Here is a 576,716-nt window from a genome sequence, read left to right as displayed (position 1 = left end):
GGAGAACCCAGCATGCACATTTCCAGGGTTTAGTAACCAAACATCTCTGTTCACCTTTCAGATTCTCCCACTCACCAGCTGCAAGTGCTTGGTCAAACTCTGTAAGCCACAATTTCCTTACTTGTAAATACTGGGAAGGATACCACCCATAGAGTTGTTATGTAAACTAAAGTTAGTAATAAATTATTTAATAATAAAGATACCTAATGGTCTTCTAGAATAGCATCTGACTCAAAGTAAATGCACAATGTCAGCAGTAATTGTAAACAGGTTTTTGTTTTTCTGAGGAGGGGCTGATGTTTTAGAACAAAAAGAGAACTCTCTAGGTGGGTGGACTAACCTGGGGGCCTCTGAGTTTTAAAGGTGGAGACCAAAGGAATTCAAGTCTAGGATTCCCTATGGGTATGAAGGTTGTGGGCTTGTGGGATTGAAAAAGGGAGTTGTTCAAACCATAGGACTGATTTTCTCCAAACTGGGAGGGGATAGGGCTAGGATCCCATGAAAAGCAAAGCCCTACGCCAGTTATACACCTGCCAGGGGCAGCTTTCAGACAAAGATGTTGAAACAGTTCTTCTGGAGACTACAGTAAACATATGGTTCGGGGTGTTCTGCAAAGACCCCCTTTCATGAGCTGGCCATAGGAGAAGCAGAGTGACTAATGAGCCTCCTTTCTGAGTGGCGTTAGGGGTCCAGGCCAGGTGTACGAACAGTGGCAACCAGAAAGGATGAGGACTAGAAGTCCTGCTCTCCTTCTGGGAAGTGAGGGGGTCCCAACAACAACTGAGATTGGATTTCCCACACAACCTAAGAAGTGAGAACCCTCACCATATTCAATTTGATTTAGAAAAATGACTTAGATCAGGCCTGTAACAGCTGAGCTAGGATGCAAATCCAAGTTTGATTCTAAAGCCCTCACTCCTGTTACCTACACTCTTTGTTCAAAGCATGAGTTTCACTGGTAGTGTCTTCCAAGGTGAAAATGAGTGTATAGTTTTCCAATTAAAAATATTTTTTAACTGGAAAACAACTTCTTTGGTAGGACTATTTGGATGGACTAGATCTATGAGGTTTGCATTGCTTCCCTCTGTAAAGAGGAAGGTTGGAAGAAAGAACACAGTATGCATAGAAAAATGTAGGCTTGGATTTTGGTACCTCCAAAGAAATGTCTAAGAAACAGAGGTCTGGAAGGGAGAAGAAATGGGTAGGAAATATCAGAAAGGGAGACAGAACATGAAGACTCCTAACTCTGGGTAACGAACTAGGGGTGGTGGAAGGGGAGGAGGGCGGGGCCGGTGGGGGTGAATGGGTGTCAGGCACTGAGGAGGGCACTTGACGGGATGAGCACTGGGTGTTATTCTGTATGTTGGCAAATTGAACACCAATAAAAAATAAATTTATTAGGAAGGAAGGAAGGAAGGAAGGAAGGAAGGAAGGAAGGAAGGAAGGAAGGAAGGGAAAAGAAAGAAAAGAAAGAAAGAAAAGAAAAGAAAAGAAAAGAAAAGAAAGAAAAGAAAAGAAAAGAAAGAAAGAAAAGAAAAGAAAAGAAAAGAAAAGGAAAGGAAAGAAAAGAAAGAAAGAAAAGAAAAGAAAAGAAAAGAGAAAGAAAGAAAAGAAAGAAAAGAAGGAAAAGAAAGAAGAAAGAAAGAAAGAAAGAAAGAAAGAAAGAAAGAAAGAAAGAAAGAAAGAAAAGAAAGAAAGAAAGAAAGAAAGAAAGAAAGAAAGAAAGAAAGAAAAGAAAAGAAAAGAAAAGAAAAGAAAAGAAAAGAAAAGAAAAGAAAAGAAAAGAAAAGAAAAACAGAGGTCTGGAGAAATGAAGGCACCGGAGTCAGGAATGATAGCCACACCTCTAGGTTCATTCACATGAAGTCTTGTGAGTGTTTGTGAATACATTTTGATCCCATTTTTATCAGCTGGCACTGGACAAAAGTTGGCAGACCAGAGTGCTTGGCCCTCTACATACCATGGCTTTAAAGAAGAATCTGATACAAGCGAGAAGTCTTGTTGATAGCCAGATACTACAGTTTTGATAAGTAATCTCTGAGGGACTAATCAATTTCAGTTAAAGAATTCTCTGTTTTTAAGTTATAGCCATTAACAAAGGCCAGATTTATACAAATGACTTAATGCCACAGACCAAAGGAAGTAAAACTGACCTTTGAACAATGTGGGGGTTAAGCATCCCCCACCTCGAACAGTCAAAAATCGAAAATCCGTATATAACTTCTGACTCTCCCAAAACTTAACTACTAATAGGCTACTACTGACTGGAAGCCTTACCGATAACATAAACATGGATCAATTAACACATATTTTGTAGGTTAGATGTATTACATACTATATTCTTACCACAGAGCTAGCTACAGAAAAGAAAATGTTATTAAGGGATCCCTGGGTGGCGCAGCGGTTTGGCGCCTGCCTTTGGCCCAGGGCGCGATCCTGGAGACCCGGGATCGAATCCCACATCAGGCTCCCAGTGCATGGAACCTGCTTCTCCCTCTGTCTGTGTCTCTGCCTCTCTCTCTCTCTCTCTCTCTGTGACTATCATAAATAAATAAAAAATAAAATAAAAAAAAAAAAAAAAAAAAACCTGAGAAAATGTTATTAAGAAAGTCATAAGGAAGATTGGGCACCTAGTTGGCTCAGTTGGAAGAGTACACAACTCTTGGGGCCATGAGTTCAAGCCCCATGTTGGATGTGTTGGATGTAGAGATTACTTAAAAATAAAATTGTTTTTTAAAAAAGAAAAAATTTTAAGAGCAAGGAAATACTTTACAGGACTGTACTGTATTTTTTTTTTTTAATCCATGTATAAGTGGGTCTACAAAGTTCAAACCCGTGTTGTTCCAGAGTCAACTGTAATTTTAAATTAATACCTATTTCCTGGTTGTGAAATACATGGCTTGTGTATGTGTGAAAAGATGCTAGAAGGACTTCTATTTGTCCTGCTGGAGGTCAATAACAGAAGTAAAAAGTCACATAGTATCCTATGTAGGAATTAAGTGGTATACACTTCAGAGGCTTGGCCAGGATAGAACCTCAGAACGTCAGGTCTACTAAAGCCTTATTGGCAGACCAGCACTATTGAATCACCTGGAAGCTCATCAGAAATAAACACCCCAGGGGATCCCTGGGTGGCGCAGCGGTTTAGCGCCTGCCTTTGGCCCAGGGCGCGATCCTGGAGACCCAGGATCGAGTCCCACGTCGGGCTCCCGGTGCATGGACCCTGCTTCTCCCTCTGCCTGTGTCTCTGCCTCTCTCTCTCTCTCTCTCTCTGTGTGACTATCATAAAAAAAAAAAAAAAAAGAAAGAAAGAAACACCCCAGAGCAACCGAAGCAGAATCTATTTTAATAAGCTCCCCAAGATTTGCATGCACATGGAAGTTTGAGATGTACCATACTTAAGTACCTTACTTTCAGAAATACTATCGTTCAGTACAATCAGCTTTCCAGATCTTTCTCATAATCTGTCAGGTCTTTCTCATAAATTAAAATGTCCCTCAGGGCAGCCCGGGTGGCTCAGCGGTTTAGCACCTGCCTTCGCCCCAGGGCATGATCCTGGAGTCCCAGGATCGAGTCCCACATCAGGCTTCCTGGATGGAGCCTGCTTCTCCCTCTGCCTGTGTGTGTCTCTGCCTCTTTCTGTGTCTCTCCTGAATAAGTAAATAAAATATCAAAAAAAAAAAAAAAATGTCCCTCAGATGAGCGCCCAGGTGGTACAGTCAGTTGAGCGTCTGACTCTTGGTTTCAGCTCAGGTCACAATCTCAGGGTTCTAAGGCTGAACCCTCTGCACTGGGCATGGAGCCTGCTGAAGAGAGAATCTGAGGGAGACTCCCCACTGAGCACAGAGCCCACTGCGGGACTTCTATCTCACAACCCAGAGATCTTTCAATTCATCAGTTGTTTAGTTTAGATTTCTAAATCTGAGCTTCCTTAGAGCAAAGGACAAACTTCATTCTCACTGATGTCACATACCCAGAGTGGCTATAAGTAAAAGGGAAGACACCTACAGTTCACCATTTGGGTAAAACTTATAGACAATTTGCAAAAAAATAATCATATTCCTTATGCAAATAAAAGCAAAAAAATAAGAATTACAGGAAAACTTCCATACTTTCAAATTTTAAATAAATTTTAAGTTATGTTTTGGTATGTGTGTCGATGGGGGGGAACCACAAAAAATACCTGAGTTGTCAAAAGAAAAATATATAAAAAAGTAAATAAGCAAAGATTAAAAAGAGAGGATCATCTGAATACAAATTAACCTTATAAAGAGATGTGTTGTGACTTATCCTGCACTGAAAACTTAAATCACTCATTTCATAAAAATATTAAGTCAGCTACACCTATATATTGGTGTAGCTGACTTAATTGGCATGTTATCTTAGTGACCCCCAATGAACCATGACTTCTGGTATTCATGTCCTGTGCTGCGCCTTCCCATATCAACTCTGGGCTGGACTCATGGGGGGTTAGCAAGTATGAGGCAAGCAGAAGCGTGGTAAGTATTTGCACAGTGGGCTTATCCTCTCAAACATCAATTGATATTCAGTTTATATATAATATATATATAGAAGACCAAGCAAGCCAGGTAGAAGAAAAGATCAAAACCTCCCAGATGACCCAACAAAGGTAATGGACATGAGTGAAGCTGTCTCGGATCTTCCAGCCCCAGCCACCATCTTGCTGCAACCATTCTAGATCATCAGAGAGACCAGCAGAAGAACCACCCAGCTGAACCCAGCCAACCCAGTCACGAGCAAAGAAAACAACTGTGTTTATCCACTAAGTTTTGGGATGGTTTATTATGTAATAACAGAGAACTCAAAAGAACTAGGAACTATATCTGGTTTAGAATGGAAGAGTCTCATGAGAGAAATCCAGGGTGATTTTTTTTCTTTCTGTTTCTGACTGATAAAAGATAAGCTCATACTTAGAGTATTTAGTAAGTTCAAATGGAGTAAGTAGCTGAAGGTGTCGCTTTCAAAGGATTATATAAAAGAAAACTAATCTTTTCTCTATAAATATAGACATGGGGTTGAAATATCACGAACACAAAAAGCAACCAGAGTAATATTGTGGAAATCAAAGACCCTAAAGTCAGTTTAAATACCAAAGCACTGGTAGAAGCTGGTAACACAGCACAATCTAGGAAATAAGACTAGGGTTGAACTAGAGGTTTGACAACTGTTTAAGCCCGGAAAATTGCACTCAAGTTTTTATTCTAAATCTCCTGCAACTAGAAAGAAGGAAGAGATGGGGAGGAAGGAGGAAGGGAGATACTGCAAGAAATTAAGACATGTTTATGGAAGAATACTAAAAGAGAGGAAATACAAATTAAGTGGTCTAGGCCGAGTGCTTATAATCTACTTGAAACAATAATGTTTTTTCACATTACTAAAGCACTTTTAAATCTATTATCTTTTACCAAATTCACAACAACTTCCAAGGCCGAGCTTCTGGGGGAAGAGGGTTCAAAGACTCCTCTGAGAATCCAAAAAAAAAAAAGGTAAAGGCCCCAGAAATATAGGACTGTATGTGTAGCTTTAAGAAGACCATCTATGGATTCCAGGTTACAAATCTATGTACTCTAGTGAAATAGGTATTATTAGTATAATTTCACTGATGAGTAAACACAAGTATTCCAAAACTGAGTTACCTGAGATCATACAGTAAGTGACTGAAGGGACCAGCAATATAACCCCAGAGCTTATGCCACTACATTCTTGCTTCTGACTTTGTTTTACAACCCAAACAGGACTGCTGAGCCTGAGGAAAAATAAATTCTTCCCAATTTATGATTTAAACAGTACAAGAAATGGAGAGGCATTTGAAGGTGGGGGAAAGAAGGTGAAGAGCCAAGAGAGACCAGCCCCTTCTTCCTAGCTATAGGATCAGTAACAGGGTCATTCCTGTAAGATACACCAGGCATCCGCCCCCCCCGCCCCCACCAAAGAAGTGCCCACCCTCAAAAGCAGTCTCTGCTCAACGTATTTCTACATAGCAACAGGTCATTGGTTGTCTAGCTCTAGAGTACATAGGGTTAGATCCTCTCTTGTGTCCCCACCATGAGCAGTTCAGGACCCTCTCAGGTCCTGCAGGTTCTTGGAACAAGAGCCCAGCTGACAATGAGGGAAGTAGAGGGCGAACAACTCAACTGTGCTCAGACCACTCCTGAAATTCTTCCGAGGAGACTTTGCAGTCACGGTACCCTTATGTAAGTACTCTAAAATACTACTGTTGGGGGTGGGGGGGTGGGGATTGGTGGCTATCTTCACTGTGAAGAGTTTCAACCACTGAGGGGAGCATATAAACCTCATTCCATTACTTAATGGGCTCAGCAGTCTGGGAAGTAGATCTCTGTGCCAACTGGGGACCACTGACATTACATTTATAGACCAGAGACCACAGCACACTAAAGTCTACACTTGAATTTGGGTGATACAATATCCAACATGGATAAAACATTTGATTTCTTGTTTGGATGGTCTAGTATTGCATGCTTCTTTTATCCCCTATCCACTTAAAAGCATTTAAGAAAAATCTGTACACAGGAAGGTCTGGGGAGCTATTTTGTATTGTGTCTGATTATGTCCCCGTTAAGCTGAAAAGCTTCATGCTGATGCATCTTTGAGGGCAGTCACCAAGTTAATTTTCGCCTTCTCCATACCCGCGGGAAATGCACCCAATACAGTGCTATCAACTTAGCATCCCAACTCAGTGTCCGGTGAGGTTGCTACCAAACTATCTTACCAATTCCAGCATGCCTGGTGGCAACTACTCTACTTGACCCCAAACAGTAGGCCATCCAAAAACAAATGCAGGATCTCAGGGAAAACTCCTGGCAGATCAGTCGTGTATTCATCTGCAATCTCAGTCTTTGACCACAAAATTCTACTATACAACAATAGTTTCTGAAAAGACAAATCTCTTAAAGTATTTGTCTGCCTTTCTAGCCTCCAGTTATACTGATCAAGTCCAACCTAAATTGCCACCTCTTGCATTAAAAAACTCTCCATAAACCAGATCCATTCTTTCTCTGAGAGAAAGACAGGGACTGGGGGCACCCAGGTGGCTCAGTGGTTGAGTGTCTGCCTTTGGCTCAGGTCGGGGTCCTGGGATCAAGTCCCATATCAGGTTCCCCACATGGAGCCTGCTTCTCTTTCTGCCCATGTCACTGCCTCTCTCTGTGTGTTTCTTATGAATAAATAAAATATTTTAAAAAGAAAAAGAAAAGAGGGGATCCCTGGGTGGCGCAGCGGTTTGGCGCCTGCCTTTGGCCCAGGGCGCGATCCTGGAGACCCGGGATCGAATCCCACGTCAGGCTCCCGGTGCATGGAGCCTGCTTCTCCCTCTGCCTATGTCTCTGCCTCTCTCTCTCTCTGTGTGACTATCATAAATAAATAAAAATTAAAAAAAAAATTTAAAAAAAAAAAGAAAAAGAAAAGAAAGATAAGAACCCCCATGGCACTCCATCTCTACTGCTCCGACAATACCATCATTCTCCACCTTGTATGGCTTTACTTCTTTAAGCAACATGAGCACGGGACCTGTGTGGTTTTGGGTTCGAATGCCTAGCATCTCCCATGCATACATATACCATGTGTGTGTCCGTGTGTCCTGGAAGGACATGGGGGTACACACTGAGATCACAGAGCACCTCCTGTGCCCCAAGCACTGTGTTTTGCATACACTGTTGCTTTTTATTTCTACAATATCTCCATCAAGTCGCCATTCTGCAGATAAGGAAACTGAAATGCGGAGAGGATAAGGCTTGGCCAAAATCACAAAACTAGTCAACAGCAGAGCTGAGTTTCAAACCCAGGTCTGATTCTAGAAGCCAATGCACTGAAAAAGTTAACATGCAATAAGTATTCAATAGGTCATTTAGTGGGCAGCATGTCTGCTTCTGGCATTTGTGCTGAGAACTACTGGGAGTCGAGATGCTTTCTCTCTCTCTCTCTCTCTTTTTTTTTTAAAGATTTTATTTATTTATTCATGAGAGACGCAGATTGAGAGAGAGAGGCAGAGACACAGGCAGAGGGAGAAGCAGGCTCCAAGCAGGAAGCCCGATGCGGGACTCCAGGACCACGCCCCGGGCTGAAGGCAGGCGCCAAACCGCTGAGCCACCCAGGGATCCCCAAGATGCTTTCAATTCAACAACTGTTTAAGTGCGCTACGAAGTAATAAGTAACAAGGCCAAAAAGGGGGTTTTGCACAAATGCTAATAAGGACGGTCAGAAGAGCACGGTCAGAGGAGCACAATGCCACTTTTTCTGGAGGTAGGTGGGAGGTGAAGGGGGTGGGAGTAGAATTAAGATTTTCATGAAGAGGGTGCTGTGTTGCAACCTGGCTTTACACAAGAAGATGAGTTAGGTGGTAATAAGACCTTAAAGATTAAAGGGGGCTCACTCTACTCTTTTTCCTAAAAGCAGGAGAGGGACAGTTACATTCGGTAAGATTGTATCCTTGGTAGTACAGACAATTTCATATACCTGCTCTTTATGCAGCAGCCATTCTGGAAACATTCAGTAAATGGATACAAACCGCAGAAAGGAGAACAGGGTAAAAGAAACATGGGGTTCACAGGCTTCCTTAGAAGATTCAATCAGCTCCCTCATGTGTTCCACATGCAGTTTGGTTTTCCGATGCATACTAATAAACCCCCTCCTGGTCTTTTGCAGCCTCTCATTCGGTTGTACGTCCTCTCCACCCAATCACTTCATCTTCCCAATGGCAGCCCCAATCAATGTCAGTTTTACTGAAGCTTTACTCCTCAAACTAAGTAATTTCATCTATTTCTCTGTACATCAAAGGGTTTTCCTTTGGAAAACACTTTGTATTTAAAAACAAGTAAAAATAATGAAAGGGGCACATCTATCTACCCAAGAGGGAAAAAGGCAAGCCATCTACATGCAAAACAACACGAGAGAAAAACAAAGGAAAACCTGTTACAATAAAATGTCAGATCCGCTTCTATAGGGAAATAAGTGCTCCTTGAATAAATAAACGAATAAATAAACATGTCAGCAGAAAAAATTCTCCAGCTGTATTATGCCCGAAGCCATGAAAACCTGTTTCCTCCTTTCCTTCTTGTCCTTTTGAAAAGACAGCATGTCACAGTCAGACTTCTTTTTTTTAATATAATAGCATTCATTCTTGTGACAAATGTTTGCTAAGATGGGGGGGGGGCTGATGGGGGAGGAGGAGGAGGATGGACAGAATAAAAAGGCGAAGTACACAGAAAAGAGAGAGGAAACCGTAAGACGCCATCTGCTGACAAAAAGGAGGAAAGAAAGGAAAATTTGCAAGCGCCGCTTCTCAACTAGTGCGCCTTTGAGGAAATGCAACGAATCAGCCCATCATTCATCTTTACGAAACGGAAAAGCTTACTAGGAAAGTATGTGAAATATACGTTTTCACTTTTGTATATTTTATGTCCTGAAAAGTACTATTACTACTGAATCAAATGATAAAAGCCACGACGATTCCCCAAGCACAGAGACAATTACACCTGAACTACCATAAGAAACATCAGAGTAGTTATCACACCGAATGCAACAGAGACATCCCATGCTATTTCAGCTCACCCAGTCAGAACAAGCTGAGGAATGATTTCTTTGGCTAAAAGAGGTCATCGAAGTTTTTAAACAAACCTGGGACAGAAGAAGACTATAGAATACTAAAGGAGACTCATTATTTATAAATAGGATGTTAGACATTACCACTGATTACAAGCTGGCCAAACAATGTATTCATCACTCATTCCATGCTACAAAAAGGCAGAAAAGCTTATCAGAAGTAAAAACTCTCAGTGACTGAATGAAATCAAATTCCATGATAAATCTCTGAGCTGAGGAGAAAGGGAAAAAAAAAGAAGGGTTTCCCCGCATGCACATCTTCAAAAAGTTGTAACACACTGGTTTTTTTCTCTTTTTTCCATCAACCCAACCATACCACACACACACACACACACACACACACACACACACACCTGTTTCCATTTCCAACACATCCATATTTTCACTTGAGTTCAGAGATCTCTACTTTACAGGCAGCTTCTTTCAATAACCCAATTTTCGGCATACGGCATTTCTCAGCATGTAAGAACCATTTGTGTACATAGCACCTGATGGCCAGCCACACACCATAGGATTCAAGTCACTAACAGACATCACTGTGGTTTTAGAACTGGAGCGTGTTGTATGGAAGTCTCCATTCCACAGCGCTTGGGGCTCATCAGTTCACAACGCTAAGAGCGGCATTTAACCTACACTTAAGGGATGCCTGGGTTGCTCAGCAGTTGAGCCTCTGCCTTTGGTTCAGGGCGTGATCCCAGGGCAGGGGTCGAGTCCCACATTGGGCTCCCTGTGGGGAGCCTGCTTCTCCCTCTGCCTCTCTCTCTGTGTCTCTCATGAGTAAATAAATAAACTCTTAAAAAAATAACCTAAAATACAATGTTTTCATTGATTTATTTATTCTGCCTATATACTATTTGATTGTTTTGCATTAAAATTTAAGAAAGGTTGGTATCTTGTTACTGAATTTTTTTGTTTTTTACTGTGGTCTTAGACTCTTGGTGTGCAGTAGCTACAAAAAGAGCTCAAGAAAAGTGGACAAAGCCATATTATAGAGAACACATAATGCCTTTTTAGGTCATGTTGTGGTAACTATGCTACTCCTTGAAGCAATTATGTCCATTTCTAACTGGACTTAATATTGTGTTCTTTACAAATGAATGTCAGCTTGAGGACTGAGAATCACTAACATTTTTCCTGTTGAAGTTATTGAATTATTGACAACTTTTAAGAATTTGTTCTATAAAGTTTTTCAGAACAAATAAGCCATATAAAGTTGGGGCTTATAAGGTTTTTATTCTTTAATCGGAAAGTTGTTTTTAATTAAAAAAAAAAAACGTGTAAAACATCTTAGGAGGGTGAAAAGAAATGTGGAATGTGGATAGACCCTAAATATATTTTCACACAAGAAAAATACACTCAGGGCTTGGTGATCTATATACTTGTTCTGCTTTAGAAACTTATACCTTAAAGCACCAGAGTCCACTGACATGCTCTAATGGAAACCCACAAAAGGAAAGGGGCAAGGAACTGGCTACACTAATTTACAGAAAAGATCCTTTATTAAGAGAGCACACATGGTGTGGCGCAGAGAGGCCTGCAACAGCAGTCAGAAAAGCCTGGCTCTCATTCCTAGGCCCACCACTAGCAAGCTATAATCTTCATCCCTGCATCTCTGCTTCATCATCCACAAAAGAAGAGACCTGATGTTCTCTCAGAGTTCTTCTTGCCCTGTGTTTCTACAGCCTCATTAGCTAAGAAAATATACACACAAACACCAACCTACTGAGAATAGGAATCTAGACAGTGTTCTTGGAACTACTGAATCATGCATTTACAAGGCAAAAATGGGCTCCACTCAAACCAGTATCCTGAATTTAGTGCTTAGCCATCTCATGGGATAACTTTATATTTTAATACTGATCTCTACATCAGTAAAAGTTAAAGAGTGGGTGGGGAAAAAAGTTAAAGAGTCGCATCTTCCTGAGCTTATCTCCACACACATGTTCCAGAGTTTCTCTAGGGTATATATCTGGAAGGAAAAACGCTAGATATAGGGTCTGCTCCCATTAAGCCCCTCAATATACCCTCAGTCCTAAGTTTTCACTCAAAATGGCTTCTTGCCTTGGAATATACTCTTAATTCCAATTCTTACTGGTTTCTAACCCACATGGAGTTTTGTCCTTCATAATTTACACTCAATCCAGCTTTTACCATATGACTTTGCCCCCCACCCTCACCCCTTTTGCTTAGGGATCAATAGGTACTATTTCAGCCATGCTACTTCAATCCAACTCAACCTCAGGACCCTTTTAGCTAGAAGCACACAGGCTGTGCATGGTATGTGAATGGCATTCCAACAATACCCATGCCTCTTAATTCCAAAGGCCACCAACTTGATACTCCAAAATCAACAAGCATTTATTGAGTCTTTGTTCTGTGTATTGCACAAAGACCTGGCATGTATTTGAATATCACTTGACTTCCCCTATACAGACTCACTGAGTGCTAACCATCAAACAACTTCAATTAATAGATTATGATTAACCAGCTGCCATGAGAAACCCCAATCTGAAGTATGATGACATTTCCAAGTAAGAGGATAAAGGAAACAGGCATGCGTGTGACAAGTAGACAACCTTCCTGCCCCTACCATCCACCATATTTCAAGTCATATGTTGGATGTGGGGAGGCAAAGAGATTTTCTCCATAGCAATAGGGATCTCGAACCTTGTTCCATCAGGTATCACCCTGCCTCCTTCTCACACTGAGGGGGCACTACTGATAAAGTTGGCTATTACCTGTTATGTCATGACCGTGGCAAATCATTTAATCTAAATCACTGAAAATCATTTAGAATCTTCAGTCTCTGAATCTCAGTTGCCTTATCTGTAAAAAGGAAGGTAAATGATACCTACCTGCCAGACTCATTATGTTGATTAAATGAGAATGTATAGGCGGTGGGGCTTTCTAACTTGCTCCTTGAATAGGGCTAAAGAACAAAAATCAGGAACAAGGCAAATGTCCACTCAACAGAAGAAGGAACTTATTAGAGCAATTTAAAGATAGGAGCAGTTTGGTACCAAAGTTCAAGCAGGGTTTGTAAGGCCTACTCACAGCCAAAATGATCTGGAGTGCCTGGGTGGCTCAGTAAGTTAAGCATCTGCCTTGGGCTTAGGTCATGATCTCAGGGTCCAGGGATTGACCCCTGCATCTGGCTCCCTGCTCAGTGGGGAGTTTGCTTCTCCCTCTCTGTCTGTCCCCTTCCCCCTACTCATGTGCTCTTTCTCTCAAATAAATAAAATCTCTAAGGAAAAAAAAAATCAAAATGATCTTTCATTAACCCTCTCTTTTCTTAAGTAAGAAATACTCTAGTTTGAATAGGAGAAACACTGTGGCTTAATTATTTTTCTCTAAATTTTAAGACTGTAGATATTATTTCATAAAACATAAGAATATTCAACATTGATGCCACAAAAATTTATGACGGGGAAATTATGACACTTAATAAAAAAAGAACCTCTCCTAAGAAGATAATCCAATTTCATATGGCAATTAATGAACAAGGGTCTACTAATTTCACCATGGAAGAAAGAAAAATCTAAATTAAAGCGAAATAATAATTTGGACTCTAATGATGTCAATGTTCTTGGGCTTCTAAAAAAACAATTTAAAAATCATTTCTTCCAAACCCTTGAAACCAGACGACTGCCATCTCTGGAAGTTAATGAGCACTGCCTGGTGGGCTCAAGGCAGCTGCCAATCTAGAAAGTATAGCAACAGCTATCTTCAGTTGTTAATTTCTTCATTGCTTAGGAGCCACCCAGAAGTAACTTAATTTCTGCATTCTCTTGCAAAGAGAGTTTATTTTAAGTCACTCTTAGTCACACAAAGAAAATTATTTTTCACAACAGTCCTATTTGGATTTTTGGGTTTCCCCCATAGCACTCTTTTTATTGAATAGCATCTATGCCTCCCTGGGCACCCCCTCTTCCGCCAATCCCAAACGCTGGCAGGAAATCAAACATCAGTTCTTTTGCTCTTATCCATCCTACTTGGGAGGAAGTACTAAAGAAAAGTCTTGAAAGTAAGGGACTAACTCAAGTAATTTCCACTAGGAACTGAGGAATGGTACATGAAGAGACCCTGGCCCCATGCTCACTTATGAGCTGTTTGGACTCTGGTGAATGACTTAACCTTTCTCAACCCTAGTTTCCTCAACCAGCAAACAAAGAGGCATGATTAAATGACCTAAATGGGTCATTCAAGCATTAAAGCTTCGCTGCTCTGAACTATACACAGAGATGCACTAAACTTAAGAGAATATGGCCAAGAAAATAGGAGCAAACAGGATGTCAAGAAAAGTCCTATGTTGTTAGATGCAAACCTTACATTTTCTCAGGAATCCAACCTACTCACAAAAGCAACTTCCAATACCATTATTAACTGCTTATTGAAAGAATCATGAAGTAGTTTCCAGAGCACAGTAAAATTTTTGAAAAACACAATTTCTATTTTCAAGTATGTTTCAGAAACTGGGTTAAACAAAGTGAAACAGAATTCTCACCTTAGACTTTTAAAATGCTAAAAAGTGCATTGTGAATTTCCAAGAGAGCTATGACAACACAGAATTTTTCCAAACCTGTCTGCCACAGAATTCTTTTTTTATACATCAAATCCTGCAGATCCAGTGCTCTCAGGAATACACTCAAGAGACTGCTGTTCTAACCAATTAAGTGTCCGCTGTGAGATTATAAAAATGAATGGACTTGAAGCATCGCCCAGGGCACCACCAGGAGCCCTGGCAGCAGGTCAAGATCCCCTACTCTACTGCGAGTTCTGCTGCCAACGAGTTGTTTGCACTGGACCCAGTTTACCAGCCTCCCCAGACCTGCTGGGTCCCACCTGTGCTCCGGGCATCAGCTGCCAGTGTGCCCACTCCACCCCAGCACCAAGCAACAGGGCACACAGCCACCTCATGTCTCTGTTTTCCTGTATAAATCTTGCAGAAATGCTGGCTCCGAAAGCTGCTCCTAAGTGACAATCCAAATAACTCAGACTCTTCATCCCATTCTAATTTCAACAGTATCATATATAGTAGGTGTGTGTGTGGGGGGAGGGGGTTGTTCTGGAGTTGTTGTATAGTAAGGAGAGTTCTAGAAAAATCCAAATTTTCTTGTAATATCCTTCAATGTAGATATAACTAAAGAAAATGAACCACACAGTCTCTCTTCGAACTAACCTCTTTTCATAGAAATGTCCTGATTAACAAATGACAATTAAGCAAACACTGGAAATTAGAGGAACAACACAGCTTTCTTTGAAATTTGAAAAAAAAGTTTTTCTGATTAAGTATTGACTGAAAAACAGTTAACATGTTTGTCACTTTCAAAAAGCCACAAATGAATTTCTCTGAAAAACCCAAAGTCTTTTTGAAAAAAATCCACAAAATTGGGGCTCTGCCAAAGCATGAATGTTACAAAACCATGTGCCACATGCCCTTTATGTTTCACGTTAATTACTGAAGCAAGGATTAAGCTCCTGGCGATTTGAAGTCAGAAAGATCAGACATAGATTCAAGTGCTGGCTCTGGTATTTGGGCAAGTTCTTTAATTTTCATTCAACCTCTGTCTCCTAACCCATTAAATCGGAACAAGAATACTTAGTTTACAGGAGGGTTAAGAGTTTAAATAAAATTGAATTTGCCTAACAGATTAGGGACCTGCAACAGTTAGAATTAGGTTTGGCTGAGAGGGTCTGCAAGCCCGAAGTATTTGTGGTTTAAACAAGAGAAGTTTATCAGGTAGTAGTCCAGGAAGGTATGTGTGGCACTCTACCACGAGTGACGCCAACTTCAAGATGGCAGAAGGGACATATGCTGTCCCTTAAAAGGAAGGTTCTAGAAACGACTACGTGATAATATGCCTCCCATTAACCAGAATTTAGTCATATGGCCATCAAGCTGCCAGCTATGAAGTAGGGCTGCAGTGACTCTATAGGGTCTTATGGACACTGAGGGGACGGCCCGAAGGCTTAGCCACAAAACCCAGTAACGGCTCACCTCTGGTCTCTAACAGCTTTGTTGTTCAGCAGGAGTGCCGTTCAGCCTGTACATACTGGTACAGCCCCAACACCAGTATGTGAGGCTGGCATCTACTCAGGTGTGTGAATTCCTCTGCTGTGCTGGTTGTTAAATATTCCGAAAATTATCCTTGCCTTTGGGAAGTCACTGCCTTCAACTTCCACAACAGACAAGATCTCCTTTGTAACACATGCAGTTTTGGACAAAATTTTTCCCTAACTGGTTTTCTCTTTGCTTTCTTTCCTGAAAAAGTACATATCACAGCACTTGCTTTAACAGAAAAAGATCAATTCTGAACTCCAGGGTTCTGTTTTCAAAACCTTACACTTCACTTTGGCTATCTGGACACTCCCATTTTTGATGTCATGGTCTCCTGGAAGCTGGAATACAGAGACGTGCTGGGGAAGAAAGCACCTTGGTCTCCACTGCCCGTGCCCCCCACTGCTGGACACTCTCCCACCTTTGGTCCCTGTTAGCGGCTGTAAGCAAAGGATGGGGGAGGAGACAGGGCAGTGCGGGCTACCAAGTCCATACTCAATGCCTGTGACCTTTCTGTGGGTGGTACGTGCCGAATAAGCTGTGGTACGTCACTATTCAAATTAAACTCAATTAACACCAGTATTCATCTTCTTGAAAGACTGGCGCTGAAGCAGGGTGCCTTAGACCTAGAACAATTTCCTTTCAACCCCGTCTTTCTGGGGTAATTATTTCCAAGAGTTTAAATCAGCATTTCCTAAACTGTTTCACAAGTGTTATGAAAGGTTGCATGGGAAAAAAAACTAAACTCAGTGCTAGGAAATTTTTTCTCCTAAAATGTATTAAGTTCTACGTACTAAACCAGTTGTAAATAGCTTTAATTACTGCAAAATAACCAGTCTGTAAGAAATGGTCTGGCAAGCCAGGAACCTGGCATGCCAGGAGGCCTCATGAGGTTTCATCTGATGGTCACATGAAACTTCAGACCAGCTCTCTGCTCCTACTGAACTATAGAATTCTTTGTCCTAAGTGACTCTTATCTCCTAAACCACCTATTCTGCATCCGACACATTTTAATGATGTTTTATTTTTTCCTTCTTTGTTTTACTAATTTTTATTTATTAAGTAATACAAGCACATAGTTACTAGGTACATAAAGAAAAGGGTGAAAAAATCATCCTGCTATACTACTCTGTCCCCCTTACAATATCTCCACTCCCAGAGGCAACTATTCTTCCTGCATCCTGTTAATCCATCCAGATTACATATTTTCTAACATAAATAAATGCATTTTTTTTACAAAAGGGTGCATTTCCAATATTCTTTACTCACCTTAAAAAGTTTAAACCTAATTTGTTGTCTGCACTTCCTGTAACTAATGTCTCTAAATACTTTCTATTCTTTTTTTTTAAGATTTATTTATTTATGATAGACAGAGAGAGAGAGAGAGAGAGAGAGAGAGAGGCGCTGAGACACAGGAGGAGGGAGAAGCAGGCCCCATGCTGGGAGCCCAATGCAGGACTTGATCCTGGGACTCCAGGATCGTGCCCTGGGCAAAAGGCAGGCGCCAAACCACTGAGCCACCCAGGGATCCCCTAAACACTTTCTATTCTAAACTGAACAGTGAAGTTAACTGTATATATAAGTACTATTTAATAGTGTATGTGCATTGCCAATTATCAAAACATCATTTTAACCTTGAAATGCTATTGATACCAATTTTCTGTCCCACAATTAACTTTCTATGGATCACTAACTCTCAACAGATAGTTGGAAGACATGCTCTTTCAAAGGTGAGATCAGAATCTTGAGTGGGAAGGGCATGGAAGTGCAAGCTCTCCACTCCCTCCCATAAAAATTCTGAGATATCCTCCTGGACAGAGTCCCTCATTCCCCAAATGTGGGGAAAAAAAAATCACTGCATTTAATGAGAAATGTATTTTAGAACGCTTTCAGCACAGTGTTGTCCAATAGAACCTTCTGCAAAATGGCAATGTTGCAGATTCATGCTGTCCACCAGCCACATAGGGCTAATGAACGCTCGAAATGTGACTTGCACAGCTGAGGAACTAGATGTTTAAATTAATTTAATTTCAATTTAAATAACCACATGTGCCTAGTGACTACCCGTCTGGACAGTGCTGGTCTATGGAATAGTGAGCATACTCAACAGGAGAAGATTACAATCCCTGTTACAAAACAGGAAGAGTGTGTGTGTGTGTGTGTGTGTGTGTCTGAGACTGTGTATATGGAGCATAGTGGATTGAACTCAAGCTACAGGTTCTGAGTCTTCTTTCTTTACATATCCAAGGCTGACTGGACTATTTCCAAAAAATAATTTATTTTGTTAAAGTTGGAACAAGCATTAAGGATGTGCTACAATTATCCCTAAAATCTGAAATTAAAATACTTTTAATTTACTACAACTCTATGTTTGATTATGCACTCTGTTTTAAAATTTTCCTGGCATGATGTTGCATGTGGATCACACCAAATTAACAGTTTCTCTGTTAGGTGGAAAAAACAAATTGCAGAAGAGTATGTACCATATTATACCAACTGTACGGATATATGTGTGTGCATATATTTATACATATACACATGCACATTTGTATATGAACAGAATTCATCTAGAATAGTGCTGCTCAAGACAGCACATTCTGGAAATGCTATCTAATCTGTCCAACACTGGGGCAGGTAGTCCTGGATGGCTACTAAACACATGAAATATGGCTGGTATGACTGACAAATTGAATGTTTCACTGTATTTAATTTTAATTAATTTAAATCTGAATAGCCACACATCACAAATGGCTACCTCCTTAGATGGCCCAGATCTAGTAGAATAAATCTCAAGCTATTCAAAGGGCTATCTCAGGGGTGCCTGGCAGTCTCAGTCAGTAAGTATCTGCTTTCAGCTCAGGTCATGATCTCAAGGGTCCTGAGATCAATCCCTACATTGAGCTCCCTGCTCAGTGAGGAGTCTGCTTCTCCCTCTCCCTCTGCCCCTCCCCCTGACTCATGGTGGTGCTATCTCCCTCTCTATCACAAATAAATAAAAAATCTAGGGATTCCTGGGTGGCTCAGCAGTTTGGCACCTGCCTTTGTCCCAGGGCACGATCCTGGAGTCCCAGGATCGAGTCCCGTGTCGGGCTCCCGGCATGGAGCCTGCTTCTCCCTCCTCCTGTGTCTCTGCCTCTCTCTCTCTGTCTCTCTCTCTGTGTGTCTATCATAAATAATAAATACATCTTTAAAAAAAATCTTTAAAAAACAAGACAACAAAAAACAAAGGGCTACCTTAAAGGGGTTACTATTAGAGGGAGAAAAGTAAACTGTTACTTAAATTTTACACACTGCTAATGGTGTTTGAATTTTATTATTTAGCTTTGTCCAACTGGCATGGATAACTAATTAAACAAACAAATAGGAAGGGAAGAGGGGATCCCTGGGTGGCTCAGTGGTTTAGCGCCTGCCTTCGGCCCAGGGTGTGATCCTGGAGTCCTGGGATCGAGTCCCGCATTGGGCTCCCTGCATGGAGCCTGCTTCTCCCTCTGCCTCCATCTCGTCTCTCTCTCTGCCTCATGAATAAATAAATAAATAAATCTTTAAAAGAAAATAGGAAGGGAAGATGTTTTAGCTTGGGTTGCTATAACAAAATACCACAGGCTGGGTGGCTCAAACAACAGAAATTTCTTTCTCACAGTTCTGGAGGCATCAAGTCCAAGATCGGGGTGCCTGTAGGGTGGGATTCTGTGAATGCACTCTTCCTGCTTACAGATGGTTGCCTTCTCGCTGTGTCCTTGCATGGACGGTGGTGGGGAGCAAGCTTTAGTCACTCTTCCTCTTCTTAGAAGGACACCAATCCCATCATGAGGACTCCACTCTTATGACCCTTAAATGTAAGCCTAATCCACCCCAGATGTCCACCTCCTAATACCATAACATTGGAGGTTAGATCACATCCCACAACTGAAGCATCAGCAAAAGGCACCAACTCTATCTTTGGTGTCCCTAATCCAATCACCTCTTAGAACTGCCATTACTACCAACCCAGTCTCACCTAGACCATACTACATTTCCACTCTTGGCCCCCACCCCCAACCCCACAGCATCCCAAGTAACCTTTTAAAATGAAAAGTCCTAGCACATCTTTCTCTGTTCAGAAAAGGCTCCCCATATGGGAATCAAATCCATGCTGCCCATCATTTAGGTCTTACATGGACCAGGCCCTGGTATCTCTCCAAGTTCATTTCCAAATATTCTTTCCTTCATTGCGCACTCTGCTCCAGCAAAAACACTGCAGCCAACAGAGCTGCTCCTCCACCATGTCTCATCTTAGATCTTTAAACTTGGAATTCCCAGTGTCTGGAAAGCTCTTCCTTACTTCACTCGTGCTAGAAGACTGAATGGCTTGTGTTCTCCCAGGACTTCTACCCTGAAACCGTACTTCCCAATGTGAGAGTATTTATAGGTGAGGTGATGAAGTCCTGAAGGTGGAGATTAGTGCTCTTCTAAGAGATGTGATCTCTCTCTCCTGCTGCCATAGAAGAACACATCAAGAAGGCAGTTCTTGGAGCCGGGAAGAGCAGGAACCCAACCCTGCTGGCACCCAGATCTCAGATTTCCAGACTAGAACTGTGAGAAATCACTGTTTGTTGTTAGGCCACGTGGTTTGCGCTATTTCGTGACAGCAGTCCAAACTAAGACACTTGGGTCCCTGGTTAAATATCGCCTCCTCGGAAAGACCTGATTTCTGAGCTAAATGGAATGGCAGCATGTCCCGCCACCCCCGTTTCTCCCCATCCCCATATTCGGCTTTACTCTTCTTCGCAGCACTTAGCAGCATCTGACATCGTATCACGCATTTATTGGCTCACGGGGTGCCTCCCACAGCAGAACAAAAGCTCAAAGTGGGCAGAGAGTGAGGGATGTCACCAAGATGGTGACACAGGCAGGTTGTGCCCTGACTTCACACCCCTTCCCAACAACAACTAGCATCAGTCCAGGAGCACAGGGGTGAGGCTGATGCACTCCTCTGCACCGGAGACCAACACAGACTGCATCAGAAAGAGACAAGAAGCCTGCGCGGCGCACGGAGAGGTCTCCCTTGGCCACCAGCTCTTCCAGCAGGAAGAGACAACCCGGGAGGGACAATCAGCAGCCAGCATCGTGGGTCACTCTGTAGGAGCCACCTACTCTAGCCTTCCACCAAGGAGACTGCAGAGGAACCGGGGCTCAATCACTGGGAATCTGACATGACCGATGACTGGGGTGGGCGAGGGCCCGGAGGGTCTGGGCAGATGGGCACCATTCCTGCGGTGCCCAACCAGTGGCTCTGCTCATCTGCACAATGGGATTGGGGATGCACCCTAACCCCGGAAACTAGGTGGGTACTCAGCAAGCATTTATTGAATAAATTAACTAAGTAGTTCTCACAGAGCCATCTCTGAAAATAATCTGTGAACTGGCTGGTTGGAGTGAAACAATAAAAACAAAAGGAGTCACAGTAGGGGAGAGGGTAGGAACTACTATGATCAGATCAGGAAACTGAAGCTGCTCCCCATGCCCACCCCCAAAAGACCCAAAGCCCCGCCCCCATCAGCACTCCAGGCCCAGGCTCAGGCCCAGTCCAAGACAGGAGCAGGTCTGGCTCCTCCGAGGGATGCATGGATGCTAGGGTGCTAGTTTCCAGCTAATTGGAATGGATAAATGTGGATCATTACTATTAACACTTCATCTTCAGTAATTCATAAAGTGGTTCCTTTATACCCTCTGTGACAAATAAACCCTATTTTTTTTTCTCTTTCAGCTGTCAGGCACTTAAAATTTTAAACCTAGACTGAAGAAGAAATTTGAATCCGGCTCTTAAGAAGGTAACAGATGGGCAAATAAGATATTTTTGTATAGAAGAGGTTACACATGAAAAGTTTCGTGATAACAAATTCTCTATTACCTGAATAGAGGTGATACAATTTTCCTGCAATTCCACAGAAACAACACAAAAATAGAAACACCGTAACAAATGACTTCCAGCTGGTTAGAGTTCTCCAGCTCCTCACTACTATTCAGTCTGTCAAGAGTCTATTATTAGATCCTACTGCTCAGGGTCAGCCCTCTGAAAGAGGCGATGTGGAAGAGAAGGAAAGCTGTTGAATACAGCAGTGAGGAGCATGAGCCTTGCAGCTCCAAAGTGGGGCTATATTTCCCACTGGGTGACCTGCTGTTTATGTGACTTTAGCCAAGTGACTTCACTTCTCAGAGCTTAGTGTTCTGCTCTGTAATATGAGGACCAAAAAAATCAGCAACCTTACAGGATTGTTTTCAAGATGATATGAAGTGATGGAAATAAAATGCTCAGCACAGACTTTAACAGTCTTTACTATAATATACTGGAATTATACACTTGGATGCTTCTCTCTTATGATCACCAGAAGGATAACTCCGTCCTCCTCTTGGTGTTTGCATCCTTCCTGGATGCCCAGTTCTGGAACTAAATAGTTAATGAATCAATGAATTGTGTCAACTAAATGTACGTTTTTTTTTTTTTTTTTTAAAATGTACGTATTTTTATGTGAAAGCCAACCAAAGATATATACAAAAAAAAGAAAAGTTGGGGGGGGTGTTACATGAAAGGAGTAAGGAGGCACACAGAGGCAGCAGGTGGGAGGGGCAGCTATTGCAAGGAGCAGCAGAGAAGTGGGCAGCAACCCCCCAGCGCAGGTCAGAGAATGCACACATGGAAGTGTAGAAAAGAAGATCTGAGCTTGACTGGCCAGAAGCAGGGACCAAAGGGCCACCTCACTGCACCTCAATAACCTACAAAGGCACTGTTGACCCACACCAAAGACAACACATGCAGAGCACTACGATAATAATAAAACTAATCTATATAGGAGATTCCTGCCTATTTCTAATCCGAAAGATGTAAATCTCAAGTTCCCTTGTGTGGATGCAGAATAAACACTATAGGACAATCTCTGCAGAGTGCAGATCCATTCATCAGCCAAGAGAGATGGTTACTATATGTAGCTAAACGCAGCAGCTAGCCACAGGGTGACATCCTATGGCCACACAAGCAGTTCCACACACATCATGAGAGCACCAGGAGCCTGCCACGCTACAACAAATCCCAGTTTTCTCCAGCAGAAGGCAAAGGACAGAAAGGCAAAAATGTTTTACTGTACTTGAAAGAGAAAACAGACATCTTGTACTTGCCTTCTGACAGAAGTCAGTTTGACAAGAGATGAAACAAGAAAGATGACTAAGACAGTATGGAAAGTAGAAGAAAAACCAGGTTGTCGTCAGCTCATGGGTACCAAGGGATAAGAGGAGGCTCAGTGGCAGGCAGGACTGCCCGGGGAATACAGGAGTGCATCATCTGACCAGAGAAGCAAGGAGGAGGAGCAGGTCTAAGGCTGAAGACAGTTTAATAAGAGTCACCATGGAGAATTGGGGTGGCAGACAGCTAGCCAGAAGAAGAAGAAACAAATGGTGCACAGCGCTGAGCAATTGCCTGATTTTATGTCAACAGGCCAGGCCCAATCTGCCCAGGTGCAGGCCTTTCTCCAGCACTGCTCAGGAGCCCAGGTGCAAGCAAGAGGACAAAATGGTCAGGACGTGTAGTAGAATTGATTTAATACTTGGATTATGGGTTCTCAGTTGAATCAGGACGAAAATAAAGATGGAAAGGTTCAGAGCAAAGGAGTCAGCAAACTAGAGGTCCCAGTGGGATCAAAAGAGAAGGTAGGGGACAAGGTGGATGGGCAGTGTAGTGTGGGGGAAGGGAGTGCATGGTCAAATAGAAAATATCAATCTGAGCCATGAGCAGACAAGGCCTAGAGAGGGGGAGATGGAGTAAGTTGGAGGGAAGATCACCAGTGATAGAAGCCCCCAAACCCTTGTACTCAGGAAAGTAGGTTGGTCATCCAATGAGCTGAGGCGGGGTGGAGAACAATGAAGCAGTCATGAGTGATGGTGGGATTAACGAGAGTGTCAGCAAGTCATGGTTACAAGGGGGACAAAAGATGGTTACCCATATGGCTTGATGCTTGTAAAAATCAGGAGTTGTTACCAGAAGGTAGAAAAGCAAAAATCTAGTCCCACCACACCAAGCACAGGGGCCACCAACCCCCACCTTCTGAGCAGTTTTGTCACTCTGCAATGATAAAACTAATCTACCTAGTTGGGTAGTTCCCGCCAGTTTTTATTCTGAAAGAAATCTATCTTTCCCCTGCATTTATTCAAAATAAATACTAGTCCATTATTTCTACGGGTTACTAGAGCTTTTCCTAAGAGAAAATCTTCAGTGGGGATGCCTGGGTGGCTCAGTTGGTTAAGCGTCTGCCTTTGGCTCAAGGTATGATCCCAGGGTCCTGGGATGGAGCCCCTGTGTCAGGCTCCCTGCACAATGGGGAGTCTGCCTCTCCCTCTCCTTCTGCCTCTCCCCTCTGGCTCAGGCTCTCTCTCGTGCTCTCTCTCAAATAAATGAGTAAAATCTTTTAAAAAAAAATGTTCAGTGATTGGGAAATTTATCTGAGAATGTTCAAAGGGGTCACACATTTACTCACGTTAGCAGTATAAGTAAATTAATACTTTCATTAGATTTTTAAAAAAGATTTTATTTATTCGTAAGATACAGAGCTAGAGAGGCAGAGACACAGAGGGAGAAGCAGGTTCCCTGTGGGGAGCCCGACGTGGGACTTAGTCCCCGAATCCCAGCATCACACCCTGAGCCGAAGGCAGGCACTCAACCACTAAGCACCCAGGCATCCCTCATTAGATTTTTTAAAAATGCCAAGTTTTTATCATATCTTACACTAACTGGAGGGCCTGCCTCAACATTGGAAATCTATTTCCTTGTCATTTATACTTAAGGTCACAGGGATCTGGTGTAGTTTTTACTCTCTCCCTGTCATCAATACTCTGTAATACTCTGTCACTGATTCAACCAATGGACACATTTATGATGCAGTATTTCATGTTACTGGAGAAGTATTTCAGGGTTCTTCCATTCTTCTGAATAGATCTGTACAGGAATTGTTTGCTTCAGGAAATTTTCATGGATACCCACATGTCTAGTCCCCATCTTTCCAACCAGATGCTACCCTGTTCTGCGAGGGGACTCCCTGAGCAGGTCTGTTAGTGCATTTAATACATCTGATTGTTAAATAAGCTTTATGACCAAGTACAAGTACAAGTACCTAACCTCTGAACTTATGTATGCATAAGAGAAAGAACTTCAGGGGGCTTTTGTATCAATGCAGGAGTTAAATGCCTAGAAAGCACTTACGAGGGTGCCTGCAATATGATAACTGCCACAGAAGTGTTTGCAATTCTTATAAGGATTTTTATTTGCATGTCTCTCTCTTTGTGGACTTTTCAGTACCTTTAAATAGAGACTAAGTCTTAATCGCTATTCCCAGTGCCTGGTACAGTGACTGGCAAATCAGAGATATTCAGTGGATGAATTCAGGGATCAACCAATATGTCAATTTTTATATCACAAAAAATGTGAAAATGTGGATATTTAGAAATAAATGAGGGATTACCTTATTTGTAACCTGCCTTGTTTAAAATTAATTTAAGGCAGCTCCTAAACTACAGCCCGACATTTCAAATTGGTAATTAAATGAAACAAGTTAAAATTAAGAACAGAGCTCCATTATCAATACCACTAAGAAGTCAGTGAACTTAAGAATTAAGTACACTTACATACATTTTGACTCTAAGAATCAGAAAATTTTCACTTTTGTGGTAGGAGGGGGAAAAAAGCCCAAGGCCTTGGCTCCAGACCAGGATGTGCAATCCTAATTTCTTCCACAGATCTAGAAACCAGGGAAGGGAAAAATAAACTGTAACAACAGCATTCCCCTATGTCCTCTGTCACATGTCTGCAATAGGAGAGTCTCAGAGCTGTTCTGATAGAAGGGAATCAATTGAGGCATCCAAAAGAAAAGGCATTTCTTTCCTTGAGGCATTCAAGTTATTATGACTAAAGGCTCAAAATGTTCATAAAGCCCACAGGTGCTCATAGTAGAGAAGTGGTTTCTCTCAGTCTAGGGCAGAAGACAGTCATTCTCTGTACTTCCATCTCGTTTGTAACATTTCTATAGAACACCTGATCTGGGATCACAACATAACCCAATTTAAAATTAGCACTGCTGATATTTTAATATTCTGGTTCTTTTCAGATGATTTCTAACACTGCTGAAAACGAGTCTGTCACAGAACTAGCAGGATTTTCCTCTTCCACTAGTGCATGAAAAACACCACCGTATTCATGAACAAAGAATTTAATGAAAGCCCACATTAAATAAGGTCTGGGAGCGTTTGTGTTTCACAGTGGAAGAGAAATGTTTATCTTATTCTCATGGTCATCCAAGAAGAAACCTCTGTAGGGAGGATGAAAGTGAGGAGTTAGAGGGAAATCTTTAGCAAGTGGAGCCTGTGTCTGCTTGCTGGAAGAGTCCCCCATTCCTGTTCTTGGATGGCCCCTCCACATTTGCCCTCACGCTGCAGAGCAGAATGCGCCAGCAGAATCTAAGGCAGACGGACGGATAAACACAAATTCAAGCATGAATACTCAAAGCAGCAGCAAATGATGAATCAACTTCTCTTCTCCACATGCTGGAAGTTCTCTTGATGACTGCAAACTCCGAAACAGGCACGTGAAAAGATCACCTGTTTTTTTTCAAATAACTTCCCGGCTACCCAAAATCAGTTTGAGCAGTAACTCCTCTCTTACTTTCCCAAGTAAGCCAGCATTCACACACACAAGCATTCCCACCATTGGAGCACTGTTCAAAAGGTAAGTATGAAGCACAACACAATTCAACACACACACACACACACACACACACACACACACGTCTTAGGGAGTTTTTCTTTAATTGTTAAGCTTTTTTCACTTACTTCTTTTTAACAAACAAAACACAAACGGAGGTCTTGATCTGACAGGGAATGCAACTGAAGATTAAAATTTCCAAGTGTGAATCTCTTCGTTCTGCATCCTTTCATGAGTGTATAAATGGTTGCCTGGGAAGCCTCTCAAAGAGGTTCTAATAAACTCTTTTCCAAGCCTGCAGGCATGACTCACTACTTTTGCGCCCACAAAGTAAGTCTTCCGGGGTTCTTGGAGGCAGGTATTTTTGCAATCTGGATAACATTAAAAAAAAAAAAAAGGAGAATAATTATATATTTTGAATATGGATTTCTAACAGGAATAAAAGCTAAAAACAGGTTGCTGGTCACATCAAGTTTAGAAGAAACTGTAGATTCGAATATGCCCATTCAATCCCAATTGGTTAATTGCAGAGCATTATTTTCATGGCAATGTGTTGACATGAGAACGATGAAATGTTACAACAAAAGAAAACAGAGAAGACGCAGGAACAGTTGAGGCCATGGACATGACAAAGGCGAGTAGTCAGTGGGGTGCGACTGCCCTCCCCTCCCCCTCCAAAACACCGCAGACCTACCCCAGGTCAGGTTCCCTGATATTTCTTGCAGCCTGTCTACACCTCTGCCCACAATGACACCACGACTTCATTAACAACACAGATTCCCCCCTCCGCCCCCCATGCCAGCAGATACGCAGCCTGGGGCGGGGGCACCTCTGAAGTTTCTACTTTAACCCCAGTAGATGCACAGAAGGAGGCTCTGCCTGCAGACTCCCATGGAAGGACATAATCTTATGTAATGAGAGCAAACTAGAGCAGGAATATCGATAACAGCCTCGAGGCCAAGGCCAGAAGACAGCATGGTTCCGAGGCCGCCTCTGGTGCCTCAGGACAGAGATGGGATCAGGCCCAGCAACGGAGAAGAGCAGGGAGATGGGGCTGGGGCTGGACACAGGGCAATTCCATCAGAAGGGCCTTGGACTCCTTTCTCTGAGCCCTTATCCCAGCCTGCCTGCTTCTTACAACACCTTCTCAGAATCCTCTTAACATTATCGTATTTTCTTTCACTGTGGTCAGAACAATCATCGTGTAAAACTGAGTAAGTTAAAACTAACTCTGCTGGAGGAAAAGCAACGGCAAACTTCCACCTCTACTCCCCAGCTACAAAGCTGTCTCAGCTTTTCCGGGCTGCGGGGTAGGAAGAGACACACCTAGAGTGGAAGCCCTCAACAGTGTTTCCCTAGAAAATGAGACTATTCTGCTAACACAGCAGCCTCACACCACGGCTCAACCATGCCCACCCTGATGGCTGGGGTTTAGACTTCACTCAGTGGCAATGGTCCCTTACTCCCCTCAGGATAAAAATCCAAACTCCCCTCAACTTAGGTTACCAAGCTCTTCATCAGCAGAACCCTTAAAAGTGGACTGCACTCTACTGTGACCTTGAACCTCTTAAGAAAAACTGCCCCAAACCAGGTTGCAACCGAAACCAGGTTGCCTACTATTTATTCACAACATCCTAGCAAGGAGAAACCAACCGCATTCCAGATACAATTCTTTTTCTTTCTGATGCAATTTTATATATATATACTTTTTAAAATATTTTATCTATTTATTCATGAGAAAGAGAGAGAGGCAGAGACACAGGCAGAGGGAAAAGCAGGCCCCATGCAGGGAGCCCGACGTGGGACTCCATCCCAGGTCTCCAGGATCAGGCCCTGGACTGAAGGCGGCACTAAACCGCTGAGCCACCCGGGCTGCCCTCTGATGCAATTTTAAAATGAACTTTAAAAAGATTAAGGCTTGTTCTGCAGAACTCATTACTATTCACCCAGATGACTATCAATTATCAACTAGACTACTTAGAGTCTAGAGATTTTTAACCATTCTTTTCAATGAGGATTCGTTCTTTCTTCCCTACCAAGAGTGAATCTTGGTACTGCAAGACTTCCCTTGCACTGCAAGGCTACAATAAAATGTTGGCATGTGTTCATAACGAAACTGTCTGAGATATTCTCTTCAATAAACCCTAACCTCGAACAGGTCCTAATGCCCTGCAGTTTCCAGCACGTTCCTTAGTCTTTAACCTTTGAATCCAGAGCAACCTCCCCTGAGAGCAACCCACAGAGCCTGACATTTCCCCTGGCTTTCTGTCTCCCCTCTGCTTATCACAATCCCCATGTTCTCTGTTTCCTTGTATCTATCCTCCCAGACCTGGGTCTTATGTCAGTTTCTCTAGAAGGCTGCCTTGAGTATCTGGACTGCAGGCCCTCCCTGGTGCTTCCACATCAGAGCTGCCACTACCCTGCCCTCCTTCACTAGACTGGAAGCTTACTGAAGACAGCATTGAGTCTTTTTATTTCCAGACCTTTACCTCATCACAGAGCCTGGCTCAAAATGAGCACGTTAATAAATAAATGTCTGTTGAATGAATGAATGCTAACAATAGCCCACAGGACAGGAGTCAACCTTCTGGGCACACGTGTTCCATCCCCCTATGCAACCTGCTTGTAGACGCTCTGATTTGGATCAAGTCAAAATCTGATGGATAATGCAACATTAAGAGTGATGTCTCTGCATCTCTGTGTTAAGGAGATAAAGTTGGAAAACCATGTAGTGCAAGAGGGAATCCAGGCACAGCTAGGAAACCATGCCCAAATGTACTCTGGCTCTGAAGACAGCCTGTCTCCCACCAAGGTGGAGCTGGGATCCATAAGACGGCCCACACAGCACCCCCCTGCAGCTCCGGCGCAGAGTGTCACTTCCTGATCCACTCAAATCCACCAAGAAGCACAGACGGCCCAACGAGGGCTGAGGGAAATGTACAATTTCCTCTACTTTAACAATGAGAGAAAAAAAAAAAGAGGACCTTAGAGGAGAGCACAATTTAAAAGGGGAAAATTAGAGATGAATTAACAAGTTTAAAGCATCCTGACAGATCTGAATCTTCTTGGCACCAGAACAAAAAAAATTTAGTTTTTGAGGCAGCCTGGGTGGCTCAGCAGTTTAGGGCCGCCTTCAGTCCAGGGCATGATCCCATCTGGGATCGAGTCCTACGTCAGGCTCCCTGCATGGAGCCTGCTTCTCCCTCTGGCTCTGGCTCTGGCTCTGGCGCTCTCTCTCTCTCTCTCTCTCTCTTTAAATCTTTAAAAAAAACTTTAGTTTAAAGGTCTGGAGATGAACCAGGGTAATTCAGGAGGAATTTTTTGTTTTTTTTTTTTTTGTTTTTTTTTGGGGTTTTTTTTGTTGTTTTTATTGGAAAGCCAACTGTTTGTTGGCTTTCCAATAGGGGCGAGAGGACTTTTCAATGCCTGGAGAAAAAGGTAGCTTCTGTTCCCCATGCACTTGCCCTCCTCTTTCTGAGGTCTGGAACAAACCCACTGAGGTCTGGGTAGGTGCTGCAGGACATAGCAGACCAGGCCCAGGGGCTGCCTTCTGTGCACAGATGTGTCTTCCTCTCACGCTAGAAAATGTGCACTTGGTTCTAAGACCTTCCAAGCGTGCCTGTAGAGCCGTAGGGTTGATGGTAGGCTCCCATCTACTGCTGACGGGTGGTTCACATGTTCCTGGGGGGCAAGGAGACTCAACAGACATGAGTGTCCATATAGAAGCCATGGCATCCCTTCACACAGGCTCAGGCAAGTGTCCAGGGCACAGCACAGTGGGTCCACACAGAACTTTCCTGATGGACTTCCTTGCAGTGTACCAGTTACACAGGACAGCGCATGACGCTTCAGCCAGTATATCCTCCCATCCAAAATGGCTCAATATTTATCTTCTTTTTAAAGATCACTTTAAGGCCTTAGGACAATGATTTGAAAAGCAACCTCAGGAAGCGTACCTGCCAGATATGAGCAGCAGAAATATGCCTGACTCTGAGCCCCCAGGAGGGGAGGGCCCGCAGCTCAGCAGCAAGACCACAGTGGGTGTGAGTATGGGCCAAGGGAGGGAAGGGAGCTCCCGGATGCAAAGCTCTGCACAGCTCTCCTTACTGACTATAAAAGAGCCAGCAGCTACCCAAAGATTGTCTACTTAACAATAGCTCTTTAACTGACCTGAGGACAAATTAATTCTTTGTACTCCACTTGAAACTGCTCAGCCTTTCTCACTCTTGCACACCTATACTTAGAAAAAAGAATGACTAATCTTAAAACAAAGGAACGGTACACTGAACAGCTCTCTTACAACTGAGACAGAAATGTATGCAATACTATTCTACATTCTACATATGTATAAGCACCTTAAAAGAGACTTAGAATAGAACAGGTGGGAATCCCCCACAGGAATTTAAGAACCTTTTGACGGACTGAAAGTAGCCTTAAGGGGCCAGGGAAAGGATTTCCCGTGTGGTTGATTCAAAGCGGTACTCTGATTCTGAGCTGTCACACCAAGTGGTCATGAAGTGAGCAAAAACTTATTTTTAAAATGTATTTTTTTTAACTTCTCCCCCTCGGACTGAACTCCAAGACTGGCTACAAGACAAAATATTCTAACATACTCAAAACGATTTCTTAAATACGCTCATGGTAAGAAGGAATGTGAAGTTTTTCATGTTCTGAAAATACGCTCTAACCAGTCCTGCTCTATGAAACACTCACATCTCTCTATGAAATTAAGTGTCTGCAGATGTGGATTTGCAGAATTGATATTTGGGGACATCATCAATTTCTCACGAGATTTTTTGAAACAGTTAAGCTCCCTAAGAACACATAAACTGTTGATTTAATGAACAAAAACCTAATTTACATATTATTTCAAGAACATTCCAATTAGATGCTAAAACAAAGATACATTATTCTTTTAAAATTCTTTCCCCCTTTTTAAATTTTTACTTAGAAACTGACTGGAGGTAGAAATGTAAATAAAGTCACTTGAGTGCAGGAGTAATCAGACAAAAAAAAAAATCAAAGTCATTGAGAAATTCACCCCACAAACAACATGACAACAAGCGATCTGTAATCTGAACTCCTAAAGTTCAGCTGCTTTCCAGGTGACAGGTGTGTGGCAGGCTCGCCTATTATGATATCAGGACAGGTGTCCAAGAGCATGAGAACTCATAAATCTTTAACATAATTTTATATACAAAAAAGATTTCCATCATATTACGCAGAATATATTGTGATGTTTACTAGATAAGCTTCAATATGGATAAACATGTTCTTATGCTGAACTTTTTTCCCCAACAACAAGAGAACTGAAGCTCCCTTGGGCTAGAAATACAAAGTACAAGCTGTACAGCCATCTGAGCAGAACAAAGCAGCCTGTATGGTACAAGAATGTAGTGTACAGGGCATAAAGATTTTTGTAATTTTTTAAAAGTAAGCTCTACACCCAATGTGGGGCTTGAACTCAATACCAGAGATCAAGAATTTCGTGCTCTACCGACAGAGCCACCCAGGTGCCTCCAGGGTATAAAAATTTTTAAATAAAACAAAAAAAAACCAAACATTAGAGGAATGGAATAAAGATTCAACATGGCTACGAACTACTTCAAATCTTTCTTAAGCCTAGACAACTTTTTTTATTCTTAGAGCTTGAAACACAAAATCTACGTATTTGGAATATAAAAAAATAACAGGCATGGGTTAAACATAACAGGACACACATAGAGGACACAACAAAATTCTTAAATTGAATCTACACTGTGCTTAGTGATTTGCTTCTGAAAAGCAGTGTGGAAGACAGTGGGGAATAAATTTACAGGGAGAAGCCTGCCAACACTACCCCTAGCCAGGTGATCAAGGTTAACATCATGGGGTAAGTCATGATGATGGCATGTTCCCTTCATACAGTGTGGTAGGAATATCACCTCACTTTTGTGGCTTTCCTCTCGAAAACCCATAAACCCCGGTGTAATCAGGGAAAACAGAAAAACCCAAACCGAGGGACATTCTACAAAACATCTGGCCAGTATTCCCCAAAATGACAATGTCATCAGAAACAAGCAAAGTCTAAGAAACTGCCAGAAGAAATTAAGGAGACAGGATGACAAAAATGTAACTTGATATCCTGGGTGGGTCCTAGAACAGGAAAAAGACATTAGGGAAGAACTAGTGAAATCTGAATAAAGTGTGGGTTTTAGTTAATAGTAATGTACCAATATTTGTTCTTTAATTGTGCCAAATGCAGCATGATAATGTAAGAGTCAGCAACGGGGGTAACTGGGTGAAGGACACATGGGAACTCTCTGTACTATATTTGTAACATTTCCGCACATCTAAAATCATTCTAAAGAATTTATTTAAACTCTTCAAAAATGGGTCCCACAGCCCCTATGTAGGAGACTTCAGGTGAGTGCTGCAGCGCCGGTTACAACAGCCGACACAGGCCAGGATCCCGACCATTTTGCACACTGACGAACACTTCGGCCAATTTGGGAACCTGTCTAAGATGCCAGGAGATCACAGATGGTGTGCACACGACAAGAACAAACATCTCTGGAGTGCCTAACACCCCCATTTGAAGTGAAAAATAGGCAGTTTTATGCAAGAAAAAAGACAAAGGCTAAACAAGTTGGCCTGGAGCCATCAGTGCTCTGTGAAAATATATGACAAACCAGCCTTCATCTTTCACTTAGCAAATACCACTGCCAGAATCCAAGCAGGTGTGAAAAAGAGTTATGCAGACTTCCCTCATGCCGGACAAGCTTTGAATCCTATTTCCTTACCATTAAAAAGGTATATCAGAGAAGTAAGGGCCCTGAATTCCTTTAAAGATTTGTGGAAGAAAGTAGGCTATGTTTAAAAAAAAAAAAAAAAAAAAAAACACTTATTTGACCAAATAGCACATAAATTATCATCTATTTTCAAGAATCTGTCTGGACAGGGAACATGTGGTACCATGCGAGCCATGTTTTGTGAGGAGGAGGCAAACCCTTTGAAGTGCTGCTCAATATAGAAAAACATTTTGTCTTTACAGAATAAACATGTGGCATGATTCTGTTTGCTGCAATGAATTTCTTTAATTGCCTTGAATTTTAATCGAAAAAGAAATCTGGGGATTTATCTTCTCTAACCAAAAAGTTCCAGAATTTGCAAACTAGATGAATATGCAGTACTTATTAGGCCAGAAAATTTAAATGTAAATGCCTTTAAATTTTCAAAAAACTAATATGCTGCCAATCAAAATCATAACAGTTTTAAAGGAAGAATGACGAACTTTTAAAGCTTACACAGGGGTGCCTGGGTGGTTCAGTGAGTTAACTGTCCAACTCTTGACATCTGCTCAGGTTATGATCTCAGGGTTGTGGCATCGAGCCTCAAGTCTGGAGTCCCGCTCAGCGGGGAGTCTGCTTGAGATTCTCCCTCTCCCTCTGCACACACACTCTCTCTCTAAAATAAATAATATCTTTAAAAAGTCTTAGAGTTCATGTGAAAGGAAAAGGATCCAGAAATCGCCCAGAAAAATCTGAAAAATAGTAATAATGATGATGATGATGATGATGATGAAGGGGGTCCTGTACTACCAGGTCTGATAATTCAAACTGTGGTATAGGCTTAGAATCAATAGATCAATGGAAAGGAGTAACACTTCTAAAACTAAAACAAATATTAAAAATTGGTCCACATATTCAAACATTTATTGAGTGCACTGTTGCTGGCTGCTGGATGGTGAATAAAACAGGCAAGGTCAGTCAAACCAAAAGGACAAAGTACGCAAAAACTGGTTAACCACATGGGAAGAAAATAAGTTAGATCTATATTTCTTATATCTTACATCTGAACATATCAACATCTCAGATATTTAATCATACAGAATATCCTAGCATTATGAGAATAAAACATAGCTGCATATATAATTTTGTGATAGGAAAGATGGGAGTTCCAGAATAATCACTGTGAAGTATGTTTATCTAAATGTCAATAGGAGCACCGTTAAGTAAGTGAGTTAAATAAGTGACTGTCGAGCCACGTAATGGATTGTTATGTTGTCATTAAATTGTTAGTAAAGATACTTATTAACATGAAAGTGTCAGTTTAGTAGAAAGGTAAAGTTATAAACGTTTTGTGTACAGTAAGAAGATCTACATACAGGTATTAAATAAGACATCAACAGAAAAACATCTAGTGTTCAATAAAGATATCAATTCTCCTCAAATTAATGTATAAATTTAATGCATGAACTCAATCAAAGGAAGGTTTTTCATGGAACATGACTCTAAAATGCATATGGGAGAGCAAAAGACAATAAGAAGGGACAATTTTTAAGTAGAGCAAGAAGGGAGGATTTGTTCCACCACACAAGACACAATAAAGAAAATAAAGTGTGAAATTGGAGCAGGAAAAGAGGTAGACCAGTGCAACAAAATAGCTCCCAGAAGATCTCCACAGATGGAAATATGACAGAAGGGCCATGAGGCTAAGATGCACCCCTCACAGTAAGGGCTGCAAGAAAACTGGCTTTCTGGAAGACAGTAGAATGAAGTTTCTACCTCTCACAATATACACACAACTCCCTTTGAGATAGATTACAGGGGAGACTGTGCAAAGCAAAACTTTAAAACTCTCCATAGAAAACGCAGAATATATGACCTACCCTGAAGAATTTGCACAATAAGACACAAAGAAACAAGGCCGGGCAGCCCTTGTGGCTCAGCTGTTTAGCATCGCCTTCAGCCCAGGTTGTGATCCCGGAGTGCTGGGATCCAGTCCCATGTTGGGCTCCCTGCATGGAGCCTGCTTCTCCCTCTGCCTGTGTCTCTGCCTCTCTCTCTCTGTGTCTCTCGTGAATAAATAAATAAAATATTTTTTTAAAAAAAGGAAAAAGGAAACCACACCAAAGAAAAAGGACTGATGAAATCTGACTGCATTAAAAGAAGAAGCTCCTATTCAGCAAAAGGTATTATTTAAAAGTGAACAATCAAGCCCTAAACCAGGAGAAGCTATTTGTACACATATATGGACAACAAGGAATAGGTAAGAAAAATATATAAAAACTGCCTAAGAATTAACGTAAATTAATCAAAGGAGGGGCACCTGGGTGGCTCAGTCGGTTAAAGCATCTGCCATCAGCTCAGGTCATGATCTTGGGGTCCTGGGATCAAGCCCTGCATCAGGCTTTCCGTTCAGTGGGGAGTCTGCTTCTCCCTTTCCCTCTCCCTGTGTTCTCTCTCTCAAACAAATAAAAAATGTTTAAAGAAAGAAAGAAACCAAAGGATAATGGGCACATAACTGGAATACACACTTCACAATAGAAACCCGAGGAGCCAGCAAACACATCAACTCTCAATCTCACTGGAATTCAACAAAATTCTAATTAAAACCTCAAAGAGATACCAATTCATACCCACGAACCGGGCAGAATCAGTCTGATGACAAGTGTGTTGGGGGTACACAGCAAGGTACAACCACTGCAGAGAGCAATATCATTACACCGTGGGTACTAAATTTGAAGTTGTCCATATCCTAAGACCCAGGAATTTTCTGGTTATACTGACCCAGATGAACTAAGTGCATGCACTAAGGAAATAATGCTCAGAGCCACATGTTTTCAATAGTGAAAAATTACAAAATTTCAACATCTGTCAATAGGGAAATGTAGGAGTGCCTCGGTGGCTCAGCGGTTGAGTGTCTGACTCTTAGTTTCAGCTTAAGTCATGATCTCAGGGTCATGAGATTGAGCCCCCAGTCAGGCTCTTTGCTCAGCTGGGAGTCTGCTTGAGATTCTCTCCTTCTCCCTCTGCAAACCCCCCCCGCCCCCCGCCACACACACACACACTTATGCTCACACACTCGTTCTCAAATAAATACATCTCTAAAATATTTGTGGTGGGGTTCCTGGGTGGCTCAGTCAATGAAGCGTCTGCCTTCAGCTCAGGTCATGTTCTGAGGGTCCTGGGATCAAGCCCCACTGGGCTCCCTGCTCCTCAGAGAGTCTGCTTCTCCCTCTTCCGCTCCTCCTTCCTTCACTCTGCATGTACTCTCTCTCAAATAAATAAATAAAACCTTTTTAAATTTTTTTTAAAAAATTAAAGACCATGTGAGGGATTTATAAAACTGAATACAGGAACGCCTGGGAGGCTCAGCAGTTGAGTGTCTGACTTCGGCTCAGGGTGTGATCCTGGAGTCCTGGGATCAAGTCCCGCAATGGGCTCCCTGCGAGGAGCCTGTCTCTCCCTTTGCCCGTGTCTCTGCCTCTCTCTCGCTCTCTCTCTGTGTTTCTCATGAATAAATAAGTAAAATCTTTAAAAACAAACAAACAATACAGCGAGGCAATAAAAATGAGTGGCTAGAGCCACAGATATTAATATAAATAAATCTCAAAAACATAACATTAGGCCAGAAAGGCAAGTACAGTAACATACGATATGCGCTGCAGTGAACGCTGTGATCTTTGTGCTGCGACGCCTCGGCTGCAGGGTCTCCTCCCCCAGCTACCAGGAGTGCTAAAGCCGACAGCTCTCAGGCGAAAAGGGTCGCCTCACCCAAGTTGTGCCCCTTCTCCAAGGGCAGCCTGCATCCAACTCCTGCTCCACGCATGGCCCCTCACCCCAACCTGGGATAATTCTGAAGGCCTATCCCTCCTTCCTCACTCCCCTTGGGATCCACTGAGGCCTTCCCTGTGACTGCACCGCAGCTGCCTCGTCTCTCTTTCTGCCCAGTTCTGCTTTCATAAGTGTTAATCCTAAAACTTCCTTACTAAACAGCCTGTGTGTTCATCTCCTTCTGCAGAGTCCACTTTCCTTGGAACTCTACTTGCTTTCAACAGATACAATTTATATCTTGTTTGAAAACATGTACTATGCAAATTTAGGAAGACAGAAATCATACCACGTGTATTTTCTGACCACAGTGGAATGAAATCAAAAGCAGAAGGAAATGGGAAAAGTCCACGAACATGTGAAAATTAAATACTGTGCTCTTGAACAAGCAACTGGTCATAGACGAAATGAAAAGGGAAATTAGAAAATATCTTGGGGGGAAAAAACAAAAATAAAAACACAACATCTTAAAACTTATGAGATGCAACAGAAGCAATGCTCTGAGGGAAGTTCATAGTGATGAACACCCACATTAAGAAAGAAGTAAGATCCCAACTAAATAAGCTAACTTTATACTTCAAGGAACTGGAAAAAGAGCAAACTAAGCCCCAAGCAAGCAGGAAGATGGAAACAATAAGGATTAGAGCAGAAGTAAACAAAATAGAGAGTAGACAAATAGGAAAAAAACACAACTAAGAGTTGGTTTTTTGAAAAGAGTAACAAAATTGACAAGCCTTCAGACTAAGAAAAAAAGAATATTCAAGTAAATAAAATCAGAAATGAAACTGAGGAGACATATAAAGGACATATAAAGACAATACCAAAAAATCATGAAAGACTGCTGTGAACTACACATCAACATACTGGACAACCCAGAAGAAATGGGGAAAATCCTAGAAATGCACAATCTACCAGGCCTGAATTAAAAGAAACAGAAAATGTGAACAGATCTGTAACTATTAAAAAGACTGAATTAGTAATCCAAAGCTTCCCAACAAAGAAAAGCACAGGACCAACAGCTTAGCTTCACTTGGTAAATTCTATCAAATATTTAAATAAGGAGTCAAGCGAATTCTTCTCAAACTGGTCCTGGCATTAAGACACACATGTAGGACAACGGAACAGGAGAGAGAGCCCAGAAATACACCCACACAGATTCACAATCAACTGATCTCCAGTGAGGGCACGAGGAGGGAAAGGACACAAAATGGGAAGGACGTGTTCAATAAATAACCTTGGGAAAACTAGATAGCCTCATTCAAAAGAATGAAACTGTAGTCTTATCTTCTATCACACACAAAAGTCAACTCGAAATGGATTAGAGGCAAACCTAAGGCTGGAAGCTGAGGACTCCTAGAAGAAAACTAGGAAGAGGATGCCAGGGAAAGAGCACCTCTGCGTATCTGTCCTGCATTGGTTCCTGCACTCCAAACCCACCCCGGGAGAAGTGAGATCTTCCTGCTGGGGACCCCTGATCTGGGCCAACGATGCATGCACCTCCCAACAATCTTAGCGCAAAGGTTCATCTCAAGCAACCCACTGACACAAGTCAATGGGCTGGGTCTGACCACTTGGGGCACGGACTTGCTATACCCCTCATCAGTGGGCTACCTGGCCACCACCCTCCTCCCCCCAAATAGTGTCAGGAGAGGACGACTTTTACCCAGGCTCAGCTCGATGTGTTTGAAGCCCTGTTTGCTAAGACCTGGAAGCCAGACATCATGCGGAAGGAGTAGTGTTGAAGTTCAATTTGCTCAGCTCCAGGGCACAGGTATAGTTTAAGTATCAAAGAGCTAAGTGCTACCATCAAGCAGCAGCAACAACAGAATGGAGGTCAAAACAAAGTCAGATCTGCCAAAAAGAAGACATCTCCAGCTCAGGAAGTGAGTTCACAGAGTAGAACCAATTCACTCCCTCCCCTAGCACCTCAGTCCCAGCTATTTCCGGCAGCAGTGCTCCTATGTCTATCTGGATCCCAAATTCTGTCTCCTGGCTTCCAGATCCCTTGTCCACCTCCTCTTCCTGCATACAGAGGCCCTACCCTGTGAGCCATACTCAGGCTTCAGGCTACAATCAAGAAATCGGCTGTTTAGCTTCCTACTTGGGAGAATGGACCATGGATCTGATTTGACCCACAGGCATTACCAGCTTCCTGGACCGTGGACCACACTCACACCCACGAGGACCAACACAGTCACCACCATCTCAACCAGCCCCTAGCTCTCTTTCTGCCCAGGGATGTGGAGCCTCAAGCTTGTGTTTTAACTCAATCCCTGACTGCTTGGATTAGAAGGACCAAACTGCTTCCTGGAAGCTTAACTTCAATTGTAAAGATCAGGCATCCTCATGGGAATTCCAGGTTTTGTGAAGACCAGTAGAACCTCTTGCTGTGGATGATTTTTAAATATACTGTATTGGACATTCCAGCTTTAGCCAGACATTGGTTCAAAGAGTTAGAGAAGATGATGCTCAGATTCACCTTCTTATTAATGTTCCAGGAGTCAGAGAAGAAAGAATGAAGGGCCTTAGAGGGGCCTACCTACCAGCAGCCTGAAATGAACAAACCAGTCTACTCAAGATCCTGCTATAATTTTAGGCCACTGGCTTTCCTCGTTTGCAAAGTGATCCAAAGCATTTCAGCCATGTACAACCAAACAACCCCAAACTAAACTGAGGAAAGGAGAAAGAGACATGGCCTTCTTAAGTAGAGGTGTTCCAAAGCTTTAGCCAATCTGTGGCTTAATCTTAGGAATGGACATTGCCTCAAGCTCACTCACATTTCATGACCAACGGTGGTTGGCACTGAAAAACTCAAGGCTGTGTGAACTGAGTGACTGATTGTCCTATATGCACTACTTTATTTAAAAACTAATGTTCTAAGGGCACCTGGTTGGCTCAGTGGTTGAGTATCTGCCTTCAGCTCAAGTTGTGATCCTGGGGTCCTGGGATCTTAAATAAATAATTTAAAAAATAATAATAAAAAATAATGTTCTAATGGAGTCAGTATGCAGTTTAAGAGATAATCAGTATGTCTTTTTTTTTTTTTTAAGATTTTATTTATTCATGAGAGACACATGAATACATGTGAGAGATACACATGAGAGAGAAAGAGGCAGAGACATAGGCAGAGGGAGAAGCAGGCTCCATGCAGGGAGCCTGATGTGGGACTTGATCCCGGGTCTTCAGGATCACACCCTGGGCTGAACAGGTGCTTAACCGCTGAGCCACCCAGCCATCCCATCAGTGTGTCTTATATAAATGCTGCACCTGTGGTTTTTAATCTGTGCTAGACTTTAAAACTGTGATGTCATTTTATGTAACCCTGAACTTCACTTCACATCTGCAAGGGTTCTTCTGTGATTAAATAGGTTATAATTCTAAGCAAAATTCAGAGCAACTGAATACTTATCTAAAAAGATTACCTTTGGCTAGAGATGAGAGCTGCAATGGAACTGCAGAGTCTCTGAACAAGGAGAATGAAAGAAGAGAAACAAAAGGACACTGATGCATCTTGTCATTTACTGCAGGTGAAGCCTAGCAGTAAAGAGACATTGGTCAATTGCTCTGACCCTGATGAATCTATAAACTGAGATCACTACTATGTATGCTTGCAGATGTTAACTGGAAAAATTATAGTTATATATGCATAAACCTTTTCTTCCTGGATTTGGCAGAAACATATAATTGTATTAAAAATGGTTCTAGAACCCTACCCAAAAAATAGAGGAAAAGTTTCATGACTTTGGTCTTGCAACAAAAGCAAAAACAGACAAGTGGGACTATATCAAACTAAAAAGATTTTGCACAGCAAAGGACACAATCCATACAGTGAATAGGAAACCTAGAGAATGGGAGAATGTGCAAACCACATATCTGGTAAGGAATTAATATCCATAATATATAAGGACCTCTAGAACTCAACAGAAAATATAGATGAAGATAGATAAATAAAATCTTAAAAAAATACTGTTTATTTATTCGAGAGAGAGAGAGAGGCAGAGGCAGAAGGAGAAGCAGGCTCCACACAGGGAGCCTGATGCGGAACTCGATCCCAGGACTCTAGGATCACGCCCTGGGCTGAAGGCAGGCGCTAAACCGCTGAGCCACTCTGGGATCCCAGATAAACACTATTAAAAATGCACAAAGGACATGAACAGACATTTCTCTAAAGAAGATATACAAATGGCCAACAGATATTATAAAAAGATGCTCAACATCACTAGTCATCAGGGAAATGCAAATTAAACCACAATGAGTTATCACCTCACACCTGTTAAAATGGCTAAAAAAATCCACTATCACCACCAACAGGGGCTCCTGGGTGGCTCAATCAGTACAGTATGTGACTGTTATCTGAGTGTTCAAGCTCCAGGTTCAAGCTCCATGCTGGGTGGAGGGATTACTTTAAAAAAATAAAATAATAGGGCAGCCTGGGTGGCTCAGCGGTTTAGCGCCACCCTCAACCCAAGGTGTGATCCTGGAGACCTGGGATTGAGTCCCAGGTCATGCTCCTTGCATGGAGTTGGCTTCTCCCTCTGCCTTGTGTCTCTGCTTCTCTTTCTCTGTGTGTATGTGTCTCTCATGAATAAATATAATAAAATCTTTAAAATAATAAAATAAAATAATAAAACAAAATCTTAAAAAAAATAAAACAAAAACAAGTGTTGGCGATGATGTAAAGAAAGAGGAACCCTTGTGCACTGTTGATGGGAATTTAAAATGGTTCAACTACTATAGAGATAAAAGTAGGTTCCTTAAATATTAAAAATAGAACTGTCATATGATCCAGCAATTCCACCTCTGGATATTTACCTAAAATATGTGATACCAGGATTTCAAAGAGATTTGCATTTCCATGTTTATTGCTGCATGATTCACAGTAGCAAAAAGGTGGAAACAATCTAAAAATCCATCACACAGACAAATGAATAAAGGAAATGTGATACATGCATAAAATGGAATATTGATCAGCCTTTAAAAAGGAGGAAAACCTGCCATGTGTGACAACACTGGAAGGACCCGGAGGACATTATGCTAAGTGAAAGCAGCCTGCCGCAAAGAGACAAATACTGCACAATTTCCATTTATACAAGGCATCCAAAGTAGACTCATACAAGCTCCAAGGAGAATGATGGTTGTTAGGGGAGATGAGGAGCTGAGGTTCACTATAAAGTTTCAGTGGTGCTAGATGAAAATTTCCAGAGTCACACTGTACCAACACCGTGCTTACAGTTAACAATAATATACTATATATTCAGGAATTGGTTAAGCGGGCAAAAAACACATACTACAGTTCTATTTATGTTTAGGAATACATGTGTATTTAGCAAAGTGTAAAAACATGCATGAGAATGATAAACCCCAAATTCAGGACATGACACCTGGCAGAGAGATGGTCAGGCTCGTGGAAAGAATGCACATCATGTTTTAATAACCATGTAACACTTTATGCTTTCTTTATATGCTTGAAATACTCTGTAGTTTTTTAAAATAACTTTAAAAGAAAAGGAACAGCTTGCCCCCCATCATCAACTACTCTCTACCTTCTTTCTACCAAAACAAGATGGAGAACATTCATATGAACAACAGATTACCATGGGTGTGCCTACATTTTGAAACAAGAACAAATTTTGAAGTAGGAGCAAAGAAAACAGAGCTACAGAGTCCTTTTTTTCTTTTATATTTTCTTTTTTTTGAATGTTGCAATCTCAAAAATATTTACAAGGCTGCAAGTCCTTAAAGTGTCCCAGCAACCATCATATTAAATTGGCTGCTATACAGATAAAATGGTGCATAACTTCTATGGTAATTCCACTGCTGTTTGTCCTGCTCAAGAAATTACCAGGTTTCAAGCAAGTGAAAATGAAATTATAGGGGTAACTCTGCTTTTGTAAAGTTTCAAACACAGTGGTGCCATAACTTGAACCAGGACAGTCTGACCCCAAACTTGGACAAGTTTTATTACTAGAAACAACCCCCAGAGAAATCTTCTAAAAGTAGGGTTCAGGGTAAAGAGATGCCTAGGATTGTTGTTTTTCTAAATTCAGAACACTTTCCAATACAAAAAAGCATTAACAGCGTAATTACTGTTACATAAAACATGATGTGCTCCTGATTTCTAATAAAGGGGTTACTTTTATTATAAAGGGATAATTTGAATAAAAAAACAACATTCACATGAAATATTCACAGAGCTGAGATAAAACTGAATGTTGCCCTGAATTTACTGGAACAATTCCACAATTGTCAACTTCGCTCTTTCTGGTTTGGCTTTGATCTTGGCTTCAAATTTTTAAATTTCACTGTAAAATGTAATTACTTCCATATCCCTAGGGTTCAGCCACAGAACAATGTTTTCCCTTGTCCACACCCAACCTTCTGAGCTATGTATGACAGCAAAACATCACATAAAAGAATTCAGAAGCATAAACAAAGGGGAAAAAATGTATGAAAAGAGAAAAGCAGGATAAAAAATTCAAATTTTTCTAGTTTACTCACTGAAGGTCAACAAATTGTGTACATATTCAATGCACGGAGAACAAACAATCAAATTTATCTTTAACCAATATTAATTATTCGGGACCACTACAGGTTCTTTGTCTGATACAAAAGGTTTACAGATACAGTTGCAATGAAGGAGGAAAACAAAACAAAAAAAATAAATCAAAATTCTCAGATATAGGCAAAGAAGGGTTGTTGACTAGGAATGGAAATCTGTAATGATGTATGTCAGCAAAAGCTCTCTTATCTTAAAATTCAATCCCTTCCTTTTCATCGTGTTTTGAGCATCTCCTTCCCATGGCACTGTCAAAACAATCTTTTCCTTTCACGTTTTCCCAGCAATCCACTCATTCCGAACTTTTCAACCAGATTTGAGAAAAGGATTTCAGAGCTCAGCTCAGGTTAGCGACAACACAGGAACTCCCTCTTGTGGTTACAAAAGGGAACTGCCTGAGTACTCAGGCATTTAAGCCGGTAAGTTATTTTTGTATCACTGGATAAGGTGTTTCATTGTCCTCATTTTACAGACAAGAGAACAGCTGAAGGTCTAGCAACTTCCCTCCCCAAGGGATTTCAAACAAGAATAATACATCTGAAGCAGGATCTGACCACGTATTACTAAAAGATAAGTCTAAAGTTATAGAACCTAATTTTAACTACGACTGTTTTGATGTGGTTTCAAAGCAACTGTTTACATAGTATCTTTGGCTTAATATATGCTCCTAGACATTTAAAAAACAAAACAAAACAAAAAAACAGAAAAGTAAGTAATGGGTAAAATTTTCATGAGAAAAGAGTTATTTCCCATATTATTCTTGAATCTTCTCAAAAAGTATAAAATAAGGTATTATTTTGTGAATCATGAATCTACTTGTTACCATAAGTACTTCTTTCAAAAGAAGGGCAAGGCAGAAATAAGCAATTTCTAAAATAATAAACTGTCATCCTGTTTACATGCTAAAGTCACTGGACCTGGACATGAATAAGAATTTATATTTTGTGTTAATGACACATCAAAAAAATGTAAAGCTGTTCATCTTTAAACCTCTTTACTCTGAATCTTTATCGTGAATTAACATGATTTAAAGTACCTCCTTTAAAAGGTTTTAAAAGTTCAACGAGGGCAGCCCCGGTGGCATAGCGGTTTAGCGCCGCCTGCAGCCCGCGGCGTGATCCTGGAGACCCGGGATCGAGTCCCATGTCGGGCTCCCTGCATGGAGCCTGCTTCTCCCTCTGCATGTGTCTCTGCCTCTCTCTCTCCCTCTCTCTGTGACTATCATAAATAAAAATAAAAAAGAATTTTAAAAAATAAAGTACTGAACAATCTTTTCTAAAATGTACCCATTTTCATTGTCTTTATATGAAATAAGTAAAAAGAATGTACTTTATAAATGATAAAAATACAGAGAAGAGAGGTCAAATAGAAAAGAGTAACCCAAAGGTACAACTGAATGCTTAAATGAAGTAATATCACCATAAGCAAGAATTTGTGCACTCTGTAATGACCTTGTTCTCGAGAATGATTTCACCTGTAAACATGAGCTAAGACTACAGCCAGTGATACTGCACACACAAACAGATGGCCAAGACTATGTCAATTTTCACTTTCCTCTCAAATGCTCCCTGTGTGTCCTGCCAAAGCTGGACACTGGGTCAGGGTATCATCTTTAAAGTCCAATCAAGTATGTGCAAATAATTGCATTCCTCTGATAAAACCTCCGAAGTGAATTGTTTCCCCAAATCAACAAGCAAAATAAACAGGACCCCTACGTGTCTTGCATTCCCACCTCGATGAATGGTATCACCACTTGCTGAAATGATAAAAACTGAACTAATCCTTGACTCCTTTTTTCTCCCATATCCTTCAAATTCTGCTAGTCACAAAGTTAAAAGTCAGGAACAATGCACGGAGTCACCGAATCTCTTCACTCTTCTCTCTTTCAAGTCAAAGCCATGGCTTTCAAGTCTCCAGCAAGCTTCCCCCTACCTGGATTACAGCGGAGTCCCATTTACCATTTGAAACTCAGCTCTCCACATTCCCTTCTCCAGAGCCTTCCCAACCTCTCTCGGTATAGGCCCCTAGTCCCTACTGAGGCAGATTAGGTAGGGATCAGCCCCCCATCCCCAACCCACCCCACCCCCATACTTCTGTTATCTTTGCAGGAATATTAAGTTCAGAGTGCCTAATAGGAGTGTCTTCTAGATCTTTGTTGAATAAAGGATATATTGGAGGGAGAGAAGAGGAGGAAAGTAGAATTTAGTTAAACAGCTGGTACTAAGGGTACCTGGCTGTCTTAGTCATTTAACGGCTGCCTTCAGCTCAGGATCTCTAGATCCTGGGATTAAGCCCCACATCAGGCTCCCTGCTTAGCGAGGAGTCTGCTTCTTCCTCCGTCTTTTTTTCTTAAGATTTTATTTATTCATATGAGAGAGAGAGAAGCAGAGGGAGAAGCAGGATCCATGCAGGGAGCCTGACGTGGGGACTCGATCCCAGGTCTCCAGGATCAGGCCCCGGGCTGAAGGCGGCGCCAAACCGCTGAGCCACCTGGGCTGCCCTCCCTCCCTGCCTCTTATTATGTAGGATGCTTGTGCTCTCTATGTCAAATAAATAAACAATATCTTAAAAAAAAAAAAAAAGCTGGTGCTGTATTTGGGGAAATGAATTAATGACTGTCAAAGAACTGATTGTTTCCAAAAGAAATTTTTTAATTTGCATAGAATGAGGCAGAACCATGAGTAAAATGTTCCAGTCGTTGATTTTTCATCAAAATTAACTTTCTACCAGAAAGAGACGTGCTTTTACATAAAGAAGTAATATTTAATTTCCTGTTTTGTATATGAAGATATGCAGAAGATAAAGGCATGAAGTCACTAGCCCCACAAGTCCTGATCCCCAGACTGGTGCAGAACATGGCCAGGCCCAGCTGGAAAAGTGCTCCGGAAGAGAAAGAACTTCTCTTGGTTATAATCTATAGCCCCATCACCCAAAGGAATTTAAGCCCAGATTACCTAGTATCTCCACATATATGGGATTGAGACAGGGTGTCTAGAAGGGTGTGCCTTTTTAAGATTTTATTTGTTTAATTTATTTATTTATGAGAGAGAGAGAGAGAGCGAGCGCATAAGCAGGCAGAGCAGCAAGCAGAGGGAGAGGGAGAAGCAGGTTCTCCACGGAGCAGAGCACCTGACGCAGAACTCAATCCCAGGACCCTGGGATCATGACCGGAGCGGAAGGCAGATGCTTATCCAACGTAGCTACCCAGGTGCCCCAAAGGATGTGCCTTTCTGCATCTAAAAAATGCAAAGGTGCTAGGCTGTCATCAATATCCTTCCTGATAACCTTCCTCCATACATTTGAACTACTTTACACGAATAGAATATTAATCTAAGAAACTACCATTTCTTCCAGTGGATGGGGGATGAATGTTAATAGTTCTTCATCACAAAACCAATGTTCAAGTGCTAGGGAAATATAGCTGTTACTCGTCAGTAAATTCAGTAAAAGACAATTGATGATTTCTGTTTTACAATTAGAATCCAAAAAGCACTTGACATAGAACATTAATTTAATAGGTCTCACAAAGTATTCCCAAGCAATATATTGCAATGAAATCAGCAATCTAGTCCAATTTCTTGAATGGTCATCTTAAAAAGAATTTGAAATTTTGAGTGGCTGCTCACTTTTTAATGGCTTTATTGATGTATGATCTACAGGCCATGGAAGTCATCCATTTTAAGTGTACATTTAGATATGCTTTGGTAAATTTATACAGGTGCGTAACTATCACCAAAAATAGTCCCATTATGCCAAGAGTTCCCTTGTACCTGTTTACAGCCAGTCTTCTGCTCCCACCTCTGGCCCTAGGCAACCACTAATCTGACCTGTGGTTTTGCCTTTTTAAAAATTTTCCTATAAATGGCATTATATAATATACAGTTCTTTGTTTCTGGTTTCTTTCAACTTGGACATGTTTTTGAGGTTTACCTATGCTGTAGCATGTATTAGTAGCATGAATTAGAGCTTCGTTCTTTTCCATGATTAAATAATACTCCGCTGTATGACCACAATACGTTTTGCTTATCTACTCACCAGGTGATGAACTGGATTGTTTCCAGTTTTTGTCTGTTGCAAATAATGCTGCTTTGAACATCTGTTTGGTTTTTGAATGGGCACAATTTTTATAACCTTATTAGTGTAGAATTTATATATAGTAAGTTGCACATATTTGAAATGCACAATTTGATGAATTCTGACACATGTATACACCCATGAAACTACTGTGCATAATCAAGATAATGAATCTATAATCACCCCTGATGTTTCATTGTGCCTTTCCCTTTAGAATCCTTTTCTCCTCCTCCTCTAAGCCATCCTCAGGCAACCAGTGATCTCTCTTTTATGATCAATTACTTTGCATTTTGTACAATTTCAACTAAATGGAATCAGACAGTATTGGTACTTGTGGGGGGAGGTGCCAGCTTTTTTCATGCAATATAATTACTCTGAGATTCATACATGATGTTTGTATATAACAACAGTCCATTCCTTTCCATTACTGAGTGCCATTCCATCATATGATTATGCCAATTTGCTTATTTATTCATCTGCTGATGGACACTTAACACAATTTCTAGTTTTTTACAATCACAGGTAAAGCTGTTATGAACATTTTATATAAGTTTTTGTCTAGACATACACTGTTACTTCTCCTGATGGCCTATCTGGGGATGGAACTGTCATATGTTAAGTGTATGCTGAACTTTTTAACAAACTTTTCCAATAATGGCTGAACTATTTTATATTTCCACCACCAATGTGTTAGCTTCCTGGGTTTTCGTGGGGTTTTTTACATCCTTGCCAACACATGGACTGTCAGTCTTTTTAATTTTAGCCATGAGAGTGGGTGTATAGCAGTATCTTACTTTGGCTCTAATTTGTACTTCCCTAATGATTAATGATGTTGAAATTTTTTTCATGTGTGCATTCACCATTCATGTCTTTGGTGAAGTGTCTACCCAAATCTTTTGCACATTTGAAAATCGCGATTAAATTATTAATCTTATGATTGAGTTTTAAGAAAGATCTTCATGTATTTTCAAGATACAAATCATCTATCAGACATAACTGTTTTCTCTCAATATGTGGCTTGACTTTTCGTTTTAACAGTATCTTCTGAAAAGTAAAACTTTAACACTTTGATGAAATCCAATGTATCCATTTTTTCTTTGTATAGTTCACACTTTTTATATCTTATTTACTAAGTCTTTGTCTAACCCAAGACACGAAAACTTCCTGCAATGTCTTCTGTTTCCTATGATCCACTTTAAGTTCATTTGTGTGTGTGTTGTAAGGTAAAGATCAGGGCACATTTTAGTTCACACGGGCATCCAACTGTGGCAGAACATTTGCTGAAAAAACTATGCTGTCCCTACTGAATTACATCAGCACCTCGTTGAACATAGTGAGGGGGCACCTGGATGGTTCAGTCAGTTAAGCTTCCAACTTTTGATTTTAGTTCAAGTCATGATCTCAGGGGTCCTGAGATGGAGCTCCATGGCAGGCTCCATGCTCAGCAGGGCATCTGCTAGAAGATTCTCCCCCTCTGCCCCTTCCCCCACTTGCTCTCTCTCAAACAAATGAATAAATCTTTTTTTTTTTTAAGATTTTATTTATTTATTTATTCATGAGAGACACAGAGAGAGGCAGAGACACAGGCAGAGGGAGAAACAGGCTCCATGCAGGGAACCCGATACAGGACTCGATCCCAGGACCCCATGACCCCATGATCATGACCTGAGCCAAAGGCAGATGCTCAACCACTGAGCCACTCAAGTACCCCACGAATAAATAAATCTTAAAGAAAAAAGTAAAAGAAAGAGAAAAAGAAAAGTAGTGGACCACAAAGGATATGTATCTGTTTCTGGATGTTCCATTCCACTGATCTCTATGTTCATCCCTATGTCAATACCACATTGTCTTTATCACTGCAGCTTTATGGTAAGTTTTGAAACCAGGTAGTGTTAAGTCCCCCAATTTATTTTATTTTTTTTTAAAGATTTATTTATTTATTTATTTATTCAGAGAGCACGAGAGAGAGGCAGAGACACAGGCAGAGCTCCATGCAGGAAGCCCGACGTGGGACTCGATCCCAGGTCTCCAGGATCACACCCCGGGCTGCAGGCAGCGCTAAATCGCTGCACCACCGGGGCTGCCTTTTTTTTTTTTTTTTTTTAAGATTTATCCCAATTTATTTTTAAGGTTATTTTGATTATTCTAGATTCTCTGCATTTCATATGAATTTTAGACTCAATTTTTTCTATAAATACTTTCCTAAAAATCCTTTCTGAAATTTTGACAATTTTGCTGTTATCTATCTGATTTGGGGGAAAGTGCCACATTAACTATATTGTCTTCCAACCTATAAACATGACATAAGACCAATGGTTATGTGCTAGAAAAATACAGCTATTACTGGTCACTAAATTCTGTGAAAGACAAGTAATAATGATATTCCTACTTATTTGGGTATTCTTTTTTTTTTAAGATTTTATTTATTCATTCATGGGAGACACACAGAGAGAGGCAGAGACACAGGCAGAGGGAGACGCAGGCTCCCTGCAGGAAGCCCGATGTGGGACTCGATCCCAGGACTCCGGGATCACGCCCTGAGTCAAAGGCAGATGCTGAACCACAGAGCCACCCAGGCGTCCCTTATTTGGGTATTCTTACTACCCTTCTCTTATTAAACTTCTCTCATTAAATATACTCCTATGTATTTTGGTCTTTTTGATGCTATTATGAATAGATTTGCCTATTCTTGACATCTCATATAAATGGAACTCTCTTGTTTCACTTAGCAGAATGTTAAGGTTCATCCATGTTAGAGCATGTGTCGGTACAACATTCCTTTTTACTGACAAACAATATTCCACTGTATGGATACCCCACATTTTAGTCATTCACTCATGTGCTGATTGACCTAAGTTTTCCAAGGCGTGATGGTTCTTTTAATAATTTGCTGTACTTTAACTGAACAATCTATCTCTTCCGTGAATGTAGCCTCTGGTAGATTTACTTGGGTTGTTTTTTTTTTTCCTAAAAATTTTTAAAATAATCTTTACACTCAATGTAGGGTTCAAACTCACAACACCGAGATCAACATTCGTAGACTCCACTGACTCAGCCAGCCAGGCGCCCCAACTTCATTTTTAAAATCCTCTGATCTGATTCCCTATGAGTTACCTCTGCATCTGCACAGTATACTGGTCAGCCATGGCAATTTGGTCAGAGGTTGTGCTCGAATATTTTGTAGCTTAAGGCTTCCACCCTCCACTGAGGAAGTCGTACGTGGGTTGAAAAGCATTCAGAGTTGTCCCCAGCTCTCAAGGAACTCTCTGACTTTCACATTTTGCTGCACTCTCTTGGGTTATCTATCCCCAAGGCATGCACAGTTAGCAGTCAGCCACAGCCATGTGGAGAGCTGATGTCAGCCCTTTCTACGGCTCTCATTTCCTGGATCTCCCTGTTAAATTTCTGGATGGTGGCCCCAAACCAGGACTGCCAAGTTGAGCAAAGCTGTAGGTTTTCCCCATCCATTATGAAGCGAGTATGCCATTTTTAGCCAGCAGAGCTGTGGGGTTTTACCATCAACCCCCACCGAATTGCATCTATCACTTCTGGTAAGAAGTAGAAGCTGGTAAAACTGTAGTTCTAAAAAAAAAACAAAAAAAACTGTAGTACTCACTAAGTGAGGTAACAGGCAGTAGAGAGGCCCAGGCAAGGAGGCCACAAACTCCCACTCTTAATACCCAAGGGTCCGGCATATTTATTGTCTGCCTTCCCAGTCTATTTCCAGTACCCAGAAATGATTGCTTTTGTCAATCCTGTCTAATTTTATCCTTGTTTTATTGAGAAAGAACCACCCATCCTCTTCACATCATCATTAATGGGAGTGACCTTGGCCATCCATTTTTAATTTCTCAACCTCCCATAACATAATCTCTTAAAAATAAAGTAGGACTATAATTCCACTTCAAGTATCAAATACAGAACTGCTTTCCAAGTCTGACATAAAATTTATCATCATAGCCTGAATATTTTCCATTAAGAGCCTTTCTACACACTGCCAGCAAACTAACATTATATTAAAAGTACCAAAACAGTCAGATGTTCAGTCATTTTGAGGTTCCTAGGGGATTAACTGAATGACTACTTGGATCTCAGCCGTGGCTCTTAACCACAAAAATCCTACATGGCTCAAAGACAATGGGTTCTGCGATACTATTAACAAAGCTTGACATAGGCAAACAGCAAACTCTTGCAGATTCCATTAGTATTATTGTATAAGTATTCTCAATCCAGATTTTGTAATCCAATTTTTCCTCCAATTATTCCAAATACTGTCACAAAACCCTCAATCCTAACTTGCCTTTGGCCCTGGGATATCGTATTATTATAATGCTTTGTAGTTGACAAAGCTTTCACGTCCTGTGTCATGTGATCCTCATGAAAACCTCCTGTAGTAGGTAGAGCACATATTATCTTCATTTTATACCTGTCGCAACTGAAATATACAAGGATTAAGTGTTCTACGTAGCTGGTAAAGCAGATTTAAGATCCAGTTATCTTGGCAACATTTCACCTTTTAATCTTGTACATGTCTTTGCTTCCATTTCTTCCAACATTTTGGTAACTTCCTTTAAGGTAAGGAAAAGAGACTGCCCCCCCAAGCAATAGCTTTCTCAACACTTTTGGTTGAGAACAGGCTTAACATTTATTTCTTTTAAAATTTTAATCAGGGGGATCCCTGGGTGGCTCAGTGGTTTAGCACCTGCCTTTGGCCCAGGGCGCGATCCTGGAGTCCCAGGATCGAGTCCCTCATTGGGCTCCCAGCATGAAGCCTGCTACTCCCTCTGCCTGTGTCTCTGCCTCGCTATCATGAATAAAATAAAAAAAATTTTTAAAAAAATTTTAATCATAGCAATGTGAATGCGTTCCCTGAGCAAGAAGAAATGAAGCCAGATTTTGTAGCAACTATACAAAAGCAACCTTCAACACAATGTCAACCTCTATACCCATGCGCACACACACTCCACAAAACACTATTGTAGGAAATCTTCCTGGGAGGGAAACACTAAACCTGGCCACTCACACATACACAAGGTGGTGGTCTTAAATGTCACAGACCTGGTGGGTCATTTCAGAAGACTATCTTGAAATATCTCTTAATACACACATTGGGAGAAATGTGGTCATTTCTCTCATCTAGAAAACAAAAACCAAACCTATCCTTGACCCCCTCTTGCCTCCACGGTTCCTTAGAAGAGGGTCTACACTCACCTTCTCCCAGGCATCTCCTCCAACTCTCCCATGAAACAATTTCATTCAGGCTTTTGTCTCCACCACTTCTCTAAAACCTTGTCAAGCTCACTAATAACCTCCTCATTGCTAAATTCAATGATCAATTTTTAGCTCATGTCTTACCTAACCCAACAGCAGCGCTGGACAAGACTGGTTACCCTTGCTTCTTTAAATGCTTTCTCCCCTTGATGACTAGAATATCCCAATGTCTATCTTCTCACCTGTTCCTCAGGCTCTCACGATGAGACTCCTAATGGCCAATTATTTCAGTGGTCCCTGGCTCAGGTCCTAGACCCTCTCCCTCCTTTCTTTCTTGCTTTTTTTTTTTTTTTTCAATTATTGAAACCGTGTGCAAAGATGTAGCTCTAGACCTGGCTCTGCTGCTACACAGGCATGTGACCTTGTGCAAGTCAATCTCCCCGAACTTCATTTTATTAATCTCCAGAGCAGAGGAGGCAGGCTGAGAGATTCTCCAACGTAAATTCCAGCCCTCAGACCCAACAGCCATATTTGAAAAGTACTAGTTTCCGAAGAACTAATTTGATTATTTATAACATTTCTCAAAGCTATCATGTTTCCCCTACTAGCTTGGACTTATTTTGTTTTCTATTCTTATTAAAGTCAAACATTTATGTTGTGTAATAAAGTCAAACACTCAGCAAGGCTTATGAAATACAGCAGTCCACCATCCTCACATTTTGTCCCTCCTCAGAGATGCTTTTAAAAAGACTTCAGGGCAGCCCGGGTGGCCCAGCGGTTTGGCGCCGCCTTCGGCCTAGGGCATGATCCTGTAGCCCCAGGATCGAGTCCCACATCGGGCTCCCTGAATGGAGCCTGCTTCTCCCTCTCTGCCTGTGTCTCTGCCTCTCTCCCTCTCTGTGCCTGTCATGAATAAATAAATAAAATCTTTTTTAAAAAATTTAAAAAATTAAAAATAAAAAGACTTCAAGCCTGCAGAAAAGTTTAAAGTATTCACGTATTCATGCCTGAATAGTCCTCATCTAAAGGTCTACTGCTGATGTTTTACCACACTCCTTCCAGCTTTTTCTATACTTCCTTTGTGCCAGACCATCCAAAAGGGGGAGACAAGGGGACATATTATGACACTTCACTCTTAAATACTTCAGTGTGCAAATTCTAAAGATAAGAGTATCTCCTATGTAGCTACAGCGTCATTGCCACACCAGGGAAAACAGACGCTAATTCAACAACATGGTCCAATGGGCATCTCTGAGTGTGGATGGTGCCCTTTCCTCTTTTCCATCTGTTCACACTCCCTTAGTGGCCTCGACTCTTCTTAGGGCTTTAAAGTAATGGTAATTGCTTATGATTTCAAAGTTGTCTCTTCAGCCCTCTCTTGACCTCTCACTCAACTCCAGACTCTCTGCTTGACCTCTCCACTTAGACATCTAGAGAGGCATCTCAAACTCAATATGTCCTAAACTGAGCAGCACCCTCCCTATCAATCTGTTTGTCCCAGTCTCAACAAAAGGCAACTCCATTCTTCGGCTGTTCTAGCTGCAAACGGGGGTGTCATCCTTGACACGTCTCTTTCTCTCTCATTCTACATCCAGTTCCATAGTTAATGGGTAACTAGAATTCCCTCACATCTCTTTCACCACTCTCCTCTCATTTATGGGCTCCCCACCACCATACTTCACCAGGGTCACTGCAGTAGTCTTGGGGCTACTGGGGCTCTCTGCTTCTCCCTTGCAAATGCTCCCCTCACCCCCAGAGTATTCTAGTCAAAACAGCTTCCATAGAAAGATCCAGTCACTTCTCAAAAACAACCAGGTGAGTTCCATCTTACTGGAAGCCAAAGTCCTTGCAGATGCTCACCTGCTGTGCCCATGATTACCTTTCCTCTCCTCTCCCCACTCGCTTACTCCACTCAAAACCATCACCACACCTCCTTCTACCATGCGAACAAACCGGGCACACTCCTGCTGCTAGGTGTTTGTTTCTATTCCCTGTGCCTGTAACACTCTTCCCCCAAATATCAACAGGGTCTTTCTTTCACCTTCCTCAAGTCTTTGCTCAAATATCACCTGTTCGGTGAGGCTTTCCTTGAACACCCTACATATACTGTTTCCAAAGCACTCATGGCTAATATATTGTACTTTTTTTCTTATTTGTTTTGAGTCTGTCCTTGTTTAGTCTCTACTAGAATGTTAACTCCACGAAAGCAGGACGTTTTATTTTTTTTAAGCAGGTTCCACATCCAGCATGGTGCCCAATGCTGGAGAGCTTGAACTCATGACACAAGATGAGACCTGAGCTGAGATCAAGAGTCAGACACTTTTAATGGAACAAGCCACCCAGGTACCCCAGGAGGTTTTATTTTGTTCCCTACAGTATGGCTAGTGCCTAGAATACTGTCTGGCACAAGGCAGGTACTAGTAAATATCTGATGAATCACATCCTAAAGAAAATAAAGAATCACATCCTAAAGATAATAAAGAATCACATCCTAAAAATAATACAGATTTATATTAATTGATCCATACACACACCAGAAGGCTACGGAATGCTGAATAATGGATAACTAAGAATGTTGATCATATAGGACTAAACAGGCTAGTTCTGCCCACTGGAAATAAAATGTAATCCACAAGTAATTTAGATTTTCTAGCAGTTACATAAAAAAGTAAAAGAAAGTCAGTGAAATTTTGTAGATGATTTATTTAACCTAATATATTCAAAATATTATTTCAACACGTGACTCATACATGTTAATATTAATAAATATTAACATACATAAATACATAAGATACATAATAATAAATATTATTTATAAATATTATAAATACTATAAATATAATAAATATAAATATAAATAAATATTATATATAATATATATTTATAAATGACATGAATCGCATGTTGAAATGATATTTTGAATATATATTATTATGTATAACATACATAAATACATAAAATACATAATAATAAATATTAACATACATGTTGATATTAATAAAATATTTCACAGGATTTCTTTTGACACTAAGTCTTTAAAACGTATTGTATGTTTTATGCACAATACATCCCAGTTGGGGCTAGCTACATTTCAAATGTCAGTAGTTACATATAGCCAGTGGCTACAATATGAGACAGCACAGATACAGGCCAAATTTAAGTAGCCCCATCATAGAGGGGATCATCTTGTAGATTTATTCATCATTTTTAACTTCACATTTCAAAACAAGACCCTGGTACAGCCTCATGGTTTCCTAGTTTTGTTAAAACAGTTTCAATCACTATCACAAGAGGAATAATAGCTTTCATTCTGAGAAACAATTTATATCAAGATTACTGTCTCAACTCTAAATTTCATTCAGATGTTTTGGTTAGAAACCATGTATACCCTTCTTTCTGTCTCCTCAAATAAAAAAGAAAGTTAAATCCAGAGAGATTCTCTGTTCTTATCTATATTAGCATGAAAAAAATCATTATTTTCAAATAGAGCTATTAAAATTCTACTTCCACAAAAACAAACCAGTATTCATTTCAATATAACCAAAATACGTTCTATGTTAAAAGACAGTTTCAATATAGATATAGTTGTGTTTTTAAAATTCATAAATTGCCTTACCAATAATTTTGCATTCCATAATATAAAAGTAAAATAAAGCACTAGGGAGAATGCTTTTACATTTTTAATATACGCATTTAGGTCTTCACTATGTTTCTTAAAAGCTCAAGTATTATGCAAGGAAAATGTTTTCACGAACTTTTTTTACCATCAGGGGATTAATTTCTTCTGGAATCCCATTACTTACAAATATTTTTTTGAAATTACAATAATTACCATCATTACTCAACAACAAAATTTAAAGAATCCAATTAAAATGCATAATACTTTGGGGATCCCTGGATGGCTCAGTGGTTTAGTGCCTGCCTTTGGCCCAGGGCAAGATCCTGGGGTCCCGGGATCAAGTCCCACACAGGGCTCCCTGCATGGAGCCTGCTTTTCTCCCTCTGCCTGTGTCTCTGCCTCTCTCTCTGAGTGTCTTTCATGAATAAATAAATAAAATCTTTATAAATAAATAAATAAATAAATAATAAATAAATAAATAAATAAATAAATCATAATACTTTAAACTTTTAAAGTTACAAAATTTTACTTTTTTTAAGCCATTAAACACAACACACAGCAGCATCTACTTACTTAGATGTTCTAGGTATTATTGATAATCTCCCCTAAACTGGCAGATTTGAGCTTAGATCATCAGCAAGTCAGAGAAACTCCAGAAAGTAAAATATCTTCAAATCTTCAAAAGCATTAATAAAATGCCTGCATGAAAAAACAAACAAACAAACAAAAAAAAAACGGGAGTTACAATCAAGAAAGAACTCTCTCAAGTGTATTGTCCACATAGGGGGTAACTTCTGTTTCTTCTTTTCTCAAGTGAGGGCTCAGAACACATTAATTCCTGGCCCTGGGGGTTGTGGGCGAGCTGAGTTGGCAATACTTGGTATTACAACTGCCCTCTGTTTTTAGAACTGTCTTTGGGGAGAAGCCCAACTTGGTTTAATAATACATGCATCCTGTACTATAACCTGATTCACCCTTTTACCAGTCTGATCCTTCAACCACTAGAGAGCCTCATTCTCTAACCATACAAACTAAGACTCTTTTGAAAGTGAAAAGAGGAACTTTGGAAATATTTATTAACTAATAAACTATCTTTATTATATTGCTTTATATTCTAAAAAATAAAAACAATGTACATCCCCTGCATTAAAGCAGAAGTTAAAGGTGTATTTACATTACATGAACACTTAAAATATCATAAGCAGATTAATTATTCTTGGTACATAGTCTAGTACTTCAATGTTTTCTTAATAGATTCCATCTGTAATACTGTGTCACTGGTACTGTCTCCGAGGGGGAAAAGGTTGACATGATCTTATTATTTTTAATTTTTCACAAAGTTGCCAAGTCTTTTTCAAAGTTTCATTTTATGTTAAATAATCTAAAATCACTGACATCATCTGGCTCTTCTGCGTTGATTTATTTTCAACAAGAAATGCGCTTTTCAAAGCTGCTGAGAAACCTGATGAGCTCAAAAAGAAAGGTCTGATAAAAAATATTCTCAATTCTACCTTTTCAAAATTGTTCTACCTTTAACAAAATTGTTAAGTATTTCAGTCTAAAAATTGTACAGATATTATCTTTTTGCTAAATTGGTGTTCGTTCTTCCATACTCACCCCCTCTGATCGGCTCACCATGATACACACTCCCACACAGTTTTCTTCCCCAATGCAAATCCCATCATGTCACTTCCCAACTTGCAAAATTCTCAGTAGCTTCTCATTGCTACTTGGATGCAATTCAAAATCTTAACAGGGCCTCTAAAGCTCGGGGAGACCTGGTCCCTCCCTGCCTCTCAACCTCTCAAAAGCAGCAGGTTCCCCGCCCCAAGGCCTCTTGTGCTCTGTTGCCTCTGCTTTCTCAGTCAGGCTTTCTCAGTCATCTGTGAGCCTCCTAACGCCCCCAATCTAAGTTACCCCATGGTATTCTCTCTCCCCAAAAGTACTCTGTTCTTTTCCTACAGAGCATTTATCAAAATCTGTACAGACTTGTGTCCTTTTAGAAAACTTATCTCCACCACACATTAAAAACTTCATGAGTGTAGAGATCAGTTCTGTTTGATTCACTTCTTAGTCATCGATCTTTATCCAGCACCTGGCACAGTCCTTACCACTTTGTGAACTTCAGTATTTGGGGAATGAATGAATGAATGAATGAATGAGAGTGAGAAAGAGAATATGAGGAGACAAAGGGCAACCTAGTTATTTCAGTCAAACTCGTGATCTAGGACCCGAACATCTCACAATCCTAAATCCAACTATTTCATCAATGGTCCCCTCTATACAGGACGATTCTCATCAGAATGCAAACGGTCTGTATTTTCTCCCAACCTGAAGGAAAGGGAGAGAAAAAGACCTCTCTCTTGACCCCACAATCCCATGAACTCCCCATTTCTCTAATTCAATTTTATAGGAATGCTCAAAAGAGCTTGACTCTATCTGCTGTCTCCAATTCTTTCCTCCCATCCTCACTTGAACCCATTCCAATCAGGCTTTTTATCCCCACTGCTGTCCCAAAACTGCTCTTGTTAAAGCCACCGTTGACTTTCATTTCATCTCCAACTATGCAGTCTTGGTATCTATCCAATTGTCCAATTAGGCAACCATCTTGAACTAGCCAGGTACCAAGATGGGCACTTAAAACAATTATTCTTTTATTTTTTTAAATATAAAAAAATTTATATATTTTAATATATAAATATAAATTTATTTATTTATTCATGATAGACATAGCGAGAGAGAGAGAGAGAGAGAGAGACAGACACAGGCAGAGGGAGAAGCAAGCTCCATGCAGGGAGCCCGACGTGGGACTCGATCCCGGGACTCCAGGATCGCACCCTGGGCCAAAGGCAGGTGCTAAACCACTGAGCCACCCAGGGATCCCCCAATTATTCTTTTAAACTTCATCATAACCACTCCCTGAGGCAGGCCAGCACTGTTACCTCCAGAGAGAGACTAATTTAATTCATTCGAGGCCACTCACTTGGTCAAAAAATAAAACAGGAGAGGCAATTTTTCTACATCTAATAGACAATTTTCATCTTAACTGGATCTCATCTTAAAGAACCTGTCTGGTCTCTCTCTGCCTGAGTCTCTGCCTCTCTCTCTCTGTCTGTGACTATAATAAATAAATAAATAAATAGATAGATAAATAAATAAATAAATATTTAAAAAAAAACGGGGGATCCCTGGGTGGCGCAGCAGTTTGGCGCCTGCCTTTGGCCCAGGGCGCGATCCTGGAGACCCAGGATAGAATCCCACATCGGGCTCCCGGTGCATGGAGCCTGCTTCTCTCTCTGCCTGTGTCTCTGCCTCTCTCTCTCTCTGTGACTAAAATAAATAAATAAATAAATAAATAAATAAATAAATAAATAAATAAGTAAATAAATAAGTAAATAAATAAATAAATAAATAAATAAATAAATAAATAAATAAATAATAAAATATTGAAAAAAAAAAAAGAACCTGTCTGGTATTTAATAGAGCTGATCACTCCCCTCTTTCCTTAAACTTTGTTTGGTTTCTTGGACACCGCACTCTTCCTGACACTCCCCCTCTCTCACTAGCCATTCCTTCTTAGACTTCTCATGACGCCACCTCTTACGTTTGAGTGACCCAGGGCTTTCAGTTCTCAAACTTCTATCTCTGCTCTGCTCTTGCTCACCTCAATGGGTCTCACACCACTTTAAATACCACTAGTAAGAGCCTGAACCTCTTCTCTCAACTCAAGGCTCATATTTTCAGTTCTCTACTTGAATCTCCTCTTGAAGGTCTAAGAGACATTTCATAATCTCACATCAAACTCCTGATGTTAAAAAAAAAAAAAAAAAAACTCCTGATGTTCCACTCCACTAAGACTGATAACTCCTATAGGATTCACCATCTCAGTAAATGATTATTCAATCTTCCAAGTCTTCCCTGACTTTTCCCTTTCCCTCACACCACATATCCACTCTATCAGCAAATCCTGTTGGCTCAATCTTAAAAATATATCTAAATTCTAAGTACTTCTGCTTACTTCCCAGCAGCACAACTGCTATCTGGACCTCCTTCAACCTCCATTTGGATTATTACAATAGCTTCCCAGCGGATTCTTTCCTTGCCCCACTGCACAGTTTCAAAACTAAAGGCCACGTCCCTGGTGGTCTAGTGGTGAGGATTCCACATACGCTCTCTCTTTCTCTCTCAAAACAGATAGTAGAGATAGCCAGAGTCATACTGATTTCATTTATTTTCAGAGTCATATGAATTTTAAAAAATCAGATCACGTCACTTCCGTGCTCAAAACCCACCGAAAGTTTCCCCTGTCATTCAAAGTAAAAGTCATCATAGTGGTCTTCAAGGTCCATAACTGGCCCCAAGAAACCTCTCTTACTTCATTGCTATCACTCTTTCCCTTGTTCACCTCTCTCTTGTCCTACTGCCTTCTTTGCTGCTCCTTGAGGATGTGAACACACTCATGCCAGGGTCTCTGCAGTACACTGCTGTTCCCTCTCTCCCAAATGTGTTCTTCAGAGACACTTGCATGGCACTCTCACTCACCTACTGCAGACCCTTACTCCGCATATCAACCCATCAGGGATGCATGATCTGGCTACTCTATTTCATGTAACACCTCATTACCACCATTACAACTTTCTATCCACCTACCTTGATTTATTTATATTTGTTTATATTCATTCATTCATTCATATCACCACCACTGGTTACCTCTCTCTCCTCTCTTCTTCTTTCTCTTCCCCTGTAGACTTTAAGCTTAAGGGAAGAAATTTTTGTTTTGTCCAATCCCGTATCCCTCCAATGGCAAGAAAATGCCTTGTCACCAATATATATTTACTGAATAAATAGTTGAAAATAAGATTATGGGTAGGCAATCAAACTAAATCTCCAGACCCTACTTTTCTTAACAGAAAGCTCTTGGAGAACAGGGACCATGCAGTTACAATTGAATTTTGCAGAGTAACACTTGCACACAGTCTTAATAACATTTCACCACTGATCATATTTTTCACTGAAATTTTCATTTTCCCACCTTACAAACACATGATATGTTACTAACTTTAAGAGGTTAAGTAAAACATTTTAAAATATGACATTTGGGTCTCAGTTATCAATACTAAATTCCCTCAACTTATACTATAACTATCTATCTGTGTCCTCCTCTGGGGAGGTATAAGTTTATTTAATAATGCCTTGCCTCTAAGCATTGTCTTTATGGGAATTCTCTTGAGCTCCCATTATTGTATTATTTGCTGCAGAACCTATAAGGAGACCTCGTAGCTTTGCAGATGCCTGAACTGGGTGATAAGAAGAACGATGACTATGAGGCTAGCTGTAGTGCTTTCCTTCACAAGGTGGTTCTTTAAACTTCTCTGGTATAGCTACTGATTGCTTTTACACCTCCATTGGCATCTCTCAGTCTATAACCAAATGGTTTCAAGATTCTTTTCATGAGTAAGCCTGTCTTCCAAAAGCCCCGTGATGACTTTTACTAGCTGCATCAGCCTTACACATTTACTTCTCTAATCCCTAGACCCCCAAGTCTCCACTTGGTGAAGCTCTTCATGGATGCCATATAAAGAGCATGATGAACTACGTTTCACAAACAAAACTGGAGGTTGGATTCTGATACTATTATTCTACTCTTGAACACTGTTCGACCTTGTCTCATAATCACCAAGAAATTCAAAACCATTTGCATTATCTCCTGAATCATCATCAACCTATAATTTAATGAGAAACTATACACTTCCAATATGTCATTACTGCTTTTCTTAACTGTCAATGTAAAACACTGCTAATGTCAGGATAGATCCCAACATGCCTAAAAATATGTATCTATGCCAATCTAGTATAAAAAAACTTTTATTTTTTAAAGACTTAATTTATTTATTCATGAGAGACACAGAGAGAGAGAGGCAGAAACATAAGCAGAGGGAAAAAGCAGGCTCCATGCAGGAAGCCCGATGTGGGACTTGATCCCAGGACCCCGGGATCACGCCCTGAGCCAAAGGCAGATGCTCATCTGCTGAGTCACACAGGTGTCCCATAAAAAAACTTTAGAAGAACTACAATACATGGCCATCAGCAATAATACAAGAGAATGAAGAGCTAGCATTTATTAAGTATCTACTGTATGCCAAGCATTTTATCCACATTATCACAAGTAATCCCTAGAATGGCCTTGTACAGGAGATACACAGCACCAGATTTCAAAACCCCTCAAAGTGCCTCCCTAAATCCCAGTGCCTCCCACATCCTCTTACCTACCTAGGTGTGACTAAGTCTTAAGAAGCAGAAACTACTAGTCAGATTTTATTAAAATGAGGAGCTAATAATTAACACTCATATTCAAACTATTTTATCTGGGGATCCCTGGGTGGCTCAGCGGTTTAGCCCCTGCCTTCAGCCCAGGGCGTGATCCTGGAGTCCCAGGATCAAGTCCCACATTGGGCTCCCCGCATGGAGCCTGCTTCTCCCTCTGCCTGTGTCTCTGCCTGTGTCTATGCCTCTCTCTCTCTCTTTCTCTTTCTCTCTCTCCCTGTGTCTCTCATGAATGAATAAATGAAATCTTTTAAAAAAAAAAAAAACTGTTTTATCTGGCAAACACATAAAGATCAATCTAAAACCTACAGACAGGCTAAAAGGTTTTAATTTTTTTTCAGTGAACTCACTCTGGTAGGCCTAAGGGATACAAGCCTTCTTAAACTGCATTATAAAGACCAAAAGGAGGTTTTTCATGGGAAAGATGGATAGCTGGTTGTATCTGACCCTCAAATATTTCAAGCAAAATTTGTTTCTTCTGTGTTACATGTAAGTTGTGAAGTCTTAAATAACTTCCTGTCATGGAAACATGTCAATGAACATAAGCTTCTTGGGTAAAAGAAGATTCCGCTGTTGTCCTTCACTTTGAAGCAAACCAGACTTTGGAGTGGGTGAAAAATACAGCCCCAGCTCTTAAAATTCCATGAAAAACGTTGTTTGCTTCCTTTAATGCTTAAAAGCTTCACATTAATCTACAAAATAAAATATCTCCAATGCAGGTATTTGTTAGAAGACTTGAAGCCAGAGAGAATAAAATCAGCACCTATACAAAGACCACACTGACAACACCTAATATTTTAAAGAAAAAAGCTGATGGCCCTACTGGCATTGTGATTTTCTTTTTTTTTTTTTTCATGATTTATTTATTAGAGAGAGAGAGAGCGTGCACGCGTGGCAAGACAGAGGGCAGAGAGAAAAATCTCAAGCAGATTCCCCTGAGTGCGGAGCCTAAAGCAGGGGGACTCGATCCCATGACTCTAAAATCATGTCCTGAGCTGAAATTAAGAGTCCGACACTCAGCCTACTAAGCCACCCAGGTGCTCTGCAATTGTGATTCTCTAAGCATCTTCCTTCAGCACTGTTTCCAAAGAGCAGAGGTGCTGGTCTCTGTGCTCCTGGAGCCCGCCACTCTGCACCCCCAGCCCTGCGCCAGCATACGCACCTCATAAGCCACAGCTGTGCAGCCTCCTTAGGCTTTGCCTTCTGGAACCTGATCCATGGGAACTGCACTCCTGGAACTTTTACGTAAATGTGGTTGAAGATATTTTTTACCAGGTTCTTTAAACAAAGATTCACGTGATAAATTTCTGTTCGTGTTTAGTTCCAGGAAATGTTTGGTTTCTGCAGATGTTTATATGCTTCCGGTTGTCAGTACATGACAATTATATAATTCTGTGTTTCTTTTTCTCACTTGAGCAAGTAGAAAATGTGAAATCAAATATATTGCCCAAATTTGTTCAACATGTACACATGGGAGTACTTAATCCTCAACTTCTTTATACTTAATCCTCAATTTCTTTAAGTTGAGGTTGGTTTTTTTTTTTTAAGAAGTTACTTTACCTTTTTGGCCTGAAATGTATAAGTTGCTTTAAGTGTTTTCAGACAGAAGCAAGAAAAGCTGCAAAATGTGGAACATAAACGTCATAATGTTGACCTGCTTATAAATTCCGGATTAAAATGGAAAAATTAGAAAAACACACTGTTTTTACACTGAGAAGGTATAAATGCCCAGAATAAAAACCCAGAATTAAATTCTCTGTTATCCAAAAGATACAAAAGATTCCAAAATAGATAAAACAGCATTCTACCGTCTTTGTTTAAATCCGGTTCATCGGTTTGTGAATAACCAAGTATGTCCTTGGTTGAATTTCCCTAGCAATACTAAAAAGCCTAAAATTTTCAAAGTTACTGTTGTAAAAGAGCTCTTCAAACATTATTTTGAAAATTAAAAATGTCTTAGAAAAGTGAATTAAATTGGTTTTATGACAGGTGTACATTCTAAGTCACTTCATTTGGAAAATAGATTACACAGATGGGTATTGTAATCGTAATCAGCCAAGAATTGTTTTTTGCTCCTTCACTCCTCAAAACTGATGTTCAGTAGTAAGTGGCTCCTAATTTATTATTGTATTTGTATTCCATCTCCTTTCACAACACACTAGACAGCCTATAAAAATGCAGCCATTGTGATAAAATTATATTTTATAAATATAAAAATTCAGATAAGAAAAAAAGGCCATACAATTCTGTAAGCCTGAAGGTTACTTAAATTAAGCCATAAATTCAGCCCTATACTGCCTGGTTGATAAAGCAAAAGGAAAAAAACCCATCAACTGTATAATTCAACTGGTCAAATGGAATGCTGTCTGGAGAAACAGAATTTGTCCTGCTATGCAAATCTGAGGAAATTTTCTCTGGTATATTATTACATAAATAATACACTGGAGTTTTCAATACTGTCCCTCATAGATACCCTGATTGGTTCATCCAGTAGTTTCATAGAGTATACAACATATACAATAAAAACATAAAGCTCTCAGATAATCTGGATATATTCAGAGGATAAAAAATAAAACCTAAAAAGTACATCCAACAGAACTTTCTGTGATGTCGAAAATGTTCTACACCTACACTGTCCAATATAGTAGCCCACTAGCTATATGTGAGCACCTGATATACAGCTACTGCAACCAAGAAACTAAATAAATTTTTTATTATATTTAATCTTATAAAAGCAAGTATCTACCCACTGGACTGCACAGGTCTAAAACATTAGTTATCAGACTTTTTTTAGTAGCAGAACAATTTTGGGGTTGGCAAACACAGATGGAATCTAACACATAAGAAAATAATTATGGAAAAAAAAAGAAAATAATTATGGTATATTATATATATTTATTTTTATAAGTTCAAATTTACAATATTAAGTTAGAGGCAATGTATGAGTTTCCTAATAGGCAAAGATTTAAAATTGAACGTTGTGAGAGTTCTAAACTTAGCCCCAGTAAACATTTTCTGTATTTTGTTTGAATGCACCGTGCAGTGCCCATGTGGGAAATCTAATTGCACATTCTGAGCTACCCAATTAGCAAAGGCCAAGCACACAGCAGCTATCCACTCAGAAAGCCTAAGAAGAAAACACAACATGCCCGCAGGGCAGCTTCAAGTATTTCTCCTTCATGGGAGGAGACTTCTCAGGAATCCACAAGGCCATCCCTGAGCTTTGGATTCAGATGACAGTTTAGGTGCAAGGAAAGGAGAATCAGAGTCATGGAGGCTCAGAAGCCTTTGTCACAAACAGAAACCAGTTTCTCATCTGATGGTCCCAGCCACAGCTTCTAGGGACCCCATGAAGTATATGGCCACGTCTGCACAAGTGCTCCCAGAGAAGCTCAAAACTACTGCTTCTAACCAAGAATTTAGAGTTCACGCATAGCTCCTCCCAGTTCAAATACATTTACCAAGTAAAGGTCACTTTTATCATAAGCAATGTTGCCTAGTAACACAGTTGACTTTCCATTTTTATCAGGATTCAGAGGAACTAAGTAGAAAGTTCATCCAAGGTCAGATCTGTCTTTAGAAAATGAGAAATGATTTTGTTAATTCTTTATCCACCTCCATGATTTAAAATCATGTATAGATATAGCCATACTTATATAGATATATATCTCCTAGTATATCAAGAATAGTAAAGAACTTACTTAACTTCATCAAAACCCTATAGCAAAATCATACTTAATGACTAAATACTTTTAAAGTATTTCCTTTAAAAGCCAGGAAATGAGACAAAGATGACTACAATCATTACTTCTATTCAATAGTGTAGAGGTCCTAGTCAATGTAATTAAAAACTAGAGGGGCACCTGGCTGGCTTAGTCAGTAGAGCATGTGACTCTTGATCTCAGGGTTGTGAGTTCAAACCCCATGTTAGGCATGGAGACCACTTCAAAAAAAAAAAAAAAGGAAAAAAACAGGAATGAGGTAAAAATTTATGTGATGTGGAAAAACTGTCCTTATCTCTGTATAGTAATTGTTTATATAGAGAATTATGAAGGAAACCTAGTAAAAAATAAGTTTATCAATGTTTCTGGATAGAAGAATCAATACACAAAAGTTAGTAAAATTCCTATAAGCCAAAAAACACCATTTTGTAATTTAAATAGAAAAAACCACCATTTAAAGCTATAAGCTTTCTAATAATAAATCTAACAAAAAAAAAAAACTTCAAGAGCTTTATGGAGATAATTATGGAGCTGAGTAAATGCAGAAATATCTGTGGGTGAAACCCTAATAAATATTTCTAAATTGAACTGGAATTCAATATAAGTTTAATAAAATTTCTCACAGGGTTTTTCATGGACCATGGTAAGTTGATCCTAAAATCCATATAGAAAAAAGAGCCAAGAACAGCTTCTGACAAATGAAGAAGAAAACAAGGTGGCAACTTGCCCTCCAAAATGTTAAGACTTACATTACACCCAACCACAGTAAATAAAATGGTAGAGGCAAATGAAAGGCAACAATGCACCTGGAAAAAGACTCCTATATGTTTAGAAATCTGATATATAATAGCAGTAGTACTTCAAATCATTGGGGCAAGGATGGACTATTGAACAATGGTGCTGAGACACAGGTCATCCGAAAGGAAATAAAATTAGATCCATGTTTCATATTACTAAGAAACATTTTCAGGATAATTAAAGCCTTAAATGTGAAAATAAAACTTTGATTAGGGATCCCTGGGTGGCTCAGCGGTTTAGCCCCTGCCTTCGGCCCAGGGCGTGATCCTGGGGTCCTGGGATCTAGTCCCACATCGGGCTCCCTGCATGGAGCCTGCTTCTTCCCTCTGCCTGTGTGTCTCTGCGCCTCTCTCTCTCACTCTCTCTGTATTTCTCATGAATAAATAAAATCGTAAAAAAAAAAGAAAACTTTGAAAACTTTTAGAATAAAAATATCCTGGAGTAATGCAGGATTTTAAAAATAAAATTAAAAAGTTGATAAATATCACTACATTAAGGTTTTTAAAAATTCTAAACAAACAAACAAAAATTCTAAACAACAAAAGACTCTTAAAATAAAATGAAAATCCAAGCCATGGACTAGAAGATATTGATAACCTGCCAAGTGTTAATCTGCAGAATACATGAAGAACTCTTAAAAACCAATAAGCAAACCCAAACAATTGAATTGAAAAAAAAAAAAATGTGGACAGCCAATTAACAGAATAGAAAATCTGAGTAGAACATACACGTAAGATATCCAAACTCAGTACAATGCAATTTAACACTACAATAAGATACCATTTCACACCAGACTGGCAAAATAGGATACAATAATGAAAGAAAATTGAACTGTTTCAACCACTTTGGAGAGCAATTTGGCAAGAATAAAGGTGAAGATGCTCATGCCTACAAACAAGCAATTCCCCTCCTGAATGTGTTCAGTAGAGTAACTGGACACATGTACATCAGGAAGCATATATAAATATGCTCATTAGTATTGCTGGTAATGGCAAAAAATTGGAAACAATTCAAATATGAAGTAGAGGGAGAAGGAATAAGCGTATGGTGGTATCGTCTTTCAACGAAATACTACATGTATCTAAAAGAATCAAAGACAGCCACATTATCAAAGATGGATAAATGTTTTTTAAAAAACCATTAGCTTCTGCAAAGCAAAAGAATAATCAACAGAGTGAAAGGCAACTCAAAGTATGGGAGAAAATATTTGCAAATATACATCTGATAAGGGGTTAGCATCCAAAATAAATAAAGAACTTCCACAGCTCAACAGCAACATTATCAAGTAACACTTAATTGAAAAAATGGGCAAAGGACTTGAATAGACTTTTCCCCCAAAGACGACCTACAAATGGCCAACAGGTATACATAAACAGATGCTCAACATCATTAATCATGAGGGATATGTCAAGGCCACAATAAGGTACTACCTCACACTTGTTAGGACAGCCATTAACAAAGCAACAGAAAGCTGGCTGTTCCAAGTGCTGGCGAGCATGTGGAGAAACTGGAACCCTCGTGCACTGCCAGTGGGAATGGAAGACAGTATGGCAGCTCCTCTAAATATTATAAATACAACTAACTACCACACGATATAGCAGTCCACCTCTGGATATTTGTTCCTAAGAATTCAAATGAGAATTCAAATGAGAATTGGCAAAGACATCTGGACTCCTGGGTCCACAGAAGCATTATTCACAGTAGCCAAGAGGTGGAAACAACAACCTACATGTCGTCGTCCATCAGTGGATACATGGATAAAGAAAACGGGGTCTATACCCACAATGGAATATTATTCGGCCACAAAAAGGGAATCCTGTCATACATGGCATGGACAAACCTTGAGGACATCCTGCTAATGAGTGAAACAAGCCAATGGCAGAGGACAAATACCACACAACACCTCTTACATCAAAGTAGTCAAACTCACAGAAGCAGAGAGGAGAAGGATGATTGCTGGGGTTGGGGGGTGGGGAGAAAAGGGGAGTTGCTGCTGTTCAGTGAGTACAGATTGAGTCACACAAGTGGAAGTTGTTCTAGAGACGCACTGCACAGCACTGTGCTTATTAACAGTTAACAATCACATACTGTGCACTTAGAGATTTGTTTAGAGAGAAGAGCTCCTGTTCTGTGATGTTTACCACAGTAATAAAAAAAAAGCTAGAGAAAAAAAGCCACAGAAGACTACATTGTTTGAAATAATATAATGTTATACATATATATAATGTCACAGATACATACAAAGATAGTGAAAGTATAAAATATGTGTTGAAATGTTGAACACTAAACTCAGAATGGTGGTTTCTATTAAGGACAAAAAGAAGAGAACAAGACCAAAAAAATGTTGAACAGAAAACTATCTTGTCTATGATATTTTATTACTTAGAAAAAAAAAAAACTAAAGCAAATTATTGCAAACCTGATGGTGATCGTTTAGTCTATTTTTCTATGTGCTAGAAATATTTTATTATAGAAAGAGTCTTTTTAAGAACCTGATACTAAAACATTTTCTTCCTTTCTAAGAAATGAATATGTTTCTTCCCTGATAACAAAACGCTTCATAAACCCTCGGCGGGGGGGGAGCGAATGGGCCCCAAATTACAGCAAAATTGTGTTTGTGGGTGTTCAACTTTTCTCAGAAAAGGATCCAAAGATTTCATCAGAAGGGTCTCTGACTTAAACGAAAAGGTGAAGAATCATAAACACAACTGATGATTTACCATTTTGTACCAGACAACAAACAAAAAACCAAATCTGAATTAAAATAATTGTCAACATATTAATAACCTTTCTCTTAACTACTGATTTTCTGTTGATGCTCTTTCATTTTATCTATTTTTGCCATGGAGTTGCCTCAACTCTCTCTTTAAAAAGGCAAAAAAAAAAAAAAAAAAAAAAAGAAAGAAACCTCCTTTAACAGATCCCACCAAATCCATGTAAATAAGCACAAAATAGAAGAATCAGTAGGAATGGATGTCAACAATGACACAGCAGCTTTGGGATGAGATGTTAAGACAAAATGTCAAGACAAAAGTTAGTCAAGACTAACTTTAACAGGAAAGGCTACAGAAGCAATTCAAAACACAGGGCGGGGCTCTCACCTTTTGGCCCACAAAAAAACCAAACCCCCTAAGGAACAGGACTGTAATAGGAGCAGGTCAGAATGGAAGGGTAGGAACCATATTATTTATTTTAGAAATTCCCCCAGGTTATTCTGATTAACACTTCCCCTCCCATCCTTCCATCAAAGCCCCCAATCCCTACCCCGCTGAGATTACTCGGTTGGATGTACTCTTTCAATTTGTTCAACATTTAATAAATAGTGTACTGAGCATCTACTGGTGTCACCATCAGGAAGTGAGTATTTGTATACATTTGCAGACTTAGAGCTTACCGGGCAAATTTCACTGAGACCTGGATTAAGGGTCAAGTCTCAAAGCTTAAAGCCTAAAGGATGACTGAACAGACAGTACGGGATGTATTTCCCTTGAGGTGTGTGCTCACACTCCAGAGGTGATGAAACCGGGACTGTAGAGATATTCCAAGGGTTATGAACTAAGTAAGTCGGTCTCCTGTCCTACATTATTGCTGTTATGTAACGATAGGTCCCAGTCCCCTGTGTTGTCTACTTTCAGGATAATACGAATAAATACTGACACTAAAAACTATCAGGCCCCAGGCACTGGGCTACTTCCTAAGGACACCGCTGTGAACCAGAGCACGGAGCCTGCAGTTGAGCGTGACACTGACACGAGAGTAATGTACCACGTGATATGGCAAGTCTGTGCCAGATACAGCCGTCGTGAGAGGTTAGACAAGGAGTCAGCCAGACGTCTTTGTCGGAAAGGGAGAGGAAATCCCAAACCAACTTTCACGTAACAAGAATCCCCAAGGAAGGAAGGCTCAAGCATGCCAGCCAGGGCACAGGTTCCTTTGTCTTTACCTCTTCATCCTTCATAGAACCACTGGTGCTCACTTGGGGGGCCCGTAAGATGGTTGGAGCATGGCCCACAGTGGGCAAGATCTTCTCAGAGAGGAAACCCTTTCCCAAAGCTCTAGTGGGCCAGAACCACATAACAGAATCATGGGTTCTGGGGTACCTGGGTGGCTCAGTGGTTGAGTGTCTGCCTTCGGCTCAGGGCGTGATCCCAGGGTCCCGGGATCAAATCCTACACCAGGCCCCCTACAGGGAGCATTCTCCCTAGCCCTAATCAATGGGCAAGAATGGAAGCTTCCCAATGGCCAGAGGCTGGGGCCCAAGACCACCTTCCCCAGAGCACACAGACATGCAAAGATTTTTGAACAAAGTCAAGGTTCCATTAGAAAAGAATAGAAGAGGAAAGCAATCAGTAAGATGTGCTATAGTCATTAACATAATATTTCCCTTCTTTAGAATATTATATTCACACTAACAGGAACTATAAAAATATAAAAGACTGCCTGTTCTTAAGCAACCACATATACATATTTAAATATTTTAATTTTAATGCACAAAAAACCTAGAAATAAATGCAATTAGTGTAGAATGAACTAAGTACCACCAGGGCTGGGTGATCAGAGCAATGGAGAGAGATCAGGTTTTGAATATGCAGAAGCAGTCCTGAAAGAAGAGAATTATGAGATGACACAGAGGTTGATTTGTGCTTTAAAGCACAAAGGTTGGGACGACTGGGTGGCTCGGCAGTTGAGTGCCTGCATTGATCCTGGGGTCCCGGGATTGGGTCCCACGAAAGGCTCCCTGTATGAGGCCTGCTTCTACCTCTACCTGTCTCTGCTTCTCTCTGTCTCTCGTGAATAAATAAAATCTTTTTTAAAAAAAGCACAAAGGTAAAAATTTAGGAGAGAAAAGGTATCTTTGTTTAGCTGTAAGAGAGATTCTGCAACACAGAAAATGTGTAGACTAGGGTGGCCTGTTTAGCGCCGCCTTCAGCCCAGGGCATGATCCTGGAGACCCAGGATCAAGTCCCACATCGGGCTCCCTGTGTGGAGCCTGCTTCTCCCTCTGCCTGTGTCTCTGCCTCTGTGTCTCTCATTAATAAATAAATAAACTCTTTAAAAAAAACAAAGAAAGAAAATGCGTAGTCAAACACAAAGCCCATGAAGACAGAACCCCTGTGGGTCTGTCTTGTAACAAAGATACTCATACATGTTTGCTGAAGAAATGAATGAACACAAAGGCTTGGTTGGATTTGTGTGTGGCCTTGAACTACCAAAGGTTTTTTGGTTTTGTTTTTAGATTTTATTTATTTATTCATGAGAGACACAGAGAAGAGAAGCAGAGACACAGACAGAGGGAGAAGCAGGCTCCCCACAGGCAACCCGATGTGGAACTCATCCCAGGACGCCGGGATCTCGATGGGAGACAAAGGCAGACAGAGATGCTCAACCACTGAGCCACCCAGGCACTTCCCCCTCAAAGGTTTCTCACCAGAGAACACAAGGGACCCAAACTCTTGTTTTCAATGAACAAAATGAACTGGAGGAAAATGAAACCAAAAGTGTGATCAATTAGGAAGCTAGTGAACTAATACAGACATAAGGTAATTGGGGGCCAAGATCCCGAAGTTTAAGAACTAAAAATCAGAAGTATAGTTTTTAAAAGTGGTGGTTATGCGTGGTGAACGTACTTTATTCATTTACAAATCGTGTCACAAGCACATAAAGAAGCAGTGTTGCATACGTTAGATTAATTACTGCATTATGAAAAATAGGATTATGAATTTTTAATCTAGTTTATCTGATCCTGAATTTTAAGTTTTTACAACATTTCAAGAGGGTTTTTTACACCGTTTCTTTTTCAACTCCCGACAGGAAAGATGCATGACTAAAGTGCATCCATCAGAATCAAAGCCTCTGTGGCCTCCTAGTGCTAGCTGTCTAGAATGACAACTTCTATGGCAAACTATTCGTTAAAATAGTATAAACTCATTCTCTCTAGTTTTTCTTCCATATTTACATATGGTAATAACGATTTCCCTCAAGATAATATCTCAACACTATCCACAACCATACCAAACAAGTTCGTGATGGCAGTGATCAAAATATCTATGTAGCTAAGAGTCATTAGATCGTTCATGCTTACAGTGTCCCACATCATTTTCTAGAAGAATTTATGAGAAGCTACACGGCCAGGGGTTCTCTGTTTCATTTTTGTTTGTTTCAAACAAGATTTGAATTGTTGTTTGCTCATATCTTATGTGCCATTTAGTCTATTTCACTCCTGGGAACCTTGTGTACCCACTCTGCTTCTCCACGACTATTCACTGTTAAAAAAAATAACCAGTGCTTCCACCCTATTCACTGTTAAAAAAATAACCAGTGCTTCCACCCCCCGGCCAGAAGACTCACGCACATCTCCCTAATCAAAGAATCTCTGATCTTCTAACTGGAATGAGGATATTTCTAAGCTTATAATGCATACTTGAGAAGCTCTTGCCGATAAGCAGTCTTGGTCACCCAGAAATGTGCACTCCACTTCCAGCCAGAGTCCCAGGGTCCCCCTGGGAGGCAGCAGAGATGCTCCAGCTAATCTGAGAAAAGACCACTAGTCAGAGGGGAAGGCTCTGTGTTGGCTGGTAATGCTGCCCATTAATGATGTAATGGAAATAAAATCCCCACGTGTCTCTTTCATGGAACCAAAAACTTTTAGAGGTATGAGTAGTGTTAAGTCTTCATGTCATCTGGCCACTTCATTCTATGAATGACAAAGTATTTCATCAGAAGAGCTAAACAACTGGCTCAAGGTCACATACCCTAACTATATTTAGACACCTGGAGAAGAGTTCAGAAATGACTAAGTGATAAATACATAAAAGCTAAGCAAACGAACAACACCTTCCTCTTTAAAAAACACAATTATTAACACCACAGAAAACTTTCATGGATTGTATCGCTCAGCTGCAAATAATGTTTCCATAGTCATCATAATGTAAACACTGATTATCATTCAAAATTTAACTATATACTAAGAAGGGAGGAGGGGCTCTATACACAGGGTGACATGCAAAAAAAAAGATAAGTTTTCTTTTATCATGAGAAGTCAAAGTAATACCTAAAACTGAAAAAGAAAAAAAAAAAACTGGGAAGAAGCAATATGCATTTAGAGATTTGGAGGTAAAAAACAGGAGAATCAGGTCTGAGTTAATTCTCAAGAGCAGGGACCCGGCGGGGATTTTGTAACAAGCCTTGTATAACTCCTGGACTCAATTCCAGGCATGTAGAACTGAGATTAAAATTAAATTAGAAAGTGGCCAAGGAAACACTAGAACCTAGGGTTTCTTACTGTATAACACTTGTTCTAAAGTTGTATCTTTTTTCCATTTGAATAAAACATAGAGAAAACACTGATGTCTTATCTGAACAACTTAATTTCCTACTGTTTTCATTGTGGCTATTGCATTTTCACTCACAGAAGAAAAAAAATCAAATATTCACCCACTAAATTGGAGACGCTGAAACATGTTCTTGGGGCTGGGAAAACATACAGGGCTAAGTGCTTCCCTACAAAGGGTTACTGTGTACTAGAGAAACACACAAATAACCAAAATGCAATGAGTTAAGTAGCCTGAACTGAACTATGCTATGAGCCCAGTTTCCTCACTTGTGAAATACCTCCTCTGGTTTTTGTGACTATTCAGTAATCCAATACATAAAGTTATTAGCACACTGCCTGCCAGATCATAAGAAAGACAATACCAAGACAAACCCCCTGCCTGCCTGATTTTAAAACCCATGTTCATTCTGCTTCATCACATTTCTAAAATAACTCTATTCTTTTAATAAGCTAAAAATTAATTTTCCTTCTGGATCCAAACAGTAGCCAATAAATGAACAAACTATGTATATACATGCAGAATAAATTCTAAGGATAAAAAAATCTTTTCTAGATCTTTTTTCTAGTTCTTTTTAATGATTTAGAAATATTTGATTTACTTAAAACTACAGTATGTCTTATGAGTTAGGCGTAATTAAAAGTGAAGTTCTTGATGTATTAAGAAGTAAAGTGTGGTAGCAGACTTTTTTCAATAACCAGGAAGTAAGTTATTTATCACTAGATGGCACTGTATTGGATAATGCTTTAAAAAGTTGTTTACCATGAGATCAAGAATACTTTAATAAAGAAGATGAGATTATATTTTTTATATAATCTCTCTTATTTTTGGCTTTATTTTTTTTAAGATTTTATTTATTTATTTATTTATTTATTTATTTATTTATTTATGAGAGACACATGGAGAGGCACAGACCCAGGCAGAGGGAGAAGCAGGCTTACTGTAGGGAGCCTGATTTGGGACTCGATTCTGGGACCCCAGGACCCTGGAATCACAACCTAATCCAAAGGCAGATGCCCAACCACTGAGCCACCCAGGTGTCCCTCTTCATGGCTTTAAAAATACTCAGTTTAATGGAAAAGAAAACAATGATATGATCAAGGTAAATTTTAGTTTTTTAATCATTGTGTCATTTTTTTAAGAGATTTTATTTATTTATTCATGAGAGACACAGAGACAGAGAGAGGCCGAGACACAGGCAGAGGGAGAAGCAGGCTCCATGCAGGGAGCCCGACGTGGGACTAGATCCCGGGTCTCCAGGATCACGCCCTAGGCCAAAGGTTGCACTAAACTGCTGAGCCACCTGAGCTGCCAAATTATTGTGACATCTTAAATAACTATTCTGATATTTTCCAGGCAGGCATAATTGTGAATGTCTCTCTGGTCTACCATACATCAATAAGCACAGGAACACGTGGTGGTTTATGCTATAGCAGGTTAAGGTGGAACTACGTTTCTTGGGATCGCCTTCCATAAAGGTCACTAGGTCAGAAGTGGCCAAAAGGGGAATTTATTGAGATCTGGAAGGAAGAACTACCCAGCAGTCACTCTGAAATCCTGACTCTCTTCTTGGTTAGATACGGTAACAGACATGGACACTGGCTGGCTCCAATTTGGCCTCACACCCACTGGCTCGTGGTTCAATTCTTTTTTTTTTTTAAAGACTTATTTATTTTTTTATTTTATTTTATTTTTTATTTTTTTATTTTTTTTTATTTATGATAGACACAGAGAGACAGAGAGAGAGAGAGAGAGAGGCAGGGACACAGGCAGAGGGAAAAGCAGGCTCCATGCCGGGAGCCCGACGTGGGACTCGATCCCGGGTCTCCAGGATCGCGCCCTGGGCCAAAGGCAGGCGCCAAACCGCTGAGCCACCCAGGGATCCCCGGTTCAACTCTTTTTCCCAAATATTAGACCTATTGACCAACAAGGGCCTTGACCCCATATCAGACACCTGGCAGGAGACACAGAAGTGGTATTTAAGAAATATGTAATGACTAACCAATGTACCATCAGTAAGCTGGAACGGTGCAGTAAACAATTTAAGCTCCTCTTCACATAGTAGCATTGATAATGTTCCATTAACTTACAGAATTACATAACCTTTTACATGCACCGAGTATTACATGACTTTTTTTAAAAGAGTAAGGCATATCACAGGGCAATCAGTGACATTAAATATTCAGAGATATTAGCCTTAAGTTGAGACAATGTCTGAGCAAAATAAGTCAGCTAAGAAATCCAACTCCACTTCTTCTTTATTATTTAGTAGTTTCATTCATTTTGCCTGAAAACCCTCAAACATTTATAAATACCTATCTTTTTTTTTGTTTTAAGATTTCATCTATTTATTCATGAGCGACACAGCGAGAGAGAGGCAGAGACACAGGCAGAGGGAGAAGCAGGCTCCCTGCAGGGAACCGATGTGGGACTCAATCCCGGGACTCCAGGATCATGCTCTGAGCGTAGATGCTCACTGCTGAGCCACCCAGGTGTCCCTATAACCACCGATCTTGAATAGTCAGCCAAACTCCTGAGTATGAGAGCCACCCGCTAAGATGGCTCCTTAGTGGTTTTATTTTCAGTGCTGATAAACTAGATCTAGTGCTAGAATCCATGACAGGCACATGTAACAGGCTCCATAACTGTGTATTAAAAAAACTGAGAATTATCTTCATAGTGATAGTAGTCTGATTCAAGCCTTTATAACATCTGAGTTACCGCAAAGTAATACAAACAGAACATCAAAGAAAATAAGAAATAAAGCCAGCCCGCTTTTGCGGATAAAAACTAAGATTCTGTGTTCTGTCCCATCATTTCTTGTGTTGCCTCTGGCAACATCTTTCAGTGTCATACAGTCTTGGTGCCTGTTTCCATACTGTAACTTCCCAACTCGTATCTCTAACATTGAACTCCATCCAGCAAAGTCACCATGCCCTGGGCCCATCAGGCCCATCCTGTTGATGCGTGTGTGCTGCAATGTTTGCCGAGGACTAAATCCCATACAGCCATTATCTCTGTAGGCCTCCAGCACGCCTATAAAATGGGGACCATTACACAGATGCTGGAGTTGATAGTGTTGATATGTGCAAGTCGTTTAAGCCTGGAAGCCTTAGAGAAATTGCGTAGCTTTCTCCAAGATTATATCTCTAGTATGTGTCAGCACCAGGATCTGAACCTCTGCTGGGTCTGACTGTGGAACCCATCATTTATTTGTCATATTAGATCAGACAACTTGAGAAGAATGTCTGCCTCTAATGCATCTCAGTTTCTACCCAAAGTATGCAGTACACTTGTATTTAGTATGTGCCAACAGTAATCTGCTGACCAAGTATATTCTGAGTGAGAAAGTTAGCTGACATGTTTGCCCAGTATCAAAGAATAATTTTTGCTCCCATTTAAACTAGAAAACACTCTGTTTCATAAAATTTAACAACAGTGCAGACAGGAAAGAAAAAAACCAGAGGATAATTAAACTACAGCCATGTAACTAACCTCTATCCCTCAAACCTGTCCTGGTCCTTAGGATTCCAACTACACAATAAGGCAATCACATAAAATGTCATGGTAGGTCTAGAACATTAAAAGGACTCTCCTAGGGACACTGGGTGGCTCAGTGGTGGGAAAGCTGGGTGGCTCAGTGGTTGGGTGTCTGCCTTGGGCTCAGGGTGTGATCCTGGTCCAGGGGTGGAGTACCACATCGGGCTCCCTGTAGGGAGCCTGCTTCTCTCTCTGCCTAGGTCTCTGCTTCTCTTTCTGTGTCCCCATAAATAAATAAAATCTTTTAAAAAAGTACTCTCCTGGGGGCACCTGGGTGACTTAGTTAAGTGTCGATTCCTGGTTTTGGCTCAGGTCATGATGTCAGAGTTGCAAGATCAAGCCCTTCATCATGCTCTGCACATAGTGCAGAGTCTGCTTGTCCTCCTCTGCTCCTCCTCATGCCCCATCTGTCTCACAAATAAATTAAAAAAAAAAAAATCTTAAAAAAAAAAAAAGAAAGGACTCTCTTGGGCCTTCCATGACTTTATTTTCCCTCTGGCTAACAATTCCTTGGAGGCAGTCCTCTCCGTTAGGCCACTCTACTTCCATCCCACGGATAGGCTGAACTCATAAGTCCTGAGGTAAAGAGAGCATGTTCGGTAGCCTCTGGGCCCCAGATCTTGTCCTTTCACGTCAAAGCTTTCTCCTCAGCCATTGGACCCACTACCTCCCCACCTAGGTGTCCCCCTTCCAGAGACTTCCTTCTCCTTGAGCATATTCTTGGCCCCATGCCTGCTCTGTGTGGCATGGCTTCCCAGTTCTTGCTAGAAGTCAGTTTTCACTACAACTCTGTCCAACTATGACCCACTCACCTGACTCAGCAAGAGTAACACAAATTATATACTTTAAAAATACCTTTGCTATATATCTGGAGCATTGTTCCTTCCTTTACATCTCAATAAAATGACACAGCATGAACATTTATTTGATTATAGTCCAGTCCCTGACTTGAGGCAGGAAAATGCGCTTTGTCCATGACTTTTTTACGATGAGAAATGTTTCACTACAGACATTAGTCCCTTTAAGTTTTACACAGAGCCTTGATCTAACAGAAGACAGTCTGCATTTCCTAATCACCTGGATACAAAAACACTTAAAAATGTACCACTGTTGGGGGTTGTGAAATTTCTAATTCTATCAATCTTCAAGAAAAAATAAAAAACAAACAGGAGAGAAACAATGATCTCTCCTGATGATTTGGTTTTATTTGCGTGAAAGAAGAATTTAGGGTGTCTTACAATTCTTCCGATTTATTTGTTTTCATCATTACTTTGGAAGGTAGCATGATCTACTCTATTGGTCCCAGAGAACTACTTATCCTTTTCAAAGCTTCCACTGTAAGACTGAACCTGGCTCTTGATTCTCTTCCTTCTTTAAACTCATTCCAAAAAGAGGTTTCAGCAAATGACTTTGTAAAGTCAACACAAACCTCCGACTTTAAGCCTCTCTAACAATCAATTGGTCATGGAATGCAGAATAACCTCAAAAACTCAGTGGTGCTCCCAAAGCTTTCAAAGCAAAACACTGAACAAAGATGCAGAGATAAGCACAGCCTTCCAACAACACCAAAGCCCACTGGCTTACTTCCACGAAGGTTTCAAGTTCTGGAAATAACTGTTCTGTAAATGATTTTTTTTTAACTTTATCAGGATCATCCACTCCCAATAACCTTGATAAGTCACCATCTTTGCTTGGCTCTTTAAAGAAAAATGTCTTTCACTGGTGCATGATAGAAGATTCAAGGATTCCGAGAAACATTATTAGGTTAAAAAAAAAAAAAAAAAACAACCTTCAGCAAGTCAGGTATCAGATTGTGGCTTTTGGCTTTAGATACTGCAGTCCGATTACTTGAATAATATTTTGCATTGCAAGATCCTCAAAAATGAATAGTTACGTATTTTCCATTTTTAAATTTCTTTCCTCTCCTATTTGTGTTTAGGATTGAAATATAAATTCAGTCAGTACTTTCCTTCAGAAACCTATGCTATAAATTTATCAACTTAGTGCTATAAATTACCTCAGATAAATTCCAAGTGGGACAAATACGCTGACCCAATGTTAAGTAAGTCACTACATGAACTCAATTAATTACACAAGTAATTCTCCACTTTTGGCAAATGCTTGATTCTGTTCTCAAAAGCTTAAATACAAAATAGGAACACTTCAGTGTTCCTGAGGAGCTTAGTACATTTGCTGAACACCAGGAAAATCTTAAAAAGCACATCTCCATGAAGTTCAATGCAAAGAGACTGGATTCCTTCAGAATAGTGTAATTAGTTACAGTGCTACACAGAGCACTGAAGGGGCACAAGGAGAGCGTGGAGTCTGGTATTGGGATGAGCAGGATTTGAATTTTGGGTCAGTGACTTGCCTGCCAGCTGTGTGACCTTCCACAAGCTACTTCACGCTTTCTGAAATCCCACTCTTTCAGTTGCAGAAGGAAAGGAGAGGAACAGTCAGTCATACCCACCCCACAGAGCTATCTGAAGACTGAGTCCAACTGAGGCATTTGCCACCAATGCAGCACCTGACACCTGGTTGAATGGGACATAGGTAATAAACGTGAACTCCCTCCTTCATCCTCCCTTCCCCATGAAAAACTAATGTAGCCCAGCTTGAGACTTCACAGTGGTCAAGGAAGAGATGTGTTCTTGACAACGCAATGTGTTCAAATCATATTTTATGAACAGTGAAGGAAATTCTGACATAAGCTACAACAAAGATGAAGTTTGAAGACGTGACGCCAAGTGGATAAGCCAGTCACAAAAGGGTAAATATTATATGATTCCTCTTGTGCTAGGTTCCGAGAGTAGTCAAATACAAAGCCCAACACTTCCTTTCTACTCTCCTAGTCAATGGCTAGAGGATTAAGAAATCTACCACCTCTCCCTCTTCTTCCGTCAATAGGTCTGGCAAATCCCACCTCCCCACATCAGAGACCACACTTTCAATGTCTCCTCTCCACAAGCCCACTGCGAAGCCTTAATCCTGGCCCTTCGTCCCACACATCTGGACTGTTGCACCAGTTTCCTAACCAGTGTATTCACTTTAGTTCTTCCCCTCCAGTCTGATTTTTCACACTGTTGCCAAGCATTTTTCTAAAATGCAAATCTGGAGCCACCTGGGTGGCTCAGTTGATTAAGTGTCCAACTCTTGATGTCAGCTCAACTCTTGATGTCAGCTCAGGTCTCTATATCAGGCTCCTAAGTTCAAGCCCTACACTGGGCTCCATGCTAGGCATGGAGCCTACTTTAAAAAATAAAAATAAAATGTAAATCTGTGTTATTCTTCTGATTTTAAAATCTTCCCTGGTTTCCCACAGCCTCCAGGGTAAAGGTCAGCTACACCAGCATTACACATATGGTGCCTCCCGATCTCACTTTCTGTGCCTTTCCATTCCTCAACTCCCAGGAGCCTCAAGGTGCCTCCGAACTTCTCAGAAAACAATGCTCCTACCTCTCCAGCAGGGCACATGCTTCTCCTTTTCCACATGGTGAGCAACTATATAGTCTTACAGAACCTCCCCAGGCTGAATTAATTACACGCTTCCAGAAGAGCCAGCACAGGAGGCCTCTCCTGGGACACCCACCACACAGCATCGCATAATTTGTTTCCTGCTCCCAGTCATACCTAAAACCTTCTGGGTGGAGCCCCCTAAATCAGGAACTCCACCTTATTTATTTTTCAATCCACCCTGATTTGAGGCTTAGGTGGCTCCATCTCTATAGTCATGGATCTCCCAACCATCAAGGCTCAACGATGTCACCGCCACACGGATGGACTGTGGTTAAGTGTGTCTACTACAAAGAGTAGGAAAATCATTCATTTGTCCACTCAGCTAACATTTATCAGATGTAAAGCTATATAGGCGAGGAAGGCTTGACGCCTCCCACTAGGGAGGCTCACAGTCTAGTAAAGAAAACAAACACATAAACAGACATGCACAGAACATGCTGTATAAGCCCAGTGGTGGAGTGATTCTTAAGACATTCTAGAGACGGAGGGGCATGCAAGAAGTATGATTAGCTCTGCAAGTGTGGGGCACTGGGAATGGAAGCAGCCGCTAAAGGAACTTCTAGGGCAAATGGCCTCTGAAGTGATTCTCCGAGAAGAGAAGGCAAAGAGAAGATACGATGAGTGGGAGAAAAGAAAAGGAAACTAGGTCAATTAGTCACGTGAACTTTTTGACAACTGCCGAAGCACAAGTGGTAAAAGTCATAATATACTGCAAGTATATCCAGACCTTTAATTGTGAAGACAAACACCACAGTCTTTGATCTCTTGACACCCCCTTCTTACTTTGTTTCCGACCCTCTCTCTCACACCCACTGACACAGAGGAAAAGCTGAATAGGTGTAAGAAAAAAATTCACAAGGGGCACCTGGCTGGCTCAGTCAGTGGAGCGTGCAACTCTTGATCTCTCCAGGTTGTAAGTTCAAGCCCCATACTGGGTTAGAGACTCTGCTGTCCACACCAACGTCTCTCAGACTCCCCTCACTGCTGTGACTGGGGCTCACCATCCTCCACCCGCCTTCATCTCACCTTCTACGGATTCTGCAGAGCTAGGCTACGTCACTCAGTGCTGCCCTATTTATTCAAAGGTGAGGTGACTGAGAACAATCCTATTCTGTCTTGCTAAAAAGAACTTATCAATAATAGTTCCTTTTTCTGCAGCAAAAAGTCTACTCTTTAATTTGAAACGATAGTTATTCTTGCTATTCTGTTCACTTTCTTGAAATCTTTAGTGAAACCAAAGTTTTTCTTAAAAGAAAAATTATGCTATCAGAAAAGAAAAATGAAAATAAGCATCCTATCATGTAGCAAAGAAAACTCAGATTTACTTTTTCTGGCTTTGTCACTGTTTCACTACACGATTTCTTGGTCCATTTAATCTCAAATCCTTAGAAATCTTGAAATACACTATGCCACATAAAGTAACTGTAAGAATATTTTCATGTTATTGCTCCATGTTATTGACGATTATTTTACTAATCTGAAAACTCATCGTACACACGTACAGACCCATAACATCAAAGAGCACAGGATCCTTTTCATTTGTCAGTTACTAGTTGTCGTCATATCTACTGGGCATTAACTGCAATTTCAGTTAACAGGACATGAGTAGAATCACTCTTGAGGTTGGGTGGGGGTAAGAGAGAGGAAAAGTGGGTGTTCCCAAGTGTAGGCACTGATCTTGAAAGTCATACAAAACCAGGAAAGTTAAAGGAAGAACAAGGAAGGGAGGAGGGAGAAGAGACAGGTGAGAATGTTTAAAGTGGTACCTGAAGTAAAAGAATTAAAGTAAGTTGACTTCACTTACAATTAAAAGATTCTCTGAAAACAAGTGACGAGGTAAAATCCTACTTCATCCCTCAATCCAAGATCAAAGAATACCATTCCAGGGAGGAGGCTTGGTGGTGCTAAAAGGAGGCAAGGAAGAGGTAAGACCTCAAAATCTAAAGGCATGCCAGCCACTCATCCTCCCACCTCGAGCACTTTTTAAAAAGTTAATCATCGAATTAAATGTTATAATCCAATTTCCAAAATTGTTCTACTCCACTTAAACTGCTGTCACGTCTAATAATCTCACAGGCAAATGCGTTCATTTCAAACATCATTCTCTTCAGATTCTACAATATCTGAAGCTCTTGATTCTCCACTTTGGCCACTGCTGCCAGGAACACAGCTTAGCTCGCCTCTCTCTTTCATGCTGCAGATCTAGCTCCTCTTGCTGACCGTACCCTGAACCATGGTTTCCCCGGGGTTTGGTCTAGGTGCTCTGGACTCTGTGCACTCATCCCTTGAGAAATTTAACCATCACGTCTGGGGTGACACGTCTGGGTGACAGATACAAGCTCTCCCCCTTTGGCTGAACATTTCAACATGAGCCCTGCTTCTATCAACTCTCAACTACTTAGGAATTTCCCCTCAGGTGTCTAAAACCAAACAAGTACCCTAATCCCCTGAACACTGGCTTCTCTTTCCAGTTACTGCATCGATCTTTTCTTTAAGACTATTTATTTATTCATGAGAGACACCGAGATAGAGACAGAAACATAGACAGAGGGAGAAGCAGGCTTCCTGTCGGGTGCCTGATGTGAGACTCGATCCCAGGACCCCGGGATCACACCCTGAGCCAAAGGCAGATGCTCAACCACTGAGCCACCCATGCATCCCACTGCATCTGATTTTTATGCAGCTCTGAAAGCCTTGGGGCCATCTGAACTCCCATTTTCCTCTTCCTCAGCCTGCTGCATCCTTCAGATGTATCCTACACCTCTCCTTCCTCGTCAGTACCTTACTGCTGGATTACTTCACTCCAATCTACCTGCTTTTCCTCCCTTTCTCCATCTGTGACACTGCCACAAAATTAATCTTCCTCTAGATATCATGGTCTTATTCCTTTTCAAAATCGTACCACTCCCCTTCTTCTTCACGACACAGGCCGGGTAGCTTCAAAGCCTATTCCCAGATTCCCTGACACTCCTATCCTTAAAACATGGAACCTAGTCACCCTCTCCCGAACGTGGGCTGAATTTACTGGCCCACTTCTAAGGAGTGGAATGTGGCAAGAGGGCTTCCTGCTCCCAAATCCCAGATGCACAGAAATTGTTAGAGATAATAAATGTTTACTGGTGTCCTAAGCCTCTATGTTAGGGGTAATTTGTTACACAGCAGCAGATTACTAATTCAGGAGGCCACCACAACTGAGGAGGTCAAATCCAAGGCCTTCCACTGACTGCCTCCACTTTACTTCTGAATACAAACACGCAGCCTCATTCTGAGGCCGGTGATTTCACTGACCTCCCATGATATGGCAAGATCTTGCTCCTACTTTAGCCTGAACTATGCCCACTTGAAAGGTTCTCAATTCTCTCTCCTACACTAAATTCAACACTTTTTTTTAGGTTCAATTCAAAGTCCACTCCTCAAAGAAATGTCCTTTAACAATGGGTACATATATGATAAAAGTTTACTTGACTTTAAAAAGTGTCAAATAGTCTGAGAGGTTCATTTGTTAGAATGTATTACCAAAAAATTCTACATGGCTTATGAACAAGCAATCCCATTTCTAGGAATCTATTTTACAGATATAATAACACAGTGAGCAAAAAACAGAGGTGCAAGGATATTCTCCGTAGCATTGTTTATAATATGAAAAAATCAGAAGCAACATAAAATATATCAATAAAGGAAAAAATTAAGGTAAATTTAGGGTACAATACACTATCATGGATCCATTTTAAAAAACAAAATAGGGGATCCCTGGGTGGCACAGCAGTTTAGCGTCTGCCTTTGGCCCAGGGCGCGATCCTGGAGACCCAGGATCGAATCCCACATCAGGCTCCCGGTGCGTGGAGCCTGCTTCTCCCTCTGCCTGTGTCTCTGCCTCTCTCTCTCTCTCTCTCTCTCTTTCTGTGTGACTATCATAAATAAAAAATAAATAAATAAATAAATAAATAAATAAATAAATAAATAAATAAAATAAAAAAAAACAAAATAGGTCTACATGTACTGACATGACTGTTCAGGTCTTATGATACAATAAGTGGGGGGGAAAGGCAACTTTCACAGAGTAAATAAAATACTTAGGAATAAATTTAACAACAGAAATATAATCCCACCCATCCACCCCGGGAGGAAAACTTCAAAACATTCCAAAACACAGAAAGACATTTCTTATTTTGGCATTATGAAGTCAACATCAAAAATGTCAAGTTGCCATAGACTAATTTATAAATTTAATGCAATACCCACAAATATACCAACAATTCTTTTTAATGAAGCTAGTAATCGATACTGAACTTCCTATTAAAAAATACACATGCAGGAACAGTCAGGAAAACACCAAAATGCTAGAGGAGAGGACTAGTCCTTCCAGACATTAAATTATATTCTAAAGACTCTATGATGAAGTGTGTTGCTGGCCCAAGAGTAGACAGACAAATCAGTGTGGTAATACAGAAAGTCAAAAACAAGTATGGATGGAACTTTAGTATTGTATTTAAGAAGGGAGCATCTAAAAAATCAAAGGCAAAAACTGACTTTTAATAAATGGTTAAAACAATTGGTTAGCCATCTGGAAAAAGATAAAATTATATCCATACTTCATACCATACACAAGAATAGACTCCAAATGAATCAGGGCTCTAACTGTAAAACTATGAAGCCAAAGTACTACAAGAGAAAAAAATGGTGAATTTTCTCTAACTCTGATATAAGGAAAAGTACACAAAAAGACAGGTAATGTGATTACATAAAAATTTCTAAAAAGCTCTGCATGGCAAGAAAAAAACCATCATCAACCAAATGAGAGAAAATATCTGCATCATATCACAAATAAAGAGCTAATATTCCTAATGTATAAAGAATGCTTAAAATTAAAGAACTACTAGTAATATAGGACAGAAATGTGGGCAAACAACATGAATATACACATACACACGCCCCTTAAACATATGAAAAGATGTTCTATTTCACTAACAAATAGAAATTAAAACTACACGGAGTTGCTGTTTCTCACCCATCAGATTGGCAAAAATTAAACAGCTATAAAAAGTCACTCTTGGCCAGGATTTGGAAAAATAGGCATTCTCCTACAAGAAGAATGGAGACATGACTACTTCTAGTGCTCAAGCAGAGAAAGTGCACAAGGAGGACTCTTCTGTGCCACAAAGTAAGGATATGTCCAAAAAATGATGGGGACCTGTCAATAGGACACTGGAGCCAGCGCCAGGGGCTCCCACTGGCCAAATCCCAGACAACTTGGGCATCAAAATCAGTAATCATGATAAAATAAGAATCAAATAAAAATCGATGAATCAACACCAATATAAATAAATAAGAGCTAACAGAACTCGTTCTCCTTTGTGGGAGAAAAAACAATAAACACATGAAGAGGGAATGATGACATTTTAAATCGCCACCGGGCAAATTTCTTAAGAACAGCCTCACTCAGGCAAGCATCACCCAGGGAGATTCTAAAGCCTAGGATATAGGTTTGAGGAGTAATTAGGATGTGAATTAAAAACACCACTCCATAAGATAGTTATGGTCTGTAAAGCGGGAAAGAGTAATTTTACAGCGGGCAAACCTGGCCTACTGAACCTTAACCAAATGATCAAAATTAAGATCACTGGCTGCGGGACAAACCGATACCGTGTGACTCCAAATATGACGCGCTGAGAACACCACCAAGTCCCTCACGCTGCATTTCTGCCCAAAGTGCAAAACCTGAATCTAACTGTGAGGAAACTTCAAATAAACCAACACTGAAGGACAGTCTAGAAATAACCGGCTAATACCCTTCAAAAATGTTCGGGTCCTGAAACTCACTCAGACTGAGAAACTGTTCCAGATAAAATAAGATTTTATGCAACATACGACCCCGTATTTTCTTCCTCTAAAAGCATTTTGGGAATTACTGACAGAATCTAACAAAGCTTTGTACTTACGTAATATTATTATATGAGTGTTCATTTCCTGCTTTAAAAAGGAAGAAACTCATTAAGGAGGGGGAAAAGTGAGTGCTGGCCCAGTAAGCATAACCTGGGCTCTAAAGATGGGAAAACATCAGACAAACACGAAATGAGGAAATTTCATTAAAAAAAAAAAAAAAAAAAAAAAGGACAGGTATGATTATATTCTTCAAAATTGTCAATTTGATAAAAGCAAAGAAAAACTGTGAAAATATTCCAGATGAAAGGATATTAAACAGATAGGACAACTAAATAGGATAGATAACCCTTGAGTGGATCTCGTACCACAAGGGAAAAATTGTCACAAAAGACCTTAATAGAACAACTGATAAAATCACAATATGGGGATCCCTAGGTGGCGCAGCGGTTTGGCGCCTGCCTTCGGCCTAGGGCACGATCCTGGAGACCCGGGATCGAATCCCACATCGGGCTCCCAGTGCATGGAGCCTGCTTCTCCCTCTGCCTGTGTCTCTGCCTCTCTCTCTCTCTCTCTCTCTGTGACTATCATAAATAAAAAAAAAAAAAAAAAAAAAATTAAAATCACAATATGTATAGCAGATTAGATGATAATATTTTAATACAAATTTAGTAAGCAGTAACTGTATGTAAGCAAAAAAAAAATCTCTATTTTTAGGAAATACCCACTGAAATATGTAGAGATAAAGGGTGACGCAATTTCTAACACCCCAAATAACTCAGAAAAAACATATATGTATAACATACATACACTTACATAAGTATAGAGGGCAAGAAATGTGCACAAATGTAAACGGGGAAATGTTAATAGGTGAATCTAAAAATAGCTGTGATTTGCATTAGCTTTGGGGTTTTTTTTGCAACCTTTAAAATTTTTAATGGTCCATTCTCTAAATGAAACTACTCAAAATTATCATAAAGAGCAGTACTCTTCAAAAAAAAAAAAAAAAAAAACCTACCCTAAAAGTTAACGCTTAAATATTTTCACAGAAACTGTATTTCCCGGCAGCCCCAGTGGCGCAGCGGTTTAGCGCCGCCTGCAGACCAGGGCGTGATCCTAGAGACCTTGGATCGGGTCCCAAGTCAGGCTCTCTGCATGGAGCCTGCTTCTCCCTCTGCCTATGTCTCTGCCTCTCTCTCTCTCTCTCTCTCTCTCTATGAATAAATAAATAAAATCTTAAAAAAAAAAAAAAACTATTTCCTAAGTGTTCATTTGAGACATGAGAGATGCGGTGTCTCAAAATGACCACGTTATATCCTAAGGAAAACACAAATGGAAAGAAGCTGAAATGTGCAAAAGAAATTCTGTCATGTGTGGCTAAGATCATAAGCTTCTCTAGAGTCAGGCTCTAAGCCCTAAGCTTTCCTACACTTTGATTTTCTCATCTATAAAGTGCGAATAATAGTTCCTATGTCCAAGGGCTATTATGGGATTAATGAAATAACAGAAGAAAAACATCTTAGCAAAATGCCCAACACATGCTAAGCACTTATTATTATTACTATTAAGTCCCCACTGCATTGGAACATAAGGCATTGGGGTCTGTGGTAACTGGAGGAGGATTCCTCCCATTTATCCAGCACCACACTGTAATAAAAAAGTCCTCTGCCAAATTTCAAAGACTTGATGGAAGGATCAGTTGAAGATAGCCAAATGGTCCCCATTTTATTTCTGTGTCCACCAAGTTAAGTTATGAACCAAAGGTTATCCTTTCAAAAAGTCTACAGCTGGCCACAGCACATCTCCCACAGCAAATTAACACACAGGGCATTCAGTCTCCTGAAAGCTTGCTTAGCTTAGCTGGCTGGCTTCATTCAGTCTCACAGTCCCCACGGACTCTGAATGCACTGGTAAAATCAGATTTCTTCACCTGCAAAGTCACACCCTGGGTGCCTGATTGAACAGCGCGGAGTTCTTCTCCTCTGGAAAGCCTGTCCTGGCAATCAGCGGTTTCCCTTCCTGACAGGGATTTAACTACCACTGTTGAAATGTTAACTTTCCAGAAGCATCTATCAAGGGCAAGCTATCCGTCTCTATTAACCACAGGATGCCTAATGGACACTGGGAGCCATTCAACACTGATTAATAAACACTGGCCTTCAAAAGAAAAGGCACTAAGTATCAATCAATAACTTTGTGTTAATCATACAACAGAAAATAAACTGTGGCTGAGTTAACTCTGAAATTAATTTTCACCTTTCATGCAACTTAATTCAGAACACTGTGAAAAAGTTGTTTAAGGATAAATATCACACCAGTTCACTATATAATTATATAAAAACCATCACACAAAAAAATCAATTGCTATCAGGTGGAAATAATTTACTGGTAACATAGTTTTCTGGTATTTACTCAGTAAGGTTCTTTTAACCTTCTTATAATCTTCAAGAATCTGCCTTTAAAAACAAATAAAGAAAAAAGTCAGACATTCCTCCTAAATGCTCATTTTCTTTTAGCAGCTTTTTTTTTTAAAGATTTTATTTATTTATTCATGAGAAACACAGAAAGAAAGAGGCAGAGACACAGGCAGAGGGAAAAGCAGACTCCTTGCAGGGAGCCTGATGCGGGACTCGATCCCAGGACTCAAGGATTACTCAACCTGAGCCAAAGGCAGACACTCAACCACTAAGCCACCCAGGTGTCCCTATTAGCAGCTTACTTTTATTTTTATTTATTTATTTTTTAAGATTTTATTTATTTATTCATGAGAGACACAGGCAGAGGGAGAAACAGGCTCCATGCAGGGAGCCTGTCGTGTGACTCAATCCTGGGTCTCCAGGATCACATCCCAGACCAAAGGCGGTGCTAAACCGCTGGGCCACCAGGGCTGCCCTCTTAGCAGCTTTTTAAACACATTTATTTATTTTTTTTATCATCAAAGGTGGCATGTAAATATATATACTTGCAATGCAAATTGTACAAAATTCTCTTCTTATTCCTCATTCTTAGAGGAGGGAAATAGTATCCTTCACCCCAAGAGGGATATATAAACTCCTACTCTTTCTTTGTTTTCTCCTCTGTGCAATTCCCAGACTCCCTGGATATCAGACCCAACCCAAGTGCCTCTTCTCCCCACAGCAGCTCCTAAAAACAGGTCTTCTTGCATTATGAAACACCCTTTTCCATTAAGTGGCAGATTTCTCTTCAAAACGGGAAAAGACAAAAACTAGCCCCCATCCTCTTTGTTTCAGGTCTCACTCTCCAAATTTCTTCAGGACAGAAAGAGAAGCATTACCCTATACACACTACAAAGCTAATAGTAATATCAACAAGGAAGTCTAGCTTGCTTATCTTCCTACTTATTTTTGAATTTCACATAGTTCAAACTTCGAAAGTAAAAAAGGATATTGAGGGGAACATCTCGCTATCCTCCGGCTGCTTGCTTCCTTCTCTTTGAGGCATGAAATGTTATGGTCCATTTTATATCCTTTCAGAGATATTATATGTCTATATATATGCAACTATTTATAAATTCTCTTTTTTAAACTCCCTTATGCCTTGTTCTCAAGATTGTATCAAGAATATATTAAAGAATGTATTCAAGAATACAGTATATCAGAATATAATGAGCTTCCTCTATTTTTATGACTACATGTGACTTTTTATTTTTAAAGATCTTATTTATTTATTTAGAGAGAAACCTTGCACGTGAGCGGGAGGAGGGGCAGAGGGAGAGAGAATCTCAAACAGAGTCCCTGCTGAGCACAGAGCCTGACTCAAGGCTCCACCTCATGACCCTGAGATCCTGCCCTGAGCAGAAATCAAGGGTTGGACTCTTAACTGACTAAGCCACTCAGGCACCCCTCTATGTGACTTTTTTAATGTCTACAAACTAGTTTCTATGGCTCCAGTCTCTCGTTCCTTCAATTCATTCAATATACATTGTGCTAGACAGGTCTTCCTGATTTTAAAAACAAAAATAAACCCACATTCCATTCCCAAGTTCAAATATTTTCTATTTATTACACCATGTTATTATCTCAATGCTAAACTTTTTAGGTGTGGTAACTGTATCGTGGTTATAGAGAAAAAAAGTCCTCTTTCGCAGGTATTTGGAGGTGAAATGTCATGGTATCTGAAACTTGTATTCAAGAGTCAAGCAAAATATTATAAATATACCTACCACATGTGATTCAAAACACACATACACAGACCATGAAGGAAAGTACAGAAAAATGTTAACTGACCCATCTACAAGGATATAGGAGTGCTTATAGGATTGTTTTTCTAAAGATTTGAAGTTTTCAGCGTAAAAAGATGGGGTAAAAAGGCTCTGGCACTTTCACAGGTCCCCTCATTTGCCACTTTAAAACATGCAATGGTCATTTCCCAACTCCCAAGCCTCTGTCCTAACCTAGGCCAACAGCATTCCTGCACTCTCTGCCTTAACTCCTGTGGGGTCTTTCCCTACTTCTGCACTCCTCCTCCCCCCTCTCTCTCCTGCCTGGACCTACTCAGGCTACTTTGGGCTACTCAGACATTCACTCATTCATTTCATGGCTGATGCACTGGAGACCTAGCTAGAGGATAAACATCTAGAGGAAAAAGTTCTTACGGATAATTCTTCCATAATTCCCACAGCACCCAACTCAATGCAATGCACAGGAGAGGTGTTCTAAAGTGTTTAACTGAAAGAATGGGTTTCTTTAAAGCAAAGAAGGGCATGGTAACTACTGCTAAGCAATGCGGGAAGGGGCTCAGAGCTCACAATCACGCTCCTCTTACAAAAGCATCTCCAGTCTCATCTTTTTCTTCAATGCTTTAAGTGACTCTAATCTTTTCTATCCTTCCAGATTGTCACAACTTTCTTCTCTCTGACACAAACAATGCCAGATTATCTTACTAAAAATGGAAAAACCTGTTCCACAACCTCAAATAAAGCAACTCTAGAAATTAGAAGAGCAAAACTCTCCTAAATCTTATTTACATGATATTACTTTATTTTTTATTTGTTTGTTTGAGAGAGAAAGAGCGCAGGTCCGGGATTGGGGGGTAGGTGGGTAGAGGGAAGGAATCTCAAGTAGACCTCCCCCTGACCAGGGAGCCCCCTTCGGGGGGGTGCTCGATCTCACAACCCGGAGATCACGACCTGAGCCAAAATCATAATCAGACACTTACCTGAGTGAGCCACCCAGGTGTCCCTACGTGACATTACTTTCTAACACTGAAACAATTTGAATAAAGCACCTCTCTGTTCTCTAAGGAATATTCCGCACAGTACCCATCTAACAGTCTGAAACTAGGAAAGATTGCCTCTAAATGTGTGTTTACTTCAGTTAACCAAGATGAAGCTAGAGACACTTGAATACAGAAGCAAACCATCATGTCAATTAAGAAAACAATCTATCTAACAACAATATACTTTGGAAAAGTTGATTCAGCAACAGTAAAAATACACAAATGATACCTACTTAAAAAGAACAAGAAAGATGTCTACTCGACATACAAATTGAAATCGCAGAAATGTACAACAGGAAAAATCTAAACCTATTTCATTTTTCTCACCGGAGTACAAGTCACAGCCCTGGAAGGGACCTTAAAGTACAACCATCCATAAACTGGGATCCAGAGAGGTTAAGCACCTCCTCCAATATCTTGTGACTAATAAATTCAAGTCAACCAAGGTTTAGAATGCATACAGTCTTCTCAGAGCTTCTCTGCCCATTTTCCTTCGAAATTTCATGAATTGAACTTTCTGTCCAAAAAAAAAACAGAATGGATAGAGAAGTGGAAGACCTAACTGTGGTCAACTATGCCACTAACCAGACATGTAAAATTAAGTAAACTGTCTTATCTATAAAATAAGAGTCATTAAATTAGCTCTGATGCCCCTAGAGCTAGAATATATTCTGATCCTTGAGAATAGCATAAGTAATTGTTGCATGTTTAATATCCATTGCACTGTCACATTTTTACACCAAACTTTGTCACAGCCCGAACGATTTAAAATCAGACCCAAATATCATCACTGCTTATTAGAAATTTCATAAAATAGAAAAGAACCCTGAAATTCATTTTCTGTATGATTACCATTACCTAAATTTTGGCAGAATGTCCGGCACAAAATTTAAACATCTACGTGAAATATATTTCACATAATACTTCCCATTTAACATGGAATACGCTATGTAAGCAAATTAAACTCTTTAGAGATAGCTTGCACCAGCACAGAATCTTATCAGAGGAAAACTCGTATTTAGCTCCAAGCTGCCATTAGGCTAAAAAAAAGTGCTTGCAGTAACTTCAGGATGTTACCAGGCTATACATACCAGGTATGGCAAAGGAAAAAGACAAAGGTTGAACAGAAGAAAGAAAAAGGAACTCAGAAAGGAAAAAAGAAAAAGACAAAAAGGAAGAAGCAGAGAGAGTACAGAGTACAGAACACAGAAGGAAAAGAAAATGAGGAATGGCCAAAAATGGCTTGTTAGTGTCCCAGGGCCATGGTGTACAAGCACCACACAAGATTTGCAGATAGGTGTCAAACATCTTTAAGCGTTGTTTTCTTTGATTTAGTTCTGGACACAAAGTTTGCCCAAAGAGGACATATTGACTTGGGTCGGCTCCTGGAGTCTAGGTCCAGGATTAGGAGGACTTTAATGCATGGAAAGTGACACAGAAAGTACTGCGATCCAAAATACACTGGACTTTATGAGGACTGCACAGGACCTGACCTGTTCCTGATGAGTAAATCTTTCCAGAGCTTAGATCCCTTAACTCCAAAAGGGCACCATGATCCAAAACGATGTTTTAGCAAGTAATACGTATTTTATACAATTGCGATTCAGTGCTTTCAAATCACTGGTACTCTGCAAAAACAAGAACTATAGTAAGGAGGAGGGCATTTCCAGTCATTCTCAGCGTCTCACTGCCAACGTCTTCCAACAACACTAATGCCCTTCCTGGGTTAAGGGGCTGGGACCACCAGATACACAATGAGCCCGAGATAAGCCAGGATCTCATATCACCATCACCCTCTCTGACTCACACACACAGGAGCAAATGTTCTTCTGCTATACAGCATGATTCCTTACATGGATAAAATCTTTAAAAAGTAAATCTGTTGTTGGAATGTTTCTGTTGTTGACAATCTCGAATGATCTGCTGTTATTGAAAAATATTCTGTAGATGATATGAAATGACTAAGTAAGGTATTGACTCATTAAACATATGAAGTCCCAAACTGCTAGTTACGTAGTGACAAAGATAAACGGCAAAGAGCAAACATCTACGTACCTTTACAGAAGAATTATATTAGTAGCAGAAAAAAATCTTAATTTTGAACCTTTTAAAAATGGGAGAAAGGGGGATTTTAGTATCTTTTGTCTCGAAAAAAGGAGAAGCCTACAAACAGCAAGCACAATAACTGTTCACTAACTGGCATTAAACAGACCACAGATTTCAAAGATCAAACCCAAAGGCTATGAATGGCATTTTATTTAAAAATACTTATTCACTTGCTGCTATCAAATATCTGCATTTTCAGGCAATAATCCCAAAAAATCAAGAGTCATCACAAATTCTTTTGGGATAGAGCTTGTAAGAATTAGGTATTACACAATTTTGAAAGACTAAAAAAAAAAAAATTGTAAAAGCCGAAGGGTTATGAACAATACTAGGGACAAAACTGATTAAGTAAGTGTTCCTAGGATAGCCATGATTAATCTCTCTGGAAACATAAAGAAACAAAAAAGATAATCATAGATTTTTTTAGAAAATGGACAATATGTGCAATGAATGTATGAGGCATCAATGTAAAAGCAGAAAGCAAAACAATTGTCAGTGGCCTTGACAATGAACAGATATATAGCATGGCGTAGCTGTGAACAACACAACAAAGATTCAGCACTAACAAAAATTCCCTAGAAGTGGGAAACAAGCACTCAAGGTCACACACCATATACAACTTTGCAAGAGAAAGATCGGAGGCAGCACTTTTTTATGAACTGTTCAAGAATTAACAGAAGAATTAAGCAGGTTCCCAGAAACTCTTCTAGTGAACCGTCAAGGAAAGGATTTCTTTAAGGAGCCCAGTGCCTCCACCGTGGAAACAAAAAGCAGCAACGTCTTCCAAATTGGGGTCAACAAGCTTTCCAAACTGGAGTGTTCAGGTTCAATTTTCAGATCTTCCGATGCGGACGGCACAAGTGTGGAGAAGGATGCACTTGAGACTCATTCCTAAGCTTCTGAAGGAAAAAGAAGGCCAGCCACATTGTCAGTATAAAATAAGGAGTCCTGGATCTCCACATCCTGGGTCTGAGAAGCAACACCCCTACTCTGAGACCCCAATCTTGATGAACAGGTACTTTTCAAAAGAGTAAAGTACTCCTGCAAAGGTTTACGATCATGCCACGTGAATAAACTCAATCACAGCATTTTAGGGCCAGAAACACCTTACTCCACACCCAAGGCCTCGTCTTCCTGACAAGCATCCTATGACCTGAGGTTCTGTAGCTAGTAGGAACTAGCATCCAGTGGAAAGACTATGGAAGCACTTAGCATAGTATCCAAAGAGGCAGGTACACACTAATCATTATTAGAGTTAAGAACACCGTTCTACCTTAATATCCTTTCCACCATTAACTAAGTAAAATCAGCTATAGCACAAAACAAAAACTAATGGGACACAGAAGAAGAGAAAAATGTAGAAGCAGATCATGAAGAAAATCGGGGGGGCGGGGGGAAGCGCTTTGGCCAGCCAGAAGCTAGATGCTCGTCTGTGAAAGAAACAGAAATGACAAAGATGGAAGAAAGGAAACTCAAGAGATGTGGGAAGGACAAAGAAAGGTGTTGCCCAGTGTCAGTGTGATTAAATACAAGAAAAAGGTATTAAGTGTCTTAACTCCCTGAGGCACTTTTATTTTTTTTTTTAATTTTTTTTTATTTATTTATGATAGTCACAGAGAGAGAAAGAGAGGCAGAGAGAGAAGCAGGCTCCATGCACCGGGAGCCCGACGTGGGATTCGATCCCGGGTCTCCAGGATCGCGCCCTGGGCCAAAGGCAGGCGCCAAACCGCTGCGCCACCCAGGGATCCCCCTGAGGCACTTTTAAAAGAAGCTTTTAAAAAGTCCTGGGGGCAGGATCACACCCCCCACTTCCCACTGCTGCTTGGTAAAAACTGGCCCAAGGGCCATCCCCAAGCACTTCTGTCACATAGACTTGCCAAACCCAGCCTCGAACCAAGTCTAAATAATTCAAACCAGTTTCACACATTTAGTTACGAAGATTATGCCACAGATATTTGAGTCAAGAAATGACAAGCAGCAAATGACATGTACCCCTTTCAAAGAAATAAACTTAGTAGGTCAAAATCTAAGGTCCTTTCATGAAATACAGTCTACAATCAATTATACGGATGCTGACTCAACTTTAAGATTTAAGGTTGAATCATTTTATAAAAGTGGTTAGAAAACAAAGAATTTCATGATAAAATTAAAACTAGTAGACGTGGAAAGCTGTGAGATCTCATGGCCTCAGCCCAGATTTGTGGCCTGTGCTACACAAATGATTTGTTTCCTAATCCATAAAACACATCCAGTAATAAACACTGTGTGTGCCTTCCAGGAATTTGATTTAAACAAGATGACCATCATAAAGCAATCTAAGAAAGTAAGCACTGCATGCATCCTGGGCATAACTTTGGAAAGGCATGTGATGTAAGTCAAATAATAGCATCTGGTGATATTCTGAAGCATTTGCCGGAAATGAAAAGGAAAACTTGCTAATTTTATTTTCTAACAAAGAAGCTGTGCTTTTAACTAGTCAACATACACACAAGAAGTCTTAAAACATTTTAAAACCTTAAAACCTTTCATGTTTACCCTCCACTCCCTCACTCTCACCCATTTCTTCTTTTTTATGTCTTCTTGCTCTCAGGTTAAGATTTTTTTTCCCCAAAAAATCTTGCTATTCCTTCTTCTCCAATAAATTCACTCCCACTAAGATGTATTGTCAAGCCTCACTTCAACTCACCTCAGATCTGGAGTCCATCTGACTCTTGGCACCTGGGAGTCTAGTTTCAACTGGAATGCTTCCAGAGCACCACCTGTTGGACTGCCTTAGAATCTCTATCAACCCCCTCACCCCAACCACCAAAATAGACACACACTCTGGGTAAGAACAGTACACGTGCTCTGTAAGGGTTGCTTTAAGATATCTCCTACTATCTCCACAGACTTCCTACCAGATTCCAGCCCAAAAGGCCCTTCACTTACAAACTGCAGAGCCTCTACTCTTCCTCAACGTCCCGAAAACCGGGAATGGCCATGCCATGACAACTTACTCTCCATCCCCCTGATGGGCACCTTCTTTGGGCAACCGTGCCTCTTCTGGAAAGCAGTCAACTTCAGGGGGCATCCAGGTTCACACTATCGCTCTACATGAATTCAAGCCCACAGAGTTGTAATTAGGAAAGGAATTACATCTCATAAACGACATTTTATTTAATGAGCTCCCAACTACGTAATACACTACATCATACCCTGTAGCTATTAAATGGCACTTGGTTAGATATGATAGAACATTCGAGTTTAAGAAACAGTGTGTAGTTCTTTCCTTTAGTAACACAAGCAATATTTCAATATAATTTACCTGAAGACCTTGACTACTAGGTAGGGATAGCCAATCTGAGTTTTAACAGACCCAAAGGTTTTGCAAAATATGTGGAATTCTTAAGAAACTCTCAAAATAAAATTTAATCCATTTTAAACTTTTACCACTCAGTTCGTCATATGGCAATCTTTAATCAATAGGATGCTGCAGAAATCAAATGGAAGGTGCTGCCACTGCAAAAGGAACAAAACAGGCACAAAAACTTTGTAAAACTTTACAAGAGATGACATGATCGAGTGGTCCTCAAAATATGGTCCTCTGACCAGCATCAGCATCTCCTGGAAACTTGCAAAAAATACAGATCATTAACTAGCCCCAGACCTGCTGAGTCAGAAACTCCAGCAATCTGGGTTTAAGAAGCCCTTGGGTGCTAAAGTTTGGGAACCCCTGAGATCAGGGGATCCACCCATTCCACTGAGGAGAAAGAAACGAAGCCAGGAACTTCCCTCAATTCTGACACCAAGTTAGTGACCAAGGTCACCAGAGACAGTTCTCAATAAACCTAAAATAATTCTTTACCTATACATCTCAATCCAAGTGGTCCAGTCGGATCTTCCAGCCAAATACACCTTGATCTTCTGCAATATGAATTCTTACATTATTGTATATAGACAGACACATACAAATTCTTTTGCCTTGAGTAGATTATATTTAATATCTAAAACAGGGTTTTGGGTCAAGTCCCACATCAGATTCCTTGCAGGGAGCCTGCTTCTCCCTCTGCCTATCTCTCTGTGTCTCTCATGAATAAGTTTTTTTAAAAATCTTAAAAATAATAGTTAGTTTAAAGGAAACTAACTATTTAAACTAAAGTTTAAAATAGTTTAAAGGAAAGTTTCACATTACTGACGTCTGCACAACTCAAATCTCGCGGACTTTTTTATTTAATTAGTAGGTTTGGTTAACTTCTGTTGCCGATAGCAGAGGTGAGTTTTGTCCAGTTATGGTCATGTTTTGGTTTGGTTTTGAGGATCAGCAGCAGGATTTATGGAACATGTGGTTAATAGTTTTGGAGCTTCCTGCCACCAACATTACCATCAAAGAGGTTCACACCAAATGCATGTGAAGAGCAATCGTAAAGGACTAGGAGGCTAGAAACTGCTGAAAGAGAAAGTAACCTTCCCCATCAAAAAAGAAACTTCACATTTTATCTTGGAGTGTATCATATGATTTTTTTAAAAAAACAATAGGTTTACAGGGTGCCTGGATGGCTTAGTTAAGCGGTTGCCTTCAGCTCAGGTGATGGTCTCCAGGTCCTGGGATCCAGCCCCATATCCGAGTTCAGGGGGAAGTCTGCTTCTCCCTCTCTCTCTGCCTCTCCCCCTGTTCATATGCTCTTTCTCTCTCAAATAAATAAAAGCTTAAAAAAAAACACAGTAGATTTATATTTTCAATTATGTTTTAAATACACTAGTATAAAACCAGTTTTCATTTGTGGAAACATACGAGCAGAATGAGAGGAAGCTAGCCTGCGTCCTAGGCATGAGGACAGGCCTATAATCCAGCCACAAGTCATACCACACGGCAGGTGAGTCTGATGCAGAGCACCGAGAACAGCCTTGCCACCTTCTACAAGCACTTGACCACATATCAGGCTCTGTCATCAACCCACCAATACAGCCCCCACCGCATGAAGTGAAACCTACAATTTCTGGCCTTAAGGTTCTCATTCTGAACAGATGTTTGATGTCTATGGTACCTTTCTACATAAATATGTCAAAGTCTAGTAGAGGTTATCTGTACAAATCTAAACATCTGTTTCTATTTACATTTTTAAATATCCCCTTTGAGAAATTTATAACTTGGGTGTTAGGATTACCACAGACTGAGATTTAGAGATTTAAGAAATAAATGTTTCCGTTCCTGTTTCTCCTGTTGAAGCTCTTTTCTCAGTGTCATGCCATACTAGAGAGATTTTGACAACTCTTTTCAGACTCTATTAACATACATAATTACCTTCCATTTTACAAACCAAATTTTCTAACATCACTCAGTGTGTGATTTTAGTTCTCTGAAGAAGAATCCCGGATAAGTGCACAAGGTAATACACGTAACTCCTTCCATCTGATTGACACTTCCAACTCTCTGTGTGACCTGAGCCCCAAATCTTCTTTTGGCTTTATTTTTCTGTTATCAATAAAGGGTAAGAAGTCCTGCTACCTATCTTATGGGGAAGAAATCAAGTCACTGAAACAGAAGAACAGTAAATTCAGGGTAGTTACTGTTACTGGGCCCCACCTTCAGCTCTGCAATATACCTTCTGAAGCTAAACTAGAGGGGTTAAATCACTCATACATTCATTCAACAAATACTGATATGCACTTGCTATGTGTCAGGCACTGTACAAGGCACGGGGGCGGGGGGTAGAGGTGGGTAGTGATGGCCACTGAGACAAATGCAGAGCCTGCTCCTTCACAATACATCTTTGAGAAATACTGAATAAGCTAAAGGACTTTCATTTAAGTTTACAGGCTAAGGGCCCACTGGACTTACAGCTACTCCTAATTATAATTCATACATTCATAATCAATCTACTTCTTAAAATAAAAAAAAGGAAAACCACACAAATTACATGAAAAGTTCACAAAACACACAGACAAATGCTTCGTAATACAAAGGCCTCACATAGGTCAAAGGTATCACTCGATAAATACCTTGGAATCTATAAACCAGACGCACAGTGTCAGGCCCTAGAAAAGGAATCAAGATTTTTCTTTTAAAGGCAGAATAACCTTAGCCTAACCGTTCACCTGTCAAGTACCAGACTTAGCCATAAGGAAATCCTCCATAACTGTGCTGTCCAACAGTAGCCACTTGCCACGGGTGGCTATTTACACTGAAATCAATTAAAAACTCAGTTCCTATGTCACCCTAGCCACATTTAAACTGCCCAAGTGGAGCAGGGAGCCCCGGTAGCTCAGCCGTTTAGCGCCGCCTTCAGTCCAGAGCCTCATCTGGAGATGCAGGATCAAGCCCCACGTCAGGCTCCCTGCATGGAGCCTGCTTCTCCCTCTGTCTGTGTCTCTGCCCCTCTCTCTCATGAATAAATAAATAAAATATTTTTTAAAAAAATAAGTAAACTGCCCAAGTGGCTAGTGGCTATCACTTATAGTTCTTATAAATCATTTCTATCATTTCAGAAAGCTCCACAAGAAGTGTTGCTCTACCAATACCCTGTAATACCAAATCCAAAAATTGCAATGACACGAAATGTGATTAAACATCTGTACTCTGCTATGGTATGTAAAATATGTCCATCTGTAACGCAGTGCCACTTCCTCCTTCCTAAACAAGCTCAAAAGTGATAATGTAGAGCATCCGTCCCAGTGTACAGGAGTAACCATGAAAATTCACGCTGTCCAATTGGCCAGCTAAGAATGAAATTGGGAAACAAGTGAAAAAGCAATTACATTTTGCCCCTTCCACCCTATTCCTTTTATAATAACGCATCCAGAATATTCTGTATTCTCTGTTCAAGGATGTGTGCTTTGAGCCTAAATGCCAGTAGCAGAGGAGGAGAAGACAGTTAAAAATGAAGATGGGTGGGCAGCCCCGGTGGCTCAGCGGTTTAGTACCTGCCTTCGGCCCAGGGCGTGATCCTGGAGACCCGGGATCGAGTCCCACGTCGGGCTCCTTGCATGGAGCCTGCTTCTCCCTCTGCCTGTATACCTGCCTCTCTCTATCTGTTGCTCGAATAAACAAAATCTTTAAAAAAAAAAAAAAAGAAGATGAGTGACACAGGCAAACACCACATATAACACAATACAAATTCAATCCAGACCAAAGCAGTAAACTTAAATGCGTACCATGTCCCAGTGATATACAGACACGTAATCACTACTCCCATCTTTGACAAGCTGAGATTAGTAGGAGTGTCCAACGTGTAAACAAAAATGACAGGACATGTTGTAACAAGCGCAGCGACACAAGGAGAGTATTTATTTTAACCGTTTTCTGAGAAGAAACGGAGAAATTTCCTAAAGAACGTAGTATACTCAAGAAGCAGAGGAACGACCTATGCAGAGGTATGCAAAGGAGCCACATCTGGTTTAAGCAATGCTGGATAAAAGTGGCTCTGATGGTTAAGAAAGATGGGGATGACGGAAAAAGAGAGATTATTTCCACGCCAGACTTATAGCATTCATATTTGTATCAGCCTTGCCTCTGTGGATCTATGAACCTGCCTCAAACAAACTGCAAGGAATGTGAAAACCAAACCCTAAAGTTTGATAATATACCTCCGTCTGCTAGATAGCTAACAATACTAGACAAAACGGCCAGTAGGAACCTGAAGGACTTCTGTGGCTGCTCATGCAAATCCCTGGAAGATGCTGGCATCTTCTGGACATTTCACTTGACCCCTATCCCTGTGCTCGAGTCTTTAAAAACTTCCATAGAATCTGTTCTCTCCATATGACTAGGCTTCCCTCACCACCACCCCCTTCCACAATAAATGTCATGTAATAGCCTACAGGCCTAAACGAGTTCACTAAGTGATTCTCCTCCCTTCCATATAAGCAAAACTTTGCAGATAGAACTCCATACATAAATACATGCACGTAAACTCCAGAGCTAGTCAGCAAACATACGAGGGTTCCCATCCACACAAGCACGTGGCCCTTAAGTAAGGTGACAGGTCCAGTGCAGCATATGCCACGGTCCAAAGTATGAAGTCTGGAGTCAGCCTCCCTGGGTCCTAGTCAGGGATCGTCACTGACCAACTTTTATTTTTCTTCCTGAATTTCAATTTCCCAACCGTAAAATGGGGATGTCAATATTCCATCAAGCATCTGTAACTGCGTAGCCACGATGCCAACACACGATGACCCTTCTAGCGACAGAGGAGTGCGTGTTGACTATTTTCACTGCTTCATCCCTGACGAGGGATGGGTCCACAACCAAGTCTTTCATCAAGCTGCCTACCTCTGTAAATTCTCAATCCTGCGTGTGACCCTGTGTCAACAATACCAAGGGAGCTTTTCTCCTAAATACTCACTTAAGTCCCAGGCCCTATCTGGATTTAGGTCCAATTGTTCTGGGGCAGGGCCAGGCACCGGAGTTCCTTCTACAGCTCTCAAGTTGTTTATAATTTGCAGCCGGAGTTAAGAACCACACACAGACCTCCGTGCGCTCCCAGGAACGCCCAGGGCGGTGAGGTCTCTCTCGCTGGGTCTCTCGCCACCGCGGCGCGGGCTCCCCGCAGCGCGGACCAGGCCCGCCCGGAGGCTCTGACGACGAGCCCCAAGCGCGGGGGGATTCACACCCACGTCCGAACGCGGCGCACGCGGCAGCGGCTCCCACGAAGCCCACCAGACAGACGCGGCCCCGACGCCGGCACCACCGGGGTCCGCGCGGGGCAAACGCCCCCCGCCCCCGCCCCCGCCCCCGCCCCGCGGGCGACGAGCCCTCCGGACGCCTGCGTCACCGCGCCCTCGCCTCCGCGCCCCGGCCCCCTCCCGCCCACGGCACGTGACTCGACACGCGCCAGCTGCACGCGGGCTCCATCAAAACAAAAACAGAGGAGGCCGGGCGGCGGGGCGGCGGGGCGGCGGGGCGGCGGGGCGGGGGCGGGGGCGGCCGGCGGGGCGGGGGCGGGGGCGGGGGCGGGGGCGGCGGGGCGGGGGCGGCCGGGCGGCGGGCGCGCCCCCGCCGCCACTGCCCAGCGCCGCGCCCGCGCCTCCGCCGCTCCGGGCGCCGCCGGCCGCGCGCCCCGGCAGGCCGGGGGCGGGAGGGCAGAGGGCGCCACCCTGTTTACAGCCGCCGCTCGGGCCCGGGGACCCCGCCCGGAAACGGTGTCCCGGGAGAGGCCCGCGAAGTGCGCAGCCACCCGCGCCCGGGACGCCGGCTCGGCGGGGGAGGCGCCCGGCCCGGCCGCCGCTCGGAATAACCCCGTCGCCACGGCTCCGGTCGGGCGGCGCGAGCCTCCGCTCCTCCGCCGCCCGCCGCCCGCCGCCCGCCGCCCACGAGCTGCCGCGTCCGCCCCCGGCACGACTGCGCCACGCACTTGCCTCGCGTCTCCCGGCTGCGGCTCCCGCCGACCCCCCTCACGCGGCCGCCGCCTCCCGGCCAGGCGCTCCCCGCCGACGAGGGCTCGCACCCCGCGGGACGCCGCCGCTGCCGGGGCCGCCCGGGGCTGGGGCGGGGGGTGGCGGCCACGAGCTGTCGGAAGCCGCGTCTCCCAGGACGAGGCTCACCCGCACCCTCAAACATCCCCACTCACCCTGCAGCCTCGCCGCGAGCTGAATCGGTACACAAAACGGGAGGGGTGGGGCGTAACGTCTTGATCTTTCTCCCTATTTTGCAAAAAAAAAAAAAAAAAAAATTAAGACGCAGCTCTGCACGCACGTCGTCCCACCAGACCAAGACTCACAGAATAGAGATGCCCACCACACACCTGCTACGCCACCAGCCCTCGTCAACCTGAGACCCTCCCAGCAGCCGGCCCGCAGGAAGCCGCGCCGGGGCGGGGCGCTCGGGTCCCCAAGGCGGGGCGGGGCGGGGCGGGGCGGGGCGCGGCGAGGGGGCTCGCAGCCCGCGGCCCTCCCGGAGCGCCGGCCCCCGCCCCCGCCCCCGCCCCCGCCCCGCGGCCCCCGCCGCCCCCGCCGCATCCTGCGCCCCCCGCGAGGCGGCCGCCGCCGGAGGCCGGGGTGCCCAGGCGCTTTCCGCCTTCAGGACGCAGGCCCCGCGCCCCCCGTGCGGACCCTCCCCCGCCGCCCGGCTCCCGGCCGGCAGCAAAGCCGGGGCGGGTGGGAGAACCCGGCGAGCGCTCTCCGGCTTCGGGAGGTCGGTCTCCGCCGAGCGAAGAGGTGGGATCTCGAAATGGAAACAGTCTCCCCTCCCTCCCCCCTCCTCCTCCTCCTCTTCTGTTTACCTCAAGTTTGAATTTTATCTGCGCAACATTAGCTGGAATGCGGACATTGAAAACACTCTCTCTCTCTCTCTCTCTCAACCCGGCAGCAGCTCCGGAGGAGCCATGTGGCATCCAGCCACCTCAAAGGGGAAAAAAGTGCTCTTAGCAACACAAACATGGCGAGATGGCCTCGGCGTTCCCGGCCACCGCCACAAGCCCTACCTTCCTCCCTGCCCGGCTCGCGATCACCCCGGCCGAGACCCGCGGCCGCTTCCGGGGGAGGCCGGGGCCCGCGGAGCCCGAGGGTGGGACCGCCGGGCGTGCGGAGGGGAAATCGCCGAGTCCCCGGCGGCCGGGTCTCCGCGGGACCCCCGGCCCGGCCGCGCCGACCCGCCGACCTCGCCGACCCCGCCGACCCCGCCGACCCCGCCGGCCCCCGCCGGCCCCGCCGACCCCGCCGGCCCCCGCCGGCCCGGCCCTCCCCACCCTCCAGAACTTACCTGGGGGCGGAACGCACGCTGCCGCTCCCTTCCCCGTCTCCTGCCTCTTCCAGGGCGACACGCGAGGAGGAAAATGATGCGCATGTATGTCTGTGGAGCGTATTCTTCTAGAATTTCCCTCTGAGCGTCACGAGGAGCGATGGAGGCTCCGGAGACAGGTGCGGCGGTGGCCGAGGCTGCCGGCTGAAAGTTGTGCCCGCGGCGGCGGCGGCGGCGGCGGCGGCGGCGGGGTCCCCGGGGTCCCCGGGGCCGGCGCTGAGGACCCCGTCCCCCTGCCCCCGGCGTCGCCCGCTTCGGGCAGGCTCTGCTGCGCGCGGCTCGGCTGCAGGGGAGGTGGCGTAGTTTCTCTTCCTCCCACCTCTTCTCACTCACTTGTTTTTGTAGCCGTGGGCTCCCCGAATGCTTTCCTCTCCACAATGTTGTTTCATTATATCATGTCCATCATGTGACACCGGAGAGGCCTCTCTATGGAAACTTAAAGGGGCTCCCACGTGACTGCAGCAGCAACAACAGCAGCGGCGGCAGGAGTGGCGGCGGCGGCGGCGGCGGCCGCAGCGTTCCTGCCTCCACCCACCGGGAGCCCCTCGCAGCATCCCGAAGGGGCTTCTGGAGCTGCACAAGCCCAGATGCGGGAGCCACAGCACCCGCGAGCTGCGGCGTCTGTGCGTGCGCGTAGCCTTGCCTCGTTACATAGGAAACCGAACAGAAGGAGCGTCCTCAAATCCTTTCCTACAGTCGCAAAACCCACGCTCTGCTAAAATGACATTTCGTGGCTCCTACTTTATTTTCCCCAGGAGCAGTGAGTTTTCTACCGAGGCTGACTACATTTTTACAAAGTCAAAAAAGCAAAGCCGGATTCCTCTCTTCGAGTTTGGGCCAGCTCTCCGGTAGAAGAGAAATGACAAAAACAATAATAACAGAAATAGCATCAAGCATCTGACACATAATTACCATCACCACCAGCTTTAAAGCTCTCTGGAATTACATTCCTCCCGTAACCGTTGATGATGCTTGCAGGAGAGGCTAAATGCAATGCAGTTTTTCTCTTCTGCGGCTATATTAGGGCTTTGTTGCTGACAACAGTAAAAACTTGTTTGTGTCAGGAAGTGAGGTACGAAGATATGACCTGGAAGGTACAGACAAAACCAAAGTGGCAGTTTTTGCATTACTTCTCTGACCACATTCTTTCAAATGGTGAGACGCAGCTGGTTTGCTGTAAAATACGTAGCATGTGTTTTGGTGGGAAATAAAATAATCACAAAAACACATGTTTTCCCTAATCATACTGCACATGCTAGACACTAAAAACTAACTATATGTATCTACGCGTGTATGGGTGAGTATAAAGAGAAAGAAAAAAAGCAGGGGCATTTTTTTTTTTTTTAGGATAGTTTCAGCCAGTAATTTTGTCATCGTTTCCAGTGCGTTTAACTGAAACATTTAACAAACACTCTGAAAGACTTATTATTCATGTCCAGTGTTGTGTGGAAGCCCTAACTTCAGTTTTGGGTGCCCACAGTATTACTGAATCACAACCCCTGTATGTGCTTACGTCTTAAATCTCCAATCTCTGCCTCAAAGTTTTTGTGGACCATGGAGATTTTATGCTCTAAGGCTAAGCGAAGCAGCTATTTCTACGCTTTAGTTCATGCTTTTCCATTTATAAGGAAAACTCCCTGCGTGTACTGGCGAATTATGAAAAACTTCTCAGGAAACTAAAGGGTGGTATTAGAAGATCATCCTTTCCTCTGGCTTTGCCTCGACTCTGTCTCCTTCCACCTCATCAGCCATGATGAATGATTCTCCACTACATCTCTTCTAATGCCCCCAATTTTTACCTTCCTATCTAATGCCTAATTCTCCCATCCCTTTCCCTTCTTGGGTCCTTGCCTCCCAATTCAGCCCCCGTGTACTCCCAGTGCCGCCGGGGTACTTCGCTCAGGCCTCCCCCAGCACTCCCTTCCCAGTCCTCCTGGCCCTGAGGCTCCCCCCACCCCACCCCCTTCCCGGCTCCGGCTCCCTTCTCGGCAACTCTCCCTCCTTACCTCTCTTTGACCTCCTTTATTCTCCTTCACAGACTGGCCCTTGACTTCTCGGCCTCTTCTTTCCCTTCTTTTCCTGCAATGTCCTGCCCCTATTGGGGTCTCTCCTTCGCACCCTTCTCTCGGGGTCCCATCCCTTCTGACGCCAAACCCCAGCATTCCTCCACGGCTCGGCCTGGTCGGCTTTCGCCTGATTTGGTTCCCGTGCCCCTGGGCTGGGAAACAAGTGTGCGGTGCCGAGTGGGGGCAAGCACCCCCCGCGGCCGTGGCCCCTGCCTCGCCCCCCTCCGCCCCTCCCGAGTCCCGGTTGCGGCGCTTCCTGGGCGGATGGTTGGGACTCGCTGCCGCAGCTGCGGTTCTGCTGTGTCATGCAAGAAGAAGGAGGCGGCGGCGGCGGCCGGAGCTGGAGGGGGAGGAGGGGAGGAACCTGATCTCTCCGGTAGCGAAGGGCTGGAGGCAAACGCCGAGCTCCCCCAGAGCCGCCCGGGAGCAGGGAGGGCACTGCTACCCCGAGGGGCCCTCCCCGCGGGGCAGATGGTAAGTGGGGCGGCGCAGGTGGTCGCCTTGGGAAGGGAGCGCGCAGGGGGAAGGGGGGGGTAGATGGGGAGGCGGGGAGAACTAGGAGTCACCCGGCCAAACTGAAGGAGCCCAGTGTCTAGTCGAAAGGGACCCAGGCCATAGTAAGGATGACCAACCAAACGCAGCGATAATTACCATTCTAATAACGCCCCGCAGGTGACCCAGGCTACCAAGAAGAGTTGTGCATTCCGAGCCCAGGACAGAGTTAGAGCAATGATTCAGGGTTTGAGAACCGTCGTCCCATCAGCCTTGGCGCTTTAGGGTACAGCTGAGTAGCAAAAGTCAGCATACACCATATTCCTATAGACCGGCCGCGCTGTATGGGTTGTCTTGTTTAAATCTAAGGAAGGGGATGGAAACCTGCCCAACCTCACTTTAGCCACCAAAATAATGCTCTTGGCCAGTGGCCTCGGACAAACAGCCTCTGGTGCAATTAAACAATCAATAGGGAAAACAGCTTCATTCCCCCCCTTACCACCCTCCTTCCCCAAGCTCCTTCGACCAGAATAATTTATTCTGCGGAAAGAGGAAAGAAACCTGTGTGTTATATTCCCTCCCACCTTACCCCCCACCCCAGCCCCTGCCCCACACTAACTGCCCACCCCACTATTCAACCTACTTTCAGACTGTGATTGATGTTGCAGGAGGGGACTGCCCTAAACTCTCAACCATTCCCCTTCCATTCATTACCCTTTACCCACAGGGGATTCAGAAACAGAGAAGCCAGAGCAGTGAATGTGGGGAGACGGGTTGGACACATACGAACATGACTTCTTTTACCTGAGTACAATTCTCAGGACAACTTTTGTTTTTTCAGTTCCTTCCCATTTTGCTCCTGGAAATTTCAAAGCGCTTTCTGAAATATCATTTCTTTCTTCTTTTACTTTTTCTTTCTTTCCTTCTTTCTTTTTTCTATTTTTTTCTTTTTTTTATGCCAGTCATACATTTAGAAGTAAGGGGTTGGCGGGATTAGCTGAAAGGCTAATGACGGTCTCAAAAAGCACATGCTGTTGCTAGGGAACTCAAACTCATCCTGCTCCCTAACCACTAGCATGTTCAGTGGAAATCAAACTTCTGAGGGTGTTATTAAAATGAATGGCATTCGGCTAAAGGCATTCTTCCCTGCTTTGTAGCATCCTGGATTGTTATCGATTGCCTCACACCCACATATCTTGTTTTCCTAATTTGATTTCTGTATTTGCGTCACTGCCAGGGACACACAGACTAGACCAGTCAGGTTCACTTCCTGTTTCTCAGAACTGTTTTATATTTGGTCTCCGTGCACTAGCTGGTGAAACATTATCAAACTGATCCTCTTGGAAAGAAATCTGCGCTTTCCGTGAAAACAAATTATCCCAATTAAATTCTGATTCCCATGAAAAACGTCATCATTTGAGGGATAAATTAGACTGCCAGTCGCCATTTGAGAAAACCATTCTTGAAATGTAAAGGCTAGAAAAAAGCCATCATCTTTATTTCTTTTACCCAGGATCCTCATTCCTCAGCATTAGAACTAAAACAAACTCAAGTAGAGAGTAGATTTAAGTACGATATTTCTAAAAAATGAAGCTCAAAAAAATACACGTTGAAGCTGAGGAAATCATTTAGACTAAATAAAGCATGGAACTGAATGGAATCCAGGCCCCAGGAGCACAAATAAGCTTAGGTTAGCATTGAGGTGCTCAGAGAACAGAGCGTGATTACAGGGCTACCCTACAAATAGGAACCCATTACTTTATGTACTAATCATCTTTTTTTTTTTTTTTTTTTTACCAATTCCACCTGGACAAGACAGCCTTGCTTTCTTTTTAAGATCCTTTTTTTTTTTTTTATGACAAGAATACCACAAAGACAATATCATAAAAATAAGTGCTATGTAAATAGTTAGGTGGGTTCTGATGTAAATAATATGTTTAGATAGAAAATAAAAGGGTGCAGGGAGGAAAGATCAGGCGACTGAAAGGAAATTTGCTTCTACTTGTCCCGTCCACTGGATGACCTTGGGCAAGCCATTATAGGTCTCCTCGCCAGTTTCCTCAGAGAAGCTTAATGAGGGTGCTGGACTTAAAGATCTCTGAGCTTCCTTCCATTTATAAAGTTCTGTGATTACATTGAAAATACTACATAAAAAGTTCAATTTTAGCTGGATTTTTGCAATGTTAAATTTTAACACTGAAACTTGAACGCCTTACCTGTAGAGACCTTGCGGTAATGATAACGGGAAGCAATTTGCTGTTGATACATGATTTTTTAGTGCCAGTTGCCAGACCATCAAAATAAAATCAACCTTACTCCCAATGTACTTACTCTCTGCTTCCTTGGTGGTGGTGTAGAAGCAACAGGGTAAGAGGTAGAAAGGATATAAAAGTGTATAGAAAGATCTTTTGGTCATTTTAGATTTAGTTGACCCAAGAACTTTGATGAACAAAACTGTGGAATGATGAGGGAAGAGCTCTACAAGAAAAAAATAATCAATTGAATCCTTGTGGAGCTAATAATCAATTTGTCTATATATTAATTAGTGATAGGCAAACGTACATCTAGCACAGATTTGCAAATTTCACAGATTGAAGATGTTAAGAAGTAGCATGAAAAAATGTGAGATTTGTGCCACAGAGAAAAGAGCTGACTGTGAAACCCAACTCTAACACTTTATTCGTTTGTTAGTAGGTGCCTGCTATCTACCAGGCATGTGCTGGGTACTGGTAATATAAAGGTGAGTAAGACAACCTGCTATAAAGGACCTTATAGGATAACAAGGAGACAGATGAGTACGCGGTTGATCACACAAAAGTGAGATGATATCAATAGGGAGCTTATGAGAGGGGTACCTAACCCTGACTGAGTTTTAGTTAGAGACCCTCACCAGAGAAGATGAGCTTGAAAGTGAGTCTGGAAGGATAAGTAGAAGTAACCCAGACAAGTGGCCAAGTTAAAGAAAAATTTATTCCCAGCAAGGAAAGTCGTTTGTGTAAAGTCCTGGTAAAAAGTTGTGCCCAGAGAGCTGAAGGTGAAAGACGGTGCCCAGCAAGTAGGAGATTCTCAGTAAATGCATTGTATAAATGCATGGCAAAAGTTCTAAAGGACATACCCAGAAATATCAGCAAGATCTTGTATTGGGAAAGGTCTTTTATGCCTTCCTAAAAGGTTTCAACTTCTCCTAAGGCCAATGGAGAGCCACCGATGAATTTTAAGGAGCATCGTGAGGTGATCAAATGTCCATTTTTAGAAAGAGGTTCACTCCTGTTTAGAGAATTTATCAGTGTGATTAACACTGTGAGCAGGGATACTAGTTCGAAGGCTGTTTTAGTACTATCAGGAAAAAATTATGGATATCTAAATGTAGACAGCAAGAATGGAAATGGAGAAAAGGGAAGGATTCAAGAAATATTAAAGACAGACTCAACTGAATTTTATTATTGATTTTATCTGCAAGATAAAGGAAAAGAGATTTATGGCTTAGGTAGGTAAACAGGAGCATCGTGGTACCAGCTGCTAAGATTGGGACTTCAAGAAGAACAGTAGGTTGAGGAGGTAAGGTAAGTAGTTTGATTTTAATAGTGTTGAGTTTGGAAGGTCCATGAGGATATCCATGAGGATAAGTGAGGCTGTCTATAAGTAATTTAACAGGATGATCTAGAACTCGAGAGAGACATCTATGCTGAGGATATCAGAATAAGTGATGGCTCATGGAAGTAGATGGAATCCCCAAGAGAAAAGATATAGAGTAAAAGGAGAAGAGGACCTACTCTGGAACCTATTTAAATGCCAGTTTTTTAAAGTTGAGGCAAAGAAAAAGTGAGGACACAAGGCTACAAGGGGAGAATACCCATAGAGGTCAGGAGGACCAGAAACAAGTCATTTCAGAAAAGCCAAGAGAGGAAATGTCAACAGTATTAAATGCTAGAGAAAGGTCAAGAAAAATGAGGACTTGGATTTCAGAACAAGGAAGTCATTGTGTTTGGCAAGAAGGAGTTTATCAGGATAATGGGAATAGGAGCAGATTGCATTGGATTGAGGAGTGGATGGGAGTAGAGGAAGTAGACTGAAGTAATTGTTTTGGATAAGAAAGATGACGGGCAAGTAGGGAAGGAAAATTAAGGTATTAGGAAAAGAGTAAAATCGTGGTCTATGAAGTGAAGGCTGCATAAGGAAATAATACAGTAATATGCAATTCTTCATTCTTTCAGCCTTCTTCTTCAAACAAATGTCATCACTGTGCACCAGTTCCTCAAGCCAAAAAGCATGTAGCTATTCGTGGTTCTCTTTTCCTCCGTTCTCATGTGCAATCGTGAAGAATTCGGGTCAACTCTACCTCCAAATCATTTCCAAAATCTGTCTATCTCCACTGATACCACCTAATACAAATATCTCGTGGTCGCCAATAATAGTGTTCTAACTGGTTTTCCTGCTTCTAGTCTTATCCATATTCTTCACAGCTAATGTGACATAAGTCATATTATGTTGCTTCTCTTCTTAGAACCCTTCCATGTCTTCTGATTGTACTTGGAATAGAATCCAGATCCCTTAGCTGGCCTTGAAGCCATGTTGGCTTTACCTCTTCAATCTCATCTCCCACTGTTCTCCTCTGACTTCAGTCACAAGGACCTTTTGTCCACTGCTCAAGCGTATTGGGTTTGCTCTTTTTTTTTTTTTTTTTTATTGGAGTTCAATTTGCCAACATATAGCATATCATCCAATGTTGGGTTTGCTCTTATTTTAAAGTTCTCAGCTCACATATTTCCTTTTCCAGGAACACTCTTTTGGTCATTCCAATCTGTTTAAATGTCACCTCCTCAAAGAGGCCCTTCCTGACCACCCTGACCGCAGGGTCCTTCTCTGTCCACCTTCCCAATCACCCTATGTATTTTTTTCTTAGAAACAAAACTTTATTACTACTTAAGGTTTTTTTTTTTTTCTTTGCTTATGGCTGATAACCCCTTTGAAATGGAAAGCCCATGAGGATTCTTGGCATATCACAGACACTTAAAAATGTTCATTGGGTGTTTACAAAAAGAAAAAGAGAAGATCAATAATTATTAGAAATTAAAGGCATCAAGGATCAGAGGCTCATGTGATTGAGGAATGATCCACCAGTGATGATGGTTTACTATGCTTTTAAGATTCTAGAAGTGGACAACTTACTAGCCGTGTGACCCTGGACATTCACATTCTCTGAGCTTCACTGTGTGGTTTACAATAACACATGCTTCTCAGGGCTGTTAGTAAAATTAAAGGAAATAATACAGGTATACATACAAGACAGTCTTGTTAAGCTATTTTGAGGAAGTCAGACTTTCTGCAAATCAATTCATAATCTCTATATATGAGCTCTTCTTGTGGGTTCCCCTAATGGAGTTAATTCAGTGCTCACTTATTATTAGAAAAAATATTGGCTATGGGTGTCTGGTGCCTCATTTGGTTAAGCATCTAACTCTTGATTTCAGCTTAGGTCATGATCTCAGGGTTGTGAGATAGAGCCCCCAGTTGGGCTCTGCACTGGGCATGGAGCCTGCTTAAGATTCTCTGTCTCCTTCTCCCTCTGTCCACCCTCCTCCCTCACTTAAAAATAAAAATTGGCAGGATCCCTGGGTGGCTTGGTGGTTTGGCGCCTGCCTTTGGCCCAGGGCGTGACCCTGGAGTCCCGGGATCGAGTCCCACGTCGGGCTCCTTGCATGGAGCCTGCTTCTCCCTCTGCCTCTGTCTCTCTCTCTCTCATGAATAAATAAACAAAATCTTTTAAAAAATAATAAAAAATAAAAAAAATAAAATTGGTTAGAATGTGGCTTTTAAAAAATGCTAGGATACCTGAAAGAACGTGGAAATTAGATTATTTAAGAAGAAATCAAACCACTCCTATAAATCAATAAGAAAAATATCAAAACCCTTGGAAAATTGAGTAAAGGGATAACAAATACAGTACAGTCAAGGAATCTTTAAAATCTGTAAAAATGCTTTCCCTTTCCCTTAACAAGAGATATGCAAATTATATGTGCAATGAGGTGTATTTTTTACCATGTTGACACAAATCAAAAAGTTTAGTAGTACACTTGGACAGGCTGGGAAGCAGGCACTTTTTTACATTGTCGGTAGGAATAAAAGTTGGTACAACCTCTGTGGAAAGCAACCTGGCAATATTTATCCAATTTTTAAGTGTACAAAACCTTTGACCTACCAATTCCATTCTTCTATATTTGTCCAGTAGATTTATTCACACCTATCTTGAAGAATAACTCTTGTGGATCTTCACTGAAGTGTTAAATACAGTAGTTAAAGACTGAAAGCGGCTAAAATGTCCATCAATTAAGTGGTTAAATAAATCATGGTACATTATATGAGTAAGTGGTAGGCAGCTGTTAAAAATTGTGAGGTAGTTCTAGGTAGACTGATGTGAAAAGATCTTTATGATACATTATTAAATTAAAAAATCAAATTGAAGAACAACATCTATTTTGTTAGCATTGTGGGGGTTTTTTAGACTTTTTTTTTTGCCTGAAAGATGTTATCTATGAGAAGATAAAATAAAGCAGAGCAAGAGCAGATGTGGAGAGACCAGTTGGGAATATATATTATTTCAGATACATGTGAGATGATGGTTTCCTGGACTACAGTGGTAGCATGCAGAGGAGGAAAAGTGACCAGAGTCAAGAATTATTTTAAAGAACTTGATGATTGAATAGAAATGGTGGATTGTGGAGAAGGTAGTGTCATGATTGACTCAAGAGTCTTCGTAAGATCTGATGCATGAGCAGAGGTGTCAGTTACCAAGATGGAGAATCTTGGGATGGTAACAGAATTGTAGGGGAAAAAGAAAGTTCTGTGTGAGTAGAGATGTCTACTACAGACTTGTGATATGGGTCCAGAGCTCAGAAGAGTGCTGGGAATGGATTTATAAATTTGGGAGAAGATTGCTTAAGAATGGTAGATAGAATTAAAAAAAAAAAAAAAAGGCAGACTCAGAACTAAATTCTGATCATTTAGAGATTAATAGAAAGAAAGAGCTGGTAATAGAGATTGAGAATCAGAAATCAGAAAAATAAAGCCAGGAGATTATGGGACCAAAGAAACCAAAAGAAGAATATGTTAGGGAGAATCAATTCACATTAGATGCTGTTAAAAGGTCCAGGAAGATCACCATAACTTGTTTCTCTCATAAATCCTTGTCCTGTGCCTCATGCATAATAAATGATCAATAAACTTTTGTTAAATTGGAAAGAGAGGTGAAAAGACAGAGACAGGCAGAAAAAGAGGCAGAGGTACAGAGAGATAATAGAATGTATCCTTAGATCTCAAAAAAAAATAAAATAAAATAAAGGGGGATCCCTGGGTGGCGCAGCGGTTTGGCGCCTGCCTTTGGCCCAGAGCGCGATCCTGGAGACCCGGGATCGAATCCCATGTCGGGCTCCCAGTGCATGGAGCCTGCTTCTCCCTCTAACTATGTCTCTGCCTCTGTGTGTGTGTGTGTGTGTGTGTGTGTGTGTGACTATCATAAATAAATAAAAATTTAAAAAAAAGAAAAGAAAAGAAACCAAAGACATAGTTCCCTGAATTTTGTTGCAAACCAAACTTGATCTCAGGAAAAATAAGAAAGTTCTTCTCCCCTTGGTTTGGCTCTTAACCCATCACATTGATTGAGCTCTCACAGTACCATATTGTTGTGATGTTATGTGCTTCCCAAAAACTTTTTGATAGGTAATATTCACCTGTGTCTGGTCATTCTGAGTCATTTTTGTCTTTATTTAGGTCCTGGGTGATGACAAAAAGAGCAATTTGCTTTTCCTCGTCTATCTGACTCCATCTTACCACCTTGAATCAGTTGATGGAGTCTGGAGAATCCTTTTCGGTGCCACTTCTGTAATACACTGTAACCACTCACAAGGATGCCCAGCCCCAGTTTCCCACCAAAGAGAAAGATGACTTTTAGCAGGAAGAGCTGTATCACCTCTTCTAGAAACCACCAGCTTCTCAGTCTGTTATTGTTTCCACAGAAAGGTGCTACTGCTCTCAGGAGAGAATGTAGAGAATATTGAAGGAGAAAAGGTTTTGACTTTGTCCTGAAAACATGGAAACCTTCTACCTAGCAAAAAAGATGTCATGGCTTTTCAATTCTGTGTCCTGGAATTAAAAACTAAAGTAATAGATGCAGTTTAAACAATACTTAAAATGTTTTGACATCCTGTATTATTTAGTTAAACCAGAGTTTGGCAAACTTTTTCTGTAAAGGGCCAGATGGGAAATATTTTTAGGCCATACAGTCTCTTTCCCAACTACTCACCCCTGCCATTGTAGTGTAAAAGTTGTCATAGGTGATATGTAAATGAATGAGCATGGCTGGGTTTCAATTAAACTTTATTTATGAATCCTGAGGTTTGAATTTCATGTAATTTTCACATATTTTCAAAATGCCATTCTTTTTTTTTTATCTTTCTCAGCTACTTAAAAATGTGAAAACCATTCTTAGCTCACAGGCCATATAAAAACAAGGGATATGCTGGATTTGACTTATGGATAGTAGTTTAGCATCCTCTGATTAAGACAAATATGAAGATCATGTCATGAGAGAGATTTTCAGATTCGGACTTCTGAAGAAAATAATGTTTTATATGTACTCCTTTATTTTAACTACTCAAGTTTATTTGAACATACAAACACATTTGCCTACATCTGACTTATTTGGGAATAACATATGTCTTCTTAGTTCAGTATTGATTTAAGACTTTGCTGCTTCTCTTCCTTGTAATGAATGAATGTGCATGAATGCAGTATTTTTATGAAGCAAACTGAAGAATTCTTGTTACTTGACTATAAATACCCAAACCAAGAGAGGACACAGTAATTCTTTTTTTTTAATATTTTATTTATTTATTCATGAGAGAGATAGAGAGAGAGGCAGAGACACAGGCTGAGAGAGAAGAAGGCTCCATGCAAGGAGCCTGATGTGGGACTCGATCCCAGGACTTCAGGATCACGCCCCGGGCTGAAGGCAGGCGCTCAGCTGCTGAGCCACCCAGGCGTCCCCAGACACAGCAATTCTAATCACATTTTTAAACTGCATTAATTCATTCAGTAAGTACTTGCTAATGATCTGCTTCTTACATAGTGCAGTACTGAATGTTACAGAATTTGAGATAAAAGAAGATAGAAGATAGATGAATAGGTAGATACTTAGGTAGATGAAAAATCTAGTGGCTGATAGGTGTCGATGAAGGTTGTTTGGATGTATCACAATATAAATGAAGTCAATGTAGTCACTTTAGCAACACATTGACAGGTCATTAGACAAAACTAAGTTTAAATCCAAGCTCTTTTGTATCCAAGATGTGTGACCTTGGGCTGATTACATAAACCCTATAAGCCTCAGTTTCCTCTTTTTAAAATGGGGACAATAATACCTACCTCTCAAGGATGTTGTGAGAATTAAATAAGATAGTGTAAGGTAAATCAGCTAGTGTGGTATCTGGCACATGGTAAATAATCAGTAAGTGGTGGCTATGGCTGTATTATGCCAATATGAAGCTGTGTAATTTGTTCAAAAGAAGCACGCAATCAAAGGCAAAGCAGAGGAGCCTTGTGACTTAAGAACTTATGAGCACAAATAGAAACCCACAAACCCGAGGGTTAATGCCTGGTAGAGAAGATTTGGGTGAAAATAAAAGCAGAAGTGACATTGTCACTGGAGCATACAGGAAAGCAGCTGGCCAGTTGTCTTTGCCTTCCCTAGTGACCAGCTGCTGGATGGTCTAAGGAGCTGCACCTATCTGTCTAGCTCCATGACCTCTCCGACACTTAAACACCATTCTGACTGGGAACAGAGTGGATCGTCAGTATCAGCCCCTGCATCTTGCTTCCTTCCAGTCTGGTCAGCTGTGAGCCTCAGACGCCTATAGATCCCTCCCAATCACTCCTATGTTTGTTCATTTCTGGGCTTCCACCTTGACCTCCACACTTTTAGTCTCTGGTCATTCTGCCTTGCATCTCAGTCTTCCTATAGATTTGGGACCCCCTACTGAACCCTGATCTTCTTTACCATGACTCTGATATTTGTTTAGAGGATCTCTGACCAATCCTCTTCCCTAGAGGGCTGTATTCTGCTGCCCAACACCCCTGCTTGCAATCGCCTTAAACTATGGTACACATTGGCCTTACCCTTCATGCTGGACTGCCTAGTATTAATAGCTTCTTGAACTTTACCTTGGTAAGAGACACCAGCCTTGAAGAGCCTAGCTGCCCTAATGCAAGCCAGCTTCTGTATTCACAGCCCATACTCTAGGGAGGAGTACTCACCCCAGTCTTGGCGTATGCTCTCTCTCCACTGGCCATGTGTTGTCAGGCCTTGTGATCCTGTTATGGCAACATTAATAATGCTTTCCCAATACAAATGACACAATTATTGGCATAGGGGCATGATATAGGGGTAATGAAAAACTTCAACATCCCCTGACAAGCTCATTCTGCTGAAAAGAGCATCAAATAAAGTTGGCACAACTTAAATCCAAACGAATTGCTTATTGAAGAGGTACTATTCTATGCTTAATTCTCACCAGCTAAGAAGAATGTGTTGGTGAAGTAAAAGTGACATGCAACTGAAAATAAGTGGCCACAACATGTTTGAACTTATAATAGCCAGAGAAGGCAATTCTGCACTTGCTAACCTGACACAAAGAAGACTTGAGCAAGTTAAGAAAAAAGATGGACATGAGGCTCTGTCTGGCCAGGAACTGGGAAAGAAAGCGAAAGAGGAGTACAATGACTTAAAATTTAAATTTTTATAAAACCAGGGCACCTGGGTGGCTCAGTCAGTTGAGCATCTGACTCTTATTTACGGCTCAGGTCATGATCACAGGGTTGTGACATTGAGCCCTCTGTCTGGCTCTGTGCTCAGCTTGGAGTCTGCTCCAGATTCTCTCTCCCTCTGCCCCTCCCCCAGCTCCCACACACTCTCTCTCTCCCTTAATAAATAAATAAATAAAATCTTTGAATTTTTATAAAACCAATTATTTTGATGAAGAAGAGGGTGCATCTAAAAAAGATCAGGGTGGCTCCTCAAGAAGTATTCTGATAAGCTCATACTTTTAAGGAAATGTGCAAAAGGCAGGAGGAGGGCCTTGTTCATAGGAAGGGCTCAGGCCTGTGAAAATAATGCAAGAGGGCTAATGTCCAGAGACAATGAGGGGCTGCAAAAAGTACTGAAGATAATTAATGGGGTTTTGTTTGTTTTTTGCTTATGTTTATAGTAAGAACAACAATGAAGGTAGTGCTGCTGAACAGGGCAGACCATGTAATACAAATAGATTAAAAACACAATCATTCCACTACAGTATTTCCTAGATTATAAGGTACAAACCTTTTCCCCTCACATTTTTAATATTTCCAGAATCAGAATGTATCTTCACTATATATACTTAATGTGGTAATGTTTTGGAGGAGAGTCTAAAAACAGTAATTAAACAGCATCATACAATAAATTGATCTTAGGATAGATTTTTTTTATTTTTTAAAGATTTTTATTTATTTATTCATGAGAGACACAGAGACACAGGCAGAGGGAGAAGCAGACTCCATGCAGGGAGCCTGATGCGGTACTCAACCCCAGGACCCTGGGATCACGCCCCAAGCTAAAGGCAGATGCTTAACCGCTGAGCCACCCAGACGTCCCTATTTTTTCTTTTTTTTTTTTTTTTTTTTAAAGATTTTATTTATTTATTCATGATAGTCACACAGAGAGAGAGAGAGGCAGAGACACAGGCAGAGGGAGAAGCAGGCTCCATGCACCGGGAGCCCGACGTGGGATTCGATCCCGAGTCTCCAGGATCGCGCCCTGGGCCAAAGGCAGGCGCCAAACCGCTGCGCCACCCAGGGATCCCTCTTTTTAAATAAAGATTTAAAATCATGTGTGTGAGCAGGAGAGGGGTCCCAGGAGAGGGAGAGAATCTCAAGCACACTGCCCACTAAGCAGAAAGCCCAGCAGGAGGCTCGATCCCACAACCCGGAGATCATGACCTAAGCCAAAAGCAAGAGTTGGATGCTGAGCCACACAGGAACCCCTGTAAAAGAATTTTTTTTAATGGCATTTTATTCACTTAGCTCTGCTGGTATCAATCACACTCAGCAGATGAGGGGTCCACTTTGTGTCCTAGAAGGGGCAGTGCCAGTGGCCACCAAAGAGGTAGGAGAGATCAGAAAGCAGTTTGGAAGCCACATCCAGAAGTGGGAGGGGAGCAGAGGAGGAGAAGGGTTGATAAGCACTAATGAATAATAGAAGAGTCAAAAATATTAGAGATGGGACTGAGACAAGAGAGGGAAACTGTGGTCAAAACGTCTAAGAAGAAATAGAGACATTGCTGGCCCACAGAAGCTAAGTCACTGTACAAGCACATCACAAGAGGGAAAAGGGATGATGTCTTAGCTCGAGCTGCCATAATAAATACCATAGACTGGCTGACTTAAAAGGGACTTATTTTTCACAGTTCTGGAGGCTAAGAAGTCCAAGATCAAGGCACCAGCAGATCTGGTGTCTGGTGAGAGGCCATTCATTCCCTAGTTTACAGATAATCACCTTCTTGTGTACAGTAATCACTTTCTTGCTACACACAGAAAGAGAGATCATCTCTTTTGTGTCTTTTCTTATAAGACCACTAATCCCATTCATGAGGTCCAATGGATGATGGCTTGCCCTGGGCAGAACACTTTGAACTATGCCTGACTCATAATATATGGGCACTACTATGTCTTGCTGCTTCTGAATCACTACCGCGATCAACTTAAAGCCTGTGTGCTCCAGGGTCCAACTTAGAAGATGTTTAGATTAAAATATAGAGGGACACCTGGGTGGCTCAGCGGTTGAGCGTCTGTCTGCCTTCGGCTCAGGACGTGATCCCAGGATCTGGGATCGGGTCCCACATCGGGCTCCCTGCAGGGAGCCTGCTTCTCCCTCTGCCTATGTCTCTGTGTCTCTCATGAATAAATAAATAAATCTTTAAAAAAAATAAAATAAAATAAAGATCTGCACTCACGAACTAGGAAAAGACTTTGGAAAGTGATATAAGCAAAACCTTGAATTAAAAAAAAAAAAAGACAGATAAGGAATGGTCCAAATAAATAATCAGATAACAAAGTAGCCAAAAGACAGAGATTTTACCAGAATAATTTAAGGGGGAGTAGGGGATATTATCTATTTCCACTGGGTCTATGAACCCATATTAAGAAAGAATTTCAGAGAACCTATAGACCATTTGGTGGGAAGGAAATTTTTCCTACCATGTATGATTAGACCTTTAGAAACCATGATGCACCCAGAAGGTCCCTATGCAGCTTGAATGTAAAGAGTTTAGCACCTGGGCAAGGGATAATATCTTTTCATGATTTTTAACTCTTATTTCTACCATGTTAATAGTAGATAATATACATGAGTTTTTAAGTGGCAGAATTTCTCATTTCCTATTAAAAACAATCTTGATACTCAAAAATATAGTCCTTATCTTACTTGTCTTCTCAAATGCACCCCTCTTTCCCAGCTGCTGCTTCCTTTGGGATATCCATGTCGTCCCAGGAAAGTTGACTCCACCTTTATTTCCAGGAGATAGGACATGGGTTCCAGATTAAGCCAATCAATGAATTTCATTTTCTTTGTCCCAGTGACTACTTCAGGTAGGGGCATGTGAACTAAGTCAGTCCAATGAAAAAGAATATCAAGACTTTTGCTAGAAGTGCCAGAACAAAAGTAATTTGCTTCAGGAGGTAAACACAGGAGCTTTTAACCCTGGGAGGTCTTGGCCACAATCTTGGGACCACAAGAGGAGAGTCTATTAAGAATGGAGCTATCACCAGGGATTAAAGCAAACAAATGAAAATGGAACCTTCAGGTACTCTCTACATTGTGTTAGCCGCCTGGGAAACATGACCCTGAAGCCTTTGAACTTTTCACTTATGGGAGCCAATAAATCACATTTTTTGTTTAAACCAATTTGAGGGATCCCTGGGTGGCGCAGAGGTTTAGCGCCTGCCTTTGGCCCAGGGCGCGATTCTGGAGACCCGGGATCAAATCCCACATCGGGCTCCCAGTACATGGAGCCTGCTTCTCCCTCTGCCTATGTCTCTGCCTCTCTCTCTCTCTCTCTCTCTCTGTGTGTGTGTGTGTGACTATCATAAATAAATAAAAATTAAAAAAAATAAATAAATAAACCAATTTGAGTTAAATTTTCTATTTCTTGAAACCAAAGCATTCCTTTTGATTCAAAAGAATGAATACACATGGCTAAGACAGAATGGAATACATTTCAGATAGGTTAAAGAGTTAAATTTGAAAAATGGCTCACACAAGAAAAGTTATGTGTTGAAAAGATGAAAGTGGTGTAAACATTTTTTTAAAGATTGTATTTATTTATTTGAGATAGAAAGAAAGAGAGAAAGCATGAGTAGAGGGAGGGGCATAGGAAAAGAGAGAAGCAGGCTTCCTGCTGAGCAAGGAGCTCGGCTGAATTTCAATTCCAGGACCCTGGGATCAAGACCTGAGCCAAAGGCAGATGCTTAACCGACTGAGCCACCCAGGTGCCCCAAGCATTTCTTGACCTTTACATTGTAAAAGCCCTCATGAGAAAAGAAGTAAAAGATTTATAAAAGAAAACCATTTTCTAAACCATGGTTTATAAAAGAAAAACATTTATAGATTTGACTACTTAAAACTTCTTAATTTATGGAGATCAAACAGTACTACAAGCAAAATAGATAAATGAGAGATTCTAGAACTTTTGCAACTATATATAACAAAATATATAAATATATATGACAAAGAACAGTGTACTTATATAAAAACATCTCACAAACTTATAAGAATAAAACATCTCAAAAGAATAGGTAAAGAACATGAGAAGGCAGGAAAATAAAGGAATTCAATTGGTCAATTAAAATAAACTGATCAAGTCTTACAGATTAGGGACCCAGATCAAGGTAAGACCAAATGGTTTTGTGTCCAGCAAATTATCAAGAACTTTAAAATGATATCTTGGCTGGCTAAAGATGCAGAGAAATAAACAAAATCATCATACAATATTGGGCATGGAAATTGGTTCAAGCATTAGACAGCAATTTGGCATTGTGTATAAAAAACCCTAACGTATGCAAACAATTTAACACAGTCATTTCATTTCAGAATTTTAAATATTTAATACTTTCTTTACCTGGAGGTTCCTAAGTGGTAATAATAATGCTACCACTTAATATTTGCAAGATTCTATGCAAAAGTACTTTCCATCTATTATCTCAGTCCATCTTCTCCAACACCCAGAAACACAATCACTACTATCATCCCCATTTTACAGATAAGGAAACCAAGGCTCAATATGGTAAATGAATGTGCTTCTGATCAGATGACAAGTAAGTAGTGGAGCTGGGATTCGGTCATAGAACATCTGGTTGCAGAGCCCTCATGCTTCACAATTATACTAAAGTATTCTTTTGGCCCTTGGCTCATATTCTGCTCAACTTATTTTTTCTTTTAAAAGGAAGGTGTATTAATCTTGAGTCACTACTTAAAAGGCATCCTTCTGCTGAGAATACAAAGCTGAGAAAATGGAAGAGAAAGAAGGCAAGAAAGCCATAATTTATTGAGCCCTTATGATATATTAGGGACTGTGCTTGAAGCCACAGGACCACTTTGCTTGAAGCCACAGGACCACTTTGCAATGGAGTTATGATTAGCCCTATTTTCACTAATAAGTTGAGACAGAGAGATCATGACATTACCAAGGTCACTGAGCTATGTAGCAAAACCAGAATTCCAATTTACATCTGCCTGACTTCTAAGCCCTTGCTCTTTTTACAACTGGCTAATAAAAAACAAATGTAAAAACACAGTATTTAGTGGGGGGGGGGGAATAAACTTCTGCAATTGGCTTTAAAAAGTGAATTGTATAAGTAAGAATTGGGAGACCTATTTTATTAACATATCAGGTCCAAAAATATCTCAGTATTTGGGTTGATTGTGAAGTACCATGAGTGAGTAGTGGGACTACCAGAACACTCCTACCGTCTCAGAGAGCATGAACAGAAAAGCTATGTCCTGGAAAGGGGCAAGAATGTTCCAACTGGTTTGCACACTGCTTATACCAGATAAGGAAAGTTGAGATGAATTCTGAGTGCCACATTTTAAAAGGACAGACAGCAATGGATGTCCAGAGGAGAGCAGCTAGCTGGTAACAAAATATATACACACATCTATACAAGTAAACATATGTGAAGATTGGATTATTTCACAAAAGTTCAATGAGAAGATCCAAGAGGTAGCTGAAAACCACCCTCAATTAGCTAAAGGGCAGCTATATGGAAGAAATCCTTCTTAATATTGTTTATGACGCCAGAGGACAGGGAGCTGTGGTTGGAAGCAGGCAGACTTGGGCCAATTAATGAAGAATCAAAGCATGACCATATCTTGCCTATCTTTTTAGACACTATAATGCCAAGCTCAGTCCTTTAAACATAGCAGGCACTCTGCATATATGTGTTGAACTGAATTGAATGTTTGATTGCTGCTCAAGAAGTTTGTTTTGTGGGGGTTGTGATGTGTGAGCAAAAACTAGCTGGGAACCTGTTGTAATGAAAACTCCCATTTTGTAATAAAGAGAAATTCTTACACCTTGTCCCACTCTCACAGCCATTACCTGCTTCCCTCCCAGCAGGACTTCAAAGAGGAGTCTTCACTCCACCCACTCCAATCTGACTTCTAACTCTCTAGAATATGTGCTCATCAGATCTAATCATCAAACGTAATCCTTGCACTCATCCTATACCAGGTCATTTCCTCCCGGAAGGGCTCTTCTCCCTTTACTTTCAGATCTCTGCTGTGCATTCTCATGCTACCTTTCTGTTCCTCCTCTGCCTCCTCCCCTGGCTCTTCCTCCCCTGGCAACTGCCTGGACACTTTTTCTTTCAGCACTCTTCTCCCCGTGTTCTTTCCCAGGATATCCCATTCATTCTGAGGACATAGCTACCAGTGGGCACTGACTTCTGAACCTGTACACTCTGTCCAAACCTGTCTCCTGATCTGCAGCCCTGTCTCATTTGCCACTGGTATCCTACAATCACTGCAAACTTAATATGCTACTCATCATCCCCACCACACTGGCTCTCTTTTCCCCATTTAGCTTAATGTCATCACACATCAACCTTGGCCTCTCTCCCCTGCTCCCAAACTCCTATCTAATCAATAACCATGTCCTCAATGCTACTTCTAAATCTCCCTTGGATTTGTCACTACTTTTCATCCCACTGCTGCTATGGTGATTCAGACCTTAATCCCTTCCTTAGACTATTACAGGGGCCTTCTAATTGGCTTTCCAGGCACCAGGCTCCCCTTATTGTAGCGCAGCCTTCATCTTGCCAGCTAAAGTTTTATTTATTTTTTTAATATGAATCTCTCCCCTATTTAAGAGCCTCTGATAATTATTGTCTTTAGTATAAAGTCCAAATTCCCCACCTAAATCAAGGTTCTTTTTGATACGGCTACAACCCACCTTGCCATAGTCATTTTCAGCTCACACCAGACTTCCCTCTTTTTTCTGAACACAGTTTGCCTTTTCACAACTTTGTACCCCTTTTCATCCTATTCTCATTAGCAAAATGCCCCTCCTCTTTCCTTGGCCAAGCTATCTCCTCCTTCAGTGCCCAACCCAAACTTCAGCATCTCTAAAAAAACGATCCTTTTTAGTCTCTAAGGCAGACATCAGAGCAAGAGATATGGCATTTAAAGCAATGGTCTGGAGGTGCCTGGCTGGCTCACTTGGTGGAGCATGTGACTCTTGATCTTGGTGTTATGAGTTCAAGCCCCATGTTGGGTATGGAGATTACTTAAAAATAAAATCTTTTAAAAATAAATAAACAAAATAAAGCAATGGACTGGGTGGGTAATTGTAGAGAGGCAAGCCCAAGGGGGCTTCCAGCATTCAGAAATCAGGAAGGACCCAGCAAAAGAGAATGAGAAGGAGTACATGATGAAGTAGGAGGAAAGTCAGTATGGTATGATGGAAGCCAAGTAAAGAAAATGTTTCAACAAGAAGGGAGTGATCATCAGTGCCAAGAAGCTGCTGAGAGGACAGTAAGGTAGGATAATTGATCCTCAGATCAGGCATCCTAGAGGTCATTGTGATCCTCTTGTGTGTGTTTTCAGTGAAGTAATGGGGGAACAAAAGGCTGATTGAACTGGCTTCAAGAGATAGAAATGAGGAATTAGACGTTTGTTGAATGGATAAAGTATTGGATGAATGAAGAAATGATGTCTTAGAGAGGATTCCATAATTGGTCAGGAACCAAAATAGATGAGTTATTTTGAACTCTTAGAGTCTCTGAAAAGTTTCCAAATAGAAACAAGGATGCAATATCATGATGCAAAGCTTTTATTAAGTGACAAGGGAATTCAGAGTAGGATTAACCAAGGAGTATGGTTATTTAGGAAAGAACTCTATGTGAGTTCTGTAGTGATCCCATTTCATCTACTGCTGACCCAGTTCATAAAGATCTTCATGCAGGACTTCTCAGAGCCTTCCGAGAAGAGCTCTCCCTGCCAGCACTTGGGTATAGCATATTCAGAGACTTTCCAAACACCTCTTGCTAGTGTGTGGAGTTGCTATAAGAAGCCCACAAGGCCAGCTCTCATTCCTTAGGAGGCTGAGAAGTACCACATCTGAATGATTAGATAGAGGTGAAAAGGAAAAACCTGACCCATCCATCATAGTGCATTTGAAAATGCTATGTTTAGATATGTTTCTATATAAAATTTTTATATTGAAACAATAATGGAGATGGGTTAAGTGATCACCTATATTTGAGGAAGACTTAGGCTATTCTTACCTGCCACCCCCTGAAGTATAATAGTAATGAAATATGGAAAATACAGACTTTGGGTAGGCCAGACCCAAACTTTGATTTTGTGATGTTTCTCAAATAGTCAGTGTCTTAAAAGGCACTTTGGTACAGATCCCATGTAGAATGTGTTTTTACTTACATGACTGAGGGCAAATAACCCAGGGACCACCTATTTCCTTTTATGGAATTGTCCATGGTGAAGTCCAGGGCTTGGATTGTGGAATAGAACCTGCCATATAATATTCGAAGAAAAAAAAAAGAATATTCGAAGAACCTGCTGTCTTACCATGTTTCCCGTAGTTCTTCAAATGCATGCTCTTGTTTGTCTGTGTCTTTTCCCATTGCTGTGCTATGTGGAGTACCCCAATCCCTTTTTCCTGACATGCTAAGATCTGGGAGCACCTTTCTAGGAGGCCTTCCTCATCCTCTCAGACACAAACCAATTCCCTCTCTGTGCTCCCCAAACCATTTTCATGTGTCATTTCATCTCCACAGCTACTGCACTGAACTACAGTTGTTTACTCCTCTAGCTGTTTACCCTCACTGGGCTGTGAGTTTCCTGAAGTCAGTGATTTTGTCTCCTTCCTATTTTTATCCTTTGCATCTAGAATAGTGCTTGTACATTTTGGGCACACAGTCACTGTTTTGAATGGATGTATGAATGCTTGAGAGTATTTATGAATGAATGAGTGAATGAATACACGAAAAGAGCAGAAAAAATGTTATCCCCCCAAAAGGAAGCTAATAAAAGCATAAAAGTGCCAGTGTACTTTACATATATGCCCAATTTGGGCATGTAAGGGTACTTTTCAAGTCCGGCTGAGATGACAAGAACATTACAACATAATGCATATGAAGAAGAGATATTACAATTGACTAGTAATATGTGTAGCACAAGTTGATGAAAACTGTGCTGATTGAAAGCAGAGTTGTGAAGCAAAATTGATTGTTTTTGATCTAGTTTGAGAGAGATTTGATCTGTAGGACACACGAACATTTTAATGTTTGTTATTTCTTTTAAGCAAGATATTTTTCATCTTAAAACATAAGGGTAAGGTACACCTTAATAAACATGTTTATCTAAAGCATGGCTTTGTTGTAAAACAAGAAAGGAAAGAAAGGAGAGAGGGAGGGAGAGACAGAGGGGAGGAAGGAGGAAGAAAAGAAGGAAGGAAGGAAGGAAGGAAGGAAGGAAGGAAGGAAGGAAGGAAGGAAGGAAGGAAGGAAGGAAGGAAGGAAGGAAGGAAGGAAGGAAGGAAGGAAGGAAGGAAGGAAGGAAGGAAGGAAGGAAGAAAAAATAAACTTCTAAGATGAAAGCTACCTGTTACATTGAACTAGTCATTTTATCCCAACATGCCTTGGCTCCTTTCATGCATACTTTGTAAAATGATAATAACCCTTACTAGTATTTACATTATAGAAGTGTTGTTACTGTAAATTAGATAGTATAAAACGGGTTATGATGTCTTCTCTGAAAGACATGCACCCGTACACAAATGAGGTATTATTATTTAGTTCTTCCTTTTCAATCTCATTAAATGAGAATTAGATGAAAACTCAGCTTTAAGCAATATTCAGTGGGTAAATGATTATTGACTCAAGTGAAATGAAAAAAAAATCTTCAGCTGAAAACTCAGTGTAGCCAGTCTGTGCGCCAGGCAAAAATATCATATTTATCTGTGATGTTCATCACTGCTTTTTATCACCTCTCTGTGCTGTAATTACAAACTGAAGACAGTTAAGGCTTTCCAGTCAGTCATCATGAGCATTTTTGAGCCTATGGATGTCCTGGACTGATTACAATTTAGAAGCAATGCTTCAACTAATCAAGCCCTGGGGCTGGTTTTGTTATTGATGAGGGCTTGAGCAAATCTGGTCAGGCCTTTGCTTCCACTCCTGGTTCTTTGGTTCAGGGACAGCTATTAACCACAACATTTCAGATTAGTGACTGCTGACACTTCTGTGCGCCCCATCAGCACCGCCCAGGCCGGAGCCTTTCTAGCTTCCTCTTGCCATACAGGGTTACAATGGCAGGAGTGGGGTTGTGAAATAAGATTTAGGGAATTGCTGTGAATGTCCAGAACTTCAGTTCCTGGCGTGAAAAACTCAAAGAACACACTGGGAAAGTTAGGGATAATAGAGCCAGCGGGACAGACTTGCACAGCGTAACTGTGCCCAGGCTCTGTGTGTGGGTAAGAGCTTCAGCCCATCTCCAGGTCTTGGTCCTTGCTCCTGGACTGCCTCCTGCTCCTCCCCTCACGTCCAAACCCCTCACAGCGTTCATCCATTATGTATTGGCTCACCTTCACTCCCTCCGACCAACCTTCAGCATTGTTTACTAAGGTGGTCATCTGTTTTCCGCCTGACCCATTTATTCTGGCTTCTGGATTTTGTTCTCAGAGAGGCCCCCTGCTTAGATAGCTGTCTGGCCAGCTGTGGGGCCAGCTGCCTGCTCCAGACTCCAAGGTGACCAAAATTCTCTCCTCTCCTTCTAGCCGGTTTCAATACACAAGCATGGCAATGAGTGGATGATAATGGTAATGTGATAAGTGTACCTGACCAGATTTTTACCTATCTGGCTGCTCAGAGAGGCCAGTGACATCATGCACCACAGTGGGCCTGGAGTTTAGGAGGACAGTGCGGGCCCACAAGGCCTGGCAAAGGATCGGGCACAGAGGAAGAGCTGGGTGCAGAGCAGAGAAGGCAGGCTTGGTTTCCTCCAGAGTTTTAGGCACATCTGGCATGGGTGGTGGAACCACACACAGTCCCACACACAGGCCATGCCTATCAGCAAGAGTGTTGCTGTGTAGCCAGCTGAGCTCCAGGAGGCTCCAGGTGATGAGGAAGCCTTTGTGGTGGCCCTCTTTCCTTACTTATGGGAAGAAAATCGAGGGATTACATCTTCCATTTTTAAGGTAAACTTTCTGAAACTGTTGTGTAGACCCTGTGCACTGGCTCCATTTATTTCTCAATTCATGTGACCCGGCTTCTGCCTCCTGGCCAACTGCTCAAGTATCTCCTCGGCACTCACCCCATGGCTGCCTCGCAGCCTTTTTCGTGATCTCCTGACAGCATTTGCCTTTGTTAACTATGACCCACTTGTTGAAACATGTTTTTCCTTTGTCCTCTGTGATATCTCACATTCTTGTTTCCTGCCTCTCCCTCTGATTACACCTTCTTACTCTTTTTTATTTTCTTAAGGAAACTTTTTTCTGCCCATCCTTTAAGGTCAGTGTTTCTCTTGAGTGCTCTTGGGCCTTTTCTCTTCCCTGATGTCACACAGGGCATCTCGTTCATCAGTGAGGTTCATGTACTGTATCCTGAGACATCTAGCTCACACTACCTGCTGCTACCCTGCCACTGTTCTCCAGGCATCACAAACCAAACATGGTCTGGTCTGAACTCCCCCTTCTCCTCCCCAGCTCCTCTATTTTGCATTTCTATTTCACTGTCCTAGTGACTAACATCACCGTTCACCCAGGTGCTCAAGCCAAACATCTGAGCAGTGGTCTTGACTTCCCCTTCAAGACTCTTAGCATTCAAGCGATCACACATTTTAGTAGGTTCCACCTCCTCTATGACGGAGCTTATATGGCTCTGAATAATTTGGTCCCACTTACCTTTCCAGTCTTATCTCTGACTGCTCTGTGTCAGCTATGTTGAACAAATTTTTGGTGCTCAGACCCTCAGCATGCACAGTCATCTCTGTCACCTCCAAAATGTGCATCCATTGCACCCTCCACCTGAAACAGACTGGCCTCATTTCTTTCTCTCTCTCTCTCTCTCTTTTAAAGATTTTATTTATTAGAGAGAGAGAGAGAGCACATAAGTGAGGGGGAAGGGCAGAGGGAGAGGGAGAAGTAGACTCCCGTCGAAGCAGGGAGCCCGACATGGGGCTCAATTCCAGGACCCTGGGACATGACCGGAGCTGTAGGCAGATGCTTACCTGACTGAGCCACCAGCAAGGTACCACTCCATTCCTCTTTTTTCTATAATTATTATTTTTTAAGACTTTATTTATTTGACAGAGAGTGAAGAGAGCACAAGCAGGGGGAGCAGAAGAGGAAGAGGGAGAAGCAGGCTCCCATTGAGCAGGGAGCCTGATGCAGGGCTGGATTGCAGGACTCTGAGTTCATGACCTGAGACAAAGGAAGACACTTAAGCAACTGAGCCACCCAGGCACCCCTCCATGTCTTTTTTTTTTAATTTTTAAAAAAGATTTTATTTATTTATTCATGAGAGACACAGTGAGAGAGGCAGAGACACAGATAGAAGGAGAAGCAGGCTCCATGCAGGGAGCCCAATGCAGGACTCGATCCTGGGACCCCAGGACCATGCCCTGAGCCAAAGGCAGATGCTCAACTGCTGAGCCACCCAGGGATCCCACCGATAATATAAATTTTGACTCAGAAGATGCAATTAGGATTTTACTAAACAAGACATATCAAGTCCCTCTAATATCAAAAGGAATTGAAGATTATCTAAAACTCTTTAGAAGAATTTATCAACATTAGAATCATGAGCAGAGAGCAGTTAATAGACGTAGATTTCACATCTGTCCCTTGTGGGCTTCTTTTCCAGAAATCAGTATCCAGATTCTCTGAGCCATGTTTTGGGATCACCCAAGCATTCCATCCTCCTGAATTTTCATAAATTACTGGATTCCTGACACACTCCATACTTAAGAAGATGGGGATCAGAATAAGGTAAGTGTTAGCTTCTCTGTTTTTCAAATCCTTGATTCTCCTCTCTGGAGTCTTTGTCAAGATGTGTGACTGGCTTTCATTCTAGTCTCGATGGCCTAACAATGTTTGAATAGCCTATGCAGATGAAGAAATGTTGTGAAGTCTCTTGAGGAATTATGTCCTTTCAAATTTTCTTTTTTGTTTCAAGACTATTTACACTCATCATATTGTGCTATTAATTTTTTCTTAATGTGACTCCACATAGACCAAAGTCGGCCTTGAAAAATCAACCTGCTCCCTACTCTGGGGCATCTTTTGATCCGGATGCATACTGAGAATGCAGGACATGAGCAATGCAATTAAACTTCAAAAACAACAATATGGCTAACATAATTTGTTATGGATTACCCCCATTCCATCCTACTGTCAACCTTCCTTAGTCTCATACCTGCTTTAGTTTTTCATTAAAATAATTAGTATTATTTAGTGTTATTTATTTTCTTATTTATTATCTATCTCATCTATTAGAATGTAAGCTTGACGAGGGCAGGGATTTTGTTTTATTCATCACATATTGAGCACATGGAATAGTAACTGATACATGGTAGGCACTCAATGAATATGTGTTGATTGATTGAATGATGTCTTTTTAAAAAATTTCTTAAAAGGCTGATGCATACCCAGATCTCTAGAGATCTAATGCAGGTCTGGTTAGCAGCCCTGTCCCCCTTAACACTTTTATTGATGACTAAGATAATAACATTGATAGCATGATAAACAGTTTTACAGATGACACACCAACTAGAAAGGATAATAAATGAGCTGGATAATACAATCAGGATCTCCCCCTGCCCCCTGCCTGAATCCTAACAAAATGTAATAATGAATCACATCTAACAATATAAAGTTTAATAGGGATAGATGTAAAGTACTCAAAGATCCAAAATTCAATTGTACAAGTACAGATTGGGGGCGAGATGACTTACAATTGCTTACGTAGGAAGATTTAGCATCTCCTGTAGATTGTTAGTAGATGATGAGTCAACACAGTGTGATGTAACTTCAAAAAAAATCAATCTTTTTCTATATTAATAGAAATACAGTGTTTAAGTTGAGAAGTAGTTCTCTAGTACTCACTTGTGATCAGGCCACATTTCTTCCGTGTTATGAATCCTGATCTTCAGCCTGTAAGAAAGACATTGATAAATAGAAGATTATTCAAGAAGAGTAAAAAGAATAAGGGATCTTGGAAATAGTGTCATATAAAAAATGAAGAATTTAAGATTGTGTGGGGGTGATGATGGGGGTGATAACTAGCAAATGCAGCTAATTTCTAAAGTTAGAGGGCCTATCCTGCAGAGGAGAGATATTTCTCCTGAGTAATCCCAAATGGCAGATGGAGGACCCATGAGTGGATGATGTATGTAAGCATGTATATTTCAACCCACTAGAATTTATCAATAGTTAGACTTGCCCACCAACCAAGTAGATAACTGTTTGTAGTAAGTTCCCTGACCCTGTTGGTATTCAAGCAGAATCTAGGCATTTCTTCCCCATTTGCTGGATATACTTGTGATGGAAGTTCAAACACCAGGGTGAGGGATGGGGTTCATCACAAGAGCAAACACATATAGAATGCCTACTATATGACAGGTACCATAATATGTGATTAATGTGGATTGTTACGTTTAATACTCATATCAATCCTATTAGTTCCATCTTACAGGTGAGAAGAGTGAGGCTCACAGGGGTTAAGCAACTTGCCCAGGGTCTTATACCTTGTACAAAGCAGAGCAAGGATTTGAACTTAAGCAGTCGCATCTCTGACCCTAATTATTACTCTATAAAGGACTCCAACTTCTAGAAAACCATTCTTTCCCATCCTGACATTCTATCATTATAATAAAGTAACCAAACCAAGGAGGTTATTACCTCAAGTAGTAAATGATTCTCTAGTAAATAGTTTCTTTCAGTAGTATGCAGAAACTAAATTCTCCTGGGCATTTGCCACTTGTGGTGCACCATATGGAGCCCAGCATAGGACCTGGTGCACAAAAAGGTGCTCACTAATTATTTTTTAAGCAAAGAGAATGAGTGAATGCAACTACACAAGATTGGCTACATTTGAAATGACAAAATCTCAATATATTGTGCCCGAGGAGAAAGAAGAGAATTTCTGGGTGGTCGACTGAGGACACTTGGCAAAAAGTAGTAATCCATCATTTCTAGCAAAGGCCTTGAGAATTCCTGATCGGTTTGGACAATATTCATTTCAACAAATATTTATTGAGTGCCTGTCCTGTGCTAGGTGTGTCCAACATGCTGAGGGTCCAGAGGTGAATCAGAGGATGTACTGTTAGTGGGGGAAATGGACAGGTAAGCAACTTCTTACAATGCAATGTGACAAGTGCTGTCTCAGGAATATGTGTGTATGTGTGTTTCTTGACGATTACAGAGACACAGAACTAATTCTACTTGGTTGAAAGAGTTGCCGGATACTTGATACATCTTAAAAATGACTGCCACATACTTATAGGAGTTTATTTGGTCTTCATAAAGACCACGTGAGTCATGATCCCTTTACGTAGAGAAGATGAAATAAAGTTTCAAAGAGGTTAGGTGAGTTCCCCAAGGTCATGCAGCTCATAAGAATAATTGCTAGCATTTAGTGTGTGCTTAGGCTACCCGAGGCTCTGTTTTAGGGCTATTAAGACATTTTCTAAAAAAGATTTATTTACCTATTTTAAAGAGAGAGAATGTGTGGGGGAAGGGGCAAAGGAAGAAGGAGAGAGAGAATCTCAAGCAGACTCCATGCTGAGTGTAGAGCCTGATGCAGGGCTCATCTCATGCCCCTGATATCATGATCTTAGCCCGAACTCAGAGTTGGATGCTTAACCACCTGAGCCACCAGGCACCCCAGCCCTGTTAAGGCATTACTAAGGCTCTTACTGATATCACCATCATTTTGCAACTGAGAAAACCAAGGCACAAGATTTAAATGACTTGCCTGGAGTCACATAGCTAGAAAGTGGAAAAATGAAAATTTGCATCTCTGCATTCTGGCTTTGGCAGGCACGCACATACCCACTGAGCTAAATTACCTTTAACAGTCCCCCTAAAGAGCTGAAACTCACTTGGAGTCTGATTCCAAGTTCAGCTTTATTTCAAGTGACCTTGCCCTTTAGTGATATTGCATCCAAATGAAAAGAAATGGTGTGTGCCTGGACATAAGGAGGAGCCGTGTAGGTTGGGCATCCATGGAAGTGTTTTGGGAGTGGTGTGGCAAAATCTAGAACATACTTTAGTTGTGTACACAGAATTTTTCAGGGCAGCCAAAATTTGGCTTGTTGTTCTCCAGGTCAGCACTTTGAGCTCTAAGGACCATGATTTGTTACTCAAAGGAACTATCCACCAACACTTAGCCTGAGCCTTTTTAAAATTGAGTTTAATTTTTTTAAAAGAAGACAACAGGATGTAAAACATTAAGAATGAAGCAAGTTAAATTCAATACCTTATAAATAAGCAAGAGTGGAGTTACAGAAAAGAAGAAATGAAGCACATAATTGCTTAAATTGTCCAAGCCTTTTCTCTATAATAAAAATTCTTGGATTGAAAAATAGTTCAATCCAATATTATTGTGCTTTAATAATTAAGTTGAGTTGGCTCTGTGGCAAATCTGAGAAATAATTGGTTATTAAAATGAACAAAGTAAAAAAAAAAGTAAAAAAAAAAATGAACGAAGTAGATTACCCTCCCCTCAATAATTCCTACTTTAGCTAATGTGAATATGACCCGTACAACGGAATCGACTGCATTTTTTAAGACATGCATCTCCCCTAATTTTTGGAGATTTGACAATTTTAAAATTAGCTGCAGGCTGGGATTTCTGTGGTAAGCAAGGGGCAGAAAATGTCAATGTTCTTCAGCATTCATTCCTTCAAAACACATGGGATTTGGTTTTTTTGTTTTTGTTTTTGTTTTTAGTGTTTTGTTTTGTCCTTTATGGAGACCTAGTAGATTCACCGATGATCTTGGCCTTTGTGTTTATGGATTTCTATTTTCTTGGCGTCAGGTCCTTGGAAACATTTGTTTTGATGATGGCAGGAGAGTTAGTCATGTTTTATTTTTGTTGTTCCTATTTATTTTTAAGATCCTTTCGTTTCGTTCAAGGCAACTTACAAGGTATTATGTAACCTGCATTTATGTCTCCACAAATAAAATACTCTTCATAGTAACTTCTAGTACAGCGTTAGAGGGATAGTTAATAATTTGATGCCCATTGGAATGATTCTGTAGTATTAAGTAGCTAGAACAAGGGTATGCGTTGAAAAATAATGTTTGAAATTTATAATTGAATTCAGCATTTAAACTTGAAATCTCAAGTTTTGTAGATCAATTGATTTTGAGTTACCAAGCAGACAAATTCTTATAAACATATTTTCCTTTGCATTGCTGAGTCAATAAAAGCTGGAAAATTCTTTTTCTCACACATTCCATTTTTTAAATAAGCCTAAAGGTAAATTGCTTTTAAAAACCACATCCCAAACAAACAGTTTTTCATAAAGTTATGAGAAAATGACTAGAGTGGGCTCAACTGGCATTTGGGTTGTATGTCTAATTAGAACTCTCAGTATTTCAAACATATAATTTACTAAAGTTGAGGTTTTTAATTCTTAACTTTGAGTCCACTGGGATGAAACAAGTGACCCTTGTTGGAAAGGTGTCAAGAATCAACTCTCTCAGGTTGACCTTTAGTTTGTTGGTCACCAAATCAAAAACTGTTGGTTTCCCAGGCGTAAAGATGTCTGAACTTAAAGTTTGTTAAAAGATCAAGGCAGAAAACTAGCTCGGCTACGTGAAGAACAGATTGCCCTCTCCTCCTTGATGCTTGGTCGATTTCTCTATGAGAGGCGCTCCATCTCAACTGGCCCTAATCCTTGCTGTCATATGAAGCATGCCGCACCTCCTGCACATCTTCCATTGTGTGGGGGAGGCAGAGAATCCTGTTTTTATAATGAGACAGATGAATATCATCCTTTGAACTAACTTGACGTACTTTCTAGTACAAGGCTCCATAGTAGGCATTGAGGACTGCTACAGGAACGCCTGAGTGGATCAGCAGTTGAGGGTCTGCCTTCAGCCCAGGGAGTGATCCTGGAGTCCTAATTGAGTCCCACGTTGGGCTCCCTGCAAGGAGCCTGCTTCTCCCTCTGCCTATGTCTCTGCTTCTCTGTGTGTGTGTGTCTCTCATGAATAAATAAATAAAATCTTAAAAAAAAAAAGGACTGCTACAAATGCTCTCAATGACCCGTGTTCATAACCTAAAAGTGGTAACACAGGATTTACAATGCAATTAGTGTGTGACCTTGAGTGAGAAACTTAACCTCTTTCCAAAATAACTATTTCATAAGGTTATTGTAGTAAACAATTGAGATTATACATGAAAATACTTAGCACAAAGCCTGGCACATTGTTGCAAGTGTAGATTGAATTTATGTGAAGCACATAATCATCCATGGAACCTCAAATGGACAAATGGACCCAAATAGACATTATCTGCCCCTAGCCATTTGTTAAATCAGAAAATTTCACTTCCAAATGAAAACCACATCTACCAATGACTTTGCTTTAAGTCTACGTTTAGAACAAAATGGTACTCTAATGATACTCTGTTAATATATTTTATAAAGAAGCTGACTATGGTTTCTTTAGGAGAAAATCACATGCGAACAAAAGGAAGAAGGAATACTTGATAAATGAAACATCTTTATTTAAGAATAAATGAAGGATTGCTTATCTGATTACAGATCATTCAGATGATATAATAATTAGATGCCCATATGTAATTACAAAACATGTTTGTTGGTTTTAAACAATTTTACTAATTTTAAAGAACTAATTTCCTCACAATCGAATGGCAAACCTTTCAGTACAGTGTATCGACTATTAAAATGCTAAAATCACCCATTAACTATCTTTTTCTTTAATTGTATCTACTATCATGGCCCTACATTTATTTCAGTGATACGAAAGGAGTGATTTCAACTACTTGCTCTCTCTGCATCACTAGATTTCTCTCTTGCTCTCTCTACTTCACTAGAAAGTAGGAGAGAGAAGCATTCCTCCCACCCACTTACCTATGAAAAAGGACTCTGGGGCTGCCAGGAACTGACACGGTAGTAAAATTACAAGAAAATTTTGTTAAAAAACCTTTCCTCATCTGCAAGTTATTTGACTGAAACCAAACGTGCTAGATTTCAGACAAAGGTGACTTTGGAGGAGAAAGTTGGTGCCAAACTGGATCAGTTGCTTTTGTGTTATGTAAGGAGGAGAAAAACAAAAAAAATGAACCGTTTACTCCTAAGCCATAAATTTAAGATTATCCTATTATACCAAATGACAGAATTTCCAAACCTCAAAACTTAGTTATATTTTCATGAACTATTACTGTAGCCACTCAAAACTAAATATAATTAAATATTAAATAATTTCCTTTGCCCAGTTATGTTTAAAATATACAAAGTTATTTTATTCACTGTGTCAGCAGTGAATTCTAGTTGAACTGTAAAAATGGTATTCTTAAACAAAAGATTTTTCTTTTTAAATAGATTTTTCCTAATAAATAAATAAGTAAATAAATAAATAGGTTTTTCCTGATTATAAAGAATATATGTGTGGTAAAAAAATTATAGAACATACTCTAGAGTAAAAACAAGAAAATATAAATCAACAAATTACCTATAATTCTATTATCCAGAGATAATCACATTAATATTTTGCTGTATTTCCTTATAATGGATGCTTATACACACACACACACACCCCAAAATACCCATTATATATAAATACATATGAATGCTTTATTATTTAAAAGCATAAACAAAAGTAGATAGAAAACATAATGAACTCTATGTACCCATCAACCCACCAACACCCTCTTCCTCTTCCCTACTCATTTTATTTTAAAGCAAATTTCAGAGATTATACCATCTTTTTTGTTGGTTTCTGTTTTGTTAAAGATTTATTTATTTTGAAATTTTATTTACTTTATTATTTATTTTCAGATTATTTATTTTAGATTTATTTATTCATTTAAAGATTATTTATGTATTTATTTTAGTAGGGGAGGGATAAAAGGAGAGAGAGAATCTCAAGTAGTCTCTCAGAGGCTGAGCAAGGAGATCATGACCCTGAGCTCAAATCGAGAGTTGGACACTCAACTGATAAGCTGCTTAGATGGCTCTGTTTATGTTTTGGGGGTTGTGGGGGTGGTGGAGAAGGGCAGAGGGAGAGAGAGAATTTTAAGCAGACTCCATGCCCAGTACAGAGCCTGACATGGGGCTCTATCTCAAAACCCTGAGATCATGACTTGAGCTGAAATCAAAAGTATAGCACTTAACCGACCGAGCTACCCAGACACCCCCAAAATTGTATTGTCTTAACCATAAATAATCCAATTCGGATCTTTAAAAGATAAGGGCTTTTTTCTTAACATAACCATTATCACATCTATACTAAGTTAACAATATTTTTTTAATATTTTAATAATATGAAGTATTCAGTGTTCAAATTTCCAATTGTCTCATAAATATTATAATTAATTTTCATAGTTTGTTTGAAGCAGGATCCAAATAAGGTTCCCATACTGAGACTGGTTGTTATATCTGCTAAATTTCTTTAAATATGTATTGGTTTCCACTCTAATATTTTTTCCTTGCAATTTATTTGTTGAAGAAACTAAACTGTCTATAGAACTCCCCACACCTTGGGTTTTTCATAATGCATCCCCATAATATAGTTTAACATCTCCTCTGTCCTGTGTATTTCCTACAACCATCTCCAGGCTTTATCAGATTCAGTTTTTTGTTTTTGTGGTTTGGGGGTTTGTTTCCAAGACTGCTTCATAGGGAGTGGTGTATTTTGCCATTAGGAGGTGAATAATGTGCAATAATCTCTTCTTTTATATTACCTAAAATCATCAGTTTATTAAGAATTGCAAAATAGGGGGTGCCTGGGTGTCTCAGTCTGTTAAGCACCTGCCTTCGGCTCAAGTCATGATCCCTGTGTCCTGGGATTGAGCCCCATGTTAGGCTCCCTGCTCAGTGGGGAGCCTGCTTCTCCTTCTGCTCCCTGCTCATGCTCTCTGTCACTGTCTCTCTTTCAAATAAATAAAATCTTATAAACAAACAAATAAATAAATATTTTAAAATTTTAAAAAATTGCAAAATAGAACTCAATTTAAATAAAATAGAATTTGGGGCAGCCCGGGTGGCTCAGTGGTTTAGCGCCACCTTAAGCCCAGGGCATGATCCTGGGGTCTCAGGATCGAGTCCCACATCAGGCTCCCTGCATGGAGCCTTTTTCTCCCTCTACCTGCCTCTGCCTCTCTCTCTCTGTCTCTCTCTCTGTCTCTCATGAATAAATAAAATCTTTTTTAAAAAGTAAATAAATAAAATAAAAATATAAAATTGCAATAGTGGGATCCCTGGGTGGCGCAGCGGTTTGGCGCCTGCCTTTGGCCCAGGGCGCGATCCTGGAGACCCGGGATCGAGTCCCACGTCGGGCTCCCTGCATGGAGCCTGCTTCTCCCTCTGCCTGTGTCTCTGCCTCTCTCTCTTTCTCTCTCTGTGACTATCATAGATAAATAAAAATTAAAAAAAAATAAATATTAAAATTGCAATAGTAATATGTTAATACTATTATTAGTAATATGTTAATACTATTATTCCCTTTTTTTAAGATTTTATTTATTTATTCATGAGAGACACAAAGAGAGGGAGATACATAGGCAGAGGGAGAAGCAGGCTTCCCGCAGGAAGCCCGATGTGGGACTCAATTCCGGAACTCCAGGATTGCACCCTGAGCAGAAGGCAGAGGCTCACCACTGAGCCACCCAGGCATCCCCATCCTATTATTCCTTGAGTTGATTTTCTGGCATGTGCCAATGATGGTCAAATAAGTGTTTTGTTATTTTGCTTTTATTGCTGTTGTTTATTTTTTATTGCTGTTTTATTGATGTTTTCAATTATCATTTGAACTCATTAATTGAAACATGTTCAATGTGTTTCAATACATCTTATTTAATTATTCTTATTAATGCTTAAATTATCCCTATTTGGTGTGTAGTAGTGTCTTAAAATTAGCTATGACTTCTTTTGACATGACCCTAGTAGTCTTTGACAGTGTCTTTGTTATTTGGTATAAAGTGGTCTAGGCTCATCTTGTATAGTTCCACACAGTAAAAATCTATCTTTTTAAATATATATTTAAGACTTAAGTATGTACAAATATAATACCAAACCATAGGGCAGAAGCTATTTTTAATAACAAAGACTGGAAACAACCCAAATGTCCATTAATAGAGGACCAGTTGAACAAAGTATGATGCATCCACATAATGCAGCTATAAAATTGAATTAGGGATCTTCCCATATATTTATATGGGTTAGTCTCTAGGATACATTGTAAGTAGATACCAAGGGGGAGAAAAGTGAACCTACCATTTATATAAGAATGGATATAAATATATATTTGCATGCATAGATACACATATAAATGTGTATCTACATGTATATATGTGTGTATATTTGCTTGTATTAAAGAATAAACAGTGGAAGGATAAACATCATAAAATAATAGTTGCCTGTAAAAGGGGGAAAGGAATGAAGTAGAAGGGATGGTAATATAAACTATACTGGTTTACCTTATTTTGTAGACTTGACTTTGGAATCACATAAATACTTTACATAATCATAAAAATACTAATTTTTAAAAATCCAATTCCTAATTTTTTAAAAAGCCTAATTTTGTATCCAGTTGGTGGCACACAGAGAAATTATTTTGAATAATCTCAAAACACAGTAATCTGATACATATCCCTAATGGGATATTGCCTAAGGACAAAAAGAACTGCAAAAACATTTTTAAATCATTTTTAGTAATCATATGGTTGGTGGTAGTGTTGCTATCACTGTTCTGGGCATTATGGGATAAGCAAATACTAATTATGGGATCTTCTAATTCTATCATGTTCAGTGTCCTTGAGAATCAGGATTCACAGCACGGGAGGAAGAAAATCGAGATGTAAAAGAGAAGAGGTTAGGTAAAAACCTTGTAGTTCTGAATTTGAATTAGAAGTTTGATATAAGGGGCACCTGGCTGGGTCAGTCAGTAGAACATGTGGCTCTTGATCTTGAAGTTGTGAGTTCAAGCCCAACCTTGCATGTAGCAATTACTTAAAAAATAAATGAAAAAATAAAAGTTGGGCAGCCCAGGTGGCTCAGCGGTTTAGCGCCCCCTTCAGCCCAGGGCGTGATCCTGGAGACCCAGGATCGAGTTCCACGTCGGGCTCCCTGCATGGAGCCTGCTTCTCCCTCTGCCTGTGTCTCTGCCTCTCTCTCTCCTCTCTGTGTATTCTCATGAATAAATAAATAAAGTCTTTAAAAAATAATTTTTTAATTATAAAAAATTCTTTTCAATAGGTTCTTAATTATAACCCTACCTTTGCAGAACTCATTATATATGTGGAACTATTTCTCAGAGAGTTTACAAAGTTAACTAACTTTGCAAACGTTTCTTACATGTACTTTCTTTATGCAATTCCCTATGAATATCATGAGACAAAAAAAGTAGATTATGGATAAAAATCATAGACCATTAAAGCTAGAGGGCTTCCTGCCAGGAGCCCGACGTGGGACTTCATCCTGGGACTCTGGGATCATGACCTGAGCGTGAAGGTAGACACTCAACCGCTGAGCTACCCAGGCACCCCTGGTCTAGCTTCTTTATTTTATACTTTGAGAAACTAAAGCAGAGGGCAGTTACATAACCCCTCTGAGGTTATACAGCTAATTTGTGACAGTCTGAGATAAAAATCCCAGTCTGATTCAATATTGTGGCCTCTCCATGTAACTTAAACTTGAAGGCAATATGTAAACAATAAAAATAATTGTGTTAAGGAAATGAGATTTGGGGTGTTTTCCTTTGAAATTCTATTGTTGTGCTACCTTTTCAATAAAAAAAAAATCTATAGCAAATAGATTAGCTACACTATAAAATCAGGTAAAAGAGTACTTCTGTTATTTAAAAGCTAGAAATAGGGGTACCTGAGTAGCTCAGTTGGTTAAGCACCTACCTTCGGCTGAGGTCATGATTCCAGGGTCCTGGCATTGAGCTCTGAATCAGGGTCCCTTGTGTTCTCTCTCTCTCTCTTTGTCAAATAAATAAATAAAATATTTAAATAAATAAAAATAAAAGCTAGAAATAAATTATTCTAATAGAATAATTTAATATTTTATATTATATATATTATATTTTGATTTTTAGCAATCAAAATAAAATTCCAGCATTGGAATGTTATATATTCACACATGCATTATACATACACACACATACACTATTGCAAGCACTTTACTGACATTATCTCATTGAATTCTAGCAATAATCTTAAGCACAGAGAGGTTATGTGACTTACTGCAGGTAAGGTCATGGGTGTCAGTCAGGATTTGAACCTAGGCAGTCACAGACACAGTGGATTGTTCAAAATTCCAAACCTTAATGGTCAGTCTTATTGCTCTGGAGGATTGCTATGATTGTCTGACTCTCTTGAGCTCTCATCCCTCAGGGTCAAGGGTTCCACTTTAGAAATTCATTCATTTGAATAATTAATGATGGAATTCCTCAGAGCAAAAATTTTTAGAGACAATGCTTCTAAACCTCCCATCTGCCATTCGTTAACTATGTGACTTTTTTTTTTTTTACTTTTATTTATTTATGATAGTCACAGAGAGAGAGAGAGAGAGGCAGAGACACAGGCAGAGGGAGAAGCAGGCTCCATGCACCGGGAGCCCGACGTGGGATTCGATCCTGGGTCTCCAGGATCGCGCCCTGGACCAAAGGCAGGTGCCAAACCGCTGCACCACCCAGGGATCCCACTATGTGACTTTCCACTCCTTGTTGATAACATAGTTTTTTGGAGAATCAAATAAGTTAAACTGTATCCATTTTTTAGAATATCTGGCACACGATAAATATTCAATAAACAATTACTGCTATCATGAGCTATCATTGTCATCATCAATATTCTTAATATCTTTATCAACAGCATCACCATTATTATTTCTTTCCAACTAACCCCTTTTTAAATGCAAAAAAAAAAATTGTGGAAGGAGTAATACATTATCCAAGAGGCTAGGGACTCATTAGTTGTTTTTCTCCTGATAGGAGAGAACACAGACGTAGTAAAGCAGTGGAAAGGAAAGAGATTTTGAAGAGAGTGATGAGGGGATCCCAAAGGCAACTTAGAGCAGAGTTTTACCCCAATTGAGGTGTGATACGTTTACAGAGCAGTTCATTTGAAGTCCAGGGCTCTTACAAGGGATCCTTTAATTTTTATCGGGTCTCTAGAGGACCTATCAGGGAATGAGGAAGGACACTGTTCTCAGGCCATAGACACAGACCGTCTGTCTGTGCCCAGGAAATCCCATACACCACGGACACCTGCCTGTCCACACTGCAGTGGTGGAAGTGGCCAAACAACCCTCAGCAAATGCTCTGTTTACTGTGCCTGGAAACAGGTCTTTTGGCATGGAAAAATTTCTCATTGCACCCATAGGTACAGACACACATTGCACAATATGAATAATCTTATTAAGGTCTGTTGCTAACCTGTGTACATGTTGTGCTTTGAGACAGGGCTGAGTGCCATTTCTTGGCATCGTTCCACTTTTTTCTCCTGGACAATGTTGAAAGGGGGCCTGCAGGATCATCCTCTAGAATCCTCGTCTGGATGCCTGAAATCTTACTGCTCTATGCTCTTTTTTTTTTTTAATTTTTTTTTTAATTTATTCATGATAGGCACACAGTGAGAGAGAGAGAGGCAGAGACACAGGCAGAGGGAGAAGCAGGCTCCATGCACCGGGAGCCTGACGTAGGATTCGATCCCGGATCTCCAGGATCGCGCCCTGGGCCAAAGGCAGGCGCCAAACCGCTGCGCCACCCAGGGATCCCTCTATGCTCTTTTCTTCTCCCTCTGGTCCATGTACTCTTTAATTTCCAGTATTTTATTTGTCATTTTTTGGTGTTATGAAATGAACAGAAGTACATGGTAAAATATGAAATGGTGCAAAGGGGCATTCAGTGAAAGGTACAACTACTCCCATCCTGATCCCCAGGGCCTGTTTCCAGAAGTAACTACCATCTGTCCACTCATTCAGAAAACATGGTGGAGTACCTTCTCTGGGGCAGTCCCTGTGCTGGGCGCTTAGGCTGGATGGCAAACAGACAGATAAGATCTCTGCCTTCTGGTAGGAGTTGATGGCACAGAAAGAAGAGACATAAGCAAATTATCTTTTTGTATATCAGAACACAATAAATGTTACAGAGACAAGCAAGAGAGAGGGAGAGTGATCAGGACCACTGGGATGGTGCTTGAACACAGCACTGAAGGAAGATCTGGTAGGTGCTCTTTCCAGACAGAGAAAGTACATCTGGCCTGCTGTGGGGACAGGGTTTTATAGACATTTTACACTTTTTATTTATAAAACACTTATAAAGTATTGACCACAAGCCAGGCATTCTTCTGAGTACTTTATACATGATAACTCTCTTGATTCTTGCAACAAGCCTGGGCACCCTTACCATCCCATTGCAAAGGCAATTAGAAGCACAGAAGAGCTAGAGAAGATGCCCCAAATCATAGAGCAGTGAGTAGTCACACCAAGACTTCCACAGAGGCTGTGTGGTCCAGAGCCCATGCTCTACCACACAGTAGGGCAAGTGTCATTGGAGAGCTGTGGGGCCATCCTGAGGGCGAAAGGGGAGCTATGAGAGAGCCTCAAGCAGAGGGACGAGTACACTCTTCCAGAAAATTCTGGCAAATCTACATGCGGTTATGTTTATGTGTATGTGTACGTGTGTATATCCTTTATGTTCGTGTCCTCTTGGTTCACGTGCTTCATGGCAAAGCGTAAAACAATTTTAATTGATGAGAAGGAAAGAAAGATTTGATATCATGCAATGCTTTAGTTAAAGATGATATCCCATTAAATAATATTTTGGGTATGAGTGATCTCTTCTGATTTTGAAGTCTTACAAATACTTCTCTATTCCGAGGTTCTGGCATGCTTATCTGTTTGATCAATGCTTCCCTAGGACAACAAATCAACTTTTTTTTTTTTTTAACAATTCAGTGGTTTCTTACATATTCACAATGTTGTACGACCATTGCCAGTATCTACTTCTAGAACTTTCCCATCACTCCAGAAAGAAACTCCACAGCTATTAGCAATCACTCTCAATTCTCCCCTCCATGCAGCCCCTGAAAATGATGGATCTATTTTCTACCTCTATGCATTTTCCCACTAGGGGCATTTCAGATAAATGGAATCATGCAATATATGGCCCTCTTGTACTTAGCACAATGTTTTCAGGAACCATTCATGTGTGCAGTATGTATCAACCCTTCGTTTCTTTTTTATAGCTGAGTAATATTTCATTGTATGCATATACTACATTTTGTTTACTTATTCATCAGCTGATGGACATATGGGTTGTTTCTACTTGTTGGCCTTTTTGAATACTGCTGCTATGTACCTTTGTGTACAAGTTTTTGTGTGACTACATGTTTTACAATTCTCTTTGGGTATACCTAGTGGAATTGCTGGGTAATATGGTAACTGTGTTTAAGTTATCGAATCAGCTTTTGAACACAATTTATTGCATAGGACCTCAGTACTTGGAAAAAATATAACAGCAGATGGTTGCATTACCAAATGCCCTGTCCTGTCCTATTCGTATGAGAAGGTAGCAGGTGAGTGGTGGCACCTATTTCTTAGGATTTAATGTGTCAGTACCTGCAAGTCATTGGCATTCAGTGGATATATTCTCCATGCAGATCCCACTTACCATGGCCCCTTCATATAACAGGATAGAGAGTGACCATGAGGAAGTTACCCTTGAAGTAAATGGAAGGCTTAGGCTTGTACAACCCAGTCTCTCCAGGTACCCCTAACCATGGATGAGTCAGTCTGGGAAAGTGAAGGTTTTGGGAAGATTACACTGTTCTCTAAGAATAATATTAATGGTAAAAATGGAAGCCCCAAATTCTTAGCATTCACTGCATGCCTAGCACAATGCTAAATGCTTTATAGTCTTTTTCTAGACCTATAGTTTAGTGATAGCCTCTTGAAATGTGGCTAGTTTGCATTAATATAAACCATAGTGCAAAATACACATTAGATTTCAAAAACTTAAAAAAAAAAGATTTCAAAGACTTAGCACAAAAGAGAGAATATAGAATATCTTACTAATTGTTTTTAAAAGATTTATTTATTTATTTATTTATTTATTTATTTATTTATTCATGATAGACAGAGAGAGAGAGAGAGAGAGAGAGAGAGAGAGAGAGGCAGAGTCACAGGCAGAGGGAGAAGCAGGCTCCATGCCGGTAGCCCGACACGGGACTGGATCCCGGGACTCCAGGATCGCACCCTGGGCCAAAGGCAGGCGCCAAACCGCTGAACCACCCAGGGATCCCCCACCTTACTAATTTTTAACACGTTGAAATGATATTTTAGATTTGTTCAGTAAAATACATTACTAAAATTAATTTTACCTGTGTCTTTTTACTTCTCTTAATAGGGCTACTCGAAAATTTTAAATTACATATATAAGTCAAATTTGCAGAGTCAAATTCTATTTCTATTGGACAGCACTTGTTCTAGACTATTCTTCACAGTAATTTGATCGGCTGGATGGTATTATTGTCTTCACATTACAGGTGAGGAAATTGAGGTTCAGAGAGCTTAAGTAAATTGCCTGTGATCACACAGCTGTGGCTTCCGCACAACTCTGTCTCCCAGCCTGAATTCTTACCCATCGCTCTGTGCTGTGTCCCCATTGCCCAGAAATATAACCCCTGTGATACAGAAATGGTTATGATCAAACTGTCTTCACATCTCCTTGTCAAGTGTAAGAAAAAAAAACTGTCCATGTCATTCTGTTAGGTAGAATTCAGGTTATAGCGAGGGGAAATTGCTTACGGGAAAGTTTCTTAAATGCTAACTGTTTGTAGCGGTTTAGGGCTTACTCACCAAGGATCAGAGGTAGATGAAACTGTCAGAGGTTACTCTCATTTCTATGATCCTGTATTACAATTCTCATTAGATTCATGGATCAGTTGCTGCCGAAACACTCAGAACGAGCCAGAGTAGAGTGAGCTGAAATAGTGTTTCTGTTTCATCCTTTTTCCCCCTGTAAAATGTAAGGCTTTAATTTCATTCCATTTCATTTGAATTTGTGAAAACCTCAATGGGACATTTTTCACAGCAATGCTGACCTCTTCCATGTTGCAATGGAGAGAAGACAGCAAAACTATTTAGGAGAGAAAGAGTCATTCCATTTCCTTTTTTCCTCCCTACTACCTTAAACTATTCTCTAAAATATGTGTCTTAATTCAGTCAAGTCTGCTTTTCCCCAGGGTATCAGTGTTCCTCACTCAAAAAGAATTCTCATATGTGCATATTGATGTTAGATATTACTATATTTTAAATACTGTAACTTAATTTTGTGCTCATTTTACATATATTTATGTATAACACGTATGGGAGTATAATTTACTTACTTAACTTCAAATACCAAAGGGGAAGCCCAGTTGAGAACACTAGTTCCTTGAGCTATTTTTCCTTGATAGGAAGGATTGGGATAATTGGGAATCATACTTTGCCTCAGGGTCTCATCCCAAATGTCTCATGTTCATAAAGACTAGAAATGTTGCTTCTAGCTGTTAAACCAAATAACACTCACTTTAATTCTTTCTACCCCCAGACTACAAATTTAGAGCATACCAAGAAACATGGCAACTTGGCTCCTCAAAGATTAAGCACAGCTCAAAAATCAAATTCTAAGAAGCTAAAAAATTTCTAAACATATATGTGCCATGTTTTATAATTTTTATTTTTAAAGTCAAAGTCAATTTTTTAAAAAAGATTTTGTGTTTAAGTAATTTCTACACCCAACATGGGGCTCAAACTTACAACCCTGAGGTCAAGAGTTGCATGTTCTATGGACCAAGGCAGCCAGGTGCCCCCAGAATCAAATTTTTAATGCCCCTAAATTAGGTTCACTTTAACTTAAATAGCTGCATGGGAGGTAAACTCTACCATATGATTTTGTTTAGTCATCCTTCCTTAAAATTCCTTAGTGGTTTTAAATGTACTTCAGATGAGATGACGATGAACCACAGAGAAGAAAGCAGAAAGAATGGTATTGGGAACCGTATATGGAGCTGAGAATCAGATGACCTGAACCCTAGTTCTGTTTCAACAACAAATTAGCAATAAAGCCTCAGGGAACTTAAATTCCACAAACATTTATTGAGTACTTATTATCTTCAAGGCGTTGTAGTAAGTGCTCTAGGAGATACAAAGATAAACAAGATGTGGATCCTCAAGGAACTTATCACCAAGTAGGAAAGAAAGCATATTCACCAAACTCGAGTGTAATATGGTACAGAAGGTGTAGGTAATGAACTAGAGCTTATGGGAGCAAAGGAATAAAGAAGCATAATTCCAGCCAGGAATGATTTTGTGAAGAAGGTGATGTTTGAGGTGGTCCTTGAAGTTTGGGTAGGTCCTTGAAGTATGGGTAGGTAGGTTGGGCTGGAAGGGAAGGCGAGACAATGTAAGCAGAAGTCTATGGTAAGAAAGTGCACAGCTAGTTCAGGAAACTTGTTAGACCGGAAGGCACAGTGAATTCTAAATAATAATGGGAGATAAGTTTTGACTGCTCTATTAGAATCAGATTGGGGTAGTGCTTGAATTCCATTCTGACAAATTTGGACTTTATTGGGGGAGGGGACAGAAAAGATAAAGGGTGGACCCATGAATGATCAGCTTTGCTAGGATGATTGCTCTGACACCACCGAGCGGTAGAAGTGGTGAGCAGAAAGATAGAAAGTGAGGAGATGGGTTAGATCGTGGTAGGGTTTAGACAATGGGGATGGATAAGGAAGGCAAATGCAAGAGACATTTTGGAAAGAGAATTGACAGGGCTTGGTGACGATTGGTCTTGAGACGGAAAAGATGACTGAGGTTTTGGGCATTGATGAATCAGAGGGTAGAGATGCCGAGAATGTAGGAGGTTTGCTGGGAAAGAGGTTGAGTTTGGTTTTGAGCATCTTTCATCTATTCTAAACACATTGGCTAATCATATGGAATACAAGGCAATTCCTGACTCCCCTGTTTCCAAAACCCTTCAATGCCTCCCCTTCCCACTCAAAATAAAGTCCTTACAATGGCTGGTAAAGCCTTACATGTCCTGGCTGCCCACTTTCCCTTTGATCTCCTCTCTTCCTGCACAGCCCTCTTCTCAGCAGCGAGAGCCACACTGGCCCTCTTGCTGTTCCTCCAGGACTGCCCAACATATATCTGCCTTAGGGCCTCTCTTGGGGTCTTCTCTGCCTGAAAGCCCCTTTCTTATACCTTGCTCCCTCTCTTCCCTCAGCTCTCACTCAAATGCCATCTTTTCAAAAGGGACTTCCCTGATCATCCCATATAAAATAGTAACCATCAACCCTCCCTTGTCACTTTTCCTGTCTCTAATTTGCTGTTCTCCACAATGCTTATCACCATCTGACATACTATGTATTTACTTGTTTATTATCACACCCTGGAAATTGAAACTGCAAAAAAAAAAATTAATAATGTAATAGTCCAACGTTTTCAAGGGTACAATGAGGTTGGTTACTCTCGCACATCATTCTTAGGACTACACATTGATATAATCCCTTGGAAAAACAATTTGGCAGTATATATAAAGAGCCATAAAATGTTGATGTCCTGGAACATTTTATGTTTTGAAAATTCTGAAAATCAATTCTAAGAAAGTAATCTAAAATATGGAAGAGAAAATATACAGGGAAATGTGTATCAATGTGATATTTATAATAAAAAATTGGAAAGATTTTAAGCATCTAACAATATAAATTACTATTCATTTATTTCATAACATATTATTAATGTATTAAGTGGATAGTTATGAAAACCCGGTTAGCAACAAGGAAAATGCTTACAAGACAATGTTATATTTAAAAGCACAGAATCTACAATTGTATACAATATGGTTTCATTTATCTTTATGCATACGGAAAATCTAGGAGGAAATAAACTCAAATTCTGGTATTAAATGCATTAGCCTAATGGGATTCTAGGTGGCTTATTTTCTCTAAAGCTTGTAGATTTGCTATATTTGTTATATCCTTTCTGCAATGTGGTTATTTTATTTTTAAAGCGGTAAACTTTTTAATCATCAAAAGAAACTGCCAGGGGCATCTGACTCTTGATTTTGGCTCAGGTCATGATCTTAGGGTTGTGAGATTCTGAGCCCCACATTGGAATCCATGCTGGGCATTAATCCTGCTTAAGATTCTCTCTCTCCCTTTCTCTCTGGCCCTCCCCCACCACCCCCTTCTATCTGAGAAAGAAGAAAGAAAGAAAGAAAGAAAGAAAGAAAGAAAGAAAGAAAGAAAGAAAGAAAGAAAGAAAGAAGAAAGGGAGAGAGAGAGAGAGAGAGAGAAAGAAGAAAGAAAGAAAAAAGAAAGAAGAAAGAAAGAAAGAAAGAAAGAAAGAAAGAAAGAAAGAAAGAAAGAAAAACTTCTGCTACAGCTCAGCTCACACTCTAGACTGCATCATTGGGTACCAATTGGGAAGTGTGAGTTTCTAGGCCAGTGGATGCTGCCTTTTGGACTGAGGGCCACTGACACCAATGACTGGCCCTACAGCTCATTAATCCCCCAAGTCTTAGCTCACCCCACCCCCTCGTTCCTGACTTCTTCTCCACTTGCCTGCATAATTCTAGGCTGTGTTGTCCTGTTTGTGATGGTCACAAGCACAAAACAATGAAGGCTGAAAGAGCACAACTTGCCCGTGCATCTTGACAATATTTATATGCATGGACTGAGGCTAAGCTGCCTCATCCATGTCCCCTTTTACTTTTTCATTTTTTCTTATTTTAGCCACCTCTTCCCCAATTGACTGACATTCAGGGTTCCCACTTGCTCTTCTCCACAGTGCTTATCATCATCTGATATATTATATATTTACTTATTTATCATCACAGATCAGAAACTGAAGAGGTTAAAAAGGGAAGTTACCCAATGTCTACCTACTGTCCATTAAGTTCTTTCTATAAGCCACCTCACTTTATCCCCTCAAGCCAGCAAAACAAGTATTAGTCATATTTCAGGGATGAGGAAACGGGTTTCCAGAGGCTAGACAGTTGGCCCAAGTTCACTTACCTCGGAGGTTACCAAGTTGAAATCCTTCTCTTTTTGACTTACTCTCAATCGACTGGTATTGAGTGTCTTTGTGTCAGAAGTAACTGGCTCATTGCTTCAGATTTTTTCTGCATATGTCCACAGTATGGACTCAACAACAGGGTAGGTCTCAATAATGATTTGAGACTCTAAAACAGCAGTTTGAAGTATTCTAACTACGTTGATTATCTGCACTAATCTAACTATTTTGTTAATTAACTGAAATAATTTCATCTGTTTTGATTAATGACTTGAATTGAACGATTTAGAAGCCCTCCTTTGAAACCAACAGCAACTTTTTTTGATAAAACACATTAGTTATGTAATACTGTGTTAGATCCTTTCAATTGGTTATTTGGACTTAAGAATTGAAACTATTAATAGAAGACATATAAGATGTCAAAAGGAACGTAAGATCCAGTTATGACTAATACCATTTCAGAGGAAATTTCTAACAAAAAGAGATTTTTCCATTTAATAATCCATTTATTTCAAGCATCACTTTAATAAAGATTCTAAGCAAATCCGTTGTAATGAGACTAAAGGAATTGAATAGAATTTTCCAAGAAATATCGCTCATAATGTTCACCATTATAACAGCTCAACAGTGTTCTTTCTTGTCTGCCTCCTTTGGCTGAAGTCCCTTGTAGAAAAACCTTTCAGCTCCTGACACAGACGTGAGAAGCCATAACGCAATCATCCTCATCATAGCTAACATTTTTGAGTACTTACTGTGAGTCAGACTTTGGTACATACTGCACTTGATTATCTCGTTTGACTGCTCAGAAGTCAATAGGGTAGGTTCTATTGTTATATTCATTTTATAGGTAGATACAGAAACTGAGGCATAGAAGTATTTAGTGACTTATTCAATTAAGAGACAGCATTTAAAATGAAATACAAGATATGTTATACTGGTTGTTTTGCCTTCTCTATGATCTAAGAAAATATCATTTTTTGAAAGAAACAAGTTTGACTTTACAGCTTTTATGTTAAAAGGGAAAGCGAATGGCTTTTTGAATTGCTGTGGCTGTTATGCCAGTGATTAATTCTACTCGAGAAGTGGTTCCGTGAGAGCTGAAATTTTAGATCTAAAAGTCTAAGAATGCATTTTCCTTGGATTGTCTATGCTTTCTTCATGACCCTTTGCTCCATCAGCCTGTGCTGTAAACCTCCCCTCACTGTATGTTTTTATCTCTGAGGGTTTTTAACCAACGGAGCTGTCCTTGGTCTGAGAATCTCAGAAGAAAAGTTTTGCTTAGGGTCTCTGACCTGTCACAGAGTTGCTTCCCTTCTCAGCTGATGTGTGGAAATCTGCAGCCCATCACGTAAAATAGATAGGGAGAGGTCTTAGGAAAGGCCGTGGAAACTCTAAAGGACGTCATTACAGTACATCTGTGTTTCTCTCTATTTAAGCAGAGCTTTCCCGCCTTAGATTAGGAAATGGGGAATGTGGAGTTCACTTCCTCAGTAAGCTGGTTTTGAATACCTACTTTGTGTATAATACAGTTCTAGACACCACCAAAGATAAAGATAAGCTCCTGTCCTCAGAGACTTTACAATCTAGTGATAAGATTCTCACACATCAGTAAATTAAAGAATTCAACATCATAGAGATGGATCAGAGGCCAATAGAGTGCCATGGATATCAAGAGTGAGAGGTTCAAGGCAGAGTAATGAAGGCAGAGGAAGGATGCTAAAGCAGTGAGGGGTCCTCAGGAGAGAGAGGAAATTTAACAGAGGTCTTGAAGAGGAGGGGGCTAGCCACAGAACAGAGTGTATACTTCAACTCCACTTACTTAAAAAGGAAACAAGCAAAAAAAATGTATTTGTAATATTAAATGCAGAGAAAGAGTTGGAAGGATAGCTAGCAGATTGGGAGGAGAGGAGTGCCACTGGCAGATGGTAGGGAGTAGAGGAAAGAGCTAGAACAAATAGGGACTTTCAGTTTTTAGTGTATATATACTTCTATATTGTTTGAATAGTTTTCCAAAGAGAATATGGTCATGCATTACTTTATGTGACTAAAAAATACAAAATTTACAAAAAGAATGATTAAGAGTTGGATTTGTAGGGAAAAAAATAGAAGATATTCCAGGCAAGAAGAATAGCTTGAGTCAAAGCACAAGGGTAGAAATGTACAGGTTATGTTTGGAGAAGAGTGAGGACATGAGTGGGACCAGCACAGAAGGGATGTCATATGGGTACAGATGAGGGCCAGTGAAGAAAAGCTAGGAATGCAAGGCCTGGAAGTTTGAGCCTTTCACCCTTGGCCAGAAGCCATAAAGAGTCTTGGAAGGATTTGGTTCAGGGTTGATTAATCTAGCTGCACAAGGATTCATTTATTAGTGCTCACACTTGAAGATCCAGCAGTTAGATGATATGAATTGAAATTTCCCTATCTTGCGCACCATGAAAGGCCATGGACGTGTCTCCTGTACTCAGTGTAGCAAGAAAGGTTCTGATTTATGCAAAACTGTTGTTAGACTTTTCAGGAACCACCCAAAGATGGAAATGCTGTCAGATGCAATTGGGGAGCAGCCACATATACCTGATCCACAGTACTAATTTCACCATAAATCTTTGTGTAATATTTGACATCTATAATGAATAATTCAAATATATGAGAGAGATTTCGATCCCTAGCATATGAGAAAGGACAGAATCAAATTTGTAAAATTTGAGTAAAAATTACTTGATTTTAAAAGTGAAATCAGATGTATTCTGTAATATGATATTTGTTTTAATTTGTCTTTTCCTTGGGTCAATTGGTGAAATCAATATTTTCTTCAACATCGTGTTTATGATTGTAGCACTATTCAAACACTATATATGTACATATTATATTTGATTCACACACACACACACACACACATTCATACAACAGACACGACGTAACAAAAATCTATAGCTACCTGGGAGTGGAGAAGTAACACTCCTACAAGCCAATCTTGAAGGAACATTAAATCTAACATGAGGAAAAATACTGTAGCTAGTTGAATCTTGAGTCATGCATTGTGACTCATTGTAAATGATTGGATTCTGAGCGAAATATTGACCAGCTAGTGGAAGAGAGACACAGCCGAGTCCCTGAATGATGATGCCAGTTAGGTTTGTAAAAAAAAAAAAACAAAAAACAAAAAACAAAAACGTGGTAGCCGACTGCAAATTATCTTGTAACCAGAAGTCATGTTGGAAGAAGAAACTGACAATTAAATTTCACTTTCACTTTTCAGTTTTCTCCCTGTTCAAACTTTAAAGACTTTTAATCCCCATCTTCCTTCCCACAGCCCAGCCCCACTCGATCTGTCCTTTCCCAGAGGCAGATGGAGTTCTTAATAGGCATAACTGCCTCGTGAAGGGAAAACAACAGGGGACAAGACAGATTCAAAAGAGCTTTACAAATTACGTGGAAAGAAAGATTGCTGGTTTCATATGTTGCATTTTCCTCAGAGCCCCTTCTCTGGGCTTCTTAATCCTCTTTTTATCCTTTAAAATTACCTTGTGGCATGTCTTGCCATCACGAGGATGAGGGCAGCATGAGGCATCTGACCTCCGTGTGTTGGGAGAAGGCAGGAATGCAAGATGATCCTGTGCCTTACGTGATTAGATAGACTCATAAAAATTTCAGGAAGACAGTTTTGGGAATGATAAAAAACCAAATCCTTAAAAAAAATATCTAGACCAAAAAAAAAATTCCTCTAATCATTTTAATGTAGTTCTTAAGACTGATTTCATCAACTCAATCTGGTAAATATGTACTACTATCTGCCAAGTCGAATAAAAAACAGTTCGTGTAGTCCTGATAGCATTGTGCTAATCAGCGGGATTCCAGAAGTACAGAATCTCCACTTCTAGTACACTTTGGGCTGTCTGGTCTCTGCCTCTCTCCTCTCTGTCCCAGGCCCTCCGTCTTCCTCCCTGGTGAACAGGTACCCTGTGTGCATCTGCACCTGGGGGGCAGTGCATTGTTTGAATTGTATCTGAGTAACTCTGAAACCCCGTGTTTGGAGGAGACACTTCTTCCTGAGGTTGATGTTCTCAAATACACAGCAAGGAGATGGAGCTTCTGAATGACAACAGCTGACGTAGATGCTGGGAAGGGGCATTTATGGATGCGTGCAGTTAGCGAGAAGGTCATTTCTAAGCAGAAAATGGGAGCTGATTTTGTAGTCACACGAAACTTTTTAAAGAGAGAAATGAGTAGGTTTGGTGAAGCAATGATACACTAAGATAATGCTGAGAGAGGAGCACCTGGGGGGTCCAGCGGTTGAGCGTCCACCTTTGGCCGAGGGTGTGATCCTGGAGTCCCGGGATCATATCCCACATTGGGCTCCCTGCATGGAGCCTGCTTCTCCCTCTGCCTCTGTCTCTGCCTCTCTCTCTGGGTCTCTTATGAATAAATAAATAAATTTTTTAAAAAAGATAATGCTGAGAGAAATTAGGAACAGCTAGAGAATTAGAATATACTTTGGGCAAAAAAATAATAACCACACTGACTTTATACACTTGTACATTAAAATGTTTGAGATGAAACATATGAAACTATGCAAAAAGATAAATATCCCTCTGATGATATTGCAGACCCCCAAAGCAAAGGAACACACACTCCATTCATTCCCTGTTGATATCAGAGTTTATCAAAGTGTTGGTGACCTAAAATGAGTGGGAGAAACTTATCTTTAGTTCATTACTGCTTTCCCTCTAAGTTCAGGGGTAAAACATTTTTATAGCTCTAATATTTTATTACATTTAATTTTATTAAAAATATATAAACATTGGGATGCCTGGGTGGCTCAGCAATTTAGCACCTGCTTTCAGCTCAGGGCGTGATCCTGGAGACCCAGGATCGAGTCCCATGTCGGGCTCCCTGCAGGGAGCCTGCTTCTCCCTCTGCCTGTGTCTCTGCCTCTCTCTCTGTGTCTCTCATGAATAAGTAAATAAATCTTTATTTATATATATAAGTATATTATTATTATTTTATAAGTACATATAAGTAAGTATAAGTAATATAATACTTTTATAAGTATTATATATATACATATATATAAACATTGAACATTTAAAATTTATAACATAGCCTATGTGTGTATTTATAATTTACTTATGTGAAATAATATGTTTCTTTGAAAGAGAGGGAGAGAGGAGAATCTTGAGCAATCTTGAGCTCCAAGCCAGGACAGAGCCCCAATGCCGGGCTCAATTTCATGACCTGAGCTGAAACTGAGATGCTTAACTGACTGAGCCACCCAGGCACCCCCTGATATGAAATAATTATTAAAATGTAACAATCAGTAGTATCCTCAGAGTCCTATATTTTCATATATTAAAGTGCTTGCTCATGGAAATACTATCTTTTATGTTAAAATATTTTAAGTACATCAGTAGTCTGCTTTTGTGATATTAAGAAATGTTTTATTTTGTGGGTTTTTTAAAAAGACTTATATTAAGTTACATTTTTTTAAGATTTAAAAAATTTTTTTATTTATTTATGATAGTCACAGAGAGAGAGAGAGAGAGAGAGAGAGGCAGAGACATAGGCAGAGGGAGAAGCAGGCTCCATGCTCTGGGAGCCCGACGTGGGACTCGATCCCGGGTCTCCAGGATCGCGCCCTGGGCCAAAGGCAGGCGCTAAACCGCTGCGTCACCCAGGGATACCCCAAGTTACATTTTTAAATTATATTACAATACAGCTTTTTCTTTTTTCTAACCAACAGCTAAATTTAGAGGCTCCGTCTTATGTCACAGATGACCCTTGTTGGTACAAAAAAGTTTATATGTTGGGGGCCTATGGAGACTTCTTGGCCTTCAAACCTTATTTACAAAGTTTTTGTCAATTGTTTTTTAATGTCCCTCATATTAGCTTGCCAGCAATAAGCAAAAATAAGGCTGGGACCGTGTCAAAAAATTCACTGGCCCACAGTCATCCTTTTTTTCAGCAGAGTTTACTCAATAGTGTTTCCCATTCAGCTACTGTGCCAGCCAGCGGAAACAGCTAGTTGTTGTCTGAAACGAAGAATAATTGGAAACATGGTTCCTGTTTCTTTTCCTGCAAGTAACAATTCATCCATTTAACATTCTTTCGGTGCTCTTGAATTCTGTGCGAGACAGCGTTGTGTTCACTGTTCAGTTGAGGCCAATCTGAGAAATGTTAACCTTCTATTCCTGCCGCTGACCCTCCCACTGGGAAGTAGTGACGACCATCTGATGGCCTGGCGCCTCCACTTAGTCAGTGACATGCGGCGCCAGCAGCTTTGTGTAGGTAAATGGACATCATGCTGGAAAATGCCAGGCGGGGAGAGATAATAATAATTATAAAAGATAAAATTTCTAGCTATTATGATCCCAACTCTATAGATAAAGAAACAAAACCCAGAGAAGGTTAAGTAACTTGCCCAAGGTCACTCTGCCAGCAAACTGTAGAACAGAGCGTCTAGTTCCAGCACCTTTCTTCTGTACCCTGTACCACAAGAGCTTCCATCCTTTATGGCCAAGTACATTGTTGGTTTTGTAAATAATCCATATACCTATAAAAAGATTGCAGATCTCTTTTATGTAAAGTATAAAGTTTATACCATCTACGAATCACACACATAAATTCATATGTTCATGCATGTGTAATTAGCTTATATTATTATAGTCTTCTATATTCTTTTTTAAATTATTTTTTAAAGATTTAATTTATTTATTTGACAGAGAGGTAGCAAAAGAGCAAAAGCAGGGGGAGCAGCAGAGCAAGAGAGAGAAGCAGGATTCCCCCCCCCCCCCCCATGAGCAGGGAACCTAATGCAGGGCTCTATCCCAGGACCCTGGGATCATGATCTGAGCTGAAGGCAGATGTTTAATCGACTGAGCCACCCAGGCGCCCCTAAAGTTTCCTACATTCTTCCTTATTTTTTATTTCGTATTCTACCAAATTCTGAAAGAGGTGAATTAAAAGCTACTACTACAGTTGTCATTTCATCAAATTCTACATGTCTTTCTAGTGGGTTTTTTTTCCTTTTAAAACTCTCTAAAAAAACAAAAACAAAAACTCTCTAGTGGTTTTGACTTTTAAAATTTTTGTGCTATATTTTTTAGTGCATATCTGACAACTACTATGTTTTCTTCATATTTATATTTGCATCACAGGAAATTGAGCTGGCTGTGTATAAAATGATATCAAGACAATAGTGGCTTGGATAAATAGAAATGTATTTTTCTCAAATATAAAACATATCAGGTGGTAAAAACTGAGGGCTGGAATAGTGGCTCCATGGTCATCTGGAATGCAAGCTCCACTTGTCTTCCTGCTCTGCTACGTTTTGTGATAGTTATGAAAGAGGAAAAAAGAAAGCAGAAAGGAGTAGCTTCCTGCTTAATTAGATATCAGTGGGCCAACCCACTGACTTCTGCTTGCCACTTCTTGTCTACCCCTAATTGTACAAGAGGATGGGAAAATTAATTTGGTTTTATCTGTACACATTGCTGTACCAAATTAAATTGAGGTTTTGTTAGCAAGGGTGAAGAGGGATGGGCATGGACGGCATAGGCATCTAGCAATCTCTGCCAGTGTGCCCTGCATCATTCCAAACTCATGTTCCTATTCAACGTTTTTGGTCTTGAATTTAATATTAATATTATCACTCCTGGTTTTGGATTTGCCTGACATATATCTACTCGATCATTTATTTTCAGACTTTCTTTGTCACTTTATTTGAAGTGAATCTCTTGTACATGGCTTATTTTTGTTTTTCAACCCAGTCTGAAAGTCTGTCTTTTGAAAGGGAAATTCGACTCATGCAAGTTTTTACAGTAATGGATATATTTATTTTTATTCTTTTTCTTTTTATTACTTATAATGCTCCATTGTTTTTTCCTTTCTTCCCCCTTGCCTTAGTTTTCCTGACTTGATCATATTTTAAAAGTTTTTTCCCTTCCCTCTGTTAAGTTGAAAGTTTTCACCTGAAAGTGCTTAGTTCTCTTAAATACTTAAAACAATTTTTTTTTCTGACTGAATAACCATATCCCTGTATCTCAGATATTCATTGTGAATATACTGGAGAAGAAATGAATTTATTTCTTCAAAAGTAAAGTAAGATCATTGGCACCATGTAATAACTAAGGAAGTTTGTTTTCCTCACTCCAACATCACACGTAGATAGCAATGAATTCAAGCAGAGCTGGAAATGAGCCCTGTTTCAACTGAACGCCACTCCTGTGCGTAGCACTTTCCAGATTCCTTTCAGAGTCTAATTATTGAAGGAAAAAGGAAAGCTATTATCCAGGATTTTGAAAGTCCACAAGGGAATGAATTATGATAAGTATTCATCCTTACATTTCTCCAGTCTTTACTGAATGCAAAACAAGTTCTCGTGAGTGATAAAGCAAACAACAGTCAGGACTGCAATACACTCTGTGGCTTGCTATTCTCATTGCATTGGTTTTGATCTGGGTGTTATATTATATATTGGCAAATTGAATTTAAATAAAATATTTTATAAATAAATAAATAAAGTCTTAAATGGAAGGCTTGAGTTCTACAACGTTTGTTATTGTTCTATAAGGAACTTGCATATGAAATTTAGCTTTAGATTACGTGGTGAAATTATTAAGCCTTTTTTGATACTTTTACCATTTCATAAATATATTACCTCTAAAAGGTAAGGTTTTTTTCCTCTAGTCTGGCTTCAAATTGTACCTTCTGCTTCTTGCCACAGCACTATGCTTATTCCCAAGAGCAACCAAGGATCTTAAAATTCATCGAATGGTATGAGTGTTACCATCTCGGTGGGAATTTTACTGTTTTACCATGGAGAACAATGTAAAAGAAGAAACCAAAGTTTTGTTAAAGCTATATAACTTCTACCCAACTTCATCATTCTAACTTCCTTCTTTAAAAATTATTATTATTTTAGATTCCCTAGGGGTATGATTTGGCTACACCTTGGTATACATTTTGATGAAACTATACATTTGATTAGAACTATAATTCTATACAGCAAACTATCTGTACTCTGCAAACAATTGTACATATCTATCTAATAAATATTACATACAAGAAACTCTCAGCCTTGAAACATGTGGGTTATAATATTTGTCTTGAGGCTCTCTCTTTCTTTAGGACCAAGAATGGAATGACCCCTCATTCTGCCACTCGCTATTATATCATTGGGGCAAAGAGACAAAGACTCAGTTCTGTTATTAGAAGTGACTCTTTTCTCATTATCACTGTTTTTCTACAACATTTTAGTAAAAGGGAGCAAGGCACTATGTCATAGGTAGAGAATAATTAATAAATTAATTAATTTAAAATCTTCCACCTCCTTCTCTTCCTCTAGAATGGGCTATGTAAGAAGCTAGCCGCGCTTCAGCCTCAAGAGAAGAGAGAGAGATACGAGAATGAGAAAGAAAAGTGACAAAAACACAATTATTTTAGGAAACACATATAAATAAATATGTTATGCTATTTGAATGTTAAAATTTATCGGCACGTAGCATGTGTTTAATTTTACTGACTACTAATACTAATTAAAAATGAGGATTCACAAGATTGGCCATATATTGAAGTTGGATGACAGGTCCATAAGGATGGGTTCATTTTTACTCTTCTTCTACCTTTGGGTATGTTTGAAACTTTCCATAATAAGTTTTGAAAAGAAAAGAAATGAGTTTTTTGAAAACTGTTCTGGATCAATTAATTCTGAAAACCAGATTCCTCTTCTCATGCCCCATATAAAGGACATCATAAATATGTTCATTAATGGAGTTCACAGTTGGTTTGGCTGGATTCAGTATAGCAACAAAATGCTTCGACCCTGTGTATTCTTCCTGCAGTTGATACTCTGTGATCGAACTTGGAAAACAATAGGCTCATCCAGCTTTCAAGAGGAACTGAAAATACTGAAATCGAATATTTCAGTAATAGCTGACAATACTTCCCAGAAAGAAGCCATCAGTTCTGTAGTTACTTTTTCTTTCATGTTACATGAACGAAGAGTATTAGATGAGGAACGAGACATCTACATAAGCTAATCTCTAAAACATACAACTTTTTTTTTTTTTACAACTTTTTTTTAATCTCTTGGTAGCTTCATTTTTTTTTCTGAGTTAAGTGAGGGAAAAAAAAAAAAAACCTGTGACTAAATTTTATACCTTACAGAAGCATTTGAGGAATGACCATGTTTGAAAGAAGAGTTTTCTAATGGATTGGATAGAATTCTGTTACTACAGAGAGGCTGCCTTCTCTGCTAAGAACAAGTAGAAAATAATTGTAGAAGTAGAAACAAGTAGAAAATAATATTTATCGTCGAAAAGACGATAAATAAGTGAACTGTCCTAAAAGTCTGTTTCATAGTGTCATGCCTTTGTAAAATTTCTCATACAAGGTGCCACTTCTTCATTTTCTTCTTAGCTGGCCTGGGCTTAAGGCAGCGATCTGCCACTCTCACGTATTTAGTGTGTGCAAGAATATAGAAATATATATAATCCTTGCCTAAGGTACAGTCTGAGTGGGCATATGTGACACAAGAAAGGCTCTGGAACTCTGGTAAGTTACAAATGCATTGGTCTCCAGGAGGCCTGTGTGATAGATGTGACCATGGCATGCTTGGTGACTTTTTGTCTTGGTTTGCTTAGATTTCAACCAAACTTTAACTATAGGGTGTAATGCACTAGGGGACATTCTACATGGTATCAGGAAGATGTGGAGTGGCTTTGCCACTCAGATAAAATTAAATGCTGAGAAACAAAACCCCTAAAGAACTGGATATAGGGAAGAATGGAAGATGATATTCTATCATTACCAATCAATCAGATATTTACTAAATGCCTCTTTTGATATTTTTCACATTTTAGTAGCTAGCAAATCTTGGTTTACAAAATACTTTCACATACATTATCGTAGCTGATCCTTCCAATGAGTTGTTGAGGTAAGTGAGGCAATCTTAGGATGAAGAAATTTCATCTCAGAGATTTAAATGCTTCCTGAAGATCTGATACCAGCTAGATGGGGCAGGGGGCACAGAAATGACACAGGTCTCCAGACACTGCCCTGTGGTTATTCCCTGTTGACCGCCCAGTATTATGCTTCTCTATTCTGTGTTTGGTCCTGTGAGGGACTGAAAAGAAATAACACCCTGATCCTTGCCCTCACTGAGTTTATGATCTAGATGGGAAAACATAAGTTTTATAGAAGAAAGCAAGCAGAGAATTAAGCATTAAACTGTATGAAATGGGGATCCCTGGGTGGCGCAGCGGTTTGGCGCCTGCCTTTGGCCCGGGGCGTGATCCTGGAGACCCGGGATTGACTCCCACATCGGGCTCCCGGTGCATGGAGCCTGCTTCTCCCTCTGCCTGTGTCTCTGCCTCTCTCTCTCTCTCTCTGTGACTATCATGAATAAATAAATAAAATCTTTAAAAAAAATAAATAAACTGTATGAAATGGGCTATCAATACAATAACAGTTGGGTTGCTTTAATTGGAAAATAAGGTGAGATAAATTCTACCCAAGCACTGAAATATGCATTTTAGGTGCCCAAGAATACTGGTCAACGAAATGTTTCTCAAGTCTTCCAGCCAGGCAATACATGCTTTCCTGGAGGAGTCCCATGATTGATTCTTAACTGGGAGGAAAGCCTGTAGAGGAGAAAGGAGAAGACAATATCTTTTCATTTACTATCTTGTACTTGCAGGTACAATCTTGCACAGCTCTCCAGTGACACATGGTTGCTTGCGAGAGCCAATTTTTAAATTGTTGAATTCTTACTAGCCTCTGTTGAGCCTCCAACTGAAAACTAGAAGTTTGTGATAGCTAGTCCTGGCCCTGGCACATCTTTGTTAGATCCTCTAGGCCATCAGTGGAGGCTACGAAGCAAAGTGCCTCTTTGCCTCCTCCTATTCACCTAATTGCAAAGGGAGAAAAATGGAAGAGTCAAAAATTTTTAAGAAAACTGCCTGGAGGCAGAAGAATGGGCACATTTGTTCTACACTCAGAGGAACCATGGGCTTCAAAGGTCTGCGGGGACTCTGTGATCACTTTTATTTCCTGATGTTCCAATGCTCAAACCTAAAAATTTCCAAACCCATTTTTGTTTCAGAAGCAAAATTCTACTGGAAATATCTGTTCTTTCTTTTTCAGCAGAGCAAACCTGTCCTCAGAGACGGCTGCAGGCCAGTCACTGTCTCTCCCTGTCTGTGTCTCCCCCGCTGAGTAGCATATTACCTGGGTAACTCCATGGGGACTTCCAAAGCCATCAGTGAGTGACCAGTAGCAGTCCTTTAAAATAATGCACACGGTTATCCAGCCAGGCTTACCGGCATTATGGACATGTCTTTTTCAAAGTGCTAATTTGCTTAAGTATTGCGAATTATTCCTTTGGAGGAGGCCAGCATGGATAGATCTCCTAAACCATCCTGCTTGCCACAGGTGAAGAGTCAAAACAGCAGTCACATGGCAGAGCAGTGCTGGAGTCATTCCCCAAGCAGTGATGCATGCCCACCTGAGAGGAGGAGAGGGCATGGGAGAAATCAACTTCGAGTCGGAATACAACCGTAATGTGTGCACATGTGAGGGTATGCTTTGGGGGCACTATCAACATTTCCACCAACACTGAGCCCTTGAGAACAAATGTGAACACAATCTGCTTGACTCCTAAGCCCAAGCACATAACTGCTACCACTGGACCACCCATGCCTTCAAAGGTGCAGCCATTGCATTGTATTTTTCAGGAGTGGCATGGATTTATGCTGAGTCATTTAAGCTTTCATTTCACCAGTGGCTATGAAAATGGATTCTAGAACTAGCTCTGTCGCATACTAGCTATGTGACCTTACGGGCAAGTTAGTTAAAAAAAACTCTCTGTGCCTTCAAGTCCCCATGTTAGAGCATCACCCAGCACATAATATGCACTGTATATGTCTGCTATTTTCATTCATTTGGTCGTCTCATATTAACATAAAATCTCTGCTCTGGACACTGCTACATGTTGAGATATAAACACAAATATGATATGGTATGTGCCCTCAGTGGGCTTACACTCTATATTAGAGCCTTGGGTTTCATTTATCTTCTTTACCTAGCACAACAGAGGTACTCAATAAATGTTTTTGAATGTGTGATTGGATTGGGGAAATGGGCAAGGATACCAATCATTTCAGTTAAATGACTACTTCACAATGCCTGCCGCAAAGTAAGAGCCTGGCACCCTATAAGAATTATTAGCTATTTTAATTATTAATTTGGTGGAATAAATGCTGAGACTTTGTGTGTGGACTGAAGGGTGAGGGTGAGGAGGTGGAGGTGCACTCAGGGAAGTCTTCCAAGAGGCAGTATCACTGAGCTTCGTTTTGATCAGTGAGTGGGTGTTAGCCAGTAAGAGAGGAGGGCTAAGTGTGCTCTAGGCAGAAGGAACATTGTGTGCAGAACTAGAGAGCCGTGAAATAGCACAATACATTCAGGGAACTCCGAGTAGGCAAGTACGACCAGAGGCCCATCTTCTTTGTGACATACAGGGTGCGTTTGTTAAATGAGTATTTGAGATTAGAGGCTGGGAAATGAAACTAAACAAATGAGACATCGCTTGTGTCACCCTGGCCTTTAGCATTGACTAAATAACCAGTCACAGACTAAGTGGCTGGGGAATTTTGTGTTGTTCAGTGTAGTACTTGCCCTGGTACAAATGCTGTTCATCTCCATACAGCACTGCTCTGTAGTCAGCCCCTCTTGTCTTCTAATTGAGGAAGTAAATTGACTTAATTTATCTGTTTTTCAAAAATGATTGAGCTGAATTACAATAAAGTTGATGGGATCATAGTATAGATGAAGATGTTTTTGCATAGTAACATAGATTCTCTAGATCAAGGGTTAGCAAACTATGGCCTGAGGGCCAAATCCTATCCACTTGCTTGTTTTTGTAATTAAGTTTTTTTGGAACACAGCCATGCCCATTTGTTTACATGTAGTCTAGAGCCGATTTAGCACTATTTAACAGCAGCACTGTGACAGAAACTCTATGGCCTGCATGGCGTAAAATATTTACGAGCTGGCTCTTTACAGAAAACATTTGCCAATCTTGCTCTAGGGTCATCTCTTCGTATTTGATGTTAAGTAGAAATCACCTAATATGTAAGACAGAAGATTGAGTTGGTTTAGAACCAACATGGCAAACAATAGGTTATTAAATTTTTTAAATTCCCTGCCAAGAAGAGAGAGCATTACAAATATGTTAGCCATAAAGAGTTCAATAAATATGTATAAATGAATAAACACAGATTCTGTGATTAGCCTTCAGATTTGACTCTGAACTCCTGGCAACAGGAGGAGGAAATAAAAGAAAGGAATTGGTCACCCCTATCGGTTACCTATTGCTTCATAACAAACCACTTTGAAATGTAATGGTTTAAAACAACTACTATGTACCATTTCTTATGAGACCGTGAGTTGGTTGAGTGTTTTTACTAATCCAGGTTGGGGCCAGCTGATCTTGGTGGGCTTGCTCATGCTCTTGTGAGCTAACATTGTATGTTAGCCCTGGGATGGCTGGTCAGGGATGGCCTCAGCCAGGACGGTTCATCTCTACTCCACGTGATCGCTCATTCTCCAGCAGATTAGCTTGGGCTTAGGCAAGTAGCCATGGTGGGTTCTAAGAAAGTAGGTAGAAGAACACACTTGAGGCTTGGGCTTGGAACTGGTATACTGTTACTTCTGTTGCATTCTAGTGGCCAAAGCAAGTTACAGTCCAGCCTAAATTCAAGGAGCCAGGGAACAGACTCCAACCCTTAGTGTGAATTACTGAAAAGTCATGTTGCAAGGGGTAGAGAAACAGGAGGGAGAGAATTGGAGCCATGATTGAAGTCAATCAAACAGCATCTAGACCAGCATATACTCCAACCATATTTTTTTTTAAAGTCATCTCTGCAGTCTAAGGTGGAAAAGAATAGTCATTATACGTTTATTCAGCCCCACCCTCAGGTATGAATCATCAGTGTCTTCAACTAAGAGGACTGGTATCTTCTAGTTAGTGACAGATGCAGAGGAAGAGTGGAAAGAAGACTGTCAGAAATATGGTACATATCATATGAGACCCAGACCCATGTTATTATTTTTTTTATTTTAAGAAGATTTTATTTATTTATTTATTTATTTATTTATTTATTTATTTATTTATGAGAGACACAGAAAGAGTTAGAGGCAGAGACACAGACAGAGGGAGAAGCAGAAGAAGAGGGGGCAGCCCGGGTGGCGCAGTGGTTTGGCACCTGCCTTTGGCCCAGGGCGTGATCCTGGAGACCTGGGATTGAATCCCATGTCGGGCTGCCAGTGCATGGAGCCTGCTTCTCCCTCTGCCTATGTCTCTGCCTCTCTCTCTCTCTCTCTGTGACTATCATAAATAAATAAAAATTAAAAAAATAAAATCGGTCATTGTATTCAAAGATGGCATTGCTATCTATGGATATGGATCTGATCAAAACTACAGATAGGGAATAAATATTCTTTTTTAAGAACTCACCAGTCATATGTTGATAACTTTTTTTTTAATTGCTGGAATATCTTCATTACTACCAAACTTGCCTCAATAAATAATAAGTATAAATAGCAACAGTGGATGTCAGAAATCCTTAACTGTTCTTTTCCTGGTATCATGGGTTGTCAGTAAGAAGAGAGTAAACATAGGTAGCTCTTGCTCCTTATAGTCATGTAGAATCCCCTAAAAATCAAAACAAACAATTAAAGACAAAATCAAAATTGCCAAACCACCCAGACAAGCCCCACAACCTAGGTTTGAGAACATTCTTTCTGGTCTAGAGCCAGTCAGGGTGTTTAGCCTTGTTCTCAAGAAGCCAATGGCCTTGCATGTGATCTTCTGTTGACTTGCCATCATCAGACTTCTGTGGTAGCAGCAGTAGTGCATGGAGAGGAACATAGCAGGATTTAAGGAACTATTGGATGCCTGTTGATTCAGACATTGGGACCAGCTATGAATGGAAATGTATGTCAATTTAGATAGAGTGAAAAGGAACCAGAGTGCTATTACTGAAGAGGTGGAGAGGAGCCCTTCAGGATGCTTGCAAATGACTCGCTTTTGGGAGGGTTGAGGGGAGGTAGGGCTGTCTCAGGAAGAACAAATGAAGCTTCCAAAATTTGGGTTTGGGAAATCAGAAGTTAACCTTGGGCAGATCACATAAAGGTTAAGTGATATAACATATATAATATACCTGGCACAGTACTTAGGAAGGTAGACCTCAATAAACGTTGGTTTCTTTCCTCTCTTTGCATCTACAAACCCACCTTAGGGATTTCTTAAAAAACAAAAAACCTGCCAGCCAGTTGCCATTGGAAAGATGTCAAATATGATAAGCTGCTGATAGGTGGTAATGATCAACAAAATTCACACTCAGGTGGATGGAGCAGGGCATGTCACCTCTCCCGCCCCTCTCTTTATCACAGCTTGGAGGCAGCACAAAGACATTCCTTCCTTCCTGCAGAGGAAGTGTGTGTGTTCTCTCAGACCTACCTTGGCATTCCTTGATGTCTTGGAGAAGCAGATGACCCTGGCTGAGCAAGACAGTCAGCAGAACAGCAGCCCTTGATGCTGCAATTGGAAATTTCCATTCTTTGCTTGCAGCTCTGAAAAAAAAAAAAAAAATCTAAAGAGCCCAGTAGCTGGGAAATTTCCACGATGGAAAATTTTAACATATTCTTTAGCTCTAAACTATGCAGGTTTATGGAGACTATTTTTTTTTCTTTTGGTAATTTCCTTCTTTAACAATAATTTATGAACATGGTAACACTCCAGCTGTGGGAATAAAGAGGGCAAGATGACTTGCAGGAGAATGGGTATGGTTGGCTGGTTGTAGGCTGGGCTCTATACACATTTGACCACCCAAACCATTGAAATGCAGATCAGTACAAGACCCACTGGTTGGGAACATATCCAAAATAGAGATGGTTTGCTCTGGAGCACTGCAGAGAAATCTGTGTAGAGACTGAAAGTAGAAAATGGATAGATACAGCTTTGGAACAGGAGATGGTGAGTTGTATTGCTGCAAAAAGAATCTCAGGCGGATTCCTTAGACCATTGCTTCTTAAACATAAACATGCATATAAATCATCTGGGAATCTTGTTAAGATGCAGATTCTGATTGGTAGCTCTGGGGTGGGGCCTGAGACTCTGTTTCTAACTGGCTCCCAGGTGATGCTGAGGCTGCCCTTTTGAGGACCTGGCTGTGAGTAACCAGATGATAAACAACATAAACAAACCTCATCACTTGTGAGGTCAGCGTGCCTTCAACAGCAAAACACAGTCAAAGGGCAGCCAGAGGTGAGCTCCCTTGGGGTTGTTTTCTTAGGTTATGAAGCTAGGGTCTAAGAGTAGACCTAAATACCTTCTGGAAAGATGCTTCATGCAAGTCTGAATATAATGGGTCTTTTGAAATGTTGGGATTCAAGAAGTTACCAGAAGCCTGCCTTCTCAGCATGCTGGAGTTGATGGCTTCTAGAAGGCAACACCTTTCCAGAGAAGCCCCAATAACAAAGTGGTGAGGATGCCTATGCTGAACCTGTCTCCTGAGTGATTCCTAGCATTGTGGCATATAGTGGCATGGGTGAGACACCAGTGGACCAGCTCCAGTTATTGAGGGAAGACTGTTGGCCAGAATGGTGTAAAGGGGAAATGGAATCTGGAAAATAAATTACTTCCATCTCAGCCAGAATATCTGTGTCATGTTTACTGAAATAAAATAAAAAAGAAATTGGAAAAATTTCCATTTTCTTAACAGCTAGCTCACCTCTGTGCTACCTATTTTACTGAGAGAGAGATAGAGAGAGATAAAAATCTGTGGCATCTTTATTCCCAATGTTACCTCCAACTGATCTGTAATGTATCTGCTATGTGTATCTTCAAAGCAACGTTTGTCCTATTTTTTGTTTTCCATTCAATTGAGCTTTGGATAGGTTATTATTACGTTTCAAATTAAAGTATACAGAGGAACATACGGGAAAAAAGAAGGGAGATTTCCAGAATGAAAATGTGATGTTGAAATCAGAGTATAGTAAGTGTGGAATGAATTTGATAATATAAGTTTTAAATATATATTAAAAGTAACTATCCTGGGTATCTTGGCTATCCCGGCATCTACATAGTATTTAGAAATTCTAAGTGGCTTACATTTGGATGATTTAGGGATTTGGACTTCTAGAGATTGGTTGAAATGTTTTTCAAAGATCTTCACTGTGGGGTTAAGGCATGATTTGGCATTGAAATAAATTTCCTGATTCCTTAAATACAAGTCTCGATTAGCTGTTACTGCCCTGAGAACCATCTGACAATCTATAGCCAAATAGAATTTGATTGATTTACAGTCACATCTACTTAATAATAAACTAATAATTATAATAAAATTAAGCATAATTGAGTGCTTTCAACAGGTGAGACATTTCATCTTTACAACGAGCTTATCAGATAGGTACCACTATTATACAGATGAGAGAATAGGATATAGAGAGCTTAAGTGAACTGTATGGGACCTGTATATTATGGCCTCACAGGGAATAACCTCCTCTGGCCAGCCCCACTTACTCTAGTGCTTTCTCCAAGTACCACAGCTATATCTCAGCTTCAGTCCCCTTGTCACAGACAGATGGATCGACACTCCTCAAGTTTAACAACTTCACAGAGCTTGATTCAAATACTGAATGTGTTGTTAGTTGCTTACAGCTGCTATTTCTCTAGCCGTGCAGTAAGTCCAGGCAAACTCTTTTGAAGAGCTCATTAAAACTGCTAAAATAAAGTCTTAGAAGCAGGTGCATTCATTAGCTGAAATGCAGACGATTATGTTAATATCGCATTCAGGTGACAAATTTAAAGCCATCAAAATCATGGAGGATAAAAGGATTTTCAAAGCTAAAGTTAACTTCTTCCTTTGTAGGGCTCTTTGCTCCGTTAAGCATGTGACTGCCTTTGCAGCTGTCAACATGGGGACCTCCAGTGTTACCTCACAAAAATAAAGCCATGTTTGCAGTATCATAGTTCCTTTACAATTTCTTGCATCTCTATTCAGGAAAAGAGAGGTAAGGAGTTGCCTACAATCCTAGTGCTTGGTTTTAAATAGGAAATTTGGCACCTCATTTAAAATCTATTGTCAGATTAGGTCCGAGGGTAGAGGAGACACATTTTTTTTTTTTTTAATTTCTATTTTACTTATGATAGGCACACAGTGAGAGAGAGAGGCAGAGACACAGGCAGAGGGAGAAGCAGGCTCCATGCACCGGGAGCCCGACGTGGGATTCGATCCTGAATCTTCAGGATCGCGCCCTGGGCCAAAGGCAGGCGCCAAACCGCTGCGCCACCCAGGGATCCCGAGGAGACACATTTAAAAGAATGGTTAAAAATATGTAGACATTGATTCCAGGTTTGGATCAGATGGACCAACAGCTCTTCCAGAAAACAATCTTTCTGCTTTTTCCTCAAAGAGTACTGAGCATGAAATACATATGTGATGATACATTAAGTATTTAGGAGACAATATGTCACAATGGAAACAATAGTTACTCTAGGATGATTTCTATTTTCTTTATTTTTGTATTCTCAAATTTTCTACAATGAATATGTATCATTGTATGAAGTTAAAAATAGTTAAAAACTTATGGAGCAATTAGCCTCTCCACATCCAGTTATTTTTGCCTATAACACTGGGTTACTATTTAATTACCCAGCATATGGGAGATGGATGAGATGTTTCTCCAAAGTTCTTTCTTCTCAAACCTAGGATGTCTGTGGAAACATTGATCCTTCCTTTCAGAAGAAAATATAAGGAAACTAGGGCTAGGTATCCAGCTACTTATTTAAAAAATCAGAAAAATGCTTAAAGATGTTTGCATCATTCCTCAGCATCTCAATCAAGTGGGCATTCATCAAAATGAATTCATCTGCCACTTGAAAAGGGAATGACTGAGCAACCTTTTAAGGACAGGTTAATATTATTTTTAATTTTCTGAGCTATATATTCTGGCAAACCTTTTTAAGCCAACACTCAACACATTCATTTTTTTTTCAAATAAAAAAAAAGCTACAATAACTGTATTATTGATTGCAAAATATAAATAATGAAGCTGCTATAGATTTGACCCCATCTACTGATAGAGCATGTTTACATAATATGTATGTGTGTGTGTGTTTGGCTAAACGGCTTAAAATTAACAAACTGAAAGCCTGTTGGTACAACATAATAGTCCTATTTTTACCTCCTGTCCTTTTCAAATCTTTTTCTATCTATCCCTTATACTTTTTTTTTTTTTCACAACTCAAAAGACCATTGACCTCGTTTTAAATGAAAAGCAGTATAGAAAACAGGAAAGATCTCCTTGGGATGGGAATGAGTAAGCATATATATTACTTCTACATACATGTATGCATACATGCCCCTTTCGTGGTCAAGAGTGGTCTAGCTGAAGCCCTGCTCCAACCTGCCGTAAGTCTCATTGGTTGGGACCCAGAGTGTAGGTAACTGCTTCCACTGCTGGACAGCTCCAACTCTCCCATCCACTCCATTTCATCACAGAAGCTGTGGGTTCAAGGCAAAGTGAGGAAGGTGGCCAGAAAACATATCTATCCTTCTGATATGGAGCATCACTGCCATAGGATTAGAAGGTAAACTTCAGAACACAGAATTTATTTATTTTTATTTTATTTTATTCAATTTGCCAACATATTGTATAATGCCCAATGCTCATCTCATTATGTGCCTTACTTAATACATGTCACCCAGTCACCCTATCTCCTCCTCCACCTCCCCTTCTTCAACCCTTTTGTTTGTTTCCCAGAGTTAGGAGTCTCTCATGGTTTGTCTTCCTCTTTAATTTTTCCCCACTCAGTTTACCCCTTTCCTTACGGACCTTTCACTATTTCTTATACTCCACATATGAGTGACACTATACGATAATTGTCCTTCTCCGATGGACTTATTTCACTCAGCATAATACCCTCCAGTTCCAACCATGTCAATGTAAATTGTGGGTATTCATCTCTTCTGATGGCTGAGTAATATTCCATTGTATACATAGACCACATCTTCTTTATCCATTCATCTGTCAAAGAACATCGGAGCTCCTTCCAGAGTTTGGCTATTGTGGACATTGCTGCTGTGAACATTGGAGTGCAGGTGTCTCAGCATTTCACTACATCTGTATCTTTGGGGTAAATACCCTGTAGAGCAATTGCTGAGTCACAGGGCTCTATTTTTAACTTCTTGAGGAACCTCCACACAGTTTTCCAGAGTGGCTGCACCAGTTCACATTCCCACCAACAGTGCAGGAGGGTTCCCCATTCTCCACATCCTCTCCACATTTGTTGTTTCCTGTCTTGTGAATTTTAGCCATTCTCACTGGTGTAAAGTGGTATCTCATTGTGGTTTTGATTCAGAGCACAGAATTTAAAGATGAAAGGAACTTGAGAGGTTACATTAGTCAAGTTTTCTTTTAATGTCTTTTCTAAAGCATACTTGATAGTCATCCAGTCTGACCTTGAAATTTTCCAATGACGAAAAATGTCCTACTTTTTAAAGCTTATATACTGACAGATGGGTAGATAGAACACAAACAGCATTATACCAAAATGCAAAAAAAAAAAAAAAGTTATTCCTAATCTGATACCCTTTAGGAAACCAACTATTTTTGAATTTCTGTGGCTAATCCAGGATCCCCCAGATTCAAGCAAATACTACCATTTAGGATCCATGAGAAATATGAAGAGGCTGAACCATTTGGCTTAAAGACACTTTGGAGTTATTATTAGTCAATGGTGTCCATCACACCATGAGAGTCAGACCCGGAAAAGGAAAATTGTGTAAAGAATTTGTAAGCCTCACTACCACACTATTTCCCAAGTCTCTCCCAAATCCTTCCCCCTTCGGTCACTCTGACACCTGTACAACAAAGGAAAATTTCTGAGATTATTTTATCCAGGGATATTTCCAACACTTAGAAATACCATCTACATTGAGCAATGTGTTCCAAGTTACCTAAAGTGTACATATGGCAGTATTCCTTTCAAAGGAAATTGAAGAGTTTAGCAGTATTATGAAACAACTAGATGTGATAACACAAAGAACAAAAATAACAAAAGAAGATCTTTCAAAGATAGTGTGCCCTGTGGAAACAGTTTGATATCCTGCCTTTCCACATTGGTTCTAAGGAGATTCTTTCAAGATGAGCTTAAAATGAAAGTGGTTTACCCAAAGATTATGAAAGCACTAATTCAAGGGGCTGCATGTCCTCCCTGCCACCTGTTTATTGCAGCACTATTTACAATAGCCAAGATATGGAAGCAGTTCAGTGTCCATTGATTGATGAATGGAGAAAGAAGATATGATATCTATATACAATGGAATATTATTCAGCCATGAAAGAATGAAATCTTGCCACTTGTAACAACGTGGATGAAGTTAGAGGGTATTATGCTAAGCGAAATAAATCAGCCAGAGAAAGACAGATACCATATGATTTCACTCATGTGAGGAATCTAAGAAACAAAACAGATGAGCAAAGGGAAACAGGAGAGAGAGAGAGAGAGAGAGAAATCAAGAGCAGATTCAACTACAGAGAACTGAAGGTTGCCAAAAGGGAGGGGATGGGTGAAATAAGTGCTGGGGATTGAGTAGTCTACTTGTCATGAAGAGCACAGGGTAATGGATGGAAGTGTTGAATCACTATATCCTACACCTGAAACTAATATAGCAGTGTATGTTAACCAGCTGGAATTAAAATAAAAACCTTGAAAATTAATTAATTAAAAATTCGGTCCTAAAAAAAATGAAAGTGGTGTTGAGTTTGGGGAAGCAAATTCAGAAAATCAATTAGCTAGTAGGATAAAACTACAATTTTGGCTAAATAAATAGAATAGAGACATTTTAAAAATGATTATTATTTTAATGAATTGTAAGAAAAACTATTGAAAAAAATTCAAACAACACAAAAGACTGTAAGGAAGAAAAAAAAATAAACTCCCCACATTTCTTGTGGATCCTAAAGGGTTTTATTTACTTGAGAGTGGGGGATCCTGGATCAGTAACAGAAATTCAAAAATAGTTGATTTTTTAAAGGGTAGCAGGATTAGGAATAACTCCCTTTTTTTTTATGTTTTGCATTGTGGTGTAATACTGTTTGTGTTCCATCTACCCATCTACCACCTAAATATAACCATCACAGATTTTATGGGAATATCATTCCAGACATGGAGATAAGAGATATTTTAGAATTTTAAAGAGATTTGCATTCAGGCAATGAAGGAAGGATGGTCTTATTGATGATGGTCTAAAGAAACCCCAAACCTAAATTTTTATCATAATGTCTATTTCATTTGAAAGTGATGAAAGAAAGTGAAGGGAAAAAGAATCCTTAGTCCATTAGCAATTGTAAGAAGATGAGTTTAATTGAAAATAGCAGAAGTTTTTATTTTTGTCTACATATCCATGATCTAACTCTTGATTGAGCTGCATCAAAAACATATTACAATAAGATATGTTTCCATAGTGTTTTCCAATTTACGGTCAATGTTATACTGAGTCTCTTGGCCATATGAAATAAGCAGGGTTGATATTTAGCTGGTACCTATTAGTTTGGCCATTCCAGTTGTTTATGGCCAACTGTCCATTCTGCCTACTTGGACATCTTTTTTGATTGACCAATACCACAGCTGTGTCAGTTATTATATGCCACATTGAGGTCTATTTTTACAGGTGATGTCTTTTTTCTGAACATACCAAATACTTCTGTGAGCCAAAATTTATTCTTTTCATTTTCTAGCATTTGATATTTTTTTAAAATGTGTCACTTTTAATCTTATTCATTCATCAGTCAACTTATCCCATAAGATTCCTTCTCTTGCAGAGGTGAAATAATTTTTATTTGTTTAATTGTTTCTTTATGGAAAGTAGAATTAAATTTCCCCACTTGGCTCCTAAACATACCTTATTAAAGTCACTTTTGGAAAAAGACTTAACTGGGAATTTTCAAACTTGAAGGAAATTTTACTTCTTTTATGTTGCAAATATCAGAGACATAGTGGTCTCCATTATCTGTGTTAAATTCAGGGAACATTGATACTGATTATCCAAATGGCAGATTATCCCAGTTCTTTCTATTTAAAATTTTAGTGGTAGCTCTCTCCTCCTACTTATATTTGACTAATGTTAATACAAAATTAGATGCCATTTCCTGACTTACTCACCAACCTACCTTGAGAAGATGCAGGTCAAATAGGTGGAAGAAGAAAGACAATATTTCCTTGGTAACTCACACAATCACAATAGAAGGTAATTGCTTAATCAAAAGTACAGATTTTTCTGAGCAATAATAGCTCTGTTTATTTTATAAACACTAGAACATTAGACCACCTGATAATTTTTCTGGAAAAAAAGTGTAAATTAATTTAGAAAACTGAATCTTATTTTTCTATGGACATATTCTGATTTATTTTTTTAAGATTTTATTTATTTATTCATGAGAGACACAGAGAGAGAGAGAGAGAGAGAGAGAGGCAGAGACACAGGCAGTGGGAGAAGCAGGCTCCATGTAGGGAGCCTGATGTGGGACTTGATCCCGGGACTCCAGGATCAGGCCCTGGGCCGAAGGCACATATTCTAATTTAAAGATATAGTTTCATTTTACTTGATCCTTAATTGAGAGTGGCAGTTAACCATTCTCTTATGGTGTTTTATGCATATCAAGCAACAGTTACAAAGCCTATGCTGCTGCTACTTGTTTTTACTTTTATTGTATGTAAGCAGCAGAACCGGGAAGCCTGGGTGGCTCAGTGGTTGAGTGTCTGCTTTTGGCTTAGGGCATGATTCTGGGATTGAGTCCCACATCGGGCTCCCTACAGGGAGCCTGCTTCTCCCTCTGCCTATGTCTCTACCTCTCTCTGTGTTTCTCATGAATAAATAAATAAAATCTTAAAAAAAAAAAAAAAAGGCAGCAGAACCCACATTTTGTGTAAAGCAGTTAAGGCCACACCTCAAAATACTTCTTCCATTCTTTGGTATCTCTTCAAATTGTATAAATCTTTTGCCTTTTATAAAATACTTCTTCCTTCTTCCCCAAATTCATTAGGTGGCCACCTCAGTTTTTTGATGTTTGAAATGTCATACTTCTTTAATATTCACTAATTAGGCACATTAGGGAAAGGACCAACTTGAATTAGTGAAAATTTGGAATGCTATTATATTATTAAAAATTCATGTTTTATCCCTTTATGGTACAATATGCCACTCAAGCAATCCATAGTGAAGTATTTCCAAGAAGAAAGGCTACTGCCAGGACTGCTTTATAGATAAGAGTCTTCAAAAATGTGCACCGTAAGCTTTAAGCAAAAGAGTGTGGCAAGGATATCTAAATGTGTTGAGTTCACATTCACTGAGCAGTTGCTGTATGTTTGGCATCACGCTAGAAAACTTTTGTCCCCTTGAGTTAACAATTCATTCTAAATTGTCACTCATTTTGCCTAACACTTTATCTCATGCTCTGTTTAATACCTGTCTAAATGTGCTCATTTATTCAAAAGATTTCTAACAGTTATAATGAGTTAGGCACAGGCGCAAATTCAGAATGACTGGGATGAAGGTCATTTACCATGCACACTAACACCAGCCAATCAACCAGCAAGCCCTTTGTTCTAGGCGCTGTGGCTAGTTAAGGGCTTCTCAACCTTGGCACTGATGACATTTCAGACCAGATAATTCTTTGTTGTGGGGGGCTACCATGTGCATTGAACAATGTTGAGAAGGCATCCTTTGCTTCTTTCCATTAGATGCCAGTGGCACCCCCACTTCTAGTTCTGATAATCCAAATATCTCCACATATTGGAGTAGAGGAGACAAAATTGCCCCTGGAGGAGAACCATTGAGAGTATATACAACACACCTTCTTTATTAGATTATAAAGACTTTGAAGGCAGAGACCCAATCTGATTGATCACTTTACCACCCCCTCCCCACCAGTTAAATTTAATTTCTGGAACAGAAATGCTTCTTTTGGGATCCCTGGGTGGCGCAGCGGTTTGGCGCCTGCCTTTGGCCCAGGGCGCGATCCTGGAGACCCGGGATCGAATCCCACATCGGGCTCCCTGTGCATGGAGCCTGCTTCTCCCTCTGCCTGTGTCTCTGCCTATCTCTCTCTCTCTCTCTCTCTCTCTCTCTGTGACTATCATGAATAAATAAATTTAAAAAAAAAAAGAAATGCTTCTTTTCCTTTTTTTAAATTTTTATTTTAAATATTTTTATTTATTTATTTGAGAAAGAGAGCACACAAGAAGGAGGAAGGGACAGTGGAAGAGGGAGAAGCAGACTCCCCCCTGAGCAGGGAGCCCAACACAGGGCTTGATCTCAGGACTCCAAGATCATGACCTGAGTAGAAGACAGATGCTTAACAGACTAAGCCACCCAGATGCCCCCACAGGAATGCTTCTTGATGAATGTTCTGGAAAGAACAAAATATCTCTGGAGTAAGTACCTATACCATTGTCAGAGCATTTTTGTAAACCTGGAAGATGAGTCAGGTAACCAGAGTAAATTCTAACTAATTTTTACAATTTGAATAATCAGTCCTATTCAGATTGTATATCCACTTGGCTGAAGGTCTACATTTGTATAGGACTTTAATGTGTCTGAAGCATATTTCACATAATGGCATTTGATCCAGGTACAAGGATAATTACTGTGGCCACCTCTGTTTATAATTTAAGCTCTCAAATCCCAGAGCCATATTCTTCAGGCAGGAGTGGGAGGCATTTTGATTTCAGTGGCATTGCCTTTGGTTATTAAAAGGAACTCTTAAGGTTGGTTTAATAATGTTAAATTTAAAGTTTAGGATTCTCTTTTACCATGTTAGAAGTAGAACATCCAAAAGGTTCTCCAGTGATCTGAGTGATTCTGGTTTACTCAGGTTCCTGGAAATTGCCAGAGGGCTTTAAGGGAGGAGGGAAATAAAGAGTGAGGAAATTTTCCCTGTGGGCAATTGGAGAAAACAAAAATATTTTTGTGCTGTGGAGACTTCTCAGGAAAGGAGGGTTGGCCAGCAGACGCATCTGCGCAAGGGGAATTTCCACATTTGGGAAAACATGGTCATAATTAATGACTTAGGAAAGCCAAGAAAATGGACCATGTTGGAAAAATATGATTTTCAATGGCCAAGTTATTGTCAACTGATTGAGCCAGAAAATTGGATTGTTTTAGGAAGAGATTTTTAATTGTGAATATTTGCCTACAGGTCCTTCCTTTTGTAGATCTATTAAGTACCCTGTTCTTGCCTGAGGAATCAGCTTTCCATAGCCAGACCCACTCTCTCTGTCCCTCCCTCCCTTGAGGGAGTGTTTGCGCTAGACTTCTGGCCTGGACATTGGGCCTTTTGCTTTGAACACGATGCTCTGGACTATCCAGCGGGGCTATTAGCATCCATTAGAATAGCGATGATTATCCAGGATTCTTGGACAAGGGCGGAAGGATGACATTGCATGATCCTGATGTGGCCATCGTTTATTGAAGACTCCAATGTCCTAGGCCCTGTACTGAGAACATTGAAAAACTATCCTTGCTTAGATGTGGGGAAACAGAGACTCAGGAAATTTAAGTAATTTGCCTACAGTCATATAGCTTTAACTACCGAGCTATACCTCTCTTCCTGTATATAAAGTCTACTCCCTAAATTGGAATGTTCTCACCTTGTATACAACCTCTCACTTACTTTACTTCCTCCTATCTTCCCCAAATCACTTTTTTTTTTTATGATAGTCACAGAGAGAGAGAGAGAGAGAGAGGCAGAGACACAGGCAGAGGGAGAAGCAGGCTCCATGCACCGGGAGCCCAACGTGGGATTCGATCCCGGGTCTCCAGGATCGCGCCCTGGGCCAAAGACAGGCGCTAAACCGCAGCGCCACCCAGGGATCCCCCAAATCACTCTTTTTAAACTACATCTGGTCTTGGAGTTGTGCTCAGCAGAGAACTCCACGCATGATTCTGAAGAGGAGAAATCTGGGTTAGCAGGCTCAGCAGCGTCTCTGTTTACCCAGGGAATGATTATGTGGTCAGAATGTTCTTGCCCCACTTTTTGGCTTTCTCTTATCTCAGTGATCCATTTTATTAAAGCAGGTACGATCATCTTTTGCTTCTTCTCTCATAACGTTCTCAGTGTCAGAATACAGCTTGATGCATTTCAACAAATTTGCCAAGGTAGAGGTCAAGTTTTTCAGAGAGAGAACTATAGCTAAGAAAAAAAATCCCTCTATTTGATATGTAGATGTGGTATCCAATAAAATATCTATAAAATGTCAGACATTGTTTTGTGAAATGAAAAAATTACAGATTAAATCATGGCCCCCTGAAGCAACAGTTGTATACTCTAAACTCATCAGAGATGGCTTCTAAGCTAGCCCTGTCCTGTCATTGCAATGAACATGAGAAAACAGACCTAACTAGGATTAAGTCTAATTGTCCTGGATTGAACCTCAATGTGTGTTGCAATTAATTTAAAAAATCATAGCATCTTGGGATGCCTAGGTGGCTTAGTGGTTGAGCATCTGCCTTCAGCTCAGGGCGTGATCCTGGAGTCCCGGAATCGAGTCCCACACTGGGCTCCCCACAGGGAGCCTGCTTCTCCCTCTGCCTGTGTCTCTGCCTCTCTCTGTATGTCTCTCATGAATAAATAAATAAAATCTTTTTAAAAATCTTAGCATCTTGAAAATAATTTAGCATACTTCTTTTCTGGTTGAACTTAAAACATATTAATTAAATCTTATTAACATTTGTTTTCTGAGTAATTCTAGGACATAGCCAGACATTATTACCTTTATTTAGAGATGTGAAAACCAAAGGGATGCATTAGTTTTCTCCTGCTGTGCAGCAAATTACCACTCATTTAGGGGATTAGAACTACATCTCATTTATTAGCTCACACTTCTGAAGTTCAGAGGTCTGGGCAGGTTTGGCTGGGTTCTCTGCTTAGGATGCCACAAGGCAGAAATCAAGGTATTAGTCAGGCTAGACTCTTATCTGGAGGCTCTGGGGAAGAATCTGCTTCCAAGCTCATTCAGATTGCTGGCAGAACCTGGTTCCTTGTGACTGGAGCTCTGAAGTGCCTGTTTTCTTTCTGGCTGTCAGCCAAGAACCATTCCCTGTTCCTAGAGGCCACACACATTCCTTCTCACGTGGTCTTCTCTATCTTCAAAGCCAGCAATCACTCTCCCATCTTTCTCACATTCAGAATCTCTTTGCCTTCCTCTTCTGCTACCAACTGAAGAAACTATTCTTTTAAAGGGCTCACCTGCACAAACCCAGGCCCCTCTGGATGATCCCCATATCTTAAAGTAAACTGATTTGGGACTTAAATTGCATCTGCAGAATCCCTTCACAGCAGTATCTAGATTAGTGATGGAATCAGTACCTAGACTAGTATTTGACTGAAGTTCAGGAGATAGGATTCTTGGAGAGCCATCTTTAGAATCCTGATAACCATAATGAAATAGAATTATCCAGTTAATCTGAGATATGATCTGGAAATAGGCTCCCAACAGTATTGAATCAAATAAATTACTTGTTTTATTCCTGTTTTTTGTTTTTAAAGAAATATTTGTGTATAGCTTTTTATCTAAGATTTTATTTATTTATTCATGAGAGAGCGAGAGAGAGAGGCAGAGACACAGGCAGAGGGAGAAGCAGGCTCCATGCAGGGAGCCCGATGAGGGACTCCATCCGGGGACTCTGGCACCACAGCCTGAGCCAAAGGCAGACGCTTAACCACTGAGCCACCCAGGCGTCCCCAGCTTATTTTTTTGATATACATATATTTGGGGGTTGTACTTCCCCATATTTTTTACGGATATGTGATCAATAATGTTGCCAAGGCTATTTTGGGACATGTTATGTTTCAGGGGCCTGTGAATGTCTAAGAGATAAGTGTAGGTGTGAAGCTAGACATGGGTGTACTGGGGTGGGGGGGTGGTGATGGCAGGTGAAGATGGGCGAGAGGCTGACTGTGTTAAGTACAGAGGAACAGTTCGTTCTTGTGTATAATATATTCACGGAAGCCCTTTGAGGATGGGAATCATTTTGCTATTTTCTATTGGCAAGTCCAGGGATTCTTTGTGTGTAATTTATGAGCAGTATTTGGGGACTTTTCTAAACATAAGGGCATTTTGGAGTATGCTGGGTCACCATCACCAGGATGCTGTGTCCCCAGTGTGGAGATGAACTTCTCAAAGCTTCTGTTCACAATTTCAATGTGCCATGGCCTGCCAGATGCACAAGATGTCTGGGATGCAGGCTGAGCCAGTGGGTTCAGCCAGCTGCTGATCCAGAAGCCTGGGCCTACAGAAGGTTGCCTCAGGATTGAGAAGGTGTGGGAAGGACTTAAAGGATCATAGAGGGAGATGAATGAAGGCTACCATATTCTTCAATTTTAGCATTTTACCTGAAGGACAGCCTGATGAAAATCTGGTTTTCTGGTGAAGGGAATACAAACTGTTTTAGCCTGTAAGAAGAACATACACAGAAATATGAAAACCTCACAGAAAGGCAGAAAATTTCAGATGCTAAGTATTTCTCTCTTCTCCCAAGAACATTTTGGTTTTCTCCCTTCTTGAAATCCTAGCCCCCAAAAATGGAGGAAAGGAGGACATTGCCCAAGTGTTTCTTTTAAATTGTCTTAAAACATCAGAAAATGTTGAGAAAATGTAATCATATCAAGAGGGCAAAAGGAAAGAAGGCAGTCAATAATTGCACTGATAGAGCACGAAGACTAAGAGTACATCTGGCATGTTTAGCTCTGAAAAGTAGGACACAGGAGGAATGAGACGATGTGGAAGAAATTAGTATTGCTTATTAATTGTGATGTCTTTAAAGCATACCACATTTTAGATCCTTTAATAACAAAGTTCTTTTGCTCTATGAAGGACAACTCTAAGGATGCTGATAATAGGTTACAGATGTTCTTTTATTGCTAAAGTTTCCATTTAAAAAATCTTTCCTCTTATGTACTCATTCACTCAGAAATATTTGATGAGAACCTGCCATGTGCCTTGATCTAAGTGCTAGGAATATGGCAGTGAATACAACGCACAAGGTCTCTGCTGTCATGGAGCTTACATTCTAGTGTGGAGAAGTTGGAAAATAGTTATATTTTATTACATGATACATAACAAGGTAAACAAGATAATGTTAGACAATGATAGGTGCCACACAGAGAAATAAAATAAAATGAAGTGTTGGATGACCAACCAGTTTACCATTTTAGACTGGGTGGCCAGCAAAGACCTCTTTGAAGAGATGACATTCGAACAGGGATCTAAATGACAAAGAGGAGCTGGTCATGAAAATATCAGAATGCATAGTGCTCTAGGCGGAGAAAACTGGTGGTTTGAAGGTCCCCAGGATGGTAACAAGTTAGAGTCTGAGGAAGAGAAGGAAGGCTTGCATGGCCGGAAGTCTGAGGCAGGATAAAGTTGGACAGGAGGACAGAAACTGGATCTTTTAAGCATGGAAGGTCATAGTAAGGAATTTGGATTTTAGGTGAGATAGGAAGCCAATGGGAGGTTTTAAACAAGGACATGATTTTTTCTGTTTCTTCAGGAGGCAATTGCACTAATTCAGGTGAACAATGGTGACGTGAACTAAGACAGCAGTGGCAAAGACAGGGAGAATAGAATGGATTAGGGGTACATATGGGAGGTAAAGTCAACAGAACTTTCTAGTGGTTTACTATGGTGGACATAGGAGAAAGAAATAGATCAAAGTTCTCTCCTCTGTTATTGGCTTAGGCACTGGGCAGATGGTGATGCTATTTAGTGAGACAGGTAGGCTGGGAATAAGTATGGTGGACTGTGTCAATTCCCTTTTCAACAGCTGTTCTTTTATTGATTTATATATTTTTAAAAGATTTCATTTATTTAAGAGAGAGAGAGAGACAGAGAGAAAGAGAGACAGAGATAGCAACAGAGATAGCGAGAAAGAGCATGAGCAGGGAAGAGAGGGAGAAGCAGACTCCCTGCCGAGCAGGGAGCCCAATGTGGAACTCAGTCTCAGGACCCTGGAATCATGACCTGAGCTGAAATTAGATGCTTAACTGACTGAGCCACCCAGGCACCCTAACAGCTAAGCTGTTCTTCTCCTCCTTGCTAGCAGAGACCTGACTTGGTTGAGGGTGACAGTATGTCCAGCTCCAAGTGATGAATCATGTTTGCTATAATTCAGTCATAATAATCCCATTCTCTTTTGCTAGCTACTCAATTTCCCTATTTCCTTTGCAGCCAAGAGTGATTCATTTCTGGCTAATGAGACTTAAGTGAAAGCCTTCTGGGGATAGACATGGCTATCTTGAGCACCATCGCAATGCTTGGAGTCACAGCAGCCATCTTGTGACTACAAAACAAAAGACATAACAATTAAAAGCAAACATGTTAGGGATGGTGACATAGAAAAAAAGAGAAATACCATCAGTGGGTTCTTGATGGTATAGTTGACCAGCTGAACCAATACCAGAAAAAATCTTCTGCCAGACATCCTGTTTATGAGAAAAGTAAAACTCTAGTTAAGTCTCTTGGTGTTGTTTGATACAAGAAGGTTAAGGGAAAGAATCAAGAGTTCTCTTTGGCTGTGTTCAGTTTGAGATGCCTGTTAGATATCCATGTGGAAGTGATTCTAAATTCTTTCCTTCCACAATGGAAAACACATTTCTAGACATTTTTATCTTTTCATATGACTATAATACAAGAGAATGTGAAAAAAATAAGTATAAAAGTGAATGAAGGTGCAACGGCCATAAAGGAGCCCAAATCAGAAGCTATCCGTATATAAAACCTACTTTCCTAGTATTGGTAGGTTAGCAAGATCAAAGTTGTTAAAACAGGAAGGCTGGGGCAATGAAGGGAGTTCAGTCTGAGGACCAGTTAGGTTCCTGCATTTCCAAGTACTTTTCATCAGCTTGGTAGGGAAACATCCTAGACTAGAGAACTATTTCTATTAAGATAGCTTCTCACCTATATATTACAGTGTTCATGTATTGCTTTACTTCCTCTTCTGACATATAACAAATAACCCAGCGAAAATTCCCCCACTAACTTACCCAGGGAACCTAAAGTAGGCCAAATTGAGCTTTTAGCACAGTTTCTGGCTGCTGATAAAAATCAGCATCTACAAACGCAATTGCATCTATTTCCATTAGAGCTATCACCAAAAGTAGATCACCAGTTTTGTTGATTAAAAGTTTGCCAACCCACATATTTTTTTCCTTAAACATTTTATTGTATGCTGGATGGTTTAGACTCCATCTATAGAAAGAACAGTAATTTTTCTTTTCTTTCTTTCTTTTTTTCTTTTTCTTTTCCTTTTTTGCTGGTGGCCCATCAGAAACAGCTATTGATTTTGTGTGTGTGGACAAGTAACTGTAACTAAGTCCATAAAATTGACTTCTCAGGGTGAGTATCTTGTGTATCTGCCCATCCTGCGAAGTCTGTGTTCTCTTGAGGTTAATTGGCTCATCATATTCTGCTTTCATGTCTCCTAATTCATCACTATGCTCAGGATTTTTGCCCTTACACCTTTCATTTTGTTTTCCCATAATTTATTACAACCAACATTTTTCTAACAGTTTTGGATCTGCATTAATTTTTAAGTCCCTGGAGGAACATCATGTTCCCAAACATTATGTTCTGCACTCTCATGCTCATACCACTTCGTGCAGTGCCAGACACCTCCTGGGATCTCAAAAAATGTTGTTTCTTTTTAAAAGATAGGTGATTACTATGGGATGCCCATAAAATATCTTTCTCAGTTGAGTTACTCTCACTGTTTATATATTCCCAGTGGCTTAGGTAAAAATATTGGTTAATAGAAAGAGCCTAAGTCTTTGGAAAGCTTAGTTAGTCTCTTTTTCACCGTAAAAGCAGAGGTGAATATCGACTGGTCTTATAGCAGTGTTGAGAAAAAAATGATGAAAAGCATTAGGAATGAGAAGGCCTTTCATTAAAGATATTAAATGTTAGGGAGATGATAGTATCATTCCTACCAAGCAGGCTTCAGCTCAAGAGGAGCTCACTCCACAGATAGACAATATTCACCAATATTACAAAGGTGGTTGTCCCGTAGGATCCCCTTCTGCTGGTGGGACCTGCTGCAGACAGTCAGAACTTCTTTTCAAATTTTCAAAAGATCTGCTATACCCACAATATTTCCTCTTCTCTCAGCTTCTCAGCTCTATCTAGAACACATCAATGTCTTTCTTCATTGCAAATTTGAACCTCCCTCTGAATTCTTCTAAGGTTGTTTGAAGCAGAGGAATAGGACCATGGACAGAGGTATAGCCTACCAATCACTGGAGCTGCAGGAAAGCAAACTCTTCCTGCCAAGAATCCCTGGGCGAGGGGTGTTTAAATGAATACATTCTCCTTCATTTAGGGGTCATTTTTTCCTTTTCTAATTTCCCTGTGGAATGGCACATTTTCTTCTGGAAACACTGGCTTGCTTCACCAACTCTATGCTCCTGAAACAAACAGAATACTCATCTTTGCAGATGCAGCTCTTAAAATGTTTTAAAATATTTTTATCATAAATATTTCAAACAGAAAAATATAGAAAAGTTTAACAAACATTTATGTATAAAATACTCAACAAATCCTAATGTCTGATTTACTTGCTTTTGGGTTTTTTGTTTGTTTGTTGTAAAAAGTCCTGGAACAGATGAAACCCACTGTCTACTCCCGATCTCATTCATTTCTCTATTTTCCCCCTTTTCCCAAAAGTAATCACTATCTTGAAGTCCCTATAAATCATTCTCATGCATGTTTTTATACTTTTATATTATATATACATATTCATAAACAATATATAGTATTGTTTTATATTTGTAAAATGTAAAGGGATACCATATCGCACTGTACATAACATTCTGCAATACTTTTTTAGTCATCATTACTTTTTAGGTTTTTTCATGTTTCAACCCGAAGAACTAATTCATTAATCTCACCTGTTATATATTATTCCCTTGTTTAAAACACCCAAGTTGGGACACCTGGATAGCTCAGTGCTTGAGCGGCTGCCTTTAGCTCAGGGTGTAATCCTGGAGTCCCGGGATGGAGTCCCAGGATTGAGTCCCGCATCAAGCCCCCCGAGGGGAGCCTGCTTCTCCTTCTGCCTATGTCTCTATCTCTCTCTCTCATGGATAAATAAATAAATTCTTTAAAAAAATAATAAAATACCTAAGTTACTTTTCCATTTTTTGGCACTATAGATGTGTGGATTGGTTTGAGTTTGCTGTTGTTTGGTATAATAAACAATACTGCAATTAACATTTAAATACCTAGCTTCTGGTATACACTACCTAAGAGTTTTTCTAGGCCAGAGATTCTCAACCTTGGTATTACTGACATTTTAAACTAGATAACTCTTTATTGTGGGGTAGGATATTTAGCAGCACCCCTCACCTCTACCCCAAAGGTACCAGTAGCAACCCTGATACACAGGTGTGACAACCAGAAACCTTGCCAAATGTTTTCTAGGGGGCAAAATCACCTCTGGTTGAGAACCACTAATCTAGGCAAGAGAACAACTGCTGAGTCTTAGGATTATATGTATAGATCATCATTTTGCTTTCTAAGAGTCCTATTTCTCCACATTTTGCTAAGTTTTGGTAATTTTAAATCTTAAAATATTTGCCTATGTATAGTTACGAAATGGTAACTTTTTATCATTTTATTTTGTTTTCCCATGATTTCTAGTGAGATTGAACATCCTCTTATATGTCTATTGGCCATTAGGGATTCTATTCTGTGAATTGCCTGTTCACATCCTTTGTCAAATTTTCCTTCTCGTTGTTTCTTTTTCTTATTGCTTTGCAGGAGTTCTTTATAATTTTTGAATATGAATACCTTGTTTGTTGTATGTCTGGGAAAATATCTCTTCTCAACTTATGCTTGTCTTTTCACTTTGTTGATGTATTTTTATTTTAACTAGTAGAATTATTCAGGTTTTCCTTGATATTTTATTCTTTTGTGCTGTATTTGATAAATTCTTCCTATCCCAAGGGTGTATAGACAATCTCATATTTTTCCTAGAGATATAAAATTTGACTATTCACATTTAGGTCTTTAAATAAACTTAAAATCTTGTGATGTGAAATAGGAAATACATATATAAGTATTCCAACACACATTTATTAACACTCATCCTCCCCAGACAGAAAAAAAAAAAAAAAAAAAAAAAAAAAACCACTCATCTTTTCTCTCAAGGTTTGTTTAAAATCTCTGGTTTTAAATTTTGATTTTTTGGTAGGGCAAACCTCCTGACTTATTCTTTTTTAAAATTGCCTTGAGTACTGTTGAGTACTGTGGTTGATTATCTGTCCAAAGGATACTGTCTCTTCCTTCTTTCTAACTGAACCTAAATTTTTTTCAGGTGTCCATGAACCCTACCCCTCATTGCTTAGTTTAAGCTTATTATAGTAATTACATTCTGTTAGCACTGGTTTGGCCATAGGCATGTATTGCATCTTTTCCCAATGAAACCTATGTGGAAATTGTGTTAGGGTGGATGTTGGAGAGGATAGGTAAGTTTTCTTTTCATTTAAGAAGGTACAAAAGAAGAGGACTTGCCCTTCCTGTCTTTTTTCTTTTTAAGATTTTATTTATTTATGAGAGACACAGAGAGAGAGAGAGAGGCAGAGACACAGGTGGAGGGAGAAGCAGGCTCCAGGCAGGGAGCCCTATGTGGGACTCGATCCTAGGTCTCCAGGTCTCCAGGATCATGCCCTGGGTTGAAGGCAGGTGCTAAACCGCTGAGCCACCCAGGCTGCCCTGCCCTTCCTATCTTTGTACAGAGTTGGAGGAAAACATGATGGCTGAAACTGTAGCACCCATCTTGCCACCCTGAGAGGACACACTGGAACCTAGCACACTAAGAATGGCTAGGCCAACAGATGAAAAGGTCCCAGGTCTTAGTGATATCATTGTGTTACTGAATTAACCAATCCTGAAGCTGCCTACAGCTGGACATCCTGTGATGTGAAATAACAAAGCTGTTATCATCTAAGCTACTTTCAGTTGTATATTCTTTTCATTTGCAACCAAAGACATTCCCACCAACTATAATTAGTTCGATGGCTTACTGTTCTTTTTTTTTTTTTTTCTTAAGCTTTTATTTATTCATTAGAGACACACAAAGAGAAGCAGAGACACAGGCAGAGGGAGAAGTAGGCTCCCCGCAGGGAGCCCAATGTGGATCCATCCTAGGACCCTGGGATCATGACCTGAGCCAAAGGTGTCTAGACGCTCAACCACTGAGCCACCCAGTTGCCCCTGACCCTTTACTGTTCTACATAAATGAATTGATTATTGTTCCATGTTATATAATCAGGTTGGGGTTTTAAAAACTGGGTTTGCATTGAAATTAGACATTAACTTTAGAAGAAATGGCATCTTCATTTTAATGAATATTCCAATTCATGAATATGGTATAGGTCTCCACTTATTCAATCTTAATTTGTTCCACAAAAATATTTTATATATAAAATCAACATCATTTAATTTATGAATAAAAGCCCACATCTGTGTTATATTTATCCCTAGGCACTTCGTTGCTTATTGCTGTTAAACATGATGTGTCTTTTGTTTGCCATTAACTATTGTATGTGATAAGTACCGAGCTATAGGATTGCAATTAAATTTTGCTTGTTGATCTTACACCCCCACAGCCTTGCTGGGTTGTCTTTTCAGTTCTAATATCTTTTCAGGATAGTCTGTTTGATTTTCTTTGTAGACAATCATATTACCCAATTAAAGAGGGCTTTTCATTTCTTTTCCCTTACTGTGATAATAGAGATGCCATAGGGTCAGTCATAGAGGACTGTGATCCAGTTTCCTGTCATTCCTGTCATGTGCCTTTCCTTGTCTTCCTGCCTGATCATTTCTTCCTGCAAGGCCCATCTTCAGAGTGTGGTGAGCTTTTTTTTTTTTTTTTTAGCCTCTTCAACAAGCCACTTTGTGTGTGGGAGGGTGGGGGTTCTCAGTCTAGCCCCTGTATTGAAACTACCATTTGTAGTTTCAAACAGTGAACCTGGTTCTGCTTCCCACCCACTTCCCTCACTTTTAGTCCCTCTAACCCTGCAGAGGCTCTATTGCAGCATCCTCTGCCTCACACCTGGACCCCAACAGGGCCATGTCTTCAATCTCATTCTACTTTGTATTCCTGGTTCCTAGAAGACTTCACATTTTGGTCCAACTGTTTCTTTTCATCTTTCTCTTTTATATTTTTAAGACCATTGCTTTGTGTTTGTAGCTGAGCAAGTCCCCCAAAGATTTGCATGGAATTATGCCTTCTTGACCAGATATCATAATTCCAAATGTCTGTTTTGTAAAGAATTACAGAACTAGCTTCTACCCCTACTGACACCACACATAGTAGTTATCATCAAATACAATAGTACTCAGAATTTTCACAACATCTTTCAGCTCCTCACGTTTTGTGAATGCCACAGTGTCTGTGTTTGTCAACTCAGTGTGAGAAATGGAGGTAAATATTATTTCCAACACCTGAGAAAACTGAGGCTTCTTGTTTAATTGGGGCCAAGATTAACCAGGCAGAATGATAAGATTGTGAGTTCCTCCAAAGGTGGGGCTGTGCCTTGTTCATCTTGTACCTCATACAAAATGACCCTCAATGAAAGTTTCTGAGCTGAGCACACAAAATCCTAGGCCCATGATAGCCTTATTCAACAGGGTATCTCATGAATTGAGGAGACCCCTAATAAGGCCTTTAATATCTAGGCAATGCTATGACTTAAAAAGGAAGGAATGGAAGGAAAAGAATAAGATCAGCAAGAGCTGATTTTAAGCAAAGTGAATGAGAAGGAATTGTCAATGGCATTTCATCTAGAAAGTGGATTTTGATTGAGATTTAGATTTTTTATACTAATCCCTCATATAAACTAGCTTAGTATGTAAATATAATCAAAATAGCATTCATTAAAATTGCAAAACTTATTTATTAAAATATGTAAAACAGCCAGCTGCAGCAGTAGTGATTAAGAAGTATAAAAATAAATTATTTTGCCAACAAACATTTATTGAGTTCCTACTATGTGCCAGCATTATATAGGAAGTTGGAATACAAAGATAAATCACACAGGTCCTTATGCAGCTATCTAGTTAGGCCAAGTGATGGGCAAAGAAATAATCCAAATATGAATGGATAAGCTACTTACAAGTGTCAGTTCACATTAGCCAAGAGGTGGAAGCAACCCAAGTGTCCATCAGTAGATGAATGGATAAACAAAATGTGGCATATGCATATAGTTGAATATTATTCAGCCTGAAAAATCAATAAAATTCTGACACATGGTATAATATGAATGAACTCTGAGGATATACCAAGTGAAATAAGCCAGTTACAAAAACACATATACTCTATGATTCCACTGACACGAGGTACCTAGAATAATCAAGTTCATAAAAACAGAAAGTAAAATGATCGTGGCCTATGCCTTGAGAGCGGTTTGGGGTAGGGAGAGAGTTTTTTTTTTTTTAATTTTTATTTATTTATGATAGTCACGGGGGGGGGGGGGCGGGCAGAGACATAGACAGAGGGAGAAGCAGGCTCCATGCACCGGTAGCCCGACATGGGACTCGATCCGAGGTCTCCAGGATCGCCCCCTGGGCCAAAAGCAGACGCCAAACCGCTGCGCCACCCAGGGATCCCAGGAGAGAGTTTTTTTAATGGGCATAGAGTTTCAGTGTCATAAGGTGGAAAAGTTCTGGAGATCGGATGCACAATAGTGTAACCATACTTACCACTATTGAACTATGCCTTTAAAAATGGTTAAGGTGGGCAGCCCGGGGTGGCTCAGCGGTTTAGCGCCTGCCTTCCGCCCAGGGCCTGATCCTGGAGACCCGGGATCTAGTCGGGCTCCCTGCCTGGAGCCTGCTTCTCCCTCTGCCTGTGTCTCTGCCTCTCTCTCTCTCTGTGTCTTTCATGAATAAATAAGATCTTAAAAAAAAAAAAAAAAAAAAAAAAGTGGTAAATTTTATGTCATGTACAATTTACTAGTTTTTTATTTTTATTTTATTTTATTTTATTTTTTAAGTTAAAAAAAGAGTGTTAACTTCATGAGGGTAGGGGCCTGTTTCATTTGCTCTTAAATTTCTAGCATCTCACAGAATGCCTGATGCTTAGTAGGCTCTTGACAAATATTTGACCTTCCTCTGGCTTCTTTTCGTCATCCAACATCCTATGCAATACAGCAAAGGCCAGGTCCTCTGTGAGCCAATTCAGCAAACAAAGGCACTTTTCTCCTTAGGGCTCAGAAAAGGAAGAATTTCAAATATTTGTGATTTGATATTTGTCCTGGTCACACCAACTATTCTTTACTTCTCAATTTTGCTTATCTGAGCTTTTTTTGGCATTTAAATTTCCTAAAGATAGATACTGTTTCTATTTCCCAAAACAGAGTTGTGATGGACTTTGTTTAAAAAAAAAAATAGTGGAAGGAAGTCTGTGAAATGAAATCATTACTAGGCCAATGTACAAATGGGCTCTGGAGCCATGCTTGCAGGGCACAGGAGGAAGGATGAGGTAATTAGCATATATTTGCAGTTCTCCTGCCCGTTCCCTCCCTTCCCTGGCTCAGACTGATTCTAGTTGCTTGGTTTATTCTTTTGTGGGGTTTTTTTTTTTTTTTCTCCACTTGGTCAAAAATAGAAAAAAAAAAAGTTCCCTTGTACTTATTTCAGCTTTTCTACTTTTTTCTTCATGTATTTGTTTTCTCATTTGCCATGATCCTTCTTCCTGCCACCTGCACGTTCCTCTGCTTTTCCTACCTTTCTCAATTAGGGCTTTTCCTTCTGTTCTATAAACTTAGCTTTGTGCCTAGTATCCATGAAGGACAGGTAAGTGTGGGATTCAGTTACAGCACCAACATGGAGCCTGCCGAGGGCCTCAGGGATTTGCACCCAGGAATTCCCTGTTTCTTCCCCAGGCACCTGTCCTCGGTTCTGACTTTGCTTTGGCCCTGGGCATGCATGTTGCTAGGCTTCAGGGTAGATAGATCAGAAGTGCCTTGCCTAATGTTGGACAAGAAGCGTGGAAGGGAAAGGTACTGGGGTATCCTTCTCCTATTTTCTCAAGCTGGTATGGCCGGAGGATAGGTACAGACCACAGCCAACCCAGGCCTTCTTGGAAACAGGGTCAATCATAAGACGAAGCGAGGTTTCCAGGCCTGGAGATCTGATCATATTAGATTGATTGATTCATTCATTCATTCATGAGAGACAGAGAGAGAGAGAGGCAGAGACACAGGCAGGGAGAGAACCAGGCTCCCTGCGGGGAGCTGGATCAGGACTTGATCCCAGGACCCCAGGATCACGGGATCACAACCTGAGCCAAAGGCAAAGGCTCAACCACTGAGCTACCCAGGGCCCTGATCATGTCATTTTTAAACTGTAATATTCAAAGTGCTTTTCAATAGTAACCCATTTAACCCTTTAAATGCTAACCCATTTAAGCCTTACAACAACACTATGAACTGGGAACTACTATTGCCCGAATTATATGGAGGAGGAAACTAAGACCCAGAGAGGTTAAGTGACTTGCTCCAGGTCCCAAAGCGAATAAGCAGCCGGTAGCCCCCGGCGGGGTGGGGGGTGGGTGGATCCCTGGGTGGCTCAGCGGTTTGGCGCCTGCCTTCTACTCAGGGCATGATCTTGGAGTCCCGGGATCGAGTCCCACATCGAGCTCCCTGCATGGAGCCTGCTTCTGTCTCTGCCTCTCTCTCAATCTCTCTCTGTCTCTCTCATGAATAAATAAATAAAATCTAAAATAAATAAATAAGCGGTAGCGCCCGAATCTGAGTCCAGACAGCCTGGCTCCCAAATCCATACCTTTAACCACCATAGAGGTATCATATCCTTGCTTTTTTGAAAGTATACATTATGGGGATCCCAGGGTATCTCAGTGGTTTAGCGCCTGCCTTTGGCCCAGGGTGTGATCCTGGAGACCCGAGATCGAGTCCCACATGGGGCTTCCTGCATGGGGCCTGCTTCTCCCTCTGCCTGTGTCTCTGCCTGTCTCTCTCTCTCTCTCTCTTTCTCTGTGTGTCTTTCATGAATGAATAAATAAAATTTTAAAATCCTTTAAAAAAATTACACCACTTTGTTTTTACAAAAGACCCACATTCATATTCGTTTTTGCTAACCAAAAGAAATCCGAAGAGGATTTTTGCTTTTACCAAAAAAAAAAAAAAAAAAAAAAAAAAGGCAAAAGGCAAAACCAGTACATTCAGCATTTGTTTTACACAGAGACCGTCCAGAGGCAGCGTGTACCCCAAGCAGTGAGAATGTCCCCGCCAAGCTCCTTTCCCGAGAACTACACCCAGTATCTCAGCACCAAGTCACCATAGCTTTGAACTGTGTCTGTGAACATCTGTGCTTTATCTCGATTTATTTTGTGCATCTGTTAGCAAGATGTGTCCTGAGGTACCAGGAAAGCCTAAGAGAGGTTATTTTGTATAAATTGATGGTAATAGCTTCTTTGCTTCATGCCATTTCAGCTTATGAAAGGATTCGTAGGAATGCTCTACTCTTGTATGGTGGGGGGACACCTGCGTTATGCTGCCTCTCTGGTTTATGTACAGTCTCCCAGGATTTCCTTTGGAGATCTCAGGCCTGATTTTATAAAATATCTTCTCCCAGGTCTTACACCTCTGGTAGGAGCTGGGCAATGTGCGGATCCCTCTGAAATTTCTGTGTGGCGCTTGGGATACCAGCCAGCAGTCATGTGTTCACAGTCTCCATCCTGCAGAAGGTATAAGAACCAGACCTCTCTCTGGAGATCAGGGCACCAGAAAGCAATTTCTACTCATATAAATGTTAAGAAATAAAATTTTAGCATACGTTTAATAAAAATAAAATGTTACATTATGTCACACCTCATATGACGTGCTCTCCCTCAATCCCCATAAGCAATGATAGTACCCTGGGATCTGTCCCCAGTTGGGGTGAGTTTTTAGGGAGCTGTCCCCACATTCTCCATCCAGACCCTTGTGAACAGCATCATGAATTTTTTAGATGGTTGGCTGGACTTGGGAGTGCAGTTCAGAGCCATAGGACAGATCTTCCGGTGAGAGTAGCAAACTGGTCTGGAGAGGAGCCCATGACTTTGGCCTCTTTGCCCTGGGAAACTATGCCATGGTCCTGAATATCTGCAGATCCTCTGACCTTCCTTATCTCCCTCTGGCTGTGTCCCAAATGGCTTTCCCTGGTAAAAGCTGGATTAGCAGAGAAGAAAGCTCTACAGGAAGATAGGATGAGTTTGTCTTTCTGCTGTCCTCACGAACTCTGACCTATGTTGAAGGACTGGGTCTCATCATTACAGAGAAAGATATTTGTCTCTGGACTCTTCCATGACTTCTGCCAGCTTCCTGCTCATAAATCCAAGGCCTCTGCCCATTCTCTGTCTCCAGAATGTATATCCTGGCTCTCCCTCCTATTGAGCCCTAGTTCTAATCTGGTTGGCCCTAGTAGAACGTGAATTCCTGTTAAGAAATTAGCTGCTAACATCTGAGGCATGGGCTCTCCTCTGTATATTGCATTTGCATCTTAATATTCAAAACCAAAAAGTTAAAAAAAAAAATTGGGTATCTCAGGGTGAAATGTCAGGCTCCTTTACACAGAGATCTGGGGGGCTGGTGTCCTGTAGATCTCCCCACGTTTGTATATGCACCTAAAACTGCCCCTAATGTCAATGTTAGGTCCACAGACATCCTCAAATCCCAAATAAAAGCATTCACTTTGCAGCAACGATTATCTCTCTTTGAGTGTGTTCTTGGGACTCACCAAATCCTAGGACAGGGCATGCTAAGGAATTCAGTTTACCGGCAATTGGAGCACAATCCTTTGTCAAGTGGGGTATTTCCTCTGACATCACTGTACTGCTCGTCAGCTCCAAAATGGTTCTTTGCCAGGAAAACCTGAATTGAAGAGGAGGTTGGGCCTTCGGGGAAGAGAGCCTGTGTCCTGGTGGGCTGGGTGTGTCTGCCCCAGGCAGACCTCTCAGAGGTGCTGACTCCCTGGGCTAATGTAGTTTTGAGCCAAGATGGGGGAAAAGGGGTAAACAGTGGAGCTGCCTGAGTGAGACTTTTGAGCTGCCAGGATGGTGACAGCCCCAGTGCCCCCTACAGCATCAGAAGCTGCAGTCTCTGCGCCCACCCTGCCTGTCTTCTCCCACCCCTCCTCCACTTTTCCCTCCCTGTTCCCCAAAGATGAGCCTAGGTGACACCTTTTGCTTCCAAAACCTCCTTTGTAGTTCTTTGACCCCTTTCCTCAAAATATTCTCAATCTTTTCCTCCTCCAAAGCCAGACTGTTGGCATCTGTCTCCTGTCTTGTGCAGCCTGCCATCCCTGGCTAACCATGGTTTTATAATTGTCTCTGGTTAAAGTTTAAATAGATGGGTTTCAGCCCAAGAGAAAAATGTAAACAAGCCCTTTCTGCAGTCTTTCAGAACTGCTGACTTCCAGTGCTTTTGAATTCTGTGCTAGAAAATTCATTCAGCTCCTCCCTAACCCAGGAACTGAGAGCCGCCTCTGGGCTTTCAGAGACGTGAGAGCCACTCTGAAACTATCGAGAGGCTTTTAGATAATCTACACTTTTCTTTTTAACTCAATTAAGCCATCGGGATCCAATTCCTACTCTAGGATGTTCGTCTGGTGTATCCGCAAGAGAACAGTTAAGCAATCTCCACGGGCTGGCCTCTGAAGAAAGGAAGGAAGTGAAAGGAATTGTCATTTCCTGGCTGGAATTTTTTTTCTTTGGTGGGGAGGAGGGGATTGCATTTGTTCCCCGGGTTTTTGGGTTGATGAGGTTGCCTTACAAATCATGAGAATGGGATCATTCTTGGCCAGCGTGGAAGACAGTGACCTGGGTTTGAGCTGGAGATTCCTTTGCTGTGTTTCCTCAGAAGTAAGCAGGACATTGTTCTGAGTCTTGATTAAGAATATTGATTTTCTATATTTTCCTATTTTGTGTACTTTGTGTACTTGTGATCTGGTGTCAGGACAAATTCAGCAATAATTGTGAATGTTTCAGTCAAGGCTTTGATTGGCTCTTTGCCTTCTCCAACCCCAAGACCTTCAGTAATTCCCCCATTTCAATTTCAGGCTCCTATTCAGAGCCTTCCATGGGCTGGCTCCAACCTACCTTCACTTTCCAGTATTCCAACCATGCGCTGACCTCACTGAACTTTCCACCCAGCTCCCCTAACAAGTGTCCCTACTCTGCGGTGTCCCAACCCCTGCTGACCCCTCCCCCAGCCTCCTCAGAGTCTTCCCAAAATGCCACCTTCCTGTGTTTTGTGGATTTTCCCTGCTCTTCCACCACAACCAAACCAACCATTCCTTCCCTCAGTCCTCCAGCAGCCCATGACCATCCCTGTCACAGCGGCCCTTATTTCACTGTTGGTTGGCCAGCCTGTGTCATGTGTCTAGCTACTGCACTAGCTACTTAGCTCCTTGAATGGAGGGCGGTTTATTCATCCCCCTGCCATGAAGCCCTGCCTCGTATGTGGTCCATCGTCCGTGCTCACAAATATTCAACCTCTATTTCTCAACCTCTCTGAAAACTTGCCAATGTTTTTAAAACAGCTCAAGAGGACTCAAGAGGAGTGAAGAAAGGACTTTTGGGCCACACAGATGAGTTCAAATCTAAGCTCTGTTGAGTATTAGTACCAGGATGGCTTCCTTTCTAAGCCTCATTGTCTTGGTTTATAAAATTAAGATAATCAGATCTCTTTTATGGGTTTTTGTGAAAATTAAAATGCGATCGGGATCCCTGGGTGGCGCAGCGGTTTGGCGCCTGCCTTTGGCCCAGGGCACGATCCTGGAGACCCAGGATCGAATCCCACATCGGGCTCCCGGTGCATGGGGCCTGCTTCTCCCTCTGCCTATGTCTCTGCCTCTCTCTCTCTGTGACTATCATAAATTTAAAAAAAAAAAAAAATGCGATCATGCAAGTAATGAACCTAACATAGTTCTGTCTTATCCTTATTATCCCTTGATGTTAAAACATTATTTTTTTAATTTTAATTTTTTTTAAGTAGGCCCCATGCCCTGTATGGAGTCCAATGCTGGGCTCGATCCCACGACTCTGAGATCAAGACCTGAGCTGAGATCAAGGGTCGAATGTTCAACCATGGCCACCCAGATACCCCAATGTTAACACATTTTACGTTTTTCTAAAATTTTTAAAGATTATTTATTTATTTATTCATGAGAGGCAGATACACAGGCAGAGAGAGAAACAGGCTCTCCTGCAGGGAACTCGATGTGGGACTTGAACCCTGGTCTCCAGGATCACAGCCAGGGCCAAAGGCAGGCACTAAACCACTGAGCCACCCAGGGATCCCCTGTATTAATCAGTTTAATAGATAGGTGCCACATTTTCCTGCTAGTAATGCAACCTTCCTTGCTACAACAGTTTCTTCTCATGCTCGTGAGTTTTTCAAAGCCTTAATCTTATAAACAGGGTCAGGCTTACCTATTGGTCACCTGAAGAGATCCGAGTGATGGGGAAGATGACAAGCAGCTGCTCTGTTTTTTGTTATTTTCACATATGGAGGGTCATCTTCACACCATCACACTGGTCTCTTCATTTCCAATGTTAATTTAATTTTATTTGTTTTTCACATTCTAAGAACATTTATTATATATTATTATATATATAAAATATGACAGATATGTTAAGGTTACTTATATAAACATGTTACATATATGTGTTAAGATTATTTATTACAGGGCAGCCCGGGTGGCTCAGCGGTTTAGTGCCGCCTTCAGCCCAGGGCGTGACCCTGGGGACCGGGGATCGAGTCCCATGTCGGGCTTCCTGCATGGAGCTTGCTTCTCCCTCTGCCTGTGTCTCTGCCTCTCTCTCTCTTTCTCTGTGTGTCTCTCATGAGTAAATAAATAAAACCTTTAAAAAAAAAAGATTATTTATTACAACATTCGCTTCTCAAAAAGTTGGAGGGAGTCTAACTATCCATCCATAAGGAAGTAAAAATCACACCTATAAAACAATGCAGTATGTGACCATTTGAAAAAATGAATTTAGGTCTACAGGGTTTTGATTGTTTAACAAAGTGCATTTAAAGTGTTTGGTTTGGTGTCTTACAGAAACTTTAGAATACTTTTAATACCTGCTGAGTTGCAAAAGGAAGTTACCTGCTACACTGGCACTCTACCTTATTACCAACAAAATTGCTAATTATTAGGTTTTTTGTTTTGGTTCCCAATGCATGAGTGCTCAAATGTTGGACTCTCAAATTGATCTGAATATTACCAAATGATTTCACATGGCAACTTGTCTCGTATTCTGTATAAACATTTGATCCCTATGCTATAAACCAAGAGGTTGCTAAAGCAGTGAATCTTCTTTTTAAGGCACCTTGCATACATGCTATTATTCTTCCTTCCAATGTTAATTTTAAAGAGGAGAAAAGACACCTATTAGGGCACTGTTCCCTTCCTCCCTCCACCAAAAGTCAGTTCCTGCTTTCCCTCATGGGAGGGGAGCAGTGAATTCCATTCATCCATCCACCATCTATTGAATGCCTGCTATGTGTCAAGATACTAAGGTAAAAGATGAATCAGCCAAAGTCTATGCCTTTAAAAGTCTGAATCTAATGAGTGTAGGGTAGGGGGCAGGTAAACAACTAAATGAAACAACGATGGTATATGTACAGAAGGGATGGTCAGCCTGTCAGGAAAAGCTTCAGAAAGAGGTTATACTTGAGGTACCTGGGTGGCTCAGTGGTTGAGCATCTGCCTTTGGCTCAGGTCATGATTCCGGGGTCCTAGGACCAAGTCCCGCACCGGGTTCCCTACAGGGAGCCTGGTTCTCCCTCTGCCTATGTCTCTGCTTCCCTCTCTCTGTCTGTTATGAATAAATAAAATCTTAAAAAAAAAAAAGAAATATCAGTATGTGGCTGTCAACAATGGGGGCAAAACACTTCAGGTGAAGGAACCCCAACTCTGGTTCCTTTCCCTCTGATCACTTCATGCAGCCTGAAACATCTGGTTGTACCCTGCTCAGCGGTCTTTTCTTCAGCCCAGACAACATAAATCCGTCCTTGGCAGCAGCAGCATTAGTAGTGCTGGTTCTAGTCAAGGAACTGACATTAGAGGCTCCGATGCTGCTTCTGCTGCCAGGGCCAGAGAACAGCTGGAATTGCTTGAGCTTCCTTGGGGGAGGGTGGAAGGGCTGCGCATGCATGTGCGTGCATACCTGGGTACACGTGCGTTTGAGAGTGAGAGGAGGGTGTCCATCTGGGTAGTGGGTTAGATGTTTATCTGCAGGTGTTGCCACAGAAAACAGAAGTGGATATTCAGAAAACGAAGTGACAGCTCAGGATCTCATGGACAAACTGAAAGACTGCTCAGAGAAGGGGGGAGGCTGAAATAACCTCAACCAAAACAAAATGAAACAGAGAAGGAAGTTGCATCAGAAGAGGAAGAATGCCAATGTCATGCTGAAGAGCCACAAATGTCACATAACAAAAATAAAACGTGTGACTCTTATTTTATCTAGTCAAATACTATTAAAATATTTCTTCAGAGCATTATTAAAACTACTGAAGTAATATTTAGGGTAGCAAACATAGAAAACACAGAAAAACACAAAATTTGTTATAATCTTTTTTACCTTACATACATCATACATTTATTTGGATTAGTGATTGATTATAACTTTGCTGCCTCCATATACAAGTGTTATATTCCTCTAATAACAAAATATTAAAAAACAAGTTCTGAGGTTGACTTATTGAAGAACACTTAAAAGGTCTCATTATTAGGACAAATTGGGAGATTTTAATAAAGATAATCTAATAATAGTGAAGTGATTGAAGATGTCAGAGCAAGAAATATAGATCCCAGGAATGTTTTATTTATTTATAAGTAATGTTTTATTTATTTATTTATTTATAATGTTTGTTTGTTTATTTATAATCTCGACCCTCAATGTGGGGCTCAAACTCACAACACGGAGATCCAGAGTCACACACTCTTCTGAATAAACCGTCCAGACACCCCCCAGGGATGTTAAGTTTTTTCATTTCTGTTCATATAAAAATGTGTCTTTACCAAAAAGGAATAAAAGAGTAGTCATCCTTTTGATTTCATTCTTGCAACTACAAAAATGAAAACTTTATAGGATCTACTTTAGATGAGAGGGTTTTATAAAAAGTTAATATAACACTGGAAAAGCATGGCATCAGGTCTCATGTGAGTCTTTTGACTATTACTTTACAAATATAGTCACAGGAATTGGCTTTCCATCTCCTTCTTAGAATTAAAATGATTAACTGATTTGCCAATTTTACAAATAGCTAAAAGTATATTGAGTTTGGAGAAGTGAATTAAGGAAGTTTTGAGTGCTTTAGTTAAAGTGCAAAACAGTAGTTCCCAACTGAATCAATTACTGGTCCATATGCTAGTTTACCTGGTAAGGAGTGAATGGGCTTGGGGTAGACAGAGAGGAGAGGAAATGATTAGAGAAAGAGAAGACCCCAGTATGGAGAAAGGGAACAAATAAGTCTGATGCTCACTGTTTGCATATGCTGGGTTTTTGGTAAATAATTGTGGAAGGAAGGAAAGAGGAAGGAAATGAATTAATGAATGGTAAGTACAAAGAAAGTGGCATAAATGCCTAATTCAAAATGAAGTTTAAATTTTGCTTCATGACAGGGTTATAACAATATTCCCCTATGCTATACCTGCCTTGGCAACATATAAAGATGTATAATTTTCAGTAGTTGTGAGACCCTTAAAAAAAGAAACATAGAAAAATTAGATTTGGAGGAAATGGAAATCTATGCAAATCTAAATTTTTAGATTTTTCTGAAGATATTTTTATAAGTCTAAATCCAGTGTTACTTTAGAAACCTTGTAATTGAAGGATCGAAATTGTTTTTTATTTTTAAAACAAATTATTGATGAGGCTACAAACTGACATCAAATGTCATTTGGCTTTGGCTAACTGAAGATAAAACAGCAAAAAGTTAGAAAGAAAAGAAACCATAAACCTCATAGTAAAACCAAACAAAACCAGAAAGTTTTTTTTTCTTCTAGACCCCGTGCTTTTTAAAGGAATTTGTTTTTAGAAAAGAGAGGAGAAGGAGAGGGAGACCAAATCCATGGACAGCAACTTTTTTCCAGGCACCTACATTTTTGGCTAATGAGTGGATACCCCCATTTTTGCCAGTTTCCCTGCTTTCTGGGCTTCCCCACCTCCAGGGGTGGCCCTCCAATCTGAACATATTTCCTGACACAGAACTTGCCAGGGATACTGAGTCCCACTCCAGAGGAGTCTGATAAACCCCTTACCTCAGCTCCTGTTCTGGGAAGTGTGTCTTTTCTGATGGTGTTCCCAAGGAACAGGAGAGAGAAAAGAAGATGCATGTGTGAATTTAGGGATGCTAAGTTCTGTTTTATAATTTAAATCTATACATCTTCCCTTTAATGAGTGGCAGGCCACTCTTATTTCCTGCTCCCCTGTACTGAAGAACTTAGCACTGCTTCTTCCCCTGGCGATCCAAGGAACTTTGCTCTTTGCCCGAAATACCTCTCTCTCCCAAAGCAATTTCCCCTCCTCTGAGAAACGCTGTCGTGTCAGGCTGCACTGCCCTTGAACCAGACAACTTTCTCTGCTTGTCTTTATCTGTCTAAATAAAGCTAACCTACATTTGCTGTCTAATTCATTCGGATGCTTGCTGATGCTATTTAAAGCATCCCTTAAGGCTCTGTGGAAAACAAGATGCATTATCTCCAATAGAGAACCTTTAGGTTTGTTGGTCATTTAAGGAATTCAAGAATCTAAAGAATCCATTCAGTCTTTAGTAGTTCAGATGTAAGGGACAAAGGAACTCTTCTATGTTTTTTATTCCAGGCAGTCTTCCCCCCACCTCTCCCCCCCTCCCCGCCCCACCACCTCATACGTTGGTGGGTTCAGTTGATAGAAAAAGAGGTAGCTAGAAAGTTAATCTTTCTCTCTCCCTTTCTTCACCTCCACCTCTGTGTGTGTGTGAGTGTGTGTGTGTGTGTGTCCTTGCCTCTATCCAGCCTTTCTGAAGATTAATTTCACAACAGAATGTATTTTTCATCCTGGGCTCTGATAATTGGTTAGTCTACTGTGAATTACCTTTCCCCTCTCAGGGAGCAAATGTGAAAGATCAGAAAGAGCTGTCACCTCAGTCAACAGGCTTTTGGTGAGTTTTTGGCTTGTCTCCACCTCCAGCTCTTGAGCCTCCAACTGACATTTCATTAGAGAATCCTGGTGCTTCACATTCCAGAAAAAATAAAAAAAAAGGAAATTGTAAACAGGGAAAGGAATAAAATAATGGGATGGTATACAGGACTCCACTGTGCACTTCTATATGACCGGGAGTTGAGAGAGGTTTGTTTCAAATCTGTTGCTTGTTTTCTTCAGATCTGGTATTTATGTCCGTCTGTTGGCTTGCTTAGTGGGAGGGAGAGCTGGTACAATGGGATGGTCTTAACCATTAGAGCCCCGCTGCTCCCTGAAGCACATGTTTTTTCTCAGCATCCACTTGTTCAGCCACGATTCTGTGACGTCCATTGCAGAGAGTGAGTCAGAAGCCACAAGCTAACAGGTCTATTCCTTCCCACCGTCACCTAGGAAACCAACGCATCATCCACAGGAAATGCAGGCCCCAATGGGGGGTGTGCCCAGATCGGGTTATAAAGCTGGCAATGAGTTTTTCAAAAGAGGTCAAATAATAATGCGTAGAATCTCAGCCAAGGGTGGAAAGTGGATCCAGCCTTTTAGGATGGATGGAGGATAATCATGCAGAAATACCAGGAGAAATTAATCAGCTAAAATCATGGAAGATGTCTGCTTTATAAGAAATTGACCCAGGGCAAGGGTTATGGAGACTTGATTTCCCTTGACAGCAAATCCTTTTATTTGGCCATTGGTTGAGTGTGGGTTTTTGTTTTGTTTTGTTTTTTTGGCACTTTTGGACAGTGTGTGAAATGAGATGACGAAATTGACAACACATCAAACCAAGCTTTCCTCTGAGTGAGACGTATATCCTCTTTATCATGGCTGCTCTCCCTTGGGTTAAAAAATGATAGAGTGTTCCTTCTAAGAAAACCACACCCTGGGATCCCTGGGTGGTGCAGCGGTTTGGCGTCTGCCTTTGGCCCAGGGCGCGATCCTGGAGACCCGGGATCGAATCCCACATCGGGCTCCCGGTGCATGGAGCCTGCTTCAGCCTCTGCCTGTGTCTCTGCCTCTCTCTCTCTGTATGTGACTATCATAAATAAATAAAAATTTAAAAAAAAAAGAAAAAAGAAAAAGAAAACCACACCCTAATTCTCCTCATGATCTCACTGTTTTTAAATTTTATTATTATTATTTTGCCTGTGCCTTACTTTTTTTCCTGACCACTATATTTTACCATAGTCCACTGGCCTTCGTGTATGTATACAATTTACCACATGCATTCCACGTACCTATAAATGTAAGCTGAGAAAAATTACCTGCACAGTTTCATGTTGTTTGATGAGCTTAATGTTTCCAGGCAAATTTATACTCTTGTATTGTTATAGGTGAAGATTTCTACATAAAAGTGCAATGTGAGCTCTCTTAGAACTTCCTATTTTGAGTCAAAGGATATTAGAATGAGGCAAGGGGAAACAACTCAGAAATCATCTGGTCCAACCACCTCACTTTTCACATAAGAAATTAGTCCTAGAGAGGTGAAGTGATTTGTCTAAGGTCATATAATACATTGTGGTATATATAGGAGGCAGAGGAGAGGAGAGAGAAGGGGTAGAAAGCTTGACCACAAGCTCAAAATGAGTCAGCAGGTGATATGACCACCTCTAAGACTGTTAAAAAAATATTAAGTTGTATTTATTGAAGTACGGAGTCTTGCCTGGGAGAGGCAGTTGGTACCCTCCCAGGCTGGTCAGTGTTGCCAAGAGTATGCTGTTCTGTTCTGAGTACCCATTGAACGGTGAACAATGACAAATCCAACCAAAAGTGCCCAGAGGAGGGTAAAGATGGTGATAAGATTTTTAATAACTGTAACACAATAAAAACAATTAAAAACATTAGACTATTTAGCTTGGAGACCAGAATTTCGTCACAGAGGGAATGAGAGGAAGTATTATTAAATAATTGAAGAGCTGCCTTGAAGAGGATTCAGACTTACTTTGAGTGACTGGAAAGGGCAGTCACAAATGAGTATGAGTTAAAGGGTTTTACCTCCGTATAAGTAATTTTCCAATAATTCCAATTGATTGAAATGTATTAAACTAACTGATAGGGTAGTGGATTAACTCTTTATCTCCAGAGGTGTTCAAGTTTTCACTCATTTATCCAAACACATTTATTGAGTACCTGCCATATGTCAGACATTGGACTAGAGAGACTTTGAGGTTGTAGTCTATGTTAATTGTGGCAATAATACCTGCAGTAGTAAATCTGTGTATCAAACCTGAGACATGATAAGAAATGTATTTCTCACTCATAAAACATCCAAAATGGGTGTTCATGGTGGGTGGCTCTCTTCCAAGTGGTAGTTCAAGGAACAAGGGCCTTCCATCTTGTAATTCTGCCATCTTCAACATGTGGCTTATGAGATGTCTGTAGGCACTGACATTCTGCTGACAGACAGGGAAAGAACATGGAGGACTACGTGGGGAGACTTTTATAGGCTAGACCCAGAAGTGGCGCACATAAACTCTGCTCACATTCTTTCTATCCAGTGGAATTCAGTCACATGGCCACACCCAACTGCAAAGGAGGCTTAAAACACAGTTCTGAGCCCAGGAGAAGGAGGAACAGGGTTTGATGACTGACCAGCAAAGCTTTTACCACACTATCCAACTCTAAATTTCTGTAATTATGGTGACCAAACTGACATGGGAATTTTAAACCTTTCTTGTTTAATGCCAGTGTCATCATGTCTCTCGTTTACATTAAATGTCATCTGATAGAAGGTCTCCTGTTGAAGATATATTGTTTAGCTTAAAAAAGCAAAGTAGAAAATAATGTATATAGTATGCTATTCTTGCGAATGAAAAGAGGACTCGATGATATTTATTTGTTTGTATATATATATATATATATATATATATCAACACTGGAAGAATACAAAACCATAGGGAGCAGGGTGGAGGCAGAAGGAGCAAGACTTGTCTATGTATGCCTTTAAATATTATTTAATTATTTACTTAATTAATTAGAAAACTATATAATTTTAAAAACCATTTCTATTGGAGAAGAGTTTTTCCACTGATGGATCTCATTTTGTTTTCAAGTAAAGAAAAATTTGAGAAAAGGACTATCTGGGCAGGTGAGCAGCACATAACTTATGAACCTGAAGTAACAAGAGTGATGAATATAGTGCCTTTCCTGTTATAACATACTTGACCAGATTAATTAGATTTTTCAAAAGAAAATAAAAGAATAATAATGCAACAATAAACTTGGTTTTATGTGGAATCATCTAAACATCTCAGAGCACTTTTATATCTGACATCACTGTTTATTTTTATAATATTCCTAATAACTATGATAGAAAAGATTTAAATTAATTTCTTATTTTTTTAAGGTACTGTCAGAGCCAAGAATAGAAGCCTAATTGCCTACAAATTCATGTTAGACTTGTAGGCCAATGATCATGATTTCTGGGTAGCATGTGATAAAACTATTTTATGTTTTATAGCATTTCACAAATAATTTCATATTTGGTTTGCCCATCAAGCACGTGAATTAATTGTGACTGGTATTATGTTTAGAGATGAAAAATAAAGGTGGCCACTATAAATAGTCAAAAGTCTAATAAAAAATTGGGGGAAGAGGGATGCTTCCTTAAAATATAAAGAGCTATTACAAATCAATAATTAAAAGGCAAATATTTCAATAGAAAAATTCATAAAAGACATGCATTAAAAATCATAGAAAGAGGTCTCAATAACAAACTTTTAAAAATATCCTCAAAATGAGTGGAGATAAAAGAAAAATAGTATCTAGTGCTGACAAAGGTATATGGAAGTAGGAACACTGATAAATTTCTGGAAGAATTATCAGATGGCAAAACCTTTCTGAAAGAAAATATGGAGATATATTAAAACTCTAAAGATGTTCATAACGCTATGACCTAGTAACTTCATTCTGCTAATAATCCTAATGAAATATTCATAAAAACATAACAATACACCAAATGATATAAATATCACCATTCTTACGAGTTTAGCAAAGGGTGGATCAAATGACATAGGAAATGGAATACCAAGCTGCCATAAGGAAACCACGTTAAAGAATTAGCTAAAAGCTAATGGAAAATTCTACAATCCCATGTTAGATTAAAAAGTATGATTGAAAAAAAATAGAGAAAAATGTAGAGAAATGCTCTTGCTTTTAGAGCAACTTATTTTTCATCTCAGTGAAAGTTCACAGGTGGGAAAACAGCCAAAGAACCCCTGTCTTTTCCAATGCCACAGTGCAATTCTAGTGAAGTACATTTGTGACCATAATCATCAAATCACATATAAATGTGTAATCAACTAAAATTATTTTTGGACAGCTTACTTGGTTTGCATTGTCTTAATGAGGCTGAGGTGGTAGGGTTAATATCTGTGTGGATCACTTAACACATGGAGACAAGCTGTGTCACCCAACTGGTCCATACCTACAGCCAGCTATCTCAAAAATGCATGCTCTTCAGGGGACCTAGATATAGTGTGTCATTTCAGAACATATGATTTCAGTACAGTCCATATAGGACAGTGCAGTTATCAACCTTCATAACAACATGTGACCTTAGCATCTTCAAACTCAGAACCTCAATTAGTCATTAATAAGAGAGAAAATGCTTTACTCATATGTTCAAATTAAAAGAAAAAAAATCTCTCTATAAGCACAGGTTGGATCACAATGTTCTCCAAACGTAAAATACAAAAGAACGTCAAAAGAGGCTTATTTTTTTGAGGGCATTAGAAAAATGAAGGGTGGTACTTAATTTACTTCTACTCCCCAGCAACCTGATGACAATGAATTCCTGTGGAGTTTGTATTCTGAGATTTGCCAAAGAGCAGGTCAATGTCACTAGAGAATTTACACATTTGTCAAAGCACAGGACGCTACAGATTCACAACTCAGTTTCTGGCCTCAAGTGCATTTTTCTTCCTCTGTTTTCTGGATCTGCTCCTCCCTCCAACACCAGAGCTGCAGGCAGTTCTCTAAATAACACCACATCTCTGGCCTCCCAGCTCCCATTTGAGCATTTCGGCAGAGCTCCTTTGAGGTCTGCCCTGCACCGCCTCCCATCTCCCAGGCTCATCTTCACTAGTCTGAGTCAGCCGTGAGTCACCTTACTCATTAGTGGAACTCAGAATGTTTCTCCATTCTCTGGATCCCTTTTGTCTCCCTCCTTTTAACTGGTTTCCTGGCAGCCTACGGTCTGTGACCAACCCTGAAGTTAAGGTTTGGGTCACTACTAAGATGGTAGGCTCAGTAAAGACGTTGGCAGACAGCAAGTAGATTAAAAGTGATGATGAGGATAATGATGATAATGATGATGGTGTACAGCTGCTTCACAAGCACCTGAATGACCAGGTTTGGTGACTCTGCTTGTGTGGGCTCATGGGACAGTGCAGGGGTCCTTAATCCTTAGTCTCTTGTTTTTCTTCTTTCCCTCTTCACCATCACCCCTTCCACATACACAGGCCCATAAGGTACAAGGCAAAAACAAACGGAGTGCCTTTTCTGTGAAAGTCAGGTAAAAGAGCAGTGTCCTACATTGGTGGGGTCCCTTTTCTCCAGCATTTTCAAATTTGTTATTCTCGTGTTTATCTGTTTGATTTTACATTCTCAGTGCTTTCCAGAAAGGGCAAAAGACAAGGACTTGTGCCTTGTTGGTGCCTCCTGGGCATATAAAGAAGCCTAGTGAAATAATATTAATAAGAAACTCTGAGTTTAACTGTAGAAAATACCAACACCAGAATGCTGTTATTAATTTGTTAATCTTATTAAGGTCCTTTTTAAGATGGTCAATGCTTTACTCAGCATGGATAGCCACTAGCTTTTGGTAAGTCAGATGATTTACTTTATTTTTTTTTTAAAGATTTATTTATTTATTCATTCAGAGAGAGGCAGAGACACAGGCAGAGGGAGAAGCAGGCTCCATGCAAGAAGCCCGACATGGGACTAGATCCTGGATCTCCAGGATCACAACCCGGGCTGCAGACGGCGCTAAACCGCTGTGCCACCGGGGCTGCCCAGATGATTTACTTTAGAGAGGGACTCCAGATACCCTGTCCAGTCTTTCATCTGATCAGCAGACATTTACAGAGCACCTACAATGAGGAAACCCTGCACCAGATCCCCAGGGCAGTGTTTCTCAAGCTCCAGTGTGTATAGGCATCAACATCACCTGGGAAGCTTGCTAAAATGCAGATTCTGGTTCAAGAAGCCTAGAGTGGGCACCAGAGGTTCTACATTTCTATGAGCTTCCTGGAGATGTTCAAGAACCATACTTTGAGTAGCTAAACTTTAGGGGTTCTGCACAGAACCAGACAAAGCTTGATTTTCTTCCCAGGGAATATCAGGGGACCCAAGGGCTCTGTGAGGCTGCCCTAGGCCTTCCTCCTTGTTGGCTGTATTTATCCATGAAGCCCCAACAATGCTGACCCATTCTTCCCAGTGCGCCTGGATTTCTAATGTCTTCACTCCCAGTGGAGGGTGTTAAAATCGCAAGATTTAGATTTGCCATGAGGGCAAGGAAAAAGGCCCATTTATCTTCAACCTCGGCTATGCGTTCTGGGCTAGGCCACTTAGCAGAGAGCTCCAAACTCACCTTTTAGGCAGAGCCGTTCTCTGATTGCTACAGAGATCTTTTTATGATTTATTAGTTTGCATCCTTTGCCAACTTTTCTGTTGAGGTCTGTCTTTTAATTATAGGTTGTAATAATTCTTTATTAAAATACTAAGGGGAATCTCTTTCACTCCCCCAAAAGTTGTTGTTGTTGTTTAGTCTTTTACTTTTGTCCATTAATTTTGGAGTTAGGAATCTTAGACTCTAGGTTAATATTACTTTTCTTTCTAATCTGAGTAAGCCCCTTTACCTGTTGTGACACGATTTCTTTGCCTACGAATGGATGCAGTAAAGACTACGTATCTCAGGGAACTGTTGAGAATGTGGGATAGTGCTGCACAAATATAGAATGTAGGTACTTTGTTTTCGGAGCTTTTATTAACCTGAGAGTTTTATTGAACCTAGTGTGACACATAGGTGACTGGTGTCAACAAGTACCAGATTGGTTTTGGTTTATTTTGGTTTTTAGTTTGGTTTTGGTTAAACAAACATTTATTGAGCACTTTTAAGTACTATGAATGCTGTTCTAGGATTTGGTAGTATTCAAGTACATAAAATAGAATTAGAAGCTGCCCTTTAAGCACTTTAAATGCATAAAAGTGCTAGCAATTTCCGTTTTCCTTTGGCCTCAACTATCACTTTCTAGGTTGTCTACAGACAAAATCTTGTACTACTCCTAACATGTCTGATTTTAAAAGTGCCTCAGTACTGAGGCAAATGACCTAGTTGTTCCTTGGTTTCTACACTGCTGTCTCATCTCTACAAGAACCTTATACACCTTAAAATTATTTCTCTAAATAGAAGTTATAAGAATAATAGCATTCTAATTCAGACAGATTTTTGTCTAGCTTTGAGAAATAGAAAATTTGTACTTACCCCATCTATGATGTTTATGTTCTTTCCACTACTGGCTGTAAAAGTATTAATATATGTGTGTATCAGATTATGTGTTTAATCTATAATTAGTATTTGCTTTTAAATAGAGTCAAAGGAAAGAAATTCTAATGGCAAAATTTTAACTACCATCCAGGTAGAGAACACTTCCCTACTCCCACTGGCTCCCTTGTTAGTCTTCCTACACACTAAACTGTCTTATGGGTCCCTACACTGAGCATAGATAAAACAAAAAAAGTCAATATTATTGAATCCCATCTATTTGCCAAGCACTGGGCTAAGTGCTTTCACATACATTTTCTCATCTAATGGATCTTTTGCTTTCTTACTGCAGGGGAGAAAATGAGATTGTGCCTTTGCTTTGCTACCTCCTCTTCTTAAAGTCCTTACTCCTCCCTGTATGTGTAAGCCTTTACTGGTAGCAAGGGAACTCAATTTGAGGCAAAATCCATTCTTGTTTTCATCTTATCCAGGTTCACAGCAAAAGGTTGGTTTCTAATTTCTGGAGGATGAGAGATGTGTTGATTTAGGAATAAGTGAATGGAACAGGGCTGAGGGCTCTTTAACACCATGTACTCACATAAGTGGGAAACCACCTCTGATGAGAGGTCTTTCTTTTTCTGGCTCTTTCCCACATAATCCATTGAACTCTCTGGGGGGAAAGTATACTTACAGATTCAACTCCTCCTTTGCTTTATTCTTTTACCTGTGAATACAATTGCAATTGTATTGAATTGAATGCAATCTCCTCATCCTGCCTTGGCCCCTACCTCCTCAAATCCTTCTGAGAAACATAACAAATTGTATCTATTCCTGAGAATGTCTGCCATGTTATCCTCTTACCATGATTCCATATCTTGGATTGCACTAAGGAAAACACAGCCTGGTTGACATTGCATAACCAGTGAGAAAGGAATCTTCCCTGGGCAATGAAATGAGGGCTGACTCACTTTCTCAGCTCTTAGGAATGGTGCTCCAGCTGCTAATGGAAGCCACACGGGTTCAGCCACGAGGCCAGCAGGGACCTCCCTAGTGACCAGCAAAAAGGAGGCAACCAGAACTAGCTAGAGCTGAGCTGGGGCAACTGACCCATTTGTAGAAATGTCCCCAAGGACAGTGACCAGCAGTCCAAATTACAATGTCCTGGTGGCGTAGCAAATTTCTAGCTGATCCAATCTGGTGGATGAATGGTGCCCAATAACAGAAGACTCTGGAAAATAATGTTCTTATAATCAGCATGTGGTGATTAGGGTAAGCCATTTTTTATTCCAGAGGCTTACTCTTCATTCTTTCACTTATACAACAAGCATTTGAGTGAATATGTTAGGAACTGAGATAGAGGTTGGCACACTCTACTCTTGGGGAGTTGACAGTTCAGCAGAGAGGTAGAAAGGGGAGTAAACACAGGAGCTCCAGGAGAACTTAGAAGAGGCACTTAAGATTCAAGACTTGGAAAAACTTCCCCAAGAATGTGTGAAAAGCTTATACAGAAGGAAGGAGGAGAGACAGTCCAAGTGCAGGAGGCAGCAGTGCAGGCACAAAGGTGAGAGGGAACAGGTGGCTCATTGGAGAAGTAAAGTATTTTGGTATGGCTGAAGTGAGAATATGCAGGGGATGGGGCAAGAGATGATCCTGGAGAGATGAGCAGGGGTCAGATTACGAGGGCATAATTTGGGATCCCTGGGTGGCGCAGCGGTTTAGCGCCTGCCTTTGGCCCAGGGCGCGATCCTGGAGACCCGGGATCGAATCCCACATCGGGCTCCCGGTGCATGGAGCCTGCTTCTCCCTCTGCCTGTGTCTCTGCCTCTCTCTCTCTCTCTCTGTGACTATCATAAATAAATAAATAAATAAATAAATAAATAAATAAATAAATAAAAACAAGGGCATAATTTTGTGTTTCATGCAAGTGGGTCTGAAGTCCACCATGAGGATAACGGGAAATGCTAACTCTTGGTGCAGGAAGAACATGTCAGGTCTGCTTTTTTCTCCCTAGTTGTAATGTAGAGATTGGATGCAAGGAAAGCAAACATGGAAGTAGGAAGATCAGGTTGGAGGATCTTGTAATTGGAACTGATGTGGGCCTGAACCATAGCAAAAGCAATTGTGATGCAGAGAAAGAAGAGTTGGAGAGATACAAAGCAGTTGTGCCAACTGACCTTGGTAATCAGCCACAGGTAGGGCCTGAAACATTCAGAATGGCTCTCAACTTTTGGATGGAGGAAGATGATAGAAGCAGAACTTGCTGGAAAGAGATGATGTGCTCAGATTGAAGCAGGAATCCCAGACAGAAACCCTGACACTGCCCTGAATAGCAATGGAGAAAGGTCAGTGGCACTGGCAACTTCTCAGGTGTACCCTAAAGGAGGCTTAAGGACAATTTCAAACCCTGCCAGATAGTGAGATGGAGCTTCTACTCAGAAGCCTGGCTTATTAAGACTGAATCTGTGCAGGCCTGAGGCTGCAGATGAGAGGTCTTCAGAACCTGCACCAAGCAGGGCCTGACAAGCTGTTACCATGGAGACATGGTGTGCGCAGGAGGGAGTGAGTAGGAGGGCTGATCCATTCCAAGCCTTGGGTCACAAGGCTGTGGCAGGCTAACAGATAAACAGGAAAAAGACATAGTCAATAAAAAAGGATGTTCAAAAACTATTGACAGTTAATTGGAGTCATATCTTCATAATTCTAGATTAAGTCTAACAATTTAGAGGGATTAGGGTAAGCCACTTAATGATCCTGCTAGTTATTTCAGGTACCATTTAATGAGGGCACAGGGAAGTGGATGCCAACTCAGGCTAACGCCAAATGTACATTCACCCATCTTAAGCCCTTCTGCATCCCTGGATACTAAGTAGCTTCATATTATTTCCAAGTTCCTGAGACATAGGCACAAAATATGGGAACATAAAATATTTTTTCCATTTGCCATACTGATGGCAATAATACTAAGACAAACTTTGGAGCTCTTTGAGAAATTCAGGTGCTGGCAAAGCCTCAGATTCAATGTTATTATTAAACAATTTGAGGAACATTCTGGACAAAGAGTCAGTAGCACTGGGGCTCCAGGTGGATTTCTTTTTTTGGTTGTAAAATATATGAAGATTATCATTTTGACCATTTTTAAATGTACAGTTCAGTGGCATTAAATACATTCATAATCTTGTATAATCATCATAACTATCTCTTTTCCAAACCATTAAGCAATAAATCTCTATTGGAGCCCCATATTTTTTTAAGATTTACCTAATTTATTTGAGAGAAATATTGTGTGAAGGAGCTGGGGGAGGGGCAAGGGACGAGAATCTTCAAGCAGACTCCCCACTGAGCATGGAGCCCGACAAAGTGCTCGATCTCACAACCCATATGATCATGACCTGAGCTGAAACCAAGAGCCAGATGCTTAACATATTGAGCCACCCAGGTGCCTCAGGCCCTTAAGTTTTAAACAACTTTCTTGTACTGCAAAAATCGCCTGCCAGGTACGATGGTTGGGATGTCACAGGTAAGCCCACTAGGTTGATCTTGGTTTGGTCAGTTGCTCTCAATTCAGACCTGGGGTTTTTTGGCCAGAGTCACCATCCTGTGGGTAGCCTTGTTAAATGTAATCTTTGGAGGGAAACTGTTTTTAACCATCTTAATGACTAAGGGTACTTATTAATCTTGATCTCCAAAATATTCAAATAATTTGTGGCAGTGCTTATTAAGAAGTCAGTAAAAATTAAGTCAGGGCCATAGGCTTTTGTAAAGATTCTACTGGAGGCAAACTTTGTTCCAAAGATAGTTGGCATAATTGTGAGACAAATTGTCTAGGAATCAACTTCATTTTAAATAACCGGAAACATGAGTGCCTGTGGAGGATGAGATATAATTCTGGCTAGAAATGGTAGACTATAACCAGCAATCAGAGCTGGAAATTCCAAGTGTCCTACTCCCTTTTCTTTTATAAATCAAAACATTCAATGAGGACAGGGATAAGCCTCTGTGACTTTTCTTCCTCATACAAGTTCAAGGTATTTAGAACATGGTGCTTATAGGCCAAAGCTCAGTGGAGAGTTCATAGATCCAAAGCAGTGATAATTCTCAAAGTGCGACAGATACTTCCCAGATGCATGATGTCAATCATAAGAGACAGCAGGAGGCAGTAGGAAAGATTTAGTGAAAGTCACTTCACATAAACAGAATAAACCACATGCCCTGTTTGTGGGACCTGCAGTGAGACAAATCCTTTAACATAATATACTATTTGTGGAAACTGGAGCTCAGAGGAGGTTGACTAGCTTACTCAGGATCACCCAGAAAAGCCAGAATAGAGCTAAAAATGAGAAACTTTGTTTCCTCATACCTGGTTTAGTGGTTTGTTTTGATCAGTATATGCTGGTATTCTATGCTTAGAATGCTCAAGTCTGATGGTTCTCTTTATAGAGCCTCTCTATAAAGTTTTCTTTTTTCAGGGGTGATCTATTAGTAACTTTACCTCCAAATTCACCTCTAGTTTAGTCTTCTAATATTCTACTTATTTTCCATCAGAACTCAAATCCTGACCAGAGAAGTTCAGAAAGATATTACTGGCAGTCAAGGAAAGGTTTACTGATATTAAGATCCCAATTAGGGGCAAATTTCTGGAATGATGGTATGAGGAGATCCACAGACCCACTTCTGAAAAATAACCATAACTAGCAAAAATTAATCTTTATTAAAACAGCCATTTAAAGTTGTTGTCCTACAGGTGGCTAGCTGGCTCAGTCAGTAGAACATGTGACTCTTGATCTCAAGAGTCATGAGTTCAGGCCCCTCCCTGGGTGTAGAGATAACTTGAAAATAAAATCTTTTAAAAAATAATGATAAAGTTGTTGTTCTGCGAAGGGAGACGAGGGCAAGAAGACCAGAGGCTACTGTCTCTACCTTGCTTGTAAATAGGGGTATCACTCCAAGAGAAGTGAGTCACTGTCCCTGCACCCAGTCCAAGAACAGAGTCTCTGAGATTTTTACCAGGGAAAGATGAAGGTAATAAGAACAGAGGACTCAAGTTCTCCACAAGTGAACTGACTCTGTTTGGACTAGAGTGTGGGGAAGCTCAAGCTGAAAGATCTAAAAAACAATGGAGATTCAGAGGGAGCCAGTAGCTCTTGAGAGCAACAAAAGCTAGACCATAGGCCAGCTAGCTTACCAGAGAGGAACAGGGGAAAAGATAGCAAGGAAGAGCCTTTCTGGGGTCAGAAGTCTCAAAGACTGGCCTCAAAAACTACCTCTGCGAGGGGCTTAAATTTAATTGGATCAGACCAAGAAGCAATTTATGCCTCTGGGCATATTGAAAACAATAAGGTGATTAGCTAGCAACAAATGGAGCCTAAGGGCGAGGGGTCAGACCAACATAGACAGATAATTCAACAGAGAGATCAGGGATAAAGACAGTCCAAGAGAACTGTGTTAAAATCACTGTCATTCTAGGATGATTGCATATATATGTCCAAGCATGTATTTTCTGAGGAGCAACTGTGGAGTTTCTGCCTTGCAGGGAAATAGACTTCATTAAAATAATCTAGCTAAGTCACTAAAGAAATAAGCTCAATTGGGATCCCTAGGTGGCGCAGCGGTTTGGCGCCTGCCTTTGGCCCAGGGAGCGATCCTGGAGACCCGGGATCGAATCCCACGTCGGGCTCCCAGTGCATGGAGCCTGCTTCTCCCTCTGCCTATGTCCCTGCCTCTCTCTCTCTCTCTCTGTGACTATCATAAATAAATAAAAATTAAAAAAAAAGAAATAAGCTCAATAAAGAAATAAAAAAGCAAACTACAGTAAGTTCATAAGCTCAAAAATAAACAATAAAGTTGAAGGGATCAGTATCCAGAGTTGCTGCAATATATTATCAAAAATGTCCATTTTGGGGGGTGCCTGGATAACTCAGTCAGTTGAGCGGCTGGCTCTTGGTTTCAGCTCAAGTTGAGGTCTCAGGGTAGTGGGATCAAGCCTTGTGTTGGGCTCTGTGCTCAGCAGGAAGTCTGCTAGAGGATTCTTTTTCCTTCTTCCTCTGCACCTCCCGACTTGTGCACACATGTGCTCTCTCTGTCTGTCTTTCTCTCTCAAATAAATAAATACATCTTTTAAGATAAAATGTCCATTTTTCAGGGCACTTGGCTGACTCAGTTGGTAAAGCATGCAACTCTTCATTTCATGGTCATAAGTTTAAGCTCCATGTTTGGCCTAGTGTTTAGTAAAAATAAATAAAATGTCCAGTTTTCATGCAAAAAATTATGAGAATGAAATGAGACAGAAAAGTGTGATGTGACCCATACATAGGAGGAAAAAAACAGTCAATAGAAACTCCCTGTGAGAGGGCCCAGATACCCAACCTAGCAGACAAAGACTTCATAGCAGCTATTATAAGTATGTTCAAAGAACTAAAGGAAACCATGATGAAGAAAGCAAAGAAGGTGGGACGCCTGGGTGGCTCAGTCAGTTAAGCATCTGCCTTTGGCTCAAGTCATGATCCCAGGTTTTTGGGATCAAGCCCTGAATCAGACTCCCTGTTCATCAAGGAGCCTGCTTCTTCCTCTTCCTCTGACCTTCCTCCAACTTCTGTGCACTCTCTTCCTCTCTCTCCCTCTCTCTCTCTGTCAAATAAATAAATAAAATCTGAAAAAAAGAGAAAGAAAGCAAAGAAGATATCATGACAATATCTCATAAACAGTCAGGAGATATAAATTTTTTTTTTAATTTTTATTTATTTATGATAGTCACAGAGAGAGAGAGAGAGAGAGGCAGAGACACAGGCAGAGGGAGAAGCAGGCTCCATGCACCGGGAGCCCGATGTGGGATTCGATCCCGGGTCTCCAGGATTGCGCCCTGGGCCGAAGGCAGGCGCCAAACCGCTGCGCCACCCAGGGATCCCAGTTAATAAGGCAATACTACCACAACTGATTTACAGATTCAACCCAACTCCTATCAAAATTCTGGCTGTATTTTCTCCCAGATATTGACAAGCTGATCTTAAAATTCATATGGAAAGGCAACCCAAAACAGCCCAAAAAACTTGAAAAAAAAATTGGAGGACAGTAATTAACAAACTGTGGTCTTGTCTAAGGATATACATATGGATCAGTGGAAAGGAATAAAGAGTTCAGAAATAAACCCTTACATTTAGGGTCAATTGATTTTTGACAAGAGTGCCAAGGCAATTCAGCACAGCAAGAATTGTCTTTTCAACAAATGATGCTGGGTCAACTGGGTATCCATATGCAAAACAATGAGTTAACAAAAATTAACTCAAGATGGATCACTGACCTAATATGAGGTAAAGCTATTAAAATTCTTCAAAATTTAAACTTGCATGTTTTAAAGGATATCACTAAGAAAGTGAAAAGACAACTTATAGAATGGGAGAAAATATTTGCAAATCTTACATCCGATAAGAAACTTGTCTCTAGAATATATAAATAATACTTACAAGTTAATTTAAAATTTTAACCTAACTTAAAAATGGACAAAGAATTTGGGGGGGATATGCAAAAATTGCTTTAAAAAAAATTTCCCACATTAACATATGAAATGTATTCATAGAAACAAGGTGAGAAGAATTTTTTCTATGGACTCAATACATTTATTACTGATGCCACTTTGTGTTTCTAAAACCATTATACGTCTACATCCCAGAAGTACATTCTTCATGTTTGTAGTCTACCTGGAATCTCAACATCTAACCAATTCTACTTGGATTTTATTAGCATATTAATTTCATTCTCATTTTTATTTTAATATTGTACTACATGGCAGATATGTCATATGACCCAAATGTGCCCAATGATGTGTTTCTCTTGCCCATAGAGTGTTTGCAAAGAATACCTAACCCATTTCACTCCCCCAAATATATAATATGTACCATCCTAAGATGATAATTATATAGATTATCTAGTATATGTGCTGCCAAAGTGAGAATGATTATCTAGATTAGCTAGTCCATTCTTTTGTACTATCTATATATCATCGTAAGATAATGTGTTCCATTTTAAAATAATGTTGGTAGAAAAAATATTATCTATATTAAGTACCCATAATTCCTTTCGTTTAGTCTCCATTTTCTAATTTTTTCATTTTTATGAGAAACACTTTCCCATTGGAGAAAGGATTGCTATAATCATTCTTTTGAGGAAGATGTACAAAAGGCCAATAAACTTATGAGAAGATGCTCAATATCATTAGCCATGAGGAAAATGCAGATCAAAAGCAAAATGAGATACTAGTTCAAACCCCTTAGAAAGGCTATAATAAAAAAGACAGATAATAACAAAGGTTGGCAAGATGTGCAGAAATTGGAATCTTCATGCATTGCTAGTGGGAATGTAAAATGGGTTTATACCACTTTGGAAATCTGTCTGCAAGTTCCTCAAAAGATTAAACATAGAGCTACCATATTAACTGGCAACTGCACTCCTAGATATACAACAAAAACGGACGAACAAAACGGTACATGAATGGTAATAGCAGCATTATTCATAGTAATCAAAAATAGAAACAACCCGGGGCACCTGACTGGCTCAGGCTGAAGAGCATGCAACTCTTGATCTTAGGGTCATGAGTTGGAGCCCCATGTTATATGTAGAGATTACTTAAACAAATTAATGAATAAATAAATAAACTTTAAAAAAAAACATAATCAGGAACAACCCAAATGTCTACCAGCTAATGAATGGTTGAATAAAATATGGTAAATCCATACAATGGATATTATTTGGCAATAAAAAGGAGGAAAGAACTACAACAGGGATAAACCTTGAAAAATATTACGCTATTTAAAAGAAGCCAGACACAAAAGGCTGATTCTATTTATATGAAATGTCTGGAAAAGCAAATCTACAGAGACTGAAAAATAGAGTAGTGACTGTCTAATTGCTGAGGTTTGATGGAAGAAGTTAGGAGGAAATGGGGACTGATGGTTAATGGGTACAAGGATTCTCTTTTGGGGTGATAAAATATTCTAAAATTGACCATGGTTATGTTTGCATAACTCTGAATATACTTAAAAATATATATATTGAGCTGTATACTTTAAACGGGTGAATTGTATGGTACGTGGTGTAAAGCTCAATAAAGCTGATATATATATGTAATTTGTATAATTTATATATAAAGAGAGAGAGAACTATTAAGCCAAGGGATCTAAGGACCTCTAAACCCAGGTTTAGAACAGGTATCACCCTTATCCCTCAGGGGATAGAACCAACTGTAGTATAACATTTCATTTATCAAGTTGTGCCTAAAATGCTAATGAAGAGCTCTCTAGTAAACTGGCCTAGATCTCAGAGCCAAGATAGAAGATTTAAGGTGCATTTTTTCTTGCCCTAAGCCTAAACTTGAATCTTGCAATTTTATCATCCTATGCTGGGTGTGATGATAAGAGAGCAATCAAAGCATCTGGGAGTATCGCAAAAGAACCAGATGGCTGAACTTCAGTGCATGAAAGGGAAATGCCCTCCTAACATTTTGGCCCCCTTAGAGAAGGAAATAGAGCAAAACAGAGGGAAAGGTAGAGAGCAAGAAGAGGAGGGGAGGGGATAAGGAAGAAGTCCAGTGACTGTACTCACTGTAAATGTGGCTCTATGCCTACAATCAGAGAGTTACTGTCTCCTCTTGCAGAAAAGGGAGGAGAGGATGAGAAGAGGTAGATGGATGTTCCTCTTCTAGATGATCTTAGTGGGAAGATTTTTGACAGAGATATAGAGAGATGCAGATAGTGGAGAGGACAGGCTCAAAGCAAACCTGAGCAGAATGCCTCCGTGAAAGAACGCCTTACCGTTCCTTGAAACCAAAGACCCATTAGAGGAAGATGCTCATGTCAAGATTTCTGAGTAAGATTTTAACCCGGAAGGAAATTGCCGAATTATTAAAGCAATCTGTGTTTTATAGTAAGGTTACAATTTTTGGTATAAATGAAGTGTTTTTGCAGATGTTACCAGATATTTTGTGCAGGGGAAGCCATCCATCTATATTCCTAGAGCTTTACTTTATTAGTACTTGGTGTGGTGGGTTGTTTGTTTTTGTTTTGTTTTGTTTTCAAAGCCTTCTTCCCTTCTCAGTGCACTTCTAGTCGTGGTACAATAAAGTTCTATTCACAAAGAAAATGAGGATGGCAATGAGCTTCATAATGCTTTAGAAGAGACACAGCTAGAGACATGTTTTCTGGTGCACTGATTTGTAAATGGGTGCCTTTGATGAGAACAGTCCTTTTCCTTTCTGGGTAGCTCCCAGAAACGGCACCAGGCTGCTGTTCAGTACAATTAAGTAACCCAACAACCCCCCCTCCCCGCCCCGAAGGAGGATATAGGGGGTTTGCCGGGGAGCCGTTATGGCTGAGAGCAATGATTCTCTATGCAGACTTCCTGCACTCTGGTTTTGGGTTGAAACTTTCTCTTCATGCTTTCGAACTTTCTTTTGGGCCGTTTTCTTAGATGTGACATCTCTGTTAAACGATTATGACCACCAACTGTCATGCTGTGCCACCCATCTTCTTACCTCCAGAAAGTTTGGTTTTCTAGAGAGCATCACCTCTGGGTAACTCACATTTCTAATTCAGACCTGTAATCAGAGTTTTTGTTGGGGCACCTGGCTGGCTCAGTCGGTGGAGCATGCGACTCTTGATCTCAGGGTTGTGGGTTTGAGCCCCCTATTGGGTGTAGAGATTACTCAAAAATAAATCCCTTGGAAAAAAAGGAAAAAGAAAAAAAGAACTGCAATCAGGGTTTGTTTCATTGTACACAGAAGTGATTTGTTCATGATTTCCTTCTCTTTTGCAAAATTCTGGTGTATACAGAAAAGGAATCAAAATAGTATAATGAACATCCATTATCTATCACCTAGATTAAACAGTTGCTAAAATTGTGTCATATATTCTTCATTTTCCTTTTGGCTTTTTTGGTCTGAAGTAATTTAAAGCAAGCTATAGAAATACATATATTTCACTAAACATATACTAAATATATTTATACTAAATACTTCAACATTCACCTTTAAATAATAAACACATCTTTCTTAGGTAAATGCAATTCTATTAGCACACTTAATAAGATTCAGATAATTTTTCAATAGCAGTTAATATCCATATCCAAATATTCTCTATTTGTCGCCAAAACGTCTTTTTTAAAAATTGTGTGGGAAAATATACATAATGTAAAATTTACCATTTTTAAGTGCATAATTCAGTGGCATTAAGTACATTCACAATGTTGTGCAACCACCACATTTCTAGAACTTTTTCATTATTATAAATAAACTCTATACCCTTTAAGAATAACTTAAAAAAAAAAAACTCATTTCTTCCTCCCCCAAATGTCTTCTAAAAATGATTAATTCAAACAGGAGCCACATATTTCATTTGGTTATTATGTTTCTTATGGCTCTGAATTCTAGAGCTGTCTCCTTGCACCACACCCACATACATTTTATTTTTAAGACATTGACTTCTTGATGATTCTGGACTAATTCTACAGAATGTCCCACCTTCTTGATTTGTCTGATTGTTTTCTCATGGTGTTGTTAAACTTGTTCTTCTGTTCTCTGTATTTTTTTGTAAGCTCAAAATTGAATCTAAAGGCCCAATAAGAATCAGATTAAACATTTTGGTAAGAATGCCTCATAGGTAATGCTGTGTGCTTCCTCCTATATCACTATTAGGTTGTACATAACATCTGGTTGTCCCACTATTTATTGTTAAGCCTGATACTGATCACTAGGTTAAAGTGATGACATCTTACTAAAAACGGGTTTTTAAAAATGGGGACTTAAAAAAAAAATGGGGACTTGACCAATTACACTGTTTTAAAATGATTATCCTTACTTTGAAGGTTCAGATAAAGGGGCTCTGAGTTGTTGTCTGGCACCTAGGAGGCAGCCTTTATCCTGTATAAAGGATAAGAGGATTAAGACTGAGACTTTATCCTCTTTATGGAGTAGACACAGAAGTTCAAGTTTATCTCTGAGAGTGGTCAATCAGAGTAGAGATTTCTGGAATATGAATTCTAACAGAGACTACTTTTTCTCTGGGCCCAGAAGAAGTTACTCTGAAATTGTTCATTAGCCAGAATTTAACCATTGGCAAATTGACCTTTTTTGCTAACACTTATTAAAGGGATTCCAGATACAGAAGAATCTTTTTTTTTTTTTTGTCCCCAGAAGAATCTTTTTTTTTTTTTTTTTTTTTTTCCCAGAAGAATCTTTTATGGCACTTTAAAATAATTCCTCCACCTGCCACTCCTCCCCACCCCCCAAAAACCACTTTAGATTCTAGAACAAAAAATTAGGAAAGAACATTTTCTTTGGATGAAGAATAGACAGATCCTTAGATGTTTCTTGAGTACCGTTCAGAGTAAGGAAAAAATATGCATTGCTCTCTTTGCTTGATGTTTACCTCTTGTTTCTTTAACTATTATAAATTAAATAGCTGATCCACTGAAAGTATAAGCAACTACAGTAAAGGATTTCATTATTAAAACTAAGAATTTGGGTTTCTAAGGAAATGAGTTATTTTTAATCTTAAAATCAACACTTTTATTTTATGGCAATTAAATATTCAAGTCAGTTAAACTCTGCTCAGGGTTGCTGTGCATTTCCAGATACCCAGAGGGGGTTATTTGATTATGATTGCTCATTTGTTTTTTTGTGTTTGTTGTTATTTTGTTTTTCAGCCAGCACAAAGATTAAACTGTTGTGAATTTTCTGCATCACAGGACAGAACTTAACCTAGGGTACTGGACGAACAATTTTCCTTTTACAACTGAAATCAACAATATCCTTTTTCTCCATTTATTCTGTAATTTTTTGAGATTCTGGCTTCAAAGTTACCAGTTGGGTAAGGAAAGTAGTGAAGGCCCCTTTGCGGCAACAGTTCTTCACCAGTAGCTCTCCCAGCAACCTGGCAACACATGCTGATAGCCTCCATCGGGGTTTATTATACTTGGTAATAAAGAACACACCAGCAGTTCACAAGATCAAATAGAGTAAAGGATCATCCATCCTTTTCCTTTTCTCTTTTTTCCCCCCTCTTTATATATGCCCCCCTCTTTTCTTCTTTTCCTTCCTTCTTCTTCTTCTGCCTGACCTCTCCTTGTCCTTCTCCATCCTTGCTCATTCTTCTTCCTCACTTTCTTTGACCACTCATTATCCTACATTGGTATGCTTCAGTGACTCCCCTTACTCCCACCAAATTTTATGGGATCTGAAGGATTTCCTACCTCACATTGGCCTGTGGTACATCACTGAACACTTGATAGAACCCAAGAAGTGCGAGAATCCTAGGGAAAGAGAATCCCAGGGAAGGAGGTCTGCACCTGGATCTATGTTCTGAACTCCCTCTGTCCAGTTCCTGTTTCCAGCCTGGGTTCTGTAGGATCTCACAGTTCAATACGGATAGAATAAGATTACTTGAACCATGTCCAGTACTTCAAAAAAGTCCGAAGTACATTGTATATTTACTCATAGTAAAGCTTGAAAAGGTTGACTCAATAATGGGAAAGCTTCAGGATGCCTGGGTGGCTCAACAATTGAGCGTCTGCCTTCAGCTCAGGGCATGATCCCAGGATCTGGGATCGAGTCCCACATCAGGCTCCCTGCATGGAGCCTGCTTCTCCCTCTGCCTATGTCTCTGCCTCTCTCTCTCTGTGTCTCTCATGAATTAATAAATAAATCTTTAAAAAAGGTAATGGAAAGCTTCTTTCCTTTTTGGAAGGCAGAGTTGGAAGATGGGGAAATTATGCCACATTCACCCACTGTGAAGAATATATCTTCATACTAAGAAGTTCTGGTTGGTTGCATGTATTGTCTAGAGTAGACAAAGCATACTGGAAAGAATGTGGGTGTAGAGGTGAGGCCAGAATTTAATTTCTAGCAATAAAACTTGGGCTATGTACTTAACATCTCTGAACCTTAGTTTACTTATCCATATAATGGGAGTAATGGTTTATATTTTATATTTTCAGACTACCTGAGGATTTTAGATAATGGAGGTAAAGCACTCGTTAATACAATACCTAGTACTTAGTAAATACTTAATATGTTTTCTTTGTAAATGTGATTTATTTGGTAAATAAAAATCTTTCAAAGCATATAGCCCTTAGGGGAAAAATGAATCTGTTCTTTGAGAAAAGAGATTGGGAGGTACTCATATATATATAACATAGCTCTACATGGTCATACCAATCACCCCTTAAGAACTTATGTTGTCTTTTTTTGGGATCCCTGGGTGGCGCAGCGGTTTGGCGCCTGCCTTTGGCCCAGGGCGCGATCCTGGAGACCCGGGATCGAGTCCCACATCAGGCTCCGGTGCATGGAGCCTGCTTCTCCCTCTGCCTTTGTCTCTGCCTCTCTCTCTCTCTGTGTGTGACTATCATAAATAAATAAAAATTTAAAAAAAATTAAAAAAAAAAAAAAAGAACTTATGTTGTCTTTTTTTAGAGAGGGAGTGGGGAGAGAGCAGAGGGAGAGGAGGAGGAAAAGGGAGAGGGAGAGGGAGAGGAAGAGAGAGAAAGAGAGAGAGAGAGAGAGAGAGAATCTTGAGCAGTCTCCACACCCAGCACAGAGCCTGTTGTGGGGCTTTACCTACAACCCTGAGATCACGGCCTGAGCCAAAATCAAGAGTCAGACACTTAACTGACTGAGCTACCCAGGCACCTCACTTAAGTCAAGTCTTGAGGGGTTTGACTAGGGGATGTACAAGGAGGCAGCACATCCTCTTTGTTGATGAATGGGTCCTTGGAGGGGGGATACTCAATTCCCTAATTATACATTAGCAACACTTTAAGCCCACCTGTTCTCTGGATTCCTATGTGATTTTGACTTAGCTCTGGTGGTTAGCCTCAAGAAGTACCAGGTCTGGGGATCCCTTGGGCCCAGGGTGTGATCCTGGAGTCCCGGGATCGAGTCCCACATTAGGCTCCCTGCATGGAGTCTGCTTGTCCCTCTGCCTGTGTCTCTGCCTCAATCTCTCTCTGTGTCTCTCATGAATAAATAAGTAAAATCTTAAAAAAAAAAAAGAAAAGAAAAAGAAAAAAGAAAAGAAATACCAGATCTGCTCCTGGATATCTGATTGTTTATGGAAACTTGGGATTTTGGATGCGAGGAAAAGGAATAGAGTGCCTTTGGAAAGGGAACAAAAGATGAAGCTTGTGGAAGAGATGAGGAAAGTCTGAAGATCATCGAAGTTTAGTTTGTTCCCTTTAAAAACGGGGTAATAGAATTTACTTCCTGAAAAGTACTGTCCCAAGCCGCCTTCTTCCATCTCAGCCCCAAAGATACTCTTCTAAACAATGAGACTGTCTCTTAAATCTCTTACCTGTTTCTGCCAAAGAGCCTTGGCTATTTCCCAGTTCATCCCTTTCTCTGGGCACCCCCAAGATAGGGAGATCAGTTTCCCCCTTTCCATTAATCACTGGAAGAACAGTGATTTTAAGATTTTTTTTTTAAGATTTTATTTATTTATCCCTGAGAGACATAGGGAGAAGCAGAGACACAGACAGAGGGAGAAGTAGGCTCCCCACAGGGAGCCTGATGTGAGACTTGATACCCGGAGTGGGAACACGCCCTGAGCCAAAGGCAGACACTAAACTGCTGAGCCACCCAAGTGTCCCAGTTTCCCACTTTCCATTAATAAGATCAGGTTCTTAACTACCAGCCAGAGCAATCTAGCATTTTCTAGAGCCCTTGTCCCAGGCCTCTGCTAAATTTCATTTGGTGGAGCATCTTTACAGAGATGACCTGTAGAATCCAGCTTTTAAGCTTGGTGTTTCTGTTAAGCAGGCCAAATGAATGTGGAATATTCTGTTTTAAGCTGAATTAATACCTTGTTATTTTAAAGGCTATAATAAGCTGTTTTCTAAATGTTTTCAATCAGCACATCTTTATTTGCTGTCCTTAACACCCAGAGGCTACTTGAAAAAGGATTTAGCTTTCAAGTCTGGTAAGTAAACAAAAGTTTCCCAATAATATCTTCAGGCAAGCGCCCAGAGACCTCATTTGTGCCACAGTGTTTGGCTCCCCGATAATTGTCCATTGGTCCAGTGCTCAACTAAACCTTGTGTAATCATTTTAAAATGTACCTCCAAACACCAAGTTACTTACCAACTTCTTCTTCTTCTTCTTAATCACTATGTTCAGCAAAACACAAAAGCAGAAGCAAGACAGCTCTAAATGTGGTATAATCTGACTAGATCCTAGCATTTTAAGTTGAATAGGCTGTTTGGGGTTTATATGAAAGTGGTTTGGAGAAGGTTATTCACTATTCTCCCAAGAGTATGAAAGTGTCCAGAAGGGACTGGTTAGATAAGCAGCGACTAACATGCATGGCTTTAGCTCTGTGGGGATTTCTAAGGCTTTAAAATTAACTCCAGAATCCCCTTAAAATGCAGTATTCTCTGATGTTGAGCATGGTCTCTGATACCTTCTTTTATCTCAATCCTCTGACACTGCAGAAATTTACCCTAGTCTCTCTTACTACTTGCAATCAGGATAAAAGTTGGGAAATAGGGTTGTATTAATCAAGATAGACTATTACAAATGACTTCAAAATCTCAATGGTTTAACCCAATTAAAATGTATTGTTCTTATCACAGTCCAGTATGAATTGGTAGGGGTAGAAGTGTGTGGAATTTGGTTGTCAGTGTCCTTCTTATGCAGTAATTCAGAGATACATGCTTCTCCTAGCTTGTGGCTCTATCTTCCTTAGGTTCTCAGAATTCTTTCCATTCAGCCAGTGGGTGGGGGAAAAGGCCTGCCATCATCATCACGAAGGAGGCTTTTTGAGGCCCAGACCTAGAAATGACATCCATTATTTCCATCCATTTTCTGTTGGCCAAAAACTAGTCACAGTGCTCTGCCCAACTTAAAGAGAGGCTAAGAAGTCTACCTGTGTGCCCAGGACATAGCAGTTGCGGCCACAAGGGTAGACAGATAGCTCCTTGATGCACACTGATTATTCTGTTCTTGTGTATCATCAAAGGGATGCAAAATAGATGTACTGTCCTATTTTCAGGTTGCTTAATGCCTAACCTACCATTAACATCTTGGTCAGTTTCTGGAAAAAGTCCATCTGTCAACATCAGCATCAACCTCATTACCACCACAAATCAGTCCACACTGTGAACTTGTTTGTATTTAGGACTTTCCAAAGGTTCAAGATACCTGAACCAAGCCTGTGCAGAGGCTCTGATTTAGAAGTTGCCCATGCACTTGTACTTTGCTCTTCTTGTCAGATGGTTCCCATGACAAAATCTGGCAAGTAATGCACCAGAAGCCATATGTAATATCTAAACCAAACTTTGTCACATGGCACCTATGAGAAGAAAATAAATGTGTCATAAACATTTAAATAACTATCTCACACATCTTCAAAAACTATGAAAAACATGTTTTTGCTCTTTCTTAATCAATGTATTTTTCAGCTGTCAGAACTCTGTAACTGTCTGCACACTTGCTTCCTAGCTCTCTCATTAATCAATTTACAAAGGCTATTTCATACTTGGAGACATCTATTTGTCCTCATTGACTCACAGGCTACTATTCCCATTGAGATTTTAGCTATCCTCTCATGATGTTTATTCATCTTCTTATGTAAAGAGGATCATGACATGGACTAGACAAGCTAGTGAACACCCTGCTCTGTTTTTCTAATTGTGGTGGTAGGTCTTCACTGCCCATCCACACTTTCCTCTTACAATCCAAACTATGCATTTATTATATGGCTCATGGGGTTAAGAGTTCAGTCGTCATTCATGTATTTATTCATTTCTTTATCCATTCATTCATTCTGAAATATTTATTGAGTACGTACTTATGTTCCTAGAGTCAGAGCAAAGAACAAACATATAAGATCCTTACCTTCATGAAACTTATGTGAGAAACAGAGTGTGTTATGTATCTATGTATATATTTTAAGTAAGCTCTGTACCCAACGTGGGGCTTGAATTCACCACCCTGAGATCAGGAATTGCATGTGCCATTGACTGTGCCAGCTAGGTGACCCTTAAAATGTTTGTCTGTCTGTTTGCTTGTTTATTTATTGTAAGCTCTTCGAGAAACAGATTCTAAATAAATAATGCAAAATATTAATTTAATTGTAATATTTGTATGGGAAAAAAAAGAAAAAAAAAGAAAAAATATTTGTATGGGAAGTTCATTTTCTTTTTAGTGTTTGGATAAATCAGAATCACCAATAGTTATTTTGTTTTGTTTTTTTTAACTGAGGTCTTTGTTCCTCAATAAAAACCAGATCCTTAGGGTGACTGGCTCGCTCAGTAGGTAGAGTGTGTGATTTTTTTTTCAATGCAAAAAGGTGGTTTTATTAAAGGACCTGTGAGCAAAAAAAGAACTGTTGAGCATGGGATTCTTATTTTTTTTTTTAATTTTTTATTTATTTATGATAGTCACAGAGAGAGAGAGAGAGAGAGAGAGGCAGAGACATAGGCAGAGGGAGAAGCAGGCTCCATGCACCGGGAGCCCGATGTGGGATTCGATCCCGGGTCTCCAGGATCGCGCCCTGGGCCAAAGGCAGGCGCCAAACCGCTGCGCCACCCAGGGATCCCCGAGCATGGGATTCTTAATCTCAGGATTGTGAATTCAAGCCCCACATTGCGCATGAGCCTACTTAAAATAATTAAAAAACAAAACTGCTCTCTTTTAGAGTAATCATTCATTCACTCATCCATTCACTGATAATATTCATAAATATTATTGTAAAACTATTATTTACCAGGCTCTGTGCTAAAATTTCCAAATACAAAAATGAAAAGAGAAGATTCTTGCCCTTAAGGGTCACAATCCAGTTGAGTAAACTAGCATGAAACCACACAGTTACTATGATAACTGTCATAATAGAGAAATATGAAAAGTGTCACGAGACATTGGAAAAGGAGGACCCACAACTGCCTCCAAAAGTCAAGGAAGATGTTACAAGGGAGATATAGCACTAGGACTGAGGTTTGAAGGGTGAATAAGCCTTTGCTGAGTAGATAAGGAAGGGGATGAGATGGCTGATTGACCATCAAAGACTTGTGTTCTTCACAGTATGAAATTTTTTTGGCAAGTGGCCCAACTGATTACCAATCCCCTAAACATCTAAGTGGGGCCAGGTGGCCAGTTCTCATTAATGGGATGTGAGCAGAAGTGATCTGCATCATTTCTGGATTAGGGTAAGAAATAAGTGTGCTGTTTCTTCCTTCTCTTTCCCAGCTGTGAGCTCTGAAAGTAAAGAAAGGACTCTAAAGCTTAGGGGATGAAAAAGAAATAATAAAGCTTAGGGGATGGCAAAGATACAAAGTAGAAGGACCCTGGGTGGAAGGCTGCTTGCCACACTGAACTGTTACATGACTAAGGAATAATATTCTATTGTGTTAATTTACTAATATTATTTAGCCTGTTTGTTACAGCAGCAACTCTACCTTGATTTTTACAAGGCAGTCCACGCTAAATGAACAGTATGTGCAAAGGCTTACCAAGGTGAGTGTCTAACAGAGTACATGCTCAATAAATATTTGACACTGCAGTAAGAATATTATGGGGGAATAGAAATAGTCCAGTACTGCCATAGTATAAAATACATGATTGGTGGGAAGAGAGGGTGGCTGGATAAACATGGGCTGATCACAAAGGGCTTTGAATGCCAAGCTGAAGAATTTAGGTTTATTCTTGTGGAAGAAGGAAAGCCAATGAAGAATACTGAAAAGGTGAGAGGCATGATCACTAGAATAATAGGATCTTTGAGAAACAGAACACCCAAGAACCTGCTTTAATTTTCTTTAAATGTAAGGTGCTAATCCAAAGATGAAAGATAGGATTTCAGAACCAGAAGACATCATAGTCTAGTCAAACCTCATTTAGCCAATGAGGAAAGTGAGGCCCAGAGAAGTTAAGCACCTTTGCCAAGGTCACCTAGCTAAAACTTGGCAGAGTTGGGGACTAGACGGCTAGTCTCTTGTTGCCAGCCAGCTCTCCAGCATGGCTCTTTCCACTGTACCACAGTGCTTCAAAGCAGTTGAGACCAGCTGGTGTGCCTGTGTTTTCAGTTCCCTAATGAAGACATTGGGGATTTGGAGACAGGGTATTTTCCATGGAAGGCTGTCTTCTCTGTAATTCCTCATCTGGCTTGAACCACTATTTTGGAAAAGGTCCATTTTTCAGCATCAAATTTCCCTGGAGGATGACTGAGAATGTGCTTAGTGGCCTGTGGGGTGCCCTTGTACTTTCTGAGCTTTTGTTGGGAAGATGAGAAGAAACCAGTGGTAGAGTTTTAGCTCCTGGAAATGCTGCTTGGTTCCTTGGCATCTGGGGAGTTGTTGGTCCTCTTAGTGACTATGGTTCAGCCTGCCAGCTGACTATCCTTCAGTGTCAGATCCAAACATCTTTAGCTTGTCTGTTTAAAGGGTCAGCCCCTATGGCTAGCATTTAAATGTCATTTTCTGTTCATCACTTCACTACCTCTGTTTTCACGTATTATTAAGAGATTCATTATTCATTATAATTATTTTTACTCTATCCAAGGCAATGGGACATACATTTTTTTTTAACAGAAAGTATAGGCACAGGGACAACCGTGCTGAGGCCAATCTCAGAGAAGCATGACATGTGGTCTCACTTAAGGAGGACCAGGTATTATTGAATTATTTTACAACTAGGGAAGCCAGAGCACAAGTTAGGGCACAAGTCCAAAAGTCTCCAAGAAATCCGGGGAAAAATAAATTTCTTAATGTTTTTCCATCTAGAGTTTTGCGACCATCTCGTTCCCTGGCCTTTGGTTCTATCATCTTTGTCTCCCCTGCACGTTGCTTAATTACTAGCTTGGTTGGTTAGGATGAAGTATTAATGAAGATGAGATTGCTGCCTTACTCTCAGAGGAGTCTCTTGATAGCACCCAAAGACAATGTCTTATGCAGTGGAAAGTGCTTGGGCTTTGAAGTTAGAGAGACAACTGCCACTCATTAGCTGTGAGATCTTGGGCAAGTTTCTTAATCTTTCTGAGCCTCAGTTTCCCTTTTATGTGAAAAAGGAAAATAATGTAAATACTGGGGGTGGTTGTGGTATTAAATGAACTGACATAGGTAAAACTCTTCTCTTTATGCTGAGCACACAGTTGGCTCTTAACAAGTGTTATTTCCTTTTCAGGTTTCTGAGAAGTATCCCTTAATAGTATTCTTTTCCCCAATCCCCATCCCAGGTTCTGGTCAGGATGAGAAATAAGACGAAAGAGTGAGCAGATGGAGACCAAAATATCACCTTGATTGCTGATAAATGCTGTTTCTTGTGAGAAATAATGGGATTCTAAATACTAAGTGAGTTTCAGAATTAGGTAGACTTATTCACCCAGTCACAAGTAACATTTGATCAGGACAGGCCTTTTCATGCTAAGGGTGGAGATGATGGTAAGAAGGGGAAGGGACCCTGCTCCCAGAGGAGCAGAGCAAGGTGACATCCTCACTGTGGGTAGGCAGATACCTAAGAGGAAGAAAAGAGCAGCTGAACTGAGCATGCCCTGTATACTTCACTAGATTAAGTTCCTCCTCTAAGGAGGAGGGACAGGACAAGGAATAAACAGAGGCAAGGAGTGCCCAACCTCACAAAGGAGGAAACCTCTGAAGCATCTCCCACCTCCCACCCCCCAATATTTCCTTCCTCCGGTCCCCTTCCTCTATTTTGTGCCTGTTACTTTTCAGCCACTCTGCTCATGAAGGACATAACTGTCAGCATGTCACTGTGGGCAGCCTCAGAATACAAAAGGTTGAGAGAAAGGTGTGAGAAAGGGAAGGAGAAGTTGGGTTGAATCATTGGTAGAGAAGGAGGGGGGGCACCTGACTCCAGAAAGAGAAGCCTAAGTTTAGAGTCAGGGCTTAGACATCTGAAGGGAGAATCAGTATTCAGAGACCTGTTCTAGACAGAAGGGCACTGCAGGATGGTAATCAGAATTTCTAGACATGGGGCAACAACCTATGACCAAATCCCAAGAGGACAGGAGGGCATCAGGGTTACAACAGCACTCAGATCTGACCTTTGAGTCAAGGAACTATGTCTCCTAGAGATGTCTCTCAATCTCAGCATTGAGTTATATACCCTCTGTTCTAGTTTTTAATCTTTAAAATATAAGCATAGTTCGGGACACCTGAGTGGCTCAGTGTTTGAGCATCTGCCTTTGGCTCAGGGCGTGATCCCGCATTCCGGGGTTCGAGTCCCACATCGGGCTCCCTGCATGGAGCCTGCTTTTCCCTCTGCCTGTGTCTCTGCCTCTCTCTCTGTGTCGCTCATGAATAAATAAATAAATAAATAAAATATTTTTTAAAAAAAATATAAGCATAGTTTGTTATAAAACTAATACTTGCTCACGATGGAAAATTCAGAAATACAGAGATATAAAGAAAAAAACAAAAGTAACTCATAATCTCTTCACAATAAAAAAATAATGTTAACTGTTAACTCTGACTGTATTTCTATTCAGTCATTCTTCTATGCATATCATTATACAGATATGATTTTATCTCTACATGTTAAATTTGCATGCTGAATTTTTTACTGAATGTTATAATCATTTCCCCTTGTTATTAAAAGTTCTCAGTAATTAAACATCATTTTAAATGACATTTTCCCTGGTTTTAAGCACATCTGGATCAATCTCTATCAATTTATGAAAATCCCAAGGGTCTGGAGAGAGCTTCTTCTCTAAGTATTTATCTTTTGGGGGGTGGTGAACAGTGCATCCTCAAAGGCCAGGGCTCTACAGGGCCTGTGCAAAATAACTACTGCACAGTACTTGATCTTCTGGAAAGATCTCATATTTTTAGGTTATTTAAATCCCACCTAGTTAACATACATTGTAATATTAGTTTCCATATGACACCTGGTGCTCATCACAAGTGCATTTTTCTTAATCCCCATCACCTATTTAACCCACTCCCCTCCCACTTCCCCTCTGGTAACCATCAGTTTGTTCTCTATACCTAAGTCTGTTTCTTGGTTTGCCTCTCTTTTTTTTTCTTGTTTGCTTATTTCTTAAATTCCACATATGAGTGAAATCAAATGGTATTTGTCTTTATCTAACGGACTTATTTCACTTAGTATAATGCTCCACTCACGTCATTGCAAATGGGAAAGTTCTCAAATTTCTAATAATTGATAAAATGAGTGATCAGAAGATGCCATCCTGCAAAATGTGGTAATTCAAAGTACAGGTCTTTCTTATACACCACATCATTGTTACATACTCAAAGGACCACTAGTTTGCCATGGCTGCCATAACAGAATACCACAGAGTGCCTTGAATGATAGAGATTTATTTTCTCACAGTGTTTAAGGCTAGAAGTCCAAGATGGAGGAGTCATCAGGTCCCCTGAGGCCTCTCTCCTTGGTTTGCACATGGATGCCTTCTTGTTATGTCCTCACATGGTCTTTTCTCTGTGCATGCACAGCGCTGGCGTGTCTCCATGCATTCAAATTTCCTTTTTTTTTTTTAAAGATATTGTTTATTTATTCATAGGAGATAGAGAAAGGAAGAGACATAGGCAGAGGGAGAAGCAGGCTCCCTGTGAGGAGCCCAATGTGGGACTCGATCCCAGGATCCTGGGATCATGACCTGAGCCAAAGGTAGATGCTCAACCACGGAGCCAACCCAGGTGCCCCAAATTTCCTTTTTTTTTTTTTTTAAAGATTTTATTTATTTATTCATGAGAGACAGAGAGAGAGAAGCAGAGACACAGGCAGAGGGAGAAGCAGGCTCCCTGCAGAGAGCCTGATGTAGGACTCGATCCCGGGACTCCAGGATCACGCCCTGGGCTGAAGGCAGGCACTAAACTGCTGAGCCACCCAGGGATCCCTAAATTTCCTCTTTTTTTTTTCTTTTTTTTTAATTTCCTCTTTTTATAAGGCCACAAGTCATACTGGATTAGGGCCCACTCCAAAGACCTCATTTTAATTTACTTACCTCTTTAAATACCTTATCTACAATATGTGTTTTTTGTGAACAGCTTCTTTCATTTAGGATGTTTTCAAGGTTCATTCATGTCATAGCATGTATTAGTGTCTTATTCTTTTTATGGCTGCAAACAGTCCATTGAATGTACATGCCACATTTTGCTTATCCATTACTGGTTTATGGACATAGTTTCTCTATACTTTTTAACCATTTACAAATAAAGCTGCTATGAACATTCATGTATAACTTCTTGTGTGGAGCTATATCTTCATTTCTCTTGAGTGTATGCCTAGGAGTGAAACTGCTGAGTAATCTGGTGGCTGAGTAATCTGGTGACTCCATGTTTTGCATTTTGTTAAATTGCCAAACTGTTTTCTGAAGTGGCTGCATCATTTTACATGTCTACTAGCAATATGTAAGGGTTGCAATTTCTCTATATCCTGACAATTGTTATTGTCTATTTTTACGAAAGCCATTCTTGTTGATGTGAAGAGATATCTCATTGTGGTTTTGACTTGTATTCCCCTAATGATTAATGATGTTGAATATCACTTCTTGTACATATTGGCAATTTGTAGATATTTTTTGGAGGAACATTTATTCAGATCCCTTGCCCATGTTTTAACTGGGCATTTGACATTTTATTACTGAGTTGTAGTAGGTTTTTATACATTCTTTTTTTTTTTTTTTTTTGGTTTTTATACATTCTGATGTGCTCTGTAAGGCACTAAACTTTAAAATTTTAAAGTCTAATTTATCTATTGTTTTCTTTCGTTACTTCTGCTTTTGGTGACATAGCTCAGAAACCATTGCCAAATCTAAGGTCATAAAGATTTACTTCTATGTTTTCCTCTATGAGTTTTATAGTTTTAACTCTTAAATTTAGGTCTGTGATCCATTTTGAGTTAATTTCTGTGTATGGTGTGAGCTATAATCTGACTTCATTCTTTTGCATGTGGATATCCAGTTGTCCCAGCACCATTTTTTGAAAAACTTTTCCTTTCCATATTAAATTGTATTTGGCACCCTTTTTTTAAAAAAAGGATTTTTATTTATTTATTCATAAGAGACCCAGAGAGAGGCAGAGACATAGACAGAGAGAGAAGTAAACTTCTTGCAGGGAGCCCATGTGGGACTTGATCCTGGAATCCTGAGATCACACCATGAGCCGAAGGCAGACGCTCAACTGCTGAGTCACCCATGCATCCCTGTATTGGCACCCTTATCAAAAAATCATTTGGCCATAAACATGAAGGTTTATTTCTGGACATTCAATTCTATTTCATCAATCTCTATGTGTAACCTTATACCTTTTGTTTTTTTTTTTTTTTTTTAATTTTTATTTATTTATGATAGTCACAGAGAGAGAAAGAGAGGCAGAGACACAGGCAGAGAGAAGCAGGCTCCATGTACCGGGAGCCCGATGTGGGAATCGATCCTGGGTCTCCAGGATCGTGCCCTAGGCCAAAGGCAGGCGCCAACCCGCTGCGCCACCCAGGGATCCCTACCTTTTGTTTTGATTATTATAGTTTTGTTGTAGGTTTTGAAATGAGGAAATGAGCATCTTTCAACTTTGCTCTTCCTCTTCCTCTTCAAGAGTGTTTTGACTATTCTGGGTTGTATTTCCATATGAATTGTAGGGTCAGCTTGTCAAGTTCAGCCAAAAAAAAAAAAAAGTTGGGATTTGGATAGGGATTTTATTTCATTTCATTGTTGGGTGGTTTATTGCTAGTGCATTGAAACACAATTGAGTTTTGTTTGTTGTCATTGTTTTTAAAGATAGATTTATTTATTTATTTATTTATTTATTCATTCATTCATTCATTCATTCATTCATGAGAGACACAGAGAGAGAGAGAGAGGCAGAGACACAGGCAGAGGGAGAAGTAAGTTCCATGCAGGGAACCTGATATGGGACTCGATCAATCGGGGTCTCCAGGATTGCGCCCCAGGCCACAGGCAGGCACTAAACTGCTGAGCCACCCAGGCATTCCCACAATTGATTTTTGTATATTGATCTTGTATCTTGCCACATTTCAAAACTCATTTTATCTTACATTCTTAATCATGATGCTTTATTGCTTATCCTGCTCAAGGCATTGTGACTATAGAAAATACAAAGATAAACAAGATATGGTCTTTGTCCTGAAGAATTTATAGCCTAATTCAAGAAGTAAGGCATAATCCTATTGAGTAAATAATAGCCTATTACAGCAATGTAAAGGAAAGTACAGAATTGCCAAATGAACATTACAGATAATTGGAGCTCTAGCAAATTTCAAGGGATGGAGAAATAATTCAAAGTTGGAGAGATCTGGGGATCCCTGGGTGGCGCAGCGGTTTGGCGCCTGCCTTTGGCCCAGGGCGCGATTCTGGAGACCCGGGATCGAATCCCACATCGGGCTCCCGGTGCATGGAGCCTGCTTCTCCCTCTGCCTGTGTCTCTGCCTCTCTCTCTCTCTCTCTGTGACTATCATAAATAAATAAAAATTAAAAAAAAAAAAAAAAAAAAAGTTGGAGAGATCTGGAAAAAATAGAGTAAGAAAGATTTGAAGGCTTACTCAGTCCCTCCCTTCCTTCCTTTATTCTCCCCTTCCTCCTTTAATTTTCTTGCTTTTTAAAAATCCTATCAGTCTCCCTACCTGGCTTCTTTAAAAACATTAATAGAAGGTAACTATGATTAGCTATCATCATTTCTCAAACCTGGATGATCATAAGAATCTATTGACAACTCTACTAAAAACACAGATTCCAGGGTCTGATCTCAGAACTATTACATCATATCATCAGAAGCTGGAGTATGGAAACTGCATTAAAATTTTTATCAAGTAGGTAGCTCAGTAGGTTAAGTGTCCAGCTCTTGGTTTCAGATCAGGTCATGATCTCAGAGTCATGGCATCGAGCCCCACATTGGGCTTGTCGCCCAACACAAAGTCTGCTTGTCCCTTTTCTCTGCTCCTCCCTGTGCTTGCTCATGTGTTTTCTCTCTCATAAGTAAATAAAATCTTTTATATTTTTTTAATCAGCTGATTCTGATTTTCAGCCAAGTTTGAAAATCTCTAAGTAAGATTGTAATAATAATACTCATATGTGGACAACCCCTAGTTTCAAGCTATTGCATTTCTGACTGTCAAGGATGCTCACAAATCCAGAAGGTCACTTACCTGAGCAAGAGAGTGTGTGGGAATCTATGCAATGACTCCTCCATTAATGAAAAACATCTCAAGGTGTATACATTACTCCTTAAGGACTCAGTAGTTTCATCTGTATTTTGGGGATGGCTCTTCTCATAAACAAACTTTTGTTTTCAGTATTTAGAATCCTAAAAATCTCAAAAGATCCTTGTGCTGTGAATGACCCTCAGAGTGACCAGTGGGATTTATATTCACTATCCAGATTTAATAAATTGTAACAGCTTTACCATACTTGCTTAAGATTTTTTTTAAAGATTTTATTTATTTATTTGAGAGAGAGAGAGTGCATATGTGCATGGACATGAGCAAGCAGAGGACAGAAGGAAAGGGAGAGGGAGAAGCAAACTGCCACTGAGTGGGGATCCTGACTTGGGCTCCCTTCCGGGACCCTGAGACCATGAGCTGAGCCAAAGTCAGATGCTTAACCGACTGAGCTACTCAGGTGCCCTTGCTTAAGATTTAAAAAAAAAAAAAAAAGTTACAAAAGAAGATCATTCCATTCCATCTCTCTCCAGATGTAATCAATCTCTGGAAGACTGTGGGGATACTTCCCACATGTTCTTATATTTTTACTACATAACATATATGTTTTGGGTATTTAAACATGTATATAAATAGTGTACACATTTTTCTGAAACTTTTTTTCCAACATCATGTTTTTGAGATTTATCAATGTGATACTTGTAGAGCCAGTCCATTCTTTATAATATGGTAATACTATACTATATACCACTTCAGTATAGTCCCACTGTATACATATTTTAGGATCTACTGTGGGCAAATATTTGTTTTGTCTAGTATTTTGCTATTTAAAATCATGATGTAATTAATGTCCTTGCATATGCCTCCTTGGGTTCCTGTGTGAGAACTCTTCTAGGGAATACATCTAGAATGGAAACTACTAGAGAATAAAATACATATTCAACTTCACTAGATTGCTCTCAAGATTACTCTCCGCAGTGGCTGAAACTAATTTTTACTCTCATCAGGGATATGTGAGAATTTCTCTTTCCTATATTCATTCATTCATTTTTTTTCTCTTTCTTTCTTTTCTTTTTTTTTTTTTTTTTTTGATATTTAGGTACATTTTATTTTTATTTTTTTTAAGATTTTATTTATTTGTTCATGAGAGACACAGAGAGAGTCTTTCTTTTTTAAGATTTTATTTATTTGTTCATGAGAGACACAGACACAGAGAGGCAGAGACACAGGCAGAGGGAAAAGCAGGCTCCTTGTAGGAAGCCTGATGTGGAACCTGATCCCAGGACTCCAGGATCACACCCTGAGCCAAAGGCAGGCACTCCACCACTGAGCCACCCAGGCGTCCCTCTTTCCCATATTCTAACCAACGTTGTCAAGCTTTTTATTTTTTTTTATTTTTATTTTTTAATTTTTTTTTTTTTATTTATTCATGATAGTCACACAGAGAGAGAGAGAGAGAGGCAGAGACACAGGCAGAGGGAGAAGCAGGCTCCATGCACCGGGAGCCCGACGTGGGATTCGATCCCGGGTCTCCAGGATCGTGCCCTGGGCCAAAGGCAGGCGCTAAACCGCTGCGCCACCCAGGGACCCCAAGCTTTTTAAAAATACACGTATCTGGGCCTTATTTTCAGATTCTGGCAGGGTGGCTCTGCAGTGTACTTTGAAACAGGCCACAGGCAACCCTGAAACAAATATCATTGAGACCCTCTGCTTCATGTATATAGGTCTGTATGCACAGCCTAATATACTAATATGTGAATTGGCGCAGTGAGAGCACTTTAGCGCTTTGTTGGCAATACCTGTGCTGCTACATTTAGATCTTTGAGGAAAGGGTAGAGAAGTACTGCTCCCCAACATACTTTACAGATGCATTTTGAATCAAACCGGGGTATGTGATTAACTACTACCCAGTCCACAGGCTAGTAGTTAATCTGAGGTCCTACCTTTGCCGTCTAAGTTTATGATGGGGGTGGGGGTTACTTTTTAGAAGTTGTCTTACCTCTTACTAGGTGTATGGCTGAGTGTCAGTTGTTAGGGCTTGCATACATGCCATTGCTTGGGGCAGCGTGCATTTCAGCAAGGTGTGCCAGGCTAACTGGGTGGTGTCACTGTAAGGAGCATTTGTGGCTTTTTCAAAGCCCTGAGGAATCTGAGAAGCAAGTGAGGGAATGATGCATGAAAACAAAAGGCAGTGGAAAAAGTGACCCGTCAGTAGGCTCCAAAAGGCTAGAATGCTCTGTCCTTGTTATTACTGCTTCATGAAAATGCCACCAGCGTCCTGGCAAAGTCTGAAAGGTAGATGCTTCTTGAGAAAACAAAGACAAGTGATATATACTTTGAGGCTGGAATCTGGTTTCCCAGCTTCCCTACTTTCCAGTGGGAGCTACAGGGTGAAGACGGGAAATCCTCTGTCCCTTGGTGGGTTTAGACCGGTCTTTCCCTGTCTCTTGGCTGCTTTCCCTGAGTTGAAGCAGCCAGCTCTGGTCTCAGAGGCCTAGCAGGGCTGGCCTGGGAGGGAAGTTGGGCGGTGCCCCAGACTCAGCTGTTCCTCAATAAGTGATGTGAAGGTCACCACCCTAGGGGAAGGAAAAGGCTTTAGCTATATTTCCCATTCAAAGAAGTGTGTCCTTGTGTTGGGCAGTGAGACCAGGGTGTGCTCTCATTCCTTGCCTGCTTTCTTCTGAGCTAGTCATGTGCTGGTACCACACACTCACAGGATAGCCTGCCTCGGTTGTCAGAGATGAAGCAGAAGCTGAGGAAAGGTAAGAGAGTTCATTGAGTTCACGGGATGGCTATTTGACTAGTCATTATTGGACTTGTCAGAAATCTACCTCTGCTTTCCCTTTGGATAATCTCCTTTCTTTGACATACAAAGTACCTAGATGCAAAATAAGGAGGTACTCAGCATTCTCCTCCTTTCTTAAAAAGTAGCTATGGGGATAATGAATAAAAATAGGTCTTTGTGAATACAATAGGGCTGAGCTGAGGGTGTGGTTTGCTTGGCAATAGCTCAGGCAAAGTTATTTTTCTCTTGGTCCCTGAAAGCTCTTGACATTGCCTCTGCCTGATGAAGTCCTAAAAGACCAGCTTGAATGTGACTTTTTTTGGTGAAACTCCCATCAGTAGAGTTAATCATTCCCTTCTTTCTGGTTCCATAGCATTTTTTTTTCTTATAAAAAACATTCATCAAATTGTGTGACAATTACTCACTTGGGATCATGCCTTATTCTGTGTGTGTGTGTGTGTGTGTGTGTGTGTGTGTGTGTGTGTGTTTTCCCAGCATTTATGAACCATACTTTTTTTGGGGGGGGGGGGTGAACTATACTTTTAACATAATAGTCCTTTGATAAATATCTACTGGATGAACCAAAGTTTCTGAGAAAATACCAATACCAAGCTCTTCTATTTTCTTAATTATCCTTGGTCTTTTCCTCCTTAGGGTGAACTGCGTAAGTTTCAGCTCCACATAGAAGAAGGGAGGGCATGCTAAAACTAGATGCAATTTTTTTCTGAGGAATCACTCCAGCAGGAATAGGTATTTCAGATATATCATTCTGTTAACAGGTGCAGAAATTGTTTCTGGGAAACATTGCCATTATTATCTCTGAAAGGCAAGTCAGTGGAAATTTTTATTTTCCATTTACAGATGGACAAATGGAGGCTTTCTTTCTCATTTACCAATTACAGAATGTCCACTCTGTTCTAAAGTACTGTGCTAGGATTTTCATGGGATACAAAGATGTACACGACAAGGTTTTTGTTCTAAAGAATGTTATAATCTGGTTAGGATGAAAATCTATTTGCATGCAAAAGTAACAATGACTTGGGAACATTTAATTTAAATCATATGAGTGGTCTAAAAAGAAGTACCAAAGGGAATAGAGGAAGGGAGGCAAAATAATATCCAGCCAAGGTGATCAGGATATTATGGTGGTCAACACAATATTTGAGATGAATAGATTTTTGTGCTAGTCATTCTCCATTTAGCCCCCTCTATTTTTTTCTTTTTTAAAAGATTTTATTTATTTGACAGAGATGGAGCACTGAAGCACAAGCAAGGGAAGCAGCAGGAAAGGCAGAGAGAGGGGGAGAAGCAGGCTTCTGTCTGAGCAGAGGGCTGGATGCAGGGCTCAATCCCAGGATCCTGGGATCATGATCTGAGCTGAAGGCAGATGTTTAACTGACTGAACCACCCAGGCTCCCCAAGCCCCCTCTATTAGTTCCTGTGACTGCCATAACAAATTACCACAGACTGGGTGGCTTAAAACAAACGAATTTTAGTTTCTCACAGTTCTGGAAGCTAGAAGACAAAAATCAAGGTTTTGGCAAGGCTCCGTTCCCTCCCTAGGCTCCAGGGCAGAGTCTGTACCTCAATTCTTCCAGCTTCTGACAGCTCCAGGCTTTCCTTGGCTTGTGGCCACATTCACTCTGATTTCTGATCCTGTGGTCACATTGTTACCTCCTCTTCTTTCTCAAAACTCCCACTATTTCTCTTTTATTAGGTTATATGTGATTATATTTAGGGCTCACCCAAGTAATTCAGGATAAGCTCCTTCTCTCAGGACCCTAAATTTAAGAACTTTGTGCCATATACTATAACATTCTCAGGGTCTGGGGATCAGCACGTGAATGTATTTTTTGAAGGGGCCACTAGTCAGCCCATGACAGACCCCTAGCCTTCCCTGCCCTGCTGTGTGCCCCACGAGGCTGTTACTGTGATGATAATGATAATCTGGACTCTACTGTGCACTGGCTCAGTGTTGAGTCTGGCCAATGGGAAGCATCAGCAAGTATGGGGGGAAGAAAGGGGGGTGGAAGTATTTCTTCTCCTTTCCTCCTTTTTTAGTACCCTGGTCTGGCAACAGCAATAACCTCCTTCTGGCCTCCTACAACATTATTTGCTTCTCTTGTCTTCAGCCCTGAGTTTCCACTCTTGTAGTCCTTAGGTGTCTCAATATTTCTCTTAAGTGCCCCAAACCCTGCCTACATCCTTGCAAGTAGTGTCTTCATCAAATTATTTTCAAACCCCCAGCTGAATGTACCTTCAGTTTCCTGCCATGATCTTGCCGGATATAGATATGGAGAGGCAACAATTTAATTTCCAGAATAGACAGGCTCAGGTCACTTCAATCTAAGTTTAAGTAATGACCAGTGGGAACTGGAAGGTGATTCAGCACACAGTTTGGCCATAGCAGCTGGGCTATCTTATGGCCTCTTCCGCAGTAAATATCTGTTGCTCTGTGCTCTAATTATTTATGATTGGGGCTCTCTGCTTCTGCTGCCCTTCCTAAGTACTTTCTATTCTTTTCTCTATTCCACAGTTTATATTGCATCATGGTTTCTGAGGCCACGTGAGTTCTGTTTTCATCCTTTCTTCTGTGTGTCTTTTAGCTTCTGTGCATTGCTAACCGCTGACTCCCTCTCTGAATTTCCATTTTCAACTCCCCCAAAGGAACTAACTGGGTTGGCAGCTCAACCACTAACTACAGACTGTTGGGCAGAGCTTTCTTGGCAAGTCATCACATCCGCATTGGTTTACTGCCCTAGGTTAGGTGCCTGCTCACGGAACACATGGTTTTGTTTGGAATGACAAACAATAAGTTGATAAATAATTTGGTTTCCTGTCTATTAGAAACTCCAAGGGGGTTATAGATGTGGCAGGTATTCTGATGCTTTCAGGCAGTTATCAAAACCCAGAGGTATTTCTGTCGTCCAGTTTAGGATTAAGGCTAGTTTTGAGCTATTGGTTAAGAGTCTTTTTACCGCCAAGGAGCCTTTTAATTATTTTTATTTTCTTCCTGATAAACTGTACCTTTTTTGGGGATAATACATGACTTCTATCAGTTATAGTGATAATACTTAAATTTATTATCAGCTATGATTATCTTCTAGAATTGGCCTCAATCTCTCACACTCTTGGCCTCTTGGGTTTGAGCCAAGAAAATTTAGGAAGTGGTGGTTCCATTCAGAGAAATTGAGCCTGAAGTTCTTAGCCTATGTTTTATAGAAAATAGAACTCAAACCTAGAATTAACACTAATGTTTTATTTAGGAGATGCAATCCCAGGGCAGTAAGAGTGAGACAAAAAAAAGGGAAGGAAGACAGAGAAAGACAGGAAGCAATGCAAAATAATACTTGAACAATCTGAAGAGACAGTAGATATGTCTGCAAATCCATACAGAATACCTCCAGGTGCTATATGGTGAAAACACGCTCAGGTAAGTTCTTCTGAGGGAGAAAGGAAAAGGAATCCATCTCTGTGGTTCCCTCCCATGTCCTGTTTCCCACTGATCATGAGTCACCACACCAGGAGTAACTTTCCTCACACTTGTAGGTTATGTAATATGGTCCCATTGTTAAGTCTCTCAGGAAGCCACGTGCCCTCTAGTATGGCCTTTAATCCTGGTTGAGGAGTAGAAAGAGAAGCTGGAAATTCATGGTGTGAAGCTGGTGAGCCTGGTCACTCAGTGGCAGTCAAGGTGGTGACCAGGCTGAGAAAGTGGCAGATAAGTCCAGCCTTAGGTTGCAGGCCTACCTGGGCCCAAGGAAAGCAAGTCAGCTGCAGCAGTGGCAGAGACAGAGAAAGAAATGATGACAAGAGAATCTGATGAGGCACATAAGATGTGTATGATATACTCAACATTAGAAGGAAGGATATAGCTGAAACTTGCAGGTATGTCCAAAAGGCAGTTGGAAATTCGGAACTGGAACTACCTCCAGAAAGACCATATTTTTAGAGTTAACAGAAGGAATAACCACAGAGAATTATATTCCCAGACAGCATAGAATAAAAGAGTAAGAATGCAGGCTTTGGAGATCGGCAGAGCTATGCTTAAATTGCAGCTGTGTATGATCTTGGGCAATTTTAAAAAATTTTTTATTATTTAATTGAGAGAGAAAGAGAGAGCAAGAATGGGGTGGGGAAGGGCAGAAAGAGAGGGAGAAGCAGATTCCCCACTGAACAGGGAACCTGACACAGGCCTTGATCCCAGAACCCTGAGATCACACCTTGAACCAAAGTCAGACACTTCGTCGACTGAGCCACCCAGGCACCCTGATCTTGGACAATTTAACTTCATCTCTTAAAGCCTTAGTTTCTTCTTTATCCATAACATGGGGATGATGATACTATATAGTTCGTGATTCTAAAGCATTTGGCACAACACTAGGCATACAGCAAATGCTAAATAAACTGGCAATTATTATTATTAATATCATTCCTGGATGATTGTGACCTGCTCAGTGCTTTCTCTTCTCCAGACTGACTCTGCCAGTACTGGACCTAAGTGCTCCTGGAGAATGGTGGATGGCTCACACCTCAATCCTTTAATTACTCTCAAGGGCTGCTGCCTCTGGATCACTCTAACACTTGAAGTCAGGGAGCCCCAGTGAAAGTGGGTGGCCCCCTACAGGGTGCTGACATATTATGCCCCAAGAAAGCAGCACCACTAACCCATCATTTTTGGTATGGAGACAGGACATATCTTAAATAGCCTCATTTGCCTCTATACACTTTTCCCCCCTCAAAGTAGGAAAATAAAGTTTTTTGGTCAAAACTTTGCCTTTTTGCCCCCAAGAAAGCACAGCCAAACACATAAGTGTGCCAGGTTCTTACAGTAAAAAAAGTTCTTGTAAGACTTTAGGACAGAAGACACCCCTCTTTACACAAATGGCATTTGGTGGGATATCATCTCTGGATTACATGTATCAAATTTTCTTTTATCCCATACGTTGCAAATTTTGAATTTGCATAAACATATGAAATGCCAGATACTTTATATAAAGTATGTAAGTGGTTTGGAAATTTCTGGAATAACAACAGAAACAAATGCATATCACTCTTCTGTTCAAAAACCCTATCGCTCAGAACAAAAACCCAAAACTTTATCAAAGGCCTCTGATGACCTGTGGGATCTGTCCCCCGTTATCATTATCGGACCTCATCTCCTACTACCAGGAGGCAGTACGGCATCTTTTGCTGCCTCAAAGCCCCCAAAGCCTCTAGAGACAGACAACTGAGCTCCAGTGCCAGCTCTGTCACTTGACAGTTACATCATTTGGGGGTGGGTTTTTTAACCTTCTTGTGCTTCAGTTTTGTCATTTGGAAAAAGAGAACAACAGTATCCACTTCACTAAGTTGGTGGGAGGATTAGTTAATATTTTTAAGTGCTTAAAATACTGCTACTAGCAAGGACTAGCTAAGTGTGTGTTAGATAAATAAAACACTTCCCCTCATTCATGCACTCCAGCTAACCTGGCCTCCTTGCTGTGTGCACTCCTGCTCAAGAGCCTTTGTGTTTGCTGTTCTCCCAGACGGCCACCTGACCACTTTCCTCACCACCTTTAAGTCTTTGTTCAAAGTATCACCTTTTTTTTTCTTAAGATTTTTATTTATTTATTCATGAGACACACACACAGGCAGAGACATAGGCAAAGGGAGAAGGCACCCCTCAGGAAGCCAATGTGGGACTCGATCCCAGGACTCCAGGATCACAACCTGAGCCAAGGGCAGACTCTCAACCACTGAGCCACCCAGGTGTCCCTCAAAGTATCACCTTTTAAATGATGCCAAGTTTATTTCAAATTGCAGGCCCCTCTTATACACTCCTATTTTGTTTCTTTTTCTCATTAGTACTTACCTACTTCTAATACTGTATAAAGTTTGCAAATTTATTTGTTTTTCACCTATCTCCCCCAACTAAAAGGGAAACAAGGGCAGGAATGTTTAGGGTTTTTGTTTGTTTGTTTGTTTGTTTTGTTTTTAGAAACAGAGAGAGAGAGTGCGAGGTAGGGGCAGAGCGAGAGGGAGAAGGAGAGAGAGAAAATCTTAAGCAAGCTCCATGCCCAGAGCAGAGCCTGATGAGGGGTTTGATCTCATGACCCTGAGATCATGACCTGAGCTGAAATTAGAAGTCGGATGCTTAAGCTACTAACACCCAGCACCCCAGGAATATTGTTTTATTCTTTGATGTATCCCACGTGCCTAGAACATTGCATGGGACATAATAGGTGCTCAGTACTTATTTGTGGGATGAATGAATACACTGTTTTCAGATGAACAAATTGAGTCTATTTGGAAGATCGGTTTGTAAACGAACTTCCTAATATGCACGTAAAATGCAAAAGATCTCCCCAAAAGTTGTTCTCTTAAGTTGAGTGGATATGATTTCCTTCCCACATTACTGTTTAAGAAATGGATTAGGAAACTATTTTTCAGGGATTCCTGGGTGGCTCAGCGGTTTGGCGCCTGTCTTTGGCCCAGGGCCTGATCCTGGAGACCAGGGATCAAGTCCTGCACTGGGCTCCCTGTGTGGAGCCTGCTTCTCCCTCTGCCTGTGTCTCTGCCTCTCTCTGTGTTTCTCATGAATAAATGAATAAAATCTTAAAAAAAAAAAAAAAAAAAGGAAACTGTTTCTCCCCAAGGATATTTAAAGCTAAATTTTAGCTGAAACTTAGGTTGAGCTATCTCTAATTCCTAGGGACCATATTCTGAATTAATGAAATTGATTGACTCCTAATTAATTGCTCGTGGACTCTGTATTGTCATTTATCCAACATGACCTAGAAGTTATCAGGATATGGAAAGAGAAGACTAATAGACACCTACTCTAGGTCAGGTCAGCAGCTGGGCTCAGACCTCTGAGGCAAGTATCCTCATCACTACAATACAGATAAACAAACTTATACCTACTGAGACCCTAGATCACATACATGATAGGTGGTAAAGCCAGGATTCAAATCATCATTTACAAAATCCATACTCTTTCTAGTATCTCACATTAAACCTCTGATTGCTCTTTTGTAATATATAGTAACATCACTTAGGCACAGACTTATTATGACATTTAAAATAACATACGTAAAACAGTATACCCAATAAATAACAGTGTTTCTATTTTATTATTTTTTATGGCTGTACTTTAGGAATGATGATGAGACTTTTCCCATGGGGAATAATCACACAGCACCCCCAGGGAGAGAATATAAGCCCTGACTTACTGGGACAGCAGAAGTAGGTCCTATGGGACAGATTAGTGGGAGTAGTCACATTATATCTTAATAAGAAGAATTTTTTTAAAAATCTGAAGAAGAATTTTAAATTCAATAAAAGTTTAAATACTTATTGTACTTTTTTTCATTAAGAGTTGACTTTAGGGACTCTCGCTAGTCAAATTGGAGACAATCTGATCACCAAAATTTTGTTGGTATGGTTGTATAAAAATGATGGTTGTATTAAGAGAAAAAGTCACACACCACAGTGACCAAAAAGGAGGGAGGAGAGAAGAGATGGAGAGGAAATAGGAAAACAAAACCTCCTTCTTTACAGAAGAATGCCAGCTAGTAAGTATTGAAGAAATGATGAGGTTTAAGAGAGATACTGTCATGCAGTCCCCAATGTAATAAACTCATTCAATCAAAGACTATAAGTGGATGGATAAAACCTTTGGCTGAGGGGATGATGGGTGTTATGGGTTGAGTTGTGTTTCCCATGAAAGGTATATTGAAGTCCTACCCTCAGGATCCTAGAATGTGATCTTATTTGGAACTAGGGTCATTGCAAATGTAACTAGTTAAGATGAGATCATACTGGAATAGAATGGGACTCTAATCCAGTATGATTGGTGTCCTTGAAAGAAGATGGTCATGTGAAGACACAGAGACACAAGGAGAATGCCACGTGAATATGGAGGCTGAATTAAAGTGCTGCAGTTGCAAGCCAAGGCATGACTGGGGCTACCAGAAGCTAGAAGAGGCAAGAAGACTTCTCTCCTAAAGGTTCAGAGGGAGCCCTGCCGATGTATAAAAACATTGTTTTTATTGTTTTTAAAAACACTGTTTTTACACATCTAGCCTTCAGAACTATGAGACAATACATTTCTGTTGTTTTACCACCCAATTTCTGGGTACTCTGTTGTTATAACAGCCCTAGGAAACTAAAACAATGGCACACAGAATAGCAGTGCACCCTGCATCACCCTGCATAGAGGAAAGATACACCTTTCCAAAGGAGAGCTGTCAGTTACTACTTAATCAAGTATCACAACTTAACATCACTAATGGTGGGACAACCTGGCATTATATTCCTTCTGATATGAGGAAGTAAGAAGTACATGATACTTGTACTATCCACACCCCTTGCAATGTGACTTTGCAGCAATTCCTCTCAAGAGGTAGATTTTATTTCTACTTGAATATAGGCTGGCTTTGTTATCTTCGTGGGCCAATATAATGCAATTGAAGTGACAGAGTGCAGTTCTAAGCCTAGGCCTTGACAGATGTTACAGGCTTCCACTTTCTTTCAGACCCTACCTCTTCCATGAGAATAGGCCAAGACTAGCCTACTAAGTTGAGAGATGAATGGAGTGGAGTCCAATCATCCAAGTTGACTTGGGATCCTAAACCAGCCAACCTCCAGTCTGCCAAATGACTACAGATCCATGAATGAGTCCAGCCAAAATCAGCTGAGCCCAGCCCAGATCAGCAGAACTACCTAGTCAATAGGAGAATGTCGAGTGTGGGGGTGGGTTGGTATGCAGTAACAGCTAATCGTTACAATGATCCATGTAATATTCTTGCCAAATATGTTTAAATGGAAACTAATCATGAGGCAAAAATCAGAAAATCCTGGAGTGTGGAACATTCAATATTAAAGCTGGCCAGTGTCATGAAAAACACCAAAAACTGAGAACACTGTTCTAGACAGACTAGAACAAGGTTTTTCAATCTCAACACTAATTAACATTTTGCATCAGCTAATTCTTTGTTGTTGGGGGTTGTCTGTGTGTTGTAGGATACTTAGCAGGCATCCATGGTCTCTATCTATTAGATGCCAGTAGCATCTCCAGTCATGACAATGAAAAGCTGAATGTTCACCCTGGGACCCTGGACTAAGGACAGAATCAAATGCAATGTATAGACCTTGTTAAGATCTTGGATTAAGCAAAAAAGATGGCCATAAAAGACATTTAGGACAATTAGAGAAATTTAAATGTGGAATTAAAGATATTGAATCATTAATTTGCATAGGTCTGAAAGTGGCATTGCAGTTATGTAGGAGAATGCCTTTCTCCTTAGATGTATGCTAAATTATTTTGGTGAACCATCATAAAGTATTCAACTTACTTTCAAATGCTTCAATGCATAAAAATGCATATTTGTAGAAAGATACAGCAGAGATGACAAAATGTTAATAATTGGTGAATCTAGGTGAAGAATATAAGGGCATTCATTGTACCATTCTTTTGACCCTTGTGGGTTTGAAAATTTTCAAAATAAAAAGTTGGGAGTGAAAAAGGGTCAACCTCATCCCCATTTCCTGACTCCTTGACTAATTTAATGGGATACAAAGAGTAGGCTTGATCTAAATGAATCTGGGTGCTCATTCTGCATTGCTTGGGTAACGAGCTAGCTCAAACGAGGTATGGAGGGTTGGATGCTGAGGGAAGGGTCTTCTTCCAGCCTGAGAAACTGTCCACAAGCTCTGCTTCCTATGGGACCACTGGCTTCACTTGTGTAACATCCCAGGGGTCCAAAAGTCTAGATGCTGGGCAGCTGGAGTGTTTCCCAGACAACTCTGGTAAATAGCTGGTACTAAAATCCAGGCTGCCTGATGCCAAGACAGTCTGATTATTCCTTTCACTGATAAGGCTTACTCTCACACTTACTTGCTCTATAAAAAGGAGACCAAAAGAGAAGCAGAGTTCCCTTCCCTGGAACCATTTTGTGAGGCCAGCAGGTCAGCCAGGGACAATAAGAGGATCCGCCCTTCTCTTAATGACTTTTAACTTTATAAGTTTCCTCTTTCCACAGTAAAACATAATTTTTTAACCTGTACTAACAAGACATAGTGGAATTTATTTATTTATTTATTTATTTATTTATTTATTTATTTATTATTTATAAATTTTTATTTATTTATGATAGTCACACAGAGAGAGAGAGGCAAAGACACAGGCAGAGGGAGAAGCAGGCTCCATGCACCGGGAGCCCAATGTGGGATTCGATCCTGGGTCTCCAGGAGCGTGCCCTGGGCCAAAGGCAGGCGCCAAACCGCTGCGCCACCCAGGGATCCCGACATAGTGGAATTTAAATTAACCCTGGTGCATTAAAATGGCAACTGTGGGCAGCCCGAGTGGCTCAGTGGTTTAGCACCGCCTTTCAGCCCAGGGCCTGATCCTGGATACCTGGGATCGAGTCCCACGTCGGGCTGCATGGAGCCTGCTTCTTCCTCTGCCTGTCTCTGCCTCTCTCTCTCTCTCTCTCTCACTCTCACTTTCTGTGTCTCTCATGAATGAATAAATAAAATCTTAAAAAAAAATAAAGTGGCAACTGTAAAGAGACTCATCTGGCAAGAAGAGCTAATATTTAAAACAATGACAAAACTCAGAAACCAAAAAAGGAAAATGCTGATAAATGCTTTAGGTATAAAACTTTAAAACTTTCACATGGTAAAAACAAATATGACAATAAGAAAACCCTGTAAATAGAGCCAAGGGACAAATGGTGCAGAAGATAAATTATTTGCAACCCTAGAGAAAAACTCAAGAGAAAAAGTGCTTATTTCTTTATTACACAAAGAGATCTTACAGTTTTATGAGGGAAAATAATGAACAGAAACTTGGGCAAAGAATATGACCAATTATTTCATAAAGAAAAGAAGAATGGCAAGAACTACTTGGAAAAAACCACAACTTCACTAGTGCTTAGAAAGTGCAAATCACAACAATGTGATACTATTTTTCCTTATCAGATTGACAAACAGAAGCAAATTTGATAAAACTCAGATTTGGCAAGGATATAAGTGAACTTACACTGTTGATAGAAACGTGTACTGGGGGTACCTGGGTGGCTCAGTGGTTGAGTGTCTACCTTTGGCTTGGGTCGTGATCCCAGGGTCCTTCAATAGAGTCTTGTATCAGGCTCCCCGCAGGGAACCTGCTTCTCTCTCTGCCTATGTCTCTGCCTCTCTTTGTGTCTCTCGTGAATAAATAAATAAAATCTAAAAAAAAGAAAAGAAAAGAGAAGAGAAAAGAAAAGAAAAGAAAAGAAAAGAAAAGAAAAGAAAAGAAAAGAAAAAAGAAAGAAAAGAAAAGAAAAAAAAAGAAAAGAAAGGTGTACTGGAACAACTATTTTGGAGTTACTATATGGGAACATCTAACTCAATCCTAATATACATATATTTTGACCTAGCCATTTCACTTAAAGGAATTTATCCTAGAGTCACAGAAGTTCCCAGTGACACATATAAGGATATCTATGGAAACACTGTTTATAACAACAGTAAGTGGAAATGATTTAATCATTATTAAATAAATGAAGCGAAGTTGTGTGTTTAGGAAAAACCCAGTGTTCCTCCTGTGTATCTCTTTTGCTCTCATACTACCACCACACTCACAACACTCTAATACCAGGTATGTGGGCATTTTTCCCACACAAAGCAAATCTCTGTGACGCGAGTTGGGTGTTCTGCTATTTAATTCAATTCTGACACTATCTATATATTGTAAGATCCCACAGATCAAGGGCTCATTCTCATGAGACTGCTCCTGACTTCAGATGCTAATCTCAAGTAGTAGGTCCCTAAGTTATCCACAATTTCTGTCTGACTTGGCTACAAATCAGAGGTTCCCATGATCTCCCACCCTTTGGATTTGATTATTTGCTAGAACAGCTCACAGAACTCAGGGAAACCATTATGCTTACCAGTTTATTATGTGATAAAGGATAATGTAAAGGATATAGATGAATAGCCAGATGAAGAGATACAAAGGGTGAGGTCTGGAAGGGCCCCAAGTGCAGGATATTCTGTCCCTAATGAGTTGGGCTGCATCACCTTCCATTAGGTGGAAGTGTTCACCAAATTGGAAGCTCTCTGAACCCCATTCTATTGGGATTTTCATGGAGCCTTCATCACATTGGCATCATCAATTATTAACTCCATTTCCAGCCCTTCTCTAATCATGGCTTGGTCTTTCTGGGGAGCAGCCCCTATTCAGGAGTCATCCAGGAGTCCATGTAACTAGAACAAAAGACATTGCCAAGAAATGCAAAGGTATTTAGGAACTTGTGTCAGGAAGTGGGATCAGAGACCAAATATTAGAACAAAAGATGCTCCTAGTGCTATCACTTAGAAATTTAACAAAGGCCTTAGGAGCTCTATGCCAGGAACTGGGGGTTAGAAACCAATATATAATATTTTCTTTTGGGGGGAAGGGGCAGTGAAGAGGAAGAGAGAGTCTTAAGCAGGCTCCACGCCCAGTGTGAAGCCTGATTCGGGGTTCAATCTCACAATCCTGAGACACAACTGGAACCTAAATCAAGAATTGGATGCTGGGATCCCTGGGTGGCGCAGCGGTTTGGCGCCTGCCTTTGGCTCGGGGCACGATCCTGGAGGCCTGGGATCGAATCCCACGTCGGGCTCCCTGCATGGAGCCTGCTTCTCCCTCTGCCTGTGTATCTGCCTCTCTGTCTCTCTCTGTGTAACTATCACGAATAAATAAATAAAATCTTTAAAAAAATAAAAAAAATAAAAAAAATAAAGAATTGGATGCTTAATTGACTGAGCCACCCAGGTATCCCCGATATATATTTTTTTCTATCACCTCGCAATAGGGCACTACATATTATATGATCTGCTTTGTGTAAAAATGGTATATATATTTTATATGCTTATGTGGAAAGAATACACAAATAGTTAACAATGTGAACCTCGGGTTAAGAGTAAGAAAGATTTTTCTTTCCATTTTAAACTTAAAAAAAATTTTTTTTTTAATGTATTTACTCATGAGAGACACAAAGAGAGGCAGAGACATAGGCAGAGGGAGAAGCAGACTTCCTGAAGGGAGCCTGATGTGAGACTCGATCCCAGAACCCTGGGATCACCATCTAACCCAGAGACAGATGCTCAACCACTGAGCCACCCAGATGCCCCTCCATTTTAAACTATTTTGAAGTTTGAATTTATTTTTGTTGGTGTCTTACTTTCTACAATGAAATAAAGTACGTGGATTGTGCCTTGAAACGCCTTTCAAAATGTCAATCAGTATCCCTTCCGATACTTTTGTAGAAAAAAATATTTTAATTATTGAAATGGGATGAGACTGTGTAGGAAACTTGATTTTAGCTGAGATGCAAATATGCAAATAATACTGATCCATTACAACGTTACTAACTTCTTCAAGTATTGGTCATTCACCGATTCTTAAATTGCTCAGGCTGTCTTAAGCAAGACTCCTACTGGAAGGCAACAGTAGCCCAGCAAGGAAAAAACAATGTGACAGGAAATTATCTTTCTCCATCTTCCTTTTTTCCCCTCTCTCTTCAGTTTCATCAAGGACATGGAATTGAAGACATAAACCCGATTCAAAAGTACCAAGATATGGGGAAAGTTGCAAAGATGCTTGGATAATTCTTGTTCTTTGTAAATGCACCGTATCTGCGTCTGGCTGCTCCTCTTTAAAACACCCAAGGTACTAATCTGAGAGGACAGCTTCTATCAGGGGAACATTTTCTGTTCCCAGTGAAGTGGCACATTCAGTTCTTGATGCGGGCTCACTTAATTCCTATTAGTCATTTCACAGCTGTATCTTGGGAAGAGAAAAATCTCAAATACTTTTGGCTGATCTCACACAACTAAAAACAAGACCTTTCCTCTTTTCTCATAGTCCTCATTTGTTTACAAATTTCAAGTCGATACCATGCCTATCTTTTGGATATTTCTCCTAAATGTTTTAGTTGTCCACTGATCTATCTACCCCATGTCCACTCTACTTGTGTACCTACATTTGTGGCCATAACATAGGAGGTGGATGCTGGCCTACCCACCTCAGTTTATCATTGAACTGATGGTGCAATTCCTGTTTGGTGGCTTATGATTCTAAGATTGTTCAGGGGCACTGCTTAAAAACGCGGGTCAACTGCCAAGTGAGAAAATGGATTTGATCAAGGTTTGTTGTTTAAGGACATTAGATGAATGCACAATTTGTTACTGTAAAGTTGCTATGAATACTGAAGATGCACATATGGGATTATTATTGTAGGTTGGTTTTTGACAGCTGGCCCTGATTTTCTTACTGCCTCAAGAAGATACTTTGAACAATTATTTAAATGCCTCTTCTCTGCAATTACAATAATAATGATAATGATGATTTTGTAACTGAATATGCAACGCAGGGTGCATACACTCTACTGCTTTTAGCTTGTTTCTCTTTTTTATAGTGATGTCAGCTGCTGTCGTTGGGGTTACTGAAGCAAAGAACCATTTTTGTATTGAGGGTCACTGAACTACTCGAAAAAAGTAACGTAAGGCCAATAAAGGAAGTTGTAAGAAAAATAATGATTATAGTTAGTATTTAAAGAATGCCAACTATGAACAAGCTCTTTTTTCTCCTAGAGAGACAAATACAGCATTTTCAGAACTTACTTGTTTTGATTTTTATTTATTTATTTTAAGTAATCTCTACACCCAACATGGGGCTGGAACTCATGACCTCGAGATCAAGAGTCATACCCTCTACCAGCTGAGCCAGCCAGGGGCCCCAGAACTTATCTGCTTTTTTTTTTTTTTCTTTTCTTATCTGCTTTTAAAGTTAATAACAAATATCTTATTTAGTAATAATAAATATCTGACCACGGTTTTGTTCTACAGTATAGTCCATCAAGGAGCAGCAAGTGGGGGGTGACTGGGTGGCTCGGTCAGTTATGCATCTGCCTTCAGCTCAGGTCATGATCCCAGGGTCCTGGGAGAGAGCTACACATTGGGCTCTCTGCTCAGCGGGGAGTCTGCTGCTCCTGCTTCCCTCTGCTTGTGTGTGCGCTCTCTCTCTCTCTCTCTCTCTCTTCCTGTCAAATAAGTTTTTTTTTTTTTTAAAGGAACAGCAAGTGGAAAAGATGAAAGAAAGTAGTATGTGTGTGGGTTAGAGCAAGATGATAGAGTGAATGAAGTCAAGTCAGATGCAGAAGGAATAGAGAGATGCAGAGAAGAAACAAGGTGTAAGAGGAGCAGTAAAAGATACTGATTGCATGGGAGAACAGCTGAAGGAGACAGGTAGGAAGAGAGAGGAAGAGAAAAATTGGATAAAGAAAGAGAGGAAAGGGATCCCTTGGTGGCGCAGCGGTTTGGCGCCTGCCTTTGGCCCGGGGTGTGATCCTGGAGACCCAGGATCGAGTCCCACGTCGGGCTTCCCGGTGCATGGAGCCTGCTTCTCCCTCTGCCTGTGTCTCTGCCTCTCTCTCTCTCTCTCTCTCTCTCTCTGTGTGACTATCATAAATAAATAAAAAAATAAATTAAAAAAAAAAAAGAAAGAGAGGAAAAAGACTTAGTGTGGGGGATTAAAAACAAACAAACAAAACATTATGGAGCAGCCCCCATGGCTTAGCGGTTTACGGCCGCCTTCAGCCCAGGGCGTGATCCTGGAGACCCCGGGATCGAGTCCCACGTTGGGCTCCCTGCATGGAGCCTGCTTCTCCCTCTGCCTGTGTCTCTGCCTCTCTCTCTCTCTCTCTCTGTGTGTCTCTCCTGAATAAATAAACAAAATCTTAAAAAAAAAAAAAAAAGATTATTTATTTGCAAAGGGGGAGGGGCAGAGGGAGAAAGAGAATCCCAAGCAGACCACCCCGGCCCCCACCACTGAGCATGGAGCCCAATGTAGGGCTCGATCCCATGATCCTGAGATTGTGACCTGAGCCAAAACAAAGAGTTGGACAGTCAATGGACTAAGCTACCCATGCACCCCCAAAGTGTGGGGGATTTAAAGAAGCATTTCTGTTTGCTTTTAGGATGAATGTGGGGTCTCTGGAGTGTGGCATTTACACCAGCATAACCTGTTACCAATTCTCTTTAAGATCCTGGTTAACTGTTCACAACTTTAAGCACCCAAGTTCATCTTAACTGTAGACCTGGTGGACAAGGTGAGAAAGTAAAAATGGAAATCTTACAACTAAGTGGATGTCCAAACTAGCTGCCATTGCAGCATCTGGTTTCTTGATCCTTACTTCTCAGGAGAAATTCTAAACGGAGGACAGCTTAGCTGTCAAGTATGAACAGCTTCCTGCTAAGACATAAGGCGGAAAAGTTCCCAACCTTGGCAGCACATAGAAATCTTTTGAGGAACGAAAGGCGTGGCTGGTGGAACCAGTCCCAGGCCAGCACCTTTCCTTTGGGAAATAAAGTTGCATCCATGATTACAAAGGAAATTTAAAAAAAAGAAAAAAGAAAAAGAAACCTTTCGAGAAACTTAAAATTGGTATATCAATGCTTAGGTCCCATCCCTAATATGTAACTGTTTTGGATGTGATGTGGGGAGTTTTACAAGTTTCCTGTGGGATTTCAATATGCAGCCAAGAATGAGAGCCACTGCTTGGAGGCTCACCAGAGAATTCCATTATAATGCTGGTTATTTTTTGGGCTCTGAGAGCAGTGACCTGAACATTAAATTGCATAAAATTAGGCCAAAGGCCAGAGGTTCTCAACCTTTGTCCTATATGTTTAGTAACTAACATTGCTAGAAATTGGTTGTAGAGGTGGGGGGGAAAGGAGATAATTTTGAGCTTATCTGGAAATATACAGGAAGAAAAATAAATCAAAATTATAATATAAGAAAGGTCTCTATAAAAATTTGCATTTGAGGGACGCCTGGGTGGCTCAGTGGTTGGGCAACTGCCTTCGGCTCAGGTCGTGAGAGTCCCGCGTTGGGCTCCCTGCATGGAGCCTGCTTCTCCTTCTGCCTGTGTCTCTGCCTCCCTCTCTCTCTCTCTCTCTCTCTCTCAGTCTCTCTCTATATGTCTCTCATGAATAGATAAATAAAACCTTTAAAAAAATTTGCATTTGAGGGTAGCCCCGGTGGCGCAGTGGTTTAGCGCCGCCTGCAGCCCAGGGTGTGATCCTGGAGACCTCGGATCAAGTCCCACATCGGGCTCCTTGCGTGGAGCCTGCTTCCCCCTCTGCCTGTGTCTCTGCTTCTCTATCTCTGTGTGTGTCTCTCATGAATAAATAAATAAAATCTTTTAAAAAAATTTGCATTTGAGAAGTGATTTGGCCCAATTCTAACATTATGAGGGCATTCTCTTATATATATATATATTTATATTTTATATATATTATATATTATTATTTTATATATATTATATATTATTTATATATATATTTATATATATATATATAAGATTTTATAGATTTATTCATGAGAGACACAGAGACACAAGCAGGCTGCACACAGGGAGCCCGATGTGGGACTCAATCCCGGGTCTCCAGGATCACGTCCTGGGCTGAAGGCAGTGCTAAACCGCTGAGCCACTGGGGCTACCCCATCTGGTGTCTCTCTGAAGACAAACTTCCATTGACCTCCCCAGCCTAATCTGAGCTGTTGGAGAACCAGGAGAACTGGTTTGCTTCCTTTCTGTTTGTTTGTTGTACTGTATGGCTCAGCTGAGTCCCTTGTCCCACAACATCCCTGTTCCCTTACTCTCTGACCTGCTCTGCATGCTCGATCTGGTTCTCTTCTCTAGAGCAGAACCATCTAGAATTCACGGTCACTATGCTCTCTTCTGTCATCCTCCAGTTATCTCTATTCAGTTGACACTGAAGCTAATTTAACCTAACCGTCACCTGTGCTGATATTCTAACGAAGACAATATAAAGGAAGAAGCTGTCCCCAGTTAGCCTGATCCTTTCGTGTCAGGTCACATGTATATATTTCCATTTCCAGGGGCTTTCTGGAGCTTGTTTCCTAGCCCAGGAAGGGTTCTCCTGTGACGACTTTCATGTGAAATAGGAAGCACTGCCTTGACAGACCCACAGGGGCCAATACCTGTAGGTCTACTCTAAAAGCTTCTACTATATTCTGAGTATAACTTTAATTAGTAAAGATACTTGGCCTGTGGCCTTAAGGAGCTAATCCTTCTGCTAACCACCATGATGGCCACTATTGTTACTTTATATTTTACACTTATATGCTAGTCTTTTATGGCTACTTTGTATATTTAACCCATTTAGTTTCTGACCAGCTGACTGTGAACTCCTTAATAGCTAGGTATATTCCCAGCACCTGGCACATTGTAGGTGACCAGTAAGTATTTACTGAATGAATCCATGGAAGCTGAAGCCGTCCAGGCAATGAAGGTGAGAGTGGGAGCTAGCAGGATGAAGCAGGCAGGAAATGAGAGGAGCTAGTTCCATTTTCTCCTTCATAAAAACCAAGTTGAGCCCCTGATTGAGACGGTGGGACAGACGCACTGACAGATCCTGACTTAAGAATCCCCTAAACCTGGGGATCCCTGGGTGGCTCAGCGGTTTGGTGCCTGCCATTGTCCCGGGGCGCGATCCTGGAGTCCTGGGATCGAGTCCCGTGTCGGGCTCCCGGCATGGAGCCTGCTTCTCTCTCTGCCTCCCTTTCTCTCCCTCTATGTCTATCATGAATAAAAAAAAAAAAAAAAAAAAAAAGAATCCCCTAAACCTCAAACATTTCTACCCAGAAGGGTGGGATAACTTTTTTTCTGAGACAATTTCACTTTTCCCAAAAGGACCTCTGGTTTCCAAATACACCAGAAGTCAGAGTTAATTGCTTTTTGGAATATTATTTTGTCAGCCTCATTTAGATGTGGTAATTTGCAAAGCAACCCCCAGCAGTTGACAGTTCATCCATAACTGTGTGGTGTTCAGACATTTCCTGGGATTCCTGCCCACCTCCTAGGCAGCTGGCAGTGTTCACCGAACCAGGATATGTGCTCACCTGGGATTAACTAGGATCCTGTAGCACTTGTGTCTGGGATTTTTAAAATTCTGAAAGGGTGAAGGCCCAACCTTACTTAATCCAGAAAATAAAAATACAGTAACTCATAATTTAAGAATTAGCAGGTACTTTACATCACTGAGTCCACACTATGTTGATGAGGAAATTGTAGCTCTAACAGATTCAGTGACAAGGTCAGCTGGCTGGTCGCTGGGAGGCTGGGTGGAGAATCTATATTCTTTGTGTGGCACCAAACTATGATCCCGGGTCCTCTGCATTTATGCCTGTGTGTATATAAGTATTACGTTGCTACAGTTGACCCTCGAATGACATGGGTTTGAACTGCATGTGTCCACTTATATGTGGATTTAAAAAAATAAACACAGACCAGTGCTGTAAATGTATTTCCTTATGATTTTAATAATGTTTTCTTTTCCTAGCTCACTTTAATGTAAGAATACAGCATATAATATACATAACATACCAAATATGGGTTAATTGACTGTTTATGTGACCAGTAAGGCTTCGAGTCAACAGTAGGATATTTGTAGTTAAGTTTTAGGCCATCAAAAGTTATAAATGGAGGTCACCTGGGTGGCTCAGTGGTTGAGCATCTGCCTTTGGCTCAGGGCGTGATCCCAGGGTCCTGGCAGGGAGCTTGCTTCTCCCTTTGCCCATGTCTCTACTTCTCTCCCTGGGTCTCTCATGAGTAAATAAATAAAGTCATTAAAAAAAAAAAAAAAAAGTTGTACGTGGACTTTTGACTGCATGAGGCTGGAGAGGGGGATTGGTGCCCCCAATCTTCTCCCTGGCCAGAGATTTCCCAGTCCTCCTTCACACATGCTTCAAGGTCACAGTTCAGACCAAAGTGTTTACAAAAAAAACTAGGCACTTATGAGATGACGAATCATTGCCAGTTCCTGCACTCCCTGTGCCTCAGCTCCAACCAAGCTCAGCGAACCAAGAGGGATAAAGCAATCTCTAATACCAGGAATTTCTAGGCTTGGATGCCAACAGGCAAAAGGATCTCCAGCAGGCTGAAGCTATGGTGGCTGCTGCTGCCATCTCCTGGGAGCACACAGACCTGAGCTTCACACCTGAAGCTAGTCTCAGTGTTCACCTGTGACCTGCTCAGAGGCCCCGCTGGGGCTGGCTGGCTGAAGTTCTTCTGCCCTAAATAATAAAGGGGCTATCCCCTCACTTACAGATAAGAGTATTGGTATTTGCTTTTTATCCACTCCTTTTGGCAGCATTGTGCTTAAGGAAATGATTCTCAACAATAGCAAAGTTGAAATGAGCTAATATGGAAACCATGAGAGAATAGAAGATTGAGGCACAACGATTAGTCTTAGGAATACATCACACATTTCTCTTGGCCTTCTGAAATCCTGAATGTATACATTTGAGAATTGTGTAATAGGGCACACGTGAGTTTGGCAAATCTTGACCTCCAAGAATCGGAATTTACTTGAAGGGCTGCTGTGAGGATTCATTGAGATAATGCATGCATATTCCTGGTACACAAGAAATGCTCAATGGGAATTATTTGGGGGCATATTCTAATCCCCATGATGATTTTCTCCATTTACTAACCAAAAATGGATGGATAGCCCCCATGGCTTTAATTCTTTCCAGTCTTCTGACCTACAGATGATCGCTAAGCAAACTCTTTTAATCTTTAAAGAACATAATCACAAATTAGTGCTATGGACTGAATGTTTGTGTTCTCTTCAAATTCATATGTTGAAGCCCTAATCCCTGATGTGATGGTTTTAGAAGGTGAGACCTTTAGAAGGTGATTATATTTTGAGCAGTCCTGAAGGTGGCCTCTGTCCTCATACCACTCAATGTCAGTTGCAGGAAAAATGGTCAGTTACAGACTCCCAAAAGAAGTGTTAATTACAGACCCCAACAGAGGAATCATCACCAGGAAAGAATCATTAGTTACAAGCTCCAAGAGGGAAAAGATGTACATTGTGTCTCCTACAAGATATTGACTCCCTGGACAATTTAGCTAATGAGAAGTTATCAGCCTGAACTCTTTCTCTAATGGACTTCATTCAAAACAGTCCCTCCCAGCTTCTTTCAGGTTCTTCATAAAGTAACATCCCTCTCCTTTGCCTGTTAGACTTGCCTATGATTTTGCTGTAGCTTGCATGTCCTAAATTATAACTCTCTGCTATTATATTTGTTAGAGTGGCCCAAGAAAACTAAGACGAAAATTGGTACACAGAAGTGGGTGTGCTGCTGTGACAAATACCTAAAAGTGTGGAAGCAAGTTTGGAAGTGGGCAATGTAGGGGCTGGAGTTTGGGGGTACATGCTGGAAAAACTCAGTATCGCTATGAAGGAAGTACTAAAGGTGATTCTGCAAGAACTCAGAAGTAAGAGAGCTGGAGAGAAGGTCTTCCATTTTTTAAAGAGAATATATGAATAGAATATTGCTAGAGATATGGACAGCAAAGGCCATTCTGGTTTCAGGCAGAAACGAGGAACACGTTATTGGAGACTGGAGGAAAGGTGATCTTTGTTATGCAGTGGCAAAGAATTTGGCTGATTTGCATTGTTTTTGTGTTCTGTGACAGTAGAACTTGCAAGCAATGAAACTGGTTATCTCGCAGAGATTTCTTTTTTCTTTTAAATATTTTATTTATTCATGAGAGACACAGCTAGAGAGAGAGGCAGAGACACAGGCAAAGGGAGAAGCAGGCTCCCTACAGGGAGCCCGATGTGGGATTCAATCCTGGAACTCTGGGATCGCTCCCTGAGCAGAAGGCAGAAGGCAGAAGGCAGATGCGCAACTGTTGAGCCACCCAGGAGTCCCTCTAGCTGAGATTTCTAAGCAAAGGGTTGAAGAAGTGGCTTCATTCCTCCTGACTGCCTTTGGTAAACTGAGAGGAGAGAGATATGAACTGATGATGGAACTGTTAGGCAAAAAAGGATCCAGAATTAAAAGATTTGGAAAATTCTAAACCTGTCCACATTACAAAAAATAAGAAAGCATGTTGGAAGAGAACACTAAAAATATGGCTAGCTGACCATTTGATAAGGAGGTTAGTGTGGATATGAACCACAGACCTACCTGATCAGCCACCCCAGCATCCTCCAGTGTGAGCTGAAGAGAATGGACATAGATGGAATAAAGAAAGGCTGTTGGATGTCTTAGATTTTACAGGACCAGGACCACAGATTTGATTGGAGCATAAACTATTCTTCAAGACTTTTGGAAAAGAGTGACCCTGAAAACAATTCAGAGATCAGGGGTGCCATTAGGGTTTCAAAAGAGGAGGCTAGGGGCAGCCCAGTGGCTCAGCGGTTTAGTGCTGTCTTCAGCCCAGGGCCTGATCCTGGAGACCTGGGATCGAGTCCCATGTCAGCCTCCATGCATGGAGCCTACTTCTCCCTCTGCCTGTCTCTGCCTCTTTCTCGATCTCTCTCTCTGTGTCTCTCATGAATGAATAAAATCTTTAAAGAAACAAACAAACAACAACAAAAAAAGAGGCTACCACCTCTGCTACAACAGGCCATATGGCTCTTCCACCCACAGCTCTAGGGTGGGGCTACCCAGAGCACTGGAGGTGTGACCACCACCAGGTGGAACCCTGAGGTGGTTTCTCTGGCACTGCAGAACAAAGGGGGGGCAAAAAGTCAGTACTAAAGGCAGAGCAAGGAGCCAAAGGGGATTATTCTCTGGCTTTAAGGTCTGAGTTTGCCTTGCTTTCATGGGACTCACACACATGAAAGCATGAGTCACCCACCCCTTCTTTCTTGTTTCTTCCTATCGGAATAGGGATGTCTATCCTCTGGCTGTCCTACCATTGTATTGTGGAGGCACTTAACTTAGTTGTTTTCACAAATTCATAGCTGGAGAAGAGCTCTGCCTCAGGATGAGTCTCATCCATATCTGGTTTAGATGATATTTGGATAAGACTTTGGACTTAGACTTCATGCTGGAAAGAGCTTAGACTTTTGGGGCTGTTGGGATGAAATGAATGTATTTTGCGTGTGAGGAGGACATATATTTTGGGCGACCAAGGGCGGGAGCAAGAAGGTGGATGTCTGCAAATCAGGAGGAGGGCTCTCATCAGACACTGAATAGATCTAATAGCGCTTTGATTTTGGAATTCCCAGGCCTCCAAAATTGTGAAAAATAAGTGTCATTTAAGCCACAAAGTTTATGGTATTTTTGTGATGGCAGACTTAATTGCCTAAGACAATTAGTGAGAAGAAATTAAGGAGGAACTAAGAGATTCAGTTCAGGAAATATACTACTTGCTAGTTACAGAACATAGAAAAGAACAGCATAGGCATAGTCCTAAAAAGTTCCGTTGATTACAGGAGGCTAAAAGTCATTGAGAATCAGGTACTCAGGTTGTGGATTCAGATCTGCAAAAGGCCAATTGTGTCAATGACCTTAGACATGACATCTCACATATTTGGGTATTAGTTTCTTCATCTGTTGCATAATATTGTAAAAGGAAATTCTTCCATTTACAGCAGGACTTGCCTAGGACATGGCACAGTAAATACCGTATTGCGCTTCTACTTTCCTCAACAGCTAGAACTGTTAAAGAAACCACGAACTTTGCATAACCCTGGTCAGCTAAAACAAGACCCTTACAGGACCTATCTGAAGATTTTTTTTTTCCTGACCTCTGAAGTATGAGGCTTGTTTTCACCAATCATGTACAGGGCTGTTGATTTATTCCAGCTCATTTGGAGGGTATGTGGTATGTTTTAATCTTTAGTGAACATAACAATCATGAAACTCCTTCTTTACAATTAAAAACACCTTCTTTTCTCTCTTAGCCCTAGTGTGTTCCTTTGCCTGGAAAGAAATAAATCAGCAGAATTTGTTTTGCTTTCTAACTCTTTGTGGTCTTTTGACAACATCTTATATCTGAACAGTACTTTATAGTTTACTATGTCTCTTCCCACTTGAGAAGAATGGGATGCAGTCAAAAAGAACTGGCTTAAATTAAAAAAAAAAAAATTTATTTGAGACAGAGAGAGAATGAGTGAGAAAGCAGGAGTGGGGAGAGGGAGAGGAAAAAGCAGACGCCCCGCTGAGCAGGGAGCCCCATGTGGGTGGATCTCAGGATCCTGGGATCAAGACCTGAGCCAAAGCAGCCACTCAACAGACTGAGCCACCTAGGTGCCCCTAACCTCCTAACTTTTTAACTCCTGCCATTCCGTATGTACTTCATCTACAAGCACAAAACTCAAGTTATCATTTATTCAAAGACCTTCTAAGAACTCAGAACCAGATACAGCTGTGGAGAGACCATGTGGGAAGAAGACTTGTGAGTTTTGGTCAAAAGGGCCAGTCAGCCCAGAGTCAGGGAGGCAGGGAGTCACTCTCTTCTGTCCCACACATGTGAAGAAGCAAACTAAAGACAAGTATTTAACTGTTCTGAGTCTTATTTTTCTCATTTGTGGAAGGGTAATAATATTTATATCTCAGAGCTTCTCTGAGAATTAAATGAGAACTTATATCATCTCGTAGTAAACAGGCTAGGCACTCAATAATTGTTCCTCTCCTTCATTTGATCTTCAAAACCCCCTTGTGAAGTAGACAGGATAGATTTGAGTAAATTCATTTTATAGAGGTGGAAAGTGAAACTTAGGGAAGTTATGTGACTTTCCCAAGGTCTCATGGCTAGAAAAGTACCAGACCTAGGAACAAAACTGAGATTTGCAATACATACTCTAGGTTTCCTTCCATAGACCACTGTTGTGCTCCTATATCCCCTTCTAGCAGAAGGCTGCCACAGATGGCTTATCTAGAGCTGCTATACCTGAAGCTACAGTGACTCTGCTACTTAGAGAAAAACGTATTGACTCAGGAATCAGTGCCTGAGGCAAAATAAGCAACCACTGGATGGTTAGATAAAAAAGGCCAAATGCCTATAAGGTGACTAGATGTAAGACTGACCAATGTCTCCATATTGCATCCTTGGCAATTCCACTTGGATATCTATTAGGTATCCCCTATATAGTACACTGATGTTGGAATTCACTTTTTTCTTTTTCCTTTATACCTTTTAATCCTTTTCACCCATCCCCTCACCAGCTTCCCTGACACCAGTTTGTTCTCTGTATTTAAGAGCATTTTGTTGTTGGCTTGTTTCTTCATTTGTTTTGTTTTTGAGGTTTCACATATAAGTGAAATCATACAGTTTTTGTCTTTCTCCGACTTATTTCACTTAGCATAATACCTCTAGGTCCATCCATGGTGTTGCAAATGGCAAGATTTCATTCTTTATATATGTATATACCACATCTTCTTTATTCTTCATGTATCAATGACACTTGGGCTGCTTCCATTTCTTGGCTATATAAATAACACTGTAACAAATAAACATAATGGTGCATATATCTTTTCTTTTTTTTTTTTTTTTAAAGTAAGCTCTGCAGGGATCCCTGGGTGGCGCAACGGTTTAGCGCCTGCCTTTGGCCCAGGGCGCGATCCTGGAGACCCGGGATCGAATCCCATATCGGGCTCCTGGTGCATGGAGCCTGCTTCTCCCTCTGCCTATGTCTCCGCCTCTCTCTCTCTTTCTCTGTGACTGTCATAAATAAATAAAAATTAAAAAAAAAAAAAATAAAAAAAAAATAAAGTAAGCTCTGCAGCCTGGGTGGCTCAGCGGTTTAGTTCCGCCTTCAGGCAGGGTGTGATCCTGGAGACCCGGGATCCAGTCTCACGTCGGGCTCCCTGCATGGAGCCTGCTTCTCCCTCTGCCTGTGTCTCTGCCTCTCTCTCTGTGTCTCTCATGAATGAATAAATAAAATATTAAAAAAAAATAAAAATAAAAAAGTAAGCTCTACATCCAACATTAGCATAAACTCACATCCCTGAGATCGAGAGTCACATGCTCTGCCAACTGTGCCAGCCAGGTGCCCCATATATCTTTTCAAATTAGGGTTTTCATTTTCTTTTTTTTTTTTACTTTTTTATTTTTTAAATTTTTATTTATTTATGATAGTCACAGAGAGAGAAAGAGAGGCAGAGACATAGGCAGAGGGAGAAACAGGCTCCATGCACCGGGAGCCCGATGTGGGATTCGATCCCAGGTCTCCAGGATCGCGCCCTGGGCCAAAGGCAGGCGCCAAACCGCTGCGCCACCCAGGGATCCCGGGTTTTCATTTTCTATGGGTATATACCCAGTAGTAGAATTACTGGATCATAAGGTACATCTATTTTTAATTTTCTGAGTAACCTCCAGACTGTTTCCTATAGTGGCTGTACCAATTTACATTCCCACCAACAGTGCACAGGGGTTCCCTTTTCTCCATATCCCTGCTGACACCTGTTATTTCTCAACTTTTTGATACTAGCCATTCTGACTGGTGTGAAGGGATATCTCATTGAGGTTTTGACTTGCATTTCCCTAACAATTAGTATTGAGCATCTTTTCATGTGTCTCTTGGCTTTTTTTTTTTTTTAATTTTTATTTATTTATGATAGTCACCCAGAGAGAGAGAGAGAGAGGCAGAGACATAGGCAGAGGGAGAAGCAGGCTCCATGCAGCGAGCCCGACGTGGGATTAGACCCCGGGTCTCCAGGATCGCTGCCCTGGGCCAAAGGCAGGGGCCAAACCTCTGCGCCACCCAGGGATCCCTCTCTTGGCTTTTTGAATTAATGTCTGAATTCAGAATTCTTGATTCCTTCTACCTTGAAACTGTTCTAACTCTAAATCTTCCCCTCTCAATAAAAGCATCAATATCTACCCAGTGATGCAAACCCCAAACCTAAGAGTTATTTTTGATTCTTTCCTTTTTTGCCTGCCTTTCCTCTCTCACCAGCAAGTCTAGTTGGCTTTACTTCTAAAATATTCCCAATTCAACCTCTATTCTCCATCTCCTCTGCTAGTCCAAGCTACCATCATTTCTTGCCTGGCTACTTACTATAACCTCCTGTCAAATATCGTCACTTTACCTCTTGTCTTTTTCCAACCCATTTTCTGTTCTGCAGAGTGAGTTTTACAAAATGTAAAGTGGATCATACTGCCCCTTGGCTTGAGGCCCTGCACAGGTCTCTTCTTCACAGTTCAACATCATGGCTCCTTTTTTTTTTTAAGACTTTTACTCATTTATTTGAGAAGGAGAGAGTGAGCACAAGCAGGGGAGTAGTGGTCAGGGGGAGAGGGAGAAGCAGGCTCCCCAATCAGTGGGGAGCCTAATGTGGGGCTTGATCCCAGAATCCTCAGATCATTACCTGAGCTGAGCTGAAGGCAAACACTTAACCGGAAGCCACACACCGGCACCCCTCACAATCTCGCTCCTTACCATGGCTGTTAGGGTCCAACTTTTCCGACTCTACTCTCCCCCATCACTATGCTTCAGCTACACTTCCTGTTCTTAGAATACACCAACCCCTTTTCTGTCTCAGGCCCATTGCACTTGCTTATTCTCTCTGCCTAGAATTTTTTTTATCTAACTTTTATATGCCTGGTGCTTTCTTACTGTATAAGTTATTAGCTTAACTATTATCCTTTTAGAGAAGTTTCCTTTTCCATTCAATCTAAATATTAATCCAGTGTAGTTTTTTTCTTAGTACTCAAAATGTACAGACTAAAATGATCTAGTTAACTTATTTATTATACGTTACCCTGTCTGAATGTAAGCTCTATCAAAGCAGGGCCCTTGTCTGGCTTGTTTGTTTATCCTTGTCTTCATAGCACCTAGACAAAGCCTAGTACATCACAGCCTCTTAATTTTTTTTTTAACAGGAAAAGATAGTGAATGGTGACAAACAAAATACAATAATTTCCTCTGGTATTTACTATGAAAAGCATACTGAGAAGGCGTCAGAGAGTCAAAGATTGTTACTTTTAAGGGGTGACAAGATGACTGGGTCACTGGAGCTTTTGATTTCTGAAAAATAATGATACATTATCCAGTTCTCCATAAGGCCATCTATATGTCACAACCTTTGAAGTATGGGGGACCTAGAGGGACTAAATGGCTGCTGACAGTTTCCAGGCCTTCCCCATATATCCTTACAATGTACTTTATCTTCTAAGGCAATCCCCTGAAAGCAGAGGAAGATATAAAGCTATATGTCTAAGAGAGCTGAGCTACTAGCAGACTACCGTAGATTTTTAAATTTCCTTAGTCTTCTATTTTATTTAAACATTCATGTACATTTTGGTTTTAGTATCATAGTATATATTTATGTTAACATATGAATACTTTAAATTATTTGGCCATTTATAAAGTCTTTCTCTATGGCAATCACACCTCAGGGATACGTGTTTGCTGTCTGAGAAGTTCTGGCATTCTCTTTCCTTTGCAACCCAAGTTCCTTTTTAGAATAATTTCTTTGTTCTTCAATCAATATTTATTGAGCATCTACTATGTAGTAGACATTCTCACAGAACTGAGGATACTACTGTGAACAAATATGCATAACTCCTAACTACATAAGACTTAATAGTTTAGGGAGAGAGAGAATAGGAGAAAAAGAAGAAATCAAAGTATATTGTACATTTGCTAAGATAAGGAGGGAAACTAAGGATGCCAAGTTAAATATAGAAAGTGGCACCTAACCTCAAAATAGGTGATGAAGAATGATCTTCCAGAAGGAAATGATCTGAAAAATGAGCAGGAGTTGGCCAGATGAAGAATGGTGGAGAGTACTCCTGGCTTGGCTTAGACCAAGCCCTGAAGGCCAGACAGAGCACAGAACTTATAGGAGCCAATGCAGTGTTAGCTTAGTTTGGCAGGAATAAAGCTTGTAAGGGAGAAAGAAGAAAGAAGGCTGGAGATGTAATCGAGGCAGGATATGAAAGCCTTCTGCTAAGGGATTTCCATATTACTTAACTGGAATAGAAGGTCACTGAGAGTCATCTTAGGAAGAACTAGCTTACTGTTTTTTAAAAGGATCACTTAAGGGACACCTGGGTGGCTCAGCAGTTGAGCTTCTGCCTTTGGCTCAGGAAGTGATCCTAGAGTTCCACGATTGAGTCCCACGTCGGGCTCCCTGCAAGAAGCCTGCTTCTGCCACTGCCTGTGTCTCTGCCTCTCTCTGTGTCTCTCATGAATAAATAAATAAAATCTTAAAAATAAGTAAAAGGATCACTTAGGGGGTGCCGGGGGGGCTTAGCTGGTTGTACATCTGAATTTTTCCTTTTTTTTATTTTTTAAAGATTTCATTTATTTATTCATGAGACACACACACACAGAGGCAGAGACACAGGCAGAGGGAGAAATAGGCTCCATGCAGGGAGCTTGATGTAGGTAGGACTTGATCCTGGGATTCCAGAATCATGCCCTGGGCCCAAGGCAGGCGCTAAACTGCTGAGCCACCCAGGGATCCCCAGAACTCTTGATTTCAGCTCAGGTCATCATCTTAGGGTTGTGGGATAGAGCTTGCGGGGGCCCCCCCCCCCCCAACCTCCCTGCATTCAGCAGTTTGCTTGAGATTTTCTTTCTCCTTCTCCCTCTGCCCCTCCCTTGACACTCTCTCTCTCTCTCTCTCTCTCAAATAAATATAAAAGGATCACTCGGAAACCATAACTCTATGTCTGGAAAAGAACAAAGATTCTACTTACATCAGGGTAGGAGGTGTAGTTAGCAAATTTGGGGCCCGTAACTAATTGAACTGAATCACCATCTTAATCTTTTCCCCCTAAAAGTATCTCTTTCCCCCAGAGTTAACCACCAAGCATCTTTAGGACTAACCTTCTCTGGCCTCTCCCACTGTCTTTAGACTCCCAACTTGAGTCACGGATCATAGCATTTCCCTGAGGAACAAATACTTTTCCAACATGATGCAAAATGCAAAGCACACGTAATTTTAGAAGCGAACACACTGTGGCCTTCTTCTTTTTTTTCCCAAAGATTTTTATTTTTATTTTAAGTCATCTCTATACCCAACGTGGGGCTGGAACTCATAACCTTGAGATCAAGAGTCGCATTCTCTACTGCCGGGAGCCCAGCATTCTCCTTTTTGGCATTCTCCATCTGATATTGGAGGTGGGGCCACTACTAAGTTTTCCCCTAGGGTAACAGGAGCTCAGGAAAAGATGTGAGGAGGTTTGGGCAGCTTAAGGATGACACCGGGAAGAGAATACAATGACTGAGGTGTTTCAACTCACTTGGTCCTTCACTGAGAAACTCTTGGCGGGAGTGTTTCCATGGGTCAGATGGAGATGAAGACACTCAGGGCTTTTGGGGGTTGATGAGTACTTTGGTAATTGCAGCGGCTCAGCCAAGAACTAAGCACGCGTAACCCTGACAAACGGGTCCCTGATGGGAGCGTTATCTGAAGCTGCCAGATATTTGGAGCGCATGTTCCTCCTTTGATAAGGAGCCGGTGCGGTGCCCATGGGCATTCAGGGCACGAGGGCGGTTACTCCCTCTCTGGTCTTTTTCCGACAACTCGGTCTGCCTCTCGCGCTTCCTGAACTTTTGGGCGAAGTTTCTGTCCGACCTAAACGCGGGCCGACCTAACAACTGGAAAACAACAACAACAACAACAACGATGACGCGCGGCTCCCCCAACTCCTTGAGGTGTTTTGTTTTCGTGTTTCTGGGGAATCGCCGCGACCGAGCAAAGCCGCGGCACGGATGGGTGTGCGAGGGCAGCAAAACCTGCGAACACTGCAGGGTGGGCGGACACCGAGCACGTCCTTGTGCTGTGTCCGCGCGACTCGGGGACGCGGGGCCGAGACCTCCAGAAGCGGCACCGCGGCCGAGGGGGAGGATGCGAGTCCCGCGCGCCCGCTGCCGCCGGCGCGGCCGCCTCCCACGGCTGATCCTGGGGAGCGGAGGGCAGCGGTCTCCCAGGTCGCAAAGGCGTCCCTTCGCCCGAGTCCGTCTTCTCGGTTTCCCTTCCGGGCTCCTGACTACAACTTATTTCTTTTCATGACATTCTTGGCCTTTTTTCCTCACCTCGGCTTGTAAGCAAGGTCCTTGGCGCCACTCCCCCTCCGAGGCCCGGGGGGCGGCCCCCAGGTGCTCACAGTCAGTCTCGATTTCGGCCGGCCTCCTAACGAGCCCCAGGCGACACGAAGTCCAGCGGAGAACCGAGGACCCGGGCGGCTCCGCGCCCCCGCGGAGAGAGGGGCCGCGGGCGAGACCCCCGCCCCGAGAGAGCGCACGGCCCGGCGGGCCGCGGCCCCTTTAAGCGCAGGCCCCGCCCCCTCCTCCCGGCGCGGCCGGCGCTCGGTGGCGGCCGCTCCGGGGCTGACAAGATGGCGGCTGGCGGGGCTGTCGCTGCGGCGCCCGAGTGCCGGCTTCTGCCCTACGCGCTACACAAGTGGAGCTCCTTCTCCTCCACTTACCTTCCCGAGTAAGTGCTGGGCCCCGGGCTCCTGCTGCCCCGCCCTGCGGCGGAAGCGCGGCTGGGCCGGGGCGGGGGCAGCGGCCGCGGCCGCGGAGGGCGGTGGAGCCGAGAGGCCCAGGCGGGGCCTGGTGGGGGGACGCCTGGCCTCCCGGGTCTCGGTCCAGCCGCGGGAGCTCCGCCCTCCCCACCCCGTCTCCCCGAGGGCGTCGTGTCGGGAGCGCGGGGTCCGGGGGGAGGGGGAGGTGTGCGGCGCCCGCGGCCGCGGGGGGCCGCGCGATGCTGCGCCCGGGGCTGGGGGGGGGCGGCTCGGGGCCGCGGGGTCCCGCCGGCCGGCCCGGGGAGGCTGCCTGGGTGGTCGGGGCTCCGGGGGCCGGGGCTGCGGGGTGAGGGCCCGACGGGGTGAGGCCGAGCGGAGGAGTGGGTGTTCCCGAGCGGGGTCACTGCGGGGACGGGCTCGGGACGGGCCGGGAGGGTCACGGAAGGCTGCGGGCTGCGGGCTGCGGGGCGCCTCGGAAGCCGGGCGGGGCGGGGAGCGCCGGCGGACGGTCGCCCTTTCCCGGCCGCTAGGTCTGGAAGAGCCAGGGAGCGGGCTGGGACGTGGCCGAACAGCCCCGTCGCGTTACGGCTCAGAACTTGGGTTGCTGTAAACACCCAGCAGTCTCCCAGCCCAGAAACTCCGAGGGAGACAGAGGAGTCTGGCTTTAATGGCCTGGGCTTCCAGCACTGGCTCCGTCTGCATCCCCGATTTGGGGCTGAAAAGAGTTTCATGGCCTTACTGCCGTATGGTTGTTTTTTTTTTTTTTTTTCTTGTTTGTTTGTTTTTGTAGCAGATTCCTTCTGAAACGCTGAAAGTACTTTCATATATATATTTTTTCTATCGTTAGCTTAACTTTGAGAGAAGAACATGTAACTGCGGTTTTCCGTACAGCTGGAGAAACTGGCTTAGTAAAGTCTTAAGGTGTGTGCGGACCCGGAAGAAAAGCGCTGGTTGCCCCCCCGGACTGTCGTTTCACGAGGCCAGGAATGACTTGGTGAACAAAACAAGTTACCGATGGTCTACCTTTGATGTCACTGAACAAATGAAAGAGCTGGGTCTGTGAGGCATGCTCTAGATTTTTCACCTGCATTTAGAGAATTCTTTACATTTTCTCAACTTTGATTTGTTCAGTCACATCCGTCAGAACGCATCTGTGACCACAAGAATCTGTGACTCTGTGGACTGCTGGCCCATTGTCCTGTCCACCGGGTCAAGGGTTGGCAGGCGGGCCTTCAGTAGGGTTTGCTTCAGCGAAGGGTGCCAAGTGACTTGTGGTCAGATCTGGCCTGTGTGGTCTCTCGACGCCTGTGTTCCTGATCGGTGTCCGACTCCCAGCGTTTCATTTGAGAGTGCGCCAGGTAAACATTCCAGCCCTCAGCTGGAGTTGAGATGTGGCCCTAGGTAATTCTGACTTTTGAGGCCAACACATTCTTGAGTCTGGAGACAATTAGCATTTTTCTGTACCCAGGTTAGGACCACAGACGGTAGGGAATTGGGGTGGCATCCTTTGATCTAATGACTTCAAAGAAGTTTTCTAATAACACAACTTTTTCTGGCGTTAAGTTAGGCTACTTCCAGGATGTCACTCCTTAAGGTTCTGGGGGAGGGGCAGGACTTGGATATCAGATCAGAAGTCCCATCTAAGTTATGTATAAAAAGAGTGCATTTCAAGCAGGAAATGGTTCAGTGGGATGGCAACTTTACTCTGATTTATGTCTCATCCTGGCCCAAGATATGAAGTGGACAAGAGTATTACTTTTGGTTGGAAGGCAGCTGTTTGACGTTGGAGAAATAGACTGTTAAGTTCTCTCAGATATGTTCATAAATTGGTACTTAATGCGTATTAACTCTCAAACTCTTTCATTTACAGTGTCTTATTTAATCCTCATAACATTCTGCTGTCCTATGCAAAATAGTTTTTATTTTAAAGCACTAAACTATTAAAGTAGAAGAGTAATTAATTGGAACTTTTTTCTTTGAAGGAGTATAATTGAGTATTATGGAGCTTGAGTTTGAGAATTTTGTATCTGCTGGATTGGTGTGTGCCGTGCGTAAATTGTAAAACTCTTTTGGTATTGAACCTCTCTTAGCAAGCCATAGCTTTGTATAACATAACAGGAAGTAGAAGAAAGGGAATTGGCTTTCTTACTTTCGCCCTAAAATCCTCTTTAATAGCAGTTGCTGTGTCTTTATTGCTGTGACAGTCATGTTAGGTACTTCCTAAGTAGGTCTAATTTTAAGTAAAGCTATTTGTTGGAATTGTCTACTGGGTAGCAAATATTTATTGATTTCAAGAATCACAGATCTAGGCGTTTTGAGGGGGGGAATAATAAAGGAATAATAACAATGGGCAACACTTACAATGTGCCTTCCATATGGTAGATTCTTATGAATTCTTTTTAAGTGTATTAACTCATTTAATCCTCACAATTGCATGAAGAATTTCTATTTTCCAGATGAGGCACTGGACATGGAAAGATTAAAAATTGCCTTAGGTCACACAGCTAGATGAAGTAAGGATTTGAATCTAGGCAGTCTCACTTCACATTCCATAGTCTTTATAGTGCTATTCTGCTCCTGAACAAAGGTAGAGACAGGAATTCAGAGATTGGAAAGAGTTCTCATAATAAAGGCACTTAAATTCTAGTTGTGTAAAAACATGTGAAGTCATGAAAAAAGGGAAAAATTCAGGTATCACTTTTCTTCCTTAAGGGTTAGAATTTTTTCCCTTCTCCCAAAGTCCGGAAAAAAAAACATTTTTTCCTTCCAACTCTTGTCTCTCTCTCTCTTTCTCTCTCTCTCTCTCTCTCTTTTTTTAAGATTTTATTTATTTATTCATGAGAGACACACACACATAGAGAGAGAGAGAGGCAGAGACACAGGCAGAGGGAGAAACCGGCTCCCTGCAGGGAGCCTGAAGTGGGACGACCCCCGGGTCTCCAGGATCACGCCCTGGGCCGAAGGCAGCGCTAAACCGCTGAGCCACCCAGGCATCCCTCCTTCCAACTCTTTTAGGTTTATTTGGACCTTGAAAGTATTAAAATAGATCTAGTTATAGATAGCACATTTTTATTTAGAAACTAACAAAGTGGCCTTTTGTTTTGCAGTGTGCTTAAAAAGTTTGCCATATTTTACATTTTTCTGAAATCTATGCTTAATTTGGGAATTAAGAGAAAGGCATTTAAATGATGACTAATTGTTAGAATTACATGGGAGTTTATATGTAAAAATATTTTGTAACCTAATCTCTATACTCAAATCTTTCTTTTTTTTTTTTTTTTAAAGATTTTATTTATTTATTCATGAGAGACACAGAGAGAGAGATGCAGAGACACAGACAGAGGGAGAAGCAGGCTCCATGCAGGGAGCCTGATGTGGGACTCGATCCCAGGACTCCAGGATCACGCCCTGGGCCGAAGGCAGGCACTAAACCGCTGAGCCACCCAGGAATTCCTACTCAAATGTTTCTTGATGTAGCCAACTCATAGTAATACCAGCTACACTTTATTGAGCACCTATTATATGCAGGATGATTTTTCTATATAGATTTACTTAATCCTCAGAACCAACCAGCAAGATGAGTTTGTTTGTTTGTTTGCTTTTGTAGATAAGGAAACTGAGGTCTGTACAGGTTAAGTGACTTTTCATAGAATTTTCAAATGGCTTGGCAAGTTCTGTGACTTAAAAGCTATTGCATGTGCCTATAGTAACAACTACCATTTATTAACTCTTCTTTGGGCACTGTGCTTAGCACTTAGTGTGTGTTTCTTGATTTAGCCTTCACCATTGCTTTAAATATTATTCAGTTTTACAGCTAGGGAAACTGTAGTTCAGAGAGATAAATTAATTTGCCCAGGTCCAAGAGTTGAAAGGGTGGGAGATGGTATTCTGATCTTGGGCCTTCTGACTTCTGTTACCAAAGCTGCTTCAGTATTTTACATGTCTGTAGTATGTGCCTAATTGTGAATACGGATAAGAAGTGCTGTAAGTTTAGAGAAAGACAGCAATATTTAGATATATTTTCTTGACATTTAAGTTTTAATGTATAAATATGAAGATTGGGAAGACCTTTGAAAGTTTTTTACATATAAAGTAATTTCATTGATTAGGAGTGATTCTACTTTACATGTTATTGAAAGACTTAAATAGTTTAGATGTTAAAATCTGATACAGTTTTAAGTGTGTTACCTATTTTTGTTAGTCTTTATTACTTAAAATCAAACCATTAAAATTTTACTTTGTGTTAACATGTGACTCATAGTTCACAGTAAAAGTGATATTTGACAGTGAGGATGAGAGATGGATCTGTTTCAACTATTGTAGAATTTCACATTTAAAAATTAATATATATATTTTTCTGCTTGCAAAAAAGCCCCCTAAGTTTACTGTGGCGTATTTGCAGAATATAGAATGGAACAAAATATAAATGATCCATAATACATCATCCAAAAATAATTAATCACCCTTTGATATATATCATTCCAGATATTTTGTAACTGTATTTTTCGTTTTGATTTTATTCTGTTTGCTGTTAGGTATTCTTTTTTCTCCTTATTCTATATAAATATTTTCTAATGTTATTGAGTATCCTCTATATCATTTGTTCATGATGCATTATAATCCAGGTAATGATTTTATGGCATTTTATTTAATTGCTCTCCTATTACTGGATATTTAGGCTTTCTGGCTTTTGTTGTTTTTTGGCCATTAAGAGGGAGACTGGCCTAGAGAAACAAATTTTGAACTTATTTATGATGAGTTCCTAGATGTCGAATTGTTGTATTAAAAGTGTTCATCTGTTTTCCTACTGTCTGTGTAGGAAACTTTCTGTTTCAGTGTACCCGGGTTTATTTGGCATTATCCTTGGCAACTGGGGAGTAAGAATGGGGTTTTGGGGAGATAGGTCCTTAGAGATGTCTGAACAATGCTTATATAATTCAGAAGTGACTTTACTCCTAATAATTTCTTCCCCCTCCCTTTATTTTAGTTTTTAAATCTTTTTTTTTTTTAATTTTTATTTATTTATGATAGTCACAGAGAGAGAAAGAGAGAGGCAGAGACATAGGCAGAGGGAGAAGCAGGCTCCATGCACCGGAAGCCCGATGTGGGATTCGATCCCGGGTCTCCAGGATCGCGCCCTGGGCCAAAGGCAGGCGCCAAACCACTGCGCCACCCAGGGATCCCTATTTTAGTTTTTAAATGAATTTTATTTTATAAATCACATGCATTTGAAAACTGGAACACATTTGTGAGGTTTACTGTTTATTGGGTCCATAGACAGTGATCATTGTGCATATGAATTTGAGTATTTGTTGCAATCCCCTAGACTCCTCCTATAAGCCCATGAATTTGAATCACTGGTTTGGAGTATTCCACTCCCTGGAGACTGGGGACTGTCATGTCCTTTCTTACTCACCTTTCCTTCTCTTTCCCTAAACTGAAATTAGACACTGGTACGGCTTAGGAACTTTATTGGCCACTAAAAAAAGTTCTGGTATTTTCAGTCTGATAATCTTAGAACTTTATTTATTTATTTTTTTAAGATTTTATTTATTTAGGGATCACTGGGTGGCGCAGCGGTTTGGCGCCTGCCTTTGGCCCGGGGCACGATCCTGGAGACCCGGGATTGAATCCCACGTCGGGCTCCCGGTGCATGGAGCCTGCTTCTCCCTCTGTCTATGTCTCTGCCTCTCTCTCTCTATCTCTGTGACTATCATAAATAAATTTAAAAAAAAAGATTTTATTTATTTATTCATGAGAGACACAGAGAGAAGGCAGAGACCCAGGCAGAGGGATAAGGCGGTTCCTCGCAGGGAGTTCAACATAGGACTCGATCCCGGAACTCCTGGATCATGCCCTGAGCTGAAGGCAGACACTCAACCACTGAGCCACCCAGGTGCCCCTAATCTTAGAACTTTAGAAAAATAAAGATATACCCAGGACAGAGGAAAGGAACACGAGGTAGATGGAGGACTAGAGACTCAGTCTGTAGAGCTGACTCCTTTTGCATAGAAATAGTTTTTATCTTGATCAAATCTAGGAAGTTGTATGTTCTGTTAATTTTGCCAGGTGTGGGGCTCCATCTCACAACCCTGAGACCATAACCTGAGCCAAAATCAAGCTTTTGTCATTTAACTGCCTGAGCCGCCCAGATATATCTGTCATTCATTTTCTTGAACATACTAATCAAGGTACTTTAAAGACTGTGTCTTTAAACTCTAATATCTGGATCACCTGTAGATCTTTGTTTTGTTTTCCTTTTTTTTTTTTTTTTTTGTTTTTTTTTTTTTAATTTTTATTTATTTATGATAGTCACAGAGAGAGAGAGAGAGGCAGAGACATAGGCAGAGGGAGAAGCAGGCTCCATGCACCGGGAGCCCGATGTGGGACTCCATCCCAGGTCTCCAGGATCGTGCCCTGAACCAAAGGCAGGCACCAAACCGCTGCGCCACCCAGGGATTCCTGTTTTCCTTTTTGTTAGGTATTTTGGTGTGTCTGGTAATATAATAATTATTATCATATATAATTATATATTGTTATATGTTCTATAATGATAATTGTTATCGCTACACTACTACCACCACCACCATTTTGGGGGGTAATTTTTGATTAAATGCCAGACATTATACACAGAATTTTAGATAAAAGTACAAATTACAGTTAGGTACCTTTCTCTGGAGAAAACTCACCTGTCTTCTGGCAGGCACATGGAATGGACCTTTAGTCAAGAACTGAACTGACTTGAAGCTGGGTTTCCGGTTTTGTAAACCGCTAGTTTGCCCACCTTTGGTAGACCTCCAGGGAACCTAGTTGTTTCTAGGGCCTCTCCTGCTTTTGTTTCTCCAGCAGCATGGGAGTCCTAAAAGCTCCTCCTTGTGTTTCATTTGCTTTTGCAGACTCTTTTTTTTTTTTTTTTTCTTGGCAGACTCTTTAACTTCTGTTTTGTGTAGTTTAAGACTTGACAGATGCCTCAAGGGGAAAGTCAGTAGTACACAGTGTCAGGTTTGTTCTTGTGTGCCTCCTTTCGCTATGGGATCTTGACCCCCTGAGTCCTAGGTATCGTGGCAAGACTAACTACCAAGTTTTGTCCTGCTGGCCACATGAAAATTACCAAAAGTTCTGCTGGCTTTTCTACCTTTTAGTGACTGTCCTTTCCCAGCCCCTTTTCCTGTGCCATTAGAGAAATTGGAATATCTTGTAGAATGTGAGGCTCCCTTTAATGAGTTCTTTGGGACCTCAAGTCCTAGCTGCCTCAGAAAGTCTCTGATACCTTAAGAACTTTTCTTTTTTCTATTTTATACAGTTTTCTAGTTTTAAGAGGGAATGTTGATCTGCTACAGGCTATTCTGTAATTTCCAGAAACAGAAATAATTGTATTTAGTTCTTATGGATTAGATGTTGTGTCTTGTAGGCTTAATAATTCCTCATGATCATATTAATATATTAACCTAACCTTTGAGCTCAATATTTTTTTGCTGAGTGTTTTCCTTCATTTTGCCTTTTGGCATCTTAACTACTTATTCCTCATCCCTGATGGGAAAAATTATGAAATATAAATAACATTATTTCTTAGCAATTGTTTAAATACTTATTGACTAAGAGTTAAAATGAGATTTTATCTTTTTAAAAAAGATCTTATTTATTAAAGAGCACATGCACAAGCAGGGGAAGGGGCAGAGGGGAAGGGAGAGGCAGATTCCTTGCTCCCTGCCTGATTCCATTTGGATCCCAGGACTCTGGGATCATGACCTATGCCAAAGGTGGATGCTTAACCTACTGAGCCACCCAGGCACCCCTTAAATGAGATTTTATTCTTGGTTTTATTGATGATTTGGAAATCTCTTTTGAGACTTAATTGTTTATGAAGTCCAGAAGTAGAGTTTAATCTTTGTCATAAGTATATAGGTATTTTCCTTTCTGTAATGTAGTTCTTATATTATCTATCTTTTTATTAGAACTTTCTTTTTTTTTATTAGAACTTTCATGGGAATGTTATATTTATTGAAGGCTTTATTTATTTATTTAAAAATATTTTATTTATTTATTCATGAGAGACACAGAGAGAGACAGAGAGAGACAGGCAGAGGGAGAAGCAGGCTCCATGCAGGGAGTTCAATGCGGGACTCAATCCCTGGTCTCCAGGATCACGCCCCGGGCTGAAGGCAGGCGCCAAACCGCTGAGCTACCCTACCCCGGCTGCCCGAAGACATTGTTTAGAGAGGATATACAAAGATCTCATGTAAATTTTTTGGTTTGTAAGTTAAATTGTTAGTATTTAATACTTTTAAAATATCCTGGTGTTACTTTCGTATGACTGTTATTTATGGTTGTCATCACCTATATATTTGTTGTTAAGGCATGTTGTTTCGTATGAGTAGAAATGCTAACTTATTTCAGGCATCCTTGGGTCATGTCTCCTTTCCTCTTCTCTCATTATCCCCCTTCTTCCTTTGTCCCTTTTGATTTAAGTAGTTTGATTGGAAGAGCCATAAAATTTAACTCCTATTTACTCTGCAGCTGTCAGCTAAAGTGTCACCTGTCTTACCTCCATTTGCCCCAGTAAGTCTGACACCCCTTTCTCTGCCCCAGTAATTAAATGCTTTTATACAAATGTGTACCTATTTCTTTCCTTTTTTTTTTAAATGTGTGCCTTTTTCAAATATTACTTTGAATTTTCAAAAGTTACCTTATAACTATGCATTTATTTATATGATTTCTTGATTAATAGCTACTACCCCCCAGGTAGACCACAAGCTTAGTAGGGACTGTGGAGTTTTTGTCCCTTCATTGTTGTAGTCTAGCATGCGGTTTATTTTTTATTTATTTCATTTTATTTATATATTTTATTTTATTTTTATTTTTAAATATTTATTATTCATATGAGGAGGAGAGAGAGGGGAGTGCAAGCCAGGGGAGAGGGAGGGGGAGAAACAGACTCCCTGTTGAGTGCATGAGCCTAACGTGGGACTCAGTCTCAGGACCCTGAGATCATGACCTGAGCCGAAATCAGGAGTCAGATGCTCAACCAGCTGAGCTACCCAGGTGTCCCTGGCACAATGATTATTAAATGGATAAATGGCTGGATTAACTAGGAATTTGGGCTGCTTTTCTCTTTTTTTTTTTTTTTTAATTTTTATTTATTTGTGATAGTCACACAGAGAGAGAGAGAGAGAGAGGCAGAGACATAGGCAGAGGGAGAAGCAGGCTCCATGCACCGGGAGCCCGACGTGGGATTCGATCCCGGGTCTCCAGGATCGCGCCCTGGGCCAAAGGCAGGCGCTAAACCGCTGCGCCACCCAGGGATCCCTGCTTTTCTCTTTAATGTAATTTTGATCTGGTGCTGGAGGGAGTCATACTGGCTATGTTCAAAATACCAAATAATTAGTTAGATTTAAATCCGTGCTGTACATTTTCATGGTTTTTAACAATTTCTGAGAATATTGTAAGTGAAATTGATTATCTTGGGTTGGAGTGTTATATTTGGGAGGACTTGAACAATAGAAAACTTCTTACCTATCTTGGACTTTTAAAAAGTTTTTATTATGGGACGCCTGGGTGGCTTAGCGGTTGGGCTTCTGCCTTCAGCTCAGGGTGTGATCCTGGGATCCGAGATCGAGTCCTGTGTCCGGCTCCTTTGCAGAGAGCCTGCTTCTCCTTCTGCCTATGTCTCTGCCTCTCTCTCTAGGTTTCATAAATAAATAAAATCTTAAGAAAAGTTTTTATTATAAAGTTATTTGTAATTACAGTCAGTATTTCTACTGAGACCTTGAGAACTTTAAAGCTGAGTTTAAATTCCTTGAATATACTTATTTGTTAGTTGATTCTTTTATAGAACAGTGTTTTTGGTTTGGTAGTTCATATGCCATATAGTTTGGCCATTTAAAGTGTATAATTTAATGGGTTTTACTATATTCACAGATTCACAGATACGTATGACCATTACTGCAGTCAGTTTTAGAACATTTCTATAGTCTCAAAAAGAGAACTATACCCTTTAGCCATTATCTGCTTACTCTGCCATTTCTAGGCACCAATCTAATTTCTATCTCTATAGGTTTGCCTATTCCAGGCATTTCATATAAATAAAATCATGTAACATATGATATAGTCTGTTGTGATTGGTTTCGTTTACTTAACATACTGTTTTTAAGGCTCATCCATTTTGTAGCATGTATCAGTACTACATCCTTTTTATGGCTGATAATATTCTATTCTATTTATACACCACATTTTGTTTACCCGTTTACCCGTTCATTTGTAGACTGGCATTTGGGTTGTATTTACTTTTTAGCTATTTTTTTTTTTTTTTTTTTTTACTTTTTAGCTATTATGAATAATGTTGCCGTAAACCATTGTTTGTAAGTTTTTGTATAAAATGTTTTTATGTTTCTTGGGTAAATGCCTAAAACGGAATTTCTGGGTTATATGGTATATATGGTAACTATGTTTAACTGTTTGAGGAACTACTAGCTGTTGGTTGAGGTGTTTTTTTTTTTTTTTTCTTATTGAAGTAGTTCTAAGAAACTGATTAGTGCTTAGGAACTGAATCCTTATAAGGAAAAATGACCATCTGCAATTAGATAACAAATTGCTTCACTTCAAATTTATTGCTCTGAGAACACCATGACAGTTTAGCTAGTCCTTTATCTTCCTCCCTTTTTTTTGTTTTATTTTAAAAAATTTAAATCCAGTAAAATAAACATACAGTGTTATATTTGTATCAGGTATATAATCTAGTGCTTAAACAATTCCATATATTACTCAGTGCTCAAGATAAGTGTACCCTTAATCTCCTTCACCTGTTTACACTCCCCCCCTCCCCCAACCTCACCTCTGGTAACCATTAGTTTATTTTCTACAGTTAATTTGCTTTTTTGGTTTGTCTCTTTTTTCCCCCTTTGTTCATTAGATTTGTTTTTTAAATTCCATATATGAATGAAATCATATGGTATTTGTCTCTGACTTCGCTTAGCATTATACTCTCTAGGTCCATCCATGATGTTGCAGATGGCAAGACTTCATTCTTTTTTACGGGTGAATAATATTCCATTACATACATATACCACATCTTCTTTATTCATCTATCAGTAGACATTTGGGCTGCTTCCTTAATTTGACTTTTGTAAATAATGCTGCAGTAAACATAGAAGTGCATGTATCTCTTTGAATTAGTGATTTCCTATTCTTTAGGTGAATACCCAGTAGTGCAATTAATTACTGGATTGTAGGGTAGTTCTATTTTTGATTTTTTGAGGAACCTCCATACTGTCTTCCACAGTGGCTACACCAGTTTGCATTTCCACCAACAATGCACAAGGGTGCCTGCCTGCCTCCTTCCTTCCTCCCCCTTTCCTTCCTTCCTTCCTCCCTCCCTCCCTCCCTCCCTCCCTCCCTCCCTCCCTTCCTTCCTTCCTTCCTTCCTTCCTTCTTTCCTTCCTTCCTTCCTTCTTAAAAGATTTTATTTATCCATTAAGAGACACAGAAAGAGGGAGAGACATAGGCAGAGGGAGAAGCAGACTCCCCAATGCAGGACTTGATCCTAGGACCCTGGGATCACAACTTGAGCGAAAGGTAGATGCTCAACCACTGAGCCACCTAGGCACCCCACACGGGTTCCTTTTTCTCCATATCTTTACCAACACTCGTTTCTTGCGTTTTTGATTTTACACAAAATCATCACATTCTGACATGTGAAGGGAATCTCATTGTGGATTTGATTTGCATTTCCCTGATGATATGTGATGTTGAGCATCTTTCGTGTGTCTGTTGGCCATCTGGGTGTCTTCTTTGGAGAAATGTCTGTTTATGTCTCCTGCCCATTTTCAATCAGATTATTTGTTTTTTGGGTGTTGTAAATTCTTTGTATGTTTTGGATACTAACCCTTTGTGGGATATGCCATTTGCAAATATCTTCTCCCATTCAGTCTTTTAGGTTTGTTGGTGGTTTTCTTTCCTATGCAGAAGCCTTTTATTTTGATGTAGTCCCAGAAGTTCATTTTTGCTTTTATTTCCCTTGCCCCAGGATAGACCCACCTAGAAAAATGTTGCTATGGCTGATGTCAGAGAAGTTAGTCTCTCCGCTCTCTCCTAGGATTTTTATGGTTTCAGGTCTCACATTTAGGTCTTTAATCCATTTTGAGTTTTTTATGTATGGTGTGGAAAAAAATGGTTTGATTTCATTCTTTTGCATGTAGCTTTCCAGTTTTCCCAGCACCATTTGTTGAAGGGACTGTCCTTTTATCATTGTGTACTTTTGCCTATATGTCAGAAATTAATTGACCATATAATTGTGAGTTTATTTCTGGACTTTCTACTCTTTTCCAAATATTATCTTCCTTTATTATTATTTGCAATATATGTTATGGATTGGCTCAGTGTCTTCATGTCCTAAGATAACTTCCTGTCAGCAGTGTACTTACTTACATGCTAAGTAGTTAGTAGTAGGGATAGGAGTTAGAAGTTGGTATTTTTTTTTCCTGAAATTTATATAGTTTGCTTATATGTGAAATACTAAATGGGAGATACATATGAAACTTGTTTATGTAATCTTTCTTTAAGCATATGGGGGCATAGATTTTAAAACAGCTGAGAATAACTTTTATTGGCAAAATAGTTTCTCCCAGGACATAGAGGGAATTTCAGGTGATTGGAAAATTCATAAACTAGGTGTGAAGGTTTAAGCTATGACATCTATCATGATACCCATTTTCTACAACCTAAAATACTACTATAGGTGGCAAGTTAAAGACAAATTTTGGTATTTATTTATTCATTTTTGCTACATTGTGGTATTCAAGTTGCTGTTACGGCTTTTCACATTTTTAACTGTCTTTACCATAAACAAATTATTGGGTGCTTATTAACTCTTGGGTAATAGCCAAACCTATTCGAAGGTGTAAGAGAGGATCTCTGGTGGTGAACTGTCTATACATACAGTAGTTCAAAAGATACATATTGAAGGTAACAAAAGCTAAGTTTAGATGTGTGATAAAAGCAGTGAATGTTACAGAAATCAGAAGTGGAACAGCTCTTACTGTGGCCAGGGCTTGAGGAGAGAGACATCTTCGAAGAGGTAAATGAGCTATGCCTGCCTTTGTGTACAGATATAATTTATTTTATTACCCATCAAATTTCTTGAATGCAGCAATTTATCCTTACTCTTGTGCATATTCAGTCAGGAACTTGTTTTTGGGAAATTGAGTTAACATTTGGAATTCGTTTGGTTACTGAAGTGTATCAGAACGAGGGAAGTGCTTGGAGGCAGACTTTTCTCAAACAGTTGTGCTATACAGAGTGCTTGATACAGCCCAGGTCAGTCAGGTCAGGTACTTCTTAGACATAACATATGTGAACTAGTGACCTTGCCCATATTTCTGTCCAAGGCCACCACTTTTTAATGCATTAAGCCTTTTTATTTTTTGTTCAGACTTATTTCTTAGTCACAATTACAAAACAGTTACCTACTGAAGGCAGCTTGGCTACTAGCGTTCCAAATGCATTTGCCATCGTACTCTCTTCACAATTAACATTTATCTATATTTGTCAATGAACTCTCCTTTATTTATTTATACTCGCTTTATGGTTCGCATATTAGGAGATATAAGCAGGTACTTACTACAGATGCATTTAGGAGACTATTGCAAAAAAAATCAGTGTAGTGAAAACAAAGTGAATGTTATTTCATTCTTTTAAGGGTATTAAGACAGTTTGAATTTTTTTTTTAAATTTTATTTATTTACGATAGTCACACACACAGAGAGAGAGAGGCAGAGACACAGGCAGAGGGAGGAGCAGGCTCCATGCACCGGGAGCCCGACGTGGGATTCGATCCCGGGTCTCCAGGATTGCGCCCTGGGCCAAAGGCAGGCGCCAAACAGCTGCGCCACCCAGGGATCCCAACAGTTTGAATTTTTAATGATACTCCTACTTGCTTTATCGAGGGTACTTAGGCTAGATCTTATTTTTATATTTATCTAAAATATACATGGATTGCAAATTAATCCTCTAATGAATATCTAATACTATTGACAGTAATATGTCACCCTGAGATGTACTGGGTTTAATAGAACAGCTTTTTGAGGTGTCTGAGTTATGATAAACTCTTAGGATGCCAGTTAAAGATGTTTTAAAATGTTTTTTAATGCTATATAAAAAATATTTCAGATATAATGACGTGTTAAAAAAAAAGACAAAACTCCTGATTACTGGTTTGATCCAGTTTATTTTTATTTTTTTATTTTTATTTTTAAAAATATCTATTTAAATTTTATTAACCCTCACTTATGTCATGTAGTTTAATTTTATAGTCTGATGGTAATCATGTTTAACATTGATTGCCATTTTCCTATAAAATCGTCTGTGCTGAACTTTGATAACTTTCCCCTTACATATTGAAGACTAAGGGAATATCTTTCTCTTTTTTTTATTTTGAACGAGTGTATTTTTATTTTTTTTTTTTTATTTTATTTTTTTTTTAATTTTTATTTATTTATGATAGTCACAGAGAGAGAGAGAGAGAGGCAGAGACATAGGCAGAGGGAGAAGCAGGCTCCATGCACCGGCAGCCCGACGTGGGATTCGATCCCGGGTCTCCAGGATCGCGCCCTGGGCCAAAGGCAGGCGCCAAACCACTGCGCCACCCAGGGATCCCCGAACGAGTGTATTTTTAAAAATATGCATGTGCACATGCACACACAGGTAAATTTTATGCTTATGCATATGGGAAAAATCGATAGTGATTGTCTCTGGATTGTCATAATTGGGTTGGTTTTTATTTTTTAATTTGTTTGAGTGTTGCCCAGAGTTTTAAATTTAAAATAAATTTTATTTTATTTTATTTTATTTTTTAAAATTTATTTATGATAGTCACAGAGAGAGAGAGAGAGAGGCAGAGACACAAGGCAGAGGGAGAAGCAGACTCCATGCACTGGGAGCCCGACGTGGGACTCGATCCCGGGTCTCCAGGATCGAGCCCTGGGCCAAAGGCAGGCGCCAAACCGCTGCGCCACCCAGGGATCCCTAAAATAAAATTTAAATTTATTTATTTAAAATAAATAAAATTTATTTTAGCAAATAAATGTTATTTTTAAACAAAAAAAAAATAGAGATTGTGTGTACGTATGATTTGTTTGATTATAAACACAAGTTACCGAGGGTCCTAAATCTCATGTTAGTGAGTTGGAATTTTATTTCCTGGAAAGTTAGGAGCCATCAAAGCATTTTAAGTAGAAAAGTGATGGGAATAAAGTCTGTGGTGTATAATTAAATTTTTTTTAACACTCTTAGAACCCAGTGATTTTAATTTTTAGTAGCTAATTTGAACAGTATTCAAATTGTGGCATGCTTGTCGCTGGGAGTACATGTAGACTTTACAAGAGGTACATAGGCTAAAATAGTTCTAAGGGATTCAATTTCTTGCCTCTTATTATTCTTGTGTATTCGCTCTTAAAAATTGAACTGCTAGAGAGAACTTGCCTGTGGGTTAGGGCATTGCTACTCAAAAAGTGTGGTCCATTCACCAGCACTGTCATTACCAGGTGCTTGTTAGAAATGCAGAATCTCAGACCCTACCCTAGACCTATAGTCATAGTTTACATTTTTAGATGGGAACTCCAGGTGATGTTTGCTTGCACTTTGAATGCTTCTGGTTTTCCTACCTCCTATTTCATGTTTGTGAAGGAGGCATGCCTCTCACTTATTTCTATGGAGTGTGAAATCTCCAGGGTGCCAAACAAAAGGATAGTTGTAAGAGTTGACATTGAAGTTAACAAAATGAATGGCTAAAAAGAAGAAAAATCCTCTTGAAAAATAGGTGGTTCTCAGTTCCTTTTTTTAAACAAAATAAGGACCTAATCAGTTTGTCTGTTGGTAGATCATAATAAGTGATTTTTAAAATATGAAACTATTTATTGACCTTTGTTTACCAGTATTTACAATAAAGTAAACAGTATACAGTTGGATTACATTCTGACTACACAGTTATTATTTTCCCTGGTTTCTGCTGAACCAGTAACTCAAATACCAAAAAGATTGAACCTACATGTCAGGAATGAGTTGGGGTAAAGAAAAAACATGCAGGTCAAGATTTTGGATTATGAAAGTCTGTCCACCCATTTCTTCTAGCAGGTTGCTAAATTACCAACATTTCTAATCATCTGATTATGGTTAGGTTTCCATGAACAAAGTCTTAGGCACTCCATGAATCATGACTTTGTAGTCAAGATAGCACAGGGATTTCAACTTCTTGAAAGGAAATGGTTCACTAGAAGGAACCTTTAAATGTCCGTTTAAGTTTTGTTTACCTAATTAAAATATACCAGGACTTGTCTAGTTTTGTCCTTTGAGTAGAGAAGTTGTTGTTGGTGATAAAATTTTCCTTCAGGGGTCTTGCAAATAAACTTGCATTTATATGACTGTAGATATGGATATGGATTCTGATATGGCTGCTTTTAAATTGCCCAATTTAAATCGTTTACTTATATGTAAATTGTCCAATTAATTACGAAATTTGAAAGGTTAAGGCTTCAGGAAAAATTTCAATTTAGCTTTAAGTGATTTATTTCCTAAATTGCTTAGAATGATAGCATCCTAATCTGACATGTCATTTGCAAATATCTTCTCCCATTCTGTAGGTTGCCTTTTAGTTTTGTTGACTGTTTCCTTTGTTGTGCAGAAGCTTTTTATCTTGATGAAGTCCCAATAGTTCATTTTGCTTTTGTTTCCCTTGGCTTTAGAGATGTGTCTTGCAAGAAGTTGCTCCAGTGGAGGTCAAATAAGTTGCTGCCTGTGTTTTCCTATAGGATTTTGTTGGATTCTTGACTCACATTTAGGTCTTTCATCCATTTTTTTCTTCTTTCACCCATTTTAAGTTTAACATTGTGTGTAGTGTAATAGAATGGTCTAGTTTCATTCTTCTGCATGTGGCTGTCCAATTTTCCCAGTACCATTTATTGAAGAGATTGTCTTTTTTCCACTGGATATTCTTTCCTGCTTTGTTGAAGATTAGTTAACCAGAGTTGAGAGTCCATTTCTGTGTTTTCTATTCTGTTCCATTGATCTGTGTGTCTGTTTTTGTGCCAGTACCTTGCTGTCTTGATGATCACAGCTTTATAATACAGCTTTAGGTCAGGCATTGTGATGCCTCCAGATTTTTTTTTTTTTTTCAACATTCCTCTGGCTACTTGGGATCTTTTCTGGTTCCATACAAATCTTAGGATTATTTGTTCTAACTCTGAAAAATGTCCATGGTATTTTGATAGGGATTGCATTGAATGTGTAGATTGCTCTGGGTAGTATAGACATTTTCACAATACTTACTCATCCAACCTATGAACATGGAATGTTTTTCCATCACTTTGTGTCTTCCTCAATTTCTTCCATAAGTGTTCTGTAGTTTTTAGAGTACAGATTATTTACCTCTTTTGTAATGTAGCTCATTATGTGCTTTTTGGCATAAAATTTAGAAGAGGGCCAAAAAATTAAGTAACAGTACTAATAAATTCATTCTGTTTTCATGCATTTATGTGAGCAAGCCTGACACAGGGCCCCATCCCAGGACCCTGGGATCGTTACCTAAGCTGGAGGCAGATATTTAACTGACTGAGCCATTCATGAACTACTTATGTGAGCAAGATTTTTAATGCATGTACCTATAAAATTGAAAATGGTATGGACTTGATGCTCAATTTCATCTTATTCTATCAGTAATATTTATCCATATACACGTGAAGTAATTATTAAGAAAAAAAAACTCCTGCCCATATCTTCGAGAATCATTTCTTTCCCTTTTTTTTATTTTAAGATTTTATGTGTTTATTTATTTGACAGAGAGAAAAAAAGAGTGAGCACAAGCAGGGGGAGTAGCAGGCAGAGGGAGAGGGAGAAGCAGGTTCGATCCCAGGAATCCCAGGACCCTGGGATCATGGCATGAGCCGAAGACAGATGCTTAACCAACTGAGCCACCCAGGCACCCCAAGAATCATTTCTAGTACCATTTTACTCTATACTTAATCATCTGTCAGATTTTATAATTATATTTATATAGTTTTGGTCAATAGTATATTTAAGATATTGATAATAGTATCCAGGAGAAATTTTTAAAATTACTTAGAATCTCATGTTCAAAACCAAAAAACCTTAATTTAATTTACATCCTCTTTTCTCACAGAAGTCATAAAGACTCTAAGCATAAAAGAATATTACATTAGTGTAATTCTGTGGGGGAAGTTTAATGAAAAACAAAATAGTACAAATTTTAGAGTATGTAAAAAGAGTATACGTTTTTAAAAATAGATTATATTTTCTGTTATATTTTTGAAAACAAATATAACAACTTTATTAAAAATGACAGTATTTAGAGTACATTAGAATGATAACTTCTGCATTCATTATAAGCTATGAAGCAGTTTGCTTGCCAGTTTAAAAATGGTGAGGATATGCATTGATTTGCAGTTATATTAGGGAATATTTGAACAAAAAGTCTTGAGCACTGTTAATTTATAGCAGTAGAGCTTAGTCTTGTTTGCACACTCAAATTACTTGGTGAGCTTTTAAAAATCTTGATGCCTCCAGGTCATAAAATCTATTTTTTGGGGCTTGGGTCCAAAATACCAGACTTACTATGAAGCTCCCACAAAAATGATAATTTTCCTATAGTTATGTACATGCACATCTGTTTTTTTCTATAGCTATATAAATACATATAGAGAAAGATCTGAAATCTAGAACAAAAAGAAAAAGATAAGGAAATATTAGTGAAAAGTTGAGACATGAAAGCTACACTTCATACAAAAAGTCCACTTTCTCATTTTCATTTCACACGGCTTAATGAACAGGTGATGTTTTTTGAGCAGATGCAGTATTTGGTTCATGGGGCATGGGCTGGGTTTCAGCTTCTACTCCTCAGTGGGATTTTCTTGTGCAAAGTACAAGTGCGACAATATATAGCAGCCCTGCACCCTCTACTTAATAGTAGACGTGGAAAGATGTCAGAAAAAAAGAAGGAAGAAATTTTTTAAAAGGAAGAGAATTTATTTGAGCTGAAGTAAGATTCAAGTCATTAGTTTGAAAAGGCCTGTTAAATGTCAAGACAGAAAAAATACAAGCAGTATACATTCTGATATAGGAACTTGGTGCTAGAGAAGTTGCACAACTCATTCATGAACTGGGCTTTGGAGAAGCCACGTATGCGGCAGGAGCAGGATGCTGGAGAAGTATCTGTACGGCAGGATCTATGAGCTGGAGAAGTTATAAATGCTTTGGGAGACTTCTGGGCAATCATACTTGAATGAGGAAACAAAAACACCCCTTACTTCCTGAGATGACTCTCCTGCCTCCTCTACTGACAAAGTTTAGCATGTGCCAGCTGGCAAAGGAAAAATACTTAAAGGGCCCAAATTCATTTTCAGAGCTTAGGCAGAAAGGGTGAATTTATTTTTATTTTTTTTTAAGATTTTATTTATTTATTCATGAAAGACACAGTCACTAAACCACTGAGTCACCCAGGGATTCCCAGAAAGGGTGAATTTAAAGATGGGAGTGAATAATCTATAATTGGCACACCTATACTTTCGCATTTGATATGATCTTTTAACTGTTTTATCAGCATTTCATTTATGTTTAAGCTAGTTAAGCCCATTTAGTATTTGAAATTTTTTTCTTTTGGATTCCTTGCTGATGCTCATTTTTTTTTTTTTCCGGAACATTTTCTTTCTTTTTTTTTTTTTTAAATATTTTATTTATTTATTCATGAGAGACCCAGAGAGAGAGAGAGAGAGAGAGACAGGCAGAGGGAGAAGCAGGCTCCATGCAGGGAGCCTGACGTGGGACTCGATCCCGGGACTCTGGGATCACGCCCTGGGCTGAAGGCGGCACTGAACCACTGAGCCACCCAGGCTGCCCTGATGCTCATTATTATTTAGTTGAATTAATATTGCTGGTAGGCTTTTGTATTTTCATTTTCTATTCATTCTTACAAAACAATAGGAGAAACACAGTAAAATGTCTTAAAGATTATAAAAATGGGCACTGAATAAAGATGGCAGAGCTTGAGAAACAAATGTTGGCTGGCATGTAGGCATGTTAGAATGTGGCATGTTAGCTGTCACAATAGATTGAACTCTTGGTTTATCAGTTGATGAGCATTCTGAATTTGATAAAGGAAAAGCTGAGAGCTTTAAGTGTATAGGATATATAAGTATGAATTGTCTGAAAAGTGAATGAAGAAAGTTGATTATTTCTAATAAACTTGTTTTCAAAGTTGTATCATTAATCTCACATTCCATGTAATAATTAAAAAATCAGAAAACACTTCAAATTTAAATTCCGTACAGTGATCTGTATATAATGTGACTTGCCCTATGACGTATATATTTTTTTTAAGATTTTATTTATTTATTCATGAGAGAGACACACAGAGAGAGAGGGGCAGAGACACAGGCAGAGGGAGAAGCAGATTCCACGCAGGGAGCCTGTTGTGGGACTTGATCCCAGGTCTCCAGGATCAGGCCCTGGGCTGAAAGCGGCGCTAAACCGCTGAGCCACCCAGGCTGCCCCTTATGACATATCTTAATCTTTGAGGAGAGCGTTAAAACCAAATAATGCTGAGCCTTGTCCAACTATTAATTGTATTATTAGTTGTGAATTTATTTTTGAAATTTACATGAACATAGAATGAAATATGCTGTTGCTGTTGAACTGAATTTTTAAAAGACCAGCATGTAATTACAGTTCAGTGACATACTTTGGAAAGTTCATACGGGTATAGAGATGTTGGGAGATATTTTACTACAAAAGTGGCACAAAAACAGGATTTAAGATTTTATGGAGGGTGGTATCCATTGTGGTAATATTTGGTCTATAATGCTTTTGAATTTTTTAGTTTTAATCATAGTTAAATACATATTTTTAATGTTTGTAGGTTCTCAAGTATGTTTGAGGGATAGAATTAGAAAAATACTGTGCCTTGGTTAAAGATACCTGTTAGGTTGATAAGGGGAGAATTCTCCTAAAATGAACAGATTTGGATTAATTAATGTTGGTTTGGCCACTCACTGTTAGTACAATATAAATTACTGCAGTAAGGGGGGGAAAAGTTAGATCTGGTACGAAGGAAAACAAATCGAAACAGTATAGAGGGACACTGAACAAGGACAGACTTGGCCTCTCATTCCAGTTTCCAACCAATTAATTAGGAATTTCGTATTGGTCATTTCTGTAGCCTTTTATTTATTTCCATAAAAATGAGAATATTAAATGCTTAAGGTCTTTTTGCCCAGGATAGGAAAGAGTTGATATCATTGAATAGTTTTTTAATAGGAGCCCCATCGCGCTATAGCAACTTAAAGTGAGCTAAATTGTTACCCAGTTAGATATTTTAAGAACTTGATTTAATCAAAGATGGTAGTGATTGTTTCTGTAAAATTATTTTCATATAAATGAAGCCTTTGAGGGTGCTTGGAAACAGTTTGATTATCTTAAATCTTTTCCCTCTGTGGATATATTGTTACTTTGTCTGAGATTTGAAGAATGTGCATATTAAGCAGCAGCATAGTTTTTCTAGATCATGACTTAACTTTAATCGTCTTTGCTTTAGGTAGACAGAGCAATTCTTAATTTTGAAATATATTCTGAAGGGTCAGTTTAATTTTGGAAGAGATTGATGATTCAATCATCTGCGATATTCAGCAAACGAGGACTATTTTTATGTGAATGTTTCAGTAGATTTTTTTTTTGAGACTTTCCAGTTTGATTTTTGCCTAGTGAGTTTTCTATTCTGCCATTCTTCTATATGAGAATGTTTATTTTGTCATTCTGTTTTCCCATAGTTCCTATGCATTGTGTGGAGTGCATGAGTAGGTAGGTATGTGTTCCCAAAGTGATTTGAGTCCTTAGAAATGATTGCTACAGGCTCAAACATTTTGAAGTGCTTGGTAATAATTAGCTGACTTGAGTTTTGCTCTGTGATGGTAAGCAGATGGCCTACTGTTTGCTGGGCCATTGACATACTGTAATTCTCAACAATAACTTTTCAAAGTGTAGGTATTAGTTTACAAAAGCAAAAACGAGGCAAATAAGAGTATAATAGCTAAAGGTCATTTATGAAGTAGGCATTGGAGCTGAGTTTAGGATTCACACCTTAATAAATCCAGTCATATTTTCTGTATCACTAGAGTATATTAACAATGTGAAACACTCTTAAGATTTTATAATGGAGGTGATATAGTTATATGTACATGTTACACTTAGGCATTATGAAATTTATCTGCATTTCATTTTCCCTTTTGTCTCTTAAGATGGGAGAGATTTTAGATTTGGTCTTTGACTTTGGATCCTGTTCTGATTTTGTTCATTCGTTACCTTTCTTTGCTACATTATCATCCACTTGGTTCCTACTCCTGCCCATCATTCAGAGCCCCTAAGACCCACCCATTTGCACTAGTCTTTTTTTTTTTTTAAAGGTTTACTTACTTACTTATTTATTTATGTATTTATGTATTTATTTATTTATGAGAGAAAGAGAGAGAGGGGCAGAGACACAAGAGGAGGGAGAAGCTCCCATGCTGGGAGCCCGACGCGGGACTTGATCCCGGGACTCTAGGATCGCGCCCTGGGCCAAAGGCAGGCGCTAAACTACTGAGCCACCCAGGGATCCCCTGCACTAGTCTTTAAAAAATCTTTGCCTTTTGGGGGAATCTGAGTAGTTCAGTCAGTTGAGCAACTGACTCTTGATCTTGGGATCGTGAGATCGGGCCCCACTTAGGGCTCCCACACTGGGCATGGAGCCTGTTTAGGATTCTCTCCCTCTGCAGCACCCCTCCTTCACCCCCTGTATTTACACTTTCTCTCTTTAAAAAAATTTTTTTTTTTGCCTTTTACATCTCACATTTATCTGCTTCTCAGCAAAGCTAAACTCCCAAGAGTTTTGTGTATTTGCTGTCACACTCACTCATTCTTTCAAAAAACCTTTTAGTTAACATTTTCCAAGAATACCCAGCAATAGAGTAAAATGAATACGAATGTTCCCACTTTCAACAACTATCAACATTTTGCCAGACTTTTTTTTTTTCTTAAATCTATTTGCACCCACCTCTTTTTCTTCTGGTGTATTTTAAGATAAATATAAATTATGTCATTTCATTCTTAAATATTTCAATAAAATCTTTAAAAAAATCTAAAAACTCATTGTATTTTTCATGTTTTTTAAAAATTCTTTCATCAGCAATCGTCTTCTAGGGGTGTCTGAGTGGCTTAGTCTGTTAAGCATCTTCCTTTGGCTCAGGTCATGATCCCAGGGTCCTGGGATTGAGCCCAGCATCGGGCTCTCTGCTCAGTGTGGAGCCTGCTTCTCCCTTTCCCTTTGCAGCTTTCTCTGCTATGTTCTCTCACACTCACTCTCTCTCAAATAAGTAAATAAATAAAATCTTAAAAAGAAAAGAATAGTTTTCCATCTTACTGCCATTTTTCTTTCATTCACTGATTTCTTTTTTTTTTTTTTTTTTTTAAAGATTTTATTTATTTATTCATGATAGTCACACAGAGAGAGAAAGAGGCAGAGACACAGGCAGAGGGAGAAGCAGGCTCCATGCACCGGGAGCCTGACGTGGGATTCGATCCCGGGTCTCCAGGATGGCGCCCTGGGCCAAAGACAGGCACGAAACCACTGCGCCACCCAGGGATCCCCATTCACTGATTTCTTGAATAAACATGGTCATTTGCCCTGAAGAGGCTACCACATTCTGACTGTGTCCATTTGTTTTTTTGTAGTGGCATTTGACTGTCAAATGTCATACTCTGTATAGATAGGGAAATAGATTTTGGATCAAATTTTTTTTTAAAGGCTACTCCTTAGGTAGTGCCATGTACTTCGTATTGTATCACTTCAGGATACAAAGTCTAGGAGTGACAACTTGATTCCTTAATTTCCTGTCCACCTAAAATTTCCATCCACCTTTCATTAGTGGTTTCAATATCCAAAGATAACCATTGTTAGAATAAGCTATTTCATTAAAGGTATCAAAATTGGATTTTTAAAAATCCTTTCATTCTTTCAACATTTATTAGCTGGAATATTTTTTTGTAGAATTCTCTTGTTAATTGTAGGTTTTTGGTTACTCTGAAATACAGTTTTCTTGGAAAAGCAAGATATATGCTTGCTTCTTTTCATGACCAGGTTTCAGAGTAATGAGTTGATATATAACTCTAAGTTCTAGTTTTTTCACTTTTAAAAAGAAAAGCGTATTTTAACTTCAGGCTTTTTATATATTCATTGTGTTTTTAAAAATGTCAATAGTCCTTTTTGATGCCAGATTGTTCCATCTTTGGCAAGTGGGAACACCTTCAAGCTTGCTCCTGTGTTCCTTTGATGTGACCTCAGTAGTCTTTATTTTCTTGCATTTGGCACAGCATGATGTCCTTTATCTGTGATGTCCTGATGAAGGAATGATGTTTATTGTTCACAATTGGAAACTAGGAATGCCTATTGCTACTGGATTGTCATTTCTTTTAGACTCTTATAGGGAGCATAACTAGGAAATTATTTTTTTTAAGAAAAATATCTCTAGTTCATACTGCTATTTCTATTTGAAATTTGATTTATGGGATTGTAACTTTTATGATATTACAATTCTGTTATTTTTTTCCTTAGGCCATCTCTGCTATTTTGAGTCTTTCAGTCTATGAACATAGGTCTTTCCATAGGTTGTCTTTGATTTTTTTTTTCACCAGCATTTTGTAATTTTTAGGATAGAAATCCTCCTGTATATGTTTTATTATATTTATTTCTTTTGACCAATTATAAATAGTTTTCTGGTTGACTGTTGAGTGTTGATACTGTGTCCAGCAACATTGCCTGAAACTTACTAGTTATTGGAGATCTTTCTGGGGGTGGGGCAAGTGGTTCCATGTAGACAAATTGTGCTGTCTGCAAACAGGGAAAATTTCATTTTTGTTTTTGAAAGTTATATTTTTATTTAGTTGAAGGTGTTAGGTTTTCTTTTTTTCCTGTGGATTTTGAATTCTATTTACGGAGTGTATTCTCATTGTCTAGTTATAAAGCATTTTACATATGTTTTCTTCTAGTGCTTTTCTGTTTTTATATTTAGTTTTCTGATCCACTTGGGATTTAACGTGGTAAACAGTGTGAGGTACAAATGTAATTAATGTTGTTTCTAAATAGCTGTGCACTTGCAACATCACTTACTATAAATTTCATGTATTCCTGTACTGATTTGTGATGCTGCCTTGATCATTTATTAAATTTTATAAATTTCTATTTCAGTATTTTCTGTTTTGTTTCCAAATGTCTATTCATTTGTAAATCATCCACTGTTTTAATCGTAGAGACTTCATAGTATGCTTTAACATCCAGTTCTCTCTTACTGCTCTTTTGCTTTTTTTTTTTTCCAGAGTTTTTAAGCTGGTTTATTTTTTAAAATTTAATTTAATTTAATTTTTTAAGATTTTACTTATTCATGAGAGACACAGAGAGAGAGGCAGAGACATAGACAGAGGGAGAAACAGGCTCCTTGCGGGGAGCCTGATGTGGAACTCTATCCCCGGCCCGGGATCACACCCTGAGCTGAAGGCAGACGCTCAACTTCTGAGCTACCCAGGTGTCTTGAGCTGGTTTAATTTTTTATGGAAACTTTATTATATATGTGAATTATATCACCTTGTCTAGTTTCAAGAAAATACTTGTTCTTATTTTTGAGTGTAATTAACTTTATAAGTTAATGTACAGAGAATTGACATCTTAATGATAATGAGTATCTGTGTGTAGGGACGTGGTATGCCTTTGATTTTTTTCAAGCTTATGTGCCTTTCGAAGTTATTGTGAATTTTTTCTCTTAGAGTTTGCACATTTCTTTTTTAAAGTTTGTGCCTATTATTTTATTTTATTTTATTTTGTTTTGTTGCTGTTATAATTGGGATCTTTTTCCATTATGTCTTCTAACTGCTTTTTGCTTTAATATGTGAAGGCTTTTTCTGTATTTTAATTTTTAATTTTTTTTTCCAGAAATCTTTCAAATTCTCTGGGGTGCCTGGGTAGTTCAATTGGTTAAGCCGCTGCCTGGGGTTCAGGTCATGATCTCGGGGTCCTGGGATCAAGCCCCCTCTTGGGCTCCCCACTTGGTGAGGAGCTTGCTTCTCCCTCTGCCCCTCCCCCTGCTCATGTTTTCTCTCTCTCTCTCTCTCTCTCTCTCTCTCAAGTAAATAAATAAAATCTTAGAAAAATTATTTCAAACTCTCTTTGTAGTATTTTTTCCCATCAGTTCTTTGGAATTTCCTACAGCTGTAATGTTACTATCTGCAAACAGAAAATTTTTCATTTTCTTTTTTATTTAAGATTTTATTTATTTATTTATTCATAGAGACACACACAGAGGGAAGGGGGCAGAGACACAGGCACAGGGAGAAGCAGGCTCCATGCAAGGAGCCCGAGGTATGGGACTCGATCCTGGGTCTCCAGGATCACACCCTGGGCTGCAGGTGGCGCCAAACCACTGCGCTACCGGGGCTACCCTCATTTTCTTTTCTAATGTGTGCTCTAATCGCTTTCTTTTGTTTTGTTTTTTTTTTTTTAATTTTTTTAATTTTTTATTTATTTATGATAGTCACAGAGAGAGAGAGAGAGGCAGAGACATAGGCAGAGGGAGAAGCAGGCTCCATGCACCGGGAGCCTGACATGGGATTCGATCCCGGGTCTCCAGGATCGCGCCCTGGGTCAAAGGCAGGCGCCAAACCGCTGCGCCACCCAGGGATCCCTCTAATCGCTTTCTTTTGAAAAAAATTATAGACTTTAATTTTAGAGCAGTTTTAGATTTACAATGTTTTTTTTTTTTAATATATTTTTTCTTTATTTATTTATGATAGTCACACAGAGAGAGAGAGAGGCAGAGACACAGGCAGAGGGAGAAGCAGGCTCCATGCACCGGGAGCCCGACGTGGGATTTGATCCCGGGTCTCCAGGATCGCGCCCTGGGCCAAAGGCAGGCGCTAAACCGCTGCGCCACCCAGGGATCCCTAGATTTACAATGTTAAGCAGATAGTACAGAGTTCCCGTGTTTTCTCCAACAGTTTTTTCTATTAACGTATTAATATATTTGTTACACTTAATGAACCAGTGTTCATTAAGCTATCCTCTATAGTTTATTCAGTCCTTAGTTTTTACCTAATGTCTTTTTTTTTTTTAATAAAGATTTTATTTATTTATTTGACACAGAGAGAGAGTGAGCAAGCGCACGTGCACAAGCAGGGGGAGCGGCAGACAGAGAGGGAGAAGTAGACTCTCCATTGAGCAGGGAGCCTGATATGGGGCTCAGTCCCAGGACTATGAGTTCCTGACCTGAGCTGAAGGCAGACACATAGCCAATTGAGCCACCTGGGTGCCTGCCCCTCTGATGTCCTTTTTTGTTCCAAGATCTCAGTCAGCATACCTCATTCATTCATTCATTCATTCATTCATTCATTCATTCATTCATTTAGGTTTATTTAGATTTATTTATTTTAGAGAGATTGTGCACAAGTGTGAGGGGCAGTAGGAGAAGGAATCTCAAGCAGACTGCGCTGAGTGTGGAACCTCAGTGCTTAATGTGGGCCTTAGTCTCATGACCCTGAGATCATGACTTGAGTCAAAAACCAAGAGTCAGACCTTACTGTGCCACCCAGGTGCCCCACCACATTACATTTAAATATCTTGTCTTGTAGGCTCCTCTTAGTGATGACAATATCTCAATTTTGCTTTTGATGAGTTTGAGTTTGAGGAGTACTGTATATTGATTGTAAGGTTTCCCCTCTATTGGAATTTGTATGACTTCTCCCCCCTTATGATTATAAGACTGGGATTTTGGAGTTGGGGTGGAAGATCAGAGAGATACAGTGTTATTTTTGTCACATTATGTCAAGGATACATACTATTAGTATGATTTTTTACTGTTCATTTTGTCCTTGATCACCTGATTGAGATAGTGTCAGGTTTCTCCATTGTCAAGTTACTCCTTTTCCCTCTCTCCCTACTATACGCTTGGAAGAAAGTTACTATGCACAATCCACACATAAAGCCCACAATTACACAGTGAGGAATTACGCTCTTTTCCTTTAGAGTGGGATGTCTACATAATCTATTCAGAATTATTCTGCATGAGATTTTTCTCCCCATCTGTGGTTTGTTGTTTATTTCTTTTAATGGTGTCTTTTGCAGAGCAGAAGGTTTTAATTTTAATAAAATTTGACTTCCCAATTTTTTTTCTTTCATGGATTTTGCTTTTGGTGTTATAATTTTTTTTAAAGATTTTATTTATTTATTCATGAGTGAGAGAGACAGAGACAGAGACAAGCAGAGGGAGGAGCAGGCTCCATGCAGGGAGCCCGATGTGGGACTCGATCTGAGGTCTCCAGGATCAGGCCCCTGGGCTGAAGGCGGCACTTAACCACTGAGCCACCTGGTCTGCCCCCTTGGTGTTATAATTTAAACATCACTGTCATGCTCAAGTCACCTACATTTTCTCCTATGTTGTCTTTTTTTTTTTTTTTAAGATTTTATTTATTTATTCATGATAGACATAGGGGGAGAGAGAGGCAGAGACACAGACACAGGCAGAGGGAGAAGCAGGCTCCATGCAGGGAGCCTGACACGGGACTCTATCCTGGGACTCCAGGATTGTGCCCCGGACCAAAGGCAGGCGCTAAACCCCTGAGCCACCCAGGGATCCCCTCCTATGTTGTCTTTTAAGAGTTTTATAGTTTTGTGTTTCACTGATTTTTTGCTTATTATTTATCTTCTCTGCTTGCTTTATGCTTAAATTGCTCTTCTTTCTGTAGCTCCTAAGGATGAAAGCTTAGGTGCTTGATTTTCAGTCTTTCTCTAATATGTCCATTCACTGTTGTAAGTATCCTTTTAAGCTTGGCTTTGGCTTCATCACACAAACTTTGATTGATTGATTGATTGATTGATTGATTTAAATATATATAAAAATTTATATTGAGACTTGACCCACGTTTTTTTTTTTTTAGAAGTGTGCTATATTTACTTCAAATATTTTGGGATTTTTTTCACCTATCTTTCTGTTACTTATTTCTAGTTTAATTCCATTGTGGTCTGAGAGCATTCTTTGTATGATTTTCTATTCTTTTACATTTATTAACATGTGTTTTATGATTTATCTTGGTGAATGGAGAATGTGTATTCTGCTGCATTGGATAAAATATTCTATAAATGTTAATTAGATCCAGTTGGTTGATGGTACTGTTCCAATTCAACTATATCCTTACTGAGTCTGCTTGCTGGATCTGTCAATTACTGATAGGGGGATGTTGATGTCTTCAGTTATAATAGTGGATTTCTGTATTGCTTTTTGTTGTTCTGTCAGTTTTTCCCTCAAGTATTTTGACACTCTTGGGGTACAGACACATTAAAGATTGTTCTATCTTGGAGAAGTGATACTTTTTGCATTATGTAATGCCCTCCCTTATGCATGACATCTTTTTGGTTCTTAAGTCTTTTGTCTGATATTAATATTAGTGACTCTAGCTCTTTTTTGAAAGCATTGTGTATCTTTCTCTATTTCTTTATTTTTCATCTCTCTGTGTCCTTGGATTTATGATGGATTTCTTGTAGACAATATTGGGTCTTGTTTTTTTTTTTTTTTAACTCTGACCATCTGTATGTCCTATAGTTGGTTTATTTAGACCATTTTTATTTATTTATTTATTTATTTATTTATTTATTTATTTATTTATTTATTTTTAAAGATTTTAATTATTTATTCATGAGAGACACAGAGAGAGAGAGGCAGAGACACAGGCAGAGGGAGAAGCAGGCTCCATACACGGGGAGCCCGACGTGGGATTCGATCCCGGGTCTCCAGGATCACGCCCTGGGCCAAAGGCAGGCGCTAAACCGCTGCGCCACCCAGGGATCCCAGACCATTTATATTTAAATCAATTATTGATACAGGTATATTGATAGCTACTTATTTGTAACTATTTTATACTTATTGCACATGTTCTTTGGTTCTTTTATTTCCTCCTTTTTTTCCTGCCTTCTCTGATTTGAAGTAAATATTCAATGTGATTTCATTTTCTTTTCTCTTAGTATATCAATTGTACTTCTTTTAAATATATTTTTAGTGGTTGCCCCAGAGTTTGCAATACACATTACAACAAATTAAATCTAGCTTTAGGGATCCCTGGGTGGCGCAGCGGTTTAGCGCCTGCCTTTGGCCCAGGGCGTGATCCTGGAGACCCGGGATCGAATCCCACGTCGGGCTCCCGGTGCATGGAGCCTGCTTCTCCCTCTGCCTATGTCTCTGCCTCTCTCTCTCTCTCTGTGTGACTATCATAAATAAATAAAAATTAAAAAAAAATAAATCTAGCTTTAAAAAAATAATAAATCTAGCTTTAAATGACAGTATACTGTTTCATGAGTAGTTGAGGTATTTTATAGCAGAGTATTTCTAATTCCTCTCTCCCATCCCTTATAACATTACTCTCACTCATTTCTCTTTTCTATATGCTATAATCACCCAATACATTGTTGTTGTTATTACTTTGAACTACTTATACACTAGTTCATTTAAGAATAAGAAAATACAGTTTTTTACTTTATCTTCATTTAACCATTCTCTGACCCTCTTTATGTAGATCCAAGTTTCTGACCCATATTTTATTTCAAAGAACTTCACCTACTTGTGACAGATTTCCTCAGGTTCTGTTTTAGGAAGTATTTATTTTTCCTTCACTTTTGAAGAACAGTTTTTCTGGATATAGAATTTGAGGTTGGTGGTTTTATTCTTTCAGTGCTTAGAAGCATTTCATTTTACTCTTTTCTTGATTGTATGGTTTGAGAAGTTCAAAGTAATTATCCTTATTCCTGCGTGGATAAGGAGTTTTCCCCACTGGTTTCATTCAAGGTGATTTTCTCTTTTTCTTTGCTTTATGGTAGTTTGAATATAATCATTCATTTAAGTTTTTGGTTTTTCCTGTTTTGTTTTTAAATGTATCCTGCTTGGTTTTCTCTTGAGGTTTCTGGTTATATGGTTTGGTGTCTGTCATTAGTTTTGGAAAATTTCCAGTCATTATTACTTACTCCAAATATTTCTTCGAAACACTATTTACTCTCTTTTCCTGTTATCACACTTAAGCATATGTTATAGCTTTTGTAATTTTCTCACAGTTCTTTGATATTCTTTTCCTTAAATTTTTTTTTTTCCTTTTTAGTTTAGGAACTTTCTGCTGACGTATCTTCAAGCTCACTTATTCTTTCCTTGGTACATTACACATCTATTTTGTATGTTCTCTACTATTTCCTTAAGATAGTAGTTATTTTAAAGTTCTCTGTTCAATAATTCCAAAATCTATGCCATATTTGAATCTGATTCTGATGCTTCCTTTGTCTCTCTTCTTTAAAATTTTAATTCACTAATTAATTTATTTTAGAGAGTGGAGAGGGGCAGAGGGAGAGAAAGAATTTTAAGTCGACTCTTTCCCTGGTGAGGAGCCTGACACAGGGCACAATCTCACAACCCTGAGATCATGACCTGAGCCCAAATCAAAAGTCAGAAGATTCCAACTGAGCCACCCAGGTGCCCCAAGAAGAAAAAAACAGGCGTAAGAGATAAAGCAAGTTGGGGCTCTATGCTCAGTGTGGAGCCTGCTTGAGATTTCTATCCCTCTCTCTTTCTGCTTGCTCCTGCTCTCTATCTCTCTAAAATAAATAAGTAAGATGTTTTTTAAAAATTAGCAAGAAAGACTTTTTTCTTGTCTTTCACCATGCTTTTCATTTTTTTTTTTTTTTGGAAGCCAGCTAGGATATATTGACTAATAGGAACTGAGGTAATTAGACTTTTTAGTTTGAGGTTTTGCGTTCTTCAGGTTTGAATTTGGGCTGTTTATTTTTATTTATTTATTTTTTTAAATTTTTATTTATTTATGATAGTCACACAGAGAGAGAGAGGGAGGCAGAGACACAGGCAGAGGGAGAAGCAGGCTCCATGCACCGGGAGCCTGATGTGGGATTTGATCCCAGGTCTCCAGGATCGCGCCCTGGGCCAAAGGCAGGCGCCAAACCGCTGTGCCACCCAGGGATCCCGAATTTGGGCTGTTTAATATGTAATGTAACCCTAGGTGCCAGAAACATCATTTTCTTTCAGTGTTCTTGTCCCCCCTCCCCTTTTTTTTTTTTAGTTTTTGTTTCATTTTGTTTTTTGAGTTCCTAAAGAAATACTTAAATAGAGTTGTGCCCTGTATATCTCTGTTGTAACGTACTGCTTTTATGCCTTATTACTGCTGTGGTGATTGTGAATTTGAGGAAGAATTTTCTAATCTTATTATTAAATCCCAGTTTTAACTGGCACTAAGACCCTGGACTCTTATTTCCTAAATGTTTCTTAGCCTCCACCTCCCCTTATGTGAGAAAGGAAGGCCAGGGGGTGCCAGGGTTGTCTAATTGCTCTTCCCCTAGGTAGAGGCTCTGTTAAAGTAGTTACCTTTAGAAGGTTGGCTTTCATTATGAAGAAAACTCTGGGAGTATTTAAAAAATAGTTGCTTTTTTCCCTATCTTGTTCCAGATAGGGTTTTTTTCTCTTCTTTTACTGGAAGTAAAACTCGCATAAGTGTGGGGGATCCCTAAGACCATGCCTCCAGCAGTTTCTTACTCTGAAGGTAGTCTACATTCAGTCTCCCAAGATTGTCAAAATGACATTTTAATTATTCCTATCAATTACTGTCTCTAGTGGCTTCTACTCTCGGTTAACTGATCTCACCTGTGATTCTGTCTTTACCTATGTATCCATGGGTTTATGGTTTCCTCAGTAACCTCAGCTCTTTGAAGGACCTAAGAAAAGTCCTTGAGTTTTATTTTTTGTTTTATTTTTTTATTTTTTTTTAAATTTTTATTTATTTATGATAGTCACAGAGAGAGAGAGAGAGAGAGAGAGAGGCAGAGACATAGGCAGAGGGAGAAGCAGGCTCCACGCACCAGGAACCCGATTTGGGATTCGATCCCGGGTCTCCAGGATCGCACCCTGGGCCAAAGGCAGGCACCAAACCGCTGCGCCACCCAGGGATCCCAAGTCCTTGAGTTTTAGTTCAGCTTTAGTCTTATCTGGATAAGAGTGATAGACAAGTTTTTTTTTTTTTTTTTTTAAGATTTTATTTATTGATTGATGAGAGACACAGAGAGAGAGAAAGAGGCAGAGACACAGGCAGAGGGAGAAGCAGGCTCCATGCAGGGAGCCCGATGTGGGACTCGATTCCAGGTCTCCAGGATCACGCCCCTGGCCGAAGGTGGCGCTAAATCCCTGAGCCATCGGGGCTGCCCGATAGACAGTTTCATAAGCTCTTATATTTTGGAGCTAAATCTGGAAGTTCCTTTCCTTTCCTATTAAAATTATATTGGCTAATATCTTCACTATAAGGTTAATAGTGGTGATAAGGGGCATCTTTGTCCTTAATTTTGACAGAAATGTTTCTGGTGTTTAAATGTTTATATAAGGTACTTGCTTTTGGTTATATGTTTATGTATATAAAACCAAGTTAAAGATGTATACATGATTTTTTAAAATTGAGTGCTTTTGTCATAATTGAATGTTGAACTTTGTCAAATGCTTTTTTGAGGCATTCGTTGAAATGATTAATCTTTCTCTTTAGATCTGTTATTATGACATTGTATTAATAGGGGACCTAATAATGAAGCACTCTTGCATTTTTGGAATAACACATAATAGGCTTGAGTTTTAATGCTTTTTATAGGATTTTCATGAGTTTTTTTTTTATATTAGTATAACTGAAGTTGATTTGTAATTTACAAATTATGTTTGTTACTAGTCTTTATTAGATGTGTTATCGGTCATTATGCTAGCTTCATTAAAACAGGTTTTTATCTTTTTACTATGTCCTTGAATAGTTTAGGTTATATTGAGTCTATCCTTTTTAAATGTTTTGATAGATTTCTTTACTGGAACCATCTGTACTTGGTGTTTTTTGATGATTGAATTCTGATAATTCTTTGGAGATTTCTTTCTTTTGACTTTCTGTGTCTGCTGGGGTCAGTACATCCCCCCCCCCCGCCCCCCCTCCACCCAAGAGTTATGTATTTCATCTGAGTTTTCAAATTTATCTCCATCAGGTTGTGCTAAGTAGCTATGTGACTCTTAAACAGTCTCTGCTCAGCAGCTTTTTTTTTTTTTAAGATTTTATTTTTAAGTAATCTCTATACCCAACACAAGGCTTCAAGAGTCTCATGCTCCACCTACTGAGCCAGCCAGGTGCCCCAGCAGCTTTGTTTTTATATTTGCACTTTGCTACCTGTTTCTTTTTCACTTTTTTTTTCATATATTTAATTACTCCTTTATATTGACATAGTTACTAAATTTTACGAATTTCTGCTATACTATAGAGAGCTACACTGCGATATATGTATAATAATAAATCAAGTGGTCATGTGATAGAAAACAAATAGCTAATGGTTATTATAAAATGTAGCAATTTGAAATAGATTTAAAGTTAAATTAAAATTTCACTTCCTCAGTCATCTTAGCCACATTTTAAGTACTCAGTAGCCAGATGTCTCTAGTGGTTACTGTATTAAACAGTGCAGATAGAGAATATTTCTGTCATTGAAGAAAGTTCTATTGGAAAGTGCAATTATACCATTATATTGCTATTAACATCATTTTTTTATTATTATTATTAACATCATTTTGTAGAAGCTTTGCAGTTTGCTTTCTGTTTCTCCTTTTTAATACTTTTTTTTTTTTCTTTTCACATTGAAGGACAGTTTTTGATTTTGGTGTTTCCTTTTGAATTCTGGTGTTTTAAAAAATTTGTAAATACAATACAGCATTAATGTGTATTGTATTATAGACTAGTACTTTATTATAAAATACTATTTTCCTTAAGGCTCTGAATTTTATCTTCTCTGAAATCAGAATTTCTACCTGTTCAATTATTATTTATATTTGCCTCATCTTTGCAATTATTTTTAAATATAATTGCTGAAATCACTTTATTTATGTCTCTTGTATACATCAGAGAATTGGATTTTTGCCTTGTTAACATCTAAAATTTTTTAAAAATGTTGTTAGGCCCATGTGTTCACTGATATGTTTGATCTTAATTTTACCCTAATGTTTTGTGGCATATTTTACACATATACGTGTGAACACACACTTTCATTAGATCAGCTTTTTTCTTTGGCTTCTTTCCTTCTTTCTTTCTTTCTTTCTTTCTTTCTTTCTTTCTTTCTTTCTTTCTTTCTTTCTTTCTTTCTCTTTTAAGATTTTATTTATTCATGAGAGACAGAGACAGAGAGAGAGAGACAGGCAGAGACACAGGCAGAGGGAGAAACAAGTTCCACGCTGGGAGCCTGGCACGGGGACTTGATCCTGGAACTCCAGAAACACGCCCTGGGGCAAAGGCAGGTGCTTAACCGCTGAGCCACCCAGGCGTATCATGGCCTTTTTCTTATTAAAATAAGTTTATTTTGGCATTCAGGATGGTTTGTGCTTTTTTGTTGTTGTTTTGTTTTTGTTCTTGTTTGTTTTTTGTTTTGTTCCCTGCAATTTAGTCTCTTTAATATAACACTTTCTTTTTAAGATTTTATTGATCTGAGGGAGAGAGAGAGAGAGAGAGAGAGAGAGAGGCGGGTAGGGGAGGGAGGAGCAGAGGGAAAGGGAGAGGGAAAAGCAGACTCCCTACTAAAAATAAGCAGGGAACCTGACATGAGAGGCTCAATCCTGGGACACTGAGATCAGGACCTAGGCTGAAGTCAGACACTTAACTGCTTAACTGACTGAACCACCCAGGCGCCCCTAATATAACACTCTTAAGACTCCCTGAGGTAGTTAGGAACCTCCTTCTCTTCTCTCTCTCCCAGCATCTAATTATAAGTGATGATCTTTTCTATTTTTCTCCCATTTTTTGATATAGCTATCCTTTCTACTTATTAGAGAACCTTTGTATATACTGTTACGTCATTCTTCTCTTTAAGGTTAGTTTTAGTTCTTTAGTTGTTTTTAGTTCATATGACCAGACTTTATCCTGAAGCTTTTCAAATTGTTTCTTGGTTACATATAGTTTGTTCTTTAGTAGGTTTCTCAGTAAGGATTCAAGGAACTTTTACATTTTGTTAACTAATCTGTGCCTTTAAACTTGAAGGACAGTTCTAGGTTCACACGATACACATGTACTTGGGTATCTTAAAAATTTTTGTTTCATTTTATTTGAATATGACACAGCTGTTGTGAAGCTTCTTGACATAATTTTTAAAAAAGATTTTATATGAGAGAGGGAAAATGAGCAGAGGGAGGGGCAGAGGGAGAGGGAGAAGCATACTCACTGCTGAGCATAGTGACAGTGGTCAGTGTCAGGCTCTATCCTATAGGACCCTGAGATTACAACCCAAGCTGAAGTCAGATGCTTAACTAACTGAGCCATCCAGGTGCCCTGACACTATACTTTTTCTTATAAGAAACTTGGTCTTTTTGCCAGAATGTGTAAATAACTTAAAAATTTTTTTTAAGTTTAATAGTTTGTACTAGGAATATACTGGGTTGAATTTCTGTAATGTGTGCTTCCTTTCATTGTGTAGATTCAGGTCTTATTTTAGGAAGATTTGCTTGTAGCACAGTTTGAAATACCTGTTTGGTTCCAATTATACATTTATTGAATCACTTGACTGTTGCCTTCTTTTGTATCTGTTTCATTATGTTTACTTATTTTCTGATTTGTTTTTTCCTTATTAGGCTTTTTTCTTAGAGGGGAAAAGAGAGTCTATTCTTTTATTGTGTAGGTTTCTTTTTTAGACTTTATTTATTTACTTATTTGAGAGGGTCAGAGAGAGCACATGAAAGAAAGGGAGCCTGACCCTGTCTCAGCTGTGGGAGCTGGGGAAAGGGCAGAGGTGGGAGGGAGGGAAACAAGCAAAGTCTGTGCTCAGTGCAGAAGCCAACACAGGGCTCAATCTCACAGCCCTGAGATCACAACCTGAGCCAAAATCAAGAGTTGGGTGCTCAACTAGTGAGCCACCCAGGTGCCCTGTTGGGTGTTTTTTGGTTACTGATTCAATTTCGTTGCTGATAATTTGTTCAAATTTTCTATTTCTTTCTGATTTATTTTGGGAGGTTATATGCTTATGGGAATTTATCCATTTCTTCTAGGTTGTCCAACTTGTTGGCATTTAATTTTTCAAAACATTCTCTTAAAATCCTTTATATTTGTCTCGTGTCAGTTATTTTCCCTCTTTTTTTCTTCTGATTTTGAGTCCTCTCTCTTTTTGACTTGCTGAGTCTAAAGGTTTATGAATTTTATTGACCTTTTCTCTTTTTTTTTAAAGATTTTATTTATTCATGAGAGACACAGGCAGAGGGAGAAACAGGCTCTCTGCGGGGACCCCCATGCAGGACTCCTCCTGGAACCGGGATCACAGCGTGAAGGCAGATACTCCACTGCTGAGCCACCTGGGCATCCCATTTATGACCTTTTCAAAGAACCAGCTCCTGGTTTCATTGATCTGTTTTATTGTTGATTTTGTTTGTTTCTATTTTGTGTATCCCTCCTCTAATCTTTATCATTTTTTTTCATTTCTTTCTTTCTATTGGTTTTGAGTGTTCATTGGAGAGTCATAATAGTCCTTCCTATTGTCTAGTCATAATATTTCTGAGCTGTTGTAATTTTGACTTATTGTCCCTTATTAAACTTCAGTTATTTTTAAAATTTCTGTTAGGTCATGTTGAAATAATAAATAATCACATTTATCTTTTTTAATTTTTTTTTTAATTTTTTTATGATAGTCACAGAGAGAGAGAGAGAGAAAGAGAGAGGCAGAGACACAGGCAGAGGGAGAAGCAGCCTCCATGTACCGGGAGCCTGATGTGGGATTCGATCCCGGGTCTCCAGGATCGCACCCTGGGCCAAAGGCAGGCACCAAACCACTGCGCCACCCAGGGATCCCACATTTATCTTTTTTATGGCTGCATATTTTTCACGTGTTTTTATTATCTGCTAGAGTATTGTTTGTTTTACATTTGATATTTTTCCTAAAATATATTACTGTAGGCTTTCATTTTAGTTTCCAGTGTTTAAGCAAGTTTGGTTTTCCAGTTTTAGAAGGAAGGACTTCTGTATGCCGAAGGGATGTGGTTTTTGAGCTTTGTGAAGTATTTTAAAAATTTGGACTTTTGAGATTTAGTGAAGCTTTTTGCCTTTATGTTTCCAAGAGTCTGAAAACTATGCTTTCTGAAGAGTCACTTTTAAATGTATTTTGCTGTTGTACTTTTTGAGGTCTGTGTGACTTAGATCTCTGCCCACCATAATATGAATCTTCTCTGTCCTGGGGTTGATATTGTTTATGATTTAATTCTCTCTTCCGCAATTTCATTTCAGTGGGTCTCTCTTCCAAAAGTAAGAGAATGTTTGTGGGATAGTTCTGAAATCCTCTTAGAATCTAGAATCACCAGTTTTTGAGTGTTCTTAGCCCCTTAGAGATTTCCTGCCTTCTTTGCATTTACCTCATCTTAGAGCCTATGAGAACATTATCTGATTTTATCCAGTTCTCAGATTTCCCTGGTAAGATTATTTTCTATTACTCGAATTTTAAACTTTTGGTTTCTTTGTAAAGAGTTGGTTTTTCCTTCATTTTGGGCAGCTCGTTTAAATGAGAATAGCATTTTTTTCAGAGAGTTTTTTTTTTTTAACCTCAAGTAAAAGAACTCCCCTGCTCTATGTCAATTCCTTGTTTCTTTCTTTTATAACACGTCGTTTTATAACACGTCGTACAGTTTGTAATTATCTTGTTTACAACTCTACTTGTTTGTTTTCTGTTGCTGCTTATTTGAACATTAGCATCACAAGTGGGGATCCTATCTTTATATCACTGTATTCTTAGAGCCCAGCACAGTGTCTGGCATAGAGGACTCAGTAAATAATTTGTTGAATTAAGTAACTTAAGTTTACAGCAGGCTCCCTCCCCAGCATGGTTCTGTGTGAAAACTGGGATGTATTTGGAAAGGAGTCTAAACCTTTAAAATATGTACAAGTATAAGTGATTTTTGGAGAAGCTATAATTTTTATAGTATGCTCTAACTCTAGCTGTGGATATTCAAAATTGATTTGAGTTTATTTCTATTTTTGCATTTGAATTAATTTTTATTGAATATTTTTTTGTCTCCTAAGTTTTATGTATCTCCATTTATTGTCTATTAAGAAATAGATCATAATCTTTTTGGCCTCAGGTACCCATTCTTGTACTGTTATGGTGTCACTCCAGCAGTGTTCACACATAATGGAACCTCTGTTATAATCAGTGGGTTGTGTGTTGTTATTGACTGCTATGTAGGAAGAAGATTATTCATGATACCTTGAATAAAGGATGTAAAAGGTTTTTCACAGAATTGTAGAATGTTGGCATGGTCTCATGAATGGTGTTTTCTAGAAGTGTGCAATGTAGCTGCTCTGATTAGAACCGGAAGAAACTTGAGACCAAGGAATTTTTAACCTTTCCCTTTGCACTGCAGATGAAGGATTAAAACCCTGAGAGGTTATGTGATGTGCTTAACCGAACCAATTAGTGGCCAACCTCCATAATCTTAAAATTCGTAGGGGCTGAGGGAAAAGGAGAATGAGATCCCAAGCAGACTCTGCAGCTAGTGTAGAGACAACCCTGAGACCACACCCAAGACCGTGACCCGAGCCAAAACCTAGGGTCAATACCCAACCGACTGAGCCACTCAGGCACCCCTGTATTTTGAAAGTTTTAATAGATATTATAACATTGACTCTCTGTGTCTACTTTTTCTACCTGATTTTCTGATAGCAAGCATCTAATTTAGTCAACTTGATGGGTGTAAAAAGATACTGTATTTTGTTAATTTTTTCCCCTAACAATATATGGGGATTTAAAGAAATTTTTGTTGCTGTTTACTGGCCATTGTATTTCTTATTCTCAGTGTGAAACAATATTTTGCATATTTTAGATATGCATACCATTTTTTAAAAAAGATTTTATTTATTCATGAGAGACACAGAGAGAGGCAGAGACATAGGCAGAGGGAGAAGTAGGCTCAACCGCTAAGCCACCCAAGCGTTATTAGTCATATGAGTTGCAAACATTTTTTCTTTTGTGTGTTTCTGGTTTTTCTTTAAGGTATTTTTTATAATACAAAATTTGGCAGCTAAAAAATAATCAAGTAGCTATCTTTTCTTTTACAACTTATGTGTTTCTTGGCAAAAACATCTTTCCAACACTTTTGGTTGTCTATATTGACCCCTAAATACTTTTCCTTAGATTTTTATATATGTATGTATGTTTAAATTGTTAATTGGGATTAATTTTGTATTAGGGATTAACTATTTTCTCTCAACAGATAATTTAGTTGTATAAGCATCACTTAACTAATAACTATCATTTCCTACAGAAATAAGATATCACCTTAGTCAAATACTAAGTTCTAGTTTACACTGGGCTCAATTTCTGGGTTTTTGTTTCTCTGAGCTAGGTCTGTACCTACCTATACCATTCCCTATTGTTTTTTAATTATAGAGACTTGAAGCTGATGACGTGAACTTCTTTCACCATTCTTTTTTATTACTTTTCTTCACTCTTTTTCTGCGTTTATACAAACTTCTGTGTATTGTGTAACTCTTTGGGTAAAGATTCCCATAGCTCAGATAGTGGGTAGACTGGTAATCTTTTTCTATGTTGTTAGTTCTCTGTGGGTTACCAGGAGACACCTTTCAGTATCTTGATATCCTCAGCCAAGAGGTCAAGTACAATCTCAACTTCAGTGATAAAGGGAAAACCAAGTCTACTAGGTTAGCTTTTTCTAAAGTTCCTTGTGGGACAGGGAGACTAGCAGCTTATCTCAGAAATGCTTATGCAGTTGATGCCTTTCTCTTAGATCCATGGATCTCTTGGTTTTCCAAAAGTTTCCCAGACTTTTGTCATGGTTCTTAACAGTTCTGATTCTGGTGTCTGTCACCTGCTGAACTCAAGAGAGGTACCTACTAGTTGACCTAGTGTCCGGACTGGAGATTATCTTCAGACTTCCATCTTTCCAAATCCCCTCAGGCTAACCTCACTTTATTTCTGGTTTATATTTTAGTTTTCATTATTAAAAAAAAAATTAAGTAATCTCTACACCCAATGTGGGGTTCAAACTCACAACCTCAAGATCAAGTTGCATGTTCCACCAACTGAGCCAGCCAGGCACCCCATTTCTCATTTATTTTTATTTCAACTTAGAATAAGCTTTAAATTACAAGTAATAAGTACAAGTAATATATCCAATGCTTTGGTGATCTACTTTAATTTTTTCTTTGTAGTGCTACCTATTTATCTTTATCAAATACTTACTAAGCACTTTGTGTGTAGCAGCATTTAGTGTTGGAGTTAGGCATATGAGGATGAATACCACCTAGTCCATATTCTCTCAGAGATGTTTTATATAGTTTTTCACTTCTTAAAAAATTTTCACTTGGCATACACACTTTCTAGGTTTCTGTTTTCTTCCTCTTTGCCTCTTTTTAGTCTCCTTTGCTCAAACTTTGTCATTTAGACCCCAAAAGTGATGGACCCCCAGAGCTTAATGAGTCCTTTGATTTCTCTAGTTCCATTTCATTCCTTAGGTCATCTTGTTCATTGTCATGGCTTTAAATATTTTAGCTATGATGTACTAATATCCCTAAAGATAAGTGCATTTTTCAGTTGGTGTTTCCCCTGAATTTCAGGCTCAGATGTCCAACTACTCTATCTCTAAAAGGCTGTTTAATAGGCATTTCAAAATTCAGAAGACCACAACATAGTGTAACTGTTTGCCCCCTTGACTTTGCATTTATTGGTCCATCTGCTCACTTTTCAGATTATGATTGGTTAGCTCTCTCATGTCATTCATTAACATGAATGATTTTTGTAGTCCCACTTTATCATAGTTATGTGAGATTTTCTTTCATACTTTGTAATGTTCATCTCAAAGTGATTTTTTTTTAATTTTAGTTTTTTAGCTTTAGTTTTTAGCTATAGTATAGTTTTTCCATGTAGGATTATCTTCATTTTGTGTTTTGTAATTCATTCTTAAAAAACACTTTTTTGGGACACCTGGGTGGCTCACTCAGTTAGGTATCTGACTCTTGATTTCAGCTCAGGTCCTGATCTCAGCATTGTGAGATCGAGCCTGTACTGGAGTTCTGCACTCAGCACGGAGTCTGCTTGAGATTCCCTCTCCCTCTGCTCCTTCTCCTGCTGTGCTAAATAAATACATACATACTGACATATATACATACATAATCTTTAGAAAAGAAACACACCTTTTTTACTGATTATGAAAGTAATATGTGTTAATTTTAGAAAGCTCGAAAAGTATGATGAAGGAAAAAAGTACATGTAATCTCATCATTGAAAGCAACACCAACAATTTAGTATATGTTTTTGTCTTTCTCTGCATGAATATTATTACTTACAACACTTGATTCATCATGCATATACTATAAACTACTTTTTTTCTTCACTTACTGTGCAGTGAGCATTCTCCAATGACATTAAAGTCAACCTTGTAGATCATGAGTACATGGTATTCTGTAATACAAGTGTGTATTAATTTGTCTAATTAATTCCTGATTGTGGCACAATTAGGTTGCTTGCAGTTTGCTATTATAAACTGTGCTGTGATGAATATGAATGATTTACATCCCCTGGATTACTTTTTAGGTTAAGTTCCAAGAAGTGGAAATAATTCTCAGGCTGTATAGTGTAGACTTTTGAGTCAGACTGCCTTGGATTAAAACCCTGACTTCTTAGATGTGTGTATATTGAGGCAAATTAATTTACCTCTCTTGTTTCTTAATCTGTACATTGAAGATAATAATCTATACATGGAAAGCACTGAGAACAGCATCTGGAATGTCGTAAAAACTCAGAAATGTTAGATGCTAGCATCATCATTGTGGACATGATGGTTATCATCATTTTTATTTAAAGGATATACACATTTGAAGTGTCTTTGATTTGTATTATATTAAAATTCTGTTGAAAAGTTCTATCAATTTGAATTCCTACCAACAAAATATGAGGGTATCATTTTACCAGCTCTGGCCAACAACTGAGGTTAAAATTAAAGCATTTTTTTTTTCTATTTCCTTCCTTCCTTCTTTCCTTCTTTTTTTAGAGAGATGTACCATGGTGGGGAGGGATAGGGACAGAGAGAATCTTAAGCAGACTCCCTGCTGAGCTTGGAGGCATATGTGGAGCTTGATCTCATGACCCTGAAATCATGACCTTATCATTTTTATTTAAAGTATATACACATTTGAAGTGTCTTTGATTTGTATTATATTAAAATTCTGTTGAAAAGTTCTATCAATTTGAATTCCTACCAACAAAATATGAGGGTATCATTTTACCAGCTCTGGCCAACAACTGAGGTTAAAATTAAAGCATTTTTTTTTCTATTTCCTTCCTTCCTTCTTTCCTTCTTTTTTTAGAGAGATGTACCATGGTGGGGAGGGATAGGGACAGAGAGAATCTTAAGCAGACTCCCTGCTGAGCTTGGAGGCGGATGTGGAGCTTGATCTCATGACCCTGAAATCATGACCTGAGCTGGAATCAGGAATTGAATGCTTAATCCACTGAGCCACTGAGGCATCCCAAAACTTTTTTTAGTGGTGTGGCCCATTTTTTGTTTGTTTATTTATTTATTTATTTTAAATTTTATTTTATCTTATAATAAAAGAATTAAAGGCCTGTGCTGAGATCAAGAGCCAGAATCATAACTGACTGAGCCACCCAGGTCCTTTCCCTTTCCCTTTCCTTTCTTTCCTTTCTTTTTCTTTCTTCTTTCTGTCAGTCATTCACTCACTCACTCACTCTACACCCAATATGGGGCTTGAATGCATGAACCGAAGAACAAGAATCACATGTTCTCTCTCTCTCTCTCTCTCTCTTTTTTTTTTTTTTAAGAATCACATGTTCTGACTTAACCAGCCAGGTGCCAATGTAGACCCAATTTTTAAAATTTATTTATTTATTCATTCATTCATTCATTCATTCATTCATGATAGACATAGGGGGGTGGCAGACACACAGGCAGAGGGAGAAGCAGGCTCCATCCCAGGAGCCCGATGTGGGACTCAATCCCGGGACCCCAGGATCATGTCCTGGGCCAAAGGCAGGTGCCAAACTGCTGAGCCACCCAGGGATCCCCTATACCCAATTTTATAGGGAAAATATATATCTTTGTTTTAATCTCTAGTTATGCTTATTAATTGATTTTGAATATTTGGTTTTTGCCCACTTTTATATGAGGTATTTATGTTTAAGTACTATGAATGTATATATGTATGTAGTCCATGCCCAATGTGGGGCTTGAACTCAAGACTCTGAAATCAAGAGTCATATGTTCTACTCAGCCAACTTGATGTCCCTAAGTGCTCTTTAAATATTCAATTTTTAGTTAACCTTTGTGTTTTTTTTTTTATTTTTAAAGATTTTATTTATTTATTCATGAGAGACAGAGAGAAAGAGAGAGGCAGGCAGAGACATAGGCAAAGAGAGAAGCAGGCTCTGTGCAGGGAGCCCGATGTGGGACTCGATCCCGGGAGTCCAGGATCATGCCCTGGGCCAAAGGCAGACGCTCAACTGTTGAGCCACCCAGACATCCCATCCCACCTTTTGTGTTTTATGTTGCCTGTACATTTTCCAGTTAGTGACTGCCCTTTTAATTTTGTTTGAGGTTATTTTCTGTATTAATGTTTTACCTGTGTGAGATTTGTATATAAAGGCAGTTCTTTTCCATATAGTTCTATCTTCAAAAAAAATTAATTCACTCATCTGTTTGGCATTTATTAAATACTTTCTTTGTGCCAGGTATAGAAGCGATTTTTTTTAATATGCCGTTTTTTTTTTTTTAGAATGACTTTAGCTTTATAGAAAACTTAGTACAGAGTTCCCAGTACCTAGTTTCTCCTATTGCTAACATCTTATGTTACCATGGTAATTTGTCACAAGTAATATACCAACGTTGATATATATATCACTGTTATCTAAATTCCACATTTTATTTGGACTTTACTAGCTTTACTGCAAATGTCCTCTTGCTGATACTGGATCTCATCTAAAACATGATCACTTCTGGGGTGCCCTGCTGGCTGAGTTGGAAGAACATGTGACTCTTGGTGTCAGAGTTGTGAGTTTGAGCCCCACATTGGGTGTAGAGATTACTAAAATAAAAATATCATTACTTTTAGTTATCATGTCTCCTTCCTTGCCTCTGGTCTGTGACAGGTTTTCAGTCTTTTCTTGCTTTCTATTATATTGAGGGTTTTGAGGAATATTAGTCATAAATATTCTTGAATATTCTTTTTTCAAAAAAGATTTTATTTATTTATTAATGAGAGATACAGAGAGAGGCAGAGGCACAGGCAGAGGGAGAAGCAGACTCCTGGCAGGGAGCCTGATGCGAGACTCGGTCCCAGGACCCCAGGATCACTACCTGAGCCAAAGGCAGACGCTCAACCACTAAGCAACCCCAGGTGCCCCTCTTGAATATTATTCAATTTAAGTTTGTCAAGATGGTTAGACTAGGGTTATTTATTCCATTCTTTGGGCTATAATCCAATACTACATTATTTATTTTGTTATTTACATTATTTCAACTTTGACCATTCAGTCTTTCGTTCTTTTACCTTGGCTCCTCTGTCTTTTTGACATGTTTCCATCCGTTTTTTTGTTTGTTTGTTTGTTTGTTTGTTTTTGAGTGCTACAGAATGCTCCGGGCTTATTTTCTGAATCACCTGCTCCAATCCTAGAACTAGCTATTTCCCCTAGAATCCTTGCTTTCTCTTATTGGGGAATGCTATGTAGAAACGAAGACCTGGGTGCTGCTTGTGTTCACTCCTGCTGGGGTGTCACTACTTTTAGTCCCTCTTAGTGAATAGTGCTAGGAAGTACTATTTGTGTGTTGTTTGTGCATGCATGCACTTGCATATTTATAATTACTTTCATATCTACTTATCTGTGTCTATATTAAACTAAACATGAGGGGATCCCTGGGTGGCTCAGTGGTTTTTAGCATCTGCCTTTGGCCCGGAACATGATGCTGGAGTCCCGGGATCGAGTCCCACATCAGGCTCCCTGCATGGAGCCTGCTTTTTCCTCTGCCTGTGTCTCTGCCTCTCTCTCTCTCTCTCTGTATGTCTATCCTGAGTAAATAAATAAAATCTTAAAAAAAAAAATAATTAAACATGAGTACATAGTTATGTTTCTGGCTCCAGTACCACAGGGTTCATTATAACTTTCCACACTTTGCCTTTCTATAACTTTCCACTCCAAAGTGATAAACTTGATCCTACCATCTACCATCCATTTAGTTATTTGTTCAGCCCCAGTATACATGTAAACTGATTCAGAATTAACCCGTAGCAACTTCCCCAAATAAAGTACAGTTTTTATGCATGGTTCCATTTGTGTTTAGCTTTACTGGTTTCCAGTGAAAACATCGTCTTCCAAAGTTACATGTATCACTTCCTGTTTTCACCCATGGTTCTGCTTTTGACATTGTGCTTTAAAGACTTAATCTATGGGATCCCTGGGTGGCGCAGCGGTTTGGCGCCTGCCTTTGGCCCAGGGCGCGGTCCTGGAGACCTGGGATCGAATCCCACGTCGGGCTCCCGGTGCATGGAGCCTGCTTCTCCCTCTGCCTGTGTCTCAGCCTCTCTCTCTCTCTCACTGTGTGCCTATCATAAATAAATAAAAGTTTAAAAAAAAATTTAAAGACTTAATCTAGGGGCTACTGGGTGGCACAGTCTGACACTCTTGGTTTTAGCTCAGGTCATGGTCTCAGGATCATGAGATTGAGCTCTGTGTCAGGCTCCATGCTCACTGTGGAGTCTGCTAAAGTTTCTCTCTGCCTCTCCCACTGCCTCTCCTCTTGTTCATGCCCTCTTCTCTCTTTCTCTCAATAAATAAAACTTAAAAAAAAAAGACTTCTTAATCTAAAGATTGTATGCATATACAGGATGTTGCATATAATATATACATAACATACATATGTGTAATATATAAAATAACAATGATTGGTGTGTAATATATCTAATATGTATATATGATATTTCATTTATTCTTAGGTATTTTATTTTCTTTTTTTACCTTAAATTCCCGAATACACCTACTGTTCACTTTGTCACTTGGTGTGAGGTAGAAGTATATCTCCTTGCTTTTCTCCATTGTTTGAAATACTATCTTTATCATATTTTTTTTTTCATATTTTTAAAATCATATATATACTAGGACATTTATGTTTCTTATTGTTTTATTGCCTCTTTGTTCAAGTTCCAAACATGTAACTTTATGATAATTTCAGTATCTCGTAGATTATTCTTCTTTTTGCATATCCATATTCACTTAAAATTTTAATTATTTGCTATAATTTCCTTTTCTATTTTTCAGGAACATTTTAGTGGATAAACCAAATGACCAGTCTTCAAGGTGGTCTTCAGAGAGCAACTATCCTCCCCAGGTAATATGGTAGCTCCTGATACCATATTGACATCAGTTATCTAGAATCCATTAATAATTTATTCAGTCTTTGAAACTGTGAGATAGGTTTTTATTTCCTTTTTTTATTTAAGTGTTGGAAGAATTTTTATTTCATAGGTAAATACAGTGTGGAATTTGATGAAACAGACTTTTACTTCTGTCTACTGGAGCATTTATTAATTTTTAAAGATTTTATTTATTTTAGAGAGAGAGAGAGTGTGTGCATGAGCAGAGGGAGAGGAAGAAAAAGAATCTCAAGCAGATTCTGTGCTGAGGGCAGAGCCCTGTGCAGGGCTCACTCTTACAACCCTGAGCCAAAATCAAGAATTGTGCGCTTAACCCACTGAGCCACCCGGGCACCCTGTCTGTTGGAGCATTTAAAATCTAATATGGGGATCCCTGGGTGGCGCAGCGGTTTGGCGCCTGCCTTTGGCCCAGGGCGCGATCCTGGAGATCCGGGATCGAATCCCACGTCGGGCTCCCAGTGCATGGAGCCTGCTTCTCCCTCTGCCTGTGTCTCTGCCTCTCTCTCTCTCTCTGTGTGACTATCATAAATAATAAATAGAAAAATTTAAAAAAAAAAAAATTAAAAAAAAAAAAAAAAAAAAATCTAATATGTATTTTTTCCATATTACTAATGATACAAAATTAGGTTTCTTGATACTTTTTGAGGAAAATGTTAATGAAAAGAACCTGTTGGGATCCCTGGGTGGCGCAGCGGTTTGGCGCCTGCCTTTGGCCCAGGGCGCGATCCTGGAGACCCGGGATCGAATCCCACATCAGGCTCCCGGTGCATGGAGCCTGCTTCTCCCTCTGCCTATGTCTCTGCCTCTCTCTCTCTCTCTCTCTCTCTCTCTCTGTGACTATCATAAATAAATAAAAATTAAAAAAAAAAAAAGAAAGAAAAGAACCTGTTAAGTTACCATTACTGTTTTGAGCAGTAACTGATCTCAGTGCTGATCTGAGCAGAGGTTGTGACTTCTGTACTTAAAACTCAAGTCATTCTGTAAAGGTTTAAGGAAATGTTAGTAAGTTGAACTTTGACTCAGTGACTCAATGACTGCCTTTTAGGGAAAGTATACTTAATATAGTTTATTATTTTACTAAAGTGATATATTTAGATGATGTCAAGACCATGACCTAAAAAGAAAAGACCATGAACTAAACTCTTTCCTTGACAAGTAGTATCTGAGGTCATTTGAATTTAAAAATAGTCATTCTTCCAGTTATATACTTTAAGCATTAAAACTTATGTCCATATCCTTAAGGAAATGAATGCTCTGATAGGTAAAGCAGATGAAAGGATAAAACTTATTTTTTTTATTCTAGTGTAATTTTTGGAAGTGTAGTCTCTATACTTATTTTTCCTTTTATATATATTTTTTTAATGGTTTGCATACCTTTTGTGGTCACCTGGTGTTTAAATGTTCCATTGCAGGGGCACCTGGGTGGCTCAGTCAGTTAAGCATCTGACTCTTGGTTTTGACTCAGGTCATCTCACGATCTTGAGATCAAGCCCTGAGTCAGGCTCTGCTCTCAGCAGGGAGTCTGCACGTCTGCCTCCCCACCGCACACCCCCCACCCCTCCCTCAGCTAGTGCACATGTGCACCCATGCTTGCTCTCTTTCTCTCTCAAATAAATAAATAAAATCATTAAAAAAATAAATGTTCATTGTAAAATATACATCCAAAGAATACATACTCATACTTTTTATATATAGTATAAGGCGTAACAAAACAAATAGCTACTTATTCATCAGTTGTCTTTAGAAATATAAAATATCCATGACCTCTTGTGAGCCCCATCTAATATTTGTCCTCTAACTCCACCCCAATCACTATTATTTCATGCTTTGTTAAGCATTTTCTTACAGTATCATATATGTACATTTATACATGTGCTATGATTTAAATTTTATCTGGCTTTGACTTTATATAAATACAAGTTGAATCACTCATTATAAATCTTGATCTGCTTTTCTTTTGTCTTACGTTAAAGTATTAATGTTGCTGAATATTATTGTAGTTTCTTAATTTTCACTACTATATAGTATTCCAGTGTATAAGTATGCCAAAATGTATTTATCCGTTTTGCAATTGATAGGTGTTTCAGTTTTTTATAGTTTTTTGCTATTATGAATAGGCTGCTGTGAACATTTTTGTATATTGTCTTCTAGTACATATGTGCAAAATTTTCTTTAGGATATATACCTTGGAGTACAGTTGTTGAATCATAGGGTACATGTATGTTCAGCTTTTATCAGGTAATGAAAAACTGTTTTACAGAATGGCTGTATAATTTGTACTCTCACTGACAGCATATGAAAGTTACTGTGCATTGAATTCTCTCCTTCACTTCTATGGCGGATTTTGCCAATCTGTTAGATCTTTCATTATAACTCACTATGCTTTTAATTTGTATTTTCCTGTTTATGTTCAAGCCTTTTTGCTTGTGCTGGTGGGTTTACTTTGTGTACATTGTTGGTGGGCGCCCCCCACCTTCTGCACACTGAAACTGAATACATTGTGCTTTTAATCATGTTTTTCTTATTCACATTTTGATTTTACTTAATTTGAGCCCTCAAATTTGGGGTGTGTGTGTGTTTACTCAGTTGTTTTTATGTCTTACTAATGAATTATATATAATGTTTTTATTATTGAAACAGTGGTAACCTCTTTACTATGAAATTTCCTCTGTTTATTATGGAACAGTATTTTGAAGGCAGTAGTACTTAATGTCTTTTTATTTATTTATTTGCTTATTCATTCAGAAATTACTTACTAAGCACCCATGGGTTACCAAACTTTACAACAGTGAATTAACTATTGTCTTTCTTCTGAGCCAAGAAATACCGTCAATCAATTAATATTCAGTGTGATAAGACCTAGAGTAGAAGTTACTTAATGTATTTATGATTTAAAACAGACTAAGTTATCATGGAAATGGGTAACATGAATCTATTTTTCTTCATTGTAATTACAACTCAAATATAACTGGGGTTCCATGTAGTCATCTCGAAGACAATAATCTTGACAGAAAAATATAATTGAAAGTAATTTCAGTTTTTATTTAGTTTTGTGGGGAACTGCCATATGGGATGGAATGGGTATAATTTTAATATAGAGATACATAGCAAGTAGTCTTGTATTCCTAGAGAATGGAGCTAGGTCTATAATACTAATTCTTTCTCTTTTTTCAAACCATATTCTGAAAATTACTAAAAGGGCTGAATTTTTTTTTAAATATTTTATTTATTCATGAGAGGCACAGAGAGAGAGAGGCAGAGATATAGGCAGAGGGAGAAGCAGGATCCCGTTATGGGACTCCATCCCAGGACCCCGGATCACACACTGAGCCAAAGGCTTAACCACTGAGCCACCCAGGTGCCCCAAAGGGCTGAATTTTTAAAAGATAGACACATAAAGTTTATGAAAACTGGGACCCAAAATGGATTCATTAGCACAAGTATAAAACAAAAGGAATCCCTACCTCTGTGGGTTATTGTGGGAAAAGTTGCATTGGCACTGAGTAGAGGAGGAGAAAACTGGTCCCTGAGAGGTTTCAGCAGTGTATTGTTTATATTTGGTAATCAGATTCTTAATACTTGGCTATTCAAGAAACCTTAATAGTGTGATTTTAGTTTTAAGTGGGTTAGATGGATAGTGCTCTTAAGGTTCTCAATTGAAGCAAGTGCGAATCCTCTCTGAAGATTTTCTCAAGGCTTTTCTCAAGGCTTGAGGTAGTTAGCATAAATCATTATTCACATACACAAAGGTAACCAAATGTACCGGGAAACAAGGTACCAGTAGTAAAACTAAGAAGGAATGATAGCAGAAACCTGCAAAAATGTTAGGTATAGAAATCAAAAGCAGTGAAAGATACCAAAATGAAAATAATTAACATACTGTATTTAAGGAAATAAGAGATATTTTTACCTTTAAAAAGTGATCTCACAAAAAAAAAAAAAAAAAAGTGATCTCACAGGGCAGCCCAGGTGGCACAGCGGTTTAGCTCCGCCTTTGGTCCAGGGTGTGATCCTGGAGACCCAAGATTGAGTCCCACGTTGGGCTCCCTGCATGGAGCCTGCTTCTCGCTCTGCCTATGTCTCTGCCCCTCTCTCTCTCTCTCTCTCTCTGACTCTCATGAATAAATAAATAAAATCTTAAAGATCTTACAAATTTGAAGAAAGAACCAAATAAACTTAAAAGTATAATAACAAAAATTATTTGTGACCAACAGTCCAACTAAGGAGGATGAAATAGCAAGAAAAAATATTTTTGAAGGTACAGTGTATTGACAATAAAGAAGTAAAGAGTGATAGGGCCACAATTGAGGAAAATACAGGAACCCATAGAGGGGAAACACTTTTAGGACCACTTTTCCACTGGGTTTCTATTGATTTCTGAAGAAGTGGTTAAGATACTGGAAAGCTGAATAGCACTTCTGACAGACTCTTGAGGCCAGGAAGATAAAGATGAGGAATCAGAGCCAGGAATGTGATAGATTAGCAGGTTCCATACTCTGGGTTAGGACCTGAAGCTATGTTTGAGGAGTAAGGTGAGCCAGAGATACTCTGGCCCTTATAGGGACTGAAGCCCAATTTCATGTTATCTCAGTCCTTGAAATTCAATTAAAATAATCAAGAAGTGGTAGTATCACTAGTCATGGGCCTGCAGCAAATACACCTCTTCTAGAGGAAGATAATATCCTAGGCGTCAAATTATTTTTAGTTTTCTGTATTTGATATCTACCAAAAATAACAGTTTACAGATAATAGAATTTTATTTTTTTAATTTTTTGTAATTTTTATTTATTTATGATAGTCACAGAGAGAGAAAGAGAGAGAGGCAGAGACATAGGCAGAGGGAGAAGCAGGCTCCATGCACCGGGAGCCCAATGTGGGATTCGATCCCGGGTCTCCAGGATCGCGCCCTGGGCCAAAGGCAGGCGCCAAACCGCTGCGTCACCCAGGGATCCCAGATAATAGAATTTTAGGTACAGGTTTTAAAATAATTGCCCTTAGGGTGTTAAGGGAAAAAAAGGAAATCAAAATCATTATTGAAAAATTTGCAGGGGATCCCTGGGTGACTCAACAGTTTAGCACCTGCCTTTGGCCCAGGGCATGATCCTGGAGTCCCGGGATCCTGGAGTCCCGGGATCCTGGAGTCCCACATGGGGCTCCTTGCATGGAGCCTGCTTTTCCCTCTGCCTCCCCCGCACCTCCCCCCTTGTTTCTCGTGAATAAATAAATAAAATATATTTTTTAAAAATTTGCTTGAAACCTCATGCAATATTGTTAAAATAAATAAATACATGAAAATTAAAAAAAAAAGAATTTTGCAGAGAATTGGGAACTATTAAAAAAAAAAAAGACCACAATAGAAATGAAAAATTTAGTAACCCAAATTGCAAATTGCAGTTATGAGAATAAAAAAGAATTGTCCAAAAACATTCTAAAATGTAATGTGCTTTATGTAAAATGGCAATATTATTGTCCTAGATCACTGAGAAAATAATTGTCAATAATATTAATTTGACAGATACAAAAAATTACTTACCTTTGTAGTTTAATAATAAACTACTACCTGACTTACATATTTCAGAGCACTTAAGAGGGTACTCAGGATATATAACTTAGTTCTGTTATTTTAATTTTGGATAAGTAGAATCCTTATTTCATGAAGTGTTACCATTAATTAGTGCCTTACATATATTTCTCCATATTTGTTTTTAGCGATCTACCTCCCCAGTGACCATATGGTAATTGTAAGGATTTGGTGCATGTACTAGCTACTTTACTGCCCTAAAACTGTGAGAAGTATTTCTATTTCTAACATGTTTTGGTTTTATAGATCATTGATTCTGTTATTCGCAGTAGTTATGTTTTATAAAGTTGCCATGAACTCTGCACTAGTGAATACTCAGCCATTGCTCCTAGGGGAAATACACAGTTAGACTCCTGTGTGTCTTTGGTGATAACGTTTTTCTCTACTAATCAGTATATAACCTTACTTCATGTATGTTTGTTTACAGGCACTGTATGTTATATGTATCATTTATTCATTAGCGTTGAATTTACAGCCATAGTACTATCAATTCATACTTGAATGAAGCTTGAGATAAGAGTCCAAAGAGAATGGATCTCAATATTAGTGAGTCTTGCCACAGGGAAACCAGAGAGTTTTCACAAAGTCTCAGGATCTACCTGATGGCATGTGGCAGACTCTTGAGGAAACTAAGGTTTTGACACCATTAGATTTAGCCAGAGAAAAATGAACATGTTCTAAGAGAACTTCCACATAGTTTTGTGTAGTCATAGGTCCTGTGACTCAGAAATGCTCACATAGAGGTGGCACCATTGGACTCCCATTTCCCTAGCTCTAGGTGCTCCCTTTGCTGCAGGGATGCAATGGCCTCTTCATTAGAACTTTTCAAGCCGGTTTAGCGCCTGCCTTCGGCCCAGGGCATGATCCTGGAGACCCGGGATCGAGTCCCACGTCAGGCTCCCTGCATGGAACCTGCTTCTCCCTCTGCCTGTGTCTCTGTCTCTCTCTCTCTCTGTGTCTTTCATGAATAAATAAAATCTTTAAAAATAATAATAATAACTTTTCAAGCCAAATGGGCACTGAAGGAATGATTGAAGTTTCTCTGGGGCTCAGGGAACTTCTTTGAAATTCCTTTGGAAAGGGGGTATTACTGCCCCAACCTGACACATATTTCCTCTGTAAGGCACATCACAGAAACATTAGATATCACTTCAGCACTCTACTTGGGGATCAAAAGATGTGACACAACATAGATGGTGCAAAGGACATTTGTTTATAGTGTAGTAGAGTTAAACCAAGAAGGTAGAGCCTTGTTTCACCTTAGCTTGGAGAGTAGGCATTGGGCAATTCAGATTTTTTGCCACTCTGTGCATGTGTGGGAATGACTATGGAAGTGCTGCAAGTATTGATTTTGATGCTGAAAATAAATTTTAGTGAGTAGGCCAATTCATAAATAAGGAATCCACAAGTAATGAGAAGTGACTCTACTGTAACTAAAAATTCATTTATCATGTCTTGAACAGATCTGAGAATCAGAAAGAAAAAAGAAGACTCCAAAAAACTGAAATCGTGAAATTTTAGGTTCTGAGAGCCTTTCCTAGGATCTCCTTTTGTTTTAATGTTACTTTATTTGGTTAGTATGTATGTATGTATTTATGACAGAGAGAGAGAGAGAGAGAGAGAGAGGCAGAGACACAGGCAGAGGGAGAAACAGGCTCCATGTAAGGAGCCCGATTTGGGACTTGATCCCCAGATGGCAGGATCATGCCCTGAGCCAAAGGCACATGCCCAACCTCTGAGCCACCCAGGTGTCCCACCCTGAATTTCTGACTTCTTATCCCTGATTTCTAGACTCAAAGGACTCATGGTTAGGGCAGCCCACCCAGATAATCTCTGTTTTAATTAAAGTGAACTGATTTGGAACCTTAATTATATCTATCGTAATTCCTTCACAGCACCTGGATTAGTGTTTGACTATCCGGGAGAAGGTTTGTGTACATCGACCAGGAATTATCCTGCAGTAGCTTCTCACCTTTTGTCTGTAACTTTCATTCACTCAATTCAGTATGTGCAAATTTAGTGGCTGCTGTATGTTACACTCTCTTGTAGGTGGTTGGAGTATATCACTAAGGAAAATCAGTGAGATATAAGCAGGACACATATTCTGCCCTCATAGAGCTTATTTTTTGAGGAGAGAGAAAGACAATACACAAAATAAATAATGTATTAAGAAATGAAAAGTGATATTGCAGTAATCCCGGCAAGAGATTTTGGAAGCTTTTGACTGGGTGGTGGTTACCCAGGTGAGGAAAACTGACTATGAAAGCATTTTGAAAAATGTAAAATCATATGTATACATTTTAAAGACTAAATACAAAAGTTGAATATTGCTTCTCTTTTCTCTTCTGACTGGTATTATTTTTGACTAGGAAGAAAAAGTAGGGGAGATTCTTGATTTGCTCTGTTTTGTATACCTTCTGTCTCTATCACATATTGTTGTAAATAATCTACCACTGATCTATGGAAACTAGGGTCAGAGAGTTCACCTTTCTAAAATTGTGTTTATTCATCCATAAAAATAAGGTTTTAGGGTTATCATGTACTCTTAGGTGTTTTATTTCTGGATTTCTAAATTTTATATTTTATATTATCTGTAAGTCGTTTTCTAAGGTAGTGGGTAAATCAAAGTATAGCTCTATTACTAGTTAACATCACATCTTTTTTTTTTTTTTTGATAGCATAAATACTTATTTTGTATCCATCATAGAATCATAGGACTCCTTTCATTCTACTTCGTGTTGTGGTTAGTTGTTAGTGTGTATTTTCCTCATTAGATTGTAAGATCCTTGAAAAGTAGCATTCTATCTTACTAATTTCTATATTTCCCTTTCAGTGGTATCATGGCGAAGCTGGGAAGTTTGTGTTTGCTGTTTTAAAAAAAAAAAACAAGTATTATGTAGAAAATCAATGTTCTTTAGGAAATGTGGGTGGTAGATTCCAGTCTAGTTCAAATGTTTGACGCATTGTGCAGTGTCCAGCAGGCAGATGTCACATTAGTGAGTAATTATATTTATCTAGGAATGAAATCCAAATATTTTTCTTTTGATTTATGTCTATTGTTTTCTCAAATGGCTACTAAGTTATCAGTACATAAATATTTATGAAGTTGTTTGGACCTAACTACCTAATAAATAGAACTGTTAATATTTATTTTGGCCTTGGATGCCATATTATCTATTGCTGTATAATAAATTACCCCAAGGATGCCTAGGTGGCTCAGTGGTTTAGCGCCTGCCTTCGGCCCAGCGTGTGATCCTGAAGACCCGGGATTGAGTCCCACATTGGGCTCCCTGCATGGAGCCTGCTTCTCCCTCTGCCTGTGTCTCTCTGCCTCTCTCTCTCTTTCTGTGTCTCTCATGAATTAAAAAAAAAAAAAAATCTTTAAAAAATAAATAAATTACCCCAAACTTAGCAGTTAAAATCAAGCACTTACTGTTTCACACTGTTACTGAGGGTCAGGGATCTGAAAGTGGTTGAGCTAGGTGGTTCTAGCTGAAGGTCTCTTGGAGGTTGTAGTCACTGTGTTGGGCAGGACTGCATTTATCTCAAGGCTTGCGTGGGGTTGGAGGAGTTGCTTTCCTGGTTCTCCAGCTTGTAGAGTGCATTCTGTGGGATTTCTCAGCCTCCATAATTGTGTGAGCCAGTTTCCATGATAAATCTCTTATGTATCTTTCTGTCTGTCCTGGTGAACCCTAATTCCCAACTGTCTTCAACTTTCATTGTTCCCCAACTCTGCTTTCCTGTTTTTTTTACTTTCCTGTAGCTGCTGCCTCTCCTCTAAAAAAAGCAATTAGCCCATCATACTCAGAGCTTTGGAGCAAAGACCTACTTTACAGCTTTTTGGCTCCCCTTCTTTCTCTGAGCATGCGCTTCCTTTTTTTTTTTTTTTTTTAAAGATTAAGCCTGCATTGGGCTCCCTGTTTGGAGCCTGCTTTTCCTCCCTCTGTCTGTGTTTGCCTCTCTGTGTGTCTCTCATGAATAAATAAAGTCTTTAAAAACAAACAAACAATTACTTAAGTTATGCCTGTTAAAAACAACGTGTATGATATTCCACTTATGTAAAGAATGTGTGTGGGACACCTGGGTGTCAGCAGTTGAGCATCTGCCTTCGGCTCGGGGTGTGATCCCAGGGTACTGGGATCGAGTCCTACGTCGGGCTCTTTGCGTGGAGCCTACTTCTCCCTCTGCCTGTGTCTCTGCCTTTCTCTCTCTCTCTCTCTCTCTCTCTCTCTCTCTGTCATGAATAAATAAATAAGATCTTTAAACAAACAAAAAAAAAAGAATGTGTCTGTGTGAGTGCATAGAGGAATTAATACCAAAATGGTGGTGGTGGTAGTAGTTATATCAGGATGGTGAATTTGTAATTTCTTTTAAATTTCATTTTTATACTTTTAAAATCTATTTTTAAGTTTAAATTTAAGCCATTTTCTTTGTGGTGTGGCACAAGTATTTTGAGACCTAATGAGAAAACATGGTTTAATGTAGAATCATCTGTGCTGGTGGGAAGTTAATATAGCATGAATGAAAACCCCATAAATGCTTTAAGATCGTAATCATCAAAAAAAAAAAAAAAAGATCGTAATCATCAGAATATTTTATTGGAGTTACTGACACTGCCACGGAAAACCTATTTTTCAGGGTGACTGGTATGTATCATAGGGTTGGTTAAAATGTATGCTTAGTTGCACAGTCTTTCCTTAGGAAAAATTAGATCATAACTCTTGTACTAAAATTATAAGCTCCTTCTGAAGCAGTTTAAGTAAAAGTATGATTTTAGGTAATATCCTTTGCTTTCTGGGGCCAGAGAAGGCAGTTAAGATTGTTTAACAAATAACAGGCACTTCTTTCTGCATAGTCTAAGCAGGTCAGAGGAACTTTAGTAATTATCTAATATAGTTGGTGTGTGTGTGGTGGGTGGATAGGAGTATATTCATTTTTGTAATACCCAGATTATTCTTTTTCTGATGAATCATAACAAGAATATCAGAAAATGTACAAAGCAAGGAAGGAAATATAAGAAAATATGTGAATTTCAGTATAATTTTTAGTGTAAAACTAGGATACCAGTAAATTTATAAAGTGTCTTAATGGTATTTTGTTCAAATTTGTAAAACAAGCATTGTATATTGTATAATACATTTTTTTTATAAATTTTTTTTTTAATTTTTATTTATTTATGATAGTCACAGAGAGAGAGAGAGAGAGAGAGAGGCAGAGACATAGGCAGAGGGAGAAGCAGGCTCCATGCACCGGAAGCCCGATGTGGGATTCGATCCTGGGTCTCCAGAATCGCGCCCTGGGCCAAAGGCAGGCGCCAAACCGCTGCGCCACCCAGGGATCCCTGTATAATACATTTTTAACTAATGTTAATTTACATGGACCTTAAGTGTACGGTATTCATTTTGAAAAATGCACACATAAAAATAATTCTATTAAGATATAAAATGTTTCTATCCCCTCAGAAAGATCCTTTCTGTCTCTTATTGGTGAATCCCTATGTATCTCACCTTCCATACAGAGGCAACCACCGTTTAGGTTCTTTTGGCATGGATTAATTTTACCGGTTCTAAAATTTAATATAAGTGGAGTCATAGAGTAATGTATATATACTTTTATTTTTTTATTTTTTTTATTTTTTTTATTTTTTTATTTTTTTTTTATATATACTTTTATATATGACTTTTTATGCTCAGAATGTTTTTTATGTTCATCCATGTTGTGTGCATCAATATTACATTCTTTTCATTACAGAATACTATTCTGTTCTATGGCTATACCGTAGCTTTTTTTTTTTTTTTTTTAAGATCTATTTATTTTTGAGAGAGAGAGCAGGAGATGGGGCAAGAGGGAGAGAGATTATCTAAGCAGACTCCTGCTGAGCACGGAGCCCAATGTGGGGCTTGATCTCATGAACCATGAACCAAGATCATGACCTGAGCCAAAATTGAGTCAGTTGCTCAACCGAGCTACGCAGGCACCCTGTACCCTAACTTGTTTACCCATCCTTCTGTTTATGACCATTTGCATTGTTTCTGTTTTTGGTGATTATAAATAAAGCTGCATTCTTTTTGAAGATTTTACAACTAATATGTATTTTTTATTCTTCTGGGTACATATCTAGAGGTAGAATTACTGCAGTATAAGGTAGGGATATATTTATGTGAAATTATCAGACTGCCATTTGCTTCAGAGCCTCACATTTAAACACTTAGCATTGACACACATTTTAATTTTAGTGGTTATTGTTGGTATGAAGTGGTTTTAATTTATAATTCTTCAGTAACTAATGATTTAAGAACTTTCTTCCATTTGCTTACTGGCCGTTCATTTATCTTTTTTGTGAATTCTTTTATTTACTTTTTAAAAATGGAGCTGTTTGCTTTTTTATTGCTGAGTTGTAGGAATTGTTTATTTTTCTGGATGTAAGTTCTCAGATATTGAAAATATCTTCTCTAAGTCTGTGGCTTGCTTATTTATTTTTTTTAAAGATTTATTTATTTTAGAGAGAGAATCATGCATGAGAGTGCAATTGAGGGGAGGGTCAGAGGGAGAGAATCTTTAAGAGGACGTCTCCGTGAGCTGAGCACAGAGCCCGCTGCAGGCCCAGTCTCAGGACACGTTAAATCATTACCTGAGCCAAAAGCGAGAGTTAGATGCCTAATGGACTGAACACCCTGCTATACCTTACTTATTTTCTTAATATTAACTTTTATAATTTTTAAATAACTATTAAGGGATTGACATATAATAAACTTCATATTTTTAATGTACAATTTGATAAATTTTTATCCATGTACCTTCAAAAATACTACCATACTTAAAATATTGGGTAGACACATCTGCTACCCAAAAGTTTCCCGTATTTCCTTTTGTCTCACCTACCTCCATCCCCATCTCTAGGCAACGACTGATCTGTATTTTTTCACTGCTGATTTATTTGCATTTTCTAGGATTTTAAGTAAATGGAGAGATACTGTATTTCTGTGGAAAGATCAGATTCCTTTTGTCTGATTTCACTCAGATTATCTTGAAATTCATCTGTATTGTTTGTGTCAGTAATCCATTCATTTTTGTTGCCTAGCTGAATTCTCTTGTATCTTACATATCAATTTATTTATCCAATTACCTATTGATGGACATTAGATTGTTTCTAGTTTTTGTCTATTAACAAATAAAAATGCAATGTAAAGGAATGTATAAGTGTTTGTGGTTCTAATTTGCATCTTAAGAATGTTTAGTGAAGTTGACCATCTACTCATATGCCTGTTTTGACTTCTCTATATGTTCCTTGGTAAAGTGACTATTCAGACGTTTGTTCATTTTAAAATTATGTGTTTTGTGTTTTCTTATTATTGAATCTTGAGGTTTTTTAATGTTTTGTGTAGAAGTTATTTACCAGATATTTGATTTGGAAATATTTTCTTGTCTTCTGTATTCCTCCCTCCTGGCTCCAACTTTCTCTCCTAATATTAGGGGGAATCTTTACTAAGTACAATGCTGGCTGTGGATATTTTATAAATGTCCTCTATCAGTTGAGAAAGTTGCCCTTTTTAAAAAAAAAAAGATTTTATTTATTTATTAATGAGAGACAGAGAGAGAGAGAGAGAGAGAGAGAGAGAGAGGCAGAGATACAAGCAGAGGGAGAAGCAGGCTCCATGCTTGGAGCCCGACATGGGACTCGATCCCGGGTCTCCAGGATCATGCCCTGGGCTGAAGGTGGCGCTAAACCACTGAGCCACCCAGGCCGCCCATGTTGCCCTTTTTTTGTATAGTTTTCTGAGGGTTTCTAGTCCTGAATGGGTATTGATTTTATTGTTGTCGCTCCACAACTTAAAACCCCTTTGTGTTTCTCTACTCCACCTAGACTAGAGTCCAGATTTCATAATATGGTCATATGTTACGCTCTTTTCCAGCAAGATAGTCTGTTCCTCTAACTTAGACTGGCCTTGAGATTTGCTTGACTACCAGGAAATTCTACGAAAATATTACTGCAGCTTCTGAGCAAGGCCTTAATAGGCTTTGTAGCTCTGTTCTCTCTTAGAACTCTGAAAGCGCAGTGCTCTGAAGAAAGCCCACCTGACCTCCTTAAGGATACAGTCTTACATGGAAAGGTTTAATCGTCCCTGTGAAGTTCAGCTTCTTCCTCACTTCCACCCCAACTAAGTCCATTTCTCCAGCTGAGATAGCAACATGATTGAGTCTAGGATCTACTTACTACTGGAAGAACTGTCCATTGAACTCACAGAATCATAAAACCTCATAAATCACTATTGTTTTCAGTCATACATAGAGATGGATCTGGACTTTTCTAGTTTTGTTTCTTTGCCAGCCCTTCCGATCAGAGTAAATGATATTTCCATTTACCCTGTTAACTAGAGTTAGAAGCTAAATCATCATCTTTGATACCTCTCGGTCCTCTTCCTACATCCAGCTATCACTAAATTCCATTTATTCTGTCTCCAAAATACGTCGAAGCTGTCTAATCCTCTTTGTCTCCTACCATTCTAGTCTAGGTCTTCATTTCATCTCATCCTTGAATTACTGTAACAGCATCCTAACTGGTCTTTCAGTTCAGTCTTTGATTTATTCTCCATAAAGCACATTGTGTGTGTGTGTGTGTGTGTGTGTGTGTGTGTGTGTGTGTAATGTTAATCAGATTTGGCTTTCCATTATGTTTAATAGATCTCATCGTGTTTCTAAATCACCCTTCTTATAATGGCATAGAATGCCCTGGTGACTGCCTACCTTTTCAGTTTTAACACATACCACTTGACATTGCTGGTTTTATGTAATAGGTTGAGTAGTGACTATCCCCCCACCCCCAAAGGATATATGGAATCCCAAAATGTGACCTTATTTGGAATAAAGATCCTAGCAGATGTAATTAAGTTAAAGATCTCAAGGTGAGATCATCCTGGATCACATTAAGCCCTAGATCCAATGGGGAGTATCTTTGTCCAACACAGAAAGACACCAGGAAGAAGGCCGTGTGAACCTGGAGACAGATTGGAGTTACACTGGCACAAGCCCAGAACATTGGGAGCCACTAGATACTAGAAGAGGAAAAGAAGGATCCTCTCCTAGAGCTTTCAGAGGGAAATGGTCCTGCCAACACCTTGATTTCAGGCTTCTGGGCTCCAGAACTCTGAGAGAATAAGAGCCACCAAGTTTGTTGTAATTTGTTATGGCAGTTTGAGGAAACTAATAATACAGTGTCTCATCCTTTAAGTCTCAGTTCCCTTGAAGCACTTGTACTGCTAAACCCATCTAAAGCTCTAAAGTCCTACTACACTAGCTCCCTTCTCCCATTTTCTTCCTTTATATCACCCTGTTCCTTATAAATTGTAATTATTGATGTGATTAAAAAGGATTTTTAAAATCACCTTTCTCACATTGAAAAAATATCTCAAGACTGAAATTGTGAACAAGTTTTGAACAGTAAAAATTTTTTTTGTTGCTTAATTCTGTGGCTGAATTTCAAACTATCGTGATAATTCTTTGATTTTCTGTGTGTGTTCCCCCTTTGAAAAAGAGATTGTGGTACATTATATTTTATTTAAAAATTAATATATTAACACATATATTCTAAAGTTGATATATAGTCAGGGTGGAAGACCTTCCTCTGCATGGTGTTCCTTCTAGCTGGACTTAGAATCAAATTGCCATGAGACAGATTAACAGGAGAAAATGAAATATAATAGCTGTACATATGGGGAATCCACGCAGACATGAAATTCCAAAGACAGTGAGGCAATGTGAAGCTTACAAGAGCTAAGGTGAAGGGTAAGTTCTAAGGGTACAAAGGGGAGAAAGTTCATTAGTAAGAAGGTGAAAGGAGATGTTTGGAAAAACAAGGTTTCAGTGTTATGCAGATAAGTTCCTGAGGTAAAGGGGAGCCTCTGTTAATTACTCTCTTCCTGGTACAGGATCTTTCCAGCTGGGCAGTTGATGGGGAAGTAGAGAGCTTTTCCTATATCTGTTGGGTTTTGATTACTTTTAACTTGAAATAATCTTTATACCAAAGTGGCCATCTTGGGGCAGGCTGCCCCTCTCTATGATAGGTTCTAAAATAGTTTTTCTAAAATGTTTGTTCTTGGGGCGCCTGGGTGGCTTAGTCAGTTAAGCATCTCCCATTGGCTCAAGTTATGATCCTCCTCAGCAGGCAGCCTGCTTTTACCTGTCTCTCTGCTGCTCCCTCTGCCTGTGCTCTTCTCTCTCTCTTTCTCTCTCTGTGTCAAACAAATCATTAAAATCTTAAGAAAAAAAAAAGTTTGCTCTTAATGAATTTTATTTTTTTTAGCTTTATTGCTATATCTACAGCACTTATTTCTCCAAATTAAAAATAATGAAAACCTATTTAGTTGTGGAACAGCACTGTTGAATAGTAGCACTACTCAACATTTGTGCTCAAGAGTTAGAAAAATTGAAATTATAAAATTTATGAATAAAGCCAAAATGTGATTAAACATTAATATTTTTAAAATATTAAAATTTATTGCATGAATGTATCAAACTTACTTAACTGGTTTTTCCAGAACATTTAGGTTATTCCTTTTTTTTTTTTTTAAGTAGGCTTTACCTCCAGTTTGGGGCTTGTAACTCACGACCCTGAGATAGAGTCACATGCTTACTGATTGAGCCAGGCACCACGAACATTAAAATTTTACCAAGGTGTGTTTCTTTCTTTTTTTTTTTTTTTTAAGATTTTTTTATTTATTTATTTATTTATTTTTTTTTTTTTTTTTTTTTATTTTTTTTTATTTTTTTTTATTTATTTATTAGAGAGAGAGAGAGAGAGAGAGACAGGCAGAGGGAGAAGCAAGCCCCATGCTGGGAGCCTGGCATGACACTTGATCTGGGTCTCCAGGATCACACCCTGGGCTGAAGGTGGCACTAAACCCCTAAGCCACCAGGGCTGCCCCCAAGGTGTGTTTCTATCAGACCACTGTGTTTTGCTTTGGAATAGAGAGTTTACATTTTTCTTGTGTAATTTTTTTTTTTTTTAACAGAGAGAATGCATATGAGCATGCAGGGAGAGGGAGAGAGAGAATCTTAAGCAGGCTCCATGCTTGGTGTAGATCCCGCTGCAGGGCTCAATCCCACAACTCCTGAGATCATGACCTGACTCCAGATCAAGAGTTGGATGCTTAACTGACTGAGCCACCCAGGCACCCCCTTATGTAACTTTCTTTTTTTTTTAAGATTTTATTTATTCATGACAGAAAGAGAGAGAGAGAGAGAGAGAGAGAGACAGGCAGAGGGAGAAGCAGGCTCCGTGTAGGGAGCCCGATGTGGGTCTCGATCCTGGGTCTCCAGGATCACACCCTGGGCCGAAGGCAGGTGCTAAACCGCTGAGCCACCCAGGCATCCTTATTCTACCTTTGTCACCTGTATTACCCGTTATTAGCCACTGGAGCAAAACATCTGAATCATTTTTCTGAATAGCATTTTCTCCATATATTCAACCAATAGTAGTTTCCTTCTTGGTTTTTATAATTGAAACAATCTACATAATGTAAAACGTGTTCCCTAATTAATTGACCCCATTTTATTCAGTGTGTAACGAAATCTTGAGCTGCATTAGACAAATTTATAGTAGGCCCAGTTTTTTTTAATTAATAAAATTGGCAGGGCTGGTTAGTAAATCTGTTTGTTTTTAAGTTTAAGATTTTATCACTGATTTTGAACATTGAATTTGTTATCAAAGTGTAGTTGATGAGAATATGTGATTGCTATTTTTGCTGTCTAATCTGGTTTTATTTGGTAATTCATAGTCTGTTTATATCTTTTATTGAATGACACACCTTCGTTAGTTATCTCACTAGTCCTTTTCTTCCCCTTCATTTACAGTTCAGGATGATGCTGAGAAAAAGTGGTGGTATGGTAGCCTACACAGGCTGTGTTGTCATACTATTCTTTAGCATTAAAAACATGGTCTACCAGTGCAGGATGGATAGGACAGATCTTATGCATTCTTCGGTTAACTGTGCAAAGTTTTATTTATTTTTTTAAAATATTTTATTTATTTGAGAGAGAGACAGAGAGAGACAGCGAGTAGGGGGAGGGGTAAAGGGAGAGGGACCTGCAGACTCCCCCCCTGAGCAGAGAGCCTGCCTTGGGGCTCCATCCCAGGACCCTGAGATCATGACTGGAGCCAAAGGCAGACACTTATCTGACCAAGCCACAGGCATCCCTGTCCAAAGTTTTTTTAAAGTTGTTTTCTATTTGTTTTAAACAAAGGTTATGATTTGGTTGTTTCTTTTTTTTAGTACTTGATTCTGAAACTTGAAAGGCCTGCTATAGTCCAGAACATCACATTTGGAAAATATGAGAAAACTCATGTCTGCAATTTGAAGAAATTTAAAGTCTTTGGTGGAATGAATGAAGAAAATATGACAGAGCTATTGTCCAGGTGAGTTACGATTATAGGGAAGAAAGAGTTGTCTTCTAAACAAGTTACAGTCTCAGTTTTATCCCTTTGTGGCTAAATCTGCATGGTTTGATTTTTTTTTTCTTTCAAGGAAGAAAAGAATATTTCTACCATTGTATTTCCAGTGGCTTATTTTAATATTGTGGCTTGAGTTAGCCTTTTTTTTTTAACCACCAGCCACTACTTATTATTATTACTAATGAAGAATAAAACTTGGGTTTTTCCCCCCCATCTTATTTTTGAACTGTAAACAATCTCAAATATTTTCAGCTTTAATAAAAATCTTCGCTATAAAAATATAGACTCTATCCAAAGCATTAAGATTAATTGCCTTAATCTGGAAACAATATTTGGGAAATTTAGTATAAATTGGAGACTGAGAAGAGAAAAAGTATGTGATTCTATCTACCATAATGCCTGCCACTTGGAAGGAGCTCAGTAAATTTGAATTTTAAAAATGTAGACCATGAGGAATGAAAGTGTTAATTTGCCTCCTAGGTAATGAAAAATCAGGTAACCATAGAATGGACAAACAAAGCCACATGGAATGTATTTGTGATATAATGTGTCCTGTTAGCACAGTATTTGATATAAGTAAATATTACATCTATACTGCATGAAAGTCATGAAAGTGTTTTAGGACATAGGCAACCTAAAGGTAACTGATTTTCCAATAAATACTTGTTTTCAATTCTAGTTGTTTATGTAGAGAAGTGACATGGGTTTATTTTTATTTAGGATGAAATGGGTGCTATTAAACCAATGGAGTGTTTATTGAACCGTAAAAGGAACATTATTGACATCATAATCAGAATTTTGAAAAACTTAATTGTTTCACAGACTAATATTTGGCTCTGAGTCGTTAGATAGGAAAGTAAATTATTTTAATTTTTTTCTTACTGCTTACATATTTTATGTTTATATCCTGTTATACACTAAGGACACCAGGTACTATCACACATTTCCATGCACTGTAGCCACATCCTTTAATTAACATTGAACATTTTTCATTAAGCCTTATTATATAATTAGGAGAGTACAGTTATAATGCAGTTGATATGAATGTAGAACTTTTGACCTATGTTCTCATGTTTGACTACTTCTTTACATTCTTTTGGTCTTGTAGTTTGTCTAACCTAAAGATCTGAGCATGATTTATGTTTACTAAATTATAAAATCAGATAACCTATTTTTTTTCACAGTGGCTTAAAGAATGATTATAACAAAGAAACATTCACCTTGAAGCATAAAATTGATGAACAGATGTTCCCTTGTCGATTCATTAAAATAGGTAAGGTTTTAGCATTCTGAAATAGAAATAAATTCTTTATACCACCACTCAGAAAACTAAAGCCTGTGGGCTGAATCCTTCAGAACTTCTGTTTTTTAAAATAAGATTTTATGGGAACACTACCACACTGATTATTAACTGGTTATAATGTCTATGTCTTGCATTTGCTCTACAAAGTAGTTGCAAGAGACAAAATGTTTACTGTTTGGCCCTCTGCATCAAAAGTTTACTGTTCCCTGGGCAGCCCCGGTGGCTCAGTGGTTTAGCGCCGCCCTCAGCCCAGGGCGTGATCCTGGAGACCCAGGACGGAGTCCCATGTCAGGCTCCCTGCATGGAGCCTGTTTCTCCCTCCGCCTGTCTCTCTCTGACTCTAATAAATAAATAAAATCTTAAAAAAAAAAAAAAAAGGTTTCTGTTCCCTGCTTTACAAGTTTATAAGTGATATTTATTTCAAGTGGAACCTTTTCCAAATATTTTTTCATTTGAAGGTTTTCTTAAAAGGTATAATGAAATAAATGACTTAATTCAGCTTTGATTGTTTTATGGAAGGTTTATCAAGTTGTTGTAAAGCTATAATATATTCTGAAACTAAATACTGATGAATTAAAAAACTGAATTCCTTAAGGCAATATATTATGGTTATTGTTTCTTTTTATTTTTTTTATTTATTTATGATAGTCACAGAGAGAGAGAGAGAGAGAGAGGGGCAGAGACATAGGCAGAGGGAGAAGCAGGCTCCATGCACCGGGAGCCTGATGTGGAATTCGATCCCGGGTCTCCAGGATTGTGCCCTGGGCCAAAGGCAGGCGCTAAACCGCTGCGCCACCCAGGGATCCCCCCCCATTCTGTTTTTTTATGTCTTTTTTTTTTTTAAGTATAATATTGGTCAAACCAATTAAACTAATCTTGTAGCCCAGTAATATGACGCAATGTAATGTTTATTTTTTTATTTTTATTTTTTTTTAAGATTTTATTTACTTATTCATGAGAGACACACAGAGAGAGCACGAGAGAGGCAGAGACACAGGCAGAGGGAGAAGCAGGCTCCATGCAGGGAGCCCGATGTGGGACTCGATCCTGGGCCTCCAGGATCAGGCCCCAGGTGGAAGGCAAGCACTAAACCGCTGAGCCACCCAGGGTTCCTGCAATGTAATGTTTAAAAAATGCTACTTGTATTTATTTAGCAAGTGTTTTAGCTTAAGATAGTATTTGTTTTTGTTGTTGTTTTTTTAAAGACTTTATTTATTCATGAGAGACACACAGACAGAGGCAGAGACATGGGCAGAGGGAGAAGAAGCAGGCTCCATGTGGGGAATCTATGGGGAACTCGATCCCAGGACCCCAGGATCACAACTTGAGCCAAAGGCAGACACCCAACCACTGAGCCACCCAGGTGTCCCTTAAGATAGTTCTGTAATGCTTCCTCAACCTTAGTATTTTTAGGGTTATTTTGTTTTTCTTTAGGATTTTTTTTTTTTTTTAAGGTAGAAAAGTTGAGGACTTGAATCTTTGAATTTGCATTTTGCATCTGTGTTGCACAACTGAAAATATGTTAAAATTAAAGGAACCAGATCCTTCAAAGAATAATAATAAAAGCCAGAATCCCATGTTTTGATTTGGGAGAAATATTCCTCATTTGGAACAAGCAGTGAACTTCACAGTCATTTTTTTGCCAACCTATTAAGAGGTAGCCTGTTCATTTCATTGAATCAAATAGTTCTCTTTGAAAAAAAGTTAACAACAACAACAACAACAAAAAACAAATAGTTCTCTTTGGCAAAAAGAATATCTAAAGTCTTAATAAAGACTTCTAGAGAGGGAAAACTCCTTTTGCAATAGTTGCACTATCCAGTGTGTTGCTTTTTTTTTATGACTGTAGTTTGTTATTATAAATAGTTGTAAACAGGGATCCCTGGGTGGCGCAGCGGTTTGGCGCCTGCCTTTGGCCCAGGGCGCGATCCTGGAGACCCGGGATCGAATCCCACGTCGGGCTCCCTGCATGGAGCCTGCTTCTCCCTCTGCCTATGTCTCTTCCTCTCTCTCTCTCTGTGTGACTGTCATGAATAAATAAATAAAATCTTTAAAAAAAATAAATAAATAAATAAATAAATAAATAGTTGTAAACAAAAACCTGTTTCTTCTTTTTCCTTTGAGAATTTATGAACAAGCAAAATTTTAAGTATACAGACCATCCAGTTCCTACAGACCCTAGCATAGCTTTAATAGTTCTACGCTTGTGTATTTCAAATATATAAACAGTGAAATATCTTATATTTTCCTATAATAAATTTAGGTTATATCAAATTTTAAAGTACTTACATAACTTCTGTTTTGCTTCATCACACAAAATAAATTTCTTTTTTTATGTTCGAGATCTTTTATTTGTGTGTTTTTGCACAATACCTACAGTCATTGGTTTACTTTGAAGGAAATTATCTACTGCTACTGCTTCTGTAGCTCTCAGTCTTCTAGTATTATTCATTCTAAAAAGTATGAATAAATGTCTATTTAGAGAAGTTGCACAGTCTCTTCCCTGGAAAAGTACTAAAACGGAGTTCTCTTCTGGATGAGTTACACATTCAGCTGCCCAAGAAATTAGACCTCTTTCTAGCCCTGTCAGTCTTTTTTTTTTTTTTTTTCTGTCAGTCTTTAATTACAGGGCATAATGATGTCTTTTACTTAACCCTGGGTTAGTTTCATGGTATTTAGGCAAAATGTTAATTGGAGCTTTTCAAATAATTGTAGATACTTAGTAACTCATTTGTTATTTATGGTATTAATATTTAGATAACTTCATACTCCTTCTCTGTTAATAGTGGTCTGCTGTGTGCTTGCTTTCCAGTCTTTTCAACATTCTTTTGATATATTTTCTTTGAAAATAATAAAGTATTTCTAGTTTATCACCATGTTTTCTTAAAAGATCATTCTGAAAAAGCATTTGAGTGATGTGTAGCCCTCTCTTGATGGTGATTTAGCAGATATATGTTTACCTGCTTGGGATAATAAATTATTAGAATGACTTGTATTTCTGTGGGGTTTTTTGGATTTTTGCAGACTGGATGGTTGTGGAGGCTTTAGGGAGAAGCTTCAGCTCTGGCTGGACTTGGCCTGCATTCTGGATCCTTAGAAGTATTTAGAAGTCTAGAATGAGTACTAAGTCTGGGAAGGGTGCCCTGGTGGTGGTCCTTATGAAAGCAGGTGGAAAGGTGACATTTTAAAAAGTGTACTGTTAAGAGGAAAATTAATATAATAGTAATAGCTCATAATAAAAGTTAATATTTATTGAGCACTTACTATGTGCCAGTTACTATGCTTAATAAAAGTTAATATTTATTGAGCACTTACTATGTGCCAGTTACTGTGCTTAATGTTTTGTGTACTTACTAATTCTATAGTAGAATAGATACATCCTTTCAGTGTGGTTAGTCTTGAATTTTTAGGTTTCAGAACTTTGAAATTACCAGCATCTTCTAGTAGCTTTTTTAGCCATCTATGTAAGAACATGCTAAGTGACACTGCCAGAGCACACTGAAAATGCCACAAATGCATTTTGTTGTGTTGAGATGTTGACCTCACCTTAATCCGAGATTATCAGGAGTCCGGAGCCTCATACCTGTGTTTGCCATAAAAATATTATCACTTTCTATGCATGTCATTTTGAAAAAGAATGAGAAGCACTGATCCTGATCATAGCTGTGTCTGATTGCCCAATGAGGAAAACTGATGGTTGAATATTAGCATACAAACTCTTAGCTTTAGGATGTGTATTAGGAGCATCTAATCTGTATTTGAGGTGGAAGCAAAGGCATCCTTCATTGCCGATATTCTTTCCTAGGAGCTGTAATTCATTTAGATTTCTGACATATATTGCATAGTATGTCTATTATGCATTATTGAAGTTATTAATGCTACAAAAATCATTTGTAAAATTTGAAGTGGGTGTACATCACTCTGCTTATTCTGTATATATCCCTTCAATCTGTTAAAAATTAACTATACTTTTCATTCATCTTTAAAACATGATGTTCTTGTGAGATGACTTCCTAATTAACCTCCCTCTCAACATTGTTCTTTGAAAGGTTTTAAGAATTATAATTATTATTCTAGAAATATTTCTGTTGGGCTCTTCAGTATATAGATGAAATCTCACTAAAAACACATTTGCTAGAAAGGTTTTTAATAAATGAACATTTTACTGGAACTTGACTAAAATTTAATAGGACTTTTTCCTCCTGACTTATTGCACTTGGACCTGGGACTAGGAACTGAAATTCCTAACTAATGTCTGGCTACTCTTAGAGACTTTGTTTTTTTGGCCTTGGGTTTAAAATCCTTCTTTATTTTGACTCCTACTACTTAATGGTTATTGCTGTGATGTAGTAGGTAAACTTTTTACATGGTACCACTACATAAAGGAATTTACATTTAGAGAGAGAGTAGGGAGGGGCTGAGGGAGAGGGAGAGAAAGAATCTCAGGCAAATTCCCTAGAATGTGGGGGCCCAACAAGGGGCTTGATCCCAAGACTACTAGATCATGACCTGAGCTGAAATCAAGAGTCAGGTGTGGGACGCCTGAGTGGCTCAGTGGTTGGGCGGCTGCCTTTGGCTCAGGTCTTGATCCCAGGATCCGTGATCGAGTCCCACATCAGGCTCCTGCGAAGAGCCTGCTTCTCCCTCTGCCTGTGCTTTGCCTCTCTGTGTTTGTGTCTCTCATGAATAAACAAATAAATCTTTAAAAAAAAAAAAAAAGGTGCTCAACCAACTGAACCACCCAGGTGCTCTAGTTTTCCAAAATTGTGATTTTTCCTTGAAAGCTTGAATTTTATTCTTGGCAACAAATACTATCTGTTGTTTTCTTTGAAATGACAGGTAAATATCTGGCCCGTACCCCAAACTAAATAGTCATAAATGACCTGTCAATTTTTCTTTTAAGGGGAAGTTGTATCCTGTTGGAGGAGGTGGGGGGAGGTACAAATAGGTTTTTTAGCTCATAACTCAACTATACAAGTTGTTTTCCTTGAGGTAAGCATTATGCTTTGGTATGCAGCAAAAGTGCTTTATGTATACTTCCATTGTGTCACACAGAATATTAAAAAGATATGTACCTACTAATAGGGATTTATTAAAATTTGTATTGCATCATCAAGAACATTCTTAAATGAATTGCCCTTTTTTTTAACTGCAAGAATATGATGATGAGGAATACAGTGTAGTCTTTACTATATTAAGAAATACTGATACATTTTCATGTTACTACTTTTCATGGTACTACTGGTGCTGGAAATTTTATTCAGCATTGCCTTTGCACCATGAATGTACATGTCAGTAGACTTTAAAAAGGCGAGGAGGGGCTGATAAAGTCCTAGTCTTAATAGAAAAAATGGTTTTGACCTCATGGGACCTCCTAAAAGGGTTACAAGGATGCCCCAGGAGGCAGTGGATCATATGTTAAAAACCTCAACTCTGTTCTGTCATTTAATGAAGTCAAGTGTTACCTTCATCCTGTGGTAAACTCCTCTGAATCCTTAGGAGATTTTTGGATTCACTCTTCTTCTTCAATAATTTGTCTTCCTTTTCCCTAATATTAAACTTATAATTACTGCATTTTTTAGTATATTTATTTTCTTTTGGATATTCTTGTGTTGTTGATTTTTTTTCTTTTTTTAATCAGCTTGTTCAGTTACATGTAAGGAGAAAAATGGATATGGAATGCCTGGCTGGCTCAGTTGGTGGAGCATGTGACTCTTTTTTTTTTTTTTTTTTTAAATTTTTATTTATTTATGATAGTCACAGAGAGAGAGAGAGAGAGGCAGAGACACAGGCAGAGGGAGAAGCAGGCTCCATGCACCGGGAGCCTGATGTGGGATTCGATCCCGGGTCTCCAGGATCGCGCCCTGGGCCAAAGGCAGGCGCCAAACCACTGCGCCACCCAGGGATCCCTGGAGCATGTGACTCTTGATCTCAGGGTTGTGAGTTTGAGCCCCGCATCAGATGTAGAGATTACTTAAAAAATAAAATCTTAAAAAAAAGAAAAAAATGGAAATATACCATTGAGACTTTCATTTGAGATTACATTAAATTTATAATTAATTTGAGGGGAACTGGCATGTTTACAACATTGAGTTTTCCCATCTAAGAACATACTATGTCCTCTCATTTATTGAATTCTTAAGTATCATTTTTATGTTTTCTTCAATAGATCCCGCATATATTAAAGTTTATTTTGAGATATAGTAAGCTCTTGTGACCATTTTAAAGGGGACTTTTTTCATTAAATTTTCTAGTTGGTTATTACAGATAGAAGGTAAACTGATTTTCATGTTTACCATGCTTACAAACTTAAATTTTTCAGTTGAATCTCTTGAATTTTTTATGAAGATAGCTATATCATCTTGAGGTGAAACTGTTTTTTTTTCTTAATTTGCTTTTCTTTTCACTTGCTGCATTGGTTAAGATCTCCCATATAGTGTTGAATAATAGAGATAACTGGGCTTCTTTGTCTTGTTCCTGTCTTGAGTGGTAATACTTAACGTTTCTCCATTAGGTATGATTTTTGAGGTCTTTGATATTTACAAAAAATTAGGTAAGGTAGTTTTCTTTTGTATTTCTTACATATTAAGAGGGTTTTTTTTCCTAATGAGTAGAAAAGACCTCAAAAATGTCTTTTTTTTTTTATAACTTAAGGTTATCAGACATATTTTCTTATACTTTCTTATTGTGGTGAATTATACTAGTATAGCTTCTATTGAACCATCTTTCTATTCCTGGAATGAACTCTATTTGGTTACAGTGAAAACCTGGTAGAATTTTTTTTTTGCAACTTAAAAAGAAAATCGAATATAGATTTATAGCTGAGATCAGCCTTAAATTCTTTTTTCTTTTGGTTTTGTTTTCAGGGTTATGCCACTTGTTAAGTAATTGAACTTTTGATCTCTTTTTGTGCTCTGATACAGTTTAATTTATATAGTAATTATTTGTTTCTTGTGGGTTTGATAAAATTTGCTAGGGCTGGGTCCTGTTTTTAGAGGGGTAGATAAATGAGTATTTTGAATTTACTTTATAGTGTTTTTATAATTAAACCCCTTGATGGCATGGATCATATTTTCTTCTTTTTTTTTTTTTTTTTTTTACCGTAGTCCCAGCACCTAATAATACAGTGTTAGGCTTGTAGAAAATGTTCTGAAAATTTGTTGAATGAATTTAAATGGGTTTGAAGAGTTACTTTACTTTGCTAAAGTTTTATTTGAACTTTGTTTTTCTTTTTCTTTCTTTCTTTTCTCCACATAGTTCCGCTCTTATCGTGGGGACCCAGCTTTAACTTCAGCATCTGGTATGTTGAACTCAGTGGCATTGATGATCCCGATGTAGTACAGCCCTGTCTGAACTGGTATAGCAAGGTAGGACTGTATTTTAAAATCCTGATTTTAAAACAAAACAAAACAAAACAAAAAATCCTGATTTTCTCCCTATAAAGGGAGAAATGTGTCAAGCTTTTGTCTTCGTTGAGAAGAATTTAAAATACTGAGAAGTGTAATAATTATAATGATTTATCAGTAACATTTATTATTTACATTCTGCCAGCTGCTAAGCAATCTTTATAACTTACTCAACCATTACCACTCTGTGAGAATAGGTATAGTTATTACCCCTATTTTACAGATGATGAAATGGAGCACCAAGAGTGGAGTACCTTGCTCAAGGCCATATAGTTCACAGTGGTAAAGTGCCCAAGCCTTTACAAGTCAGGCAGTCTAACTCCAAAGTTGGCCAGTATACTATTATACCTATCTGGCCCTGAATTTTGTTTTCAACCTGTATTGATAGACATATTTAAACCTAGTTTTTAGTGGGGTAGCTTTGATTCTGTATGCTTTTATAATACATTATTCCTTTGTGTTTGTTGAGTAAAATAGGGATGTTTACTTTTCCTTTAAAGAATTTGAAATGTTTCTGTAAATATTATAATGTTGTCTTTATAGGAAATGTAAAAATTATATTTAGCAATTTCATATATAGGTTATTTTATAAAATAAATGCAGCCTGAGAAAATGTGAGTTTAAAAAATTGAGAAATAGGTCTTTTGGGCAGTCCGGGTGGCTCAGCAGTTTAGCGCCGCCTTCAGCCCAGGGCCTGATCCTGGGGACCTGAGATCAAGTCCCACATCGGGCTCCCTGCATGGAGCCTGCTTCTCCCTCTGCCTGTGTCTCTGCCTCTCTCTCTCTCTCTCTCTCTCTTTCTGTGTCTCTCGTGAATAAATAAATAAAATCTTATAAAAAAAGAAATAGGTCTTTTGGTTTTTTTGCATACATTTTATGCTTTGTTTTTTGTTTTTGATGTATATTTATTTGACTCTCAGCTTTTTTTTTTTTTGATAGGGAGGGGCTCATCTGTCAAGATGATGAAGCTTTAGTCTAATCACTACTTGCTGTTATTTTTATTTGCAAGTATGAGTGAACTGATCTATTCATAGGAGATTGGGAAGCAATCTAAATTCTTTCTAAGGTTTTTTGTATGGAATTTCAGCTCTTTTCTCGTTAGTTTGAGGAACTCTTTATTTTTTGGCATTTTATTCTTATTCAGCTTAAAGTAGATGCTGACTTAGTATTTTCTGTATTTTTCATATATTCTTGGATTTCCTATAATACAGTAAATTCTTTCAAGGTAGAGACAATATTTTAAAACGTTAAAAATCACCTTTACAGTGTTATGCACATAATTGTATATACTTAACATCTTCTAAATGCTGTTGGTTCTTTTAAAAAATAATGATTAAATTTCTCTGATACTTAAATACAATTTTCCCTAGCCTATGATACATGTGTATGTATTTTAGTATACCCACACTAATCTCTTGACATTGTAGGCAGTTGCAGATTTTACCTGTTTACCCCAATATTGTGGAGAGATATATTTGAGAACATAAAATTATTCAGACTCACTCACTTTTCCCTGCATTTATAATGAACTTCTAGAAATTAGATAAAGTCTTCAAGTCTTTGGGTTTGTCTTTTTTTAAAGCATTGAAATTCTGTTGTTTCATAAATTTTCTATTATGTATCTATATGCAACCTGATAGAAAACTTATAATACGGATATGATTCATACTTCTAAAGTCAACATGTTAAAAAGGTATTACTGTTTAATATGATTCCAGATAGTTATGATAAATCTTTGTTTAGAGGCCAAGGGTAAGAAATTAATAAAGTTCCTTTGGATAAAGAATCAATCTTTTGTTATTTGACTAAGGAAAATCTTGGTTAAGTGTAACACTTAAGGAAAAATGTTTTGACATTTTCTTAATTAAAAAAATTAGCCAGTTATAAACTGGTTTATGTTTTAAGTCTTATAAATTTTCCTAAAAGGTAATATTTTCTTGCCTTATTAAATAATAATGCTTACAAGTAATCATATTTTTTTTTTTTAAGTAATCATATTTTTGTTTGGTTCTCATGTATTGCTGCTTTGTCATTAGTTAATTTTGTTAATTTTTATTTAGGAAATTTGTGGAAATTTCATAAAATATTCTTCAAGTTACTGGTATTTTTTTTTTTAAGTTTTTATCTGACCTTGTATTTTTTGGCATTCATCCTAATAGAGAGTTGGTACATTGAACATTCTTCTTTTTGGATACTAGTTCATTGAGGTTTTTACTTTATAGCTATTTAATAGATGAGGTAGCCCAGGCTTAGAAAAAAAATATAAAATTTAAGTAGTCTTTTTCTGATCATTTTGAGTCAAAGAACTTGTTTGTGAATTTTGAAATACATAAAACACTTGATAATATTTGCTTTTCAAGTAATAACTTGAACTAAGAACAAAAGGTATAACATAACTCATATATCTTATTTAATGGTTTCTATGCTTTCAGTACCAACATTGTAATTTGATGAGTAAAAGCCATGGAAGTTATAATCTTTGCAATCTTAAGTGGTCTTTGATAAACATTTTTTCTGCTTTTTTAAAAGTTCAAACTCTAGAATGAAGTTTGGTTTCATCTTTTTATGCCTTTCATCTTCGTGAAATATATACTAATGGGTATATGTACATATATCTGTATATCTTCATCTCTTTTGTTTCTTTCTGCTATATGCTTTGTGACTTTTGGCAAGTTATTACAATTGACTGTGCTTCAGTTTTGCAATTTCAGAGTGGAAATAATAATGATGCTAATGAATAGTATAATGCTTAGCACATAGTAAACGCTCACTTTAGGTTAGTAGTCACTTACTGCCTACTGTAATAACTAAGCAGATCTCTTCTTTTCATGCTTTCTCTTGTGTTCCAGTAGTACCGTGAACAGGAAGCTATTCGCCTTTGCCTAAAACACTTCAGACAACACAACTATACAGAGGCCTTTGAATCGCTACAAAAAAAAACCAAGATTGCCCTGGAACATCCCATGTTAACAGATCTACATGATAAACTGGTGCTGAAGGGTGATTTTGATGCTTGTGAAGAGTTGATTGAAAAAGCTGTAAATGGTATGTTATAAACATGTGAACTTTGTTTATTAGGGTGATTTCAAGTATGTACAAAAACCAGTTTTTTGAAAAGAATATAAGCTTATGCCAATTATTAGTTTACTTTTTTTTCCCATCTTTTTACTCTGTAAAGATTGTTAGCTTGTTGAATTATGTGCTTCTTTTATATAAGATAGGTCCATAATGAGTCTTGAAAAACAAAAAAGGAACATATTTGAATATTTAAACTTCTATATCTAAATCTAAATTGCCGTCTTGGGAAACCATGGAAGCATGCATTTGCATTTATGAATGCTAACATTGACTAGCACTAAGCGGTGTTAGGAAAAGGTTTTTAAATGTTACCTTCCTAGGGTGGTACCTTCCTACCCTCCTAGAGGCCTATTCCTTTATGTATTTTTGTTGATAGAAAATTACCATTTTAATGGCATAATTTGGCATAATTGATAGTTGGATACATCGAAAAATGTTATTAATAGAAGTTATGGTGAACGAGCAGGAGATTTGTATTGGAAATATCTGTATGATATGGATGCTACATAATTGCTGATTTTCTTGGATGGTTTATAATCTTGTTTTGAAAGAAATGTGATTATTAGAACACAATATAATCTCCAAAGATAATTGTTTTGGAGGATGACATCTATTTGAATATTTAAGGTACGGTATGTTTTGTAATTCTTCAGAAATATCTCTGTTGTTATTTTATAGAATGGTATTCTTTTAAAAAATAATCTCTACTGGGATGCCTAGGTGGCTCAGCGGTTGGGCGCCTGCCTTTGACCCAGTTCGTGATCCCAGGATCTGGGATCGAGTCCCGCATCGAACTCCCCAAGAGGACCCTGCTTCTCCCTCTGCCTATGTCTCTTTCTCTCTCTCTCTCTCGAATAAATAAATCTTTTTTAAAAATGTAAAATAATAATAATAAATAATAATCTCTCATTGTGACTTTCACAGTGACAAAGAACAGAATAGGTGCTATAGTATAATAGAAAAAAATATATTGGGATACCTGGCTGGCTCAGTCAGTTAAGCATCCAACTCTTGGTTTCTGCTCAGGTCATGATCTCAGGGTCTGGAATTGAGCCCCTCTTCTGGCTCCCTATTCAGTGGGGAGTTTGCTTAAGATGCTTTTCCTCTCCCTCTGCCCCTCCTCCGGTTACGTATGTGTACACACACTCTCTCAAATAAATAAGTAAATCTTTAAAAAAATTTTTTTTGAGGGCAGCCCCGGGTGGCTCAGCCGTTTAGTACAGCCTTCAGCCCAGGGCCTGATCGAGTCCCACGTCAGGCTCCCTGCATGAAGCCTGCTTCTCCCTCTGCCTGTGTCTCTACCTCTCTGTCTTTCTCTCGGTCTCTCATGAATAAATAAATAAAATCTTTAAAAAAATTTTTTTTGAATAAATATTTGGTCTTTGTTTCCTAAAATTCTTGAAATTTGGTGGAAGGATAAGAGTGTTTTTCATATGCTGAGATGACAAATGACTGGGGTCCCTAGAAAGCTTCAGATTTCCAGAAAGACCAAACGCTGTGTGTAGAGGGCTAGAACCTTCATCTCCCACCCACCTCCATCCCCCTGACGGGAGAGGGATCAGACATTGACTTTAGTCACCAGTGGCCAGTGTTTTAATGTCATGCCTAGGTAGTAGAGACTCAAAAAAAAAAAAGAACAAAGAACAACAACAACAACAAACAAACAACAAAACCCAACCCCAAAAACCCTAACATTGAGGTGAGGTGCCTGAAGAGGGCATAGAAAACACACATACACACTACATTCATATACTGCCCCTCTCTCTCTATCTTACTCTGGTGAATTACCAAATCTGAGGGAGGGTTGTGGGAACCCAGATTTAATAGGTAGTAAATTAGAAGTACATGTGGCCTGGGACTTGCAGTTGGCATCTGAAGTAGAGAATAGTCTTGTGGGACTGAGTCCTTGAATTCATAAGGATCTGATGGTAACTTTAGGTAGATACTGTCAGAATTGAATTGTTGAAACCCAGTTGGTGTCAGAAAATTGGAGAAATAGTTGGTGTGAGAAAAAAACTCACGCATTTGGTATCAGAAGCAATGTGAGTAAAAACAGCTCAGTATAAAACTTGTGGAATGAAATTTGGTGATTTTTGTAATAGAATAATAGACTTTCTCCATCCTTTGCTTTTATGTATTTTGATCTTATCTGTTACTATCCGTTATTATCATGTGCTTATTTATCAAATAGGTTGAATATTTTACAACTGAAAAAAAAAAAAGGAACCAGTACTGCCTTTTTGAGTTTATAAGGTTTTTTTTGTTTTTTTGTTTTAAGATTTTATTTATTCAAGAGAGAGAGAGGCAGAGCGACAGGCAGAGGGAGGAGCAGGCTCCATGCAGGGAGCCCGATGCAGGACTCAATCCTGGGACTCCAGGATTACACCCTGGGCCAAAGGCAGGTGCCAAACCACTGAGCCACCCAGGGATCCCAGTCTATAAGTTTTAAATTAGCTTAAAATGAATTGCTACTGGCTCTATTCCTTTGTAATAACAAACCTGCCTCTCAGCCTTATACATTGTTACTGCTTATTTAATTGGTAATTTGCAAATAAATGATTACTATGTTTGAAATAGAGTAAACTTTGGAGTATAAATAAATAGAGTATATATAATTATTAATCTCTTCCCAAACCATTAAAATGCCACCAATGAACATATAAATGAATATTTGCCTTTTTTTTTTTTTTTATGATAGTCAGAGAGAGAGAGAGAGAGAGAGAGAGGCAGAGACACAGGCAGAGGGAGAAGCAGGCCCCATGCACCGGGAACCCAACGTGGGATTCGATCCTGGGTCTCCAGGATCGCGCCCTGGGCCAAAGGCAGGCGCTAAACTGCTGCGCCACCCAGGGATCCCCATATTTGCCATTTCTAAGAATTAATTCTATATTTTTTAACCTTATATGATGAGGAAGTCACAAGTATTTTCATAGTTTTGTTTCAGATCTTTATCTTAAAGCATGTAATATTTTTTTAGGTAAATAACAAAAACCACTGGCAATTTTACACTATTACTAGGCTAGAAACAGTTATATTTAAAAACTGTGTCTTTATGCATATACTTATTTAAGAAGAACTGTTAAAATCATGTGCAACTTTGATACTGTGGAGACTTAACCTTTCTGGGTCTAGGAAGGGGGCCCAAGTTTTAGGAGAAATTGGTAGTAACTCTGTTCTTGAGACTTAGAGCCAAGTCATATTTCTTGTACTCCTCAACTGGCTTGGAGCAGTGTTTAGTTAATAAACATTCCTTTCAGGGTTGTTCGGTTTGCTGCTGACTTCACTGATGATGATTTGTTGAACAAATAAGGAAGTAAACACTGCAGAGTTTTTTGGTTTCTGCTCCACTAAAAACATAGCAGAGAAGGGCAAGAAGTTCCTGTTTGCTAAGTAGGAAAGCCTAAGGAATCAAAAGCATCTTCTATGAAGCATCTTATGGAAGAAACAAAGATTATGCTTAGTGTATCTTACTTATAGTATATTCTTCAAATATGCATATTTGAGATATTTGAGAGAAAGTGTCTCTAATAGGCTTCCTATTTGTTAGAAACATCCCTACCGGAATACCTGGGTGACTCAGGTAGTTAAGCGTCTGCCTTTGGGCTCAGGTCATGATCCTGGAGACCTGGGATCGAGTCCCACATCCGGCTCCCTGCGAGGAGCCTGCTTCTCCCTCTGCCTGTGTCTCTGCCTTTCTCTCTCTCTTTCTCTCTCTGTGTGTGTCTCTTATGATTAATAAATCATTAAAAAGAAAAAAAGAAAGAAACATCCCTACATTTGTATTTAATTTCATTACAGGTGATTTCTGGGCCAGTTGTTGCTACTTTCTCCCTGATAGTGCCAGGGGGAAAAGGTAGAATCCAGTGATGATGGGCAAAAGTAATCACCCAGGAACAGGAAATATTAAAAGAAAAAAAAAAAAAAACTAACCTCCCTTTGCAGTGTTTATCTTACTTCTTCTTTAAAGTTTGCTTTTGTGAGATGAGGGAGAGGGATAAAGTTTAAAGTTTCAACCGAAGGTCTTTATTTCCTTCCCACTTTTCCCTCCTCTTCTCCCTCTTCTTTCTTTCTCCACTTCTATCATTTCTTTCTCCACTTTATCATAGGATAAAGTCCTAAAGTTTCAACCGAAGGTCTTTATTTCCTTCCCACTTTTCCCTCCTCTTCTCCCTCTTCTTTCTTTCTCCACTTCTATCATTTCTTCATACCCCATGGTTCATCTGGTGGTTGTTAATTCTGTGGTTATTTCCCTCTCTGCATTTTCTTAAGTGAGATATCAAGTCTTATTAAAGTTACCTTTGTGGCAAGGTTTTTAACTACAGATTTAATATTGCTAATAGCTATAGGGCTGTTTATGGCTTGTATATCTTCTCGAGTGAGTTTTGGTAGTTTGCATCTTTCAAGGAATATTCTTATTTCATCTAAAATGGTGAATTTATTGGTATAAAGTTCATATCTTTATGACATCTTTATGTCATCTTATTCTTGAAATTGGTGATGGTTGGTTTCTTTGTTTTGTCCTTCTGTTTCTTTTTCTTCTATTTCACTGATTTCTACCTTTATCATTTCCTTTTCTCTACATAATGCAGCTTTAATTGGTTCTTCTTTTTCTAGTTTCTTAAAAATGAAAGCTGAGGCCTTTAGTTTGAGATCTTTCTTTACTAGTACAAGCATTTGGTGGTAAAGAGTTACCCTCTAAATGTAACCGAGCCAACAGGAATTCACTCCTTGGTAAGTCAGAAACTGCATCAAGTTGAGTTGTTGCACAAAGAAAACTTTTATTTGCAGCAAAGAAGGAATCACAATTCCATCGCTGTGACTCCCCGAGAGGGTTGAATGGGTTCCTTTTGTTTAGGGTTAGGATGAACATTTAGATTGGGAAGCCTTGTCATCATGTGTAGAGGCGGGCATAACGTCAAGCATGTGCCTTAGAGAAACATGCCTACATATACATTGTGTGTTATGTAAATGAGGCTGAGGCACACCAGAGGAGCTTTCAGTAATATAATGAGGTAAAGGTCATTGTTGGTCATTCCAGAGGCCACGCCACAGTCCTTCTGTGCAGGTTGGGGGTTTAGCTCCAAAGGTCTGGGTGGTCTGGGCCTGTGGGAGGTCTTGTCAGGACAGCCTCTCTCCCCTCAGAGATAGTTTCAGATTTCATTGACCTGAGTTAAGAGCTAAACCCGAAAGAAGAGCTTACGGAAAACCTATGACAAGTGTTAGTATAGGCAAGTGGAGTAGTGTCATCTACCTGGTGACTTAAACACTGCTAGCTGTGTGCCGCAAATTTTGCTATGTTGTGTTTCATTTCTGCTCAGTTTAAAATACATATTCATAATGACACTTTTCTCTCCAACCCTATGCTTTGTTTTGTTCTCTGGTGCTTAATCTTTTGGGCAGAATATTTAGTACAAAGGTGAGATGACATCATGATAGTGGATATCCTTATTTAGTTCATGATCTCAAAAGAAATGCTTTCAACATTTCATTGTGAAATATGTTATTTGATCTGGGGTTTTGGAGATCCTGTATCAGATTCCTAGATTGCTAAGAGTTTATAAGTGACTATTGAATTTTACCATTTTTTACTCTTTTGTGATACGATTTTTTTCTCCTAAATTCTATTAGTATGCGAAATCATAGTGATTGGTTTACTAATGTTAAACCTCAGATCTACTTAATTTTCATTTCTCAGATAAACTTACCTTTCTCATATATATATTTTTGCGGGGGGGGGGTCTATTTTAGATTTAGATGGACTAAATTCTTTCAACTATATTTACATTAGTAAGATTGGCCTTGTCCTTTTTCTTTTACCTTTTTCTTCAGGTTTAGTATCATTACGCTGATCTCACATAATGGGTTGAAGAGTTAGCTTTTCTTCCGACAATCTGTGTTTGTTTAAGATTTGAATTCTTTTCTCATATGCTTGCTAGAATTTGTCATGCTATCTGTGCTTAGAAGTTGGTTGGGAGAGGTATTTTTGTATATCAATTCTACTTATTTAAATGTAGGACTAGGGATCCCTGGGTGGCGCAGCGGTTTGGCGCCTGCCTTTGGCCCAGGGTGCGATCCTGGAGACCCAGGATCGAGTCCCACATCAGGCTTCTGGTGCATGGAGCCTGCTTCTCCCTCTGCCTATGTCTCTGCCTCTCTCTCTCTGTGACTATCATAAATAAATAAAAAATTAAAAAAAATAAAAATAAAAATAAATGAAGGACTATTCAGGGTTGTTATTTGGTTGGTTCAGCTTTTAACAAAATACCGTTTTCTAGGAATTTGTCAGATTCACTTAAAATTTCAAACTTGTAGGCGTGAAAATATACCTAATACCCCTTGTTTAATGTTTTCAAGATTCTTGAAATGTCTTTTCGTTCCTTCTATCTCTCATTTATTAATTCTTTTTTTTCCCCACATTGCTCTGTCACCAGATGTTTATTAAGTTTATAGGTCTTTTGAGGAAGCCAATTTCCGGTTTGTTGATTCTTTTTGTTACTTGTAATGTCTTCAACTGATCACTCTAGTTGTATTCCTTGTCTCTTTGGAATTAATTTGCTGTCTTTGTGACTTAATAGGGTGGATGCTTGACATGTTAATTTCCAGATTTATTTTCCCATATATGCATTTAAGGATATATATTCCCCTCTACTCATTTTTTTAGCTGTGCTATGAAGTATTTTCATTTTTGTCCAGTTCAACAATTTATGAAATAATCTAGCTCTTTTGTGAGCCGTAGTTATATGGAAATGTAGTCTTGTTTTTAATTTCCAAATTAAATAAATTTCCAAATTTCAGATTTCTTTTTTTTAATTTGTTGTCATTGCATATTTCTAGCATGAATGCATAATGCTTAGAGTTTATAATTTTTTTTAAAGATATTATTTATTTATTCACGAGAGACACAGAGAGAGAAGCAGAGACATAGGCAGAGGGAGAAGTAGGCTTCCCACCGGAGAGCCAAATGTGGGACTTGATCCCAGGCCCACGACCTGAGGCAAAGGCAGACTCTAAACCACTAAGCCACCCAGATATCCCTAGAGTTCATATTCTATAGGATTCTAGTTCCTTGAAATTTGATGAGACTTACTATATGGTCTGATTTTTAAAATTTTTGTAAACATTCATACTTTGACAGAATATGAATTCTTTATTTGTTGAGGCAGCTTTCTGTATAGGCTCAGTTGGTCCAGTTTGCTAATCATGTTCTATAAATTTTCTTTTCCAGTAGTGATTTTCTGTCAGATTCTCTCAGGTACTAATTAAAATATCTTAACATTTGCCACTGTGATTTTGGAATTGCTTACCTCTATTACTAGTTTGTCCAATTTTGCTTTAAATATTTTGAAGCCAGGGCAGCCCCGGTGGTGCAGTGGTTTAGCGCCCCCTGCAGCCCAGGGTGTGATCCTGGAGACCTTGGATCGAGTCCCACGTCAGGCTCCCTGCATGGAGCCTGCTTCTCCCTCTGCCTGTGTCTCTGCCTCTCTCTCTCTGTCTCTCATGAATAAATAAAATCGTTTAAAAAAATAAAAATACAAATAAATATTTTGAGGCCATGTTTCTAGATATATACACAATTTAAATTCTTTAATTTTGAATTAAATCTTCTGTCATTATGAAATGTGTTATCTCTAGTAGTGTTTTCGCTTGAAGGTATAAATTGTCTTACATTAAGCTTTCATTTGGTATTTGCATATGTATCTTTTTTTACCTTTTATTTTCAACCATTCTTTATCCTTTAAAAAAAAATCTTATAAACTTAGTTCAAAAAAAGTGCCTTCTTTTGATTTGAGCATTTATTTCATTTGCATGGTTGAATTAGTGGTAAATATATAGGTTTAATCTTACCATTTTACTACATACACTTTGTCACATATTTTATTTTATTGTTGGTTGTTGTCTCTTAAAACTTTTTAATCTTTTCATTTTTTTTTCTTTCTGTTTGGAAGCAACATTATTGAGACTATATGATTAGTCTAGAAATTACAGCAAGTATGCATATTTAACAAAATTAATCAGTGCCTTTTCCCTTTTCTGTACTAGGACTTAATGGACTTTTGACTCCCATCTAGTCACCTTCCAACTGATATGCTATCATTGTCCATTATTTTGATACCGTATTTTAATGCCCTATAAAATATTACTATTCTTACTCTATTCAGCTGGTGTTTAGTAATTTTACCCAAATATTTACTAATTTTTTCATTCTACATTAGTATTTGCATCTTTGATCTTATATTTAAGATCATTTTTCTTTTGCCTTAAGCATATATCCTTTAAGATTTCTTCTACTCCTCCTCCTCCTCCTTCTTGAAAGAGAGAGGGTGAGTGCACATGCTGCAAGCAGGGGGCAGAGGGAGAGAATCTTGAGTAGGATCCACATCCATTGTTGGAGCCTGACTGGGGGCGGGGGCTTGATCTCATGACTCTGAGATCAAAATCAAAAGTTGGACCTTAACTGCCTAGGCAGCCTTTTCATCTCTGTTTTGAGAGAAATGAGTTTGATAGAAGTTCAGATATTAGGTTATAGTACTATAATATATGCTCCTTTTTTTCTTTCTTTTTTTTTTAAATCTTAGATGACATTTGAACTTTTTTTTTTCTCTTGGTAAAAACTTCCTAAGTTTCATTTTGTATCGTGTACTTTTTAGGAGAGTATTCACTATTAGACAAGAACAGCTTGTGCCTTCTTAGGACTGTATGAAATGTGTTTATTATAGTCTTAATCATAGGCGAAAAAAATGCGGTGGTATTGGACCTAGAGACTTTAAATAGTTTGAATATTGTTAGCAACTGGATCTTAGCATGCTTTCTCCTAAGTGATATTTTCATTTCTTTTGGATAGTTTTACTTTTATCAGGCTCTTCTGATTTCCTGCTTTAGATGTTTGTCAGAAATAGAAATACTAGCAACTGCCTAACTTCCTCTTAAAACATAGAATTTCTTTTTTTATTTATTTTTTCTTTTTATTTTTATTTTTTTAAATTTTTTATTTATTTATGATAGTCACAGAGAGAGAAAGAGAGAGAGGCAGAGAGAGAAGCAGGCTCCATGCACCGGGAGCCCGATGTGGGATTCGATCCCGGGTCTCCAGGATTGCGCCCTGGGCCAAAGGCAGGCGCCAAACCGCTGCGCCACCCAGGAATCCCTAGATTTTCTTTTTTTAGAAGTAATTTTTATTTTTATTTATTTATTTTTTTTTTATGATAGTCACAGAGAGAGAGATAGAGAGAGGCAGAGACACAGGCAGAGGGAGAAGCAGGCTCCATGCACCAGGAGCCCGACGTGGGATTCGATCCCGGGTCTCCAGGATCCCGCCCTGGGCCAAAGGCAGGCGCCAAACCGCTGCGCCACCCAGGGATCCCTAGAAGTAATTTTTAAACTTAAATAGTTCACAGAAATGTTTAAATGCCTCACTTTTTAATTTGTCTTTGAGATTTTCAAAACAGTGTAATGGGTGTTGTTATGTTTTTGTAGACGAGAATGCAATTATTTCAATAGAGAGCCCACTTTTTTTTTTTTTTTTTTGCTGAATCATATAAAATGTCTACAAGTAGGAATACCAAAACAAAAGGCTTATTATTAGGAAGGTCTTTCAAGAATTAGAAATATAGGGAACATGGTGAAACTTTAGGATTCAGAGGTATTAACTTTTCATTTACTTTTAGATCTTACAAGGGAATTCTTTTAAATTAAAACAAGTTACTGATAGCAGTGTATTTTGAAAAAATCTTTACCCTGCTCTAATCTTGCAGCATTTTTATTGATTGTTTCAAGGGATTTCAAGCTTGTGACTGTTTGATTTCTAGAAATTAAACTTGTCCTGTTAAAATATAAAGTTTCAGGGCATCTGTGTGGCTCAGTTGGTTGAGTGGCTGATTCTTGGTTTCACTTCAGGTCATAATCTCAGGGTCACGAGATCAAGCCCTGCATCACGTTCCACACTCAGCACAGTCTGCTTGAGATTCTCTCTCTCCCTCTTCCCCTCCTCCTGCTCGCGTGCTTTCACTCTCGCTCTCTAAAATAAATAAATAAAATCTTGGGATCCCTGGGTGGCGCAGCAGTTTGGCGCCTGCCTTTGGCCCAGGGCGCGATCCTGGAGACCCGGGATCGAATCCCACGTCGGGCTCCCAGTACATGGAGCCTGCTTCTCTCTCTGCCTATGTCTCTGCCTCTCTCTCTCTCTCTCTCTCTCTCTCTCTCTCTGTGACTATCGTAAATAAATAAAAATTTAAAAAAAGAAAGAAAAGATAAAAAATAAATAAAATCTTAAAAAAAAAGAAAGTTTCTGTAACTTGTAGTATTACTGTAGTATTACTATTTTACCAGAGCTTTAATAAGCATTTGCATTATTACTTTTCTTTTTGAAGATATAAAAGAAGGTTCTTAAAGCATGTTATTTCATTGAAAGTAGCTACTCCATGTAACCTACTCCAGATCAGTCTGGACTATTTATTGATAACCCAGTTTCCCTGGCAAGAGGCAATAATGCATATTAGAATAGATTAAATGAGAGTCATCTTTAATATATCATGTTTCTCAATAAAGTACAAATACATATTTTTTAAAGTTGTTATAATATTTTTTGTTTGGAGTAGTTAGATGATTTAATATTATAACATGAATCCATGTCAAGAAGCTAATAATAGGGTTGGACAGTTGAGAGTGTAGAAGGACTTGAGAAGGATGGAATTTATAGATTTCTAGCTTTTGTCTTGTGTTAAACCATGATTTCTTTCAAAAGAGGAGGTGTTTGTTTTTTGTTTTTTGTTTTTGATAGAACAGCTAGCTTCTCAAGCCATTGCTTATACAGAGTCACTCCAACCAACAGGAATGCTTCTCATAAGTAAGTAACCTGGAGTAGTGGCAAACCAGCATTTCAGAGAAGAAATGAAACATAAAAAGTAAACTTTAGGGCAGCCCTGGTGGCTCAGCGGTTTAGCACCACCTTCAGCCCAGAACCTGATCCTGGAGACCTGGAATCCAGTTCCATGTTGGGCTCCCTGCATGGAGTCTGCTTCTCCCTCTGCCTGTGTCTCTCTCTGCCTCTCTCCAACTCTCTCTGTGTTTCTCATGAATAAATAAAGTCTTTAAAAATATAAATAAATAAATAGTAAACTTGAGCCACAGTAACCAAAGGGTCTTCATTTAAGAAGGAGATAACATTGTTTCCTTTAAATTGTAAATAGGGGATCCCTGGGTGGCTCAGTGGTTTGGCGCCTGCCTTTGGCCCAGGGCGCGATCCTGGGGACTTGATCGCGGGATCGAGTCCTGCGTTGGGCTCCTAGCCTGGAGCCTGCTTCTCCCTCCTCCTATGTCTCTGCCTCTCTCTCTCTCTATGTCTAACATAAATAATAAATAAATAAATAAATGTTAAAATAAAAAATAAAAAAATAAATCGTAAATAATTTTTTCAGCTCTTTTAGTTTTATCCTTTAATGTTGGATTTGTTTTAATATGTAGTAGAATGATCGGGTATGGCAAGCTTTGTTTTCCAAAGTCTTGGGGTTTTTTTCATGTGTTGTTGAATAGGTAAATTTTCTTCTTGCAAGAATTTTTAAGTCCTAAAGGCAAAGGAAAAAAACAACTAGAGGAAAGTGTGGAAGTTTTCAGTTAAAACCATCTGAAAAGACTTGAAACCTTAAGGGTGTGGTTGCAGTTGAGCTTAATAATCACCTAGAAAAGAGAGAAATCAGGGAGATGTCTGTGCATTACACAGTGTTTGACAGGTGAATAGGTCATAGAGAACAGATAGTTTTACTTATAAATTCTTTGGAAAAGTACTTATGTTCAGAGACTTAATGAAGCAAAAGGGAAAATGTTTTTTCAGATTGAGATCGGAGCCAAATAATAGAATCTATAGGAAAGTTGTCTTTATAAGTTATAATCTATGTGGATTCATGTAAGAGAAAACCCTTATTTGAAAAGTAAGAATATATTATTTTATGATATAACAGGAAGTCCAGAGGTAGATTTCATGGTTGGTTGATTCTGTGATCCAGTTTCTTTTCTTATCTCTACATTGTCATCATTATTGAATTGACTTCATTCTCACACCTCTACAAATTAGCTGTAGCAGTTATGTACATTGCATACAGATAAGAAAATTTCCAGAATAAAAGGAGATTTTTATTCTTTGTATGTCTATTTAGAAGCAAAGGAAACATCAGATACATTAGTCAGAATTGGGTTCCACACCATTCTTAAACTAATCTTTGTTGAGGGGCATAGGATTAGGGCTTGATAATTATTTGGGATGAAATGGTTATATATGGGGAGTTCAATTTCCATAACACTATGGCAGCTAGTTTAACAACTCCTCATAAGAAATAGATTATGAATTTATTGATGAAATAAATTCAGAAGTAAATCAGAGTGAAACATGAGTCTCTGCCTACCACTTAAGAGCTGCATGATTAAAAAAAAAAAAAAAAAAAAAGAGCTGCATGATTTTGGTAAATTCCTTAATTTCTCTAAACACACATTTCCCCATCTGTAAAATGGAGATGATAATGCCTAGTTCATAATACTGTTTTGTGAGTTAAATCATATTTAGTGTGTCTTAACTAAGACAGAATGAATTTTAACATTTTGTAACTATTCAATAACTATGTAACTATACTAGTACTAGTACTTTTATCTCTGTGGTTTTGTACTCAAAATTATGTAAAAGTGTAATTTTCACTTTAAACAATTACTTTTGTTTTTTCTGAAGATATAAGGGCCCAGACCAAGGTTGTTGAGGCACTCATTTTCTTCTCTAGCTTTCTTATATTAGTAGTGACAGAAATGGGGAACACATAGTAAATTTAGTATAGTCTGCCACTAAAACAATTTGTTGACATGGTTGTGTCAACTAATACTTTATATTTGAGATAGCAGTGAAAACTGAAGTGACATGTTTTCTGAAAATGTACTATTACTAGCGTATTAGTGACGTATTAGTAATTTCCCTTAATGTCAGCTTTTTGTCTTTTTTGCTATGATAAAAAGTATAAGCTAGTTAAAATATAAATAATTCTTTCTCATTCTTTGATATTTGCAGATGGTTTGTTTAATCAGTACATCAGTCAGCAGGAATATAAGCCACGATGGAGTCAGATCATTCCAAAAAGCACCAAAGGTAAGCCTTTTCTAGGTTGTGAGTGCTTTTGCTTTAATGTGTCAGTTTCATTTTTCCCCCAAGGTAACCCAGATTTTACAGTTCTTAGGGAAACGCAAGTGTTTAAGAAAAGACCGTTTCCTTAACTAGATGGCAGAATTAGTTTACTATATTAAACTTTTCTTTCAAACCTTTTTGTTTTACCACTACAAACAGAAGGCTGGGTAGTTTTTGCACAGAATACCATCATAAGCTACTTTTATAGAGGTACTATAAAATTACAGGCTTAGTGTTGTAATGCCATATATGTTCCTGATAAACCTTCAGTTCTGCAGAATTGCTCACTAAAGTGTGAACAGAGCTTATGAGAAGAGTAGAAATGGGGCATAACATTCTAAATCTATGGAACTTTTTAAGCAGATACTAATGGAACTAGTGTAGTAACTCTAATAAAAATAAATACTAGTACAGTTAACTCTATAGGCATTTATATTGAGCATCACAGTGAGTTTGGAGCCTTAAACTCTGGGACTCAAGCTTCCTGCTTTGCATTGTAGTCCTTAGAGGGTATTTATCAAAACTTAAAATCTGATCCAGAGCATAGTCTTCTTCATTAATTCATTGTTTTTCATAGAGGGGAAAGTATTTGTCACTTCTTTATCTTGACTCACTGCTTTGCCAGATGGTGAGTATAGTGGAAAGTGTAGCAACAGTCCAGTTACTTGCATTAAAGGAAAGTAGTTCAGTGGCAGACTGTCGGCTTTTTTCTGACAATCTTTATAAATTGCTAAGCACTTCTCTCTCTTTTTTTTTAAGATTTTATTCATGAGAGACACAGAGAGAGATAGATAGAGAGGGAGGCAGAGACACAGGCAGAGGGAGAAGCAGGCTCCATGCAGGGAGCCCAACGTGGGACACGATCCCAGGACTCCAGGATCATGCCCTGGGCCAAAGTCAGGCCCTAAACCACTGAGCCACCCAAGGATCCCCAACACTTCTCTTTAATTGGGAGAAAGCTCTCCCCTGATAGTGTTAAATGTTAATACACTAGAGAAAATTGCTTATGAACCTCCATAATTTCTGTTTTGTCAGTCATTTTTGAGGTCATTTTTGTCAGAAAAACACATGCTGTAGCAGATTGTAATTGTGTATTTGAAAACTAATGGGTTAAATATATAAAATGCAAACATATTGACAATAAATTTATTTTATTGTCTTAGTCTATTCTTGAAAGTGGCAGTACTGACCAGGGGGAAGAAGGAAGAAAAAGATAAAACTTCAGTGATAATGAGCTGCAAAATATTAACCTAACTATTGGAAAGGAGAAAGAATTTGTGGAGAACTTCTGAATGAATAGCCTCTAAATACAGTAGTAAAGTTAGTAATGGAATGAATACTTCAGGTTTGCATGTTATTTTCTCCATATAAGAACTGACATTTCAGTCTTTTTCATAGTACCGCAGCGGAATTAGTAAAAACTTAGATGATCTCTATTTTATACAGGAAAAAGCTGAGATAGAGAAAGTTGGTAGCTAGAAGTAATATATTTCAAGTAATAGGAGAATTATAAAGAAAACCTTTGGTTTTCTGGTTTATATCAAGACAGACATTAGAATCCTGCAACCTGTTGAACCATTGAAATGAAGGTATATCTTTGTTTATATAAGATTTGGTATAAAGTAAGATTCAGTAAAGTTGAACAATAGTTCTACAGAAGTTTTGAAGTTTCTGTGATTATATTTCAAACCACCTGCTTAACAGTAAGCTCCATGTTGGAAATAGGAATCAAAGGGAAGTAAGTCTTACACTTCTCAGTCAGTACTCAAAATGGTTTGTAAGTTATGTGGTAATATAAATTAGTAGAAAACTTGATAACATGTTGGTTTTTAATAGCTTAGTTGTATGACCTTTAAAACTGCTCATTATATTAATTAGGGATTCCTGAAATAGAGACCTGAGATCTAATTCTGTAACTGCTTACCACCTTCACTTTGTCACTCCAGTATTTTATTTATTTATTCATGAGAGAGAGAGGCAGAGACACAGGCAGAGGGAGAAGCAGGCTCCATGCAGGGAGCCTGACGCAGGACTCAATCCCGGGTCTCCAGGATCACGCCCTGGGCTGATGGCAGATGCCCAACTGCTGAGCCACCCAGGCGTCCCTATCACTCCAGTATTTTATAGAATTTTTTGTCTTATGTTTTTTGTACTATCCTGCATCCTTGCTGTTTTATGGCACTGGTCATAAATACATTGAAAATAGTTTCTGTTGCATTAATATAGCCTGAAAGCATTGGAAAAAAGAGCAAGGTCATTATAAACATAGTTACATTTATTTCTTTTGAGTCTTTTTACTTGTTTTTAATATTGAAAGAGTAAATGTGTGTTAATTTTACTACTCATTGCAGACTTACAAATGCAGTTACTCTCTATTTCCAGTTATTCTTTTTAAAGAGAATACTTGTCTCTTCTTTAGGTGATGGAGAAGATAACCGACCAGGAATGAGAGGGGGCCATCAGATGGTTATTGATGTTCAAACAGGTGAGGAAAGCAAATTTGCAATGGAAAGCAAATTATTTTAAAAATTATACATTTAAAAAAAAAATTATACATTTTAAAATAAAAGAAGCACAAAAGTACTTCTTCCCTTCATTGCAGAAGTTAAATGTTACCAGCCATAATAACCAAGTAGCAGAGAAAATAGACATTAGCCACAGGTTTAATATATATATTTTTTCCACAGGTTTAATATAAACAGAGTTAGTGACACATGAGGGAAGGGAGGCTGCTGCATAGATCAAATTAGTAATCTAAAAGTAATGTGCAGCCCCTTCTAGCTAGCGCTCTCTCTCTCTCTCTCTCTCTCTCTCTCTCTGTGTGTGTGTGTGTGTGTGTTGAGGTGGGGGAGTTATATGTTTGATTTTTGTTGTAAACCGTGGAGTATTTCTGGAGTTTCAGTGCACTTTTGTTTTAATGCCGTATTTTGGGAATTACTGCAGAACGTTAAGATACCTTTTTTTTTTTTTTTTACGATTTTATTTATTTATTCATGAAAGACCCAGAGGAGAGAGAGAGGCAGAGACACAGGCAGAGGGAGAAGCAGGCTCCATGCAGGGAGCCTGATGTGGGACTCGATCCCAGGTCTCCAGGATCATGCCCTGGGCCAAAGGAAGGTGCTAAACCATTGAGCCACCCAGGGGTTTCTTTTTTTTTTTTTTTTTTTCCTTTCACCCAGGGGTTTCATTTTTATCTTGAGTATAAATTACTGTTTCTTAAAACTTTTTTTCCGTCTCATTTGTTTTTCTCTAGCTGACTATATTAAACTAAGAATTAAGTTAACCTCCTTCATTATCCTGTTAACTCTTCTCTTACCCCTTCTTTTTGGTGCATAAATTTTGTTTAAGGTTGGGCCTATGCCATCTGAATGTACGGTGTGTGCATTCTATATTGTTTCAAAGTGGAAACATGGATTTAATTATGAAAATAGTGTGCCATCTTGTGGAGGATTATTTAGTCAGCACAGTCTGATTCACCCTTAAGAATCAGAGTAGAAGGATAGATCTTGCAATTGGACTTCTTCTTTGTGCAGAATGGTGTAAAGATACTGATGTGTTAATATTTCTACTTTATTTCTAATATATATGTGTATATTGGTATGCAGATAGTAAGCAGCTGTAGAGTTAGTTTGGTTGAATTTTAGTTTTGTGACCTCAGATATGACTGATTGATTGATGATTGATTCATTTAATCTCGTAATAAAGTTGGTTTGACGTTTTGAACATAGGCTATTATTGGTCACTTTACTTCCAATCCCACTTTCTTGCTGGCTTCTCCTTCTTGGTCGAGTCCTATGGTGCTGCACATTCAGAGCTTCCCTTGTTACATCTCTGCTTGGAATCTTCTCAAGCTACTCCATGGTCTGTGGAATTGAGTTCAAAACCTTAATATTGTCATTTAACCCCTTCCACGATCTGGCCACTACCTGTCCTTTTAACCTCATCTCAACCTGGTACTTTTTGTGTTCTTTTAAATTGAACAGTGCATTTACTCATCACACGGTTTTAACCACTTTGCTTGTATTATATAATTTAATTCTCATAGTTGCTTTATGAGCTAGGTGCTGTGGTATGCCATTTGGACGTGAGGATACCAGTTAAGGACCCCAATGGTTGTTACACAGCTGTGGTGGTAGAGCTGTAGTTCTGTCTGAGATCTACCTTAGAGTCCTGTGTTTCAAAACATTTCTAAAAAAACAAAAAGCAAAACAACAACAACAACAAAACATTTCTCATGTGTTTTTCTGCCTCTGTTCCTTTGTTATACTTTTTACCCTGCTTGAAAAGTTCTCCTCTCTTTCTCCCATTCTACCAACAGAGCCACTGCTGCTTCCACTGCCTCCTCCTCCTCCTTCTTCCTCTTCTTATTTTTTTAGATTTATTTATTGAGAGAGAGAGAAGACAAAAAGAGGATGGATGTGAGCGGGGGCAAGGGGCAGAGGGAGAGGGAGATAATCTCAAGCAGACTCCACACTCAGCATGGAGCCCTAAATGGGACTCAGTCTCATGACCTCTGAGATCATGACCTCAGCAGAAATCAAGAGTCTGATGTGTAACTGCATGTGCACCCAGGTGCCCCCAGAGCCACCTTCTGATGCATAGGTCAGAGTCCCTTCAGGTATATTCTCTTCTCTCTTTTGAACTCAGGTGTTGCTTTTTACCTTTCTGTTGGCATTTAGTCCACTCTACAATATAGTGATTTATGTACTTATGTTATATTCTTGACTGGATTGTAAGCTTCTTGAGGATAGGAACTATCTTCTTTCTTTTTATTCTGTAAAATACCTTGTCAGTCCAGACTAGCGCTGATGGACTGAACATTCCTCTGAGTGCCAGGAGAAATGAAGTTGCAATAGCCTGTACTCCTTTAAGAAAAAAACATAGAGCAAGGGCTGCTGCTTGAGGAGGACTGTACTGCCCGGGATGTACGTGAATTGTTACATAACCGATAAGCGTGAGAATGGACCCTGTTGCAAATAGTGTTTTCTTTTTTCTGTTTTCTTAATTCTTATTACAGTTCTCTCCAATTATTTCTGTAATCTTTAAAAATTTTGATATCCTTTATGCATAAAATAATACTTCAGCCTCTGTTTATTTCTAGATAATATTTCGTCTCTGAATGATAGCTTAAATGATTAGATGACTTAATTAAAATTTTGTCATGCATTTTATTCAGGTATGTCAAAAGGTCCTGTTTCCATCCGATTCATTCAATTTTACTATTAAACTTCAACTGGGACTACAAAGCATTCACAGACAAGAATGACATCTTGGATTAATTCCATTGGGATGCTTGCTCTCTGCCAGATTTTATTTTGCACAGCTATCAATGAGGCTGTTGTGGAAATGTGGGTTTTCTTTGCTGTGAGAATTTATGCGTACAAAGAGACCTGCTTTTCAGAAAGAACATTGAGAACCCAGAGCCCAAGAGGAAGGGTTATTAAAGTTAATGAACCAGGGTAACCTTATCCAGAGGGTACCCAGAAACACTATAAAACAAAAGGTCAATTGCTATTGCTATTTTAGTTATATTACCTCTTCCTCTCCTGGCTTCAGAATTTAACAGGGTTAATTGTCTTTACAGTTGAGGCCTTGGCAAATAATTTTTAAGCCAGATGAAAATTCTTTAATTTTTTTTCCCTGTAAAACTTGAAGTATCTGGTATTACTGCATGCCATCTGGGAAACAATGTTACTTAACTAATGATAATGGATTACCTTTGATAGTTTTTTAACAGTTTAAAATAATTGCTGTTATTTCACATTTGTGCAGAGCCAGAAATGTTCTAGGTACTGAGTTAGACATGGCATTGGATACAATAATGCTGTTTTTATTGCATCTGTGGCACTTAGTAACTACAGAGTATATTTTATTTTTGTAAGTTTAAAGGTAAAAATGCTGTTTGTGCTTCATAGCCTTCAGAATGTTTTCATGTAACTTCTATCTGGAGAACTACACCAAAATACTAAGAGTTTTGTAAGTGAGAAAACTAAGACCCAGGAAGGTTATGTGGCCTGTATTTATTTGATTTGATTACCCAGTTAGCACTAGAACTCCATCCTATTCCAATTATATGCTCTTACCCAGAAGAATTGTTTTGATTTCTGTAGCTTCTGAGGCATAGAATGGGACATTTCACTTAGAGTTTAAAATTATATGAAAATGGGCAGCCCGGTTGGCTCAGTGATTTAGCACCACCTTCAGCCCAGGGCATGATCCTGGAGACCTGGGATTGAGTCCCACATCGGGCTCCCTGCGTGGAGCCTGCTTCTCCTTCTGCCTGTGTCTCTGCCTCTCTCTTTCTCTGTGTCTCTCATGAATAAATAAAATCTTTAAAATAAATAAATAAATATAAAATTATATGAAAATACGACAAAAATCTCTTAGAAGACTGTCCAACTCTATGAATGGCAAGGATTTTCTTCATGGTGTTACAGTATTTCTGAGTACACTTTGAATTGTAACTCTTCGTGGTGGGATCTAACTTAGATGACAGCCTCAACATATATAGGCCTAGGTCATGCTAGTTAGGGAGTAGATAGCTTTATAATGTTCCTGTACGTCTTAATTTTTTAAGAAAGGGCACCTGGCTGGTTCAGTCAGTAGACCATGTGACTCTTGAGCTCAAAGTCATGATTTCAAGTCCCTCATTGGGTGTAGAGTTTATTTAAAAAAAAAAAAAAAGAAAAGAAAGAGGGGTGCCTGGGTGGTTCAGTTGGTTAAGCATCTGACTTCGGCTATTTCATGAATCTCAGGGTCCTGGGATTGAGCCCCATGTCTGGATCCTGGCTCAGTGGAGAGACTGCTTCTCCCTCTGCCCCTCCTCCCACTCGTTCTCTCTCTCTCTCTCTCTCTCTCTCTCAAATAAAATCCTTAAAAATAAAAAAAAGAAAGAAAAAATGTCATAACTTTAAAAAAATAATTGGTAGACTTGTGTAACCAGTAGACATAAGACATTTAAAAGGGAGAAGAGGGGATCCCTGGGTGGCGCAGCAGTTTAGTGCCTGCCTTTGGCCCAGGGGGTGATCCTGGAGACCCGGGATCGAATCCCACGTCGGGCTTCCGGTGCATGGGGCCTGCTTATCCCTCTGCGTGTGTCTCTGCCTCTCTCTCTCTCTCTCTCTCTCTCTCTCTGTGTGACTATCATAAATAAATAAAAATTTAAAAGAATAAAAAATAAAAGGGAGAAGATAATTGGAAGAAAGGAAAGGCATTGTTAATAAAGAAGGAGGTGGATGATACACAGTGTTATGTATAAAGATTTTCACTGTTCACAGGGCAGGAAATCCGTTTTGTTGCAGTGAGACAGTCCATGGATATCAGAGACATTTCAGAATTAGAAGAAACCAAATTTCTAAAATACCTAGAATGACTTAAAGGTTGATTTCTGAGGAGTTAAACCTACCATAACATGTTTGGAAAAGATTTCCCCAGTTTCCATGGGAATGCCAAAGCTGTACATCACCTTATTCTTAAGGTGTCTAACTTTAACTCATAGCTAGTTTTAACCATTGTTTTTGATACTGTAATAGAGGGAAAACGGTTTTAATGTGAAGTTTTTTTCAGAAATAGCTAGGTATATTTATGTTCTATTTTAGACCATCTATTCCTTTGGGATTTTTTTTTTTTTTTTTAACAGTCTGAAGCTGCATTGCTAAGAAACTGCTAAATGTAAACCTTTCATGGCCTAACACAGACTCCTAAACTGGCAGCACATCAGATTCACTCTGGATACTTGAGAAAATACATACTCTCTTTACCTACCAAAGACCAATGAAAGAATGTTGGGCAGTATCTCTTAGTTATTTGTATAAGTCTCTCAAAGTAGTGGTCCTGCAGCAGCCTTTCCATATACCTTGTGTAGGAGATAACTTGTCTAGTATATATTTTTGAAATGTTAACTCATTTACAAATTTCACTTTTAAGTTTATTTAGATGTGCCTTCTTAAGTGCTCTTAGAAACAATGGCTAGGTCTGTGTGCGTATACTTAAATTTTATCCTTAAGGGTTTTTTTTATACATATTTTTCTAATTTTCATAGAGACCGTTTATTTGTTTGGTGGCTGGGATGGAACACAAGATCTTGCTGACTTCTGGGCATACAGTGTGAAGGAGAACCAGTGGACATGTATCTCTAGAGACACTGAAAAAGAGGCAAGTTCTCAGACTTTTCATCCATCTGAACTATGATAGGGGTGTGGGTGTATACTTCTTTTTCTAGATGATTTGTATTCTTTTCTATATCCATAATAGTAGCAGAAGAATTTGTGGTAAATAAGTTTCGTTTAAGTATTCTTGCATTCTAGCTTCTATACCTGGTTCTTCAACTACTGGTACCTGAACAAATCTAGTTCATAGAGATAAGTAGAAATGGGTATCGAATATAATAGTTTTTAACCACTTCAGTCTGGAAATATAATTTTGTAATGATCTTTTTTCTCATGTCCTTGTCACTTCTCCTCTTATTTCAAGCATTCAAGTTATTTTGATTTTCTTTGGAAAAATAGACTTTTATTTTTTTTTTAAAGATTGATTGATTGATTGATTGATTGATTGATTTATGATAGAGAGAGAGAGAGAGGCAGAGAGGCAGAGACACAGGAGGAGGGAGAAGCAGGCTGCATGCCGGGAGCCCAACGTGGGACTCGATCCCAGGACTCCAGGATCGCGCCCTGGGCCAAAGTCAGGCGCCAAACCGCTGAGCCACCCAGGGATCCCCAAAATAGACTTTTAATGTCCTTACCTTTTCACTATTTTAATCCCTTACTGCTTCACTATATATCAGTTTTCACAAATGATATGTATTTTATTTTTGACTAAGATTGTATTCACATGTGTGTCTATCAGTATACATACCACATTTCCTTAGTGAATAAGATGGCTTAGATTTATGGCTCTGAATTATACACTAGTATAATTATAGCATAATTATACACTAGTATAAAGGAAATGTTAATTCATTTATTTTCACAAATCTTCATAGAATTTTTAATTGTATCCTCCACCTAAGCTGTTTCAGATTACAAGGTGAAATATAAACTTTTACAAAATGATAGGAGCTGAAAATGAAAAGTAGGGGAAAGATTTAATTCAAAACCCATTGCTTTTAATCTAGGATGCCCATTTCAGAAAGATCAGTGCTGTCTTTATTTCTAGGTAATTGGATTCTGCTTAGTCAGCATGTTTCAGTGATTAATTTGGGTAGATTTAATTTTTTTCAAAGATAACTTAAAATTTTGATTTCTATTTGTTATCCCTGTGAAAATATGTAAAAATGGCTTTTGTCTTTCAGTATTAAAGTACCATTTTCTAAAGTGATTTTTCTATCTTCAACAAAAATAGAGATCTAAAAAGTTTCCTAACATTTCTTTTAAACTATTTTAAATTTAAGTTGATTACATCTGTAATTATTCGTGCAGTAAGTGTGGGATTCATCCTGAAATTTTCCTTCTTCATTGAATATGTCTAATTAGTGCATTAGTTTTCAACTTCATGAAGTTTTAACTTCTTCAAGTTCTAGCACCAGTACTGCATTTCAGATGTCTTTTTCACCCCTTTCGGCACTAATTCGAACATTATGGTTTCTTTCTTAAACTTTTGCCTCCACTGTTAATCTGCAGTCTATTTTCCATTCATTAAAAAACATATTGGCCATGTGACACCTGCTTAAACCCTATGGTAAGCTTCAGTTCCGGTTTCATTTATCTCTTATATTCTATCTCTTCCAAGCACTTACAAAACCTCAGTGGCATATTATAGGCTACAGATTGACTGCGTCATTCTTTTGGTTTTGGTTGAACTTGCTCATGTGTCCCAGAGTCAGCTGGCTGTCAGCTAATCTAGAGTAACTTCAAGTGGGGACTACTTGGCTCTGTTTTACATAGCTGCGCACCTTTCTGTTGGCTAGCTGGGGCTTGTTCTCATGTCAGGAGCAAGGGCTGCAGGAGAAAGAAGTAGATATGAGCACTCCACTAAATTGACCAAAGGAAGTCATGTATGTGGCCAAGGCTGGAGTCACTATATAGTAAGGGGCACTGTCAAAGGGCATAGATACAGAGATGTGTGAATAACAGCAACAGTAATCATAATGATAAGAGAAGTTATCAACTCTAGTTCCTTTGGCTTAGGTTATAAATTTCATATTTTTCAACATGATTTGGTTCCCCCTTACGTTTCTTACCTCATCTCCTGACTTTAAGTGCCAGCCACATCTTTAGTTGCTGGAATTATTCAGTTTTCTCACCTGTGTCCCTTGGCAATAATGTTTTTTGTTTGAAATTAATAGAGGGCACCTTCTCCCGTGCACCTTGCTCTTACTTAGTAAACACTACTTATTCTTAAAACTCAATTCAGACTTTTTTGGTGAAGCTTTTCTTTTTTTTTTTTTTTTTTAATTTTTATTTATTTATGATAGTCACAGAAAGAGAGAGAGAGAGAGAGAGAGAGAGGCAGAGACATAGGCAGAGGGAGAAGCAGGCTCCATGCACCGGGAGCCCGACGTGGGATTCGATCCCGGGTCTCCAGGATCCAGCCCTGGGCCAAAGGCAGGCACCAAACTGCTGCGCCACCCAGGGATCCCTGGTGAAGTTTTTCTTGACTTTTCTACTCAGAATTAGAAGCTTCCTTTTGTGCGCCCACTTATATTCCTCAAATGGGTAACTTAAATGATTAGTTTACATTTGTTTCCCTACCTAGACTCTGAATTCCTTAAAGCATGAGGCATATGTTTATTCTTTAGTGAGCAAATAGGTGAGATAAATTAAATGAAAAGTTAATGCTGGAGGAAGGCATGGGAAGATAAATACATAATCAGGAGAGTGGCTGTTTTGGCAAGAGGGGGGTGATTTCCAGGAGAACTCAAAGGTCATATTAATGTTTGGAATGCAATTAATATTTAAAATTAATATTGGAAAAATATAGAAATTATTTTGATGAGAAGACTTTGTACCTGTAATTTTGAAGTCAGTAGTGACTCAATACTGGAGTTCAGATTTATTATAGTTTATTTTTCTTTATTGATTTTTTTTTTTAATTTTTATTTATTTACGATAGTCACAGAGAGAGAGAGAGAGAGAGAGAGAGGCAGAGACACAGGCAGAGGGAGAAGCAGGCTCCATGCACCGGGAGCCCGACGTGGGATTCGATCCCAGGTCTCCAGGATCGCGCCCTGGGCCAAAGGCAGGCGCCAAACCGCTGCGCCACCCAGGGATCCCTATTATAGTTTATTATTACTTTCCTTATATAGATCCTAAATACCTTGTGTTGATCTTTCTATGAATAAATAGTGGTAGTATATGGCTCTAGCATAAATGTTCATTCCTTCCAAAATTGAATAGTTAGTATTTCATATATCTTATTTTATTTTCTATGCCAGTGAGTACAAATTATTGTTTGATGACACCCCAGAGCATGTGTTTTAAAAGTATGATATACAATTAAGAAGCAGTACTAATTTGGTTCACTTTAATTTACTTAAATATGTATCTAGTAACACATTTAGGAGATTGAGAGTTAATAAAAGACCCAGCTCATAAAGAGAATAATTATTTTATTTTATTGTTTTATTTTAAGATTTTATTTACTTATTCATCAGAGACACAGAGAGAGAGAGAGAGAGAGGCAGAGACACAGGCAGAGGGAGAATCAGGCTCCATGAGGAGAGCCCGACATGGGACTCGATCCCGGGTCTCCAGGATCACACCCTGGGGTGATGGCGGTGCTAAACCGCTGAGCCACCTGGGCTGCCCGAGAATAATTATTTTAAATGTTCATATAGATATGCAGTAAATTTTTTATTTTATTTTATTTTTTAGATTTTATTTATTCATGAGAAACACAGAGAGGAGAGAGAGAGAAGTAGAGACACAGGCAGAGGGAGAAGCAGACTCCATGCAGGGAGCCTGATGTGGGACTTGATTTGGGTCTCCAGGATTACGTGCTGGGCCGAAGGCAGGCGCTAAACCACTGAGCCACCTCGGCTGCCCAGATAGGCAGTAAATTTTTATAAAGGTTTGAAAAAATAATATTTTTCTTTACTTTTGCATTTTTATGAGTTTCTTTAATGTCAAGCTTTGTGGAAGACAGCTAGATTCTCATATCTGCTTCTGTGTTTAATCTCTTGAGACTTGTTTTCTGTGAAATATAGGAAGAAAATTGGACCTCACATAGATGTTTTTGGAAAGGAGAGTAGTATTTTAATAGCTTTTTCTGATATTTGCACGTGGTCTATTTTGATCTCATATCCCAAATTGACAAGTAGTTCTTTCTTAAAGGTGATTGCATTATAGACTCTGAAACCATATCAGCTAATGTTTTGCATTCTGTTACATTCAAATCGATTGTTATATCTTGCTTTTTGAATCGATCTTTTATCCATGCATGTTTTGTTTTTTTTTTACCGATGCATTGGTCACTTGAAAACTACTGGTTTCCTGAGTTCTGCATATCTTCCTAATGTTGAAATTTTATTATACAGTATCCAAAAAAACCCCTCCATATTTGTTAATATTACTATCACTATCATTAGAAAAATCTTCTAAGTATCGGGAAGGTGTCAAGATTAGAGTGGCAGGTAGAAGTTTTAAAATTCTAATTTTTGCTTAACAACAAAATTTAAAGTTAAAAATTTGCTTTTATCATTGGGAACAAATGTCAGTTGTTTTCCTTCAAAATGACATACTGACTTCATTCATTTTTCAGAAGATATCTGTCATAACCATGATGTCTGAGTCACTTTACTTGGATTGTTAGTTTTCTTTCATGTAATATAGTTCCATGGAAAAAAGCAGCTAGGTCAGCTTGTAACTCAATCACATAGATGCATTTCCATGAAATAACCGCCATACGTCAAGTGGCACTGTTTTGTATAAAGTTTTCTAAATCTCTTTAATTTTTGGCTAAATAGAAGGCAGTTGATCATATCTGCTTCTGTATCCAGTCTCTTATTATATCAGAAGTCGTGTAGCCTCTGGAAAACTTCATGTAGACTTGTAAGAGAATAAGAATAAAAAGGGCTCCTGGGTGGCTCAGTGATTGAGTGTCTGCCTTTGGCTCAGGTCATGATCCCAGGGTCCTAGGATGGAGTCCTGTGTCAGGCTCCCCACAGGAGGCCTTCTTCTCCCTCTGTCTGTGTCTCTGCCTCTCTCAGTGTCTCTCATGAATAAATAAAATCTTAAAAAAGAATAAAAAGACAAATTCTTATCTAAGTGGTGTTATAAAACAAACTGACTTGGTAGGCTCCCTTGAAGTATCTTGGAGACCCCAGACTGCCCTGAGCACTGCTGCATTATTTTAAACCACAAGCCCTTTTCAGATATACTTATCCATCTAATACTTCCGTAATGTCCCTTATAGGTGTCCCACTGTTATCCCCAACCTCCATCCCTGACCAGTTCATGCTCATGCATTGCATTTCATGTGTCTTTAGTCTCCTTTAGTCTGGAATGATTCCTCAACCTTTCCTTATCTTTCTTGATCTTGACATTTTTTAAGAACATGTGAGTAGTCATTTTGTAGACTATCACTCAGTTGTGTTTGTTTCTTGTTTTCTTTGGATTGGATTTAGGTTGAGCCTTTTTAGCAGGAATACCATGTTGATGACATTGAGTCTTCCTTAGAATATCCAATCAGGAGGCACATTGTATCAGTTTGTCTTGGTTAAGGAAGGTGCTTTCCAGATTTTTTCCCTCTATAACTAATATGTAATTTGTGGGGAGACATTTTGAGATTATGAAAATACTCTATTACTCATTAGACTTTCATCCTTTAGCATCCATTGATGAAACTATTAAAGCTTTTCCCAAAGTGATTGCACCATTTTTTATTACTGCCAGAAATGTATGAGAGTTTTGGTTACTCCCTATCTTATTTCCTTACTGAATTGCTTTGGCACCTTTGTCAAAAATCAACTGATCATATATGTCTCTTTTTGGATACTCTATCCTACTCCATTATCTTTTGGTCTGTTCATATACCAATATGACATTCTTTGAGGTCAGATAATGTAAGACCTCTTTATTTTTCTTTTTAAAAATGAATTATTATTAAATTATTACTTCTTTTTAAAAATTGTACATTTTAGAACCATACTATTAATTTCTAAAACTATTTGGATTATGATTGGGAGTGTGATAAATCTGTAAATCAATTCGGAGAGAATTGATGTCTTACTACTATTATCTTCTAACCCATGAATATAGTTAAATCTCCATTTATTTGTCTTCATTCTTTGTCAGCATTCTTGAAGTTTTTAGGTTGGAGGCCTTGGACATTTTTATTAAATTGATCCTAGTGTATTTTGTTTTTTCATGCTGTTGTAAATAGGACTTAAAAATGGGATGCCTGGGTGGCTCATTTAGGTAAATGTCTCACTCTTGATTTTAGCTCAGGTCATGATTTCAGGCTTGTAAGATCAAGCCCTACATCAGGCTCCTTGCAGGCCATGGAGCCTGCTTAAGATTCTCTCCCTCTGCGCCCCCACTAAAGAAAATCGTCTTGTTTTCTTACTATTAATACAGATAAATAAATTGGGTTCTTAATATTTCCTTTATATCATGTCACTTTTCTAAATTCACTTATTATTTCTAATTGTTTCTTTGTTGATTTCTTAGGTTTTTTTCAACAGTCATGTCATCTGTGAATAGAGAAAATGTTACTTCTTCCTTTCTGTTTTTTTCTCTTGTAACCTTTTATTTTATTTTTTAATGCCTTACTACCCTGACTTGGACTTCTAATACAATATTAATTAGAAGTGAGAGGGGCATATGGGTGGCTCAGTTGGTTAAGCTTCCAACTCTTGATTTTGGCTCAGGTCATGATCCCACGGTTGTGAGATCAAGTCCCAAATTGGGCTCCATGCTCAGTGGGGAGTTTAAGATTCTGTCTCCCTCTGCTCCTCCTCCAACTTGTGCTTGCACATGTACTCCCTGTCTCTCTCAAATAAATAAATCTTTTTAAAAAAGAAAAAGAAGGCCACCTGGGTGGCTCAGTCAGTTAAGCGTCTGCCTTTGGCTCAGGTCATGATTCCAGGGTCCTAGGGTAGAGTCCCACATCTGGCTCCCTGCTCAGCAGGAAGTATGCCTCTCCCTTTCCCTCTGCCCCTCCTCCCTATCTGTGCTCGCTCTCTCTCACTCTCTATCTCTCTCAAATAAATAAATAAAATCTTAAGAAAAAAAAGAAGTGGGAATAGACCTCCTTATCTTGTTTCAGATACTAGCAGGAAAACATTGGATATTTCACCATTAAGTGAAAAATTAGATTTAGGATTTTTATACACACTTAACTAGATTGAGGACGCTCCTTTCTATTCTTAGTTTGCTGTGAGTTTCCTCATGACCGTGTATTGAATTTTATCAAATACTTTTTCTGTATAAGTAAGATAATACTTTTTCCTTTAATTCTTTTAATGTTCATTACCTTTGATCAGTTTTCTTTTTTTTTAATTTTATTTATTTATGATAGTCACACAGGGAGAGAGAGAGAGAGGCAGAGACACAGGCAGAGGGAGAAGCAGACTCCATGCACCGGGAGCCTGACGTGGGATTCGATCCCGGGTCTCCAGGATCGCGCCCTGGGCCAAAGGCAGGCGCCAAACCGCTGCGCCACCCAGGGATCCCTTTGATCAGTTTTCTAATGTAAAATTAACTTTGCATTCCTGAGATAAACCCCCTTTAGGGGTTTATCTATTAACTAAAATAAGTTAGGAGTAATGTTTCTTCTTCAAGTGTTTGATAAAATTTACCAGTGTAGACATCAAGGACTGGCATTTTCTTTGTGGAAAGATTTTAAATTATGAATTCAATTTTTCAGTAGATATAGTGACTTCAGATTTTCTTTCTCATGTTAATTTTAGTACGTTTATAATTTTTCGAGGAATATGTCCATTTTATTTACATTGTCAGATTTTACCTTTGTTTTCCATAGTAGTCCCTTTTTTTCTTTTTAACTTGTAGTGAGCCTATAAGTGATATTCCTACTTTCATTTCTCATATTTAGCAATTCATATTTTCCTTTTTAAAAAATAAGTCTTGCTAGTGGTATATAATTCTATTAATATTTCAGGAAACCAGCTTTGTTAGTATCTCTATTTTTTTATCTGTTTTCTTTTGATTCCTATTCTTTTCTTTCCTTTTTTCTGCTTACTTAAGGTATAATTTGCTCATCATTTTAATAACCCATATTATTAAAGGTTGAAGCAAGAAGTTCTGAAGGAAGAAGCTGAAGCAAGAAGTTCTGTTACCTCCCCTATTAAAATTTCAAATTCCACATTCTAGGATATATGGTACAGATTTATAATATATTATCCTATCTTTGTTTTTGAGGTTAATTGTGGAGAAAATTCTTTCAAAAATATTTCCATCTTATCTGCTAGAGATTTTCCTTGACAAAAATCTTTGAAAATGGGTTTTAAAGTTGTAAATAGTATGAATACTAAAGTTCAGATACAAATCAATTTAACATCTAGATTGATAGCACTAATGTCAAATTATTCTTCCTAATATTTTTATTCATTTAATCTGCATAACAGTGCTAGAATACTCTTTTTTTAATACTTTTTTAAAAATGTTCTGTCCTGCTCTAGAAACCTGTGATAATTCTTTATTGCCTGCAAGTTTACATCCAATCTCCTCTACCAGTCACTAGGCTCTGTTTCTGCCTTACTCTTCAGCTCTTATTTCTGCAGTAGAAAGTCTTCATCTCAGTCATAGCCACACACATTGGATTAAGTCTATTTTTGCTTTCGGTTCTACTTACACTGGGGTTTAAATTATCTTCCTAATCTTGTTACTGTGGACAGCTTACTTAGACTCTATGAAATGGTAAATTTCCTTATGGAGTTGTTACATGGATTGAATGAAATACACACAGTAATATTATGGGTACAATTTAGGAGATATTTAACAAATATTCTCATTCTTTTCCCCATTTCAACTAATCAGATCATGCCCAATTGAAGTTCTTTTCTTTCCAAGGAACTCTCTTTTTAGTTTATACACTACCATTTTTTTACCTTTCATTCAGTCCACTGATACAAGTGATCTCAAATAATTAATTTTTGTTGATAATATAGTGTTCTTCATACTGTTTTCTCATTGTAATATTTATTCACTCAGGAGTGTCGGTTTTATGTAATGAAAAGGGTGGACGATGAAGTCAAATTGTGCATTTTTATTCTGGTGTTGTCACTACTTTACTAGCTTTTAGGAGGATACCTTTCTTCTTCATGTTATATTTCCTCATCTTCAAAAGGAGATAATTAAACTAGTAGTTTTATTAAAGTTCCAGTTATGAAATGCAGCAATTCTAGATATTCTTGGAATATCTGTTTTGTGCTAGACTCTGATGAGAAATCCTAATAAACATTTTTAAAGATTAATTGTATGTTTAGATTAACATGTACTATTGAATAAAGTTCTGTGCACAAATGACTAAAATACGGTGGGTATATAATAGAAGTCATATAAGTGTTCTAAACAGAGTGCCATCAGATACAGAATAGTTCATCTCGTCTCTCCTGGTAGATTTTAAGCATTTCTGTGGTAAGATTTAATCCTATGTAGGACTTTATTGCAAACCTTTGAATGAAAGTCAACAAAAAAAGAGCATTTCATTTTATTTTCTTGTTATATGTTCTTTGAATATTTATTTTCTTTTTTCTTTCTTTGCTCTCCACAGAATGGTCCTAGTGCCAGATCATGTCATAAAATGTGCATTGACATTCAACGAAGGCAAATCTACACATTGGGGCGATATTTGGATTCCTCTGTGAGGAATAGCAAGTCTCTGAAAAGTGATTTCTATCGTTATGACATTGACACAAACACATGGATGTTACTCAGTGAGGATACTGCTGCTGATGGAGGGCCAAAATTGGTGTTTGATCATCAGGTTTGGTGCACAGATATGTATATAGTGGAATTAATTTGTGCTCAGTAACTCTTGCCCTTAGAGTTTATTTCACATGTTATACTGCGTTGTCTATTGGTGATTCCGTACAAATGCCTATAATAGATTATAAAAATAACTCTTGCTTCAGTAGGCATAAAGTTATCTTTAAAATTTTTATTCTCTTGTTTGGCAGGATAAAATACTAAGATCTCTTGCCCCACAATCTATGAAATGCAAAAGAATACATTAGTAACAATGTTTAAAAACAAGAAAGAATGCCTTTGAGGAACTTAAAAAAATTGGGGAGAATTCCTGTAAGGTAGAAACAAATGTGTTCCATCCAACCAGAAGAAGCCGGAGTCCATAAGATTTTAGCAACTAGAGTCTCAGAGTTTATTTAAAAAAAAGAAAAGGTCTCAAAGTTTATGTAGCTGGGGCAAACATTAGATGATTGGTTGGTGACTGAACAGCACTTACCTTAGATAATTGTCCACAGTCAGGTATTGAGTGTGGATAATGGTGCTGGATGGATAAAGCAATGTGCCCAAGAGGGTAGCTGCTATGGAGCCCTTAACAGCACCATGTCTCATCTCTCTTCATCCAGTCCCTTGAGGCAGGCTGCTGTATGTGAAAGGGTAGATGAATGGGAATTTGCAGCTACAAAGAGGACTGGATTAACTGCCAAAAAAATAAAAAATAAAAAAGCAAAGAAATATTTGAAAATAATACCATGAGACAAACAGGACAAACAAATTAAGAATTAATATTAACAGCTAGTAGTATAGACTGTGAAGAAGCCTTGAAGATAAGTTTAAGTGATCTTTTTAGAGCAATTCAGCAGGCTGTTTTATCCATGAAAAAGAAATATCTAGAAAAATTACAAGATAAAGATTTGATAGCCAAATAAAAATCTCAATAAACTGATTAAAAAGCTCTCACCTCAGGAACGCCTGGATGGCTCAGTGGTTGAGCATCTGCCTTTGGCTCAGGGTGTGATCCCAGAGTCCCGGGATTGAGTCCCATTTTTGGCTCCCTGCATGGAGGCTACTTCTCCCTCTGCCTATATCTCTGCCTCTATGTGTCTCTCATGAATAAATAAATAAAAAATCTTAAAAAAAAAAAAAGCTCTCATCTCTAAAAGTTACTAAATTAGTGAGCTGAAATTATAAGAGAAATGTTAAGGAACAGAGAAAACATCCTGAAGTTCTAAAAACCACCTAATAGGAATTCTAAAAAAAGAGAATGGAAGCAAACTGAAAGCACCATACACGCTCAGGGTTAAAAAGGAAGAAAGGTCCCGGAACTGAAGAAAGACAGTTTTTAGAATTAAAGGAACACAAGAAGCAGATTAGGATGAATGAAAAGGAATATCCCTACCTAGGTACTTTCTTCATGAAATTTTAGAGTCATGGAATAAGAGAAAATCCTAAAAGCCACAGAGGATACTGGTTATCTTTCTAAGTAAGCAAGGACCAGATTAACATGAGACATTTTTGAGGTTGGTAGGTTGAGTACTGTTTAGAAAGCTTCTGGATTTCTGAGAAGAAAAATTGTTTTGAACCCAGCCTAATCCTAGCCAGTCTTGTGTTCATGTGGCAGAGTAAAATAAAGACTTTGGGACTTTAAAACATTGTGGGGAATAAGTGGCTATCCACAATTTGTTTGATTTTAGGAATTAAATATCTAACCTGATAGAGTAGATGAGTGACTGGTCTTCCAAGTTTTGACTTAAGCAATCTCTTGAAGTTTTCAAGAGAAAAGATATTAATATTATCACCCAGACTTTAATAGGTTATTAGCTTCTCAGAAATTTTTTCAGAGATTGAAAACAAAAAGGAAATCATAAACTATTGAACAACATAGTTTTCTAGAGTGATTAACACTTCTTCTTTGATAATTGACCCCAGTTGAAACTGCCTATCTTACCCAGGGAAGAACCAACCTGAAGGAATAAAATTAATTATATCTGTTTTGTGTTCTGTTTATTTTAATTATATCTGTTTTGTGTCCTGTGTATTCTAAGATATGGGAAAGAATCAGAGAAACTACTATAGTTTCTCACTCTTTTTTTTTAGTTGGTTTGCTCTGGTATGCTAGAAAGAGCTACCAAGATAAAGATGTTTATGCTTCATAACTAATAACAGATGAGAAAAGCCATATCAAAATTAAGCTTAAGTATCCCTGGAAGGAAATAGAAACTACTTTTGTAATCATATGAAGTAGAACCATAGGAGCTGGATAACAGAGATTGGCCAAAATTAGTATCAGCCTGTAAATTTGTAAAAATTTAAATGGCTCCCATAATGTGGGCCCCTTATGATTTTCAACACGATCCTGAGGTGTTTGGAGAGATCTGAGCCTTTAGTCCTTAGGACAGGGTAATGCAACTCAGGTTCAGTGAAACCTCAGGCAGTGATGTAGTAGATGAATGGGGCCATACTGAGTCATCTTCAGCAATGTATGGATTGCTTTTAATGATATAATCATTTAAGATTAAAGAGTGGGAATACTTTGAACTATATTCACCAAGATTTCACCCTTAAAGAATAGTAGATTTTCATCTTAATTTATGGAAGGTTGTCAGAAACCTAGGAAATGGCAAGTGACTGGATCTTTTTTAGTGGCTAGAGAAAAATTAGGAGGTGCTAGAATATTTTCTTTTTAACATTAATTTAAAAAAAACAAAATTTAGGGATACCTGGGTGGCTCAGTGGTTGAGTGTCTGCCTTCAGCTCAGGGTGTGATCCCAGGGTACTGGGATTGAGTCCCATATTCAGTTCCCCATGGGGGGGCCTGCTTCTCCCTCTGCCTATGTCTCTGCCTCTCTGTGTCTCTTATGAATAAATAAATAAAAATCTTTTAAAAACAATTTTAAAAATAAAAGGAATTTACAATTATGAAAATAGCTTTTTCCTGAAAACAATACAAAAATAGATAAATAGCACAATTTGATGGGAGGAGAAAATTGAACATATAATGGCTAGTATTTGTACCTTAGCCAAAAAATAGATATTTTGTATATGCAATTTATTCTTTAAATACCAAAATGCCATTTGTGTTCAACATCTAATTCCCAACTAGGACTTAGACATTCTTTGAAATAGAATTTGATTAGAACTTATTGTCTTGTGACAAATGGCTTTTTTCTGAGAGATTTTTTTAAATATTTTATTTATTTATTCATGAGAGAGACAGAGAGAGAGTCAGAGACATAGGCAGAGGGAGAAGCAGGCTTCTTGCAGGGAGCCCGAAGTGGGACTCGATCCCGGGACTCTGGGTTCACACCCTGAGCCAAAGGCAGACGCCCAACTGCTGAGCCACTCAGGCATCCCTCTGAGAGATATTTTTATGAAAAGCCATGATCTCTTTGAGTATAAAGAATGAAAGAGGGACAGCCTGGGTGGCTCAGTGGTTTAGTGCAGCCTTCAGCCCAGGGCCTGATCCTGGAGACCTGAGATCAAGTCCCACATCAAGCTCCCTGCATGGAGCCTGCTTCTCCCTCTGCCTGTGTTTCTGCCTCTCTCTCTCTCTCTCTCTCTGTGTCTCTCATGAATAAATAAAATCTTAAAAAAAAAAAAAAAGAATGAAAGAATCAGTTTTGACTTTTGAACATAAATTATGTAGTATACCTCAAGAAAACTAATTTTATAGTAATGTGTAAAAGGAGGCAGATTCATCACTAGAGAAGTCAGTCTGGAGACTGCTCCAAACGTCTGTTTGTTTTACTATATTGTAACAACATGTTTTGAAGAGCTTTGCAAAATAAATGCAGAAATAAAAATTTAGTTGTATCACTCTTACTGATGTAGCTACCCTCTGATGAAACGGTTCATGATTAAGAGGATGGGATGCTTGCCTAGAATACAAAGAGTTTTTATAAGGAGGATGAAAGGAAGGGGAACTGAGTGGGAAAAAATTAGAGAGGGAGACAAACCATGAGAGACTCCTAATTCTGGGAAATGAACAAAGAGTTGCGGAAGGGAAGGTGGGTGGTGGGTTGGGGTAACTGGGTGACAGGCACTGAGGGATCCCTTGATGGGATGAGCACTGGGTGTTATACTATATATTGGCAAATCGAACCTTCAATAAAAACAAACAAAACAAGGAGAATAAAAGGGTGTGATCACTATTTACCCATGAAGTATGATTAGCATTTACTCTTCGGTATAAATCAGCACCTCATGTATTACTGATTGATTTGGTAAAAATTATATAGTTTCAAGAAAGTAATATATTTTGCTCTCATCAGGAAAAATAGAAACCCAAAAAAGTATTTAGAAATGCATCCTGAGGTGTCCCTGGGTGGCTCAGTCAATTGGACATCTGCCTTAAGCTTGGGTTGTGATCCCCAGACGGGCTTCCTGCTGAGCAAGGAGTCTGCTTCTCCCTCTGCCTTCACCCTGGCTGTGCACGCTCTTTCTCTCTTTCTCTCAAATAAATAAAATCTTTAAAAGAAAGAAAGAGAGAGAGAGAGGAAGGGAGGAAGGGGGATCCGGAATCTGCCAGGCAGTGAGCGTTACTGCAGTAAGTGCACATGATAATCTGGGGTGATATTTAGTGTTACTAAGACACAGTTGAGTTTTTTGAGAATCTAAAACTGCACACTGGTTTCATTTTAGTATGTATGACAGGAATAATCTGTAACTATTCAATCTGTTGCCTTGTTCTGATAGATGTGTATGGACTCAGAAAAGCATATGATCTACACCTTTGGTGGTAGAATTTTGACATGTAATGGGAGCGTAGACGACAGCAGAGCCAGTGAACCACAGTTCAGTGGGTTGTTTGCTTTCAACTGTCAATGTCAAACTTGGAAACTTCTTCGAGAGGACTCCTGTAATGCTGGGCCTGAGGACATCCAGTCTCGGATAGGACACTGCATGCTATTCCACTCAGTAAGAATATTCTATATATTGTATTGTTATTTTGTCATTATATCTCCATAGAAAAAGAAATAGATCTAAATCTTCAGAAAGAGATCAGCACTTTTCGTTAAAAATAAATCACTAGTGTTAACAATGATAGACAAAAATAAAACTTCCTCAGCAGTGAACTGGTTGTTAATTATAAGACTCTTCCCATTAACAGTAATTCCTAAATAGTTATTACTTGAATACTAATCTAGAACTTACAGATAACTACTGCTGATACAAATACTGTAGCTATTTCTCTTTCTTATACCTTTCTATTTACTGATTTCTCTTAGTAACTTAAAGATCAATTATTTTGTTTTATTTTCCTCTCTGCCACTCTCCATTAAATATGAAGAATTAAGAACTGACTTTATAGAATTAGAATTTAAATTTATTAGTAAAACCAATATCAGACATTTCTTTAACCTTCTCAGATGTCATAAGGCTAACTTGGGCTTCTTTCTGTTTAACATAACTTTAAAAACATTGTGAAATATTTTAAACATATATCAAAGTAGAGAGAAGAGTGTCCTTACTTACCTGTTTCAACAGTTATCAGTATTCCACTGTTCATTTTTCATATATCTATCCCACTTATATTTCATTTCTTTCTTTAATGTTTCTCTGATTTTCAAATTTATTCTGAAATTTTATTTTGCTAGGCAAGTGTCAGACAATGTGTCATTACACCTGTAAATACTAGGGTGTATCACTAACAGATAAGGATTTTTTATTTGCATAATTATGATACCATTGTCATACTCAACCCAAGTACCAATAATTTCATATTATCATTTAATACATAGTCTGCATTCATTTTGTTTTCTGAAATACTGAAAAATACCTTTCTATAGTTGATTTATTCAAGTCAGACTCCAGAATGGGTTTATGTATTGTATTTAGTTGTTATGTCTCTTAAATTTATTTTAGGCCATAACAGTACTCCCTGCTCCTATTTTCCCCCCTCATATACCATTTATTTACTTGTTAAAGAAACTGAATCATGTGTGCTCTCGAATTTCCCATAGCTAATTTTATCCTTGTAGTGGTATGATTGTTTAGTCTCCATATTTCCTATAAGCTGGTAGTTAGCTCTAAAGGCTTGATTTTAGATTTTCTCTCTTTTTGGGGAGGAGGGGGAATGCAAAAGGAGAAGTGCAAGAATACCTTAAAGATGGTCTGATTGCAAGCTATCAAGAGGCATTTTATGTGTAGCTTTCATACTTTTGGTGATGTTAAAATTATTCGATGGGTTTAGGTGTTACCAGCCTGATTGATCAGTAATAAAGGTTCTTGTCAACATTTTACCAAATGGCTTTTGCAGTCATTGATAATCATGATGTAGGGTTTATAAAACAGTGATTTTCTAGTTATGTTATTTATTCTGTATTTATTAACTGATTCTGATACTAAAAACTTAACAACCTCATTAACTATTTGGCCACCCTAATGTGCACACCACACAGGAGAGGTGATAAAAATGTTTTATTTTTTTTTCTTTATCACCTTTTCATATTAATGAGTTGAAACTCCAAAGTTAACCAGTATATTTTTAAGCATTATTATGAGCTTGTGGACTTTTATATATTTGATGTTTTTAATCCAGTGCTGTGATTATTCTTTTTGATAACCAAGTTTTTCTCTTTGTCCAATAGGGGTGCCCCCTTCCCAGAATACCTACACATATAGTTATATACACACATTTATGTGTATTATATATAAGTATCTTTTTTAATAACAGAAAAATTAAATCATTAGTTCATACTGTCATGGCCAATTCAAATTAAAAATTAATGAGTTTTAAAATTTAATATCCTTTTGATTTTGTATTTTATGTATCTTTTAAGGTTAAAATCCTACTTCCTAATGATAGTATTATATTACTTCTTATGTCTTTCTAAATAGTAACAGAATCACAAAACTAACAAAAATTACTGAATATTGCTTCACATTGCTTTCTGATTATTTTTCTGTTTAGGTTATAGCTAGAAATGGGTAGTCAAAAAAACATGAATTAAATCTCTACTACTTCTCCATGTGATCATGTCTTTATGTGGTCCTATTTTTACAGATATGTTTATTTCATTTAAAATGGGTTTTATTTCATTGTTTTTTCAAATTTCAAAAAAAATTGTTTTTCTTTTGAGTTAATTAAATAAAAACAATACACATGGTTCCAAAGGCAAAACCTGTAAGTCAATGTACTTTTGGAGAGATCGGATTTCTTTCTTCCTTGCTCTGTCCCTTCTTTAATTAGCTTCTTTCCTTTGTTTCTTTTTGAAGAAAGAAACAAACATATACACATTCATTTTTTCCTTTCTTATGCAAAGGCAGTACCCTGCATTCATTATTCTGTACCTTGCTTTTTACTTTAACAAAATATCCCAGAGATCACCTCTTAGTATGTAGTTTCATCATTCCTCTTTATACCAGCATAGTACTCCATTGCATGGGATCTGGCATAAAATTGCTTTTATAGAGGTTTAAATTTTAAAAGGATCATCTGAATTCTTCATAGAAGTGACTGCTTTCTCCCTTCTTTGCCCTTTTTCCTTATTTTTCAGAAAAATCGTTGCTTATATGTTTTTGGTGGCCAGCGATCGAAGACCTATTTGAATGATTTCTTTAGTTATGATGTGGACTCTGATCATGTAGACATAATATCAGATGGCACCAAGAAAGACTCTGGAATGGGTAAAGGCATTTAGTGATTCTTCTCTCATATCTTAACTACTTTAGATAGACTATATATAGCCTATTTTCTTTTCTTTCTAACCATTCTTCACTCTTTCCCCATGTCTTTAATTGAAGTAGTTCTGAATAAGAGGAAGAAAAATCCATCCACTAAATTATCTAATTTTATGTGTTTAAAATATACGAGTTATTATATTATTTGAGCAGAAAGACAATATTTAAATTCCTGAAGGCATTATTTATATGTGTGCTTGCTTGGCAAAGGGGCCTTGCAAGAATTAATGAGTTTAAAACTGTTGTATTCTATGTTTGCTATTCCTTTCCACCTTCTGCTTTCACTGTAGTGACTTATAAGGCACTAGCATGTGGAATATATCTTTGTTCTGAGGGAGAACTTCGTGTAACTGATAACAACTTTTAAGTTTGCATACTCAGCATCCAAGTTATTCTCCTTGTAATAGGGTGACTGGTTTGCCTGAGATGTCTCAGTTATGCATATTGCCCTGGCATTAGTAATTATTAGTAGTGCCCCTGATTCACTGTCAGATATCAGTTTGCATAGTTACCCTACATAGTAGTCACTTTGCCTTTGATTATTATACACAGAAGAATGATATTTAAGATGCAGTAATTTAAAATGCCTAATTTAAGAAATTAGATCAGCTGGCTTTTTCTTTTAGCTATTATTCATAAAAATAGATCTTTTTATTAAAATAGTTCCTACTTACAAGGAAAAACTTTAAAAAACATTTTAACAGAAGATAGTACCATAGTTAAAAACTGCATATGAAGGGACCCTCAAGACTCTTCTCCCATATTTCCTACTAGGCAGAGGCTAGACCTTTATTTTCTAGGGGAAATGAGTACAGAGGTGTTTTTTCCACCATGCTTAAACTACTTCCAAGATTAAAAAAAAAAAAAAAAAAGTGGCAAAGTGATAGTAGCAAAGGCTCAGTATAAAAATTCACTGTAGATAAGCTTTAATGACTATCATTTAAAGATATATTTTTTAAAGATTTTATTTGTTCATCAGAGACAGAGAGAGAGAGAGAGAGGCAGAGACACAAGTAGAGGGAGAAGCAGGCTCCATGCAGGCAGCCTGACGTGGGACTCAATCCCGGGTCTCCAGGACCAGGCCCTGGGCCAAAGGCGGCGCTAAACTGCTGAGCCACCCGGGCTGCCCCTAAAGATATTTTTTAAATGAGTTATTATATAGTAAGTTGCTAAACTCATCAGTGTAATGCTTTGTTCATGGTTATGGCTGGCTTTATATCCAGCAAAGTATGATAATCTGATGATAAATGTAATAATATGCTCATTGTAGAACATTTGGAAAATATAGAAAGATGCAAAAAAGAAACTGTATCAGACCACCCAGATGTAATGTTATAATTTTGATGTATTTCCGTCTATTTTTTAAAAATTTATTGTAGGGGCACTTGTGTGGCTGTCAGTTGAGTGTCCAACTCTTGATCTTGGCTCAGGTCATGATCTCAGGATCATAGGATCAAGCCCAAGCATCAAGCTCTGCACTGGGCATGGAGCCTTCTTGGGATTCTCTCTCTTCCTTTGCCTTTCCCTCAGGCTCTCTCTCTCTCTCTCAAAAAATAATAATAATTTATTGTATAAAATTAAACACAATTTTATATTCTGCTGCTTTTAAATTTACATTAAATTGTGGTAATTGTTTTCATCATTATGGTTTTACTACCATAGACTAGAGGTATTAGGGGAAGTGAGAAGTGTGGCTTCATTCCCTAATTACTGCTATAGTCAACTTTTATAAAATCAGAATTACCAGTTTTGCTGTGTGTTCTTTAATTTATAATTGATTTATGCAAACAAGCTCATTCGTTTAATAATATTTATTGGACACCTGCTAGCATCTAAGTTTGACCCTCTCCCTTCCTCCTTCCCAACGTATTTCAGTGCCATCTATGTGCCGTGTTTTAAACATGTGAGAGATACTGTGAGCCTGAGGGATAAGATCCCTCCTCTCAGAGGACTCACTTGCTGGTGCAGAGGCTTGCAGTTGCCATTAAGTACTGTGAAGAAAAAACATTGGCTGCCATGAGAATAAGTCGCATGGGAGGTCCCATGCAGATAGAGCAGGTTGGGAAACCTCATCTGCAGGGGTTATCTTTAAGATTTAAGAAGTAGAGAACTAGGAAAAACCATGTTAAGTGAGAGAAGAGCAAGTACAAAAGTCCCAAAGCAGGAAGGAACTTCGTGTGTTCCAGAAAGAGATGAGGCTGGTGCCAGTTGACGGTGGGGTCCCCACAAAGTCAGTATGAAATGAGGCTAGAAAAATAGTTAAAACTCTAATTGTTTGATGCCTTGTATAGATGCAAGAAGTTTGGATTTTTTTTCCAAATAAAATTGGAAGTTATTGAAAGGTTTAATGCCAGAGGCTTGATCTGATTGATTAAAATTTTGAAAATATCACTCTTTTCCTAGACACACATTTTCCGAGTGTTTAATTTTGACAATATGCCTACAAGTTGCAGTGTCCAGAGGCTATATGATGCTTTAATTGAGGATTTTTATGGCAGAGTTGAATGTTTGTTTAGACTACATACTTGGAAAGTTTTCCTGCCTAAAACTGTTGTGGTTTTACTTGGAATTGTGGAACCACAGCGGACTCTGTTGGCACAGTAGAATGAAACTAAAATCACTTTCGTTTTTCTTTTTTTTTTCCTCCATCTCCTTCCCTCCTTTCTTCTCTCCCTCTTTCTTCTTCTTCCCCTCTCTCCCTCTCCTCCTTTCTCTCTCCCTTCCTATTCATCCCTTCTTTTCTAACCCCTACCTGTGTGCCACTTTCTGTCTCCCACCACCCCAGGTGTTTCTGATACCCCTGCGGCCATAATTGAGAACCACTCTTCTAGCTCTCCAGAGCCTGTCTCAGCCCTTAATCAAGTAACCTTGGACAAGTTACCTAATTTCTCAGTCCTAGCTTGTGTGTCTGTAAGTGACTAAAATTATATCGTGTCCCTGCTCATGGCTATTTTAAGAGTAGAGACGGACTCACCCTCTAGTTTTGGCTAGTATTATATTACTCTTAGGTACCTCAGTTTTTACAAGAACATGCTAATGCTATCTACAGGTTCACTGATCTAGTCAGTAATTAAGTAATGCCAGTTTTACCTCCATCTTCTCTCTAGTTCCACTGCAACTAGTTTGAGCTATTGTTACCTATTTGGCCTTTGTTCCTAGTCTTCCTCCTCCTCCCCTTCCTCCTCTTCTTCTTTTTGTTTGCTTGCTTGTTGAGAGCAAGCGTGTACAAGCATGTGGGGGAGGGGAAGAGGGAAAGGGAGAGAATCTTTACCAGGCTCCAAGCTTGGGAGGAGCCTGACACTGGGTTTGATCTCATGACCATAAGATGGACGCTTAACTAACTGAGCCACCCAGGCACCTCTGTTTGTTATTTTTAAAAGATTTTCTCTTTTAAGTAATCTCTACATAGAACATGGGGCTCAAACTCACAACCCTGAGATCAAGAGCTGCATGCTCCACTGACTGAACCAGCCAAGTGCCCTAAAAACATATCTTGTTTACTTTGAACAATGACTATTACATTCACTATTTTATGAAGATTTCCCAAAGACTTTTTAAGTTCTTATATTTATAGGAGTCATTTTGTGTTGACAATACAGGTGATATTTACTCGATTACACTCGGCTTTAGTAACTGGACTTCTTGTTTCCCCCACCTTTCCCCACCCACTCATTCTCCATATTGCAAGCAGAATACAGCAGTTTTGTGTTACCAGTGAAGTTGTAGAATTGTATGCTTTTAACAGATATTTTTTGGTCATCTGCTGTGTGGCAGATAATAAGCTAAGTGCTAGAGATAGCAATTGTGAATAAGAGTTCTATCTTCCTAGAGCTTACAGTTGTGTGTGGGGAGAACAAAGAAGTAATTAACAAACTTACTTTTTGATTAGTGGTAATAAAATAAGAAAATACCTTTAAAAAGTGCAAACTCTGGGCCCCTGGGTGGTGCAGTCAGTTAAATATCTGACTCTTGTTTTCAGCTCAGGTCGTGATCTCAGGATTGTGGGATCGAGCCCCATATCTGACTCTGCACTCAGTGCAGAGTCTGCTTAAGTTTCTGTCTCCCTCTCTCTCTGCTCCTCCCACCCAGCTTTCCCTCTACCCCTCTCTCTCAAATAAAATAAATCTTTTTAAATAAAATAAAATTAAAAATATAAACTTGATAGGCCATCTTCCTTGATTAAAATTTGTTCCTTGTTTCCCTTTGCCTTCAGGATTAAGTCTAAACTCAGCCTGACTATTAGATTCCTTTATGATATACCCCGCCTTAGTTTTCTAGCCCCATTTTTATTTTTATTTTTTTATTTTATTTTTATTTATTTTTTTTTAATTTTTATTTATTTGTGATAGTCACAGAGAGAGAGAGAGAGAGAGAATGAGGCAGAGACACAGGCAGAGGGAGAAGCAGGCTCCATGCACCGGGAGCCCGACGTGGGATTCGATCCCGGGTCTCCAGGATCGTGCCCTGGGCCAAAGGCAGGTGCCAAACCGCTGCGCCACCCAGGGATCCCTAGCCCCACTTTTAGTATCTACCCTCTCTTTGCCACCAATTCTTTGTTTCATGACCACAGAATATTAATTCTTTATAGATTAAATACTTTTCCTTGCCTTTGGGTTTTTGTCCATGCTGTTCTCTCTGACCTCCAAAGTATAACTTATTTTGTGAACATCTTTCAGATCTTAGTTTATAGATCGTTATCTCCTGACATTCTCTGAGGAAGCCCACGTTAGGAATTAAAGTATATGGTTCTAATCTTCATTGTTAACACGATTCTAGATATTCATCTAATAGTATAATCTTGACTCTACTTTTCAAAACCTGTAAAAAGCTTAGCTGAAATACATAGACTTTTTTCAGGATTTCTTAAAGAGCATTCAGTCTTTTCAGTACTCTGAATCTCCTAAAAAAAAACAAAAACAAAAACCTTTCATTGGATTAAGTTAGAAAACCTTATGTCAGAACTGATATATTGAATTATCCTCCCATGGGATTACTGTCACCTGATTTTTAAAAATCCTGTTTTACTAGATTATTATTTATAATAATAATTTATAATAATCTAATATTATATTTATATGAAGGGATGCCTGGGTGGCTCAGCGGTTATGTGTCTGCCTTTGGCTCAGGGTGTGATCCTAGAGTCCTGAGATCCAGTCCTGCATCGGGCTCCCTACATGGAACCTGCTTCTCCCTCTGCTTAGGTCTCTGCCTCTCTCCTGTGTGTCTCTCATGAATAAATAAATAAATCTTAAAAAAAAAAAATAAGCCACGAAAAGTCCTTCTAAGGACAAGGCAGGGTACTATTTAAATTTCTACATTATTAAATATTCTCAGAAATTACCAATTTTGGCGATGCCTGAGTGGCTTAGTAGCTTGGGCATGACTCTTGATTTCAGCTCGGATCATGATCTCTGGGTGGTGGGATTGAACCCCAAGTCAGGCTCTGTGCTCAGCGTTCCTCTTCTTCTGTTCCTCCTCCCAACTCACACACATGTACTCTCTCTCTAGTGCACTCTCTGTCTGAAATAAATAAAATCTTAAAAAAAAAAATACCAATTTTCTTCCATTACACGGATGCTCTGTAATGTATTTAAACATTCTATTTATTAACTGTTCTTCTAAAGCTTTTCTACTACAGTAATTACTATAATTTGAGATGGACTTAACATATAATTACTGTGTTTATCTATGATTCGGTAATGTGGGTTATTTGATTAAAACTGCATTTATGATGTGAGTTTCAAATGGATTGTTTGAAATCATAGAAAAAATTTGAACTATTAAGATCACCAATTAGAAATGGCATCTCTAATTGTAAAATTGCTGCTGCTTGCTATAATTTTTTTATTGTGTCAGATACTATAAAATCCTAAATGTTTGTTCTTTATAATTTAAATGAATTATCTTAGATTTAATATCTCAAGATCTGAAGAAATTTTCAAATCTTAATTTTTAACTAGAGTATAACAATGTTATGCTCCCCTCAGAAAGAGATTATCATTTAAATCAGTGGATTGGCAGCTGCTTAGAAAGGAAGGATTTATTAGTATTGTGTCTAACACATACATAATTACATCAAAATTCAGCACATCTAAAATTTGGGTTTATTTCTGAATAACTTTTGGCAAGCACAATTGGTTTAGCAGACTCCCCATATGTAAGCTCTGTATTTCACACTAATTGAAAATTCTGCTTAGAAGATAGTCACACCACCAGAGCTTTATAGTTTGCTATAGAAACTCAGTTTATTGTAATAGGATTACTTTCTCATATCTGTATTATTCAGGGTAACAAACATATATTAAGTCTTCACCACTTGCTAGATGCTAAGTCAAGAACTCCTACAACCTAGTCCCTGTTCTGTAGTAGTTATGTGTTTACTTGTTTTATTCCTTAACATCTGTTGACTGTATTTTCCCACATCTGTCACTTTATTCCATTCTGTTCAACCATAGTGGCAGATTGGTGTAATTGAAAGAATGGTGAATTGAGAATCAGAAGACTTGGTCTTTCTTCATCTGGGTCTGCCACTCATTCCTCTGCAACTTTGGCAAAATTAAATACATAACTTCTCTGGGCCTGATTATTCATCTGAAAATGAGATTGGACTAGTTGATCTTAAGGCCTCATCTAGCTCCAAAATTTTGACAGTTAAATTTCATTCCCTTCTGCTGTCAGGCTGTAAAACTACCATGAAGGCTATGATAGTAATGGCTGTAAGATCTGATTCATGTATAAACATATTTTCATGAAAACCTTAAAAGTAAAATCTTACTGATTTTTGTTCAACTAATGGTCAAACACTGGTATTATTGACATTTTTAAATAAATAAATGTGTATGTAATTATATAGAATAGATCCTTATGGATTTGAACCTTTTAGACTTTTACCAATTAACTAAATCAGGCCAATTCAGCAGTATAGAGAAGATTCTGAGGCTAATGATTCACTGTTAGATTAGATTAGTTACTGAGCTAAGAAATTGCAGTGTTTCAGTGTAACTCTGCTTCATTGCTTTCCGTTTAACATCTTTTGTATTTGTTGTGCCATTGTTCTGATAAAATTGGATTATGTACTTTTTTCTCTTACCATTATTGTTGATACTAACTTTACATAATTTCCCCCTTCTACTCTCCCAAAGGTGTTTTTGCTTAGTTACAAGCTTTATACAAGTGTTGCATATTTTTAATATAAAATTTAGGTTGTTTGATAGTAAATCTGAATTAAAGTTCACTGGTAAAAAAAAAAAAGTTCACTGGTAAAAACAAAAATGCAAGAACACTACCAACAATTTTGAAAATGAAAAGTAATGAAGTAGTAGTAAATACTACCAGGTATTTATAAAGGTACAGTTTTGTACAGAATAATGGAATGGAGCAGAACAGATAGTATAAAAGGATGTAATGCTTAGAGCTAGTACTGGCAACTTTCAAAAAGAAAGGAAGGAAAAAAAAAAAGAAAGGAAGGCCAAGAGAATTGTAGGGATGTTTACCTAGCACCATGATTTGGTTGAATTGCTGAAACAATCCTGGAGCTGCCTACTTGCAAAATTTTGATTTATGAGCTAATTAATCAATTGTTATTCAGGTTTTCTGTTACTTGAAGCTGCAAATATCCTAACAAATGGAGAAATTTTAGAAAGCTGTTTTATTAAACTTATATTTCTGTGACAGTTCTGAAACTGTATTTTTTTCCCCTATGGCTTAACTAAAGTAACTAATAATATGTGCATTGGATCATGAAGCCAGAGAGTTGAGATTAGTTCATGAATTAATGCAATCATGTATCTTCATCAGGAATTGAAATGACTTCAACTGTTATCCCTGTTGTCTTTTTAGCCTCCCTGTAGGGTTTCCTTATGTTACAAATTCTGATAATCTCCCCCTGTTGGGTCAACTGAAGAAAAGGAAAAGAAAAAATGATTCAGACTGTCAGATAATTTTTTCTAATCTGTCCTATTTCAAGTTTTAAAGATGTTAAAGAAAAAATAGGAGAGTTGAAAGATCTTTGTAATTTCCTGGAAAAACTAAAAACAAGTTGGATGTAGCAGTTGTTGTATTATTCTTATTTTCTATTTTCTCAGACAAGTGTCCTTTCAAAATGTGTTTGTGATTAGCATATGATCTTGTTTACTGATCTGTTTTTCTTTGTGAGTCAGTTTTATAAAGACTGGGTAAGATTTCTGCTATTCAGATGAGCTTTGAATCAGTTGAATCTAAAACTTGAACCAGTTGAATCTAAAAGCTTTTAAAATATTATACATTGAAAATCTCCTCATTCTTCCCTTCCCCTTGCAACTACCCATTATCAACCATTAAATTGTAAAGATAGCCCTTTTTTCTTCTTGGGAAGAAAATCAATACAGAAGACTGTTAATAGTTATAACATGTTAGAATGAAAGCTTCTTCCTTCATTTTGACCTTTAGATGTTTTTAGTTCTTGGTTAATGCCAGTTTTGTTCAACCAGTTTTTGTTTCTATAAAATTATTGTGGAAGTAATGCAATGTACATAATTCATAAAGCAGAATTCAAACTATAAAATACCATAAAATGAAAATATTTCTGCCAAAGTTGTGAACTAACATAGATGACTGATTCCCTTCCCCAGAGATAAACCCTAAAAAAATAAAATGAGAGGCAACTGGCTTCCAGAAACTCTTTAAATAAGATAGAATGCTGTCTGTCCCCAAAATTACCTTGAGTTGATTCTTGTTCCTTCACTATAGAAACTAGCCTATACAACTGGTGCCAGAATCCAAAGAACAATATGATGGCAGTGTATGAACCCTACTGGTGTTAAGAGTTGATGAAAATAGATGTGAATTGACCATCTACTCTCAGTAATTCATTTCTCCTACCCTCACCCTTCAAGTCCAGGAAGACTGCCTTCTACTTTGCCCAAAGGGTCTAAAGGTGTGAAACCCTCACATAGGGGAATGATAGTAAGTTGAAGTGATAAACTGGTTCTTTGTGTCTGTGCTTTACTACCTTAGGGCTCTTCCCCTCCATTTTCCTTAAATTCATTGAGCTGATGCTACTTAAGGCCTGACCTTTGGGTCCCCCTAATATAATATATCTTAATGAAAGAATAGCTGATGCCCTGAAAAATCTTACCTCACAGAGCAGTATAACTAGACAGTTGAGGACTATAGCTATCTCAAAAGAAATCAGTCTGACAGCATATATGTTCTAAAGCAGAATTACTATAATAGCTGAACCAGGAATTCAAAACAAGCATGATTAATATAATTCAAGATATAAAGGGAAATATGAGTGATATGAAATAAGATCTCAAAATTGTACAAACAGAACCAAATGGAAATACTAGATATGAAAAATATACTTGAAATGAAGACTGCTCCAAATATTACAAGTAAAATGGATATGAATTAGTTGAAAGATTAGAATGAATGGTCTTTTAGGAAGAAATAGGAAAGAAAAAAAGATAAATAGAAAATATAAAAAGGGGGCACTTGGGTGGCTCAGTCGGCTAACTATCTGCGTTCAGCTCAGGTATGGTCTCAGAGTCCTCAGATCAAGCCCTGCGTTGGGTTCCCTGCTCAGCGGGGAGTCTGTTTGTCCCTCAGCCTCTGCCTCTGCCCCTCTCCTCCTCAAATAAATAAATAAAATCTTTTTTAAAAATGAAAGAAAATATTAAAAAACAAAGGATGTGGGAAGGAATTGTACAAGTACCAACGTTTTAACAGCAGTAACAGGAGAGAAAAATGAAATTTTAAGAGGGCAAGATAATTGAAGAAATAATGAAGATACATTTGCTAGAATTCAGAAAAGACAAAGGCTTCAGATTGGTGGAAGTGCTTATACCATACCAGACAGGAAGAATAAGGGAACACTTACCTAGACATGTTGAAGTTTGATTAAGAATATCAAGGACAACAACAACAACAACAAAAAGAATATCAAGGACAGGGATGCCTGAGTGGCTCAGTAGTTGAACATTTGCCTTCTGCTCAGGGCATGATCCTGGAGTCCCGGGATCGAATCCCACCTCAGGCTCCCTGAGGGAGCCTGCTTCTCCCTCTGTCTCTGTCTCTCTCTGTGTGTCTCTCATGAATAAATAAACAAAAATCTTAAACAAAATCTTTAAAAAAAAAAATATCAAGGACATAGGGAAAATTCTGAAAGATTTCAGAAAGATTACCTACAAGGGAGCAAGATGGATGGATGGATGGATGGATGGATGGAGGGAGGGATGGATGGATGGATGGATGGATAAATGGATGGATATCAGCTCAACAGCAATAGTGAATGGAAGAAAATAGTAAAGTTAAAAAGTACTCAAGGAAAATTACTTTAAACCAAGAAATCTATGTTCTTCTAATTTTCATATGCTAGTATGAAATAAAATATTCTTAGGTGTATTTGCCTAGGAAAGTTTGCACTATGAAGACCTGTTTTGGAAACTACTTGGAAACACGACTCAGAAATAAATTTAGGAGATGTCAGAAGTATGTGATAAGTGGCGATCAAATTATCTTGAGAAAATTGTTGCCAGAAGAAAAATACTAGAACCAAAATTCTAAACAGTGAAAGTATAATGGGGGAGGGGGAATAGGGCACTATATATAATTCAGGTATTGTGATTGGACTTATAGGTAAGAAGATATTCTGTATTAAAACTTTTTCGGGAACCCTGGGTGGCGCAGCAGTTTAGCGCCTGCCTTTGGCCCAGGGCGCGATCCTGGAGACCCGGGATCGAGTCCCACATCGGGCTCCCGGTGCATGGAGCCTGCTTCTCCCTCTGCTTATGTCTCTGCCTCTCTCTCTCTCTGTGACTATCATAAATAAATAAAAATTAAAAAAAAAAAAGAATTAAAACTTTTTCATTCCAAATGTCTTATACAAGGCTCAAGATTTAATGTGTCTCTGTTTTCTTTCAAGCTTCCTTTTGCTTTCCTGTGTCATCTAAAACTGCCACTGTTTCTTATATCCTATGTCATTCCTTTCCTTGGATTCCTTTTTAGTTTTTTGTTTCGTTTTGTTGGAATAGCTCCTCAAAGAATTGTTTTATATGCAATTATTGATATAAATTTTCATGCTTCTACTGATCCAAAAATTCCTTTATTTTGCTGTCATCATTAGAAATAGAATTTTAATTCCATATTTTTTATATTCCTCAGAATTTTAGTCATTACCCCATTGTATTCTAGCATTCATTGTAACAAATAAAAGGTCTAATAAGTTTGATACTTATTCTTCTGTGTATAATAACCTGCTTTTTCCCATCTCTAGAAGCTTTTAGAATTTTTCTTTTTTTTCCTGGAGTCTTAAAGTGTCATTAGGAGATCTCTCTGTCTCTCTGTCTCTCTCTTTCTCCCACTATCCAAAAGTAGCATTTCTATGAAAACTTTGGTAAGCCAAAATAGAATAAAGCAAAGAAGCAATTACCATTTATTTATAAGGAAAAAATTTTGAGTCTTCCCGGACCCACAACGCCCCCCGCTCCCCCCCCCCCCGACTTTTCTGATACCTTAGGACACATCTTGCTAACTGATGCACAAAATTAATTGAGATAAAGCACAGACACTCACATACACAGAGTTCACAACTCTGGCTGCTTGACGCAGAGAAGCTGGGTGTAGTTCATGGGGAGAGAGTGTGCTGCTTCTGTAAGGGGTCACTGCAAAACAAACACTAAATGCTATTTTTTGCGCTTCACCTTTTTTTTTTTTTCCATAAAGGTGAAGATCCTCCTCAGATTTCTTTCAGTTAGCTAAAACAAGTACTAATGTAGATCTTTCTTAGAAGCAGAGTGGTATGATGCAAACTTTCAAAAAGCGGGGCATACCTATATATAAAGTCTTTTTTTGTAAAACATGCTGAGCACCCAGGGCTCTTTCAAACTGGATACCTACTTGTTTCTTCCATTCAGGGAGATTTTCTTTAATTATTTTTTCCTCCTACGCTGTTTCACCTCTTGTAAGTGTTCTTCTCAGACAGATTTCTTAATTCAGTGGTTTTATCCTCTGTGTCCCATAACTTTTCTGTCATAACTTCTGTATCTTTTACTATCCTAGTAGTTTATCATTTTTATCCTACAACCACTGATTTTCTTTTTTAACTATGCTCATTTTTTTTCATTCTGTTGTCTGATTTATTTTGGTCATAGTTTTACTTTCTGTGGAAGCTTATTCTTGTTTTGCAATTTAATATTCCTTTTATTCTTTACAAAGGTAATGAGTTTTGGTTTTATTAAGTTCTCTTCCTGTGATTTATCTTTTCCCATTCTATATGTTTATGTTGGCCCCTATCTTTACACTATTGAAATGTTTCTCGTATATCTTGTGATACCTGTCTACACATTAAGATCTATGAATAAAGCACTACTTCTATTAAGAAAGGCAATTGACAGTGACTTCCTGTGCATAGAGTAGGTGTCTTTGCCAGGCAGCTTCTCCCTTATATAAGACCCTGACCAGGGATGTTGTATAAATGCATGGCACATCTTGTCCAATAGACTGTCTTCTCTATTATCTGTGTGCAGGTTTGGAGTTACTTTAAACTCTGCTCTCATTCTCATTCAGGCCCCTGTGTCCTTAGTAGAAGCTCTCTCCAGGAGTCCGCCTCACAGTGTACTCCTGCTTTTTGTATTTGATGACTTACTTGGAAGTTTTCCATCTCTTACCTCTGGTGAGTAGGCTCTCTTTTTCTTAGCTGTGAGAGTCTCAAAATTTCCTATCTCTTGATGACATACTTTCTTCTCTCCTAGTGCTGTTTTCTTTCCTTTTGCCAGAATCTTTTCTGTCAATTTTGTAGCATGATGGGAAAGAGGGATAATGTAGTTAGTGTTTAGTTTTGCTATCATAAATCAAAAGGCCCAAAGTTTAGATTTCATGAGCAGCTTCTGCTAGTAAAAATCCAAGTCTAAAATGCTTACTAGTGCTAGGCTGTAATTCTTATATGTATATGTAATGTGTGTACACACATGCATACCCATATATAATTTTTTACTTTTTATTTAATAAGACAGTTTATCTTATTTAAACTGTCCATTTAAAATGAAAAACAGGTTTTACTCTTCTGTTTACAAAAGAGGTAACAAATGAGATTTAGAGGGATCCCTGGGTGGCTCAGCGGTTTAGCGCCTGCCTTCAGCCTGGGGCGTGATCCTGGAGTCCCGGGATCGAGTCCCACATCAGGCTCCCTGCATGGAGCCTGCTTCTCCTCTATGTCTCTGCCCCCTCTCTCTCATGAATAAATAAATAAAATCTTTTTAAAAAATGAGATTTAGAATATTCCAGAAATTATAATGCTTTTTAATATTTTCTTAGAGAAATCTAGAGTATTCTATGTGTCGGCAAATTGAACACCAATAAAAAATAAATTTATAAATAAAAATATATATTTTTTAGAAAAAAAAATCTAGAGTACCTTTGAAGGTGGATATGGAAAACTTTTTTTTTTTAATGTCTTTGAATTGTTATTCATGGAATAGAGAAGTAGGAATTAAGCTTAAGGGCAATTCATAAAAATTAGGCATTGGGCCATTAACATAGATATAGTCAATGTAAATATGAATTAACCCCCTGATTGTTAGGAACTCATATATAAGTTTTCATTTTTATTTTTTTTAGAGAAAAAATTTAAAAATACTTTAATTCAAATAAAATAATGCCTAGTTTGTCCTGTAATTTCATGTCAACAAAATGGCTTAAGAATATTTCTTTTAGTGTCAGTAAAACCATCGTTTGAAACGTTAATTCCTTTTCTGTCTAAATAACAACATTCCAAATGTTAATGTAAAATTCTCTTCACGGAAAATATGGGAGTATATGTGAGAATTTTTCACTTATTACTGAAAGTCCCCAGTATTTATGCCCAGATATATATTTTTTGTATTTTGGTTTGGGTTTTTCTTTTTCCTTATAATTATAAAAGCAATCTATATTGGAAAAATACATATTATATAGGAATGTAAAAGTGTCCTAACCGCCCCCCACGTAACTATTATTTATGGTTTGATATATGTTCTTCCATATTTTTCTAATTTATATACGAACATATTTTATATATTAACATTTTTCCTTGTCTTTAGTATGTAGTAAAAGTTATAAGAGTCTGTAAACTTAAAGATTAATAGAAATCTTGCCCTGAGAAATTTTGCCTTTGAGTATTCTTAGAGTAAAATATTGGATGCCTCCAAAAAACTTCATTGAAACGTTTTTACTCTTTTCTTCACACGTTTCTGCTTTAAGCTGGATCTCTGTTGTGTCACTCCAGGGAAGTTTTGTGCTTAGGATATAATATCTGCCTTACTTGTGCTGATGATATCCATTTTGTGGGAATAATGCTTCTTCATTCTATTTCCTTCCTCTCTTCTTCCAGTCCACTGCATCACCATCATAACAGCGTATTAACTGCTCTCCATATCTCAGGATTCTCTCTGTTCACACTGTACATTGCTACTATCACTGTCACTGCTCTCACCCTCTAGGGTCTAATCTAAACAGAAATTTCAGTTTTGAAGAGACAGTTTTGAAGAGACCCAGTACATTATTTAGCTCCAGTTTCAATTTTTGGATAAGAAAACTGAAGTCTAGGGATCCCTGGGTGGCGCAGCGGTTTGGCACCTGTCTTTGGCCCAGGGCGCGATCCTGGAGACCCGGGATCGAATCCCACATTGGGCTCCCGGTGCATGGAGCCTGCTTCTCCCTCTACCTGTGTCTCTGCCTCTCTCTCTCTCTCTCTCTCTCTCTCTGACTATCATAAGTAAATAAAAATTTAAAAAAAAGAAAAGAAAAGAAAACTGAAGTCTAAAAGTTTCTTGCAAAGGGGTGCCTGGCTGGGCAGTCCTAAGAGTATGTGACTCTTGATCTCAAGGTTCTGAGTTCAAGCCCCATATTGGGTGTAGAGATTACTAAAAAACAAACAAACAAAAACTTGGAAAAAAGTAAGAAGTTTCTTGCATGAAATCACAGTGAATTGAGAAAGTCTAGACTAAACCAAGATTTTCTACTCCTGTTTTGTTTCCAATACTTACTGCTATTTAAGTTCCTAGGTTGACCTTAAAAACCTTTGGGACACACAAATCTGATTTCTGTATTATAAGTGATCCAAAATTAGATTGTGATTTTTACAGTGGATATACTAAAAAAAACCAAGCTGTACACTTAAGTGGGTAAATTGTATGGTATATGAATTACCTCTGTGTAAAGCTGTTTAAAGGGCAAGAAGAGATTTGAACGTGTATCTGGGAGGTAAAATCAATGTTAAATATAGAGTGAGGGGATCCCTGAGTGGCTCAGCGGTTTGGTGCTTGCCTTTGGCCCGGGGTGTGGTCCTGGAGTCCCAGGATCAGGTCCCGCGTTGGGCTCCCTGCGTGGAGCCTGCTTTTCCCTCTGCCTGTGTCTCTGCATCTCTCTCTCTCTTTCTGTCTCTCATGAATGAATAAATAAAATCTTAAAAAATATATAGAGTGAAAAGCATATTGGATATGGAATATCAAAGAAATGGGAAATATATAGTTTCTAGTATGCTTTATAATCAAAGTAATGTTTTATAACACCTATACGATAGATTTTATAAGCATGATATCCCTGAGTATTGTAAACCTCTCACTATTTTTGAAAAGTAATCCTTATCATTTTTCTCTGTTGCTCTTCAACTACTTTTGGGGAAAATGTGACAATCTAAAAAGACAAGTATGCAAAATTTGGTTTTGGCATTCGTCCACATTCTCACATGCTTCCCTCAGCCCAATACTCCTTTGATGACTCCCATTTTATAGAATTCAAAATTTCTTTCCCCCTCTACTGATTTCTATTCCACCCCAAAATTTCCGTTTCCTCAGGTAAATGGGTTGTTGCATTACTTTATAAGTCATACATTTCTCATATTTACATTTTAAAAGATTATAGAACAGAGGTCAGCACACTTTTTTTATGAAGAGCCAGACGTAAATATTTTCAGTTTTGTAGGCCATACGTACAGTGTTGCAAGTGTTCAGCCTTGCATGGTAGGGTGAAAACAACCACAGACAAAATGTTGATGAATGGAGGGCTGGTTTGACTCTAGGCAGGCCAAATCAAGCCATAGTTTGCCAGCCTATCTTAGAGAATTCTTAATAGAAAGGCTCAGTATTAAGATGAAAGGAATGAAAAAATTTAAATACAATAAATTCTAAATGCAATACAGTTATGTCCTCTACTTCCACCACTAGCAAAAGTGATTTTGTTTCTTTACTATTTTATCTTTCTTCCAAGATTATCTGAGGAACAGAAGGCAGAACCTTGGCACTTTAGAAAGTTTACCAAGTGTCATTAGGAAAATACCAGACTTTACATAACCACTAAAGACTATGGCATGAGGGTTGAGATTATTCTTAAGATTAGGTGATGTGTGTATGTGTATAAATATCAACATTTGTTTTGTGTGTGTTTATTATTTTTAGTATATTTACAATAGAATGCATTTGGATAGTCTCTAAAATACTCCAAATAGGGCAGCCCAGGTGGTTCAGTGGTTTAGTGCCGCCTTCAGCCCAGGATGTGATCCTGGAGACCCGGGATCAAGTCCCGATTCTGGCTCTCTGCATGGAGCCTGCTTCTCCCTCTGCCTGTGTCTCTGCTTCTCTCTCTGTATGTCTCTCATGAATAAATAAATAAAATCTTAAAAAAAAATACTCCAAACAAATTTTTTGAATAGGAATGTGAAAGGACGCACATTTAAGTAAACTAGGAAAAAATAAATGCTGGATTATTTGGCCCTGCTAAAGTAGATAAAGACAAATGAAGATCAATGTGGCTAGCGTCTCCTGCCATAATATTCTGGATTGATTGAAATATTGTACTTCAGTCTGATACTTGTTTAGCATTTTGAGTATATGATGCTTGTTCATGTATAAAAGAAATATGTTGGGACCCCGGGGTGGCTCAGCCATTGAGCATCTGCTTTTGGCTCAGGGTGTGATCCCAGAGTCCAGGGATCAAGTCCCACATGGGGCTCCCTGTGAGGAGCCTGCTTCTCCCTCTGCCTTTGTCTTTGCTTCTCTCTGTGTGTCTCTCATGAATAAATAAATCTTTTTTTTTTTTAATATTTGAGCGCCTATTTTTTTTTATTTTTTATTTATTTATGATAGTCACAGAGAGAGAGAGAGAGGCAGAGACACAGGCAGAGGGAGAAGCAGGCTCCATGCACCGGGAGCCCGACGTGAGATTCGATCCCGGGTCTCCAGGATCGCACCCTGGGCCAAAGGCAGGCGCCAAACCACTGCGCCACCCAGGGATCCCTAAATAAATAAATCTTAAAAAAAAAAAAAAGACATGTGTTGAAACAATGACATTATATTAGACTCACTGCAATATGTCATGATCCACAAAATTACATTTCAACTAATATTTCCATTTAATGAAGACAAGAAAAATTTGCATTCAGGGCACCTGGGTGTCTCACTGGTTGAGCATCTGCCTTTGGCTCAGGTCATGATCCCAGGGTCCTGGGATCAACTCCCTCTTCAGGCTCCCTTTGGGGAACCTGCTTCTCCCTCTGCCCATGCCTCTGCCTCTCTCTGTGTCTCTCATGAGTAAATAAAAAAAACTTAAAAAAAAAAAAAAGAAAAATTTGCATTCACTGTGTTAGTGTTTTTGCAAATTACTGGATGATGCAGAATCACAATCACTCATTTAATGGACTTCTTAGAAAAATATGTTATTAGGGCACCTGGGTAGCTCAGTCAGTTAACCATCTGCCCTCAGCTCAGGTCATGATCCCAGAGTCTGGAGATTGAGCCCCACGTTGGGCTCCCAGCTCAGCAGGGAGTCTACTTCTCCCTCTGCTCCTCCCCCAGCTCATGCTCTCCCTCTCTGTCTCATTCACACTCTCTTAAATAAATAAAATCTTAAAAAATATGTTATTAACTCTGGGCAATTTGAGCCATTAAGGAAAGCAAAATGGCATATTATACCCCAAAATGTTTTATTTTTACTTGGAAATTATGTCATTTCATTGTATGTCATGAACAGATAATGTAAATGACCCTGACCTTATTAAACAAACCTGTGTTTCACTTTGTCAGATTTGTGTTTTTCCAGGTCAACATTTGAATATTTTACCTCTACTATTAAATTAGAGCTGGCCCAGATAAAAAAAATCAGTTAATTAAAACACTGACCTTTCTTCTCTCAATAAAAATGATTACATTGCATGCCTCTTTTTACTTTTTCTCTCACTGTAGCTCCTTTCTGGTAGTTAGCATTCATTTATTCTTTCAACAAAATTGGGTAACTATTTGCTAGGCATTGGGAACTAAGTAGTGAACCAAACTACCTCTGCCCTTGTAGAGCTTACATTCTAGAGTGGGGAGAATGCAATTAACAATGATTTGTTCTGTAATATAAAAGTTCTCTGGTATGTTAAAAGGTAAGTGCCATGGATATGGGAAGAGCAGGGCAAAATTGTATCTTATACAGTGGTTCTACTGTGTTATTTAGCATGAATGTTATCATCTTATTTTCTTTCTCAATTTATAGTTCCAATGACAGGATTCACACAGAGAGCAACCATTGATCCAGAACTGAATGAAATACATGTCCTATCTGGACTCAGCAAAGACAAGGAAAAGCGGGAGGAGAATGTCAGAAATTCCTTCTGGATTTATGACATTGTGAGGAATAGTTGGTAAGGAGTTTTTGTCTGTGTCACATTCCCAGTGTAATACTTATTCAAGGTTGGTAGTTTCTTCAAAAGAAGACAGAAATGGAAGGCTTACATTAATTTGTGATACCGTCCATTTAAATGTCAATACAGGCATACCTCATTTTATTGCACTTTGCTTCATTGCGCTTTGCACATGTTGCAGTTTTTACAAGTTGAAGGTTTGTGGCGACTTTGTGCTGAGCCTGTCAGCGCCATTTTTCCAGCAGCATTTGCTCACTTTATGTCTGTATGTCACATTTTGATAATTCTCACAGTATTTCAAATCTTTTCATTATTGTTATATTCATTATAGTGATCTGTGATCAGTGATCTTTGATATTACTGTTGTAATTGTTTTGGGGGCATCATGATCTGTGCCCATATGAGATGGTGAACTTAATTTATAAGTATTGTATGTGTTCTGACCATTCTACTAGCCAGCTGTTTCCTCATCTCTTTCCCTCCCCTCAGACCTTCCTATTCCCTGAGATATAACAATATTGAAGTTAGGCCAGTTAATAACCCTACAAAGGCCTCCCAAGTGTTCAAGTGAAGGGGAGAAAGCTAAACGTCTTGTGCCAAACAGCCAAGTTGTGAATGCAAAGGAAAAGTACTTGAGGGAAATTAAAAGTGCTGTTCCAGGGGTGCCTGGGTAGCATGGTTGGTTAAGTGTCTGCCTTTGGCTCAGGTCATGATCCTGGGGTCCTAGGATCAAGCTCGGCGTCAGTCTCCCTGCTCAATGAGGAGCCGCCTTCTCCCTCTTCCACTCCCCCTGCTTGTGCTCACTCTCGCTCTATCAAATAAATAAATAAAATCTTAAAAAAAAAAAAGTGCTGTTCCAGTGAACACATGATTGCTAAGAAAATAAAACAGCTTTATTCCTGATGTGAAGCAAGTTTTAGTGGTTTAGATAGAAGGTCAAACCTGCCACATTCCTTTAAGCCAAAGCTTGCTCCAGAGCAAGGCCCTATCTCTTGAATTCTGTGAAGGCTGAGAGAGGTAAGGAGGCTGCAGAAGGAAAGTTTGAAGCTGGCAGAGGTTGGTTCCTGAGGTTTAAGGAAAGAAGCTGTCTTGATAATATCTAAGTGCTGATGTAGAAGTTACAAGTTATCTTAGCAAGATCTAACTATGATCATTAATGAAGATGACCACACTGAACAGCAGATTTTCATTGTAGATGAAATAGCTTTATTTTGGAATAAGGTGCCATTGAGGGCTTCCATAGCTAGGGAGGAGAAATCAATACCTGGCTTCAGAGCTTCAAAGGACAGGCTGACTATCTTGTTAGAGGCTAATGCGGTTGATGACTTTCAGTGGAAGATAGTGTTCATTTATCATTCTGAAAATCCTAGGGCCCTTAAAAATTATGCTAACTCTAGTGTACCTGTGCCCTATAAATGGAAAAACAAAGCCTAGAAGACAGCACATCTGTTTACCACATGGTTTACTGAATATTTTAAACCCATTGTTGAAACCTAGTGCTCAGGAAAAAAGATTCATTTCAAAATATTACTGCTTGTTGAGGACGCACCTGGTCATTCAAGAACTCTAATGGAGATATAGAATGAGATTAATGTTGTTTTCATGCCTGCTAACAGTAATCATACTGTAGCCTGTGAATCAAGGATTCATTACAACTTTGAAGTCGTCTTTTTTTAAAGATTTTATTTATTTATACATGATAGGCACAGACAGAGAGGCAGAAACACAGGCAGAGAGAGAAGCAGGCTCCATGCAGGAAGGTTGATGTGGGACTTGATCCTGGAACTGCAGGATCACTCCCTGGGCCAAAGGCAGGCACTTAACCACTGAGCCACCCAGGCGACCCGTGAAGTCATCTTATTTAAGAAACACATTTCATAAGATTATGGCTCCCATAGATTATGATTCCTCTGATGGATATGTGCAAAGAAAGTGAAAATCTTCTGGAAAAGATTCACTGTTCTAAATACCATGAAGAGCATTCAGATTTGTGGGAAAAGGTCAAAATACAACATGAACAGGAGTTTGGAAGAAGTTGATTCCAACCTTCCTCCTGGAAGACTTTGAGAGGTTCAAGACTTCAGTGGAGGAAGTAACTCCAGATATGATGGAAAGAGTAAGAGAACTAGAATTAGAAGTAGATCCTAACAATGTGACTAAAGTGGTTTCTTGAGATAGAATCTATTTCTGGTAGAAACTCTGAAGACTGTAGAAATGATAGCAAAGGATTTAGAATCTTACATAACCTTAGTTAATAAAGCAGTGGCAGGGTTTGAAAGAAGTTATACTATACTAATGGGTAAAATGTTGTCAAACAGCATTGTATGACAAAGAGAAATAGTTCATGAAAGGGAGTCAGTTTATGTAGCCAATTTCTTTACACTTGACCCTTTGAACAACACAGGCCTTGGGGGTGCCAACCCTCACACAGTTGAAAATCCATGTGTAACTTTACTCCCTAAAAACCCAATAGGCTACTGTTGATCAGAAGCCTTGTCAGTAACATAAACAGTTGACTAATACATATTTTATATATGTATTATATATTGTATCCTTACAATAAAGTAAGATAGAAGAAAGAAAATGTTAAGAAAAATCTTTTTTTTTTTTTTTAAGATTATTTATTTATTCATGAGAGACAGAGAGAGAGGCAGAGACACAGGCAGAGGGAGAAGCAGGCTCCATGCAGGGAGCCTGACGTGGGACTCGATCCCAGGTCTCCAGGATCAGGCCCTGGGCTGAAGGCGGCACTAAACTGCTGAGCCACCGGAGCTGCCCTGTTAAGAAAAATCTTAAGAGAAAATACATTTACCATACTGTACTGTAGTGGATCCATGTAGTTCAAACCCATGTTGTTCAAGGGTTATATGTTTTAAGAAATTGTCACAGCTCCTCTAGCCTTCAGCAACCACCACTCTGATCAGTTAACAGCCATCAACATTGAGGCAGACCCCTCCACCAGCAAAAAGATTATGACTTGCTGAAAGCTCAGAGGTTGGTTAGCATTTTCTAGCAATGAAGTATTTTTTAGTTAAGGTGTATACATAGTATTTTTTAGATGTAATACTGTTGCACACTGAATAGATTGGAATAGTAGAAACATAACTTTTATATGCATTGGGAAACAAAGGAATTCCTTTGACTCACTTAATTACAGTATTTGCTTTATTATGGTGGTCAGGAAATGAATGCACAGCTTCTCTGAGGTATGCCTGTATTGGGAAAAGAAGTTAATATTGATGCCCATGTATGCAGTGATGTTCAGTGAATGGATTTTACCTCTGAATAAAATCCAGGAATCACCTGGTCTGGAAGACAAGAGAACTGTATTTTAGTCTAGATTTTGCTACCAAGTAGATATGTAAAATTGAGAACTTTTTTTTTTAATGTTCCCAGGTGGTCTTAGTTTTGTTTTGTTTTGTTTTGTTTTGTTTTGTTTTTAATTCAAATTCAAGTTATTTAACATATAGTGTAGTATTGGTTTTAGGAGTAGAATTTACTCCTAAATTCTAGGAGTGATTCATCATTTACATATAACACCCAGTGCTCATCCGAAGTGCCCTCCTTGATGCCCATCACCCATTTAGGTCATCACCATCCCCACACCCCCATCCACCTCCCCTCCAGCAGACCTCTGTTCTCTCTATTTAAGAGTCTCTTATGGTTTGCTTCCCTCCCTATTTTTATCTTATTTTTCCTTCCCTTCTCCTCTAGGTGGTCTTAGTTTGGATAAATGAACTGATTTCACTAGAGCAGGGTGGGGGCCATTGTCTGGTGTTTTCAAACTGGGACCTTTTTGTCACAGAGCATCTCATAGAACCAGTGTTGCACATTTTGCTTTGGAAAACAATGGTCTAGAGAATCCAGGTCTGATATTCTGTGATTACTGCATGAGTGGATATTTTACAAAACAGGCACTTTAGAGAACTTCCTCCATGGCCTCAACTAGGGAATTTATTATTTCCTAAGTAGGACATTTATTTTAAGCAGTAAAACTGAAAGAAATCTGTGAGTTTTTTTTATTGTGACTAAATAAATGGGATTATCTTGTCTTTGAGACTTTGGTTTGGGCCTTCATATATGCTGTCTGTGTTTCATAACATGAAGTAGGTAGTTCTTAAGTGAGGTTTTGGATGGACATTAAAAGAATGTAAGAACTTCATTCTAACAAATTTGCATTATTGTGTGAGAGTGACCAGAAATTTTAAGATTTGATGTGAACAAATTTATAAATTTTTTGTTGGTAATTAGACATCCAATTAATTTGCTTGCTAAAGTTGTATTAACGTTATGCTGCTAGTTTTTTAGGATAGCAGTGTCTTAAAAAGCAATGTCTTACAGGTCTTGTGTCTATAAGAATGATCAAGCTGCAAAGGATAATCCAAGTAAAAGTCTACAGGAGGAAGAACCATGTCCAAGATTTGCCCATCAGCTTGTATATGATGAGTTACACAAGGTACCCTAACTACATCAACTTGTAAACTTTCCAAGACCTGTAATCTAAAAGAATCCCAAAATAGATGTTTCTGATTATTTTTAAGTGGATTTGAATAAAAAGTTATACATAGTGGAGATTCATAGAATATGTAGCAGACATTCGATATCATTTCTTCCTAAAATTCCTTAAGAGAATAAACATTTCTCATAGTCCAGAGTTCTGGCACTTTTCTACTTTGTTTTGTAGCTGCGTAGATCAGATACATGCATTGGGAAACAAAGGAATTCCTTTGACTCAGTTATAGTATTTGCTTTTTTGTGGTGGTCTGGAACTGAACATACAGCTTCTCTGAGGTATGCCTGTATTGGGAAATATGAATGTCCAACTAAAAAATGTATGGTTTTTAACATTAGGATACTTTGTCCCATGATACAAAAAAATCTATGTAACTCCCAATTTTAGATTTTCCTTTTTTTTTTTTTTAAAAAAAAACATTTTAAGAGTGTATTTGAGCAAAAAGTGATGAGAATCAGGCAACACCAAACCTAAAGTGGTAGGAATGCTCTACCACCAGCTCAGGGAGAGACTTCTAAGAAAGTAGAAGCAGGGGTGCCTGGGGGGCTCAGCTGTTCCAGCCTCAGACTCTTGATCTCAGCTCAGGTTAGATTTTCTCATTGTGTAAGAAGTCTTTTATCTTTATATTTCCTGTCTGTGAATGACATGTGTTTTCAATTGGCCTCACAAAAACAGTCCTGCATTCTCAAGTTTTAGGGTCACTAAATGTTATTTCTTTAAACTATGTCTCCCAAAAACTTTACATACAGGTTCGTGATTGGGCTCAGATTATATAATAACTTATTGACAAAGCTTGTATTCTTTCTGTATAGGCCGGCCATAGGTGATTATTTAAATTCCTTATCATTTGAGACCTTTAGGTTAAATGATACCATAGGAGTGAATAAATGCGCTTTCTCTTAGAGTCTCCCAAATTAAAGGGTAAATGAATTTTCATCTATAGGATAGAAATAATAGAGCTGTTGTATAACATTACTGATTTTCAAAACTTCAGGAACTATTTTAACACTTTAAGTACAGAATATCACTAAAATTATACCAATGAAATTGCATTCCCTTTTTTGGGGTGTTGAATAATGTAATATTTTAAAAGTTATATCACAAATTATATGTACCATTTAACATTTGGCAGTAAGCCTAAAGCAAAGTTAAGATGCTAAAATTTAAAAAGTTTCTAGTTACTATTCACCTTCAGTGATTCAGCATGTATGTCAGTTTTATTAAAGATCTTGCTTGTTATTATGATTAACGCTTGGTTAACTTAATAATCCCCATTATTTGCTGCCCTAAGTAAACTCTGTATTGTGGATTAGCTTTTTACTATCACTGCTTTTGCTTCATGTCTTCCATTGTCAGTATAATTGTGGTAATACAACTCATCTTTAATATGAAATGCAGTTTAAGGAAGTAGCCACAGTACTTTAAAGTAAAATGGAAGTGAGAAACATCAAAAGAAGCCTTTGGTAGAAATGCAATAATGTTTTAATTATTACTGTTACACATTGCTACCAAAATGAAGAAATTTTATTATGACTTCTATAGTTTCCTAAGTATGTATGCATCTTAAAATGTGGCTTGTTTTATTTTAGGTTCATTATTTATTTGGTGGAAATCCAGGAAAATCTTGCTCCCCAAAGATGAGATTAGATGACTTCTGGTCACTGAAGTTGTGTAGGCCTTCAAAAGATTACTTACTCAGACACTGCAAGTACCTGATAAGAAAACACAGGTATAAAAATATTATACTGAAAACTTTTTCTTTTTAATTATCAGCTATTGTTGGTATTACCTCAACTTTGGAGATAGAACTTTTTTGCCTTTGGAAATTTACTAATATGACAGTGTAAATACTGTAAAGATGACTTTTGTAAATGCCCTGTTATTTTCCTTATTTTTGCTTTCTTCTTTCAAAGGAAGATACAAAGTAAATATACATATTGATGCTAAAATTGTCTAGATATAGAAGGAGATTTTGCACCTGTTAAATGGAAGAAATTTCTGTGAAGGTGCTTCCAGTAACTCAAGGCCTAGTCACTATAGATTATATCAGCTCTCTACTATTGCTAAATGCCTAGCCTGTTGATAACTTTCTTAACAGTGAATACGATGATATAGTTGACTAAACAGTATCTTTCTAATCTGATGTTTCAGAATACAACTTCAAATATGATTTTGGTTTTACTTCATTACCTTTACCATTTAATTGCAAAATCATGTAATCAAACATTTTCATATAGATTTCCTGGATTATGCTTGCTTTTTAGCCCTAGCAGGTGATAAGACACTGAAAAATATAGAAAAGCATATCTGTCCTTTAGTTATTGATAATACTTGATGGTAAGAAAAATTTACAGTTTGGAAGGAGAAGGTTAGCCTTTAATGATAATAACTATGATTTATTGAGCAATTTTTGTGTGCTAGATCTTGCATATTATTCCTACCATAAGGCAATTAAGTAAGTTACTATTCTTAACACTATTTCATAAAACAAGAAATGAGTATTTTTAAATAGGTTACATAATTCATCTAGGGTCACTCAGCCAAAAGTGGCATAGCCAGGAGATGGTCCTAAGTATTGTGACTCCAGTATTCATCATTTCACCACCATCACCACCACACATGCACACACATACATCTGCACATGTTTATGGGTCTATTATATTTTTATTTTTTATATACATAATTTTATATATTATATTTTATATAGAGTAGAAATACATAAAATCCGTGTAGTATAAATTATTAGACCTTTCCTTTACCATATCACAATTTCTTTGGCTTTTACTCTGAGTGAAAGGAGAGCATTGAAAGATTTTATGCAGAGGAATAACACACCCAGACTTCTCTTTTAATAGAAAACCATTCTAGGTTTTCTTCCAAAAGAACTGAGTGAAAAAAGGTTGTGGCTGTTTTCAGTTAGATGGGGAATTCTTCAGAAACAACAGATTTGTAAAAAAAAAAAGAAACAACAGATTTGTGTGTTGGGAAGGATGAGTTCAGTTTGATGCACTGTGTCTTAAAGATTATGTGTTAGCATTTGGAGGAAAGACATGGGCCAATTATTATATTTGTGAGTCATCAACAAGAAAAGGAGCTTACTTATAGAGAGTGAGAAGAGTAGAGAGATGTTGGTATTATCTGATGACCAACCACCATTTGAGGGAATACAGAGGAAGAGACATTCCATGAAAGAGATCAAGAAAGCCCAGTAAGATTCTGGATATAAACTGAAGATTGTACCAACAGAATTTCATGATGGATTGGATATGGGTATGAGAGAAGAGCAGTCAGTGATAACCGCTAGGGCATCTTAGAATCTTGTCTAGTACTAATCTGAAGTGATAGTAGAAAGCCCATTTTACTTATTTATTTACTTTTTAATTTTAACTTTTATTTTTAAAGATTTTATTTTTAAGTAATCTCTACCACCAGTGTGGGGCTTGAACTCACGGCCCAAGACCAGAGAATCACATGTTCCATTGACTAAGCCAGCCAGGCACCCTTGGCCCTTTTTAAATATTTGAAATGACATAGACCTTTTTTTCTACCAACCCTTAGATGAATTCAAGAGTTTGAGGAATATTGCTACATTGCAGGCAGAATAGATAGAAGTTGCTTTATATAAATTGAATGGATCATGAAAATTACCTTTTAATTTTTTTTAAGATTTTATTTATTTATTCATGAGAGACACAGAGAGAGAGAGAGAGTGGCAGAGACACAGGCAGAGGGAGAAGCAGGCTCCATGCCGGGAGCCCGACGTGGGACTTGATCCCAGGTCTCCAGTATCACACCCTGGGCCAAAGGCAGGCACTAAACCGCTGAGCCACTTAGGGATCCCCCTACCTTTTAAATTTTAATTTCATATTAAAAGAGTACCTGTGAGTGGCTCAGTGGTTGAGCATTTGCCTTCAGCTCAGGTCATGATCCCAGGGTCCTGGGATGGATTCTCACTCCAGACTCTGCTTTCCCTCAACCTCATACTTCCAAAGACAGACAGATGTGGCTTTGGTAAATAAGTAGGTAGATAGATAGGAGGAAAGGAAAGAAAAGTGGGATAGGAAGGGAAGGAATGTACCTACCATCTCATGTCTTCTGTGTACTGACTTCTGTGTTTTGTGTGCCTTTTATGCCCTTGTGTTTCTCATGTTCAGATTCTCTAAGAGAGTGTCGTCTTAGGGCTACCTGGAGAGAGTATCCTTATTGGGAATAATTCCGCCAGGCTGCTTTATAAACTGCTGAGCGAGCTTAAGAGGATTGCTTTTGTCTTAGGTGCCAAAACTAGTCTAACCAATTTTTTTTTTAAGATTTATTTATTTATTTATTCATGAGAAACACAGAGAGAGAGAGAGTCTAACCAATTTTGGACAAGATAGTAAAGTAAAATGACCTCTGCCTAAGGAACTCTCTCATTTGAGGGCTTGAAGGCTAGTTGACTGTCATGTTACTATCCGATACAATAAAGCTGTAATATTTTGCTAGTCTTTGCCCTGCTTGAAATACAGGTACTCTATCTCTGAGATTAACTCTAAAGACAGGATATTATGGATGCCATCAGCCTGAACACTATTGTGAGAGGCTCATTATTTTCCTTTCCCAAGTGAAACTAAATGTCTTTTTTTCTTTCTCTCTGTACAATATTTTGAAAAGCATACCAACTTACTACAAATAAATCCACATATAATTATGCCATAACAAAAGGACAGTATCTTATTTAAATAGATAAACAGTTCCAAGCAGACTTTTTTTTTTTTTTTTTAAAGAGAAGTAACTGTTTCTTTTCAGCTTTGGAATCCAATAGATCTGCGTTTGATTCTACCTCTGCCACTTTTTAGCTCTTATCTTGGCCAAGTTCATTGTCTGAGCCTCAGTTTCTCATTTCTTTTTTTAAATGATGATAAACTTATTGTCATTAGAGCAGGGATCAATGAAGTAATTAATATTTGTAAAATACATGATACAGTGTCTAGCACATTACATACTTGATAAGTGGTTGCTACAGTTGTTTTTGTTGATCATTGACTGAGATAGGAAATAATCTTATAAAAATATTTAATCAGTTTAAAAAATATATATTTTAATCAATGTTAATGATACTCCTGAAAAGAGGGGCAGCCCAGGTGGCTCAGCGGTTTAGCGCCGCCTTCAGCCCAGGGCCTGATCCTAGAGACCCCGGATCGAGTCCCACGTCAGGCTCCCTGCATGGAGCCTGCTTCTCCCTCTGCCTGTGTTTCTGTCTCTCTCTCTCTGTGTCTCTCATGAATAAATAAAGTCTTAAAAAAAAAAAAGATACTCCTGAAAAGAAACTACTAATTTCTGTTTCTAAGGTACCTGTTAAGCACCTCTGGTAGAATGTATATTACACAGATCTAACCCAGTATTTTTATTTTATCTCTGCTTGTTTTTTATGAAACATATTTGGCTCTTACGCAGTTCTGTTAAATAAAATATTTGACATGTTCACTGTGTTTTGTAGTTGATTTAATCTTAGCTTGTAGTTTTAAGAGGAGTGTAAGAAGTGCTCCTACCCAGTCTCAAGCACTGTGACTGCCTATGACCACCTGGCATTACCATTACATTTCCAGGGACTCTGCAGCTACACCGTCTCCATGGCAGTATTCTTACTTCTGAATTCCCAAACACAGGTTGTGGTTTTTTTGTTTGTTTTTGTTTTTTGTTTTTTGTTTTTTTGCTTTTTTTTTTTTTTTTTTTTTTTAGATATCCACAATGACTCCTCGAACAGAGTATTCCACTGCAGGTCTAAATGACATTTCTGATGTTTTTTCATACCTCCAGACAATTATTATTCTTGTTTACATTTTCTAGGTTTGAAGAAAAGGCCCAGATGGATCCCCTTAGCGCTCTGAAATACTTACAAAATGATCTCTATATAACCGTGGATCATTCAGACCCAGAAGAGACAAAAGAGGTAAAGGTGGTAATAAACTTCAGAAAATGAGCATGAAAAAAAAGTCTCTTACTTGCTGATTTCTCTCTTAGATATTTAAAGGAAAATACGATGACACTAATAATCTTTAGAGTAGCACAGAGCAGATGAAATAAAAATTGAATAGGCTTACTTTCATGTGAAGATAAAAGGTTCAGGTCACACAGAAAGGCTTTGATCCATTCAGAGAAGGATTCTCACATTTAAAGTTTTAACTTCAGCATTAGTTTTGTATGTTGGGAAAGAAATAGAAATTTTTACTTCTGTAGTCTCATGCTTCTTTCACTTAAGGATTACATAATGGCTCAATATAAACTTTTCTGTTGATACTTCAAAATCCCATAGAGAAGAAAGCAAAATCTCTTCTTTTGTAGGGAGAAAGTGAAGAGAGGTTGATAAGAGTAGAATCCCTGCTATCTTGATATTTAGTTATATGACTGTTATAGCAGGATGGTTCAACTACAGTCTACTGATTTCATTCATCAGGGGTCCCTAATCTTGAGAACTTAGTAGTAATGCTACCAAGTAAATGCTAGTAATAGCATTAATACTAATTTCTTCATCATTACTTTTCAGGGGTTTCTTGTTACAAAATTACATCTAAAAGATGTAATATTTTTAGGGCATATTTGCTTATCTACAGTGTGTGAATACCCCTGCAGTGAGTTTCCTGTCTTTCTCTAACCTCTGAGATTCCTTTTGTCACTTTTAACTTCTGCCAAGCATCCTTGTTCATAGTTCGTCTAGCAACATCTAAACTGCAATGCATTTTACCTTCCACTCACAGAATTGGTGCTGATGATATATAGTTCTGTCCCTACCATCTATTTCCTAGTTCTCTGTTGCTTTGGCTTTGTAATAACAACATCAAGCAGTGCTTTTTTGTTGTTCAGCAATGACCCAGGTTTCAGATTTAATGTTACATCACTTTTCAGGTACCAAGTTCATTGTACTTTTAAGCAGTAGAGCCTGCATATCCTTGGCACCAAAACAAAGAGATTCTCTTTCATAGTTGCCTGTGAGAATAAGTCTGATTGTTCTTACTCAGTATTGGTTATAACCCTTCCCTAGGTGGAGAATCAGTAGAACATGCTTCAGAACCCCCTGAAGGGGGGGGACAGTTAATTAATTGTCTCTCCTTGAATCTTGAGTCCATTCATGATACTACTTAAATTGGGGAAATTATCATAGTTTTGCCAAGTAGCAGATTATGTTTGGTTTTATCTTTTATGGCTTATAACTGAACATAGTTGTAAAGAGTCTCTTAATGTTCATTTTATTAGACCATGCATTTGAAAATTATAAATAGATTTCCTTGTTTTTTCCAGTCTATCTAAAATGTCTGTAACCTGGGAACATTCATTTTTCTCTTACTTTTTAAAACTGAAACAAAACAAAATATTGCAAAGTAAATAAATTCAGCTGTGTGAGCTGCAAGTAGGCCAAAGAAAACAGGCGGTTTGTTCTTAAAGCTAAGCTAATGGGAAAAACCAGGACAGGAAGGTGTGTCAGGTTCAAACAGAGCCATTTTAAAAATTTTGGTAGCAGTTTTCTCTTTTTCTCCTTTCTTGGTAGTTTGAAATTATGATTTTGTATGCCACAGACTTCCATTTCTTAAAAACTTTATCAAGAGTTGGTTAGCCCTGGGATCCCTGGGTGGCGCAGCGGTTTGGTGCCTGCCTTTGGCCCAGGGCGTGATCCTGGAGACCCGGGATCGAATCCCACATCCGGCTCCCGGTGCATGGAGCCTGCTTCTCCCTCTGCCTGTGTCTCTGCCTCTCTCTCTCTCTCTGTGACTATCATGAATAAATAAATAAAATCTTTAAAAAAAAAAAAAAAAAAAGAGTTGGTTAGCCCTAATATAAGTTCGTTAAAATGATGCTATGCATGTGTGTGTCAACATCAGAATCACCCCCAGAGACTTCTTCAAAATGATATCCTCACCCTAAGATTCTCTCATCTGCTCTTATGTAACAGAAAACACTCCTAACTTTGAGGATTACTGGTCTGTGAGATTATTATTTTGTTTAAAAATGTGTAGATGGATTTTGTTTTGGGAGAAGAAATCCCTTGATGACTGTTCTAGAATATATACTTACAGTATTTGTTAGTGAGGTATATAGATCTTCACTTTCCTTATGAGATACCATTCTACTTCCAAAAAAGACCTTACTGTTCCTTGTTTTCTGCAGAAGCTTGTTTTTGTTCTCTTTGTATATTTTACAAAATTTTATTATATTAAATGATTGTATCAGCAACTAGAAGTAGTTTTTAGATTTTTCTCTTTTTGGGAGGCTAGTTATCAGGATGATAATCATCATTGTGCCTATTATTGGAAAAATGATGGTGGACTACCAGCTGTATACCAAATAATGATCCGTTGCTTTCCTTCATTCTTCAGAATGTGGATTCTAAATTGGAAATGCACTGCTGATAAAACTTACAGAAATGATTTTTTTTTTTCTAGAAAAGGCCAGGAAAAGGTTGCCTAAATTAATTCTGCCATTTTCAGAGAGGATTCTATAATAAAGAAGGAATGAGAAAAACAAGTTTTGAGCCAGTATTGCACATTTTGTATTAATTATATTTCTGCTGAGCTTCCAAAGTACTGGTGTCATTCATTTAACAGATGTGTATTGAACGCCTTCAATATGCCAGGCATTCTTCTAGACACAGGAAATATATTAGTGAACCAAACAGAATACCTGCCTGCGTTAGTACTTACTACTAGTGATGAGAGATGATAAACATATTAAATAAGCAATTTATATAGTACATTAGTATTGATAGGTATTATGGGAAAATTAAAGAGAGATAAAAAAAAGTAAAGGGAGATCAGAATTAGAAGGGGTGAGAATGGACAGTTGCCATATTAAATAGGATGCTCTTAATAAGCCTCATTTAGAAATGAGATGTACACAAAGACTTGAAAGGTATGAGGGAATGATCTAAGATAATTTGGGGAAGATAATTCCTGGCAAAGGGAGGACTAGAACCAAAGACCCGAGGGTGGGAGCATTCTGGCTTTGTTTAGGAGAACAAACAGCAAGGAGGCTACTGTAGCTGGAATAGAAGTAAGAATGATAAGAGTAGTCAGAGAGGTGATAGCAGGGATTGGGAGATTGATTGTGAATGACTTCGTAAGGCAGTGTTAGGACTTCTGTTTTCACTCTGAATGAATAAGGAGCCAGTTCAGGATATCGTGCAGGGGAGTGATGTGACCTGCTTTGTGTCTTACCTGACTAAGATCGCTAAGATCTAAGACACTCTGACTGCCATATTGACAATAGACTAAAGGAGAGTAAGAATGGAGGCAGAGTAACCTATAAGGGAGATAGTAGAAATCTAAGTAAGGGATTATTGTAGTGCACACCAAAGTAGCAGCAGTAGAAATAGTGAGAAGTAAAGTAGAGCAGATTCTCAATATGTATATAGAAGATAGAACCAATGGTGGGAATACAATCTGGTGCAGCCACTATGGAAAACAGTAGGGAGGTTCCTCAAAAAGTGAAAAATAGAGCTACTCTACAATCCAGCAATTGCATTCCTAGGTATTTACACGAAGAATAGAAAAACATTAATTCAAAAGGATGCATGCACTTCAGTGTTTATAGCAGCATTATCTACTGATAAGCAAATTATGGAAATAGCTCAAGTGTCCATTGATTAATGATACATACACACACAATTGAATATTACTCAGTCAAAAAAAAAAAGAAATCTTGTCATTTGCAATGGTATGGATGGAGCCAGAGAGTATTATCCTAAGTGAAATAACTCAGAAAAAGACAAATACCATATGATTTCACTCATGTGGAATTTAAGAAACAAAACAAATGAGCAAAGAGGAGGAAAAAAAGAGGCAAACCAAGAAACAGACTTTTTAATGTACTCTCTACACCCAACGTAGGGCTCAAACCTACAGCCCCAAGGCAAGAGTTGCACACTCTACCAACTGAGTCAGCCAGATGCCCCAACACACTTTTACCTATAGAGAACAAACTGCTGGTGGTTACCAGGATTAGGGGTATGAGTTAAATAGGTGATGGGAATTAAAGAATGCACTTGTGATAAGCATTGGGTGATGTATGGGAACGTTGAATGACTATATTGTATACTTGAAACTAATACTACACTATATGTTAACTAGCTGGAATTTAAATAAAAACTTAAAAAGGGGGGTCCTTGGGTGGCTCAGCGGTTTGGCGCCTGCCTTTGGCTCAGGGCGTGAGTCCCACATCGGGCTCCCTGCATGGAGCCTGCTTTTCCCTCTGCATCTGTCTCTGCCTCTCTCTCTCTGTGTCTCTCATGAATAAATAAATAAATTTTTTTTAAAAAACTTTAAAAAAAAGAACCAACAGAATTTTATGATCGATTGGATGTAGGGTTTGAAAGAAATGACTCCAAAGTTATTAGCCTTAGTGGATGGAGTTACTATCAATTGAATTGAGGATCTGGGTAGACCCAGTTTGTGGTTATGGGTGGGGACTCCTGACTGGGATCAGGAGTATAATGTTGGATATCTTCAGTTTGAGATGCCTGTGAATCAGCCAACTTTATACATTGAGGTGATAGTTGGATATTCAAGTCTGGCTTTACTCAGATTGTGTAATATCACTTGATACCTGTTAAAATCCTAGGCTAGTACATATCAATTCCACTTAATCAGATTATTGAAATAATGGTTTTTGCCCTAGCGTTCTGTATGTAGAACCAGTAGGTTTATCTTTCACCTTCCAAGTCAGAAAAGAGGAACAAATTAACCCTCAAATAAATAGAATATAGGAAATTAGTGAAACAGGCAACAATTGAAAAAGTTTAAAAAGTGAAAAGTTGAAAAAAAATAAAAATAAATAAATAAAAATAAAAAAGTGAAAAGTTGGTTCTTTGAAAAGATGAATAAAATAGCAAGACTTACGAAGAAAATAATAGTGAAAATATAAATTGTGAGCATCATTACAGACCCTATATACACAAAAGGGAATAAGAAGGTTTTATGAACAATTGTCAACAAATTGAGCAACTTGATGGAATAGACAAATTCCTTGGAAGACACAACAAAACAGACACAGGAGGAATTAGAAAATCTTAAGGAAAAATAAAAAAGAAAATCTTAAGGAACTCCATATCAATTACAAACATAGATTGAATTTGTAACTGAAAACTTTCTAATAAAGAAAACTAGTTCTTAATGGCTATCTCTGCAGATTCAGTCAACCATTTAAGGAAGTAAAAATAGCAACTCTTCACAGACTCTAAGAAACCAGGGGAAGACAGAGCACTTTGTATATCCTGTTATGAAGCAAGTTGACTCTGATATTAAAGACCCGACAAAAATATTACAAGCAAAGAAAATTATAGACCAATACTTGGGAATGTGGATGCAAAATTCTTAGTTAAATTTTAGCTAATCAGATCTATCAATATTTAAAAAGGTTAATGTACAATGACCAAGTGAGGATTTATCCTAGGAATATAAGGTTGGTTTAACATTTGAAAATCAGTCATTCACCTCCTTGCCGAATGACAGAATATTATTAGTGTGAGTGATACCTGAAATCTTAAAGGCTGGAAGCACGGGTATAAAATACATCCTGAGGAATCAGTGGTATCAACCACTTAGGTCTTACAAAGTGCTAAGTAATTCCATTGAGATTCTACTCATTGGTCTACTCAATCCTTTAACTTACCTATTTTCTAGTATCCTCATTCAAAATAAAGATAAATAGTTCTCCCAAATTAAATACAGTAGTTCTTTTTTTTTTTATTTTTTATTTTTTTATTTTATGATAGTCACACAGAGACAGAGAGAGAGGCAGAGACATAGGCAGAGGGAGAAGCAGGCTCCATGCACCGGGAGCCCGACGTGGGATTCGATCCCGGGTCTCCAGGATCGCGCCCTGGGCCAAAGGCAGGCGCCAAACCGCTGCGCCACCCAGGGATCCCTAAATAAGTAGTTCTAAATATTCTCAATTTTTGTTGTTTGTTCACAAATACATACTTAAATAAATTTTTAAAATAAAAATAATTCCAAGAGGTGGTCCAGTTTTTTGGAAAGCAATCCAGTAGAAAAATCAGCATATTCTTTAATCTAAATGTGATGTTGTTCTTGCTACTATTTGGTGGATAGACTTAAGCAGCACATATTCAGGGACATACAGTGGCTAATAAGTGGCCAAAATGATATTTTTCTCTAATGTGCTCAACTAATTTGCTTCTATTTTTCTTTTACAGTTTCAGCTTCTAGCTTCAGCTCTATTCAAATCTGGTTCAGATTTTACAGCTCTAGGTAAGTACTCCAGTGCAGTTTACCCAGCTTAGATGCCCTAGCACTTGGGGGATTGGGTTTCAGTTTCTTTTAAATGAAACATCAGGTGAGATGTTCATCTAAACAGAGCAAGTTTCAGGGGAGCAAGTTTCAAGGTAGCGTGCAAAATTTCTAATAACCTGTTACAGAGTTCTTTTCTTTCCACACATCAGTCCCCATTAGTTTGCAGTTCCTGTTACACCAGTTGCTGGGTTATTATGCAAACACATGGCAGTAGAAGCATAATCAAAACAAATTAACTTGTCTAGCATTGTTTCTGAATGTAGACTATATTACTGATACACTTACCGTGAGATAATACTTACTGATTGAATGATTTTTCCTCTGTTCTTTGTGGAATTGTGTGGGATCAACAAATTGGTGATAGAGTAATGTTGATGGGAAAAATCTTGTGAGATCTGAGAAAATGCATTATCTCTTTCCTGAAAATGGGAGTTTTTTATGCTGTTACCTTAATTGTTTAAGATACATTCTACTTGAAACTCCAGTGTTACTTGGGCACCCCAAATAGGAGCGTCAGTCTTCATTTAGGAATACTCTCATTTGGTATTAATGAATCATTAAAGTGAGCTAGACTATAGTGCAGTGGGGAATCTGTAGAAGTTCCACAACCCAGAGCTTTATTCAGGTGAATTCTTAAGAATCTTTTCATTAGGATAAGTCATTATGATAGCTTTACTTTTTCAACAAGATTGTAGGCTTTTGAAATATGGGAATTTTTAGCTTTCCTCTTGTCATAAAACATGGTCACATGGTGAATGCTTATTAATTCCATTGATGCCTGTGCTATTATTATTTGCCTTAGAATTGAGCAGTAATATTGAAATTTTCTAGTATGTGTATATAGATACTGCTCTTTCTCTCTGGAATAAAATAACACTTTGGGATATCAATTTAATTTCTTCATTGTTTACCCTTTTGTCTCCTAAAGGTGAAACATACCTTCAAGAAGAAAACACAGCACATATAATTCTGGTGTTTATGAATGGGATGGGAAAGAATAGGAAAGAGAGGCTTCTTCACTGATCTAGGCAACTCTAGTCCTGAGTTCTAATTGAGAATACATAGGATTCCACAGTGCAGGGCCAAGCAGACTGCTATAAAACTTAGGCTCTCTGGGACGCCTCGGTGGCTCAGTGGTTGAGCATTTGCCTTTGGCTCAGGGCATGATTTCGGAGCTCTAGGATCGAGTCCCACATCGGGCTCCCTGCATGGAGCCTGCTCCTCCCTCTGCCTGTGTCTCTGCCTCTCTCTCTCTCTCTGTCTCTCATGAATAAATGAATAAATTAATTAATTAATTAATTAATTAATTTAAAAAAAAAAACTTAGGCTCTCTGAAAATTTAGATAATCATTTACCACTATGCCATACACACAAATGTTTTGAAGCCAGTAGAGATCTTAACCTTGTGATGGAGAACCTAGGTATAAGCATTATTTTAGAAAGTCTATATCCTTGTGAATTTCATTATTTGAAACAGAGATTTAGTGATATATACGTTAGGAGCGTGGCACATAAATACTTGTTTGAGTAAACATGTGCCTTGTTATGTATGGATACCACAGCCCAGAGCCATTATTTTTATTTTATTGGTGGGCAGCACTAAAATGTCTCTGGCTGACTTATATTCAGCCTTTAGAACAAGAATTTCTTGGCAATTATTTAAATATGTTAGGCTGGTGTCAGCAAATATTTTACCTTTAGCTGAACTCCTTTCCTTGGTCTCCGCCCCGTTCACTGCCAGCTGATATATTTTATCAGGAACAATTGGTTTTATTTGGATTCCAGGCAAATCTTGGATACACGGAAAACAATACAAACAACAGAAAAAAATACAAAAAGAAAATTCCTGTGGGGTTTTATTTCCTGCCTTGTCTGAAGAGAGGCAGTATGTCTTAGTAGGCAGTAGTTAAGAGACGAGAATATAGGAGAATGGTTAAGAGTCAGAATCTAGGTTCAGTCCAAGTCCCTACTCCACTGTGTCGGGTATACTTGGACCCAAATTAAAAAAAAAAAAAAAAAAAGAATCTAGGTTCAGCTGTCTGCTCTGGCTCTTGCTAATTTCAAAAATGATCTTGAGCAAAGTCACCTAATAATTTCACCATCTATAAGATGGAGGTAATAAAGAATATTTACCTCAAATTGTTGAGAGAATTAAGTGAAATAATTATGGAAAACAGCACTATAAAACAGTAAGTGCTCCATTCAGGGTACTATTATTATTACCTCCCTTAAAAAAGTAATCTTGGGGCACTTGGGTGGCTTAGTCAGTTAAGTGTCCGACTCTTCCTTTTGGCTCAAGTTCATGAGATCAAGCCCCACATGGGGCTCCGAACTCAACAGGGAGCCTGCTTCTCTCCCTCTTCCTCTCCACCTGCCCCTCAGTCCCACCTCGCCCCCACTCCTTTTTTAAAAAAAAAAAAGATTTTATTTATTTATTTATGAGAGACACAGAGACAGAGAGAGAGGCAGAGACACAAGCAGAGGGAGAAGTAGGCTCCATGCAGGGAGCCCGACATGAGACTTGATCCCGGGTCTCCAGGATCACTCCCTGGGCCGAAAACAATGCTAAACTGCTGAGCCACCCGGGCCCCTTGCCCCCACTCCTGTGCGTGCATGTGCACATGCTCTCTTTCTCTCAAGTAAATCTTAAAAAAAAAAAAAAAAAAAAGAAGAAGAAGAAGAAGAAGAATTGGAATCAAATGGATTATTTCATGTATATATGTATACATCTTTTTAAAGATTTTTAAGCAACCTCTGCACCCAGTGTGGGACTCGAACTCACAACCCCAAGATCAAGAGTTTCATGCTCTACTGAGCCAGTCGAGTGCCTAGACGTATACATTTTTCATGTACAGATAAACTAAATATGTCATTTTCTAAATTCTCCAAAAAAAAATTTGCTTCCACCAAACTTTCTTAAGATTTTTAGTTTTCTATTTATTTGAGAGAGAAAGAGAGCATGAGCAGGGGGAGGGGCAGAGAGAGAAGCAGACTCTCCATTGAGCAGGGAACTGGATGCCAGGCTCAATCCCAGGACCTGGAATCAGGACTCGAGCCAAAGATAGACACTTAACTAACTGAGCCACCCAGGTACCCCTCTGCCGAACTTTCTGACTTTCTTTGGAATTGCTTATCTTAACCTCTTACTGAAATTAAACAAAAGTATTAATGTCCTATGTAATTTAAAGAATTAGAAAGGTGGAAAGTGAGTTAAAAACAGCTGGCATTATCTTCATTTTGAAAAATGACTGCAGAGAAAAACAACCTCTGAGGATCTTTAATTTAGAGCTTCTGGTGGCTTTGGCACTTTTAAACTTGAACTCAGACATTTTGCTAATTTTTAGAGCTGTATCTTGTTTCAGAAAGTATGCACTGGAGCAGTTTAAGTGTATTTTCAGCAAGTATGTGACAAGTAGGAAAAATATGGTCTATAGTGTATATTTGCCTTTTTTGATCTTCACACCTCTTTTTAGAACTTTTATGGTCCAAATATGATGTGCAAAATATGAATTCAGACAGATGTTTAAAACATCTTATGCCTAAAGTAGTGCTTTTTGTCATGTGTTGACATTTATGAATGAGGAACCTTAAGAATTTCACTGTATTTACTGTGCCCTTTTAACCTTTATACTTTTGCTGTATCCACCAAATTTAGATTTCAGGAGGATACTTTCTTCAGCCTCTCTTGTCTGTAGCCCTCATGTTTACAGGTACTTTTTATATAACAGTAAGTTTATTACTAGCAATAGAAAAATAAACAAACTTGTATCCAGTAGAAAAAGGAGATTTCTTGCTATTTCTTCTTTACCATAAATAGAAAACATTACCTAGTCTGTATAGGATGTTAAATTAAAAGTATATTCCTAGGGGCGCCTGGGTGGTACAGTTGGTTAAGCATCCAAATCTTCATTTTGCCTCAGGTGGTGATCTCAGTGTTGTGAGATTGAACCCTGCATTAGGCTCCTAGCTCAGCAAGGGGTCTGCTGCAGATTCTGTCTCCCTCTGTCCCTCCCACTTGAGCTCTCTCTCTCTCTCTCTCTCTCTCTCTCTCTCTCTCCATATCTCTCCATATCTCTCTCAAATAAATTAATTAATAAATCTTAAAGAAAAAGTATATTCTTAATAGGTCACTTTTCTTTTTTAGAGCATCTGTTGTCTTCAGTCATGGTAGTAGTGATAAAGCAATAGCTGGTATTTATTGAACACCGACTATGGGGCCAGGTACTATTCTAAGCACTGTACATGTCTTAAACTCATTTAATCTCCATGATAATCCTATGAAGTGATCTGCTTTTATATAGGAAGAAACTGGGACACAGAGAAGCTTAGGTAACTTGCCCGGGAATAGTGCTAATGAATGACAAAACTAGGATACAGACTTTAGTAGTATGGCTTCAGAGCTCACTCTCTAAACCACCAACCATACTACTTCTCATTGAGCTTTACCAGTGTCTACTACTCTGAGTGATTAGTTCCTCATTGCATTTTATGGTGAAAATGAAATGAGAGAAACACTGATTAGGAGTATGAGATTTCAAATCTTTTTTTGTTATTGTAGTTTTGATGAGTTTCCTACTGCCTGCCCCTTTTTAAGTTGTTTAAAAAAAAAAAAAAAAAAAAACTTTGACTACAGATAAAGCTTAAGGTTCTCCTTGAACAACTTTCCTCAACCTCTGTCCCTTCTCAAGTGTAACCACTCATATCTGGAAGATCTTTACACATGGACACACACACACACACACAACTATATACATAGACATATAAATACAGTTGATACTCTTTATTTACAGTAGTTATGTTCTGTAAAGTCGCAAGGAATACTGAATTAGTGAATACTAAATCATTGTTCTTATGGGACATAGAGTTAGGTTCCTGATATTATTGATCCATTGCACAAAGCTTATCTAATGTGTATTTTCTCTATAAGGCACATCATGGGCTTTTTGCACTTAAAAACACTAGAGAACACTTCAGCACTACACTTGGGGACCATTTTAAGCAGTGAAATCACAACAAAAAGCCCAAAAATGCGAAAAACAAGACACCAATAGATTGAAAAGGACACTTGTTTATAGTATAAGAAGTAATAAAAGAAGGCAGAGCATCATTCAATTCACCATCAGCTGACAATGTGTGCCTGTGGTGACTCAAATGTTTGCTGCTCTCCACGTGTCTGTGAATGACCACATAGTGCCACAAGTATTGGTTTTGTGGTTACAGGTACATCTTAGTGGGTAGGCAAATGTACAAATAAAGAATTTGTGCATAATAAAGATGGACTGTACCCACACACAGACATACCCAGATAATTTTGTGTGTTCCATTTTTATTTATTAAACAATGTAAAATATTCTACAACATAACATTTTAAAATTTAATGATGTGGCTTGGAGATGTTTTTAAGAAACTACATTAGATCTATTGTATTCATATTAAGTGATACATGGTATTCCGTAATGGGATCTATCTTAATGTAAACATTCATCTAATGATAGTATAAATTTCAATTTTCTCATTGGTAAATTGTGAATAAAAATAAAACATGTTCAGATGGTAATCACACCATGAGAAGCATTGAGTAATGTATAGAATTGTCAAATCAAAATCACTATGTTGTATACCTGAGAGTAATATAACATTGTATGTTAACTATATATACTCCAATAATTTAAAAATATTAAGCCAAAAAATAAATTAAACATGTTCTTCTAAGGGTTAAATGAATTTAGCACACTGTGTACAATTTAAGCCCTCAGTTAATTTTAGTTAATAAAAATAAATAAATGCATTTTGGAGTCAGACACAGATTCAAATTCCATTCTCTTCCCTCACCAACTGTGAGATCTTACTAAATTACTGAGTATCGGGATCCCTGGGTGGCGCAGCGGTTTAGCGCCTGCCTTTGGCCCGGGGTGCGATCCTGGAAACCCAGGATCGAATCCCACGTCGGACTCCCGGTGCATGGAGCCTGCTTCTCCCTCTGCCTATGTCTCTGCCTCTCTCTCTCTCTGTGACTATCATAAATAATAAATAAAAAAATTAAAAAAAAAAAAATTACTGAGTATCTCTTAAGTTGTCTCATCTGAAAGGGGAATTTGTGATAACTGCTTCATTAGTTTTTTATAAGAATGAAAGTAAATAAAACAAAAAAGGGAAAAATCCTAAAGTTGACTACAACCATTGGGTAATATTACCACACAATAGGAGGAAGAAAAGAGAGAAAGCTTTTCAGTATAATGTTACAATGCTTAGACTACACTCTTAGTGAGATATATTCTAAAGACAATAAAAGCAAAGAAATCTTGACTTTTTGCTAGTAGTGGTATGAGTATAGTAATCCTGGAACATATATTGTATGTATTTTACATTGAACAAATAAGTAAATATGATGATGCTATAGGGAGTTAGTTTCCCTACTGGGAGAAAGGAGATACTGTGAATAGGGAATGGGATAAGGAGAGGAAGAATCCTGTAGAGTTCCTTTTTTTTTTTTTTTTTTTAAGATTTTATTTATTTATTCATAGAGACACAGCTAGAGAGAGAGGCAGAGACACAGGCAGAGGGAGAAGCAGGCACCATGCAGGGAGCCCAACGTGGGACCCGATCCCAGGTCTCCAGGATCATGCCCTGGGCTGCAGGCGGTGCTAAACCACTGCACCACTGGGGCTGCCCTCCTGTAGAGTTCTTTAAAAATGGGAATCATCAACAAAATCATGAACTCATGACTTTGCTTTTAAAAAGCTGTGTAGGGATCCCTGGGTGGCTCAGTGGTTTGGCACCTGCCTTTGGCCCAGGGCGCAATCCTGGAGTCCCGGAATCGAGTCCTGCGTCGGGCTCCCTGCATGGAGCCTGCTTCTCCCTCTCCCTGTGTCTCTGCCTCTCTCTCTCTCTCTCTCTCTCTCTGTGTCTATCGTAAATAAATAAAAATAAATCTTTAAAAAATAAAAAAATAAAATAAAATAAAATAAATAAAATAAAATAAAATAAAATAAAATAAAATAAAATAAAATAAAATAAATAAAGCTTTGTATAGGGATCCCTGGGTGGCTCAGCGGTTTGGTGCCTGCCTTCGGCCCAGGATGTGATCCTGGAGACCCAGGATCGAGTCTTGCGTTGGGCATCCTGCATGGAGCCTGCTTCTCTCTCTGCCTGTCTCTGTCTCTCATGAATAAATAAATAAAATATTTAAAAAATAATAAAAATAAATAAAAACCTGCGTATATAATATGTATTGTACATACCTGTAGAGGCCTAGAAACAACACCACCCTTGGCAGTTAACACAATTGATCTTTTTTTTTTTTTTTTTAATTGATCTTGATTTCTAAATATCATTCACCACTGAAAGGAATTAGGGCTCTTTGGAAAAATTCTAGCTGATTCAGCAAAAAAATCTGTAGCTCTTCTAAAGCTGTGTAAAGATGAGCCTGGATATCTGCTATGCCAAGAAATAAGGAAATGCTCAAAAATCAATGGGAACATTTAAAGACAGAAACCAGCTCAAAAGAACACTCACTGGCCAAAACTGCGACAATAAGTATTAAAACGAATAATGGCTAATAAATATGATATATTGAACAAGAAAAGGATCCATGAGTACATAGTCATGTAAACAAATAAAATAGAGGAAAAAGAAAAGCTCTTTATATAATTAATATCATGGGATCCCTGGGTGGCGCAGCGGTTTGGCGCCTGCCTTTGGCCCAGTGCGTGATCCTGGAGACCCGGGATCGAATCCCACATCGGGCTCCCAGTGCATGGAGCCTGCTTCTCCCTCTGCCTGTGTCTCTTCCTCTCTCTCTCTCTCTCTCTGTGTGACTATCATAAATAAATAAAAATAAAAATAAATTATAATTAGTATCAGTCAACAAATGCAGAAGGAATTGTAGAGTTAGGAAAACACCATCAGTGGTTTTATTGAGATGTAATTGTTTTAGCAAGAATCATTAATGAGTGAGGGCTAATATTGAGTGTAAGCCTTTTTGGGGAGCAGGATATTCACATAGTCTCAAATGCTCTTCTCACCAATATTTTACTAATTGCTGAGCACGCCTGAGTGACTCAAGCATCTGACTCTTGATCACAGGTCCTGATCTCAGGGTTGTGAGTTAAAGCCACATGTTGGGTGAGGAGCCTACTTTAAAACTTTTCAAAAATTATTTTACTTAAAAAAAAAAAAAAATATATATATATATATTACTAATTGCAGTTGTAGAAAAGAATACCTTCACACTGGAGAAATCTGGCTATTCCAGCTTAATCAGGTGATCAAAGTTAACATTGGGACAAACTGATAGCCTGTGCCTCCTGACATGATACACTGAGAAGGACTACATTAATACTCTTAATGTAGTATTTTTGCCAGAACTGCATAAATTCAATCTGAGCACAAGGAAGCAGTCAGACCACCCTAATTCAGCACATTCTGCAACTATGTATCTGCTCCATACTTGTCAAGGATATCAGTGTCATAAAAAAACAGGCTGAGGAACTATTCCAGGCCAAAGAAAGCTGAACACAGTGTTTGATACTGGATTGAGTTTTAGATTTTAGATGAGTAGGGAAAATGACTATAAAAAGATTATTGGGACAAAAACATTGTTTTAATATATGAATATGTATATATGTTTATTATATAGTGGTTATTTAAGTGATGTCCTTAGGTGAAATGAACCCAAGTATTTAGAGCTGAAAATGTCTACGATTTACTCCCAAATAGTTATACAAAGAAAGTATGTGTGGGATACAAACAAATAGAGAATGAGAACACATGTGACAAAATGTTAACAAGTAATCTAGATAAGGGTATATAACTGTTTGGTGTACTATTCTTGAAACTTTTCTAGGAGTTTGAAATTTTTCAAAATTTTAGAAAACGATGAAAAGCATAAAATAGAGAAAATAATCTCATCGTTCAGAGATATCTTTGTTTACATTTTAGAGTATTTCCTTCCATTCATTTCCATGCTATTTCTTTGCTAAATCTTAAGCTCCAAAGAAGTAAACACCTGTCCTCAAAATAAGAGTAAGAAAATTTTTTTAATAAAAAGGAATGTATCTTTCTTGAGGCATTGTTTATTTTCCTTCCAGGAAACTGGTATCCTTGGCAATGTTCTGTTCTGTTCATGTTCTTTACAAGAGGAAAAAACAGAGTGTACCTAAAACTGTATTGTAGGTTGAATGAAAATTGATCCAATTTGAAATAGTTTTCCACTGAATATCATGGCATATATAACTCTGGCACTATTTCTAGGTCTTATGGTACTCAGTAGGGCTCTTATGTCTCAGCCATTTCACGAATGGAGAAATAATAAAACTACTTTATTTTCCTACTTCATATGTACATAAGAAATTTGAAGCAACTTAAAGCAATATACCAGCTAACTAAAGGAAGGAAGCATCTCACTGAATATTCCTTTGGCTGGAATGAACTTGAAAATTACATGTTTTCTAGAGGTTGAAGGGGGGGAAAATGCTTTGGTTCCATGGTCCCCACCTTTTAAGAATTTCATCCACTTTCTAATGTTTATCTGGATAAAAGTAGTTCATTGCTCAATTTTTCACATGGCATGTGCCTGACATAGAGCCCAGTGCATAGTACCACAAATGTATGGCATTTGCTATGTGCCAGGTACTCTTTTCTATGTTATTGTACATGTATTTTCCTCATCTGAGTTTTCACTCAGTTCTCTGAGACCACTTCCACTCTCAGGACCCTAATGATTTTCAACCACTTGCTAAAGAAAGTGATTTTAGTATATTTTTCGTTTTGATTTTTTTTGTGTGTTTTTTTTTTAAGATTTTATTTATGAGAGAGAACGGGGAGAAGGGCAGAGAGCGAGGGAGAAGCAGACTCTACACTGTGCAGTGAGCTCAATGCAGGGCTCGATGGAAGGACCCTGAGATCATGACCTGAGCCAAAACTAAGAGTTGGATGCTTCACTGACTGAGCCACCCAGGCACCTCTGATTTTATTGTATTTTTATTATCAAAAAAAATTTTGGTGGGTCAAAAGCATTATAAAGGCAGAAAAGAGGAGTGAAACTGCCTCAGTGGACTAGAAGAAGAGAATGTCTATAAGGGAAAGAAGAGAAATCAGTATTAGTTACTAAAGTTACTAGTTACAAAACAGTCTAATGACTGTTCTAAAGCCAGTCGTTAGAACAGGTGCTTCTAGTGTAATTATATTTAATATGCACAGTAACACCATCAAGTAAGCAGGATTAACACAAATTTACAGCTGTAGAAACAGTTGCAGAACGGCTGATTAACTCACCTAAGATCACATCACTGCCAGGTTAATAGAACTGGGTTCAGGACCTCTGTCTAGTTTTGAAATCAAATTTGGTTTTGCTTTTCTCAACTAGTTTCACTGTTACATGTTTTAGACACAATCAATGAGTTTCTTTGTATCTCTCCTTTACCAGGCTTTTCCGATGTGGATCACACCTATGCTCAAAGAACTCAGCTCTTTGACACCTTAGTAAATTTCTTTCCTGACAGCATGACTCCTCCTAAAGGCAACCTGGTAGACCTCATCACACTGTAACCGAAGATCACTGGACAGAAATGGAGAACAGGAGTCTGCTTTCAGTATTTTGGAGTTCAACTCTGTTGACCGTCAGTTAGGCTGCAGTGATTGAGGACTGCACCAGAATTTTGAAGGGATCTTTACTGTCACAAGTTTTAACCCTCTTCCTTCATACCCAACCTCAGCCCCTTTCTCCTCATCCCTTTCCTGAATTAGGTTAATAAAGTGAAATTGATATACTTTCCATTTAAATATATATATTTTTTTTTCTTACTTTAACTTTTAAGAACGAATAAGTACAAAAGACAAAATAATCAGGCAGTTTACCTTTTTCGGATTTTTATTTCATTTTTATAAAATTGGGGCAAGTAAGCGTGTTGACAGACCCAGTGCTGGAAGAATGGGGTTTTATTGTTGGCTGGTTTGGCCTCTCTTCTTACTCCTCCTTCCCCATTTCACTTTACCTTGCATCACACAACAGCTTGTAAGTGGTGTCACTTGTTTACCTCTTTCCTTCATTCTTAAAAGTATATAGTTCTGTAGGGCAAATGATGTATGTTAAAGTGATATATGTGTCTTTGTCGATTAGAGTCTTGTATTGCATTAAACAGTAGGAGGAACAGAGGGCTCAGATTTATGCTCCTTGTCATAGAACTAAAAACTAACCCATGATTGATCCAGGTACTTATCTGAGATTGGTATATAGTATTTCTATAATGACATATTTTATAGTGGATATTACAATAGCTTTGAGTCACAGAAACCTTAAACTGAGGAGATTATAGTTCAGAACCTTTAAGAGCCAATATAAAAATTACCAGCAAGAAGATTCTAGTAGTGATTAAATGTTCATTGATGTCTTTGTAGCAAGTTTTGGAAGAAAATGACTCTTTCCTCTGGTAGAGCTGATTCCATTCTCCCTTTGTGCTCTTTGTAGCATTTCCACTTGGGAAAGTGGGTTTCCAGAGCTATGCTTTTGTTTATTTCCATATACGTTGGCTCCCCACATCTGCTTCTGTATACTGATACCTTAAAGAATAATGGTGTGTAGTTGTCCAGTGGAATACAGCTGACAGGCATTTTGTGAAGCACACATAGGCTTTTAAGTGGAGAAAAATAAAATAATGGTGCAGTTATTTTTTTCATTAAAAAAAAAGGCAGATGGGCTTTCCCACTGTTCCATTTTTTTGTGGGAGATAGAGGTATGTATGTATCATTCCATGGGGTGCTGTGGAGTGCAGTGTAGGAAGCCCACACCTGGCCAGTGCTTGCATTTGCTCAAAATGTGCTGTATGCAACTGATGCCCACCATGCTTAAAGCAGACAGTACAATAAATGTCCATCAGTCAGTAGCTCTGAAAAGCAAAAGACTTTGTGGAATGTCCCTGAGTAGCAAGATTAGGCCTCACCAAAGAAAGAGAAGACTTTGACTTGCACTTTCGAAAAGTCTCATGTGTAGGAATGAGACTGAGACCCCTCTTCACTGTCTTCATTGCTTGGTTTCACTGCTTTTGGGAATGGACAGAAATCTGTTTTTCCTAATTCTAGATTTGAATCTTGGGCTCCTTAGCTTTCCAAGTATCCCAAAGCTATCCGTAGTGATTTATTACACAATTAGATCTGTATCTTACTTTGTGAGAGGTATAGAATGTAATTTACTAAGTACCAAATTGTGCAGCTACAGAATAATCAAGTGACTTTATAGGTAAACAAATAGAATCTACTTACATTCTTGTACAGCTTCATAAAATGACAGTCCCCCAGACAGTCAAGAACATAAAATATTATCCCAAATATTGTAGCCTATTGAATCTTGTTTTATGGAAACATAGAAATCAGAGAGTTGATAGTAAAGAACTTGGTAAAAGCTCAAGTTTTGCTTGCCATGAGTTCTGGCACTTTGAACACACTAACCAAATGAAATTCGGCTACCTCCACCATTTGTCTCTACAGCACTTTCTTTTGTCACTTTTTTTTCATGAGTTCCGTAGATTTGGAAGAAACTCAGTTCTTCTGTGATTTTGTTTTTGTTTTTCCTGGACTCTCTACTAATGGCTTTTTAACATAAGTTCATTTTAATTTTATCTTTTGTCACTTTATTTAGGTGGAACTTTTTTTACCTTTTTATTAACTTTTTTTCACTAACATATTCAAATGGGGCTGAATCATAGTGAGCCATTCAGTGTTGCCCAAGTGAGATATTCTGTTGAGGAGGTTGTTGCGTAGGTAGAGTTTGTACCATGGGGCTTTCAAGGAGCATTTGCTGACAACGATTGCAAGAGAATGTAAGGCTTCATAATATCCAGGACCAAGATCAACACATCGCTCACATTTCACAACAGACCTGATTTGAAACTTGTTTATATATTTAGTGAGGAGCTACATATATTTCCAAGAATTCCAGCAGTATATTATAATTTAAATCATCTAATTTGGTATTTAGATACGGTGTTTAGGTATGCCAAATTATCTGTGCTTCATTCCTTGAAATGCTTTCATTCTAGTTTAGTGAGTCCCAGTTGAAACAATTGGCTGATACTTTAGATGCATTCGCTAGCAGGATACAGTTTACTCCATTTCATTATCTGTAGCTTCAACTTGATTCCCATTGCTCTCTTTCCCAGTGGAATATATTATTCCAACATAGTAAACTAGATCTGCAACATTATTTTCATCGCTTGTACTTCATGAGAAATTACCTGATTTGAAAACTACATCTAAAATGTTTTTGTATTCTGTGGAATAACAGAGACCTCATGTGGCCAGTTTGATTAATTCAGATATATTGATCTCATTCAAGCAAAGGACTCCAGACTTGGGTGCCTAAGTGCGCAAGCTGGCTGTCTTAGCTTTTCACAAGATCATCTTTTTAGACCTGGTTTTCATTGATGCTAAACCTGACCTGTCCATATCTAATAAGTAGAAACTGATATAAAACATTAGAGAATCAATTCACTGATTTATCACAGAAAGGCTTATTGAATTTAAACCACAGTGATTTAAGATTATAAAACAACATTCTGGGGTGAAATATGTTTGTTGAATAGAAATGGTTCCCAGCTTATCCTTCTAGCGGATCTCTTCACACATCTGCCTTAAAAATGCTAGAAATACATTAACAGGATTTTATATAATAAAAACGTTTTAAAATCTAACCTACAGGGGCAGCCCCGGTGGCTCAGCGGTTTACTGCTGCCTGCAGCCCAGGGTGTGATCCTGGAGTCCCGGGATCAAGTCCCACATCAGGCTCCCTGCATGGAGCCTGCTTCTCCCTCTGCCTGTGTCTCTGCTTCCCTCTCTCCTCTCTGTGTATTCTCATGAATAAATAAATAAAATATTAAAAAAAAAAATCTAGGGATCCCTGGGTGGCGCAGCGGTTTGGCGCCTACCTTTGGCCCAGGGCGCGATCCTGGAGACCCGGGATCGAATCCCACATCGGGCTCCCAGTGCATGGAGCCTGCTTCTCCCTCTGCCTCTCTCTCTCTCTCTCTCTCTCTGTGACTATCATAAATAAATAAAAATTTAAAAAATAAATAAATAAATAAAAATAAAAATAAAAAAAAATCTAACCTACAAATAAAAACTACATTAAGAATGATGTTTGGTGGATCAAAAAGCACTTGGGAGCATATTCCTGATTTTATTCTCTGAATTATACTCAGTTTCATGGTTATAACATAAGGAAGTCATAATTATTCTTAACACCATATGGAATTCATTCAGTAATTATGGGTCATTTACTTACTTCCTGAGTGAATGTTGTATTAACTCTTGAGCCAGTTGAATGTTACCTAGGATTTGAGAATTATGGTTTGAAGTGATTTGTATGAGAAGGGATCATTACAGTGTGTACTCTAAACAGTCATCTAGCTATAAAAAACATAGCCTTCATAACCCTTCTTTTCTTAAAAATCCATGACCATCTGCAGTTTCATCCTTTTGCATAAATTCTGGCCTGAATTTTTACTAAGTTTTAAGTTATTTAAATTGTCCTTGATTTGAGATTGCATGCTTCCTCAGAAAAAGTTTATGATTATTGGAGAGTATCCTATAGGGTCTGCATATGACAATACTTGTAGATTAGATCTTTGGGCTCTCTCACTCAAAGGTTTTTGTGTTTCTTGTTGTCTTCTGTGTTTCTTGTTGAATAACGTCAAATAACATTATTCTTCTGTGATTTTTTTTATTTTTATTTTTTATTTGTGTGTGTATGGCCAGTGTTTCTCCCTGTGATTTCTGTCAATGCTGAAATGACTATCCAAAATTTCTGGTGTAGAGGTATTTTAGTTGAAGGTGGGCAGTTCCAGGTTTGTTGAAACAGTTCATTAAGAGCCAGCTAGATCAGCTGAATGATATTGCCATTGTTTGTTTTGGCAGAAGGACTCATTGCAATTTCTTGATTTCTTCACCAGATGCTCTTTTTTTCTGGAAGAAAGTGCTGTCTTAGAGATTTTATTTTACATAATTTCTTAACCTTGATTTCTTCCTACCCACGAACTAGTATGAATTGTATACCCATTATTTCCTTAGCTGACTTGACTTTATTCTTGGCTTTTTCATCTCTAGATTTCCTAGGTTTTCTATGGCATTGCTTATGAGTGTTGTACTGCTTAAGAGAAAAGGTCAGAATCATTTTGAGGCAAACATGCTCTTTTATTCTTATTTATGACAACTGAATAGTGAAACTAAAAATTTTCCATTGTTAAAGAATTAATAGTGGTCAGACATTGCTATAAAAATCCTTAAGTTATTTTCATTTGCAGAATAGTAACATGGCTGTGGCTGCTTCAGTGGAGGAGCCAGTGTTGGCTTCTTTTCTTGGCACTAGGAAACATAGTCATAAAACTGATGATCAGGTGCAAGTGTCATAGCAGAGCTCATGGAATTTATCACATTACCAGATTTCCATTTGCCTCTTGTCTTTTCTTTAAATTTTTTAGCTCTTTTTCCTCTATTCCCACTACCTTTGAGTAGCATTGACGTTCTGCCAAAGCTGGAATTTGTGTTAAGAATTGACTTTGAATTTCCAATGTAATTGTATATTAGGTATAGCTTTTATTGCTATGAAATTATTTGTATTTGTTCATTTTTTTAAATTATGATTTACAATTATGAAATAATTCACATTCCTTTTTATCTGCTGTTCAGACAGTCTCATTGAACTATTAAACATCTGTGTGCGGCATCCTATTTTGCCTGTCTATATGGCATTTTCACTTGGTGGTATTGAGCCCCAGGAACAAGACTGGAGAGGAGAATGCAGATATGTTAGAGAAAGGAAAGTAAGAGCTTTTTTGTTCGTGGATGCAAAGGTCCGCAAACCTTAAATGAAAGAGAAAGCTCTCCATTCTAACCCTAAACTCATTTTACTAATGCATTTCTGGGAAGATGACTGTCAAAAGGAATCACAGCTCAGTTGTTCTGTGTAGTCTTTGGAAAACAGTATTTCTGGTTAGTTTCTTTTTTCATCATCTCCCAAAGAGCTCTTGGGGTCTTGGAACAGAAAAACCCAGTGTGATGGGCTCGAGAGTTTAAACTAGCTGAGCGGTTTCTTACGTTCAGCTAGTTTATTGATAAGGATCCAGTAGGAAAAACCAGCAATAAAACATTCTAACATGCAGTTTTGGGACTCCCATGGGACTTGCTTTCTCATCAAGTTTAAGCCGAAACACAGCTCTGTACCATCTGGGATGCTAGCATTCACAGCAGTGAGTGTGGATATCTGAGCTGTCTACCGCACCAATACCAGCCTGAAGAGATCATCATTCAGTTTCACTCAGTGCTTAATGACTGCCAGATTAATTGGCAGGAAGGAAAAGTACTGTGTGGTACACTGAACAGGCCTGTATGCATGATTAAGGAGTTGCTCAAATAGCCGGTTTTGAGCTTTAGTTCTCTTTTGTTAGCAAATCTCAAGAAAGAAAGCCTTTGTTACAGTTCAGCCAGTGTCATTTGGTTATTTTCTAGCCTTTTAAAAGATCGTCACTACATGTTTAACTTACAGCCCATACAGAACTACGCTGACATCAATTGTTTTCTGTACTTTAAAATTATTTATGCACAATCCCATGGGTCTCTGTTTATCTGCTTTGCCAAGAGATCCATGAGTTCTGGGCTTGGCATGAGAAGTATTTAATAATTTTGTGGCCACCTGAGTGGCTCAGTCAGTTGAGGGTCTGACTCTTGATCTCAGCTCAGGTCTTGATCTTGGCATTATGAGTTCAAGCCCCACATTGAGCTCCATGCTAGGCATGGAGCCTACTTTAAAAAAAAAAAAAAAAAGAATTTAATAATTTTGGTTTATTCTTTAGGTCTCCTCCACATCTGGAATGTGATTAATGAGAGAAGGTTTCTAGAATAAGCCCAATTCCATTGCAGCTGGCAGAGCTTTATCAATTCCTTTTGCAACAAAGAAAGGATCTTACACCATCATGGCCATGCCATCTGATGTCTGCTAGCCTGTTTTAACATCTTCCCTTGTAGTTGCTGTATTTGCCTTCTTGAGATGAGAGGAGAGGAAGCTGAGGACAGAGATGCATGGCTTTACCTTTCTTTCTTCAGTTGCCTACTTTGGAAGTCCTAGGATACTCAACCTTTGTAAACGCTTAGCTCAATTTTACATATACACACTAGCTATACTTTCTAGAGCACTAAATATAAACTATTAGACAAAGTAAAGTAATTGTCTACCCAACCCCAAATCTTAGAGTAGGATATCAGACTCCACAATTTAAATATGAGTAGCCTTCCGTGGGGAAGATACATGTTTTAAAAAGTTATATCCTATGCTCGCTTCGGCAGCACATATATTAAAAAGTTACATACTTGGTCTCCTTTTTGAGATGATTTTTCCCTCTTGCAGCAAAAATGATTTCGGTGACTGACCAGTTGTAAACTGTTTTCTCCCTCAATTGTAAACCATCCATTTAGAGAATTTAAAGTGGACTTCCTCTCTTAAGGATTACATTTTGCCTGGCTAAGAGATGCTGTAATTGTGTTATTCTTTAAGACACCTTGCTTTTTTGACTTGTGCAAAATGTCTTTTGAAATGAAAAAAATTACGTAGTATATTAATTTTCCTTTATGTATAGTCTTCAGCTCAATTTCAAAATTGCAAAATAGTGACATTTTTCTATGAGCAAATTTCCTTTATGGATATATATATACACACACACACACATATATATATAAAATAATCTTTTTTTACAGAGATTCCTTCCCTGTCACTATTTCAAACTCTATGTACAGTTGAGTCTGTAGCCTCAGACAAAGAGTATAGGATAACTAAGATGAGGACCTCCTTTTCTTATCTTGGTCTTGGTAACAAACATTGTTCCATCTTTCCAAAATGGCATATTTACACATAAACGACTTGGGAAAGATGTTACCATTTGTTTTAAGTCAATTTGCTTACTTCTTTTATAAAGTAGTATTCAGTGGCCAGAAATCAAGGTCCCTTCAGATTAGAGATAGATCCTCAAAGCCAAAGTTGGACTGGAAGTTAAATTGGGACGAAAGATACAGCTCCATCCATACCCAACAGATTCTATCTTCCCAGGTTTGCTTATTAATACTGTGGATAGCTTCTTCTCTTTGCTTAAACACCTAGACTGGAAACCTAGCCTTACAGCAACCAGCTCATCTGAAAGTTGGAGAGTATTAAACTTCTCTTATGGGGCTTTTAAATAATAACATGTATTGATGTTTGTGATATAAAAAATGTTTATTATAGAAATTTAGGAAATTACAAGTGTAAAAGAGGGAATACCACTATTAACTAATCAAGGAGACTTAACTCATTTTGTTTTTCCTGACTTTCTTCTGTTAACCCACATGGTAAAGCCCTGAAAAAAGTTTAAAAAAAAAAAAAAAAGACGCAGCCATTCTCACTGTGTTTTACCAAAATACGTGAGGAGGACAGGGTGTGAGCGTGTGTCCCCGCCGTTACTTATATCCCTTTAAGCACTGCCCCTTCCCAGACTGACAGTCTGAAAATGATTTTCTTGATATGTATCTTTTAAACCTGAACAGTGGATAGAAAGTATTGCTTAGAAGCTATAAGGAGCTGACTTGTTCAGCTTACTGGAAATTCATCTCTAAAAGTTATTTGAATATTTAAGCCCTTTATGCACCATTTATGCAGCTTTTTATGACGTCTGAAGCATATTCATACCCATGAAGAGCTTTCTATTTAGGTGGACTTAATATGACCCTAAGTAGACCCACACCCAAAAAGAATGAGGTACTTTTCAAAGGCCAAAGGAAAAGCAGAGAAAAAAAAACAGATGAACATAAATGTAAATAAGGAATCCTGGGAACAAGAGTTCCCTTACCATGCTTGAACAGATACCTCTCCAAATAAATGTATTTGTTCACCAGCTAAGATTCAGTTTTATATTTCATATGAGACTTCTTTTTTTAGTATGTAAACCAGAAAACTGCAGCCTCTTGAGGTTTCTACTCTTTCCTTTACCCTCCTGTTCTGTAGCAACATGGCTTTGGGCTGTATCCTTAAGAACCTAAATCAGAAATGGAGATCAAGAGGGAACTCTGGAATAGCAGGCATGAGCTAGTTGGAGTTTTTAAACAGAAATGCTTTGGGGGCATCAGCTCTCTCTCATATCATTGGTGTTCCAGGTCATTGTTGGACTGTGTTGGGTGTGTTCTGCAGTCTTCCCCATTCCTCTTATGATCCTCTCTGGTTTTTCTTATTTTTGCCCAGTCTGTATGGACATTTTAGGTTCTTTTCTTTTTTCTTTTCTTTTTTTTTTTTTTTTTGTTTCATAAAAGGAATTTTCTGATCCCAGATTTGGTGACTGTGTTAACACTGCTTTGTGAATAAATAAATGAGTGATCTGCTGAATGATTGCAACTGTAGAATTATGTTGTATGTAATGTACATATGGAGAAAGAATGTATTTTGTTCATTTTCTTAATAAAAAGTTATATATGGACACTACAAGATGTCTCTTACGTTTGCTGAAACTACTTTTAAAGTCAACTTTTAAAATGTTTACATACTTTATACTTGCATTTGTTGTATTTTTCCCTCAAAAAGGTGAGTTTTATTCAGGCTTCCAAAGATGGAAAATGTTACCCACTGTAGAAAAGCCATTTGATGTTTTCCTTTGAGACAGTGCTGGAATAAAGACGTTCTGATGGATCTCAGTTTCCTGGGGAAGTTTCCATATTTAAAGAACACTGGTAAACTATTTCATTAGGCGGTATCTTTTATCTACTATTGATGACCAGCCCTATCTGATCTGTTTTTATAAATTTGGACTAGTGTTTCCCAAATTTTCTTTAAGGGGGACATACCTGTATAGGTTAGGAACTAGAAGAAAATCAATTATAGAAAATACAGTAAAGAGAGTTGGAGCTGTTGCAAAGTTTTGAAAAATTCTGGATTCCTGTGCCTAATAAAGGGGAAAGAAATTTTAAGGACTGAACATTTGAGAAAAGAAACTCTGATAAGCCAAACAAAAGAGCATGAGTTGTTTGGCAGGAGCTGTGAGAGCTTTCCAGATGGACTCGACAGGACCTCTTCTTGACATTTTTCATCTCCTGGTCCCTTTTACATGCTTAGCTTTGCAATCTTGCATTCTGCAGTGAGTGAGTTGTCAACTGATTTTATTCAAAATGGGGATTTTCTCAATTTATGAATCAAATGATCCCTCTTCATAGCTTTCATTTCTAGAGTGTGCTTTGAGCATTGCTCAGAACTAACATTTTTGTTTTCAAAACCGGAAAACATGATATGCAGTGATAAGGTAAGGAACTGGCCTTTCCTTGGTTAATCCTCCGGAGAACTCAAAAGGATCAAAATGTGGGACACCTCCTCTCTGATTTATTTTGTCTTCTGGCGGGAAAACAGCAGATAAGCAGAGGGCTTTGTGTTGAACAGTTGTGATGGCAGGTTCTCGCTCACACACCAAGTGAGTGTGGAGACCTACAGAGGTAAAAGCCTCTGCTTACCCAAGGAGAGAATAGGGAATTGGCCATGTGTGCCCATCTGACATACTTAGAAAAGTCAACCACAGAGTCCATGGAAATTGAAAAAATATTTTCCCTGGTAATGAAGGCTTTTTTTTTTTTTTTTAAATCCCTAATCCTTCAGATTCTGAAGGTATGAATGGAAAGGCAAACTGAGGCTATCCTGAAGCCTATATTAGTCCTGGCTTAGGTGTAAATACTATTTGGATACGTTGCTGCTTTACCTAAGCACCACAGATGCCACATCTTCTTTTGCCTTTTAGTGTCTTGACAGAAGAGGAAGAGAAATTTAGCTTTCTGTTGCATAGGGAAGGTGGGACGGAAGAACATGATGTTCTTATTACAGGGAAGAAAGGAAAGCTATAGGTTGAGGCAGCCTGTCCACATCTGTGCTAATAAGTTCTAATAGTTGGCACATCCCAAGCGGGGCGACATCTACAGCACACATGGTCACAGCTGCTACTTGAACTTGGGCCAGAGAATGGGTGGCCCAGGGCATAGGCAGGGAACCCTAGGGTTATTTCCAGATCCACCAGGGACTTTTGTGTAGCACTGGGCAGCCTCAACTCTGCCTCACCTCTCTCCATCTAACAAATACATCTTGGCAGCAGATCCCATTTGCTAGGATCCCATCGATTTTTTAATTTGTACACTGCCAAGGTCCTTGAAAAATACTCTCTCAGTATTTATCATTAGTGTTAATTATATAATAGCCAGTCCTTGTTTGTTTTTTTTGTTTTTTTTTCTACTTTTTTCCCTTAGGGTGCAAAAGAAATGTGTGGCTTGGCACCAAGCTTGTAGGGCAGGGTAAGTGTGAGTGACAGAGGCCTAACAAATTAAAAAGACCACTGAATGCTTCTTGGTTGGCAGGGCAGGGAACAGGGTGAATGACCTATTCAGGAAAAGAACGGAGCCTCAGGTCTACTTTGTGGCCAGCGATAATCTTTGAGCCATTCTCAGAACAGTGTGCCTCCAGCATGGCCAAGGAGCCTGCCCGAGTTCCTGGTGCTTGTACTCTTTTCTGTATTCTTGGCACACTCTTGAAGTTCACCTCAAAACACCCCTGGCCCAACTCTGGCCCACTATTAAGGGTGTTAACTGCCTTTCAGAACTCCTATATAAAAGGCAAATCATACTGGGCGGGGGGAGGCCAGGAAATTGTTAACAGTGGTCTTATTCTAGAAATGTGCTTTGTTGTTGGAACGCCTGCATTAATGTGGCCGCGAGAAAAGATTGGAAGACTGGAGAGAAAAACGACGTGGCTTCCAGGCCTCCTGCTACCACTGAAGTAGCTGTGTCCTCGCAGAGAATCCCTGCTGGGAGAGGAGTGCCCGTTGCTGAGCAAGGTTGTGACCTCTAAGTTACGAGGCACGTGGAAGTGATGACCGTAGAGCGGTGTGAACGCGGTCCCAGGGGACCCGGTTCCTGGGACTTCCTGGGACGGTTCCCTCCTGCAAGCCTGCGGGTCGAGGTGGAGCCGGGAGCCGGGAGCGCGATCCCCCTCCGGTGAGGAGCTGAGGAGCGGAGAGGGAGGCGGCGGGCTCTCCGGGCCAGGAGGCCGAGCCTTTGCTGAGCAGTAACAGGCCCAGAACAGGACCTCTTTGTTTTTTTATATTTTTGTTTTGTCTCTACGCCCGCGTTTTCACACTTGACCAGGGCTCAAGGATCTTTAGTGGTGGGTGACTCATGATTGTACCTGAGCCACAAGGGGAGGGAAGGAAGAAGGTAGAACAGATAAAAGTGCGAGGGAGGACGATTCAGCAGTGATCACTACGACAGCCCAAGGCCACCTGGAGAACCATCGCCCGTCCAGAATCCCCTTCTTCCTCGCAGCTTCCCTCTTTCTCCTTGGCTCCCTGCACCGCCCACCCCCACCCCATCGTGTAAGAGTGTGTAAGAGCAGAGGGTGCCGCATTCATCCCTGCACCTCCTGTCCTCGGGCGCTTGGGCCTCGAGCCTCTGTGCACAAGTGAGGAACAGAAGCCAACTGGCCAATCAAGTTCAACAGGCCTTGAACCAGCTTACACAAAAGCACTTTAATTGACAGTATACAATTTTCCAAAATATAGTTTTGTAAGAAAATGGCAATAATTACATAGAGTCTTTACAAACAAGTTTTTCCATAAATTCCAGTGTACTTCAGACCCCTGTCCATGAAGACACATGCTTCCCCCAGTCTCCTGGGCAAACTGTTTAACATTCACTAATAACAGAAGAGACACACATCCAACTAGTAATCTCCTCGCTCCCACTCAAGTGTTGGGTTTTCACCAAACCTGAGCCGTCAGCTGGAAACAGTGATAAAAAAAAAAAAAAAAAAAAAAAAAAGCAATTGCTCTACTCTTGCCCCTCCCTGCCTTCCTGGAGCTTGTTCCCTTTGATCCTTAGTCCTGCTAGTAGAAGATCCGTATGTAAAAAAAGGGTCATTCAAAACTGTCCCTTGACAGGAAAGTATCATTCATGTGCGTCTTAGACCTGAACTCGGAGGAAGTGCAGAAGGCCAGTATGGTTCCTAGCATCGCCGTCAGGCTCGCCCCAGCCTTGCTGCAGGAAGAGATCTGAGAAGGGAATTCTGTCCTTTGTCTCATCCTGGCGCCTTAATTAGCAGTCCTTAATTTACTAATTCCTTCTGAGGCCCACAACACCTGTGTTGTAATCCTGTTTCTGTCACTAACCATGTGATTTTGGCCAAGCCACTCCATCTTTCTGGGCTTCAGTTTCTTTCTTTGTAAAGAACAAAACAAAGATAGGACTAGGTCTCTAAAAGCCTCCCTGGGACTAGTGTCAACCAGTGTACATGGACTCCAAGCCTTCCTGTGATCTGCTAAGACTTCGGGGCGGGGGGGGCGGTGAGGATCATGTTTAAAAATAAAAATGCCTGATCTATGTAAGACAGATACTTGTCATCGGCTTGTCTTGTATCTCATTTTTCATTAGAGGAAAAATAAAAGTCCTTTCTAGTGAATTAGACATTTACATTCCTGTTGAGAGAAAAAAAGCCACCTCAACTAACACCTGTTTTCCCAGTGTATATTCACTTAAAGCAGTGCAGGGTGGATTAACATGTGGCTGTTGTATTTACATCATTAAAAAGTATGTATATGTGTATCAGCTTGGACTTGTTTTTCAAAGTTTCTCCAGTATATCGTCAAAAAGGTTAAAGCTCAAGAAGTGGTTTAAATAAATTTTCTGCTAGCCTTCCTTATCAAGAGGGAAAGAAAGAACCTGGCATCGACTCCGTTAAACCCGTATTCTGTCCCTACGACGCAGAGACTATTTCTGTACCCCTTCCTAAGCACTGCCGCTTCCCTCCCCGTTCACAGAACAGCATGCTTTCCCTCTGGGTTTCCATCCAGTCACAGATTCGTGGCTTCTGGCCATTTATGCAGCTTAGGGAAACCAGTGTGCCACCGATGGAAAGTTCATGATATCCCTTTGGCACAACTTGTTTAAAGTCATGCTGAGTTGCTGATGTTCCTCTTCTTCTCAGCCCCAGGATCTGACTTACCAGACAGCATGTAGAACCCAGTGCAGATGTGGGGTGAAGATGACCTTTGCCGACACGTGGCCCTTGACACAGGTGTCTTAAGTGGCAAGAGCAAGGTATTCAATTCTGAAGTTGCCCTAAAAGGCTAGAGTAACCCAATCTGAAAATGCACCAAAATGAGCATCTGAAGCAGCTCAAAGCTTCCCAAGGTGCCCCTTGGACAGAGCCACAGTCATTCCTCTTGACCAAGTATAGTTGTTACTCTAGTCCTTGCCAGGCATCATCCCTCTGCCCAAGAGGCCGTGGGGCTGTAGCCTTCGATCAGTTTGTGGAGGCATACTTGCTGTCTCTGTCTAGAGGCTGGCTGGTAAAATGGGACCCAGAATCAGCCAAGGAGTAGTCACCCAGTGGCCTCTTCCACAGACGCCACAATAGAATCCCGCTGGGTGGAACGAACCCAATGTTGGGCAGGAAGGAAGCAAACAGATCCCTTCCCAGTTATAACAAGATTTCCTCTCTTTTTTTTTTTTTTCCTCCCAGACTAGCATTGTTCTCTCCCCTGCCAACCTTCAAATGCTAGACAATCAGGGCAAAGACTTTTGGATCCTTGTTAGTCTAGCATCTCTCTAGCTCTTGTGAAACTAGGATATCAAAGGCCAGAGGCTCTGAAGGAGGAATCGAGGCATGCAGGGAAGGGCATAGATCTTCCCCCAGCTAAGATCCTTTAAAAAATAATAACAAGCTGTTCTAAAGCAGGCTGCCTATTTCATCAGGACACAGCCCAGGCCTGCAGGTCCTGGGGTTCTGACCTCTTGCCCTGAAATTACAGTTTTCACTCTCCTAAGCAGTTCTGCCCATCTTCCGAGTTGGCGTCAGGAAATTTTACACCAGGAGCAAGAAAGACCGTGGGCAAAGGTGTATAAAATCTGGGATCTGGGCCTCCCAGAAAATCCAATTAAACCTCACTGTGTCCAGTCGTCGGGTGACTTCTGCATGGGAGCTAACTGCTAAGCTCCCTCCAAACCTCTTCACGGTCCTGTTTCCCTGAGATGCCACCAGAAACCGCAGAACTAGGCAGCCCTGCCACGAGTGCAGAGAAGGGGACATGGCAAGGCCCACTGCGTGCTGCTGGGAACTGCCCCCGCTCCCCGGCCTCCCAGGCTGCTCCTGTGCAACTTAAAATGCGTGGCACTTTCTAGGCCCTTCTCGCCCGATGGCACAGGAGAACCAGAAATCGGTGAGATTGGTTAACTGAAAAGTCTCCCAGCAACTGGAGCTTTGGCTTGTGGCAGTAGAGGGCTGGACTAAAAAAACAGTAACAAAACTCTCAGCAACTTGAAAAGTCCCTGAGTTTCCCATGGAACAGAGAGCAAAGCCTAGCCTTCCTAACTGTATCGATGGATTGTCAAGACACCTCTCTGTGGACTGGGCCCTGGGAAAGTGTGCCTGCAGCTACTGCTCTTTCTTGCTGGGTCTCAGGGGGATCCCCGAACTCGGGTCCCCACCTCACCGGCTGAGCGAGAACAACAAAATAGGAACACCTCGCCTTCATAGCGGCTGCAGATTTTGGTCCCCACAGGAGTGGGAAGCCAAAGGAGTCCCCGCGGAGCCTCTTCAAGGACTGCCCTGGGTGGTGGGCCAGGACCCATCCTGGGGTGAAGGGCGTCCCCTGTTTTTTTCACCTGCAGATGGATCCCAGAGGCAGACCTTGTTCACACTGGAGTCTTATGTGGGTTAAGTCTCAAGATCCCTAAGCAAATGCAAGGAAGCCAAAATCCAGAGCAAGGGGTTTGAGGCCATGACGAACTCAGTGAGTCCCAGGGACCCTGGAGGGGGGAACAAGCTCAAAGGAGACGGGGACACTGGCCGGCCAGGCTGGGGTAGGAGGAGATGGACAGCCAGGAGCCTGTCCTTGGATGGAATCAAATCCCACTGAGGCAGGATCTGGCCCATGCTGTCCCTTCCATCCCATCTGCTGTCCCGTCCGTCGACTGGTAGCTTCACCCCTGAGGGACGGCAGCAGTGGGGCGGGAGGGAGCTCCCCCGCAGGGGCCGCAGCTCTGCTTCCGTCCCGCCTCTGTCACTGAGGGGCTGGATGAGCAGGACCTGACGCCCCTCAGGCCTCAGTCACCTCGGGCGGGAGGTGAAGGGATTCTACTGATGACTGCGTGAGTGCTCTGCCTCTCGTCTTGCAGCAGCACGGAGCTCAGGCACTAGTGGGTTATTTTACAAGAGGAATCTAGACAGAATGGGATTTGTTCAGTGTGAAAAGGGAAAATTAAGGCCCTGTGGGGATTGGGAGGTGGGAACCTTCCAAGTCTGCTTCCCTCCTCCCGTCTTTCCCTCAACTGGGAAGGATTTTCCTCCCCTGTCCAAATGGCACTTGAGGTGGTTCAGTCCGGAGCGCTGTAGCATTGTCGGGGGCCACCTGAGGACCTGATTAGAGGTGCGTGTCCTCCTCCTCGTCCAGGTCATCCTTGGCCAGGTTGTCCAGAGGGACGATCCAGCTGTCCCCCAGCTCCCCATTAAGGTTGACCACCTTTTTCTCCTGCATCTCTGATGAGGTCTCCATCACTTCCAGTGTGGGATTGTCATGGTAACCATTCTCCACCGTCTGCAGCTCCTCTGTCAGCCGTTGCTAGGATAGGGAAGATGGCCCAAGAAAGGGTCATTTTGGAGGGCTTAAGGCCTTAAAATCACATGGGCACCCCACCCCTACAATCCAGGAACCCCGGTTTGGGTAGGGTATGCAATACATGCTCTTGGAGGCCCTTGTGGCTACTGGCCTACCTCTACTTTGAGACGAAGACTGCCCCAGCATCCTAGAATTCCCAACTCACTTGACTTTACCCTGTTGGCAAATCCATGAAGTCTGTGGAAACGGACTTTGTTTTCCAGAAACCTCCAGTCTCTTTCCTCTATCCCTCATCCCCCTCAAAACGTACTCTCCTGCCACCTGCCTCACCCTGCTGAACTGAAGAAAATGACTCTCATCAGGCCGGGTGAGCGAGGACCTCTCCAGGCCTAAGCAGTGTGGGTGCAGCAGGACACACCAGGAGAGGGTGCTTTCTCGAAGTCTTTATCTGACATGCAACCTGGGTCATGCAGTTGGGTCGCCCCAGAAGCTCTCAGCAAATATTCAGATCCAGAGATTCTGATTCAACCGGCATGTGAAGAGGCAGGTGTGGGAATTCTGCTAACTGTCCCCACGATGCACAGCCAGGGCTGAGAGCCACGGGTCTGGGTGGAATTCCCGGAAGACGGCTAAAAGGGCTACGCCGGGCCCCTTCGTTTCCGGGAATCCTCAGAGCGGCTCTGCAGGGTGGGGATTGGGTATCATCCCCACGCGTGTGGGGGGTGGGGCGCTCGGGGATTACGGGCGTGCTCAAGGTCAGACGGACACTAGGAGGCGAGGCCGGGGCTTATCCCGTCTTTCTGACCCAAAGGCCAGGATCTCCCCACCACCCATGGTACTTGGTAGCTCCTGTAAGGGACGCCTCTGCCTGTCAGAAGGGGTCCCTGGCCTTCCTGTAATGCGGGAGTGACGGGGTGAAGGCATCTGGAGGACTGGCCTGCCTCCCCGCTGGGGAGCCAAGTCCTCACCTGGTCCTTCCGCTGCGACAGGCGCTGGTGGCAGCAGCCGTAGAGGGCAGCCACGAGGAGCAGGAAGGATGCCATGCAGACAATGGTGATGATGAGGGGCATGCTGAAGCGGTCCTCCGTCTCCTCGGGTGGCCCCTGGTCCCCAAGCTTCATGTTACTGACTCCCACCTGCCAGAAGGGGGCAGAGACAGAACGCGGGTCGCCCCCACCCGGCTAGGAGCGCTTCTGCTTGGTGTTTGTGGGGGCCGTGCTGGCCCCTCTGGAGCCCCCCGGCTGCCGGCTGCTTGCCAGCTGGGAGCGTCCTCCGCCACGGAGACCTCAGACCCCCAGCGCCCGGGAGGAACCCGCTCACCTCTTTGAGCTCGTCCCATTTGTCTTTGAGCAACTCGTACACGTCCCTGGGCAAGAGGTTCGCTGTGGGGAGCAGAGATGTTGCTAGTGGCCCAGCTCCGGGAGACGGGGCTCCGTGAGGAGGGCGCGCTGCACCCCAGGCTCCTGAGTGCCCGCGCCCTGGGGTGGCCCTGGGAGGGGGCGTGGCTTGACCCTTCTTAGGAAGTACCAGCCCGACCCGTCCTCGTGGGTGGTCAACGCCTGCCCCATTCCCACCCCACTTACACCCCAGCACCGCTACCCTCAACTCACTCTGGACAGTGATTTCTTTGATTGCCACCGCCTGGGTGTCTTGAATAGGTACCAGCCGTATATGGCACTGATCTTGAGCTGGGTTGAAGGTGGCCTTTGCTGCTCGGCACAGAAGTGTGATCAGTTTGTCATCCGAATTGTTCCCCGCCTATTGTGGGGATGCCACAAGTGATTCCTCCGGGATCAGGACAGCAGCCTAGGCTTTGGGGGCTGCCCTTTGGAGCCAGGGTCGGGAGACTGCTGTTGCCTGGTGGGACCCATGTCCCTCTTCCCTCAACTGGGGCCATTCCCAGACCCAGCAGGACTCGTGGGCTCCATGCTGTGCCGGGCCAGTCCCTGCCTTCTTTGACTCACGCAAATCTCTTCCCCGCTCCCCTCACCCTGTTTATCTCATCCGTGGCTGATCGATACCTTTCACCTGAGTGCCCCCGTCTCTCTCGGAGCTCTTCAGGGGTCAGGACCTGAGGCCCGCGTTAGCTCCCGAGGGGGGCCTGAAGAGGCACTGCCCAGCAGCCTGCCACTTGCCAGGTACTGATGCCCAGTCCGAAGACCTCAGGAGGGGAAGCCCCAGCTCTCGGCCCAAGGTTATCTCTCCCGAAGTTGAAACACGCATGCCCTTCCCTAGGCTAAGGCTGTGGCCGTGAAGCCAGGCCATCACTGAACAGGGGACGTGGGAATTGTCCTGAAGCTGCACGTGGCGAAATGTTAGGGGGGAGTTGTGTATACCTCTCGGCAGAGAGAGCATGGCTGATGTGGCTTTAGGGCTGACGGTGAGGAAACAAAGGTGGACAGCTTTTACCTGGTCCTGTCATGTCAGAAACACCAAACTGGTGTTCTCTGACCCAATTTTGGAAGAAGGTACTGAGGTGAAGAAAAGGGCTCTTGGTACAGCTCACCTCGGGACTCCCACACGCCATCCTTGGGTTTCCGCCCAACATTTCCAAAGCTTACCAATTCCTCCACCTCACACCAGGGCGTCTAACCTTCCTTTTACAACACATGGGAAAAAATGCTTCTCCCAACCAATCACACAACCTGGCAAGTTTTAGCCAAAAAGAGGGCCTGAGAATGGCTGGACCTGCCATCAGTGTGATGCCTGCCTTGTTCAATAAGCCCAGCCCCAGGGTGACACAACTCTAGTCTAAATGTATGCTTTTGGAAAGTTCATGTGGGAAATTCCAGAAAAACGGACACTCAAAAGAAAACAACCATAAAAAAATACAGGGGGCATTAAGATGTTGTGAACCCAAGTTCTCCATCCTCTAGAAACCCTTGACTCGCGCGGTTCTGCTTCCCAGAGGGGTTCGCAAAAAGCGGTTGCTGGCCAGGAGAGGGCAGCAGTGAGCCACCCATCACCTGCACCCCGGAGCCTGAATCCTGCAAGACTGGCGGTGAGGCAGGAGCAAACCCGCTCCCGGACAGTCCTCCTACACAAGGGGACCCCCGGCCGGCGCACACCCCAGTCCCCTGAGCGCTGGCAGCGGCTCCCTGCTGCTCGGGAGCTCTGACTCCTCCCGCTCCTCTCCCACTGGGGCTGGCAGAGTAATCCAGGGACCAGCAAACAGAAAACCAGACCTTTAGAATAGGGAGCGTTAGTTCAGCTGACTCGTTCTCAGCCGGGGCCTCTGAAGCCCAGGGAGGTCGACTTGACTAAATCCCAGCCTCAGCTAGGGTCGAGGCCTCCAGACCCGAGAACACGTGAATAATTGCACAGCCCGAGCCCCGGAGCCCTGGGGAGCCCTGGGGAGCCCTGGATACCGCCGGTCCTGCAGCGGCCGGTGGACTTCACTTAGGGGCGCCGCGGTGCCTGGTGCCCGGTGCCGTGCCTGGTGCCTGGTGCCTGGTGCCGTGCCTGGCGCCTGTCCGGAGCGGAGCGGGCCGCTTCCCACGGCTGTCGGTCCGTTTGCCCAAGGAACACTCCACCCGCCCTTTACCTTCCCCAACGCGCTGCTGAGCGCAGTGTGGCGGGGCCGCCGGGCCGGGTACTCACGCACAGGCCGCTTCTCGTCAGGTTCAGGAGGAGCATCTTGTCGGTCAGCCTTCCGGGGGATTCGCACTTTATCTAGGAGAAGCCACTGGGATTCAGGCTCAGGCTGAGCCTGCGGGGTCTCATCCCTTGAGACCTGAGCGCTCCCTTCCTCCCCCACCCCCAGGTAGGGGCACGGCGGAAGGCGCTCCTGGCAAGCTGGGGGTGTCACTGGCTGTCCAGCTGTCCAAGCCAGAGCCGGACAAAGCTGGGGGCGGGGTGCTTGGAGCCCTCGTGGGGCCCGGGGCTGCAGGGAAGACGACAAGCACTTCTTAGAGCCCGGATCTGCCCCACCCCTGCGGGAAGTACCCTGTCATCCCCCTGGGCCGAGGTGGGAGAAGGGACGCTGGGGGCTCGGGGAGCAGTGGCGGCGCGCTGAGTGCTGGAGCTTCTGGGTCCCTCGTCAGGAAGCGAGGCCGCAGGTCCCGATGACCCCGATGACGGAGGGCCGGTCGGCCGCAGCTTCGGAGGCTGCGACGGAGACTCCGACGACGGAGACTCCAGAGACTCGGTCTCCGACGGCAGCGAAGTGGTCCCAGGAACAGAGGAGATCCCAGGGGTGGAGGAAGAGGTCGCAGCGGGGCGGGGAGTGGGCGCAGGGACAGGCGGCGTCCCGCTGGAGGACTGTGGACCTCCCCAGAAGGTAACCGATGAGGCTGTAATCGGGAAAGCAAAAGGCTCTGAGAAAAGATGAGTGGGCCCTTTAAGAGCAGAGGACAGTCTCTCTTGTCCTTGTCTGGGGGAGTTCTTGGGCCTTACCCCCCACTACCAGCTAGAGCGCAGCCCGTGCGGAACAAGAGGCAAACAGATGGAGTCTTTCCCTGTAACACACTCCAGGGTGGGTCAGACTGGATGAGCCGGCGTGAGACCCAATAAAAGAAGTGACGGTGACGGTGACGGTGACCGTGACGGTGACGGTGAGGTCCGCAGCAATAGCTAACATTCAGCAAGCACTTACTCCATCCATCCAGGGGCACTGTCCTAAGTGCTTCCAGGTTACTTTCTCAGTTAACCCTTCTGAGGAAGGTACCATAATTAACCTGAGTTTATAAATATGGAAATGGGGCTCAGAGGGGCTTCATGATCTGCCCAAGGGCCCATGATAAGAAACAGCACATCAGGGACTTGAATCCAGGTTTATCCAACTCAGAGCCCCTGCTCTCACTGCAGGATGCGACCGCCTGCGGTGGGAGCAGGTGCAGTGCACATCGGTATGCATTCTGGGCACCCAATCTGGGCACCCGGGGGGCTTCCTGACAATGCAGACGCTCAGGTTCACACCCAGAAATTCTGATTCAATAGATCTGCCACAGGTCATGACCTTGAGGTTCGTGATCCATCAGTGAGTTTTAAATTTTTGTTTACTGGGTTAAGATCAGTATTTTTAAAAAGGAACCAAGGAAATGAGGAGGAGTAGAAAACATTAGGGCCTCTCACATACAGTAAGAATAAGCCCTGGTCAGTGAAACTTTTGTTATCAGTTATATGTGTTGTTACATGCATGTTACACGTTTGTATTCCCGGATCAAGTTATAAAGCTAAAACAAAAAGTATTTCGTAAGGTAGATTGCCAGCAGTTTGAGAAACACTGTTCTGGAGTACTCCTAATGCCGCACCACTACAACCACCCAAATCTTACCCATGAATGTTGGCTTGTCTGTGTGTTCAAACTGGGCAAAACACTGACCCCTCATCAGAATAACAGCACTGCTGGCCTCTGCTCATCATTGAAGGGAAAACCTGGGCCTGAACGAACTTGGTGTAGTCACAGAATTTAGGCCTCAGCATGAACTCCAACTTCCAGCTGAGCAACTGTATAGTGTATAAGCATTCAGAAGTCTCTTGTTAATTGGGGGGGGTGGGGGGATATGACTTGGGGTGTCTGGCTGGCTCAGTCAGAGGACTCTGGATCTCAGGGTGATAGGTTCAAGCCCCACACTGGATGAGGAGCCTACTTAATTAAAGAAGAAGAAGAAAAAAAGCATTACTTACTTCGTGTGGGAGATGTGCCATATAATGAGGAGCTGGGAACCACCTTCGTGCCTAAACTACTTGAAGCTGTATGGCTTTTGTCTGGACTTTCGGAAGAACTCTCTGGAGGCTTCAAAGTAGTGGAGTTTGCACTGGGTTGGCGAGGACTTGTTGGGGTGATGATGGAAGTTAGAGCAGGAGTGATGCTGGAGGGCTTAACCTGAGGTGGAGGCTGAGAGGTCGTCTGCTCTGTGTTCTCACTGGTCATGTGGCTGACGGTAGTGCCAGGGTTACCCTGGGCTCCAGGTCCAGCTGTCTGGGTCACTGGGGTGTCAGGCTTCATGGAGTTAGTGGCTGATGGAAGTATAGACTTGTTTAAGTCTGGAATACCCTTTGAGTCACTCGTAGCTATAGTAGGGTTGGTTGACACCTTCTCATCTTGGTCAGGGGCTATGACAGTGTTTTTTTGGGTTGGGGCTAATGTCATCGACACTGAATTGCTGGATCCTGGTAATGGTCCTTTGCTGACTGTGGCTGACATCACCTTTTCCCCAGTGATTGCTAGATCTGTGTTTTGTATAGTCTTGGCTGTAGTTATTAGCCCTTTACCACCAGGTAACTCTGTGCTGGGCTGCCCTGAGGTTGGAGATGTTGCTGCGATGATGGTTCCTGTTTACAAAGAAAACACAGAAGCAAGGCAGGGTATTAGCTGGAGGTGTTTCCACATTTCTCCAGCTCTTCCCTAGGATCCAATGGCCTTGCTCCCATCATTGCCATTTGCAGAGGCTGAAGGCCTCTGAGGTGCCTGGATTTTCTAACACTCAAGAAACCTCTAGGGACAAGAGTGGAGCAAAGGAAGCCAAGATAAATTCTGCAGAACAGAAAGACCAGGCCAGCTAATGCCAGTGCACGTGAGAGCCTGCAGTGACTTCCCTGCCCCCTCCCCGCTCCAGCTCCAGGCCCGTGCCCTTCATGTGTCCCACATGCCCCCACAGAGCCAGGCCGCCAAGATCCCCTCGGCCTTCTTCTCGCTAGCGCCCAGGCACAGGACCCTGGCAGAAGACGCAGCCGACTCAGGCCCGCTGAACTGCCCTGTGGGAGGCATGGCAAGAGAGGCTTGCCCCTGTTCTCGTGGAAGTATAACCTAGGAGGAGAAACTGACCATTGTGACAGGACACAAATTGCTATTTGAGTACAATTGTTCTTTCTCTTTTTTAAAACATTTTGTTTATTTATCCATGATAGACACAGAGAGAGGGGCAGAGACACAGGCAGAGGGAGAAGCAGGCTCCATGCAGGGAGCCTGACGTGGGACTCGATCCCAGGACCCCAGGATCACGCCCTAAGCTGAAGGCAGGTGCTTAACCGCTAAGCCACCCAGGCGTCCCAAGCACGCAACTCTTGATCTTGGGTTTATGAGTTCAAGCCTTATGGTGGGGGTGGACCTTACTTTAAAAAAAGGGAGAGAGTGGGCAGCCCGAGTGGTTCAGCGGTTTAGCACTGCCTCCAGCCTAGGGCCTGATCCCGGAGACCTGGGATCGAGTCCCACGTCAGGCTCCCTGCATGGAGCCTGCTTCTCCCTCTGCCTCTCTCTCTCTCTCTCTCTCCCTCTCTCCCTCTCTCTCTCTCTCTGTCTCATGAATAAATAAATAAAATCTTTTTTAAAAAAGCGGGGGGAGAGAGATCAAATTCTAAATCCTAAATCAAAGCGCAGACTGAAAGTCTGAGATTTTCTGAGACTACAGTAAAGGAATCTCTTTTTGTTTGCAGTTGAAGAGCAGAGAAGATCAAAAGACAAATGTAAAAGTTTGATCCCATGAGTTGCCAAATTACAGTGTTAGTTTAACTCATAACTTCATCAGGTCTCTTTATGTGAAAAAAGCACCTTTGGAATTAGAATGGGTGACATATGCAGATGAATCAAAATATCCAGAAATCTCAATCTGCAATGGAGCTCACTTGCCAGTATACTCAACTGCTGTTCTCCTGTCTGCTAATGCAGTTCCTACCTTGCTCAAAAATTCTTAGTAGGCTCATCTGAACTCACTGACACAGGAAATCACATCTCCTCATCATCTCTTCGACTCTGAACTTTTTTCAAACCTGTAACAATGGTCAGACTCCAGTAACGCCCCAGAAAGACAAATACAGAGTCTGCCCTGGAAGAAGGCTTACACAATAAGAAATATCTGTAATAACTCTAGCAAATATGTATAGTTGTACAATATGAGTGTGCTAGATCAAGGAGGGGTAATCATATCAAGCTGAATTTATCAATATAGATATACATACGAGAGATTTTGGATTCAATATGCTGACTTAATAAGTACCTAGAAGTAGTAGTTCTAATCGTTTTCTTAGTTGGTGAACTGAAACCTGGACTCAATGGTAGTCTACATTAAACAAAGTTTAAGTTGCCAAAAATTCCCTGGAATAATGAGTAAGAAGAAATCCAAAATCTTAGAGAGACGGAGATGTTGGTTTATCATGGGGCAGCTAGGTTACTCAGTGGTTGAGTGTCTGCCTTTGGCTCAGGTCATGATCCTGGGGTCCTGGGATCGGGGAGCCTGCTTCTCCTTCTGCCTATGTCTCTTCCTCTCTCTCCGTGTCTCTCATGAATAAATATATAAAATCTTTAAAAAAAAAAAAAAAGTTTATCATGAGGGCACCAGGTGGCTTAGTTGGTTAAGCATCCAACTCTTGGTTTTGGCTTGGGTCATGGTCTCGAGGTTATGGGATCAAGCCCTGTGGAGCATGTTGGGCGTGGAATCTGCTTCAGATTCTCTCTCCCTCTCTCTGCCCCTCCCCCGCCCCACTGGCTCTCCCTCTCTCTGCCCCTCCCCCGCCCCACTGGCACACTCGCTTTCTCACTCTCTCAAATAAATAAATAAATAAATCTTAAAAAAAAAAAAAAAAAGAATGGTTTACCATTAATAATCTGCTCGGTCACATTGTTTTCCCCTAAGAGCTCAAATGACACTTGTTTCCCCAAGGCTTTGAGAAATATTTATTTTGTGAGTTCTAAAATGCATATCTTGGGGATCCCTGGGTGGCGCAGCGGTTTGGCGCCTGCCTTTGGCCCAGGGGCGATCCTGGAGACCCGGGATCGAATCCCACATCGGGCTCCCGGTGCATGGAGCCTGCTTCTCCCTCTGCCTGTGTCTCTGCCTCTCTCTCTCTCTCTCATCTCTGATGTGACTATCATAAATAAATAAAAAAAATTAAAAAAAAAATGCATATCTTTACATGTCCCTGAAATGAGGATGTGTTATAAATTACTGTAGGTCACACTTTAACCGTAGTCTTTTTTTCCTAAGACTTCATAAGGTTCTTCTAAGGTTCATAAAATTAATAGTTTGTCTTATCATTGACAGTATCTTGGATTTGATTAATTTTGGGATATTGTTGAGGAGACTAGTAGCATATTCTAAGACAGCGTTCATTAGCCAGGTGTGCTAGTAGGAGATAATGCTGATTTCAGTAGGGATGAATCACCAGGTTCCTTGGGTAGCAGTAGAGGCATTTCCATTTCTAGGAAAAAAGGTGGCTACGGTAGCATAACAGATGGCAGGACCAGCACGGTAATCAGAATAATCTTAACAAAAGCAATTTTGGACAAGGGATAATAACCATGTGTTCCTTAGGGGCAGCCCAGTAACATCCCACCTCAAGGCTCAGTAACCTGTGGCCTGTGTCAAATCACCACAATAGAGAACACAGCCAGGGCAGCCCCTGCGGCTCAGCGGTTTAGCGCCGCCTGCAGCCCGGGGCATGATCCTGGAGACCCCGGATCGAGTACCACATCGGGCTCCCTGCATGGAGCCTGCTTCTCCCTCTGCCTGTGTCTCTGCCTCTCTTTCTCTCCTCTCTGTGTCTCTCATCAATCAATAAATAAAATCTTAAAAAAAAAAAAAAAACTATTAAAAAAAAAAAGAAAAAAGAAAACACAGCCAGCCACTCACCCAATTCCCAGAACTGAATCTTTCGACAGACTCAGGGTACCTTGAATGAAGTGTGTATTTGTTTCCCAAGCTTCTGTATCAAATGACCAAAACCTGGGTGGCTTAAAACAATATAATATATTCTCTCATGGTTCTAGAAGCTAGAAATCCATAATTGGCAGGGCCATGCTCTCTCTGAAGGTACTTGGGAAGAAGCTCTCTTTGCTTCTTTGTGGCAATCTTTGATATTCCTTGGCTTACAATTATATCCTTCCAGTTTATGGCTCTCTTCACATGGCCTTCTTCCCTGTGTACCCACCGCCCCCCCCCACCGTTATAAGGACACTACACTAGTCTTTGGGTTTAGGGTTCACCTGATCCAGTATCACCTAATCCAGTATGATCTTACCTTGATTATATCTGCAAAGTCACTATTTCCAAATAAAGTCACATTTGCTGATACTAAGTGGTGGGGATTAGGACTTGAACACATCTTTTGGGGAGGACACTAGTCAACCTTCTAATCTATTCCTCCACCCCCACTTATTTCACTATGAAAACCGGGGTTCTTAGTTTCAAACATTAGAAATCAACTCTGTCTGCATTAAACAGAAAATGGAACCCTGTATGCACCTCAGGTGAGGAGTGGCTTTCCATGTTCTCCTTTGTAAACGGGCTCTGAGCCCACCCATCTCTGTCCCCACCACCCATGACCACATGCCAAGGCCTGGCAGAGGTCACCGCCAAGATTTCCGCCCGTGCACAAACAACAGCAAGGCAGCCACCCCCTCCAGTGGCTCTCCCTTGGCCACCCTCAGTTGTTACTGGTGCTGCCTGGGTTCCACTTCCAGTAACAGCTCCTGCAGAAATGCAGAGTATCACCACCCTGGTCTCCCCAAGGTGTACCCGGGTCACTCATGGGCAAGCTTCTTTTTCAGGAGCTCCACTCTCCCATTCAGGGCTACGGTGTCAGAGTCTCCAGAATGCTTAGAATCTCCCAGGCCTCCAACAGTACAATCACCTGTGACTTGGCTCCAGAAGCCATGAGGAAGCAACCTGTTGGCCAGCCTAGCAAAGCCAACAACTGGGCCCCAATCCTGAGTGGCCACCACGAGCCACCGGGCTTCGGGAGACACTAGGCTCATCAGAGCCCCTCCTCTCCCCGCTTCTCCCTGTAGAGGAGGCAGGCCACAGCAAGCTAAAGCAGTTGGGTTATTTTATATCACAAGAGCAAAACACCAAAAAGGAAGTTGGGAGAACCCCACTCTTTACTATCCAAGCCACATGCAAGCCTTCCGGACACCCTGTAACCATGTGCCTTTCACCAAGTGGGAAATATAAACTCCAAGCAGCCAGTTTAAAAAAAAAAAAAAAAAAAAAAAAATCACTTAGCTAACAGAATCACTTCAGATGGCTAAAGAATCAGGCTTAGGTCAGAAACCATACCCAGAACTCCTCTCCCAAACCTGTGTGACAAGTACATCATTTCTACCACCCTCGAGCATGGGGTATTCAGTATGCATCACTGATACCATTAGTAGTGGATACTGGATTTCATTTCATTTCTTTTTTTTTTCTTTTTTAAGATTTTATTTATTTATTTGAGAGAGAGAGCACAAGCAGGAAGGAAGAGGGGCAGAGGGAGAAGTAGACTTCTCATTGAGCAGGGAGCCTGATGTGGGGCTGGATCCCAGGACCCCAGGATCACAAGACCTGAGCAGAAGGCAGACGCTTAACTGAGTGAGTTACCCAGGTGCCTCTGGATTTCATTTCTGAGAGATTTAAGACTTTAGGGTTGCTGTCAGGAAGAGTGCTAGGAGGTACTACAGGTATCCTCTGGGTGCCAACCATATTCCTCCCTGCTTCATTATGTAGCAGCATGCAGGATTCCTAATAAGATGAGTAAATCTTATAAGGTTAATGTTCCACTTACTTTGCCTTTGAGTTTCTTGGTGAAATTCTGTTCTCTGTGGAATATGATGACAGTGAATAGGATTGCCAATAGAATATGGCAGGTGGGAAGACACAATAATCTTTTACTAAGATTAAAAGGGATCCCTGGGTGGCGCAGCGGTTTAGTGCCTGCCTTTGGCCCAGGGCGCGATCCTGGAGACCCGGGATCGAATCCCACGTCGGGCTCCCGGTGCATGGAGCCTGCTTCTCCCTCTGCCTATGTCTCTGCCTCTCTCTCTCTCTGTGACTATCATAAATAAATAAAAATTAAAAAAAAAAAAAGAAGAAGATTAAAAATGGGGCGCTTGGATGGCTCAGTTGGTTAAGCATCTGCCTTTGGCTCAGGTCATGATCTCGGGGTCGTGGGATCAAGCCCTGTATTGGGCTCCCTGCTCAGCAGGAAGTCTGCTTCTCCTTCTCCCTCTGTCACTACCCCTCCACTCATGTTCTCTCTCTTGATCTCTCTCGCTCTCAAATAAAATCTTAAAAAAAAAAAAGTTTAAAGAGTGAGATTAAAAATCCTTGCACTCCATATCTATCCCAAGAGGTCCATCCATATGCCTCCTCCACAAACTTCCTTGCACTGATTCTCCATTCTTATTCCTTCTAAGTTCCTAATCTACTATCTAAAAATCTTAGCTACTGCCTGGGAATCTGGTCAGATCCTCACCTCAGCATAGCTTGCCTTCAAAAACCCACCCACCCACAAAAAAAAAAAAAAAAAAAAAAAACTGGCCATGAAATCTACTGTTCAAAGTCCTGCCCATTGGGAAGAACTTTCTTTCCTTCCTTACTATACTTGTATCCCCTAAACAGGGCTATTATCCCACATCAGTCCACTCTTGCCTGGCTCCAGCATATTATATACATAAACACAACGTGCCTTTATTCACTCCTCAGACAACTGATCACAAGGAAGTACTCTTTGGGACCTTTGGGGATGAGTTGAGGGACAGGTGGCAATATGGCAGGTATAGGCATGCTGAGGTCATGAGCCACATTGTAATTTAAAATGTATCCTCCCTTAGGACCTGCTTGGATCTGGTCCTCTATATACTCTTCAATTTCATAATGGAAAGGTGTAAAATAAGCCCCCCAAAAATTGGAGGAATGAAATAATAAAGATAAAAACAGAAATTAGTGAAATAGAAAACAAAAGATAATAGCAAATATCAACAAAGTCAAAAACAGTATTTTCTTTTTTTAATATAAGAAATTGAGGGATGTGAGTGGTTCCGTTCGTTAAGCATCTGCCTTCGGCTCATGTCATGATCCCAGGGTCCTAGGATCCAGCCCTGCTACAAGGCTCCCTGCTCAGTGGGGAGTCTGCTTCTCTCTCTCCCTCTGTCTGCCACTCTACCTACTTGTGCGTGCTCTCACGCACTCTCTCTCTCTCTCTCTGGCAAATAAATAAAATCTTTTTTTAAATTTTTGAAAAAATAAGGACGCCTGGGTGGCTCAGTGGTTGATTATCTCCCTTCGGCTCAGGGCATGATCCTGGGGTCCTGGAATTGAGTCCCACATCAGGCTCCCTGCGAGGAGCCTGCTTCTCCTCTACCTGTGTCTCTGCCTCTCTCTCTTTCTCCCTAAATGGGAGAAATAGATAAATCTTTTTTTCTTAAATTTGAAAAAATAAAATAAAATAATTTTTAATTTATTTTTTTATTACTTTTTTTTTAAAGTAATCTCTACACCAGGACACCTGGGTGGCTCAGCATTGAGCATCTGCCTTCAGCCTAGGGCATGATCCTGGTGACCTGGGATCGAGTCCCGCATAGGGCTCCCTGCATGGAGCCTGCTCCTCTCTCTGCCTGTGTCTCTGTCTCCCTCTCACTCTGTGTCTCTCATGAATAAATAAGTAAAATATTAAAAAAAAAAAAAAAAGTAATCTCTACACCCAGCATGGGGCTCAAATTCATGACTTGAGATCAAGAGTCAGATGCTTGGGACACCTGGATGGCTCAGCTGTTGAGTGTCTGCCTTCAGCTCAGTGCATGATCCCAGAGTCTGGGGATGGAGTCCTGCACTGGGGTCCTGCTGGGGGCCTGCTTCTCCCTCTGCCTATGTCTCTCCCTCTCTCTCTGCGTCTCTCATGAATAAATAAAATATTTAAACAAACAAACAAAAAAAGTCAGATGCTCTGACTGAGCCAGCCAGATGGTCCCAAAACAGACCTTCTTTAAAAACTAATAAAAAAAAAAAAAAAAAAAAAAACCTAATAAAATAGTACACCAATAAAAATTATATTATTAAAAAAAAGAAATAAGAAATATATAAAGTACATACATAAAAATTAAAATAAAGCAATTAATAAAAAAGAATCAAAGAAAATAAATGAAAATAAAGCACAAAAAAAAAAACAACTAATAAAATAGTAAAAGACTTTGGTGAGGTTGATCAAAGGGTAAAACAACCCAGAATGCATAAATACAAAATATGAGGTATAAAAATAATAACAGATATTTATAGCATAGGCTATTATTATAAGCAAATGCTGATAAATTTGAAGCACATGAGATGGACACATTCCCAAGAAAATACAACTTACCAGAGTGACTCAAGAAGAAACAGACATAACAATTTGTCCTATACGCATAAAGAAATTAAATTGGTAGTTAAGACTTTTCTCATATAGGAAATCTAAGTCCAGATTCAAGGATCAAAGCCTTTTATGTGAACTTCTCTGTAGCATAGTCTATTCTGCCTTAATGTGTGTCGGTTAAAAGAACTAGTTCATACACAGTGATCACTCAACAAAACACAAAAAGTACCAACCAAAGAAAAGGACTGATAAATTTGGCTTCATCAAAATTAAGAATCTGTGTGTGTCAAAAGAACCACAGGACTTCCAGTTTCAGTCCATGAGAATAGAGGGCCGGAAAGAACAATGCTCCCACCCTTATAGCAAGAAAAAAAGCTTGAGAAATGGAAAATTCATGACTTTTCTTGAACCACTGGGGCACTGAGGTTGTGGGCAAACAACTCTCCTGAAAACTGGAGCTAGGCAGCAGCAGGGAGAAACGGGACCCAAGCCTTTGTCTGCGTGGGACAGAGTTTGGTCAGAGAAGGAATGGATTGCTCAAGGTGGGGTATGGGCTAGTGTGAAGCCTGGGAGCTGCAGATGCTGAGAGGTCCCCATCCTGTGTAGGCTGCACAGGAGGAAGGCCGGGGAGAACCGTGATGAGCTGGCTTGGGGAAGAAAGCAGTGGTCACTGCGGAAGCCCCATAGGGCCCCAAGCCCCTAGGGGGAGAAAAGTCTTCCTTGGTGAAAGTCAACAAAATCTGTAGCCCGAGGACACTGTGGCAACCCACCAAAGCTGGGGAAGGAAAATGATAGCCAACAATGAGACTCTGCCCAGATCCATCTCTCCTATTTCTTCTAGGAAACAGAAGCATTGAACTGCAGGAGAAAGGCAAAAACTTAAGAGCCCAGGGGCACTGATGGAAACCCAGTGCAGCTGGGAAAAGGAACAGGAAAAATAAGAAAGCTCTTTACCCCTGGGGAGGGCAGGGATACGTGCTAAATCCAGCGTAACTTCTAGAAAAGAGGCAGAACACCAATGACGGCCACACCCTCGAGGCCCAGGTCCCAGCGCCTTTGTAAGAACCATGTTTAAGCAAAACAGAGACTGCCCTTCTCCCTGCCACTAACCCAAAGTGCCAGCAATAGCAAGTGTGAAGTAAAAAGAAGTTGAATAGAGGGGCGCCTGGATGGCTTAACTTGGTTGAGCCTCTGCCTTCAGCTCAGGTCATGATCCCAGGGTCCTGGGATTGCCCTCATCTGCCTTTCCTCAGCAGGGAACCTGCTTCTCCCTCTCCCTCTGTCTCTTCCCCCCCCCCCCTCATGCTCTGTCTCCCTCACTCTCAAATAAATAAAGTCTTTAAAAAATAAAAATAAAAAATAATAAGTTGAAGAGAGCTGTAGGGAATTGTGAAAGACAGGCTCTCTGCAGGGCAGCAAAAAAGGAAGACCTGCAGCCAAGCAGGGAGACACACAGCTACTACCGGGGCCTGGCAGCCTGCAGTGCAGCAAGTGTGAGCGGCAGCCCCGACGAGCTAGATTAACCCAGACCCTCACACCGAAGGCACAGCAGGAGAGCCACGTGCTCAGCAAACCCGTCTACTCTCTAGGTCTTGTGGATTTGCCCGTTCTGGACATTTCACAAAAATGGAATCCTACAAGGAAGGGTGTCTCACAACTGGCTTTTTCCACTTTAGTTTCACCCATGTTAAAGCATGTGTCAGTCCTGGATTTCTTTTTATTGCCGAGTCATACTCCAGTGTATGGATATACCACCTTTTGTTGATTCTTTGATCAGCTGATGAACATTTGGGTTGTTTCAATGTTTGGCTGCTTGAATAATGCTACTACGAACGCTCGAACACTCGTGGTCAAGTTTCTGTGTAGACATATGTTTTCATTTCTCTTGTATATATACTTTGGAGTGGAATTTCTAGATCATATGGTAACTCTATATTTAGCATTTTGAGGAACTGCCAAACTGTTTTCAAAAGTGACTGCACCATAGTACGTGCCCATGAGCCGCGCATGAGGGTTCCAATTTCTCCACCTCCTCACTAACAACTGTTATCATCTGTCTTGTTCATTTCAGCCATTTTACTGGGCATGAAGTGGTATCCCACTGTGGTATTTCCCGAATGACTAATCAAACCCAGCAATATATAAAAAGGATAATACATCATGATCAAGCAGGGTTCATCTCATGGCTAATTCAGTACATGAAAAGCAATCAATGCAATTCACCATATTAACAACAAAATGAAAAACCATATGATCACTCAATTTATGCAGAAAAATCACTTGACAAAATTCATCATTCATTTATGATTTAAAAAAAAAAATCTGAGCAAACTAGGAATGGAAGGGAATTCTAACCTAATAAATGATAGCTTCAAATTAAGCCAATAGCTAATATACTATATGTGGAGAGACTGAATGCTTCGCCCTTAAACAGGGCGCCTGAGAACAGGGCAAGGATGTCTTCCGTCACCACTCCTATTTAACAAGGAGGGGAAACACCTCTTAAATAACTTAAACTCAATAATAAAAGGATAACTCAGTTTTTGTTAATGGGCAAAAGATCGACAAGGAGGGTGACTGGGTGGCTCGGTGGCTTGAACGTCTGCTTTCGGCTCAGGATGTGATCCCGGGGTCCTGGGATCGAGTCCCACATCAGGCTCCCCATCAGAAGCTCCCCTGCTTCTCCCTCTGCCTATGTCTCTGCCTTTCTCTCTGTGTCTCTCATGAATAAATAAATAAAATCTTAAAAAGAGGGAGAGAGAGAGAATTAACTTTACTTAGCAAAAATTTAGGGGAAAAAATTCACTGGGATCTTCAGGAGATCCTAGGATGTAATGGAGACTATGAAAATAAACTTAACTATGTTACAAATGTATAACATCACCTTTTGGGAGGGATGGAGGAAACAGTTATTGACCAGCTACTATAAAACTAAAGGCAGAAAGAAGAAACAGTACTCAAAGGGGTAAATACGTTCCTCAGAAGAGTATGGGTTGTCAATTAAAAATTGACTTGATGTGTGTACCAAGGTTGGTAAATAAGAAAATAAATGACGGAAAACATAAGCCAGGTTTCTCGCTGTTAGAGAAGGAAGTTGCAAATAAGGCAGGTGGGGAAGAAGCTACCTGAACCCTGTGATGTTTGATTGGTGACAGATGTCTGTATGAACTTATGTTTTAACATATGCATACAGATAAAGAAATATCCAGAGAGATGTGTGCACACATGGGTCAGTTCACAAACATTTATTTCTTAGCTCTCCACCAAGAGGGTCTAGAAGCAGTGACACACCAGCAATATTAAGGATACCCAACCAGTCTCCAAAGTTGTGAACCAGAGCTCCTTGGAGAAATGGCTTGATTCTAGGGATGTATAGGGACAATGCAAGATGAGCCTGGAACATCTTGTAATGCCAGAAAGTAAAGGAGTGCTTAAAAAAAAAAAAAAAAAAAAAAGGTAGGCCAAGTCCAAAAGGCCTAGGGAGCAACCATTTCCTAATGTGTATCATTGTTGAACCACTGTGTTGTTCACCTAAAACGAATACACAATTGTATGTCAACTCTACTTCCATAAAAACTAAGTAACACAACCCTAGGCTAATCGTGGGGGAAAAACACAACCCAGCAGACACACCTAAATTGAAGGCCATGCTACAAAATATCTGGCTCGTACCCTAAACAACCAGAAAGATAACTAACAATAAGGAAAAACAGAAAAACTGCCACATATTGGAAGACACTAGCAAGACATCCTGATTAAATGCAATGTATTCTGGAACAAAAAAGACCATCGGGGAAATTATGATAAAACAAGAATAAAGTCCGTAGTTTAGTTAATAGGATTTGCCAGTGTTAATTTCTCATTTGTGATGAATGTACCATGGTTATGTAGGACGGTAATATTAGGCAAAGCTGAAGGAAAGGAATATGAAACATTCTGCATCGTCTTTGGAACTTTTTGGTAAATCTAAAATTACTTAAAAAGAAAAGGTTTAGGGCAGCCCCGGTGGCGCAGTGGTTTGGTGCCGCCTGCAGCCTGGGGTGTGATCCTGGGGACCTGGGATTGAGTCCCATGTCGGGCTCCCTGCATGGAGCCTGCTTCTCCCTCTGCCTGTGTCTCTGCCTCTCAGTCTCTCTCTCTCTGAATAAAATAAATAAATCTTTAAAAAAATTTTTTTTTTAATTTTTATTTATTTATGATAGTCACACAGAGAGGCAGAGAGAGAGAGAGGCAGAGACACAGGCAGAGGGAGAAGCGGGCTCCCTGCATCGGGAGCCTGACGTGGGATTCGATCCCGGGTCTCCAGGATCGCGCCCTGGGCCAAAGGCGGGCGTTAAACCACTGTGCCACCCAGGGATTCCAAATCTTTAAAAATTAAAAAAAAAAAAGAGGGATCCCTGGGTGGCGCAGCGGTTTGGCGCCTGCCTTTGGCCCAGGGCGCGATCCTGGAGACCCGGGATCGAATCCCATATCAGGCTCCCGGTGCATGGAGCCTGCTTCTCCCTCTGCCTGTGTCTCTGCCTCTCTCTCTCTCTGTGACTATCATAAGTAAATAAATAAAAATTAAAAAAAAAAAATATTAAAAAAAAAAAAGAAAAAAGAAAAAAAGAAATGGTTTAAAAAAAGAGAGAAACCAAAAGGAAAATGAAGAAGAATCTGAAGATAGTTACAACATATGTAGTCATAAAAGATTAGTCTCTAAAATATATTTCTTTTTTAAGCGATTTTATTTATTTGTTTGTTTGTTTAGAGAATGAGGGGAGGGGCAGAGGGAGAAGAAAATCTTTTTTTTTTTTTTTTTTTTGGGAGAAGAAAATCTTTTTTTTTTTAAATATTATTTTTTTTTAATTTTTATTTATTTATGATAGTCACAGAGAGAGAGAGAGGCGCAGAGACACAGGCAGAGGGAGAAGCAGGCTCCATGCACCGGGAGCCCGATGTGGGATTCGATCCCGGGTCTCCAGGATCGCGCCCTGGGCCAAAGGCAGGCGCCAAACCGCTGCGCCACCCAGGGATCCCATGGGAGAAGAAAATCTTAACCAGACTCCCTGCTGAGCTTGCAGACAGACACTTGTGGATGGATCCCAGGACCCTGAAATCACAACCTGAGCCCAAACCGAGAGTCTGTCACTTAACCTATTGAGCCACCCGGGCGCCCCGAAGATATATTTCTTAAAAACTTCTGTATAGAAGGGGCACCGGGGTGGTTCAGTCATTGAGCCTCTGCCTTCAGCTAGGGTTGTGGTCCCAGGGTTCTGGGATCGAGTCCGGAGTGGATCTCCCTGCTCTGTGGGGAGTCTGCTTCTCTCTCTGCCTCTCTCTCTGCCCCTCTACCCCACTCGTGCTCTCTCTCTCTCTCCAATAAATAAGTAAAAATCTTTAAAAGAAAAAAAAATTTTTTTAATAATAAAAATTTGTCTAAAAAGCAGCACAAGGGGACCCTTGGGTGGCTTAGCGGTTTGGCGCCTGCCTTTGGCCCAGGGTACGATCCTGGAGTCCCGGGATCGAGTCCCACGTCAGGCTCCCGGCATGGAGCCTGCTTCTCCCTCCTCCTGTGTCTCTGCCTCTCTCTATGTCTATCATGAATAAATAAATAAATAAATCTTAAAAAAAAAAAGGGGGGCAGCACAAAATATGTAAGTAATTAGAGAAATGCAAAATGAAGAACGATTCCATCACTAGATTGGCAAAATTTTTTAAAGTCAAGCAGTAATTTAAAAATAATAATAATAAATAAATAAAAATAAAGTCACGCAATAACAAATGGCAACAAGAAGATGGAGTAGGGAACCCTAGGTGGCGCAGCGGTTTGGCGCCTGCCTTTGGCCCAGGGCGTGATCCTGGAGACCCGGGATCGAATCCCACGTCGGGCTCCCAGCATGGAGCCTGCTTCTCCCTCTGCCTGTGTCTCTGCCCCTCTCTCTCTCTCTCTCTCTCTCTGTGTGTGACTATCATAAAAAAAAAAAAAAACATTAAAAAGAATATGGAGTAGTGTAAACCAGTACAAGCAGCAGTGAAACATGCACTTGTCTTTCAATCTACAACTTCCAGTTGTACCCCAGGCATTTATCCTAGGGAGCCATGTATGGCTCAGGACGCATTCACAAGAATGCCCCCAACAGGATGGCTTTATGGGCTTCATCCAGGTAGCAAACAAATGTTTGTCAACAGTTTGCCCAGACAGTACATTCATATACTGGAATACTACACAGCACCCAAAAGCAGTGCATGGTCTATTATGGATTTTTAATTTTTTTTTAATTCATTTATGATAGTCACACAGAGAGAGAGAGAGGCAGAGACACAGGCAGAGGGAGAAGCCAGGCTCCATGCAGGGAGCCTGACGTGGGACTCGATCCCGGGTCTCCAGGATCGTGCCCTGGGCCAAAGGCAGGCGCCAAACCGCTGCGCCACCCGGGGATCCCTTATTATGTTATACATATTATAATACATAATATAATACATGTATTGACATGAATTAATTTAAAAATACAGGGGATCCAAAAAAAAAAATACAGGGGATCCCTGGGTGCTCAGCCCAATGCGGGACACAATCCCAGGAACGGGGTCACGCCCTGAGCCAAAGGCAGATAGATGCTAACCACTGAGCCACCTATGTGCCCCTGATCTTAGGGTTCTAAATTCAAGCCTTGTATTGTGTGTAGAGACCACTAAAAAGAAATAAACTTAAAAAAAAAAAAAAAACTAAATAAAAGAACAAGAATACTTAGTCTGATTTTTATATTTTAATAGGGCTCAAAAATGGGCAAAGTGGAACAATATATTTTTAGAGATAGAAACATAAAAAAAATTATTAAGATTCTTACAGAAGATTTTTTTTTAAAGATTTTATTTTTTCATGAGAGACACAGAGCGAGAGAGAGAGAGAGAGAGAGAGAGGCAGAGACACAGGCAGAGAGAGAAGCAGGCTCCATGGAGGGAGCCTGATGGACTTGATCCTGGCTCTCCAGGATCAGGCCCTGGGCTGCAGGCAGCACTAAACCGCTGTGCCACGGGGGCTGCCTTTACAGAAGATTTAATACTAATATAGGACAATGACTACTTCTAGAGGAAAAGAGGGAGATTCAACAGGGGCTTCTGGTCTCTGCCCCAAGGAGAGAATGGCCGGCTGATGGTGCTGAATGAAGAGCTGAACCATGGAAGTCCCTGGCAGTCCCAACTTGCAGTTTCAATGGGAACAGTGTGGGTAGAAGCCTAACAAGGGTTGACTGAAGGGAAGTGTGCTTGTGCATAGATAATATCAATCAGTAGATAGGAAAAGGAGCAGAAATCACCAGAAATCACTGGAGGGGGTTGGAATAGTCAAGAAAGTTCTGCTTTTCTTTTTGAAGGTAGAAAGGCTGAGAAAAAAGCTGCTTTTGCTTTGTTCCCTCTGTAATGTCTCATTGGGTCCTTTAGGTACGGAAGGGAATACACAGGTGTGTAAATCCAGATTTCCTACTCGCCCCCCCGCCCCCCTGCCCCGTGGAGGGCGTGACCTTCATTAGATGGGCAGACACGGAAGTAGAAGCCTTTGCAATGGGATGAAGGTGGGTACAGACTAAGTACACTTGTCACTTTGGTAGCAGGACGGTAAGTGTTCGCAGTCAAGTCCTCTGGTATAGAGGAAGTGACGTGCAAGGCAAGAGTATAAAATGCTCATTTTGGGAAGGGGGAAAGTGAGCCTACTGGGAAATGGTTCTTGAACTTTAGTTGGGTGGCTCAGTCGGTTAAGCATCTGCCTTCGGCTTAGATGGTGATCCCTGGGTCCTGGGATCGAGCCCTGCTTTGGGCTCCCTGCTCAGCAGGGAACCTGCTTCTCCTTCTCCCTCTGCCTGCTGCTCCCCCTGCTTGTGCACTCCTTCTCTCTCTCTCTCTCTCTCTCTCTGTCAAATAAATAGATAAAATCTTAAAAAAAAAAAATCACCCAGAAGGCTTGTTAAACCCCAAGTGCAGACCCCAACCCAAGAATTTCTGATTCAGCAGGTCTGGGACAGAGCGTGAGAATTTACAGGTCTAGGGGCGCCCGGGGGAGGACTCAGTCAGTTAACCATCTGCCTTCAAGTCAGGTTATGATCCCAGGAGACCCCGGGGTCTTGGGATCCAGCCCAGGGTCAGGCTCCCTGATGAGCAAGGAGTCTGCTTCTCCCTCTCCCTCTGCTCTTCCCTCACTCCTGCGCGCTCTCCTCCTGCACTCTGTCTCTCTCAAATAAATGAATAAAATCTTAACCAAAAAAAGAAAAAGTATGTACGTGTCTAACAAGTTCCCAAATGATTCTGCTGCTGCTGGTAAGAAGACTGCACTTTGGAACCACGGTACTAGAGAAAGGAAGGATGAATGCCAAGTAGTGACAAACTGGGGCCTGGAATCATGAATTTAAAATTAATCCAAAAAAAATAAAAATAAAATAAAATTAATCCAATCAGCTCACATATGGTTTTACCCTAGCAGTGTCTTGATGCCTGGGTGTGTGCATGGAAACAGCAGAGTTCATCTGGGAATGGGGTTTGCTAGGTGAGTCCACCGGCGGGACAGGGTGCAAGGGACTTGATCTTTGGGAGGTCAGGGTACAGGATGGATGAGGAAGGGATGGGTCGCCAGACTGGCTGTTTTAGGCTCAAGCATTAGGTGCCGTGTACTTGAACGAAGGAATTGGAAGGTAGAGGGACAGTGATCGAAGAATGCGATGCTTCAATTTCAGAGGTGGTGGCCTTTGGGGTGGTGGTCACGTTCAGGGTGTGAAACAGGAGTGACCAAATGAAGTGGAGATGGGGAAAGTCAAGACAATGGGAGCCCAGGGCACCTCACTGTTTATACAGGTGGGTGCAGAGGTCACCCAGAATCGAGACGGAGAGGAAGGAGTGAAAGTCTGCAAGGGTGGGGGTGCCGAGGAAGAGGTCAGAGGTAACTGCAGCCCAGGGAGCTGGTGAATCAGGCTTAGGAGAAAGGAGTGCATGCTGGGGGTGCAGCAGCAAGGTGCCCTTCCTCCGCACCCCTGCCTGCCTGCAGTGGGGCAGTGGCAGGGGACAGCCACCTGTCTTCTCCCCTGGGGAGAGCAGATCACTGCTCTCAGCCTTTGGCGAGGGCCTGCTTCCTCCCATTCCTGGCTACTGACACTGACAGACCTGGGGAGACTCGCACTATTAATAGCAGGAAAGGAAACTGGAAAGAATGCCCCAGGAAGAGGGTGTGTGGAGGGAGGGCAGGAAGGCAGTGAGCTGGGAGGGAGGGCCAGGCCTGGACACCAGTGTCCACCCCTCCTTCCTTTGTTGCCTCCAGCTCATCAGTCCCAGGGCCACTGATCTCCAGGGAAATAACACCGAAAAGCTGGGGGGCGGGGGGTGGGGAGGCGGTAAAATGGCAGAAACCAGGTGGGAGAAGCTGTGTCTTCCTGGATTGGTGTGAGAAAGGAAAGCACCCAGATTGGGAATCCAGAGATCTGAGCTTTCTGGTCCTGACTCTGCCTCTGATCCCTCCAAGGCCTCGGCCCCCACGAAGCACATCTGTTAAAAGGTCAAGATTTCTAAGGTAGAGGCACTTTCCTAAGCATGACACAGGTAAGTCTGCTTTTGCAGTGACAACAGAGCCACTGTAACGAATCACATCAGAGGCCTTGCTCTGGGCGTCTCTTTCCAAGAAATGACCGACCTCAAATCTCATTTTCCAGCTTGTGCCATCTGTTCCCTGAGCCCCTCCCCTCCCACTAGCCTGATGCTACCTCAGGTGCAGCCTGGTTGAAGCCTGAGCCCCTCCTAGCCTGCTAGAGCCCACCCCTCTCAGACCCCAAATCCTGGTGCCCGTGCTGGATTATGGATTAGTCCACTTACTGCCAGGCTCCTGACAATAAGGTAATAAGGGTGGTAGCTGGGAATTATGGCGGCATGGGGCAGATGGGGAGCTTTGGGAGGATGCAGGCCCCAAACTGAGACACCTTCTCTCTAGGCCACATTCACTCCCTTGCTCTCCTTGGGGCGTCCCCATGTATGTCCCCACCTGTGCACCCACGCACCCCTCATTCCATGCAGGTCTTTACAAGTCCCCTTCCTCAGCACCGTCTAGTCAATCCTTCCCTGCTACCTCTCTTCCTCCTGCTTAGCTGCGCTCACTGCCTCCCACCAAGAGGCCCTCTGCCCCAGTGTAGGTCCTATCCTTGAAGTAGGTTTGCTCTGATGATCTGCTCACTTGTCCTTTACCATCCCTTGTAAATGCTTGTCCCAGGGCACCTGGTGGCTCAGTCGGTAAGGGTCTGCCTTCGTTCAGGTCATGATCCCAGGGTCCTGGGATCGAGCCCCACATTGGGCTCCCTGCTCAACGGGGAACCTGCTTCTCCCTCTGCCTGTCTCCCACTCCCCCTGCTTGTGTGCCCCATGGCGCTCACTCTCTCTCTCCCTGTCAAACAAACAAATAAAATCTTTTAAAAAATAAAAGCTTATCCCTGTGGCTTTAAGAAAGCCAGTCCCCACCCCACCCCTGCCACCCAAAGGTCCTAAGCAGATGTTGGTGGCGGGGGGGGGGGGGGGGGGGGGGGGGGGGGGCGGAGGGTAGGGAAGCCTGACTGGGTGAACCGCATCAGCAAAGGGCTTGTGGGCAGGGGACGGCAGCTGGGAAGAGCCCTGGGCTGGGAGCCCGGGGAGGGGAAGAGGGGGGCTGCCTCCTCTCACCCTAACCAACCAGCTCTGGCCTGCTCCCCAGGTCTGCACCGGGTGTGTGCAGGTGAGCCCAGACCCTCTCTGTGCCTTGGATCCTGTATTATTTTCCTCTGGCTGCCATAGTAAATCCACAAATTGGGTGGCTTAAAACAAGAGAAATGTATTCTTTCGCAGTTCTAGAGGCCAAGGTATGGCACTCCCTCTGGAGGCTCCAAAGGGGACCCTTCCCTGTCTCCTGAGCTTCCGGGGGCCATGGGCATCCTGGTCACAAGGCTGCCACCTCTTCTCTGTGTCTCTTATAAGGAAACCTGCCATTGGGTTTCGGGCCCACCTGGATAATCTCACCTCAGGATCCTCAGCTTAATCACAGCTACAAAGACCCTTTGTCCAAATAAGGTGATAATCACAGGTTTGAGAATTCAAAGTTGGTTTTTTTGTTTCTGTTTTTTTTGCAGGGGGTGGAGGGGTGGGCGGTGGGGAGCAGGTGGGTGGCCTGCCACAGGTCCCCCTCTGAAAGACAGGGATAATAACCACTGGGGCTATCCTCTAGACCCTTCCAAACAGCCCGCTGCTTGGGCCGAGAGCCCCCGAAATGCATCTATCCGGTCAACTTCCCTGGCATAAGGGGTGCTATGAACTGACTGGCTGCATTCCCCCACCAAAGTCATCGGCTAAAGCCCTTCCCCCGCAATATGACAGTACTGGGGGGGCCTTGGGGGCAGTCAGGGTCACATAAGGTCATGAGCGTGGGGCCTCCGGGTGGGAGCAGTGTCCTTCCAAGAGAAAGAGACCAGAGCTTCGCCTCTTGGCCAGGTGAGGACACACAAGGTGGCCGTCCACAAGCCAGAAAAGCCCCTCCCCCCCGGACCCTGCTGCCACCCTGGGCACCCTGATCTTGGACTTGCCGGCTCCAGGAGTGTGAGAGGTCAATGTTGCCTGCTTAGGCCCCCGGGGCCGTGGTGTTTGCCCAGCAGCCCACACGGACACAAGGGGACACAGGGGACACAAGGGGACGAGGGGCTGGGGGCGGAGGTTAACAATGAGAACAGAAGTGGCAGGAGGGGCTGCTCCCGCTGCCGGGCCGGGCAGGGGCTGGGTGGTCGGCCGTGGGCCTGGGGCTCCGAGCCACCTCCCACCTGCCCTGGCCCGCTGGGGGACAGCAGGTCGGCACCCCGAGGGGTTATCAGGCCCGGCCTCAGCAGGGCTCCCCCAGGGGGGCCCAGAGCTGCCCCCTCGCGGGAGATAATTCCGGGCATTCTTCAAATCTAGAATTGTTCTGCCCTTATCAGCTGGTCTCAGCTGGCCTGCCCGCCGCGCGGGGTGGGGCCCTGCTGGCTGGGTCCGGGCAGGGGAGGCTGCCACTGTCCGGCGTGGGGCCAGGCGGCTCAGCTCGGCACCGCCCAGGGCCTCAGGCGCCCTCCGCCCCGGGCCACCCAGCTCCAGCTGCGCACATCCCTGCCCGGGCCCTCCGGCCCTCCTGACCCGGTCCCTTCCCCTGCACGGAAGCACGGCAGGGTGGGGGCTGACAGCACGCACGCAGGAGCCCGGCCCCCGACCCAAGTCCCCTCTCCACCGCACAGGCAAGTGTCTGGTTCTGCTCCTGTTCTCCCATCCGTCAGAAGTGAAGAGTGGAGCGCCTGGGGGGGCGCAGTCGGTAAAGCATCTGCCCTCGGCTCAGGTCATGCTCCCAGGGTCCTGGGATCAAGTCCTCCGTAGGGCTTGTGGGCAAGCCTGCTTGCCCCTCTCCCTCTGCCCCTCCCCTAACTCCTGCTGCGCCCTCTCTCTCTCTCTCTTTCTGACTCTTGCTCTCTGGTTCTTTCAAATAAATAAATAAAATCTTTTACAAAAAAAGTGAAGAGGAGGGTAATCATAGCAACCAAATCCCTTTAAGTACTTAGAGCAGTGAGTGCACATCGAAAGTGCTTGGTTCAGTTAGCAATGCTCACATTCTAAGGGAGCCAGGGTCACAGCCAGGCCACACCCCCCGGTAGAGGCACACTGTCCCCGTGGCCACCCTGGGGATGCTCCCCCCTGTAACGCCTCCACTGGCGGGGGGGGGGGGCAGGGGGGGGGACACGACCAACCCAAGGCGTCCTCAGACCCACTGGGTCTCTTCCTAGGTCTCCCAGCGCAGTGTGGCCCCTTGGAGGGGGCTATGGACAAAGGAAAGGAGTAACTGGAATCTTCCTGTGGAAGGAAGAGGAGCCTGAGGCCTAGGAGGGCCCGGGAATGGGAGCAGGGGCAAGGGAGGAAGGGGCTTTTCTGCTGGCAGCCTCCAGTCCCGCCAGCGACCCAACCGCAGTCTCGCAGGGAGAGGCTGGCAGCCCGAGCCTCCCTTCAGGCCAGCCGGCTCTGGGACCAGCACCTGCGTCAGGGGCCACGTGCTGGCGGCCGGCGGGGCACCAGGGCGGGGGCCCAGTGGGTGGTGTGCTCCTCCCTCCCAGGCCTGGGTCTCCTGGTCAGTGAACCGAACCTCCATCCCTCTGCCTCCTTCCCCATCCCACCGTGAGGGCTGTGGCCGGAGCCGGGGAGAGCACGGGGGTGTCTGACCCAGGAGAAGGCCGAGGTGGCAGAGAACTCACAGGTTAAATGTACTGAGGGGGATCCCTGGGGGGCTCAGCAGTGGAGCGTCTGCCTTTGTCTCAGGTCAGGATCCCGGGGTCCTGGGATCGAGTCCTGCAACGGGTCCCCTGCATGGAGCCTGCTTCTCCCTCTGCCTGTGTCTCTGCCTCTCTCTGTATGTCTCTCATGGATAAATACATAAAATATTTTTTAAAAATTAATAAAATGAAATAAGTAAAATAAAATGTACTGAGGGCCAGAAGTTTCTGTTAAACTGAGGTGAGAAAAGGCAGCCTGCTCCACACAGAAGGTGAGCGACGGGGCGGCCGACGCAGTCGGACGGAGGGCCAGCAGGCTCGGCGGGCTTCGAGCCTCGCTCGGGACACGAGGCGGGCACGCCACTCCAAAGTCCCGGCCCGTGCTTTCTATTTGTAGAATAAGGACACTGTGACACAGGAATGCCGGTTACTAGCAAGCTTTCTCTGTGAAGGCCCAAGAGTAAATGTTTTACACCACGCGGGCTGTCGTCACAGCTACCCCACTTCCCGGAGCAGGCAAAGCAGCGGCGCGGCGGGGGAGCAGCCGCGTGTGGCTGTCCCGGGTGTGACTGTCTCTGAGCTGTAGCTTGCGGACCCCTGCCGAGCAGAGCCCCCCCCCCCCCCGCCCCCAGGTCGGGGAGAGGCACCTAGGCCTTCATCCAGCCTGGACACTGGTCCCCGATTCCCCAGGAGAACGCGACGACAGCCACTTGAGCCAGCAGACTACTGGAAACCAAGCTGCCTGATGGCCAGCTGGCAAAAAGTCTTTGCAACTCATGCCACCAACAGAAACACCCAGATTGTCACCTACTCAGAAAACAAAACAGAAAGAATAAATTAAAAAATCTATGAGCAGCCCTGCCCTGGCAGGTGCTGTGGCACCCAGGACCTGCACGGCGCCCATCCCCAGCAGGTGCATGCCAGGTTCCCGAGCCCCAGGCCACCGAGTGCTGTCCTGCCTCTGACCCTCACGGGAACGGCCAGGGTACAAGTCAGCCAGCAGACACGGGGGTCAGGGCACCTAACCTGGTTCCCTTCCTCTTCTCCCCGGGGCTGGCTGCTCCTGGGCCGCAGAGCCTCTCTCCCTGGGACAACCCCTCAGCTGTCTGGGGCCGGGGTTTTGGCCACAGAGTGGGGTCAGATCTTCAGAGAACAGCTCCTCCTTTATCTTTTTTTTTTTTTTTTTTTTTTTGCTCCTCCTTTATCTTAACAGTGTTTCAGGGCCACCTGGGTGGCTCAGGGAGAGAGCCTGGAGCTCAGGCTTCAGCCCAGGGCCTGATCCTGGAGTCCCGGGATCGAGTCCCACATTGGGCTCCCTGCACGGAGCCTGCTTCTCCCTCTTCCTGTGTCTCTGCCTCTCTCTCTGTCTTTCATGAATAAATAACTTTTAAAATCTTTTTAAAAAATCATTTCAGGGAAGAATGACATACATTCAGAGAACTGCACATGCACAAGCATCGATGCAACACACTCCTGTCCCCAGGTCACAGAACAGGATGCCCAGTCTTGGAAGCCCCTGTTCCCTTCCAGCCACTCTCCATCTACAAGGGGAAGCTGTCTTCTGACTTAAATATCATGAGCTAGTTGTGCATCTATCACACTGCTACCACTGCACACTACTGACATCTGCACCAGGCTGCTTTCCCTTGGCATTTTATGTGTACGATTCATCCTTGTCGCGGAGTGCAACTGCGGACTGTACCTTCTTGGTGTGGCACCTGTTTACCCATTCCGCGGCAGATGGGCATTCGGGCGGCTCCCAGCACAGGGCCACCACGCGTGAGCACGGCAGTTCGTGCCTTTGGGTGACATCTGTCTACACTTCACGCAGCTCTGCAGCTCTGTGCGGAGGCTCAGCTGTGTGGACAGGGCTGCTGCTGGGAGTCCCGCAGTGTGGGGGTGGGGGTGGGGGGTACCAACCAACAGGCCCCAGGACCCACGGCCCAAGCTTCCCCATCCCCTGGCCCAGACCCCACACCCAGAAGGACTCTTGGGCCCTCCCTGTGTGGGCCACTCCACTCAGCCTGGGCATCCCTGCCCCGCTCCCCGGTGGGTGAGCTGTCGCTCCCATCTGGCTTTCAAGGGTTCTAGATCAACCCTGCTCTCTCCTCCCCAGGACTACCAGCCTCTGGGGGGCCTCAGTTTGTACACGATTCACAGAGGGGTGGCTCCAATGACCTTTGCAGTCCCGCCTAAGGAGGGCACACCCCCCACCCCACCCTCATCAGAAGCGCTCCAAGTGGGGGTCAGAAGGTGGAACCCCACCCCCACCCTGTACAGGCCGGAAGCTTCTAAATCCATTCTTTGGATTACTCATTATTCTAATTCTGTGGCTGAAGGCAGAGAGGCAAGAGGAGAGCTTGGAATTTAGCCAAGTGTGCCACCTGAGACTGTCGCCTCGCCTCCCCTGGAGCCCCCCCTCCCCCCACCTGTTCCTCTCCCTGCCCACGCAGAGGTCCCCATCCTGGGCCTGCTGCTGGCCTTGGAGCCACCTGTCGTGGCTGTTCCCACACGCACACGCTGAGCCCTGGAGGCTTGGGCAGGTGTTTCAGGCTTTGTCGAGGGCGGGCAGCCTGCCAGCCCAGGAAAGGGGCCGGGGCTCCTCCGGAGCTGGAAAGACAGTCTAACCTCCTTAAAACAATACCCTTCCCAGGGCCTCCTAATCCCTTCGGCTGCTGCAGACCATGTGAATCCTGATCTGTGCGGCCCAGCAGTGGCCCAGGAGCTGCCTGCCAACCAACCGGCCTGCGAGCAGACAGGGGTGATGCCCAGCCAGCCGAGCTCACCTCGCCTTCCAGAGCCAGGAGGAGGTCCCCCGCGGAGGTCAGGACAACAGGACGGCACCCCGGGGAGGAGACCCAGCACCCTTTGGCCTGTCTTTAGTACCGGGTTCAGAGACCTCATGCGTGATGCACATGGAGCCTCCACAACAGGAAGGGCAAGCTCTGGGGTATGAGACCCAGGTCCCGTGAGAACCTGAAGCCTCTGAGGCCTTGGTCCCCTTGTCAGTCAAGGGAGGGAGAAATAGCTACCTCGGACCAAAATGAACACTTAAAAAAAAAATGAATAAGCTTTTGGCGGGGGGGATGTCAAAATACTCCAAATCTGCAGAGGGGCAGGCCTGGTGGGATGGGCAGCCAGGCTGACAACCTTGCGGGTGAGATGCCAATGTCTGTGCTAGGGCTGGGAAGGCAGGGCTGGGCGCCGCATGTCCCAGGGGCCTGCGGCAGGTCTGAGGCCACGCGGCACAAGGGCGCGCTTCCTCTCTACTTACACAGCGGCTTTCTCTACAAACCCACCACCCTTCAAAGCCAGGGGATCACATCCCTCTCAGGCTTTTATCTAGCACTTACTGAGGCCTTATCAAATGGGCCAGATACTGAACCGAGAGCTCTAAGTGAGATCCCATTTGTGTCTCCCACACCCTCTGGGGAGGTCCCATTATCGTGCTCCTTGCAGAGCCAGCGGGGTGAGGGGTGGGGGGCAGGGGTGGGGGCAGGAGAAGGACGAGTGTGGGCCTCCCTCCCACGACCGCGAACCGCTGCACGGGGCTTGCACGTGTCTGCACGACTCTGACCCCAGGACACGGACCGCTCTCTAAACCCTCGGGCACACTCAGGGTCCCAGGCGAAGCCTGCGCACGCTTGGCGTCCAGCTCTTCCCTTAGTGGTTGGTTCCAAAACAACCTCGGTAAATATTTTTCTGAGGGAGCGCACTGGCATTCCCACGCCACCTTCCCGGTCCCGAAGCCATGAAAATAACCAGATGTGTACGGTTTCTCCACCGCCCTTGGAAACCCACCGCGGACCAGTCTCTACTCCGGGCTGAAAACAAACAAGGGCCAGAAGCCAGAGGGAAGTCCCGCGTAGAAGCGGGGATAGTCACCTCTGGGAGTGGAATGAGAAAGTTCTGGGCCACGGGCTGTGAATTCCCTGGGAATGACCGGTTTCCGCCTGGTGGAAGCTGAAGGTTAAGCCAGCAAGCAGAACCTTCCAAATCTCCCAACTTTTTTTTTTTTTTTTCTGCCCTGGAGAGAACTCTCCCCTTCCAGGAATAACACCTGCATCCTTCTCGCTGCAGAATAATCCATGCTAGCACGTTCCCCAAACTCAGTGTGTGTGTGCTGGGCCCGGGGGAGCTAAGCTAAGGCTGGCTCCCCGCTGGAAACCCCACTTATTTTGCAAAGCCAGTTAAAAATGAAGCCAAGCTGCCCCCAAGACTCTGGTTGGCCATAAGAAATAGGGGAAAAAGCACGATTACTCCCCTGTCAAGCACAAAATCTAGACTTCCTTGGTGTTTAAAGACCAAGGAGGTCTGCTTGCCTGTGGGGAATGGCGGGGGGGGGGGGGGGGGGGGACAAACACACCTCACAAATGAACATAGCTGAACAATTGCAGGCTGGCTCTCTTGCCCCCCCCCCCCACCACCACCAAGGCCTGCAGTGGGGGGAAAGTTAAAAGCCACGTTCCTTTTAAACAAAGCCAAGTTGCCCCCCTGTGTTTGAGATGTTAGAGCTAGTCAAGGAAACTCGGTTTCCTATGGGCTCCACCTAGGGAAGTGAATCAAGAATCCCAGAGCCAGCCTGGTTGGAGCCAGGTGTTCAAACAGCTGAAAACTCATCCCCTAAAAGTCATTGAGGAGGCTTAATGACATCCGAGGGGGAACAGAATATGCGGGGTGTGCAAACACGCAAACACATGCACACACACACGCATACACACGGGGATCTCACAGCTCTTCTGTTTGGAAGAAACTGCAAGCAAAATGGAACGTTTCCCTCCAAAACTTTTTCAGGTTTGTTTAGGTCACACATAGATGGATGCCGAGGTCAGACTTGGCACTCCAAAAGGGAGGAGGCAGGGGAGGCAGCTTTCCTACCCCACAGCCTCCCGTGCTCCCCGCCCTCACTCTGTGGTGTCAGGGGTCCACTACCATGCAAGGTGGGTACAGAGAGCCAGCCCAAGTTTATCTGGCCACTCCTGGGGCTCGAGCACAAAGCCATACCTAGAATGAGGGGCTGGGACGGCTGGGTGGCTTGGTGGGTTCAACTCCTGATTTTGGCTCAGGTCATGACCTCAGGGTAGTGGGATCAAGCCCCACTTCAGGGGCCGCATGGGTGTGGAGCCTGCTTGAGGTCCCCTCCTTCCCTCTCCTCTGCCACTCCCCCCACTCGTGCACTGGCTCTGTCTCTCAAAAAAGTAAATACAAATAACAAAGGAAGGTGCTATGGGCAGCCCGGATGGCTCAGCAGTTTAGCGCCGCCTTCAGCCCAGGGCATGATCCTGGGGTCCCGGGATCGAGTCCCACATCAGGCTCCCTGCATGGAGCCTGCTTCTCCCTCCGCCTGTGTCTCTGCCTCTCTGTGTCTCTCATAAATAAATAAAGTCTTTAAAAAAAAGAAGAAAAAAAAAACAAAGGTAGGGGCTAGCTAGAACCTCAGGACTTCTCGATTGACCCCAAGGCTGGGCAATTCCCCACTGCCCTCCCACCTCGGACGTCCCTGCTGCAAAGTGGGTTTAGTCCTCTGGAGTGGGGCATGACCCGAGGCCACAGGACTTGGGAGATACCGGCCCCACAGACGGTTGCCTTTCTCATCTCCCCTGACAAACTGGTCGGTGCTTCCACAGTGCTGCTCTCATGCCTAAAGGTGCAGCCGGAAAAGGAGCTCCTGTCCATCCCTCGCTGAGGAAGCAGCTGGGGAAGCAGGAGCCAGAGGCAGCAGGCTGCTGAGCGCTGAGGCCAGTATGGGGCTGAGTCCACAGCCCTGCACCACCGGTAGCTGGGCACATCCTCTGCTCTGGAAGCCACGCAGACACCCCTGTCCTCCATTCAGAACTAAAGGGACCCAAGACATCCCTTTATCCCACCCCAAGGAAGGGGATATAGGCAAACAGAAGGTCAAGAGTTCTGGACACCAAGTCACTCACACCTTCTTTGGTTTCTAGAAGGTTGTGGTCCAACTCCTAACACAGGCCCTCTGTGCTGTGGGACACATATGTTCCTGGTTACAACCCCTGCTTCCCCTCCTGCCCCTGGACAGGGACAGAGGCAGCTGATGCGTGGTGAGATGAGGAGGAAGGAGGGACCCTGCTGGGACGCCACCGACAGGTGCACACCCCCCCCAGCACCTGCAGCCAACGCCCGTGACTCAAAGCATGGGTGCCGCCTGGTCGAGGCACCCCTCAGCTCCCCTCCTCCGGCCCTCCTGCATACACCCACAAACCTACACCCAGTGCGGTTATGCTCCCAGTTCTGGGACACCGAGAAATACTAAGCAGGAGAGGCCTCGAGACCTCCCGGGCCAGCCCCTCACCCACGGAGGAGGAAAGGGAGACCCGCAGGGAGGGCTCCCAGCCTCGGGGACGCAGCACGTTCCTCTTGTTCCTCTTACAAACCCGTTTTCTTACTTCACCTGCTCTCTATTCAACAGCCCGCAGGGGCCCTCCTGGGCGTTGCTCCGAGCCTGCTGCCCCGACACTCAGCAGGCCCCAGGGGCAGCGCAGCCCCGAGCCCGGACGCGCCCACGTGCCGGCCCACGCGCCCACCGAGCCCAGGCGAGCGAGAGCGAGAGCGAGAGCGAGAGCGAGAGCGAGAGCGCGGGCCGGGCCGGGCCGGGGCGGGGCGGAACCGGGGCGGAACCGGGGCGGAACCAGGGCCTGCGGACAAGCTCCCCGCCTCCCCCCGGGCCAGCGGTCCGCACGGGCTCCGGCGCCCTGGCCCCTGTGGCCGCGGAGAAGGGGGACCAGGATGACCTCAGGGAGAGAAGCGGCTCCGGGCGGGGCTCCGGGGGCTCCAGGCGGTGGCCCGGAGGGGGCAGGGCCGCGCGGGGACTCAGAAGCGCCCCCAGGGCCGGGCTGCGGGACCGCAGCGGCCGCGCCAGGGGCCAGGCTCCGAGCCTCTGCCAAGGGGCCCTGTGCGCCGGCGGCAGCTCGGAAAAACACAGGCGAGCCGGCGACCCCATCGAACGAGATGCACCTGGAGATGCACCTGCTTCCACCCTCGGGCTCCCGGACTCCCGGAAACCCGACAGCCTGCAGGTGGACGAGCGCGGAGTCAAACCAGGGCCGAGGACCGAGCCAAGTACCCCGCCTCGGTGAGCCGCCGCGGAGTGCTGGCCCACGAAGCCTCCACACGCCCGGGGGCGGGGGGGGGGGGGGGGTGCAGGGTGATGGCCTCGGACTGGATTTAAAACAGAAATCCTGGGGTTCCCGGGTGGCGCAGCGGTTTGGCGCCTGCCTTTGGCCCAGGGCGCGATCCTGGAGACCCGGGATCGAGTCCCACATCGGGCTCCCGGTGCATGGAGCCTGCTTCTCCCTCTGCCTGTGTCTCTGCCTCTCTCTCTCTCTGTGACTATCATAAATAAATAAATAATTAAAAAAAAAAAAAAGAGAGGCAGAGACACAGGCAGAGGGAGAAGCAGGCTCCACGCTGGGAACCTGACGCAGGACTTGATCCCGGGTCTCCAGGATCGCGCCCTGGGCCAAAGGCAGGCGCCAAACCGCTGCACCACCCGGGGATCCCTCTGCCTCTCTCTCTATATATATGTTAAATAAATAAATAAATAAATAAATAAATAAATAAATAAATAAATAATAAATAATCAATCTTAAAAAATAAAAATAAAAAAAAAACAGAAATCCTGGGATGCCTGGGTGGCTCAGCAGTTGAGCATCTGCCTTTGGCTCAGGGCCTGATCCCACTGTGCCAGGATCAAGTCCCACATCAGGCTCCCTGCATGGAGTCTGCTTCTCCCTCTGCCTGTGTCTCTGCCTCTCTCTCTCTCTGTGCCTCTCATGAATAAATAAAATATTTTTAAAAATAAAATCGGGCAGCCCCAGTGGTGGAGCGGTTTAGCGCCGCCTGCAGCCCAGGGCGTGATCCTGGAGACCTTGGATCAAGTCCCACGTCAGGCTCTCGGCATGGAGCCTGCTTCTCCCTCTGCCTGTGTCTCTGCCTCTCATTCTCTCTCTGTGTTTCTATGAATAAATAAATAAAATCTTTAAAAAATAATAAATAAATAAATCAAATCAAATCTATTTTTCTTCTTAAAAACAAAGATCTGGGGGCATGTAAGATCATAACATGCCCTGACTTCCCAAGAAGGGGAAGAGTCAGCATGCTTTTCCAAACTTTTTGGATCATGCTTCTCTCTTGTTCATGAAAAACTTCCTATTCGTTTAACAAACATGTCCTGAGAGCATACCTGTTAATATCTTGAGGACCAGTGGCATCTTCTTTATGCACAGTTTGAGACACAGCTTATTTTACCAAGTTATAAAAGTAAAAAAATAGGGCAGCCCCGGTGGCACAGCGGTTTAGCACCGCCTACAGCCCAGGGCATGATCCTGGAGACCCTGGATCGAGTCCCAGGTCAGGCTCTCTGCATGGAGCCTGCTCCTCCCTCTGCCTGTGTCTCTGCCTCTCTCTCTGTCTCTATGAATAAATAAATAAAATCTTAAAAAAAAATAAAAGTAAAAAATAAAGGGCGCCTGGGTGGCTCAGTTGGTCAAGCATCCCAACCCTTGATCTCAGCTGGGTCTTGGTCTTAGGGTCATGAGTTCAAGCCTCGTATTCAAGCCTCCATGCTGCAGCAGCCCCCACCCCCCTGAGAAAAGGTTAAAAAACCAAACCAAACCAAAAAAATAGGGTGTTAGCCCTGTTTTACCACAAGGGTAAACTGAGGCAGCAAGCAATTTTTTCCCCCCTCCCAGGATTATTGTGCAGAAAGCCAAATGCAGCTCTCTGAGTAGTTTCCATCTTCCTCTCACTTCTCATCTTTGGGAAGAGATACTTGGCTCCCTGGTTTATATCTAGGGCAGGATCACAACCTCCCAGAAGAAGGAAAAATGTAGAGATGCTATAAAGGCTGCCATCATGCTTTGTTGCCTGACTTGGATGGCGGCTCCATGAATTTGGTACTGGAGTCAGGGAGGGTGGGAGGAGGAGGAAGGAAGCTCTTTAGAGCGTGATACTCAGGTCTGCAGCCTACACGGGGTGGGGGTGGGGGCGCAGCAGAGCAAGAGCAGCCACAGGAGTATTGATCTAGGCAGAAAGAGTGGTAGGATGTGACATTCCACTTCCCAGTGTGATGGGCAGAAGCTTGGGGGCTGCCAGGATCAGGGACTGGTGGCTTCCGGAAAGCCTTAATTTGCAGCCTGAAGTGACAGGTGGTGCCCCCAGAAGTGGAGCGAGAAGCACCAGGTAGGAACCAGGAATGGGGGGGTGCTGGCCACTGCAGCCCCTTCCTGGCTAAGCCCACTCTCATCTCTCATCTGGGAGCGTGGTCTACAACAGCCCAGGACTGGGGCCCTCATCCAGAGTGACCCCGCTGTGGGACAGCGAATAAATGGGCAAAAGCTTGGCCCAGAGAGGTTACAGCATAGACTCCCTTTCATCATTTATCAACGTCACACGGGGCAAGAGCTCAAGCCAACAAAAGAAAGAAAACCCCAAAGTACTGATGCTTACTAGGCGTCAGGCCCACCACCAGTGCGACTGCCTTTAACCCTCACTGGTAGAGGAAGGCGCTGTATGTGGTTTACAGCTAGAGAAACAGAGGCAGGGAGCAAGCCTAAAACCACAGGGCTGGCCAGTGCCACAGCTCAGACTAAACTCCATGCATCCAACTTCCAAGCCTGGGGCTCCGTGCCAAGACATTGCCATTTTTCTCCACTCTGATAGCAGAATTTGTCTCAGAGGAATTCTGTGGAGACTACCACACAGGACGGAGAAGAGCAGAGCTGCACAAAGTGGGTGGGAGGCAAAGCCCCTCCTCCCGCATACTGGCCTACTCTTGGCTTTCCCCTCTGGGTATACCCCAACCTCTTGGTGGTCCCCAAGGCAGCCCCCAGAGCACCTCCAGCCACTGGCCTCCAGCTCCAGTCTCCTGAGTGTCCAGGGACCAAGCTTTTAAGACCGTACTTCCCTCGGCCCTGCCCTTGGCCCTGAAGAGCAGGAAAGGGGAGGATATGCTACAAATACTTCTCTCCCCTTCAGAGGACAGTGAGGGGAAGCAGGCCCCCCAGTGCCAAGCCGGGAGGAGGCCCGGCTCACGGGTGGTCCCTCATGGGTGGTCCCTCGGGCACCTCGGCTCCCTGGCAGAGCTCAGAGCTAACGGGCCTGAGTGGGAGCAGCAAGGTCCCTGGGGCGCTACAAGGAAACTCGCATCTGTACCCCAGAAGGTCAGAGCCACAATGACAAGGGACAAGCTGAAACTGGCTTAGCCAAAGTTGAGGGGGGGTGCAAAGCCTTAGGCCATGAAAGACAAGTGGTCGTGTTTCACTCATGCAGAAGCAGTTGATCTGATTGGCAAGATGAGGAGTGAGTGCAGCTGCAGAAAAACCCAAAGTTTTCTTTTTTTTTTTTTTTTTTTTTTTTTAAGATTTTATTTATTCATGAGAGACACAGATTGAGAGAGAGGCAGAGACACAGCCAGAGGGAGAGGCAGGCTCCACGCGGGGAGCCCGATGCGGGACTCAAACCTGGGACTCTAGGATCATGCCTGGGCTGAAGGTAGGCACTCAACTGCTGAGCCACTCAGGGGCCCCAAACCCAAGGTTTTCAGGGACTTGACTCTATGGTGAGTGCCCACTAGGGACTTCTCACATCTATTCTTTGTGACTTCTTTATTTTTTTAAAGACTTTATTTATTTGAGAGAGAATAAGAGAGAGAGAGAGTATGTGTGTGCACAAGTTGGGGGAGAGCCAGCGGAGAGAAAGAATGGGAGGGAGAGGGGCAAGCAGACTCCGGGCTGAGTGGGGAACCCCACACAGGGGTTGATCCCTCGACCCTGAGAGATCGCGACCTGAGCCAAAACCAAGAGTCAGACGCCCAACCGACTGAACCACCCAGGCACCCCACGACCTCTCTGTAACTGAACCACCAATTTCTGGGTTAGCCACGTGGGTGCCTAAATAAAAATTAGTCTTCCCTGAGGAAAGGCTGCTTCCCTGCTTCCCTTGCAGCTAGGTGTGGTCACAGGACCACGTTCTGTCCAACAAATGTCACTGGTAGTGCGGTGTGTGGTTTCTGGCAGCCACCCTCCAAAGAGGAGCTGCAGGCCTCTTGTTCCTTTTTCCTGGTGGCTGAACCCCAGTAGCCGTCATGGACCATGGGGCGGCATGCTCAAGACGGCGGAACCCACCCCACTACCTCATGAACGTCTGTCATGTGAGAGAGAGAACATCGCTGTCTTGGCCAATCCACTATTTTTAATGGCTAAGAGCAGCCAAACCAAGTTCTAAGCACCAGCAGCCCTAACCTCCATGGAAGGGCCCTCCAGGCGGGGGAGGCCCGGAAGCAGCTACAAGGCTGCTGCACGTCCCACGGTGCTCCTGCCTCCAGAAGTCCTGCTCCCCTTCATGCCCATGCAGCCAGCCCACCCGCTCCAGGCCCGGGGCCACCCGCCCGCCACCTGCCTGTCTTCTTCTGGAATGAGGTCAGGGCCTTGTAAATGGATAGCACAGAACTGGCAGATAGGACTCTAGGTTCTAAACCAGTCCTGCCATGACCCACTCATTCATTCACTCATTCGTTCAGCAAACAATTACTGAGTATCTACTATATCCCAGGTCCTGTTCCAGGCGCCTTGTGGCTACAACACTGGACAACAAGGGACCCTGCCCTCATGGAACTTGGAGTCTTACTGGGGGGAAGAGACGCACAAAGAAAGAAATGAGTATGTACCCGGAGGATGAGTGCTCTGCAGAAAATACAGAGTATGGCGGATAGGCTGTGTTACACAAGGCAGCCCAGAAGCCCTCTCTGAGATGGTGGCGTTCCCGCAGACAGCTGACAGAAATGAGGGAGTGAGGCATGTGGCTATCTGAGAGGAATGCTGGTTGAGTCACCTACTAGAAGTGCTCAGTGCTGTGCCTCAGTTTCCTTTCCCTGGAATGATCTGTGAGATAAAAGCCATCCCAAGACAACCTCATACTATCCTGGCTGGAGACTGTGGCTCCAGTGAGCATGTTGAGAGCAAGTTAGCAGGGGGATCAGACCAGATGAAGACAGGGGGCCCCCTGGGAGAGAGCTCCATGAATTTCAGGTAAGAAGGGCTGCGTTGCCTCCAAAGTGTCCCCTCATCAGGCTTGGCTTTCCCACTGTCCCTCCTATGCTGACAGGTAGGGGTGAGACAGCTGTGGGCTCCTGGTGAGCCCATGTGCCTCCAGGGGGGCCTGGTTCTGGGAAGGCCCCCAGCATCCCAACCTGGGGCTGCCTGGCAAGCCTGGGTCAGCCATTCCTCAGAATTCTCTTCCCCCTGGGCTGAGGCACACAGCCTTCCGGCCATGACAATTGGCGGACGGGGTGCCACCCTGCACCCTGGCCATAGGGAAGTCCAAGGTGGCTGACCCGTGGGGGATAAGGCTGCAAAGCAAGAGAGGGTGGTAGTGGTTTGTCAGGGAAAGGGGTGGGGACAGAGGGAGGATGGATGGCCGGGTGGCCAAGCAGGGCTGGGGGGACTGTGCTGGCCATCATTATAGTGGTGCAGGGTCGGACCAGAGCCCAGAGCCAGTACAAGGGCTTGGGTGGGCGGTGCGGGGAAGGCCGAATTTGTGCACCAGACATCCAACAAGCACTGCCACCCACTCATTTATTTGTTCCAGAATCTGGCTGGCTGATGTCATCACCACCAGGGCTCACAGGCAATGGGAGACAGACAAGTACACAGTGGCCAACATGGTGGGCAGCACAGTGACATGGTAGGGAGAGCCTGTGGAGAGCCTAATTCCAAGTAATAAAGTAGCTCCAAGCCTCGACTTCCCCTGAAGGTGGAGGGATGGGGAGAGTGCAGGCACAATATAGCGAGGTCACCATCATGAAACCCTTCCTGAAAAGGGTGTTAGTGAGTTTCTCCAGTGCCCAGGGGAGAATGAGCACAGGAGCCCAGTCAGTTCTGTGGCTGCACACCTGGATACACCCATCTCCCAGGGCACTGGGAGTCACTAGGACTTGGGCAGGCGACCCTACTCCCTGGTCTGCATTCCCTCATCTGCAAAATGAGTGGATGTAGAAGATGATTTCCAGAAGGCTTCCCAGTTCTAGAATTCTGTATTCTATGATTTTCTGGGTTATTTAGAAGCACCGTGCAAATTACCTTTTGCCACCTGGATGCTATTTTGGACAGCCTCCTTGAAGGGGTCTGACGGTAATGCTTTTGCAAATGTGAACAGGCTTCCTGCACTGTCTCCTCCGTGGAGATTCTCTTGAAGGCTTTCCGGAAGGGAACACCTAACCATCATGAGGCTCGTGTGGCCCAGAGTCCCAACCCCAGACCTGCCACGTCCTTGGTCTTCTAACATCCCCACAAGGTGGACAAGGTGGACAGGACCCATGACAAGGAGACCCAAGCAACTTCACCTGTGTTCCTGAAAATGGGACATGACAGGAAAGGCCGCCAGCTGAGCTCCCTGCCCTGCATCATACCCTCAAGCGCAAATAAAAAGTGAGCCAGGAGCTGAGGAAAGAGCTCCCTGGCCTCTAGGTCTGAGGAAGTCTTCAGGCAGGCCGGGGCCGGGGCTGGGGCTGGGGCTCGGGCTGACGGGCCAGCGGATGGACAGAAGAGGCTCCTTCTCGGTCTCTCATATGGAGCTTCCATTCCACAAACTTGCAGAGGGCTCCTGAGGCCTCACCTCTGCATAGAGGATGTAAAGAAGCAAGCTCTTAAAAAAAAACAAAAACAAAAACAAAACAAACAAAAAAAAGAAGCAAGCTCTTACCAGGGTAGAACCATCTAAGTCCCGACCCCTCTCCCCAGGAAGTGCAGGAACCTGTCTAGAAGGTTCCTCCCATTTAACTTAGGAGCGAGGGGCCTTGAGCTAAGTGCCAAGCTGTCCTCCCAGCAGCCACTGACAGTCTGGTCCAGGATCTCCAGCCCCGAAGCCCGGACCCTCAGCAGGTGTTCCTACCTGTTCTGGCTGCTGCAGGACCAGCCCACTGGCCAGCATCACTGCCCAGGAGGTGAGGTGGCCTAGGGTTCCCCTACTTAAAATCCTGAAACCAGGGTCTAGGCCAGTTCCCCTCAGTTGAGTGGTGCAGGTAAAATGTCAAGCAACGGCTCAATGCCCATTGCTGCGTGGAGCCCTGGAGGTAGAAACTGCTGCAGGCCCCTGCCCTGGAGGGGCTCTCTGCACGCTGGAAGAGATGCCCAAACATAATTTACTTCCATCTAGAAGGTTTCTCAACAGAGATGATACCTAAAGACAGAGTTAAATCTCTAAGTCTTCCACGCTCAGAGGATTTCCAATCCGGTGGGGGCCCCTTCCTCTCTCAGCTTCCAGAGGGCAGAGGTATCAAACCCCATCCAGCAGCACCTCTCCTCTCCCTTCAAACATGGATGCCTGAGGAAAGGGCAGATGTGGTGCAGCCTCCCTGCCTCTGTCCCCACTTCTGTGCCCTGCTGACTGCCAGACGACACCCCCTCTTCTGCCCCTCCTTGGGTGGCTACACCCCAAAGCTCTGGCCAAACTGCCACCCAGTGTTGTGACCCCCCCCCATACCCCTCCTCTTCTCCAGCCAGCTGCGCCCAGTCTGCTCCTAACTCCCATGGCTTGCTCACTTTTGCCTCAGAGCATGCCCAAGCAGCACCATGCTAGGAATACCTCCATTCCCTGAACTCATCCCATGGAGCTTTCTCTCTGGGCTCTAAAAGTTCACCTCTGGGTGCCTATGAAATGGTCTTGCCACCCCACACTGACCTTTTTTTAAAAAAGATTTATTTGAGAGAGAAAGAATGAGTACGGCAGGGAGGGGCAGAGGGAGAAGGAAAAAGAGAATCCCAAGCAGACTCCCCACCGAGCACAGAGTCAGATCCTGGGCTCAAACCCACCACCAGAGGTCAAGACCTGAGCTGAAACCAAGAGTTGGATGCTCAACAGACTGAGCCACCCAGGCGCCCCCACACTGACCCTTTTTATCTTAAAATCTCTGCATAAGCCCCCACCTCCTTCAGGAAGCTTCGCCTAGATCACTCCTACCAGCATCTTGCCTAGATCACCCCTACCCGCATCTTACCGCTTCTTTTACACAAGCCTCCTTCTCCCTCACCTTGTGGCACGAGAGCTTCGAGCTTCGCTCTTTGCTACTACACGCCAACTGCCGCCTGCAAACATTAGCAGAATGCTGGCGCTCGGTGGCCTTGGAGAAATCCAGTTCTCAGTCCGTATGCTTTATTGATCATCATAGCTAGGATTTATTGAGCCTTGCCCAGGAGTACGGCACACGGTCGAGCTCATTACATATGGTAACTCCCATCTTCAGAGCAACCTACAAGGTCACTTCCTTACGATTTCATGGACCAGGAAACCGAGGCTCAAGAGGTTCGCTATTTTGTCTACAGTCTCCTGGGTCCCTCTGAGCCAAAGTCTGAGTGTCTTCCAGCAGGCCAGCCCCCTTCCCTTCCCAGGACTCACCCGTGAAATGACTGGATCAGACAGCTGGCGTAAGTCAGCCTGTCCTTTGGCAGCTAACAGGGCAGAAAACCCCAGAAATGTTACACAACGAGAGACAGAGGAGCCCTCTGCTCCTCTGTGTTACAGGTAAGGAAACTGAACTCAGAGGCCGTGTGGCTCCACCCAATAAACATCAAACTAAAGGTACGGAAAAGAAGTCTGTCTAATGGGCTGCTGGGCCCCTGGTTTAATGCTTACGCTGGAGGCTGCGTGATCGGCCTGTATTAAAAGGCACGCTGCGGAGGGGACCTGGGTGGGGTGGTGCCTTTGTTAAGGGGACTCGCACTGTGGGATCCCCGGGTGGCTCGGAGGTTTAGCGCCGCGTTGGGCCCTGGGCGTGATCCCACGGTCCCGGGATCGAGTTCCACATTGTGCTCCCTGCATAGAGCCTGCTTCACTCTCTGCCTGTGTCTCTCATGAATAAATAAAATCTTAAAAAAAAAAAAAAAAAAAAAAGAGAGAGAGAGAGAAATTTGCATTGTAATCTTTATTGTTTAGAACTGAATCACAGCGGGGGATCCCTGGGTGGCGCAGCAGTTTAGCGCCTGCCTTTGGCCCAGGGCGCGATCCTGGAGACCCGGGATCAAGTCCCATGTCGGGCTCCCTGCGTGGAGCCTGCTTCTCCCTCTGCCTATGTCTCTGCCTCTCTCTCTGTGTGTGTGGCTATCATAAATAGATAAAAATTAAAAAAAAAAAAAAAGAACTGAATCACAGGATTCCACCAGTTTGGGGGGTTACACCCCTCCATGATGGCAGCCCAGGCAGCCCCATCTTCGGAAAGGCAGAGAGATGGGGTGGTCCTTACGGACTCCCTAAAGGAAAGTATTGAATTAGCACAGCCAATGCCCCCTCCAGCCTTTTCTGCCTCAAGGTATACAAATAATCATAATAGTCCCTTGTGCTTTACGTGTTTCCAAACACTTCCGTTTATCCCTTTGTTACATACTGCAATAGCATTTAGAGACTGGGCACCAGAAGCTTGCAAAGGCCAAGAGACTTGCTGGGTGGGAGTGCAGTGCTGGTCCCTGTTGTTCATTTTTTTCCCATGTATCAAGCTCCCTCCACGCGCCATGCCCCATGCTAGAATTGAGGAGGGCTTCCTGAAAGAGGCATGGTTTCTGGGATGTGCCCAGATGCTGGGGAAGGCAGTCCCAGCCCTGATGCCAGCAATGAGCTGGGCTTGCAGCTTTTCCCATGGTTGGCTCCAGAGCATCTCTCAGAGATGCCCCCCCGGCTCTCCTCCAAGCTCAGTCTCTCTAGGCTCTGGCGCACGGAGAACTAGCCTGTCTTTGCCTACCCTGGCCAACACAGCCCATCTCCCTTCCGGGTGTTGCTAAGACGCTCTCTCCAAAAAGGTGCATGCCAAGGCCCACGCTGAAGTCTGGCTGCTCTGAGAGCAGGGTTGAGTGGCCACCCTCCAGCATCTTCTCAGCCCTACAGGGCGTGCAAATGTGAGGTCACGGTCATCCTCAGAGCTGTTCAGACCACTCCTCACACCACAACACACCCTTTGGGAGCACATACTTTTTGCCCACGGAAAGTGCCCTTTCCTTTTAGGCCAGCCTGGTGGCAACTGAGGGCAGCAGCTGCAGGGTGCTCACACCTGCTTGACCTCTGAGAACCAGGCCCTTCCCACCAGGGGTTCCATGCAGTGCACGGAAGAGGCTGTACTGACATTCCATCCTACCCTGCCCCTAAGCGTTCAGCCCCAAATGCCAGCGCCTGCCAGCAGCAGGGTCCCTTTCCTCTGTGTCCCCTAAGTCCTCCTGGCCCCGGGGTAGGAGCACCACCTGCATTTCTTTCTCTCTGCAGACATGTGCTTGGGTGGGCCACAAAGAAATGCACCTCCTTCCTGGGGCTGACCGTCCAGCTGTTCTTAGGGGCTTTGGGACACCTGCTTGGCTGGGTTTGCAGCCACCCACTCGTCCCCCCTAAAAGGCTAACGTTTCACCTTTAGAAAAAATACGCGTGTTGTTTCTAAGATGCACCCAAGCTTGTTTCCTGTGGGGGGGGGGGGGGGTGTCTCACCTTCCCGGCTATGTGCGACAAAGGAGACAGGGACCCAACTCAGCTAGGGGGCTCTGAGGCTGTGGAAGGGCCACTTACTCCCCCTCCCTGGCCCAGCAGGGGCTCAGGGGAGCTGAACTGCCCACAACGCTCGGAACACCCTCGCTCTGCAAAGGCGGAGCACAGCCCCGCGGGAGCCGCTCCCGGAGGCTCGTCCCCTGCCTCAGGGCACGTCCTCGGGGGCTTCCAGCCCGCCGTTCCGCGGCACCCGGCGACTACACGGGCGGTGGCCCGCCCCGCCGGCGCGGAGGACGAGGGGTCAGGCCCGGGGGCCGCGCGGGCGTGGAGCCGCCGGTGCCCCGGGCCCGCGCTCTTTCCGCCCGCAAAGCCGCTGCCCCGCCGCGGTGCGCCTCCCCCTGCCTCCACCCGAGCCGAGAGCCGGGGCGGCCCGCGGCGGGGCCCGGCACCTGCCGCCTCTCGGGCCGGGCGCGGGGCGGGTGGCTCGGGGCCGGCAGGCGCGCGCAGGGGCTGCTCGGGTCCCGCCACGAGGTGCGGCCGGGCCGGGGCCACCACTCACCGTCGTGCGACAGCGACGGCGGCGGCAGCAGCAGCAGCAGCAGCAGCAGCAGCGGCGGCGGCGGCGCGGGGCGCATCGTGCCTGGGCTCGGCGGGGGCAGGTGGCTGCGGGCCCGCGCGCGAGCGGCCGGAGCGGGGGGGCGCGGCGGGAGGCCTGGCGGTGCCGCGCGGCCGGCGCAGACCCGGGGCTGCGAGCCGCGCTCCGGCGGCCCCTCCTCGCGGCCGCTGCGGCAGAGCCGGGCTGGGGCGGCGGACGGGCGGGCGGACGGGCGGGCGGACGAGCGGCGGCGGCGGACGAGCGGGCGGTGTCTGCGCGGCTGGGCCCGGCGGCGGCGGCGGCGACTCCCGTCCCGTCCGCGCCGCCCCCGCCCCCGCCCCCGCCCCTCCCCTCCCCCAGGAGCGCGGGCGGCCGCCGAGGGCCGGGCGGGGCGGGGCGGGGCCGGGAACAATGAGCGCGGAGGAAACTCCGCCCCGAGCGCGGCGGGCGGCGGGCGGCGGGCGGCGGGCGGCGGCGGGGCGCGGGGGAGCGCGGGGCGGCCGCGGGCTCGGGGCGGGCGGGGGCCGGGGGGCGCGGGGGGCGCGGGGGCCGGGGGGCCGGGGCTCCCGCCTCGCGACCGCTCCCGCCCCGGCGCGCAGGTGCGGCCCGCAGCGCCTCCGCGGGGGTGCGGGGGGTCCCCCGACACCAGCCCGAAGCCGGAGCGCGGCGCCCCCGCCTGGCGTGTGCGCTCAGGGCCCTTCGAGGCCTCGGCCGCAGCGCGTGTGCGGGCGCCCCGCGGGGAGGCGCGTGTGCGGGCGGCAGGTGCCACACACCTGCGGGCGGCCCAGCGGCGCTCGCGAGCGGGTCCCGGCGGCCGGGCGTGCGCCGGGCGGTCTGGGCCAGGTCGTCGCTCCATCTCGCCGAGCCCGGGTTCCCTCCCTGTGAGATGGGCACGATGGGCTAAAAAATAGGGCTTGCTGCGGGGTGAATACGTGCCCGTCTGTGTCCTCAGGGCCTCCCCAGGAGTATCCCCTTCACTCTTCACAACAGCCTTATTTTTAGCCTCGTTTTGCAGACGGGGAAAGGAGTCAAGGAGAGGTTAAGAGACCCGCTCAAGACCCAGCACGTGGTCAGTGCGTGCCTGCCTCTCGGAGTCGCTGGGAGAAGAGCTTCCACAGTACTAATTGCTCAGCAAGCTGCAGCTATTACCCGCTTCTTGCTGTGTAAGGAACAGCAGTGGAAATGTGGGCCCCAGGGTCACACCCGGTTCGGGTTCCGAACCCAGCTGTGCCCACCTAGTCAGTAGTCAAGACCCAGGCGAGCTGCTCCTGCTCCCTCGGGGCTTCTTTGCATCCGTAGCGGAGGGACAGCACCGCGGCCTCCGGGGCTAGACCCGGGCCCCGAGCCCCGAGCGCAGCAGGAAGCGGCCCGCGCTTCGGGGACGGTGAGAGGACGACTCGGGGTGGGGGCGGGAGTTGAATTCCCTAAACCGAGTTAACCCAGTGAAAGGACAAAGAACGCCTTCCCTTTTGGTCGTTGTTTTGCTTTTGCAAAATTTGTCAGGTGGGGAGGGCAAGGAAGTCCCCGGAGCCCCCCGCAGCCCCCCGGAGCCCCCCGCGGAGGAGGCTCGGGGGCGGGGCGGGGCGGGGGGGGGCCGAACCCTGGGGGCGGGGAGCGGGCGCGGGGAGGCGGGCAGGGGGCAGGGGGTAGGGGGCAGCTTGGGTCTGGCTCCCGGGACCCCTGGGCTGATGGTCCGAGCGCCTTCCAGATGGTCTGGGAGAGGAGGCGGGGGCCCGGCCCGGCCCTGGGGACCTGGAGCCCGAGCCCGGTGCCGGCGGCGGCGTCCAGGGGCGGCCGAGGAGGCGCTGGAGCCCTGGCTGCGGTTCCGCGGGAGCAGGAGCGGGAGCCGGAGCCGGAGCCGCAGCCGGAGCCGCAGCCGGAGCCGGGCTCAACCTTGGGAACGGCTGACCACGCTGTTTTCATCGGGAAGTTACTGCAGGATCGTTCTGACCCTGTTTTCCATGTCACACAGGGGAAAGACAGAGGGTGTTCCCTGTCAATACCGTGGGACGGGTGTGACTATCTTTGATGTATTTTAATACTGTTCCCCTAATATCCATGTCAACAAAAGCCTGTTTCTCTGTCTGAAACTAAGCAGTACAATTGAAAAAAAAAAAAGGGAATTAATTTTAAAAATTTTTTTTTAATTTTTATTTATTTATGATAGTCACAGTGAGAGAGAGAGAGAGGCAGAGACACAGGCAGAGGGAGAAGCAGGCTCCATGCACCGGGAGCCCGACGTGGGACTCGATCCGGGGTCTCCAGGATCGCGCCCTGGGCCAAAGGCAGGTGCCAAACCGCTGCGCCACCCAGGGATCCCTTAATTTAAAAATTGATGTTATATGCTCTCTGATTTAAACAATGCTTTGCATTCAGAGATTTAATTTCTCTCAAAACCTGGAAAGGAACGTGTTCGTTTTATAAAGGGAGAATATGTGTTTCAACACTTGGGGCATTTTAAATTCCCACAATGTAGGATGGGTCCAGTGACCACCAGATTATACAAAATTTCAAATGAGAGCAGACATCTGGGTTTAGGAAAGGGGACCTGCTCTTGTAACTGAGATTTTAGCAAATTAAGAATGCGCTGGACCATCCCAGGTATCCAACCCTCTGCCCTCCCTCCCCCTGCATAGGCACACACTTAGGCACATGGGACTTTCAGGAATGAGGCCTGAGGCTGCCTAGGCTTATGGGTCACCTACAGTCAGTAAGCAGATCTGTCCCCAGGTAACTGGCCTGTGTCCTTGATCCTATGTAGCAGCTTCTTCCCACTGGCAAGCTCTCTGGCCCAGATCACCTGAGCTTGTGGTGGAAACTCAAAGCACTTTATAAATGCTATTCACAATCCTTTTGCGATTCATTACATTTTTGTTATACTTATGCCTGAGTTCACTCCCCTAGAATATTTTAAACTTCTTAATCTGGAGTCTTTCTTATTCAACTGATACGTTTTCAGACCACCCAGAACAACATAGCACATCACAGATATAGATACAGGTACAGATACTGAATGCAAACATGAATGCCAACTGGGAAATATTACACAGGGGCCTATGCCACAAGGTTTAAATGCTTTTTCCCATGGTTCCTTTTTTTTTTTTTTTTTTTAAGATTTTTATTTTATTTACTCATGAAAGACACACACAGAGAGAGGCAGAGACACAGGCAGAGGGAGAAGCAGGCTCCATGCAGGGAGCCCGATGTGGGACTCAATCCTGGAACTCCAGGATCACACCCTGAACTGAAGGCAGACGCTCAACCGCTGAGCCACCCAGGCATCCCTCGTGGTTCCTGTTAAAGTCAGGGGTCATGGACCCGTGGGTGACATAGCTGGTTGAGCCTCTGCCTTAGGCTTGGGTCCCTATCCTCATGATCCCAGGGTCTCTTTTCCTGCTCACTGGGGAGCCTGCTTCTCCCTCTGCCCCTCCTCTCTACTGGTGTTATCTCTCTCTCTCTCTCTCTCTGTCAAATAGAATCTTTAAAAATAAATACGTAAATAGGGATGCCTGGGCAGCTCAGTGGTTGAGCATCTGCCTTTGGCTCAGATGGTGATCCTGGGGTCTGGGATCAAGTTCCTCTAGAGGGGATCATGCATTCACCCACCTTGAGGCTGTGGCACCTGCCCATAGGTGCCAAGAATGCCCTTACTTTGGTTTTCTAACCCCTGACCTCTGAGCTCCTTGGGGGTCCAGAGTGGCATTTCCTTCATCTTGGAATCTCAGTGCTCTGTGCAGGAGCACCTGACTTCGCGAAGATGCTCAATACACAAAGGCTGAATAGGTAAAGAACCGGTTGGATTTTTATCGACAAGGTTGGGCTTTATCTTTGACAGCCACATTTTTGATTCTGTGAATAGCAGAGGGGGTTCATGTTGGGCACCTCTCCCCAAAGTCATGCTCTTAGGTGTGATTCTTCAGCAGCATTTGCTCTAACAGGCAGAGCATGCCAGGATCTGTGCACTGTGCTGAGCACACAAAGCTGGACGGCCAAGCCCCTGCCCTCGCCACACAAACAGCTGACAGGCGGTGGAGGCTATGGTAAGGGTCATGAGCAGGCACGAAAGGAGCATAGCACAGGGTGGGGAGGTCAAGGAAGGCTCCTTGAGGAGGGTACAAGAGTGAGACTTCACCAGGGGAAGAGCAAAAGAAAAGTTTTTTCAGGCAGGTAGAGAGTTAAGGAGCTGAGAACTGCAGGTATTTTGCCTTAAGCAAGGTACAGATGCCTGACACAGGTGGTCACAACTCTTGGAGAGGCCAGTGTATCTGTCCCCATCCCAAAGGACCTAAGCTCAGCAGCAGTGGGAGGGAAGAAGAGGGACCTGACGTTAGAGGTACTTGAGAGGCAGAATTGATAGGTATTAGCGACTCATTGGCTGTAGACATAGCACATGGTGTGGTGTGTGTGGTGTGTTGAGGAGTCAAAGGCACGGCCGGCACCCAGGGCTCCAGGTTTCCCACTTTGTTACTGGGTGGATTGTGTCATGGTTGATTGTCACTACCTGAGACGGAGGACATGGAAGAGAGGCAAGTTTGGGAAAAGAAGATGATGAGTCCAATTTTGAACACGTCAACTCTGAAAACCCGTGGGGCACTCAAGGGCCACGTCTAGAAGTTATATCTGAGATACTGAAGCTCAGACCTGAGAAAGTTCTAGATATAGAGATTGAAGAGCCATCGATGTGCAGGCAGGAGTTGGAGCCATGCACCTAACTGTGATCCTTCGAACTCCCAGACACCTCAGCTTCAGAGCGAGCCTGGGCCCCGTGGATGTTAGAGCCCACCAGCACCCTCATCACATGGGAAGAGAAGGCCAGGAGAGCTGGGCTGTACGCCCTCATACCGCCAGTATACAGTGTGGGCTCCAGAACCAGAAGAGCTCTCCAGCCACTGCTGTAACACAGCCCAGTGCCTCCCTGTCAAGATTTTCCGCATTCATGCATCTGTATCCTAGGCTGTTGGTCTCTCAACTCAAAAAGCCACAGGTCCCATGGCAGGAACAAAAGATGAGCTGTGGAGATAGAACTGGGGGGGTGGGGTGCGGGGAGGAGGAGGAAGATAGGAGTCAATTCCTAACTGGGCTGAAATAAAAGAAGCCCAAGGCATCAGCTTCAGCTATCTTGGTGACCCGTTTGTCCCAACCTGCTTTCCAATCTCATCCCCCACTTTGCTCCGGATGATGCCCTCATTCCTCTGCCCCTGTGTGTTAAAAACAGCATGCAGTCAGCTTCTTCAGCCCTGGAGCATGCGCTTGACTAGTATTGCACTTGAATAGTATCACATGGAGCTCTGTCTATATTCTGGGCATGCACTTTAGTCTCCTAAAATGACTTAATCCTCACACAACCTGGAGAGGGAAATACATTACCATTACCCCAACTTGCAGATGAGAAATCAAAACTTATTTCCCTGGCCTCCACCTGAAGGCAGATGGAGCTTTGTTATGTGGCCCTCCTCTCTGGGTGTTGACTTGTATGTGTCTCATTTTCCTGATGGGATCTGAGCCCCTTGAGGCAAGAGCCTCAAGGCTCCTTTGGATCTCTGGCACCCTTGGCAGCCCGCAGCTCTCTATCTTGCACCCTCCCCTCCTTCCTCTCCTGTCATCCCTCCATCAGCCACCAGAGTTACGTTCACAATCAGGTGGATCCTGTCCCTCACCTGCTCACAATCCTATCTGCTTCCTGGTGAACAAAGTCCCAGACACAGCATTCCAGCTCTCCAAAATCTGGCCCCCACTAACCTTGCCACTTTCTTTTCCTGTTGAGGACAAGGCTCTTTAGGTACAACTGTCATCCTCATCCTCACCCTCGGATCTTTGCCTTTGCTTCTCCTAGAATTTCTACCTGTCACAGGTTGGAAGGCTCAGATGTCATGCAGTCTATTCTGGTCTGACCTCCACCTCAGAGGTCATAATCATGTCCTCATCTGGGTTCCCGTTACCTTGAGTTAATGCCCTAATTCAATGACTTCGAATGGTTTTCCTGAGTTATATACACATATAGACCACAAGTTCTTCGAGGGCAAGAACCTCACCGTATTTGTGTGTCCCTTCCATAGTTAGCATGATTGAATAGTGGGCGCTTGATAATAAAAATGATGTGAAGAACACCTGGAGTTCGATGATCCTCACCACACGTGCTAGCACTGAGCTAGGGTTTTTTTTGTTTTTGTTTTTAATTTTTTTAATTTATTTATGATAGTCCACACAGAGAGAGAGAGGCAGAGACATAGGCAGAGGGAGAAGCAGGCTCCATGCACCGGGAGCCCGACGTGGGACTCGATCCCGGGTCTCCAGGATCGCGCCCTGGGCTAAAGGCAGGCGCCAAACCGCTGCGCCACCCAGGGATCTGAGCTAGGGGTTTTATGTGCATAGCCTTATTCAGTTTTTGACTGATTAGGAAATCCAAGTGTTTATGGAAATTAAAGAACTGGCCTAAGATCACCCAGTTATTAAGTAGTGGAGTTGGGATTCCAACCTGGCAGCCTGACTCCTAAAGCCACACTACAACTATACCATTCAGAGTGAATAAATGCATGAATGAATAGTGATATTCATTATACTCTAATTTTGCCTGCTGTGTTTCATAAACATGGCTAAGATGAAATGTCTACCCCAGGGCAATCTAGAATACACCATGCAGATGAAGCAGAGCACTGGTGTGTTTCTCAATTCAAGAAATGATCGTTCACCCACACAACTCCTCCTACACTTGTCACAACCCTGTATCCCAAAGAAGTCCACGCCACTCAAAAATTGACACGGACTTACCTTACGGATTTGAGTCACTGATACTTCATTATTCCCGGAGCTGTAGAGTATGCTCTGCATTTACATTACATACAGCAAGAGCTTTTCATTGATTCACATCTCAGAGCTACTCGCTCCATCTGCAAAAATCAGATTGCTGCACCACTCCTCGGTGTCTTAAACCCTTGCTCCCCAGCTCTTCCCTTTCACGCTCCAAGGATCTTGGCTGGTATTTTTAAGGGTTCTTATTCACTCGACCTGGGAGCCTGATTCACAAAACCCAGGTTTATCCAACCCCGTATTACATCTGCTTCTTGGCCTTAGGTCTCCAAGAAAAGTATCTAATCCAGGGTCCTTCTTCCTCGCCGCAAAATGAGTCAAACTACCGCAGCCCCGCCAGGACTCAGGGGGACAGGGCTACAGACCCGCGAAGATAAACAAGCTGGCCCAGATACGGGTGAACGACAGACACAGGACAGAGCTGGGATCAGCACTGGAGGTTCCCATGACTTCATTAACCTCTGAGGCATTGTTCTGCCCCTGTCACCAGGGCTTGTTGATAACATTTACACACTCAGCACACAGCACACAGCTGGGCTTGTGCGATCGGCCTCTGTGCAGCAGGGAGATGGTGCAGAGCCCAGAACTCAAAGAGGGCAGGTCTACACGAGGGCAGCCACTGGAGGCTGAGGACAGAATGAGACCCCCCACCTCGCACAATCACAAACTCCTGTTGGTGAGGCCATGTGGGAATTCCTAAGTTCTCAAACTGGAAGGAATCCTGACAGTCATGTAGCCAAGGGGCTTGAATAGAATCCCAGGTTCAGAGTCTTAGAGCATAAGAGGTTCTCCCCTGACTCCTTGTTCCCTTGTAGCAGGGATGATTGGTGCATTTCTAGATTTTTCTTTTTTTTTTTTTTAAGATGTTATTTATTTATTCATGATAGAGAGAGGGAGAGAGAGGGAGACAGAGAGAGACAGAGACAGAGACACGGGCAGAAGGAGAAGCAGGCTCCATGCAGGGAGCCTGACATGGCACTCGATCCCGGGACCCTAGGATCACGCCCTGGGCTGAAGGCAGGCACCAAACTGCTGAGCCACCCAGGCTGCCCCATTTCTAGATTTTTCTTCTCTGTGTGTGCAGTTCTGGCCTTCCCACTGCACTCAGAGCTCCCTGAGGCCACAGGCCTTTCCTCTGTGTTCACTTTTCCAGCCCCAGGGCCTTGCATCATGCCTAACCATAGTAGGTGCTTGGTAAATACTGGTTGGATAAATGAATCCATCTCCAGAGATAATTTAAAGGGTTGTATTTCTGGGGTGCCTGGGTGGCTCAGTTGGTTCAGCGTCTGCCTTGGGCTCAGGTCATGATCTCGGGATCCTAGGACCGAGCCCCCCATTGGCCTCCCTGCTCAGTGGGAGTCTTCTCCGTCTCCCTCTGCCAGCCACTCCCCCTGCTTATGTTTTTTCTCGGTCAAAAAAATAAGTAAGTAAGTAAGTAAGTAAGTAAGTAAATAAATAAATAAAATCTTTTTAAAAAATCTGTTAAAAGTTGTATTTCTATCCTTTCTTCTACCATCAACTAACTTATGATGTCAGGAAACTCTCCAAGTGTTATTTTCCATATCTGCTAAATGGGGTGAAAAATATCTGCCCTAACTCCTTTTCAGAGAATCAAAACCCTGGAAGCAAAGGGCACCTGGCTGTCTTAGTAGGTGGAACATGTGACTCTTGATCTCTTGGTGTAAGTTTAAGCCCCATGTGAGGTGCAGAACTTACTTTAAAAAAAATAAAATAAGGGATCCCTGGGTGGCGCAGCGGTTTGGCGCCTGCCTTTGGCCCAGGGCGTGATCCTGAAGACCCGGGATCGAATCCCACATCGGGCTCCCGGTGCATGGAGCCTGCTTCTCCCTCTGCTATGTCTCTCCTCTCTCTCTCTCTCTCTCTCTGTGACTATCATAAATAAATAAAATTAAATTAAAAATAATAATAAAATAAAATAAAACAACTCTGGAGGCAAAAAAAAATTTTTTTTTAAGATTTTAGTTATTTATTTGAGAGAGAGCAAGCATGAGAAGGGGGAGAGGCAGAGGGAGAGGCAGACTCCACTGAGCCAGGAGTCCAATGTGGGGCTTGATCCCAGGACCCTGTGAACACGCCCTGAGCTGAAGGCAGATGCTCAACTGCTGAGCCACCCAGGCACCCCTGGAGGCAAAAATTTTTGATGAGATTTGAAAAATAGAACACTCTGGGGTGCCTAGCTGGCTCAGTCAGTAGAACATGCAACTCTCAGGGGCTGTGTGTTTGAGCCCTATGTTGGGTGTGATTTCTTAAAAATAAAATAAAATCTTGGGCAGCCGGGTGGCTCAGGGGTTTAGCACCACCTTTGGCCCAGGGCCTGATCCTGGAGATCCGGATCGAGTCCCATGTCAGGCTCCCTGCATGGAGCCTACTTCTCCCTCTGCCTGTGTCTCTGCCTCTGTGTGTGTGTGTGTGTGTCATGAATAAATAAATAAAATCTTAAATAAATAAATAAATAAAATCTTAAAAGAAAAAGAAAAAAATAACCATCTTTGTAGTTATTTCTCCTGCTCCCTTCTTCTGAGTTATCTTCTCAGTCTCTCCTAAGCCTCGGACAGGTTGGTTTCTCATACTGGCCACAGCAATTCCTTTGAACCCCAGGAATGAACACTGTGTTATCTCATGAAGTGCCTCAAGGTTGTTGCTTTTTTAAAACCTCCAAATCTTGGGGGATAATTTATGGACACCTTCTCTGTAGTGCTTTTTGAGAAGCCCCCTCACCCCAGAGATAGTGAGGGATGTAGGGGGGCACGAGGGTCAAGACCTAAGGGAAAGAGGCATCTAGGCCATTCCAAATGAGGCAGCTTCCTTTCCTCCCTCCTACAGAGATACCCAAGAGGGACTCTCACAGATTCCTTCAGCCCTCGGGGAGGGTCCAGCAGTCTCTGTGTCCACGGAGTCTATCCAGAATGTGAGCTTCCTTGGTATAAAACAAAAACGAAAACAAAACAAACAAAAAAAACCTGTTCAGGAGCATGTGTATTGCTCAGTGGTTGAGTGTCTGTCTTTAGCTCAGGTCATGATCCCGGGGTCCTGGGATCGAGTCCAGCATCAGGCTCCCTGCGAGGAACCTGCTTCTCCCTCTGCTTGTGTCTCTGCCTCTCTCTCTGTGTCTCTCATGAATAAATAAGTAATATTTAAAACAAACAAAATTGTTCAGGCTCTGTAGGAGAAGGCCTGGGTTGAAGTGTAGTGAGAAAGTGTCCCTGGGGACCACCTCTCACAAAGAGTATCCCCCTTCCCCTTCCAATGATTCAAGGGGGCTTTTATTTTTTTTTTCAAGGGGGCTTTTAACAGCAAACCCCACCTAAGAGTCAGAAGACCATATTGTTGGGGAACCTGGCTGGCTCAGTCAGTGGAGCCTGCCACTTTTGATCTCGGGGAGGCAGGGGGTGTTGGGAGTTCAAGCCTCACATGGGATGGGATGCAGAGATTACTTAAACAAACAAACAAACAAAAAAGTATGATCTAACTGGAAAGTTACACCTATACCCTTGAAATACAGAGCCTAAGGCTTTATGAAGACCCAGCAGCAAGGGCAAAAAATGCACATCTAGGTCTTCATTATGGACATAGGTAAACTCAAAACATTTTTTTAAAGATTTATGTATTGGGGCACCTGGGTGGCTCAGTCGGTTGAGTGCCTGCCTTTGGCTCAGATCAGGATCGATCCCTGGGGTCCTGGGATCGAACCCTGCATCAGGTTCCCTGCTCAGCAAAGAGTCTGCTTCTCCCTCCCCTTCTCCCTCTGCCCCTCTCCCTGCTTGTGCTCTCTCTCTGAAATAAATACATAAAAATCTTTAAAAAAAAGATAAAAGATTTATTTATTTATTTTAGGTTGGAGGGGGCAGAGGGAGAGGGAGAAAGAGAATCTCAAGCAGACTCCCCGCTGAGCACAGAGCCTGAGGAGAGCTCAATACCACAAACTTGGGCTCATGACCTGAGCCAAAATCAAGAGTTGGATGCCTAACCAACTGAGCCACCCAAGCACCCCAACATTTTTTGAAATAGGTAACAAGTCACATGATTCAGAAGTCTAAATGGATTATAATGACTGCTCTCCCTTTCCTCGTACCCCGCCCCCCGCTATTCATCCCCCTCCATGCAGGCAAGCAGCTCTATTCCTTTGTTTTGTGTTCTTCCAGAAATATTTTATTCGCTTACCAGAAAGAATAACATGTTTCAGTTATAATTTATTGTGTATTATATATGTGTGTGTGTGTGTATATATGAGACATATATTAGCTATACGAATATACTAGCTATATATATATAACAGCAAAAATATATAACATGTGTAATATATATGTCTTTTTATGAATTGATTTTGGCTGGGATATCCCGTAATATAATAGGCCATCAATTAGAATCCAACATTTAAAAAATTTATTTATTTATTTATTCGTGAGAGACAGAGAGAGAGGCAGAGACACAGGCATTGGGAGAAGCAGGCTCCATGCAGGGAGCCCGATGTGGGAGTCGATCCCAGGTCTCCAGGATCACGCCCTGGGCCAAAGGCAGGCGCCAAACTGCTGAGCCACCCAGGGATCACCTGGAATCCAACATTTAATGAGCTCTCTATGTGCATAGGCTTTGTTAGAAAGTGGACCCCAGGGCAGCACAGGTGGCCCTGCGGTTTAGCACCACCTTCAGCCCAGGGTGTGATCCTGGAGACCCAGGATCAAGTCCCACGTCAGGCTTCCTGCATTTGGAGCCTGTTTCTCCCTCTGCCTGTGTCTCTGTCCCTCTCTCTCTCTCTCTCTCTCTCTGTGTCTCTCATGAATAAATAAATAAAATATTTAATAAAAAAAAAAAAAGAAACGTGACCCCAGGATGAATATAGCAGAAAACTCTCGGTTGAGACCTGTCCTATTTCAGTTAATTCAGCCTGCATCCAGGAGTGAGCTGGGCGAGGAGTGGAGACTTGGGAGGTAAGTAGAGGAGGTGAGGTGCAATTCAGTTTTAAAGAAAAATTAACCGGTTTTCTCTACTTTATGTCCCTGGAAACTCACCATAAAGTGACTCATTGTAAGGAGATCACATTTTCTTTATAAAAATAATGAGACAGGTGGAGATTACATCCTAAGTAAGATCTTGGCATCCAAAAACACAGTATGACTAGAGATGCCATAAGAGCAAAGAACTATAAGCCTTTATAATCACCTAAAATAATAAAAATATGCTCCAAAGCATTTCACAAATGTACATAAATGTACCAATCATATTGATTACACAAAGGGCCCCAATGAGCCATAAAATGTACATGCAGCACATAAAAAGTACATCATTTCTGCCTCATAAATCTTCCCTAGGACTGATATATTGCTTATGATAAGCATTAATTTAAAAATTAATTAACAATAACTCTCCCTGCCATTTATAGAGTTAGAAAGGATTTTGAGAATAATTTGAAGATATTTTGAGATAATAATGAGGAGACATTTTTGATTTAATAATTCAATAAATTGGGATCCCTGGGTGGTGCAGCGGTTTGGCGCCTGCCTTTGGCCCAGGGCGCGATCTTGGAGATCTGGGATCGAATCCCACGTCGGGCTCTCAGTGCATGGAGCCTGCTTCTCCCTCTGCCTATGTCTCTGCCTCTCTCTCTCTCTCTCTCTCTCTGTGTGACTATCATAAATAAATAAAAATTAAAAAAATAATAATAATAATTCAATAAATTTTGAGATACCTTTTAGGCATAGGCATCCGGAGCTCATTAAAAACTTATCCAAGAAAGTTTGAACCACTGCCTAATCGTTGCTCCAGTAAATTTTCTTTGATGGAAACAGAGATGTTCAAAATCACCCCATGGGTCTCAACATTGCCCTCAAAATGGCAGCGGCTCATTCAGAAGACAAACATTTTGAGCACAAACTTTGGGTTAAACACTGAGGGATTCGGGATCCCTGGGTGGTGCAGCGGTTTGGCGCCTGCCTTTGGCCCAGGGCGCAATCCTGGAGACCCAGGATCGAATCCCACATCGGGCTCCCGGTGCATGGAGCCTGCTTCTCCCTCTGCCTATGTCTCTGCCTCTCTCTCTCTCTCTGTGACTATGATAAAATAAAAAAATAAAATAAATAAATAAATAAATAAATAAATAAACACTGAGGGATTTAAAAGAGAAAGGAAGGGGGGCACTTGAGTGGATGAGCACTGGGTGTTATGCTATATGTTGGCGAACTGAACTCCAATAAAAAAATATATAACAAAACAGAAAGGAGTAGGATGTGGTCTCCACTTGGAAGAACTCATAGTAGGCTGGACATAATAACCACAGCGGCCGCCTTTTGGAATGGTTAGTGGATACCATGCTAAGGGACCCGTCAGTTCATTTCATCCTCGCACTAGAGGGAAAGCACTCCTTTGTATGAGATTCAGAGAGGAGATGCAGATTCAATTTACCCAGGTGTAATGGCCTGGAGTTTTTGTGTCTCCACAAAAAGTACCTTAAGTCCTAAACCCCAGCATCTGAAGATGCAAATTTATCTGGAAATCGTGTCATTGCAGATATAATTAGGTAAATTAAAAGGAGCTCCTACTGGAATGGGGTTGGCCCTTCATCCCATAAGACTGGTGTCTTTATCAGAGGAGAGAGACACAGAGAGAACGCCATGTGAAGACAGAGGTCATGTGGGAAGACAGCTAGCTGTGTGAAGAGAGAGGCAGAGATCGGAGCCATGTGTCTACAAGTCAAGGATCACCAAGAATTGCCAGCTGTCACCAGTACTAGTCAAGGGCCATGAAACAGCTTCTCCCCTTACCCCCCACCCCAGCCCCAAGTAAAAATCAGTATTACCAACACCCTAACATCTGGCCTCCAGAACTGTGAGGCAATACATTTCTGGTGTTTTTAAGCTGCCCAGTTTGTGGTGCTTTGTCAGGGCAATTCTAGGAAAGGAACATCCCTGGGTCTACAGCTAGTGAGGCAGACCCAGGCTGGGTCTGCATCTCCGGCCGGCTCTCTTAAATGCCATCTTGAAGGAGAAGCATTGCTGAGGGGGTGAAGGCACTGTGGAGGACAGAGAGGAACAGCCACCTCTGCCCAAAGATGGGAATCTGAGAAAGCTTCTCAGAGGAGGGAACTTCTGAGCCGGATCTCAGCTGGTAAGTAGGTATTTGCCAGGGCCAGGAGGGTGGTGGTGGAAGGTCAATCTGGGCAGAAGGGTCAGCATGTGAAGGGACAAGTGACTGCACAGGACGGGGTCAAGGAGATGACAACAGGTGTGCCTGCTGGTGCAGGTGCTGGTGAAGCTTTTACTCTTAGAACTCCTCGTAAAGTGAGGACTCAGTCCCCATTTCTTTTCTTCTCCCTCTGTCACCTCCTTGGTGTAGCTGAGGGAGAGGTCCCTTCTGAGGGCCTGTTCCAGTCCCGCTGGCCTTCCTAGGCTCCCTCTTCTGCCCTTGGAGCCCCTGTCCTCACCAGCCCTGTGGCTGACGCCTCTGGGCCTCAGGTCTAGCCTCAGAGGCACCAGCCCTCTACCTCCAGGAAGGCTCCTGGAAAGATTTTATTTTATTTTTATTTTTATTTTTTTGGAAAGATTTTATTTATGGGGCTCCTGGATGGCTCAGTAGTTGAACATCTGCCTTCAGCTCTGGGTGTGATCCCAGGGTCCCAGGATCGAGTCCCACATTGGGCTCCCTGCATGGAGCCTGCTTCTCCCTCTGCCTATGTCTCTGTCTTTCTCTGTGTCTCTCATGAATAAATAAATACAATCTTTAAAAAAATAAGATTTTATTTATTTGAGAGAGATAGAGAGAAAGAGAGAGCATAAGGAGGGGGAGGGGCAAGAGGGAGAGGGAGAAGTGGACTCTCCACTGAGCAGGGAGCTCGATGCAGGACTTGATCCCAGGACCCTTGAGATCATGACCTGAGCCAAAGGCAGGTCAACTTGACTGAGCCACCCAGGTGTCCCAGAAGGCTTCCTCATCACTAGTCACCATGCTCTGCTCTCTTTGTGACACTTCCTGGTGGCTGAAACCATCTAATTTCTCACAGCTGAAACCCTTACCGTGTGTATATTCTGTGCTATCAGCACTTTAACCTTATGCTCCACATGAGCAGGAACCTGATATAGCTTGTCTCCAGAACTGAGGGCCAGGTCTGAGATTTAGGGATATCTTCTATAAAGATTTGTCAAGGGCACCTGGGTGGCTCAGTCGGGTGGCTCAAGGGCATGATCCCGGGGTCCTGGGATCGAGTCCCACGTCATGCTCCCCCAGGGACCCTGCTTCTCCCTCTGCCTATGTCTCTGTGTCTCTCTTTCTGTGTCTCTCATGACTAAATAAATAAAATCTTAAAAAAAAAAAAAGATTTGTCAAATAAACCTAGGAAGAACTTTCTAGCAGTGAAAACAATTTAAAAAACATAATGCCCCTAGGATGGCCTCTCACTGAAGTGGTTCCACAGAGGTGCTACAGGTGGCCTTCGGGCATGGGAGGTCATTGGACTAAAACCTGTCCTTGATGGGCGAGGCCTTACGTGAAGGTAGACTCTGTCTCCATCAGGACTTGGGTGTGTCAGAGGGAGGCCCCTGCCTGCATGAGAGTCCAGGAATCTTCTGAGAGGAAATTCAGCCCAAGGAACAAGAGAATCACACACATCACCTAGGTTCTAGAACAACCAGCCAAGCGCAGAGATGCTGTTCAGTTCTGGCGCCAGCAAGGGTCTGTTCCCAAGGTTGTACTATGGCCCAGCTCCCATACACAGGGGGCTGAATCACAAAGAAAATACTCTCAGGTAACATCTCTGTTGGGCTCTGGTGGCCAGAAGCTCCATAGAGGACAGAGTGTCCCTGTGGTGGCAGCATCAGCAGCAGAGTGGTGCCACCATGCAGGAACCGAGAGCTGCTGAGCTGAGCGGTACGGAAGGTTATGCTCTGGTGTGAGCGTGGCCTGCCCAGGATGTGGGGTCCCCTTGCCTAACTAGTACAAAGGGGCTGTCCGGGCCTGGAATCATGGCAGGAGGGGGGGCAATGTTGGTGGCCAGACTGCACAGCTGTGACATCATGTGGCTTAGGTCACAGGCTGGGACTCCAGGAGGACAGGGTCTGGGGAGCAGGAAAATACTGGCCAGTTTACAGCCTTGATGGCCCTTTGATACGCCTGAACTGATTGTGTCTGCAGAACAGAGTAGCGAATGTTCCTCAGACTCGTGACTTGTCCTTCCTTCCTTCGTCTAGAGCATCCTAGTCATTTCCTGACACTTCCTGCTGTGCCGTCAGACACTTCACACTTCAGCACTGAGCCAGAAAGAAAATCGATAAAACCAGAGTTGCAAGGGATTTCTCACCAACCACTCTGTTCCTTCCAGTGCCCTCAAGGGAGGAGAGTGAGTCCCTATGTTCCAGGGGCCTGTAGTCTCTTTGGAGGGGCAAGACGCAAAGAATGAGCTGGGGGGGGCGGGGGGGGGGCGCACACATGCACGCGCGCGCGCGCGCGCTCACACACACACACACCTGTGGCAGACATCTGCATTCTCCTGCATTGACAGCAGTCGCAAGCAAGGGAAGGACTATCCCAGTGCCTGAGCTCCTGGCACAAAAATCTTAGCCTTGTTATTCAGGGGGGTGTGACATTAAAGGGTGCTTTTGGAGAAAGAGCTAACAATTACGGAGTGTGTGCTCCTTCTGCAGCAGGTGCTGTGTTAGAGGGAGATGCTTCATATAAAGAAAGTCACTTGGGGGGATCCCTGGGTGGCTCAGCGGTTTATCGCCTGCCTTTGGCTCAGGGCGCGATCCTGGAGTCCCGGGATCAAGTCCCGCATCCTGCTCCCTGCATGGAGCCTGCTTCTCCCTCTGCCTGTGTCTCTGCCTCTCTCTGTATCTCTCATGAATAAATAAAATATTTTTTAAAAGTCACTTAATTCCTACAACAACAGTTACAGGGAGGACACTGGTGCCTGAACAGTGGCCCACACTGCCCACAGCCTGGTGGGACCAAAGCTAGGGGTGAGAGGCCATGCATGGAGGGACACAGCAGACATACCCATAGGGGTCTCATTTCTCATCACTGGATCTTCAGGGCCTGCCTCCGTACTCAGAGCATAGTATGTGTTCAATAAATATCTGTGAAATGAATGAAATCAACGTGAGAGCATCTCCAGTGTTCTGCTCATTTTTTTTTCTTTTAAGTGTATGGCTTCTTGATTTTTTTTAAAGATTTTATTTATTTGTTCATGAGAAACACAGAGAGAGAGAGGCAGAGACACAGGCAGAGGGAGAAGCAGGCTCCATGCAGGGAGCCTGATGTGAGACTCGATCCCCAGTCTCCAGGATCACGCCCTGGGCTGAAGGTGGCGCTAAACTGCTGAGCCACCTGGGCTGCCCTAGTCTGCAAATTTGATACTCCCAGGAAAAGCAGGGCAGAGAGCAGGCACCTTGCTGCTGCCACCAGTGTATTACTGGGACCACTGTTATCAGTAGCATCATTCTCCTGCCACCAAGAGAATCCACAGGGAGCATCAGAGTGTCATGTTCCCCAGGACCAGCAGAGCACCAGGCACAGACCAAGTCTTCTGATCTTCTGACCCCAAGCCCCAGGTTCTTTCCAACCCACGCTGATGGTAAGTATGTGAGCCAAACCCACAAGAACCGACCTCATTCTAGAAAGGGAGCCCAGGTCTTACCTCAAACTCTGTGCTCTCTCCCTCCTACCCCCCCACCCCCCCCACCCCCCCCCCACCCCCCCCACCCCCCGTCTGCTCAAACACAATTGTCTTTACCCTCCTGGAAGAAGGTGAGCCCCCACCTCCACCTCTCACCATCTGGCTTTCCTGCAGCCCCCCAGCTAAGATGGTTGGATACGTCCGACAAGTCTGTTATTCCAGGAAACCACGCAGCTGTACCTGGTCTCAGTTCATCTAGGGCATGGGGGCAATAGCATCTCGGGATTGTCACCATGTGAAATATAGCATATAGAAATGCTCTGTGGCTCTCAAAGTCTACACAAACGTTATTATCATCTTTTGAGCTCAGCCTCTCCAGAGTGTTTCTGTGTGGCTTCTGCAAATGTCTAAGGCTTCCAAATCTCAATCTCAGAAGGGGGGAAATCTCACTCATACTCATTCCTTTCCTGAGAGGTGGGGGGAGTGATGGGATAGGGCTCCATGCCAGGAGGAAAGGGGCGCTGAGGAAGGGACACACGTTCTGTAGGAAGCAGGAAGAGGAGCAGGAGCTTGCCAGACAAACATGCAGGCCTGGCTGGCTGGCACCCTACACCTTAGCTCAGAAATAAAAATCTAGGTGAATTTTGAGTTGAAGGGGAAGTTATCTGGTTCAACCGTAATTTATTAAATTTCTACTATGGTCTCTGGAGGCACCACAGGGACATATGAAAAAGGTACAGCAGAACCTCCCTGTTCCAGATCTCATCTTTCTGACAACTCATCCCTCTGAAGTAGAGTCAAACAATATACCACAAAGTACACACATAAATATACACCTGGGGGGACACCTGGGGGACTCAGCAGTTGAGTGCCTGCCTTTGGCCCAGGGCGTGATCCTAGAGACCCAGGATCGAGTCCCACATCAGGCTGCCTGCATGGAGCCTGCTTCTCCCTCTGCTTGTGTCTCTGCCTCTCTCTCTCTCTCTCTCTCTCTCTCTCTTTCTGTGTGTATATGTCTCTCATGAATAAATAAATAACATCTTTAAAAAAAAATTCTCTCCTTCATCCTCTGCCCCTCACTCTGCTCACTCTAAACAGATAGATGATAGATAGATAGATAGATAGATAGATAGATAGATAGATAGATGATAGATAGATAGATAAAATAGTAGATTATGGCATATACTATGGTTTGTTTTGTTTTGTTTTGTTTTGTTAGATTTTATTTTTTTAACTAATGCCTACACCTGGTAGAGGCTCAAACCCACAACCCTGACCTCGAGCATCGCATGCTCCCCTGCATGAGCCAGCCAGGCTCCCCAGTTCTAACAGATCTAGCTGTTACAAACTTGAAAGTGAGTTGCTACTCTGGATGGGTCTATAAACAGTGATCTAAAATTAGCCTCAAAACAAGGTAGGAGAGAAGGAAATCTACCAAAAATGGTCTAAGTGGCCTCATGCACCTCAGTAACTTTTGTATTGACGCCACCATATGACCACATGGTGCGCGGCCTAACCCTGGAGAGCCAGCAAGGTGAAGGACCTTGCTTAGGTTTGCACAGCCAGCCAGGCCGACCGAGTGGCACCCAGAACTCCCACCCCCACCTGGCCCAGGTCCCTTCCACTGCTCACACAAGACTCCTGACACCCCACGGTCCTAAGAAAACCTCAAAGTCTACTCAAGGTCTTCTACCTGAGATATCAGGGGTGTGTGTGACTACTTTTAGAAAGGATTCCATTGTAAATGATGATAATGAAGAAAAGATTGGACCTTAAGGAGGTCTCGTGTGCACTGTTGCCTACAGATACATCCACCAGCTCTCTGGAAACAAGGACTGACCTTTAGAATGTGGACAGCGAAGGTTTTGCACTAGAAGAAAGAAAGAATCCATGGGGATCCTTGGGTGGCTCAGCAGTTGAGCACCTGCCTTCAGCCCAGAGCAAGATCTTGGAGTCCCAGGATCGAGTTCCGCATCTGCCTGTGTCTCTGCCTCTGTGTGTGTGTGTGTTTGTGTGTGTGTGTGTGTGATGAATAAATAAAATCCTAAAAAAAAAAAAAAAAAAGAATGAAAGAAAGAATCCCCTCCTCCTAGGAGCCCATGCTGACTTTGAGGGTCAAGGCCAAGGCAGACCAGGGCAAGGAGAACCAGAGGGCGGAGCCAGCGGGAGGGCTGATGGCAGGGCCGGCTCAGGGTCCCCTGCGATGTGCCAGGGCAGTGTGCACGGAACTTCTCCTCAGGTATATAAATACCAGGCAGGCTTATTATCGGGTGTATACGGCCGCATTATTTTAATTCAGCGATCCTGCCCCCGGTGGTGGGCACCCTGCCAGTCTGCATTCCCACATCCTGCTGCCGACTGCAGGGCCCACCCGTTTCTATATTGAGGAGCTCCTCTCCATAAATAAAGAACAGAAGTCAGGCACGAAAGAAAGGCCATTTAGAGCACTGGGAAGGCTGTCACATGAGCCAACAAAGGGCAGGAAGTGCCGGGCGGTGGCCCTGTGTCGGTCCCCAAGCCCCGCTCACCTGGCTGGGCTCTAGGGTCTTTGTGCAACAAATGTCAGGCCCAAGTCCTGAACTTCCTGCCATTCGTCAGGCTGTGCCGTGACCCGGAGTTCACCAAAAGGCTTGCTGCTCCCAACAATGCACACATACATCCTTTGGAAAAATTCTCTCTCTCTCTCCTGTCCAGGCAGTGATGGCTTTTTATGGAAGTGGCTGGGGGGATCCAAGCCTGAGCCATGGAAAGTTTTGGTCGTGTTTCCCTTCTGAAGAAGCCGGCTCGGACAGAGCACAGAGAGGGTGGGATCCCAAGGGCGAGAGACAGGGAGATCTGTGTCCCACTCCAGCTATGCCCCCAGCTCTGCCTCAGAACTGGGAGGCCCTGGGCTGGGGTGTCTGCTTCTGTGACCCCTTGCTTTCTGCCCCTGAACAGCACTCCAAAGTCTCCATCCCACCAGCCTCCCCCAGGACCTCAGGACCTCTCTGCCCCCACCCGAGTCGGCTACAGGCAGTGTCAAGAATACCTGTGTGCTTCCAGAGGCAAGCTGCCTAGAGCAATCAGGCCACATGTCCGGAGCGGAGGTGACAGGATGGGGAGCCACGTCCCAGGGCTCCCAGCTGCATCTGCGTGAGGAGACCTGGGTCACTTCTCCAGGCAATAACTGAAGACATTACTAACCACCCGTTCTGCTCACTGGGGCTGTGCTCAGCTGGCAAGGGGATGGACACAGGGGTTCCCAGATGCTGGCTGGGCACTGGTCAAGTGGTCACCTATCCCCTGTGAACTGAAGAAAACAGAAACGTGACTTATTTTCCAGCTTGCTAAATTTATTCCATTGCAGGGACTGTCCTATTTTGCTGAGATTATGTTTGGAAATGAAGAAAGAGAAAAATGTGAATTTTCCTGTCCTGCCAAGCTTATTCATTTTTAAGGATCATCCTTTATGCTGCCATTATGTTCTTCCTTCTTTCCTAATGTTACTTTTCTACTGTTAAAATTTTGGGACTCCTGGGTGGCTCTGTTGGTGAAGCATCCAAGTCATGGTTTTCAAGGTCCTGAGATCAAGCCCCTCATCAGGCTCCATGCTCTGTTAGGAGTCTGCTCCCCCCCTCCACTCTCTCTCTCTCTCTCAAATAAATAAATAAAATCTTTTTTAAAATGAGCTTTTGCTTATGACATCACAGTAATTTTTTTTTTTAAGATTTTGTTTATTTATTCATGAGAGACACACACAGAGAAAGAAGCAGAGACACAGGCAGAGGGAGAAGCAGGCTCCATGCTGGGAGTCCGATGCCAGACTCGATCCTAAGACCCCAGGATCACGACCTGAGCTGAAGGCAGATGCTCAACTGCTAAGCGACCCAGGTGCCCCGACATCACAGTAATTTAAAAGTGTTTTTATTTGGGGCGCCCAGCTGGGTCAGTCAGAGAAGCATGGGACCCTTGATCTCTGGGTTGTGACTTAGAGCCCTGCATGGGGGGATAGAGATTACTTAAACAAAGCTAAAAAAATGTTTTTTAAAGTATTTTTATGGGACACTTGGGTGGCTCAGCGGTTGAGCGTCTGCCTTTGGCTCAGGACCTGATCCTGGAGTTCCAGGATCGAGTCCCGCATCGGGCTCCTGCATGGAGTCTGCTTCTCCTCCCTCTGCCTGTGTCTCTGCCTTTCTCTGTGTCTCTCATGAATAAATAAATAAAATCTTTAAAATAAATAAATAAATAAATAAATAAATAAATAAATAAATAAAGTATTTTTACTTGATGAACCAAAGAGTTGACAATTGAGTGCTAGCCCTCCAAGTGAAAACCAAAGCCAAAAACAACCAGTGCCTGCAGCTTGTGAGGCTCGAAAGTCTAAGGAGCAGCCATGGGGAGCGCCCGGGAGACGGAGACTGTAATCGTGATGCATTACAAGATCTCAGGAGATCCTGTGCTGGAGCGCAGGGCCGAAGTTACTTGTGCTGTTGGAGCTCAGAGGGACACTGGTCAGAGAGCCTGTGCCATGGTAGGTGCTCAATTAACATTGGCTGAGTTTACATGGGTCAGCGTGTCAGCTCAAGTAGAGGCAGGGAGGCCCAGAAGAGCTTGCTTGTGCTGGGGGCCGCAGGGCCTGGCCAGACTGAAGCAGGGATGGTGCTAATTGACATAGTAGGCTATGATGTTCAGTAAGTGGAGATGCACTTGAGAGCCGGACAAATGTGTGTGGACCTTCTGCTGCCATTACTGGGGAGCCATGGTAGGTTCTTGAGCAGGGCGGTGCTGGGGTGAAATGCTAGGTGAAGGTTATTACTCTGGCAGTGATATGGAGGATGCTTAGAATCCAGAGCCCGGGGAGCAGCCAAAGGACTCCAACCTGAAGGGCAAGGGCTGGGGGTGTAGGCAGTAGGGCTGGTGAGGGCACTGCCAGATGGGAAGGGTCTAGGAGGATGACAGAGATTTTAATTCAGGAGTCTAGGAGAGGTGAGAGGCTTGGGATGAGATGGGGGGGTGCGGGTCTGCCCACTTGGAAACGGCCAGACCGTGCATGGAAGTGTCCAGCTGCCTGGCGCTGTGAAGAGACAGCTGGGGAGGACCCCACCAGCTCACCGACACCCAGCCACCTTGCCAGGGGAGGGAGAGAAAAGGCCACCCAGTGCTCCTGAGGCTCGAGGGGCTCGGGCTGCAGCTCGGGGGACCCCGTGGTGGTGCCCTTCTCAGGAAGATCTCCAGCTTGGCTCAATAATGTGTGGAATTCAGGCCTGGATTAGAGGAGTTGAAAGCTGCCAGGACAGCCACTGTCTCTGGGAGGGGGACCGTCAGGCAGGCCAGCCTGCCCACTCCAGCGGCTTAGATAACCCTGAGTTATTTCAGGAAGAGAGCCCTAAGAAGATAAACAGGCCAGTGGCCAGCAGATGGATAGATAACCTGTGCTTACCAGAGGGAAGGCGAGAGAGGGCCCTCTGGGACAGGGTCCTCCCAGACAGGAAGGTGCCAGAGTGCGTCACGGGGGTGGGGGGGGGGGGGGCTGCGGCCCCACCTGGGGAGGGGGCATTTCATCCCTGTCACCCTGTCACACACACACACACCCCCCCCCCCCTGGCAGGCAGAAGTCCCTGTGACTCTGATGGGAAAAGCAGCCCGAGAGTTGCTTCAAATCCAGGAGACTTGAACCTTATGACGCGTCCAAGGGCCCAGAAACAACGCCAGGATGGCAGGCTCTTTATGCTCCACTCTTTCCAACTGTTCACGAGTCCGTTGCCTGCCTGCATGTACCCGCACAATGTGTGGGTGTGTGTGTGGTGTGCTGGAGGGGTGTGTGGGTGCAGTGCGGAGGTGGCTGGTGGTGGTACACGTTGAGTGTGTGTGACGTGTGAGTGTAATGTGTGTGGTGAGGGGGGTGGTATGGAGTTGTGGTACGTGTGGTGTGCGGGTGTGCAGTGTGTGTGTGGGTGTGCAGTGGGGATGGGGTTGCAGCATGTGTATGTGGGGGTAATATGTTGGTCCCATGTGTGTGTGTAGTATGTGTGTGTACAGTGGGCCCGGAGTTTGTGGGTACAGTATATGGTGGGAGGGGGTGCGTGTAGTATGTGTGTGCGCCATACATGTGTACAGTACATGTGTGCTGTGTGGGGTGTGTGTACATGTGTGCACGTGTACCTGGTGGTGGGGGCGTGTGCTCCTGGCAGGACTGGAGGGGAGTCTGTGGGGTCAGGCCCCTGGCGCCGCTCCCACCCCCACACCCCTGGAAGCAGAGCTGAGCGGTCACTGTCTTGTGGTAGCAGTGGCTGTCCGTGATTCTAGAACATGGTCTGAGCCCGGAAACCATCACGGGAAGCCTTCAGGATTCAGTTCCAAGCCTCTTGCAGCAACCTTGCCCACCTTGCCCTCCCAGGGACCTCCTTGTCTATGTGTTTTCCTGTCTCTGGGCCCCTGTTTACGCCATTTCCTGTCTGTGGAAGGCCCTGCCCATCCTCTCCACCTCAGAAAGCATTCCTTGTCCTTGAAGGCTCAGCTCCCAGACACTGGACGGTGACACCTCCATGGGCACTTTCCTGACTCAGGCCCGCTGCACTCGGAGCTTCCTGGATAGGCGCACACACTGGATAGCCGCTGAGCCACCCAGACTCCCCTACCTGTTGATTCCTAGGGGTCTTTTGTACATTCTAGATTTTACCTAGAATAGGAATAAGCTCTACTGGTTTAGGACCTGGCAATAGCTTCTCCCATCCTGTCATCCATCCACTAATCTTGTTCACAGTATCCTTCCTTGGCAATGGGTCCTTCATTTTGATGTAATGAAAATCAAACTTTTAAAATTTGTTGTGTGCTTTTATTTATTTTTGTTGTTGTTGTGTGCTTTTAAAGTTTTAAGACATCCTTTCCAGGGATGCCTGGGTGGTTCAGTGGTTGGGCCCCTGCCTTCGGCCCAGAGTGTGATCCTGGAGACCCGGGATCAAGTCCCACATCATGCTCCCTGTATGGAGGCTGCTTTTCCCTCTGCCTGTGTCTCTGCCTCTCTCTCTCTGTGTCTCTCATGAATAAATAAATAAATAAAATCTTTAAAAAAATAAAATGTCCTTTCCGGTTTCTAAGTCACAAAAATATCCTCCCAGGTTTTCTTGTGCTAGCCTTATACTTTACCCAATATTTTGAAAAGCAACAGGTACTCTGCGATGCTTTGCAGACGCTATCTTAGTCCTTGGAGACTGCTTCAGATACTTGACGTGTATCAATTCATTTAATGCTCACAACCCTGGGAGGCTGGCACTATTACTATCATCCCCATGTCACATTTGAGAACACTGAGGCAGAGAGATTAAATGACTTCTTTAGGGTAGCACAGATGACAAGTCGAGGAATCTAGGAGTCTGGCTCCAGAGACTGTGTCTTCAATGTCAATGATAAACCATCTCTCTCAGGTGACCTTCACAGCAACCTTCAGTGTGATGATTAATTTTATATTTCACCTTGACTAGCAGAGGAATGCCCAGAGAGTTGGCAAATTGTTTCTGGGTACATTCCTGAGTGCATCAGCCTTCAGCCTCAGACTGAATCACCCCATCAGCTTTCCTGCTTCTTCAGCTTGCCAATGCAGATCGTGGGACTTCCTGGTCTCTTCAACCAGATGAGCCAGTTCCTACCGTAAATCTCCTTTAAAAAAAAAAAAAAAAAGTTTTTATTTATTCATGAGAGACTCATGAGAGACCCAGGCAGAGGGAGAAGCAGTCTCCCTGCGGGGAGCCTGATGTGGGACCTGATCCCAGAACCCCGGGATCATGCCCTGAGCCGAAGGCAGATGCTCAACCACTGAGCCACCCAAGTGTCCCAGTAAATCTCCTTTTGTATATTTCTTTATTTTCCTATTGGTTCTGTTTCCCTGGAGAGCCCTGATCAGCACATTCAAGAGTGACTGAACTGGTGCCACTCCAGGGGATGGGGGAAGGGCCTTGCCCCAGCTCACAGCCCCAGCAACAGGCAAAGGCCATCTGAGCTTCCAGCTGGTGCCTTGAGCTGGGCACTGCTATCTTACCTTCTTTCCCTACTGGGGAAGAAGACCTGAGATGAGGAGCTGGATCCAGGCAGCTCGTTTTATAAAATGATCTCCCCTTCCAAAATAAAATAAAGATAAATAAATAAAATGATCCCAAAGAATAGATTTGGATTGGTTGGAGAGAGCAAACCAGGAAGGGCAAGCCAGTCCATGGATGCCTTTGCAGACTGGTCACTGCGGTGGCAGCTGGGGCTCCATCATGCAGGGAACCTCTGAGGAGCACATAGAATGAGTCTCAGAATTGTCCTGTGAAGAACAGGGCAGCATTTATCAAGCAGCTTCCATCCCTCATTGGCCGAGAATTGTCCTGTCACGTGTATGAATGAATGGCCAGAGTACCCGTTCTGGTTAGAGAAGCCTCGGGGCAGAATGGTCACAGATACATCTGACAGGTGCTGTTGGATGCCCTCATGCCCCCAGCGAAGCTGGGTGCCGCAGCCAAGGTGGGGGCAAAGATGAGCACAGGATACGGGAGGCCCAGGTGCTGCCTGGAGTTGTCCCTACCTGGCACACCCCACCTAGTGCCCAGAAGTTTCTCTCCCTGCAGGCCTGTCTCATTTCACCAAGCAGATAGTTGGCTTCTGGGAGGTGGGTATGGGCACATCAGCTTATTGATCTTTATTCCCTCATGATGCCCAGGGAGGTCCTGGGAACAGAGCACACTCTGTTATGTAACAACTTCATCTTTTACTGAACACTTTCTTATTTTTATTTTATATATTTTTAAGATTTTTATTTATTCATTTGAGACAGAGAAATACCAAGAGAGAACATGAGCCAAGGAAGAGCAGAAGGAGAGGGAGAAGCAGGCTCCCCACTGAGCAGGGAGCCTGGTATGGGACTCTATCCCGGGTCCCCAGGATCACACCCTGGGCTGAAGGTGGCGCTAAGCCGCTGAGCCACCCAGGCTGCCCCACTTTAAAAAAAAAAAAAAAAAAAAAAATATGTATATATATATATATATATATATATATATATGTATTTATTTATTTGAGAGAGACAGAGATAGTGAGAGTGAGCACAAGCAGGAAGGAGAGGGAGAAGCAGGCTCCCCACTGAGCAGGAAGCCCCAAGCGGACTCTATCTGGGGATGCCAGGATCCTGACCGGAGTTGAAAACAGACACAATGGACTGAGCCACCCAAGCGCCCTACTGAACACCTTTTTTGTTCCTGGCTGGTTCCAGGGGTTTTTTCTAGCTGTGCTATCACTTTAATCCTAGTGATGGCTCTGATATAATTGCTTTTTGGATTGGGATGGGGAGGCTGAGAGGTTTGGGGCTCACTGTGACAGAGCATCTAGGTGTGTGTGTGCCCTTTGTCATGGTCTTGGTGGGAAGATGATAGGTGGGGGCAGTGAGCATTCTCAGTATAGCCCTTTGGTAACATTCTCTCACCTACTGTAACCCACCCACCAGATCTACCCCCTACCTCACAGCTGAGGGGCAGCTCCACACTTCTGTGACTTGTTTTCAGCAACTAGCCTAACAGTCCTTGGGGGCTCCTTCATTAGGTCACAGAGGAGCAGCAGGGATGCTCTTCCTGGAGATTTCCACCAGTGCCTTCTGGGCTTGCACAATTCGGTGGCAGCAGGGATGGATAAAGGGACAAGAGATTCCTTGGAACTATAGCCTTGGTCATAGTATAAAGGCCCTTGGTCAGGAACTGTCAGCCCTTGGTCAAAGGTAGGATCTGTCCTTGGTGTCTTTCCTGCATTTTCCTCCCCTGACTCCCACATCCTTTAGCCTAGCCCTGGTCCTGGGCTCCTGGCTCACACCACACTCCCCTCTAATGCCACCTCCAAGAGGTAGCCCCAGCTGACACTTAGCTGTTTATATAGGGGATCTATATTAAAAAGCAGGATCAAACAATGTGTATCACTGCTCAAACTGCTCCTCTACTTAACAGCCATCTCTCCATGGACTGAACACGGGCCCAACTTTTTTTTTTCCCCAAAGATTTTATTTTTACTCATTTAAAAAATATTTTATTTATTTATTCATGAGAGACACAGAGAGAAAGGCAGAGACACAGGCAGAGGGAGAAGCAGTCTCCCCTTGGGGAGCCAGATGCAGGACTCGATCCCAGGACCCCGGGATCATAACCCAAGCCAAAGACAGCTGCTCAACCACTGAGCCACCCAGGCGCCCCTTATTTATTTACTCATGAGAGACATACAGAGAGAGGCAGAGACATAAGCAGAGGGAGAAGAGGGATCACGTCCTGAGCTGAAGGTAGACGCTTAACCACTAAGCCATCCAGGTACCCCTCTTTTTTTTTTTTTGAAAGATTTTATTTATTTATTTGAGAGAGTAAGTGAGAGACAGAGACAGAGAGAGAGAGAGAGAGAGAGAGAGAGATTGAGCACGAGAGCAAGCATGAGAAGGGAGAGAAGGAGAGGGAGAAGCAGGCTCCCCCCTGAGCCAGAAGCCTGACAGGATCTCAATCCCAGGACCTTGGGATCCTGACCTGAGCTGAAGGCAGATGCTTACTTGACTGAGCCACCCAGGACCCCAGACCCAACTCTTTCTTTTCAGTGGCTGCTTGATGTTTCAGAACACACACGTGCCATATTTTTAACAGGTTCTCTTCCCATCCTTTAGGGAGAAACTGTCATGGGTGAAGCTCAGCTCTGGGGACCAGAATTTACATTCAAGTAGGGAAAACAGGAAATATAAAAGTAATTCTATGGGCAGCCCTGGTGGCGCAGCGATTTAGAGCCGCCTACAGTCCAGGGTGTGATCCTGGAGACCCGGGATCAAGTCCTGCGTCGGGCTCCCTGCATGGAGCCTGTTTCTCCCTCTGCCTCTCTCTCTCTCTCTCTCTGTCTTTCATGAATAAATAAATAAAATCTTTTAAAAAAAGGAAATATAAAAGTAATTCTATAAATATACAGGAGTACCATGAATGGTGTCAAGTATTATAAAGAAAATAAGAGTAGAGGATTTGGAGAAAGTGTGACTCTAAGGTGACACTTGGCAACCCAAATACATACTTCTGGATAACAAAAAGGATGCATAGTTTTGGGCCAGATCACATGTTGCTGGCAACACTATGATGTGGATGGTGGAGATGGAGAAGGGATGAGCCCTGTGGCATTAGTCTTCCCTTTTGGTGTCCTCAGGGCAGGTGCACAGGCTGGCCAGCAGGCCCACAGTTCCTGCCAGTGAGCCCCTTATCACAGACCCAGCAGGCTCCACAGAGCACTGGGGTGACCCCTCAAAGTAATAAGGGACTTTCTTATTGGTAAAACTGAATACAATGCCTCATCTGCCTCTGCTTTCACAATATCGTAAATGAAGTTGCTCTCAAGAGGGAAGTTTCTAATGAGCGTCCTAGGGTTGCTGTAACAAACCACCACACACTGGGTGGCTTAAAACAACAGTAGTCATTGTCTCACAGAGCTCTGGAGTTTAAAATCAAGGTGTCGGGGATCCCTGGGTGGCTCAGCGGTTTGGCGCCTGCCTTTGGCCCAGGGCGTGATCCTGGAGTCCCGCGTGGGGCTCCCGGCATGGAGCCTGCTTCTCCCTCCTACTGTGTCTCTGCCTCTCTCTCTCTCTCTCCCTCTCTCTCTCTCTGTCTATCATAAATAAATGAATAAATAAATCTTTTAAAAAATAAAATAAAATCAAGGTGTCGGCAATGTTGTTTCTTAGGGCCTCTGAGGGAGAATCTGTTCTGGGCCTCTGTCCTAATTCCTGGTGGCTGACAGCAATCCTTGGTGGTCCTTGGTTTGTGACAGCATAACTCCAACCTCTACCTCTGTCATCACATGCCATTCTTCCTGAGTATCTGTGTCCAAATTTCTCTCTTCTTAAAAGGACACCAGTTATCAGATTAGGGCCCACCCTCATAACCATGTCTTGATTACATCTGCAAAAGCCCTATTTCCAAATAAGGTCACATGCACAGGTACCAGGGTTAGAACTTGAACGTTTCTCTTGGACATAATCCAACCCATTACAGTACCTAATGTCACCAACATCATCAGCACCATCCTGGACATCATCACTGATGTGGGAAACAAAGGCAGAGGAGAAATTATTAAATTTCCTTACTACTTCCAGGCCATTAACAAGTCCCTGAAACAGGCAGAGTGACATTCCTCTTAGGGACTCAGCTGTCTCGATGTTAATTCTTGCTAAGGGCAAAAGGCAATCTTAGCCCCACCGCCAGGATCCTGTGAGTCCACTTGAACACAGAAAGATTCCTCTGGAAACTTCCTTTATCTCTACTCCCCCAGATACAGGTTGGCAATCATCCCCCAAGGATATGACCTACCGATATACATCTCAAGGGTCTCATGACTGAGTTTTTACTAAACACTAATAAATGACCTTTCCTAACAATGGCTAGTCCCCTCGGGATCCTGGAAACCTTGTTTCCAAAATACCTGGGAGGCTTGTGCTCTCCCTGACCCCCTCTTGAATGTATATAATGGGCCATACCTCAGGACCGCAGTGCAGCTCTTTCCACCCACGGGTCTTGACCTCGTGCTTCAATAAAACCACCTTTTTGCACAAAAGACATCTCAAGAATTCTTTCTTGGTTGTTGGCTTCAGATCCTAACATCTTTCCTACATCAATCACCACAAAGCTTCAATGTTAAAAAACAAACACACTGGGGGCCCTGGCTAGCTCAGCTGGTAGAGCATGCAACTCCTTGATCTTGGGTTTTTGAGTTCGAGCCCCACATTGAGTAAAGAGATTACTTAAAAATAAACTCTTTAGAGCAAACAAACAAGCAAACACACAAACATGCTTTATCAACAAACAGGATATGCCTGCTTTGGTATGGAAGTGCCCCCTTATCTTAGTATGTACTTGGACACGACAAAGGTAGGCCCTGCCCAGCACCTTCTCAAACTGCAGCTCCCAAACGAATCAGAGTTTGGGGGTTTTGTCAGAATGCAGACTCGGTCAGTAGGCCTGAGGCAGCCTGGCATTCTGCATTTCTGCCAAGTTCCCAGGTGATGCCTCTGCTGCTGCTCCACAGACTGCAGCGTGAGCAGCGAGTGTCTGATGGATTGCCACCATGCAGGCCTCTGTCCTGCCTAACCCCAAGCATTGGTCGTGTACAAAGAGACTCGTTCTCTTCCTCCCATTGATGAGGAAACAGGACTAGCTCAGGACAAAGTACATTGACAAGTCCTTGAAACAGACAAAGGGACGACCTTCCTCTATGGACTCAAATGCCTCAATGTTCATACTTTGCTAAAGGCAGAAGGTAATCTCAGCCCAACCCCCAGGAGCCTGTAAGTCTACTTTAACATATAAAAATTCCTTTAGAAATTTCCTTTATCTTTAAACCCCCAAGATACGTGTTGGTGATCATCCCTCAAGCACATGGTCCACTGATACACATCTGAAGGATCTCATGACTCAGGTTTTATTAGACAGTAATAAGTGACCTTTTCCCAATGATAGTTACCCCCTCAAGGTCCTGGAAACCTCGCTTCCAACATTCCTTAGAGAGTATGCTATCCTCAAACCCTCCCAACTCCCAGGTATATAATCAGCCACCCCTCAGAGGCCCAGGACAGCCGCTCTTCCTGCCCATGGGTCCTGTTCCCGTGCTTTAATAAACCCACCATTTTGCATCAATGACATCTCAAGACTTCTTACTTGGTCGTCGGGTCCAGACCTCACCTATATTCCAAAACTTCACCGTGACCTTTGGTGGATTTCAAGAGCCAGCCTGGCAGGCTTTATACAGGTCACTTCCATTTAGGTGGTCCCTGCTATGACATCCTTCCCTTTCTAACCCATTCCCCTTTTGCATTCTGTCTTTTCCTAGCTTGCCATTAGTATGCCAGTGGGCAACCTTCATGATGTGGACCCCACTGGGGAGCTGAGAAGAAACTCAGCTGGAGGGCGGACTGCAAACACAAAACAAAACACACACACTCAGCCCAAAGACCCCCACTCCTGGACGCCATCCAGACTCGTCCCTTTATTATTTTTGTTCTTTTTCCTCTTTAATGAGATCTTGCCTGAAAACAGCCTGGGCGTTGCTAAGGTAACGCCTTAGAGCCTTCCCGAACACATCATTGTTTAAGGCCTGAGGCATTGGCCTGGAGGAATTTGCTATTTGTTTAAGAGATGAAAGCCACAAACTTCCACACATTCTTCTCCAGTTTCACTCAGTCCCCTTGGGCAGTATGGCCCAGAGTGAGCACATTGGGTGGAGAGGATGCACGGGGACCCAACAAAATAGTGGGTGCTTGTGAGGGGTCCTCACCACCCAAACACAGAGATCTGGAATTTCTCTTGATGGGACAATGGGGAACAAGTGTCCTCATGGAGGGTCTGAGAAGGACACGATGGAGGAGGAAAGCCTCTCAGTGGTGGTCCCTCTCAACTTTGAAATCTGGAAATAGTGAATCGTGCCACACTCCCCCCGCCCCAGCATCAGGCTAACAGATTGTATCTCTAGGAAGGGTACCAGGGATCCCCACGAGCCATCCATCTGACCTGGATGATTAACCCAGGGAATGTTACTCTGGGGTAGGAGGTGTTTCCTGACCCCTTTAACCAGCTCCACCAAGGCCCCACTGAGGCCTGCTGGTGGGCAAGACAGGCACCAGGGAGGCAAGGTGCGTGGTGACAGGGCCACCAGGGCTTTACGTCACTCTGGATCTGCAGCTTCTTGTCAGGAGGGCACTGACCCTACTCAGCCATAGAGTGATCTCGACGTCTCTTTGTCCTTGTTTTTCTTTCTGTCATTCTGCTTCTCTCACTGACAACCCCCAGGGCTCTCCTTCTATGTGGACCTCCACTCCCTAAGTAGTGGTTCAGAATTCACTAGCTGCCAGGCATGGTTACCCCTGGGTCAGGTGCGCTCACCCCTGGTCCACACGCCCCGGCTCACTTGGGAGCTGAGGTTGTGACAGGTCTTCTGAGGTCAGCTCATCCATCCAGTATAGAGTTCACAGTAAAGTGATGCTTTCGGAGGAATTCTGAAGAGAGAATGTCTAATGAGGAAGCTTGATTGAATGGTATAGGACAGCCCCTCTCCTCTGTCATGCATGGAGACTGGTAAAACGCGCATCACTCATCAGTACTCCTGGCCTTAGGGGCACCGGGGTGGCTCGGTCTGTCGGTTAAGCATCTGACTCTTGATTTCGGCTCAGTTCATGATCTCAGGATTATGAGATTTCTCCCCACATGGAGTTCTGCACCCAGCAGGGATATTCTCTCTCTCCCTCAGCTCCTACCCCCACTTGTACCCTCTTTCTCTCTAAAATAAATAAGTAGGGGGCGCTTGCGTGGCTCAGTGGTTGTGTGTCTGCCTTTGGCTTGGTGTGATCCTGGTGTCCTGGGATCAAGTCCCGCATTGGGCTCCCGGCAGGGAGCCTGCTTCTTTTTTTTTTTTAAGATTTTATTTATTTATTCATGAGCGACACACACACACACACACACACACACACACACACACACACACACAGAGGCAGAGACACAGGCAGAGGGAGAAACAGGCTCCATGCAGGGAGCCTGATGTGGGACTTGATCCCGGAACTCGATCCCGGGACTCCAGGATCATGGCCGGGGCTGAAGGCAGGTACTAAACCATTGAGCCACCCAGGGATCCCCAGGGAGGCTGCTTTTCCCTCTGACTCTCTCTGTCTCTCATGAATAAATAAATAAAATCCTTTAAAAAAATAAGTAAGTAAATAAATAAGTACGTAAGTAAACCTTAAAAAATTAGTTCTAGCCTTAGACTTGTAGTTTTGGAGGTTGGCTGTGCTGACTCTAGCCTCTGAGAGGACACAGGCTTAGAACAGAGGCTGGTCTTGAGGGCCCAGCCCCAACTGGTTGCCTACAGAAAACACTTGAGAAGTTTGGCAGTGAATGAAAGGAGAAAATAGGATGACTCCACTGAAGTAGCAGGACTGATGTGGGAAGCAAAGGCAAAAAAAAAATTAAATTTCTTTATTACCTGTAGCCCACTGACAAGTCCTTGAAACAGGCAGAGTGACATTCCTCTTAGGGACTCAGCTGTCTCGATGTTAATTCTTGCTAAGGGCAAAAGGCAATCTTAGCCCCACCGCCAGGATCCTGTGAGTCCACTTGAACACAGAAAGATTCCTCTGGAAACTTCCTTTATCTCTACTCCCCCAGATACAGGTTGGCAATCATCCCCAAAGGATATAACCCACCGATATACATCTCAAGGGTCTCATGACTGAGTTTTTACTAAACACTAATAAATGACCTTTCCTAACAATGGCTAGTCCCCTCGGGATCCTGGAAACCTTGTTTCCAAAATACCTGGGAGGCTTGTGCTCTCCCTGACCCCCTCCCAACTTGAGTGTATATAATGGACCACACTTCTTGACCCCAGTATAGCTCTTTCCACCCACGGGTCTTGACCTTGTGCTTCAATAAAACCACTTTTTTGCACAAAAGACATCTCAAGAATTCTTTCTTGGCTGTCAACTTTGAACCCTCATGTCTCTCCTACAACAGGGTCATGTGCACATTGACCCAGAGAGATGTATGCAGAGATGCCAAGGAGATACATGCAGGCAGGCACATATGCACAGAGTGACACACACACACCTACAGAGCAAGAGAAACAGAGCTCCAAGGGCCACAGAGGGACACACACCCGGGGAGACACACAGCAAGTGACACAACACACACAGCAGCACACCCACACCCCCTGACACGAGCGGAGATCTGAAGAGAGCTTGTGGCTGAGGCGACCTAGCCTGGTGGAGGGGGTGAGGCATCCCCCTTTCACACAGGTGAGGCAGCCAGCGCAAGAGGGAAAAAAAAGAGGGCAAAAAAAGAGGGCAGCCCTGGTGGCTCAGCGGTTTAGCGCCACCTTCAACCCAGGGTGTGATCCTGGAAAACTGGTGTCGAGTCCACCTTGGGGTCACTCCGTGGAGCCAGCTTCTCCCTCTGCCTGTGTCTCTGCCTTTCTCTCCTTCTGTGTTCTCATGAATAAATAAATCTTTAAAAAAGAGGGAAAAAAGAGCCATCTTTTGGGTGTCCAGGATGTTATGGGAAAGCAGTTGTTGAGCTTATCCTCTGGAGAGGAGAGGGGGAATGCTATGGCTAGCAATTCAATATAATCCCTTTTCACAGGAAAAAAAAAAAAAGTGTTCCTTGAGGTTGAAAAAGACTAAATAAATAAATACAAACAGGAGTAGACATACATTTGGAGAAGTTGCCAGAACTCGGATGGATTCTGAGTCCGTTTAGTCAGTGGCCCCAGCACCCAGAAGGAACCCCTGCACCCCCAGCGCCCTGTCGGGAAGCAATTGTAAGGCCCCTGAACGTCTGGAGGAATGCGCAGTCTGGGCTGCAGAGCCCATGTTGCCCAGAAGGGTGGCCACTGGCTGCCTGGGGTTCTCCCTGCACAGGCACCCACGTGGGGAGGGGGGACCACGGGGGAATCGGAACCTGGATCTCAGCCATGGCCGGTCCCCTGGGGGCAGGGCCAGCTCCTGAGCAGCTGCAGGGGGAGATGGAGGAGTTGCTCCCGGGGTTAAGACGCAGCGCTCACACTTGAGCCAGGGACATCAGGGATCTTGCCAACCGGTTCATTGATCACAGAGAACTGAAGCTCAGAGGTTAAGCGGTCGGCCCGCGGGCGCGCAGTGAGTTATGGAGGCCTGGCATTCTCGGTCCACACCCGCTGGCCCTTAGGTCAGTGTTCTTTTTGCTTCTTGGAGGGAGATCAAGTCCGAGTGGTTGCGCTGGTGGGGACAAAACCCAACAGTAGGTACAAGCGTCTCCGAGAAAACACTGGGGACCTGTCACAGAAGTTTCTGCCTCATTCCACTTGTAGTATCTCCCCTCCTTTGGGCCAACTCTCCTCGATGAAGATTCATCTTGGTCACAAGAGGGATACAATGAGTCTTTCAGAGTGTAGGTGATTTGGATGGAATCAGGAAGGGAGTGAGCAGAGAAGCTACCTGGCAGTATTGGGGAGCAGGCTATGACTTTGGTGCCGCCTGGGGCCTCCGCGTTTCCTCTGCCCCCACCCACCGCTGCTTGGGAATCCATTCATTCCCAAAGTGGCATCTGGTGGGAGTGGGTGCCAGCCAGTTTAGCGGGAGAACCCAAGGACAGGGTCTCAAAGTGGTAACGGAGGGGTCTTCCCTCAGGACGACTGCAGAAGCCTTGCTGGGCCGATAGGCCAGTGGAAGCAGTCAGGATTGCAGGCCAACCGGGCCTTCTGGCTAATCTCTTGGCGGAGACTGGTGATGGCGTCCGAGCCCTTCCTTAATGTTGGTCTCACGCAAAACACGCCTTGACCGTCCCTTCGGTGCCCTGGGCACCCCCAGGTTGGGAAGTGGAAGGATGAGGCCGGGTTCCTGTGCTCTGCGGGAGGGGCAGGGGCTTGCTTGGGCTAACGGAGTCCCCAGCCCCTGGCGACCAGCTCCCGGGCAGGCCTGCTGCCGGGCGCCTCTGCTATTCTCCGGGGCCCGCAGAGAGCTGGGGGCAGCTCATCTCAGAAAGGGTGGGTGTCCTGTTTACACCCGTTAGGACCCGGGCCTGGCTCTGGGGCCAGAGGTGAGAGAAGGACAGGCAGTAAAGAGCAGGGAACCAAAACCAATCTCCCCTCCTCTCCCCCCACCCCCGAGTGACTGGTCATTGAGATGAGAAAACAGCCACAAATTCCTCCTGCCCCCAGCTAGGAGCTTCCTTTTGAATGCAAAGGAGAGACCCGGAGCTCTCCGCAGAGTCAAACGTGGATCTCCATCTCAATGCCCAGAGACAAAGGCCAAAAAATGCGAGGAATTTCCAAAGTGCCTCTTGCAAACAGCATCTCCCCCACCCTCTGGCCCAGCTCCATGGCGCCGCGAGGCGAAGGGCGGCTTTCTTCTGTGGGCCTGGCCTGGCCTGCTGCCCACGCACTAGAAGATAGAACCTGAGGACAAATAAAATTAAGGATCTCCCTTTGCAGCCTCGAGTTCTCGTGCCCCTGTAAGAAGATACTTCTGTGAAGTCAGGTGACAGGGGATGGTCCCCAGGCTCTCCTGCTCGCTCCCTGGGGTGGCCAGCCGCTGTGATGGCAGGTCGTGGAGACGGATGCACCCCACCCACTCCGGGGCAAGTGAGAATGTTCTCTCTTTCTGAGGGAGGGCCTTTAAAAGGAGCCTCATTTGGCTCAGGGTTCTTTTGTTCTCCTTCCCCTTCGGAGGCCGAACAAAAGGGAATAAGCTTCCAGGACGTCATAAGGAGTGAAGAAAGAGACTGGGAAAGCGCCCATAGAATTCTCATTTTAAGACACTTTTGAGACACAGAGAGGAACACTCGCCGTCCTGAGGCCATTGGCAGTCTGGGAAAATGTCTGCTGGCCCGCATTGTGCCCATTTATTTCACACGAATTTCTCTTCCCTTCCCTGCAAGATGCTGGGTTCTTTGGGGGACACCAGGACCCCTCAGAAGGTGAGGAATAAAACAGAAGACAACCCCTAGATAATCTCATGTTTGGGGGGTGGGTTAGGAGTGGTGACAGTAGATTGCACGGAGGGCACCTGGCTGGCTTCTGTCAGTGGAGCTTGGGATTCCTGACCTTGGGCTCAGAAGTCTGAGCCCTGTCAGCGGTAGAGATGACTTAAAAATACAATCTTAAAAAAAAAAACAAAACAGAAGAAACACCCCACATTGGCTTGCACAACCTATGCAGAAGTGCTCCACTTCTCACATACCAATATTAGGAAATGACCTTGCTCACTGGCTGCCCTGACCTACAACTCGGTAGGTAGTAGGCTTGCTTCAGGCTCTCCTCACTCCCCACTGGCTGCCAGACTCGCTTCCCTCAAGCCCCAGCCTACTCACACCGTTGTTGATGTTAGAACCTTCACCAGTACCTGCTGGACGCTCGTACCTGGCCCAGGGGTCTCTGTGTGACACTCAGAGTCTGACAGCAGCCTGGGGTCTCCTCTTCCCAGTCTCTACAACTCACTTCTTACTGCCTTTCAACAGGACCACCCTTGCCACGAACAGTCTGTTTCACCTTCTTGATTCTTACTCCATCCAACATGGAGAATACCTCCCTCCCTCTTCTCTCTGTGGAGGCTGAGAAAAGGCCATTCCACCTTGAGTTCAGCGTTAGCCCAAGTAAAGCCATCTCCGGCCCCTGTGAATAAGAGCTGAACTTTACCTTACTTCAGTTAAGCTCCATATTAGAATGAGAATAGAGCTCAAGCCGGCGGCAGGAAGCCCCATATTAGAATGAGAGCAGAGCTTAATGCCCGTGAAAGCCCCATATCAGAATGTAAACAGAACTTGAGAAATTCCTCCCCCCCTTCTGGAGGTCCCCTAGACCAGCCCATAAAACTCAGCTGGATCCCACCTCGGGGTCCAAGTCCCTGGTCCGCTGGGTCGGGTGTACTTGGACCCAAGCTCGAGCTTGTTAATAAACCCTCACGTACTTGGATCGGTGTCTGCTCCTTGGTGGTTTCTCGGATTCGCAATCTTGGGCACAACATTCTCCCCCATTTCAATATGGCATTTCACAAACTACCCACCCCTCTTCACGGCTCATCACATTCACTAGCTAGCTTGAGTTAACTTTTCCTAAAGTAAGGTCCTCTGACAAACCCCACCTCCCCTCTGGTGTCAGGCAGCCTGGCCTCAGAATGCTGAACAGCCTAACGCTCTTACTTGCTTACCCTTGGGGAAGTGATGGACCTTTGAGCCTTTTTTCCCTCATCTGTGAAGTAGAGAAATGACTACCTACCTTATAGACCTTCGTGATGATCATGTGAGATGAATAGAACATTGTAAGCGCTCAACACCTCTCCCTCTTTTTTTCCCCCGACTCCCCCCAAGTCTGATGTAGTCAGTGTGCCTTGCTTTCATGGGTTCTTTTCTTTTCTTTTCTTTTTTCTTTTCTTTTCTTTCTTTTCTTTTCTTTCTTTTCTTTTCTTTTCTTTCTTTTCTTTTCTTCTTTCTTTCTTTCTTTCTTTCTTTCTTTCTTTCTTTCTTTCTTCTTTCTAAGATTTTATTTATTTATTCATGAGAGACACAGAGAGAGAGAGAGGCAGAGACACAGACAGAGGGAGAAGCAGGCTCCATGCAAGGAGCTCGACGTGGGACTCGATCCTGGGTCTCCAGGATCACACTCATGGGTACTTTCTGCTCTGGAACTGCCTTTGGGAACTCAAATGATTTATAACCTCCTTGAGGTCAGGGCTGTTAAAGAACAAAATTGAAGTGAATAAATGTGAAGACCTTACTGGCTTTATTCGGTGACTCATGAATCAGCAGCATCCCATCTAGTAAGTAGAAGGAGCTCTGAGAAGTTGTACCAAATGGAAAACTTACAGGTAGAAGGAGGGCAAGGCGGTGATTCTCACAAGGACCGAATCCTTCAGGCAAAGTCATCTTCCTTTGGAGGATGCCAGATGTCTATCAGGGAGATTTCCTCACTGGTGTTGACCAGGAAATTCCAGACTGACCGGTGAAAATTACATTCCTAGGAAAGGCTGAAACCAAAGTTGGGTTAGGTGGCATGGGTCTTAGCATAAGTGACTCCATGTTGGGCCTGTTGTCTTTTTTTTAACAAGGGAGACCGTATTCTAGTGGTTATTTTTATTTTATTTTATTTTATTTTATTTAAGATTTTATTTATTTGAGGGCAGCCCTGGTGGTGCAGCAGTTTAGCGCTGCCTGCAGCCCAGGGCGTGATCCTGGAGACCCTGGATCGAGTTCCACGTTAGGCTCTCTGCATGGTGCCTGCTTCTCCCTCTTCTCTGCCTCTCTCTCTCTGTGTCTCTATAAATAAATAAATAAAACCTTTAAAAAAAAGATTTTATTTATTTGAGAAAGTGAGCAAGAGTCAGAGAGAGAGAGAGAAAGACAGAGAGAGTGAGGGGGAGGGGCAGAGGGAGAGGAAGCAGGAGGCTCTCTGCTGAGCAGGGAGCCCGATGTGAGACTTGATCCCAGGACCCTGGGATCATGACCTGAGCTGAGGGCAGATGCTCAATCAACTGAGCCACCCAGCTCAGTTATATTCTGATGGTTCTTAAAGTGAGGTCCTCTGACTGTAGCATCATCATCTCTTGGGAACTTGGTAAGAATGCAAATTCCCAAGCCCCACCCCAATCCCGATGAATCACCAACTGTTGGGTGGCCCAGCAATTTGTGTTGTACCAAGCCTTCCAGATGATTCTGATGCATGATCAAGTTTGAGGACCACTGTTCTATTCTATTGGTTGGATTCTGAATATACCACAAAACTCATTAAGCTTCGAAAAGCCAGGCAACCAAATCTCCAACTAATAAAGTTGCCCTATTTCCCAGATCTGGCTCTCTTTATTCAGTTCCTAGAGGTAGGCACCTTTCAGACAGTTGGTTTTCTTCCTCTATGCTTCATTGTCTGTGTCCTCTCACTGACATTTTGTGGCAGGCAGGAGCTTGGATGGCTGTTAACAGACAGGTATAGACTCCCAGAGACCCACTGCGGTGTGCATTCCTGGGCCTTGATCCTCTGAGCCCGTGTCAGGGTTTCCCAGGAGGCAGACAGAAGGCAGTGCTGAGTGGAGGGAGAGAATACAGGCAGCGTGTGCTTGGCCTTTGTGGGAGCTGAGGGGGAAGATTCACCCTGTACCCCAGGCAGCTTTCCTCAGGGAGCAGGGGCTGCCTGTGCAGCCGAGGAGGGCCAGCCTGGCATGAATGGAGACCTTGTATTGAAGACCTCACTGGAGCCAGGAGTCAAAACACAGGGGCTTTTCACGAGCAACCTCGCAACAGAGGCGGCATTGAGCGTGACTGGTGGCTTGCGGGCAGACGTGGGGTCTGGTAGACGCGTGGCATCAGTGGAACAACATTGCTGCTCCTGCTGACCCTGCCTTGGCTGGGTGGGGGCTTAGATATCTCCTTTCAGAGGAGAAGTCTCGAAAAGCCGTATTGCCCGTGGCTTAGGCTGCTCTGACATCCTCCCCTATGTGGTATGAGTCAGTGTTCAAGGTTGTAGCAGGCACAGAATGTGAGTAAGAGGATCCATGTGTCCAGGGAGGATGCTGGGATGCTGGGCAGGAACGGGTTAAAGGCAGCTGCTTGGAGACATCGTCAAAGCACAACTCCACTGGGGCTTGCTATAAGGCCAGGGAGGATGCCAGCCATGCTCTATTTGTTGAAGGGGGGGGGGGTGGAAGCCCAGTGTGCCCCTCCCAAGGGGTCACTGAGAGGTGAGGAAACACACTGCTGGGGGGCTGTGCAGGGTCTACCAGTCAGAGACAGATGACAACTGCCCAGGGGCATCAGGACAGGGTGATAATGCGGACCAAGGTGTGCCAGGGTTCATGTACCAAAGGAGAAGACTTTCCCTCTGTCACACATAGACACATCCTGTCACCTGCAGCCAACCTTCACCTCCCCAAGGTGGTCAACTGATCAGCTAGCCAGGTGCCTGGCTTCCTCTCTCTTCTTGCACTGTCCTTTTGAGGATGACCTGTTGTCCTGGATCACCTGGGACCCAGGATTTCCTGGGACGCAGAACATTTGGTGCTAAAATTGGGACAGTTGGTCACCCTACTATCTTTTTTTTTACTCCATGTGAAACTTCTTATACTTATCTCCTATGACTCACCCACCAAGAATTTGATAACAAAAGGGGATAGGACTGTTTGGCCACACGCAAGCATGGTTAATGGTGCATTGTCTGCAGATATGCTAGATGTGTTGAAGCCCTGGGTTAAAAGAAAACGAGGAAGTAAGTTATACCTTTAGTGTAATTACATTAAGGAGGTGGTGGCTGTGCTTTCTCCATTTTCACTCTGTGGACACACTGATCCTCTACTTCTTTGCTCCCTTGTGTAAGGGCTCTTGCACTTACGCTGGCAGGTCCCACTCATCCCTCCAGAAGGCCCACACTGGGTGAGGTGGCCTCTCATGTGTCTGTAATGTCATACATGAGATGTGCACACATGCACGCGTGCGCACACACCCCCCCCCCCACACACACTTACCTGAACATGCACATATATGCCCCGCCCTCCTCATGCTCAGTTCTTAATCAGCTCTAGAAGATTATGATCTCCTTAAAGGAAGGATTGTTTTCTTTCCTTTTTTGGTATCTGCTGCCACATGGAGGGCTCTGGATTTCCCATCCAGGAGAGAATTAGGGACAACTTCACAGACAAGTGGGCCTACCCGGTTGCCTTGAGCAATTTAGTGCCAGGCAGTGCCCAGGTGCTGACCCTGGAGGGTAGGGATGGGGTGATGGCCTTGTGGGAAGGAGCTATGTAGTACCTGGCTGCTGCCCCTGCTGCCCCTGTCTCCAGAGCAGTCTTGAGTCAGCCCTCCTGATGTCTGCTCTCGGCCCCAGGCTGGGTGGCTACAGCTATCATGCAGTGGTGACTCACTGCTCCCTGGGGCTCAGTTTTTTCCTGAGCTCCTGGACAGGCTGGCTCAGGAGGGTCTTGCATGCATAGCCCTCTCAAAATGACAGCTGCCTCAGGGGCCCCTTGATTTTGAGGGAAAATGCTGATCTGCTTTTACTCTTCCATCAGAAATGAATGATTCTGGGATCCCTGGGTGGCGCAGGGGTTTAGCGCCTGCCTTTGGCCCAGGGCGCGATCCTGGAGACCCAGGATCGAATCCCACGTCGGGCTCCTGGTGCATGGAGCCTGCTTCTCCCTCTGCCTATGTCTCTGCCTCTCTCTCTCTCTGTGACTATCATTAAATAAATAAAAATTAAAAAAAAAAAAAGAAATGAATGATTCCAACCAGGTTATCTTGGGGCAACTGTCAGCTGGTGTTTTGTGGTCACATTTGGGCTGTCCACCTGTCTCCTTCAGAGGTCTCCCCTGAGGCCACTGCCACACTGTCATGAGCTCACAACCTTGGGGCAGGAGTCCCCTGGAGAAAGCCTGGGGGCACAGGGTATGAACTCACGGTGAGTACCAGGAAGGCCAGGGCTCTGGGCCACCAGCAGCTTTTGGCACCTAATAGGGCTTAGCTAACCAGGGCATGAATCATGGTCTCTCTTCCTTCTCTTTTGTTCTCACATTCCCTATCTATACCTCTCTTCTCCGCAGCTGGCAGCCCCTGCACCTCAGCCAAGGAGAGGATGACGTGGATGAATGAGTCTCTGTCAACCACCCTAGCAACCCCAATACTGCTTTGTTTTTCTTTGCGGTACTTATTACAACCTGAAATTGATTGCCTGTTTTATGCTGTTTTTCCAATTTGAATGGATTGAGACCAGAGACTGGTTTATTCACTTAACTGTGTCCCAGCGCTCAGGACAATGCCTAGTACATCATAATTAATGAGTGAATGAAGGCCAAGTATTTGGTCCCAGGCCCCAGGCTACAGCAATCTAGTACAGGGCAGTGCTGAGGTGCCGTGTTTAGAAGTTTCCTGGAACATGGGGCATCTGGCTGGCTCAGTCGGAAGAGTATGCAACTCGATCTTGAGTTTCGAGCCCCACATCAGGTGTAGAGGTTACTTTAAAAAAAAAAAAAAAAAATAGAAGTTTCCTGGAGCAGAGAGCTGGGAGCCTAGGGCTAGAGAGCCCTTGCAGTTCTAAAACCACGTTTGTCTTTTTTTAAACCAGGGGACCCACAGGAGGCAGGAAGTTTTGGACAGAGAGAGAGTGGCCCCTCCTAACTGCGTGCCTTACCTTCTGAGAGGGGAAACCTGCTGGCTCTCTCTCTGTGCTCTTTGCATCTTCTCAGAGTTCTGCTCTGCTAGTGCCCACACTCCTTCAGTTCAGAGCGCTGAGTTCATTTATCCTCCTGTCCTCCGATTCTGCTGCTCTGTGACCAGGGCTCCCCTGGTGACGCAGCAACTGGTCCTGGGAGGGACAGTGATGGTCCTGTCTGTGCCCGTGCTCCAACGACTAACAAACTGAGGGCCAGATGGGTAAAGTCATTTGTTTGAGACCACATGGACTGCCCTTGACAGAGCTGAGAATTCATTCATTTATTCATTCACTGAACACACATATTGATTTTTTTTAAAGATTTTATTTATTTATTCATGAGAGACTCAGAGAGAAGCAGAGACACAGGCAGAGGGAGAAGCAGGCTCCCTCTGGGGAGCCCGATGCAAGACTCGATCCCTGGACCCTGGACCCCGGGATCATGTCCTGAGCCAAAGGTAGACGCTCAACCACTGAGCCCCTCAGGCGTTCCTCACCAGGGGCATTTACACATTGGAGACCAGGCTTCATGTTCCCCAGATGTGTAGCAAGATACTCTTGCTATTATATTGGGACCAGGAGTCCTACCCAATGGGATGCGGGCAGAAGTGATGTGTATTGTCCATACTCCTTCCCCTTCAATCATACATTTAAGATGACAGCCTCACGAATTAGAAGCAGTCCAGGAGTGCCAAGTGGAACCCCCTGATGCTCACAGGCTGTGTTTGGTACTTATGGGTGGGCGTGGCCTATGTGTCTTGACAGGAAAACTAGCAAAAAGGAAAAAAGTAACTAACTTCAAAATCATAATAAACTTAATTATAGTTGTTTAGGGCTGCATACATATGCACTGAAGATATTTTTTTTTTTGCACTGAAGATATTATGAAAAGACTAAAAATAAAAAACTTCAGGGAACCTGGGTGGCTCAGTGGTTGAATGTCTGCCTTGGGCTCAGATCACGATCCTGGGGTCCTGGGTTTGAGTCCTGAATTGCAGGGACTGCTTCTTCTTCTGCCTATGTCTCTGCCCCTCTCTCTGTGTCTCTCATGAATACAAAAATAAAAATAAAAAACTTGAGGAGACTCATTGCCTTGAGATGGAAGACAGAGAAGGCTAAAAGATGGCACAAAAGGAGCTTCAGATGGATCAGTAAAATGTTCTTTGTTAAGTTGGGCCACTTATGTGGATATTATGTTATCATTTTTTAAAAAGATTTTATTTATTTACTCATGAGAGACACACAGAGAAAGGCAGAGACACAGGCAGAGGGAGAAGCAGGGTCCATGCAGGGAGCCTGACATGGGACTCGATCCCAGGTCTCCAGGATTACGCCCTGGCTGAAGGCGGCGATAAACCGCTGAGCCACCCGGGCTGCCCTTATGTTATCATTTTTAAGATTTTAAGTAATCTCTACACCCAACGTGGGGCTTGAACTCACAAGCTTGAGATCAAGAGCTGCATGTTCCACAGATGAGCCAGCTAGGTGCCCCTCTTTATGTTTTTTTTTTTATGATAGAGAGAGAGAGAGAGGCAGAGACACAGGAAGAGGAAGAAGCAGGCTCCATGCACCCGGAGCCCGACGTGGGATTAGATCCCGGGTCTCCAGGATCGCGCCCTGGGCCAAAGGCAGGCGCTAAACCGCTGCGCCATCCAGGGATCCCATTACTGGGTATTTGAAGAAAAAAAAAAAAAAAGTCCGTTTCACTCAAGAATGTTTTTGATGAAAAAAAAAAAAAAAGAATGTTTTTGATGAAGCTGTATAAGATTGATTTTGTTGAATCTTTTTTTTTTTTTTTAAAGATTTTATTTTTATCTATTTGAGAGAGAGAGAGCACAAGCAGTGGGAGGAGCAGAGAGGGAGAAGCAGGCTCCAAGCTGAGCAGGAAGCCTGATGCGGGACTCGATCCCAGGACCCTGAGATCATGACCTGAACAAAAGGCAGACACTTAAATGACTAAGCCACCAGGTGCCCCTAATTTTATTGAATCTTAACCCAAGGTTTTTTGTTTTGTTTTTTTTTAATTGTTCCATGTGATGATATAGAAAATACACACGAGGGCAGCCCAGGTGGCGCAGCGGTTTAGCACCGCCTGCAGCCCAGGGTGTGATCCTGGAGACCGGGGATTGAGTCCCACATTGGGCTCCTTGCATGGAGCCGGCTTCTCCCTCTGCCTGTGTCTCGGCCTCTCTCTCTCTCTGCGTCTCTCATGAATAAATAAATAAAATCTTAAAAAAAAAAAAAAAAGGAAATTCACATGAAGCACTTCTAGTACATGTTAAAGATGGTTGTTTTGAGGAAAAAGCAGGTGCGAGTTTTGGGAGTTGTGAAGTGAACTAGCTGCTTTCTTCACGAACACTATTTTTATTATTTTTTTACTTCAAAGAATGACAAATTATTTATTAGACTTGGATATTTTGCAGATATTTTTGAAAGTGATCAAAGTGAGACTGTCACTTCAATGAAAACAACTGATAGTAATCGTTTGTTGCCAATTATAAAACATCAGCTTTAAAGTAGAAATTAGAATTTTGGAAACCTTGTATCCACCTCTGTGAGGTTGACAGCTGCCTAATACTTAAAGCCTTCTGATGGGATTGGTGTTGAGATCAATGAATGTAGCTTTGATATTATATGAGATAGGCCCTTGCTTGGAGAAGTCTTATGATTTTTTTTTAAAGATTATTTATTTATGTATTTATTCATTCATTCATTCATTCATTCATTCATGAGAGACACAGAGAAAGAGAGAGGCAGAGACGCAGGCAGTGGGAGAAAGCTCCACGTAGGGAGCCGGACATGGTCCTCGATCCCAGGTCTCCAGGATCACACCCTGGGCTGAAGGCGGCGCTAAACCGCTGAGCCACCTGGGCTGCCCAGAAGTCTTATGATTTAATGAACCCATATATATATATAGGTAGGCTCCATGTCCATTGTGGGGCTTCAATTCACGACCCTGAGATCAAGAGTCACATGCTCTACCAACTGAGCCAGCCAGATGCCCTAATGATGATTTTTTTTTTAAGATTTTATTTATTCATGAGAGACACAGAGAGAAAGGCAGAGACACAGGCAGAGGGAGAAGTAGGCTCCCTGCAGGGAGCCCAACATGGGACTCGACCCTGGGACTCCAGGACCAGGCCCTGGGCCAAAGGCAGGCGCCAAACCGCTGAGCCACCCAGGGATCCCCCCCTCCCTTTTTTATCCCCAACAATGATTTTTTAAATGATCAATCCGTAAGATGACAAAATCATGAATAGATACAAAGACCCATTCAAAATTCAAGAGAGACTAGTGTATTTCATTGTAACAGAGTATAAAAGTTCAATGATATGGTTTCAAATTCCACATTGGAAGTTACCTTTATGAAGCTATACCACTTGTTGAGAATCAGAGAAGAATACACACAATTATCAGAAAAGGCAATGAAAGGAGAGCCTGGGTGGCACAGTCTATCAAGCGTCCAACTCTTGATTTTGGCTCAGGTCATGAACTCAGGGTCGTGAGATTGAGTCCCCTGTTGGGCTCCATGCTGATTAAGGAGGCTACTTAGGATTCTCTCTCTCTCTCTCTCTGCCCCTTCTCCCCACCTCCTTCTATCCCTCTCTAAAAAAACTAGAAAACAAGAAAAAGCTATGAACACATTACCTGTTCAGTGGCGAATCTGAGTGAGGCCAGAATTTCTTCGCACTTCAAAAAAAACAGCATATCACAGTAGATTGAATGCAGAAGCGGATACGAGAATCCAGTTGTCCTTTATTCATCCAGAGAATAAAGAGATTTGCAGACATGTAAAACAATGCCACTCTGCTCACATGTATATTTTTATTCTGTAATATAATCTTTAAAACTAAAAATGTAAAAAAAATAAAAATAAATAAAACTAAAAATGTTATTTATGTTAACATGGAATGAGATCATTATTGTTCATTTAAATGAATCCGTATTTTTTTAGATGTTCTTTTTTTTAAAAGATTTTATTTATTTACTCAAGAGACACACAGAGAGAGGCAGAGAGAGAGGCAGATGCCCAGGCATCCCTAATTTTTTGTTTTAATTTCTAGTTTGGCCAATAGCAGTACAGAGAATCCAGCTATTTTGTGTCTGGAACACAACACTCTGCACCCAATCCCAACGTGTGTGTTTTCCCACACCACCAAGCTGTTCTCTGACACCAACTGGGTGTCCTATAATACAATGGAATTCTGACACTGTCTCTCCCTGGAGATGGCATCAGATCCCACAGGCTTAAGGCTTAGCCTTACAACACTGTCCCCTACTTCCTTCACCCCTTTAGATCCCAATCAAAAGCTAATGTTGGGATGCCCAGGTGGCTCAGTGGTTGAGCCCTCTGCCTTCAGCTCACGTTGTGATCCTGGAGAACCGGGATTGCGTCCCACATCGGGCTCCCTGCATGGAGCCTGCTTCTCTCTCTCTCTGGGTCTCTTATGAATACATAAATAAAATCTTAAAAGAGGGATCCCTGGGTGGCGCAGTGGTTTAGCGCCTGCCTTTGGCCCAGGGCACGATCCTGGAGACCCGGGATCGAGTCCCACGTCGGGCTCCCGGTGCATGGAGCCTGCTTCTACCTCTGCCCATGTCTCTGCCATTCTCTCTCTCTCTGTGACTATCATAAATAAATAATAAAAAAAATTTAAAAAAAATCTTACAAGAAAAAAAAAAGCTCATGTTGTCATCTGTGCTTCTCATCTATCAGAGGTTCCAATGACCCCCTTCCTGGATTTAGATTAATCTGCTAGAGTGGCTCACAAAACTCGAGAAACATTTTATTTACTAGATCATCAGTTTATTATAAAAGGGTGTATTACTCCCGGAACAGAAGATGGAAGAGATGCATAGGGCAAGGTATGTGGAAAGGGTGGAGCTTCCCTGCTCTCTCTTGAACAAGGCACGCTCCTCAGCCTCACCTCTTCACTAACACAGAAGCTCTGCCCTCCCTATTTTTTGAGATTTTTTTCTTAAAAGACTTTATTTATTTATTCATAGAGACACACACGCACACAGAGGCAGAGACACAAGCAGGCTCTATGCTGGGAGCCAGACGTGGGACTCGATCCCGAGGCTCCAAGATCACGCCCTGGGCTGCAGGAGGCGCTAAACCGCGGAGCCACCGGGGCTGCCCTGTTTTGAGTTTTTATAAAGGCTTCATTACAGAGGAATATTTTTTTTTTTCCCAGAGGAATAATTGATTAAGTCATTGACCACTGGTGGTTGAACTCAATATACATACAGCTCCTATTCCCTCTCCCGGGGTTAGAGGGGTGGGATAGAAGTAGTTCCAGCCCTCTAATCACAACATTGGTTGTCCCGGCAACCAGCCCCTCATCCTCGGAGCTTTCTCAAAGTTATCTCATTAACATAACAAAAGACACCTTGAAAGCTCTCATCACTTAGGAAATTCCAAGGGTTTTAGGAGCTGTGTGGCAAGAATGGGAATGAAAACCAGATTTATCTTATTAAATATCAACATATCACCAACAATAGTTAAGACTGTAAAGGAGGGCAGCCCCGGCGGCTCCGCGGCTTAGCGCCGCCTGCAACCCAGGGCGTGATCCTGGAGGCCCGGGATGGAGTCCCGCGTCGGGCTCCCCGCATGGAGCCTGCTTCTCCCTCTGCCTGTGTGTCTCTCATGAATAAATAAATAAAATCTTAAAAAAAAAAAAGACTGTAAAGGAATCCAAAATCCAGAAAGTTTGAGAATAGAGGGAACACAATGCAGGCAGCAAGTTACAGGACTGTTGGGGTTGTTGGAATTGCTGATACGCTAGACGGAGTGTCAGGGAAGCCAGAGGGTGGCTTCATGGGGACCTGCTACTGCCCGTGAGACTGGGGGACGAGGAAGGCGCGGTGTCCCGGTGACCACGCTCAGGGCCTTCCTTTGGGACTTGCTATTAGAAAGGGCTAGAGGGACGCCCGGGTGGCTCAGCGACTGAGGGCCTGCCTTGGGCTCGCCGCCGGGGGCCGGCTTCTCCCTCTGCCTGTGTCTCTGCCTCTCTCTCTCTCATGAATAAATAAATACATCTTTGAAAAACTAACTTTCAAGTGTCCTCTGCAGTCTAGGCCGCCCGCACCCGCAGGCCGGCAGGGGCGGCGCGCTGCCTGTCCCCGCGGCCCACGGCGGCCTCACCTGCAGTGGCCCTCTTCCCAGAGTCTCCCCTGGCTCCCACACCGGCCTCCTGGGCCCAGCTTTCTTGTCATTAGCTCATTACCTCCGTCTCTTCTGCCAATTAATAAAAAGGCGTAGGCGAGTCCCTCGAGGGTGTGGCGTGGGCCGCAGTGCCCGCGAGCAGCGCAAGGCAAGGCGGGAAGTCCCGCCAGCGCCCAAGCCGTAAGCTGATTGGCCGGAGCGCGGGGGACAGCCGGGGGCGGGCGCTCATTGGTCAGCAGCCAAGTCGCAGTCCTACGCCACCACCCTAGAGCGGGAAACCCATCCCAGGCCGCCGTGCTTCTTAGGGCGCAGGCGTCGGAGTCTCCGTTCCCCATCCTCCGATTCCATGTTAGGATGAGACCCCTTCTCTCTCCCCGCCGCATCCGCCTGCACCTCCGCGGCCGGCTCCTAGCACAGCGCAGTAGTGCCCGTGCCCCATCCTTGGTTTGTGTTTCCGGGGTTCCAGTTCCCCGGGGAGGTGGGCCGCAGAAGGGCCGCCTTTGCCGATCTGGCGAATCTGCCGAAGGGCAACGAGAGCCTCGGTCTACGTCACGGGGCTGCGTCATCACGTCCCTTCGTCTCCTCCGGCTCGTCGCCTGCCGTCGTCCAGAGGCGAGGAGGGGTGAGTAGAGTGCGAGGAGATGTTTGAGACCGCATCGGCGCAACTCATGTCACGGGGTGTTGTCACCCTTGTTCTTTGTATTATTAGTTACTGTTCATGTCTTACCGCCCCTCATTTATAAGTTAGACTTTGCCGTCGGTGTGTGCGTATAGGGACTCTCGGAAGTGTCCGGCATGGCCGGGGGGCCTGGAGCCCTTCCCCCGAGGATGGGCGGCGCCCGTTGTGCTTGGTACGACGTAAGTGCTCGGTGAATACTGGATGAGGGAACAGATGGCTGATTGTTCTGGGCAGGAGTGGGAGGTGGGGTGCATCCCCACCCTGGAGTTCGCGTCCGACGGCTTGGCCCTTCCCTCCCGCCTCCCGAGTCCCGGGGTCAGGGGGAGAGACCCGCGTTGGGAGCCTCGGGAGCCGGCTCTGCCCTAGCGCATGCGGTTCGCAGGCAAGAGCCGGGAGCTTGACGTTCAAGTCTGGCTCTCACGTGGTGGTGGTGAAGTCTTGGGCAAGCCGCGTAAGTTTCTTTCTGTCATTTCTTTCTTTTTCGTAGACTCTAGGTTTTATTTTATTTTTTTAAAATATTTTATTTGTTTATTCATGAGAGACACAGACACAGAGAGAGAGAGAGGCAGAGACACAGGCAGAGGGAGAAGCAGGCCCCATGCAGGGAGCCCGACGTGGGACTCGATCCCGGGTCTCCAGGGTCACGCCCTGGGCTAAAGGCGTCCCCGCTGAGCCACCCAGGCGTCCCCATTTAAATTTTCTTAGTCTCGAAAGAAATTCTCATGGATAAATCAGACAGTAATATTTGCTCTCCCCGCCTCTGGAGATTGTTGTGAAGGCGAGAGATGACATTGCTGAGAGAGTAGCACCAACACACAAACTGGAATTCAGAGGAGCCCCTGAATAGTCAGTCCTCCTGCTTTAAGCCCTAGGCAGCCACGCTGATGTCATCGGGCCTGCTGTTTATCTCCTCCAGGGAGGAAATGTTAACTGGAAGCACTTCAAGGGACACAGCTCTTTGTGGGGCTGGCCACATCTCCACAGGCTTCTGAAAGCCGTGGTGGAGGGAGCCTTCAGCCAAAGAGCCCAGCCCACCTCCCTCCACCACTGCCAGTGTGGGGTTCACGGGTGGGGCAGCTGCTGCAGAGAGCAGAACAGGTTAGACCCAGGAGTTCTGATTCCCCGATCAGCTCTGGTCCTGGACAGGTTCTCGTGCCACCAAGGACAAATGAAAGGCATAGGTCATGAGCAGAAGGAAGCCTCCTGGAAGTGCCCGTGTCCCTTCTCCGCAGAGACCTATGCCAAATCCTGAGATATAGGGACTGAAGGCACAGCTTTGCCCTCAAAGGAGCTTATGGTTGAATAGGCAGTAGATGGATACTCTTATCCAGGGCAAAGACCCTGCCTTGTTAGAGAGCAGCGAAGGCTGACACTTGTCAGGGGTGGAAGCAGCAGGTAGGTGACCCTGTCCCACTGCTGCTAGCTGGCTCTTTCTCTCCTGGAACTGCTAAGGCAGGTCTGCCCAGCACCAAGGAGGGTGCTTCCGGGCTCCAGGCACTGGGGGTTGACTCACACGGATGCCATTGGAAAGGGCTTGTCTCAGAGGAAGGCCTGAGGTTCCTGAGGAGAAACAATCTCACTTCCTCATTTCTCCAGTTGAAATGCTACACAATTTTCCTCATGGGCCATTAGAGCCTCTGGGCCAGGCCCACAGAAGCCTGAGAGGCCCCACCAGCAGGGGATTGGAGGTGAGGTGGTCTGCAGGAATGCAGTTGCCCCCCCCCACGCCCTAATCCCCAGAGCCTGGGGGAGGGTGTGGCTGGTACCAGCTAGGACTGCAGTTTCACCATCAAAGCCCCTCTGAAGCCAGGAGGCCGGAGTGTATGAATTATAGGCCTGGCCTAGCTGAGCTGGGGAGCCCTGGGCCTCACACTGCTCTAGGGTAGATAAGAGTGGATCAAAGGGGCCAACCCCTCCTACACCACTATGTCGGGATCCACCACCCAGTGGCTGGAGTGACAAGACAGATAATATATATACAAGGAGAGGACTTTGTGTTTTCTTTTGAAGTCTTTTGCACGAACATCTTGTGTGTGAAGTAGCCCATGCACCTCTTCTCCACAGCCCCCCACCCCTCTGGTGTTGGGTCTTACATTCCCCAGGTCCTCCTATAAGGCTGGTCTTATGTCCTTTCTGGTTTATCTCTTGGAACCCAGGTTGGTTTGAAATGAATACGAAGAGCAGCTTCTGTGAGCCTCATGAAGACCCCTGGCGGGGGGGGGGGGGGGGGGGGCGGGGGGCCTCTGTGCCCACCCATGCCAGTCTTGGGGTCAGCAGACACTTTGTTACAGCCTTTAATCCAGCCTAAGTCCTGGAGGAAGAGTGGATTTTACTGGAGGCTTTGTGGAGGTCAGGAAGAGGGCATTTCACACATCAATCCCCCAGCAGCACTTCCCTGCCCAGTGGATAACCTGGTACACTCTGCATCCTTGTTCCTCAGCACCGGCTGCCAGCCCCCTCTTCCCTTTCTCTTTTTTTTAAATATTTTGTTTATTCATGAGAGACACAGAGAGAGGCAGAGACACAGGCAGAGGGAGAAGCAGGTTCCATGAAGGGAGCCTGATGCTGGACTTGATTCCGGGTCTCCAGGATCACACCCCAGGCCAAAGGCAGCGCTAAACCACTGAAGCCACCGGGGCGCTCCCCTCTTCCCTTTCTGTTCCTTATTGGGACTCTAAAAACCCCTCTCTTCTCCAGTGCAGTAGGGCCTTTCCCAGGTCTTTCCCTCAGGCCTCCTTGGGGTTTCCCTGCAGCTTACAGACTCGGAGCAGCCTCAGCCAGCAGCTGCCATGTGAATAGCTGTGCTGTGACTTGTGACTGTCTTCTTAAAACTGGGCAGCCCGGTGGCTCAGCGGTTTAGCGCCCCCTGCAGGCAGTCCAGGGCCTGATCCTGTGTCTCTTCCTGTGTCTCTGCCCCCCCCACCCCCCCCTCCGTGAGTAAATAAATAAAATCTTTGGAAAAAAAACCAAAAAATTGCCTGGTCTGCATCTCACCTACTTCATCCATCCCATCATTCCTTTCTATTTAAAAACAAATAAAGTACTTTTTTTCTTTTTCTTTCTTTTCATTTTTCCTTATTTTAATTTTTTTAGTAATCTACTCCCAGTGTGGGGCTTGAACTCATGACCCTGAGATCAAGAGTCACATGCTCTACTGACTGAGTTAGTCAGGCACCCCCCTTATCCCACCACTCCTAAACCTGAGAAGAGTTGTTGTTTTTCTTTTTTAAGATTTTATTTATTTATTTATGAGAGACAGAGAGAGACAGACACAAGCAGAGGGAGGAGCAGGCTCCTTGCAGGGAAACTGATGCAGGACTTGAGCCCCAGATTTGGGATCACACCCTGAGCCGAAGGCAGACGCTCAACCGCTGAGCCACCCAGGGGTCCCTGAGGATAGTTAAATTATGGAGTGTGCGATCTCCATTGCAAGGTGCAGGGCCCAGCTGGGTGGGTGGCTGTCCAAGTTCCTGCATCCCCTGGGGTATTTCCAAAGCTCAGGGCTGGGGTCTTTTTTTTTTTTTTTTTTTTTTTTTAAGATTTTATTTATTTATTCATGAGAGACACACAGAAAGAGAGAGGCAGAGACACAGGCAGAGGGAGAAGCAAGCTCCATGCAGGAAGCCTGATGTGGGACTCGATCCCGGGACTCCATCACACCCTGGGCCAAAGGCAGGCGCTAAACCGCTGAGCCACCCAGGGATCCCCTCAGGCTGGCAGGGTCTTTGACTGCTCTCAGGATCCAGGAACTCCTCCCCGCCCCCCCAACCCTAACAGTCTTTCCTTCCTCCAAACAAAGAACCCTTTTGATCTTTATCACTCTCTTGGAATATGCATGCAAAATGTCTTGGGCAATAAAAATAAGATTAGGGCAGCCTGGGTGGCTCAGTGGTTTAGCACCGCCTTCAGCTCAGGGCCTGATCCTGGGGACCTAGGATCGAGTCCTGCGTTGGGCTCCCTGCATGGAGCTTGCTTCTCCCTCTACTTGTGTCTCTACCTCTCTCTCTCCCTGTGTCTCTCATGAATAAATAAATAAAAATGTTTAAAAATAAAATGAAATAAAAATATGATTATCAGCAAACACTCAGAGAGCCCTTACTGTGTTCTAGGTACTAGTCTAAGCGCTTTATACTTATTAGTTCATTAAATCTCAGTAGTTAGGGTGGGGGGAGTCTGTCAAATTTCCTTTTTTTTTTTTTTTTTAAGATTTTATTTATTCATGAGAGAGAGAGAGAGAGGCAGAGACACAGGCAGAGGGAGAAGCAGGCTCCATGCAGGGAGCCTGACGTGGGACTCGATCCCAGGTCTCCAGGATCACACCCCGGGCCGAAGGTGGCGCCAAGACCACTGAGCCACCCGTGCTGCCCTCAGATTTCTTTATAATTATATAGTGATGTCCTCAAGGGTGGAGACTGGGGTGACAGACACATCTTTGTCAAATTCCTTGCACTCCAGGAATGTTTGCTGATTGACTCAGTCTGCCCCTGGCAGGTGCCATCCCATCCTGGTTACTCACTTTCCCTTTCTCTTCAAATGGGACTCGGATTTCCTTTCTTACTCCCTTAGGGTAATGGAAAGTGATAAAAGTGACCTGGGGAGGTTTTAGGGTCATTTAGACTTTCTTCCTTTGACTGCAGGTGGGATACCTTACCCATCAAATAAGCACCTGCCAGAAAGGAGCAGAGGAAGACACGGGTGAGCTTTCTAAGCAGGAGGGGAGAAAGGACTCTATATGTGTGTTCATGGTGGTTGTCTCTGGATGGTGGATTGTGGATGATTTTGGTTTTCTATTTTGAGCAAATCCTAATTTTATACTCTTAAAAGAGGAATTAGAAATGTAAAAAAGAAAAAAAAAAGAAATGTAAAAAAGTGAAATGTTTATTGAGTAGTGACTGTTGAGGTAAGTTTTAAAGGATGGGTTCAGAAGCCCTAGCAGCTGGGGTGGCATTCAGCAGGTATCCATCCTGATGGCCAGTGACTTATTTTGATGGACCAGTACCTGTGCCACACCCATTAATAAATATTTTAATATCTCCCTTGCCCAGAAGTCATATCTCTTCTTTGGATAGGAGGAAGATTGTATTCTGGGGTCACTTTCCTTCCTCAAGCCAGCAACCCTGGTCCAGTGATGTTCTATGTTGGTCTCTTTGCTTCCTCTAAAGATGGCTGCAGGAGGAGATTCTATTACTCTTCCCTGGATTACCTGCGTCACCCTCTCAACCTTTAGAGAGAGTAGTCTTTGGCTCCAAGCTGGTGTCCACACTCCAGAGCAGATGTCCTCAGCCTTGGTTGCACACTTAGAAAATGCCAAGGTGGGCAGCCTGGGTGGCTCAGCGGTTTAGCGCTGCCTTCAGCCTAGGGTGTGATCCTGACCCAGTCGGGCTCCCTGCGTGGAGCCTGCTTCTCCCTCTGCCTGTGTCTCTGCTCCCCCCCCACCCGTGTGTTTCTCATGAATGAATAAATAAATAAAACTTTTAAAAAAAGAGAAAATGCCAAGGTTAAAAAAAAGAAAGAATAAAGCCAAAATCTGAGTCCCATCCCATACCACTTAAATCAGAACCCCTATTGAGGGGTAATTTTTAGGCTTTCTAGATGCCTCTGATGTATAGCAAGGGTTGAGGGCCAATGAGGCAGTGAGGCAGATGTAGAAAGTCTCCAGTGTGGACAGAGGTGCCTGCCTGCCCTCTGAGGCTTGTAGTTGGCCACACAGTTGGTGAGCAAGCTAGAACCTGTGGACAGAGAGATGGGAACACTCAGTGTGGTGCCCACCGTGTCCAGCCTGTGTCAGTTCAGACATGGCTGTAGAAAATGCAGAGGAATGAGGCGGTTCAAGTGTCCTGAGGATAATCAGGCTGGTCTTTCTGGAAGAAGTTTTGGAGGCAGTTTTTGCAGGGGGAGAGTCCCTCACAATGGTGCGTTGACTCTTCTGGTCCTTTCTAAGTGTTTTCTTGTAGGCTCCTTATCTGATGAACCAGTTTCTTTGTAACTCTGGCCCCTGTTGGGTGTGGCTGGCCACTCTTCAGTCATTGCCCCAGCTCTCCAGGACACCCCGGCAGGACTAGGCTCCGACAGATAAGAACCGTGCTTGTTAGCACAGCTGTTCTCTGCAACACCCAGTGTTGTTTTCAAACCTACGGAAATTTGGGTGCGGAAGTGTGGCTACATCCACCCAACTTCAGAGTTGGGCTTGGTTCCAAATAAAAGGAAATTTAGTCAGTTTTCCCAGACACAGGGACAAAAATAGAATTGACAGGAACCTCAAAGGGTCTGCTGAGGTACCAGGGTTACACCTAGAAAAATCAACTGGCTCTTTGGTCTGGATGTTGTCAAACACCCTCTTCAAACATGAACTTTCAGCATCAACAATTACTTCTGGAATCTGTCTGTACAGGTTCTTCAGAGACAGCGCTCTAAAAGTGATGTCTTACAAGAAGGCGATTTTGTTTCTTCTGCTATTAATAGTCCTAAAGATCTCTGTGTTTCCTGGGCCCCTTTGGCCAATAACCTGGTTTCTGGGGTTTATGAGGTTCAGATAAACTATGTGCGTGATCAAGAAGATTGTACCTGAGGGGGAAGGAAACCAGGTGGCATAACTCATGTTTGGATAGACTGAGGACTTTTTTTTTTTTTCCTTTTTTTAAAAAAAATTTTATTTATTTATGATAGTCAGAGAGAGAGAGAGAGAGAGAGATGCAGAGACATAGACAGAGGGAGAAGCAGGCTCCATGCACCAGGAGCCTGACATGGGATTCGATCCCGGGTCTCCAGGATCACGCCCTGGGCCAAAGGCAGGCGCTAAACCGCTGCGCCACCCAGGGAACCCCTGAGGATTTGTTATGTCCAGGTTCAACCTTGGATCTTGTGTCAGGTGTATGTGTCATATGTGAGTTGATATTGCAGAACGGGGCCTCCTGGGAGACCTGGTTCTGCCTGGACATCCCCAGCAGGACTCTGCTGAGCCAGTGTTGACATCACTGGTATCCTTCTTCACACTCTGGAAAGAGTGCTTCTTTTTCCTGCTCTGTCACAATCTCACTTCCAAATGCTTTATACAGAGTGGCAGGGCAAGGGTCTCCAGCTCACCATGGACTTTTCAAAGTCTCCTATGTGAGCCAGTTTCCCAGCATCTGACACATGGAGATCATGCTGCTGGTGAGTAGCAGAATTGAGCCTGAAATTCAAATCTCTGGATCCCCACCCTGTCCTCTCCCATGTGGTGAGACGGCCATGCCCAGAGATGCCAGAAACTGATGTTGAGTAAAGCCGGAAGTGTATAATCAGGGTTGGAAAAGGACAACAAAATTCCCACATCTCCATACATTTGTCATTGTGCCCATGCTGTATGTGGCCTAGCCAGGCCAGAGGTGGTCCCTGCAGACAACACAAATATCCTCATACTTGTGAAGGTTTCAGGCTCCAGGCTTCCAGTTGTATTGATGGTGAAGAGAATGGGTGCAAAATGGCAGGGCTAAACTCATTTTCCTTTAAAATTAGAAATGTAGGGATGCCTGGGCTGGCTCAGTGGTTGAGAGTCTTCCTGTGCCTCTCTGTGTCTCATGGATAAATTCTTTAAAGTAAAATAAAAATAAAATTAGAAATGCAGTATGGAAGTGACTGGGATGAATTATTTGATCTCTCTGAGCTTTATTTCCTCTCTGTAAAGTGGGAACAAGAAAGGGACCTACCACACAGGGTGTGGTGGAGGGTCAACTGAGATGATATTTACAAACTGCCCAGAGAGCATGGCACATGGGAAGCTTACTAAGGCTGAGAAACCATTTTTCCTAAAGGGTATTCCTTCTGAACCAGCCTTCCTTCTTCCTTACCCTTGTCTGTCTCCTCACAGCCGTGAGGATGGGTGTGGGATGACTCTGTCCCTTTGTCCCTCTGTCCCCAGGAGAAGTGACTTGTCCCTAAGACATGCAGTGGATTAGCAGCTTGGGGATCCCGGAGCCCGCATCTCTCAGCTGCCTGCTGGTGCCCTGAGTTTCTGCCTTCCACAGGCCAGCCTGGGGCCCTGCCTCCCATCTTGCTGCAGTCCCCTGCCGGAAACCCCGCCCCATTGTCCCAGGCAGCCTGGGCTTGGGGAACCCAGCTGCTGCTGGGCTGACAGTTTCCTTTTGTGGTTGAGATAACTTTGGGAGATGTCTATCAGGTTCAGGGAAAGGGTGGAGGGTCTGAGTGAGCCCTTTGCTGGACTGAGATATCTGGGGGGCCCTAATAGAGAGGAGCTCATTTAACCTCACAGCCTGCCCTCTGCCACTTTCTCTCTTCCTCCTTCCCCCTCCTCTTCTCTCATCCTCATCCCTACCCCTCAAGGCTTTGATGAGTTTCTGGGAAGTTGGGTTGGAGGCAGGACAAGCCTCATTAACTCCTTCAGTGCTGTCAGTGCTGTGGGTAGGGAAGATGGAAAAGTATCTGGGCCTGGGGAGGAGGAGATGTTGGCAGGGGGTGTTGGTAGGAATGGTCCAGTTGCTCAAGTTTTGTTCTAGGAAAAAGCTTCAAGGAACTTTTTAAGTCCAGGCTTTAGCATGGATTAGGTCAGTGAGCTTGAGAAACTTCAAGTTTCTTTCTTACTTTTTTTTTTAATTAAAGAATTATTTATTTATTTATGATAGACACAGAGTGAGAGAGAGAGAGGCAGAGTCAAGTTTCTTTTCTGGGTCCTAGTTTCTCATCTGTTAAATGGGAATGAAAATGCCATATGGGTACGGTGACCACAAGGAATAAAAGATTTAACACCTGTAGGGAACCTATCAGAGGGCTTGGCACAAGGAGACTAGCATGATGGTCATGCCTGTGCTGCTATCTGGTAGGTGGCCTTGTGATATCCGTGAATAGGAACTCTCCACCTCCCCTTTTACTGGAAACAGCAGCTATTCTGATAGTAAATCAGATGGGTCATGTTGGCCCGGAAGGAATAACACTTCATTCACTCAGTAAACACCTATTTATTGAAAGCTTAGTAAGTACCAGGCAGTGTTCAAGCATCTTGGGAAACAACAATGAGCAAAACAGGCCCTGTCCTCAGGGTGAACGAATAGGGTGAGGGTGGTTGGGGAGGTGAGAACACATAATAGATTAACAAAACATAAAAATATAACTTCATGTAGAGGTGGGTGCTTTGAAGAAAATGGAAACAGAATAAAAGGTTAGATGGTAGTGTGCTATTTTATTTTATTTTATTTTTAAAATTTTTATTTATTTATGATAGTCACTCAGAGAGAGAGAGAGAGAGAGGGGCAGAGACACAGGCAGAGGGGGAAGCAGGCTCCATGCACCGGGAGCCCGACGTGGGACTTGATCCCGGGTCTCCAGGATCGCGCCCTAGGCCAAAGGCAGGCGCTAAACCGCTGCGCCACCCAGGGTTCCCTTATTTTATTTTTTAAGATTTTATTTATTTATTCATGAGAGAGAGGCAGAGACGTAGGCCAAGGGAGAAGCAGGCTCCCGGTGGGGAGCCTGATGTACAACCCGATCCCAGGACCGTGGGATCGGGGCCTGAGCCAAAGGCAGATGCTCAACCACTGAGCCACCCAGGCATCCTGGTGTGCTATATTTTTAAAAATATTTTATTTATTGGGATCCCTGGGTGGCACAGCGGTTTAGCGCCTGCCTTTGGCCCAGGGCGCGATCCTGGAGACCCGGGATTGAGTCCCACGTCGGGCTCCCGGTGCATGGAGTCTGCTTCTCCTTCTGCCTATGTCTCTGCCTCTCTCTCTCTCTCTCTCTCTGTGTGACTATCATAAATAAATAAAAATTAAAAAAATATTTTATTTATTTATTCATGAGAGACACAGAGAGAGAGGTAGAGACACAGGCAGAGGGAGAAGCAGGCTCCGTGCAGGGAGCCCGACTTGGGACTCAATCCCATGTCTCCAGGATGACACCCTGGACTAAAGGTGGCGCTAAACCTCTGAGCCACCCGGGCTGCCCCTGGTGTGCTATTTTATTTAATTTAATTAATTAATTTATTTTTAAAATTTTTATTTATTTATGATAGTCACAGAGAGAGAGAGAGAGAGAGAGGCAGAGACACAGGCAGAGGGAGAAGCAGGCTCCATGCACCAGGAGCCCGACGTGGGACTCGATCCCGGGTCTCCAGGATCGCGCCCTGGGCCAAAGGCAGGCGCCAAACTGCTGTGCCACCCAGGGATCCCCTGGTGCTATTTAAAATAGGGCAGGTAGGGAAGGCTTTTTTTGGAGGTGATCTTTGAGCAATATTTGAACGGAATGCAGGAATGAGAACCTGTGGCAGGAGTGTTTTCCAGCCATTGAGAACAGCAAATTTGGAAGCCCTGAGATAGAGACCCAGCTTGGGAGGCTCTAGCGATACCATGGATACCAGAGAAGATGGGGTTAACGGAAAAAGGGTATATAGGAGTTGTGGGCACATTTGGGGCTGGGGAGCCCCTCTCCCCCAAGGGCTGTGACCTCTTTCCCTCCGCAGGTGGCTGTTGGCTCTGTGCGTGTGTGGAGGGAGTACCAGGGAACAGTAGAAGGCTGACTGTCCATGGTGGACTGCATATTTATTTTAATTAGGGTGATGGGAGGCAGCTGTCACTGGTTTTTATTTATTTATTTATTTATTTAGTCCCAGGTTTCTGATGGAACTTTCTGGTGCTATTTGCTGATGCCAGAGGTAATCCTGAGTTCTGAAAACACAGCAGGGCCCAGCTGCTCCCTTTGGGCCGACCCTGGTTTGGGACGAGCTCACCAGTATAAGGAAAACAGCAGGCAGCTGGGGCAGTGCCCTCCGCGTGATACTGCTCCAAGCTTTGTGTGCCAGCCTAGAACCCTCATTAGGACCATAATTCAGGGAGAAAAAAGTCACTGCAGTCCCCAGGTTGAACCTAGTGCTTAACTAAACTGACTGATATTTTCGTTTGTTAATTTTGTGCTCACTCAGATCATTTCAAAGCATTCAAAGCAGCAAGTATTTCCTGAGACTGAGCACTGCTTGAGATACAAACCCAGCTGGTAGTTGTGAGTATGGTGTGCTGGCTGACAGCTGTTCTGATGGGGTTTTACTTATATTATTTAAAATATGTAAAAACCCATCAGAACAGTATGAACAAAAGATGCTCTCTGCCCTCAGCATGCACTGTGTCAAACCACTCAACTGACTGTCCAGTGCACCTGGGGAAAGTGGTGGTCTTGACAACTGGGCAAACCAAGCACCAAGGTGTAGAATGCATTAAAAAAAAAAAAAAAATCAGGTTTGTCTGGTATTTAGCTCCCTGAGCTAAAACCACACCTTGCCTGCCCCCTCTGTCCCTACTCACCCAGGAAAACCCATTTCCAAAACCTGTGTTGTTTTTCTTTTGTTTCTTCTGGGTCTTTTTACTCTGGAAAACTGGTGCATGCACGGGCTGGCTTGCCAACCTTTACCCTCCAAGGACCTCTTTTTGCATATACCTCAGGACCTTTGGGGGTTTTTATTTCTCAGATTCCCCAATCATACTGCTCCCTCTACCTCCCTACAAAACTTGATGTTGCATTTGGCTTCCTGGACCTCTCTGTGGAACTTCTGGCCTATTCTTTCCTCCTGTTTTCCTCTCCCTGCCTGACTCAACTCTGGTTCTATTCCAGAGTCTCCTTGTAAAGCCCCTTGGTCTCAGGGGACTGTCACAGCCAGTGTTTTGCAGATACCACCTCCTGTTTTCAGGCTTCAGCCTTCTGTGGGCTCCCAGTGATCTCCTGGTATTCCCTCCCCTGTTCAGCGCCCCAGCTCCCCCTTTTGAACTCTGTTGAAGTAAAGTGACTCTGTGCCCTCCGAGCCAGCGGGGGGCAAGGAAAGAGCAAAGGGGGCAGTGGAATGGGCCATGGGGCTTTAGAAAGTCCTGTAGTTGCAGAGGTGGGTGGAGTACCTCTGTGATAGCCCCAGGCTAGGCAGACCCAGCATTTCTGTGACAGGCCTAGGCAGGGAAGGGGTGGGCAGCAACTAAAATTAGAGCCTGGATTCATTCTGGGGCATCTATGGGAAGTGTGGTGGTGTGGAGCAGGGTGGACCAGCGTTTCCCTGATCTCATCCAGTGTCTGTTTTCCTTTGTCTCCCCAGGGTAGGGCTGCCCCATCTGCCATTTATCAGGGCCTGCTCACACTGGGAAGGTTATGGGCTGCCCCTTTTCCTGTCCCTGGGGGCAAGCGGGGTAGGACTACTGAACCATCCCCTAAGAGTAGGGATTCATCAGAAAGCCCATTGTTGCTAAGGGTGTGGACTAGGGGGTGGTCCCTAACTTCCCTTTCAGACTTTCCTTGAGTTGGAGGTGACTCACCCAGAACAATTATGTAATCCCAGGAGCTTGCCTGGGACTGACATCCAGGCCTTTGGGGTGTGGGGTGTGGGATGCTCTGAGACCATTAGGGGAGGCTATCATAGGGTTACCCTGGTGGTAGACCCCGATAGACCCACTGTGTGATTCAGAGCAGAGTCTGGAGGAAGGTGCTAGATATGAAAATAGCAGAGACAGAGAGTGGGGGAGAATGACAAGGCCAGAACGACAGGGGACCATTGAAAACTGCTCGCAAAGCACCAGAAAGGTAAATTTGTGTGGTGCAGCCAGCTCTCCCTGCATGCTGATGGGAGGCTCTGAGTAGAGAAGTAGGAGGCATCCACATCCATCCACCTCCTCAGGGCACAGATGAGGAAACTGAGACCTTTCCAGGGAGGTGAAGGATTTGGCTATGATCACCCAGCCACAGGAAGGTGGATGGCCCTGCAACTAAGCTCCTCCTCTTCCCATCCCCTTTCAGACACTGCTTGAACTAGAAAGCTAAGACGGTGGGATTTCTGGGGGGGGGGGGGGGGGGACACAGAGGCCACAGCAGGAGACAGCAAGCAGAGACTCCTGGCCAACCTTGGAATGTCCTCATTTCTCTCTCTCATGTGTGTTCACTTACCTTGCCTTGTTTGTCACCGCTCCTGGCCTCTCTCTTGTCCCTCTCATTTCCCTCCTTACTTGGTAAGTGTTGATGCCGGCAGGGAACATGCAGCAAATCAGTTCCAAATCAGTTTTGTTTTACAGTTGCCAAACAAAGATTGAGGGAGCAGGAGAGTGATGAGCAAATGAACCAGAGCACAGGGCGTCAAGGCTTCTACTCTTGAAGGGTGTGGTACTCACAAATCTTCATGGAATGGCCAGCATGTGCTGGGTTTTGGGCTAAGCACCGGGTTACAAATATAAGGGAGACATGATCCCTGCCCTCAGGTCACTCTTTAGTGGGGGAGCCCGACAAATATACAAATACCTCAGATAGTAAAGAGAACTTGAGTGCTCCAGCAGTGATACCAGCAGTGTGTGGTAGCAGGAAGGAGTCCCGTTAGCTCCCCTTCCTCTTTCCCTGCTTCCTTCCTTCCCCTTCCCTGTTGTGCAATCCTGGATGCCTCTTTTGAGCCCTAAACTTTAATTTCCAGCTTCGTGCCAGATACTTCACTTGCATGTCCCACATCCGTCCCCACTCAACATGACCCACATATGTCATTCTCCCCATATCTGCTTCTCTGCATTTCCCATCTCAGGTTCCCGGGTGCTGTTTTCACCTCCTCCCTCTTCCTCAGTACACACACATGGTATCAGATGTGTGAGGCCCCACCTCCAAAATTCTTTCCAGCCCGCCTGGCACTTGTCTGTCCACATGGTGATGATTGACATGGGCTCTCACATCACTGTCCCAGACCCTTCAGGGCTCTCCTGCCCTCTGACCCCATTCCCTCCTCTACTGTACAGCCCGCTAGGATGTTTCTAAGACACAAATTAGATTATTTGATAACATGTATACTGGAATCATTATGTGCCAGTACCATTATGAGTGGTTAGTATAAATATGAACTCATTTAACCCTCCTAACAGTCGTATGAGGTATATGTGATTATGCCCATATCTCATGGACTTGAAGATGCTGTCTATTGTAAGATGCACCTTATTTTTGTAGCACTAAAAATATCATGACACAGTCCTTTCTTATTTCAACTTTTTATATATTTAATGAAAGAGCTTTTTTAAACTTGTTTAGACATAAGTTTTCAAAATCACATATTTACCTTGTGCATACTTAAGTTTATAAATGAAGGAAATTAGCCTAGGTGTTCTTGAAATTTTCTCATCTTCGGAGATCCATCCTTCGAATTATTTTAAAACTCGAAGTCAAAAAAAAAACAAAACAAACCTTGAAGTCCTCAGTGTTTATGTCCCCCCCCCCCAGAATATTCTCTGTGCCATTAACAGTGATGTAGTATGTCTTATAAGTATGGATTTTCTCCTAAACAACTGACATTGATTCTGCAATATTTGATATGTATGCACAGCTGATGTCATCCTGTCATTCTTGCCAGTAGCTAATGATTTTCCACATTTTAAAATGTGAAAAAGAAGGGTACATCTTGTAATTGATGAAACACATTATCCCATTTAACAGATGGGAAAGCTAAAGTGCACAGAGGTTGAGCATCTTTTCCAAGGGCCACATAATAAGCGGCAGAGCTGGGCCTTGAACCTAGACAGTCAGCCTCTGAGATCTGTGCTATACTAGAAAGCCTTTGCTAAAAACCCATTTCCTGGAGCAAATAAAATCCAGACATCACAACATTCAAGTCCTCTGTGACCTGGCTCTGCTTTTTTTCTAGACTCATCAGCTCTCAAGTAGCTTGTGCTCTAACTGCTCTGGCCTGCTTCCAGACAGGCCTGTCATACCCTGGCCACGCTCACGTGTCTGCACTACAAGATAGTTCGGATCCCACTCGGAGGTGAAGGCTTGGCTCCAGTGCTGCCTCATTTGGGACACCTCTCTTGACCCATGGTTGGTACTCTCACAGAATTTAGTTTGTTAGAGCCTCCTTGGCAGCCTTCTGTCTGTGTTAGTGGCTCCTCTGATGGCCTGGGGTCCCCTTAGGGTCAGGGACCAGCTTCCTCCTCATTGCCCCCTTCTCAGCACCAACCTCCCTTCCTTGCACCTGGACTGACAGGAAATCTGATAGTTTGAGAAGCATTTGGGAGATCTGGGATGTTTATAGTTGCCACTTGAACATTGACCAGCTGTGGACTCACTGTTCACATAAGTAATATCCTGTCCACGGGGGTGTGTTCCTAGCGTCATCCTCAGTTGTTGGAAAACACCTGATTTTGCATTTTGCAACCTAGAACACCTCACTCATAACCTCTTACTGACTCATGATACAGTGACTCAGCTACTGTTGGCTGGAGAACTCATGGGTGAGTGGGGATGCGTGTGCACATGGTTGCATACACACAGGGCAGGGCAGAGGTGTTGGTGGACCGACTGACCTCCTTTTCTGCTAAAATCTCATTTTCTGTGGCTGGTGGATTCCAGGGAGGCTCCAGGACCCTCTGTTCCCAATCCCTGCCCAGGGGCTGTGAGCCAGCTGCCCTAGGAGGAGACATTCAGGTCAGCTTGCTTGGCATTCTCACTGTCCTCCTCCACGGAGGCGGATAGCAAAAGCTCATGTGGGAGAAGAGGAGGAGGAATGTTCCAGGCCTGCTCAGTTATTAAAGACATCTCAAGATAATGAGGCATGGCAAAGAACAAAGAGACAGAAAAGCAGCAAAATTAAAAAACACCACCTTCTGCGCTTTGACCTTCAGGCCCAGGCAGAGGCATTTGGCAGATAGTCAGCTGTTTGGAAGAGGGAATTTCTGGCTTCATCAAGCTGGAGGGTGTCCATGAGGGTATAGGAAATGGTAGCTTGGCTTAGGTCTGTGGTCTGCTGAGCTGAGGGGCTGTGTTTGACCGGGGAGCACCCTGAATTTGCGGCTCATCATTCTCCCTGATGCCACCTTTAGGATCAGGGACTTACCCTCCAAAGTCCATTTTGCTCTTAATATTCCACTATGGATAGGTGATCTATAACTTTATCCTAAACTTTTGCTACCACTTTATATACCTGTCTAGAACTATCTCTTCAGAGTATTGATTATTCAAGTTGTGTTTTCTTTCCTGTTCTTAGCTCTTGCTAAGCTTTCTGTTGATGCCCTGCTAGCTGTATCATTGATCATAGCTATCCTTTTTTGGACAGATTAAATTTAAAAAATGTATATGTATATATTTGATTAGGCAGCATTGCATCTGTACTTTATTTTTTATTTTTATTTTAAAAATATTTTGTTAATTCATTAGAGAAACAGAGACAGAGAGAGAGAGGACAAGTAGGGTGGAGGGGTAGAGGGAGAGGGAGAAGTAAGTTCCCCGCTGAGCAAGGAGCCCAATGCAGGGGGCTCTATCCTAGGACTCTGGGATTATGGCCTGAGCCGAAGGCAGATGCTTACCCCACTGAGCCACCCAGGTACCCGGATCTGTGCTTTTTTTTTTATTTATTATTATTATTATTATTATTATTATTATTATATCTGTGCTTTAAATTAAATTTTACATTTTGATGTCAAGCCAGTTCCCTTCATTCTTGGAAGAGGGTTCTGTGGTGGAGTTGGGGAAGTAATTTTTTTAGGTATTAAGTCTTTCAAAAGAGTTGAATTTTGCTGAGTTATGAGTCATTGGCAGAGACACAAAATCATAGCCCTTTCTGTTGGTGGTACACCTGCACACAGTGGTTTCTGTGGGGGGCATACTGGCAAACATGGCTTACAGACAACCTTGCTCCTGCCTCCCTTCCCTGAATGACCATCACTTCCTCCCACCACCCAACATTTGGTAAAGGGACAGGACACCCACCCAGGACCTGGCAAGACCAAGGAAATCTTTAAGAAAAAAAGAATCCTCTGATCCCCCTTTGCCAAAGTGATCATAGATGAAAACGTGCCCAGGGACAGGGCTGGATGTTCTTGAGAAATGGTAAAGGTCAGCTTTTAACTGTTTTTTTGGGGTGCCCTGGGGCTTAAAATTGATGGCAGCTGACTCTGGAAGGGGGTGCCTTGAGGACCTCAGTGTTCTGCCAGAGGACTGTAGTTGAGCCTTTTCACATAGGAAGTTTACGGTGGCTTTGGGTTGGCATCTTTCTATCCTGTCAGTCAGGAGCTGATGAAGGTGTGGGAGAGGGGTCTAGTGCTGTCAGAACTATTGAGCAAAATGAGGAAATAAACTTCATATAGTTTGGTCTTGACCTCTGTCCTGACTAGTGTGATCTTGAACTACCAGAACGGGGAATAGGGAACAACAAGGAGCATGTAGAAAGTGGGACTCTCTGGCCTGGGGTGGGCAATGATCTTACAAGCCCAGGGCTCGGGGTTCAGATGTGCTAGAGGTAAAAGCAGAGTGGTGCTTGAGGCTGCGGGGAGGCCTTAGGAACAGGTTCTGGGGCAGGCTCCTGGGCAACAGCAGGGAGAGCATTGCTGAGGGGAAGGCAGCTGTGGCTCTGGAAGCCCAGCTCTCAGTTGCCCCCATCTCTTTGTGACATTAGAGGTAGCTCCTGGAAGGGTCATGTCCAACAAAGAACAGACCCTGGTGACAAAGGGCCTTGCTTTTTTATGAACTCAGAGACTGTAAGACTGTTTGATGTGGGGTAAGGGCCAAATCAGTGGGGGTCAGAAGGAGGGATGGAACCTATGATTGGAGGCTGGTGGGAGGGGCCTGAGGACCTGAGGGAAGAGGTGGAGGGGAAATCTGGAAGCAACTGTTGGATACATTGAACTTGAGCTGCAAGGGGGAGCTGCCTTCAGCCTACCACAGGGCCTGTTGGGTTCATGCCTCTCTGGTCCCAAAGGATCAGCACTTTGCATGGCAGAGCATTTTAGAGCTGGTAGGAAGCCTGGAGACCACTCATCCACCTCCTCAGTTTGGAGTTGGGGAAACTGAGACCCAGAGAGAGGAGTGACCTTATGAAACCTAGGATCCACTGCTGCTGATGCTTGGGCTACTGCTCTTTCCATGAAGAGTTCCATCTATTTGATCTCGATGGGGCTAGCCCATAGAAGCATCTCCTCACTAGCAGGCCACAACCTCATCTGTGCCAGACTCAGGTACTCTAGGCAAGGGCAAGATCATTGTCTCTGGAAAACTGCGATTGGAATGAACAATGAATATGTGGCCATTTGGAGGGAAGTGGTGACAGGTCACTCCTTTCTCTTAGAACAGAGAACTCCTGATGATTTAGTGTTTTAAGTTGAAGGAATGAATGTGTAAGGGTGGAATTTCAGGCATTGGTCAGTTTGTGAGAGTGTTCTTTCTCTGGTGCCTTCAGGCATCTGCCCCGTCCTGGGCTTCTGCACTGCCAGTAACACAGGCCTTGATGCTGATGGAATGTACTTTGCCCATTCATTCAGCTCAACCTGCCTGCATCTGTGTGGCCTGGGGATCAGATTGACTTGATCACATCTGAGAAGACAGAGAACAGGACACAGAATAGACATACCACAGAGGCCTGGGAATCCTACTGAGGAGCTTGACCCTGGTGGGGCAGCCCAGGACTTGTGGAGAACAGCAGAAGGTTTGGGGAGAGTCTCAAATAACCTGCTGATCGTGATTTCCTTGCCATGAACCCTGTGGGCTGCTCAGCATAAGCATTTACGGGAGACCAGACAGATCCTCACTCCCCCAGAGCCGTCCTTATCACCCAGGGCAACACCAGAGCTGCTGAGAGCAGGTACCTGGAACCGCAGCCCTAGGTCACATTCTTTTCATAAGTGGAATAACACAATGGCCTTTTTCACTTTCTTATTAATTGACTGTGTTGCAGAAAAAGCAGTCCATCCTCCCCCCCAACCCCCCTTTTCAGGGCCTTGTTTATGGTGCTGATGAGGCTGGGCTCTTAGCTGTGCTGACAGGAAGGGCAAAGCCCCACACTCCTTGCAAGCTCTCATGTGGGGGCTGTGTCTGGAGTTGCCTTGTATCCAGCACTCTGCTGTTTAGAGAAACTTCAAGCAGACTTATGGGCTCCCCTGGTTCCTGGTACAACTTGGGGAGTGATGTCAAATAATGTTGGTAAAGAGCCCTGGAATTCCAGCCTCCACTTTCCCCCAGCCTCCCTCTTAGACATTTACTAGCCAGGTGATGTGCTTTTTCTTGAAAGGAGAAACATTGGCTCCCCTAGAAAGGGGACAGCATGGCCCCAGTATTCCACAGCCAGATTTTTTTTTTTTAAAGACTTTATTTATTTATTCATGAGACACACACACACACACACACACACACACACACAGAGAGAGAGAGAGAGAGAGAGAGAGAGAGAGAGAGAGGCAGAGACACAGGCAGAGGGAGAAGCAGGCTCCATGCAGGAAGCCCAATGTGGGACTCGATCCCGGGTCTTCAGGATCACACCCTAGGCCGAAGGCAGCACTAAACCCCTGAGCCACCCGGGCTGCCCTCCACAGCTAGATGTTGAGGCAGTCTTGGCAAGTAGAGCCCAGAGTGTCTGTGTAAGTTAGGGGAAGAAGACTATAAATTCAAATCCAACTGGATGGCCGGCACTGGGTCTTGGCATTGGGCAGAAGATGGGTCCCCCTAGATCAGTGTCGGGGTCTGTATCAGCACTGGCATTTGGTAGAAGCAGCTTCAGCTCCATGTCACCTCTCTGGTCTTAAACGTGCAGACATTGAATGCTATTGGGGGTGAAAGGTGAGAGGAAGATGGTGGGAATAGAGTGTGGGTGCTGGCTAGGAATGCCAGCTCTGCCTGGGTGGAATCCTGTTTGACCTTCACCTTCCAGAATCCAGTCATAGTCCTGGCCCTCAGCTCTTCAGTCCGAGGGTTGTGACAGGTGCCCTGTTACCAGCCCTTTGCATACTGGCTCCTCTCTAATGTGCTGACACCTTTGTAAATAGACCCCCCTTTATTTAAAAACTTTCCTATAGTCATCCTCATGACCAGTGGAGTAGAACTGAAAACACCCAGAGGTGTGTGTGCTACAGGAGTTTGGGGCAGTGAAAGTTCAAATGGTCTGGGGCAGGCAAAGAGGACTTCACAAAGGTCATCGGGGCTCGGATCTTGAAGGATGGTGGGAACAGAGATGGCTCCTAGCACGGTGCCGAAAGAATTGGACAGAACTGAACTGGGATGCTTGATAATGCTTGGAATTCAGCAGTAGTTGCCCACCCCTTCCCAGCCTGGGTCCCAGTGGGCCACTTGGATTGTTCAGGTGAAGGCAACATCTGCTGGGAGGTTTTCTTCCAGGTAGCCCCTGTGCCCTTCTCACAGGCTTTCAGGCAGCATAGGTGCAAGGGCATACATCTTAGCTCCCTAGTAGATTCTGGGTCAAGCATCCTTGCAAACCCCCTCTCCCCAATGCCTAAAACTACCCTTTGCATACAGCAAGGTCTAAATTTTACTGACTGAATAATTTAACATCTGAATGAATCTAATTCTGCCAGTGTTAGAACATCGAAAGTGCTCCACACTGAGAGGGGCTAGGGGCAGAGAAGTGAGGCCAGAGCAGTGAGCGTCCAGAGAGAAGATGGACCATCTGGCAATGGGGCTGGAAGGTTCAGAGAAAGCACCTCAGCAAAGATGATATATTTTTTTTTTTCCAAAGATGATATTTGAATCGAGTCTTGACTTTGCCTAGCGGGAGAAGAGTACAAGAGCATTCTAGGCAGAGTGCAGCAAGAGAAAAATGCCTAAAAAGGGCATGGCTTTAGGAAGTGACTAGTGTGGGCTTGCTGAAGAGTGGGGTGCTTTTGGAGGGTGGTGAGAGCCAGCACTGAAAGGTGGGTGAGGTCACATTAGGAAGGGCCTGAAGACTTAGGGAATTATGAGAGAGTTTGGATTAAAGGAATGATATCAGCAGATCTCTATTCTGGAAAAGTGCTTCCAGTGATAGGTGTAGCAGAGTGCTTGGAGGTTTAGGGGCCATTTGAGATACACTGTAGTAGTCTGGACAACAGATAACAAAACCTGAGTGAGGGTCATGGTGGTGGGGATGGTGAGGACAGGAGAGGGGTATATGTTGAAAGTAGAATTGATTGCACCTCGTGACCTCTCATTGGAAGTGAGCACTGGCAAAGCCAGAGATGATGCATGTCTGGCTGCCAACTAATGTGGATTTAAGGGACATTGGGAACCCAGGAGAGGAGTCCATTTAAGGAAGGAAGTAATTACTGTCATGTCGGTCAGGCTAGGTTTAAGGTACTTATAGGACAGTTCCTGACCAGAAACTAGATTAGGGGTGGGACTGTGGTTCTGGGCTCATCAGCAGAGTGGTGAGAGGCACAGCTCAGGAGAGTGTAGAGTAAGGACCAGAGGGTCAAAGATGGAGCTTGTTAAGAGGCCGCCATTGTAGAAACCGGAGAATGAAGATGGCAGAAGAGCCTGGGGTCAGAGTGAGGAGAGCCCGGAGATGAGGTCATTGAATTTCAGACGAGCAAGTGATGAGCCAGAGTCTGAGTGCGCAGGAAGCTTGTTCAGCGCCCCCCCCCCCCCCCCCGAAACTGGGTCATTTCCATGTAAAAACATGGAGTCAAGGAAAGCATTGCTTCTCCCCATGGAGTTCTGATGTGGGCAGATGGAGAGAGGTGTAATATCAGGGCTTGGAGCTGATAAAGAATTCAGAAGGTCCTAGATGGGCCTCAGATGACAGCAGGTGTCATAATCACAAGATTGTCCAATCCTGGGAGTGCAGGCTTTTGCTTGCTAATGAGGTGGGCTCAGGGGAGCCTGGGCTGACACGTTGGGGGAGCAGAACACCTGGGTTCTGCAGTGATTAGGGGCTTCACCTTTACCTCTGTACCTCAGCTGTCTTGTGTGTCAATAGCTCCTAAGCCCCCTGAGCTTTTTAGGAGGCTAAGGTTGATGGTGCTAAAAACACTCCACATTTCAGGGAAAGAACAGTTTAGGTAAATCAATGCCCATGTCCTTCCTTAACTCATATTTTTTAAAAAAAGATTTTTATTTATTTATTCGTGAGAGACATACAGAGACAGGCAGAGACACAGAGAGAGGGAGAAGCAGGCTCCTTGCAGGGAGCCTGATGTGGGACTTGATCCCGGGACTGCAGGATCACACCTTGGGCTGAAGGTGGGCACTAAACCACTGAGCCACCCAGGCGTCCCCTTAACTCATAATTTATTAGGGATGAACAATCTGGAGAATTCATCCATATTGACTCCATAATTCAGATTGAGGAAGCACAGGCCGCCCCGGTGGCTTAGCGGTTTGGTGCCACCTTCAGCCCGGCACGTGATCCTGGAGACCCAGGATCTAGTCCCACGTCGGGCTCCCTGCATGGAGCCTGCTTCTCCCTCTGCCTGTGTCTCTGCCTCTCTCTCTCTCTCTCTCTCTCTGGGTCTCTCATGAATGAATAAATAAATAAAGTCTTTAAAAAAAAAAAAAAAGATTGAGGAAGCAAAGGCTTGGAGAAGAGAGAAATAGGACCTCAGCCCCACAGTGCTGGCTCAGAGTGTTTCTCTGCTACTCTGGGGGTGGTGGGCTATCTCCAAGCCCCTACACTTTCAAGGGTGGCCCTGTGAAGATGTCAGGTTTCCCCTACTGGGTAGATGTGCAGAAGACCCTGGGCAATGTGTGTGCCTCATAGGTCACTTTGAGAGGTCCTGTTCTGAACCCTGAGCTCCATTGATTAGAACTTGAGTTTTTTTTTAAAGATTTAATTTATTTATTCATGAGAGACCCAGAGAGAGAGAAGCAGAGACATAGGCAGAGGGAGAAGCAAGCTCCCCTCAGGGACCCCGATGCAAGACTAAATCCCAGGACCCCAGGATCACGTCCTGAGCCAAAGGCAGATGCTCAACCACTGAGCTACCAAGGCATCCCTAGAGCTGAGTTTTGATGACATCGCACAGGAAAGTTAACTTCACATAGCACCCAACCACCCCACCCCACATACCCATGAATTCTTTTTTTCTTTTCTTTTTTCTTTTTTCCCAAAGATTTATTTATTTACTTGAGAGAGGGAGAGAGAGAGAGAGAGAGAATGAATGAGCACGAGTGAGAGGGAGAGAGAATCTCAAGCAGACTCCACACTGAGCTTTGAGCCAGACTTGGGGCTTGATCTCATAATCCTGAGATCATGACCTGAGTTGACACTAAGAGTGGGACACACTTAAATGACTGAGCCATCCAGATGTCCCATCCATGAGTTCATTCGTTTTTTTAAAAATTTTATTCATTTATTTGAGAGAGAGAGAGACAGAGACAGAGACATAGAGAGCACAAGCAGGGGACCAGCAGGCAGAAGGAGAGGGAGAAGCAGGCTGCTTGTCAAACCGAGAGCCCATATTCGGGCTCCATCCCAGAGTCCCAGGATTATGACTCAAGCCTAAGGCAGACACCCAACTGACTGAGCCACCGAGGCGCCCCTCCATGAGTTATTTCTAGAGCAAAAATCAAACCATGTCACCCTGCTGGCAATCCTCCAGTTGCTTCCTATTGCCCTTAGAAAATCCAAGCTGCACAGCAAAGCCTGTGAGGCCCCTACTGACCTAGCCCTGCCCTTTGCCTCAATCTCTTATATCTCTTTTGTCCTCTTGCCCTCTGCATTAGCTACTCTGGTCTCCCCTTCTCAACCTTTGAGCTTGTTCTTGGCTCAGAGTTCTTGTGAGAACAGTATCTTCTGGTTTGGAATGCCCTTCCCCAGGTCAATCTGTGAGACCTAAGATGTCCCATCTTCCCTAACATGTCCCACTAAAGCCACCTGCTCTTTCCTCCAACGCTTGCTTATTTTCCTTTGCATTCACAGTTATTCACTTACTGGTTCTTATCACTGCCCATACTTCTTTTGGATATTTATATACCTGTTTTCTAGCTTATCTTGCTAGAATGTAAATGCCATGAGGAAAGGGACTTTTATTTATTCATCATTGTGCCCTAGTGCCTAGTGTAGAGTCCGGAAAGGTGCTCAGCAAAGACGTGTAGGTTAGCCAGTGTGCATGCCTGGAACCAAGCCAAGAGTTTCATCTAGGACAAGACTGCTTGTGGTTGCCAAGGGCCCCAGCAAGGGTGTGTGGCTGACTCCATAAAAACTTCTGGCTCCAGGGAGATTGGGTGCTCGAAAGCACAAATTTGGGCCTCAAGTAGATGGGAGTTCAGATGTCAGTTCTGCTGCTTCGGAGAGTTTCTTTATTGTGGATACTTCACTTCCCTCATTTGCTTTTTTTTTTTTTTTTTTTTTAAGATTTTATTTATTTATTCATAGTTACAGAGAGAGAGGCAGAGACACAGGCAGAGGTAGAGGGAGACGCAGGCTCCATGCAGGGAGCCCGACGCGGGACTTGATCCTGGGTCTCCAGGATCACACCCCAGGCTGCAGGCGGTGCCAAACCGCTGCGCCACTGGGACTGCCCCCCTCATTTGGTTTTTATTTTTAATTATGGTAAAGTATACATAACATAAAATTTACCATTTTAATCATTTAAAAAAAGATTTTATTTATTTATTAGAACGAGCAGGGAGGAGAGGGAGAGGGAGAGGGAGAAGCAGACTTCCCACCAAGCGGGCAGCCCGAGGTGGGGCTCTATCCCAGGACCCCAGGATCATGACCTGAGGTGAAGGCAGACGCTTTATTACCATCTGAGCCAACCAGGCACCCCTCCCCCCATTTAGTAATTTTTAAGTGTTACAGTTCAGTAGTATTAAGTATATTCACATGGTTGTGCAACCAATCTCCTCAACACTTTTCATCTTGCAAAAGTGAAACTCTGTGCCTGTTAAACAATAGCTCCCCATTCCTTCCTCCCCTCAGTGCCTGGCAACCACCATGTTTTCTGTTTCTGAGTCTGACAACTCCAGGGACTTCATATAAACAGAATCATACTGTAGTTATCTTTTTGTGATGGGCTTAATTTGCTTCATTGTCCTCAAAGGCGATCCATGTTGTAGCAGGTGTCAGAATTTCCTTCATTTTTAGGGCTGAATAGTATTCCATATATGTATATGTCACATTTTGTCTATGCATTCATCTCTTGATGGACACTTGGGTTATTTCTGTGTTTTGGCTAGTGTGAATAATGCTGCTATGAGCAGGGGTGTTAAATATCTTCCAAAACCCTACTTTTAGTTCTTTGTATACCCAGAAGTGGGATTGTGGGAGCATATGGTAATTCCATTTTTCGTTTTGTGAGGAGCCACCATACTATTTTCTATAGTGGCTGCACCATGTCACATTCCTTCCAGTAGTGCCTAAGGGTTCCCTTTTCTCCAAATCCTTGACACCACTTGTTCTCTCCTCACCTCCCCTCTCTTCCCTTCTCTTCCCCTCTCCTCCTCTCCTAACTCTCCCCTCCTCCTCTCCCCTCCCCTCTCTTTTTATTTTTATTTTTTTTATTTTTTTAATTTTTATTTATTTATTTTTTCTCTTTTCTTTTTTGTTCTGATAATAGCCATCCTGATGGGTGCGAAGTGGTATCTCATTGTGGTTTTGATTTGCGTTCCCTGATAATTAGTGATGTTGAGCATTTTTCCTCATTTTTAAAGTGAGTTTGACACCAATCTCACAGGGTGGTTTAGGAGGCTTAAAGGAGAAAAATGTATAAAAAATCCTTGTACAAATGCTCAGTAAAGGCCATCAGTTGCTATTTTTCTTTAGGGGGGAGGGGCAGAGGGAGAAGGAGAGAGAATCTTGAGGCACCATGCTCAGTGTGGAGCCTGACTTGGGGCTCGATCCCATGACCCTGAGATCATGACCTGAGCAGTAAGCATGAGTCGGACGCTTAATCGATTAAGCCACCCAGGTGCCCTGATTTTTTCTCATTTATCTTAGAGAATCAGCTCAAAGCCCAGTTTTTTTGTTTTTTGTTTTCTTTTTCTTCCAAAGCCCAGGTTTTGAGGAGGCATGTATGAAGGACTGTGTGTGGTACTGGATCTACTTGGTGGATGCTGGGTCTCCCTGGAAACTAATTCTGTCAGCACTATCTCGTGTAGCCTGGGAGTTTGAGAGCCTCTAACTGAGGCAAGAAACTTGTTCATGGGATGGGTGCAGGGATATAGGTCCATGGTGTTCCAGAGTTCTCATTGCTCCATGAGCACTAGGTACTACCTATCCCCTGCCTCCTTTTCTCTCTTTGTCACAAAAGAGGCCACCCTGGGAAGAGGCAAGATTCATAGTAATCACTAAATAATAGTTCTGAAACCTGTCCTGAAAGCCTCAGTTCTGTGCATGGGACTTAGGGTAGCATGGGGTGGGAGGGGGAGTTCTGGCTCTGTTCCTTCTCACAGGTTTACTGCCTGCCCAGGGGATAGGCTCTGATTGCCAGAACCCACAACTAGCCCTAAAAGTCCCTTTGAAGTGAAGCAACAACTTAAGTGCAGTCAGCTCAAGATAACCCTAGGCTCTCTGCCCCCAACCCAGGAATGCCTCCTGCCTCCACCCAGTGCCCATCCCTGGGAGGGGTTGTTCCCCTGCACTCTGGAATCATCCATTTCTGTGTGTGATGTTGTGCTGTTTTGTTTTACGGTTCTCTTTTGTGAAAATGAGAGATAAATAGGTTCCTAATAGGAGAACTCTGAGCAGGACTACGGAACAGTCAGTCTTCTGGGTTGGTAAAAAGAGGCTAGGAAAGAAAAGGAAAGAGAGAGTATTGGCAGACTCAGAGCTGAAGCAGAAGAAACTCTCGGCAGGACGTGATGTGTGGGGCCAGTTTTTCCCTAAGGTTGGGAGGATCCGAGGCTAGAGAGGCAAGAAGGAAAGATCTGGAACCCTGCGGGCCTTTGAGAAGGTAGGGGTTGGGGGGAAGGTGTGAAGGAGCTTGGTTGTGACCCTGTCAGTTTAGCACTTGTACTGCCTGAAGGTGTGGAGGATGCTCTTCATGCTCTGAGCCTGCACTGGTTGGAGAAGCTAGACTGGTGAGGTTACCGTGTCAAGCCTTGGGCTGCCACAACAGATTGTTCAAGTGCAAGGCAGGGAGTGAGGAACATGGCTGGGACCTTAGGGCCAGACTTGGCTTTTGGTTACACCTCTAACCACCTTGACTGTATGACTTTGTCAAGGTGTTGGAACCTTTGTCTCTCTCTTTCTTTCTTTCTTTCTTTCTTTCTTTCTTTCTTTCTTTCTTTCTTTCTTTCTTTCTTCTTTCTTCCTTCCTTCCTTCCTTCCTTCCTTCCTTCCTTCTTCCTTCCTTCCTTCCTTCCTTCCTTCCTTCCTTTCCTTCCTTCCTTTCCTTCCTTCCTTTCCTTCCTTCCTTTCCTTCCTTCCTTTCCTTCCTTCCTTTCCTTCCTTCCTTTCCTTCCTTCCTTTCCTTCCTTCCTTTCCTTCCTTCCTTTCCTTCCTTCCTTTCCTTCCTTCCTTTCCTTCCTTCCTTTCCTTCCTTCCTTTCCTTCCTTCCTTTCCTTCCTTCCTTTCCTTCCTTCCTTTCCTTCCTTCCTTTCCTTCCTTCCTTTCCTTCCTTCCTTTCCTTCCTCCCTTCCTCCCTTCCTCCCTTCCTCCCTTCCTCCCTTCCTCCCTTCCTCCCTTCCTCCCTTCCTCCCTTCCTTCCTTTCTCTTTCTTTCTTTCTTTCTTTCTTTCTTTCTTTCTTTCTTTCTTTCTTTTCTTTTCTTTTCTTTTCTTTTCTTTTCTTTTCTTTTCTTTTCTTTTCTTTTCTTTTCTTTTCTTTTCTTTCATTTTTTGTCTCCATTTTTGTAGATAGAGTGTTTACACCCAACTTTTAGGAGTGTCAAGAGGACCAAATAAGAGAAGCTGTGTAAAGAAGCATCTTCCATGTATTGTAAGTTCTGGAAGCATTTCCTTCTTAAGTGGTAGGACCAGGGCTGTTGGTGATGATGCTTGGCCTCCATCACTAGCCTCTGGCTACCACAGCAGGCTTGCCTCTTCATGTTCATGCACGGACTCTTTGCCCAAGGGATTAGAGATGCCCTCACCACTTGTCTTACCGATAGGTCCACCCTGCTCCCACCTGGCTGGTGCACTCGCTGTCCCAAAGGCCAAGTGGTGATGTTCCCATTCAGGTGGGTGTAGGTGGAAAGTGTGCCATCACCATCTGTACCCTCGTGCCATCTGGCCACCGATTGTCTGGCGCTTGCTTGGTTAAAGCTGCAGCTGAGGGAGCTCTGCAAGTGTGTTGGGGAGCCCTGGCAGTGGGCTCTAGGCTCCTGCTAGGTGGGGAACTGGGCATCCAGGCAGTCCTCCAGCACTGAGCCAGTACCTGTGGTGTGGGGGCTGGACTGTGGGTGGCAGGGTGAGGGGGCGTGGGGAAAGAGGGACTTGCTCACTTGATGCTTAAAATGGCCTTTGGGGAAAAAAAAATGGCCTTTGAGAGGAAAGACTATCCACTGGAAGAAAGACAGTCTCTTCAATAAATGGTGCTGGGAAAAATTGGACATCCACATGCAGAAGAATGAAACTAGACCACTTTCTTGCACCATACACAAAGATAAACTCAAAATGGATGAAAGATCGAAATGTGAGACAAGATTCCATCAAAATTCTAGAGAAGAACACAGGCAACACCCTTTTTGAACTTGGCCACAGCAACTTCTTGCAAGATACATCCACGAAGGCAAAAGAAACAAAAGCAAAAATGAACTATTGGGACTTCATCAAGATAAGAAGCTTTTGCACAGCAAAGGATACAGTCAACAAAATAAAAGACAACCTACAGAATGGGAGAAGATATTTGCAAATGACATATCAGATAAAGGGCTAGTTTCCAAGATCTATAAAGAACTTATTAAACTCAACACCAAAGAAACAAATAATCCAGTCATGAAATGGACAAAAGACATGAACAGAATCTCACAGAGGAAGACATAGACATGGCCAACATGCACATGAGAAAATGCTCTGCATCATTTGCCATCAGGGAAATACAAATCAAAACCACAATGAGATACCACCTCACACCAGTGAGAATGGGGAAAATTAACAAGGCAGGAAACCACAAATGTTGGAGAGGATGTGGAGAAAAGGGAACCCTCCTGCACTGTTGGTGGGAATGTGAAATGGTGCAGCCACGCTGGAAAACTGTGTGGAGGTTCCTCAAAGAATTAAAAATAGACCTGCCCTATGACCCAGCAACTGCACTGTTGGGGATTTACCCCAAAGATACAGATGCAATGAAATGCCAGGACACCTGCACCCCGATGTTTATAGCAGCCATGTCCACAATAGCCAAACTGTGGAAGGAGCCTCGGTGTCCATCGGAAGATGAATGGATAAAGAAGATGTGGTTTATGTATACAATGGAATATTCCTCAGCCATTAGAAATGACAAATACCCACCATTTGCTTCAACGTGGATGGAACTGGAGGATATTATGCTGGAGAAGGACAAACATTATATGTTCTCATTCATTTGGGGAATATAAAAAATAGTGAAACGGAATAAAGGGGAAAGGAGAAAAAATAAGTGGGAAATATCAGAAAGGGAGACAGAACATAAAGACTCCTAACTCTGGGAAACGAACTAGGGGTGGTGGAAGGGGAGGAGGGCGGGGGGTGGGGGTGATTGGGTGATGGGCACTGAGGGGGGGCACTTGACGGGATGAGCACTGGGTGTTATTCTGTATGTTGGCAAATTGAACACCAATAAAAAATAAATTTATTATTAAAAAAATAAAGTGGCCTTTGACCCATGTAACGGACTGTCACCTGGTCAACCCTCCCAAATGGCTCATAAATGAGTTCCTTCCACCTTGTCCATGGTGCTTTTTGTGCCTTCCTTTCCCTTTTGAAGCCGGCTGCAGAAACCTGGACTCAGGTGACAGTGGGGTAGGCGAAGGGATGCAGAGATTTTATACTCAGCACGCTCGGGACCCCAAGAGATTCTTTTTATTTTTTTATTTACTTTTAGGATGCTTGGGTGGCTCAGCGGTTGAGCGTCTGCCTTTGGCTCAGGGCATGATCCTGGAGTCCTGGGATTGCGTCCCGCATTGGGCTCCCTGCATGGAGCCAGCTTCTCCCTCTACCTGTGTCTCTGCCTCTCTGTCTTTCTGTGTCTCTCATGAATAAATAAATAAAATCTTTAAAAAAATGTTTTTAATTGTAAATAATAACGTAAACTATACTATATACTAGTTTTTTTTTTTTTTTTAGATGTTATTTATTTATTCATGAGAGACACACACACACACAGAGGCAGAGACACAGGCAGAGGAAAAAGCAGGCCCCATGCAGGGAGCCCCACATGGGACTTGATTCTGGGACTGGATCCTGGGACTCCAGGACCACATCCTGGGCCAAAGGCAGGTGCTAAACCGCTGAGCCATCCAGGGATCCCCTATACTAGTTTTTATTTTATTTTTTAAAGATTTATTTGTTTATTCATGAGAGGCAGAGATACAGGCAGAGGGAGAAGCAGGCTCCCTATAGGGAGCCCGATGTGGGACTTGATCCCCGGACCCCAGGATCATGCCCTGAACCAAAGGCAGATGCTCAACCACTGAGCCACCCAGGCGTCCCAGCTTTACTAGTTTTTTAAATGTATTTTTAAAAAGATTTTTTAAAAAATTTATTCATGAGAGACAGAGAGAGAAGCAGAGACACAGGCAGAGGGAGAAGCAGGCCCCATGCAGGGAGCCCGACTTGGGATTCCATCCCGGGTCTCTAGGATCAGGCCCTGGGCCGAAGGCGGCGCTAAACCGCTGAGCCACCTGGGCTGCCCTGAAAATGTATTTATTCATTTAAAATAATCTTTACATTCAACATGGGGCTTGAACTTACACATCAAGATCAAGAGTCGCATGCCCTACTGACTGAGCCAGCCAGGTGTCCCTACACTTTACTATTTTAACCCTCCTTTTTTAGAGGTCGGGGAGAGGCAGAGGAAGAAGGAGAGAGAATCCCACGCAGGCTCAATGTCCAGCATAGAGCCCGACATGAGGCTTGAGCTCATGACCCTGAGATCATGACCTGAGCCAGAATCAAGAGTCAGATTCTCATCCAACTGAGCCACCCAGGCACCCCTATTTTAACCACTTTTTTTTTTTTTAATTTTTATTTATTTATGATAGTCACAGAGAGAGAGAGAGAGAGGCAGAGACATAGGCAGAGGGAGAAGCAGGCTCCATGCACCGGGAGCCTGACATGAGATTCGATCCCCGGTCTCCAGGATTGTGCCCTGGGCCAAAGGCAGGCGCTAAACCACTGCGCCACCCAGGGATCCCTATTTTAACCATTTTTAACTGTATAGTGTTAAGTATATCCACATCATTGTAGAACAAATTTCTGAACTTTTTCATCTTGTAGAACTGCAACCCTGTCCCCATTTCTGCCTCTCCCAGGTCCTGGTGACTGCCACTCTACTTTCTGTCTCCATGAATTTGACTGCTCTAAGGACCTCTTCTCAGGGAGATTATACAGTGTTTGTCTTTTTGTGACTGGCTTATTTTACTTAGTAGAATGTCTTCAAGGTTCACCCATGTAGTTGTGCTTGACTGGATGGCCTTTTTAAAAGGCTGAATAAAAAAAAAAAAGGCTGAATAAT

General features: G+C 41.7%; 2 protein-coding genes, 3 long non-coding RNA genes and 1 pseudogene across 20 annotated transcripts; 3 read left to right on the top strand and 3 right to left on the bottom strand.

Annotated features, from left to right (window-relative positions):
- Positions 1 to 38,503: 38,503 nt before the first annotated feature.
- LOC118350536 (homeobox protein OTX2-like) lies at positions 38,504 to 39,380 on the top strand (annotated as a pseudogene).
- Positions 39,381 to 107,997: 68,617 nt separating this feature from the next.
- On the top strand, positions 107,998 to 434,295 carry MKLN1 (muskelin 1). Of its 13 annotated transcripts, XM_035698604.2 has the most exons (21): positions 107,998 to 108,181; positions 110,891 to 110,939; positions 131,660 to 131,784; positions 134,072 to 134,139; positions 319,451 to 319,520; positions 337,417 to 337,559; positions 338,780 to 338,868; positions 346,156 to 346,265; positions 349,157 to 349,349; positions 362,425 to 362,502; positions 364,958 to 365,023; positions 370,580 to 370,692; positions 380,212 to 380,424; positions 385,098 to 385,319; positions 387,902 to 388,031; positions 406,575 to 406,722; positions 411,064 to 411,178; positions 412,825 to 412,964; positions 417,062 to 417,164; positions 423,417 to 423,471; positions 433,940 to 434,295. In XM_035698604.2, the coding sequence occupies exons 4-21, from the start codon at positions 134,132 to 134,134 to the stop codon at positions 434,059 to 434,061; spliced, it is 2,118 nt and encodes a 705-aa protein (XP_035554497.1). In that variant the 5' UTR covers positions 107,998 to 108,181; positions 110,891 to 110,939; positions 131,660 to 131,784; positions 134,072 to 134,131; the 3' UTR covers positions 434,062 to 434,295. The 13 variants fall into 13 exon arrangements, with proteins under 13 accessions (XP_035554497.1, XP_025327466.1, XP_025327465.1 ...); XM_025471681.3 differs by lacking the exon at positions 134,072 to 134,139; XM_025471680.3 differs by lacking the exons at positions 110,891 to 110,939; positions 134,072 to 134,139.
- On the bottom strand, positions 158,469 to 169,252 carry LOC112675113 (uncharacterized). Of its 3 annotated transcripts, none has more exons than XR_003145755.3 (6): positions 169,065 to 169,252; positions 168,568 to 168,680; positions 167,563 to 167,760; positions 166,473 to 166,695; positions 164,277 to 164,553; positions 158,469 to 158,601 (listed from the first exon to the last, which is right to left on the bottom strand). It is a non-coding gene; the product is annotated as an uncharacterized LOC112675113 (long non-coding RNA). The 3 variants fall into 3 exon arrangements; XR_003145754.3 differs by having other exon boundaries at positions 168,973 to 169,095; XR_007401963.1 differs by lacking the exon at positions 158,469 to 158,601 and adding an exon at positions 163,509 to 163,690 and having other exon boundaries at positions 168,973 to 169,095.
- LOC118350640 (uncharacterized) lies at positions 169,339 to 195,006 on the top strand. The gene is made up of 3 exons (XR_004804843.2): positions 169,339 to 169,591; positions 170,981 to 171,122; positions 194,767 to 195,006. It is a non-coding gene; the product is annotated as an uncharacterized LOC118350640 (long non-coding RNA).
- Positions 434,296 to 446,052: 11,757 nt separating the features above from the next.
- On the bottom strand, positions 446,053 to 495,855 carry PODXL (podocalyxin like). The gene is made up of 8 exons (XM_025471689.3): positions 495,486 to 495,855; positions 455,787 to 456,434; positions 454,104 to 454,450; positions 453,759 to 453,830; positions 451,769 to 451,916; positions 451,479 to 451,540; positions 451,127 to 451,294; positions 446,053 to 450,161 (listed from the first exon to the last, which is right to left on the bottom strand). The coding sequence occupies exons 1-8, from the start codon at positions 495,559 to 495,561 to the stop codon at positions 449,964 to 449,966; spliced, it is 1,719 nt and encodes a 572-aa protein (XP_025327474.2). The 5' UTR covers positions 495,562 to 495,855; the 3' UTR covers positions 446,053 to 449,963.
- A 2,758-nt stretch (positions 495,856 to 498,613) lies between these two features.
- On the bottom strand, positions 498,614 to 516,307 carry LOC112675117 (uncharacterized). Of its 2 annotated transcripts, none has more exons than XR_004804839.2 (2): positions 515,978 to 516,307; positions 498,614 to 500,545 (listed from the first exon to the last, which is right to left on the bottom strand). It is a non-coding gene; the product is annotated as an uncharacterized LOC112675117 (long non-coding RNA). The 2 variants fall into 2 exon arrangements; XR_007401966.1 differs by lacking the exon at positions 515,978 to 516,307 and adding an exon at positions 514,790 to 514,965.
- Between the last annotated feature and the right edge of the window lie 60,409 nt (positions 516,308 to 576,716).

The sequence above is a fragment of the Canis lupus genome, chromosome 14 (genome assembly GCF_003254725.2).
Source record: "Canis lupus dingo isolate Sandy chromosome 14, ASM325472v2, whole genome shotgun sequence".
NCBI classification, from domain to species: Eukaryota; Metazoa; Chordata; class Mammalia; order Carnivora; family Canidae; genus Canis; species Canis lupus.
The sequence above is the reverse complement of the archived record's forward strand: the minus strand, read 5'-3'. Positions and strand labels throughout refer to the sequence as shown.

Coding starts and splice junctions, on each gene's coding strand:
- MKLN1 (XM_025471675.3), top strand. CDS start 271,891: ATGGCGGCTGGCGGGGCTGTCGCTGCGGCGCCCGAGTGCCGGCTTCTG. Junction 271,989..319,450: donor TCCTCCACTTACCTTCCCGA/GTAAGTGCTGGG, acceptor TCTATTTTTCAG/GAACATTTTAGTGGATAAAC. Junction 365,024..370,579: donor GGTTATTGATGTTCAAACAG/GTGAGGAAAGCA, acceptor TAATTTTCATAG/AGACCGTTTATTTGTTTGGT.
- PODXL (XM_025471689.3), bottom strand. CDS start 495,561: ATGCGCCCCGCGCCGCCGCCGCCGCTGCTGCTGCTGCTGCTGCTGCTG. Junction 451,917..453,758: donor TGACGAGAAGCGGCCTGTGC/GTGAGTACCCGG, acceptor TCCCCACAATAG/GCGGGGAACAATTCGGATGA. Junction 450,162..451,126: donor TGTCGCAGCGGAAGGACCAG/GTGAGGACTTGG, acceptor TCCCTATCCTAG/CAACGGCTGACAGAGGAGCT.